Source organism: Mobula hypostoma, chromosome 7, assembly GCF_963921235.1.
Source record: "Mobula hypostoma chromosome 7, sMobHyp1.1, whole genome shotgun sequence".
NCBI classification, from domain to species: domain Eukaryota; kingdom Metazoa; phylum Chordata; class Chondrichthyes; order Myliobatiformes; family Myliobatidae; genus Mobula; species Mobula hypostoma.
Window position 1 is genome coordinate 172,723,751 of NC_086103.1, and position 576,716 is coordinate 173,300,466.

Sequence of the window (576,716 nt, forward strand, 5' to 3'; positions counted from 1 at the left end):
TTGTATATTGTACCAACCAGACGGTAATAGCTGATGTGGAGATGCTCTCTATGATAGCAGTATGGAATTGTTTCTGATCTTAAATCTTTCATCAGTATTCTGCTTCTCTCTCTAATTATACTGCTTGAGAGTTTCTAGAATGATTTGCTTTTATTTCACATTTTTTTGAACCTGCATTTTTCTTTGACTTTCGATACCATTGGTACCTCTGGTGGCACATTTGGCCAGACCAAGTAACGATGATACATTTCCTTCCCTCAAGAAGATTGAAAGAACGATTGAATAGGTTAGGACTTTATTCCTTGGGATGTAGTAGATTGAAGGGAGATTAGACAGAGACATACACAATTAAGGGGGGTGTAGATAGGGTAAATGCAAGCTGGCTTTTTCTACTGAGGTTGGGTGGGACAACAACGAGAGGTCATGGGTTAAGGTTGAAAGTTGAGAAGTTTAAGGGGAACATGAAGGCAAACTTCTTCACACAGAGGGTCGTGAGAGTGTGGTACAAGCTGCCAGTGCAAGTAGTACATGAAAGCTCAATTTCAACATTTAAGAGAAGTCTGGATAGGTATGTGGATGGTAGGGGTATGGAAGGCTATGGTCCCAGTACATGTCGATGGGAGTAAGCAGTTTAAATGATTCGGCTTGGACTAGATGAGTCGAAGGGCCTGTTTCTGTGCTTGACTTCTCTAGGACTCTATAAGAACATTCGCAAACCAACAATGATTTTAAGGACAAATCATTTTTGAAGCTTGATTTCATTCGAGGGTTATTTAAGTTAAATTTTCCAAATAACTGAGCGGGATTTGAACTCAGATCACTGGGTTATTAGTCAGGGTTTTATATCACAAATTCAGTAACTTAGCCCCGATGCTTTGCTAAATTTGTGTTAATTCACAAAACCCATCAAGCTTTCCATTGCCAGACACAAAACCAAGCTGCCAGATGATTTCAAACCAGACCATTCCTGGGCACTCTCTTCTAACCCAACAACTACCAAGTAAAAATACTTGAGAGTCATGTAACTCTTTGTTAATTTGACAGATCACCATCTTGATTTCTGAAAGAGACTAGGGTCTACTTTGTAGGACTTGCAAATTGAATTTCGAGACTTCTGATGAGATGGCAGTGAGTATTGTTTGAAATTTTGTAGAAAAGTTCAGAATCAAACCCAGTTCTGAACCCAATTATCTTAAGATCACACTACAATTTACTTCAGTAGAAAATACTTTGAGTTTAGCTTTGTTCCTGGTGAAAATAAATTGAATTGTGTAGTAGGATAGCTAATACATATATTTATGCCTCTGTGTCAGAATTTCTGCACCAACCTTTAAAGATTTGATCAAGTACATTTTCTCAAGCCTCAACCTGTCTCTGGCATCAAACACTGAACATTTCCAAATGGAGGAAAAAAGCTGGGGTTTTTTAAAGGAATATAATGCAGGGAAGTGTTTGGTAATGCACTTTTGAAGAAGAAATAAAGGCATATACTATTTTCTAAACAGGGATTTCAGAAATCAGAGGTGCAAGTGAGTTCTAGTGCAGGATTCCATACAGGTTAACTTGCAGGTTGAGACAATAGTAAGGAAAGCAAATGCAATGTTAGCATTCATTTCCAGAGGACTAGAATACAGAACACCATAAGACCAAAACACATAGGAGCAGGATTAAGCCATCTTCCCATCATATCAGCTCTGCAATTTCATTATGCCTGCTTCATTTCTCTCTCAACCCCATTCTCCTGCCTCCTCCCCCTAACCTTTCAGGCCCTGACTAATTCAGAACCTACCAACCTCCACCTTAAATGCACCCATTGACCTGGCCTCTATTTTGTGGCTGTGTCATCTGGTCCTAGACTCCCCCACCAAAGGAAACATCTTCTTCACTCTATCTAGGCCTTTCAAGATTCGACTGATTTCAATGAGGTCCCGACCCCCATTCTTCTAAATTCGAGTGATTCTAGGCTCTGAACCTTCAATCACTGCTCATATGATAAACTTTTCATTCCCGGAATAAGCCACGGTTATGTTATCCTGCCTTTATATACCTCCTCTTCTTAGGATGTATCTTTCCTGTGCCTTCCGATTTGCTCCCAGAAACTCCAACCATGTTATTCTGCTAATATCCCCTTCCAATCAACTTTGGCCAGATCCTCTCTCATGCTTCTGTAATTCCATTTACTCCACAGTTTTACTGGTTTTAGCTTCTCACACTCAAATTGTAGGGTGAATTCTATCATATTATGATCACTGTTTCCTAAGGGTTCCATAACCTTAAGCTCCCTAATGACATCTGGCTCTTTGCAGAACACTCAATTCAAAATTGCTGCTCCTCTAGTGGGCTCAACCACAAGCTGCTCCAAAAAGCCATATCAGAGTATTTCACAAATTCTCTCTCTTGGGATCCACCATCAACTTGATCTTCCCAAACTACAAATATATTTAAATCCCCCATGAGTAATGTAACATTGCCTTTTTGACATGCTTTTCTATCTTCTGCTGTAATTTGTAGACCACATCCTGGCTACTAATCAAAGGCCTGTAAATAACTCCCATCAGGGTTGTCTTAACCTTGCGGTTTCTTAACTCTACCCACAAGGATTATACATCCGATGATCCTATGTCACCTCTTTCTAAAGATTTGATTTCATTTCTTTACCAGCAGAGCCATTCCTCCTCCTCTGGCTGTCCTTTCAATAGATTGCGTGTCCTTGGATATTAAGCACCTAACTATAATTGTCCTTCAGCCATGACCGTGATACCCTCAACGTCATTACTGCCAACCGCTAACTGCACTACAAGATAATCTACTTTATTCTGTATGCCGTGTGTGTTCCAATTTAACACCTTCAATCCTGTATTTGTCACCCTTTTCAATTTCCTCCCCCTTACACTGCAACCCATCCACTGACTGCAATTTTGCCCTATCATCTGCATATCCTTCCTGATAGTCTCACTAAACACTACCTCTGCTTGTAAGCCAACATCCTTATCCTCCACCATATCACTCCAGTTCCCATCTCCCTGCCAATTAGTTTAAACCCTCCCGAAGAGCTCTAGCAAACCTCCCCAAAGGATATTGGTCCCCCTCGCATTCAGGTGGGTAAGGTGTAGCATATACTTAGCCCTCCCATTTAGGGTCACACGTGAAGCCATGGGAGAAGGTGGCAGATGGTCATATGAGCAGCTGGTGCATATCACAAGTCCTGATTATGCGACCACTGACCTTTGAAGCATATTGCTAATGGCTGGGGTCACCTGTCTTGTAAAGACACTGCCCAGAAGAAAGCAATGGCAAACTACTTCTGTAGAAAAATTTGCCAAGAACAATCATGGTCAAAAACTATGGCTGCCTCACATCATAGAGAAACATAGAAACATAGAAAACCTACAGCACAATACAGGCCCTTTGGCCCACAAAGCTGTGACCAACATGTACTTACCTCAGAACTACCTAGCTTACCCATAGCCCTCTATTTTTCTAAGCTCCATGTATCTATCCAGGAGTCTTTTAAAAGACCCTATCATTTCCACCTCCACCACCGCCGTTGGCAGCCCATTCCAAGCACTCACCACTCTCTGCATAAAAGCCCCTGACATCTCCTCTGTACCTACTTCCAAGCACCTTAAAACTGTGCCCTCTCATACTAGCCATTTCAGTCCTGGGAAAAAGCCTCTGACTATCCACACGATCAATGCCTCTCATTATCTTGTACACCTCTATCAGGTCACCTCTCATCCTCCGTCACTCCAAGAAGAGAAGGCTGAGTTCATTCAACCTATTCTCATAAGGCATGCTCCTCAATCCAGGCAACAATCTTGTAAATCTCCTCTGCACCCTTTCTATGGTTTCCACATCCTTCCTGTAGTGAGGCAACCAGAACCGAGCACAGTACTCCAAGTGGGGTCTGACGAGGGTCCTATATAGCTGCAACATTACCTCTCGGCTCTTAAACTCAATCCCGTGATTGATGAAGGCCCGTGCACTGTGTGCTTTCTTTTCCTTAATCCTGTCTGCCAAGGCCTTCTCATGGCCCCTTCTGGCTCCTCTAATTTCATTCTTAAGCTCCTTTCTGCTAGCCTTATAATCTTCCAGATCTCTATCATTACCTAGTTTTTGAACCTTTCGTAAGTTCTTCTTTTCTTCTTGACTAGATTTACAACAGCCTTTGTACACTACGATTCCTGTCCCCTACCATCCTTCCCTGTCTCATTGGAATGTACCTATGCAGAACCCGAAGCAAATATCCCTTGAACATTTGCCACATTTCTTCCGTACGTTTCCCTGAGAACATCTGTTTCCAATTTCTGCTTCCAAGTACCTGCCTGATAGCCTCATATTTCCCCTTACTCCAATTAAATGTTTCCCTAACTTATCTGTTCCTATCCCTCGCCAATGCTATAATAAAAGAGATAGAATTGTGATCACTATCTCCAAAATGCTCTCCCACTGAGAGATCTGATACCTGACCAGGTTCATTTCCCAATACCAGATCAAGTACAGCCTCTCCTCTTGTATGCTTATCTACATATTGTATCAAGAGACCTTCCTGAACACACTTAACAAACTACACCCCAGCTAAACCCCTCACTCTAGGGAGATGCCAATCAATATTTGGGAAAATAAAATCTCCCACCACAACAACCCTGTTATTATTACACCTTTGCAGAATCTGTCTCCCTATCTGCTCTTCGATGTGCCTGTTACTATTGGCTGGTCTATAAAAAACACCCAGAGGAGTTATTGACCCCTTCCTGTTCCTAACTTCCACCCACAGAGTCTCCGCAGACAACCCCTCCATGACTTCCTCCTTTTCTGCAGCTGTGACACCACCTCTGATCAACAGTGCCATGCCCCCACCTTTTTTGCCTCCCTCCCTGTCCTTTATGAAACACCTAAAGCCTGGCACTTGAAGTAACCATTCCTGCCCCTCTCTAAGCTCATCCACTTTGTTCATAATACTCCTCGCATTAAAATAGCCACATCTCAAACCTTCGGTCTGAGCGCGTCCCTTCTCTATCACTTGCCTATCCTCCCTTTCGCACTGTCTCCAAGCTTCCTCTATTTGTGAGCCAACCTCCCTTTCCTCTGTCACTTCAGTTCGGTTCCCACCCCGCAGCAATTCTAGTTTAGACTCTCCCTAATAGCCTTTTCAAACCTCCCCGCCAGGATATTGGTCCCCCTGGGATTCAAGTGCAACCCGTCCTTTTTGTACAGGTCACACCTGCCTCAAAAGAGGTCCCAATGATCCAGAAATCTGAATCCCTGCCCCCTGCTCCAATCCCCCAGCCACACATTTATCCTCCACCTCATTTTATTCCTGTACTCACTGTCACGTGGCACAGGCAGTAATCCCGAGATTACTACCTTTGATGTCCTGCTTCTCAATTTCCTTTCTAACTCCCCGCAGTCTGTTTTCAGGACCTCCTCCTTTTTCCTACCTATGTCGTTGGTACCAATATGTATCACTGCCTCTGGCTGTTCTCCTTCCCACCTCAAGATATCGTGGACGTGATCAGAAACATCCCGGACCCTGGCACCTGGGAGGCAAACTACCATCCATATTTCTCTCCTGCATTCACAGAATCGCCTGTCTGACCCCCTAACTATAGAGTCCCCTATCACTACTGCCTTCCTCTTCCTTTCCCTACCCTTCTGAGCCACAGGGTCAGACTCTGTGCCAGAGGCACGACCACTGTTGCTTCCCGCAGGTAGGCCATCTCCCCCAACAGTACTCAAACTGGAATACTTATTGTTAAGGGGTACTCTTACTGGGATACTCCCTAGCATCTGCCTATTACCCTTCCCTGTCCTGACTGTTACCCACTTATCTGCCTCCCCAGGCCCCGGAGTGACTACCTGGCTATAGCTCCTCTCTGTCACCTCCTCACTCTCCCTGACCAGACAAAGGTCATCGAGCTGCACCTCCAGTTCCCTAACACGGTCCCTAAGGATCTGCAGTTCGACACACCTGGTGCAGATGTGGCTGTCTGGAAGGCTGAGAGTCTCTAGGACCTCCCATATCTGACATCGAGCACAGAAGACCGGCCTCACACACATACTTTGGTTCTGTCTTCACTAAGGAGGACATAAATAATCTTCCAGAAATAGTAAGGGACAGAGGGTCCAGTGAGATGGAGGAACTGAGCGAAATACATGTTAGTAGGGAAGTGGTGTTAGGTAAATTGAAGGGATTGAAGGCAGATAAATCCCCAGGGCCAGATGGTCTGCATCCCAGAGTGCTTAAGGAAGTGGCCCAAGAAATAGTGGATGCATTAGTGATAATTTTTCAAAACTCGTTAGATTCTGGACTAGTTCCTGAGGATTGGAGGGTGGCTAATGTAACCCCACTTTTTAAAAAAGGAGGGAGAGAGAAACCGGGGAATTATAGGACGGTTAGCCTAACGTCGGTGGTGGGGAAACTGCTGGAGTCAGTTATCAAGGATGTGATAACAGCACATTTGGAAAGCGGTGAAACGATCGGACAAAGTCAGCATGGATTTGTGAAAGGAAAATCATGTCTGACGAATCTCATAGAATTTTTTGAGGATGTAACTAGTAGAGTGGATAGGGGAGAACCAGTGGATGTGGTATATTTGGATTTTCAAAAGGCTTTTGACAAGGTCCCACATAGGAGATTAGTGTGCAAACTTAAAGCACACGGTATTGGGGGTAAGGTATTGGTGTGGGTGGAGAATTGGTTAGCAGACAGGAAGCAAAGAGTGGGAATAAACGGGACCTTTTCAGAATGGCAGGCGGTGACTAGTGGGGTACCGCAAGGCTCAGTGCTGGGACCCCAGTTGTTTACAATATATATTAATGACTTGGATGAGGGAATTAAGTGCAGCATCTCCAAGTTTGCGGATGACACAAAGCTGGGTGGCAGTGTTAGCAGTGAGGAGGATGCTAAGAGGATGCAGGGTGACTTGGATAGGTTGGGTGAGTGGGCAAACTCATGGCAGATGCAATTTAATGTGGATAAATGTGAAGTTATCCACTTTGGTGGCAAAAATAGGAAAACAGATTATTATCTGAATGGTGGCCGATTAGAAAAAGGGGAGGTGCAACGAGACCTGGGTGTCATTATACACCAGTCATTGAAAGTGGGCATGCAGGTACAGCAGGCGGTGAAAAAGGCGAACGGTATGCTGGCATTTATAGCGAGAGGATTCGAGTACAGGAGCAGGGAGGTACTACTGCAGTTGTACAAGGCCTTGGTGAGACCACACCTGGAGTATTGTGTGCAGTTTTGGTCCCCTAATCTGAGGAAAGACATCTTTGCCATAGAGGGAGTACAAAGAAGGTTCACCAGATTGATTCCTGGGATGGCAGGTCTTTCATATGAAGAAAGACTGGATGAACTGGGCTTGTACTCGTTGGAATTTAGAAGATTGAGGGGGGATCTGATTGAAACGTATAAGATCCTAAAGGGATTGGACAGGCTAGATGCGGGAAGATTGTTCCCGATGTTGGGGAGGTCTAGAACGAGGGGTCACAGTTTGAGGATAGAGGGGAAGCCTTTTAGGACCGAGGTTAGGAAAAACTTCTTCACACAGAGAGTGGTGAATCTGTGGAATTCTCTGCCACAGCAAACTGTTGAGGCCAGTTCATTAGCTATGTTTAAAAGGAAGTTAGATATGGCCCTTGTGGCTACAGGGGTCAGGGGGTATGGAGGGAAGGCTGGGTTCTGAGTTGGATGATCAGCCATGATCATAATAAATGGCGGTGCAGGCTCGAAGGGCCGAATGGCCTACTCCTGCACCTATTTTCTATGTTTCTATGTTTCTATACTTTCTGTCTGTATTCTACAGATAACCTACCTTGCCTCGACCCATTATCGCCGAAGCCCTGGTGAGCCAAAGCCTTCCGACTCTGTCTCTCTCTACTCCAACACCCGCTGTATGTATCTGTCTTCTTTTTAAACTCTTCTCGTTGTTCTCACTGGCTGACGTCCATGCACTTGCGTAGTCGTGCCCTGATCAAACTGCTGAAGAAATAACATGGCACATAGTGACGATGATGATAGGATATAGTCACAGGCTTTTTCCCAGTGCAGGGGAACACAAACTGGAAAGCAAACATTAAGGTGAGAAGGGAAAAATTGAAAAGGGATCTGCAGGGGCAGGTTCTTCCATATCAAAAGTGGTGCATATATGGCCTGCCAGGGGAAATAGCAGAGCCAGGTACAATTATAACATTTAAAAGACTTTTAGTCAGTATATTGATAGGAGGGGTTTAGAAAGATATGGGCCCAAAGCAGTTAAACATGATCCAACACATTATCCTCCGTAACTTCCGCCACCTTCAACAGGACCCCACCACTAAGCACATCTTTCCCTCTCCACCCCTCTCCGCCTTCCGCAGGGATCGGTCCCTCCGCGACTCCCTGATCCACACGTCCCTCCCCACGGATCTCCCACCTGGCACTTATCCTTGTAAGCACAAGTGCTACATCTGTCCCTACACCTTCTCTCTTGCCACCATTCAGGGCCCCAAACAGTACTTCCAAGTGAGGCAACACTTCAATTGTGAGTCTGTTGGGGTCATCTATTGCATCCGGTGCTCCCAGTGCGGCCTCCTCTACATCGGTGAAACCCAACGCAGATTGGGGGACTGCTTCGTCGAGCACCTCCGCTCCGTCCACCACAACAGACAGGATCTCCTGTTAGCCACCCACTTCAACTCTGCTTCCCATTCCCATTCAGATATGTCCATACATGGCCTCCTCTGCTGCCATGATGAGGCTAAACTCAGGTTGGAGGAGCAACACCTCATATACCATCTAGGTAGTCTCCAGCCCCTTGGTATGAACATAGAATTCTCCAACTTCCGGTAATTCCCTCACCCTCCCTTCCCCTATTCCTATGTCACTCTGCCCCCTCCCCCAGATACCTACCACCTCTCTCTCGGTTCCGCCTCCTTCTACTACCCATTGTGTTTTCCCCTATTCCTTCTTCACCTTTCCTGCCTACCATCTCCCTGCTTCCCCTCCCCCACACCTTTATCTTTCCCCTTACTGGTTTTTCACCTGGAACCGACCAGCCTTCTCCTGCCCACCCTCTCCCCACCTTCTTTATAGGGCCTCTGCCCCTTCCCCCTACAGTCCTGGCGAAGGGTTCCGGCCCGAAACGTCGACTGATCGTTTCCACCGATGCTGCCCGACCTGCTGAGTTCCTCCAGCGTGTTGAGAGTGTTGCAGTTAAACATGCTCGCCTTGACAGACATCTGGGTTAGCTTTTAAAAAAAGCCTCACCTCAGGCATTGAAAGCACAAAGAAGCTGTGTGCAAACAGCAGAAGGAGCTGATGACCTCACAGGCCACCCACCCATATGTAGAAGGGTCTGCAGAGCCCATAATGATCTCATTAACCACCTCAGAACCCACAAAACTAGATTGGAAGCCAGTCATCCCAAATGACTTCATAAGGGTTCTTCTGCCTAGTCAGTAAGATTATGAAAAGATTTGGAAACTTGGACGTCGAACGGACATTATGAACTTTGTCCCTTTCTTTCCAATCTTGATGATGGGTCTTGGCCTGAAACGTCAACTATTTATTCCCCTCCATAGATGCTGCCCAACTTACTGAGTTCCTCCAGCATTTTGTGAGCATGTTGCTCAAGATTTCCAGCATCTGGAGAGTGGAATGACGGGGAGCCGCAGGGAATGTAAGCCCAGGCTGTGCCAGAATCAGAATAAGATTCACAGAACATTCTGAGAAATATATGAAGTATTAATATTGACAGTTTGTTTATTTAAACAATTACAGAAATCCCCCTGAGCATTGTTGAGGAGCTTTTCAACAACTGGTCTGATGGACCACTTTGTACAGCTTTTATTGTTAACTGGAACTTTGTCAAGTTTAAATATTGTCCAAGAGTGTGACTGTAAATGTTATTGAAAGGTCTTTGAAAATGGATGAATTTTAATGATGGAGATAATTGAAATGTCAAAGCTCACTCTGGTACATTGTGCATCAGGAATATTTGTTCCTGTACCGAGCGCGAGCATTATCGAGGTTGTGCGGTGCATTTTAATCCAAAGGATAGGTTAGATTGGGAGGGGTGGAAAGCTCAAAGATGTCACTTTTTCAGTCCAGGTCCTTCAAATGCACTTGCAGCTGCCCTGTGCATTTTTATAGGGCAAGGTTAGAGAGGGGTGAACAACCTACTTTTATTTATTCAGATACAGTGCGGAGTTGGCCGTTCCGGCCCTTTTAGCCATGCCACCCAGTATTCCCCCCCCCCCCATTTAATCCTGATCATGGGACAATTTACAATGACCAATTAACCTAGCAGCCGGTACATCTTTGGACTGTGGAATGAAATCAGAGCACCTGGGTGAGATCCAGGTGATCACAGGGAGAGCACGTAAGCTCCTAAAGGCAGCGGTGGGAATTGAACCCTGGTCGCCTGTGCTGTAAAGTATTGTGCTAACTACTGTTCTACCCTGCCTCCCCTAGCTTGCAAGCCAACCATTGAGGACTTTTACAAAAGGGTTGATTTTAATGTTTAACCCTGTTGAAGTCTGGACGTGTGGCTTGACCTCTAATTTCCATAGCAGCAAAATCCTTCTTGACTTTTATCCCAGTGATATCCACTCACTTTGCCTCCAAATATACGTAGAGTTGGTTTATTACTGTTGCGTACACCAAAATACAGTGAAAAAATTGTTTTGCACACAATCTATACAGATCATTTCAAAATCTAAGTACATTAAGGTTGTACTGAGGGAAAAACAATAACAAGGATAAGAGACAGGCAAAGGTGTGTGGACTGCAGGGGAAAATGAGTGGTGTGCGTGCAGGAAGAGTGGCCCAAATCTAATAGGATTAACATCAAAAGAATGGCCGAAATCCGCCAATATCCCTCCAGCCCTCCAAAAATGACATCCTTTCTAAAACAGATGAACTAACAAAACCGGTAATACATACCTTTCAGAAACCCGATAACAGAATACATAACATGGTGTTAGGGTTTCAGAGAAAGGGCAGTGTACTTAGCCTATGAGGTACAAGGGCCACGGTGAGGTTGACATGAGGTCTAGGATCCATCTTAGTTTGCAAGAAGTACAGCCTAGAGTTTTGTAACAGCGGGATAGAAGCATATTTCACCACCACTGCTGTTGTCCCACCCAACGCTCATTTCACCAGCAAAACTCTGGTACCTCTTCCCTGGCTGCTTCCCTTCCAGTTCATTCACAAGACCATTAACCGTTGGATATAGGAGCAGGATTAGGCTATTTGGCCCATCGAGTCTGGTCAACCATTGCATCATGGCTGATTTCTTATCCCTCTCAACTCCTTTCTCCTGCCCTCTCCCTGTAAGCTTTGACACTCTGACTAATCAAGAACCTGTCCACCACCGCTTTAAATGTACTCAACGATTTGGCCTGCACAGCCACTTGTAACAATAACTTCCACAGATTCACTACCCGCTGGTGAAAGAATTTCCTCCTGACCTCTGTTGTAAATGGACGTCCCTCTAGTCTGAGGCTGTGCCATCTGGTCCTAGTCTCCCCCACTATAGGAAACAATCCTCCCTACATCCATTCCATCCAGACTTTTCAATCACCATTCAATCTGGGAGGAACGCTGTTAACTTTGCCTAGATATTCAGCTGTTTATTTTGACCCGATATATGGTAAACTTTCTTCCCTAACTCCCCAATTCTGGAGCGACTCAGTATTGTTTATCAAAATGTACTTCCCTGAATTGACAAAAGTCTTCAAGAACACCATACACCATCTCTGAAATTCTCCATTATTTCCTTCCTTGCTGTCATTCAGCCTCATGTTCCACAATGCTTTCGTTAAGCCTCTCTGCTTAACGAACTCTCCCTCTTCCATTAAAAATTTCTTGCAGTCCAAACCAGCCTTCTCCTTCCCACCCTCCCCCCACCTTCTTTATAGGGCCTCTGCCCCTTCCCCCTACAGTCCTGACGAAGGGTTCCGGCCCGAAACGTCGACCGATCTTTTCCACGGATGCTGCTCGACCTGCTGAGCTCCTCCAGCGTGTTGTGAGTGTTGCTTTGACTCCAGCATCTGCAGATTATTTCGTGTTTTTGAAGGACTTTTTGCTCAGCTGTTCTAAAGTATTACACTGTGCCTTGATGACAATATCGTTTGCCAGATTATGCCACAGTGGATTACTCTGTGGTATATCACCACATCATGGGTGCCGTATAAATGTGAATTCTCCAATCCTGGCTTTTAATCATCTCCAATCTTAGTTACTTTACTATTGGAAGCTATGACTTCAGTTGCCAAATTCCTAAGCTCTGGATTTTCCTTCTTACATCTCCCTTTCCTAGTTTAAGACATTCATTAAAGCTACAGCTACATTCAGTGGCCACTCTATTAGGTACACCTGTACACCTGTGTGTTAATGCAAATATCTAATCAGCCAATCATGTGGTAGCATAAAGACATACAAATATGGTCAAGAAGCTCAATTGCTGTTCAGACCAAACATGAGAATTGGGGAAGAAAGTGATCTAAGTGTCTGTGACCATGGAATGATTGTTGGTGCCAGATGGGGTGGTTTGAGTATCTTAGAAGCTGCTGATCTTCTGAGACGTTCACACACAACAGTCCGTAGAGTCTACCTATAATAGAGCAAAAGAAACAAAAAACATCCAGTGAGTGGCAGTTCCATGGACAAAAATGCCTTCTTAATGAGAGAGGTCAGAGGGGAATAGCCAGACTGGTTCAAGCTTACAGTTAGTCGACAGTAACTCAAATAAGCAAGCATTGCGACAGTGGTGTGCAGAAGAGCATCTCTGAACAAATGACATGTTGAACCTTGAAGTGAATGGACTACAGCAGCAGAAGATCATGAACATACACTCAGTGGCCTCTTTATTCGGTGCTGGAGGTACCTATAAAAATGGCCACTGAGGATATAATTAAGGTTTTGATCTTAAATCCTAAACTCTTCTAGCACCTTGCTTTATATTTCTTCTTCTATTTCCATCCATGTTCAAACTTTTCAGCAGCAATGATTAGGAGGTAGTTAGCTCCCTCTGGTGAAGGGGCTTGTTGTGTCCATTCAGGGGCAGCTCACTCTCCATTGGTCCCCACCAGACACTCAGCTGCGGCTGCAAACAGCTGTTCACACGTGACAGGGGCCACACCCCGGTACACTGCTTTGAGAAGTGGGTTAAACCAGGTGAAGGTAGCCACCAGCTTCACACTCCGGTGAGACAGGGACAAGTCTGTCCCAGCATGCAATGCCAACTCTGGCAGGTTGGGTGAGATCCAAAGGCCAGGAAGACAGGACTGAAACATAGGTGTGACAAGGTACAGAAGTCATGGCCATCCACTGCAACCCCAGTTTGTGATGCTTGTTCGTATCATTGGACCTGGACTTCTGAGGTCAAGAGAGTAGAACTGCACCAGTGAAATGGCTCTTCCACTTCAAAAACTCCAGCTCAGGTTTCCTGTCATCGTCAGACACAGCGGATAACCATTACAATTGTTTGCTTATTGAATTCAGCATAACAGCCTGGTGGAAGGACCAATTCTATATTCTGAGTACAAAAAAAATAAGAGCAAAGATTAAGAAAAAAAAGAGTGAGAAGATGAACTCTTCTATATAGGTATAAATTAGAAGGTAGCACTCGGAGGAAGTCCAACACTAAAATGCACAATTCCTTTTCAGAAAAGCTAAGTTCATGCTCGGGACTTGGATCCTGTTAAGCTACCTTGAGAGTCTACCCTACACATTGAGGTCATTAAAACAAGTGTTGAGGAGAAGCTCAAACCAGCCAGGTTAGATATTGTCAAAGTTCCAACATTATATGCTGGGATTTTCAAACTTTCACAGATCAGGTTCTTCTTGAGAGATCGGTGCTGGTACTGAATACAGAGTAGGCTCTAGACAGGGCTATGTAGGCAATTTGCTGGTAGAAGACAAGCTGGCTGGCATGGTGCCAGATTACAGCTGGTGGGCCCGCATTTGAACAGTTTCTGTAGCAACAAACGTCTTTATGCCAAGAAGAGACAGCTGATAAAGGAAGCTTCTTCTTGTTGCGCACAAGGTGTCAGCTAATTGGAACAGGGAATCCGAGTATCTCTGAACTTTGAGGAGGGAAGACTGAGGGTTAGTCCACGTGCAGTCAACGACTATGCCAAACTCCATCTTTAAACGTTACCACACTGAAAGGTCCTGTGGGGTAGCATGTTAGCGTAGTGGCTACGTAGTGCCATTACAGCACCGGGGACCAGGGTTCAGTTCCCACCGCTGTCTGTACGTTCTCCCTATGGGTTACCTCCATGTTCATCCGGGATCCCCCCACATTCCAAAGATGTGCAGATCAGTAGGTTAATTGGGCGGTCCGGGTTTGGAAAAGCCTGTTACCGTGTGGTATCTCTAAGTAAAATAAAGATAAAACAAGAATCCAATCAGTATCATTTGATAAAGGGGACCTTTATCAAATCTATGTCTTGTAAATTAGAGCGCTAAAGGGGATTGAAATCATCGAGACAGGTGTGAGCGTTCAGCGCTGTCTACCAACACCTCACTCTTTGCCGCCGGAGGAGGTGCCTGTGTGCAGCAGTCTCTCTTTTTCTCTCGCTTTTGAATTGGGACAGCCTGCAGATAACGAACACTGAGCTGAACTGAACTGAAATATGCTTTGGACTTTGTGTCTTATATTCTGTGTTTCTCGCTCGTTTGGTTTGGTCGCTGTTTGCGCAATTTTTTTTGCGCGTGGGCGAGTGGGGTTCGATGTTTGATGTCTTTCTTTGAACAGGTTGGTTCCATGGTTCTTTGTTTCCTGACTGTCTGTGAGGAAGAAGAATTTCAGGGTTGTATACTGCATACATACTTTGATAATAAATGTACTTTGAATTTTCGACAGCACCCGCTCCTATCCGGATGCATCACAGTCTGGTACGGCAACTGCTCTGCCCAAGACCACAAGAAATTGCTGAGAACTGTGAACACTGCCCAGTCCATCGTGCAAACCAGAACCTTCTTCACTGACTTGTTCAAAACTTCTCACTGCCTTGAAAATGTAGCCAACATAGTCAAAAGAATCTCCTCCCAGAAGATGCAAAAGATGAGAATACATACAACCAGGCTCTAGGATATCTTCTGTCTCACTGTTATAAGACTTTTGAATGGTCTTCAGAATCAGAATCAGGTTTATTACCTCTGACATATATCATTGGGTGGTGAAGTGGAGATACGTCTCAACCAAAGAAGGTGTAGGGTATTCCTTCCCTCCACTAGCCTGCAGCTCACCCTTGGGCAAGGTGTAGCACCTGCTTAGCCTCCTGATCAGGGTCACATGAAGCCCTAGGAGCGGGTGGTGGATGGTCGTACGAGCAGCTGGTGCATATCACAAGTCCTGGTTATGTGACCACTGACTCCAGGCAGACAACCTCTGAAGAGTAGTGATAATGGCTGGGGTCACCCGTCTTGTAAAGACACTGCCCAAGAGGCAGCAATGGCAAACCACTTGTAGAAAAATTTGCCAAGAACAATCATGGCCACGGATAGAAGGAAGACCGTGATCGCCCACGTATACAACTCGCCACATGATGATGATATTGCGTCATGTTGTTTCTTAGCCATAGTACAGTGCAATACAGGAACTATAATTACTGTAAGTCACAATAAGAAATATAAAAAATAAATAAGTAGTGCAAAAAGAAAGCAAAATGGTGAGGTAGAGTTCATGGGTTCATAGAACGTTCATAAATCTAATGGTAGAGGGTTGTACCCATGTGAGCTGTTTTTCAAATTTCGAATGTGAGTCTTCAGGGTCCTGTACCTCCTTCCTGTTGGTAGCAACGAAAAGGGGGCTCATCCTGGGTGATGGGGGTCCTTAGTGATGAATGCTGCCTTTCTGAGGTGTCCTCAGTGCTGGGGAAGCTAGTGCCCATGATGGAGCTGGCTGATTTTGCAACTTTCCGCAGCTTTTTCAGATCCTGTGCACCTGCATATCAGAGCTGACACAGCCAGTCAGAATGCTCTCTGCGTTACATCTGTAGAAATTATAGATACTTACCTGATAAAATGACCTACTAATTACTTATACGGAGTTGCTGGACTGGTGTTGGCACGGAGCCAGCAGGAATGCTGGGGAAGGAGCCAGCTGGGATGATGGAGGGGCTGGTCTGGGTTCAGAGGAACGGACCTGGCTGCAGATCATGTTGCTGCCTGCTACCCAAAGACATCAGAGTCTGTGTGTGAAAGTGGCTTACAGTATAACCATGGGTGATTGTCTCAGACATTTCACTTGCAATTGCAAGACTATGTTGGGCAATTACACAGGCCTATTACCCTTGTCCAGCGGCACGACAGACAACATGGAAGCTGTGCAGCCTCAGTTGCAGTGAAGACTAGGCCTCAAGCCATGGGCTTGACTGCTGCTGCAGACCAGGCGAGGAGATGCTGGGGGCGGTGCAACGTGGCGTCCGTGCTTAGCTGGGAGCTGGCCTCTTCTGTTGGTGCTGCTTTCCCATGATCAATCGGTGGATGACAGACTGGATTGCATGCATCTGTGCACTGCCAGGAAACTGTACCATCAACTGGGGGACATATCGATTAGATTATGAGAACACGCAGTCCTCGTTTATTGTCATTTAGAAATTCATGCATGCATTAAGAAATGGTACAATGATACAAAATCAGGATCTTAGACTAGATATATTTTTTTTTAATGTGAATATGCTTCTTTTGTCACTATTTTGTATGTTTTCTACCTTGGCCCCAGTGGAATGCTGTTTCATTCGGTTCCATCTATGAATAGTTGAATGACAATTAAACTTGATTTGATTTGATATAATTACTGCAATAAAATGAATTCTTGGTCTTTCAATCTATTTCATTATGGTCTTTGTACTTTAATGCCAATCTGCAATGCGTTTTCTCTCTAACTGTAAAACTATATTCTGGATTCTGTTATTTTTTTCATTTGGACTGTTTCATTCTACTGACATATGGAATGAGCTGTCTCAATGACATGCAAACAAAAGCTTTTCACTGCATCTCGGTACATGTGGTAATAAACTGATTACCGGTTGCTAGTACCGGTGCTTCGAATATCTACAACAGATATAATCAAAACTGCCCAATGCACCAGCCTATCTGCCATCAAGGACATATATACAGAAAGAAGGCCAGTAACATCACGAAGGATCCCATCCATCCTCCTCATGAAGTGTTTGCCCACTCTCATCAAGAAGGAGGCTACATGGTAACACTCACCAGGACCACAAGTCTCAAAAACAGTTACTTTCCCCAAGCAGTAAGTCTGATCAAAACCTCCACCCACTAGCCCATCTCTCCACACTCCACATCTCTTCTACTTTATCATTTCCTGTCAGAATCATTTTACATACAGACACTCTTGTACCTAGCATCACTTGATGTACATCCAATCAATCTACGTATATAAGCTATCACATGTATTTATATCTATGGTGCTCTTTTTATTATTGCATTCTTTATCTTATTGCATTTTTTTCATCCCATGTTCTCAAAATTTACTGCTTATTTATTCTTATTACTTCTATTTATTCTTTTGTATTTTGCATTGTTGGGTGCAGTCTTTTATTGATTCTATTACGGTTAATGGAATTACTGAGTGTGCCCACAAGAAAACAAATCTCAGGGTTGTATATGGTGATGTATATGCGCAATATCCTGGTTAAGATTTTTACTGCTAATGCTGTAGGGTATTTTATTTTGTAGCCTTCTGTCAAACCAGTGTGCCCTGCTGATAACATGTTTCCATTTCAGCTAAAGATATGGTGTTCACTTTAGGAATGTTGTGTCAGCCAATCAGGATGGTGGAGCTGGGAGAAGGTCCTAGAGAAAGCTGGCCGGAGAGAGGTTTGTGACGGACGCTGGTGGGGTTTGTGGTCTGTTTGGCGGGAGCTGCGGAGGGGGCAGGAGGGAAAATGGCTGCAGATGCCGTAGGAAGGAGTATCCTTGCTGCACAAGGTGCTCTGTGCAAATGAGTGGCTCCGAGGAAGGGCCAATTCTCCTGTGAAAGCGGCCATTTGTTTGAGATTGATTTTGAGTGAAGTTCACAAATGTGTTGTGTGCTTTCACACAGACCGTGGGTCCAGAGCGTGAGTAAGATGAGTAACTTCAAGATGATGTGCACATTTAGACTCGGTTAACTATAATGGGCCCTTTTCTTTTTTCCTACTAATTGTTTGATAAAGCTAAGATTTGTAAATATACTTTCTTTATAACTTCATGCAGTGTACAATTTGTTATTTCTTGTTGACTGACAATTATGTATGGGCAGTGTTTACGCAGCATTTGCTCAAATCTGTAATCGGAACATCACAACATTCCTGTTTGGTTGAACCCCCAAATCATACCGACGTTTAGGTGCCTATTGTTTATGAAAGGTGGCCTTCCCACTGCTGAGTCCTGTGGTTGTTCGGGGCCGGCAGAGAGCCAAGTTTCCACACAAGCCCGGTGATGGGATGCATATGTACTTCGATAATAAAATTTACTTTGAACTTTGAAGTAAAGTTGTCACTGCTGAGCTAAAATGAATAGCCTTGATTATAAGGAAATGAGATCTAAAATGACCGGTAAAGGAAGATGTATAGCTCAGACGCCATTTCTCATTTGTTCTGAGATGATACTCTGACTTCTGAAGGTGTTCTTGAAGTTTCAGAGATGAGCAAATTTTTTTCATCAAACGTGTTTAACCATAAAGTGCATGGAAGAATTTGTATTGCTGTTGTCTGAGTGACATCTTTCATCACGGAACAGCATGTTGATATAAATAATGGGAAAAGCTTACACCTTTGTTCTTTCCCAAGGTAAGTAATCTGTTACTCCAGTTTACATTCATTTTAATTAAGCTATGATATTGGTGTTTTGCCAATATCTTTTCTCCCAAAGGTATTGAGAACGAAAACCAATTACTGTCACCATTTAAATCATCCCCCTTTCAAAGTTATTGCTTGTGGTGAGACAGAAAATAGGAAACAACCCATGCAGCTCAAGAAGTACAGTGCCAGCACATAAAATATTCCAAGTCTATTGAAACCTGTCAGCTGGAATTTGTTTTACTAATCACAAGCATAGCACAAACAAATACCAACATCACCAGAAAGGTGCAGAGATTCATCAGGAGCAAATGTGAATTACTTAAAAGTAAGCAGCTCGCCCAATTTGTCTTTTTAATTTTGCCTGCTTCACTGAGATTTCCTGAGGATGAATGGAAATAGAAAACAAACATTAAAACTGAAGAAACCATTAAAAATCTTTTCTTAATCACTACGGTTCACAAGTCAGCTGAAAAATGCATATTCAATTTATAACACACGGAGCAAGATTTAAAACCTTCCTTGAATAATGAAATACTTTTAATTATTCTTTTGATAACTATCTTGGCTTGTAATGAACGGTGGGTCCTGTTGTACTTTGTTACCTGACTATGGCAAAAGAATCAGAATGAGAATCAAATTTATTACCACTGAGTTAAATGACATGAAACTTGTATTCAGGCAGCAGTACAGTGGCCGAAGATGATGACACATCACAAAGGCTGTGAAGGCAGAGGAAGGCTGCAGCAGTCATCTTGCATTCCAAGCCAGTGGATCTCTCAAGGAATGTGTGGTGGCTGCCCATGCATCAGCCTCCCTACATTAAACGAAGTCAGGCACAGGCGTTCTCCATTCAGAAAATGAACATGTGGATCCCAGATTGACCTTCACAGCCAACTGAAGACCCACCAACAGACAACCCTCAGGAGAACATCATACTTGACTGAAGTCATTGCACTACGACTGCAGTGCAAATATAAAAAATTACTATAAATTATCAGAATAAATATTGCAAACAGAAAATTGATATTGGTTTTTGCTCATTATTGTTCTATTATTTTATTTATTTATTGAGATACAGCATGGAAAAGGCCCTTCCACCCTTTGAGAGCCGCACCGCCCAGCAATCTCCCAATTTCATCCTACCTAATTTAATCCTAATCACAGGACAATTTATAATGACCAACTAACCTACCAAACAGTATGTCTTTGGACTGTGGGAGGAAACTGGAGCACCCGGAGAAAACCCACACAGTGACAGGGAGAATGTACAAACTCCTTATGGGCAGCGAAGGGAATTGAACCCGGGTCACTGGTACTGTAAGACAATGTGCTAACCACTACGCTACTGTGCTGTCCCAAGCCGTATCGAGTTACAGAGAAAGGTTTGTCTTAAGCTGTTTAAATAGATCAAGTTGTGCTGATCAACTGGCTGGAGTGTTCACTGAGATCTTTCACCTTTCAGTTCGGCAGTCTGAGGTACCCACCAGCTACATACAGGTTTCAATTATACCAGTGCTTGAGAAGAATGTGGAACCTGCCTCAGTGACTATCATTTGTAGCACTTTGTCCATTGTGTTGAAGTGCTTTGAGAGGCTGGTGGTGGAGCATATCAACTCCTGCCTGAGAAGTGACTTAGATCCGCTCCAATTTGCCCTCTGGAGTAACAGGTCCACAATGGATGCCATCTCACAGGCTCTTCACTCAAACCTGGAACATCTGGACAGCTGTGTTCTTTATGGATTACAGCTCGCCATTCAATGCCATCATCCCATCAAAATTAATCAATAAACTTCAAGTCTTAATATCCACTCGAGCAGTTGGATCCTCGATTCCCTCACTTACAGACCCCAATCAGTTCGGATTGGCAACTGCATCCCCTCCACAATCTCAGTCTGCATAAGTGCATCAGCAGGCTGAGCTTGGCCCCCTGCTCTACTCTCTGTATACCTATGACTGTGTGGCTAAGCATAGCTCCAATGCCATATTTAAGTCTGCTAATGACACTACTGTTGTTTGTCGAATAAAAAGGTGGTAATGAATCTGCATGTTGGAGGGAGACTGAAAATCTAGCTGAGTAGAACATAGTCATAAAACACTATAGGATATTACAGGCACTTCGGCCCACGTTGTTGTGCTGACTATGTAACTTACTCTAGAAACTGCCTAGAATTTCCCTACCACATAGCCCTCTATTTTACTAAGTCTCTTAAAAGACCCTATTGTATCTGTCTCTACGACCATGATTAGCAATGCATTCCATGCACCCACCACTCTGTGTGAACAAACTTACCTTTGACATCCCTCTTGTACCTATTTCCAAGCAACTTAAAACTATGCCACCTCGTATTAGCCATTTCAGCCTTGGGAAGAAGCCTTGGGCTATCCACATGATCAATGCCTCTCACCATCTTATACACCTCTGTCAGGTTACCTTTCATCCTCAGTCACTCCGAGGAAAGAAGGCTCAGTTCACTCAATCTATTCTCATAAGGCATGCTCCCCAATCCAGGCAACATCCTTGTATATCTCCTCTGCACTCTCTCTATAGTATCTACATCCTTCCTGTAGTGAGGTGACCAAAACTGAACACAGTACTCCAAGTGGGGTCTAGCTAAGGTCTTATATAGCTTTAACATTACCTCGTGGCTCTTGAACTCAATCCCATTGTTGATGAAGGTATTCACACCATACGCCTTCTTAACAACACTGTCAACCGATGCAGCAGCTTTGAATGTCCTATGGACAAGGACTCAAGATCTCTCTGATCCTCCACACTGCTAAGAGTCTTACTATTAATATCATATTCTGTCTTCAAATTTGAGCTGCCAAAATTCACCACCTCACTTGTCTGGATTAAAGTCCACCTGCCACTTTTCAGCCCAGCTCTACATTGTATCAATGTCCCGCTGTAACCTCTGACAACCCTCTAGACTATCCTCAACACCCCCAACTTTTGTGTCAACAGCAAACTTACTAACTTACCTTTCTACTTCCTCAATCAAGTCATTTATAAAAATCACAAAAAGGAGGGTTCCCAGAACAGATCCCTGTGGAACACCACAGATCACCGACCTCCATGCAGAATACGAATCATCTACAACCACCCTTTGCCTTCTGTGGGCAAGCCAGTTCTGATCCAGAAAGCAAGGTCTCCTTGGATCCCATGCCTCATTACTTTTTGAATGAGCCTCACATGGGGAACTTTAACAAGTGCCTTACTGAAATCCATATACACTACATCCACTGCTCTACCTTCATCAATGTGTTTTGGTACATCCTTAAAGAATTCAGTCAGGCCTGTAAGGCACAACCTGCTCTTGACAAAGCCCTGCTAACTATCTCTAATCAGATTATATCTCCCCAAATGTTCATAAATCCTGCCTCTCAGGATCTTCTCCAACAACTTGCTCACCACTGAAGTAAGACTCAATGGTCTATAATTTCCTGGATTATCTCTACTCCCTTTCTTGAATAAGGGAACAACATTTTCAACCTTCCAATCCTCCAGTACTTTCCCCATCCCTTCTGAGGGAGCAATCGCCTCCCTCACTTCCCACAGTAGCTTGGGGTAGATCTCATCCAGTCCCAGCAACATGTCTAACCTAACACCTTTCAAATCTCCAGCACATCCTCTATCTTAATGTCTATACACTCAAGCATTTTGTTCCATTGTAAGTCATCCCCACAATTGCCAAGGTCCTTTTGACTGGTGACTGGTGACTGGTGCCACAACAACAACCTTTCACTCAATGTCAGCAAGACCAAGGAGCTAATTATGACCTCAGGAGGAGGAAACTGGAGGTCTATGAATCAGTTCTTGTCGGGAGATCAGAGATGGAGAGGGTCAGCAACTTTAAATTCTTCAGTGTTATAGAAACATAGAAAATAGGTGCAGGAGTAGGCCATTCGGCCCTTCGAGCCTGTACCGCCATTTATTATGATCATGGCTGATCATCCAACTCAGAACCCCGCCCCAGCCTTCCCTCCATACCCCCTGACCCCCGTAGCCACAAGGGCCATATCTAACTCCCTCTTAAATATAGCCAATGAACTGGCCTCAACTGTTTCCTGTGGCAGAGAATTCCACAGATTCACCACTCTCTGTGTGAAGAAGTTTTTCCTAATCTCGGTCCTAAAAGGCTTCCCCTCTATCCTCAAACTGTGGCCCTTCGTTCTGGACTTCCCCAACATCGGGAACAATCTTCTGCATCTAGCCTGTCCAATCCCTTTAGGATCTTATACGTTTCAATCAGATCCTCCCTCAATCTTCTAAATTCCAACGAGTACAAGCCCAGTTCATCCAGTCTTTCTTCATATGAAAGTCCTACCATCCCAGGAATCAATCTGGTGAACCTTCTTTGTACTCCCTCTATGGCCAAGATGTCTCTCCTCAGATTAGGGGACCAAAACTGCACACAATACTCCAGGTGTGGTCTCACCAAGGCCTTGTACAACTGCAGTAGTACCTCCCTGCTCCTGTACTCGAATCCTCTCGCTATAAATGCCAGCATACCGTTCGCCTTTTTCACCGCCTGCTGTACCTGCATGCCCACTTTCAATGACTGGTGTATAATGACACCCAGGTCTCATTGCACCTCCCCTTTTCCTAATCGGCCACCATTCAGATAATAATCTGTTTTCCTATTTTTGCCACCAAAGTGGATAACTTCCCATTTATCCACATTAAATTGCATCTGCCATGAGTTTGCCCACTCACCCAACCTATCCAAGTCACCCTGCATCCTCTTAGCATCCTCCTCACAGCTAACTCTGCCACCCAGCTTATCATTGCAGAGGATCTGTCCTGGGCTCAATATGTAAGTGCAATTACAAAGAGAGTACAGCAGCACCTCTACTTCCTTAGAAGTTTGCGAAGATTCAGCATAAAACCTTGACGAACTTCTATAAGACCAGAAGACTATAAGATATAGGAGCAGAATTTGACCACTCAGCCCATCGAGTCTACTCCGCCATTCCATCATGGCTGATCCCGGATCCCACTCAACCCCATACACCTCCTTCTCACCATATTCTTTGATGCCCTGACTGATCAGGAAATGATCAATTTCCGCCTTGAATATACCCACAGTCTTGACCTCTCCTGTAGTCTATGGCAGAGCATTCCACAGATTCACTACTCACTGGCTAAAAAAATTCCTCCTTACCTCTGTTCTAAAAGGTTGCCCCTCAATGATGAGGCTGTGTCTTCTAGTTCTGAATGCCCCCACCACAGGAAGCATCCTCTTCACATCCACCCTATTTAATCCTTTCAACATTTGATAGGTTTCAATGAGATCCCTATGCTTTCATCTAAATTCCAGTGAGTACAGGCCCAAAGCTGCCAAAGGCTCCTCGTATGTTAATCCCTTCATTCCCAAAACATCCTTATGAACCTCCTCTGGACTCTCTATAATGACAACACATCCTTTCTGAGATATGGGGTCCAAAACTGTTGACAATACTCCAAATATGGCCTGACTAGTGTCTTATAAAGCCTCATCATTCTCACCTTGCTTTTGTATTCTAGTCCCCTTGAAATAAATGCCAACATTTCATTTGCCTTCTTTACCACAGACTCAACCTGTAAGTTAACCTTCTGGGAGTCTTGCACGAGGACTCCCAAGTTCCTTTGCACCTCTGATGTTTGAACCTTCTCCCCATTTAGATTATAGTCTGCACTATTGTTCTTTTTACCAAAATGCATTATCATTCATTTCCCAACACTGTATTCTATCTGCCACTTTTTTGCCCATTCTGCCAATTTGTCTAGGTCCTGCTGCAATCACATTGCTTCCTCAGCACTACCTACCCCTCTACCTATCTTCGTATCATCTGCATACTTTGCCACAAAGCCGTCAATTCCATTATCCAAATCATTGACAAATAATGTGAAAAGTAGCAGTCCCAATACTGACCTCTGAGGAATACCACTGGTCATTGGCAGCCAACCAGCAAAGTCCCCCTTTATTCCCATTCGTTACTTCCTGATTGTCAGCCATTCCTTTATCCATGCCAGTATCTTTCCTGTAGTGCCAAAGGATTTTATCCTGTTAAGGAACCCAATATGTGGCATCTTACTAAATGCTTTCTGAAAATCCAAGTAAATGACATCCACTGCCTCTCCTCTGTCCACCCTACTTGTTACTTCCTTGAAGAACTCTAACGGACTTGTTAGGCAAGATTTCCCTTTACAGAAACCATGCTGACTTTGACCTATTTTATTATTAGTCTGCAAGTACCCTAAGTACCCTGAAACCACATCATTAATAATAGACTCCAACACTCCCAACCATTGAGGTTGATAATTTCCTTTCTTTTGCCTTCCTCCCTTCTTAAAGAGTGGAGTGACATTTGGAATCTTCCAGTCCTTCAGGACCATGCCAGAATCAAGTGATTCTTGAAAGATCATGACCAACGCATCTGCTTTCTCTTCGGCAACCTCTCAGAACTCTGGGATGTAGTCCATCTGGCCCAGGTGTCCTATCCACCTTAAGACCTTTCAAGCAACACACATCAAAGTTGCTGGTGAACGCAGCAGGCCAGGCAGCATCTCTAGGAAGAGGTACAGTCGACGTTTCAGGCTGAGACCCTTCGTCGGGACCTTTCAGTTTGTTTTGCACTTTTCCCTTTGCAACAGCAATGGCACTCACTCCTGCTTCCTGACGTTCACGGACCTCTGGCACACTGCCAGTGTCTTCCACAGTGAAGACAGATGCAAAGTGCCCATTAAGTTCATCTGCCATTTCTTTGTTCCCCATTACTACCTCACCAGCATCATTTTCCAGTGGTCCAGTATCAACTCTCGTCTCCCTTTTACACTTTATATAACAGGAAAAAACTTTTAGTAGCCTGCTTTATATTACCGGTTAGTTTGCCCTCATAAATGATCTTTTCCTTGGCTTGGCTGTTTCTAAACACCATTCCCCACACTCCTCCCGCAACATCAGCATCATCACTCATAGGGTCAGGCCCATGTCTACTGACCAGAGTTCAGTGATGGCCCAAGTGCAAAGAGGGAGATACGGACACAGAATAAACAGTTCAATAAGTTTTAATAAGAACTACTCAAAACAGGTCATCCTTGGGCAAGATGTAGCATCTGCTTAGCCCCCCCGCGATCAGGGTCACATGAAGCCATGGGAGCAGATGGTGGATGGTCGTATGAGCAGCTGGTGCTTATCAGAAGTCCTGGTTATGCGACCACTGACACCAGGCAGACAAGCTCTGAAGAGTATTGATAATGGGCGTGGTCACCTGTCTTGTAAAGTGACTGTCCAGAAGAATGGCAATCTGCTTCTGTAGAAAACCATGATCGCCTATGTCCTACAACAAGGTACGTCATGATAATAATGTTCAGAACACAGGAAAATAATAAGCAGGCTAGGCCAACAGGGTCGCTAACCAAAAACTCTCAAACTAACTACAGATTCATACCATCACTGCAGTGTGAAAGCAGTAAGCTACAATAAATTAACACTGCTCCTTCTAACTAAATCTTTCTTATTCTATCTTAATATCTAATTCTATCTTAGTACACCATCTTTCCTGGAACATGGACTAAAGTCAACAGAAAGCAGTGTTAACAGGAATTCTGCAGATGCTGGAAATTCAAGCAACACACATCAAAGTTGCTGGTGAACGCAGCAGGCAGGCAGCATCTCTAGGAAGAGGTGCAGTCGACGTTTCAGGCCAAGACCCTTCATCAGGACTAACTGAAGGAAGAGTGAGTAAGGGATTTGAACACTTGAAAAACACTTTCAAATCTCTTACTAACTCTTCCTTCAGTTAGTCCTGACAAAGGGTCTCGGCCTGAAACATTGACTGTACCTCTTCCTAGAGATGCTGCCTGGCCTGCTGCATTCAGAAAGCAGTGTTGTCGCTGTGGGTCAATTGAGATTTGAAAAGACTGAAACAAAGGGAGGAGAATTAAATACCATTACAAAGAAACCCTAACTGGCTGAAATGAGTCCATTCTCACTTGCCTGTTTGCGGTCTTCTTTCAGCTGCCTGCCTGCAAGAGCATCCAGACTCTACAGCAGTGTTCACGGTTGTGACATCTACACCGGCCATCATGTGGATATCTTTACAAGTCCCATTTACCGCGCTTGCCCTGAGCCTTGGCCAGTCACAACCTTGCCTCCCTGTGATCGGATGCTCACCTCTTCACCTTGGCTTGTCTTCAAGTAACAGACTAGGGTTTGAAGGAATGTCCTTGTAACCTCAAGGCAAAGATGTGACTTCCCATGCATTCCACGTTCTATTGAATTCCAGACCCCCCCCCCACCCCGCCCCAGCCAAAGCTAAATAATTGTGTTGTCAGTGTTGTAGGAAATCTGTAAGAAATGCTGTATGGTAATGTTAGGAGTTCTGAGGAACATTATGCTTCTTTTTAAAATTCTGAATGCGTCATGTTATGCACCAAATTAGCATATGTTCGATTCTATCATCATGATGTGATCTCACTTCCACAACCCTTCTTTAATTCAATGATTCAGAGGTCTGAATATTTAGAATATGGAAGGACAGTCCCTCCCAGGTACAGGGGAATAGGGAAAAAAATATTAACTCTAGACTGTGAGTGGGTGTTGGGGAAAATAACTCTACAATTTGCATTTTGCGGGGGCATGGTACAGAGCAACTGAGAATAAAATCTACTTGTGCAATCTGAGCCAGTGGGTCCCAAGTAGGAATAGCTCAGTCAAAAAAAAACATCAAAAAGAAAATTAGTAGCTTTTCAATTGAAATACAAGGACCTTGCAGGCTGTCTGACTCACATTACCACTGATCTGGAGACTTAAGAATTCTTCGCCTAGATGTGATAAGCTTCTGTAGTTTAAATATAGACACCATTAAAAATCATACATTTCTGGAGCTGATACTGTATTACAACTGAAATTGACCAAATGTAATAATTTGCAAAACATGCAAAGACTCCCTAATACATTCAGCTCATTCAAAACTAGATAATAGATAGGCTTACATGTCCTCATCTGCATATTAAGTGTTGGTGGAATATTTTTTTGTGATCCTGCATAATGATTGTGGGAATGAAAATTTTACAGCAACCTCTGAAATCTGTACTTTTAAACTTTTCCTTCATAATTTCACCTGATTAATTGTGGTTTGACACAAGGGAGGTCAAATTTGATTCACAGAAAAGTGGTGACAAAAGCTTCACCTACCATAGAGAATGGCCTTGACTGTGGGAGTATTGTATGTTGAGTATTTAATATTTCAGTAATACTTGAGTAATCTTCTAAATATATTGTTTGATTAAGCATTTCTGTTTGTTTCAATTATTCATAACAGGTTATATGTATAAAGACGTGAATTGCATACGTCATCACGTTACCACAGGATACGTGTGCACCTCACTTAAAATAAACACAAAGTTATACTCATATTTTGGGCTCCTGTGGCTTCCTTTGAATTAGTTTAATGTTTTGAAGTTTCAAAATATAACACTCTACACAGCCACTGGAAGGTAATTGATTCAAGGAGGGTAAAAAACGCCAATACTTGTGCACAGGATCTTCCACATCAAAGCAATTTATACCCAATTCATAACCATCCAATATGGACACAAAACAATCCCATTATGTGATGAAAGTCATCTATTCAAGAACATAGAACATAGAACATTAAGCAGAGTGCAGGCTCTTTGGACACAAAGTTGTGCCGAACTTTTAACTGACTTTAAGATCAATCTAGCCCATCCCTCCCGCATAGCTCTCCATTTTTTCTATCATCCATGTGCCTATCAAATGTTTCTCAAATGTCTTGCCTCTACAGCATCCCTGGCATTCCACACACCCATCACTCTCAGTGTAAAAAAAATTACCTATAACATCTCCCCTACACTTTCCCCCAATAACCTTAAATATACGCCCCCTTGTATTCGCCATTTCTGCCCTGGGGAAAAGGTCTCACATCACACCACACCACCATTCATTTATCATTTCCTGTCAGTCATCTTATGGTTAGACACTCCTGAGCCTAGCATCACCTATGGACATACAATCATTCTATGTATGTAAGTTATCTTATGTTTTTATATTTAGTGCATTTTTTTATTATTGGGTTCTCTGTCTTAGCAAGTGGGAGGAGTCTACATGATCACTCTATCTATGTCTCTTATCATCTTGTACGCCTCAATGATGTCACCCTCCTTTGCTTCAAAGAGAACAGCCCTAGCTCACTCAACTTATCCTCATTGGACATGCTGTCCAATCCAGACAGCATCCTGGTAAATCTCTTCCCCATCCTGTCTAAAGCTTCCACACCCTTCCTCCAATGAGGGGACCAGAACTGAATACAATACTCCAAGTGTGATCTAACCAGGGTTTTATAGGGTTGCAACATTATCTTGTGGCTCTTGAACTCAGTCCCCTGACTAATGAAGGCCAGCACACCATACACATTCTTAACAATCCTATTAACTTGCCTGGCAACTTTGAGGGATCTATGGACGTGGGCTCCAAGATCCTTCTGTTCCTCCACACCGATAAGATTTCTTCCTTCTTTCTCTTCCACACATCCTGCACAATCAGCAAAGCTCACCACTGCTTTTTCTTTCTAAGGAGGTTGAAGAGAGCTGGACTTTGCACATCTATATTCACATCATTCCACAGATACACAGCAGAAACAACAGTTCCACCAACGCTGTCTTTGAAACATCTTAAATATCAGCTGGGAAGATAGAAGAACCAACGTCAGTGTGCTAAATGAAGCAAAAACAACAAGCATTGAAGCCTACGTCATCCAGAACCAACTAAGATGGAGCGGTCATGTTGTTGGATGAAAGACGAACATCTGCTGAAACAAATCTTCTACTCCCAGCTTTAAGAAGGCAAACGTAAGAGAGGCAGATAACAGAAGAGATTCAAAGACGTCTTAAAAGCCAACATGAAGAAATGTAACATCGACATCAACAATTGGGAAACCAATGCCAAGGACAGGAGACACTGGCGAGCCATCATCTGAGAAGGAACAGCAACTTTCGAAGCCAACAGATGTGCAGAATTAGAAGAAAAGAGAAGAAAATGGAAAGAGAGGCAGCAACAACCACAGCCCGATCTGCCATCTGGAACTACCTGTCCTGAATGCAGAACTTTCAAAGCCAAGATTGGACTCATAAGCCACTTGAGAGCCCATAAGTAGATCAACAGAACGAAGACCATTATCCTCGACCTTGAGGGATAGCCACGACGACGACACAGCAGACAGCATCCTAGAATGGTACCCAATGGTGTGGAAACTGACTGTGGCAGACAGGAAGATTCTAAAACAGGTAATCAGAACCTCCCAATCCATTACCAGTGCCAGCCTACTCTACCACAACCAAGAACAAATATACAGAAATGTGCCTGAAAAGGGCAAGTAACATCATGAAAGACCCCACTCACCCTGCTCATGGTCTGTTTATCCCACTCCCATCAGGAAGGAGGCTATGTAACATCCACACCAGGACCACCAGACTCAAAAATAATAACTTCCCCAAGCAGTGAGGTTAATCAACACATCCCCCCACTAATTCACCCCTCCACGTATCCTACAACACCACACCATGACACACCACGACACAGCACAGAAGACTACCACTACTTTATCATTTCCTGTCAGTCACCTTTATGTACAGACACACCTGCATCTAGCATCACTGTATATACGATCAATCTATGTATATAAGTTATCTTATGTATTTATATTTAGTATTTTTTTTATTATTGTGTTCTTTATTTTAGCAAGCAGAAGGGGTTTACATGATCACAGGATAAAATGCAAACTCCATTCAGACACCCCCCAAAGCTCAGGATCAAACCTGGGGCCCTAGTACTATGAGGCATCTACACTAACTGCTACACCACCACGTAACTATCAATAACCTGTTAACCCATTAGCAGGATAGCCCACAAAACACCTAACCATTCCTCCTCAGTCCAGCACTTAATTGCTCCCCATTCCTTTCCTGCTCTCTACATCACCGTCTCAAATTGTGTCTGTGTTCTTTTACTCAAACATCTGGATTAATTATAGCAAAATCAGGATTTATGAAGTGTTTATTAGTAAAAGTGACATGATGGTTACCCAGATACCATAAGAACTGGTTAATTAATGATGTTCAGTGAAGGTACTCATTGAAACAGAGGTCTCAGTGTAGAGTTACTTTACAGACTTGAGGAAGATGAATTGTGGCATTGCCAGTGGTCAATGTTTAGGCCATTGGTCTTTTTGATCTATACCACACCTTCTAAATCGGGTACTATGCAAAATATATAGCTAGGGTGCCTAAGACTATATTGTACATAGTACTGTATTTGTTGCTGAGGAAAAGAGAGTGAGTTTGTAAATCTGGTTGGGGTAAAAGATGCTGGGAATCACGAGAATGGAGCACTGTGGGGCAAGTGGCAGAGAGAAGGAGTGTCAGGGCGGATGCAGACTCACCCAGCCCTGAGACACTAGGCAAAGTCATTTGATTCAAACAATTGATTTATTGATCATTACAGAATGTCTCTCTGGTGCTTCCCACTCCCTCCCTTCTTCCTTCCCATCTTCCCAACCATGATTCCCCTCTCCCTGCCCCCTTCCCACTCTCAGTCCACAATAGAGACCCAGATCAGTATCGGGTTTATCATCACTCACATATGTCATGAAATTTGTTTTGTTTTTGCGGCAACAGTACAGCACAATACATAAAATTACTGCAGCACTGTGCAAAAGTCTTAGGCATCCTTGCTATATATATATATGTGCCTAAAACTTCTGTACAGTACTACTTGGCTAAATCAAAGCTTGGCTAGATTGTGAATTACAAAAAGAATAGTTACAGAATTACAACAAAATATTAAGCAGCTGGTAGAATGGGCAGATGAGGTTTGGTATGAAGAAATGAAAGATTACGTACTTTGAAAGGAAGAGGAATGAAAGCTAATGAAGAGTCTCACCCCAAAACATCAACTGTACTCATCTTCATAGATGCTGCCTGGCCTGCAGAATTCCTCCAGCATTTTGTGTGTGTTGCATCTTGAATAAAAGACCATGTTGGCTGAAGAAGTGGAAGGGTGGGTTGTGGATAGTGAAGGTGTCGAGGGTTGCAACCTTGGAAAGATGCAGAGCTGGGCAGAGAAGAGATAGGTGGAGCTCTGACCCAGAAATCTGTGAAGTGATTTACTTTGGATGGTCGAACTTGAAGGCAGAATGCAAGGTTAGTGGTAGGATTTCTATCAGTGTGGGGAAACATAGGGGTCTTGGGGCCATGTCCAAAGATTCCTTAAAGTTGCTGCAAAACTTAAGAAAGCATATGGTGTGTTGACCTTCATTAGTCGCAGGATTGAGTTCAAGAGCAACGAGGTCATGTTGAAGCTCTATAAATCCCTGGTTAGACCACAATATACATTTAGCTATATACATGTGTATGGATGAATGTCAATTAAACTTGAACCTGGGAATATTGCGTACAGTTCTGGTCACCTCATTAAAAGAAGAATATAGAAGCTTTAGAGAGATGCAGAGGAGATTTGCCAAGATGTTTCTTGGATTAGAGAGCATGCTTTATGAAGGTAGGTTGAACGAGCTAGGATTTTTCTCTCTGGAGCAAAGGAGGATAAAAGGTGTCAACGGAGATGTACAAGATGCTAAGATTGAGTGGATTCATTGTGATTCATTTTCTTGTAGGCATTAAGAAGTAAAATAGAACTTGTGAAAAACTATACATCAACAAAGACTGACAAACAAAGAATGTGCAAAAGAAGACAAACTGCAAATAAAAAACATAAATATATAATACTGAGAAAATGAGTTATAGAGTCCTTGAAAGTGAGTCAGATACATTAGGGGTATTTAAGAAACATTTAGGTAGGCTCATGGATGATAGAAAGCTGGAAGTCTATGTAGGAGGAAAGGTACTGATCTTAGAGTAAGATAGAGGAGGGAAGATTGAAGGTTAATAGGTCAGCACAACACTGTGGGCTGGTGTGCCTATGCAGTGCTGTAATGTTCTCTGTTCTTGCAAATAAACACTTCTTGGGCTTCCAGCCAGGTACAGGTATCGATTTTAACCAATGTTTCAATGACAAACTCTGCCATCTTCATCAGAGATGATACCAGGGGATGTCTAGTCCAGTGGTATTTATACCCCAATTCTCCGTCCCTACTGATTGGTTAGTCCTCATCCAATCAGGTTTCTGCTGTTCCAACTTGTTTACAATCGATTTCCAGTTCTTACTTTGAGCGAGACCCTTGTCTTTGTTAAACTTCTTTTCCACCAGTTTTATTCCAATGGCTTCCTTTACCGAGTGCTCTCAAAAGCCATTGATGTGGTACAGTAGTACCAGAGGAAAATAATTTAAACAAAGATGTAGGCCTCGCACCAGAAGGGTTTATTTGTCATATACACTGGGAAAGCACTAGATCCTTTTCCTACATTCTATACCATGAAATGAAAGATAATGTACTGCAGAGATGCTGGAAATCCAAAGCAACACACACAAAATTCTGGAGGAACTCAGCAGGTCAGGCAGCATCAATGGAAGAAGGTAATCGTGAAGGAGGGTCTCAGCCTGAAATGTTGACTGTTTACTCTTTTCCATTGATGCTGCTTGACCTGATGAGTTTCTCCAGCGTTTTGTGTATGGAGCTAGGGTAAGGTTTAAATTGAGAGAAGATGTAAAATGGTTAAAGGACTGGATAGAGTGGACAGTGGGAGACTGTTTTGGTATTATTCAGCTTTATTTTACTCGCTCTGCATTCAATGCTCATGCTGTCCACTACTCTGGGCCAACAGCTGTATACTGTCCCTAATGCAAGAGTTCTCATAGTTTGCGATCCAAATTGGCATCATTAAATCATGGCTGGCGTGGTAGAATAAAGGTTAACACACTCTTAACAACACCTGCAAACAGTAATCGGGGCTCAATTCCCACTGGATTCTATCAGGAGTTTGAATGTTCTCCCCATGACTGTGTGGGTTTCCTCAAGGTGCTCCAGTTTCTTCCCACATTCCAAAGATGTACAGGTTAGTGAGGGATAGTGAGTCATGGTCATGATATGTTGGCACCGAAAGCAACACTTGTGGGCTGCCCCCAGCACATCCTTAGACTTGCACAACACACTTCAATGTGCATTTAGATGTTTCAATGTACGCATGATAAATAAAGCATATCTTTAGCTTTATCTTTATAATATTTCTTCTTTCCCTTTCTTCGGTGGTCATAGAGTCATAGAAAAATACAGCACAGAAAGAGGCCCTTCAGCCCATCCAGTCTGTGCTGAACCATTTAACTTGACAGTCATATTTATTGTGTGGACGAGTGTGTGCCTACAAAGACTTACTGTACATTCCCAAACCAAAAGCTGTGGATGAACCAGGAGGTACGTCGCCTGCTGAAGGCTAGATCTGTGGCATTCAAGTCTGGCGACCCAGGCCTGTACCACAAAACTAGGTATGATTTCCAGAGGGATATTTCAAGAGCGAGGAGACAATTTCGAATGAGGTTGGAGGCGACATCAGATACATGGCAACCCTGACAGGGACTGCAAGACATTACTTCCTACAAAGCGAAACCCAATAGCATGAATGGCAGCGATGCTTCACTACCAGATGAAATCAACGCCTCTATGCACACTTTGAAAGGGAGAATACAACTACAGCTGTGAAGATCCCTGCTGCACCTGATGACCCTGTGATCTCTGTCTCAGAGGCTGATGTTAGACTGTCTTTAAAGTGAGTGAACCCTCGCAAGGCAGAAGGTCCTGATGGAGTACCTGGTAAGGCTCTGAAAACCTGTGCCAACCAACTAGCGGGAGTATTCAAGGACATTTTCAACCTCTCACTGCTACGGGCAGAAGTTCCCACTTGCTTCAAAAAGGCAACAATTATACCAGTGCCTAAGAAGAAGAATGTGAGCCTTAACCACCCAGTAGCGCTCACATCTACAGTGATGAAATGCTTTGAGGGGTTGGTCATGACTAGACTAAACTCCGGCCTCAGCAAGGACCTGGACCCATTGCAATTTGCATATCGCCACAATGGCAGATGCAATCTCAATGGCTCTCCACATGGCTTTAGACCACCTGGACAACAGAAACACCTACGTCAGGATGCTGTTCGTCGACAAGAGCTCAGCATTTAATACCATCATTCGCACAATCTTGATTGAGAAGTTGCAGAACCTGGGCCTCTGTACCTCTCTCTGCAATTGGATCCTCGACTTCCTAACCAGAAGACCACAATCTGTGTGGATTGATGATAATATATCTTCCTTGCTGACGATCAACACTGGCACACCTCAGGGGTGTGTGCTTAGCCCACTGCTCTACTCTCTATATACCCATGACTGTGTGGCTAGGCATAGCTCAAATACCATCTACAAATTTGCTGATGATACAACTATTGTTGGTAGAATCTCAGGTGGTGACAAGAGGGTGTACAGGAGTGAGATATGCCAACTAGTGGAATGATGCCACAGCAACAACCTGGCACTCAAGGTCAGTAAGACGAAAGAGCTGATTGTGGACTTCAGGAAGGGTAAGACGAAGGAACACGTACCAATCCTCATAGAGGGATTAGAAGTGGAGAGAGTGAACAGTTTCAAGTTCCTGTGTGTCAAATTCTCTGAGGATCTAACCTGGTCCCAACATATTGATGTAGTCATATGGAAGGCAAGACAGTGGCTATACTTCATTAGGAGTTTGAAGAGATTTGGTATGTCAACAAATACACTCAAAAATTTCTATAGATGTACCATAAAGACCATTCTGACAGGCTGCTTCACTGTCTGGTATGGGGGGGGGGGGGCACTGCACAGGACCAAAAGAGGCTGCAGAGGGTCGTAAATTGGCCTGCCTGCAGAAGGCAGAGGGTGGTGATGGAGGGAGTATATTCAGATTGGAGGGATGTGACTAGTGGTGTCCCACAAGGATCTGTTCTGGGACCTCTTCTTTTCATGATTTTTATTAACGACCTGGATGTGGGGGTAGAAGGGTGGGTTGGCAAGTTTGCAGAGGACACAAAGGTTGGTGGTGTTGTCGATAGTGCAGAGGATTGTCGAGGATTGAAGAGAGACATTGATAGGATGCAGAAGTGGGCTGAGAAGTGGCAGATGGAGTTCAACTCAGAGAAGTGTGAGGTGGTACACTTTGGAAGGACAAACTCCAAGGCAGAGTACAAAGTAAATGGCAGGATACTTGGTAGTGTGGAGGAGCAGAGGGCTCTCGGGGTACATGGCCACAGATCCCTGAAAGTTGCCTCACAGGTAGATAGGGTAGTTAAGAAAGCTAATGGGGTGTTGGTTTTCATAAGTCGAGGGACAGAGTTTAAGAGACGCGATGTAATGATGCAGCTCTATAAAACTCTGGTTAGGCCACACTTGGAGTACTGTGTCCGGTTCTGGTCGCCTCACTATAGGAAGGATGTGGAAGCATTGGAAAGGGTACAGAGGAGATTTACCAGGATGCTGCCTGGTTTAGAGAGTATGCATTATGATCAGAGATTAAGGGAGCTAGGGCTTTACTCTTTGGAGAGAAGGAGGATGAGAGGAGACATGATAGAGGTGTACAAGATAATAAGAGGAATAGATAGAGTGGATAGCCAGTGCCTCTTCCCCAGGGCACACTGCTCAATACAAGAGGACATGGCTTTAAGGTAAGGGGTGGGAAGTTCAAGGGGGATATTAGAGGAAGGTTTTTTACTCAGAGAGTGGTTGGTGCGTGGAATGCACTGCCTGAGTCAATGGTGGAGGCAGATACACTCGTGAAGTTTAAGAGATTACTAGACAGGTATATGGAGGAATTTAAGGTGGGGGGTTATATGGGAGGCAGGGTTTGAGGGTCGGCACAACATTGTGGGCCGAAGGGCCTGTACTGTGCTGTACTATTCTATGTTCTATGTTCTATATGTAAATCTAGTCAGCTCCATCTTGGATACTAGCCTACAAAGTACCCAGGATCTCTTCAGGGAGCAGTGTCTTGGAAAGACAGTGTCCATTATTAAGGACCTCCAGCACCCAGGACATGCCCTTTTCTCACTGTTACCATCAGGTAGGAGGTACAGAAGCCTGAAGGCACACACTCAGTGATTCAGGAACAGCTTCTTCCCTTTTGCCATTGGATTCCTAAATGGACATTGAACCCTTGGACGCTACCTTTTTTTTGATATACGATATTTCTGTTTTTTGCATTTTTTTAATGCTATTCAATATATGTATACCGTAATTCATTCACTTATTTTTTTTTCTCTTCTAGATTATGTATTGCATTGAACTGCTGCTGCTAAGTTAACAAATTTTACGTTACATGCCGGTGATAATAAACCTGATTCTGATTCTGATTCTGACTTGATTTGAGATGACCATCTGAAGCTTGATATGACATTCAATATCTGAGGATGAGATAGAATTAATGTCAGTTTATCACTTGTGTAATAAGATGTTTTAAAAAGTTGTTCCTTGTTCTTACCTGACTCAGCAGCAGCAAGTGTTATTCATAAAGTAGCTAAAGGTATAAAAAATGTCTACAGTACCTTTTAAAAGCATTCAGCCCCCAACCTTTTATTCTCATAAATGGGTATTACAACCAGGGATTTTGATCAATTTAACTGAGAATTTTTACTTGCTCATTTTTTCACAGTGGGGCCCCCAAAGTAGGGAAAATTGTAAAGCATGAAAAACGAAAATTTGGAAAACTGAAATGGCAGCAGTTCAAAAGTAATCATCCCCTTTGCTGGGTACTTAGGTGAACCATCTCTTGCAGCTATTACAGCCAGCAGCTTTTTTGGATGAATCTCTATTAGCTTTGCACAAGGTAATGGAGCAAGATTGGTCCATTCCTCCTTGCAAAATTATTCAGCTGTGGCAGCTAGTTGGGGAGCAGTGGTGGATAGCCATCTTGAGGTCTTGCCAGAGATGTTTGATGGGGTTAAGGTCAGGACTCGAACTGGGCCACTCAAAGACATCAATTTTCTTCATTTGAAGCCACTCCATGGTTGCTCTCGCAGTATCCTTTGGGTTGTTGTCCTGCTAAAATACGAACTTCCTCCCCAGTTTAGAAAATCAGATGGTAAAACTTGAAAATAGTTGTAGGGGCTGAATACTTTTTCAAGACACTGTATAGTAGAATTATATACTCACTAACTACTTGAATAAAATAGAGAAGGGAAAGAAAATATTTATCAACCAATCCAATACAACATCAGAAGGAACCCTAGGTCTGCAGCTTCTTCTTAGCGTATCTGCGGTAAACTATATATATAGGTTGTAACTGGGTTACCTGTCTGGACATGCCTGAACACGTCCCTCTGCTGACTGCTCCTGTGGCTCCTCTCACAGACCCCTGAATAAAGGTGATTGTGCCACTGCTCCTCCCTCAGTCCAGGACAGTCACAGCATGGACGAGGACCTATTTTACTGTTATTAAAAGCCTTTCAGTATTTACTCTACTTCCAGTCTTTTGGAGTAATTGATAGTGCATCAGTATCAAAAGTATGTAACACAAAATGGCGGCTGTAAGACAAAATGGAATTAGTGGTGAATGTGGAATGTACAGGAGTACTAGTAAACAGCCTTGAGAGTTGTTAACAGTAGAAAATAATTTCTTTTGCAAAACCTGCTGTCTCGATCTTAAGGTTATAACATATTTTTATTATTTATAATTTAGAGATTCAACACGGTAACAGGCCCTTCCAGCCCAAGAAGCCCAATGACATGCACGTGGTCAATTAACCTGCTAACCAGTATGTCTATGGTATGTGGGAGGAAACTTATGCACCCGGAGGAGACCCATGCAGTCACGGGGAGAACGTGCATGCTCCTTACAGACAGCGTCTCTCTCTCTCTCTCTCTCTCTCTCTCTGTATTGTGTCTGTCTGTCTCTTAGCACTGGTCATGACCCCAGCCGATGGTAAGATTCCCCTTTGCACAAAGAACCAGCCCCTTTTAATACCTTTCAAACCCCTACGCTCCAACTCTTCCATTCCATCATGGTACCAGTCCGTTGCTTCTTATCACTTGTGACCTTTGGCCTAGGCACATGTGGTGGCATGGGAGCATAGCGGTTAGCATAAAGCTAATACAGCGCTACCGACATGGGTCAGTATACGATGAATCATTTGGCATATACGCCGGGAAAGCATTAGATTCTTTTTCACATCTCTTTGGGGAGGAAGTTCCCTGCAATATTTGCCTCTTTGAATTATTGCATAAAGAGAAGACAAAGCTTTGTCCTTTATCCTTTGGAGATGCCGGGACAAGGACGTCATCCCTTAAAAAACACTGTCTTTGTCACCTCCTCTGTTTTCCTCCAATCGCCTTAAAATTATGCCCTCTGCTATGAGACATTGCTGCCCTGGGAAAAAGGGGCTGGCTGCCTACTCTATCCATGCCTGTTATCATCTTATACCCCTCTATCAGATCACCTCTTGTCCTCCTCTCTTCTAAAGACAAGAGCTTTAAGGAACATCGCTTACATCTGTCTAAAAAAAATACTGCTTCACAGCAAAGGCTCAATCACCTGCTGCATGAAACTACCAGCAAGGAGCCAGAGAGACAAATTACCCTTCAGATAACCTCTGCTTCATTGGGAAAAGGTGCGTGCCTGTGGTAGCTTAGCTCATCTGACCGGGAGAAAACCTACAGTTTGCTTTTAGGTCTGCACCACTGAGGCTTAGGACGGAATGCAGTTTCTAGTAAAGACAAAACACAAGGAAAAGAAATGTGTGTGGTGGAGGTGGCGAGAAATCAGGCATGTTTTGCTCTGGTACTTTTCACAAACAGCATCTTTCATAACACTTTATGGCTGACTAAATATTTTTGAAACATAGTCTCCTGAAATAATGTAAGAATAAGTGATGGCAATTTTGGTATCACATAGCAATGCAGCACGAATACAGGCCTATTCTCCCCACATTCCCATCAAATAGGGACAACACCAGGCCCTAAAGCCTGCCCCACTGTTCAGTTAGCGCAATGCTATTATCATAAGACCATAAGGTATAGGAGCAGAATTAGGCCATTTGGCGCATCGAGTCTGCTCTGCTATTTCATCATGAATGATCCATTTCCTTCTCAGCACTTTTCCCCATACCCCTTCATGTCCTAAGTAATCAAATTCTGCCTCAATTATACCCAGTGACTTGGCCTACAGAGCCGCCTGTGGCAACAAATTCCACACATTCATCATTCTTTAAAGGAATTTGTATGAGCCTCCTTTGAACCCGCTGCAATGTCAACACATCCTTTCTTAGATAAGGGGCACAAAACTGCTCACAATACTTCCAGTGAGGCATCACCAGTGCCTTATAAAGCCTCAACATTTCATCCTTGCTTTTATATTATAGTCTTCTCAAAATAAATGCTAACATTGCATTTAGTTTCCTCACCAGCGACGCAACCTGTTGCTAACAACACCAGCTACCCAGCTACTCGATTCTGCTGCTGTCTGTAAGGATTTTGTATGTGTTCCCCATAGGTTTTGTAGTGACAAAATGCATTTTGTCTGTAACAAAATGGAACCTGCATTGTACCAGAGTGCTTTGCTAATGGTGTTCGTCCAACATTATGCTGATTGAACTTGAGTATGTGACAAACTGCTGGCCCACAGGTGCATTACTGGAAGAATGCCAAAAACACTGGTAAGCAGACGAACTGAATGCAGCCTGAATTTGAAATTGTGTATAATTTTTTATATAATAGTTTGTGTATAAGTTTTTTTTATAAGACGTAGCAAAAAGGTACTTGACAGCTTCCTCCGGATGCTTCAGTTTCCTCTGACATTCCAGAGATGTACAGATTAGTAGGTGTCACTGTGTGATGCGGACTCATTTGGTTGGAAAGGCCAGTTATTGTATTATATCTCTACATAAATAAATAAAATTCTGATCAATGTCATAAAGATTTAGATGCTACCTGATCAGCTGAACGTCTCCAGTTTCTTTTTTGTTTTAATTTTGTAGCATCAGCTTTGATTTAGCGAGAGCCATGTCTGAGCCATTACTTACCATTTTCAATAATTACTCTGATTATCTACACTGTCACTCTGGAGCAGTACTGAGTACATGCAGCATTATTGGAGATGCCTTCATTCAGATAAAATTAACTCGCTTATTTTCTTCAAATTATTATCTTTTTTTTTACTGTCTGTCTGGGTTGGGATCTCAGATTATCATCTTGTTTGAAGGTTGGAACCTGTTAAATTCCAGAGCACCCCCAGCACTGCACTGAAGTGTCAGGCTAGGATTTGTGCTCAAACTCTCATATGCAAAAGAGCGACTTAATGAACCTCGGCTGAGGCCATGGCATCAGTGAATCCTAGACGCCACCAAAGGACACACTATTCAGTCCTGAAAGCCAAAGTGTCAAAGCTCACTGTAAGATTGCTGCTTAGATGACATTCTGCTTCAGTGTTTATATATAAACAGCATGAAAGAAGGAAAAGAAAATCACAGTGCAATTATTTTTCATTTCAAAACAACCATTCAGCAGAGCATTATACTGTGAAATAATCTCCTGTGCTCTCTGGCAAAAATGGAATAGAATGCAATATTTACAAGCTTGTAAAATGTAAAATGATTCTTCCATTAGAAGATGTTTCACATCATTGGCTTGTCACAGAGTTTACATAATGATTAATGAACAAGCCTTTTTTGGACTGAAGCGTAGTCTAAATTGAGTCTTTGCTCTTACTTTGGGCTCTTTCTTGTAACTGAGGTTGGTGTGTGGCAGAATGGGAACAGTCCTGAGCAAGATGATACACTTCCAGGAGAGTTACTGACCCAAGGGACGAGCTCTATCTCAAAGTCAAGTGATAGTCTGTGCCTGTCAGTGATTCTGAGTATAGAGATTAGTACTGGGTTATTATTATACATGTACCAAGATACAGTGAAAAACGTGTCTTGCATACTGTTTATACAGATCAGATCATTACACAGTGCACTGAGTGGAACCAGATAAAACAATAACAGTGAAGAATAAAGTCTACAGCTACATAGAAAGTGCAACGTAGGCAAGAAATGAAGTGCAAGCAATAATGTACAAGATCATAGTGAGGTGGATTGTGAGGTACCTTATTGTAAAAGAGGTCCGATAACAGCTGGTAGAAGCTGCTTTCGAGCCTGTTGGTACGAGCTTTCATTCTTTTGCATCTTCTGCCTCATGAGAGAAAAGGGAAGCCCAGGGTAAGTAGGATCTTTGACTATGTTGTCTGTTTTACAGAGGCAGTGAGGAGTACAGACAGAATCCAAAGAGTGGAGGCTGACTATTGTAATCTGCTGAGGTGTGTCTTCAAACCTCTACAGTTTCTTGTGGTCACATGCAGAGCAGCTGCTATACAAAGCTGTTATTAATCTACCAGGGGTTTCCAACCTGGGGTCCACAGACCCCCTGCTTAATGGTATTGGTCCAAGGCATACAAAAGGTTGGGAACCCAATGCAGCGATAAAAATTGGTAAGGACAAAGGGGGAGAAGCCAAGTTTCTTCAGCCTCCCAAGGAAGTAGAGATGTTGATGTGCTTTCTTGGCTGTGACATCAACATGGATAGCCAAGAACAGGCGCTTAGCGATGTTCACTCCGAGGAACTTGAAGCTCTCAACCATCTCACCTCAACATCATTGACATAGGCAAAACCATATGGACCACCACCCCTCTTCCTGAAGTCAACGACCAACTCTGTTGGTGACAGTGAGGAAAAAGTGTGATGGGTATTCACGTCCTGGGTCAGGGGGCCTCATGTTTTGCCAAGCTCAGCTTTCTAAACACAGTAGCTGCAACTTGTACTATCAAGCAGTTGCAAATAAACTTCCAACTAACATATGGATTTCAGCAAGGCATATGATAAGGCTTATTGAGAAAGTAAGGAGGCATGGGATCCAAGGGGACATTGCTTTGTGGATCCAGAACTGGCTTGCCCACAGAAGGCAAAGAGTGGTTGTATACAGGTCATATTTTGCATGGAGGTCGGTCACCAGTGGAGTGCCTCAGGGATCTGTTCTGGGACCCTTACTCTTCATGATTTTTATAAGTGACCTGGATGAGGAAGTGGATTAGTAAGATTGCTGATGACACAAAGGTTGGAGATGTTGTGGATAGTATGGAGGGCTGTCAGAGGTTACAACAGGACATTGATAGGATGCAAAACTGGGCTGAGGAGTGGCAGATGGAGTTCAACCCAGGTAAGTGTGAAGTGGTTCATTTTGGTAGGTCAAATATGATGGCAGAATATAATATTAATGGTAAGACTCTTGGCAGAGGTATCTTGGGGTCCAAGTCCATAGGACTCTCAAAGCAGCTGCGCAGGTTGACTCTGTGGTTAAGAAGGCGTACAGTGTTTTGGCCTTCATCAATCGTGGAATTGAATTTAGGAGCCGAGAGGTAATGTTGCGGCTATATAGGACCCTGGTCAGACCCCACTTGGAGTACTGAGCTCAGTTCTGGGCACCTCACTACAGGAAGGATGTGGAAACCATAGAAAGGGTGCAGAAGAGATTTACAAGGATGTTGCCTGGATTGGGGAGCATACCTTATGAGAATAGGTTGAGTGAACACGGCCTTTTCTCCTTCAAGCGACAGAGGATGAGAGGTGACCTGATAGAGGTGTATGAGATGATGAGAGGCATTGATCGTGTGGACAGTCAGAGGCTTTTTCCCAGGGCTGAAATGGTTGCCACAAGAGGACACAGGTTTAAGGTGCTGGGGAGTAGGTACAGAGGAGATGTCAGGGGTAAGTTTTTTACTCAGAGAGTGGTGAGTGTGTGGAATGGGCTGTCGGCAACGATGGTGGAAGCGGACACGATAGGGTCTTTTAAGAGTCTTTTTGATAGGTACATGGAGCTTAGTAAAATAGAGGGCTATAGGTAAGCCTAGTACTTTCTAAGGTAGGGACATGTTCGGCACAACTCTGTGGGCCGAAGGGCCTGTATTTTGCTGTAGGTTTTCTATGTTAATGTTAATGTATATGTATTTTGATAATACTTTTACTTTGTCTTTGACTTTGGCGAGGCATTCCATGCACTCACCACTCTCTGTGTAAAAAATGTACCTCTGACATCCGTCTCCTACTTTCCTCAAATCATCTTATTTGCCCCCTCATAGCAAGCATTGCGGCCCTGGGAATTTTCTAGGCACTCAATCTTAGCATCTTGTATGCCTCCATCAAGTCACCTCTCATTTTGCTTCATTCAAAAGAGAAAAGCCCTAGTTCACTCAACCTATCCTCCAAAGTCATGCTCTCTAATCCAGTCAACATCTGGTTAATCTCCTCTGCACACTTTGGAAAGCTTCCACATCCTTCCTATAATGAGGTGACCATAACTGAACACAATATTCCAAGTGTGTTCTAACCAGGGTTTTATAGAGCTGCAATACTACCTTATGGATCTTGAACTCAATCCTCTGATTGAAGATAATAATCTTCCATTAAAATAAAAATAGTCATTTATAGGCAACATAACATTTAGTAGTGTTCATTTGCAACATTAAACTATCTCATTTCGAGCTACTACCAGTGTTTGGGTTGAGTTGTTCTCCGATCTTGGCAATCCACTTACAAATGTTTCATCACCATACGAGGATACGTCATGGTCTGAGATTCCTTCACGATATGAAACACCTCTCCACATCCTCTTTATCTAGGCCTTTCAATATTCTATAAGTTTCAATGAGTACCCCCTCATTCTTCTATACTCCAGTGATTACAGGCTAAGAGCCGTCAAACACTACTCATACATTAACCCTTTCATTCCTGGAGTCGTTCTCATGAGCCTTCTCTGACCCTCTCCAATACTAGCACACCTTTTCTGAGATCAGGAAGGGTATGACGAAAGAACACATACCAATCCTCACAGAGGGATCAGAAGTGGAGAGAGTGAGCAGTTTCAAGTTCCTGGGTGTCAAGATCTCTGAGGACCTAACCTGGTCCCCACATTTCGATGCAGCTAAAAGGAAGGCAAGACAGAGACTATCCTTCATTAGGAGTTTGAAGAGGTTTGGTATGTCAACAAAAACACTCAAAAACTTCTATAGATGTACCGTGGAGAGCATTCTGACAGGCTGGTATGGTGGGGGTGGGGCGGCGGGTGGAGGGGCTACTGCACAGGACCGAAAGAAGCTGCAGAAGGTTGTAAATCTAGTCAGCTCTATCTTGGGTACTACCCAGGACATCTTCAAGGAGCAGTATCTCAGAAAGGCAGCGTCCATTATTAAGGACCCCCAGCAACAAGGACATGCCCTTTTCTCACTGTTACCATCAGGTAGGAGATACAGAAGCCTGAAGGCGCACACTCAGCGATTCAGGAACAGCTTCTTCCCCTTGCCATTCAATTCCTAAATGGACATTGACCCATGAACACTACCTCACTTTTTTAATACTGTATATATTATTTCTGTTTTTGCATGATTCTTAATGTATTCAATATACGTATACTGTAATTGATCCACTTATTTATTTATTTATTTATTTATTTATTTCCTTCCTTCTATATTATGTATCGCATTGAACTGCTGCTGCTAAGTTAACAAATTTCACGACAAATGCCGCTGACAATAAACCTGTTTCTGATTCTGATTCTGATAACAGGCCTGAAACTGCTCAGAATGCTCCCAGTGCATTCTGCCAATGCCTTATAAAGCCTCAGCATTACATCCTTGCATTTATATTCTGCTCCTTTTAAAATGAATGCTAACATCGCATTTGCCTTCCTGAACACTGACTCAACCTGCAAATTAACCTTTAGGGAACGTTGCACAAGTACGCTCAAGTCGTTTTGCAGCCTGATTTTTTAATTTTCTCTCCAGTTATTCCTTCTACAAAGTGCACGACCACACATTCCCTGCACTGCATTCCATCTGCCACTTATTTGCCCATTCTTTCAATTTGTCAACGTCTTTTTGCAGACTCTCTGCTTCCTCAGCACTACCTGTCCCTCCAGCTACCTTTATATCTTCCACAAACTTGGCCACAAGAAGAAAAGAAACATAGAAACATAGAAACATAGAAAATAGGTGCAGGAGTAGGCCATTCGGCCCTTCGAGCCTGCACCACCATTCAATATGATCATCATCCAACTCAGAACCCTGTACCAGCCTTCCCTCCATCCCCCCTGATCCCTTTAGCCACAAGGGCCATATCTAACTCCCTCTTAAATATAGCCAATGAACTGGCCTCAACTGTTTCCTGTGGCAGAGAATTCCACAGATTCACCACTCTCTGTGTGAAGAAGTTTTTCCTAATCTCGGTCCTAAAAGGCTTCCCCTTTATCCTCAAACTGTGACCCCTGTGAAGAAATCCGAACACCAATCCCTGTTTACACACTTGTCAGTGGCAGCCAAGAATAGACCCCCTTTATTCTGACTCTTTCCTCCTGACAGTCAGCCAATCTTCTATCTATGCTAGTCTCTTTCCTGTAATACCATGGGCTCTATCTTATTAAGAGCCTCATTTGCAGCACCCTGTCAAAGGCCTTCTGAACATCCAAGTGCACAACATCAACTGACTCTCCTTTGTCTATTCTGCCTGTTATTTCCTCAAAGAATTCCAACAAATTTGTCAGGCAAGATTTCCTCCTAAGGAAACCATGCTGACTTCAGCCTATTTTATCATGTCCCTCCAAATACCCCAAAACCTCATCCTTAAAAATAGAGTCCAACATTTACCAACCATTGAGGCCTATAATTTACTGTCTTTTGCTTCCCTGCCTCCTTAAAGAATGGAGTGAAATTTGCATTCCTCCTCCCCCACCCACAGACCTTCCTCCTCACCTGGTCTTGAAAGATCACTACTAATGCCTCCACATTCTCTACAGTTACCTCATTCAGAACCCAAAACACAGAACATAAAACATAGAACGTTACAGCACAGTAGGGTATTTCTCTTTGGAGAGGAGGGAAAGAGGAGACTTGATAGAGGTGTATAAGATGACAAGAGGCATAGATGGAGTAGACAGACAACATCTTTTTCCAAGGGCTGCAGCTTTATAAAACTCTAGTTAGACCACATCATAGGGTTCTGGTCAGCCCATTATAGGGGGGATGTTGAGGCTTTGGAGAAGATGCAGGAGAGGTTTATTGGGATGTGGTCTGGATTAGAAGACCTGCTATAATGAGATCCTGCTGTGGTGGAGGCTGAGGGGAGATCTGATAGAGGTTTATAAGAATATGAGAGGCATAGATAGAGTAAACAGACAATATCTTTCTCCAAGGGTTGAAATGTCTAATACCAGAAGGTGTGCATTTGAGGTGAGTGGGGGATAATTTCAAAGGCAGTGTGAGGGGCAAGTTTTTTTACAGAGAGTGGTGGATACCTGGAATGCACTGCCTGGCGTTGTGGTAGAAGCTAAAATGTTAGGGGCTTTTAAGAAATGTTTAGATAAGCACATGAATGTGATGAAAATGGAAGGATATGGACATTGAAGAGATTAGCTTAATTGGCCACTTGATTACTGATTTAATTGGTCTCACACAACACTGAGGGCCGAAGGGCCTGTTCCTGTGCTGTACTGTTCCGTGTTCTACGTTAATTTGCAGTGAGTGAAGAATGTGTAAATAAAGTGCATAGAATCCATTGCAGTCCCAAAGTTTAAATAACAACTCCACAATCACCTAAAAGGAGAAGCAGCGAATAGGGCATGCCCTGGATGGCGATGGTCCTTAATGATGAAGGCCACCACCTTTTGAAGATCTCTTCAGTCAGAATTAGAATCAGAATCAGGTTTAATATCACTGGCATATATCATGAAATTCATTGTTTTTGCGGCAGCAGTACAATGCAACACATGACAATAGAAAAATCATGAATTGCAGTAAGTGTGTGTGTGTGTGTGTGTGTGTGTGTGTGTGTGTGTGTGTGACTATTATATATCACTTATTAAATAGTTAAACTAAATAAGTAGTGCCAAACTAGAAACAAAAAAAAGTGGTGAGGTCGTGTTTATGGATTCAATGTCCATTCAGAAACCAGATGGCAGAGGGGAAGAAGCTGTTCCTGAATCATTGAGTGTGTGCCTTCAGGCTTCTGTACCTCCTCCCTGATGGTAGCAATGAGAACAAGGCATGACCTGGATAATGCAGGTCCTTAATGATGGATGCTGTGTTTTTGAGGCATCGCTCCCTGAAGATGTCCTGGTTACTACAGAGGCTGGTGCCCATGATGGAGCTAAGTTTACAACTCTCCGCACCTTATTTTGATTCTGTGTGGTAGCTTCCCTCTCCCCCAGCACCCCTCTCCCATGCCAGACAGTGATGCAGCCAGTCAGAATGGTCTCCATGGTACCTAATAGATGGTGAGGAAGCTGGTGCCCATGATGGAGCTGGCTGAGTTTACAACCCTTTGCAGCTTTTTCTGAACTTGTGATATCAGAGTGTCCATACCAGGTGGTGATGCATCCAGTCAGAATGCTGTCCACAAGACATCGGTAGAACCTCCTGAGTGTCTTTGCTCTCTATTCCAATAAGCAAACATGACACCTCAAGGTTATGAGCAAAGAAAGAAAGTCCTGGTGCTAGGACTTCAAGCAACCGGTGGTAGCAGCGTCATGTTTAACGTTGAGCATCTTACAAACCCTTGCTGAAGGATCATTAATTATCTAATGTTTTTCAGGATCCATGTCCATGCTGCTTTTAATAATTTGCTGCATCTAAATTGTCCATTCCTCTCGGCAGCGCGCTCAGTTTGTTTTACCCGGTTGAAGTCCATCGCCATTCTCTTCCCCGAATGATAAAATCAGTCCTCTTGCTCATACTCCTGCCCTATCGAGTATTGAATGTGATAGAAAGGACGTGGAGAGGATGTTTCCTCGACTGGGGGAGTCTAGGACAAGAGGGCACAGTCTCAGGATACAGGGGCATGCTTTAAGAAGAGACTTGAGGAGGAATTCATTTATTTATTTCTTGAAATACAGCACAGAATAGGCCCTCCCAGCCCTGCAACCCCCGATTTAACCCTAACCTAATCATGGCACAATTTACAATGACCAATTAACCTATCAAGAGGAATGTCTTTGCACTGTGTGAGGAAACCGGATCACTCAGAGGAAACCCACGCAGTCACGGGGAGAATACACAAGCTCCTTACAGGCAGCAGCTGGTAATTGAACCCGGGTCGCTGGTAGTGCAAAGTGTGTACTAACCACTACACTACTGTGCCACCCCAGAGGGTGGTGAACCCGTGGAATTGAATCTGATGAGAAGGCTGGGTTGAGAGGGATAATAAATCTGCCATGATGGAATGGTGGAGAAGACTTAATGGACTGAATGGCCTCACTATGCTCTTATATCATATGGTCTCTGCAATATATCTTGGTAGGTGATGCTTCAAAGGATTCCACGCAATTGTTCCAAACACTAAATCTGAGGTTGGAATAATTTTACTCAGAGGAAAAATCAGTTTGGTCTTCAATAATGCAGCAGAGCATTATTTTTTAATGTATTACAATGCTGTACATCGCCCAATCTAAAGTTTAAAGATTAGTCCTATCTGTTACATGTACATCGAAACAACGAAACACACAGTAAAACGCCCGAGGATTGTGTTAGGGGCAGGCCACCAGACTCACTATGCTTCTGTCCCCAGCAGAAGTGGCACTTGAGGGCTGCCTCCAGCACACCCTTGGCTGTTTTGGTTGTTAACGCAAACGACGCATTTCACTGTATGTTTTCATACACGTGATAAATAAATCGGAATCTGAATCTGAATGCCTTCAAGTTAATAGCACTAACCTATGTGTCTTTTTGGAATGTGGGCGGGAACCCACATGGTCACAGGGAGAATGTACAAACTCCTTACTTGGTGGAATCGAACCCCAATTTTTCTTACAGCTGGCACAGTAAAGCATCACAATAACCTCTGTGCTACCGTCCTACCCCTCACAAGAGGACAAGAAATCCTACTCCTATGTCTTGCCAGGGGCTTATTAATTTTGCATTTGTTTTCAACTCAATACTTAAATTGGAAGCTTTCTATGTTGGGAAAAATACGCCACTGAGTTCCGTCTCCTCCCAAAGGACCACAACCTTGTTTAGAGACTTGCGTGTCTCAATGACCTGGAGAGCTATGTTGGCTAGAGTCAGGAGTTTATGCTTTGGCTCTTGATCCGGGTCACCCATGCCAAACAGGTCAAAGGGTAAGAGGCCTGACTAAGAGTGGTTCCTGGCCGAACCTGGGTTCAACTCAGGGCTAACAACCCTGACTGGTGATACAGAACTGTTATGGAAATGGCAGTGAAGAATCCTTCTGTATTTGAGTGCGATAGTATTCCTGAGTCTCCACCCAGGACAGCAGTGAAAACTGAGAGGAAGCTACTGACATGATGAAGGAAGCCTGGAACCCCACCAGAGAGGGAGGTCCTTCATTGCTGCCCTAAACTCCGCTGGTGTAATGAGCAAAAAGTAATTTTTGTATTGACATTGTCAGGAAGGTGGCTTTCCATTTGAAAAAAATACAAGTCTGCCAATTTGATGGCATCCTGCAAGAAATTCAGAATGCCCTAAATATCTGGTCAGCGCCTGCACTGAAGTTGCTGTTCATGAGTATTTCCCTCCACACTTACTGTGCTGCCTTCCATAGTAAAGGGAGGGAAAGGGAGAAGGAAGTCAGTGCAGGGCCCCCTTGTGGCCATTCTCCTTTGCTTACTGTGCTGAGGGGGATGACCTATCTGGGCAAGGCAGCAGCAGCCAGACCAATAGCACTGTGGTCAGCTCTGAGCCTCAGAGGGTAGGATGAAGTCAGGCAGAGCAATAGTCATAAGGGACTCGATAGCTAGGGGGACAGATAGGAGATTCTGCAGCAGCCATAGAGACATGTGTTGCCTCTTGGGTGCTAGGGTCCAGGATGTCCCTAAGCGATTGCAGAATATTCTTGAAGGGGAGGGTGAGTAGCTGGAGGTCATGGTACACGTTGGTACCAATGACATAGACAGAGGGGTAGGGGTCCTGTGCTGTAAGTTTAGTGAGTTAGGAAGGCGGCAGAAAAACAGGACCTCCAAGGTGATAATCTCCAGATTACTCCCAGTACCACGAGCCAGTGAAGGTCCAAACAGGAAGATAGAGCAGATGAAAGTGAGGCTGAGGAGATGGTGCAGGGGGCAGGATTTCAATTTCTTGGATTATTGGAAACTTTTCTGGGGAAGGACTGACCTGTACAAGTGGGACGGGCTGCTCCTGAACTGGAGGGGAAACAATATCCTGGGAGGGAGGTTGCTAATGCTATTGGGAGGGTTTAAACTAGATTTAATGGTGGGTGGGAACCGAGGTGAAGAGGCAGAGATTGGGGCAGTTAGCGCACAAGTAGTGACAGCTTGTCGGGAGTTTATGAGGAAGGAGAGGCAGATGATAGAGCAAAGAAGCACTCAGTCAGATGGTTTGAGATGTGTCTATTTTAATGCAAGGAATATCATAAGCAAGGTGGATGAAATTAGAGCATGGATCAATATGTGGAACTATGATGTTGTGGCCATTACAGAGACTTGGATGTCTCAGGGACAGGAATGGCTGCTGAGTGTGCTGGCTTTAGATGTTTCAAGAGGACAAGGAGGGATGCAAAAGAGGTGGGAGAGTGGCACTGCTTATCAGGGATAGTATCCCAGGAGCAGAAAAGGAGGAAGGCATTGGGGATTGTCTACTGAGTCATTGTGGGTGGAATTCAGAAACGGGAACAGGGCATTAACTCTACTGGGTGTTTTTATAGACCCCCAATAGTAACAGAGACATTGAGGAGCAGATAGGGAGGCAGATTCTGGAATGGTGTAATAATAATAATAGGCTTGTTGTGATGGGTGATTTTAACTTTCCTAATATTGACTGGTAACACCTTAGAGCAAAGGGATTAGATGGGGTGGAGTTTGTTAGTCGTGTTCAGGAAGGTTTCCTGATGCAATATGCCAACCAGAGGAGAGGCTGTACTTGATCTGCTATTTGGAAATGAACCTGGTCAGGTGTCAGATCTTGGTGGGAGAGCATTTTGGTGGTAGTGATCACAACTCTATCTCCTTTACCATGGCACTGGAGAGGGATAGGAGCAGACAATTTGGGAAAACATTTAATTAGGGTAGGGGAAAATATGATGCTATTAGGCAGGAATTTTGGAACATAAATTGGGAGCAGACGTTCTCAGGGAAATGCACGGCAGAAATGTGGCAAATATTCAGGGATACCCGTCAATATTAGGAAAGTTAAAACATTTGCATAGGTATGTTCTACTGAGGCACAGAAAGGATGGTAGGGTAAAAGAACCATGGCATTCAAAGGATGTAGAAAATCTAGTTAAGAAGAAAAGGAAAGCTTATAAAAGGTTGAAGAAACTAGGTACTGTTAGAGCACTAGAAAATTACAAGGGTGCCAGGAAGGGGCTCAAGAATGAAATTAGGAGAGCTAGAAGGGGCCACGAGAGGGCCTTGGTGAGCAGGATTAAGGAAAACCCCAAGGCATTCTGCAAGTATGTGAAGAGCAAGAGGATGAGCCGTGTGAGAATAGAACGAATTAGGAGCAATAGTGGAAACATGTTCACAGAGCCGGAGGAGGTAGCAGAGGTAGTTAATGAATACTTTGCTTCAATATTCACCAGTGAAAAGGACCTTGGAAATTGTGGGGATGACTTACAGCGGACTGAAACACTTGAGTGTATGGACTTTAGAAAACAGAATGTGCTAGAGCTTTTGAAAGGTATTAAGTTAGATAAATCACCGGGACAGGATGAGATACACGCCAGGCTGCTGTGGGGAGCGAGGGAGGAGATTGCTGAGCCTCTGACAATGATCCTTGCATCATCAATAGAGACGGGAGAAGTACTGGGGGATTGGAAGGTTGCAGACGTTGTTCCCTTCTTCAAGAAAGGGAGTAGAGATAATCCAGGAAATTATAGACCAGTGAGTCTTACTTCAGTGGTTGGTGAGTTGTTGGAGAAGATTCTGAGAGACTGGATTTATAAGCATTTGGAGAGATATAATCTGATTAGGGATAGTCAGCATGGTTTTGTCAAGGACAGCTTATGCCTTAGGAACCTGATTGAATTCTTTGAGGATGTAACAAAACACATTGATGAAGGTAGAGGAGTGGATGTAGAGTGTATGGATTTCTGTAAGGCATTTAATCAGATTCCCTATGTGAGGCTCATTCAGAAAGTAATGAAACATGGGATCCAAGAACACCTTGCTTTGTGGATCCAGAATTGGCTTGCCCACAGAAGGCAAAGGGTGGTTGTAGATGGTTCGTATTCTGCATGGAGGTTGGTGACCAGTACTGTCCCACAGGGATCTGTTCTGGGACCCCTCCTCTTTGTGATTTCTATAAATGAAGAAGTAGAAGGATGGGTTAGTAAGTCTGCTGATGATGCAAATGTTGGGGGTGTTGTGGATAGTCTAGAGGCGTGTTAGCGGTTAGGATGCAGAACTGGGCTAAGACGTGGCAGATGGACTTCAACCCAGATAAGTGTGAAGTGGTTCATTTTGGTAGGTCAAGCTTGAAGACAGAATATAGTATTAATGGTAAGACTCTTGGTGGTGAGGAGGATCCGCGAGATCTTGGGGTCCGTGTCCATAGGACACTCAAAGCTGCTGCGCAGGTTGACAGTGTTAAGAAGGTGTGTGTTGTGATGGCCTTCATCAACCATGGGATTGAGTTCAAGAGCCATGAGGTAATGGTACAGCTATATAAGACCTTAGTTAGACTCTACTTGGAGTACTGTGTTCAGTATAAGCGCGAGCTACAAAATTTCGGGGGGGGGGGAGGTGAACAATTAGGCAGCACTGTAGCATAGAGGTTAGCGCATCGCTTCACAATGCCAACGATCACCAATCAGGGCTCAACTCTCCTCATGAGGGTGAAATTCCTCTGGGCGCGCTGATTTCCTCCCACAGCCCAAACACTTGCAGGTTAGTAGTTTAATTGGTCACACGGGTACAATTGGGTGGTGTGGGCTTGTAGGTTGGGAGGGCCTACTTCCATGCTGTATCTCTAAATGAAATAAAAAATTATTACAAGGTAATTGGAAATCATTGGAACTAATGAATTAAAATGGTTGGCTGAACTTTGATCCAGAGAGGAAGATTTGTGAACACAAGAGAGCAAGTTCAGATATGGAGGGGCCACAACAGTGCTAATGACATGGAGGAAGCATCATTATAGAAATGAGATCACAACTGTAGGTTAGGGATGTGACAATGATCACCCAACCCTATTAGAATTACAGTTGTGCATGTTTTGAAAGATTATTAGCACTTTTTTGCAAGGTCTCCCTTAGAAATGTTCATGCTGTAGCGTGTGGTGTACTTGACAACCAAAATGGTTTCTCATAACAGCCCAGTCTAATAAAGGAGACTTCACCCAGTCCCAGATCTCCCACCCCTTCTCTTAATGCACATCCAGAATTTGTTATTTCATGGGGATGTACAGTACTGTGCAAAAGTCTTAGGCACATATATATAGCTAGGGTGCCCAAAACTTTTGCACGGTACTGTGTTTGTCAATGTGGAGTAGAGAATGAGTTTGTAAATCTGGCGGGAGCAGAGGATGTTGGGAAGGGTGGAGTGCTGCAGGAGGACTGTGGGACAGGGGGTGATAGAGAAGGAGTGCCAGACACACCAGACGCCCTGAGACACCAGGCAAGGTCATTTGATTCCAAACAATTGGTTTATTGATCATTACAGAATGTCTCTCCAGTGCTTCCCACTCCTTCCCCTTTTCACAACCATGATTCCCCTTTCACTGCCCCCTTCCCACTCTCAGTCCACAATAAATACTCATATCAGAATCATCACTCACATAAGTCATGAATTTGTTTTTTTGTGGCAGCAGTACAGTGCAATTCATAAAATTACTAAGGTACTGTACAAAATTCTTAGGCACCCTAGCTATATCTGTATTCGCCTAAGACTTTTGCACAGTACTGGATGCTGTGAATTCTTGCAGAGTTAACAGATACACAACCTGGATTTGGTAATGCAGTGACTGTAAGATAAAAGCCTGTGAAAGTGCTTGGTGGCTTCAAATGAAACGCGATGACACATTGTAAAAATAATATAAACATGGTGATATTTGTGAGTCAGGGAAGATGACGTGGGATCTTGGCATCTTGCACAACTCTGCTTTGCATTCATTCATGAGCTGCAGTCATTGCTGACGATGCCAATGCTTAGTGTCCAGCTGTCATTCTGTCCTGACTAACAGGGTCAATCGGAGGGCATGTCAAAGACAATCACAACGGTGTGTCTGAAGTCACATACCTTCTTCTTAAGCAGCCCCTTGGGTTCAACAATAACACAACCCCTCTCCAGTTTCCACAATCCCACTGTCTCCCCACCCCTCTCTTTTTCTGTGACTGGAAACAAGCTTGGGTTTGCTTCCTTTCCCAGCTCTGATGGTCATTGCAACATTTAAACAGTAACTCTGTTTCTCTCTCTCCACATATTTCAAAGTTCAAAGCGCAAAGTAAATTTTATTACCAAATTACATATATGTCACTATATGCTGTACAGCCCTAAGATTCATTTCCTTGTGGGTATATTCAACAAATCTATAGAATAGAACATAAGAACAAAAGTAGTAGGAGGAACAGAAGGCTATCTGGCCCGTCAAGCCTTCTCCGCCATTCAATAGATCATGGCTGATCTGACCATGGACGCATCTCCATCCACCTGTCTTTTCCTCATAACTGTTAATTCTTCTACTATGCAAAAATCTATCCAACCTTGCCTTAAATATATTTACTGAGGTAGCCTCCACTGTTTCATTGGGTAGAGAATTCCACAGATTCACTGCTCTTTGAGAAAAGCAGTTCCTCCTCATCTCCATCCTAAATTTAATAGCCGTAACAGAATCAATGAAAGACCACCTAACTAGGGCGTTCAACCAGAGTGCAGAAAACAACAAACTGTGCAAATACAAAAAGAAGAAAGAATAATAATAAATAAACAAGCAATAAATATCAAGAACATGAGATGAAGAGTTCTTGGAAGTGAGTCCATAGGTTGTGGGAATACTTCAACGATGGGATACGGGTAGTTGAGTGAAGTTATCCCCTTTGGTTCAAAAGCTTGATGATTGAGGGGTAGAAACCACTCCTGAGCCTGGTGGTGTGAGTCCTGAGGCTCTTGTACCTTCTTCCTGACGCCAGCAACGAGAAGAGAGCATGTCTTGATGATAGATGCTGCTTTCCTGCGACAGCATTCCATGTAGATGTATTCGATGAAGAAGAGGGCTTTACCTGTGATGGACTGGGCCAAGTCCACTACTTTTAGTAGGATTTTCCACCCAAGGGCATTGGTGTCTCCATACCAGCCTGAGATGCAGCCAGTTAATACACTCTCCACTACACATCTATATCATCTACCTACAGAAAAGATATCAATAAAATTATAAGGAGTAGAGAGAAAATTTACAAGAATATTACCGGGTCTCGAATACCTGAGTTGTAGGGAAAGGTTGAATAGGTTAGGACTTTATTACCTTGATTGTAGGACAATTAGAGGTATAGGAAATTATGAGGGGTATGGATAGGCTAAATGCATGCAGGCTTTTTCCACTGAAGTTGGGTGAGACTACAACTAGAGGTCATGAGTTAAGGGTGAAAGGTGGAATTTTTAAGCGATACACAAAGGGGAACTTCTTCACTCGGAGGGTGGTGAGAGCATGAAATAAGCTGCCCATGGAATTGGTGGATTTGGGTTTGATTTCAATAGTTGAGAGACATTTGGATAGGTACATGGATGGGAGAGGTATGGAGGGCTATGGTCCATGCACAGGTCGATGGGACTAGGCAGGTTAATAGTCCGGCATGGACAAGGTGAGATGAAGGCCTGATCTTGTGCTATAATGTTCTGCGACTAAGAAAGAGCTGCACTACATGAGAAAGACCTCCTTTGTGACGCAGAGAACAAGCGGCTGTTGCGAAAGGAGAGACTGAACAACCGAAAGACCCCAGTCACCATCTGCTCTTGCCCACACGGCACCAGTATATGGGATACAGGTTGGCCTCTACAGCCAACTGAGGTCCCACTATAAAAAACCCATTAGAACATCGTACTCAGCTTGAGAGATCACAATACTACAGAATCACCCATCATTATTAAAGTGTAACACTTCTGGCAAAGAATACTGAATATGTTAACGGTTTCACGTTCCACAGATTCTGTCTGCCCTGTTGAGAGTTCCCTTCATTTCCTGTTTTTTTTTTATTTTAGCTCTTGGATTTACGTGACTGTGCAATTGCTTTTCTATTGTTCTGAAAACATTTCTTGCAGAGCAATTATTGAGAATGAATATAAATGAAATGTCCAGCCATTTCAAGTTCAAGTCAAAGTCAAAGCAATTTTATTATCAAAGTACATATATGCCATCATATACAATCTTGAGATTTATTCTCTTGCAGGCATTTACTGGAAAATAAAGAAATACAATAGAATCTATGCAAAACTATACATAAACAAAGACCAACAATCAACTAATATACAAAAGAAAACAAACAGTACAAAGGAAAATAAGTAAATAAATATTGAGAACACAAGTTGTAGAGCTCTTGAATATGAGTCTGTAGCTTGTGGACACAGTTCAGAGTAAAGTGAAGGTGAGTAAAGTTATCCACACTGGTTCAGGAGCCTGATGGCTGAAGAGTGATAACTGTTCCTGAACCTGGTGGTACGAGACCGAAGGCTCCTGTATCTCCTGCCCCATAGTAAAAGTGAAAAGACTGCATGGTCTGCTTTATTATTGTCATTGGCGCACAAACACAGGGTATAAATGCAATGAAAATTAGCTTTTTGCAGCAGCACTACAATACATTACAAAGTGAGGATGAACATAAATTAACATACATTAACATACATTATAAGCACAAGAGATTCTGAAGAAATCTAGAGTAATGGACAGAAAATGCTGGAGGAAATCAGCAGGTCAGGCAGCAGCTACGAAAAAGAGTAAAGGATCGATGGTCCCGCCTGAGATCGTGAGGTCCTGATGAAATGTCTCTGTCTGGAGCATCAAGTCTTTATTCCTTCCAATGGATGCCACCTGAGCTGCCGAGATCCGCCAGCCTTTTGTGTGTGTGACATACAGTACGGTGCGTAAGTCTTGGGCACATGTATGTATATAGCTCGAGTGCCTGAGACTTCTGCACAGTACCTTAGCCATTTTAATATTGCACCGTACCTCTGCCACAAAATAAAAACTAATCTCAGGACACATGTGAGTGATGATAAACCTGATTCTGATATGGGTCTCCATTGCGGACTGAGAGTGTGTAGAGAGTGAGAGAGGAATTCTGGTAAACCATATATATATGTTGTAACTGGGTTACCTGTCTGGACACGCCCCTCTGCTGACTGCCCCTGTGGCTCCTCCCACAGACCCCTGAATAAAGGCGATTTCACCTTGCTCCTCCTCCTCAGGTCGGGGGCAGACACTCAGCATGGAGGTCACATTTTACTGCGAATAAAAGCCTTTCAGTATTTACCCTACTTCAGTCTTTTGGAGTTATTGAAGGTGCTTCAGGAATCAAGCAACACACATAAAAGTTGCTGATGAACGCAGCAGGCCAGGCAGCATCTCTAGGAAGAGGTACAGTCGACGTTTCAGGCCGTGACCCTTCGTCAGGACTAACTGAAGGAAGAGTGACTAAGGGATTTGAATGTTGGAGGGGGAGGGGGAGATCCAAAATGATAGGAGAAGACGGGGGGGGGGGTGTGGAGGGATGGAGCCAAGAGCTGGACAGGTGATTGGCAAAAGGGATACGAGAGGAGCCTCCAACCTGATGGCATGAACATCGACTTCTCTAACTTCCGCTAATGCCCCACCTCCCCCTCGTACCCCATCTGTTACTTATTTTTATGCACACATTCTTTCTCTCACTCTCCTTTTTCTCCCTCTGTCCCTCTGAATATACCTCTTGCCCATCCTCTGGGTTCCCCCCCCCTTGTCTTTCTTCCCAGACCTCCTGTCCCATGATCCTCTCGTATCTCTTTTGCCTATCACCTGTCCAGCTCTTGGCTCCATCCCTCCCCCTCCTGTCTTCTCCTATCATTTTGGATCTCCCCCTCCCCCTCCAACTTTCAAATCCCTTACTCACTCTTCCTTCAGTTAGTCCTGACGAAGGGTCTCGGCCTGAAACGTCGACTGCACCTCTTCCTACAGATGCTGCCTGGCCTGCTGCGTTCACCAGCAACTTTTATGTGTGTTGTTTGAATTTCCAGCATCTGCAGAATTCCTGTTGTTCAGGAATCATGGTTGGGAAAAGGAGGAGGCAGAGGGGGAGGGAGCGGGAAGCACCAGAGAGACATTATGCAATGATCAATAAATCAATTGTTTGGAATCAAATGACCTTGCTTGATGTCTCAGGCCTGGGTGAATCTGCATCCTTGCCATCCCCCACCCCTGTTACAAACCGCTCCACGTTGACAAATACAGTATTGTGCAAAAGTCTTAGGGTGCTTAATATACATGAGTATATACTGAGAGAGAAAGAAGAAATGTGGGTTTTGCTTGATTTATTCTGGAAGGTCATGCTGTATACTCTATTCCGAACTCTCTATGTGAGCCAGTGGGCCATAAAGAAACCTCAGCACCCAGTGGCATTTTCTGGATGCGATTACCATTCTCCCGTCTGCCTCTGATCTGATTATTAGCTCACTGAATACTGCAAAATAACACAGCGCGGTCGGCCACTGCACCAATCGTCTCTCTCACTCATTGTAATCTGGAGAAGCTGAGCTCGCTGGAGTTACTTTAATGCAGCACAAATGAGAAATGTAAGACATGTGTGTTTTCTTCCTCTTGTGTACAAAAAAACCCCTGAAAGTAAGCTGGGAGGAAAGGTGAGAAGCCGGCATTGATAAAATGAGAAAGTAAAAATCCCCACAGAGCAAAGAAGCAGTAACTGGACAGAAGCAGGTCCTGGAGAGTAACTGAACTCGTTATTGTGGCACAAGCTCTTTGAGATTAACATTGCTCACTGTCGAGTTTTAACTCTTCCAGTGACCACCAATGCACAGCTGAAAGTTGAACGGCTACAGGTACATGTTACCAAAGACTCCTGGCAAATTTTTATAGCTGTACCGTGGAGAGCATTCTGACTGGATGCATCACCGTCTGGCGCAGAGGAGCCAATGCACAGGAGCGGAAAGAGCTGCAGAGGGTTGTAACCTCAGCCAGCTCCATGATGGGCGCTAGCCTCCCCATCATTGAGGACATTAAAAAGGTGGCATCCGTTATTATGGACCCCACCACCCAGGATATTTTAATTTCCCATAACCACCATGAGGGAGGAAGTACAGGAACGTGAAGACACACACTCAGCAGTCTTCCCCTCCACCCTCAGATTTCCGAACGGACCATGAACCCATGAACACTATCTCACTATTTTTGCATTGATATATCAATGCAAAATAGTACCGTATTATACAATATATGTAACATGTGGTGACAGGAGGGAGGAGAGGAGAAGATGGCAACGCGACACTGCGCGCGCGGCTGTTCCAAATGAATATCGATATGTGTAACTAGGGGGGCCATGCATCAATCCGGATTTGATGGGGACAGTCGTGAAAGTGCGGAGGAACATCTGGAACAACTTCTGAAATGCCCGCTTCGCTGCCGCTGCTACTGTGCGATTGAGAATCTCCGGAGATGAGGGCTCCAAATCTTCAGCCTTGCGTATCGTCTGTTGCCGGGGCCGGGGTCAAAACACTCGGCAGAGATGGTGCTCGGTGCTCGGTGTCGAAGAGGAGGTCGGAGGCTCGGAGTTTTTCGGACGGACTGGGAGTCGGACAGTGGTCTGATGCTTCCGGGATGCTGCATCGGCAAGTTGGCAGTGCTGGAGGTTTACCGTCTGCGTGAGATGATGGAACTTTCGAGAGACTTTCAGACTGTACTGTGCCATGGTCTGTTCTTATCAAATTACGGTATTGCTTTGCACTGTTGTAACTATATGTTATAATTACGTGGTTTTTGTTAGTTTTTAAGTCGGTTTGTCATGTGTTTTCGTGATATCATTCTGGAAAAACATTTTATCATTTCTTAATGCATGCATTACTAAAAGACAATAAAAGGGGACTGTGTGTCTTCATAATCATAAAAAAAAATCATATACACTCAATGGCCACTTTATTAGGGTTTTCTAGAGTGTACAGAGAATGATACAAAAACCAAACAAAAAAATCCCACTGAGCAGCAGTTCTGTGGGTGAAAACATCTTGTGAATGAAACACACGCAAAATGCTGGGGGAACTCAGCAGGTCAGGCAGCATCCGTAGAGATGAATAAACAGTCAATATTACGGGCTGAGTCCCTTTCCCAGGACTGGAAAGTAAGGGGGAAGATGTGAGAGAGGTCAGAGGAGAATGGCCACACTGGTTCAAGCTGACAGAAAGCGACAGTAACTCAGATAACCACATATTACCACAGTGGCACGAAGAGGCACGTCTCTGAGCGCACAACACGTCGAACCTTGAAGAGGATGGGCTACAGTGGCAAAAGACCACGGACATTCTCTCAGTGGCCACTGAGTATGTATCACTATACACTACCTTGAGGTTCATTTTCTTGCAGGCATTTACAGGAAAATAAAGAAACGCAACGGAATTGATGAAAAACCATCACTTAAATAAAGAATGACAAACAACCAATGTGCAAAAGAAGACAAACTGTGCAAAAAAAAAGTCAATAAATAACACTAAGAGCATGAGTTGCCAAGTCCTCTGTAGGTTGCGGAATCAGTTCGGAGTTTAAGTGAGTGAAGTCATCCACGCTGGTTCAGGAGCCTGATGTTTGCAGGGTGATAACTGTCCCTGAATTTGGTGGTGGTGAGCTGAAAAACAAGTTGCGGAAGAACTTAGGAGGTCAGGCAGCATCTGTGGGGGGAAGTGGGCAGTCGACATTTCGCATCAAATCTATTCCCCTGGACTCCAGAGCAATTGACTGTTAAAGTGATCCCACCATTTCAAAAGTACTTCGGCTCATGTCTCTGGATCAATAAATAAGAATACAGGTCCAGTAGGTTAACCACAATGCTGCTATTTCCAGATGCACAAAGGTCCCACAAACACCATATCTGTCCACAGCCTCCTCCACTGGCATGACATTCCAAGATGGAAATTAGAGGAACAACACTTCATATCCCGCCTGAGCAGTAGTCAACCTGGCAGCATGAATGTCAAATATTCAAACTTCCCCTAACTAGTTCCTTTCTGTTCCTTTGCACTATCTTACTGAGCAAACTACTAAGAATGCAGAAGTGCTGTCATGTGTTCTCAGTGATGGCACTTGAACGCTGGTCCCAGGACAGGTCCTTTGATATGATCAAGCAACACACACAAAATGCTGGTGAACGCAGCAGGCCAGGCAGCAACTATAGGAAGAAGTACAGTTGACGTTTCGGGCTGAGACCCTTCGTCAGGAGTAATGGAAAAAAGAGATAGTAAGAGATTTGAAAGTGGGAGGGGGAGGGATGAAGCCAAGAGCTGGACAGTTGATTGGCAAAAGGGATACAAGGCTGGTGAAGGGGGAGTATCATGGGAAATCTCTTACTAACACTTCTTTCAGTTAGTCCTGACGAAGGGTCTCAACCCAAAATGTCGACTGTACTTCTTCCTATAGATGCTGCCTGGCCTGCTGCGTTCCACCAGCATTTTGGGTGTGTTGCTTGAATTTACAGCATCTGCAGATTTTCTCATGTTTGCATTCCTTTGATATGAAATCTCCTCTCCTCCTCCACTCTCACCCTGAACACCGGCGTGCCTCAAGGCTGTGTGCTGAGCCCTCTTCTGTACTCCCTTTTCACCTACGACTGTGTTCCTGTACATGGTTTTAACTCCATAATCAAGTTCACAGACGACACCACGGTGGTTGGCCCGATCAGAGGGGATGATGAGACGGCCTACAGGGACGAGGTTCAGCACCTGGCCGCATGGTGTGCCGACAAAAACCTGGCTCTTAACACCCAGAAGACCAAGGAGATCATTGTGGACTTCAGACATGCTAAGAACCACACTCACGTCCCCATCTACGTCAACGGAGCTGTAGTGGAGCATGTATCAAGCTTCAAATTCCTTGGTGTCCACATTTCCGAGGATCTCACCTGGTCCCTGAACTCCTCCAACCTGATCAAAAAGACTCAACAGTGCCTGCATTTCCTGCGGAGCATCAAGAAAGCTCACCTCTGTCCCAGGATACTGACGGACTTTTACCGCTGTACCATTGAGAGCATACTCACCAACTGCATCTCAGTGTGGTATAGCAATTGTCCCGTATCGGACCGCAAAGCATTCCAGCGTGTGGTGAAAACTGCCCAGCGGATTATCGGCACCCAATTGCCCACCATTGAGAACATCTACCATAAGTGCTGCCTGGGCAGGGAGAAAAGCATTATCAGGGATGCATCTCACCCTAACCGTGGACTTTTTACTCTCCTCCCATCCGGCAGGCGCTACAGGAGCCTCCGCTCCCACACCAGCAGGCACAGGAAGAGCTTCTTCCCTGAGGCTGTGACCCTGCTGAACCTCAGATCACAGCGCTAAGCAGTATTGCACCCATATTGCACTGTATCAGTACTTTTATATTTGTGTGCTGTAGCACTTACTTTTTATTGCAGTTATTTTGTAAATAACACTATTCTTTGCATTTCAGGTCAGATGCTAACTGCATTTCATTGGCTTTGTATCTGTACTCGGCACAATGACAATAAAGTTGAATCTAATCTAATCTAATCTAAATGATAATGTTTAGGAATTTAAAACTACCGGCCCTCTCCACCTCTGGTCCCCTGATGAGGCCCGGCTCACGGACCTCCAGTCCTTCTTCCTGTGGTTGATAATCAGCTGACGTTGAGTGAGTGGTTGTTATTGTGGCACTAGTCAGCCAGATTTTCAGTCTCACTCCTATATGCCAATTCGTCACCACCTTTGATTCAGCCAACAACAGTGATGTTATCAACAACCTTAAATATGGCATTGGAGCTGTGCTAAGCCACAGAATCAGAATCAGGTCTAACATCACTGGCATATGTTGTGAAATTTGTTAACTTGTTAACTTCGCGGCAGCAGTATATAATAATAGAAAAAAATTAGTGACAGTATATATATTAAATAGTTTCAATCAATTAAATAAGTCGTGCAAAAATAGAACTAGAAGGGTAGCGAGGTTGTGTTCATGGGTTCAATGTCCATTCAGAAATCGGATAGGAGAGGGGAAGAAGCTGTTCCTGAATCATTGAATGTGTGCCTTCAGGCTTCTGTACCTCCTTCCTGATGGTAGCAATGAACACGGTACATCTGAATTTATTTGCGAGTGTCTTTGGTGACATACCAAATCTTCTCAAACTGCGAATGAAATATAGCTGCTGTCGTGCCTTCTTTGTGGCTGCATTGATATGCTGGGCTCAGGAAAGGTCCTCAGAGATATTGATACCTAGGAACTTGAAATTGCTCACTCTCTCGACTTCATCAGAGTGTAAGTGAGGTACTGTATCACAGAGGCTGCCGTTCGATCAATAAACAGCAGTGGGTTCAGTGTCAATACACATCAGGTTCAGAAAGAGGTTTAAAACGAAATGATCACGTTTCACTGACGGGACTAATTTCCTTGAGGAGGCAACCAAATTGGCCAATGATGAGTAATTATGAAGGTGAAGTTTAGTTGGACTGCGAGGAGGAATTTTAACAGAGATTCGTCCTTGAGGTTTTTTTTAACAAATTAGTTAAAAATTGGTTCACTAGTTTGGAAGCAAGCTTTTGTCAAAATCTTAATGAGTTAATCAATTAAAGCTGCAGAGAGAGTAGAAAAGCAGTGGGAGATGACGGTGTAGGGAGGCACGCGCAGGGGGAGAAAAGAGTGAGTGAGATGGAAGGAAGGAGAGAGAGGTGTGGAAGAGAGAAGGGGAAGAGGGAAAGTGAGAGAGGTGGGTAAGAGGGGGAGTGAGAGATAGATGGAGAGAGAGAGGAGAGTGAGAAAGAGGGAGAGAAGAATGAGAGTGAGAGGGAGGGGGAGAGGTAGAGAGAGAGTGAGAGAGGAGACTGGGAGTGTGAGGAAGAGGGGAAAGAGTGTGAGAGAGAGAGAGAAAGGGAGAGAGAGTGGAAAGGAATAGAGAAAAAAGATTCCAGTTAAATTTAGCTCTCTAGCATCAGGATCCCCACTCATACTTTTTTGACAAATATAATCTGGGGATTATCTGCCACTTTGTGCACAGGACAGCAGCAACGAACAGATGGTAGATTAGAAATTACCATTACAGGAGCCCAAAGACCCACACACGCAGAAACAGCTTTCTCCCCGCTGTAATCAGATTTCTGAATGGTCTAGGGACACTATCACATTATTCCTTGTATTCTGACCTCTTTATTTATTTTGAATTGAATTGAATTGACTTTATTATTTACATCCTTCATATACGAGGAGTAAAAATCGTTACGTTACGTCGCCGTCTAAATGTGCAATGTGCAATTTATAGTAACTTATAATAACTAGTATGTACAACAGTCAATATAACATAGAAATACAATTGTGTCAGCATGAGTTAATCAGTCTGATGGCCTGGTGGAAGAAACTGTCCCAGAGCCTGTTGGTCCTGACGTTTATGCTGTGGTACCATTTCCCAGATGGTAGCAGCTGGAAGAGTTTGTTGTTGGGGTGACTCCGGTCCCCAATAATCCTTCGGGCCCTTTTTACACCCCTGTCTTTGTAAATGTCCTAAATAGTGGGAAGTTCACACCTACTGATGTGCTAGGCTGTCTGCAACACTCTCTGGAGTCCTGCGATTGAGGGAAATACCGTTCCTATATCAGGCAGGGATGCAGCCAGTCAGGATGCTTGCAATTGTGCCCCTGTAGAAAGTTCTTAGGATTTTGGGGCCCTTACCAAACTTCTGAGGTGAAAGAGGCTCTGTTGTGCCTTTTTCACCACTCAGCCGGGATGTACAAACCAAGTGAGATCCTCGGTGATGCTTATGCCAAGGAACTTAAAGCTGTTCACCCTCTCAACCCCAGATCCATTGATGTCAATAGGGGCTAGCCCGTCTCCATTCCAGCTCCTTTGTTTTTGCGATATTGAGGGAGAGGTTGTTTTCTTGACACCACTGCGTCAGGGTGATGACTTCTTCTTTGTAGGCTGCCTCATTATTATTTAAGATGAGGCCAATCACCCTTTCTCACTGTTACCATCAGGTAGGAGGTACGGAAGCCTGAAGGCACACACTCAGCGATTCAGGAACAGCTTCTTCCCCTCTGCCATCCGATTTCTAAATGAACATTGAATCTTGGGACACTACCTCACTTTTTTTTCATATACAGTATTTTTGTTTTTGCACATTTTTAAAAATCTATTCAATATACGTAAGTGATTTACTATGTTTATTTATTATTTATTTTTATTTTTATTTTATTTATTATTTTTTTCTTTTCTCTGCTGGATTATGTATTGCATTGAACTGCTGCTGCTAAGTTAACAAATTTCACATCACATACCTGCGATAATAAACCTGATTCTGATTTTAATGTCGTCAGCAAATTTAATTAGCAGATTAGCGCTGTGGGTGGCAACACAGTCAGGGGAATACAGAGAGTAAAGAAGGGGGCTTAGGACACAGCCCTGAGGAGCACCTGTGTTGAGAGGGGCAGAGGTGAGGGAGCCCACTCTTACAAACTGCCGACGATCTGACAGGATGTCCAGGACCCAGCTACACAAGGCAGGGTGAAGGCTGAGGTCTCTGAGCTTCTTGTCGAGCCTGGAGGGAATTATGGTGTTGAATGCTGAACTGTAGTCCAAGAACAGCATTCTCACATAAGCTTCCTTCTTCTTCAGATGTGTAAGGACGGTGTGTAGAGCTGTGACTATTGCTTCATTTGTCGATAGACTCTGTCAGTATGCAAACTGTCGGGGGTCCAGTGTGGGTGGTAGCATGCTGCAGATGCAATCCTTGACCAGCCTCTCAAAACACTTGCTTATTATTGAAGCAACATACATCAAAGTTGCTGGTGAACGCAGCAGGCCAAGCAGCATCTGTAGGAAGAGGTGCAGTCGACGTTTCAGGCCGAGACCCTTCGTCAGGACTAACTGAAGGAAGAGTGAGTAAGGGATTTGAAAGTTGGAGGGGGAGGGGGAGATCCAAAATGATAGGGGAAGACAGGAGGGGGAGGGATAGAGCCAAGAGCTGGACAGGTGATTGGCAAAAGGGGATATGAGAGGATCATGGGACAGGAGGTCCGGGAAGAAAGACGGGGGGGGGGGTGACCCAGAGGATGGGGTGACTTTGCAAAACAATAAAATTCAAGATTATGAGACAGTGAACATAGAACAATACAGGACAGTACAGGCCCTTCAGCCCATAATCCTGTGCCGACCTTTTAACCTATTTCAAGATCAAACTAACTATTCCCTCACACATAACCTTCCATTATTTCTTTCTAAGAGTGCCTATCTAAGTGTCTGTTGCATGTATCTAACGTATCTACCTCTGGCACCACCCCTGGCAAGCAGTCCACGCTCTTCTCACACTCTGACATCCCCCCTATCCTTTCCTCTAATCAAATTAAAATTATGTCCTCTCATGTTAGTCATTGCCGCCCTGGGAAAAAGGCCTCTCTCTGTCTATGCAATTTATACACTTCTATCATGCCACCACTCACCACCCTTCTCTCCAAAGAGAAAAACATTAGCTCACTCAACTTTCCAAAACAATCTTTTCCATTGTACCTCAGAATACGTGACAACAGTTACCAATTTAAGTTACACAAAAGTTATTCAAAAAAGAACACAGAACAAAAAAAAACCCGGTCTATTTTTGTGCAAAGCAATCATAGTGTTGCTATACGGCAGCAGTGATTAGGGTTGAGCTGGTTGGTTCAAGAACCAGATGATGAAAGGGAAGTTGCTGTTCCTGAACCTGGTTGTAAGAGCCTTCTGCATCTCCTGCCCAATGACAGCGGCAGTAAGGTGACATCGCCCTGGCGGCGGGGATCTTTGATGAGAGGTGTTGCTTTCTTGAGACATAGCGGGTGGTATGCCATTACTGCTTTTAACCACTTTTTCACATCATTGCTTTGCAGGAGATGCCACAGGAAGAAGGAATATAAAGCGTATGTGGTGTTAGGTTGGTACTACTTTTGAAGTCAGTGCAGTGCTATTTGTTCAGTAACTATTACGAACTTTGGGTGGGGAAAAAAGGGGTTTGTGTTTCTGTTGTATTGTGGTCCTGCTGAACATGGTGGGCATGGTATGTCGGCGCTGAAATGTGTGGTGACACTTGGCCCCAACACATCCTTGGGTTGTGTTAGATGTTAATGCTAGTGACGCATTTCACTGTATGTTTCGATGTACATGTGATAATAGTCATAACTTACTCATAGAGCACTTGCCATACAAATGATGTCATTCGAAGTGCTTTACTAAAGGATAAAGCGCAAATATTAAAATTCAAGATAAAATTATGTTAGTTAAAAACAAAAAACAAGAAAAAATCTGCAGATCCTGGAAATCTTTCCAGCTGAGGTGACACTTCACCTGTGAGTCTGTTGGGGTCATTTACAGTGTTTGGTGCTCCCAGTGCGGCCTCCTGCATATTAGTGAGACCCGACGTAGATTGGGAGACTGCTTCGCTGAGCATCTATGCTCCGTGTGCCAGAACAAGCGGGGTCTCCCAGTGGCCACCCATTTTATTTCCAATGTGAGCATCCATGGCCTCCTCCACTGTCGTGATGAGGCCACACTTCGGTTGGAGGAACAAGAACTTATATTTTGTTTGGGTATCCTCCAACCTGATGGCATGAATACTGATTTCTCAAACTTTTGGTAATGTCCCCCAACACCCTCCTCTCCATTTCCCATCCCCCTTTCTCTCTCTCACCTCATCTTACCAATCAAATTCCCAGCTCTTTACTTCATCCAATACCCTCCAGGTTTCACCTCCCACCCGGTGGCTCTCCCTCCCCTCCTGTCCCCACACCTTTTAAATCTACTCCTCAGATTTTTCTCCCTGGTCCTGCTGAGGGGTTTCGGCCCGAAACGTCGACTGTACTTTTTTCTATAGAAGCTGCCTGACCTGCTGAGTTCCTCCAGTGTTTTGTGTGTGTTGCTTAGTTAAAACCAAGGTTAAATAAATAGATTTTGTGCAGACATTTAAAAGTTTCAAGTGAATCCGCATCCCTTATATTTTCAGGTATTGAGTTCCACGGTTTAGGAGCGCAGTTCAAAAAAGCTGTCCTGCTAGTTATCTTTTGAGGAAGTTTGTTTAAGTTTAAGAGACTGGTGGAAGAAGACCCAAAAGCTCGAGCGGAATTATAAAATGAAAGCGATTCTGTGATGTCCTCCAGACTATTGAGAGTTTTAAAAATAAATAAGATAACTTCAAATCATTTCTGAAAGTTACTGGAAACCAATACAGAGTAGCTAAGACAGGGGTGATACGTTCCCTCATTCTGGTTTTCGTTAAAAATCTATCAGTGGCATTCTGAATGAGTTGAAGTTTGTCAATAGATTACTTTGGAAGGCCAGTAAGAAGTGTATTGCAGTAATCTAGTCTATTCGATATAAAGTCGTAAATTAGTTTTGGCAGCATCGTGACACTGCAGAAGTGGATGTACCTTTGTAATATTTCATAAACGTAGAAATGCTGCTCTGGTCACTTTCTCTATCTGAGATTTAGAACAAAAATGAATCTAATTCTGAATCTGAAGAGTGAGCACACTGAGCTTTCTGACAAAGGTATCCACATTGAATATTAACTCACTTCTCCTCTGCCAGACCAAAGGCAGCAACTGGGGATGTGTGGGAGTCGGGGTTAAAGAGCGATAAACTATAAAACAGAGCAAGAAAAAGATAGCAAACTATAAATGGTACTTACAGAATACAGAATTAGCTGGATCGGCTAAATAATTGCTGGGGTCAGAAGAGCGGGTCAAAAGCTGGGTGTACTGCAGTGAGTGAGTCAGTTTGACAGAACCACTTACAAGGCGATGTTGGCATTGCGATGGATTGTTCATAGTGTCATAGAACACTGGCCCTTCAGCCTATCTATACTGAACCGTTCTTCAGCCTAGTCCCATTGACCTGCCCCTGGACCATAACCCTCCGGACCCCTCCCATCCATGTGTCTATCCAAACTTCTCTTAAATGTTTCATTCGAACTTGCATTCACCACTTCTCCTGGCAGCCTGTTCCACACTGGCACCACCCTCTGAGTGGAAAGGTTCTCCTTAAATATTTCACCTTTCATCCTTAACCTCTGGCCTCTTAATTCTAGTTTTATCCAACTTCTGTGGACAAAGCCCGCTTGTATTTACCTATCATAATTTTTGTATACCTCTACCAAATCACCCCTGATTCTCCTGCACTCCAGAGAAAAAAGTCCTAACTTATTCAACCTTTCCCTGTGACTTACGTACTCAGTCATGGCAACATCCTTGTAAATTTTCTCTGTACTCTTTCAATCTTATTGATACCTGTCCTGTAGATCAGTGACCAGAACTGCACACAGTACTCCAAATTTGGTTTCATCAATGTATTGTACAACTTCTACATAACATCCCAACTCCTGTACTCCATGCTCCAATTTATGAAGGTCAATGTGGCAAAGACTCTCTTTCTTTCTTTATTAATCTTTCTATTGATTTAAGAGGAACAGAAATACAAACAAGAGGAGAATTATCTCAAATACATATATATCAATAACAATACAAACCGAGATTGAGATAGACATTATCAAAATCATACATAGTTTTAAGCTAGTATATAATATATAATAAAAAAGAAAACATCAATTCTTCTCTTATCAGTTCATGAAAAGGAAAGAAAAATCTTTGAATTTAAATGAAAAAAAAACTACACTATACAAAAAAAAGGTAGCAAAAAAAAAACTGGGCAGTCCATTCTGAGGATACGACCAAAAAAAAAGAAAGACTTTCTGATCAAATCTAAAATTTCAAAATAAAAATTGGAAATGTAATAACAAAGACTCGCTTTACTGCCCTATATACCTATGATGCCACTTTCAAGGAATTATGGATCTGTATTCCCAGATCCCTCTGTTCTACCACACTCCTCAGTGCCCTACCACTCACTGTGCAAGTCCCACCCTGGTTTGTCCTCCCAAAGGGCAACACTTCACATCTACCTCCAGTAACCTCCATCTGCCACTTTACAGCCCATTTTTCCAGCTGGTCCAGATCCCACTGCAAGCTTTGATAGCCTTCCTCGTTGTCCACTACACCTCAGTCTTGGTGTTATCCACAAATGTGCTGACCCAGTTTACCACATTATCACCCAGATTTTTTATATAAATGAATCAGAATCAGAATCAGAAGGGTTTCGGCCCAAAACGTCGACTGTGATTTTTTTCATTACATGCTGCCTGGCCTGCTGAATTCCTTCAGCATTTTGTCTATGTTGTTCAGGTTTAATATTGCCAGCATATGTTGCAGAATTTGTTATCTTTGTGGCAGCAAATACATAATAAGAGAGAGAGAAAAGACTTGCGACTTACAGTATAGATATCTACAGCGTTTGTAAGTAGTTAAATTAAATAAGTGGTGCAAAAAATTAGAAATAAATAGGTAGTGAGATAGTGTTCATGGGTTCAATATCCATTCAGAAATACAATGGCAGAGGGGAAGAAGCTGTTCCTGAAATGTTCAGTGGGTGCCTTCAGGCTCCTGTACCTCCTTCCTGATGGTAGCAATAAAAAGAGGGCGTGTTCTGGATGAAGGAAGACCTTAGTGATGGACACTGTCTATTTGAGGCATCGTTCCTTGAAGATGACAAACAACAATGGGCCCAGCACTGATCTCCACAGCACTCCAAGAGTCATTGGCCTCTAGTCTGAAGCCAAACATTTATTACCACACATAAAAGTTGCTGGTGAACACAGCAGGCCAGGCAGCATCTCTAGGAAGAGGTGCAGTCGACGTTTCAGGCCGAGACCCTTCGCATGAAGCCAGTGTTGAATCCAATCTTCCTGATTGGCCGTGGCTCAAAAAAAATCAAGAAATTCAACACTATCCGTGAGGTACTAGACCCTTGAATGGGACTTCTCTTAACATCTTGTACATTCAATCATCCCATCAGCAGTGTACATTGATTGCAATGTGTACCATCTATGCAATGCTCTGGAGTGATTTGCCTAGGCTACTCCAACAGTGTCACGTAAATCTACCACCTCTCAAGAAAGGACATGATTAACAGCTACATAGGAGCATTGCCACTTGCAGGTTTCCCAGAAAGCTGCCCACCATCCTGATTTGGAAATATATCACCTGCTGTTCATTCTTCCTCCAAGAGCACCATAACTTTGTCGTGGTTTGGAGGCGTGTGAGCCTCAATGACCCAGAGAGCTATGTTGGCTGGAGTTAGTGCCTTGGGCTTTGACTCTTGGTAGGGTCACCCATGCCAAACACGTCAAAAGGTAGAGGCCAGACTAAGAGTGGTCCACCAGTCCTCCAGGTTCAGGGGTTCAGCTCAGGGGCTAACAACCCAACCCTGACTAACCAAAAAAAAAATTGTTACAGAAACGGCAATGAAGATGCCTTCTATAACTGTGTAAGACCAAAGACATACAGAGATGGAGGGCCTTCATTGCTACCCTAAACGCCAGCAGCATAATGGGTAGATGAACAAATCTATATTGTTACTGGGTCTACGTCATAAAACTCCCTAACAAACACAAGAGAACATTCACACAAAGGACTGCAGTAACTGAAGAGATGGCTCACCCACCACCTTTTCAAGGGCAATTAGGGACATGTAAAAATTCCTGGTCTTGCCAGTAATACACAGATATTGAAAAAAATAATAAACTTAAAAAAGTTAATAGAATAATTAAAGAATTTAAACATATAATTAGAAACGATTAATAGAATAAGTTACAGGAGATGTAGTTACCTTATAGTAGGAGGACACTGAGGTCTTCAGTCTGTTCCATTATTCGATGAGATCATGGTTAATCTGTGTCCAGAATCCACCTGAGCAATAAGCAATCTGCTGGAGGAACATAGCGGTTGAGCAGCATCTGTTGGGATGAGGGAAGGAAGGAATTGACAACATTTCAGGAAGCTCCGTGTGTGAGCCCGGCTGGTGTGAGCGCGCCAAGAGTGGACACAGGCGGTGCTCACCTGGAGCACTGGGCAGCAGCGGACCGGAGAGATTCAGTGGGAGGCGAGCGCCCGGCGCACGACCGAAAACACCAATGCCATCGACGCAGAAGCTCTCCTCGGAGCCGAGCGGGCGAACAGTCGTCACATCCCTGCTACTGGTAACCATGTTATCCAGTACAACATATCGAGAGGTCGGCGACTAAACCGGCTCCCCCACTGGACTCAGTCTGGTGAGGAGGGTGTGAAGACACCCAGCAGGACTGAAAAACAAGACGTGACAAAGGGCGGATGAGCTCCTTGTGAGCCAACGGCCATCTTCCGTGGAAAAGATTAAAGCCTCACCACGTATCTCCCTCTTACAAATCATATGCTATGCACTTAGTTAGAAGAGACATGCATTGTGCAGATGAACCTGGGCGCCTTGCGAGTGATTCTGTTGTACACAGCCACAAGGAAGAAGATAACGACCTTGGGAATTGTAGACCTGTTGGGAATGAAGGTGGCACACCAAATCCGAAAGGACACGTGGCATTGGCTAATGATAGACTGAAAACTAGGGGAAGTATCTTACGGATAGGGACATGGAATGTTCAAACAATGTATCAAGCGGGGAAGCTTGATAATGCAATTCTTGAGATATCGCGAATGAAGCTGGATATTATGGGAGAAAGCGAAGTCCGTTGGACAGAGGCTGGAACAGTTGACAAGAACGATTTTGCGATGATATACTCTGGAGGAGAGAGCCATGCCAATGGCATTGGAATTATTATGAAGAAGAAAATCTACAACGCAATGGATGGGTTTTGGCCCATATCTGATAGAGTCATATTGGTAAAATTAAAAGGAAAGCCTTTGGATGTTACGATATTCCAAGTGTATGCACCAACAGGTGAGCATGAGGATGAAGAGGTGGAACGGTTTATGAGGACATAGAATCTGCTTTAAAAAATGCAAAGAGTTCTGTGTACTTTTCATTACGGGAGATCTGAATGCTAGAGTAGGTAATGTGAAATACAAGGATATCACTGGTCAATATGACTTAGATGAGAGAAATGAAAAAGGGGGAAGATTTATACAATTTTGTGAACAGTATGAGCTGATGGTAGCATACACATGGTTCAAATTACCCAAACGAAGATTATACACTTGGAAGAAGCCTGGGGATACTGGAAGGAGACAAATTGACTATATTGCAGTGAGGAAACACTTCAGGAGAAGTATTAGGATGGCCAAGACTTATCCAGGTGCCAATATAGGCTTGGATCGCAACCCAATGGTTGTTAGAGTGAAGATTGCACTAAAGACAAAGATTAAGGCTGCAACCAAGAAAGCCAGGCTGGATATGGACTTACTGAAGAAGAGCGAGTATAGTGAAAGATTTTCTGCAGCGGTACAAAATAGGTTTAAAGGACTGAGAGTTGAAGACATGGAGCAGACACCAGATAACATGTGGTCAAACCTGAAGGACTGTATGCAAATGGCAGCTGAAGAATGTCTCTCCAAAAGAAAGCGCATAGCTAAACAAGCCTGGATGACGGATCACGTTCTGAAGCTCGTGGAAGAGACAAGGAAGCACAAGAAGAACAGATCTAAGTACAAGGAATTGGACCAACAAATAAAAGCAGAATGTGCAAAAGCTAAAGAGCAATGATTTATCAAACGGTGTGAAAAGATAGAGACCATGGGCATGTTGCATCATTCAAGGGATATGCACAGGGAGATTGCAGAGATGACCAACAGGAACAAGAAACAATTAAGGACTGGCATTATTCAAGACAAGGACGGGAACATACTCTTTGAGAATGACATAGTGGAAAGCAGATGGATGGAATACATTAGGGAATTGTACTACGATGCTAGAAATGATCAAGTGAGTGAGAAGAACACGGAAGTGCTGGAAAGTTTGGTAGCGGAAGTAAGAGCAGCCATTGGAAAGTTAAAAACTGGTAAAGCTTGTGGTGTAGATGGAATTACAGCTGAAATGTTGAAATGCCTTGACGAATCAGAGGTTGAGGAGATCACGAGTCTTTGCAATACCATCTACTCCACAGGAAACTGGCCAACAGATTTTGTGGTGTCAGAGTTTGTCATGATCCCAAAGAAAAGTAAGAGCATGAAATGCTTAACTTTAGAACTATAAGTCTTATAAATCATGCCTCCAAGATCTTGTTATTAATACTTCTAAGCAGAATAAAAAGGACAGTTCTTAATGAAATTAATGAGTGTCAGAGCGGATTTATACCAGGTAAGGGTACCCGTGAAGGGATTTTCAATTTGCGAATGATTGTGGAACGAGGCCTAGAGAAAAAAAAAAGACATTTACATGTACTTCCTGGATTACAAAAAAGCTTTTGACCGAGTCAGTCATGAACAACTGGTCAATTGCTTGAACTCATTGGGGCTGGATGGGAAAGATGTTCGACTGGTTGTGAGTCTGTACTGGCATCAGAAGGCAGTAATAAGAACTAGTGGTGGGAATTCACCGGAAGTTGAGATCCAAAAAGGGGTTCGCCAGGGCTGCATTATCTCCCCTTTATTATTTAACATTTACTCAGAGGTAATCTTCAGGGTGTTGAACGATGAAGCTGGTGTCCAAATTGGTGGAGTGACGGTGAACAACTTGAGGTACGCAGATGATTCAGTGTTGTTAGCCGAGACTGAAGACGAGTTACTCAGAATAGTAGATAAGATAAATGCTGAAGGAGAACGATTTGGAATGAAAATAAATTCTGCAAAGACGAAGATGATGGTAGTATCACGGAAGAAAGTCCCCAAAATCAGAATCAAAATTAATGGCGTAGGCATAGAGTAAGTCAAGAAGTTGGGACAGATGGTTACAGAGGATGGGAAATGTGATACAGAAATTAGACAAAGAACTGAGATTGCAAAATCAACGTTCTGGATCCTGAGTGACGTGTTGTGTGGCAAGAGATTGGACTTTGGGCTGCGTTGTAGAATTTGGAAATGCTACGTCTGGAGCAGTCTGTTGTATGGAGTCGAATCGTGGACCTTATGTAAGGAAGCACAACGACGACTGGAGGCATTTGAAATGTGGTGTTTAAGGAGAATGCAGAAAATTAGATGGGTGATGAAGGTCAGTAATATGGAAGTGTTGAAGAGAGTGAGGAGAGAAAAGGAGTTGCTGAGGAATGTGCAGAAAAGGAAGCTGGAATACGCTGGGCACTTGTTAAGAGGTGGTGGACTGCAGAAATTGTTATTGGAAGGAATGATAGAAGGAAAGAGGGAAAGAGGAAAGCAGCGAACCACTTGGTACGATAATGTGAGGCAATGGACTGGGTTGAGTTATGCTGAGGCCAGGAAAAGAGCGCAAGGTCGAAGAAGATGGAGGTGCATAGCCACCAACCCCAGATTCGGGACGGCACCCACTGACTGACTGACTGATGCATGTGAATTGGGGTTACAGCAGGAAACGTAGGTAGTTTCTTTTCCCTCACAGTCACTCGACCTCTCGACCTTATAAATTCCTCCAGCAGGTTGTTTGTCACACCAGATTCCAGCATCTTACAATCTGTTATGCTAATCCTTGCTCTAAGGACAATGTCGTGGACGGGTGAGAGAGTACACCCACCGATGTTGGGCTGCTTCAGGTCAGTGGGTCCTGGGATCGAATATCCGTGTGTGCAGGAGGCGCAGCGTCTGGCCAGTCAGTTCACCTGGAGATCAAACCTGGGGTTTGGAGTCCCAGCTTCAGATAGTCCAGAGCCTGAAACCAAAGACTGAGGCCTAAAGGTCAATCAGAAGTTTTTTTAATCAAAACCTTATGGATGAAGCCTGGAGACTGGAGGCTTGGAGTTCTGTCCTGGAGTTGGAGGACAATCTGTGGGTGTGTGGATGGATGGTTGGGAGGGAGGAAAGGGGCTTGTTTTGTTGTTGTAGTCTTGTTGCTTGTTGTGTCCTTTTTTGTGTGTTCTGTGTTGTTCTGCCTGGCATTGTGGGTATGCTATGTTGGCACCAGAATATGTGGTGACACTTGTGGTCTGCCTGAACAACGTATTTCACTGTATGCTTCCATGTACATGGGATACGCAAATCTGAATCTAAATCTAACTCCACTTCCTTCATTTTGCCCTGCATCCCTTCATAGCTTAGAGTCATAGAGTCAAAGAACCTGACAACGAAAATCATATTACTTATTGCCCTTTCTGTATTGAATCATCAATATCAGTGGATTCCTGAAGCACTTGAATTTGATTCCAGTAAGTTTTATCTATGAGTGAAAATCGAGGAGAGATGGAAATGAGTTCAAACAGGAAGTGGTCTTAAACACAAGAGATTGTGAAGATTCTGGAAATTTTGAGCAACACATACAAAGTGCTAGAAAAGCTCTGTAGGTCTCAGCATCAATGGACAGGAGTAAACAGTTAACGTTTTGGGCTGAGACCCTTCATCAGGACCATAAGACCATAAGACAAAGGAGCAGAAGTTGGCCATTCGGCCCATCGAGTCTGCTCTGCCATTTTATCATGAGCTGATCCATTTTCCCAGTTAGTACCACTCCCCCGCCTTCTCACCATAGCCTTTGATGCACTGGTTACTCAGATACCTATCAATCTCTGGCTTAAATACACCCAATGACTTGGCCTCCACTGCCACCCGTGGCAACAAATTCCATAGATTCCCCACCCTCTGGCTAAAGGACTTGAAAGCAAGAATAATAAAGTGGGGAGAAGGGAAGAGAACAAGCTGGCAGTGATTAGTGAGGGGCAAGGTGGGTTGGTGGGGGAGGGGATGAACTAAGAAGCTGGGAGGGGATAGGTGGAAGGGATGAAGGGCTGAAGAAGAAGGAATCTGATAGGAGAGGATAGTGGACCGGGGAAGAAAGGGAAGCAGCAGGGGCACCACAGGCAGGTGAGGAGCTGGTGAGGGGTGAGAGGGTAATCAGAATGGGGAATGAGAGAAGAGAAAAGGGGGAGAGATGAGAAATGACTGACAGTTAAAGAAATCGACGTTCAAAGAAAGTCTTGATATTTATAAGTACATCTAAAATAAAAGTTGAAGGTATCCATTAAGAGGATTCACATTTTTGGCTCTTAATATTTGACCATTTAGATATCACTGCATCTCATCATTGTACTAGCTAGGGCTGGGTCTAATTTGTCACTTTTATAATTTAGAGCTTTATGTTTTAACCAGCGTTCAATAAATACAGTGCAATTGAAAATATATTTGTCATCTTCCAACACATTTTTTTACAATCTTGCACATCAAGTTAAAATTGCTCTGAAACAATGTGATCAATATGCTTGGATTCTCAATGAATCCTGCACCAAGGCTCCCGAGAGAGTGAGAAATCTCACTTTGGAGACAGGAACATTGCACGCTGAAAAGCAATGGACTTTTTCTTCTGTTCGTTTACAGGAGAGTCAGGTGCTCTGTTGAAAGTGTCCTGACAGACTGCATCGTAGTCTGGAACAGCAAATCCTACACACATGAATGCAAGAGACTGCAAAGAGTAGTGGTCTCGACAAATAATCTGCTGGATCAAGCAGCATCTGTAGTGGAAGTGAAATTGTCAACAACTTGCGTCAAAACCCATTCTTAACACGAGGAGTGGATAGGAGAGATGGCCAGTATAAAGATGGGAAGGTGGAGTGGTGAGCTAAATGGAATAATTCTTACTCTACTTAAGATTTGGCATGTCACCAAATACTCTAACAAACGTCTATAGGTACAATTGCAATGCACATGAATGCAAGGGAGTGGTGGACACAGCCCAGTTCATCATGGGCACAGACAGGCTCAAGAAGATGGCATCCATCATCACAGATCCCCACTATAAGAGTCATGCCTTCTTATCACTGCTCCCATCGGTCAGGAGGTAGAGAAGCATCAAGTACCACACCATTTCAAGAATTATTTTCCTACAACCATCAGGTTCACGAACCAACCTGTACAATCCTAACCATACCTCAGCAGTGCTGCAGACCGTCTCTTGCACTACCATGGACTTGCCTCTGATTGTGTCTTTTTTTTTGCATAATTTTTTTCCGTTTCCACTGGTCTGTTACAACCTACATATAATTTGTATTCTGTGGGGTTATCTGGACCTATGCACCTGTGAAGCTGCTACAAGCATTTCATTGTTCCTGTACCTCACCATTCTTGCATTCATTACAATAAATTCAACTTGCTTTGATTCATTGCGCTTCTGTAATTACCCCGGATGACCCAGTGATCAGCCCACGGCCTGCAGGAAAATGGTTTCAGAAACATTTTCTTGCAGGCAGTTACAGGAAAAAAAAGTACAATATAATTTATGAGAAACTATATACAAACAAAAACTGACCAGTGTACAAAAAGGAGAGATAGTGAAAATAAAAGATACAGAGAACGTGAGTTGCAAGGAGTCCTTGAAAGTGAGCCTGTAGGTTGTAGCAAGAGTCCCGAGTTGTGGTGAGTGAAGTTATCCACACCGCTTTGGAGCATAGAGATGAAATAGATAGATAGATAGATATACTTTATTAATCCTGAGGGAAATTGGGTTTCGTTACAGCCGCACCAACCAAGAATAGAGCATAAATATAGCAATACAAAAACCACAAACAATCAAACAACAAAATGCAAACTATGCCAGATGGAAAAAAGTCCAGGACCAGTCTATTGGCTCAGGGTGTCTGACCTTCCACGGGAGGAGCTGCAAGTTCGATGGCCACAGGCAGGAACGACCTCCCGTGCCGCCCAGTGTTGAATCTCGGTGGAATGTGGCCGAAGTCCAACAGTAAAAAGTTCAATATCCAGTCTAAAAACACGTTCCTCGATTGCACCATCTGTTGTTAACCAGAACAGTAAGCACCCAACTCCCTTACGCTCACTGCTCTCAGTGCACTTCCGGTCAGCCGGAACGGTCTGGAAGCTGTCCATGGAGAAGTTTTGATCGGGTATGTCCTCGTGCAGCCCCGTTCCAGTGAAACACAAAACACTGCACTCCCGAAATTTTTTCTGACGCCTGGCTAGCGCCGTGAACTCATCCATTTTATTACCCACCGAACTCCTCTTCTCCATAAGTCTCTGTTGTCTCGACTCAGTCCTCTTTCCTCGACTTTGTGATCCCCCTCTGCATCCTCTGTGTGTTTTCCTCCAGATTTCAGCAGGGGTGTCCGCTGCTCTGCTCGCTAAACCGGCCGGCATAAGCGCAAGCAGCTGGTCCCTGGAATGAACAATGCGACCATGCTTCTGTCCCACATGTCGGGATGTAACTATTTCCAGTGCTAAAAACCCAAATAAAACTCTCTCTACCAGCATGTTAGAGAGGGTGCAGCTTCGACGTGTTATCGTGAAAAAAAATACAAAAAAAACGTAAGTTAAAAAGTAAGAAAAAAGTAAGCATCCGATCGGAATGGCTGTAACAGGCTGCATGCACGACCGGCGCATGCGCACTTAAGCACATACAGAACTGGAAACAGTCAGCAACTTAAGTTCCTCAGTGTTATTATTTTGGAGGACCTCTTTGAGCCCAGCAATTATGAAGAAAGCACAGCAGTGCCTCTACTTCTGGAGTTTGCGGCGATTTGGCATGACGTCCAAAACTTTGACACCTTTTAGAGGTGTGTAGTGCAGAGTATATTGACTGGCGGCATCACATTGGAATCACCATTGCTCTTGAATGGAAAATCCTACAAAAAGTAGTGGACACGGCCAAGTCCATTACGGGTAAAGCCCTCTCCGCCATTGAGCACATCTGTAAGAAATGCTGTTGCAGGAAATCAGTATCCTTCATCAGGGACACTCCGCCACCCAGGCCATGCTCTCTTCTCATTGTTGTCATCGTAAAGAAGGTACAGGAGCCTCAGGACTCACACCACCAGGTCCAGGACCATTTATTATCCCTCAACCATCAGGCTCTTGGACCAGAGGGGATAACTTCACGCAACTTCACTTGCCCCATCATTGAAATGTTCCCACAAGCTTTGGACTCACTTTCAAGGACTCTTCATCTCACGTTCACACTAGTTGAATGCCCAGGTGGTGTGGTCTTTCATTGATTTAGTTATGGTTATTATTCTATTGTGGATTTATTGAGCATGCCCAAAAGAAAATGTATATGCTGACACATATGTTCTTTGATAATAAATTTAATTTGAACTTTGAAGTCTTTGGATTTCGAGCCCTGTGACTCCAGTACATTGCTATCTTTAACTTGGTGGCTTTGAATGATGAGAGAGATTATCTTGTTCCCACAAAATTAAAGCAGCATGTAGTTCTCTCAAAATTACTATCTGAAATCCATGCGTCAAAGACAGTAGTGTACACAAAATATGCTCAGAAATAATGAGTTGAGATCAAAGTACCAACAGAAACAAACGACGTAGCCCCATCTCCTTTTATCACCATTATTCAGTGTTTATGACACTGCAATAGAAACTAATCAACAGATAATGTGTGCTGTTACCGGCAACATTGTGGGCCACTTTGAACTGAACCACAAATCCAGGACCAATTATGAAGTGTAGTAAGCAAAAATGCTAGATTACACCAATTAGCACAGTTTACCACGCGTGTAACCCATAATAAGGCCCCTCACTGGCTGAGCCAATATTTCTGGTTGGGTGATAATGAGGGGAGATTCTGCACACTAAGGAAAGATTATCCTTAAAGATTAGCTTTTCTTGTCATATCAAAATGAACATCAATTTCTCAAACATCTGGTAACTGCCCCTCTTTCACCATTTTCCATTCCCGCTTCCCTCTCTTATCTTATCTCGTTACCTACCCATTACTTCCCTCTGGTTCTCCTCCCCCTTCCCTTTCTTCCATGGTCTTCTACCCTCTACTATCAGATTCCCCCTCTCCAGTCCTTTATCTCTTTCACCAATCAACTTCTCAGCTCCTTAATTCACCCCTCCCCCACTCCAGTGTTTCACATATCACCTGCCACCTTGTGTTTCTTCCTCCCCTCCCCCCACCTTCTTAGCCTGACTTCTCATCCTTTTTTTCCAGTCCTGACGAAGGATCTTAGCCTGAAACGTCGACTCTTCACTCTTTCCATAGATGCTGCCTGGCCTGCTGAGTTTCTCCAGCACTCTGTGTGCGTTGCTTGGATTTCCAGCATCTGCCGGTTTTCTTGTGTTTGTCATACAGTGAAATGCATAATTTTTATCAAATCAGATCACTGAGGATTGTGCTGCGGGCTGCCTACAAGTGTTGCCACACTTGCAACACCCACGAGAAACCAGAGCACCCGAGAAAAAACCCTGTATGATCATAGGTAGAGCATACAAACTCCTTACAGACAGTGGTGGGAATTGAATCCAGGTTGGTGAATGCTGGTGTTGTAAAGCAAAGCTACCGTGGCATAGAATAGGGTAGAAAATATGAATATATTTTAGAATAACAGAGGCTTGATTATGGTGCTCTTTTCCTCCGACTTGCGAGAATTTGCTAGGATTTTCTGATGGGAACCACAGTGACACCATCAGCGATCGTGATCTTTATGCATCATGGGGTTCCGTAAATGAATTCAATGAATATAATCTTCATGTGCATTCTCCCCGGTTTAATGCCTCTCATCATTTTGTAAATTTTGTCTCCCATCAGAGTCAGGCTTGCATGTGCAGGTTCCTCCCAGTCTCCACCCCAGCTAACAGGAATCACCCACCAGTCATTTCTATCTCGTCACCTGCAGCCTATTTAAACCCAGCTGACAGCCACAATCCTTGTTCACTCATACGAACCAGCCGGCCTCAACCAGTTGCTCCTAGCCTTGTTGTGTTTAGTATCTGTTCTCTCTTGTTTTGTGGCCCCTCATGGCCTGTTGTTTTGTAGTTTACTGATCACAGCACTGGACCCAGTCTTCTGAGGTCAAGCATGTGGACCTGCCCTAGTGCAACAGGCTTTTCACTTTAAAAGCTCCCCCGCACAGGTTTCCTGTCATTGTGGATACAATGGACAAACATCATTAAAGTAACTGCTCACCACTTAAATCATTTCCACTGCTTTGCGTTTCCGTCAAGCCTCCTTTATATTTCGTGGCAGGATGAATGAACAACTGATTGACTCTGCAGACTATGCTCACCTAAAAAAGTTGTCTGCCGAAATGAGCACGTGATCCCGAAGCAGCAAGAAAGCACTGACTACTTGCTTGCCACTCTCTCGCTCTGGATACATCAGTCCCACGGCTGTCAGCCTCCTCACTCTGACAACCGGGTTCTGTTGCCCAAATGCTTCAATGGATCCCCAGCTCAATGGTGGAGCTTCCTGCCCCACTGCAGCTTATACTTTGAGCTCCAGCCATCTCTTTTGCTACAGACCGAGCCAAAATTCCCTTTGTCATCTCCCTCTCTCTCAAATGAGTGAGCTTTGGTGTGGGCTGCCAGAAACTGGGACAACAACGCAGCCATTTGCAATAAATATGAGGAATTCGCTGCTGATATGTGCCAGGTTTTCGACCATCCGTGAAGTGAAGTCGGTGCGGTGGATTCCCGACTGCTTCTCCTGCATCACACTCACCGCTGGATTACGCTATAGAATTCAGGACCCTTGCAGCAGGTCGCAGTTGAAATGTAGTTCACCTCCACAACCTCCCCCGGGACACTATATCGGACCTGCGTCCACAGTTCATCTCCTGCTTCTTGTGAATTTTCAGCACCTCAGTGAGTTTGTCCTCTGGTTATCAACCACAGGCCGATGGTCAGTCGGAAAGAACCAATCAGCAGGCAGAGAAGTTTCTGTGATGTTCTGCTGTCTCTAACCCTTCCACACTGAAAAAGTCTCTGCTCTGGAGCAATCTATCCTACAAGCTACACATCTCATCCGCCTCAAATATATTACTCCTTGAAGTGCTTTATGGCTACCAACCCTTGTTGTTCCCCATGGTGGAGTCAGCAGTGGAGGACCCATCCACCAGTTTGCTGCTGTTGGAATGCTTGGAAGAGGCCATGGAGGGCCATCTCAGCAGCCTAACATGCCTACTGCTGACAGGCTAACAGCCTTTGGTGCCCACCCAGACTACTCTGGCCTGGGGACCATGTCTGGCTGTCTGCCCAAGATCTGCTCCTGCACACCGAATCATGCAAGCTCTCGCCCCAGTACATCGGCCCTTACAAAGTTAGCCATTGCATCAATCCAGTCACTTACCACCCTAGGATGATGGAAGGTGGTCCAGTATACATGGTTGGCCAGTTGGTACGTCCACATCATTGTGTATGGGGTATGCAATAACTGGTTGATTGGGAAGAACACAGTCCAGAGGATAGATCTTGGGTACCGTCCAGATCCAACTTGGATCAATTGCTGACTGAGGAGTTTGACTGGACCTGTACAAATTATCCTAGGCCTTTGGGGATCAGCCATTGGGTGGGGGTGGTAATCCTATCAGTCCTGCACATGCAAGGGTCTTCCCAGTCTCCACTGAGATAACAGGAATCACCCGCCACTCATCATCTGCAGCCTACTTCAAACCATCTCTCATTCACAATCCTCGTTCACTCATATGAACCAGCCAGCCTCAACCAGTTGTTCCTAGCCTTAGATACTTTGTTGTTGTTGCGACAAGAATACACATAGATTACGATGTAGCTGCCCTGTGCTGGCACCAGTGGAATCAGCAGTTGGTCTGCCACCTGTCTTCAGGAGAGAGAGAGATAAGGAAAACAATGGAGCAGCATTGGAGATGTTAATGAAGGGGAAGGAGAGCTGTCAAGATCGGCTCCCCCTTTGAACCCTGAACTGTTTGAAGTGATAGATAGGCGATACCCCAGCAGGGGGATAAAAAGGGACAGGTTCGCTAAGGCAAGACACACACGACACCCAAGGTAACAAGACCCTGGATGCGGTGCGTCTCTCACAAGTCGGTGGGAAGTACCGGGCCATAGACGCACAGGGTGGAAAGGCACGATCGGCGGGAACCTGGTGTGTGTCCACCCTTGCCTGGGTGCTGGGTTCACCGCAGAGAAACGATCATATCTGGAAATGGAGGGGGTCACGGTCGGTGACCTCAGATGACATCACAAAGGACTCGCCCGAAAGCTGACTGCGAAGGTCTGTGTGGAAGCCTTGAATATTCATTCATTTTGCTCTCTCTCTCCTTCCCCCCACTGTCCATCGCCACGGCAGCGATTACTGCGAACTGAACTGAACTTTGCGTCACTTTGAAACTGATCATTTACCCCTAGACAACGATAGAGCTTGATTGATCCTGTTATCTTAATTCTGTGTACATGTGTGTTTATCATTGCTGAACTGTTGCATTTATTATCCTTTTGATTAGAGTACTGTGTTGCTTGTTTCTTTAATAAAACTTTCTTAGTTCTAGTAATCCAGACTCCAACTGAGTGATCCATTTCTGCTGGTTTGGCAACCCAGTTACGGGGTACGTAACATTGTGTCATGTTTAGTATCTGTTCTCTCTTGTTTTTGTGGTCTCTCGTGGCTTGTTATTTTTCAGTTTATTATAAAAGTTACTGCTCACTGCTTAATTGATGAGCTCTGAATGTGGGCCAAGCCTCCTCTACATTTTGTGACAATCAGTCTTTGATGTAAACATGGAAGTTTCCTGTGAGAAATCTTTATTGCTTGAAGGATAAGAAGAGCTTGAGGCCATATGGTTATTAACGATGCACATTGGTACATGCATGATGTTTAGGACCACAAGACCCTAAGACGTGGGAGCAGAATTAGGCCATTCAGCCCATCGAGTCCACTCCACCATTTCATCATGGCTGATCTCAGGTCCCATTCAACCCCATACACCTGCCCTCTCACCGTATCCCTTGAAGCCCTGACCAATCAGGAATCTATCAACTTCCGCCTTAAATATACCTACCGGCTTGGCCTCCACCGCAGTCTGTGGCAGAATATTCCACAGCTGCACCCTCTTTGACTAAATAAAAATCCTCTTTACTTCTGATCTAAAAGGTTACCCCTCAATTGTGAGGCTGTGCCCCCTAGTTCTGGTACCCCCACCAGAGGAAACATTCTCTCCACATCCACCCTATCTAGTCCTTTCAACATTCGGTAGGTTTCAATGAGATCCTTCTTCTAGATTCCAGTGAGTACAGGATTAAAGGCTGGCTGGTGGCATAGTGGCATCAGTGCTGGATTTTGGGGCGGAAGGTCCCAAGTTCAAATCCAGCCGGCTCCTGTGCACGCTTTCCCGTGACCTTGTAAAAAAGACATTGCTTGCTACAGAAACATCAACAGCTAAAATTTGATGGCCTATGCCCTCTCATGAGTTTAAAAGGCAATTTCTCTTTTTTTTCTACAGGATTAAAGCTGCCAAATTCTCCTCATATGTTAACCCTTTCAATCCCTAAATAATCCTTGTAAACCTCCTCTGGACTCTGTCCAATGACAATACATCCTTTCTGAGATAAGGAGCCCAAACTGTTGACAATACTTCAAGTGTGGCCTGACTCGTGTCTTATAAAATTTCAGTATTGTCTTCTTGTTTTTATATTCTACTTCCCTTGAAATAAATGCCTTCTTTACCACAGACTCAACCTGTGAATTAACCTTCTGGGAGTTTTGCATGAGGACTACTAGGTCCCTCTGCACCTCTGATGTTTGAATTTTCTCCCTGTTTAGATAATACAAGCAGGAATTGATTGTTCTCTGTCACTGTAATTTGTTCAATCATTAATGCAAGCTTCTGCAGTTTGAAAGGGAGAAGATAAAGTCAGACACATCAGTATTACCACGGAGTAAATGCCATTACAGAGGTATAAGAAAGGAGCTGGCCAAAGTTGATTGGCATGTGGCATTAGCAGGGATGACGGCAGCAGAGCAGTAATAGCTGTTGTTTCTGGGGGCAATTCGGACGGTGCAGAATAAATACATCCCAAAGATGAAGAAGTATTCTACAGGGAGCAAACGTGGCTGACAACGGAATTCAAAGATAGCATAAAAAGAAGGGAGAGGGTATATAATATTGCTAAGATTAGTGAAAAGCTGGAGGATTGGGAAGTGAATTCAGCTGGTCAATACTTTCCATTGCACAACTGCAGAAGTTTATCCAGTCTTTAAGAAGGAAGGAAGGCAGAAGAAAGGATTGTTGTAGCCAGTTAGCCTGACCTCAGTGGTTGGGAAGGTGCTGGGGTCCAAGAATGAGGTTTTGGGGTACTTGGAGTCACATGATAAAATAGGCCAGAGTCGGCATAGTTTCCTAAAGGGGAAATCTTGCATGGCAACTCTGTTGGATGTCTTTGAGGAATTAACAGACAGGATAGACAAAGAGAGTCATGGATGTTGTTTACTTGGAAGTTCAGAAGGCCTTTGAGAAGGTGCAGTACATGAGGCTGCTTAACAAAATAAGAGCCCATGGTATTACAGGGTTGATACTAAATGGATAGAAAATTGGCTGACTCACAGGAGGCAAACAGCAGAAATAAAGGTGACCTATTCTGTTTGGCTGCTGCTGACTGGTGGTGTGCTGCAAAAGTCAGCACTGGGACCGGTTCTTTACATGTTATATATGAATGACAGAATTGATGGTTCTGTGGCCAAGTTTGCAGATGATAAAAAGATAGGTGGAGGGGCAGGTAGTTTGCAAAATGTTTTTGCACCGCCCTCTGTGAACTCTAGACTGTTCTATGTGAAAATCCCAGGATTTTAGCAGTTTCTGAGATACTTAAACCACCCCATCTGGCCCCAGCAATCATTCCATGGTCAACGTCACTTAGATCACATTTCTTCCCATTTGGATGTTTGGTCTGAACAACAGCTGAACATCCTGACCACAGCTGCATGCTTTTATGCATTGAGCTGCTGCCACGTGATTGGCTGATTAGATATTTGCATTAACGAACAGGTGTACAGTTGGCCATGCAGATGCCTGTGGTGAATCAGGGAAATAACAGTATGCTAGTGAGCTCCTTAAAATTTCAAATTGTAGATCACATTGACTTTACCTGCTCAGCCGTGAACACTTAACAAATCAGAATAACTTGTTAATATTTACATGGCCGCACACCTGAATCAATGGCTTCCTGGCTAAAACAACTGAACATATTAATAACCAGCAAAACCATTGTAAGTCAGCAAAGAGAGGATTGGTATAAAAATCACATATAAGAGAAAATATTCAGATGCTGGATCTTCAAGCAACACACACACAAAATGCTGGAGGAACTCAGCAGGCCAGGCAGCATCTATGGGAAAAAGTACAGTCGATGTTTTGGGCCAAGACCTTTCAGCAGGACTGCCAGGCCTGCTGAGTTCCTCCAGCATTTTATGTTGGTATAAAAATATCAGCCAGCAGAATCTGAAAATTCACTGACACATGATTGCTTATTCTTAGCCGTTAATTCTTCACAGCTGTGAGCCTGTCACTTTATCTAAGACAGCCTTTACCTGTTCCAATCTTCTCAGGTGCTGCAGTATGAACTGAAATGTTGGTTACATGACTGGAACATAACTAAATCGTGATAAACACAAGAGGTTCTGCAGATGTCAGAAATCCTGAGCAACACTTGCGAAGTACTGTAGGAACTCAACAGTTCAGGCAGCATCCATGGGGACACACAGTTGACATTTCAGGCTGAGACCCTTCATCAGGACTGGAAAGGAAGGGGGAAGAGGCCAGAATAAGAAGGTTGGGGGAGAGGAAGGAGTACAAGCTGATAAGTGAAAGGTGAAGTCAAGTGAGGGGGAAGGTAGGTGGGTGGGGGAGAGAAGAATTGAAGTGAGAAGCTAGGAGTTGATAGGTGAAAAAGGTAAAGGGCTGAAGAAGGAATCTGACTGGAGAGGAGAATGGACTATGAAAGGAAGAGAAGGAGGAGGGACTCCAGAGGGAAGTGATAGGCAGGTGATGAGTAAGACGGGAGAGAGGGAAAATGGATCACCAGCACTAGCCTACCCTACATCAAGGATAGAGAAAAAAAGCACTTGGAAAAAGACCAGCAACTCCATGAAGGTTCAGACCCACCCTGCTCATGGACTGTTTGTCCTACTCCCATCAGGCAAGAGGCTACGTAGCCTCCCTGCCAGAACCACCAGTTTCAGTCCCCAGGCAGTAATGTCAATCAACACCTCCACCTGCTAAGCAGCCTACCATCACTATTAGATCACTTCCAGTCAGAATCATCTTATGTACAGACACTACTGTGCCTAATGTCACTTTATGGGCATACAATCAATCTACTTATATAGGCTATCTTATGCTTTAATATTTACTGTGTTTTTTTATCTCATCAGATATGCGGTAACAATTATTCTGGTTTCCTTTACTCTTGTGTACTGGAAATGACATTGAACAATCTTGAAGAGGGAAGCCAATATGAGGAGTGAAAAAAGAGAGAATGGGGAGGCGGGGGGAGGGGGAAAGAAATTACCAGAAGTTCGAGAAAATCAATGTCATGCCATCAGGTGGAGGCTACCCAAACAGAATGTGAGGCGTTGCTCTTCCAGCCTTGTGATGGATTTTCACTTCTTGGGTTTTTGCAAAGCTTGCTTTCTAAACACAGATGACACTCGTAACACCAAAAACAGATGTAAGTAAACTTCCAAATAACACTTTGTTTAGTTTCTGGTCTTCTGTTCCTGAAATGTAAATGGAAAGTTTTAATTAACTCAAAGTTTAAAAAGCACCCTCAAGAGAACAGCTTTGTGAACAAGCTCTGCATTTAGAAGACACTCTGTCTGTGAACAGCAGATGCTAGCTTACAGCACCTGTCTTATTGCTCAAGATGCAGCAAAAGACAATGGGTTGTTTAATTATGGTTGTTTCATACAGATAAAATGACTCTTAATTTGCTTAATTTAAGGAAATTTGCAGAACAGAGGGATAATATTTAGCATATCAATAACTTATGTGCTTATAGTTGCAAGGTTTTATGTGCTCAAGGAAGTTAGATTTACAGCATTAATTGAGAATTGTGAAAATTAAGCTGAAGTCCATGTCTCAGAAAATGCTTTTAGAACATTTGTCTTGAAAAAGAATAAGTGCATGTGAAGTCACCCAAGTCGAGAAAAGAGTATAAATGTAGAGAGTAGTTCAATCTTTTTAGATAATGCGTAAGGAATATCAAGAACCATGGAAGTAACACAAGATGAATTAGAATCCATTCCTCTTACTTCGGATTCTGCGACGTTTGTCTGCATCTTGGCATGCCTTTTTAATTTATCAAAATTGTATCTGTGTTTTGGTAATGCTTTGGTAATTCTCTGTGTTTGAGAAATCCCTTATGCTTAAGAAATGCATTGTGCAAATGCCAAGTTTGAAGTTAATAACTCATCTCTTTCTACCTTAGGCCACGAACTTATCAATCACCCCTGATGAGTTTTTAACCGAGGAGTTATTAACTTCAAACTTTCTGCATAATCACTCAAAGAGTTGAACTGCATGTGCATGTAATGAGAGCCGTATAACTCATCTCCTTCTACCTTAAGCCACGAACCTTTCAATCACCCCTGCTGTGGACACTTTCTGGAGGTCCAAGATCCGTATGCTCCACGACCGCTGGACTAAGTGTGTAAATGTAGGAGGGGACTATGTTGAAAAATAAATGTGCTAGGTTTTCTAAAATTGAATCCTTCTACCTTAAGCCATAAACTTATCAATCACCCCTCGTATATGCGCTTGAGACTTTTGCAAAGTTCTGTAAGTTACTGAAGGAAGTTGCTCTAAGGCGGGGAGGGAACATCAACCCAGACCATGAGAGGCCTGCGTCGGGCATTTTCATGCCTTACAAGACGCAGATTGGAAATCTGTGTGGGGTGCCACTCCTCGCACAAACTAGAGCAATGTGTGATTAAGTGCCTTACTCAAGGGCACAAACATGCTGCCACAGCCGAGGCTCGAACTAGCGACCTTGAGATAACTATACGAACGCCTTAGCCACTTGGCCACGTGCCCAACACAAAATTGCTCTAAAATAGCAATAATTGCTGGAAATACACAGTGGGTCTGGCAACATCTGTGATGAGGGAAACAGAATTAATATTTCAGGCTCAAACAACAGGAATTCTGCAGATGCTGGAAATTCAAGCAACACACATCAAAGTTGCTGGTGAACGCAGCAGGCCAGGCAGCATCTGTAGGAAGAGGTGCAGTCGACGTTTCAGGCCGAGACCCTTCGTCCTGATCAAGGGTCTCGGCCTGAAACTTCGACTGCACCTCTTCCTACAGATGCTGCCTGGCCTTCTGCGTTCACCAGCAACTTTGATGTGTGTTGCTAATATTTCAGGTTGACCACTATTCATTACACCCACTGAATAATTCCAACATTTTTAAAATATATTTTTATTTAGCGATCCAGCACGGTAACTGGTCCTTCCAGCCCAATGAACACGCATTGCCCAATTACACTTATGTGAACAATTAACCTACTAACTCATATGTTTTTGCACTGTGGGATGAAACCGGAGCACTCAAAGGAAATCCATGAATCCATGGGGAGAACGTACAAACTCCTTGCATGCAGTGATGGAATTAAACCTGGGTCGCTGGCACTGTCATCACTGTACCATACCAAATCATTTCATATTTCCAGTACCCACACAATGTTGTATTTGTTAAGAAATATCATACCTTACTAGCTTACTGATTAGACCTCAGCTTGAAGTGGGGAGTAGAGTCTGGGCCACTGTACTAGATGTTAAAGGTTAAGACTATTGAGGTAGGTGCAGAAAAGATTTACTGGAATATTACCAAGCAGAGATTACCACCTAATAATAGAGGCTATTCTCACAAGAGGGGACATTTAAAGAAGGCATTCAAATTATGAGTGGTGTTGAAAGGAGATACTGCTTCCATTGGCAGGAGAAAGATGATTTTAGGACCTTCAGCAGTGGGAAAGTGTAGAGAAATGTTTATTTTTAATTAGCGTGTAACGCACTGCCTGAAAATACAGTGGAAATAGTTTTGACAGTGTCTTTTGAAAAGCAATTGGTTAAATGTTTGATGCGATGAATAAGTACAGGATTATAAGAAAAGATCAGGAGATTGAGAATTATTGGATAACCTTCACAATGAGCTGAACGAAGTCTGAGTGGATCATCCTTCTAAAAAATTCAGTGCTGCTAACCAAATGTATTACAGCCCCTGCTTCCATCTAAACTACCTCTTATTTTCTTTAAATACATCTATCAGTGCTAGGATGGGTTTGATTCTCAAATGTGGTTGTCACAAACTCAGGAGAAATAATCAAACATGTTCCCTCAACACCAATGCGGGCTACCTGTGGAGACTGCACTGCTCAGTGTTAACATTCTTACTTCACATCAAGTGTATAAAACATAATGAAAGACCCCTCCCACCCTACTCATTCTCTCTTCTCCGCCCCCCCCCCCACAGGGCAGAAAATACAAAAAACTTGGGAATGTGTACCACCAGCTCCTATCCCACTGTTATAGATTTTGTTAGAACATTATTGGGTGCCACAGTACCGGCACTATTACAGCTCAGGGCGTCAGAGTTCAGAGTTCAGTTCCAACATGCACTGTAAGAAAGTTAGTACGTTCTTCCTAGGTTGGTGGGTTTCCTCCAGGTGCTCTGGTTTCCTCCCACAATCCAAACATGTATCGGATAGTAAGTTGATTGGTCATTGTAAATTGTCCTGTGATTGCAGCCAGGTCCAGGTGTCCATTTTAACCGACTTTTCAATGACGAATTCCGCTATGACGATGGCGGAGTTTGTCACCGAAATGTCAGTTAAGTTTGACACCTGGACCTGGCTGCAGGTCCGAGAGGTGCTTATGCATCATATATGCTGGGAAAGCACTGGATCCTTTGTCCTGTGATTAGGCTAGGGTTAAATCAGCGGGTTGTTAGGCCGTGCGGCTCATTATTCTGGAAGGGCTTGTTCCACACTGTATCTCTAAATAAAATAGAAACAAATAAAATAGAAACAAATAAAATAAGACTCTTGAATGGCCCTCATAAATGATAAAGATGAACACTTAATCTTCAAGCTATCTCATCAGGGCCCTGGAACGTTATTTGTTTGCTCGCATGGCACTTTCTCGGTCATTGTTATACCATATTCTTCATTCTGTTGTTGTTTTCCCCTTTTGTACTGTACTCTCTCAATGTACTTGTGATCTGTCTGGATGGCATTCAAACAAAAGCTTTACAATATCACAGTACATGTGACAATAGTAAAACATTACAAATTTAATAAGACCAATACACGATAAGATATAGGAGCAGAATTAGACCCTTTGGCCCATCACGTTTGCTCAGCCATTCTATTATGACTGATCTATTTCCCTCTCTGCCCCAGTCTCCTACCTTCTCCCTGTATCCCTTCATGTCCTGACTAATCAAAAATATATCAACCTCTGCCTTAAATATACCTGAGGACTCGCCCTCCACAGCCACCTCTGACAACGAATTCCGCAGATTCACCACTCTCTGGCTAAAAAAATTCCTCCTCATCTCTGCATCTCTTGTTCTAAATGGACGTCCCTCTATTTTGAGGCTGTGTCCTCCGGTCTTTGTCTCTCCCATCATAGAAAACATCCTCTCCACATCCAGTCTGTCGAGGACTTTCAACATTCATAGGTTTCGAAGAGATACCCCCTTATTCTTCGGAATTCTAGTGAGTACGGGGCCCTAGTTCATCAAACTCTCCTCATGTGCTAAGTCTTTCAATCCCGGAATTATTTTCATGAACCTTCTTTGAACCCTATCTTAAAATGAATGTGATACATCAGAGCTGTAGTGAAGGATTGGTACACAGTTTAAGGTGTAACTTTCTGATGGACTGGATGGTGGAGAGTTCTATTCTTATATAAAACTGCTTAGGTTATTAAAAACAAGCCAGGTAATTATTTTGAGGTTTGGGGGATTATTATGTGCAAATATGCTTTTTGATTTCTGCTGTCATCGGGAAGGAGGTACCACACTACCAAGTTTAGGAACAGTTATTACCCTTGAACCATAAGACTCCTGAATCAGTGTGGATAAGTTCAGCCAGCACAACTCTGAACTGAATCCACAACCTAAGGACTCACTTCCAATTATTTTTGTTTGCACACTTGGTCTTCTATTGCATATTGGTTGTTTGTCATGCTTTCTGTGTCATTTTATAACCATATAACAATTACAGCACGGAAACAGGCCATCTCGGCCCTTCTAGTCCGTGCTGAACTCTTACTCTCACCTAGTCCCACCGACCTGCACTCAGCCCATAACTCTCCATTCCTTTCCTGTCCATATAGCTGTCCAATTTAACTTTAAACGACAACATCGAACCTGCCTCAACCACTTCTGCTGGAAGCTCATTCCACACAGCTACCTCTCTCAGAGTAAAGAAGTTCCCCCTCATGTTACCCCTAAAATTTTGCCCTTTAACTCTCAACTCATGTCCTCTTGTTTGAATCTCCCCCACTCTCAATGGAAAAAGCCTATCCACGTCAACTCTATCTATGCCCTGCATAATTTTAAATACCTCTATCAAGTCCCCCCTCAACCTTCTACGCTCCAAAGAATAAAGACCTAACTTGTTCAACCTTTCTCTGTCTTTTTTACATTGATTCTATTGTATTTACTTGTAGCTACTGTGAATGCCTGCAAGAAAATGAACCTCAAAGTAATATATGGTGACATATACATACTTTGATAATGTAGAATGGTTGTGAACACTGGTAGCTCAGGTTGAAGTGTTCGATGTTGGAGTATTTGCCAAGCTTGTCAATTAGCTTGTAAGCGTTTCATCACCAGCCAAGGCGACATCCTCAGTGCGCAGTTGTTGGCGTTTGTCTCTGGGAGCGCTCATGTTTATATAGGCTCCCGTTCACTTGCCTCGGTCCTGATTGGCTACTCTTTCAGTCAACCTTTGGAGTCTATTGGCTCGAGTTTCTTTGGCTCTTAGGGGCTCATATATGACGGCTATTTCAATATGTTTGTTTACGGAGTTATCAGACAAGAACCATGCTTTTCTAAAAATTCTCGTGCCTGTTTCATGTTTGCCTGTGCCAGAATTTCTGCGGTATCTCAGTTAAAGTGGTGTCCTTCTTGGTCTTCATGTACAGAGATCAGCGACAATGGATCGTGTCTCCATACTGCCAGTTAGTGTTTCTGTAAGCGAGTTGAGAGTTTATGTCCTCTCTGGCCGATGCAGTTCTTGTTGCATTCTTCACTTCGATAATAAATTGACTTTGAACTTCATAACTCTGACAAAGATTTAATTAGCTGGAAAATGTTTAGGTATATAAAGAGGATCTAATTTGTATTACAAAATACTAAAATAAGCACTGATGTCCAGGAACGTAGATCAGCATTCATGGTGGATGATCTGGAACGAAGTAAACACTAGGACTGATACTAGTAATTCAGTTCTCATCTACATAGGCCGAGTGAGATATTGGGAGAAGCAGGAGTTGTGTGACCATGCAGAGAAAATTTGAAAATTTACAAGGATGTTGCCAGGATTTGAGAACCTGAGTTATATAATACTGTACTAAAGTCTTAGGTGTATATATATATATATAGCTAGGGTACTTAAGACTTCTGCACAGTACTGTAGGATGGAGGGGAAGATGGTGACGCAATGGCAGCGTGCGCGGCCTCTCCAGTGATGAATATCTGTAATCTGTCAAGTAGGGGACAGTGCATAATTCTGATTTGATGGAAACAGACGTGAGAGCACGGAGGAACAGCTGGAAAACGTCTGAAAGGCCCGCTTCGTTGCCGCTGCTACTGTGTGGTAACCGGAATCTCCGGAGCAGAAGGCCCCGAATACTCGGCTTTGCTTGTTTCAGCGGCTGGGACTAGGTTGAGGGCGCTCGGCAGAGGATGGCACTCGGGAGGCTGTATCGGAGGGGCTGGTCGGAGGCTCGAAGTTTTTGGACGGACGGACTCAGAGTCGGCTGTGGTCAGCTGCTTCCAATGCATCGGCAAGTTGACGGTGCCTGGAGGTTTATGGCAGGGAGTTTCTCCCTTTTGCCCCCTGCTATCAGGGACTCGGGAGTCGATCGACTCAGGGACTTTGAGGCTATTTTTACCGTGCCCATGGTTTGTTCTTCATCAAATTATGGTATTGCTTTGCACTGCTGTAGTCTTTGGTTTGTCCTGTTTTTTGTGATATCACTCCGGAGAAACATTGTATCATTTCTTAATGCATGTATGCATTTCTAAATGACAATAAAAGAGGACTGAGTGTTCTCATAATCTAATCTAAGTTTATGTATTGCACTGTACTGCTGCTGCAAAAACAAAATCATGAAATATGTGATTAATGATAAACCTGATTCTGATATGGGTCTCTATTGTGGACTGAGAGTGGGAAGGGAGCAGGGAGAGGGGAATTATGGTTGGGAAAAGGGGAAGGGAGAGGGGAGGGAGCAGGAAACACCAGAGAGGCGTTTTGTAGTGATCAATACACTGATTGTTTGGAATCAAATGACCTTGTCTGGTATCTCAGGGCTGGGTGTGTCTGCAGCCACGTCACCTCACTGCTCCTGGCACTCCTTCTCTGCCACCTGTCCCACACCCCTCCTGCGGAGCTTCACCCTCATCATTCCCAACATCCTTTGCTCCCACTAGATTTACAAACTCGCTCTCCATTCTACATTGATGTGATGTTGAGGCTCTATAAGGCGCTGGTGAGACCTCACTTGCAGTACTGTGGGCAGCTTTGGTCTCCTTATTTAAGAAAGGGTGTGCTAACGTTGCAGAGGGTACAGAGAAGATTCACCAGAATGATTCTGGGAATGAGAGGGTTAACATATGAGGAACGTTTGTCCGCTCTTGGACTGTATTCCTTGGAGTTTAGAAGAATGAGGGGAGACCTCATAGAAACATTTCGAATGTTGAAAGGCATGGACAGAGTGGATGTGGCAAAGTTGTTTTCCATGATGGGGGAGTCTCGTACGAGAGGGCATGACTTACGGGCGCCCATTCAGAACAGAGATGTGAAGAAATTTTTTTAGCCAGAGGGTGGTGAATCTATGGAATTTGTTGCCACAGGCAGCAGTGGAGGCCAAGTCACTGGGTGTATTTAAGGCAGAGATTGATAGGTATCTGAGTAGCCAGGGCATCAAAGGTTATGGTGAGAAGGCGGGGGAGTGGGACTAAATAAGAGAATGGATCAGCTCATGATAAAATAGCGGAGCAGACTCGATGGGGCGAATGGCCGACTTCTGCTCCTTTGTCTTATGGTCTTATGGTCTTGATAGCTAGCATACTGTGCAAAAGTCTTAGGCACCCTAGCTAATAAATCAATATACCAATTTAATTTCATTTACCAATTCAATTGTTGCGTTCCCTTGTAGTACCTCAATAAATTGTTGTAATGAAATGATCCGTACATTAATTATTTATTTTATTTGGACATACTGCACAGAAAAGGCCCTTCCTGCTCACTGAGTCTCACCACGCAGCAACCCCACCTAGCCTAATCACGGGACAATTTACGATGACCGATTACCCTACTCACTGGTACATCTTTGGCCCGTGTGGGAGGAAACTGAAGCACCTGGAGGAAACCCATGCACACATGTAGGAAGAATGTACAAACTTTCTTACTGAGCGTGCCAGAAATGAACTCTGAAGTCCGATGCCCCAAGCTGTGACAGCATTGCGCTAATTGCTGCGTTACTGTGATGCCCAGTGATGGCATTCAAAATGAATTTTCAGCACCTGTGACAACAATAAACCAATTTACCAATTCAATTGCTGTTCCAAGGTCCTACTACGGGACAACTCAAAACACTAGTTCCGTTGTATGGATATGGAACAGACTGCCAAAGTTCGAGGCAAATTTATTATCAAAGTACTTTTATGTCACCATATACGAACTTGAGATTTATTTTCTTGCAGCATTCACCGTAAAGCAAAGAAACACAACAGAATCAATGAAAAACTGCGCACAAAGACTGACAAGCAACCAAAGTGCAAAAGACACTACGCAAATACAAAATAAATAAATAATACTGAGAACATGAGTTGTAGAGAAATTGGAAGTGAGTCCATAGGTCATGTTGAGTGATCAGTTGAGTGTTGTGGGTGAAGTTATCCACGCTGGTTCAGGAGCCTGATTGTTGAAGCTTATTAACTGTTCTTAAACCTGGTGGCATGGGACCAAAAGCTTCTGTACCCCGTGCCTGATGACAGCAACGAGGCGAGAACGTGGCTGCAATGGCAGGAGAGGTCCCACGTGATAGAAGCTGCTTTCTTGTGCCAGCACTCCTTGTAGATGGGTTCGATGGTGGGGAGGGATTTTCCTGTGATGGACTGGGCTGTGTTCACCCCTTTGTTAGGTTTTGCCAGAAGAAGTGGATGAGACAGGTAAAATAGCAGCATTTAAAAGATATTTAGACAGGTACATGGATTGGAAAGATTTAGAGGGTTATGAGCCAAATGCAGGCAGATGAGCTCAGATTGTTCCTGGGTGTCAGTATCTCTGAGGATTTATCAGATCGATGCTGCTACAAAGAAGGCACGGCAGCAGCTATATTTCATTAGGGGTTTGAGGATATTTGGCATATCATCACAGACACTCGCAAATTTCTACAGATGTACCATGGAGAGCATTCTAACCGGCTGCATCACCGTCTGCTATGTTGTTGCCACTGTACAAGATGGAAATAAGCTGCACAGAGTTGTAAACTTAGTCAACCCCATCATGGGAATTAGCCTCTGTGGTATCAAAGGTGGTGATGAATTGGCATATAGGAGGGACGTATAGTGTATCATCATTTCACTTCCTCTATCACAGTATATTCTTCCTCATGTAGGAAGACCACACTTGTACACAATATTTGAGCTTGGTCCCACCAGGGCCTTAAGTACAATTTCATTTTCATACTCCAACCCTCTCTCTTTTCTAATTATTTGCTGCACTCAATAACTAACTTTCAATCATTTGTATACAAAAGTACACGGGTCTTTATGAGCATCAACTTTTCAAATCTGTCACAAATGTCAAAGTAGTCCCCCTTGCTCTTTTTTCCTGCCATAGTGAATGACCCCACAGTTTTCCATCTGCCTCCTCTCAGCTTGCATATCTGCCTGAACCATCATCACAGCCTTTATTCTCCACCTAGCTCCGTACCATTTCAAAACTTGTATATTAGATTAGATTAGATTATGAAGACACTCAATTCTCATTTATTGTCATTTAGAAATGCATGCGTTAAAAAATGATACAACGTTCCTCCAGAATGATATCACAAGAAAATACAGGACAAACCAAGACTAAAACTGACAAAACCACATAATTATAAAATATAGTTACAACAGTGCAAAGCAATACCATAATTTGATAAAGAGCAGACCATGGGCACAGTAAAAAAAAAGTCTCAAAGTCCCGATAGCCTCATCATCTCACACAGATGGTAGAAGGGAGAAACTCTCCCTGCCATGAACCTCCAAGTGCCGCAAACTTGCCGATACAGCACCATTCGAAGCACCCAACCGCAGCAGACTCTTGAGTCCATCCGAAACCTTCCAGCCTCCGACTAGCCCCTCCGACACAGCCTCTCCGAGCACCATCCTCTGCCAAACGCTTCGACCCCGCCCCGGCCGCCGAGCAGCAAGCAAAGCCGAGGACTCCGGGCCTTTCCCTCCGGAGATTCTGGATCACAGAGTAGCAGCAGCAGCGAAGCAGGCATTTCAGAAGTTTCACCAGATGTTCCTCCGTACTCTCACGTCCGTCTCCATCAAATCAGGATTGTGCACGGCACCCTACTTGACAAATAACTGACATCACCACCGGAGTAGCCGCTGCGAGCCGCGTCGCGTCGCCATCTTCTCCTCCCTCCCATATATTACACATGATCCCCTTGTTCAAAGAATTGAAATAAATTGTGAGCATCTGTGGCCTGAGGACTAATCCTCACAGCATTCCACCCGTTAAAACCTGCCAATCTGTGACAGAGGGTGCTCAGTAAACGCATTCCTTACACATGTGCATCTACATGTATGCACACAAACACTGCATTGTCATTCAAATGTCGCTGTGTGCACTTCGATGTCTAACCCTGGAATATTCTTATAAAGGGCTTGGCTTTATGATGGCCTTCCACCATACACAGTAGAATATTCTATTTCTTCAGTGATGGGGATGTGTAAATGTGTATATATTGTTTGTGTACTGTATTTAAGGTAGATACTTCTGTTTATTTTGTAACATGATTGTAAGTACATTGTGGGGTGCATCATATCCTAATTCATGTGTAGTCCTAAGTTAACTTCGTGGGTAATTAAAGATGGCATACCCGGGTGTCTAAAAAATGGGGCAGATCACTCTCAGTAGGAGAGAGAAAGATTGAGCTGCCAGGAGTTCACACTGGACAAAGTATCGATCTACTTATTGTGTTTTCTGGTAGATATCTTTTTTGTAAATATTTTCAGTTTCCTTTTCACTATTTTCACTAACTTCTGCAGATTTTTGATACATCTAATAAACACTTTGCTTTGTGGCAAAGTTTGTGGATGATACGAAGATAGGCGGAGGGGTACTTTGTTCTGAGGAAGCTTGACAAATTGGAAGAAAAAGCAAAAAAAAGAGTCCGATGGAATAAAGTGTTGGGGAATGTATGATAATGCATTTTGGTAAAAGGAACAATAGTGCGGACTATTATATAAATGGGGAGAAGGTTAGAGGTGCAGAGGGAGTTAGGAGTCCTCATGCAAGACTCCAAGAGGGTTAATTTACAGGTGAATCTGTGGTAAAGAAGGCAAATGCAATGTTGGCATTTATTTCAAGGGAAATATGAGGGGTGATTGATAAGTTTGTGGCCTAAGGTAGAAGGACTCAGTTTTAGAAAACCTAGCACATTTATTTTTCAACATAGCCCCCTCCTACATTTACACACTTAGTCCACCGGTCATGGAGCATATGGATCCCTTCTTTGTAGAAGTCGGCGTCTTGGACCTCCAGAAAGCATTCCACAGCAGGAGTGATTGATAAGTTTGTGGCCTAAGGTAGAAGGCGATGAGTTATTAACTTCAAACTTTCTGCATAATCACTCAAAGAGTTGATCTGCACATGCATGTAACGAGAGCTGTATAATTGATCTCCTTCTGCCGTAGGCCACGAACTTATCAATCACCCCTGCTGTGGGCCACTTCTTGGAGGTCCAAGATGCTGACTTCTACAAAGAAGGGATCCGTATGCTCCACGACCGCTGGACTAAGTGTGTAAATGTAGGAGGGGACTATGTTGAAAAATAAATGTGCTAGGTTTTCTAAAATTGACTCCTTCTACATTAAGCCACAAACTTATCAATCACCCCTCACAGAATATTAACAAAAGGCAGTTATGCTGAGTCTCCTTAAAACACTAGTCAGGCCACACTTAGGATATTGTCAACAATTTTGGGCCCCTTATCTCAGAAAAGAGGAGGTTCATTGAGATTGATTCCGGGAATGAAGGCGTTAACATATGAGGAGCTGTTGGCAGCTTTGGACCTGCACTCACTGGAACTTAGAAGATTGTGGGCGGAATCTCATTGAAGCCTACCAAATGTGAAAGGAGTAGATAGGGTGGCTTCACCTGCTGTGACTGTTTTTGATGGTGGGGGTATCTAGAACTAGAGAGCACAGCATCAAAATTGAGGGGTAACACTTTAAACAGAGGTAAGAAGGAATTTTTTTTAGCCAGAGAGTAGTAAATCTGTGGAATGCTGAGCCACAGACTGTGGTGGAGGCCAAGTCCGTGGGTATATTTAAGGCGGAACGTGATCGTCTCTTGATCGGTCAGGGCATCAAAGGATATGGCGAAAAGGTAGGTGTATGGGGTTGAGTGGGACCTGGGATCAGCCATGATGGAATGGTGGAACAGACTCGATGGGCCAAATGGCCTAATTCTGCTCCTACGTCCTATGTCTTGCATGAAAGCGCGAAGCAACTCTAACCATCTTTTCTTCAGTCAAAACCGACGATTGTAACACAATCCTCACTTCTTTCCTTCTCCTGTTTTTCTGTGCGCCATGAAAGCCCACCAGCACCTCTACTTCCTTAGGAGGCTGAAGAAATTCAGAATATCCCCAGTTTTTATCGACGCACCATGGAAAGCAGTCTGTTTCGATGCTAACAGCTTGGCATGGCAACTGCTGTGAATGGAATCACAAGCAACTACAGAGAACCGTCAACACATTATAGTATATCATGGAAAACAGCCTCCCCTCTATGGACTCTTACACTTCTCTGTACTTCTCACTGCCTCAGTAAAGTAGCCAATCTAATCAAAGACATCCATCTTAGATAATTTCTCTTCTCCCCCTCCCATTGGACAGAAGATATAAGAGCCTGAAAACGTGTATCACCATTCTCAGTCCTGACGAAGGGTCTCGGCCTGAAACGTCGACTGCGCCTCTTCCTATAGATGCTGCCTGGCCTGCTGCGTTCACCAGCAACTTTGATGTATGTTGCTTGAATTTCCAGCATCTGCAGAATTCCTGTTGTTTACACCATTCTCAATGACAGTTTCTATCCCACTGTTATCAGCCTCTTAAACAGATCTCTTCTGTGATAAGATGGACCCTCGTCAGAATCTACTTCATTATGATATTGCAATATTGCGTTTTGTTATTCACCTGCACTGCACGTTTTCAGTAGTTTTTCCACTTTATCCTGCATTGTTATTATCTGACATTCTGGCTCAATGCACCGTGTAATGAACTGATCTGCGCAAACAGTACGTGAAACAAGCTTTTCACTGCATCTTCACACATGTGATAGTAATAAACCAATACCTATACGAACCAGTTCTCAGTCCAGGCCGCTACGTAACCTCTAATAAGAGTCTAATTTTGTTCAATATTTCCCTTACTCATTCTAATGTTTACTCCAAAGCCAAATATACATAAACTGGCTCACCTTAATCTGTTGTACATGTTACTTCATCAAAGAAACTTGAGCAGATTTTTTTTAAGGGATACAGCACAGTAACAGGCGTTTTTGGCCTGACAACAACCGCACGCTGTCCAATCACACCCATGTGACCAATTACCCTCGTAAGCCGTACGTCATTGGAACATGGGAGGAAACCCACAGGGTCACGGGGAGAACAGACAAACTCCTTACAGACAGCAGTGGGAATCGAACCCGGGTCACTGACGCTGTAATAGTGTTAAGTTAACTGTTACACTCCCAGACATCCCACCCTGCAAAAACTCATTTCAGGGAGGTATCAGCCCCGCCCCCTGCAACCCCATATCCGCCCCCCACGCCGGTCGACCTCCAAGGGTGTATGTAATACTTTGTTTAGTGATTTTGTCTAATCTGTAAACCAAGTTGGGTATATGCAGAAAATGTGACATTAAGATATGTACTTATATTATCATGGAATCATTTTTTTATTCTATTACAACTTTAAGCAAGTCTACAGTGAGTTTGACCTCATCACGTAGGACAACAATAGCGTAGCTCCTTAGCAGCTAGCCAGCTAGTTTAAATAACATTAGCTATGCTAATGAACAAATGACACCTGTTAAACTCACCTCAACATGTCTTTTACACTTTAACCCACCATGGGCAATAGAAAAGTCACTGTTGCAAACAGTGCAGCGAGCAACACTGTCATTATTTTTGAGGTCGACTGTAAAGCCCGCCCACAGAGAAAACTGATAGGTCTACTTAGCACGAATATAGACCAATCAGGATGCTCACTCTCGCTCTCCCTCTCAAAAAAATCGATTTGCGGGATATTGTATATAATTTCCAGGCATCAGGGAGCCGCTATCAATATGCAGGAGACTCCCGGAACTTCCGGGAGAGGTGGGATGTCTGCACTCCAGTGCTGCTCCAAAAAAGAAATCATTTTGTGTATCAGTTTTCAACTTTTGGAAACAAAGGGATGCAGTGTTTCTAATCCTCATTTCTAAGCACAGTTATGTCGTGTCTAGCGCGGCACTATTATAATTTGGGGCATCAGAGTTTGGGGTTCAGTCGCGGCGCTCTCTGTAAGGAGTTTGTACGTTCTCCCCGTGCGATGTGTGGGTTTTCTCTGGGTGCTCCAGTTTCTTTCCTCAGTCCAAAGACCTACTGGTTAGTAGGTTAATTAGTCATAGTAAATTGTCCTGTGGTTGGGTCATGGTTAAATTGGGGGTTGTCAGGGATTGCAGGGTGGAGCGGCTTGAAGGGCCCAAAGTGCCTACTCTGCTGCATCTCTAAATAAATAACTGCACGCTTGTTTGGAATGTGGGAGGAAACCTGTGTGGTCACGGGGAAGAAGGTACAAACGTGCTTACAAACAGTGGCGGAACTGAACCCAGGTCTCTGGTGCTATAATAGCATTACCTTAGTCGCTCTGATATGGAGCCACCCCACTACCATGCAGCCATCGAGACAGCATCTATCTAAGATGACTTCCATTCTTAAATCTGTGTTGACTCTGCCCGATCCTATGACTATTATTGTTGCAGTTTTCCTGATAATAGCACATTCCCACAACTGATAAGCTATGCTTGGGAGATGACTGAGAGAAAGAGAGAGATATTAGCCAGGGCTCTGAGGAAAATTCCGACTCTTTTTCAAAATGATACCATAGGAACCTTTTTTATTCTCTGAAGCAGGGAGGTAAGGCTTTGGTGTTTTTGCATATCCAGTAGATGGCACGTCATGGAGTCACAAAAGGTCCTTTGGCCCAACTCTTTCGATGGTAATTTGTCTTATCCCATTTCCCGGCAATTGGTCTCTGTCCCACTAAACCCTGTCCATCCACATATGTGCTCAAAAGTCCCTCAGAGTGTTGGGGGTGGGGGGTGACCTGGTGTTTGGGCAATTTGAATGATGGGCCAGATGGATGGAAAAGGCAGGGTGTTGGGACCAGGGGTGAGGGTTGGGGCTGGTTCTTCTCCACTTTCCTCAGTGCTGAGGCTATGCCCTGCTTCGACTGCTATGGGCTTTGTGTCGGCGAGCTCCGCGACAATTTGCCTCGTTGTGTGATGAACTGAGGCCGTGGATATGGGCCTGTTCCAGGCTTCCGGTCTATGGACTCACTTTTGCTCTCACTGCTGTTACTTGCTTTTGCTGTTTGCAAGACTTATGTCTTTTTTCTCTCTCTCTGCATTGGGTGTTCATCTTTTTTTAATAGCGTGCTTTCCGGTTTCTTGTTCTGTGGCTGCCTGTGAGCAGAAAAATCTCAAGATTGTATAATTTATACATATTTTGATAATAAATGTACTTTGAACTTTAAATGTTGTAATTGTACCCAAATCCTACCACTTTCTCTGGCAACAGGAATTCTGCAGATGCTGGAAGAAAGAATGTGTGCATTAAAAAGAGTAACAGATGGGGTACGAGGGGGAGGTGAGGCCTAGCGGAAGTTAGAGAAGTCAATGTTCATGCCATCAGGTTGGAGGCTACCCATACGGAATATAAGGTGTTGTTCCTCCAATCTGAGTGTGGCTTCATCTTTACAGTAGAGGAGGCCGTGGATAGACATGTCAGAATGGGAATGGGATGTGGAATTAAAATGTGTGGCCACTGGGAGATCCTGCTTTCTCTGGTGGACAGAGCGTAGATGTTCAGCAAAGCGGTCTCCCAGTCTGCGTCGGGTCTCACCAATATATAAAAGGCCACATCGGGAGCACCGGACGCAGTATATCACCCCAGTCGACTCACAGGTGAAGTGATGCCTCACCTGGAAGGACTGTTTGGGGCCCTGAATGGTGGTAAGGGAGGAAGTGTAAGGGCATGTGCAGCACTTGTTCCGCTTACACGGATAAGTGCCAGGAGGGAGATCAGTGGGGAGGGATGGGGGGGACGAATGGACAAGGGAGTTGTGTAGGGAGCGATCCCTGCGGAATGCAGAGAGAGGGGGGGAGGGAAAGATATGCTTAGTGGTGGGATCCCGTTGGAGGTGGCGGAAGTTACGGAGAATAATATGTTGGACCCGGAGGCTGGTGGGGTGGTAGGTGAGGACCAGGGGAACCCTATTCCTAGTGGGGTGGTGGGAGGATGGAGTGAGAGCAGATGTACGTGAAATGGGGGAGATGCGTTTAAGAGCAGAGTTGATAGTTCATTCCATTTACACACCACCTTGTATGTGAAAAAAATTACTTTCCGGCCCCCTTTAAATCTTTCTCATCTTACCTTAACCCTTTGCCCTCTAGATTTAGACTCTCCTATTCCGTGAAAGTGTGGGCACGTGGCCAAGTGGTTAAGGCATTTGACTAACGATCTGAAGGTCGTGAGTTCGAGCCCCAGCCGAGGCAACATGTTGTGTCCTTGAGCAAGGCACTTAATCACACATTGCTCTGCGACGACACTGGTGCCAAGCTGTATGGATCCTAATGCCCTTCCCTTGGACAACATCGGTGTCGTGGAGAGGGGAGACTTGCAGCATGGGCAATTGCCTGTCTTCCATACAACCTTGCCCAGGCCTGCTCCCTGGAGTGTGAAGACTATCCAGGTGCAGATCCATGGTCTCGCAAGACTAACGGATGCCTTTCTTTCTTTATTTATTTATTTATTTATTCCGTGTTTAAAAAAAAGATTGTGACCATCAGTAATGATAGAAACAACAGGAATTCTGCAGATGCTGGAAATTCAAGCAACACACATAAAAGTTGCTGGTGAACGCAGCAGGCCAGGCAGCATCTGTAGGAAGAGGTACAGTCGACGTTTCAGGCCGAGACCATTCGTCAGGACTAACTGAAGGAAGAGTGAGTAAGGGATTTGAAAGTGGGAGGGGGAGGGGGAGATCCAAAATGATAGGAGAAGACAGGAGGGGGAGGGATAGAGCCAAGAGCTGGACAGGTGATTGGCAAAAGGGGATACGAGAGGATCATGGGACAGGAGGTCCGGGAAGAAAGACAAGTGGGGGGGGGGACCCAGAGGATGGGCAAGGGGTATATTCAGAGGGACAGAGGGAGAAAAAGGAGAGTGAGAGAAAGAATATGTGTATAAAAATAAGTAACAGATGGGGTACGAGGGGGAGGTGGGGCATCAGTTGTTCATGCCATCAGGTTGGAGGCCACCCAAACGGAATATAAAGTGTTGTTCCTCCAACCTGAGTGTGGCTTCATCTTTACAGTAGAGGAGGTCGTGGATAGACATGTCAGAATGGGAATGGGATGTGGAATTAAAATGTGTGGCCACTGGGAGATCCTGCTGCAATGACGGAAGTTTAATACGGAAAAGGCTGCATAGGCTCAGTGGACCACTTGAAGCTATTAGATAAGCAATTACTTGTGAGAATTTCAGCTCATCAGAAGTAGTGGATTCTGGAGAAGGGAAACCCTTAGCAAGTAATTCTATAACCGTGAGCAACTTCCGCGTCTGATAACTAAATACCAGAACGTGGCAGTGACAAAATTCATGCCTACGTTGCTTTTCCATTGTCCAAACCTCAGTACATTTGGTGAGACCGTATGTTAACTACAGTATGTCATTGCTTTGGATAGATGTAAACAACTGAACTCTGTGGTTTTGGATACTTAATGAGTGTTAACCTTGTGAGGAATTTTATTAATTATTCATGATTATAAAAAAAATTAAGCAGGAATATTCCCACAATTGATTTGTTATTCTTGCCACCTGCCCTTCAAGAAGGAAAACACAGGGTCTCCGAGGAGCAGAGGCCTCTGTTCTTCAAGAGGCCTGATTGCATGCCTCCAGAATCCCAACCAACTTGCAGCTCCGGTTCCAAAGTTCTCTCTGGATATCTTCATTGTACGAAATGTCTGCTGATTTCATCTTCTGGCCATTGACGAGATAGAAACCTCCAGAGCCTTCTAAGCTGGGTGAGACTGCCGTGTATATCACAGTGGAGGCCCCCTGGCTTGGAGTCTGCAGAAGGAAAGGGGAACAAAAACAGTGAAAGTGAATTTATCAGCCTGCGGACAAAATATGGGTGAAGTTTTTTAGCCTCTCATTAGTATTACTGAGTAGATTTCATAAAGGAAAATATGCCCAGGAATTGTAAATTGCTTCAAGCTAGACTGCTCTTTGCTGTGCTTTTAACTTTAAGAAAAAACTAAAATTCTTCACTTATCTGCCTGTAAGTTTCATAATGATACCACACGTTGATTAAATCCCCTAGAAGAAGTTAGGGTTGGTGATTAATGGCATTAGGGACTTAAACACTGTGATTTACAGCATTTTCCTGTTAGACCACTCAACCTAGTGAAGAAGAATTGAAATTACATGAAGTAGCAAATGGTTGCAGAATTTTAAAATTCACGAATTTTTTTTCTTACCTTCCTATTTTCTTCTCTATTTTAATCAGTCCATAAGACATAGGAGCAGAATTAGGCAATTTGGCCCATTGAGTCTGCTCCGACATATCATCACGGCTGATATTAACATTATTTTTCCTAGTGCATCACATTCTGGGCTTGATCTACCTCTAATTCACCTCCTTTCTTTCTCCATTCCTTTTCCAGTACATGGACAGGAAGGGTTCAGCAGATGGACAGGAGGGTTTAGCACGTGGACAGGAAGTGTTTAGTATGTGGACAGGAAGGGTTTAGCAGATGGACAGGAGGGTTTAGCACATGGACAGGAAGGGTTTAGCACGTGGAAAGGAAGGGTTTAGCAGATGGACAGGAAGGGTTTAGCAGATGGACAGGAAGGGTTTAGCAGATGGACAGGAAGGGTTTAGCACGTGGACAGGAAGGGTTTAGCAGATGGACAGGAAGGGTTTAGCAGATGGACAGGAAGGGTTTAGCAGATGGACAGGAAGAGTTTAGCACATGGAAAGGAAGGGTTTAGCAGATGGACAGGAAGGGTTTAGCAGATGGACAGGAAGGGTTTAGTACGTGGACAGGAAAGGTTTAGTACGTGGATAGGAAGGGTTTAGCAGACGGACAGGAAGGGTTTAAGATGGACAGGAAAGGTTTAGCAGATGGACAGGAAGGGTTTAGTACATGGATAAGTGGCAATATGGGCCAAATGCGGGTAAATGGACCCAGCTTGGTGGGTACCTTACTTAGCATGGATGAGTTGGACGTAAAGGCCTGTTTCCATGTTCTGTTAAACTATGACTATTCCACCTCTTTTTCTTGCTTCATCCTTACACTTTTCTAGTGATTCCATTTATTTTGGACTTCGACTGTTTAAGGCTCATTCTCCTGGCAAATGGAAATAGAGACATAGAGTCAAAGAGCACACATCCTCCTACTTACTCTCTCCAATAGTTCACTGTCCTCTTCTATCAGATCCCTTCTTCTGTCCTTTATTTTTCCACTTATCAACTCCCAGCTTCTTACTTCATCTCCCCTCCCCCTCACCTGGTTTCACCTATCACCTGCCAGCTTGTACTCATTCCCCACACCCCAGCTTCTTACCCCTTCCTTTCCAGTCCTATGAAGAGTCTTGGCATTTCAACTTAGAGTTTTAATATCTGAGTACTTAATAACATTAATTTACATTTATATAGAATCATTAGCACAGTAAGTGTCTTAGGATATGGATGGTGGGTATTAATTGGTACAGAATTATGATATTAGAATACAACATTCAACTAAATTTCTCCATAAAGCACATCCTATCTCGAAGCCCATATAGGTATTACGAGATGCATTCTGATACTTCTCAATAAACAAGATACCTAATGAAATCAGTACAGCAAGCTGTCTACAGGGAGCGTTGTCACAGGAAAACCAAATCCATCATCAGGGTTTCCCACTATCCAGGCCACGCTCTCGAAGGTACAGGATGCTCAGGACCTAACCACTGGGTTCAGAAACAGTTACCACCCCATAACCATCAGGCTCTTGGACCAGAGGGGATAACTTCACTCAGTTTTACTTACTCCATCACTGAAATGTTCCCACCACCGATGGACTCTCTTTTGAGGACTCGACACTCATAATTTATCATTATTATGTTGTTTTGTATTTGCACAGTCTGTTGTCTTTTGTACATTGGTTGTTGTCCATCCTCCTGAGAGTAGTTTTTCATTGATTCTATTTTGTTTCTTGTATTTCCTGAAGAAATTGAATCTCAAGGGTGTATATTGTGTCATATATGTACTTTGATAATAAATTTTATTTGATCTTTGAACTTTGGGTTTGTCAAAAGCTAGGTTTTACAGTTGGCTTTATGTAACAGTGGAGCCGAGTTCACAACCAGATCCGCCATGATCTTATTGAATGGCAGAGCAAGCTCAAAGCGGTAGACATCTTACTTTCCTATCCATGTTCCATTAAGCTGTGAATTCCGCCATTAAACCAAACCAAGGCCTATGGAAGACTGAATGAGCTTGAATTTTAAACCTACTCATGGCTTCATTCAGGCCCAGGAGAAGCAGAAGTCCCTTTCCAGGACACAAATGCCCAGGGTCGGGCAGTCTCTGTCTAACAGTACAATGCAGCTTCCCAATGAACACAAGGTATAAAACTGAGAACGTGTGCTTTCAGGCTCATGGACGGCTTATATCTGGACTCTGGATCGGACCTCTTATATAATAAAGATGTTCTCTGGAACTCTCAATCTTCCATATCATGGCCCTTAAATGTTATTGTCAGAATCAGAATCAGGTTTATTATCACTGGCATGTGACGTGAAATTTGTTAACTTAGCAGCAGCAGTTCAATGAAATACATAATCTAGCAGAGAGAGAAAATAATAAAAATAAAACATAATAAATAAACAAGTAAATCAATTATGTATATTGAATAGATTTTTTAAAAATGTGCAAAGCAGTAATACTGTATATTAAAAAAGTGAGGTAGTGTCCAAAGCTTCAAAGTCCATTCAGGAATCAGATGGCAGAGGGGAAGAAGCTGTTCCTGAATCGCTGAGTGTGTGCCTTCAGGCTTCTGTATCTCCTACCTGACGGTAACAGTGAGAAAAGGGCATGCCCTGGGTGCTGGAGGTCTTTACCAATGGATGCTGCCATTCTGAGACACTGTTCCCTAAAGATATCCTGAGTACTTTGTAGGCTAGTGCCCAAAATAGAGCTGACTAAGTTACAAACTTCTGCAGCTTCTTTTGGACCTGTGCAGTAGCCTCTCCATACCAGACAGTGATGTAGCCCGTCAGAATGCTCTCCACGGGTCAACTATAGAAGTTTTTGAGTGTATTTGTTGACATGACAAATCGCTTCAAACTCCTAATAAAGTATAGCTGCTGTCTTGCCTTCCTTATGACTACATCAATGTGTCGGGACCAGGTTAGATTCTCAGAGATCTTGACACCCAGGAACTTGAAGCTGCTCACTCTCTCCACTTCTGATCCCTCTATGAGGATTGGTATGTAGTTCCTTCATCTTACCCTTCCTGAAGTCCACAATCAGCTCTTTCGTCTTACTGACATTGAGTGCCAGGTTGTTGCTGCGGCACTACTCCACTAGTTGGCATATCTCACTCCTGTACGCCCTCTCGTCACCACCTGAGACTCTACCAACAATAGTTGTATTGTCAGCAAATTTGTAGATGGTATTTGAGCTATGCCTAACCACACAGTCATGTGTATACAGAGAGTAGAGCAGTGGGCTAAGCACACACCCCTGAGGTGCGCCAGTGTTGATCATCAACGAAGAGGATATGTTATTATCAATCCACACAGTCTGTGGTCTTCTAGTTAGGAAGTCGAGGATCCAATTACAGAAGGAGATACAGAGGCCCAGGTTCTGCAACTTCTTAATTAGGTTTGTGGGAATGTTGGTATTAAATGTTGAGCTATAGTTGATGAACAGCATCCTGACGTAGGTGGTCTAAAGCCATGTGAAGAGCCATTGTGATTGCGTCTGCCATTGACCTATTGTGACGATAGGCAAATTACAATGGGTCCAGATCCTTGCTGAGGCAGGAGTACAGTCTAGTCATGACCGACCTCTCAAAGCATTTTATCACTGTTGATGTGAGTGCTACCAGGCGATAGTCGTTAAGGTAGCCCTCATTATTCTTCTTTGGCACTGGTATAATTGTTGTCTTTTTGAAGCAAGTGGGAACTTCTGCCCATAGCAGTGAGAGGTTGAAATTGTCCTTGAATACTCCCACTAGTTGGTTGGCACAGGTTTTCAGAGCCTTACCAGGTACTCCATTGGGACCTTCTGCCTTGCGAGAGTTCACTCTCTTTAAAGATAGTCTAACATCGGCCTCTGAGACAGAGATCACAGGGTCATCAGGTGTAGCAGGGATCTTCACAGCTGTAGTTGTATTCTCCCTTTCAAAGCGTGCATAGATGGCGTTGAGTTCATCTGGTAGTGAAGCATCGCTGCCATTCATACTATTGGGTTTCGCTTTGTAGGAAGTAATGTCTTGCAGTCCCTGCTAGAGTTGCCGTGCATCTGATATCACCTCCAATCTCGTTCAAAATTGTCTCAACGCCCTTGAAATAGCCCTCCGCAAATCATACCTGGTTTACTGGTATAGACCTGGGTTGCTAGACTTGAATGCCACAGATCTAGCCTTCAGCAGATGACATACCTCCTGGTTTATCCACGGCTTTTGGTTTGGGAATGTACAGTAAATCTTTCTAGGTATTCACTCATCTGCCTGGATTGCACCTTATCTGTTACTGTTACACCACATTCTGCATTCTGTTTTTTTTAATTTTGTACCACCTCAACGTACTGATATAAAGAATGATCTGTCTGGATCAGAATCACTTTATTGCCAGTGCGTGAAACATACCAGAATTGATTGTGGTTCAGTGCCAAGCATAAAACACAGGACAATACCAGAACAGACAACACAATAGCAACCATCAATTTACAACATAATAGTGCAAATAGTCATGAGCAATCAATAATTAGCAGAACAGTCACATATGCAAATGTCAGTAATCAAACTTAAATAAATGTGAACATACTGTACATCTGCTTGTTAATGCAAATATCTAATCAGCCAATCATGTAGCTGCAACTTAATGCATAAAAACGCAGAAATAGTCAAGGGATTCAGCTGTTGTTCAGACCAAACATTAGAATGAGGAAGAAATGTGACTTTGACTGTGGAATTATTGTTGGCATCAGATCGGGTGGTTTGAGTATCTCAAAAACTGCAGATCTCCTGGAATTTTCGCGCACAGTACTCTCCAGAATTTACAAAGAATGGTGCAAAAAACAAAAGGCATCCAGCAAGTGGCAGTGCTGTGGGTGAAGCAGCCTTGTTAATGAGAGAGGTTAGATGGGTTTGGCCAGACTGGTTCAAACTGACAGGAAGGCGACAGGATCTCAAATAACATTACAACAGTGATGTGCAGAAGAGCATCTCTGAATGCAGGACATGTTGAACCTCGAAGTGGATGGGCTACAGCAGCAGAAGACCTTGAACATACACTCAGTGGCCACTTTATTAGGTACAGGAGGTTCCTAAAAACCGAGTGTATAATACTTTGATAATAAATTTGAACTTTGAACTTTGAATTACCAATCTAGCAGAGAGGAGGAGATGAGCCCTCCAACAAATTAGCCATGAAGATGTTGAATGGCAGGGTTGGCCTCAGACTCTGAGTGCCTCACTCTTGTTCTTATTTTCTTGCATTGATAAAATAAGGACTTACATTTGTGCGGGGCCATTCACAATTCTGAACCATCCTCCTTTACAGCCCAAGAACAACTTCTGAAATACGTTTATTCTTGCAATATCATGGATTTGGATGCTAATGCATTTCAGCTTTGGCAAGATACTGGAAGATCAGGCTTCAGATCCTTAAAAACAATTCACTTCTACCCAATTAGAAATCCATTTTATTCCTTCAGTTCATAGTCAAATAAAGGTCGCTGTGATAGACTTTCGATATATGTCTGCTGGGAATGAGTCAGACAATGAGAAAAAAAATTTAAATAGATATTGACAGGGACAAAATAATTATATTTGTAGGTAACAGTTTGTTTCTGAAAGGGTAATTGAGAAAATGTTTAAAACAATAATTAAGTTTTCAGCAGTTGCATATTACCACGCATTGTTTGCCTAACGCACAATAAAGAGTCAGGGCATCACTTGAATAAAATAACAGAGGGGTTATCCCTAGAGTCCTGGAGAGCATTTATCCCTCAGTCAGCTTCACTGATATCCAATTATATGGTCAATATGTTGTAGTTGATCCATTATTGCAAATGACAATTGCTTTTTCCAGAGAAAACAACAAACAGTGCACAACAAAATAATTGCGTCTTTTTTCTTCTTCAGTCCTTTATCTCTTCCATCTATCCCTTTCCAGCCTCTTGCTTCATACTCCCTCCTCCACCCACCCGCCTTGCCCCTCACCTGCTCTCACCCTTCACCTGCCAGGTGTATTCAAGTCAAGTCAAGTCACTTTTTATTGTCATTTCCACCATAACTATTTTCCAGGATCATGGTGCTACATGAAACAAATACAAAAACTACACTGAACTACGTAAGAAAAAACACAAAAACTACACTAGACTACAGTCCTATCCAGGACTGCATAAAGTGCACAAAACAGTGCAGGCACAACAATAACTGATAATAAATAATAAACAAGACAGTAGGCACAGTAGAGGGCAGTAGGTTGGTGTCAGTCCAGGCTCTGGGTATTGAGGAGTCTGATGGCTTGGGGGAAGAAACTGTTACATAGTCTGGTCGTGAGAGCCCGAATGCTTCGGTGTCTTTTGCCAGATGGCAGGAGGGAGAAGAGTTTGTATGAGGGGTGCGTGGGGTCCTTCATAATGCTGTTTGCTTTACGGATGCAGCGTGTGGTGTAAATGTCTGTGATGGCGGGAAGAGAGACCGCGATGATCTTCTCAGCTGACCACACTTCCTTCCCCTTCCCCATCCTTCTTAATCTGGCTTCTCCCCCTCTTCCCCACCAGTCCTGATGAAGGCTCTTGGCCAGAAATGTTGACAGTTTATTCCCCTCCATAGACGCTGCCCGGTTTGCTGAGCTGCTCCCAGAACTTTGTGTGCGCTTATAAACATTTCCAGCATCTGCAGAATTTCTTGTGTTTATGGAAATAATTCTTTATAAGGGAGCCACCTTGAGATGCTGGGAGAAATTATTTAACTATATCTATGCTCTCAAACTTACTTGGTTGGTTACAGTGGTTATATTTTCTTAGAATACCAATCTCTGACATACTATAATTCATTTAAAATAAAGAATGATTCCTCTTTTGCACACTTGCATCCCGGAGGTTCAAGTCATGTTAAAATTTCTTTTAATTGAACATAGAACTTTACAGTACAGTACAAGCACTTCACTCACAGTGTTGTGCCAACCTCTTAACCTACTCCAAGATCAATCTAACCTTTCCCTCCCACATAGACCCCCAATTTTCCACCACCTATGTGCGTACCTAAAAGATTCATAAATGTCCTTAACATACCTGTCTGTACTACCACCCTCAGCAACACGTTCCATGCACCCACCACTCTCTCTGTAAAAACGTACCTCTGCCATTCAACCTTCCTCTAATCACCCAAAAATTATGCCCCCTCGTATTAGGGGTAAAATGTCCCTGACTATCCACTTAATCTACACCTCTTATCATTTTGTACACCTCAGTGAAGTCACCTCTCATCCTCTTTTGCTCCAGAGAGAAAAGCCCCAGCTTGTTCAAGGTACATAAGACTCATGAGACATGCCCTGTAGTCCAGACAGCATCCAGGGTAAGTCTCCCCTGCATCCTCTCCAAAGTTCCCACATCTTTCCCTTAATGAAGTGACCAGAATTGAACACAAAAGTGTGGTCTTACTGGGGTTTTATAGAGCTGCAACATTACCTGACATCTCTTCGAATTTTTCTTTGAATGGATAAGAGTTCTTATCTTGCATTCTCCGATTTGTGATGACATAGATTCGGGCCGTTTTCCCATCAAGTCCAGAATCAGAATCAGGTTTAATATCACTGATATGTGTCATGGAATATGTTGCTTTGTAGCAGCAGTACAATGCATGAGTCTTATGCAATCATCATCATGTGCTGTGTCGTATGACAAAGGCAATTCATAGTCTCATGGCCTTGATTGTTCTTGGCAAATTTTTCTACAGACGTGGTTTGCCACAGCCTTCTACTGGAAAGTGTTTTTACAAGACAGGTGACCCCAGCCATCATCAATACTCATCAGAGATTGTCTGCCTGCCGTCAGTGGTTGCATAACCAGGACTTGTGATATGCACCAGCTGCTCGTACGACCATCCACCACCCGCTCCCATGGGTTCACGTGACCCTGATCGGGGTGGGGGGGGGCTAAGCAGGTGCTATACCTTGCCTGGATGACCTGCAGGCTAGTGGAGGGAAGGTGTGCCTTACACCTCCTTTGGAAGAGATGCACCCCCATCCTGCCACCCAACATTGCAATATATAACAATAAAACTATAAATTACAATAATAAATACATATTAAAAAATTAAATTAAAAAAGTAGTGCAAAATACTGAGGCTATTCATTTCCCATGAAGAAGTCTGACGGTGGAGGGGAAGAAGATGTTCCTGAAACATTGACTGTGTGTCTTCAGGCTCCAGTACCTCCTCCTTGATCCATCCCCTTATTTATTGCCCTTCTGGCTGGAGTCATAGAATAATGGTGTCACACTTACTGAGGAAATATTCTCTCCATGTCCACTCTATTTAGAACAGGGGTGGCCAACCTTTTACATTCCATGCGTCAATTTTTTCACACATGAGTTCAGATGCGCCATACAACTCTTGTACCCCCATTCAATTCTTGTAAAAATATGTTAATATAGAACTTGTGCGTGAAAAACTTGACGCATGGAATGTAAAAGCTTGGCCACCCCTGATCTAGACCATTCAATATTCAGTAGGTTTCAATGAGGTCTCCCATCATTCTTCTAAACTTCACGAAGTACAGGCCCAGAAGTATTAAATGTTCCCCAAACATAACCCCTTCATTCCCAGAATCATTCTTGTAAACCTCTTTTGGACCCTCTGCAATGCTAGCACATCCTTTCTTAGATAAGGGGCCCAAAACTGCTCACAATATTCCATGTATTCAATCCTGGTGAAGGATCTCGGCCCAAAATGTTGAGTGTTTACTCTTTTCCATAGGTACTGACTGGCCCGCTGAGTTCCTCAAACGTTTTGTGTGTGTTGCTTTGGATTTCCAGCATCTACAGATTTTATTTTGTTTCAAATCCTACACAAACCCATTTTGTATTCTCACCTTGGTGTTCTCATCACGTCCCATCACATTCTACCACTCAATATTATGCTAGGGCAATTTATAGTGGCTAATTAACCAATGAACCAACCAACCATGTCTTTGGATGTGTGAGCGAGCTGAAGCACCTGGAGCAGATCCATGCAAGGAAGGCCATCCACAAGCAATGTACCCATAAAGGTCTCAAGCAGAAGAATGAAGCTTCCCAATATGCATTCCTCATGATCCTTATAAATACGAGAGAACATGGCTTTAGGGTGAAAGGGGAAAGGTTTAGGGGGAACATTAGGGGGAACTTCTTCACTCAGAGACTGGTGGGAGTGTGGAACGAGCTGCCATCTGACGTCGTAAATGTGGGCTTACTTTAAGAATAAGTTTTAAGAATAAATTGGATAGGTATACGGATGGGAGAGGTATGGAGGGTTATGGACAGGATGCAGGTCAATGGAACTAGCGGAATAATATTTTGGCACAAACTAGAAGGGCTGAATGGCCTGTTTTCTGTGCTGTAGTGTTCTATGGTTCTATGGTTCTATCTACCAAGTGAAAATCTTTACCCCTAAACCACCAGGACAAAGTCTAATGTGTTAAATTGATCAATATCGAAATCAGGTTCAATATCACTGAGCTATGCTGTGAAATTTGTTGTTACGCAGCAGCAGTACATCGCAATACATAATGATAAAAACTGTTAATTACAGTAAGAAGTATATCCCTCTCTCTGGCTATCCATCCCATAGGATGACAATGGTTCCTTTCAGTCAGTTAGTGGGGTTTGTGAGGATAACGCATTCCTTGGAAAGGAACAGCGCGTGCGTGAGTGGATTTTAGGTGAGTATGGGGTTGCACAGGTCCAGACCCACCCTCTCGACATCCCCTCCCGGATCCAGCGGCATGGTGGGGTCCAAGACTGCTGGGGGAAGTTCTGCTGCAGTGAGTGGCCAGACCAAGCTCGATGCAAGGGATGCCCTTTCCGCGCTTCACTGCACGTGTTTGCTAGATGGCCGTTGACCCTACGAGAGTGTTCATCCACCCTTTGACAGGTCTTGTCTCTCGTCCTGCAGGGGGTCTAGTCACCCTCCTCACCAGCCAAGCCTGGTGGGGGAGCCGGTTTAGTCGCCGACCACCCGACCATGCGATGGGTAGTACTGGGTTACATGGTACCAGTAGCACTCAGAACCAATGACCTGACACCCAAGTATATATGCATATATTAAAATAGTTAAAAATAAATAAGTCGTGCAAAAAGAAAGAAAAAAAAGTAGTGATGTAGTGTTCATGGATTCAATGTCCATTCGAGGGGGGCGGGGGTAGAGGAGGCATTACTGGAAGTTTGAGAAATTGATGCTCATGCCATCAGGTTGGGTAACCTCCAACCCGATGGCATTTCCGTGTGGGTAACCTCCAACCGGATGGCATGAACATCGATTTCTCGATCCAGTAACGGCTCCACCCCACCCCCTTCACCAATTCCCATCTCCTTGTCCCTCTCTCATGTTATTTCCTTGCCTGCCCATCGCCTCCCTCTGGTGCTCCTCGTCCCCCCACCCCTTTCTGCTTTCTTCCATGGCCTTCTGTCTCTATCACCAAACAACTTCCTAGCTCTTTGCTTCATCCCTCCCCCTCCAAGTTTCACCTATCGACTGGTGCTTCTCTCTTCTCACCCCCTACCTTTCAAATCTACTCCTCAGCCTTTTCTCTCCAGTCCTGCTGAAGGGATTCGGCCCGAAACGTCGACTGTACTATTTTTCCATTGATGCTGCCTGGCCTGCTGAGTTCCTCCAGCATTTTGTGTGTGTTGTTTAAATTGGGGGGTTGCTGGGTGGCAGGCTCGAGGGGCCAGAAGTATCATGCTTGCTTTGTAACTGCATCAATATGCTGGGCCCACCTCAGAGATGTTGACACCCAGGTATTTGAAATTGCTCACCCTTTCCACTTCTGATGTCTCGATGAAGACTGGTATGTGTTCCCTCATAGAGAAGGTTCAAATTTACCTTGGATCATTAGTGGTAAATGAACTGCAGAGTTTCAGATGTCCATTGAACTACCTTCCTGATAGTCACCCTTTAATACAACAAAATGTCAGGAGACAAAATTAACAGCCCAATGACTGTTAGCTGAGATAAAGCCCAACCCAGGATACTTAATGCACAAACATTGGAGGTTCTGCAGGTGCTGGAAATCTTGAGCAACACACCCACAATGCTGGAGGAACTCAGCAGGTCAGGCAGCATCTATGGAAACGAATAGGCTGAGACCCATCATCTGGACTGAAAAGGCAGCGGGGCAGAAGCCAGAATAAGGTGGGGGGGGAAGGGAAGGAACACACGCTAGCAGGTGATGAGTGAAGCCAGGTGAGGGGAAAGGTGAGTGGGTGGGCAATGAGGGAAAGCACAATATTCAAAATAGCAATATTTTTTATGTGTTAGACCTGAAATGCCTTCAATTAAGGATCAGTTTTAAGCACAACTTCACAAGAAACTGGAGTTTGAGATGAAACAGTTTTATAAATCTTCAAAGCCATCTGGAAACCACTATAGGGTTATTAAATCAAAAGCTTCACACCATCTTAAAAGTTTCATCCCCCAGGCGATTAGTCTGATCAACCATTCTAGTTAGCCCCCAACCCCTCTATGTATTACTCATTTCACTGCACTGCAAACATTTGAAACCACTTTTTTAATGCTGTTTACCTTGTAAGACCTGGCCTGTGGCGCAGTGGCATCAGTGTCGGACTTTGAGATGGAAGGTCCCAAGTTCGAATCCAGCCAGCTCCCCTGCACGCTTTCCATCTGTGCTGGATTACGAGCTGGTGATCTCTTTGGAAACTCACCCGGCAGAAGGCAATGGCAAACCACTGCTGCAACTTAACTCTTACGCGGTTCCCCACTACGTCAGAGAGGATTGGAGGGAAATTGTCCACTAACCAGAGAAACACGGGATGCGACGTACCTTTCCTTTCCTGTCCTTACCTTGTAAGTACAGAACTGTGCAAAAGTCCTCGGCATGTATATAGGGTGCCTCAGACCTATACACAGTACTGTACTTGCCAATGTGGAGTGGAGAGTGAGTTTGGAAATCTGACGGGAGCAAAGGATGATGAGAATGGCAAGGGTGGAACACCGTGGGAGGGGTGTGGGACAGGTGGCAGAGGAGTGCCAAGGGTGGCGGGTGGTGCAGGTGCAGGCACACCAGCCCGGAGACATCAGGCAAGTTCACCTGATTCCAAACAATTAGTTTATTGATCATTACAGATTGCCTCTCTGGTGTTTCCTGCTCCCTCCCCTCACCCTTCCTCTTTTCCCAACCATGTGCTCTCCCTGCCCCCTTCCCTCTCTCAGTCCAAAATACAGACCCATATCTGAATCAGGTTTATCATCACTCACATATGTCATTAGTTTTTTTTTGTGGCTGCTGTACAGTGCAATACATAAAATTACTACAGTACTGTGTAAAAGTCTTAGGCACCCTACCCATATATATGTTCCTAAGACTTTTATGCTGGTATTTATGTATTTATGCACATTTTATTCCATATCCGTACATTAATCTCTAATTTTATTTTTATATAATTCTTTTATTCTTTATAATTGTTGAATGTCGTTGCTTCCTGTTGCATGTCGCGCCCTGACCAAAACACCGCAGCAGGTTACTAATGCATGCAAATGTACAGTTACACGGTGAATAAAGTTGATCCTTCATCCTTGATACTTGAAATGCAAAGCTGTGGGTGGATGACGCAAGTGTTCACTTTGTTTAAATAGCCAGAACTGAAGGTCTTTAAGCAGATCTGTAAGTTATTGCCATGGGACCTCCTTTCAGTTGTAGTAATGCCTTGAAATCCATAGTAAGCAGAGGAATAGTGCAGGTTTATTGTCATTCAACTGTACACATGTATACAGCTAAATGAAACAATGTTCCTCTGGGATCAAGGTGCAAAGCACAGTATATATAACACATACACATTAACACAATAATCTTGACAGATAATATAAAATATTCTGTAGATGTACAAGTTGACATAAAGTACGTATCTGACATACAACAGTATAATGCTACTGGCGCTGTCATAAATAATTTTTACTGGGTGGTAGCCGGGTGTTCAGAACTCTCACAGCTGAAGCTGGAAGGACCTGTTCCTGCCGTATACCTGGTACTCCAGCTGCAGTGCTGTTGACAAAAAAGCCTTGCAGAGGGTGGTTAGGGGAGCAGAGAAGGTTATTGGGGTCTCCCTACCTTCTGTCCAAGACCTCTTTCAGAGTTGATGCCTCCAGAAGACACGGTACATCATTAAAGACCCTCACACCCTCTCCATGAACTGTTTGTTCTTCTGCCATCAGGCAAACGTTACAGGAGCATCAAAACTAAAACCACAAGGCTACTAACGGCGTTCAGAGAGGCGGGACTGCGCAGGCGTGTGACGTCGGGCAGTGCAGCATGGCAGATTTAAAAGGGCAGAAATCCTGCTTCGGGTTTGATTCGAAGAAGGAAGTCTGAGAGTCGGAGTGGGAGTGCCGAGAAAGAACATTTTTGAAATTTTCGGTTTTTTTTCTCCAACGGCGTTCAGAGAGGCGGGACTGCGCAGGCGTGTGACGTCGGGCGGTGCAGCGTGGCAGATTTAAAAGGAACAGAGCCTCATAGAGCGGGCAGCATAGTTTGCGGGCTGCGGAGTGAGCCGGGAGCAGAGTGAAGACTTAAGGGCTTCGGCTCAACGGGCTTAGGCGGAAACAGGCGAGGCGAGGAAGGTTTGGTATTCATTTTCTGTTGTTATTTGAGGAGAGGGGCAGTATGAGTGTGAGGGCAGTTTGCTGTTCTCGGTGTCGGATGTGGGAGGCCCTGGAGTCTCCAAGCCTCCCGGACGTTACATCTGCGCCAAGTGCATCGAGATGCAGCTCCTAAGGGACCACGTTACGGAACTGGAGCTGCAGCTGGATGACCTTCGTCTGGTCAGGGAGAGTGAGGAGGTGATAGAGAGGAGTTATAGGCAGGTGGTCACACCAGGGCCACGGGAGGCAGACAAGTGGGTCACGGTTAGGAGGGGGAAGGGGAAGAGTCAGGTAATAGAGAGTACCCCGGTGGCTGTGCCCCTTAACAATAGGTACTCCTGTTTGAGTACTGTTGGGGGGGACAGCTTACCCGGGGGAAGCGACAGTGGCCGTGCCTCCGGCACAGAGTCTGGCCCTGTAGATCAGAAGGGTAGGGAAAGGAAGAGGAGGGCAGTTGTGATAGGGGACTCGATAGTAAGGGGGTCAGATAGGCGATTCTGTGGACGCAGTCCAGAGACCCGGATGGTAGTTTGCCTCCCTGGTGCCAGGGTCCGGGATATTTCTGATCGTGTTCAAGATATCCTGAAGTGGGAGGGTGAGGAGCCAGAGGTCGTGGTACATATAGGTACCAATGACATAGGTAGGAAAAGGGAACAGGTCCTGAAAGGAGAATATAGGGAGCTAGGAAGGGAGTTGAGAAAAAGGACCGCAAAGGTAGTAATCTCGGGATTACTGCCTGTGCCACGCGACAGTGAGAGTAGGAATGCGATGAGGTGGAGGATAAATGCGTGGCTGAGGGCTTGGAGCAGGGGGCAGGGATTCAAGTTTTTGGATCATTGGGACCTCTTTTGGCGCAGGCATGACCTGTACAAAAAGGACGGGTTACACTTGAATCCTAGGGGAACCAATATCCTGGCAGGGAGATTAGTGAGGGCTACTGAGGTGACTTTAAACTAGAATGGTTGGGGGGTGGGAATCAAATTAAAGAGGCTAGGCGAGTGGAGGTTAGTTCACAACAGGGGGATGGGAACGAGTGCAGAGAGACAGAGGGGTGTAAAGTGAGGGTAGAAGCAAAAAGTAGTAAGGAGAAAAGTAAAAGTGGCAGGCCGGCAAATCCAGGGCAAGCATTAAAAAGGGCCACTTTTCAACATAATTGTATGAGGGCTAAGAGAGTTGTAAAAGAGCGCCTGAAGGCTTTGTGTGTCGATGCAAGGAGCATTCGTAACAAGGTGGATGAATTGAAAGTGCAGATTGTTATTAATGATTATGACATAGTTGGGATCACAGAGACATGGCTCCAGGGTGACCAAGGATGGGAGCTCAACGTTCAGGGATATTCAATATTCAGGAGGGATAGACATGAAAGAAAAGGAGGTGGGGTGACGTTGCTGGTTAAAGAGGAGATTAACGCAATAGAAAGGAAGGACATTAGCCGGGAGGATGTGGAATCGATATGGGTAGAGCTGCATAACACTAAGGGGCAGAAAACGCTGGTGGGAGTTGTGTACAGGCCACCTAACAGTAGTAGTGAGGTCGGAGATGGTATTAAACAGGAAATTAGAAATGTGTGCAATAAAGGAACAGCAGTTATAATGGGTGACTTCAATCTACATGTAAATTGGGTGAACCAAATTGGTAAAGGTGCTGAGGAAGAGGATTTCTTAGAATGTATGCGGGATGGTTTTTTGAACCAACATGTCGAGGAACCAACTGGAGAGCAGGCTATTCTGGACTGGGTTTTGAGCAATGAGGAAGGGTTAATTAGCAATCTTGTCGTGAGAGGCCCCTTGGGTAAGAGTGACCATAATATGGTGGAATTCTTCATTAAGATGGAGAGTGACATAGTTAATTCAGAAACAAAGGTTCTGAACTTAAAGAGGGGTAACTTTGAAGGTATGAGACGTGAATTAGCTAAGATAGACTGGCAAATGACACTTAAAGGATTGACGGTGGATATGCAATGGCAAGCATTTAAAGATTGCATGGATGAACTACAACAATTGTTCATCCCAGTTTGGCAAAAGAGTAAATCAAGGAAGGTAGTGCACCCGTGGCTGACAAGAGAAATTAGGGATAGTATCAATTCCAAAGAAGAAGCATACAAATTAGCCAGAAAAAGTGTCTCACCTGAGGACTGGGAGAAATTCAGAGTTCAGCAGAGGAGGACAAAGGGCTTAATTAGGAAGGGGAAAAAAGATTATGAGAGAAAACTGGCAGGGAACATAAAAACTGACTGTAAAAGCTTTTATAGATATGTAAAAAGGAAAAGACTGGTAAAGACAAATGTCCCCTACAGACAGAAACAGGTGAATTGATTATGGGGAGCAAGGACATGGCAGACCAATTGAATAATTACTTTGGTTGTCTTCACTAAGGAGGACATAAATAATCTTCCAGAAATAGTAGGGGACAGAGGGTCCAGTGAGATGGAGGAACTGAGCGAAATACATGTTAGTAGGGAAGTGGTGTTAGGTAAATTGAAGGGATTAAAGGCAGATAAATCCCCAGGGCCAGATGGTCTGCATCCCAGAGTGCTTAAGGAAGTAGCCCAAGAAATAGTGGATGCATTAGTGATAATTTTTCAAAACTCGTTAGATTCTGGACTAGTTCCTGAGGATTGGAGGGTGGCTAATGTAACCCCACTTTTTAAAAAAGGAGGGAGAGAGAAACCAGGGAATTATAGACCGGTTAGCCTAACGTCGGTGGTGGGGAAACTGCTGGAGTCAGTTATCAAAGATGTGATAACAGCACATTTGGAAAGCGGTGAAATCATCAGACAAAGTCAGCATGGATTTGTGAAAGGAAAATCATGTCTGATGAATCTCATAGAATTTTTTGAGGATGTAACTAGTAGAGTGGATAGGGGAGAACCAGTGGATGTGGTATATTTGGATTTTCAAAAGGCTTTTGACAAGGTCCCACACAGGAGATTAGTGTGCAAACTTAAAGCACACGGTATTGGGGGTAAGGTATTGGTGTGGGTGGAGAATTGGTTAGCAGACAGGAAGCAAAGAGTGGGAATAAACGGGACCTTTTCAGAATGGCAGGCAGTGACTAGTGGGGTACCGCAAGGCTCAGTGCTGGGACCCCAGTTGTTTACAATATATATTAATGACTTCGATGAGGGAATTAAATGCAGCATCTCCAAGTTTGCGGATGACATGAAGCTGGGTGGCAGTGTTAGCTGTGAGGAGGATGCTAAGAGGATGCAGAGTGACTTGGATAGGTTGGGTGAGTGGGCAAATTCATGGCAGAAGCAATTTAATGTGGATAAATGTGAAGTTATCCACTTTGGTGGCAAAAATAGGAAAACAGATTATTATCTGAATGGTGGCCGATTAGGAAAAGGGGAGGTGCAACGAGACCTGGGTGTCATTATACACCAGTCATTGAAAGTGGGCATGCAGGTACAGCAGGCGGTGAAAAAGGCAAATGGTATGCTGGCATTCATAGCGAGAGGATTCGAGTACAGGAGCAGGGAGGTACTACTGCAGTTGTACAAGGCCTTGGTGAGACCACACCTGGAGTATTGTGTGCAGTTTTGGTCCCCTAATCTGAGGAAAGACATCCTTGCCACAGAGGGAGTACAAAGAAGGTTCACCAGATTGATTCCTGGGATGGCAGGACTTTCATATGAAGAAAGAGTGGATGAATTGGGCTTGTACTCGTTGGAATTTAGAAGATTGAGGGGGGATCTGATTGAAACGTATAAGATCCTAAAGGGATTGGACAGGCTAGATGCAGGAAGATTGTTCCCGATGTTGGGGAAGTCCAGAACGAGGGGTCACAGTTTGAGGATAGAGGGGAAGCCTTTTAGGACCGAGATTAGGAAAAACTTCTTCACACAGAGAGTGGTGAATCTGTGGAATTCTCTGCCACAGGAAACTGTTGAGGCCAGTTCATTGGCTATATTTAAGAGGGAGTTAGATATGGCCCTTGTGGCTAAAGGGATCAGGGGGTATGGGGGGAAGGCTGGTGCAGGGTTCTGAGTTGGATGATCAGCCATGATCATAATAAATGGCGGTGCAGGCTCGAAGGGCCGAATGGCCTACTCCTGCACCTATTTTCTGTGTTTCTATGTTTCTATGTTAAACAGATTCCTCCCACAGGCAGTCAGACTGCTAAATAGCTGCTCTACCTGACTCTGCTTTGGACACTTTTAACTTGTACTGGACACTTATAACTGATTTTAACTGACATGTGGCTGTTGTGTTTTACTATTTATTGTTACGTTTATTATTTAGTATTGCGTTTGTTATGTTATGATTGCACTGCCCCTGAGAAACGCTGTCTCATTCTGCCCTGCAGAGCTGATGTATGGTTAGAATGACAATAAAGTTTTTTGAATCTTGAATCTTGAATCTAAATATGGTCCTGCCTTTGTGTGTGGGCATGCAGCCTCACTTGTGTGGTTTTCTACCTTCAGCATGACAGGACAGGAGGAAAGAGAGAATGACCGGGGCGGAAGGCAGTCCTTCATTAAACTGGCTGCTCTCCAAAGGCAGTGGAAAGTGTAGATGGAGTCCATGGAGGGAAAGTTAGTTTGTGTGATGGACTGAGCTGGGTTCACAACTCTCTGCAATTTCTCGTAGCCTTGGGTACAGCTGTGATACAATGGGGTAGGATGCTTCTTATGACCTATAAAAACTGGTCCTCTAAGAACGTAATCAGATCACTTAGTTGTTATCTATGCTCTAACTGTAGCCCTTGCACTTCATTTGCCTACCTGCTGTATCAGTCCGGATGAAGGGTCTCCACCCAAAATGCTGAGTGTTTATTCCACTTCATAGATGCTGCCTGACCTGCTGAGTTCCACCAGCATTTTGTGTGTTTTGCTCTGGGTTCCTAGCATCTGCAGAATCTCTTCTGTTTATGACTTGCTGTACTATTATGAAGTCTTTTCGAGGGACTATGTACCTACCCTGAAGCCAGACTGATGAAGGGGGTTCATCCCGAAACATCAGCTCTTTATTCCTCTCCGGAGATGCTGCCTGACCTGCTCAGTTCCTCTAGCATTTTGTGCATGTTGCCATGGATTTCCAGCATCTGCAGAGTCTTGTCTGTTTATGGTTTGATGCTCTATTGTGAAGTCTCTTCGATGTACTGTATGCCTACTCTGAAACCAGACTGATGAAGGGTTTTGGCCGGAAATATCAACTGTTTATTCCTCTCCAGAGATGCTGCCTGACCTACTGAGTTCCTCCAGCATTTTGTGTGCGTTGCTCTGGATTTCCAGCATCTGCAGAATGAATCTCTTGTGTTTGCAACTGTAATATTATATTCTGCATTCTGTTATATTTTCTTACAGTATTGGACAGGTTTTGTACATGGAATGAGTCATCTGGATTGCATCAATACAAAAGGTTTTCTCTATAGCTCAGTACAAGATTAAAACAATACCAATAGTAAATGCTAAAAGGTTTTTAAAGGTTGATAATGCTTTGATACATAATTTTAAGGTTATTGGAGAAAAGTATAGAGGGGATGTGAAGGGTGGATTTTTTTTACACAGAGAGTGATGGGTGTGTGGAAAGACCTGCCAGGGGAGGTGTTAGAGGCAGATACATTAGAAGTATTTAAGAAATGCTTATAAACACACAGATGGCAGAAAAATGATGGAAGGATTAGATTGATTTTAGGATAGATTAAAAGGTTGGCACAACATTCAGCCAGAGACTCATTCCACCGAGATGCAACACAGAGCGTCATAGGAAGTCATTCCTGCCTGTGGCCATCAAACTTTACAACTCCTCCCTTGGAGGGTCAGACACCCTGAGCCAATAGGCTGGTCCTGGACTTATTTCCTGCCATAATTTACATATTACTATGCAACTATTTATGGTTTTATTACTATTTAATTATTTATGGTGCAACTAACGAAAACCAATTTCCCCCGGGATCAATAAAGTATGACTATGACTCGGACTATGAACATTGTGGGCTGAAGGGCCTGAAAGGTATTGTTCTATGTTCTAATCCTGAAAGGCGTTAAATGGATGCAATTTTATTCTTTTCAACCTCTATAATGAACATCTAAAGTATATCAAAATATGCTGATGGAAGGTCTCGGACCGAAATGTTGACTGTTTATTCATTTCCATAGATGCTGCTTGACCTGCTGAGTTCCTCCAGCATTTTGTGTGTGTTCCTCTGGATTTCCAGCATCTGCAGAATCTGTTGTGTTTACAATGCCATTTATGTGTGCATCAGAGAGAACAGGCAGCATAGCAACAGATCTTTCAGTGCAAGTACAAACAAGTTATAAATTATAGTCTATATATCTATTGCTGCTTTGAAAACCCAGCAGCTAGTGGACACACATCTAGGTCTTACAAACAGAAAATAAGATAGATGGTCAGCTTATCTGTTATGGTAGCTGGTTGGGGTTTAAATTAACGCCTATCTTATGAGCTGGTTTAGAAATAAGGATTATGTTCTGTCAAATAAAAGGAGAAATAATTTTTGAAAATTGACTAGCACAAAATCCCCAAGGTCATGATATCCTTGCACAGTGCGCTTTTAGGACAGAAATCTCTGAATCACCAGCTATGACGCAGTTAATCACGCATTACCTTTGAACTTATTTCATGTGTCTTCACTTGATAGTAAGCCATTTTACAAAGGACTTTGGCAAAGGAAAGGTGACATTAAAATTATTTATATGTTTCAGAGGCCTGCGTGACTTGAACTCTCCAGAAAGATGCTGCAGATCAGATTCCTGCTTTCAAACAGCTAAGACGGGATGGCTCACCGCTAGCGTAATCTGTCAAGGCAGATCCACACAAGGTGCGTAGATCATGTCATAAATAATAATCGCGAAGTGAAGCTCGTTTATCAGTCGCATCTGAAACACCGCATGCATTACTGCCTCAAAGCTCGCACTCATCTTGTGCTCAAGATGGATTAGGTACCGCCGCACTAATGCTGGCTGTGTGATTGGACGATACCTGTATCTATGGCACATGACCCGAGCATCAATGCAATTGAATAGCATGACTTATACTCATAAGTTTTACTTGCCGTCACATCTCTCCATCAAGGTTCACAACTCATTGGATTTTATCTGGAATGGCTGAGGCTCTGGGGAATTTCTGACTGAAATGGGAGGTCCAACTTTGTAAACAAGACCTCCAAACACACCAGGAGGCTTTCTGGGCTCCTATCCAGGCTTGAATAAAAAAATCTCAAAGAGGATTGAAAGACTGAACCTCTGCAGATGCGCATTAGTATCACCACTGTGGCTATGATTGGTCAGCTAAATACACCTGCTCATTAATGCAAATATCTAATCTGCCAATCATGTGGCAGCAACTCAATTAAAGCACGTGGACATGGTCAAGAGGTTCACTTGTCGTTCAGACCAAACACCAGCATGGGGAAGAAATGTGATTTCAGTGACTTTGACCATGGAATGATTGTTGATGCCAGATGGGGTGGTTTGGGTATCTCAGAAATTGCTGATCTCCAGAGATTTTCATGCACAAGTCAAAGAGTTTACAGAGAATGGTGAAAAGCAAAAAAAATAACACCCAGTGAGCAGCAGTTCTGTGGGCAATAATCCATTGTTAATGAGAGACGTCACAAGAGAATGGCCAGACTGGTTCAAGTTGACGGGAAGGTGATAATAACTCAAATAACCATATGTTATAACGGTGGTGTGCAGAAGGACATCTCTGAATGCACCACCACATATCCAATTTGCAAAAGAAGGCAAATTGTGCAAATAACAAAACAAAAGTTGATAAAAATACATGGAACATGAACTGCAGGGTCTCCGAAAGAGAGTTCACAGTTGCAGATCCCTTTCAGCACTGAGGCAAGTGAAGCTGGGCAATACCTGCTCCAGAACTTTGAAGTAGATGGGTTACAGCATCAGAAGACCATGAACATTATACTCAGTGGCCACTTTATTAAGTACACCATGTACCTAATAATATGGCCACTGATTGTAGAATCTTCTGGTTTTGACAGACAGCACACATCAAAGTTGCTGGTGAACGCAACAGGCCAGGCAGCATCTGTAGGAAGAGGTGCAGTCGACGTTTCAGGCCGAGACCCTTCGTCAGGACTAACTGAAGGAAGATTGAGTAAGGGATTTGAAAGTTGGAAGGGGAGGGGGAGATCCAAAATGATAGGAGAAGACAGGAGGGGGAGGGATAGAGCCAAGAGCTGGACAGATGATAGGCAAAAGGGGATACGAGAGGATCATGGGACAGGAGATCCGGGAAGAAAGACAAGTGGGGGGGGGACCCAGAGGATGGGCAAGAGGTACATTCAGAGGGACAGAGGGAGAAAAAGGAGAGTGAGAGAAAGAATGTGTGCATAAAAATAAGTAACAGAAGGGGTACGAGGGGGAGGTGGGGCCTTAGCGGAAGTTAGAGAAGTCGATGTTCATGCCATCAGGTTGGAGGCTACCCAGACGGAATATAGGGTGTTGTTCCTCCAATCTGAGTGTGGCTTCATCTTTACAGTAGAGGAGGCTGTGGATAGACATGTCAGAATGGGAATGGGATGTGGAATTAAAATGTGTGGCCACTGGGAGATCCTGCTTTCTCTGGCGGACAGAGCGTAGATGTTCAGCAAAGCGGTCTCCCAGTCTGCGTCGGGTCTCGCCAATATATAAAAGGCCACATCGGGAGCACCGGATGCAGTATATCACCCCAGTCGACTCACAGGTGAAGTGTTGCCTCACCTGGAAGGACTGTTTGGGGCCCTGAATGGTGGTAGGGGAGGAAATGTAAGGGCATGTGTAGCACTTGTTCCGCTTACACGGATACGTGCCAGGAGGGAGATCAGTGGGGAGGGATGGGAGGGACGAATGGACAAGGGAGTTGCGTAGGGAGCGATCCCTGCGGAATGCGGGGGGTGGGAGGGAAAGATGTGCTTAGTGGTGGGATCCCGTTGGAGGTGGCGGAAGTTACGGAGAATAATATGTTGGACCCGGAGGCTGGTGGGGTGGTAGGTGAGGACCAGGGGAACCCTATTCCTAGTCGGGTGGCGGGAGGATACATCGCTACATCGACGACTGCATTGGCGCTGCTTCCTGCATGCATGCAGAACTCATTGACTTTATTAACTTTGCTTCCAACCTTCACCCTGCCCTCAAGTTTACCTGGTCCATTTCCGACACCTCCCTCCCCTTTCTAGATCTTTCTGTCTCTGTCTCTGGAGACAGCTTATCCACTGATGTCTACTATAAGCCTACTGACTCTCACAGCTATCTCGACTATTCCTCTTCTCACCGTCTCTTGCAAAAACGCCATCCCCTTCTCGCAATTCCTCCGTCTCCGCCGCATCTGCTCTCAGGATGAGGCTTTTCATTCTAGGACGAGGGAGATGTCTTCCTTTTTTAAAGAAAGGGGCTTCCCTTCCTCCACTATCAACTCTGCTCTTAAACGCATCTCCCCCATTTCACGTACATCTGCTCTCACTCCATCCTCTCGCCACCCCACTAGGAATAGGGTTCCCCTAGTCCTCACCCACCACCCCACCAGCCTCCGGGTCCAACATATTATTCTCCGTAACTTCCGCCACCTCCAACGGGATTCCACCACTAAGCACATCTTTCCCTCCCCCGCTCTCTCTGCATTCCGCAGGGATCGCTCCCTACGCAACTCCCTTGTCCATTCGTCCCTCCCATCCCTCCCCACTGATCTCCTTCCTGGCACTTATCCGTGTAAGCGGAACAAGTGCTACACATGCCCTTACACTTCCTCCCTTACCACCATTCAGGGCCCCAAACAGTCCCTCCAGGTGAGGCAACACTTCACCTGTGAGTCGACTGGGGTGATATACTGCATCCGGTGCTCCCGATGTGGCCTTTTATATATTGGCGAGACCCGATGCAGACTGGGAGACCGCTTTGCTGAACATCTACGCTCTGTCCGCCAGAGAAAGCAGGATCTCCCAGTGGCCATACATTTTAATTCCACATCCCATTCCCATTCTGACATGTCTATTCACGGCCTCCTCTACTGTAAAGATGAAGCCACACTCAGGTTGGAGGAACAACACCTTATATTCCGTCTGGGTAGCCTCCAACCTGATGGCATGAACATCGACTTCTCTAACTTCCGCTAAGGCCCCACCTCCCCCTCGTACCCCATCTGTTACTCATTTTTATGCACACATTCTTTGTCTCACTCTCCTTTTTCTTCCTCTGTCCCTCTGAATATACCTCTTGCCCATCCTCTGGGTCCCCCCCCCCGGTCTTTCTTCCCGGACCTCCTGTCCCATGATCCTCTCGTATCCCCTTTTGCCTATCACCTGTCCAGCTCTTGGCTCTATCCCTCCCCCTCCTGTCTTCTCCTATCATTTTGGATCTCCCCCTCCCCCTCCAACTTTCAAATCCCTTACTCACTCTTCCTTCAGTTAGTCCTGACGAAGGGTCTCGGCCTGAAACGTCGACTGCACCTCTTCCTACAGATGCTGCCTGGCCTGCTGCGTTCACCAGCAACTTTGATGTGTGTTGCTTGAATTTCCAGCATCTGCAGAATTCCTGTTGTTTGGTTTTGACAGAGTTGGGATTTTAAATGTTTGCTGGTGGAAAAGGTGAAGAATCAAAATGATTGCGGGACAGTCAGAGTTGAGATCAATTTTAAAATGTACACATCCAATAAGGTGGAATGGGATCTCATTTATCACTCTCAGTTGGTTTTGAATTTGTTATTGAAGCCTTGAAGGAATGTGTTCTGACTTGGTTGAATACCAAAGCTGGCGAGTCTAGAGGTCCGAGGCTCGATGTCTGTGAGACTGGGCCAGGAACTGGAGGCCTGGAGGCAGCCTGTCCTGGGGTCTGTGTGTGGGTGGGAAAGGGGCTTGCTTAGCTGTTGTTCCATTGTTTTGTTGCTGTTGTTGTTATTGTTGTTCTGCTGACCATTGTGAGCACGCTATTTCGGTGCCAGAATGTGTGGCATCAGCTGCAGGCTGCCCCAGCACGTCCTTGGGTGTGCTGGTCATAAATGCAAATATGGCATTTCATTATACAGTACCGTGGAACAGCCTTAGGCACATATATAGACTGCACAATACTGTATTTGTCAACGTGGAGTGGAGAGTGAGTTTGTAAATCTGTCGGGAGCAAAGGATGTTGAGAATAGCGAGGGTGGAGCCGAGGGCTGTGTGACAGGTGGCAGGGTCAGAGTGCCAGGGGTGGGGGGGCGATGTAGGTGCAGACACTCCTAGACCTGAGACACCAGGCAAGGTCATTTGATTCCAAACAATTGGATATTAATCATTACAGAATGTCTCTCTGGTGCTTTCCACTTCCTCCCCCTCTTCCTTGCCCTTTTTCCAGTCATGATTCCCTTCTCCCTGCCCTCTTCCCATTCTCAGTCCACAATGGAGAGCCACATCAGAATAAGGTTTATCATCAATCACGTATGTCCTGATTCTTATTTTTTTGTGACAGCAGTACAGTGCATATGTATATTTATATATATGCCCAAGACTTTTGCATAGAGCTGTACATTAAGATTTACATGATAAATAAATGAATCTGAATCTGACGTGTTCCCGAGTTCTCTTCATTGCTCCAGCTATAATATATTGGTGATTATCTCTTCAAGGAGCAATCAAAATAAGCATCATTATCACTTTCAGTTCCAAACCATTTGTCATGATGGGAGAGCACACTACAACAAGCAGTAAGCTCTATATTACCTTAGGGCAAGGAAGATGTCCAAGTCAGCCCATCCAGACTACGCAGGTTCACAGATCAATCCTATCTCCCTAATAATTTTCCCTGTAATCTAGGAGTCTACATACTAGGATAATTTACCAGTTAACCATGTCTGTGGGATATAGAAGGTCATGGGCACACTCAGGGAAACTCATGTGGTCATAGGCTCATAAAACAGTACAGCACAGTATAGGCCTACAATGTTGTGCTAACTCTTGACCTGTTACTTTAAGATCAATCTAACCCTGCCATCCTAAACAGCCCACTACTTTCCATTTTTGTTTCAATCATTTGCCTACCTAAAAGTCTCTTAACTGTCCCTAATGCATCAGACTCTACCACCACTCCCAGTAATGCATTCCACACACCAATCACTCTCTGTGTAAGAAAACTTACCTCTGACATGTCCCCTAAATGTTCCCCCACTCACCTTGAATGGATGTCCTTTGGTGCTCTGGTATATTATCTGAGGCATTGACCGTCTGGATAGTCAAGGGCTTTCTCCCAGGGCTGAAATGGCTAGCATGAGAGGGCGCAGTTTTAAGGTGCTTGGAAGTAGGTACAGAGCAGATGTCAGGGGTAAGTTTTTTATGCAGAGAGTAGTGAGAGCGTGGAATGGGCTGCCGGCGACATTGACGGTGGTGGAAATGATAGGGTCTTTTAAGAGACTCCTGGATGGATACATGGAGCTTAGAAAAATAGAGGGCTATGGGTAACCCTGGGTAATTTCTAAGGTAAGGACATGTTTGGCACAGTTTTTTTGGCCGAAGGGCCTGTATTCTATGTAGGTTTTCTATGTTTCTATGTATCAGCACTGCTGCCCAAGGAAAATGGTGCTGGCTGTCCACTCTATACATGCCCCTTATAATCCTATTCACCTCTATATAAGTTATACAGCACAGAAACATGCCCTTTTGCCCAACTGGTCCATGCTGACCACAGCATCCTCCCTGGTAGTCCCAGCTGCCCGCATTATGCCCTTACCCCTCCAAGCCCCTCCCTTCCATGTACCTATGAAAATGCCTCTTAAGTGCTTCAGCTGTATCTATTTCAGCCATTTCTTCTGGCAAAGGTTCATAGTGAATTTACTGTCAAAGTACATACTGTATATGTCACTATATACTTCTTCAGATTCATTTTCATGCAGACATTAACAGTAGATCAACAAAATTCAATAGAATCAATGAATCACTACACAGAGACAAAGACTGATAAGTAACCAATGGGTAAAAGAAGACAACCTGTGTAAATACAGACAAAAACAAATAATACAGAAAACATGAGTTGTATATTCCTTGAAAGTGAATCCATAGGTTGTTGAATCAGTTCAGTGTTGAGCTGAGTGAAGTTATCCACGCTGGTTCAGGAGCTTGATGGATGAAGGGTGATAGGGGGGAATGTCGACTCAGACCAGGAGAGGCCTGCGTCGGGCATTTTCATGCCTTACAATGCGCAGATTGGAAGTCTGTGTGGGGCGCCACTCCTCACACAGACTAGAGCAATGTCTGATTAAGTGCCTTGCTCAAGGACACAAACACGCTGCCTCAGCTGAGGCTCAAACTAGTGACCTTGAAATCACTAAACAAACGCCTTAACCACTTGGCCATGTGCCCAACAAAGGGTGATAACTGTTTCTGAACCTGTTGGTGTGAGACCTGAGGTTCCTGTACCTCCTTCCTGATGGTAGCGGCGAGAAGAGAGCACGGCCTGGATGAGGATCTCAGCAAAGCCTATCAAGTGTTGTAAGGCCTACATAGACTGGACGAGCAGAGGATGTTTCCAATAGTGGCAGAGCCTAGTACCAGAGGGCACAGCCTCAGAGTAGATATACTTTCAGAAATGAGATGAGGAGGAAATTCTTTAGCCGACATTGTGGTGAAACTGCGGAATTCATCGCCACACGTGGCTGTGGAGGGCAAGTTATAGTTAAAGTGGAGGTTGATATGTACATAATTAGTAAGGGTGTCAAAGGATAGGGGGAGAAGGCAGGAGAATGGGGTTGAGAAGGATAATAAATCAGCCATGATTGAATGGGAGAGCAGACTCGATGGTTTGAATGGCCTAATTCTCCCCATATGTCTAATGGTCCCATATAGTGATACCTCATACATTGATGGCGTGCTGAAAGCCTCACATACTGTTCATAGTTCAAAATCCATGCTGTCATTTTTAAATCTGAGCAGATTTTCAAAATGCTTTAAGTTTACTTTGTACATACATTTTGCACAACCGTTTCCTTCCTATATTCCTGTGATAGGGTAAAAACACAGTTTATTCTCCCAGGCAACACACATCAAAGTTGCTGGTGAACGCAGCAGGCCAGGCAGCATCTCTAGGAAGAGGTACAGTCAACGTTTCGGGCCGAGACCCTTCGTCAGGACTAACTGAAGGAAGAGTTAGTAAGAGATTTGAAAGTTGGAGGGGGAGGGGGAGATCCAAAATGATAGGAGAAGACAGGAGGGGGAGGGATGGAGCCAAGAGCTGGACAGGTGATTGGCAAAAGGGATATGAGAGGATCATGGGACAGGAGGCCCAGGGAGAAGGAAAAGGGGGAGGGGGGAAAAACCCAGAGGATGGGCAGGGGGTATAGTCAGAGGGACAGAGGGAGAAAAAGGAGAGAGAGAAAAAGAATGTGTGTATATAAATAAATAACGGATGGGGCACGAGGGGGAGGTGGGGCATTAGCGGAAGTTAGAGAAGTCGATGTTCATGTTCATGCTCCAGCCATCAGGTTGGAGGCTACCCAGACGGAATATAAGGTGTTGTTCCTCCAACCTGAGTGTGGCTTCATCTTTACAGTAGAGGAGGCCGTGGATAGACATGTCAGAATGGGAATGGGACGTGGAATTAAAATGTATGGCCACTGGGAGATCCTGCTTTCTCTGGCGGACAGAGCGTAGGTATTCAGCAAAGTGGTCTCCCAGTCTGCGTCGGGTCTCGCCAATTATTCTCCCAGGATAGAAGAATCAAGAACGAGAGGGCATAGGTTTAAGGTGAGAGGGGAGAGATTTAATGGGAAGCCGAGAGACAACTTTTTCACCCATAGGGTGGTCTAGAGGAAGTGGTTGAGGCAGGCACAGTAACAGCATTTAAAAGACAGACAGATGGGCAAATGGATTGGAAAGGTTTGGAAGGATATGGGCCAAATACTGGCAAATGGAGCTAACTTGGATAGAGCTTGTTTTTCAGCCTGGACCAGTTGGGGGAAGGTCCTGGTTTTCAATGTCTTCTGCAAATCCTGATGAAGGGTCTCAGCCCCAAACGTAGACTGTTTACTCTTTTCCATAGATGCTGCCTGGCCTGCTGAGCTCCTCCAGCATTTTGTGCTAGTCTTGAAATTATATCTATGTTCAGTTTCAAGCAGTCTATCATAAACAAAACAAAAAATTCTGAGGAAGCAACACTTGTTGTCCAGTGTCAGACAGAATAGCGATGATTAAGAATGGAGGGGAATGGATCACGTACAGGCAGAAGGCATCGTGTTCAGTGCAGGCATCTTGGGGTGAAGGATTTTGTTTCCGTGCTGTACTGTTCTATATTCTACATGAATCTGACCTGGAATTCATTGCCACAAACAGTTGTGGAGGCCAAGTCATTGGATACATTTAAAGCAGAGGTTGATGGGTTCCTGATCGGTAAGGGCGTCAAAGGTTATGGGGAGAAGGCAGGAGAATGGAGTTGAGAGGGAAAATAAATCTGCCATGATCAAATGGCAGAACAATCTTGATGGGCTGAATGGCCTAATTCTGCTCCTAAATCATAGTCATAGTCATAGTCATACTTTATTGATCCTGGGGGAAATTGGTTTTCGTTACAGTTGCACCATAAATAATAAATAGTAATAAAACCATAAATAGTTAAATAGTAATATGTAAATTATGCCAGTAAATTATGAAATAAGTCCAGGACCAGCATGTTGGCTCAGGGTGTCTGACCCTCCAAGGGAGGAGTTGTAAAGTTTGATGGCCACAGGCAGGAATGACTTCCTATGACGCTCTGTGTTGCATCTCGGTGGATTGAGTCTCTGGTTGAATGTACTCCTGTGCCCACCCAGTACATTATGTAGTGGATGGGAGACATTGTCCAAGATGGCATGCAACTTAGACAGCATCCTCTTTTCAGACACCACCGTGAGAGAGTCCAGTTCCATCCCCACAACATCACTGGCCTTACGAATGAGTTTGTTGATTCTATTGGTGTCTGCTACCCTCAGCCTGCTGCCCCAGCACACAGCAGCAAACATGATAGCACTGGCCACCACAGATTCGTAGAACATCCTCAGCATGGTCCGGCAGATGTTAAAGGACCTCAGTCTCCTCAGGAAATAGAGACGGCTCTGATCCTTCTTGTAGACAGCCTCAGTGTTCTTTGACCAGTCCAGTTTATTGTCAATTCGTACACCCAGGTATTTGTAACCCTCCACCATGTCCACACTGACCCCCTGGATGGAAACAGGGGTCACCAGTACCTTAGCTCTCCTCAGGTCTACCACCAGCTCATTAGTCTTTTTCACATTAAGCTGCAGATAATTCTGCTCACACCATGTGACAAAGTTTCCTACCGTAGCCCTGTACTCAGCCTCATCTCCCTTGCTGATGCATCCAACTATGGCAGACTCATCGGAAAACTTCTGAAGATGACAAGACTCTGTGCAGTAGTTGAATCCGAGGTGTAAATGGTGAAGAGAAGGGGAGACAAGACAGTCTCCTGTAGAGCCCCAGTGCTGCACGTACTGTGGTCAGCCAGTCAGGTAATCAAGAATCCATGACACCAGGGAAGCATCCACCTGCATTACTGTCAGCTTCTCCCCAAGTAGAGCAGGGCGGATGGTGTTGAACACACTGGAGAAGTCAAAAACATGACCCTCACAGTGCTCGTTGGCTTGTCCAGGTGGGCGTAGACACAGTTCAGCATGTAGACGATGGCATCCTCAACGCCCAGTCGGGGCTGGTAGGTGAACTGGAGGGGATCTAAGTGTGGCCTGACCATAGGCCGGAGCAGCTCCAGAACCAGTCTCTCCAGGGTCTTCATGATGTAGGAGGTCAATGTCACCGGTCTGTAGTCATTGAGGCCGCTGGGGCGCGGCGTCTTCGGCTCAGGGATGAGGCAGGACATCTTCCACAGTACAGGAACCCTCCGGAGCCTCAGGCTCAGGTTGAATACATGGTGAAGTACTCCACATAGCTGAGGGGCACAGGCTTTGAGCACCCTGGTACTGACACCATCTGGTCCTGCAGCCTTGCTTGGGTTGAGACGTTTCAGCTGTCTTCTTACCTGTTCAGCTGTGAAGCCCACCGTGGTCGTTTCGTGTGGGGAAGGGGTATAGTCGTAAGAGCAGGGTGAGGGACTGTGAGGAGAGGTAGGAGGGGAGAGTGGAATATGTGTTGGTTGGGGGCCGACAACAGATGAATCATGTGGGGGATGGGCAGGGGCCACAATGTCAAATCTGTTAAAGAACAGGTTAAGTTCGTTGACTAGTCTTACTATCTTATGACCTTCATCACTTCCATGGCAAAGAAACCTTTGTTAAAATGTGTAGCAAAATATGTATAGTTCATAATATGGAGTTGGTCGCTTGGTGTGTGTGTGTGTATGTGTGTGTGCATGCTCACACGTTTCCACACACGTTATTGTGTGCTTAAACATGGATGTATAGTCCTGTGAAAGCAACACAATTCTTTGAAATATAGAGTATGCACTGGCTATGTGGCATTGACTGCCTACGTTAGTATTCAAAGAATGTCCAACCACTTAGTACGCTAGTAGATACTACATCTTCTACTGAACTTCTGAACTGTGATCACTGCAATCTGCAGCCTGTAATTTCCTTTTTAAAGATGTACTTTTGAACTGACTGAAGGATCTGGCATTTTTGCGATTTTGACCCTTGAGAGTGCCGCCACTGGGGGTGGACACTGATAGCAGAAGATGGACCCACGGTCAGCTCCATTACCACACGCTGATTAAAGCGTTAAGCAGCATTAAACTCATCGAGGATGAAAGCAGAAAACAAAGCGGTGTTCTGTGCCATCTGCCTGTGTTTGATGGGCCTCCCTCTCTTCTAGCTACTACCGTTGGGTAGGAGTCTTTGGTCCCACACCACTAGGTTCAGGCGCAGTGTTTGCCCTGCAGCCATTGGCCGCGTGGACACACTTCACTTACCTCAGTGCTGAAAGGGATCTGCAGCTGCGAACTCTCCTTCGGGGACTCCGCAGTTCCTGCTCCATGTGTTTTTCTTTACTTTTTTTTGGCTATTTGCGCAATTTTCTGTTTTGCAAATTGGATATGTGGCAGTCATGTGTGTGCTTTTTAGTGAATTCTGTTGTGTTTCTTTGTTTTGGGGCTGCCTGCAAGAAGATGAATCTCAAGGTTGTGTATGGTACACCTATTTTGATAATAAATACTCCGAAATGATATCGTATTTGTTAAATAGGGGCCATGCACAATCCTGATTTGATGGAGACAGACATGAGAAGCATGGAGGGACATCTGGAGAAACTTCTGAAATGCCCGCTTCGCTGCCGCTGCTACTGTGCGATCGAGAATCTCCAGAGGGGAAGGCCCCAAATCCTCGGCTTTGCCTATTGCCTGTTGCCGGGGCCGGGGTTGAAGTGCTCGGCAGAGATGGTGCTCGGTGCTCGGTGTCGGAGGGCTGGTCGGAGGCTCGAAGTTTTCGAGCGGACTCAAGAGCCAGCTGTGGTCGGGTGCTTCCAGGGTGCTGCATTGGCAAGTTTGCAGCACTGGAAGCTCATGGCAGGGAGAATTTCTCCCTTCTACCATCTGTGTGAGGTGATGGGACTTTCGAGAGACTTTGAGACTTTTTTTTATCGTGCCCATGGTCTGTTCTTCATCAAATTACGGTACTGCTTTACACTATTGTAACTATATGTTATAATTATGTGGTTTTTGTCAGTTTTATTTAGTCTTGGTTTGTCTTGTGTTTCTGTGATATCATTCTGGAGGAACATTGTATCATTTCTTAATGCATGCATTACTAAATGACAACAAAAGAGGACTGTGTGCCCTCATTATCTAAAAAAAAACTTCAACTTTGAATTTTGAACTGAATAAGATACCAGACGGAGTACAACACATACACTCAGTGGCCACTTCATTAGGTATGCTTCCACACCTGCTCATTAATGCAAGTATCTAATCAGCCAATCATGTGGCAGCAACTCAATGCATAAAAGCATGCAGACATGGTCAAGAGGTTCAGTCGTTGTTCAGACCAAACATCAAAATGTGGAAGAAGGGCTGGCTGGTGGTGCAACGACATCGGCGCCGGACCCGAGAGCGGAGGTTCCTGGGTTCGAAACTAGTCGGGTCCGCTCCCGAGTACGCTTTCCATCCGTGCTGGGTTGAGTGTCGCGATCGCAACTCGACCACGTAAAATAAAGGGAAAATACTGCGAAAAAGTCTGTGTGAGGAGTGGCTCGCCACACAGTCTCTCTCTCTCTCTCTCTTCGCGCTTTGTAAAAAGACAATATCACGGACGGACGCACGGACACGCAGACGCGCACGCACGCACACGCACAGACTCGCACGCATGCAGGCACACGCCAAAAAAAAATGTGGAAGAAATGAGATCTATGTGACTTTGACCATGGTGCCAGATGGGGTGGTTTGAGTATCTCAAAAACTGTTGTTGTCTTAGGATTTTCATGCACAACAGTCTCTAGAACTTACAGAGAGTGGTGTGAGAAACAAAAAAAAAGACATCCAGTGAGTGGCAGCTCTGAGGGGCAAAAATGCCTTGTTAATGTGAGAGGTCAGAGGAGAATGTCCAGAGTGGTTCAAGCTGACAGGAAGGCAACAATAACTCAAATAACCATGTATTACAACAGTGGTGTGCAGAAATGCATATCTGAACAAACAACATGTTGAAGCTTTATATGGATGGGCTACAGCAACAGGAGACCATGAATGTACACTCAACAGGCACTTTATTAAGTGCAGCAGGTACCTAAGTGGTCACTGTGTGTGAAATTCGGCAGCAACCAGTCCCTTTCAGACAGAATGGGAAACAATGCCCTCAAAAGAGCAAACCACAAGCATAACATTGCACCAGGCCGCAGTTACCCTCGGATGAGCAGTGGCTGTAAAACCAACATGTGAATATCACCACAGAGGTGACCAGAGCTAGTGACAGAGTCCCTGAAGGACATTCATCACTTTAAATTCAGGATGTGATCTGCAGATCTGTCACTTGCTTGCCCGTCTTTGGCACTTTGCAAACATTTGACAAAGCTCTTTGAATTCTGCTTTTATGTCAGTGATAAGATAAATGTAGTATCTGTGCTTTGCTTTTTTTTTATTGCCAACAGCAATGAATAGCAAATGTGCCACGGTCACGGAGATAAAAAGACTTATCACAAGGAGAGATTGGAATTCAAAAGCTGTTCATTAATACTGTGTGCTAATAGGCAACGTGATAATATGACAGTCCAAACCTTCATGGATTCACAGCTTAACCTGGAGAATTCAATGTTCCACTCATTGTGAATCTTCGGAATTTTCTACCCCAGGGAGCTGTGGATGTTGGGTCATTAAGCTTTATATAAGGATTGGGCAGAAAAGTGGACATGAACCAATAAAATGAGTTGCACAGTAGATTTCAGGAGACTGTTGGATACTGGTACTATTTCTTCTGTTTTCACTTTCTTATAGAACATCAAACAGTACAACACAGTACGGACTCTTTGGCCTACATCGTTGTGCCGACCTTTTAATCTTTGTGATACTCAGCAGTTAATTTAATCCCTCCCTCCTACATAGCCCATAACCCTCCATTTCTTTTTGATCCAAAGTACCTCTCTTCATCCAAGTCCTGATGAAGGATCTCGACCCGAAACGTTGACTGTACCTCTTCCTATAGATGCTGCATTCACCAGCATTTTTTGTGTGTGTTGCTTGAAATTCCAGCATCTGCAGATTTCCTCGTGTTTACCTCTCTATTAGTTGTCTGTAGTATCCAACATTGATGACTCATCAATAAGTGGTTCGGCACAGATTAGATGGGCCTGTTTCTGTGCTGTATTTTCTATGACTCTATGACAGGAGATCTGTGTGGGAGAGTTTTTAAAGTGGAAAAGCCATTGCAGTAAGGCAATTCCACTCTCTTGATCCAGTGGTGCAAGTAGACTTCGCAAAATGGTGTCTTCCTTGGTTGCAGTGGATGACCATGACTTCTGTGCCTTGTCACGCCCTTCACTGCCTATGGAGCATTGCAGAACCGCCTTCCTGGCAGTTGGATTTCACTGTCGATCTCATCTGCCCAGTCTGTCGAAGCTGACTTCACATTCTGGGACAGGCATGTGCCTATATGGCCATCTAAGATTCTCTTAGATGTCCTTATCTATCACCAGCCATGGCTGTGCATTTCAGGAACCCACTACTCTGCCTAAAAAAAACTTCCTCTAAACTTTCTTCCACTCACCTTAAATGGGTGTCATTACCTCCTGGGAAAAAGTGCTGACTGTCCACTCTAACTATGTCCTTCATAATCTTATACACCTCTGTCAAGTCGCTTCTCATTCTTTTTCACTTCAAAGAGAAGAGCACTAGATTGCTCAACCTTTCCTCACGACATATTCTCTATTCCAGACAGCATCTTGGCCTTCCGGTCAAGATGGCACCTGCGTACAACGCTCCCTTGGTCGACATCTTCTGGATAGACCACAAAACAGTTTATTTCACTTCTTTTATGTCTGCTTTTCATCTTAAGTGTGTTTCTGGAATTGTTGCAGCCTGTGATTTACAGTTTGAGGATCGATTGTTTGACCCTGTGCTTTGCTGTCTCCGAGAGGATTCCAGAAAGTGAGCGCCTTGAGGCCTAAGAGACAGGTTGCGAGCCGATATTCGACTCCATTTCACCCAATAAAGCGATGAGGAAGATTGAAACATTGAGGCGAATGCGGAAGGCGAGTGCGGGTTCAGCGCTGACTACCTGCCTTGTGATTGGTGATGGGATCCCTCTGCTGCTGGAGAAGGAGCCTTGTGTGGCCTTTCACTGTGCCTGGAGGGTAGGCCTCTGCATTTGAGTGGTGTCCCTCTCTCAACGATGTTGAAAGATCAAGGTTCTGCCTTTATGGATGTGGACTATGGACTATGGACCGGGGGGGGGGTGGGGGGGTTTCTATGTTCCAGTTGTATTTCATGCATGGGAAGGGAGGTTTGGGGGCTGATGTTCTTGTTGAGGTTTGTATATGTGGAGGGGAGCTTGGGGGGAGGGTCTATGTTCTTGCTGTGTTTTGTGTGGGTGGAGAGATGTTTTGGGGGGGTCTATGCTCTTGTATTTTATGCAGTGGGAGGGAGGTTTGGGGGCTGATGTTCTTGTGTTTTGTATGTGTGGAGGGGGCTTGGGGGAGAGGGTCTATGTTCTTGTTGTGTGTTGTATGGGTGGAGGATCTATTTTCTTGTTGCATTTTGTATGGGTGGAGGGGAGTTTGGGGGAAGGGTCTATGTTCTTGTTGTATTTTGTGTGGGTGGAGGGGGAGTTTGGAGAGGAGGGTCTATGTTCCTGTTGCATTTTGTGCAGTGGAGGAAGGCTTGGGGAACAATGTTCTTGCTGCGTTTTGTGTGGGTGAAGGGGTTTTGGAGGGTTGATGATTCTGTTGCCATTTTTTCTTGTGTGTGGGGGGGGCAGCTTGCTGTTTACCTTTGAAATGACTTCCGTGGTTTTCTTTGTTTCGTGGCTATCTGGGGAAGAAGAATCTCAGAGATATATAGTGCATAGAACAGGAATTCTGCAGACGCTGGAAATTCAAGCAACACACATCAAAGTTGCTGGTGAACGCAGCAGGCCAAGCAGCATCTATAGGAAGAGGTGCAGTCAATGTTTCAGGCCGAGACCCTTCGTCAGGACTCCTGACAAAGGGTCTCGGCCTGAAACGTCGACTGCACCTCTTCCTATAGATGCTGCTTGGCCTGCTGCGTTCACCAGCAAGTTTGATGTGTGTTGCCTGGATATATATTGCATACATACTTTGATAATAAATGAACCTTTGAACCCTTTGACCCTGATTAATCTCTGAATCCTCTCTAAAGCTTCTGCATTATTCCTACAATGAGGCAACAAAAACTGAACAGTGTGGTCTCATTATCATCATCATCATCAGGTGCTATGCCCAGTTTGAGCTTTGACCGCCATGGCCCACACACTCCTGTTTCGGGTGAAGTGGATCAATTCATTGGTATTCATTTCCAATTCTCTGGCTGCTGTCTCCATCATCATTTGTCTTTGTCTTCGTCTTCTAAGTCTGGTCTAACTAGAGTTTTATAGAGTTGTAACATATCAAGGTAATGGGGTACTGATATGTCAATGCTATAGGAAGTGTAAGTCACTCCTTCCCTCCACTAGCCTGCAGGTCAGCCTTGGGCAAGGTACCCCACCTGCTTAGTCTCTCCGATCAAGGTCACATGAAGCCATGGGAACAGGCGGTGGATGCTCATTTGAGCAGCTAGTACATATCACACGTCCTAGTTATGCAACCACTGAGGTCAGGCAGACAATCTCTGAAGAGTACTGATAATGGCTGGTGTCACCCATCTTGTCAAGACACTGCCCAGAAGAAGGCAATGATGAGCTACTGCCGTAGAAAAATTTGCCAAGAACAATCATGGTCATGGAAAGACTATGATTCACCAACGTCATATGACATGGCACATAATGGTAAAAAAAAGGTAGCAAATCCTCATGGCTCTAGAACTCCAATCCCTTGACTAATGAACATCACAACATATGCCTCCTTAACCACCCTATTAATTTTTGTGGTAACTCTGAGGGATCACTGGACTTAGACCACAAGATCTCTCTGTTCCTCCACATTGCTAACAATACTGCCATTAATGTTGGACTAGTCCAGCAAGAATGCAGCATGTCATACTGAAACCAGAATAAGAGCATGCCACACAGCCATTAGAATTGCTATGATAATATTAGAGCATAACAAAACCAGAACAGAGAGTGGGCAACATGGCCCCTGAAGTCCATCTAAGAATCAGAATCAGAATCAAGTTTAATATCACTGGCATCTATCGTGAAATTTGTTGTTATGTGGCAATAGTACATTGCAATGGGGGCATGTGGCCAAGTGGTTAAGGCATTGGACTTGCTACCATGGTCTCGCAAGACTAATGGATGCCTTTACTTACTTACATTGCAATACAAAATAATAAAAACTGTAAATTACAGTTAAAAGTATATATATTAAAAAAGTTAAATTAAATAAGTAGTGCAAGAAGAGAGAAAAAAAAGTAGTGAGGTAGTGTTCATGGGCTCAATGTTCATTCAGAAATTTGATGGCAGACGGGAAGAAACTGTACCTGAATCATTGAGTCTGTGCCTTCAGGCTTCTGTACCTCCTCCCTGATGGTAGCAATGAGAACAGGGAATGTCCTGGGTGATGGGGATCCTTAATGGTGGATTCTGCCTTCTTAAGGCATTGCTCCTTGAAGATGTCCTGGATGCTGGAGAGGTTAGGGCCCATGATGTAACTGACTGAGTTTACAACTTTCTGCAGCTTGTTTCATTCCTGTGCTGTGCCACCTCATTGCCCCCCCCCAACTACCAGATGGTGATGCAGCCAGTTAGAATGCTCTCCACAGTACATCTGTAGAAACTTGAGAGTGTCTTTGGTGACGTACCAAAACTCCTCAGGCTCCTAATGAAATATAGCTACTGTCCTGCAGTCTTTGTAACTGCATCGATATATTGGGCTCAGGAGTGTTCCCCGGAGATATTGATACGCAGGAACTTGAAAAGGCTCATTCTTACTGCTTCTGGTCCTTCTGTGGGGACTGGTGTGTGTTTGCTCATTTTAACCTTTCTGAAGTCCACAATCAATTCGCTGGTCCTACTGACGTTGAGTGTAAGGTTGTTGCTGAGACACCACTCAACTAGCTGATATATCTCATTCCTGTACGCAATCTCTTCAGCATCTGAAATTCTGTCAACAAATTTATAGATGGTATTTGAGCTGTGCCTAGCCACATAGTTCACCACTAAACATCACCGTGACTGATCTGATCCAGTTTCATTTCCTCTTCAGAGAGTCACAGAGTTATACGGCATGGAAACAGGTCCATCAGCCCTAATTGTTCATGCCATCCAACTTGTGTACTGCAGCTAGTCCTATAGTATTGGCCTCTGGTCCATATCAGTCTAAAGCTTTCGTATCTACGTACCTGTCTAAATGTCTTTTAAGCATAGTAAGTGTACCCACCATTATGACTTCCTCAGGTAGCTTGTTCCACATACCCATCACCCTCCATGTGAGAAAATTGTGCCTCAGATCCCCTTTAAACAACACACACAAAATGCTGGATTGAATGGCAGGGCAGATTCATTGGGCCAGACGACCTAATTCTGCTCGTATAACTCATGGTCTTTATTTGCATGAGATGTCTATGCCTGTTTTAAAATAACCACAGCAAAGTCTTTGTTAAGTGGAAATGAAAGGAAGTTCATGCAGTGACTTGATTACTGAGTTTGCATGCCATGTGATTTTAAATCTGTCAGACTACGGGCCAGAGAGGCAGAGACATTAAACTGTAGACGGTGATATTTTCCTTGACAACAGAAGATAAACTTAAAATATACTCTGCTTTTTCTGTGCCTTGTCCCTTTTGCTAGAGAACATGAATGTTTGTGTTAGAATAAAGCACAGCAGTTCTGTTAGAATTGTCCTGGAATAATTATGCTGATATTATCTTGTTTTAAGTTGTTCATCTGTGAAGTTTGAGCTTCCTATCTGAAGAAAATAAACTTTCAGCTGTGGATTAAGCAAAGGCAGATCCAGGGCACCTGCACAGCTGTGTAGTTTTGTAATCCTTTATAAATGATACACAGCAGCTACAAAAATATTAGTGACTGATAAATAGTTTTCCATACCCACACACTCAGGATGCAGTGATTTATGCTCAGAAGAAGATATAACAGAATTGGAATACAACCCAACGAGTTTACATTGCCTATCGTGTTTCATGTTGCTTCCTTCTATCCTATTTCATAGAACAGAATACAATACAATTTTATTGTCATTGCTCAAAACAAGATTGTTGTGCTACCCTAATCAGAATGCTCCAATGTGTCGGTCCATGGCCTCCATTTGTGCCACGATGAGGGTGGAGGAACAACACCTTATATCCCATCTGGGTAGCATCCAACCTGATGACATGAATATCAGTTCCTCCTTCTGGTAAGCAAATCTCCCCCGTCCCCTTCTCTATTCCGCACTCTGACCTCTTACCTCTTCTCACCTGCCTATTACCGCCTCCTGAATCCCCTCCTCAATCCCTTTCTGCTATGGTTCACTTGACTTTCCCACCCACCCAGCTTCACCTATCGCTTTCCAGCTAGCCTTCTTCTCCCTCCCCCACCCTCAAACTTTTTTATTTGGACACCTTCCCCCTTCCTTCTCAGTTCCGAAGAAGGGTCTTGGCCCGAAAAGTGGACTATCTATTGATTTCCATAGATGCTGCCTGACCTGCTGAGTTCCTCCAGCATTTTGTTTGTGTTGCTTTGGATTTCCAGCATCTGCAGATTTTCTCTTGTTATATGATGCGGCGATCATGGTCTTCCATTTGTCTTAATATTTCCTTGATGCTGTTGTTCTTATTCTTTTCCCTATCCATGACCATGACTGTTCTTGGCAATTTTTTCTACAGAATTGGATTGCCATTGCCTTCATCTGGGCAATGTCTTTACAAGACAGGTGACCCTAGCCATTATCAATACTCCTCAGAGTTTGTTTGCCTGGTGTCAATGGTCACATAACCAGGACATACGATACGCACCAGCTGCTCATACGACCATCCATCCCCTGCTCCCACGGCTTCACGTGACCATGATCAGTGCTAAGCAGGTGCTACACCTTGCCTAATGGGGACCTGTAGGCTAGCGGAGGGAAGGACTGCCTTACACCTCCTTTGATAGAGATGGATATCCGCCCCACCAGCCACGGTGCTACTCCAGTCTGTGCAAAACACATATTTACAGTGCATGCAGTACAGTTTAATAAAAAAGAGTTCCCTGCGTGCGTGCTAGTCTGTGCGTCTGTGTGTCTGTGCGTGCGTCCGTGATGATGTCTCTTTCATGGCTTTTACAAGGCGCGGAGCAAGAGAGAGAGAGAGAGAGAGAGACTGTGTGGTGAACCACTCCTCACACAGACATTTTCGCAGTATTTTCCCTTTATTTTACGAGGTCGAGTTGCATTCTCGCCACTTAACTTGGCATGGATGGAAAGCATACTCAGGGGTGGACCCGACTAGTTTCGAACCCAAGAACCTCCGCTCCTGGGTCCGGCGCCAATGTCGTTGTGCCACCAGCCAGCCCAAGGGTTCCCATTTCGACATGCAACAAGTGATTTTAATAGTCCATAACACTCAAAGGCTACTGGCAAGCTGGAGTGTAGCATTATTCAGCCGCAAAACAGCCCTCGGGAAGAAGCTGTTTTTCAGTCGTTCTGTCTTGGCCAAGATATTTCTGCATCTCCTACCAGATGGCAGGAGATTGAACAGACAGTATCCAGGATGGGATGGGTCTTTAATGATGTTTCGAGCGTTGTAAATTGTTTCCAAGTCCGGTAGTTGAGTCCCAGTGATGTGCTGAGCCATCCTAATCACCCACTGGAGTGCTCTGTGATCTGTCTTGCTGCAGCTAGAGCACCACACTGTCATTCTGTATGACAGTAGCTCTCTATCGCACATTGATAAAAGTTTATCAGCAACTTTCATCTCTATAGCATTAGGACAAGAACTGTTAGAAATGGGAAGCAGCTTGTTCCCCCGGACCATAAGACTACTGAATTCCCTACCAGCACCCAGGACTCATCATGTGTGAAGTTCCAATAGTGTTATGCTGTTTACTTTTTAACTTGCGTCATATATGCATCTTATTATCTGTTAATTTATTTGTGGTAATATTACTTTATGTCTTATGTGTGTGAATTGTAGATATGTACTGTGTTGTAGACATTGATTCGAGGAACATTGTCTGATTTGGCAGAATACAAGTTTATGGTTGCATGACAATAAACTTTAGCTTGAACTGATTCTTCCCTCCTTAGGCACATATTCAGCTTTCTTTTACATGAATTTATGGCATTCACTTATGGCATGTGGTAATGGGCAAACATTCTGCCCACTTTGAGTAATGACATTGTCCTTGAATTACCCAAACACGAGGAAATCTGCAGATGCTGGAGTTTCAAGCAACACACACAAAAGATGCTGGTGAATGCAGCAGGCCAGGCAGCATCTCTAGGAAGAGGTACAATCGACGTTTCGGGCCGAGACCCTGACGAAGGATCTCGACCCGAAACATCGACTGTACCTCTTCCTAGAGATGCTGCCTGGCCTGCTGCGTTCACCAGCGACTTTTATGTGTGTTCCTTGAAATACCCATTGGATTTGTTAATGATTATTGTTGTGTTTGTGCACAACTACATATCAATTAAATAAAAGCATGCACTTGGGAGATGGCTTTAACTGGGGTATTCAGATCGCAATGAGAGAGTGCGGGAGAGAGAGGGGGAGAAAACAATGGGCAACACTAGAACACAGTGCTTGCGCAGGCAATAGATCAATATGTGGTGGTAAGGGGGGGCTATTACTCTAAAAGAAATAGATACATACATTACACTTCCTCCCTCTTTAGATCAATGCTACATAAAACTGTATCTGCACAAAACATTTATTTCTCTTTCATAAACCTATATTCTAAATAAAAATGCTTTCACAATAACAGTCCATATCTAACTTCACAGTTCTGAAGACTCAGTGCTTTGGGTGGAACTCTGTTCCATTCAGAATAACGCCTCTGGTCCTGCGGAGCAGCATCAGGTTTGGTAGGTGTCTTGTCTAACACCATATTCTCAGTTTCCCGTGCTAGGTTGCTGTCAGTGACATGATCATCACTGAAAGTTAAGTCCGGTGACTGTAATGTGTCCGTCTTGTCAGATGCAGTTGACTCAGGTGCATTCTTCAGTTGAGCATCCAGTATCTGCTCCGCATGACATCTCCTTGTCTGATCTCCACCATCCACTGTGTACATCAGTGGTCCAGTTCTTGTAGCTGTCCTACCGGGTGTCCACTTGTCTTCTTGGTAAGCATGTGCTAGGACTTCCTTCAATCTTGAAGAACCTTGTTGCATCGCTTAGCAACTGGCTGAACTGTTTATTCTGCACTTCCCTCTGTAGATCTGGTTTCAGGAGGTCTATGCGAGATCTCAGATTCCTGTTCATGAACAGCATTGCAGCTGTTGGATTTGTCGTTGCACGAACAGAGTTCCGATATACAGAAAGGAAGTTGTCCACCTTGTGCTGTAGAGAAATATCCTCCTTGTCCATCACCTTAATGGACTTCTTGAAGGTTTCATAAACTTTTCAGCTAACCCATTCATTGCTTTGTGGTGAGAACCTGACTTGTGATGTCTGATGCCATTTTTCTTCATGAACAGTCGGAATTCTTCTGACATGTATTGTGATCCGTTGTCACACATAATTTGTTCTGGTAAGCCATGTCTGGCAAAGATAGTCCTCAGAGCAGAGGCAGTCTTTGCTGAGGTGGTGGACTTCATTGGTCTAACCTCCGGCCACTTGGAGTAAGCATCCACAGCAATCAGAAACATGGGAGTCCGTGAATAGCCCAGCAAAGTCAGTATGCACTCTTTGCCATGGTGACAACGGCCACTCCCACAGGTGTAACAGTGCACTTTGAACTCTATGGTATCCTAAACAGCTTGTGGCCATGTTTCCAATCTCTTTATCTATTCCCGGCCACCACATGCAGCTCTGGGCAAGACTCGGCATCTTGATAGTATCCAGGTGTCCTTCATGCAGATTTTCTGACACTCTGGTGCACACTTTAGAGGGAACTACAACAACAGATCCACACATCAGCATTCTTTGACATTCCAGTTGGTCTTGTCTCGCTGAGAACTCTGGAAATATAGGGTTACCGTGAGCTGGCCATCCTTCCATCATGATTATATAGACTTTTGACAATGTCCGGTCATTCCTTATTTCCCTTTGTATTTTGGAATATGTTACTGGCAACTGGACCACTAATGTGGTGTGAAATACTTCTGTTGGTCACAGCATGAAGACATTCCTTCTTCAGTTGACAATAATGGAAGGCGTGACAAGCCATCAGTGTTTCTGTGTTGTTTGGTACCCTTGAACTCTATGTCATAAGAGTGGGCTCCTAGGAATAGTGCCCACCATTGTAACCGGGTAGCCGTCATCACTGGAGATCCCCTCCTGGGTTTGAAAATGGACACAAGGGGTTGGTGATCTGTCACTAGCATAAACTTTTGTCCATAGAGGTTGTGGTGGAACTTCTTTATTCCCCATACGAGACTAAGGGTCTCTCGGTCGATCTGTGTGTAGTTGCATTCTATGCTCGTCAATGATCTTGAAGCAAACACAATTGGGCGTTCAGATCCATCTTTCATAATGTGTGATAAACGGCTCCACTGCCATAAGGGGATGCATTGCATGCCAGTCTGATGGGCAGGGATGGGTCATAATGGGTGAGCAGTTCATCAGATGTTATTAGTCTTTTTGTTTTCCTGAATGTTTTTTCACATTTTTCTGATCATTCCCACTTTGCTCCTGTCTGTAACAGTGTGTTGAATGGATGCAGTACTGCAGCAATGTTTGGGAGAAACCAGTGGTGGTCGTTTACAAGGCCCAAGTATGATCTGAGTTGTGACACATTCTCAGGTTTGGGTGCCTGTAGCATTGCTTCAGTCTTCTCTTGTGATTTATGTAAGCCTTGCTTGTCAATGATATGTCCACAATATTGGATACCATTCTTGAAAAACTCGCATTTGTCTCTTGTTGCGCGCAGACCGTACTCACTCAGCCTGGTAAGCACTTTACCAAGGTTCTGGAGCTGCTCTTCACCAGTCATGATGATGTCGTCAAGGTAACATGTTGTTCCTGGGATATCTTGGAACACTTGGTTTGCTCTTTGCCAAATTGCTGGAGCTGATGTGACGCCATAGATGAGACAATTATACTGGAACAGTCCCTTTTGAGTGTTAATTGTAAGGAACCTCCTGCCTGACTCTTCACTCTCCAATTACAGATAGTCTTGTGAAAAGTCAATCCTTGAAAGCCTGTCCCTGCCTGCCAAAGAGGCAAAATTTTTTCTGTTCGTGGTAGGGGATACTGCACAGTATGCAGCACAGGGTTGATGCTCACCTTGAAATCCCCACATATGTGAAGGGCTCTGGCCTTCCCTTTCTTGATCTCAAGGTCAGTGGGTGTGGTCTAATCGTTCCGCTCTACATTGGAGAAAATTCCAGATGCCTCCGAGCTCTGCAGTTCAGCATCCACTTTAGAACATAGTGCTTAAGGCACTGGGTATGCTTTATGGAATCTTGGTATCGCTGTTTCACTCAGTTCAATTCTGGCCTTCATGCCTTCTGAGTTTACCAATACCATTCTCAAACACCTTCTCATTAGTGTTAAGTAGCTGTGTCAGTTTCTGGTTAGTGCTACCGTTTGGGCTGCCTTTCCCTATTGATGTCACACTGAGAGCTTGGATTGAGTATCAGCCTAGTTAGATTTTTCTCAACAATTCACGTCTGTAAAGTGCTGGCCCTTCACTTTTCAATACCTAAAGCGCTAACTCTGAAACATTTACCTTCACTTTGCCTTTGGCTGATACTTTTTCACCTGTGTAAGTCTTTAGTATCACAAAGGTCTTCTCTAATGGTAACTTAGAAAACAGTCTTTTGGAGTCAGCCTCTGGAATTATGGACAAAGCTGACCCTATACCCAGCTCCATTTTCAGTTTTACACCAGACACATCTATTATGATCCAGATGATTTTCTGATCTGTTTCAGTTATACGATGCAGTTCACCTTTGTCAGACTCTATATTGACTGATTCTGTTTTACATTCGGGAACTTAAATGTATTTTTTTAGTTCTGTGTTTCACACTCTTTACTTGGTAGTGTTTTTTGCCTGCCTTGCGCATTCTGTCTATGAGACCTTGTCTGTGACACTTTCTGCACACTTTTTCTTTGAATGTAGGAGGATTTGCCACATCGACGACATCTTTGGCTTTTTGAATCGTTCGGGGACATTTTGTGCATTTCACATTCGAATCTCCTTTTCTGCTGCATCCTTTGCTGCAGTATCTAAAGGATCTAAAGGATAATGGTCAATGCCCGTTCTAAGGTTAGGTCTCTTTCAGATAATAGCTTCTTTTGAGTGCATTGGCTATGCATGCCACATACAAACCTGTCTCTTAATGCATCAGAAAGTACACCTCTAAGATCACAGTACTGGGAAAGCTTGCACAGTTCTGCAATGTATTCAGAAAGGCTTTCATTCTTGGCCTGGTTCCTCTTGTAAAATCTAACTCTCTCAGCTATTACCAGTAATTTTGGGCTCAAGTGGTTTTGTAACATCGTAACAATTTCATCCATCGTCTTGCTTGCTGGCTTGCAGGGGTAGGTAAGTTACATGAGAGACTGTACGTTCTTACACCCATTAGGCTAAGAGCATAGGGGCTTTCTTTTGCTCCTCCACATTGTTTGCGTTACAATGCAGATCCACCTTCTCAAAATATGGCTCCCAGTCTTCATTAGCGCTATCAAATTCATCAACTTTCCCAACTTTATTTTCACCTTAACTTCAGCGCATCTTTCACTGTGCGCTGTGCTGTACCCACACCTTTGTTAGCGTCCATGACGGCTTTCTCGTACTGTTACTCTCGTTGTTTTGTCCTGTAACAGTTCATGATATTTTCAGACATTCAGCTTCGTACTCATCACCAATCTGTTGTGTCTGTTCACAACTACATATATATGAAATAAAAGTATGCACACAGGATACGGCTTTAACTGGTATATTCACATTGTAGCGAGAGAGAGAGAGAGAATAACATGCATGCACAGACAGATTAATATGTAGTGCTACGGGGGGGGAGGGGGGTCATTGCTATAAAAGAAATCGATCCATACATTACACCTATCAAGTCCATATGACTGTTAGTTTCAAACTTTCCTGTATCACAGCATCTTCTTTTATGTATCCTGACAAATTCTTTCATTATCTCATTACATCACATCATTAATGTAAGATTTGTGTAAATGGTGATCAGTATGGAGTCAGTGAGCCCAGGGGCCTGTTTCCATATTGCATGACTCTGTTGGTGACTTGGTCTTTATCATGTCCTCTTTTGTTTTCCTCTTTCTTTTAGAAAAGTATCCAAGCTTGCTCAACCCTTCCGAGTCGACATAGCCTCTTAAACACAAGAGATTCTGCCAATGCTGGAAAGCAATAGCATCACACACAAAATGCTGTTGGATCTCAGCAGGTCAGGCAGCATCTATGGAGAGGAAAAAACACTCTGGTGCCACTCTGGTCATTATCTGCCTGTATCTGCTGTTGACCTGATCAATTGCAGTTAAGGGGGGGACCTTACTACAGATAAAAATAGTGTTACTCATTGATGCAAGTGATTACTATCCTGGGAGTATTTGCTACTCAGATCGTAGTCCTGCAAAGAGCAGCATTTTATTCTCCAGTATAATTGTGAAAGGAAATGAGCTGCTTGTTTTCATTTGGTGGTATTTTTGGTTATGGTTCAGAAGGCTGGGGTTCAAATTGACAATAAACTGGACTGGTCAAAGAACACCGAGGCTGTCTACGAGAAGGGTCAGAGCCATCTCTATTTCCTGAGGAGACTGAGGTCCTTTAACATCTGTCGGACGATGCTGAGGATGTTCTACGAGTCTGTGGTGGCCAGTGCGATCATGTTTGCTGTTGTGTGCTGGGGCAGCAGGCTGAGGGTAGCAGACACCAACAGAATCAACAAACTCATTCGTAAGGCCAGTGATGTTGTGGGGATGGAACTGGACTCTCTGACGGTGGTGTCTGAAAAGCGGATGCTGTCCAAGTTGCATGCCATCTTGGACAATGTCTCCCATCCACTACATAATGTACTGGTTGGGCACAGGAGTACATTCAGCCAGAGACTCATTCCACCAAGATGCGTCATAGGAAGTCATTCCTGCCTGTGGCCATCAAACTTTACAACTCCTCCCTTGGAGGGTCAGACACCCTGAGCCAATAGGCTGGTCCTGGACTTATTTCCTGGCATAATTTACATATTACTATTTAATTATTTATGGTTTTATATTGCTATATTTATATTCTATTCTTGGTTGGTGCAACTGTAACGAAAACCAATTTCCCTCGGGATCAATAAAGTATGACTATGACTATGACTATGACTAAATCTTACTCCATGAACTTGAGTAGAAAAAAGGTTAAAAATTAAATTTATTGTTTGCACCAATGATCAACACAGTCCGAGGATATGCTAGGGGGCATCCTGCAAGTGTCATCATACTTCTGGTGTCAATATAGCATGCCCACAGCTTACTAACCCTAACCTGTACCTCTTTGGAATGTGGAAGGAAATCAAAGCACCCAGAGGAAACCCATGCAGTCATACAGGGAACATAAAAATTCCTTATAGACAGCCGTGGGAATTGACTAGGGATCTTTCAGCTGGCTGCACTAATTGCTACCTAATCAATGTTGAATGTCCAATGCATAGCGGAAAGACTGCCAAGGGATCTTTTGCCTTCACATTAGATATAAAGTAGGTATTGCTTTAATGTTGCATCCAAAAGTTCTTGATTAGTAGGGGTGGTCAGAGGTTATGGAGAGAGAGTATGAGAATGGTGCTGAAAGGGAAAATAAATCAGCCATCATCGAATAGTGGTGGCTTGATGGGCTGAATGTCCTTATTCTACTCTTACATTTACTGATCTTGTAGTGAATGAATGGGGTCTCTAACCGTAATTCACTCTTCAATATTCTATTGGAGACAGGGACCTGAATCAAGAAACTGCTCTGTGAGGTAAGAGTAGTGAGCCACAGTTCAAAGTTCAAAGCTCAAAGGTAAATTTATTATCAAAGTATATACTGTATATGTCACCATATGTTACCCTGAGATTCATTTTCTTGTGGGCGTTCACAGTAGATACAAAGAAATACAATAGTATCTACGAAGAACTACTCACAAAGATGGACAAACAACCAATGTGCAAAAGATGCTTTTATAGGCTTTATGAATTCAAGTATTATTCCCAGTTTCATTTTTGTATGTCTAACTAAACCCATCACAGCATGAACAACAGAGGCTGGATTCGCTTTATGGAGAAAGGCAAGTTTGAACCCGATTCTGGAGTCAACAGTTGGGAGAAATGCATAGCCAAAGCCTCCTTACCTGGAAGAGTAACCAGGAGAATAACCACTTGCACAGTTTGAAGAGCCAGGTGGTGTGTTTGTATAGATTGGTGTTGATGACTCCCGGATCCACCACGTTCGAAGTTACGTGGCTCCCCTCCGCTGCTAGCCTTTGCTGCAGTTGGTACGAGAAGAGGACAAGAGCAAGTTTGCTCTGGGCATAAGCTCCATGGGACGAGTAGCTGGTTCTGCACAAAGAACACACCAAATATGACCGGGTCAATAATATACCCTCCATATGCTGAACACCACTCAGAGTAGTGTAATGCTATTACAGTGCCAGTGATGTGCTGCTCCCGCGGCTGCCTGTAATGAGTTTGTACATTCTTCCCATGATTGTGTAGGTTTTCTCCAGATGCTCTGGTTTCCTCCCACATTCCAGACATGTATGGGATAGTAGGCTAACTGGTCACATAGGTGATGTGGACTTGTTGGTGGGGGCGGGGGATAGGGAGGAAGGGAACATCAATGTCTAAGACTAGAACAGTCTACAGAAAGTGGTGAAATACAGCCCGGTTCCTCACAGGTAAAGCTTCCCCCACCATTGAGCACATCTACAATGAGTGGTGCCACAAGAAAGCAGCATCCATTATCAAGGACCCCCACCATCCAGGCCATGCTCTCTTCCCACTACTTTCATTGGGCAGGAGGTACAGGAGCCTCAGATCTGACACCACTAGGTCCTGGAAGAAAGAAGGAAAGAAAGGAGAGAAAGGAAAAAAGAACAAAAGAAGGTATGAATGAGGACCTGAGTTATTAGGAAAAATCGAATAGGTTAGGACTGTATTCTTTAGAATGTAGAAGATTGAGAGCTGATTTGATAGGGGTATACAAAATTCTGAGGAGTGTAGACAGGGTAAACGCAAGCAGGCTTTTTCCACTGAGGTTGGGTGGAACTACAACCAGAGGTCATAAGTTAAGGGCGAAAGGTGAGAAGTTTAAGGGAAACATGAGGAGAAACTTCTTCACCTAGAGGGTCATGAGTGTGTGGAATGAGCTGCCAGCACGTGGTGCATGCGAGCTCAATTTCAACATTTAAGAAAAGTTTGGATAGGTACATGGATGACTGGGGAGTGGAGAGCTATGGTCCCAGTGCAGGTTGATGGGAGTAGGCTATTTAAATGGTTGTACATGGACTAGATGGTTTGAAGAGTCTGTTCTGTGCTGTACTATTCGATGACTATGACTCTTTGCAAAAAGGAAAGAAAGAAAAAAAATTGATAGATACAGTAGATAGATAGATAGGCAGATAGAGACTAACAGCACTCAAATATTGATCATTCACTAAACAAAGTCATGAGTGTAGCTGAGCATGAGGATGATACCACAGTTATTAGGTTACCAAACTAATATCTAGAAGCATGGGCTATTGATCCAGAGATACATGGCCTTATCCAAGCTCAGCAAAAATTATCAATGATGACAGAGAAAGCAGGATCTCCCAGTGCCACACATTTTAATTCCACATCCCATTCCCATTCTGACATGTCTATCCACGGCCTCCTCTACTGTAAAGATGAAGCCACACTCAGGTTGGAGGAACAACACTTTATATTCCGTCTGGGTAGCCTCCAACCTGATGGCATGAACATCGACTTCTCTAACTTCCGCTAAGGCCCCACCTCCCCCTCGTACCCCAACCGTTATTTATTTTATGCACACATTCTTTCTCTCACTCTCTTTTTTCTCCCTCTGTCCCTCTGAATGTACCTCTTGCCCATCCTCTGGGTCCCCCCCCCGTCTTTCTTCCCAGACCTCCTGTCCCATGATCCTCTCGTATCCCCTTTTGCCTATCACCTGTCCAGCTCTCGGCTCTATCCCTCCCCCTCCTGTCTTCTCCTATCATTTTGCATCTCCCCCTCCCCCTCCAGCTTTCAAATCCCTTACTCACTCTTCCTTCAGTTAGTCCTGACGAAGGGTCTCGGCCTGAAACGTCGACTGCGCCTCTTCCTATAGATGCTGCTTGGCCTGCTGCGTTCACCAGCAACTTTGATGTATGTTGCTTGAATTTCCAGCATCTGCAGAATTCCTGTTGTTTGCTCAGAACCCAGCTGGTTTGTTTCAGGGAAGGGAATTCTCCCATCCTTACCTCACCTGGTTGATTGACCCAAAACAATGGAAATATCTCATATCTGACAGACAAGAGTCTGTACGTGGCGGAAACTTGAACAACAATCTGCTGGAGGAACTCAGCTAGTCAAACAGCGACTGTGGGAAGAAAGGCATTGTCATTTTGGGTCGAAACCCTGCATCAGCACACGGTCTTACCAGCCTACTGGGTTTCTGAGTCTGACTCACATCTGAGCAAGCCACAGAGACTAGGAAGTTAGGAATGGACCATAAATGCTGCTCTAACCAACAACACCCACATCTTATGACTGAATAGACAGAACCAAAATTTACCTCAATTTCTATTGTTTTGGGACAATTCGCCTGTATTCTCTTTGGCGGATATGGTCATATAGGCACCCTGGCACATTCTGACTTTCCGTGTTTGCAACTGTAGGCGTGATTATCAGTAGGCCATTCCACAATGAAGATACCAACCAATCAACCCTGATCCTACTCTGATCCATTGTCTATACATAGAAATTTTCCGGCAAGAATCACTTGAAGGAAGATAGCAACAAGTGCTGATCACTTATACTTACTTGGTACCCTGACAAAGATTACTTGCCTATGGAGGTATGGTACTGTGCAAAGATCTTAGACACACACATATATGAGCTAAAGTGCCCAAGACTTTTGCACAGTACTATAGTAGTTTTATAAGCCAGCTGGTGGCATAGCGGCATCAGTGTCGGACTTCAGAGCGAAAGCTCCCGAGTTCGAACCCAGCTGGCTCCCCTGGCACGCTTTCCATCTGTGCTGGGTTGAGAGTTGAGCTAGCAACTCGACCTTGTAAAAAAAGAAATTGCCTGCTACAGAAACATCAATAGCAAAACGTTGATGGCCTACGCTCTCTCGTGAGTTTAAAAGGCAATTTCCTTCTTTTTTTTATATAGCAGTTTTATGCGTTGCACTGTACTGGCGTACCTGTGCTGAGGGAGATTGTGGAGGAAATGTCTTTGCCAATTCCAAACTGACAGGGGTCTGCAAGTGAAGAAATCAAGGATCCCTTTGCACAAGGAGGTACAGTATTAAAGCTTAGGACTTGAAGCTTAAGGATTAGTTTTGAGGGGATGATGGTATTGAGCTGTTGCCAATGCAGCGCATCTTGATGTATGCATCTTTACTATCCAGATGTTCCAGCATTGAGTGAGGAGCCAATGAATTGGCATCTGCTGTGGACCTGTTGTGCCAGCAGTCAAATTAGAGTGGATACAAGTTTCTTCTCAGGCAGGAATTGAGACCAACATCTCAAAGCACTTCATCACATTTGATGAGTGAACACTCCAGCTAGTTGATCAGCACAAGTGGAGGAGTGGGTAGTGTTGAGGAAACAAACAGCCTGCAGAGAGACTTAGATAGTTTAAGGGAATGGGCAAAGAAGTGGCAAATGAAATACAATGTTGGAAAGTGTACGGCTATGCACTTTGGTGGAAGAAATAAACAGACAGACTATTATTTAGCTGGGGAGAGAATTCAAAATGCAGAGATGCAAAGGGACTTGGGAGTCCTTGTGCAGGATACCCTAAACGTTAACCTCCAGGTTGAGTCGATGGTGAAGAAGGTGAATGCAATGTCGGCACACACTTCCAGAGATATAGAATGTAAGATGTGACGTTGAGGCTCTATAAGACACACGTGAGACCACACTTGGAGTATTGTGTGCAGATTTGGGTTCCATATTTTAGAAAGGATGTACTGACGTTGGAGACGGTTCCGAGAAGATTCACAAGAATGATTCCAGGAATGAAAGGGTTACTGTATGAGGAATGTCTGGCAGCTCTTGGGCTATATTTCCTGGAGTTCAGGAGAATGAGGGGGAATCTCATAGAAACATTCCAAATGTTAAAAGGCCTGAGCAGATTAGATATGGTAAAGTTATCTCCCATGGTAGGGGAGTCTAGGACAAGATGGCACGACCTCAGGATTGAAGAATGTCTATTTAGAACTGAGATGTGGAGAAATTACTTTAGTCAGAGAGTGGCAAATCTGTGGAATTTGTTGCCACGAGCAGCCGTGGAGGCCAAGTTATTGGGTGTATTTAAGACAGAGGTTCTTGATTAGCAAGGGCATCAAAGGGTATGGGGTGAATGAAGGCAGGGGAGTGGGGATGACTGGAAGAATTGGATCAGCCCATGATTGAATGGCGGAGCAGACTTGATGGGCCAAATGGCCCACTTCTACTCCTATATCTTATCGGTCTTTAGTACTTGGTAAGTCCCCTGTCTAGGCTGGATGCTTTCCACGGGTTCACTCTTCTGAAAGGATGCTCTCATGTCGGGCTCAGAGATGGAAATCATAGGGTTATCCAGGGCTGTGGGAGTTTGTGAAGGTGTCTCAATGCTTTGATGGTCAAAGCGAGCATAAAAGGCATTGAACTCATCTGTTGTCACCTACTGCATGTGGCTTGATTTCACTTTGTAGGAGGTGATAACATTCAAGTCCTTCCACAGCTGTCAAGCATCCTTCAATAACTCAAGTTTGGTCAGGAATTGACACTTCACACGTGAGATGGCTTTCTAGGACCCGTACCTGAACCTCTTGTATTTAACTTGGTCTCCAGACTTTGAATATCTCTGATCTGGCCCTCAGAAAATTGCAGATGTCATCCAGGGCTTCTGGTTAGGGAAGACTCTGAATGATTTTGTGGGGACACACTTGTCTGTGACAGCTGTGATGCATTCGTTCAGATCCTCTGAGGAGTCAGTCCTTGATTAGGCCCAGCTTACTGACTCAAAGCAAATCTGTAGCTGCTTTCCTCTGCCCCCTGCAACCACCTCTTTGTTGTCCTTATCTCTGGGCCTTGCTCTTTAGCCTCTCCCTGTGTGCAGATAGGAGACGGACAGCTAAGTGATCAGATTTCCCAAAGTATAGTCTAGACATTCCTAATCATAGTGTAACAGTGGTCAAGTGTGTTGGGACCCGTGGTGCTGCAGTTGATACGTTGATGATCACTGGGCAGAGATTTCCTCAAACAAACCTGACTGAAGTCCCTGACAATGATTGAAAGGCATCGAGATAGGCTATTTCTTGTTTGTTAATCATGGCATTCAAAACATCAAGTGCTTGTTTAACATCTGCCTTTAGTGGTATGTAATCTGCGGTTAGGATGACAGAGAGGAAGGCTCTTGGTAAGTAGAACAGTCGGCACTTAATCATCAGATGTTCCAGGTCAGAGGAATGAAAGTGCAACAAAACTGCTGCGTCCGAACTCCACAAAGAGTTCATCACGAAACACAGATTGCCATCTTTTGCCATCTGCGAATCAGCAGTCCAGTCCATTCAGTGTACTGAGAAGCCCGCGGGTCTTACCAATGTATCCTGCATGTCTATATTGAGTCACGTCTCCAAGAAACATGGAACACAGCAATTCCTCATTTCCCTCCGATACAGCAATCTTGCCCTTAGATCCTCAAACTTGTTCTCCAACGATTGTACATTTACTAACAAGGTACTGGGTAGAGGGAGTTTCATTCCTCAGCATTTCAGCCTGGCTTGGAATCTTCCTCTCTTCCGGATATGGTGACGTATGTTTCGAGGTCACAAAATCTCTAGTTCATTAAGACTGTTCAAAAGTATAGGGAAATTACAGGCTGCAGATTGCAGTGAGAGTAATTCAGCAGAAGTATATTTGAAGTTTTGTAAGCTGCCCACAACACATTACCATAATTTACCAGTGCCTTTTGTGTTGCCCTTGTACAAGGGAAATGTCACACTAACCTGTATGCACTCCTCTCTGTGAGTCAAATCTCCGCAGTCAGCACAGAATTTCTTAACTGTAGAACATCCGTAAATCCTAATGACTAAATCCTCATTTCCCTCCTGAAACTTATCCCTGAAAGTGTGAGAAGTGCTACAACTGCCCCTACACCTTCTTCCTCACCACCATAGAGGGCCCCAAACAGTCCTTCCAGGTGAAGCAACACTTCACCTGTGAGCCTGTTGGGTCATCCACCATATTCGGGCTTCAGTGCGACCTCTTCTACATCAATGAGACTCAATGTAGATTGGAGAACTGCTTTGTCGAGCACCTTTGCTCCATCTACTGTAAAAGTCATGATATCCTGGTGGCCACGATGAGGCTGCTGGAGGAGCAAGGCCATAACATGGGAACAGAACTCTGCTGTAATCTGGGAGAACCTATAAAGTATGCACAAAGTGATCAGATCCAACATACAGGATATAGAAACTAATCATATCCAGAACATATTCACACTGAATAAACCCAGCTCAGTATAGACACAGTGACATATCCTGTAAGCATACATTTGTGACATCCTATATGGTATAAATACTTATCACACCCTGTTACCTCAATAAACATATATCATTGTATCGTGTAGACATACATTTTTGCACACTACCAGATCTAACGTCAAATCCTGAATATATTAAAGAGATGTTCCTTTAGAAGACAGAAGAGGAGGAATTTCCTTAGCCGGGTGTGGTGAATCAGAAGGATACGGAAGCCAAGTCATTAGCAATATTTAGATTAGATTAGATTAGATTCAACTTTATTGTCATTGTGTCGAGTACAGATACAAAGCCAATGAAATGCATTTAGCATCTGACCAGAAATGAAAAGAATAATATTATTTACAAAATAACAGCGAATAAAAAAATTGCTACAGCACACAAATATAGAAGTACTGAGACAGTACAATACAGATGCAATACTGCTCAGTGCTGTGATGAGAGGTTCAGCAGGGTCACAGCCTCAGGGAAGAAGCTCTTCCTGTGCCTGCTGGTGCAGGACCGGAGGCTCCTGTAGCACCTACTGGATGGGAGGAGAATAAAAAGTCCATGGTTAGGGTGAGATGCATCCCTGATAATGCTTTTCTCCCTGCCCAGGCAGCGTTTATGGTAGATGTTCTCAATGCCGATAATCCGCTGGGCAGTTTTCACCACACGCTGGAGTGCTTTGCGGTCCGATACGGGACAATTGCCATACCACACTGAGATGCAGTTGGTGAGTATGCTCTCAATGGTACAGCGGTAAAAGTCTGTCAGTATCCTGGGAAAGAGGTGAGCTTGCAGAGGTAAGGCACAGATATATCGATGCTTGTTCAGTACAGGGGGTGGTGCTAGGGGTTACATGGAGAAGGCAAGAGAATGGGATTGAGAAGGAAGTATCAGCTGTGATTGAATGGCAGAGTAGAGTCGATGAGCTGAATGACCTATTTTTGCTCCTATAGGGCACTATGATTATAGCCAGTTTAAAAATAATGTCTCCAATACAACTGCACTGTCCTCAATAAAATGCCAGTCTTCATACTCTGAATTCCATTAAGGGGACAGCATCAAATACAGAAACACACAGCCTATCAGTGCAGTTATTTCATTCATTCCTTTCTCTAGGCAATGAAGCTCTTAAATTTATAAGAAAAAAACTACAGAAAATTGAGTAACAGACACAAAGTGCAGGAGGAACCCAGTATTTTCTTCCCTCCCCGTTCTTCTTGCTTTTTCCATTCCTCTTTCTGGTTACCCCCACAATCCTTCTCTTCTCCTCTCCTCTCAATCACCTCCCTCTGTTGCCCCTCCTCCTTCCCTTTCTTCCATGGTTCACTGACCTCTCCTATCAGTTTCTTTCAGGTTCCTTCTTCTTCAGTCCTCGGCTTCTTCCACCTATCCCCTCCCTGCCTCTTACTTTATCACCCCTCTCCCACCCATCCACCTGGCCTCACCTGTCAGCTTGTACTCCTCCCTCTTATTCTGGCTTCTTCCCCCTTCCTTTCCAGTCCTGATGAAGGGTCAACTGTTCATTCCTCTCAATCAATGCTGCCTGACTTGCTGAGTTCCTCCAGCATTTTGTCTGTGTTAATCAGGCGCAGAAGCCTGTGGCTTACCAGTGTAGTTATTTGATTCAATCCTTCGATAGGTGATTAAGGATTAATTTCATAAGAAAACGAACATTTACAGGATTTCCGATTATCCCGGGAGCAAGTTGAAAGTAGTAATTTAGTCAATAGGGTTCTTAGACATAGAATGATGGATACTTGGGAGTAATTACAAGCTAATATCCCAAATTAGTAGCAAATTTACTCCTTAGTACTGGGTGAGATGCATGAAAGCTGTATAAAATCAGCTGGGCATTTCCTGTGTCCTGCTGCTACAATACTAAACAACAAAACCACATAGATAAGGATAGGGTATTGTGTCGGGTTCCTCCTGTGCTTGAGTAGACAAGAGTTAAGGTTATTTCTCAGCAGTCTGTTCGCAGACATGGCAAATGACTCTAATTATGCAAAAACTGATGGAAGCTAGGCATTGTCCTGGAGATATTCCAAATTTTACAATCCTTGGTCGATGATAATAAAAATGCCCCAGGCACGCACAAAGTGAAGGCTCCATCTAGATTGTAATATTGTGCAGAAGAGCTTTGAGAAGATTCTCAGAATTACAAAATTGTGACGAAGGGAATGAAACAAGGGTTCAGCAAGTTGATTGGAATCCAGGAGATGCAGATGCTGGTATGTGAAGCAACACACAAGATGCTGGAGGAACTCACTGGGTCAGAAGACATCTGATAGTGGGTCTCAAAAAATCAACCATCCATTTCCCTCCATAGATGTTGCCCGACCTGCTGAGCTCCTCTAGAATCTCGTGTGGTGTTTCACGCCATTGATTCTTGAGTCATGGACTCCTGGGAGAGTGATGATCCCTTTGGTAGAATTAAATAGACTGGTCTATACTCTCTATACTTTAGAAGAATTGAAACTCATTGAAACACACAATATTCTTACAATCATCATGTGGGATTACAATCTTTCGAATTCTTCTATTAAGAAGGCAACAGACGCTCAAATGTTGAGCATATTCATTAAAGAAACCAATAGATTTTGATATATGAGGTTAGCACAGGAAAATAGCACTGAGATTATAGAGCAGCCATGAAATGCTGAGATAAACTGGATGTGCAGAGGATGCTTCCGATAGCGGGAAAGTCTAACACCAGCGGGCCCAGCCTCAGAATAGAAGCTTGCTCGCTATAGAACAGAGGTGAGGAGGAATTTCTTTAGCCGGTGGCTGTTGAATCTGTGGAATTCATTGCCACAGATGGCTGTGGAGGCCAAGTCATTGGGTATATTTAAAGTGGAGGCTGATAGGTTCTTGATTAGTAAGAGCATTAAAGGATAAGGGGAGAAGGCAGGAAAATGGGGTTGAGAGGGATAATAAATCAGCCATGATGGAATGGTAGAGCACACTCGATGGGCCAAATGGTCTAATTCTGCCCCTATATCTTATGGTCTTATCCTATTAATTGGTGGAGCAGTCCCAAGAGCTCCAAATGAGCTACTCTTGCTGTACTTTTACTTCCTTATGATGCTCAATCCAATCCTGAGCTATAAACAGCATCGCTCATTTAAATATTATTCAACTTTTAGCTAGAAACAGAAAAGATAGATCTACATTAATAGTAAAAATAGAAATTGCTGAAAGCTATTACAGCTATTTATGACTTGGACAATAATCTTTTATTTTATTTTATTTTATATTAGTCAAATAGCTTAGAGTAGGCCCTTCCGGCCCTTTGAGCCATGCTGCCCCAACAATCCTCAACAAATCTGATTAGCCCTAACCTATTCACGGGACAACTTACACTGACCAATTAACCTATCTGGTATGTCTTTGGACTGTGGGAGGAAATGGAGACGGGCTGGTTGGCAAGTTTGAAAACAACACAAAAGTTGATGGTTGTGGACAGTGTAGAGGGCTACCAAAATAATACAGCAAAATCTCTCTCTCCCTCACTTATTCTTTCTCTCTTCTTGTCTGTCTCTGTCTGTCTGTCTCTCTCTCCATCGTTCCATCATCTTGTCAGGACATTTCACTAGGTTCAGAAGTGTCATGTGATGTTTCCCCAAGCACTTAACTTGTTTTCCTGGGGCAATGGTATTACAGGTGTATTGAATGGGAAAGGCTTTCTGTGGGGTGAAATTAAATGGAATTAAATATCTTTTTCATTCATATTTTCTAGTTTTGATGAAAGCTTCTTGATTTTTTTAAATTGGCTTCCATTTTCAATCATGACCTTGCTTTTTCTCTGTTGTTGGATAAATGGAATTTCTGAACAGCTCTTAAAATAGTATTACATACAGTCCAATTTTTTTGATTAGACTTTCAAATAAAAGGAGCAGATTAGGCTATTTGACCTTCCAACTCTGCTCCACTGTTCAATTCCGGCTGATTTTATTTCTCAACCCCATACACCTGCCTTTTCCCTTACCCTTTAACCACCTTACCAGTGAAGAATCTTTTAATCCCAATTCTGAGTATGTGTTTTTCATTATCTATAGAAAGGCATGGGTGAAGAAGCTGCACTGATGGGCCACAGGTTTCTTTGTTTGATGTTGTCTACTTCATGGAAATCACGATCCAGACAGCACATTGGTAAACCTCTTCTGCACCCTCTCAAAAGCCTCGACATCCTTCCTGTAATGGGGCACCCAGAAATGTGTGTGTAACATTCAGTTATATTGGCTCGTATATGTCTAGGGGAAATCCCACCCAGCACCTGCCTCAACGCTCCCCACAGGGTCGATTGCCGCCCGAATCTATCCCAAACATCAATCATCAGCCAGCACACCCAGTACGTTTTACCAAGTACACTTTATCGATATTACTAATTCTATGACATTAATATAAAATCGATACAGAAAAGGAAGTAATGAAAAAAAGGCGCCAAGACTTATCAAAGTCCAAGTTCTTCGCGCGCAACCGTAGGAACTCAATCGACTCCTGGCGACCACGGCTTGGGACCACCCGAAGTGATCGACCGGAGCCTTTCCGCACGTCCGCTGTCCTCCCCGTCTCTCCTCCGACTCCCCGCCAAAAATCCCGTCCCCAGTCATATGATACAGCATTATCATCCGAAAACAAAACGATACATGACCACCCATTGGCTAATAGCACCCTGCTCTGTATTAACCCAAGCAACTGTCTAGCTAGAGACTTTCTCAGCATTTAACATAACAAAGAAGCACTCCCCAGTATAACATAACAAAGAAGCCATTTTAAATTTAACATACAAAAAAGAAAGATCCCGTACATGTGCAATACTCCAGATGAGGCCTCATTAGAGATTTATAAACCTGCAACACACCTTCCTGACTTTTGACCTCAATACCTTGACTAATAAATGCAAGCATGCCGTATGTTTTCTTAACCGCAATATCAAGAGCTATGAACTTGGACCTCAAGATCCCTCTGCTCATCAATACTGTTAATGGTCTTGCCCTCAACAGTGTACTGTCTCTTTACATTTGACCTACCATAGTGCAACACTTCACATTTGGCCAGGTTAAACTTCATCTGCCATTTCTCCACCTATATCTGCAACCGATCTACTGTAAATCCTGCTGTATATTTTGCTAGTCATTACGCTATCCACAACACTACCAACCTTCATGTCATCTGCAATCTTACTAACCCACTCAACTACATTTTCAACAGAAGGCAACTAAAAAAGTCATTATGAAGGTAAAAATAGAATACAAAAATAAGCTAGCCAATAATATACAAGAGGATACCAAAAGTTTCTCAGATGGATAAAGTATAAAAGAGAGGCAAAAGTGGATATCAGACAACTGGAAAACGATGCTGGAGAGGTAGTAATGGGGGACAATGAAATGGCGGATGAACTGAAGAAGTATTTTGCATCAGTCTTCATTGTGGAAGATACCAGCAGAATTGTGGAAGTTCCAGGTGTCAGGAGTCATGAAGAAAATCAACTTACCATAACTAGAAAGAAGGTTCTTGGGAACCAGAAAGGTCTGAAGGTAAATACGTCACCTGGACCAGATTTCTGAATCTTTCACACCCCAGAGTTCTGAAAGAGGTGGCTGAAGAGATTATGGGGCATCAGTAATGATTGGTCAAGAATCATTGGATTCTGGAATGATTCCAGAAGACTGGAAAATTGCAAATGTCACTCCACTCTTCAACAAGGGAGAGAAGCAGAAGGAAACTGAAGGTCAGTTTGTCTGACCTCAGTGGTTGGGACGATTTTGGATTTAATTATTAAGGATGAGGTCTCAAGGTACTTGGAGGTACTGTTTCCTCAAGAGAAAATCTAGCCCGACAAATCTGTTGGAATTCTTTGAAGAAATAAAAAGCAGGATAGACAAAGGAGAAACAGTACGTGGATTGTCAGAAGGCCTTGGATAAGGTGCCAAACATGAGGCTGCCTAAAGTCAGATATTTCAGTATTACAGTGGAGTAAAGGGAATTACAAAGGCATGAGAAAGGAGTTGGCCAGAATTGATTGGGAAAGAACACTGGCAGGGATGATGGCAGAGCAGCAAAGGCTGGAATTTCTGGAAGCAATTCGGAAGACACAGGATATTTACATCCCATAGTATCCCATGAGCCCATAGTATTATAGGAAAGATTCCAGTGTGTATAAAGTAGTGGCTAATTGGCAGGAGGCAAAGAGTGGGAATAAAGGAAGCCTGTTTTGGTTGGCTTCTGGTGACTAGTAGTGTTCCATATTGGTCTGTGTTGGGACTGATTCTTTTTACGTTATATGTCAATGATTTAGATGGAATTGATGGCTTTGTTGCAAAGTTTGCAGATGATATGAAGACAGGGAGAGGGGCAGGTAGTTTTGAGGAAGTAGAGAGGTTACAGAAGGGCTTAGACAGATTTGGAGAATGGGCAAAGAAATGACAGATGGAATACAGTGTTGGGAAGTGTATGATTATGCACTTTGGTTTGACTATTTTCTAAAAGGAGCAGAAATATGAAAAACTGAGGTGCAAAGGAACTTGAGAGTCTTTGTGCAGGATTTCCTGAAGGTTAATTTGCAGGTTGAGGGTCTGTGGTGAGGAAGGCAAATGTGATGTTAGTACTCATTTCAAGAGGACTAGAATATAAAAGCAAGGGTGCAATGTTGAGACTTTATAAAGCACTGGAGAGGCTTCAGTTTGAGTATTGTGAACAGTTTTGGGCCTCATATCTTAGAAAGGATGTGTGGAAACTGGAGAAGGGTTCCAAGAGGTTCACTAATGATTCCAAGATTGAATGGCTTGTCATATGAAGTGCGTTTGATGGTTCTGGGCATGTATTCACTGGAATTCAAAAGAATACGGGGTGACCTCGTTGAAAGATATCGAATGGTAAAAGGCCTTGATAGAATGGGTGTGGAGAGGATGTTTCCTATGGTGGGAGAGTCTAAGACCAGAGGACACAGCCCCCGAATAAAGGGGTGTCCTTTTAGAATAGAGATGACGAGGAATTTCTTTAGTCAGGAAGTGGTGAATTTCTGGAATTCTTTTTCATAGGCAACTGTGGAGGCCAAGTCCTTATGTATATTTAAGGCAGAGGTTGATAGATTCTTGATTGGTCAGGGCATGAGGGGAGAAGAGGAGAAGGGGAGAAGGCGAGAAGGCAGGAAATTGGGGCTGAGAGGAAAATTCGATCAGCCATGATGAAATGGCAGAGTAGATTTGATGGGCCAAATTGCCTAATTCTGCCCCTATATCTTGGTCTTATGGTTATATGTCAATGATTTGGATGAAGGAATTGATGGCTTTGTGGCAGGGTTTATGGACAATACGAAGATAGGTGGAGGGGCAGATAGTGTTGAGGAAACAGGGTATCTGCAGAAGGAGTTAGACACATTGCAAGAATGGGCAAGAAGTGGCAAATAGGGCAGTGTTGGGAATTGTATAGTCATGCACTTTGGTAGAAGGTGCGAAGCGACTTGGAAATCCTCATGCAAGATTCCCTAAAGGTAAACCTGCAGGTTGAGACAGTAGACAGGAACAAATGCAATGTTAGCATTCATTTCAAGAGGACTAGAATACAACAACAAGGATGTAATGCTGAGCTTCTCCAAGGCTTTGGTCAGACTGCACTTGGACTATAGTGAGCAGTTTTGGGTCCCTTACCGAAGAAAAGATGTACTGGCATTGGAGAGGGTCCAGAGCAGGTTCACTAGAATAAACCCAGAAATGAATGGGTTAACATATGAGGAGCATTTAATGCCTCTGGGCTTGTACTCGCTGGAGTTTAGAAGAATGAGCGCAAATCAATGGATATATTGAAGACCATAAGATCATAAGACATAGGAGCCAAAATAGGCCATTTTGCCCATCGAGTCTGCAGAGGTTGATAGGTTCTAATTAATTGGCTTCAAAGGTTATGGAGAGAAGGCTGGAGGAAGGAGTTGGGAGGGATAATGAATCAGCCATGATGGAAGGTGGAGCAGACTTGTTGGGCCAAATGGCCCAATTCTGCCCCTATGTCATGATCTTATGGATAGGTACTTGAATGTCAGAGATATGGAAGGCTATGGTTGGGGTGCAGTTTAGTGGGATGATGTATTACCCCTCTTTTTTTTTTCCTTTCTCCCATGGTCCACTCTTCTCCCTATCAGATTCCTTCTTCTTCAGCCCTTTTTCCTCGCATAAACTTTCAGTTTCTCATTTCATCCCCCCCACTTCCCCTCACCTGGCTTCATCTATCACCTGCCAGCTTGTACTCCTTGCCCTCTCCCCACCTTCTCTTTCTGGCCTTCCTTTCCAGTCCTGATGAAAGGTCTCAGCCCAGAAACTTTGAATGTTTATTCCTTTCCCTGGATGTAGCCTGACCTGCTCAGTTCCTCTAGCATTTTGCGTGCTTCCTCTGTGGCGGCAGATAACTTTACTGCAACATCAGACACATGCACAATGTATTGCAAACATTTACTCTGTGTTGCTCAGAATAGTGGATTTCCAGACTCAGCTTACTTCCACAGTTGTTCCAATATGTGACTCCTTCCCCACTGTAAAAATAGCATAAAACAGGACTTACAGGACTTGTCCTGTGTGTAAAGAACATCAGTCATTGGCATTTTCAGCTGCTTCATTCCAGATTGTGTCCTATAATCCATCCACAAGGTGTGTTTAAGTTACTTGTGAATCCTTCAGTTGGATATATGGATTCCCACCAATCAAAGCAATTAGCTGCACAGTTATTGCAAGGTGATTCATGAAGATACCAAGAACAATTGTATTCTAAGGCTCCTAGGTGATGCCAGGGATGCTGTTGAAATCGGATGTGGAGAGCAAGCTATCAAACGCTGATTGAGGAATAACTCAGTGTACTGTACCACCATCTGTCCCACAGATGTGAACAGTGGTCGGAGGGAAGTGTTCTGTCACTTTTATTTTAATCGTACCTGCAAAAGCACTTCAGAATCCGAAAATTAAACGCAAACACAAGTGGGTGTAGCATTGGGAACTCATCCTGCAGTAGGAAAAGAAGCAGCTCCATAGAACCTGAAGCTCCCTTCAAAAGCTTCTTACATAAAGACCAGGTGATGAGGCGAAATAATACAGGAAGCCCAGCATCCCACCAATAAAATTCAAGGTTCAAAGTCAATTTATCATCAAAGTCTGAATATGTCTTTAAAAAGCAGGAAGTTTTTCAATGCGAGTCCTTGATTGGAGTACAGCACTGACGTAGCAGAAGCATTCCTGCACAAGTCCGGCAAAGAACTTTAAAAAGCAGCAAGTTTTTTAACAAGAGTCCTTCATTGGAGTATGGCACAGATGCATTCATGCACAAGTCCAACAAAAAAGCTTTAGAAATGCAGTCTCCATAAAAGAGGTGTACTGTCTAGCAGAGCGATCGTCATGGGAACAGTCATCATCAGAGTGGTAAGGCTTTGGCTCAACAGGGCTTTGGCGAGAACAGGTGGAGGCAAGGTAAGTAGGTAAGCTCATTTCTCATTTCTTATTCCTTTTTTTCTTATTTAACTCTTGAGAGAACAGGGGGTATGACTACAGAGCCAATGTTCTGTTCTGGGTGTTAGATGTGGGATTTTCGGGAGACTACCAGCCTCCCTGTTGGCCACATCTGCACCAGATGCATCGAGATGCAGCTCCTTAGAAACCGTGTTAGGGAACTGTATCTGCAGCTCGATGACCTTCGGCTTGTTAAGGAAAGTGAGGAGGTGATAGACAGGAGCTACAAGGAGGTAGTCACCCCAAAGCTACAGCAGACAGATAAATGGGAGACCTTCAGGAGAAGGAAGGCAGAACATCATATAGTGGAGAGCCCCACAATAAATACTCCATTTTGAGTACTGTTGGGGGGATGACCTACCTGGCAGAAGCAACAGCAGCCGTGCCTCTGGCACTGAGTCTGGTCCTGTGGCTCAGAAGGGTAGGGAATTGAAGAAGATGGCTTCTGTAATAGGGGACCCTACAGTTAGGGGCACAGATAGGCGATTCTGTGGATACTAAAAAGAAATGTGGATGATTGTTTGCCTCCCAGGTGCCAGGGTCTGCGATATTTCTAAACATGTCCAAGATATCCTGAAAAGCGAGGGAGTATAGCCAGAAGTCGTGGTACATATTGGTACCAATGACTGAGGCAGAAAGAAGGAGGAGGTCCTGAAAACAGAATACCAGGAGTTAGGAAGGAAGCTGAAAAGCAGGACTTCAAGGGCAGTAATCTCAGGGTTGTTGCCTATGCCACACAACAGTGAGGATAGGAACAGAATGTGGTGGCAGATAAACGTATGGCTGAAGAATTGGAGCAGGGGCCAGGGATTCTGATTTCAGGATAATTGGGATCTCCTCCAGGGCAGGTGGGACCTGAACAAAAGGGAGGGGTTGCACTTGAATCCAAGGGGGACCAATATCCTTGTGGGCAGGTATGCTAGAGCTGTTGGGAATGGTTTAATCTAATATGGCAGGGGGCGGGAACCAGTATGCTAGAGCTGAGGATGAGCCAGCTGGTTTACAAATAGATGATGGGTGTAACATGAATGTAAGGAAGGACAAGCCAATGATTGGGTACAAATACAGACAGAGCAAAGAGTTAAATTGTACCACAGAGGCAAAGTTCAAAAAGGCAAAGAATGCAGGACTGAAGGTGCAGTATTTAAATGCATGTAGCATTTGGAATAAGGTGGACGAACTCATAAGGCAATTAGAATTGGTCGTTACGACATTGAGGGCATCACTGAATCGTGGCTGAAAGAAGGCCATAGTTGGGAGCTTAACATCAAAAGATACACTTCGTATCAAAAAACTGGCGGGAAGGCATAGGTAGTGGTAACTGCTGCTGTTAAGTTAACAAATTTCACGTCACATGCTGGTAAGAGATGGAATTACATCTTTGGAAAGAGGTGACATAGAGTCAGAGAATGTTGAATCTTTGTGGGTGGAATTAAGGAACGACAAGGGTTAAAAAAAAACATTATGGGAATCATATATAGGTCTCCAGATAGTAGCCAAGATGTGGGGCTGAGATTGCAAAGGGAGCTGGAAAAGACATGTAATAAGGGTAATGGCTATCTTAGATAGGGTGTTGTGTAATAACCCAAATCTTATTAGGGAGCTTAACATAAAGGAACCCTTAGGAGACAGTAATCATTTTATGACTGAAATCACTACTCCAATTTGGGAGGGAGAAGCATAAGTCACATATATCTGTATCGCAAAGGAATAAAGGGAATTTCAGAGGCATGAGAGAGGAGCTTGCCCAGGTGGATTGGAGGAGGATACTGGTGGGGATGATGGCAGAGCAGAGATGGCTGAAGTTTCTGGGAATGGTTCACAAGGCGCAGGATACATATGTCTCACAGAAGAAGAAATTCTCAAATAGCAGGGGCAAGCAACTGTGGCTGACAAGGGAAGTTAAGAATTGCATAAAAGCCAGGGAAAGGGCATTTAAGGTAGCCAAAGTGAGTGGGAAGTTGAATGATTGGGGAGCTTTTAAAATCTAACAAAGGGGAACTAAATAAGCTATAAGAAGGGAAAAGATGAAATATGAGGGCAAACCAGCCAATAATATAAGTAGGTTATGAAAAGTTCTCTCCATTATATAAAGAATAAATGGAGGATAGAGTTCATTTTTTCTAATATACGGTATTTCTGTTTTTGCACGTTTTTTAAAATCTATTCAGTAATCCTAATTGATTTACTTGTTTATTTATTATTATTATTTATTATTTTTTTCTCTCTGCTAGATTATGTATTGCATTGAACTGCTGCTGCCAAGTTAACAAATTTTACATCACTTGCTAGTGATAATAAACCTGATTCTGATTCTGGATCAATGGAAAATGATGCTGGTGAAGACACAGAAATGGCAGATGAACTTAACAAGTACTTTGCATCAGTCTTCACTGTGGAAGACACTAGCAGTGTGCTAGAGATCCGTGAGTGTCAGGGAGCAGGAGTGAGTGCCGTTGCTATCACGAAGGAAAATGTGCTAGGCAGATTCAAAGGTGCAGAGATGGATAAATCACCTAGCCCAGATGGACTACATCCCTGAGTCCTGAGAGAAGTTGCTGAAGAGATAGCAGATGCATTGGTCTTGATCTTTCAAGAATCACTTGATTCTGGCATAGTCCTGGAGAAATGGGAAATTGCAAAAGTCACTCCACTCTTTCAGAAGGGAGGAAGGTAAAAAAAAAGGAAATTATAGGCCAATTAGTCTAACTTCAGTGGTTGGGAAATTGTTGGAATTTATTCTTCATGATGAGGTCTTGGGGTGCTTGGAGACTAATGATAAAATAAGTCAAAGTCAGCATGGTTTCTGTGAAGGGAAATCTTGCCTGGCAGACCTGTTAGAGTTCTTCGAGGAAATACCAAGCAGGGTTGACAAAAGAGAGGCAGTGGATGTCATTCACATGGACTTTCAGAAGACATTTGATAAGGTGCCACACATGAGGCTGCTTAATAAGATAAAATCCTATGGTGTTACAGGAAAGATACTGGCAAGGAGAGAGGAATAGCTAACAGGCAGGAAGCAGCAAGTGGGAATAAAGGGGGCCTTTTCTGGTTGGGTGCCAGTAATTAGTGGTGTTCCTCAGGGGTCAGTATTGGGACCACTACTTTACACATTGTTTGTCAATGATTTAGAAACATAGAAACATAGAAAACCTTCAGCACAATACAGGCCCTTCAGCCCACAAAGCTGTGCCGAACATGTCCATGCCTTAGAAATTACCCAGGGTTACCCACAGCCCTCTATTTTTCTGAGCTCCATGTACCTGTCCAGGAGTCTCTTAAAAGACCCTATCATATTCACCACCACCACCGTTGCCGGCAGCCCATTCCACACACTCACCGCTCTCTGCGTAAAAAAACTTACCCCTGACATCTCCTCTGTACCTACTTCAAAGCAGCTTAAAACTGTGCCCTCTCATGCTAGCCATTTCAGCCCTGCGAAAAAGCCTCTGACTATCCACACCATCAATCCCTCTCATCATCTTATACACCTCTGTCAGGTCACCTCTCATCCTCCGTCGCTCCAAGGAAAAAAGGCTGAGTTTACTCAACCTATTCTCATAAGGCATGCTCCCCAATCCAGGTAACATCTTTGTAAATTTCCTCTGCACCCTTTCTATGGCTTCCACATCCTTCCTGTAGTGAGGTGACCAGAATCCCACGATTGATGAAGGCCAATGCACTGTATGCTTTCTTAACCACAGAGTCAACCTGTGCAGCAACTTTGAGTGTCCTGTGGACTCAGAACCCAAGATCCCTCTGATCCTCAACAATGCCAAAAGTCTTACCATTAATACTACATTCTGTCATCATATTTGACCTACCAAAATGAACCACCTCACACTTACCTGGGTTGAACTCCATCTGCCACTTCTCAGCCCAGTTTTGCATCCTATCAATGTCCCACTGTAACCTCTGACAGCCCTCCACACTATCCACAACACCTTCAACCGTTGGGTCATCAGCAAATTTACTAATTTATCCCTCCACTTCCTCATCCAGGTCATTTATAAAAATCAGCTAGAGTAGGGGTCCCAGAACAGATCCCTGAGGCACACCACTGATGACCAGCCTCCATGCAGAATATCACTCATCTACAACTACTCTTTGCCTTCTGTGGGCAAGCCAGTTCTGGATCCACAAAGTAATTGTCCCCTTAGATCCCATGCCTCCTTACTTTCTCAATAAGCCTTGCATGGGGTACCTTGTCAAGTGCCTTGCTGAAATCCATATACACTATATTGACTCCTCTACCTTCATCAACGTGTTTAGTCACATCCTCAAAAAATTCAATCAGGCTCGTAAGGCACAACCTGCCCTTCACAAAGCCATGCTGACTATTCCTAACCATATTATGACTTTCCAAATGTTCATAAATCCTCCCTCTCCGGATCTTCTCCATCAACTTATCAACCACTGAAATAAGACTCACTGGTCTATAATTTCCTGGGCTATCTCTACTCCCTTTCTTGAATAAAGGAACAACATCCGCAACCCTCCATCCTCCAGAACCTCTCCCATCCCCACTGAGGATGCAAAGATCATTGTCAGAGGCTCAGCAATCTCCTCCCTTGTTTCCCACAATAGCCTTGGGTACATCTCGACCAGTCCTGGGGACTTATCCAACATGATGCTTTCCAAAAGCTCCAGCACATCCTCTTTCTTAATATCTACATGCTCAAGCTTTTCAGTCCACTGTAAGTCATTCCTACAAACACCAAGATCCTTTTCCACAGTGAATACTGGAACAAAGTACTCATTAAGTACCTCTGCGATCTCCTCCGGTTCCATACACACTTCTCCACTGTCACACTTGATTGGTCCTATTCTCTCATGTCTTATCCTCTTGCTTTTCACATACTTCTAGAATGCCTTGGGGTTTTCCTTAATGCTGCCTGCCAAGGCCTTCTCATGGCCCCTTCTGGCTCTCCTAATTTCTTTCTCAAGCTCCTTCCTGCTAGCCTTATAATCTACTAGATCTCTATTATTACTTAGTTTTTTTTGAACGTTTCGTAATCTCTTCTTTTCTTCTTGACTAGATTTACAACAGCCTTTGTGCACCATGGTTCCTGTACCATCCTTTCTCTGTCTCATTGGAACGTACCTATGCAGAACTCCATACAAATAGCCCCTGAACATTTTCCACATTTCTTCTGTACATTTCCCTCAGAACATCTGTTCCCAATTTATGCTTCCAAGTTCCTGCCTGATAGCCTCATATTTCCCCTTACTCCAGTTAAATGCTTTCTTAACTTGTCTGTTCCTATCCCTCTCCAATGCTATAATAGTAAAGAAGATACAATTGTGATCACTATCTCTAAAATGCTCTCCTACTGAGAGATCTGACACCTAACCAGGTTCATTTCCCAATGCCAGATCAAGTACAACCTCTCCTCTTGTCAGCTTATCTAAATATTGTGTCAAGTAACCTTCCTGAACACACCTAACAAACTACACCCCATCTACACCCCTCATTCTATGGACATGCCAATCGATATCTGGGAAATTAAAATCTCCCATCACAAACGCCCTGTTATTATTACACTTTTCCAGAATCTGTCTCCCTATCTGCTGCTCGACATCCCTGTTACTTAGAAAAATTGAGGGCTTGCTTAGAAAAATAGAAGGCTATGGGTAACCCTAGGTAAATTCTAAGGTAACGATATGTGCGGCACAGCTTCGTGGGCCGAAGGGCCTGAATAGTGCTGTAGGCTTTCTATGTTCCTAGGTTACTATTGAGTGGTCTATAAAAAACAGCCAGTAGAGTTATTGACCCCTTTCTGTTCCTAACTTCCAGGCACAGAGACTCTGTAGACAATAGACAATAGATGCAGGAGTAGGCCATTCGGCCCTTCGAGCCAGCACCGCCATTCACTGTGATCATGGCTGATCATCCACTATCAGTATCCAGTTCCTGCCCTATCCCCATAACCTTTGATTCCGCTATCTTTAAGAGCTCTATCCATCCCTTTTTTTGAAAGCATCCAGAGACTTGGCCTCCACAGCCTTCTGGGGCAGAGCATTCCATATATCCACCACTCTCTGGGTGAAAAAGTTTTTCCTCAACTCCGTTCTAAATGGCCTACCCCTAATTCTTAAACTGTGGCTTCTGGTTCTGGACTCACCCATCAGTGGGAACATGCTTCCTGCCTGCAGCGTGTCCAATCCCTTAATAACCTTATATGTTTCAATCAGATCCCCTCTCAGCCTTCTAAATTCCAGAGTATACAAGCCCAGTTGCTCCAATCTTTCGACATATGACAGTCCCGCCATCCTGGGAATTAACCTTGTGAACCTACGCTGCACTCCCTCGATAGCAAGAATGTCCTTCCTCAAATTTGGAGACCAAAACTGCACACAGTACTCCAGGTGTGGTCTCACCAGGGCCCTATACAGCTGCAAAAGGACCTCTTTGCTCTTATACTGAATTCTCCTTGTTATGAAGGCCAGCATGCCATTAGCTTTCTTCACTGCCTGCTGTACCTGCATGCTTGCTTTTAGTGACTGAGGTACAAGCATACCTAGATCTCGTTGTGCTTCCCCTTTTCCTAACTTGACTCCATTTAGATAGTAATCTGCCTTCCTGTTCTTACCACCAAAGTGGATAACCTCACATTTATCCATATTAAACTGCATCTGCCATGCATCTTCCCACTCACCCAGCCTGTCCAAGTCACCCTGCATTCTCATAATATCCTCCTCACATTTCACACTGCCACCCAGCTTTGTGTCATCGGCAAATTTGCTAATGCTACTTTTAATTCCCTCATCTAAATCATTAATATATATTGTAAACAGCCGCAGTCCCAGCACCGAACCCTGCGGTACCCCACTGGTCACCGCCTGCCATTCCGAAAGGGACCCATTAATTGCTACTCTTTGTTTTCTGTCAGCCAGCCAATTTTCAATCCATGTCAGTATTGTATCCCCAATACCATGTGCCCTAATTTTGCCCACTAATCTCCTATGTGGGACTATATCAAAGGCTTTCTGAAAGTCCAGGTACACCACATCTACTGGGTCTCTCTTGTCCATTTTCATAGTTACATCCTCAAAAAATTCCAGAAGATTAGTCAAGCACAATTTCCCCTTCGTAAATCCATGCTGACTCGGACCAATCTTGTTGCTACTATCCAGATGTGTCGTAATTTCATCTTTTATAATTGACTCCAGCATCTTTCCCACCACCGACGGCAGGCTAACCGATCTATAATTCCCTGTTTTCTCTCTTCCTCCCTTCTTGAAGAGAGGGACAACATTAGCCACCCTCCAATCCACAGGAACTGATCCTGAATCTATTGAACATTGGAAAATGATTACCAATGCATCCACGATTTCTAAAGCCACCTCCTTAAGTACCCTGGGATGCAGACCATCAGGTCCCGGGGATTTATCAGCCTTCAGACCCAACAGCCTATCCAACACCATTTCCTGCCTAATATAAATTTCCTTCAATTCATCCATTACCCTAGGTTCTTTGGCCACTATTACATCTGGGAGATTGTTTGTGTCTTCCCTAGTGAAGACAGATCCAAAGTACCTGTTCAACTCATCTGCCATGGATCCCTCCATGTCTTCCTCCTTTTCTGCAGCCATGACACTATTTAGATAATGGAATTGAGGGCTTTGTGGCAAAGTTTGTGGATGATATGAAGATAGGTGGAGGGGTAGGTAGTGCTGAGGAAGCATTACGATTGCAACAGGACCTGGACAGATTGGAAGAATGGGCAAAAAAATGGCAGATAAAATACAGTGTTATGAAATGTATGATAATGCATTTTGGTAAAAGAAATAATCGTCAAGATTATTATCTTAATGGGGAGAAAATTCAAACATCAAATGTGCAAAGGGATTTAGGAGTCCTCGTGCAAGACTCCCAGATTAACTTACAGGTTGAGTCTGTTGTAAGGGCGGCAATTACAATGTTGGCATTTATTTCAAGGGGAATAGAATATAAAAGCAAGGAGATAATGCTGAGGCTTTATAAGACACTGGTCAGGCCTCAGATCGCACTTTGAGTATTGTCAACAGTTTTGGGCCCTATATCTCAGAAAGGATGTGTTGTCATTGGGGAGAGTCCAGAGGAGGTTCACAAGGATGATTGTAGGAATGAAGAGGTTAACATATGAGGAGCGCTTGGCAACTCTGGGCCTGTACTCACTGGAATTTAGAAGAATGTGGGGGGATCTCATTGAAACCTACCAAATGTTGAAAGGACTAGATTGGGTGGATGTAAAAAGGATGTTTCCTATGGTGGGCATATCCAGAACTAGATGGCACAACCTCAAAGTTGAGGGGCGGTCTTATAAAACAGAATTAAGGAAGAATTATTTTAGCCAGAGAGTAGTGAATCTGTCGAATGCTCTGCCACAGACTGCGGTGGAGGCCAAGCCCATAGGTACATTTAGAGTGGAATTTGATAGTTTCCTGATTGGTCAGGGCATCAAAGGATATGGTGAGAAGGCTGATGAATGGGGTTGAGTGGGATCCGAGATCAGCCAGGATGGAATGGTGGAGCACACTCAGTGGGCTAAATGGCCTAATTTTGCTCCTATGTCTTCCGGTCTTATGTCACCATATACTACCCAGAGATTCATTTTCATGAGGGCATTCATAGTAGATACAAAGAAATATTACAGAATCAATGAAAATCTACACATCAAGGTGGACAACCAAGGTGCAAAAGAAGACAAAGTTCAAATTTAAATAAAACACATCTTACGATAATAATACAAACACAGAAATCTATAGCACATTACAGGCCCTTCGACCCACAATATTGTGCCGAGCATGTAACTTACTCTAGAAACTGCCTAGGATTTCCCTACTGCATAGCCCTCCATTTTTCTAAGCTCCATATACTTATCTAAGACTCTCTTAAAAGACCCTATTCTGTCTGCCTCTACCACCATCACTGGCAGTGTATCCCATGCACCCACCACCCTCTGTGTGCAAAAGTTACCTCTGACATTCCCTTTGTACCTATTTCCAAGCACCTTAAAACTATGACCCCTCGTGTTAGCCATTTCAGCCCTGGGAAAAAGCCTCTGGCTATCCACACAATCAATGCCTCTCATCATCTTATACACCTCTATCAGATCACCTCTCATCCTCTGTTGCTGCAAGGAGAAAAGGCCAAGTTCACTCAACCTATTCTCATAAGGTATGCCCTCCAATCCAGGCAACATCCTTGTAAATCTCCTCTACACTCTTTCTATAGTATCCACATCCTTCTTGTAGTGAAGTGACCAGAATTGAACACAATACTCCAAGTGGGGTCTGACCAAGGTCCTATATAGATGTAACATTACCTCATGGCTCTTGATCTCAATCCCACAGATGATGAGGCCAACACACCACATACCTTCTTATCAACACTGTCAACCTGCACAGCTGCTTTGAGTGCCCTATGGACTCAGACCCCAAGATCTCACTGATCCTCCACACTGCCAAGAGTCTTACCATTAATACTACATTTTGTCTTCAAATTTGACCGATCGAAATGAACCACTTCACGCTCATCTGGGTTGAACTCCATCTGCCACCTCTCAAGCCGGTTCTGCAACCTATTGGTGTCGCATTGTAACCTTTGACATCATTCCAGACTATCCGCAACACCCCCAACTTCTGTATCATCAGCAAACTTATGAACCCACCCTTCTACTTCCTCATCCAGGTCATTTATAGAAATCACAAAGAGGAGAGGTCCTAGAACAGATCCCTGTGGAACACCACCAGTCACTGTCCTCCATGCTGAATACGAATCAAGCCAATTCTGGATCCACAAAGCAAGGTCTCCTTGGATCCCATGCCTCATTACTTTTTGAAGGAGCCTCACATGGGAACCTTACATGGGGAACCTTATCAAATGTCTTACTGATACATAAGTAATAAATAATGCATAAATAATAAATAATATTGAGGAAATGAGTTGTAGAGTCCTTGAAAGTGAGTCCATAGGTTGTAGAATCAGTTGTGAGTTGAGGTGAGTGAAGTTATCCACTCTGGTTCAGGACCTACTTGTGGTAAGGGACCTAAGGCCCTTGTCTGTCCTTCCTGATGACAGCAGCTAGAAGAGAGTAAGGCATGGATGGTAGGGGCTTTGGAGAATGGATGCTGCTTTCTTCTGTTAGTACTCCTTGCAGATGTGCTCAGAGGTTGAGAGGGCTTTTCCTGTGGTGGACTTTAGCACTGTCAACACCAATCCGTGGCCCCAACACCTATAGGCTCACCTTGCTGAGAGTCAAGACTGGGGGCAAGAATGTCAAGAACAGAGAGGTCAACTGAGTCCACTAGGAGGATCAGAATCAGAATCAAAATCAAGTCTATTATCACTGCCATATGTTGTGAAATTTGATGTTTTATAGTAGCATTACAATGCAATACATAAAAACATTACTATAAGTTACAATAAGAAATATGTAAAACATATATAAATAGATAGAGCAAAAAGTGAGACTCATTCAGAAATCTATTGGTGGAGTGTAAGAAGCTCTTCCTAAAATATTGAGTGTGTGTCTTCAGGCCCTGGTACCTCCTCCTTGATGGTAGCAATGAGAAGAGGACCATGTCTTGGATGGTAAAGGTCCTAAATGATGGATGTTGGCTTCTTGGAGAATCACCTTTTGAAGATTTCCTTGATGGTAGGGAGGCAAGTGGCAATGATGGAGCAGGCTTACTTTATAACCCTTTACATATTTTCAGTGACCCAGAATTCCCTGTTTCTAGCCGACCCTGTTGCTGTACTATGACAGTGACTGGTCACTGGCATCGGGAGCTGAAGAGCCTGTTCCTGTTTTGTACTCTTCTATGTTATGTGGCTCCTCTGTGGCTCAGTGGAATATCTCTAGAAGCACAGTAAACCAACTTAATTCCTGTCCTTGTCTGAACAATTGTTTTCCGATAGACAGCCACTGAGAGAAAACCTGATATGAGTACCTTCTCTCCTGATTGAAATCAATTGTATGCCTTCATGGCAAAATGATCAACTAACTCCAAACAAGTATTGATTAGGTATCAGATGGTCCACGAGGAGAGGTGTGTAGAAAGACACTGTGGGACTGTTTTGATCTTTCTAGTTTCTTGGTTATAAATCAGGAAAATGAAGTAATGGAAAGTGACTATGCACAAATGTGTATGAATGGCAGTCAATATACACACAGGAATTTTGTACTGGCAATCAAAGATGCATTAAAGACCCACATCACCCAGGACATGCCCTGTTCTCATTGCTACCATCAGGGAGGAGGTACAGAAGCTTGAAGACATACACTCAACAATTCAGGACACCTTTCTCCTCTCTGCCATCAGATTTCTGCAAGGATGTTGAATCCACGAACACAACCACAAAACAGTCCTTCCAGGTGAGGCAACACTTCACCTGTGAGTCGGCTGGGGTGATATACTGCGTCGTGCTCCCGATGTGGCCTTCTATATATTGGCGAGACCCGACGCAGACTGGGAGACCGCTTTGCTGAACACCTACGCTCTGTCCACCAGAGAAAGCAGGATCTCCCAGTGGCTACACATTTTAATTCCACATCCCATTCCCATTCTGACATGTCTATCCACGGCCTCCTCTACTGTAAAGATGAAGCCACACTCAGGTTGGAGGAACAACACCTTATATTCCGTCTGGGTAGCCTCCAACCTGATGGCATGAACATTGACTTCTCTAACTTCCGCTAATGCCCCACCTCCCTCTCGTACCCCATCTGTTATTTATTTTTATACACACATTCTTTCTCTCACTCTCCTTTTTCTCCATCTGTCCCTCTGACTATACCCCTTGCCCATCCTCTGGGTTCCCCCCCCCCGCCCCATCTTTCTCCCCGGACCTCCAGTCCCATGATCCTCTCGTATCCCCTTTGCCAATCACCTGTCCAGCTCTTGGCTCCATCCCTCCCCCTCCTGTCTTCTCCTATCATTTTGGATCTCCCCCTCCCCTTCCCACTTTCAAATCTCTTACTAACTCTTCCTTCAGTTAGTCCTGACGAAGGGTCTCGGCCTGAAACGTCGACTGTACCTCTTCCTAGAGATGCTGCCTGGCCTGCTGCATTCACCAGCAACTTTGATGTGTGTTGCTTGAATTTCCAGCATCTGCAGAATTCCTGTTGTTTGCTACTTTTTCCACCTCTTTTTGCACTTTTTTAACTTAACTTTTTAAATTAAATAATTTTAATTTAACCATTTTCACAACAAATTTCACATCATAAGCTGGTGATATTAAACCTGATTCTGATTTTTCTCTAATTATTCCACAAATTTCAAAAGCATTCTGAGGATCAGATTTTGTGATGGTCTGTGTTTTGTTCCTCAGAAAAATCCTTTAGATTCAATGCAACAGCCTGTTGTAATCTGGATACCAAAAATACTGGCGGGGTGCATCAAAAATATATACTCACTGCCATTTTACTAAGTGCCTCCTTGACCTAATAAGGTGGCCACTGAGTGTCTATTCACATCTTCTGCTGAAGCCCATCCACTTCAAGGTTCAGTGTGTTCTGCATTCAGAGATGCTCTTCTGCACATTACTGTTGTAACCTGTTGTTTTTTAAGTTACTGTCACCTTCCTATCAGCTTGACCCAGCTTGGCCATTCTCCTCTGACGCCGCTCATTAACAAGGCATTTTTGCTATAGTCTGCCACTCCCTGTATTTTTTTTTTGCTTTTTGCACCATTCCCTGTAAACTCTAGAGACTGTTGTTATCGGCAGTCTCACGTACACACAACCCTGTAAAAGTATCACCAGCAATAGAACACACCTGGAGTCTGGTTTTGTTGTTAAAAACCACTATTTTGTAGTAACTACGTAATATAGTAACTTAAACCAGGTAAATCAAGAGTTAACGGTGTTATGCATATATAGGTATATATAGGGGTATATAACAGCAGTTTCTGGCCATAAGACATAGGAGCAGAATTAGGCCATTCAGCCCATCGAGTCTGCTCCACCATTCCATCATGGCTGATCCCAGATCCGACCCAACCCCATAGATTTGCCGTCTCATCATATCCTTTGATGCCATGACTGATAGGGAACTATCAACCTCTGCCTTAAATATATCCCCAGATTTGGCCTTCAGCGCAGTCTGTGGCAGAGCATTCCACAGATTTTCTACTCTGTGGCGAAAAAAAAATCCTCCTTACCTCTGATCTAAAAGGTCATCCCTTAATTTTGAGGGTGTGCGCCCTGGTTCTGGATACCCTCACCATAGAAAACATCCTCTCCACCTCCACTCTATCTAGTCCTTTCAACATTCCATAGGTTTCAATGAGATCCCCCCCACAATCTTCTAAATTCCAATGAGTACAGGCACAAAGCTGCCAAATGCTCCTCATAACGTTAACTCCCACACTCCCGGAGTCATCCTCATGAACCTCCTCTGGACTCTCTCCAATGACAATACATCCTTTCTGAGATATGGAGCCCCAAACTGTACATTTCTATAGATGTACCATGGAAAGCATCCTGACAGGCTGCATCGTTGCCTGGTGTGGCTACTGCACAGGACCAAAAAAAGCTGCAAAGGGCTGTAAATTTAGTTGGCTCCAGCTTGGCTACTAGCCTACTAAGTACCCAGGACACCTTCAAGGAGTGGTGTCTCAGAAAGGCAGCATCCATTATTAAGGACCTCCAGCACCCAGGGCATGCCCTTTTCTCACTGTTATCATCAGGTAGGAGGTACAGAAGCCTGAAGGCACACACTCAGCGATTCAGGAACAGCTTCTTCTCCTCTGCCATCAGATTCCCAAATGCTCATTGAACACATGAACACAACCTCACTACCTCACTTTTTAAGAATAGATTATTTCTGTTTTTGCACAATTTTTAATCTGATTCTGATTCAGACTTTCTGAAAATCATAAAAAAAAATACTTCAGCTGCTCGGCAGATGGGCAAAATCCATGTAGAGTTAACAATTCTGGTCATAATCTGTCATCAGAATGCTCCAGTGATAAGAGGCTGCATCTCAAAGATGTGTACATTGGTGGGGTATTTGCATGCCTTGGGTGCACATGAGTGCTTGAATCTGGGAAGGGGGAGTTTGTCATGGCAAGATATAGTTTAGGAAGAACCATTTGACTTAGTATTAATTAATGGTTCAAAGTAAATTTATTATCAAAGTACATATATATTACCATATACTAATTTGAGACTAACTCTTTGCAGGTATTTATGGGGGGAAAATTAATTACAATAGAGTTGATGAAAAACCATGCATAAACAAAGACCGACAAACCACCAAAGTGCAAGTTAAAAAAAAGATACTGAGAGCACGAGTTATCGACTTATGAGATCTGGAATCCTTGAAAATGAGCTTGGATCTGGTGGGGTCAGCTCTCTGTGGGGGTGACTGAAGTTATCCACACTGCTTCAGGAGCCTGATAGCTGTAGGGTGACAACTGTTCCTGAACCAGGTGGTGTGGGACCTAAGGCTCCTTTTCCTCCTTCTTGAGGCTAGCAGTGAGAAAAGACCATCGGCTGGATGGTGAGGGTCCTTGACGATGAAATCTGCTTTCTTGTGGTGGTGCTTTGTGTAAATGTGCTCAGTAGTGGGGAGGACTTTGCTTGCAATGGACTGGGCTGTATCCACCACTTTTCAAACTTTTCTGTTCCTGGGCATTGGTGTTTCGTCACCAGGCTGAGATGCAACCAGTCAGGATGCTCTTCACTGGGTATCTATGGAGGTTTGTCGAAGTTTTAGGTGACGTGCCAAATCTACACAAACATCTAAGAACGGGGAGATGGATGTTGTCATTGTGGCACATACTCAATGGTACCAAAGCTCACTCTTCCACCATTCCTGTACTTATCACTGTTGTTCGTCCATCACTGACGTCGATGAGGACCATGATGATGGTGTCGAGACTAGCGCGTGATTTGGATTTAAGTGAGGGAGAGTTGCGCAGCATCAGCCTCACTCTCTCTTCCCAATTCCCATCCGGATCCAGTGGCAAGACAGAGTCGAGACGGCTGGAGATGGGACTAGGCGCAGTGGATGACCAGGACATCTTCTGTGTCTTGTCCTGCTCTACACGTTCCACGATGCTTGCAGAGACCGCCTTCTTGACCGTTGGACCTTCCATTGGTCTCGTCAGCTCAATCCGCCGGAGTCTGTCTTCACATGCTGGGATAGACAACTCTCTATCTCACCGAGGGTTTGAGACCCGTCGGCTACCCTCACCTGGTTTAGCTGGCTTGTCAAAGCCGTTGCCCGGGGTGTGGCCGCTGTCGCATGCAAACAGCTACGAGGAGCCACAGGTGAGAGCTGAGTGCCAGGTGGGGACCAAAGGTGGACTAACCGCCCTGAAAAGGACGTGACATGTTCCCCCACCATTATCATTAATAGACATATTATTCACACGCTTCGACCTAGGAAGAGGATTTGGGGGGAGAGTACTGGTGGTATATAACGCTGGCAAACATCTGGAATGGAAAATGTATAAAATTAATTGTGTCGATCCATGACCTCCTCTTGTGCAAGCTGAGGCCACCCTCGGGGTTGAGGAGTAACAATTTATATTCCACATGGGTACCCTCCAAACTGATGGTATGAACATAGATTACTCCTTCTACTAAACAAATTTCCCTCCTCCCCCTCCTCTATTCCCCACCCTGACGTTTCTCTTCTCACCTGCCTATTACTTCCCCCAGGACCTCTCCTCCTTCCCTTTCTCCTATGGTCCACTCTCCTCTCCAATCAGATTCTTTGTTCTCCAGCCCTTGACCTTTCCCATTCACCTGCTTCACCTATCATCTTCCAGCTCGCCTCTTTCCTCTCCCCCACCTTTTTATTCTGGCGTCTTCCCCCTCCCTTCTCAGTCCTGAAGAAGGGTCTTAGCCTCAAACGTCGACTCTTTATTCTTTTCCACAGATGCTGCCTGACCTGCTGAGTTCCTTTAGCAGTTTGTGTGTGTTGCTTAAAATTGAAATTGAATACTAAGAAAAACATTATAATGGATTTTGATTATGTCAAGCACTGTAGCTTTAATTCACACATTTTCGTATACTGCAGATCCTATAATTTATCTTGTCCAAGCTAATCACAGCTAGATGCCATCTATTGGGAAAATGGTGCTAACAATTTGCCATTTTCAAAGCAGTCAGTCACAGACACCCACTGGCAACCTATTAGCCAAGTCGATTATTTCGGGCATTTCATCAATATGTGTTTTTGCTATATTAACCCATTTATAAAGCTCTGTGGATTTCAAACCAGCTGGGTCATCAAGCAGTTTTCAAAGAGCTGATCACACCTTGTTAATGAGCAATTACTTCATTATTACCATACAGGAGGTGATTGATAAATATCAGGAGATATAATTGCTAACTTGAGACTTTTGTTTTGAAGTACAATGGATAGTTTGTTTCTTAATTTTCTAGGCAAACTGCATTGACTTCAACAGTCTCGTAATAAATTATGGGAAAGGTGATGAAGAAAATTTCTGTGAAAAAATTGGTTTTACTTAAAGATCAGCATGAAAAATGAACTCCCAGCGCATCTGTGGATGTGCACTTCCCACTATTCAGGATATTTACAAGGATAGGTATGTAAAAAGGGCCTGAAGGATCATTAGGGACATGAGTTACCCCAACCATAAACTGTTCTAGCTGCTACAATCCGGGAATCGGTACCACAGTATAAAAGCCAGGACCAACAGGCTCCAGGACAGCTACTTCCACCAGGCCATCAGACTGATTAATTCATGCTGACACAACTGTATTTCTATGTTATATTGACTGTACTGTTGTACATACTATTTATTACAAATTACTATAAATTGCACATAGCACATTTAGACAGAGATGTAACATAAAGACTTTTACTCCTCATGTATATGAAGGATGTAAGTAATAAATTCAATTCAATTCCGTTTCTTTCACTACAGATGCTGCCTGATCTGCTGAGCATCTTCAGCATTTTCTGCTTTTATTCCTGAAAGAGCTGAATGAATTGCACTCAGGAGGTACCTAATAAAGTGGCTACTGACAGTATGGCCATGGTCTTCTGCTAGCTACGTGCCAGAGAAAAAAGTCACAGCTTATCCACCCTCTCCACATAACTCAAGCCCTCCAGTCGCAGAATATCCTTGTGATTTCTTTCTTCACCTTTTATATCTTGATACTATCCTTTCTATAGCTAGGCAACTAGAACAGCACACAATACTCCAAGTGTGGTCTCGCCAGGGACTGGTACATGAGGTCCTAACCCTTGCACTCAAAGGCATTGACCAATGAGTGCAACATCAGTCAGTCAAATATTAATGCACTTATTTTATCAAGATCAATTAGAACATAGAACATAGAACAGCACAGCACAGGAACAGAACCTTTGGCCCACAATGTAGTAATCAAATGAATCAACTAAACTAATCCCTTACGCCTACACTATGTCCATATCCCTCCATTTCCCTCACATTCATGTGCCTATCTAAACTTCCCTTAAAAGTTCCTAATGTACCTACTGTACTTCAACTCCACCCCAAGCAGCACGTTCTGGGCACCCACCACTCTGTGTAAAAAAGTGTGCTCCTCACATCTACTTTAAAATTAGCCCCTCTCACCTTAAGTGCATGCAACTTCAGGGAAAAAAGATACTGCCTATCTACCCTATGCCTCTTATAAACCTCTCCCCACAGCCTCCACCACTCCAGAGAAAACAACCCAAGTGTGACCAACCTCTCCCTATTGCACATGCCCTCTAATCCAGGCAGCATCCCAGTAAGCCTCTCCAAACCCTCAACATCATTTCTATCATCAATCATTCAGGGATTCTCCTTAAATCTGGCTAGGTGCACTTGGAGCACATGCTGTCTGATGTGGGTTCATTAAGGAGATAATTTGCATTAAGTAGGACAGTATTTATTTAATCAGTGACATCTACAGTATGCTATTAATCACAGATTTCCCCTGCAAATCAGTGTCCAAGCTCATCAATGTTCTCCAGAAATCTGTGATTTTCTTCTCTCTGACAAGTAATTTGGGTTCTCACATTACAGGAAGATATGCATAGGTCTAAACAGTGCACAGAGGAGATAATGAAGAACCTGAACGTCAGGAGAATTTCAGAAATGAGTCTAGGCTGTGCTTGGAAACTAAACAGAGTTTTAAATGAGGTGTAAAAACACTGTGAGGGTCCTAAACAGATAAAAAACCTAATTCCCTAAACAGAGAAATAAATTAAGTGAAGCCTTTGAGGTAATCGATGAAGGGCTTAGAGGGAAAATTAATACAAAGTAATACACACAAAATGCTGAAGGAACCCTGCAGGTCAGGCAGCATCTATAGAAAGGAATAAAGAGTCAAGAGGAATAAACAGTTGACTTTTCGGGCTGAGACCCTTCATCAGGACAGGAAAGGAAGGGGAAAGAAGCCAGGATAAGAAGGTGGGGGGAGGGGAAGGAGTACAAGCTAGAAGGTGATAGGAGAATCCAGATGAGGGGGAAAATCGGTGGGTGGGGGGGGTGAAGTAAGAAGCAGGGAGGTGATAGGTGGGAAAGGTAAAGGGCTGAAAGAAGGAATATGATAGGAGAGAATGGTGGACCATGGGAGAAAGGGCAGGAGGAGGAGCACCAGAGGGAGGTGATAGGCAAGTAAGGAGAAGAGAAGAGGTAAGATAGGAGCCAGAATGGGGAATGGAAAAAGAGAGAAGGGGAGGGGAGAAATTATCGAAAGTTAGAAAAATTGACGTTCATGCCTGCAGGCTGGAGGCTACCCAGATGGAATATGACATATTGCTCCTCCAACCTGAGATTGGCCTTATCGTAGCAGTGGACGAGGCCATGGACTGACAATTTGGAATAGGAATGGGGATAGGAATTAAAATGGAAACCTCACTTTTTACAAATTAACACATATGCAGGGTTCTGATCCAAAACATGGACGATTTTTTTCCTCCCACCAATGCTGCCTGACAATCTGTGTAGTTCCAGATTCAAGCATCTGCAATCTCTTGCCTCACTGGAGATAATTGACACCCAGGGGTGTTGGTTCTCTGGAATTCAGTAGTGTAAGCAGAAATTATCAACACATTTGACAGCACTTCATTACGGGCTAAAACCTGTGAATAGGATTAGGATGGATAATCTTTCCTTAGTCTGACTGTGTCATAACTTTATACAATTTATGTCAATCCCACAGGGTAAAAATTATCAGAATAACCACACTACTATTTAATATATCACTATTAGTTTCTATACAAGAGAAAAAAAGCATAATTCTCTCAGGGCTTAAGCATTATCAGTGCCATGAAATGGAATGCTTTCATTTTAGTCAATCAATCTTCAAATACCTTCAGCCTAATTGGAGCTGATCCAAATGCAGAGTCCTGCCACTCTGCTCAAAGACTCTCAGTTCCAATTTCACACCAACACCCACTACATCCTTATCATGTCATCTTCACTTTCCTACACAAGTCAACCGGATCTCTTAAGTCAGAATATCATTGAGCAGGAGTCCCTCTGCTTGCCTGGGGATATATCTGGCCAAGAAGAGTTTTGCAGTGTGACTAGGAATCATTTTGTGCTGGAGTCTCACAGGCAAACAGCAGCAAATTCATCTTCTTCCTCTTGTTTATAAGTTTTGAGCTCTGATTCACATTCTGTTGGATTTCTGAAGACCAATATAAACTCTCGAATTGTGCACAGAGGCTGTAAAAATCAGCTCTGTTGTTTGAGCAACACACATAAAAGTTGCTGGTGAACGCAGCAGGCCAGGCAGCATCTCTAGGAAGAGGTACAGTCGAAGTTTCGGGCCGAGACCCTGACGAAGGGTTTCGGCCCGAAATGTCAACTGTACCTCTTCCTAAAGATGCTGCGTTCACCAGCAACTTTTAGGTGTGTTGCTTGAAATTCCAGCATCTGCAGATTTCCTCTTGTTTCTGTCATTTGAGGTTTTTTTGGAGCCAAGATGATTCCAAAATAGCACCTGATGTGGCATAAGTCATTCCAGAGCTGCACTGGGGAGGATTTTTGCCCATATGTAAATAATGTTTCCCAGAAATATGTAGGCATGCAAATTGCACAGACTTTGACGTCAGTTACTGTATAATACTAATCTTGTACCATAACCTTTGCCATGTAGCCCAAACCCCAATATTTATTTTTTCTTTTTACCAGTCTTTTTTTTCCAATCCTGATGAAGGGTCTCGGCCCGAAATGTCGACTGTACTCTTTTCCATAGATGCTGCCTGGCCTGCTGAGCTCCCCCAGCATTTTGTGCGTGTTGCTTGGATTTCCAGCATCTGCAGGTTTTCTCTTGTTTGCCCTTGTTATTACTTGTGCACGACCAAATGTGCATTCAGTCGCAAGGACGCCTCCCGAAACCACTGATATTTAAAAGGATCATCACCAGAATCATACAGCATGGAATAAGGCTATTTGGCTCAACACATCCATGCTAACCCAGACTCTCTGATCTACAGGCTATTCCCAAGAACACACACACGGAGACAAACATCCAGTGCTGCTGGCAGATCATCAAATAGCTGAAAGATGTCCTTTGGTCTGCCCGAAAGCTGTTGATGTGCCAATACATCAAGACGCCCGCAGAGGAAGGCACATTCCAGGCTGCAGGAGTACGTGCTGAGGGAAGCACTGAAGCTTGGTGCAGCCACTGCAAGTGCTTGGAGGAGAAGGACCACAGCGTGGGGTTCTTTTGCCTCTGGAAAGGGAGGAGCCGGGTTGGGTGAGGAAGCCCCTCGATTATTGTAGCAGTATTCCAACCCAGAGAGCCATGTGAGTGGAGCAGTGGTATTGATGTGTTGGAATGTTAATAGAACAGTACTGAAAGCATTGCCAATGGATTTAAAGAAAGAAAAGGTATTGCAAGGCTTATTCTTGTATTTTTCATAATGAATAAAGTTTACATAGATTGAAAAAAAATTGTCCATGATTGGCCCAACCTGGGGTCCATGAACTACTCGGTTACTGGTAGGGGTCCTTGGTATAAAAATGGTTGGGAACCCCTGCGATTATCCTATTTCTGTCTATGTACTTGTTAAGGTATCTTTAAAGTGCTGTTAATGTACCAAAGGATGTCTTTCACCTATTTGATGATCTGCCAGCAGCACTCGATGTTTGTCCCCATGCGTGTATTCTTGGAAACAGCCTGTAGATCAGAGAGTCCGGGTTAGCATGGATAAGTTGGGCCAATGAGCCTTATTCCATGCTGTATGACTCTGGTGATGATCCTTTTAAATATCAGTGGTTTGGGGAGGTGTCCTTGTGATTGAATGCACATTCGGTAGTGCACAAGTAATAACAGGGACAAGCAAAGGAAAATCTGCAGATGTTGGAAATCCAAGCAACACACACAAAATGTTGGAGGAACTTAGCAAGCAAGGCAGCATCTATGGAAAAGAGTATAGTTGATATTTTGGGCCAAGACCCTTCATCAAGACTGGAAAAAAAGGAAAAAAAAGGAAAAAATAAATAAAACAGGGTCACTGGGCTACATGGCATATGTCATGGTACAACATTAGTATTCTAGAAACAGAAACATAGAAAACCTACAGCACAATACAGGCCCTTCGACCCACAATGCTGTGCTGAACATGTATTTACTTTAGAAATTATCTATGGTTACCCATAGCCCTCTATTTTTCTAAACTCTATAATAACTGATGTCAAGATCTGTGCAATTTGCATGCCTACATATTTCTGGTAGATGCTATTTACAAATGGGCAAAAATCCTCCCCAAATCAGCATCTAGAATGACTTACGCCTCATCAGGTGCTATTTTGGAATCATTTTTGGCTCTGAAAATAATTTCAAATGACTGAGCTGATTTTTACAGCCTCTGTGCACAGTTTGAGAGTTTGTTAGTCTTCAGCAATCCAACAGGATGCGAGTCAGAGCCCAAAACTTTCAAGCAAGAGGAAGAAGGTGAATTTGCTTCCGTTTCCCTGTGAGACTCCAGCACAAAATGATTTCTAGTCATATTTCAAAACTCTTCTTGGCCAGAGATACCCCCGGGTGAGCAGGGGGACTCCTACTCAAAAATATTCTGACTTTAGAGAATGGCCGGACTGATTCAAGCTGACAGGAAGGTGACGGTAACTCAAATGAGCACAAGTTACAATAGCGATGTGCAGAAGAGCATCTCTGAAGTGGATGGGATACAGCAACAGAAAGCCATTGTGGCCATTGTGTTTTATCCATTAATGGTCCCTTGGGAAGAATGAAGTTTAAAGCCAAAGGACGAGATAAAATAAGCCAATACGACATTTTGATTGTGAAGTTCATTCCCATTGTGAACACTTGCCATTGGCCTCCTAAGCTATTCTAAGCTGAACAGAAGGTTGAGGAACAGCATTTTTCAATAAATCATCTTCCAACATTACAACAGCACTAACTGAATTCAATAACTTCAGATCATAACTCCTTTGCCATTAATCATACAACAGCTGTTGATAATGACTTTGAAATTCCCATTTACAATATAATCATTAATTCTTTTCACTTTTTTTTGGGTTTATTTTCGAATTATCTTGTTTAGCGCTATGCACACAAAATGCTTGAGGAACTCAACAGGTCAGGCAGCATCTGTGGAAAGGAATAAATCGTCATTGTTTCAGGCCAAGACTCTTCATCAGGACTGGTGAACCCTAATGAAAAGCCTCAGTCCTGAAACGTCAACTGTTTATTCATTTTCATAGATGCTACCTGACCTGCTGAGTTCCTGCAGCATTCTCTGTGTATTGCTCTGGACTTCCAGCTTCTGCAGAATCTCTTGTGCTTATTGTTTTGAACTATCATGCTTTTTACTCTCTTCTGTCCTCCTGTCACAGATCATCTTTCTTATGATCACTTTCCCTTTCCTTGACTGCAAACATGCTTAAACTTGTTCACATCTCTACGTCTGTCGCATTCTGAGAAAACTCAACGTTAAACATGCTTCTCATTCATCAACACTGTTATTCCAAAAATTCTTTTGATTTTCATCTGGATTTCCACCACCCACAGTATTTTATTCTCAAACTAAAAGCTGGTACATTTCAATTAATGGCACAGGAAAGGTTAATGGATATGAGTTCAGAGAAAATTTACAAGGATGCTGCTGGGACTTGAGGGTCTGAGTTACAGGGAAAGGTTGTATAAGTTAGAACTTTTTTCACTGAGGTTAGATGAGACTAGAACGAAAAGTCATGGGGCTAAGGGTGTAAGGTGAAACATGAGGAGGAACTTCTTCATTCAAAGGGTGAGAGTGTGGAGCAAGCTGCCAGCAGAAGTGCTGGGTGTGAGTTTGATTTACTTTTTTAAAAAATAATTGTCATTTGGAAAGAATCAGGTCGAAAGCCAAAGATAAGATGAAATAAGCCAATATGACGTTTTGAGTGTCAACCCCTATATTCTCCATATTCCCCCCCCCATATATTATTGCCACTCACTCCTCCAAACCCCTGACCATCTCTACTTTATCATTTCCTGTCAGTCATCTTATGTGCAGACACGCCTGTGCCTAGCTTCACTTTATGGACATTCAATCAATCTCTGTATTTGTACCTATTGTGTTTTTATTATTATTGTACTCTTTATCTTACTGTGTTTTTTTGGGTGCTGCATCGGACCTCGATTAACCACTATTTTGTTCCCCTTTATATTTGCGTACTGGAAAGGACATTAAATGATCCTGGATCTTGAATCTTGAATCTAACCCCCTTTATTCTTGCTTCATTCATATTAATTCATCCATTGGCCCCTGCCCCACACTCTTCATCTTCACACTAGGGGCTATTTACAGTGGCTAGTTGACCTGCCAACCAGTGTGAGGAAACACACAGGGAGAGTGGGTAAACTCCACACAGGCCTGCAGTGAACCTGGGTTGCTGGAGGCAATGGCTTTACCAGCTGCATCACTGCATTGCCCCACTGATCAAAGAACAACAACTATAACTTACATTTGTAGCGAGCCCTTAAGGTAGGGGTTCCCAGCCTGGTGTCCACAGACCTCTTGGTTAATGATAAGGGTTCGTGGCATAAAAAAAGGTTGGGAATGTCTGCTTTTTAATGATAAAACACCCTATGGCATCTGAGTGGGCTATTATCAACCTAAATATGGTACTGTTTCACAGAAGGGGGATTTGGACAGGTAGCTGCTTGTTAGGCTAAATGTGTGTACTTTATTTTAAAGCAGAGAGAGGTAAAGATAATTGGGGGGGGGAGATTTGTTGTGTGGGAGAAAAAGATAAGATATAGTATCAAAAAGACCATAAGACATTGAAGCAAACTAGGCCATTTAGCTCATCAAGTCGGCTTTGCCATTCATTACAGCTGATTTATTATCGGTCTCAACCTCTTTCTCCTGTCTTCTCCCCATAAACTTTATTTTATTGTCGCCAAACAATTGATACTAGAGCGTACAATCATCACAACGATATTTGGTTCTGCGCTTCGCGCTCCCTGGAGTACAAATCAATAGTAAATATTAAAAATTTAAATTATAAATCATAAATAGAAAATCGAAAAGGGAAAGTAAGGTAGTGCAAAAAAACCAAGAGGCAGGTCCGGATATTTGGAGGGTACAGCCCAGATCTGGGTCAGGATCCGTTCAGCGACCTATCACCCTCAGTTTTAAATATCCACAATGGTTTAGCCTTCACAGCTGCCTTTGGCAATGAATTGCACAGATTCATCATACTCTGGCTATAAAAATGCCTCCACACGTCTATTTCAAAGGGATCTCCTACTCTGAGGCTGTGCCATCTGGCCCTTGGCTTCCCTGCTACAGGAAACATCCTCCCCACATTTGTTCTTTCTAGGCCTTTCAATATTTGATGGTGTTCAATGAGATCCTCCCTCAGTCCTAAATTCCAAAGAGTTCATGCCCAGAGGCACCAAGCGCTCCTCATATGTCAACCCTTTTGTTCCCAGAATCATTCTAGTGAACCTTTTTATGCCATGGACCCCTCCCATCAACGCAGCGACCAATCTCTGCTAAAGACCGTATCTCTGACAACCCCCCACCCACCCATACTTCCCTCTTATCACCTTAAAATGATGCCCCTTGTATTAGTCATTGCTGTCCTGGGGAAAAGTCACTTGATCGATACCTCTTATCTCCTGTACACCCAGAGAACATGCACCTTGTGTCACCACCATCATCACGTGTGGTGTCGTATGAGGTAGGCAATCATAGTCTATCCATGATCATGATAGTTCTTGGTAAATTGCACAGAAGTGGTTTACCATTGTCTTCTTCTGGGCAGCGTCTTTAAAGGAACGGTGACCCCAGCCATTATCAATACTCTTCAGAGATTGTCTGCCTGATATCAGTGGTCACATGACCTGGACCTGTGATATGCCCCAGCTGCTCATACAACCATCTACTACCTGCTCGCATGGTTTCACGTGACCCTGATCAAAGGGCTAAGCAGGTGCTACCCTTTGCCCAAGGATGACCTACAGGCTAGTGGAGGGAAGAAGCAACTTACACCTCCTCTGGTAGAGCTGTATCTCCACCTCACCATAAGAGTTGCAAACTCATTTTCCATGTATTGGTGCATGACAAATTGTACTATGCAATAACAATAAAGATATTTCATTTCATTTCACTCTTGGACTTCACTATAGTCGTAATATTCAGGGCAATGAACATTGGATAGGCACCAATGCACAGGAAGCACATCATCATTGATAAAGGGTTGGATGCATGTCAGAAATAGAACTAGATCTGCAGAGGTTACTATTGAGAAAATAACATTTGGTAACACTGAGCATGAAGGCATTTTCCTACTACAATGCCATGCCCCAGCTTTCAAATCTGTCTTTGAAATGATACTAAGCCCAAACCCACTATCCACACATCTCAAGATTATTAACAACCTGACCAGTTCAAACTCTCTTGCTCTCTCACTCTCTCGCCTCCTACTCTGAATTTCCTCTCACCCTTCCATATAAAAACCTGTCATCCCCACACTCCATACTACTAACAAAAAGACATGTATAAACACAAATTATCTTTCATGCCCAGAGATGTAGACAACGCACCTCCACCTCTCTTGTGTCACCATGAGAGTTTTGAACTGAAGACAAAGTTCAACTTGTATTTTTTTCATCACTCTCTACAGAAGTTAATTCAGTAGAGGAATAAACTACCATGAGAGGTCAGTGTGTGGTTTGCTTTCAGAGACATCAATACGCAACTTAATGGGTTCCTGGAGAGAGGAAAGATTGAAACATTAAGGTAATAGGTAAAGTCATTACCTTATTCGTTATTACCTTAATGCTCGACCTTATAGCCTCCTCCAGCTTCCACAGGGTCTTACCCCTTTTGTTTTACTGGGCCTTGAAGACTCATTTCTCTTTCACCTGCATCACCATGGCGGATATATTCACGGGAGGTAAATTGCTGTCACTATCCCATCAGCCTTTGCAGTTCTCTGAAGCTCATAAAATCCTCTGTGATTATTTGTGCTGTTGACTTGACAACAATGCAGCAAAGTGCACAAACCAAGCGAGCGACAGCTCTTCCAATGTAACAGAACTGCAATGGACCTGTTGCAATTTGCCTATCGCCACAACAGGCCTGCAGCGGCTGCATTCTCATTGGCTTTTCGCGTGGCCTTGGATCAGCTGGACAATGAAAATACCTATCTCAGGATGCTGTTTACTGACTACAGCTCAACATTTAACACCATCATCCCCACAGGCCTGATCGAGAAGCTACAGAACCTGTGCCTCTGTACCACCCTCTGCAACTGGATCTTCAGCTTTCTAACTGAAAGGTCACAATCTGTGCAGATCTGAAATCACATCTCTACCTCACCGTTAATCAACGTTGGTGCACCACTGGGATGTGCGCTGAGTTCACTGCTCCACTCTCTCTATACCCACAGCTCAAATGCCATCTATAAATTTGCTGATGATATAACTGCTGTTGGCAGTATTTCAGATGGTGATGAGAGGGCAAGATATGCCAGCTAGTTCAGTGGTGTCGCAGCAGCAACGTTGCACATAACATCGGCAAGACCAAAGAGCTGATTGTACACCTCAGAAAGGGTAAGACAAGGGGACACGAACCAATCTTCATAGAAGTGGAGTGGAGAGAGTGAGCAATTTCAAGTTCCTGGGGTGTCATTTACAGTAGGGGAGGCCGTGGATAGACACGTATCAGAATGGGAATGGGATGTGGAATTAAAATGTGTGGCCACTCGGAGATCCTGCTTTCTCTGGCGGACAGAGCGTAGATGTGCCTCCTCTACTGTAAAGATGAAGCCTATCCACGGCCTCCTCTACTGTAAAGATGAAGCCACACTCAGGTTGGAGGAACAACACTTTATATTCCGTCTGGGTAGCCTCCAACCTGATGGCATGAACATTGACTTCTCTAACTTCCGCTAATGCCCCACCTCCCCCTCGTACCCCATCCATTATTTATTTATATACACACATTCTTTCTCTCACTCTCCTTTTTCTCCCTCTGTCCTTCTGACTATACCTCTTGCCCATCCTCTGGGTTTTCCCCCCCTCCCCCTTTTCCTTCTCCCTGGACCTCCTGTCCCATGATCCTCTCATATCCCTTTTGCCAATCACCTGTCCAGCTCCTAGCTCCATCCCTCCCCCTCCTGTCTTCTCCTATTATTTTGGATCTCCCCCTCCCCCTCCAACTTTCAAATCTCCTACTAACTCTTCCTTCAGTTAGTCCTGATGAAGGGTCTCGGCCCGAAACATCGACTGTACCTCTTCCTAGAGATGCTGCCTGGCCTGCTGCGTTCACCAGCAACTTTGATGTGTGTTGCTTGAATTTCCAGCATCTGCAATATTCCTCGTGTTCAGGTGACCAATTAACTACTTTGGAATGTGGGAGGAAACTGAAACACCCGAGGAAACTCATGTGGTCAAAGGGAGAACGTAGAAAGTCCTTACAGACAGTAGTGGGAATCGAACCCATATAAGCATTAAGAAAGAGAGGATCTGCACGTCTTGTTCCTCGACCCGGCCAATGCCTATGGATCAGTTCCTCATTCCCTACTGTGGACTGCTATGCTACCGTGCAATAAAGATAAGGATTGGACCATTTATCTTCTGTGCGCCCTATTTTGCCACCCACGTTTGTAGTCTGATTATCCTCTGTCTGGGCAGGAAACATATGCCATGCAGCACATATAAAAAAATACCTTATTGTTTCATGAGTACAAATCTGACACAAGAGCTAATTTGTATTCACTGACTGCCTCCCGTTCTGTTTTACAGCTGCTTTGTTCTGGTTTGAAAAGGTAAACAACAAGTAGAACCTTCTGCAGCTACGTTGGCAACTTCTCCCTCAGGCAATTTTCCTGAGAGGAAAACTGTAATGATTCCTTCTCATTCTATGTTAACATATGCTTCGAGAGCACTACAATATAAAAGAGGAGTGTGATGCTGAAGCTTTATAAGGCACTGGTCAGGCCACACTTGGGAGTGTTGTGAGCAGTTTTAGGACTCATATCTAAGAAAAGATGTGCTGGCATTGGACAGGGTCTAGAGGATGTTCACAAGAATGATCCCAGGAATGAAAGGGTTAACATATAAGGAGCACTGAGCCCATACTTGCTGGAGTTTTGAAGAATAGGGAGGGGTTGTCATTGAAATCTATCAAATACTGAAAGGCCGAAATAAAGTGGACATGGAACAGATGTTTGCAATAGAGGGGGAAGCCTTGGACCAGAGGGCACAGCATCAGAATACAAGGGTGACCCTTTAAAACAGAGAAAAGGAGGAATTTCTTTAGTCAGAGGGTGGTGAATCTGTGGAATTCATTACTACAGTTGGCAGTGGAGGCTAAGTCATTGAGTATATTTAAAGTGGCGGTTGATAGGTTCTTAATTAGTGAAGGTAGCAAAGGTCACAGGGAGAAGGCAGGAGAATGGGGTTGAGAGGGAATATAAATGAGCCATGGAAATGGTAGATAGACTCGATGGGCCAAATGGCCTAATTCTGCTCCTATGTCATAGGATGAATGAGCACAGGAATTCTTCAGAACTGAATCACCTTCAGCAACTTCTAAACCTTTTCGCCAAGAGTAAGGGCAGAAGCTGTAAATTGATCCACCAAGTCGCTCCCCCGTCTCGCTGATTGAGATCCCAGAGCATGAGTAGCAGTGAAGTGGTACATTCCATGCCAAGTTTGCTGGAGTTCAAGAAGGTAGTTCCTCATCCCCTTCTCAGGAAGGGGCCTCAAATTACCAACAGCACCAAGCCACAAAATAAATACTTTTCTAATAAATAATTTAATAAATATTGGAGATAGAATTCAGCCCCTCATACACATTCCGCCATTCAGTCTGATTTCTGCTGCTATGCATGCAGCTACAGTCATGGAGCTTTATAGAACTGAACAGGTCCTTCACCCCCTACCCGTCATGGTTCCATAAACCTCGTCCAGCAACCACATTTCCATCTCAACTCTAGTGTTTTCTCTTGATACTGATATCATTATTTGGGGTTCAGAGTTCTGGTTTTCCAAGGTCCGCTGTGTTACAGTGTATTGTCTGACAACAACATTGTATATCTACCCAATATGGAAATGCCTAGACAGAATGGATGTACAAAGGATATTTCCAATAATGGGAGAAGTCTAGGACCAGAGGACACAGCCTCACGGTAGAAGGACATCCCTTTTAGAACAGAGATGAGGGGGAATTTCTTCAGCCGGGGGTGGTGAATCTGTGGAATTCATTGCCACAGACGGCTGAGGAGGCCAAGTCATTGGGTATATTTAATGCAGAGGTTGAGAGGTTCTCAATTAGTAAGGGGATCAAAGATTACGGGGAGAAGGCAGGGGAATGGGGTTGAGTGGGAAAATAAATCAGCCATGATCAGATGGTGGAGCAGACTCAATGGGCCGAATGGCCTAATTTTGCACCTATATCTTATGCTCTGACATGTCTGGATAATCTGGACTGAATGTTTTCTATCTTATGTATGGCTGTGTGTGAAATCGTACTTCCAGCATGAAGCATCAGGTACTTAAAACCCATCTGTTGAATCATTCAGAACAGAGCTCAAAACAGAACTCCGCAGAAATGTAACGTATAACCAGGGTTACAATCCCTGCCAGTAAGGGACACACTTTGTTTGCACAAGTAGATAGATTCGGCAACTCACAAGTGAATACATGTGACACCTGTGTTCCGGCCATTCGGGTTATGGAAGTTCACCCTGACAGAATTTTAAAACATCTGAGATAACAGAGTAAAATTCAATCTTATGGAATTTATGTTGGAAAAAGTGAATAACTAAACAATCTCTTTTACATCTCATGTTTCTTCATGCTAGCTAGGGCTTTTCTCTTTGGAGAAAAGGAGGATAAGAGGTGACTTGATAGGGGTGTACAATATAATAAGAGGCATAGATCGAGTGGACTGCCAGGCACTTCTCCCCAGTGTGGAAATAGCTACCACTAGGTGATTGGAGGAAAGCATAGGGGAGACGTCAGAGGTGATGACAGACAGCAGAGGATGTTTGGAACGCGTTGCCAGGGTGGTGGTAGGGTCGATACATTAGGGGCATTTAAGAGACTCTTAGTTAGGCACCTGGATGTTAGAAAAATGGAGGGCTATGTAAGAGGGAAGGGTTAGATTGATCTTAGTGTAGTTTATAAGGTCAGCACGACATTGTGGGCTAAAAGGCCTGTTCTGGGCTGTAATATCAATGTTCTAAGCATGTACACAAGATATAGCTTCACTTAGGAAAACTGGGATATTGAACTTTCTCTAGGAAATCGAACCTCACCTCTCCACCACCTTCCCTGATAAGATGGGGATCACCTGCACACAGTAATGATCAGACTGAAAACGGAGGCATCAATGAGTATGTTCATTTCAATTAACATGGGCACTCATCACCCAGACATGAAAATACAATGATGCTCCTTTAATGAAACAATGCTTAAATTCTTGAACTCCCAACGAATGACCAACACAGTCCAAGGATGTGCTGGGAGTAGCCCACAAGCGTTGTCATGCTTTTGGTGCCAACGTAGCATGTCCACAACTCACTAACCCTTACTGACCAGTACGTTTTTGGAATGTGGGTAGAAACTGGAGCACCCTGTGGAAGCCCACACGGTCAAACGGAGAGAGTACTAACTCCCTAAAGACAGCAGCGGGAATTGAACCCTGATTTTGCCGCTGACATAATGTTATGCGAACTGCTACAGAAATTAATGTTGACCAAGCCAGTGAAGGCTACATCCCAAAAGTTATACACTGGTGATGTACGGATGACATGCAAGACAGAGATTTTCACTGTAACTCAGTACACGTGACAATATTAATTCTGGAATCCATACTGGGTTGGGGTCTAGCCCCTTCTGTTGGCGCTACCCTCTGGTGTTCACTCAGTGCTGCCCTCTAGTGTTCGCTAGGTGGAAGAACAAGCTGGACCAGGACGACAGTCATGTCATTCAGGGACTTTGCTATATTATTTTATTTCTTTGTGACTGTATGTTTGTTTTTGTCCAAAATTATGTGCTATTTGTGCTATGTGCCAATGGTATTGTGTGTTGCACCTTGGCCCCAGAGGAACAATGTTTCATTTAGCTCTAATCATGTATCGTTGAATGATAATTAAACTAGACCTTGAACTTGAGCTTGATATTAAACCAATTTCTAAGTAAAAGAATTGCAGACATTTATCATTTGTGCAACTGCTGGGGAGGTTCCTTAAACTCAAGTTTTAAAAGTTCTCAGTTAAAAACAAAAAGATGTACTGATACAGTGGACAAGAGAACTTATATCTCAGCATCGTACACACCCAGGCCATACTCATACCTGCTCTGCAAGTCGTTTAGATTTATCTCTCCGATGTAATGGGTGGCTGAAGAGAGAGTGACGATTCGACTACTGTAGTCACTGCTCCCTGACTGCCTCAGAGCATCCCGGAGGAGATGGGTAAGCAAAAAATGTCCAAGGTAATTCACGCCAAAGTGCTCTTCAAATTCATCCTCTGTGTACCTCTGTGGAACGAGCATCACTGCTGCTGTGATTGGAAATGGAAGAGTGTTAAATTCTAGCACATATAATGCACACATTAGATAATTTATTCATTTACACATTTATATATTTAACCAGATGGGCGGCAGTAAGTAATTTGTCCCCCTTACTGGGCTGGGGCTTTCTATCATAAGAGTCATTATACCATAGACATTTCAGCACAGAAACAGACCCTTCAGCCCATCTTGTCTGCACTGAACTGTTGTTCTGCCCAGTCCTGCTAACATGCACATGGACCACAGCCCTCCATACTCAGGGGTGAATCTGTAGAATTCGTTGCCATAGGCACCTGTGGAGGGAAAGTCATTGGGTATATTTAAGGCAGAGATTGATAGATTCTTGATTAGTCAGGGCATGAAGGGAGAAGGCAGGAGATTGTGGCTGAGAGGGAAAATGGATCAGGCATTATAAAATGGTGGAGCAGACTCAATGGGCCAAATGGACTAAATCTGCTCCTATAATTTATGGCTTTATACTCCTCCCATCCATGTACTTGTCCAAACTTCTCTTAAATGTTGCATGCACCACTTCCACTGGCAGCTGATTCCACATTCACACCTCTGCGTGAAAAAGTTCCCCTTCAGGTTCCCCTTAAATATTTCACCTTTCACCCTTGACCCATGACCTCTAGTTCTAGTCTCAGCACAAGGCAGTGGAAAAAGCCTGCTTGCATTTTCAACAACTGGACCTCTTGACCAGGTCTGCATGCTTTTATACATTGAGTTACTGCCACATGATTGGCTGATTAGATGTTTGCATTAACGATCAGCTGTACAGATGTACAGAGTACTAGATGTACTTGGAGGGAGGAGAAGATGGCAGCACAACGCAGCTCGCAGCAGCCACTCCAGTGGTGATGTCTGTTATTTGTCAAGTAGGGTGCCGTGCACAATCCTGATCTGATGGAGATGGACGTGAGAGCATGGAGGAACATCTGGTGAAACTTCTGAAATGCCTGCTTTGCTGCTGCTGCTACAATGTGATCCAGAATCTCCGGAGGGGAAGGCCCCGAGCCCTCGGCTTTGCTTGTTGCTCAGCGGCCGGGGCGGGGTCGAAGCACTTGGCAGAGATGGTGCTCAGAGAGGCTGTGTCGGAGGAGCTGGTCGGAGGCTCGAAGTTTTTGGACGGACTCAGAGTCCGCTGCGGTCGGGTGCTTCCAGTGGTGCTGCATCGGCAAGTTTGCGGCGCTTGGAGGTTCATGGCAGGGAGAGTTCCTCCCTTCTGCCGCCTGCGTGAGATGATGAGTCTATTGGGACTTTGAGACTTTTTTTTTACCGTGCCCATGGTCTGCTCTTCATCAAATTATGTTATCGCTTTGCACTGTTGTAACTATATGTTATAATTATGTGGTTTTGTCAGTTTTAGTCTTGGTTTGTCCTGTGTTTTCTTGTGATATCATTCTGGAGGAACGTTGTATCATTTTTTAGTGCATGCATTTCTAAGTGACAATAAATGAGGACTGAGTATCCTCATAATATAATCTAATCTGAAAAAAATAAAGTGGTACCCTGTTGTAAGAGGAGCGGCAGGCTGAAGATGACACACTGTGCTGCAGGCCTCTTGCCATCAGAAAGTTAATGAGGCATAACTCCATATCAAAGGATGGCTATCAAAGTGTGTAGTTAGAAGGCCATCAAAGCTTCCTGCACCTGCTGGAAATATGGGTTGAAAAATGGCAGGAGGAATTTAATACAGACAAGTGTGAGTTGTTGCACTTTCGGAGGACCAACCAGGGTAGGACTTACACGATGAGCAGTAGGGCACTGGAAAATGCAGTAGAACAGAGGAATCTGAGAATACAGATCCATAATTCCTTGAAAATGATGTCACAGTTAGATAAGGTCATAAACTGTGTTTTTGTGACATTGGCCTTCATAAATCAAAGCACTGAGCAGAGGAGTATGGGCATTATGTTGAAGTTGAAGCTACTTAAGATGTTCGTCAAGCTAAATCTGGAGTATTGTGTGCAGTGCTGGTCACCTTCCTATAGGAAAGACATCAGTAAGCTTGAAAGAGAAAATTCACAGGATGTTGCTAGTGATTGAGGGCCTGAGTCAGAGTAAAAGATTGAATAGGTTGGGACTTTACTCCCTGTAGTGTAGGAGAGGGAAGATTTAATAGATGCAGTCAAAATTATGAGGAGTATAGATAAGGGTAAATGCAAGCAGGCTTTTTCCAGTGAGGTTGGGAGAGACTACAACTAGAGGTCATGGGTTAAGGCCGAAAGATGAAATGGTTAAGGGAACATAAGGGGGAATGTCTTCACTTAGAGGGTGGTGCGGGAGTGGACCAAGCTGCCAGCAGAAGTGGTGAATGCAGGTTCAAATTCACCGTTTAAGAGAAGTTTAAGTAAGTACATGTATGGGAGGTGTATGGAGGGCTATGGTCCAGGTGTGGGTCAATGGGACTAGGCAGACTATTAGTTTAGCATAGACTAGAGAGTGTAGAAGGCCTGTATCTGAGCTGCAGTTCCCTATAATTGTATGACTCTATGCTTCTATCAATCCAGGTGAGCGCGGATGTGCACGCACAGGTCAATAGTAACTCCAGGCCAGCAGCCTGTTTCAGCACAATCCGGGACTTGGGCTTTGCTCAATAGGGTCACAGTAACAGAGAGGAGATTAGATTATGAGGACACTCAGTCCTCGTTTATTGTCATTTAGAAATGCATGCATTAAAAAATGATTCAACGTCCCTCCAGAATGATATCACAGAAACACAGGACAAACCAAGACTAAAACGGACAAAACCACATAATTATAACATATAGTTACAACAGTGCAAAGCAATACCGTAATTTGATAAAGAGCAGAGCATGGGCACGGTAAAAAAAAAGTCTCAAAGTCCCGATAGACTCATCATCTCACGCAGATGGTAGAAAGGAGAAACTCTCCCTGGCATGAACCTCCAAGCACCGCCAACTTGCCGATGCAGCACCATTGGAAGCACCCGACCGCAGCAGACTCTGAGTCCATCCGAAAACTTTGAGCCTCCGACCAGCCCCTCCAACACAGCCTCTCCAAGCACCATCCTCTACCGGGTGCTTCGACCCCGCCCCGGCCACCGAGCAACAAAGCAAAGCCGAGGACTCCGGACCTTCCCCTCTGGAGATTCTGGACCACACAGTAGCAGCAGCAGTGAAGCAGGCATTTCAGAAGTTTCACCAGATGTTCCTCCGTGCTCTCACATCGATCTCCATCAAATCAGGATTGTGCACGGCACCCTACTTGACAAATAACAGACATCACTACCGGAGTGGCCGCTGCGAGCTGCGTCACGCCACTATCTTGTCCTCCAGATGGTCAGGGAAGTGAGGAAGCAAAGGAAAGCTACGCATGAGTATTAATGACATCATGACATAATGACATAACAGCAGTATTTCTATGATTAACATATAAATCTACAACTATCAATGACGGTGCAATATGGAGATTGATAGGTTCTTGATTAGTAAGGACATCAAAGGATACATAGAAAAAGCAGGAGAATGGGGCTGATAGGGATAGTAAATCAGCCATGATGGAATGGTGGAGCAGATTCAATGGGCCGAATGTCTTATGTTCTCATATTCTTCTGGAAGTTTTGGAAATAAAATATTAAAATTGCTATCAGTATCTCTCAGTTCTGGAAAAAATTATATTCCCAACATTTAAATTTAAGAACAATTCCAAATAAATAAATGGCAGACCTTAACCATGAAGTCTGTTGTATTTCTTTGTTTTCCTATAAATGCCTGCAAGGAAATAATTCTCAGGGTTGTATATGGTGACATATATGTACTTTGATAATAAATCTACTTTGACTTTGACTTTAACCTGTCAAATGTATGGCATTACAAGGAAATCCACAAAACCACAATTTTAGGTAATTGATAGAGGTGTGTATGATAATGAAAGACAGAGACGGGGAGGATAGGCAGTGACTTTTCCCAGGTCATAAATGGCTAATTCAACAGGGTGATTGGACAATAGTATAGGGGGGATGTCAGAGGTAGGGTTATTATACAGAGACCAAAGATGGTGGTAAAGGCAGATATATACGGAACATTTCAGGACACTCTTAGAAAGGCACATTGATATAGAACAATGGAGAGCTCTGTGAGGAAGGCTTAGATAGAAACATAGAAAGCCTACAGCACAATACAGGCCCTTCGGCCCACAAAGCTGTGCCGAACATGTCCTTACTTTAGAAATTACCTAGAGTTACCCATAGCCCTCTATTTCTCTAAGCTCCATGTAATTATCCAGGAGTCTCTTAAAAGACCCTATCGTATCCACCTCCAGCACCGCCACCGGCAGCCCATTCCACACACTCACCACTCTCTGCGTAAAAAACTTACCCCTGACATCTCCTCTGTATCTACTTCCAAGCACCTTAAAACTGTGCCCTCTTGTGATAGCCATTTCAGCCCTGGGAAGAAGCCTCTGACTATCCACACGATCAATGCCTCTCATCATCTTATACACCTCTATCAGGTCACCTCTCATCCTCCATCGCTCCAAGGAAAAAAGGCTGAGTTCACTCAACCTATTCTCATGAGGCATGCTCCACAATCCAGGCAACATCCTTGTGAATCTCCTCTGCACCCTTTCTATGGTTGCCACATCCTTCCTGTTGTGAGGCGACCAGAACTGAGCACAGTATTCCAAGTGCAGTCTGAGCAGGGTCCTATATAGCTGCAACATTACCTCTCAGCTCCTAAATTCAATTCCACAATTGATGAAGCCGAATGCACCATATGCCTTCTTAACCACAGAATCAACCTGCGCAGCAGCTTTGAGTGTCCTATGGACTCGGACCCCAAGATCCCTCTGATCGTTCACACTGCCAAAAGTTTTGCCTTTAATACTATATTCTGCCATCTTATTGGACCTACCAAAATGAACCACCTCACACTTATCTGGGTTGAACTTCATCTGCCACTTCTCAGTCCAGTTTTGCATCCTATTGATATCCTGCTGTAACCTTTAAGAACCCTCCACACTATCCACAACACCCCCAACCTTTGTGTCATCAGAAAATTTACTAACCCATCCCTCCACTTCCTCATCCAGGTCATTTATAAAAATCACGAAGAGTTGGGGTCCCAGAACAGATCCCTGAGGCACACCACTGGTCATAGGCCTCCATGCAGAATTGATCATGCAGTTGGTTTAGAGGTTGACATAACATAGTGGGCCTTACTGTTCTACGTTCTAATTATGAAAATCCAGACTGTAGCTCTGGATGAATGCATTTGTGAAACATACTTTTGAGGTTTTCTGTAAAAATTCAACTATAGAGCTAGCTCAATCTGACAAACAGAGGTGCACTAGTGTTAGTTAATCTACTGGCGTGGAACCATTTTATCATATGTTTGATTACCAATAAGTGGGAGGAAAATTAATTCATGATCCAATCTCCAATCTGATTACCTTATATTCTGTAATATATATGGCAGGTCCCTTAATGTTGTTATAGCTGGGGACGGAAATGAGGGCAAGCTCCCACTACCTATTAAATGCTCCCAATGGCGTGTATCTCAGATAGCCTCTGACAACCAAGTGCAGCTCCTGCCCTTCACGTGTGGCTTTGCTACTAAGCCCAGCAGAATTACTGACAGGAGAAGGAGCAAAGGCGGATTACTCATACTGGTGCCTTAAAACCTATCACTTCAAGCAGATAGGGCTTGTCAGCGTGCTTGGCAGCTCATCTAGGAGAAGGAAAACTCTGATCTCAAACTTCCGGTGGCTTGCAGCCATACTCACTCATGGGGAAAGCTTCAGGAGTAATCCCTGAGAGAAAAATCCGGAGCTGGAGTCCCCAAGACCCTACATTGAGTTCAACATTGACTGGCAACTCCTGCGGCGCCGTTGGTGCCAAAATGTATCCGTCTTTGCCATTCCTCTTTGCTTTGGCTCATCAGACATGTGGAGAGGGGGAGCTTGCTCTCCATATTGTACTGCCCTGGTTTTCGTATCTAGAAAGCTAGAATGCAACATCCATGGTTGACCCTGACCAACGGAAGCCTCAGACTACATGGCAGGGACAATCTTTTGATAAGAATAATAATATTAGAGTACTGAGATACAGTAGCTCGTGTGAACAGTTCATTACGCACGCAGAATGTTATCTTATACACTGGCCTGTACTAATGTCAGAAAGATACAAATTTATGAAAGATAGAAGCAAAATCTTGCAATTATCTTGCTCTCCTCTCATACCTTTTAGCACGTAGGAGCCAACAAAATAATTTTGAAAAATAATAACTGCTGTAATGTAGGAAATGAGGCAAACAAGTTGCCTGCGCACAACAAGATGATAAATCATAAAGTCAAGAGGTTCTGAGGATGCAAAATGCACAAAATGCTGGAGAAACTCAGCAGGCCGGGCACCATTTATGGAAATGAATAAATAGTCGACATTTTGGGCCAGGACCGTTCTTCAGGACTGGAAAGGAAGGGGGAAGACGCTGGAATAAAAAGGTGGGGTGAGGGGAAGAAGGATGGCAAGAAAAATGTTAGGTGAATCCAGGTGGGTGGGAAAGGTAAAGGGCTGGACAGGAAGGAATCTGATAGGAGAGCAGAGTGGAGCATAGGGGAAGGGGAAGGAGGTGGCATCCCAGGGGGAGGTGATGGGAAGGTGAGAAGAGTAAAACAGACAGAGTGGGGAAATAGAGATTAGAGGGGTGAGGGAGGGAATTTTTTTTTAATCGGAAGGAGAAATCGATATTTATGCGATCAGGTTGGAGGTTACCCAGATGGAATATCAGGGTGCCCTCAAAGTGGCACAAGAGAAGTATAGGTATGTCAGAATGGGAATGGGAATCGTAATGGTTAATGACACATGGGAAAACATCCCCTGTTCATCTACAAATAGAGTCATGATTCTTTCAAGTCAACACAAGGGAATAAACAGGATAAACATCTCATCCAAAAGGGAGCCGCAACCCACTGGACAGTCCATAAACTCTGGCTCGGGAAGGAGATTGCTATTTCCAACATTTCAGACTCTGCGGTTAACATCATTGACACAGAGTTATACAGCACAGCAGACCTTTCAGCCCATCATACTTATGCTGATATAATGTAACCGTTCACACAAATCTCACTTACATGGAAAACTACAGCATAGTATAGAAGCTTTGGCCCATGACGTTATGCCAACCTTTTATGATCAAAATAATCCTCCTTTTTCTTTCATCCTTGTGCCTATGTAAGAGTTTCCTGAATGTCCCTAATGTATCTGCTTCTACCACCACTCCTTTATCAAGTCATAGAACAATAAACACAGAATTAAGTCCTTCGGCCCAAACAGTCCATTGCTGACCACAGTGCCCATTCCCTAATCCCAATTCTTCCGACACTTGCTCAATCCCTCTACTCCCTTCATGTACCTTTCCAAGTGTATTTTAAAATGATATTCTTGTACCTGTCTCTATCACTTCCTCTGGCAGTTCATTCCGTACAACAACCACTGTCTGTGTGAAAACGTTGCCCCTCAGGCCTATTTTAAATTTTCCCCTCCCCCCTTACCCTAAACCTATGTCCACCAGGCTTGGACTCCCCTACCCTGGAGAAAAGACTAATAGCTTAAGAAATAGGAGCCGGAGTCGGCCATCTGGCCTGTCAAGCCTGCTCTTCCATTCAATAAGATCACGGCTGGTCTGGTCATGGATTCATCTCCAGCTACCCCCATAGCCCTTCATTCCCCTACTCTGCAAAAATCTATCCAACCTTGTTTTAAATATATTTTCTGAGGCAGCCTCCACTGCTCCATTGGGCAGAGAATTCCACAGATTCACCACTCGCTGGGAAAAGCAGTTCCTCTTCATCCCTGTATTAAATCTACTCCCCCGAATCTTGAGGCTATTTCTCCTAGTTCTAGTCTCACTTACTAGTGGAAATAACTTTCCTGACACTATCTTATCTACCCCTTTCATAATTTATATGTTTCTATAAAATCTCTTCTCATTCTTCTGAATTCCAGCGAGTATAATCCCAGGTGACTCAATCTCTCCTCATAGCCTAACCCCCTCATCTCTGGAATCAATCTGGTGAATCTCCTCTGCACCACCTCCAAAGCCAGTATACCCTTCCTCAAGTAAGGAGACCAGAACTGAACACATACTCCAGATGTGGCCTCACCGGTACCCTGTACAGTTGCAGCATAAACTCCTTGCTCTTAAATTCAATCTCTCTAGCAATAAAGGTTACCTGTCTATACCTGGCATAATTTTAAACACTTCTGTAAGGTCAGCTTTCATTCTCCTATGTCCCTAGGAATAATGACTTTGCCTAGCCAAAATACAGGCCCTCTAGTACTGGCAGCATCCTCATAAATCTGCATGCTTTCCAATTTAACTACATCTTTCCTTTAATAAAATGACTAAAATTGGACACAATACTCCAAGTGGAACCTCATCTACTGCAACATAAAGTCTCATCTTGTATACTCAGTGCCCTGATTGTTGAAGGCCAACATGCAAAATGGCTTCCTCACCACCCTGTCTACCTGGGATACCACTTTCAATGAACTCGGCATCTACAGTACTGCACAAAAGTCTTAGACACATATATATAGCTAGGGTGCCTAAGACTTTAGTACAGTGCTGTATTTGTCAACATGGAACGGAGAGTGAGTTTACAAATCTGGCAGGAGCAAAGGATGTTGGCGAGGGTGGAGCACTGCCAGAGGGGTGCAGGACAGGCGGCAGACAAGCGGTGCAAGGCGCAGAGGGCCAGGGGCAGGCATGGGTGCAGCTTCATCTAGCCTTGACACACCAGGTAAGGTCATTCGATTCCAAACAATTGGTTAATAGGTCATTACAGTATGTCTCTCTGGTATTTCCCACTCCCTCCCCTCACCCTTCCTCTCTTCCCAAAGATAGTTCCCTTCTCCCTGCCCCTTTCCCACTCTCAATCCACAATAAAGACCCATATCAGAATCAGGTTTATCACCACTCACATACGTCATGAAATTTGTTTTTTTTTGTGGCAGTAGAACAGTGCAATACATAACATTACTAAGGCATTGTGCAAAATTCTTAACCACCCTAACAATGGATATGTGCCTCAGAGTTTTGCAGAGTACAGTATACTCCCAGTTCCCTCTGTTCCATTACAATCCCTAGTGCCCTATCATTCAAAGTGTAAGTCCCACACTGGACTGATTTTCCGAAATGTATCACCTCAGACTTATCTGTATTGACATTCATTTGTCACCACTTCGCTAATTTTACCAGCCTGCAGCCTGACCTTAGATAAGAAAAAGAATATGCCACTCAGGCTAACATAACAGTTCTGATACTAGACCATGAACCACAGGTCATAAATTCAGATATGACATATACCTAATGTTTTACACGGTAAACAGAGTAGAGCATCACTAACAAGGTCAGTATTCATTGCCCATCCCAAGTTGCACTTGACAAGAGGTAAAAGTACTCCTTGTTTGTTGATTGGTGAATTACAACACCGAGACACAGTATCGATGAATCCACTAACCTGTGGTCTAGAAGCAAAAATGCCACTATACTGACATACCGCTCGGTGGCCACTTTATTAGATACACCTGCTCATTAATGTGAATATTTAACCAGCCAATCATGTGGCAGCAACTCAATACATAAACGCATGCAGGTATGGTCAAGAGGTTCAGTTGTTGTTTGGACCAAACATCAGAAAATGATGCTGGTGAGGTAGTAATGAGAAACAAAGAAATGGCAGATGAACTTAATGGGTACTTTGCATCAGACACTATCAGAGTACCAGAGGTCCATGAGTACTGGGGAGCAGGAGTGAGTGCCATTGCTATTACAAAGGACAATGTGCTAGGCAAACTCAAAAGTTTTAAGGTGGATAAGTCACCTGGACCAGATGGACTACATCCCAGAGTCCTGAGAGAGGTTGCTGAAGAGATAACAGATGCATTGGTCATGATCTTTTAAGAATCATTTCACTCTGGCATGGTCCTATAGGAATGGAAGATTGCAAATGTCACTCCATTCTTTAAGAAGGAAGGAAGGCAAAAGAAAGGAAATTATGGGCCAGTTACCCTAACCTCAGTGGTTGGGAAAGTGCTGGAGTCTATTATTATTAATGAGATTTCGGGGTGCTTGGAGACTAATGATAAAATAAGTCAAAGTTAGCATGGTTTCTATAAAGGGAAATCTTGCCTGACAAATCTATTCTTTGAGGAAGTGACAAGCAGGGTGGACAAAGGAGAGGCAGTGGAAGTCATTTACTTGGATTTTCAGAAGGCATTTGATAAGGTGCCACACATGAGGCTGCTTAACAAGATAAAATCCTATGGTGTTACAGGAAAGATATTGGCACGGATAGAGGAATGACTGACAGGCAGGAGGCAGCAATTGGGAATAAACGGAGCCTTTTCTGGTTGGCTACCAGTGACTAGTGGTGTTCCTCAGGGGTCAGTATTGAGACCTCTACTTTTCACATTGTTTGTCAATGATTTGGATAACGGAATTGATGTATTTGTGGCAAAGTCTGCAGATGATACAAAGATAGATGGAGGGATAGATAGTGCTAAGGAAGCAATGTGATTGCAGCAGGACAAATTGGAAGAATGGGCAAAAAAAGTGGTAGATGGAATACAGTGTCGGGAAATGTATGGTAATATATTTTGGTAAAAGGAACAATAGTGCAGACTATTATCTAAACGAGGAGAAGGTTCAAACATCAGAGGTGTAGAGGGACTTAGGAGTCCTCATGCATGACTACCAGAAGGTTAATTTACAGGGTGAGTCTGTGGTAAAGAAGGCAAATGCAATGTTGGCATTTATTTCAAGGGGAATAGAATATAAAAGCAAGGTGATAATGCTGAGGCTTTATAAGACACTAGTCAGGCCACATTTGGAGTATTGTCAACAGTTTTGGGTCCCATATATGAGAAAGGATGTGTTGTCATTGGAGAAAGTCCAGAGAAGGTTCACGAGAATGATTCCAGGAATGAACAGATTAACAGATGAGGAGCGTTTGGCAGCTTTGGGCTTGTACTCACTGGAATTTAGAATGCGGGGACATCTCACTGAAACCTGCCGAATGTTGAAAGGACTAAATAAGGTGAATGTGGAGGGGATGTTTCCAATGGTGGGGGTATCCAGAGCTAGAGGGCACAACCTCAAAATTGAACGGCAACCTTTTAGAATGGAAGTAAGGAGGAATTTTTTTAGCCAGAGAGTAGTAAATCTGTGGAATGCAGTGCCACAGACTGCAAGTCACAGACTGAGGCCATTTGAGGTGAAAGCTGATCGTTTCCTGATTGATCAGGGCATCAAAGGATATGGCGAGAAGACAGGTGTATGGGGTTGAGTGTGATCTAGGATCAGCTATGATGGAATGGCAAAGCAGACTCGATGGGCTGAATGGCCTATGTCTTATGGTCGAATGCAGAATATAGATCAACATGGTACAGGATGTTGTGCCAAAATAATGAGGATCCATTAATTCTGTCAACACATGGTCCATATCCCTCCATTGCCTGCATGTGTGTGTGTGTGTGTGTCTATTGAAGAGCTGTTTAAGCACCTCTACTCTATCTGTTTCCACCATCATCCCTGGCAGTGTTTTCCAGGCACCCAATACTCTCTGTGTAAAAAATTTCCCAGGCAGGTATCCCATGAATTTTTTGAACTTACTTCCACCACCCTCCCCACCCACAGTTTACCTCAAATCCTCTATTCCAGATGCAGCCTAAACAAACTGATTCCTGCTCTAGTTTGTTATTTTCTTGCAGAAGAATGCACACAAAATGCTGGAGGAACTCAGCAAATCAGGTCATGACCTTCATCTTCTCGGCCCTTAACTAGATGAAGGTCATCAGGTCGATTGTTAATTCCTCTCCATAAATGCTGCTTGACTTGCTGAATTCCTTTGTGTGTGTGTCTGTGTTGCTGTGGATTTTCAGCATCTGCAGAATCCCTTGAGTTTATAAATACGGAACTTCCTTTCTTTAAGAAGATGGCATAAAAATGTAATGAGTAATTTGCATTCATCACAAAATGCCAAATGACTTTGAGGTAAATCATATACATCACCCTATGCATCACAATTAAAGCAACTGGACACAGCAAAAGCAAAAATTGCCTTGGTGTTAGGAATGTCAAGATGAAAGTAATGTGGGGCTCCAATGAATAAGATTTTGAAGCAGATTAATGCGATTATGGAATTGAAGGCAGATTACTATAATTTATGACTGGAATGAGATAATGAGGACAAGCTGACTGTGTTTATTAAACAGCACTGCAAATTAATCAGTAATTCTATTTAATTTCTCATGGTAAATTAAATTTATGACATTTTCTGTACAAACTTAGACTAACAAGAATTCTACAACTGGGACTGAAATACCAGAAGCAGGAACGTAGGGTGAGGAAGTGATTGACAGGCTCCTGCCTGAGCTGCAAGATGAGAAGTTTTATTGAAGCTACGCGTGTTGTCTCCCACAACGAGCAAGGCACAGTTCAAAGACGGCCAGCTTTTTGATCAGCAGAGAGGACTCACGCTGCGCCCAGTGACTGCACTTAAATGAAACACAGACTGCTGGACTGAGAAGTACGAGGAAACTTTTTGTATTCGGTGGAGGAGGCGGTATGGGAAGCTGTGAGGCCAGCATGATGAAAACTCACTTCTATCTTTATTTTACGTGTTTTACCTGTAAATCAAATGCTGTTCGATGAGATAGATGAGCAGCTCATGGCTGGCATGACCATGATGGGCTGAAGGACTTATTTCTTATGCCACATGACTAGAGTTTGAGGAGTTTTGGTACGTCAAATTTCAATTTGCTACATTTGTACCATGGAGTGCATACTGACTGGTTGCACTGCTATCTATGGAGGTTCCAATGCACAAGATTGAAAAAAGGCTGCAGAGGGTTATAGACACAGCCAGCTCCATCACAGGCACAAGCCTCCCCACCATCAAGGACATCTTCAAAAGGTGCTGCCTCAGGAAGGAGGCATAGACCATTAGGAACCCTCAGCATCCAGAACATGCCCTCTTCTCACTACCGCCATCGAGCAGGTAGTACAGGAGCCTGAAGATACACACTCAAAGTCTGAGCAACAGCTTCTTCCTTTTTGCATGAGGTTTCTTAGATACTTATCTATCTGTATATCTGTCAAGATGTCTGTTTGTCTACTTATTATTGTAATTTATTTGTACAAATATACCACAGTTGTCACAAACTTTATAAAAACAGGCGTAGCTGAGTGAGCTCAACTAAGTCATTCAGAGTCTTCCCAGGATGACCTAAGAGATCCACAATCTGCTGAGGGCCAGATCAGTGGCATTCCGGTCTGGTGACCAAATTAAATTCAAGAGGTCTGGGTCTGATCTCTAGAAAGCCACCTCACAGGTGGAGTGGCAATTCTGGACCAAACTTGAATCCCTGAAGGGTGATTGACAGCTGTGGCAGGGTTTGAATGCCATCACCTCCTACACAGTAAAAACAACTGACATACAATGGCTTTACAGATGAACTCGATGTCTTTTATGCTCGCTTTGACCATCAAAACATGGAGGTACCTTCATGAACTCCCACAGCACCGGATGACCCTACGATTTCAGTCTCTGAGGCTGAAAGCAACACTGGTGACAACAAGGCTTCGCTCCCAGATGAGCTCAAAGCATTTTATGCTTGCTCTGACCATCAAAACATGGAAGTACCTTCACAAACTCCCACCACCCTTAATGACCCCGTGACATCAGTATCTGAGGTCAAATTGAGAGTATCCTTCAGGAGGGTGAAAGCATCCGGCCCAGATGGAGTACCTGGCTGGCTACTAAAGATCTATGCTGATCAACTGGCTGGAGTGTTCACTGATATCTTTAGCCTCTTGCTTTGGAAATCTAAGGTATCCACCTAACTCAAGCAGGTTTCAATTATTCCGGTGCCTAGGAAGAACCTGGTAACCTGCCCCAACAACTATCATCCAGTAGCACTTATATCCACTGAGGTGAAATGCTTTGAGAGGTTGGTGATGAAACATATCAACTCCTGTCTGAGAAGCGACTTGGATAACGCTCCAATTTGCCTACCATCACAACCGGTCAACCGCAGATGACACTTCATTTGCTCTTCCCTCAATCCTGGAACACCTGGATGCATACATCCGGATGACCTTCAGTGAGAAAAGCACAGCATTCAATACTATCATCCCCTCAAAACTAATTAATAAGCTTCAAGTCCTAGGCCTCAAAACTGCCCTGTGCACCTGGATCCTCGATTTCCTCACTTGCAGACCCCAGTCAGTTCAGATTGGTAACAGTATCTCCTCCACAGTCTCCATCAGCACAGATGCACCATAAGACTATGTGCTTGGCCCCCTGCTCTACTCACTTTATACTTATACTGCGAGGCTAAGCACAGCTCCAAAGCCATATTTAAATTTATCGATGACACCACTGTCATTGGTCAAATCAAGGGTAGAAACAAATCAGCATATAGGATGGAGATTGAAAATTTGCCTGAGTGGTGCCACAACGACAACCTCTCATTTAATCCAAGGAAATCCAAGGAAATGATTATTGACTTCAGGAGGAGGAAAGCAGAGGTCTATGAGCCAGTCTGGGGGAATCAGAGGTAGAGAGGCTTAGTAACTTTAACTTCCTCGGTGTTAACATTTTAGAAGGTCTGTCTTGGGTCCAAGAAGTAAGTGTCATTATGAAGAAGGCACGGCTGTGTTTCTATTTTCTAAGAAGTTAGCAACGATTCAGAACTTTGACAAACTTCTTTAGATGTGTGGTTGAGAGTACTATGACTGATTGCATCATGGCCTAGTACAGAAACAACAATGCTCTTCTATGGAAAAGCCTACAAAAAATAGTTGATGCAACCCAGTGATCACAGGTAAAGCCCTCCCCACCATTGAGCATATCTACACACAGAGTGCGGTCGCAGGAAAGCAGCATCCATGGTCAGAGACCCTCACCAGCCAGGCCATGCTCTCTTCTCCTTGCTGTCAGTAGGAAGAAGCTACAGAAGCCCCAGCACTTGCACCACCAGGAACAGTTATTACCCCTCAACCATCAGGCTCTTGAACCATTGGGGATAATTTCACTCAGCTTCACTTGCTCCGTCACTGTACTGGACTCATTTCCATAGAACATGGAACATAGAAAACCTACAGCACAATACAGGCCCTTCGGCCCACAAAGTTGTGCCAAACATGTCCCTACCTTAGAAATTACTAGGCTTACCTATAGCCCTCTATTTTACTAAGTTCCATGCACATATCTAAAAGTCTCTTAAAAGACCCTATCGTATCCATCTCCACCACCGTTGCCAGCAGCCCATTCCACGTACTCACCACTCTCTGAGTGAAAAACTTACCCCTGACATCTCCTCTGTACCTACTCCCCAGCACCTTAAACCTGTGCCCTCTTGTGGCAACCATTTCAGCCCCAGGAAGTATACTTCATCTCATATTCTGGATATTTATTTATATATTTATATATTTTATCTTTCTTTTTGTATTTTCAGTTTGTTCATTTTTTGCATATTGGTTGTCCTGCTGGGTGCGGGCTTTCATTGATTCTACTGTGTTTCTTGTATTTACCATGTATGCCCACAAGAAAATATATCTTAGGATTGTATCTGGTGACACATGTCCTTTGATAATAAATTAATTTTGAAACTACAGTAATTTTTAGGTGTTGCACTGCACTGATATCAAAAGGCAAAAAATTTCACAACATTTGTTAATGATAATAAACCTGATTCTGATGCAAAACCTGACTTTTTTACTTCTTGGAAAGAATAAGGAATTAAGATGTGAGGCACCTCACAGGGGAGCCCTGGTTGTGTCTTGAGTTACTCTGTGGCAAGTCTGTTGGGTGGAACAAGACCGATACTTAAGCAAGTGCATGCAGCGAGAGTTAAGCATCCATTGCAGCCATACAGTTAAAAAATAAGCTTTTTGGCCCACTATGGACGTGCCAGCCCTCAAGTATCCATCTACAGCAGGGGTCCCCAACCTTCGTTGCGCTGCTGACAGTTTTAATAGTGACAATATTCTTGCGGACCGGCTGACCCCGGGACAACGGACAAGAGTAGCAGTCAAAAAATATGTTGTGTTTACCCCGAGAGACTACAATGACCATGAAGTCTTGAGCGGGCCCCAGTGCGCATGCGTGATCTGCGCATGGGTGTACCTGCTGATATTATTCTCTGCAAATCGTTTTTGGCGACTCTGTTCGGGGGGGGGCAGTGTTAATCACGACCAGAATATTGGTAATAAGGGGCTAATACACTCAATTTCGTTTCTAAAAGGGTTTATCTAACGAATTTAATATTAAACACACAACGCATATTTTCCTCTCATGAATATAGTGGTAAGTCAATCATCAGGGCAGGACGGGGAGTTTGAAGTAAGTGTTGAAAGAACTTCCAGTAGAAGTGGTAGAGGCAGGTTCGATATTATTTAAAGAAAAATTGGATAGGTATATGGACAGGAAAGGAATGGAGGGTTATGGGCTAAGTGCAGGTCGGTGGGACTAGGTGAGAGTAGCGTTCGGCACGGACTAGAAGGGCCAAGATTGCCTATTTCCGTGCTGTAATTGTTATATGGTTATATAAGTTACTTATCAGTCAATGGCATCATAACATTTTAAGTAATGTTTGGATATTAAACACACGGCACATATTTTCCCCGTATGAACATATAAAATCATTGCAACACACCAATATCGCTGAATCAGTGGGAGCCCTGGGCTTGTTTTCCTGCAACAAGACGGTCCTATCGAGGGGTGATGGGAGACAGCGATACTCGAAGGGGGTTCCTTATGTCTAGTCTATTCCGCAATTTAGTTTTCGTTGCATTCATTGCAGAGATATGTTGGAAATGGAAGCAACGTTTTCAGTGCTTTCATGGCTATCTCAGGATAGTTAGCCTTGACTTTGATCCAGAATGCCAGTAGAGATGTTATGTCAAACATACTTTTCAGCCCGCCATCATTTGCAAGCTCGAGGAGTTGATCTTCTTCCCGCGCTGACATGGATGACGCGCTGTTAATGACCTCGTGTGTGTTCAAGCTCAACAGTGGGCGTGACAGGGAATGAGGAAAGGTGCAGCTGACTCATATCGCCAAATCATATCGTTTCCTCGTGGCCCGGTAGCAAATGCTCTGCGGCCCGGTGGTTGGGGACCGCTGATCTACAGTACTGTGCAAAAGTCTTTGGCACATACATGTACCTAAGACTTTTGCATAGTACTCTATTTGTCAATGTGCAGTGGAGAGCAAGTTTGTAAACCTGATGGGAGTTAAGTATGTTGGAAATGGCGATGGTGGAACGCCATAGGAGGGGTGTGGGACAGGTGGCAGAGAAAGAGTGCCGGGACAGAGGTGGCACAGGTGCAGACACACCCAGCCCTGAGACACCAGACAAGGTCATTTGATTCCAAACAATTGGTTTATTGATCATTACAGAATGTCTCTTTGTTGCTTTCCACCCCCTCCCCTCTCACTTGCCCTCTTCCCAACTGTGATTCCTCTCTCTCTGTCCCCTTCCCACTCTCAGTCCACAAAAGGGACCCGTATCAGAATCAGGTTTTATCATCACTCACATAGGTCATGAAATGTGTGTGTTTTTTTGTGGCGGCAGTACAGTGCAATACATAAAATTACTACAGTACTATACAAAAGTCTTCGGTGCCTTAGGTATATATATGCCTAGGACTTTTGCACAGGACTGTATCTCGTCTACCAATATTTCACTTATAGCATGTATGGCCTCACAATTCAATACGCATCTAGATGCTTCTTAAGTGTCATGGGAGTACGATCTGCATCATGCACTCTGGCAGTGTATTTCAGATTCTAACACTCCTGTGTGTTCCTCCAAAGTTCTTGCACAGATCCTGAATATACGCTTCCAAGTTTCCAATACCTCTGCTATAAGGAGACATTTCTTAAGACATTTCCTAATTCAATCCTATCTATGACCCTCATCATTTTGTATATCTCCATCAGTTCCCCCGGTCTCCTCCACTTCAAGGAAAACAAACCCCATTCCAGTCTTTCCTTATGACTGAATCATGCACAATCTAGTCTTGAATGAGTTGTATACTCTCAATGCATATAATTCCACACAATTAAATTCATTGTTTGCTGTAAGATGACTTCTCCATCACACTATGTGGTAAGCATAAAGGAGTTAGGTGCTTATATCGACGACTGCATTGGCATCTGTCCCCCACTTTTCCTTCGCTACATCGACGACTGCATTGGCATCTGTCCCCCACTTTTCCTTCACTACATCGACGACTGCATTGGCACTGCTTCCTGCACGCATGCAGAACTTGTTGACTTTATTAACTTTCCCTCCAACTTTCACCCTGCCCTCAAGTTTACCTGGTCCATTTCCGACACCTCCCTCCCCTTTCTAGATCTTTCTGTCTCTGTCTCTGGAGACAGCTTATCCACTGATGTCTACTATAAGCCTACTGACTCTCACAGCTATCTGGACTATTCCTCTTCTCACCCTGTCTCTTGCAAAAACGCCATCCCCTTCTCGCAATTCCTCCGTCTCCGCCGCATCTGCTCTCAGGATGAGGCTTTTCATTCCAGGACGAGGGAGATGTCTTCCTTTTTTAAAGAAAGGGGCTTCCCTTCCTCCACTATCAACTCTGCTCTTAAATGCATCTCCCCCATTTCACGTACATCTGCTGTCACTCCATCCTCCCGCCACCCCACTAGGAATAGGGTTCCCCTGGTCCTCACCTATCACCCGACCAGCCTCCGGGTCCAACGTATTATTCTCCGTAACTTCCGCCACCTCCAACAGGATCCCACCACTGAGCACATCTTTCCCTCCCCCTCCCTGCATTCCGCAGGGATCGCTCCCTACACAACTCCCTTGTCCATTCGTCCCCCCCATCCCTCCCCACTGATCTCCCTCCTGGCACTTATCTGTGTAAGCGGAACAAGCGCTACATATGCCCTTACACTTCCTCCCTTACCACCATTCAGGGCCCCAAACAGTCCTTCCAGGTGAGACAACACTTCACCTGTGAGTCGGCTGGGGTGATATACTGCGTCCGGTGCTCCCGATGTGGCTTTTTATATATTGGCGAGACCCGACGCAGACTGGGAGACCGCTTTGCTGAACATCTACGCTCTGTCCGCCAGAGAAAGCAGGATCTCCCAGTGGCCACACATTTTAATTCCATATCCCATTCCCATTCTGACATGTCTATCCACAGCCTCCTCTACTGTAAAGATGAAGCCACACTCAGGTTGGAGGAACAACACCTTATATTCCGTCTGGGTAGCCTCCAACCTGATGGCATGAACATCGACTTCTCTAACTTCCGCTAATGCCCCACATCCCCCTCGTACCCCATCTGTTACTTATTTTTATACACACATTCTTTCTCTCACTCTCCTTTTTCTCCCTCTGTCCCTCTGAATATACCCCTTGCCCATCCTCTGGGCCCCCCCCCTTGTCTTTCTTCCCAGACCTCCTGTCCCATGATCCTCTCCTATCCCTTTTGCCAATCACCTGTCCAGCTCTTGGCTCCATCCCTCCCCCTCCTGTCTTCTCCTATCATTTTGGATCTCCCCCTCCCCCTCCAACTTTCAAATCCCTTACTCACTCTTCCTTCAGTTAGTCCTGACGAAGGGTCTCGGCCTGAAACGTCGACTGTACCTCTTCCTAGAGATGCTGCCTGGCCTGCTGCGTTCACCAGCAACTTTTATGTGTGTTGCTTGAATTCCAGCATCTGCAGAATTCCTGTTGTTTAGGTGCTTACTGTTCTGGTTAACAACAGATGGTGCAATCCGGGGCATATTACGATCAAGGAACATGTTTGCAGACTGGATATTGAACTTTTTACTGTTGGACTTTGGCCACATTCCACCGTGATACAACACTTGGCTGCACGGGGGGTCGTTCCTGCCTGTGGCCATCGAACGTGCAGCTCCTCCCGTGGAGGGTCAGACACCCTGAGCCAATAGACTGGTCCTGGACTTATTTTCCATCTGGCATAGTTTGCATTTTGTTGTTTGATTGTTGGGGGGTTTTGTATAGCTATATTTACGCTCTATTCTTGGTTGGTGCGGCTGTAACGAAACCAAATTTCCCTCGGGATTAATAAAGTATATCTATCTATCTATCTATTCTTGAAATTCTCTGTGGCATGCCATCTGAAACTCTGACAAACTTCAACAGATGCACAGTGGAGAGTATCCTAACTGGTTGTGTCATGGTCTGGTATGGAAATACCAATGCCTGGGATCAGAGAAGCCTGTAGGAACTGGTAGATACAGCCCAGTCCATCACAGGCAAAGTCTTCCCCACCAATGAGCACATTTATAAGGATCTCTGCCAAAAGAAAGCGTCATCCATTATCAAGGACCCCACCCACCCAGGCCATGCTCTCTTCTTACTACTACCATTAGTTATTACCTTCAACCATTAGGCTCCTGAACCAGTGTGGATAACTTCACTCACCTCAACTCCAAACTGATTCCACAACTGACAAGACTCTACAACTCATGTTCTTAGTATTATTTATTTATTTTATATTTGCACAATCTGTCTTCTTTTACATATTGGTTGTTCATCAGTCTTGTTTATGTATGGTTTTTCACAAGTTTATTACATTTCTTTATTTTCGTGTAAATGCCTGCAAGAAAAAGAATCTCCAGGTAGTATATGGTGACATATAATGATGTTGGCGTCCGTTCGTGCCAAAGGACAATGGAAACAAGTCTGGGCGGAAGGTATGGAGATCTTCGGATGTTCAGTCATCCAGATCACCCTCTCAGCCTCACGGGTGTAGTCCAAAGGAAAGCAAAGCAATATGTTTGGCATCAGGTTGGATGCAAGAGCTGCCGGGAGGATGTTCAGTGCCATCCAGCCGCCTTAGGGACTCTACTCCAGATTTTCTGTCTGAGATTACTCCCATAGCCTTCGTCTCCCCTGAGGCTGCCCACAAGGCAGTGGGGCAATTTACCCATAGCTGGGGATCTGGTTCACAAGCACCACAACATGTCCACGCGCCAGTGTGCAGGGGCCAGACCTCCTTCCCATCCTCTGTAGTTCAGCCTGAGTTTGAAGGGTGTTCAGTTTCTGTGTGCCACCAGAGAGGAGGCACTACATGAGGCTTGCTGTTAGAGAGATACGTACTGGCCGGGAGAGACTTATGCATTCAGCTCTCCCGTTCATGAGACTGCTTGCCAGTGTGGTGGAAGCTGCAAGGGAGAGTGACAAGCACTACCCTCTACACTACCACACTAGACGCGTCACAACAACCATTTGACATACGGTGACATACATGTGCTATGATAATAAATTTACTTTCTTTGACTTGGGGTGTATGGAGTTTCAGGGAGGGGTAGCACCTCTGGTGGGGGAACATGTCGTGTCCTTTTCAGGGAAGTTTGTCCACCTTTGGTCCCCACCTGACACTCAGCTCTCACCTGTGGCTTCCCGTAGCTGTTTGCGTGCGACAGCGGTCACACCCCGGGCAATGGCTTCGACAAGCTGGCTAAACCAGGTGAGGGTAGCTGACGGGTCTCAAACCCTCGATGAGATAGAGAGTTGCCTATCCCAGCACGTGAAGACCGACTCCGGCGGATTGAGCGGACGAGACCAATGGAAGGTCCAACGGTCAAGAAGGCGGTCTCTGCAAGCGTCGTGGAACGTGTAGAGCAGGACTAGACACAGAAGACGTCCTGGTCATCTACTGCGCCTAGTCCCATCTCCAGCCGTCTAGACTCTGTCTTGCCACTGGATCCATATGGGAATTGGGAAGAGAGAGTGAGGCTGATGCTGCGCAACTCTCCCTCACTTAAATCCAAATCAAGCGCTAGTCTCGACACCATCAAGCCGGCTGGTGGCGCAGTGACATCAGCACCGGACTCCGGAGCGAAGGTTCCCGAGTTCAAATCCAGTCGGGCCACTCCCGGGCACGCTTTCCATCCGTGCCGGGTTGAGTGTCAGGCTAGCAACTCGACCTCGTAAAAACATACTAATGGTGTTGAGGTCTTCATCGATGACGATGGACGAACCTTACTTTCTTTGACTTTGAACCATGAATTAATACTAAATGAAATGGTCCTTCCTGAACTTTTTGTTTGCCATGGATCAGACTACCTCTTCGGATCTACGGATTCCAGCACTCGAGTGTACCCAAGGGGTGCAAATACCCTGGCAATGTACACATCTTTGGGATGTGAATGGACATTGGAGCACCCAGGAGAAACAATGTGACAGCTGTTCAAAATGCAATTCTTTTACTGGGCAATTGAATGCCATGAATGGGAACATGACAAACTCTGGAGGGTGATCCACATCTTCTCCTTGAATTCTTTTACCTGTTTTCCATTTCTTGAGCTCAAGGAGAATAGGGTTCGGGGAAAGTGGATGATATGAAGGCAGCATCTACAGAAAGGAATCAAGAATCAATGTTTCAAGTCGAGATAATTCACCGGGACTGGAAAGGAAGGGGGAAGAAGCCAGGATAAGAAGTTGGGGGGTGGAAGGGAAGGAGTACAGTCTAGGAGATGATAGGCGAAGCCAGGTAGGTGTGGGAGGAGGGATGAAGTGAGAAACTGGGAGGTAAGAGGTGAAAAAGGCAAAGGGCTGAAGAAGAAGAAATCTGATAGGAGAGAAGAATCGACAATGGGAGAAAAGGGAAGGAGAAGGGGCACTAGAGTGGGTTGATAGGTAGGTGAAGAGAAGGGAGGAGGTGGGAGGGTGTGAGAATGGGGAATAGAAAAAGAGCGAAAGGGGAACGGGAGAATACAGCCATGATTAGGGATGTTGGAGCAGGCTTAAGTGCCTGTATAGCTGAAACCTGCATCTATTCCATATCTTGAAATACAACATGTTTTATCCTTTCATAGAATGTAGGTATTAACAGCAGCCTTCATTGCTCATAAACTCTGCCATGGATGGTCCCAAGCCCGGCTATGGAAGGAAGAGAGTCGGGCAATTGAATAGCAACCAACCCCATCCCATAAAGACCCAGTGCTACAAAAATGCCAACTGAAGTTCTCAAGACCTCATCCCTAGGAGAGGAAGATCTGTTCCTGTGTGGGGCAGGTGACAGAAGTGCCTGCGGGCAGGGGATGGCACAGGTGCAGACACACCCAGCCCTGAGACACCAGGAAAGTTTATTTGATTCCAAACAATTGGTTTATTGATAAGTGCAGAATGTCTCTCTGGTGCTTTCTACTCCCTCCCCACTTCCTTCCCTTTTTCCCAACCATGACTCCCCTCTCCCTGCCCCCTTCCCACTCTCAGTCCACAATAGAGACCCCTATCAGGATCAGATTTATCATTGCTCACAGACATCATGATTTTTTTTTTTGCGGCAGCAGTACAGTGCAATACATTAAAATTACTACCAAGTAAACTTCCTTTCTGGAATAACATTAGCAAATCAGCTGGGGTTATACAGCACAGTCACCGGTACTGGAATTAGCTTTTTATTTATTCCAGATTTACTTAATTAACTGAATTAAAGTCTCCTATACTTGGTTTCTAATCTTTAGAGTATCCTTACAGGTCAGCTGACAGACTTCTGAGATGACATACTGTAGAAGTTGACTCCTTCTATCTGACATGTTTCCACGCTGCCCATGTCAGTTGAGCTAATTAATAAGGAGCTTTGGGAATACCTTCTATGGGTCCAGATAAATAGAGTGAAGTCAGTGAAACTGAAAATTAAGGAGCTCTGGAGGGATGAAACCAAAAGAATCATCTTGAATAAATGAATCTTATCTGTCTCCAATTTTCATATTACGCTTCAGCGGATGCCAAAACATTGATTTTTTTAAGGTAGCTTCTTACATTCACTCAGTGGCCATTTTATTAGGTACACCAGTACACCTGCTCCTTAATGTAAATATCTAACCAGCCAATCATGCAGCAGCAACTCAATGCATAAACAATGCAGATATGGTCAGGAAGTTCAGTTGTTGCTCAGACCAAACATCAGAATGGGGAAGAAATGTGATCTATGGACCGTGGAATGAGTGTTGGTGTCAGATAGGGTGGTTTGAGTATCTCCAAAACTACTGATCTCCTGGAATTTTCATGTATAACAGTCTCTAGTGCAAAAAAACATCAAAACATCCAATGAGTGGCAGTTCTATGGGCAAAAAGCCCTTGTTAATGAGAAAGGTCAATGGAGATTGGCCAGACTGGTTCAAGTTGACAGGAAAGCCACAGTGACGTGCAGAAGAGCATCTCTGAATACACAACACGTTGAATCTTGAAATGGATGGGTTACAGCAGCTGAAGAGCACGAACATACATTCAGTAGCCACTTTCCAATTTATTTAATAAATAAAGGCATCTGTCAGTCTTGCAAGACCATGGATTTGCGCCTGGAAAGTCTTCACTCTCCAGGGCGCGGGCCTGGGCAAGGTTGTATGGAAGACCAGCAGTTGCCCATGCTGCAAGTCTCCACTCTCCACGACACCAATGTTGTCCAAGGGAAGGGCATTAGGACCCATATAGCTTGGCACCAGTGTCGTCGCAGAGCAATGTGTGATTAAGTGCCTTGCTCAAGGACACAACACATTCCCTCGGCCGGGGCTCGAACTCACGACCTTCAGGTAGCTAGTCCAATGCCTTAATCACTTGGCCACGTGCCCACACCCAATTTATTAGGTACAGGAGATACCTAATGATGTGGCAACTGAGTGTAGATTATATGTAGATAGTGCAAATGGGTGGTTCAAACTCTGAAAACAGTTTTGGTACCATTCAGTGCCCCTCACCGATATTCTTTCTCTCAAAACTATTGAAAGACTTTGAATTTCTTATGCTCATAAACATTGAAAAATTTTCAAAAATGATTAAGAACTAGTTCAGTTACAAGTGCTTCTGCAACTGGATCTTTGCCTTCCTCACTGGGGGATCACAGTCAGTGTACATCAATAATAATATCATAAACACAAGAGATTCTGCAGATGCCGGAAATCCTGAGCAACATACACGTAATGCTGGAGGAACTCAGCAGGCCAGGCAGCAGGTATAGTATGGAACAAACAGTCATAATTTAAGCTTTCTGCACAAAATTTCAACTGTTTATTCCTCTCCATTGATGCTGTCTGACCTGCTGAGTTCCTCCAGCATTTTGTGTGTGTTGCTCAGTTATAACATCTTCTCCTTGCTGACAATCAACATGGGCAGACCTCAAGGTTGCATGCTTAGCCCACTGCTCTACTCTCTCTACAGTTGTGACTGCATAGCTAAGCACAGCTCAAATAGCATTTATAAGTACATAGATAACACCACTGTTGTTGGTAAAATCTCAGATGGCAACAAGGAGGCATACAGGAGATAAATCGGCTGTCTGGGTGGTGTTGTAGCAACAACCTCACAGACAACATCAGAGAGACAAAGTAACTGATTGTGGATTTCAGGACGGAAGTTGTGAGAACATCCACCAGTCATCACTGAGGAGTCATTGGTAAAAAAGGGTGAGCAGCTTTAAGTTCCCTGGGATTTTCAGGGAAAATAGTCTCTAGAGTTTACAGACAATGGTGCAAAGAACAAAAAAATCATCCAGGGACCTGCAGTTCTGCGTGTGAAGATACCTTGTTAGTGAAAGAGGTCACGGGAGAATGTCCAGACTGGTTCAAGCTGACGGAAAGGTGGCATGTTAAAACATGTCAAACCTTGAAGAGGATGGGCTACAGAAGACCACAAGCATACATTCAGTGACCAATTTATTAGATACCTAATAAAGTGAGCACTGAGTGTAAGTATGGTTCAGAATAACAATTACATCTTCCTTTGCTGAAAGTTTAGCAGCAACTGTAGGGTGGACAAACTGGTGTTGTGCTTCTCTGGAGCATCAGATGCTGAAAGGAGACATCAGAGCACTTTATCAAATTCTGAAAGGTGCAGACAGGGTAAACAGTCAGAATCTTTCAACTTCTGCCCCACCCATCCCAAGTAGAAATATGAAATAACAGGGGACTTCCATTTAAGCTGAGAAGGGGAATGCATGAAGGAAGAATGTGTGGCAAGTTTTCTTTAAATAGCGTGGTAGGTGCCTGGAACAGACTGTTAAGTGTAGTGGTGAAAGCAGAGACTATAATGGTGTTTAAAAGGCTGTTAGACAGACACATGAATATACGGGGAATGAAGAGATATAGATCATGTGCAGGCAGAGGAGATTTAATTTAAATTAGTCTGTGTTCGGCACATACATCATAGTCTGAATAGGCTGTTGCTAGGCTGTAGTGTAAAACAAATAGAGCCTTTTCCTTTTAAAGACTGATGTATTGTACTCAGCCAGGCCTTGTGTCCCAGTTTTATACAGTCGCATCAAATTCTAAACTTCTTCACAAAAGAAAACATCTTCTCCATATTCAATCTGTCAAGATGCCTGTCAATCAATCCCTGTTTCCATTTATACATTAAGCATCTGGGTTAAAAACTCAGTAACTTATACTGATTTCTGTTCAGTCATAGTTTCTCTTCTTGAGCTGGCAAAACCATCACACAATTTTGTTTGGGGCATCATAAAAAGGGTTTTCCTCTTAGCAACAAAGAGGGAAAATAAATTCCATTTACACTAACAGCAACGGCACAGAAAGAGGCCTCAGTGGTGGTGGATATGCTCTACAGGAAACATACAGCACCTTTTACAAAGAAAGATCCCATAAATCCTTGCAGCTATTCGAATATTCAGCCATGCCAGATTTCCATGCTGGCTTCTGCTTGCCTCCATATCTCCTCTTGCAATTTTTTTATTTTTGCTTGTAGGCTATTTTTGGGCACCCATTCTCAATGCAACCATTCCTTAAATAAGGGTAGCAGGAAACTTCCTTTTGGTCAGCACTAAGGCCAAATAATTGACTGTGAACTTCAGAAAGGATAAGGTGAGGGACCAGTCCTCATCAAGGGATCAGAAATGGAAAGGGTGAGCAATTTCAAGTTCCTAGGTGTCAACATCTCTGAGGATCTCTCCAAGCCCAACATATCAATGCAGTTACAAAGAAGGTATGAGAGCAGCTATATGTCATTAAGAGTTTGTGAAGATTTGGTAAGCCATCAAAGACACTCACAAATTTCTACAGATGTACTGTGGAGAGCATTCTAACTGGCTGCATCACTGTCTGGTATGGGTGGGGGCACTGCACAGGATCAAAATAAGCTGCATAATGTTATAAACTCAGTCAGCTCCATCATGGGCGCCAGCCTCCCCAGCACCCGGGACATCTTCAAGGAGCAATGCCTCAAAAAGGTGGCATCCATCATTGTTGGCCCCCATCAACCAGGACATACCCTCTTCTCATTGCTACCATCAGGGAGGAGGTACAGGAGCCAGAAGGCATACACTCAATGGTTCAGGAACAGCTACTTCCTCTCTGCCATTAGATTTCTGAATGCACAGTGAACCCATGAACAGTACCTCACTAACTGCACTACTTCATTTTTGCACTACTAATTTAATTTAACTTTTTTAGTGTATATATATACAGTTTTTATTATTATGTATTTCAATGTACGGCTACTGCAAAACAATAAATTTCACACCATATGCCAGTGATATTAAACCTGATTCTGATTCTGATTAAAGTGATTCGGTGAGTTAATAAAGGAGGAATTCCCTAGAGGTGAAGTTGAAGCAAGGGACACACTGCTAACACGGAGTCATGGGAGATGTTGGGAAACATACTGTTACATGCTGAAATAAGCAGCTAATAAATGTTTATTTCCATTGACACTAATCACATTCGTGTTTTTTTTTCACAGCAGTAGGTTGGTGATCAGAAAACAAACTGCTGGAGGAACTCAGTAGATCAAGCAGCATCTATGGAGGGATGTGGAGATTTGATTTTTTGGATAGACACCCTTCTGCAGTATGGATGAATTTACCTAAAACATTGACTATCCATTTCCCTCCATAGATGCTACCTGACCTTCTGAGTTTCTCCAGCAATGTGTCATTTTGTTCCAGATTCCTGCATCAGCAGTGGTTTGAGTCTCTAATAGATTGGTGAAACCTAAAAGTAAAGTTCAAAGTTCAAAGTAAATTGATTATAAGACCATAACACCATAAATATAGGAGCAGAATTAGGCCATTTGGCCGTTGAGTGCGCTCCGCCATTTCAACATGGCTGATCCAATTTTCCTCTCAGCCTCAATCTCCTGATTTCTCCCTGTATCCCTTCATGCCCTGACCAATCAAGAATCTATTGACCTCTGCCTTAAATATACATAAAAACCTGGCCTTCGCAGCTTTCTGTGGCAAAGAATTCCACAGATTCACCACTCTTTGGCTAAAGAAATTCTTCCTCATCTCCATTATAAAAGGATGCACCTCTATTCTGAGGCTGTGACTCTCCCACCACAGGAAACATCCTCTCCATATCCATTCTGTCAAGGCCTTTCACCATTCAATAGGTTTCAATTCGGTCATCCCTCATTTTTCTGAATTCTAGTGAATTCGGGCCCAGAGCCATCAAACACTCTTCATATACAAGTCTTTCAATCCAGGGATCACTTTCATGAACCTCCTTTGAACCTTCTACAATTTCAGCACATCCTTCCTAAGATAAGGGGTCCAAACTGCTCACAATACTCCAAGTGAGGCCTCACCTGTGCCTTATAAAGTCTAAATATTACATCCTTGCTTTTATATTCTTGTCCTCTTGAAATGAATGCAAACATTGCATTTGTCTTCCTCACCACCAACTTGAGCTACAAATTAACTTCTGGTGAATCCTGCACAAGGAATCCCAAATCCCTTTGTGCCTCAGATTTTTGTATTTTCTCTCTATTTAGAAAATAGTCAAGACTTCCATTTTTTTCTACAAAAGTGCATGACCATACACTTCCTGACACTGTATTCCATCTATCATTTCTTTGTCCATTCTCTTTATCTCTCTAAGTCCTTCTACAGCCTCTCTACTTCCTCAAAACTACCTGCCCCTCCACCTATTTTCAAATTGTCTGCAAACTTTTCAACAAATCCATCAATTCTATCATCCAAATCATTGACATATAATGTAAAAAGAATCAGTCCCAACACAGACAACTGTGGAATACCACTAGTCACCAGTAGCCAACCAGAAAAGGCTCCCTTTATTCCCACTCTTTGCCTCCTCCCAATCAGCCACTGCTTTATCCATGGTAGAATCTTTCCTGTAATACCATGGGCTTGTAGCTTGTTAAGCAGCCTCACATGTGGTACCTCATCAAATGCCTTCTGAAAATCCAAGTACATAACATCAACTGATTCTCCTTTGTCTATCCTGCTTGTTATTTCTTCAAAGAATTCCAACAGATTTATCAGGCAAGATTTTCCCTTGAGGAAACCATGCTGACTATGGCCTATTTTTATCATATTCCTCCAAGTACCGTAAGACTCCATCCTTAATCATCGACTCCAACATCTTCCCAACAACTGAGGTCAGACTAACTGCCCTATAGTTTCCTTTCTTCTGCCTCTTTCCCTTCTTGAAGAGTGCAGTGTCAGTTACAATTTTCTAGTCTTCCAGAACCATTCCAGAATCTAGTGCTTCTTGAAAGATCTTTACTAATCCCTACACAATCTCTTCAGCTACCTCTTTCAGAAACCTGGGGTGTACACCATCTGGTCCAGGTGACTTATCTACCTTCAGACCTTTTAGTTTCCAAAGAACCTTCGATCTATTAATGGTAACACACTTCATGGCCTCAAACACCTGAAACTTCCACCATTCTGCTAGTCTCTTCCACAATGAAGTCTGATGCAAAATACTTATTCAGTTTGTCTGCCATTTCATTGTCCCCCATTACTACCTCTCCAGCATCATTTTCCAGCAGTCTGATATCCATTCTTGCCTCTCTTTTACACTGCATGTACCTGAAGAAACATTTGGTATTCTCTTTAATATTACAGGCTAGCTTACTTTCGTATTCTATCTTTACTTTCTTAATAACTTTCTTTACTTTCCTTCTGTTGGTTTTTAAAATCTTCCCAATCCTCTAACTTTCCACTGATGGTTGCTCTATTATATGCCCTCTCTTTGACCTATATCTTTGCTTTGATTCTCTTGTTAGCCATGGTTGTGTTATCTTGCCTTTAGAATACTTTTTCCTCTTTGGGATGTATATATCCTGTGCCTTCCGAATTGCTTCCAGACATTCCAGCCATTGCTGCTCTGCTGTCATCTCTGCCAGTGTTCTTTTCCAATTAATTCTGGCCAACTCCCCTCTCGTACCTCTGTAATTCCCTTTACTCCACTGTAATACTGATACAAGTGACTTTAGCATCTCCTTCTCAAATTTCAGGGTGAATTCAATCATATCATGATCACTTTCCCCTAAGGGTTCTTTTACCTTAAGCTCTCTAATTATTTCCAGTTCATTGCACCAGAATTGTCAAAGTACATATAATCATAAAGTGCATAAACAAAGTACATAAAGTACATCATTATCGAAGTTACACATACAGACTGTGCAAAAGTATTTAGGCACATATATATAACCAGGGTGTCTAAGAATTTTGCATAGTACTGTAAGAATTTTATGTATTGCATTGAGCTGCTCCCTCAAAAAAGACCAACATGTTTCATGACAGATGTGAGTGATGGTAAACCTGATTCTGATATGAGTTTCTGTCGTGCACTGAGATTCGGAAAGGGACACGGAATCATGGTTGGGAAAAGGGGAAGGGAGAAGAGAGGGAGCAGGAAGCACTAATTGTTCAGAATCAAATGACCTTGCCTGGTGTCACAGGGCAGGGTGTGTCTGCACCAGTGCCATGCAACCCCCACAGCTGTCACTCCCTCTGTGCCACCTCTCCTCCTACATCCCTCCAGTGGCACTCCAAGTTCACTATTCCCAACATCCGATCCGCCCACCAGATATATAAGCTCGTTCTTCCATTCCATGTCGACAAATACAGTTCTGTAAAAGTCTTAGGCACCCTAGCTATCTATCTAGATATACACTGAAGACTTTAGCACTGTAGTGTATGTCACCATACACTATGCTGAGATTCACTTTCTTATAGGCATTCACAGTAGAACAAAGAAATACAATCAATGAAAAGCCACAAAGCTTGACAAATAATCAACGTGCAAAAGTAGACAAACTGTAAATATTAAAAAACACAAATCATAATAATTCAGTAGAAAGACAGATAAATCAAGGGATAATAGATAAATAACTAAATAAGGAACTCTTTATATTGTTAATGAGTTCCTTCTCCAATCTGTGCTGAACTAAGGGCCTGTGGGTGAATGCTTTTTTGTGGACTTCAGTTCAGAACACTATTTGCTTGTGTTTATTGTTTGCATGATTTGTTTTTTTTCTCAGTAAATTGGGTGTTTGATGGTTTTCTTTTATTGATGAGTTCTTTGGGGTTTCTTTGTTTCGTGGCTACCTGTGGGGAGTTAAATCTCAAGCTTGTATAACGTATACATATTTGATAATAAATGTACAGTACTTTGAACTTTTGAACATCCCTCAGACATGAGAAAAAAAACTTGGAACAATTTAGTTCACAAAAACATTGCTTTTTGTTTCTAGCAATAATAAAAGAGTACATCACAAATCAATGCTCTTAATTTTTGTCATATTGATTTCTCTATATTGACCACATATACCATCTGATAGAAATATATTTTCACAAAGGCATACTCTTACACAAGCAATAAACAGAACTGTGTCAGCTTTTAATTTTAATTTTAGATGCTAAGATGGACAGGTTTTGGGTCTCAAATGTATTAAGAGTCATGGGGAAGTGATGCATGTATGTAGTTAGGTCAAAGATTAGATGTAATCTCCCTGATCAGCTCTGAGGAGCTAAGTAACTTATATTTGATGTTCAGTTTCACATCCAGCTCTGCAAGAATCAACCCTGCACAAAAAAAAATTATAGAACAATGGTGATTGTTCCTCGTGTAAGCTATTACTGAATAAATAATTCCATGGGATAGACACACTTTTGTAAAATGAATGGAACACTCAGCTGAACTGAACTAAAATATGCCTTTAGATTTTGTGTTTTATATTCTGTATTTTTGCTCATTTTTTGTTGCTATTTGCACAATTTTCTTTTGCACATGGAGAAGATGAGGGAAGTTTAATGTTGGATATTTTTCTTTGATTGGGTTGGTTCCATAGTTCTTTGTTTCGTGACTGTCTGAGGGAAAGATGAATTTCATGGTTGTATACTACATACATATTTTGATTATAAATGTACTTTGAATCTTTGAGTCTTGAATTATTTCCTTCAGGAGAATGATCCACTGAAAGAAAGGCTTAGAGTGACTCAGTGGGTGATGAATATGCAGAGACTGGAGGGATATAAACTACGTACAAGCAAAAGGGATTCTATGCCATTAGTTTAATTAGTTTGGCACAACATCATGGGCTGAATGGCCTCTTCCTGTGTTGTACTGTTCTATGTTCTATGTTGCTCTGGTTGAAGGAGGAAGATTGGCTGAAGTCACGGCATTTTTATAAAATTCTTCAATGGAATTCTTAGGATCCATGAGAACAGCCAGACGAGACTTGGGCTTATTTTCTCTTCTGAAGAATACCTCTGACAGACCACTACATTTGGTATCAGTGTGCATTTGACTGTATCTGATTTCATTCTCCCTTCATTATCCATTAATTTAAAACCTTAAGATGGAACCAGAAATAAGCAAAGTGGGTACAGTAGCATAGTGATTATTTTGTTCTCATGTAGAAGGTTCAATGATCAGAGATTAATTTGAATAACATCATGACAGTTGAGGAATTTAAATGTGCAGCATTAAAATAATTTGAATTTTTTTTAAAAATCAGTTGTCGTGATCATAAAACTACTAGATTTCTGTAAAAACATTTAATCCATGTCATTAGAACACAGAACACAGAATATGGAAGTTTCCAGAACAATACAGGCCCTTCAGCCCATAATGTTGTGTCAACCATTTAATCTACTTTCAGATCAATCTAACCCTTCCCTCCTACATAGAATTTCATTATTCTATCATCCATGTTCCGATCTATAAGTTTTTTTAAAACTCCCAAATGTATCTGTGTCACTCACCACTCTGTAAAAAACTTATCTCTGACAGCCCCCCGTACTTTCCTCCAATCATCATAAAGTTATGCCCCCTCAGAGAAGTGAATTAAGGGAAGGAATCTTTTTATCTTTACAAGATCTGGACATTGTGTGAATGCAGACTCACCTATGCCTCAAGGTTTTCTAAAATGGGCTAGTGGATAATCAGTCTTGCCAGTGGATAATCAGTCTTGCCAGTGGAGTCCACATCCCATAAACAAATGAATTAAAATTCAAAGCAGCACATACAAAACGCTAGAGGAGCTCAGCGGGTCAGACAGCATCTATGGAAAAGAATAAACAGTCGATCTTTTGGGCCGAGACCCATCTTCAGGACTGAGAAGGAAGGTGGAAGATGCCTGAAGAAAAAGGTGCGGGAGGGGAAAGAGGCTAGCTGAAGGTGATAGATAGGTGAAACCAGGTGGGTTAGAAAGGTTGAGGGCTGGAGAAGGAAAAGGCTGAGAGGAGAGGAAAGTGGACAATAGGAGAAAGGGAAGGAGGAGGGGACAACGGGAAGTAATAGGCAGAAGAGAAGTGAAAGGTTAGAGTGGGGAACAGGGGAAGGGGAGGGGGTGGAATTTTGTTCACCAGAAGGAGAAATTGATATTCATGCCATCAGGTTGGAGGGTAACCAGATGGAATATAGGGTGTTGCTCCTTCACCCTGAGGGTGGTCTCATCTTGGCACGAAAGGAGGCCATGGGTCAACACATCAGAAATGGAAAGGGAATCATAAGTAAAATATTTGGCTATCAGGGGTCCCGCTTGTGGCAGATGCTGTGGAAAATTCAGTCTATCCTGCCTCTTCCAAAGAGCTCCCTTTTACTCTCAGATCCAACTTATGAACATAAGAAAAAGGAGCAAGAGTATCCCTGATCCCATCCCTGCTTATCCATTAGGTCAAATCAGAAGGCAGTCTAGAGGCATTGGTGAGTCTGGGGTCATATATAGTTCAAATCCAGTAAAGATAGAAAAGTTCCTTCCCGATCCCCCTTCCCCCTTTAATGACATGAATTAAAGGTTTTTACAGCAATCGAGTAGTTTTGTGATCGGTATTACTGTCTTTTTTTATTTCAGATTAGGCCATCTGGCAACTCAAGCCTGCTCCATTCAGTAATTAAGCTCCACATTAATGCCTTTTTCCCCATAAACTTGAATTCCCTTACTATGCGAAAATCTACCTATGTCTTAAATATATCTATTGAGGCAGCCTCTCCTGCTTCCCCGGGCAGAGAATTCCACAGATTTTTTACATGGAGTCCTTAGATTTACAGAGTCATTCGGCACAGAAACAGGCCCTTCAGCCCAAAAGGTCCATGCTGACCATGATTCCCATCTAAGTTAGTCTCATCTGCCCACATTTGTTCCCTATCCCTCTAAGCCAGGGGTTCCCAACCTGGGGTCCATGGACCCCCTCACTTAATGGTATTGGTCCATGGCATAGAAAAGATTAGGAACCCCTAGTCTAAACCATTCCTATCTATGTACCTATTAAATGTTATTAATATACCTGCCTCAGCCACTTCCTCTGCAATGTTAGCTCTAATTATATTTTTACAGCTGCACAGTCCAACCACTGCCCTGAGCAGAAAACTGTGCGGCACTTTAATAAAACATTATATAAAAGAAAATCCCATCTACTCGGCAACAAAGGCATAGGAGCATTTCAGTTACCACGTGGCTGTGCACCTGTGCAGTTGAGAGGGAACAGTATTCCCCTAGTAATTCATTCCATATACCGACCACTCTGTGAGTGAAAAATTTGCTCCTCAGGGTTTGGTTACATCTCTCCCCACTCACTTTAAATCTATAGCCTTCAAGTACTTGATTCCTTAACCCTGGGGAAAAGAAGACTGCACATTCACAAGTGCTACACATGCCCTTACAGTTCCTCCCTTACCACCATTCAGGGCCCCAGACAGTCCATCCAGGTGAAGCCACACTTCACCTGTGAGTCGACTGGGGTGATATACTGCGTCCGGTGCTCCTAATGTGGCCTTCTATATATTGGCGAGACCCGACGCAGACTGGGAGACCGCTTTGCTGAACTCCTACGCTCTGTCCACCAGAGAAAGCAAGATCTCCCAGTGGCCACACATTTTAATTCCACGTCCCATTCCCATTCTGATATATCTATCCACGGCATCCTCTACTGTCAAAATGAAGCCACACTCAGGTTGGAGGAACAAGACCTTATATTCCGTCTGGGTAGCCTCCAACCTGATGGCATGAACATTGACTTCCCTAACTTCCGTTAATGCCCCTCCTCCCCTTCTTACCCCATCCCTTATTTATTTATTTTATAATTTTTTTATTTCCCCCCCCTTTTTCTCTCTCTCTCTCTCTCTCTTTTTTCTCCCTCTGTCCCTCTCACTACAACTCCTTGCCTGCTCTCCACCCTCTGGGTTTCCCTCCCCCCTTCTCTTTCTCCCCAGGCTTTCCATCCCATGATCCTTTCCCTTCTCCAGCTCTTGGCTCCATCCCTCCCCCTCCTGTCTTCTCCTATCATTTTGGATATCCCCCTCCCCCCCCACTTTCAAATCTCTTACTATCTCTTCTTCCAGTTAATCCTAACGAAGGGTCTCGGCCCGAAACGCCGACTGTACCTCTTCCTGTAGATGCTGCCTGGCCTGCTGTGTTCACCAGCATTTTTTATGTGTGTTGTCTATGAGATGACCTCTCATTTTCCTAATGCTCCAGTGAAAAGTGTTCCAACCTGCTCGAACTCTCTCCATAACTCAGTCCCTTGAGTGTAGGCACAGTAGTGTTGTGGTTAATACAGCATTTTGCAGTACAAATGACCCGGATTCAATTACTGCTGCTGTCTGTCAGGAGTTTGTATGTTCCTCCCGTAACCTCACGCATTTCCTGCCATGGTCCAACGATGTCGTGGTTGGTAGGTTAATTGGTCATTGCATATTGTCCCATGATTAGGCTAGAGTTAAATCAGGGGATTGCTGGGTGGTGTGGCTCAAAGGGCTGGAAGGGCCTATTCCGCAGTGTATCTCAATAAATAAATAAATAAACAAACAAACAAACATCTTGGCAAATCTCCTCCGTACTCCTTTTTCAGCTTTAATAAACCTTTTCTGTAGCAGGGAAACTAAAACTGAACACAGCATTCCTAAAGCAGCCTCTCCGATTCACACATGCTCTATACAGGGCTTCCCAATCTGGAGTCCACAGACTCCTTGCTTAATGGCATAGGTCCATGGCTTAAGAATGGTTGGGAATGTCTCATGCACTCCTGATATACAGAGCTGTCACCTAAGGAGCTGACTTATTTTTTAAACAGTGTGAATGCCAACACTTGTACTGTAAACCTAAATGATTCTGTGATTAAAGAAAGCAATTTCTTTTTGATTATTATCATTCAATACATTTCAACAACCTTTTCAGGCTATGGATTACAGATCTGAACAATCAAATGCTAATCAGAGTAACACTATTCTCTTCTTCATTCCACAGATTCCAGTTGGTTTCACTTGGCCTCCTTTCTACTTAAGAACTGATTTTCTTTCAAATCCGATTCTCTCCGTGAAGCTTAATTTTTAATTTCGTTTTTTGTCATCCCTGTTATCGTATTAAGCTTCTCTCTCTGAACTTCATCACTGGCACCAGTTTCAAAATAAATGGAGAAATATTAAACCAGGAATAGATACAGATAATCACACCATGGTATCGGAAATGAACCAAAACACAGATAAAGTGCAACAGTGACAGTTAAGTTACGCTACGATCTCTGAGAAAATTGCACAAATATATCTTAGTTCAAGTTTATGTCATTCAACGGTATACACGTATACCAGCAAACAAAACAATGCTCGTCCGGACTGAGGTATAAAACACAGTACATATAACTCACACACAACACATAAAGTAAAATTACCACAAATAAATTAACTAATAACATATTCCAGTAGATTGATATTTAGCATAAGATGCATTTATGACACAAGTTTTAAAGTAAACACTACGATGCCACTGGTGCTTCATGCATGATGAAACCTGGGTAGCGGCAGGGAGTTCAGTAGACCAACAACATGGGGAAGAAAACACAAAATAATCTGCAGATGCTGGGATCAAAGCAACACTCACAAAGGGTTCTGGCCCGAAATGTCGACTCATCATTTCCACTGATGCTGCCTGACCTGCTGAGTTCCTCCAGTGTATTGTGAGTGTTAACATGGGGAAGAAACTGTTTCCCATCTTAACAGTCACTGTTCTAATGTTATAGCTCCTCTTGATTAGTAAGGGTGTTAAAGATTAGGGAGAGAAGGAAGGAGAGTGGGGTTGAGAGTGTTAATAAATCAGGCAACGATAGAATGATGGAGCAGAGTCAATGGGGAAATAACCTAATTCTGCTCCTACACCTTATGGTCTTATTACAGGAAAGAAAGCATGAAGCGAGCAGAGTTATGCTATGCAATTATCTTAGAATAAATGTTGCAGTTTGGATAGTACTGTAATTCACACATTATGCATGATCCAGATAATCTCAAAGATTAGTATGGTGTGGGAGCAAGCAGATTCATCACCAGGACACTCAGAACAACAAGCTACAGACCACCAGCACTTCAATATTGTTTCCTTTCTGACAGGCTGGATTTGCTTCTCTTGGACCTTGAGGTGGGGGGGATAGCAGGATAGAGTCAGAGAGTAATGGAGCACTACAGCATAGAAATATAACCTTTGACCCCATGCTGGACCATCAACTTGCCTAGTTCCATCAACCTTTACCCAGACCATAGCCTTCCATACACCTCCAATCCATGTGGCTATCCAAATTTCTCTTAAATGTTGAAATTGATCCTTCATTCATCACTTCCGCTGGTAGCTTGTTCCACGCTCTCACCAGCCTCTGAGAGAAGTTCCCCCTCATGTTCCTTTTGAACTTTTCACCTTTCACCCTTAACCAATGTCCTCTCAAGCAACCTCAGTGGAAAAACCCTGCTTGCATTTACCCTATCTATACCCCTCATCATTTTGTATGCCCCTATCAAATCTCCCCTCATTCTTCTGAGCTCTAGGGAATAAAGTCAGGTATATGGAGAAATTTAAGGTGGGGGGGAGTTATATGGGAGGCAGGGTTTAAGGGTTGGCACAACATTGTGGGCTGAAGGGCCTGTACTGTGCTGTACTATTCTATGTTCTATGTTCTAAGTCCTAACCTAATCAATCTTTCCCTATAACTCAGGTCTTCAAGTTCCAGCAACATCCTTGTAAATTTTCTCTGCACTCTTTCAAACTTATTGACATCTTTCCTGTAGGCAGGTGACCAGAACTGCACACAATTCTCCAAATTAGTTTTATAAGCATCTTATAAAACTTTTACATATCATCCCAACTTCTGGACTCAGTACTTTGATTTATGAAGGCTAATATGTCAAAAGCTTTCTGCTCGGCTCTATCTACCTGTGAAACTTGGGATGTGTGGGGTGGGGTTCCTGACTGAGGTATACAAAGTTATCAAGTGCATAGCCATGGTGGGGGTATGGATAGATTCAATAGTAACAATCAAAAATTAATTGCTTGCAATAGGATGGAATCATTGAGACTTACAATGCTGCCTTTCCTCTTAATAGACATGGCCATAACAAGAGAGCGCTGGTTTGCAAGGGAATAGAATTTTAGAGGGGAATTGAGAAATAAGGTTTCATCCCAAGACATGGGTGAAATTTGGAACAAACTGGGGGAGGAATGGGTGTAGGCAGATACTCTCATAATATTTAAGTATTGATAGAAATGTCATTACATAGAAGGCATGGCTCCTTCTTCTTCCCCGATGAGGCCACACTCAGGTTGGAGGAGCAACACCTTACATTCTGTCTGAGTAGCCTCCAACCTGATGGCATGAACATTGATTTCTCTAACTTTTGTTCATTTCTTCTCCCTCCTTCTTTCTTTTTCCATTCCCCATTCTGGCTCCCCTCTTACCCCTTGTCTTCTCCTCACTTGTCCATCACCTTCCTCTGGTGCCCCTCCTCCTTCCCTTTCTCCCATAGTTCAATCTCCTCTCCTCCTTTTTTGGCTCTTTATCTCTTCCACCTATCATCTCCCAGCTTCTTACTTTACCCCCATCCACCTCCCTTCACCCTTACCTGGTTTTAACCATCTCCTGCCAGCTTGTACTCCTTCTCCTTTCCGTAATTTATTATCCCAGTCTGCCCCCACTTCCTTTCCAGTGCTGATGAAGGGTCTCAGCCCAAAATGCGACGGCTTATTCCCCTCCAAAGATGCTGCCCAACCTGCTGAGTACCTCGTTGACATAGAAGGCTATGGACAGAGTGCTAGAAAACTGAATTAGAACAGAACTTCTAAGGTCCAAGCTTCTTGTCACATCAAGATGAGTACTTGATGGTCAGCATGGACCCGATGGGTTGCAAGGACTGATTCTGCATTATACACTCTGTAACCCCATAAGGATAAGTTACAACTCACCGTTGTTCACCAAGACGTGAAGTGGAAGGTTCCTTGCTTTGAAATGTTCCACAAATTGTCGTATGGACTGCAATGAAGCCAGTTCTAGGTACATAAACTCCACTGTGAATGAAAAGAGAAAGAAAATATTATTTATAACGACAAGGGTGAGAGGGGAGAGACTTAAAAGGGGGCTGCAGCACAACTTTTTCATGTAGAGGGTGATAAGTATATGAAATGAGCTTCCACAGGAAATGGTTGAGGCAGGTACAAAAGTATCGTTTAAAAAGCACTTGGTTAGGTACTTGGTATTGTTCCTTAAGATTGTTCTAGCTGGGGGTGGTAATGGGGATAAGCTCCCACTACCTATTAAATGCTCCCAATGGCATGCATCTCAAATAGCCTCTGACAACCAAGTCCAGCTCCTGGCTTTCACATATGGCTTAGTTACTAAGCCCAGCAGAACCATTTTTGCTGATAGGAGAAGGGGTAAAGGTGGGTTACTGGCACCTTAAAACAAGCCGCTTCAGGTAAAATGGGGCTCCTCAGACATGGTTGGCAGTTCATGTAGAAGGAAAGCTCTGATCTCAGACCTACATTGCCTTGCGGCCTTATCCACTCATAAGGAAGGTTTCAGGAGTAAACGCTGAGGAAAAGTCCGGAGCTGGAGTCCCTAAGGCTGTCCTACATTGAGCTAAATGCTGACTGGCACCTCCTGGTGCCAAACTGTATCGGTCTCTGCCATTTCTTTGGATTCATCAGCTACATGGAGAGGGGGATTCTGCTATACGGGCAACAGCCTGCTCTCCATATCATGCTGCCTTGGCTTGCCTGCCACATAGATAGCTGAGGTGCAACTTACATGGTTGACCCCAACCAACCTTGCGCCTCATTGGTTAGATACATGGGGGAATATAGCTTGAATGCAGGAAATGGGATGAGCTAAATGGAAAATGTGGTCCGCAATGGACTCGTTAGACCAAAGGGCCTGTTATATGCTGTATTACTCTATAACTCTATCATCTTACTGCTAACGAGTCTCAGTAGCAAATATTAAAAATACATCACTGACAGACAAGAGGTACTGTCATTAAAGTTATAGTTAAGCAGATACCTTCCAGTGTTTGGATAGAGGGGCAAAAGTTTGAATTATCTTCCAATATTTGAATAAACCCTTTGATGCAAAGAGATGGTTCAATAGCGAAAGCCAGCAGGAGCTTGGGATGAAAACAACAACTTGCATCTATATTTCCATTTTGGTAATTAGTGTCTTATAGTCATTTAAGACAATGAGACCATAACATATAGAAGCTGAGCTAGGCCATGGAGCCCATCGAGTCTGCTCCAACATTTCATCATGGCTGATTTACTATCTCTCCCACTTTAGGAAACACCCTCTCCACATCTACTCTATTGACACGATCCTTCTGCTCTTGCCATGTCATCAGGATAGCGAACGGTATTGCCCTCTGAGCACCTCGGAGCCAAGCTCTAAGACCAACAGCGCAAGTTGCGCAACAAATGTGAGGAGCCCAGGCTTTGTCTTGGTCGCCAATTTTACACCCAGAGTAGAGCTCATGAGCTCATAAGAGAAGATATGCACCGTCTTTGAGATTTAAGCGTATACTTGCCACAAATATAACAGAGAGTATCGTGGGTGTTGCAACATTGGTGAAGCATTTTACTATCACAAATACTCCTGAAAATATGATTACTTTATTATAATGAGTACACATAATATGTCATGTGCATGTAGAACATGCGTATCAATGTGATCGCAAACCGATATACATGTAAACGCAATGCATAGTACGATGTATGTGTGACGTTTTTATAGCCTTGCATCTCAGAACTTTGAATTCTCTCCTCATTTAAATAATAGTCTGCCTGTTTATTTCTTCTGCCAAAGTGCATAACCATACACTTTCCAACATTGTATTTCATTTGCCACTTCTTTGCCTATTCTTCCAGTCTATCCAAGTCTCTCTGCAGACTGTCTGTTTCCTTAGCACTGCCGGCCCCTCCGCCTATCTTTGTATCATCAGCAAACTTAGCCACAAAGCCATCTACTCCATAATCCAAATCATTGATGTACAACATAAAAAGAAGTGTCCCCAACACGGACCCCTGTGGAACACCACTGGTAACCGGCAGCCAACCAGAATAGGATCCCTTTATTCCCACTCTCTGTTTCCTACCAATCAGCTAATGGCCTATCCACGTATGTAAATTTCCCATAATTCCATGGGTTCTTATCTTGTTAAGCAGCCTCATGTGTGGCACCTTGTCAAAGGCCTTCTGAAAATCCAAATATACAACATCCACTGCATCTCCCTTGTCTAGCCTACTTGTATTTTCCTCAAAAAATTGTAATAGGTTTGTCAGGCAGTATTTTCCTTTAAGGAATCCATGCTGAGTTCTGCCTATCTTGTCATATGCCTCCAGGTACTCGGTAACCTCATCCTTGACAATCGACTCCAACAACTTCCCAACCACCGATGTCAAGCTAACAGGTCTATAATTTCCTTCTTGCTTCCTTGCCCCCTTCTTAAATAGCAGAGCAAAACTTGCAAAAATTGCAATCTTCCAGTCCTCCGGAACCATGCCAGAATCTATTGACTTTTGAAAGATCATTGTTAATGCCTCTGCAATCTCCACAGTTACTTCCTTCAGAACACGAGAGTGCATTCCATCTGGTCCGGGAGATTTATCTACCCTCAGACTATTCAGCTTCCTAAGTACTTTCTCTGTCGTAATTGTGACTGCGCACACTTCTCTTCCCTGCCACCCTTGAGTGTCCGGTATACTGCTGATGTCTTCCTCAGTGAAGACTGATACAAAATACTCGTTCAGTTCCTCTGCCATCTCTTTATCTCCATTACAATTTCCCCAGCATCATTTTCTATCGGTCCTATATCTACCCTCACCTGACTTTTACTCTTTATATACTTGAAAAAGCTTTTAGTATCCTCTTTGATATTATTTTCTAGTTTCCTTTCATAGTTCATCTTTTTCCTCTTAATGACTTTCTTAGTTTCCTTTTGTAAGCTTTTAAAAACTTCCCAATCCTCTGTCTTCCCACTAATTTTTGCTTCCTTGTATGCCCTCTCCTTTGCTTTAACTTTGGCTTTGACTTCTCTTGTCAGCCACGGTTGCATCCTTTTTCCATTCGAAAATTTCTTCTTTTTTGGAATATATCTGTCTTGCACCTTCCTCACATTTCGCATAAACTCCAGCCACTGCTGCTCCGCTGTCCTTCCCACTAGTGTCCCTTTCCAGTCAACTTTGGCCAGTTCCTCTCTCATGCCACTGCAATTTCCTTTACTCCACTGAAATATCGACACATCAGATTTTGGCTTCTCTATTTCAAATTTCACAGTGAACTCAATTATGTTATGATCACTTCCTCCTAAGGGTTCCTTCACCTCAATCTCTCTAATCACCTCCGGTTCATTACACAATACCCAATTCAGTACAGCCGATCCCCTAGTGGGCTCAACAACAAGCTGTTCTAAAAAGCCATCTCGCAGACATTCTACAAATTCTCTCTCTTGAGATCCAGTGCCAACCTGATTTTCCCAATCCACTCACATGTTAAAATCCTCCACAATTATCATAACACTGCCCTTCTGACAAGCCTTTTCTATTTCCTGTTGTAATTTGTAGTCCACATCACTGCAGCTGTTTGGAGGCCTGTATATAACTGCCATCAGGGTCCTTTTACCCCTGCGATTTCTTAGCTCAACCCATAAAGATTCTGCACCTTCTGATCCCATGTCACCTCTTTCTAATGATTTGATATCATTTCTTACCAATAAAGCCACGCCACCCCCTCTACCTACCTTCCTATCCTTCCGATACACCGTGTATCCTTGGACGTTCAGCTCCCAGAGACATACATCCTTTAGCCACGTCTCAGTGATGGCCTCAATATTATACCTGCCAATCTGTAGCTGTATGACAAGATCATCTTCCCTTATTCCTTATGCTGCGTGCATTTAAGTATAACACCTTAAGACCAGTACCTGGTAATTTTTGTTTTGATTGCACTGCAACTCATCCCAATGGCTACAAATTTGCCCCATCACCTGCCTGTCTTTCCTGACATCTTTACTGCTCATTATCTTAGATTTATTTCTGTTTTCCCCTTCCACTGTTCTATCATTCTGGTTCCCATCCCCCTGCCAAATTAGTTTAAACCCTCCCCAACAGTTCTATTAAACCTTCCCGCCAGGATATTAGTCTCCTTTGAGTTCAGGTGTAACCCGTCCATTTTGAACAGGTCATACTTCCCCCAGAAGAGATCCCAATGATCCAAGAATCTGAAGCCCTGCCCCCTGCACCAGTCTCTCAGCCATGCATTCATCTGCCTGATCCTACTACTCTTGCCCTCGCTAGCACGTGGCACAGGTAGCAATCCCGAGATTACTACCCTGGAGGTCCTGCTTCTCAGCTTCCTTCCTAACTCCTGGAAATCTATCTTCAGGACCTCCTCCCTTCTCCTATCTATGTCATTGGTACCAACATGTTACAAGACATCTGGCTGCTCGCCCTTTCCCTTCAGAATATTTTGGATCCGATCTGAGAGATCCCGTATCCTGGCACCTGGAAGGCAACACACCATGCGGGTATTTCTATCAGGCTCACAGAATCTCCTGTTTGTTCTCCTGACTATGGAATCCCCTATGACGATCGCATTCCTCTTCTCCCTCCTTCCCTCCTGCACCACAGTGCCAGGCTCAGTGCCAGAGACCCGGTCACTGTGGGCACCCCCTGTCAGGTCATCCCCCTCAACAGCATCCAGAACAAGATACTTGTTGCTGAGGGGGACAGCCACAGGGGTGCTCTCCACTATCCGGGCATTTTCCTTCCCTCTCCTGACAGTCACCCAGTTTTCTGACCCCTGCAGCCGAGGGATGACTCCCTCCCTGTTGCTCCTGTCTATCACCTCTTCACTTTCCCTAATAAGCAGTAGGTCATCAAGCTGCCACTCCAGATCCCTAACACGGTCTCTGAGGAGCGGCATCTCGGTGCACCTGGCACAGATGTGGCCATCTGGGAGGCTGGAGGTCTCCCAGGATTCCCACATCTGACACCCTGAACAAAGCACTAACCCTGCAGGCATGCTATCTAATTCTACAGGAATGAAACAGGAAAAATAAGTTTATTCACCCACTTACCTCGCCAAACAGACGAATTTTTTAAAACCGTTGGCTGTGTGAGCCTTGCTGTTCCTGTCTGTCTGGGCTGATTCGCTAAGGGGAAAAAAAAGAGTTGGTGCCTCGTTCTCGCCTCTTCCCGTTGAAGCCAAAGCCCTACACTTTGCTACCACCCATTCCGCTGCCCGCTGTATAGGGTGGTCTTCTTTTTAAACTCTCTGCGCTGTCCTGTCTACGTCACGCGCCTGCTGTGGTAAACCATATATATAGGTTGTAACTGGATTACCTGTCTGGACACACCCCTCCGCTGACTGCCCCTGTGGCTCCTCCCACAGACCCCTGAATAAAGGCGATTGGGCCATTGCTCCTCCGCTCAGTCCAGGGGCAGACACTCAGCATGCTGGAGGTCACATTTTACTGCTAATAAAAGCCTTTCAGTATTTACTCTACTTCCAGTCTTTTGGCGTTATTGATGGTGCATCACCTGCGCAGTCTCGTCCCTCTTGCACTCGAAGAAGTTTTTAAAAAAACTGCCTTCCTTCAGAACTCAGCTCCCATGCCGCTCTTTTTGTCCCGATCCAAAAGACAGCCATTGGAAGTACCCTTCCTTTTTAAAATCTCCGCGCTGTCCTGTCTACGTCGCGCACCTGCGCAGTCTCGTCCTTCCTGCACTTTTGTGTCAGTTACACTGGATTACCAGCATCTGCAGAATCTGTTGTGTTTAGAAGCACAATGTGACCTGCCATCCTCCCTTGGAAATACTCTGGCAATCCTGTATTGCTGCTGGTCCAAAACTGTGAGGATCCTTACTCAACTGAACATAGAAGTACCTTCAACGCAAGGACCTCAATGGTACAAGAATCTCCCAGTTAGGTTGTGTTAGTTAAGGTCATAGAGTGATAGAAAAGCATAGCACAGAAGCAGTCCCTGTGGCCCATCTAGTCCACACCTAAACATTTAAACTGCCTACTCCCATCGACCTGCACCAGGAACATAGCCCTTCATACCACTACCATCCATGTACCCATACAAAGTTCTCTTAAATGTTGAAATCAAGCCCACATGCACACTTGTGCTGGCAGCCCGTTACACACTCTCATTGAATTGAATTAAATTGAATTGACTTTATTACTTACATCCTTCATATACATGAGGAGTAAAAATCTTTACGTGACATCTCCGTCTAAATGTGTAATGTGCAATTTATAGTAATTTATAATAAATATTATGTACAACATAATATTTATAGTCAATATAACATAGAAATACAGTTGTGTCAGCGTGAATTAAGCAGTCTGATGGCCTGGTGGAAGAATCTGTCCCAGAGCCCGTTGGTCCGGGCGTTTCTGCTGCGGTGCCGTTTCCCGGATGGTAGCAGCTGGAACAGTTTGTGGTTGGGGTGACTCAAGTCCCCAGTGATCATTTGGGCCCTTTTTATACATCTTTCCTTGTAAATGCCCTGAATAGTGGGAAGTTCACATCTACAGATGCACTGGGCTGTCTGTACCACTCTCTACAGAGTCCTGCCATTGAGGGAAGTACAGTTCCCGTACCAGGCCATGATGTGTGAAGAAGATTTCCCTCATATTCCCCTTAAGCTTTTCACCTTTCATCCTTTACCCATGACATCTGGTTGTAGCCCCACCTAACCTTAGTAGAAAAAGTCTGCTTGTATCTATCCATACTTCTCATAATTTTGTACACCTCTGCCAAATCTCCCCTCAATCTTATATATTCCAAAGTCCTAAGCTACTCAGTCTTTCCTTATAACTCAGGTTCTCCAGTCCTGGTAACATCCTTGTAAATTTTTTCTGTACTCTTTCAACCTTATTTATATTTTTCTCCTGGGTAGGTGACCTAAACTGCACACAATGCTTCAAATTAGGCCTCATCAATGTCTTATACTACTTCAACATAACATCTCATCCCCTGTACTCAATATATTGATTTATTAAGGAGTAGGTGTCAAAAACTTTCTTTAGGACCCTGTCTACCTGTGCCTCCACTTTCAATGAATTATAGACCTGTACTCTCAGATCCCTTTGTTCTACCGCACTCTTCAGTGCCCTACCATTCACTGTGTAAGACCTACCCTAGTTGGTCTTACTGAAGTGCAACACCCCACACTTGTCTGCATTAAGTTCCATCTGGCATCTTTCAACCCATTTCTCCAGCGAGTACAGATCCCACTGCAAGCTCTGATAGACTTCCTCGCTGTCCACTACATCCCAAATCTTGGTGTCATCTGCAAATTTGTTGATCCAGTTAACCACATTATTGCCCCGATCATTGATATGGGTGACAAACGACAACGGACCCAGCACCAATCCTTGCAATACTCTACTAGTCACAGGCTGCCAGTCAAAGAGGCAACCCTCTTTTCTGGTTTTTCTCTCATAAAGCCAATGCCAAATCCAATTTACTACCTCATCTTGAATGTCAAGCGTCTAATCTTTCTTGACCAACCTTCCATGCTAAACCTTATCAAGTGCTTTACGAAAGTCCATAAACTGCCTTCATCAACTTTCCTGATAACTTCCTCAAAAAACTTCATAGGATTGGTTTGACATGACCTACCATGCATGAAACCATGCTGACTATCCCTAATCAGTCCATTTCTTTCCAAATACCCATATATCTGGTCCCTTAGAATACCTTCAAATAACTTTCCCACCACTGATGTCAGGTTCCAGAATGAGGGGTCACAGTTTGAGGATAAAGGGGAAGCCTTTTAGGACCGAGATTAGGAAAAACTTCTTCACACAGAGAGTGGTGAATCTGTGGAATTCTCTGCCACAGGAAACAGTTGAGGCCAGTTCATTGGCTATATTTAAGAGGGAGTTAGATATGGCCCTTGTGGCTACGGGGATCAGGGGATATGGAGGGAAGGCTGGGGCAGGGTTCTGAGTTGGATGATCAGCCATGATCATAATAAATGGCGGTGCAGGCTCGAAGGGCCAAATGGCCTACTCCTGCACCTATTTTCTATGTTTCTATGTTCCCCAGCCTATAATCTCCTGTTTCATTTTTAGAACCTTTCTGAAGCAGCCTTTCTGACACACTTCCCTGTAATGTTTCAAAGTACGAGATAACTAAATAAATATGAATTCAAATTAATCGGAAACAAATACTGAGCTCCAGCAGTGATACCAACATGCTATGGGTGAGCATGTTAAGTGATCACTAGTGAGGAAAGGTTTTGTATCCACTAGAAAGATGAGAGGGGACTTGATTGAAACATCTCAAGTCATCTTAGCTGGATAAAGAGAAGATTCTTGTGAAAGAATCCAGAATTTGGTGCTTCTGTTTAAGTGCCAGCTGGTGGATTAAATCAGCTTAAGGTTGTGTATTAGCACTCTCAATGACTCCTTAGCTCCGAAAGCAAGTGTTCTCTTGCCATCAAAATATTCCAGTGCGTGCTAATAGAACAAGTACCACAGTCAATAAGGCCATAAGACATAGAAGTGGAATTAGGTCATTCAGCTCATCGAGTCTACTCCATCATTCAATCAGGGCTGATTTATTTCAGTAAGATCCCTCTTCATTCTCTAAACCCCCATTAGCGCAGATCTACAACCTCATATGCTATCTCTTTCATTCCCGGGATTATTTGCATGAACCTTCTCTGGACCTTCTCCAATGCCAGTACACCAAAGCTGCTCAAAATACTGTTAAAAAATGCAGTCTGACTAACATCTTGCCTCAGACTATTAAACATAATATATGAATTCTGTTACTTGGCTATAATGAATGAGATTTCCACCTTAAAATCAATTAATTATTTTCAGACAAGCAGTACTACTGGCATTTTAATTTACAGATTTCCAGCATTCACTTAATATTTCCTTTTGATTAATGATAATGATTCTGTTTTGCATATGAACATATGAATCAGTAGGAGTAAGCCACCCTATCCTCAGTCTTGCTCTGCCATTCAATAAGATTGCAGCTGATTGATATTAAATGGACAATCCATTACTTTTGAATAGTAGCACCACATTTTAAATCCCTTCACGAAAGAAAACATCCTCTCCATGTTCAGCCTGTCAAAATGCCTCAAGATGTATCAATCAATTCCTGTGTTTATTTATGCATGAAATATCTGGGTTAAAATTGGCTAATTTATATTAAAATCATGGTTTTGGCAAGAGTTATTTGCCTCTGGTAGTGGCAAAAACAGTTACACAATTTTGTTTGATGATCATAAACAGGAATTTCCTCTGAGCCATAAGAGAAAAATATCACATTTATACCAATGGCTACAACACAGAAGGCCATTTGGCCCATCACCTCAATGGTGGTGGCTATGCTCTACAGGAGCCAACCTTTTACAAACAAAGATCCTAACATACTTTGTGGGTATTATTAGCAGGTGACCAGTTGAAAAACAAATACAAATGAGATGCACATGAAGGTAAGACATTTTATTAAATGGTTTGTGGTTTGACAATTAGCATAAAGGAGAATTGCTTTCCTCTTCTTTATTATTGTTACACGGGATCTATTGTATCCCATTGGGAGAGGTGACCATCATCATTGCATACTATATCCTCAGATGTTAACGGTTCATGAAGTAGAACGTAAACCCTTTAACTTCCCCTTGTATTTGTTTGCCTGTGACTTTAAATTATATCCTCAGATTGAAGTTGTCATTACTAGGAAAAAGGTTCAAGGGAAACTGAAAAGTGTGAGGTAGAATATAAACAATTTTATTAAGAAAAAAAGGATCTACATCCAATTGTTTATATTCTAATATAGGAACTAATCTATTCCATATGAATATAGAGTAAGGAGTTTGTTAATATGATTTAATGTACTGTATCTGGTATTATTATATTTTGTTTTTTGTTTTATAATATGTATTCACTTGAACTCTGTATTCTTCTATATATGGAAATCAAAATCAATAAAAATATTGAAAAAGAAAAGTCTGAAGGTAGATACGTCGCTTGGACCAGATGGTGTACACCCCAAGGTTCTGAAAGAGGTTGCTGAAGTTATTCTGAAGAACTGAGCAATGATCCTTTAAGAGTCACTACATTCTGGAGCGGTTCCGGAGGACTGGAAAATTGCAAATGTCACTCCATTCTTCAACAAGGGTGAGAGGCAGAAGAAAGAAAATTATAAGCCAAGTAGTCTGTCCTCAGTGGTTGGGAAGATGTTGGAGTCAATTGTTAACGATGTGGTTTCTGGGTACTTGGAGGCAAATGATAAAATAGGCCATAATCAGATCACAAACAAGAGAAATTCTGCAGATGCTGGAAATCCAAGCAACATCCTCCAGCATTTTGTGTGTGTAGGCCGTAATCAGCCTAGTTTCCTCAAGGGAAAATCTTGTCTGACATATCTGTTGGATTTCATTGAAGAAGTAACAAGCAGGATATACAAAGGAGAACTGGTGGATGTTGTGTACTTGGATTTTCAAACAGCCCTTGACAAAGTGCTACATATGAAGCTATTTAACAAGAGCCCATAGTATTACAGGGAAGATACTAGCATGGATAGAGCATTGGCTGATCGGCAAAGAGTGGGAATAACTGCCAGTAACTAGTGGTGTTCCATGGGTGTCTGTGCTGGGACCACATCTTTTTACGTTATATGTCAACTACTTAGTTGACAGAATTGATGACTTTGCTGCAAAGTTTGCAGACAATACAAAGATAGGTGGAGGGGCAGGTAGTTTTGAGGAAGTAGAGAAGTAACAGAAGGACTTAAACAGATTAGGAGATTGGGAGAAGATATGGCAGATGGAATACAATGTCAGGAAGTGCACTTTGGGAGAAGAAATAAAAGATTAGACTATTTTCTAAATGGAGAGAAAATTCAAAAATCTGAGGCACAAAGAGTCTTTAGAGTCCTTGTACAGGATTCCCTAAAGGTTAATTTGCAGGTTGAGTCAGTGGTGAGGAAGGCAAATGTGATGTTAGTATTCATCTCAAGAGGACTAGAATATAAAAGCAAGGATGTAATGTTGAGGGTTTATAGAAGCCTCACTTGGAGTATTGTGATCAGTTTTGGGCCCCTTATCTCAGAAAGGATGTGCTAGTACTGGAGAGGGTTCAAAGGAGGCTCATAAAAATGATTCCAGGATTGAACGGCTTGCCACATGAAGAATTTTTGATGCCTGTGGGCCTATATTCACTGGAAGTCAGAAGAATGAGAAGTGACCTAATTGAAACCTATCAAATTTTCAGTGGATGTGAGGAGGATGCTTTCTATGCCGGTGAAGACTAAGACCAGAGGCACAGCCTCAGACTAGAGGGGTGCCCTTTCAGAATGGAGATGAGGAGGAATTTCTTTAGCCATAAAGTGGTGAATCTGTGGAATTCATTGATACAGGCAGCTGTGGAGGCCAAGGCTTTATGTATATTTTAGGTAGAGGTTGATAGCTTCTTGATTGGTCAGGGCATGAAGGGATACAGGGAGAAAGCAGGAAATTGGGCCTGAGAAGATAAAATGGATCAGCCATGATGAAATGTCAGAGCAGACTCGATGGGCCAAATGGCCTAATTCTGCACCTCTGTCTTTTGGCCTTATGGTCTTAATACCAATTCTTTTGCAGTGGAAACTGTTTCGCTCTCTGTTGAATTTTACCTAACCCAAGGAGATCAGTGTCAGTTCCTCTGATCTACACATACAACTGAACACACTCACAATCAAAACCATCAAATATCCTGTCTATACCAACATGGAAACCTAGAAACATAGAAAACCGACAGCACAATACAGGCCCTTCGGCCCACAAAGCTGTGCTGAACATGTCCCTACCTTAGAACTACCTAGGCTTTACCCACAGCCTTCTATTTTTCTAAGCTCCATGTAGCCATTGGGGAGTCTCTTAAAAGACCCTATCGTTTCCACCTCCACCACCACCACCGGCGGCCCATTCCACGCACCACTTTCTGCATAAAAAACTCACCCCTGATATCTCCTCTGTACCTACTTCCAAGCACCTTAAAACTATGCCCTCTCGTGCTAGCTATTTCAGCCCTGGGGGAAACCCTCCGACTATTCACACGATCAATGCCTCTCATTTCCTTGTATGCCTCTATCAGTATCTTGTACACCTCTATGATTTGTTAAAATCATAAACATATTGATGAAGGTAGAGTAGTAGATATGGATGAATGTAGATTTTAGTAAGGCATTTGACAAGGGATCATGGAAATGTGGATTCGGAATTGGTTTCCCCACAGAAGGCAGAGGGTGTTTGCAGATGAATGTATTCTTCCTGTAGAAAACAATTTCCTTCATCAAGTTCCAACACCACCTCTGGCATGCTCTCTTCTCGCTGCTGCCATCAGGAAGGAGGGACAGGAGCTTTAATCCCACGTTATCAGGCACAGGAACAGTTATTACTGTCAGCCAGATGGGATGCATGGTGGAAACCTGCATCAAGGAGCACAGGAAATGTATCCATCTGGGTTACCCGGAGAAATCGGTGGTAGCAGAACCCACAGGTTTGACTTTGATGACACAAAACTACTGTGCCATGCCAACGGCTTTTGGGACACCTGGTAAAGGGAGCCATTGAAATAAAACTAGGGGAAAAGAATTTTAACAAAAATGAAGGTCTTGCTCTAAGTAAAAACTGGAATTTGATTGTAAAAAATATGGGAGAGCAGAAACCTGATTGAATGTGGACTAACCAATCAGAGGAATACCACTGGACTAGACATGTCCAGGCATCACCCCGATGAAGGTGCAGAGTTTTTCATTGAAACATCCGTTATAATCAATACCTGAACCTGGCTGGAAGCCCAAAAAGAGCTTATTCAGAATGGATAACTTCACTCATCTCAACATTGAACTGATTCTGCAACCTATGAACTCACTTTCAAGGATTCTACAATTCATGTTCTCAGTATTATTTATTTATTACTATTTATTATTATTTATAAAAACACATTTTTTCTCAGCTCATCCTGGTAAAGTCTGAGGTGTGGGCCTAGCCAAGCATGCTCATTTCTCAATTGCTATGAAATTTCTGACTATTTTAGTGGAGTTTAGTACTGTGGCTTTCTGAAGATTTTCACAGATATTGCTGTGTACCCTAATTGTTTAATGCTATTGTGTAGTGACTTCGGGATGCTGCTAGTTATAGATATTACTATCGGGACATGTTCCAAAGTCCTTCAATTTCCTCTTTTAATTCAGCATATTTCTGACGTTTATTACTTCTTGATTCCTGTATGCTGTGTGTGTTTGAAATGGCTATATCTATTAAGTAAGTTGTTTTTGCTTGTTTATCCTGTATTATTATGTCCAGACAGTTATTATGGATTGTTCTGTCTGTAATAACAGATCTGTCATCATATAATTTGCGATATTCTGACTCTAAACCTAGATCAGTCTTGTATTTATAGTCAGGTATGATTTCTTTAATGTGTTTGTATTTTAAAGCAAGATTTTGATGAACAATGTTTGCCACCTGATTGTGCCTGTGTAAGTAATTAGATTGAGTTAAACTGCTACAGGATTGTTTCTGGTTTCTCTTAGCATTTTGCACATTTATCATCTTGGTCCTTTATTATGTATTTTTAAGAAATTTTTGTTTTAACCACCTGGTCCCGTATTGCCACAAGGAACTCTTCTATTTCTGCGAAGTGGTCTCCAACTCTGAGCCAGGTGTTCAATGCTTCCTTGTCAACATCAGGTCTGTTCGGATTGTGGGAATATCTTCCATGAAGGGTTGTGCTCTTCCACTGATTATCCTTTTCTTCAACAGTGATAATATCTTAAGTTTTTGGGATTGTGCTCTCACTTAAGTTTAGTAATGTATACAGTATTTTTCTTTGTAAATTTTCCAGATCGGTTTTGGAACAAGATATTATGCAAAAGAATATGTTAATATAGGTATAGTGAAAGTGTTTAATGCCTTTGTTACATTTTTACTATTGAGCTCTGTTTGGCAGATTTCCTTAAGCCTTAGACCATAATACCATAAGATATAGGAGCAGAATTAGACCATTCAGCCCATCGAGTCTGCTCTGCCATTCCAGCATGGCTGATCCCGGATCCCAGCCAACTCTATGCTCTTGCCTTCTCAGCATATCTTTTGATGCCCTGACCAATCAGGAAACGATCAACTTCCACCTGAAATATACTCACGGACCTTGCCTCAAAAGCAGCTGTGGCAGAGCATTCCACAGATTCACTACTCTCTGGCTAAAAAAAAAATTCCTCCTTACCTTTGTTCTAAAGGATTGACCCTCAATTTTGAGGCTGTACCCTCTAGTTCTGGATGCCCCCACCATCCGAAACGTCCTCTCCACACCCACATTATCCAGTCCTTTCGATATTCGGTAGGTTTCAATGAGATCTCCCTGCATTCTTCTAAATTCCAGTGAGTATACGCCCAAAGCTACCAAATGCTCCTCATATGTTAAACCCTTCATTCCCGGAATCATCCTTGCAAACCTCCTCTAGACTCTCTTCAATGACAGCACATCCTTTCTGAGTTATGGGGCCCAAAACTGTTGACAATACTCCAAGTATGGCCTGACTAGTGCCTTATAATGGCTCACCATTATTGCCTTGCTTTTATATTCTATTCCCCTTGAAGTAAATACCACCATTGCATTAAAGTAAATTCTTGAAGTAAATTCTATCAGAAGTTTTTCCTTTAGTGCATTCTTTTTGCTTGTCGATATCCCAGATACTTTAGAAGTTTCATATTCATCCATTGGTTGTCTTGTATCCTGCTGCTTTGCTTTGTATTCCACTAGTTTATGTTTAATGTTCTGCACTTATCCGGGCCAAAGTTTATGTTTTTAACTTTTGAAAATAGTTCTACTATTTGAATTCAATCACAAACAAAAGAAAATCTGCAGATGCTGGAAATCCAAGCAATACATACAAAATGCTGGAGGAACTCAGCAGGCCAGGCAGCATCTATGGGTAAGAGTACTGTCAGTGTTTTGGGCTGAGACCCTTCATCAGTGTCTTGATGAAGGGTTTCGGCCCGAAACGTCGATTGTACTCTTTGCCATAGATGCTGCCTGGGCCTTCTGAATTCCTCCAGCATTTTGAGTGCGTTGCTACTATATGAATCAATTGCTTTGGCTTTACTGATGAAGGAACACATAATTTCAAAGGTGTGTTAAGGAATAGCTCACTTCGTTGTTTCTGATTTGAAAACCAAATTTCTTCCGATTCAGTAAATAAATAGAAGACATAACATGCTGATGAAACCTTGCTCCGGCACCATCCTCTGACAGCATCAAGGAAGAGAGAGATCACTTGAGTGCAAGGACCTACCCTTGAGAGTGGGGAGAGGGAGAGAGGGAGAAAGGGAGAGGGAGAGGGGGAGAGAGGGAGGGAGGGAGAGGGAGAGGAAGAGGGGGAGAGAGGGAGAAGGAGGGGGAGGGGGAGGGGGGAGGGGGAGGGGGAGGGGAGGGGAGGGGAGAGGGAGAGGGAGAGGGAGGGGATGGGGAGAGAGGGAGAGAGGGAGAGAGGGAGAGAGGGGGAGGGGAGAGAGGGAGAAGGGAGAGGGAGAGGGAGGGGGAGCGAGGGAGAGAGGGAGAGAGGGAGGGGAGGGGGAGAGAGGGAGAGGGAGGGGAGGGGGAGGGGAAGGGGAGGGGGAAAGGGAGGAGGAGAGGGAGGGGGAGAGGGAGAGAGGGAGAGGGAGGGGAGAGATGGAGAGGGAGGGGGGAGAGAGTGGGGAGAGAAGGAGGGGGAGAGGGAGGGGAAGGGGGAGGGGAAGGGGAGGGGGAAGGAGAGGGAGGGGAGGGGGAGAGAGGGAGAGGGAGAGAGAGAGAGAGGGGGGAGGGGGTGGGGAGGGGAGGGGGAGAGAGAGGGTGGGGGAGAGAGGGAGAGGGAGAGGAGAGAGAGGGGGGAGAGAGGGAGGGAGAGAGGGAGGGGAGGGGGGAGGGGAGAGGGAGGGGGGAGGGGAGAGGGGGAGAGGGGAGAGGGGGAGAGGGAGAGGGGAAAGGGGAGGGGGTGGGAGGGGAAGGGAGAGGGGAGAGGGAAAGGGAGAGGGGAGAGGGAAAGGGGGAGTGGGAGAGGGAAAGGGGGAGTGGGAGGGAGAGGGGAGAGGGAAAGGGGAGGCCGAGGGAGAGGGGAGAGGGAAGGGGAGGGGAGAGGGGGAGGGAGAGGGAGAGGGGGAGAGAGAGAATGAGAGAATGAGAATCACATGCAGACACACTCCTCCAGCAGCAGTGAGTAAAGGCTGGCAGATGGCGCTGAACACTCACTCATCTCCACTGTTCTGAAGGAACAGAAGGATCTTGGTGTCCAAGTTCACAGATTCCTTAAATCTGTCACACAAGTTGATAGGGTGGTTAAGAAGACATATGGTGTGTTGGCCTTCATCAACTGCGGTACTGAGTTCAAAAGCCATGATGTAATGTTGCAGTTCTGTAAAGCACTGGTTAGACAACACTTTGAGTATAGTGCTCAGTTTTGGTTGCCTTGGAGAGGGTGCAGAGGAGATTTACCAGAGTGTTGCCTGGATTAGACACATGTCTCTCAAAAGGAAAAATTGACTGAGCTAGGGATTTTCTCTTTGGATTGAAGGAGAATTAGAGGCAAACAATCATCATAAGCTATAGCCTGTAACTTGCTTTTGGACTTGGAAGCGATTTGGTGTGGCAGAACCGAGGTGAGTTGAGGCAGTGGGCCCATAGCCAGGAGAGAGGAGGACCTGAGGTTCGACTGATTTAAGTAACTGGCTGTATTTGATAGGTCGGCTACAGTGCAAATTGAGACCCTAGAGCATATCAAAACAACTGAACTCGATGTTTGGACAATGATTTAAATGGGGGCCAAATCAACGTGTCAGGGTCCAGGCCCCAGAGCATATCAAAGTGACTGAACCTAGTGTTTGGACAATGATTTAAGCATTGGGCTAGGTTGAAAAGGTCGAGTGTTGGGATTCGAGGGAAAGACCGGTTCACCTTGCTGCTCCATAATGTTTTGGCTCTGTCCTGCACTCTGGGTTTCAGACTCTCTTTGTGAACTTCAGTTCAGAATGCTATTTGCTTGAGGTTACTGTTTGCATAATTTGACTTTTTTAAAATTTCTCTGTATTTTGGGCAGTTGACCTTTTTTATGGGCTCTTTTGGGTTTCTTTGTTTTGTATTTGCCTGTTAGGAGACAACTGTCAAGGTTGTATAATGTATACATACATTGAACTTCGAACTTGATTGATAGGTATAAGATTAGGGTTAATAATGAGTTTGAGTACAGAGAGGAAATTAAGAACCTGGTGGCATGGTGCGAAGACAATAACCTATCCCTCAATGTCAGCAAGACGAAGGAATTGGTTGTTGACTTCAGAAGGAATAGCGGACCGCACGACCCCATTTACATCGGTGGTGCGCAAGCGAAACAGGTCAAAAGCTTTAAGTTCCTCAGGGTCAATATCACAAATGACCTGACTTGGTCCAACCAAGCATAGTCCATTGCCAAGAAGGCCCACCAGCGCCTTTACTTCCTGGGGAAGCTAAGGAAATTTGGCCTGTCCCCTAAAACCCTCACTAATTTTTATAGATGTACCGTAGAAAGCATTCTTCTGGGGTGCATCACAACCTGGTATGGAAGTTGTCCTGTCCAAGACCAGAAGAAGCTGCAGAAGACTGTGAACACGGCCCAGCACATCACACAAACCAATCTTCTATCCCTTGGACTCACTTTACACTGCACGCTGTCGGAGCAGTGCTGCCAGGATAATCAAAGATACGACCCACCCAGCCAACACACTTTTCGTCCCTCTTCCCTCCAGGAGAGGGCTCAGGAGCTTGAAGACTCGTACGGCCAGATTTGGGAACAGCTTCTTTCCAACTGTGATAAGACTGCTGAACGGATCCTGACACGGATCTGGGCCGTGCCCTCCAAATGTCCGGACCGGCCTCTCGGTTTTTTTGCACTACCTTACTTTCACTTTTCTATTTTCTATTTATGATTTATAATTTAAATTTTAATATTTACTATCCATTTGTACTCCAAGGAGCACAAAGAGCAGAATCAAATATTGCTGTGATGATTGTACGCTCTAGTATCAATTGTTTGGCGACAATAAAGTATAAAGTAAAAGTACACAGTATTATAAAAAGCATAAAGAGGACAACAAATACCCTTTTCCCAGAGCAGCAATGGCTAATAACAGGAAACTATTTAAAGTGAATGGTGAAAAGTATAGCGGGGATGTCAGAAGCCGGTTTATCTTACAGAGAGTGGCGGGTGCCTAGAAAGCACTGGCAGGTTGCTGTTGGAGGCAGACATATTAGGGACATTTAAGAGACTCTTAGATAGGCACATGGATGTAAGCAAAATAGATTATTATAGGCTGTGTAAGAGGGAAGGGTAAGAATGATTGTGGAGTTTGTTTATGTGGGTCAGCACAACATCGTGGGCTGAAGGGCCTGGTGTTGTGCTGTACAGTTCTCTGCTGTTATATTGCACTGCTGCTAAAACGATAGATCGTGGTGATATCAGGAGAGCTTGAGTGTTATGTCAGCCTGCTGTTTTTGTTAGAATCTCTAAGGCATTCACCCGGCACTCTGCTTGTGTATTCCATCAGCAGTAGCTGACATTGACTGGAGTGTGGCTCCAAAGCACCCCAGTATTGAAATGAATTTCAACAATACTCAAACAAATTGGTACCAATACATCAAAGGGACACATTGACAAGTACAGTAATCTCTGAAATGGCACATAACACTTGCTTGCATAGGGATTTAGTATTCAGCATGGCTGCAGGCAGTCTTCGGAAGCATTTGTACTCTAACAAATGATGAAATCCAAAATTATGGCAAAGAATATACTGCAAGGAGAACGAGTAAATCATTGAATTAATGTTTCCTCGAGGTAATGTAACAGAATAATAACTGAAATGCATGAATCAGAGACTTTGGTGCTCTCAAGGTAAAATTATAAATGATTTGTTAAATTAAACCCGACTAAGTGTATTAGACTGTGTCCCGAACCTTAATTTGTAAATTACTTTGCAGAAGGAAATAAGAAGTTGCAGAATAAAGAAAGATGGAGTGACATGTCAGCTTATGAAAGCTTTTGTCCGCAAGTTTCATCATTAAAAATTCAAGTCTTAGCAACGGTTTCCTTTGATCACAAAATCCCAAAAACCCAGTAAGTTTAAAGCTTGTTTCAAACCTGCAACTAAAATGTTGGCGACATTTCTGAAATCTATACTCGCTGGCCACTTCATCAGGTACTGCCTGTACTTGTAAAGTGGCCACTGATTGTGTGTTTGTGGTCATCCTCTGCTGTAAAGGTTCAAAGTACTGTGTGTTCAGAGGTGCTCTTCTGCACACCACTGTTGCAATGCGTGGTTATTTGAGTTACTGTTGCCTTCCTGTCAACTTGAATCAATCTGGCCATTCTCCTCTGACCTCTCTTATTAACAAGGCATTTTCACCCACAGAACTGCTGCTCACTGGATGCTTTTTGTTTTTTTTTGCACCATTCTCTGTAAACTCTAGAGACTGTTATGCATGAAAATCCCAGGAGATCAGCTGCTTCTGAGATACTTAAACCACCCCGAATGGCACCAGCAATCATTCCACGGTCAAAGTCAGTTAAATCATACTTCTTCCCCATTCTGATGTTTGGTCTGAACAACAACTCAACCCCTTGACCATGTCTGCATGCTTTTATACATTGAATTGCTGCCAAATGATGGGCTGATTAAATAACTGCATTAACAAGCAGGTGAACAGGTGTATCTAATAAAGTAGCCACTGAGTGTAAACTAGACAGTTCCAGCCCCATAATTTGGAAATTAATTTTTGTGCAGAAGAAGATGAGAAGTTGTAGTATTAAATCAAATACAGAGCGAGGAAAGGTGGAGTGACGTGTCAGTTTATGAAAGCTTTTGCCCACAAGTCTCGTCATAAACAATTCATGTCTTAGTCGTGGTTTCCTTTGATCACAAAATCCCAATAACCCAGTAAGATTAAAGCTTCTTTCAAATCTACAACTAAAATGTTGATGAAGTATTTGAAATATATATTTGAGGATGAAAAGGATTTATCTGCAGCACACAGCAAATCCTAAAAGAAACCATGTAGGTGTCCTACAATGGAAGCAAATACCCGAGGATCAAGAATCAGATACCAACTTTATTCACCACCTACATTTATAAGTCAATAAGACCATGAGGTAAAGGAGCAGAATTAGGCCATTAGGCCTATTGAGTTTGCTCCGTTCATCATGGTTGATCCATTGTTTTCCCTCTCAGCCCCAATCTCCTGCCTTCTCCCCGTATCTTTTCATGCCCAGACCAATCAAGAATCTATCAACATCTGCCTTAAAACCATGCAAATACTTGGACTCCTCAGCCGCCTGAGGCAATGAATTCCACAGATTCACCACTGGCTGGCTAAGGAAATCCCTCCTCATCTCCATTCTTAAAGGACACTTCTATGCTAACAGATATGGAATAAAAAGTGCATAAATATCAGCATCTATTTACAATGTAAACAACATCATAAAGAGTGGTTTAAAGTGTTTACAGTGCACTGATGGGGGTAATATATAGAGGGGAGTGGGAAGGCCAACTAGAGTGGTTGATTAGATGAACCATCCGCGGAAGGAACTTTTACGATGGCAAGAAATGCTTGTTTTGATAGCCCTATAGCTCTTTCCGGAAAAGGCAGTTTGCAGGTTGGGTAGTGTATGCAAGGATTTTTCCTGGCTGCTTCTTTGTCCTGGATACGCACAATCCTTCAGTGAAGGAAGACTGCAGTCAATAACCTTCAAAGTTCAAAATTCAAACTAAATTCAACTTAGCCTGTGTGCCTTAAGTTTGGCCTGATATGGAAACACCAATGGCCTTGAATAGTCATAGTCATACTTTATTGATCCCGGGGGAAATTGGTTTTCGTTACAGTTGCACAATAAATAATTAAATAGTAATAAAACCAAAAATAGTTAAATAGTAGTATGTAAATTATGCCAGGAAATAAGTCCAGGACCAGCCTATTGGCTCAGGGTGTCTGACCCTCCAAGGGAGGAGTTGTAAAGTTTGATGGCCACAGGCAGGAATGACTTCCTATGACGCTCAGTACTGCATCTCGGTGGAATGAGTCTCTGGCTGAAAGTACTCCTGTGCCCAACCAGTACATTATGTAGTGGATGGGAGACATTGACCAAGATGGCATGCAACTTAGATGGCATGCAACTTAGACAGCATCCTCTTTTCAGACACCACCGTGAGAGAGTCCAGTTCCATCCCCACAAAATCACTGGCCTTACGAATGAGTTTGTTGATTCTGTTGGTGTCTGCTACCCTCAGCCTGCTGCCCCAGCACACAACAGCAAACATGATAGCACTGGCCACCACAGACTCATATGGAATGGAATGGAATGGAAAAGCGTACAAGAAGCGGTGGATACAGCTTAGTCTTTCACTGGTATAAAGCCCTCTCCACCATTGAGCACATACATGGAGCGTTGTCACAGGAAAACAGCATCCATCATCAAGGACCTGCACCACCTAGGTCATGCCCTCCTCTCGATGCTGCCATCAGGGAGAAGACACAGGAGCCTTAGGACCCACACCACCAGGTACAGCAACAGTTATTACCCCTCAACCAAAGGGAATAACTTCACTCAATTCCACTTGTCCCATCACTGAATTACTCCCACACCTCTGGACTCACATTCAAGGATTCTTTATCTCATGTTCTTGATGTTTATTGCTTATTTATTTTTTATTATTATTTCTCTTATGTTTCCCTTCTTCTTGTATTTCTAGTTTGTTGTCTTTTGCACATTGGTCGTTTGTCCATCCTAGGTGTGCAGTCTCTTATTGATTCTATTGTGTTTCTTGTACTTACTGCGATTGCTCACAAGAAAATGAATCTCAGGTTTGTATATTGTGACATACATGTACCTTGATAATAAATTTACTTTGAACTTCGAGATCGAGTGGATAGCCAGCATCTTTCTCCCAGAGTGGAAATGACAAAATACAAGGGAACATAACATTAAGCTGACTGAGGGACTGTACATGGGGATGTCAGAGGCAGGTTTTTACACAGTGGTGGGTGCTTATTTATTTATTTTTCTCTCTCTCTCCCTTTCGTATTTGCACAGTTGCACATTGATGTCCTTTGCACGTCAGTTGATTGCCCGTCCTTCATCAGTCATGGCACTGAGTTGGCAAATCATGTTGCATCTGTATAAAACTTTGTTTGAACCATGTTTGGAATACAGCGTGCAGTTCTGCTTGACACATTACAGGAAGAATGTGGTGAATCATAGAGTCATTGACTGATAGAAAAGTACAGCACAGAAACAGCTCTTTGGCCCATCTGGTCCGCGATAAACCATTTAAACGGCTTACTTCCATTGACCTGCACCTGGACTATAGTCCTCCATATCCCTACCATCCACGTACCTATCCAAACTTCCCTTAAACAAGCTCACATGCATCAACTTGTGCTGGAAGCTTGTTCCACACTCTCGCAACCCTCTGAGTGAAGACATTTCCCCTCATGTTCCCCTTAAACATTTCACCTTTCACCCTTAACTCATGACCTCTAGTTGTAGTCCCACCCAAACTCAGTGAAAAAAACCTGCTTGCATTTACCCTATCTATACCCCTCATAATTTTGTATACCTCTATCAAATCTCCCCTCAATCTTCTATGTTCCAAGGAATGAAGTCCTAACCTATTCAAACCTTTCCTTATAACTCATGCATTCCAGTCCTGGTAACATCCTGGTTCATAGTGCATGAGTTATGCGCCACAGTTACAGGACCTTCCCTCCCTCGGGTTGCACCATTTAATCAATCAAGGACACGACCTACCCAGCCAACACACTTTTCGTCCCTCTTCCCTCCTTCAGAAGGCTCAGGAGCTTGAAGACTCGTAAGGCCAGATTTGGGAACAGCTTCTTTCCAACTGTGATAAGACTGCGGAACGGATCCTGACCCGGATCTGGGCCGTACCCTCCAAATATCCAGACCTGCTTCTCGGTTTTTTCTGCACTACCTTACTTTCCCTTTTCTACCTTCTTTTATGATTTATAATTTAAGTTTTTAATATTTACTATTGATTTGTACTCCAGGGAGCGCGAAGCGCAGAATCAAATATCACTGTGATGATTGTATGCTCTAGTATCAATTGTCTGGTAACAATAAAGTATAAAGTAAAGTATAAAGTAATTACACCACATGAACAATTAACCAAATAATCTTTGGAAAGTTTGAGGAAACCCATGTGGTCACAGGGAGAACATACAAACACCTGACAGAGAAACGGTGGGAATTGAACTTGGGTCGCTGGCGCTGCTAACTGCTATGCCACCATGCCATCCCAAATGAGAGACTGTGCAAAGTTGGGTTGCTTTCTCTGCAGTGTCAGAGGTTGAGGGGACGAAGCAAAGATGAGGTAGATTGTCATGACTGACAGTCAGTTCTCCGGGGTGAAATGCCAAATATGAGAGGGAATACCAGTAATTTCAGAGTGTGATGCTTAAAAGGAGATGGGCAAGTCTTTACTTTATCCACACAGAAAGTGGTAGGTATCTGAAACATGCTAGGGGAAGAGATGATGCAGATACTATTGCAGTGTTTAAGAGGCATTTTGAGAGGCACATAAACATACAAGGAATGAAGGGATATCAATCATTTGCAGGCAGATGGAATTGGTTTTAAGTAGGCATCATGATTGGCACAGACATCATGGGACAATGGACTATGTAATGCCAGAGCCAGCAACTGAGAGATTAAGATTAAAAGACTAATGGCTGGTATATTGGGTGGTGAGGTGGAAATAAAATATCTTCAGTAAATATATTTAAGACAAGGTTGGATAGATTTTTGCATAATAGGGGAATTAAAGGTTACGGGGAAAAGGCAGGGAGGTGGAGATGATTCCATGACTAGATCAGCTATGATCTTATTGAATGGCGAAGAAGGCTTGGCGGGCCAGGTGGCCTACTCCTGCTCCTATTTCTTAAGTTTTTACGTTCTTATAAGTCTCTACCAAAGGGGGTGTAAGGCACTCCTTCCACCCACTAGCCTGCAGCTTGTCCTTGGTCAAGTGCTAGACCTGCTTAGCGCACAAACCCCCCCCCCCCAGTCAGGGTCACAATGCTGGATGGTCGTATGAGCAGCTGGCGCATATCACAAGTCCTAGTTATGTGACCACGGACGCCAGGCAGACAATCTCTGAAGAGTATTGATAATGGCTGGGTTACCCATCTTGTAAAAACACAGCCCAGATGGCGGCAAAGGCAAATTAGTTGTGTAAAAAATTTGCCAAAAACAATCACGGTCATAGGCCATGATCATCCATCTCATACAGCACAGCACATGATGATGATGGCTGTTATATGAAGGAAAAGGCATTTTTTGAACAACAAAATGAGTATGTCCTTTTCAGCTGCATTCACTATGCTACAGCATTCTTTTAAGCAAATCAAAGGTAATACATTACAATTAAGTCTACAAGCGTTAGACAAAACCCCTTAATATGTTCCTGTGGTAAAACACCAGTTTTAATCCTAAATGCTTCAATTGATCTTTGTCGCAATGTGGGAGCATTTGAAAAAGACAAGGTTTACATCAATCCTAATTTAGACCTGAAGAGTTTAGGATGCATTGCTGTGTGAAATGTAGTTAAAAATGTCTTAATTAAAAAGAGAGACTTCCATTCATAAAACCCTTCTCACTATCCGCACTGCACTTTCTCTACAACTGCAATGCTACATTGCACTTTTTATTACCTCAACGTACAATGCAAAAGTAAAGTTGAATACCAAAGGACATTTATCTCAAATGTGCAATTATCCACTCCAGAAAGACAAACAGAAAGGTAGTGCATATTTACAGAGTAATAGATTATTGCTATTCTCATTGCTACCATCAGGAAGGAGGTACAAAAACATGAAGACACACAGTCAATGATTCAGGAACAGCTCCTTCCCCTCGGCCATCAGATTTCAGAATGGACATTGAACCCATGAACACTGCCTCACTACTTTTTTCCTCTCTTTTTGCACTTTTTAATATATATGTACTTCTTACAATAACTTATGTTTTTAATATTATGTATTGCATGTACTGCTGCCGCATAACACCAAATTTCAAGACAGATGCCAGTGATATTAAACCTGCTTCCAAAGAGTAACGGTTTGCTTTCCTTTGCCTCAGGGCCTAAAATGCTTTGGCAATTCAAGTATTTGTCCAGATTCTTCTTAAATATTGTGAGAGCACCGGCCTCCACCTTCTCAGGCACAACTAGAGTATTGTGTGAAGCTTTGGTCTTTATCTAACAAAGTTGTCACAACCACACGTTCGGCAGCGCAGCAAATCCAGCGATTGCGCTCATGAATATACACGTGTCAGCTAATTATTATTTCATTGTGACGGTACTTAACTCTATTCTTTTCATCGTACCACTTGTCATCTCATGTTCTTGATATTTATTGCTTATTTATTCATCATTATTTTTTTCTTTTGCATTTTCACAGTATTTTCTATATTGGTTGTTTGTCCTGTTGGGTGTGGTCTTTCATTGATACCATTATGTTTTCTTGGATTTACTGAGTTTGCCTGCAAAAAACGAATCTCAGGGTCATATATGGTAACATATAATACTGTGCAAAAGTGTATATACTGGCATGTATATACAGGTATAGCAGAGGAAGGACAGGCAGATGACAGGGCAAAATTGCAGTCAGTGGGATGAGTTGAAGTGTAACATGGGTGTAAAGTGGAAAAGGGTGATGAATGCAGGACTGAAGGTGTTATAGTTCAATGTTCATAGTATACAGAATAAGGTAGTTGACCCTGTAAGCACAGTTAGAGATTGGAAGGTACAATAATATGGGCATCACTGAGTCGTGGCTGTAAGAAGATCATAGTTGGGAGCTTAACATCTAAGGATACACTTTATATCGAAAGGACAGGCAGGTAGGCAGAGGGGATGGGTGGCTCTGTTAGTAAAAAATGAAATACAATTATTAGAAAGAGGTAACATAGGATCAGAAGCTATAAAATCTTTGTGGGTAGAGTTAAGAAACTGCAAGGGTAAAAAGACCCTAATGGGAAATACATACAGGCCTCTGAACAATAGCCAGGTTATAGGATATAAATTACAATGGGAGATAGAAAAAGCATGTTCAAAGAGCAATTTTATGACAGTCATGGGGGCAGGGGATTAGGAACATCAGATTGGTGTTGGCTCGCAACAGAGGGAATTTTAGAATGCCTATGAGATGGCTTTTTAGAGCAGCTTGTGGTTGAGCTTACAAGGGGAAAGGCAATTCTCGATTGATTGTTGTGCAATGAACCAGATTTGATTAGGGACCTTAAGGTAAAGGAACCCTTAGGAGACAGTGACCATAATATGAAAGAATTCACCTTGCAGTTTGAGAGGGAGAAGATAGTCAGAAGTATCAGTAATACTGTGGAGTAGAGGGAATTACAGAGTCATGAGAGAGGAGTTGTCCAAAGTTGATTGTAAGGGGACACTAGCAGGGATGATGGTAGAACAGCAATTGCTGAAGTTTCTGCAGGCAATTCAGAAGGCTCAGGATAGATACATCCCAAAGAAGAAGAAGTATTCTAAAGGGAGGATAAGACAACTGTGGCTGACAAGGGAGGTCAAAGACAGTATAAAAGGAAATAAGAGGGCATATAGTATAGAAAAGATTAGTGGGAAGTTAGAAGAGTGGAAAGCTTTTAAGAATCAACAGAAAGAAACTAAAAAGACATTAGGATAGAAAAGATGAAATATGAAGGCAAACTAGCCAATAAAGAGGAATACCAAAAATTTTTTCAGATATATAAAGGGTAAAGAAGAGGTGAGAATGGATATCAGACCACTGGAAAATGATGCTGGAGAAGTACTAAATGGGGATAAAGGAATGGTGGATGAACAGAGATGTATTTTGATTCAGAATTCACTGTGGAAGATAGTAGATGTATGCCAGAAATTTAAGACTATCAGGGGGCAGAAGAGAGTACAGTAACTATTACTAAGGGCAAGATGCTTGGGAAGCTGAAGGGACTGAAGGTAGATGAGTCACCTGGACCAGCTGGACTACACCCCATGGTCGTGAAAGAAGTAGTTGAAGAAATTGTGGAGGCACTAGTAATGATCTTTCATTACTAATGAAAGTAAGGATCATTAGGGATCCGAGTCACCCCAACCATAAACTGTTCCAGCTGATACCATCCAGGAATCAGAATCAGAATCAGGTTTATTATCACCGGCATGTGATGTGAAATTTGTTATCTTAGCAGCATCAGTTCAATGCAATGCCTGATCTAGCAGAGAGAGAAAAAAAAATAATAAATAAAATCAAAAACATAATAATAATAATAAATAAGCAAGTAAATCAATTACGTATATTGAATAGATTAAACAAAACGTGCAAAAACAGAAATATTGTATATTTTTTAAAAAGTGAGGTAGTGTCCAAAGCTTCAATGTCCATTTAGGAATCAGATGGAAGAGGGGAAGAAGCTGTTCCTGAATCACTGAGTGTGTGCCTTCAGGCTTCTGTACCTCCTACTTGATGGTAACAGTGAGAAAAGGGCATATCCTGGGTGCTGGAAATCCTTAATAATGGATGCCGCCTTTCTGAGACACCGCTCCCTGAAGAGGTCCTGGGTACTTTGTAGGCTAGTGCCCAAGATGGAGCTGACTAGATTTACAACCTTCTGCAGCTTCTTTTGGTCCTGTGCAGTAACCCCTCCATACCAGACAGTGATGCAGCCTGTCAGAATGTTCTCCACAGTACAACTATAGACGTTTTTGGGTGTATTTGTTGACATGCCAAATCTCTTCAAACTCCTATTAAAGCATAGCCGCTATCTTGCCTTCTTTATAACTGCATCGTTATGTTGGGACCAGGTTAGATTCTCAGAAATCTTGACACCCAGGAACTTGAAGCTGCTCACTCTCTCCACTTCTGATCCCTCTATGAGGATTGGTATGTGTTCCTTCGTCTTACCCTTCCTGAAGTCTGTAACCAGCTCTTTCATCTTACTGACATTGAGTGCCAGGTTGTTGCTGCAGCACCATTCCACCAGTTGGCATATCTCACTTTTGTACGCCCTCTCGTCACCACCTGAGATTCTACCAGCAATGGTTGTATCCTCAGCAAATTTATAGATGGTATTTGAGTGTCTGGTATTTGAAACGGTACCACAGCATAAAAGCCAAGACCAACAGGCTCCGGGACAGCTTCTTCCACCAGGCCATCAGACTGATTAACTCATGCCAACACAACTGTATTTCTACGCTATATTGACTATCCTGGTGTATATACTATTTATTATAAGTTACTATAAATTGCACATTGCACATTTAGATAGAGGCATAATGTAAAGATTTTTACTCCTCATGCATATGAAGGACGTAAGTAATAAAGTCAATTCAGAATCACTTGATTCTCAAATGGTTCCGGAGAACAGGAAAATTGCAAAAGTCACTCAACTCTTTCAGAAGGGAGGCAGAGTAAAGGAAATTATAAGCCAGTCAGCCTGATCTCAGTGGTTCAGAAGATGTTGGAGTCTATTATTAAGGATGAGTTCTGGGGTATTTGGAGGCACATGATAAAATAGGCCAGAGTCAGCATGGTTTCCTTAAGGGAAAAGATTGCTCAACAAATCTGGGGGAATTCTTTGAGGAAGTAACAGGCAGGTAGACAAGAGAGTCAGTGGATGTTATTTATTTTGATTTTCAGAAGCCCTTTGACAAGGTGCTGCATATGAAGCTGCTTAACAAGAAAGGAGCCCATGGTATTACAAGAAAGATACTGGCATGGGTAAAGCAGTGGCTGACCGGCAGGAGGCAAAGGATGGGAATAAAGGGGCTTTTTCTGGTTGGCTGCTGGTGACTAGTGGTGTTCCACAGGAGCTGATATTGGGACTGCTTCTTTTCACGTTATACTTCAATGATTTAGATGATGGAATTGATGGCTTTGCGGCCACGTTTGCAGATGATACGAAGATAGGTGAAGGAGCAGGTAGTGTTGAGGAAGCATGGAGTCTGCAGAAGGACGGACAAAGTGAGAGAATGGGCAAAGTGGCAGATGGAATATAGTGTCGGGAAGAGGATAGCCATGCCCTTTGGTAGAAGGAATAAAGGCATCGACTATTTTCTAAACCGGGAGGAAATTCAAAAATCAGAGGTGCAAAGGTACCTGGGAGTCCTTGCACATGATTCCCTTGCAGGTTGAGTCAGCGGTGAGGAAGGCGAATGCAATGCTAGTAATCATTTCAAGAGGACTAGAATGTAAAAGTAAGGATGTAATACTGGGCTTTATAAGGCATTGGTTGGACAGCACTTGGAGTAGCATGAGCAGTTCTGGGTCCTTTATCGAAGAAAGCATGTGTTGACATTGATGAAGGTCCAGAATCAGATCACAAAAGCGGTTCCAGGAATGAAATGGTTAACATATGAGGGGTGGTTGACAACAACTGTACAAAAACACTTTCATACCACTTGCCTTCCTAACTCCCTTCTGCATATGCATGCTGCCTTTCAGTAGCCTGTGTACAAGATCCTTGAAATATCACCACCCAGGAATGCCTACTGTGCTATTCCATGCCCTCACTTCAGGAAGTCTGATCATCTAGCTGTACTTCTACTCCCTGAGTATAGGCAGAGACTGAAGACTGCAGTGCCAGTAGTGAGGACCAAGAAGGTTTGGACAAGGGAAGCACAGGAGCACCTACAGGACTGTATTCAGGGATTCATCTTCCAATCTGGATGAGTATGCTGCAGTTGTTACCGACTTCATTAAAACCTGTGTGGATTTGTGTGTGCCTACAAAGACTTACTGTGCATACCCTAACGAAAAGCCGTGGAAGAACCAGGAGGTATGTTGTCTGCTGAAGGCTAGATCTGTGGCATTCAAGTCTGGCAACCCAGTTCTGTACCAGAAAACCAGGTATGATTTGCAGAGCAACACACATCAAAGTTGCTGGTGAACGTAGCAGGCCAGGCAGCATCTCTAGGAAGAGGTACAGTCGACGTTTCGGGCCGAGACCCTTTGTCAGGACTAACTGAAGGAAGAGCTCTCTTCCTTCAGTTAATCCTGACAAAGGGTCTTGGCCCGAAACGTCGACTGTACCTCTTCCTAGAGATGCTGCCTGGCCTGCTACGTTCACCAGCAACTTTGATGTGTGTTGCTTGAATTTCCACCATCTGCAGAATTCCTCATGTTTATGATTTGCAGAGGACTATTTCAAGGGCGAAGAGACAATTTCGAATGAGGTTGGAGGCGACATTGGATGTACAACAACTCTGGCAGGGTTTGCAAGACATTATTTCCTGCAAAGCAAAACCCAATAGTATGAATGGCAGTGATTCTTCACTACCAGTTTAACTCAATGCCTTCTATGCACGCTTTGAAAGGGAGACTATAACTACAGCTGTGAAGATCCCTGCTGCACCTGATAACCCTGTGATCTCTGTCTCAGAGGCCAATGTTAAGTTTGTCTTTAAAGAGGGTGAAACCTTGCAAGGCAGAAAGTCCCGATGGAGTACCTGGTAAAGCTCTGAAAACCTTTGCCAACCAACTGGTGGGAGTATTCAAAGACATTTTCAACCTCTCACTGCTACGGGCAGAAGTTTCCACTTGCTTCAAAAAGGCAACAATTAAACCCATGCCTAAGAAGAATAATGTGAGCTGCCTTAATGACTATCACTCATTAGCACTCATATCTGCAGTGATAAAATGCATGACTGTGTGGCTAGGCATAGCTCAAATACCATCTATAAATTTGCTGACAATACAACTATTGCTGGTACAATCTCAGATGGAGCCGAGAGGGCGTACAGGAGCGAGACATGCCAACTAGTGGAATGGTGCCACAGCAACAATCTGGCACTCAATGTCAGTAAGACGAAAGAGCTGATTATGGACTTCAGGAACAGTAAGATGAAGAAACACATACCAATCCTCATAAAGGGACCAGAAGTGGAGAGAGTGAGCAGTTTCAAGTTCCTGGGTGTTAAGATCTCTGAGGACCTAACCTGGTCCCAATCTATCAATGCGGTTATAAAGAAGGCAAGGTAGCGGCTATACTTCATTAGGAATTTGAAGAGATTTGGTATGTCAACAAATACACACAAAAACTTCTAGAGATGTACCGTGGAAAGCATTCTGACAGGCTGCATCACTGTCTGGTATGGTGGGGTAGGGTATTGCATAGGACCGAAAGATGCAGAGGGTTGTAAATTTAGTCGGCTCTATCTTGGGTACTCGCCTACAAAGTAACCAGGACGTCTTCAAGGAGCTGTGTCTCAGAAAGGCAGTGTTCATTATTAAGGACCTCTAGCACCCAGGGCCTGCTCTTTTCTCACTGTTACCATCAGGCAGGAGGTACAGAAGCCTGAAGGCACACACTCAGCAATTCAGGAACAGCTTCTTCCCCTCTGCCATCCGATTCCTAAATGGACATTGAACCCGCGAACACTACCTCACTTTTTAAATATATATTATTTCTGTTTTTTGCATGATTTTTAATCTATTCAATACACATAGTGTAATCTATTTATTTATTATTATTATTATCATTTAATTATTTTTTCTTCTACATTATGTATTGCATTGAACTGCTGCTGCTAAGTTAACAAATTTCACAATACATGCTGGTGATAGTAAACCTGATTCTGATTTGTCCACCATTGTAAAGACACTCTTCTTTTCTGTTACCTGCACCAAAGTGAGTATCTTCACAATTTTCCACATAATATCACATTGAAACCTATTGAATATTGACAGACCTGGACCGTTGCACCACTGCCATGCCTGGGACCAGCTTTCACTAAAGCTGAATTCTTCCTGTCCAACCACCTGGTGCTGATCATCCAGATACATTCTGGTGTCACTGGATAGAGCCACCCAGGCTATCTAAAACAACATCTGTACAGAGAGTTCCCTCTGGCACAGAACAACCTCTGGACTGAGCTTTCTACAAAAAGTCACATGATCAGACCACTCATGGAGTACAGTGAGATTTTGGGCCCCTTATGTACTAGTATTGGAGGGGGTCCAGAGGAGGTTCATCAGAATGATCCTGAGAATGAAAGGGTTATCATGTAAAGAGTTTTTGATGGTTCTGGGCCTGTACTCACTGGAATTTAAAAATGAGAGGGGATCTCACTGAAACCTATCAAATATTGTAAGGCTTAGATCAGGGGTTCCTAACCTGGGGTCCACAGACACCTTGCTTAATGGCATAACAACATTGGGAACCCCTGGACTAGATAGAGTGGACTTGGAGAGGAAGTTCCTATGGTGGGGAGTCTTGGACTAGAGAGCTCAGCCTCAGAATACAAGGACATCCCTTTAGAACACGGATCAGCAATAGTTTCTTTAGCCAGAGGGAGTTGGTTCTGTGCACTTTATTGCCACAGACAGCTGTGGAAGCTAAATCATTGGATTATTTAAAGTGCAAGCTGATAGGTTCTTGATAAGTCAGGGCATCAAATGTTACAGGAAGAACGCAAGAGAATGGGATTCAGAGAGATAATATATCAGCCATGATGATATGGCAGAATAGACTTGATGGGCTGAACAGCTTAATTCTGTTCCTATGTCTTACAATCTTATGGTTGTATATTACATCTTCTATGTTCTTTCCCACTTACTTGGATAATCTACATTCTCTTGAAGTCCTTAAAAATTCCCCTCCCTATTCACAATTCCACCTAGTTTGGAGAAAGATGACATTTGATCCCCTCAACCAAATCAAATCTGCTACTGAATGGCAGGGGAGGTTTTTTGGGCTATGAGGCCACTAATTCCTGTTTTTTAATGTGAAAGTTGTGTAAATTTACTGTCTTTTTTCCAATCCTCTGCACATATTGAGATGCAGCCTTCTAATTAAACGACAATCAACATATAATCTGCGGTATCATTAGAGATCATTTTACTCCTTAATGAACCTTCAGTAGATTTCACGTCCGCAGAATGTCGCATAACCAACAGGAGTGCCGGATGTAATATTCTTTGATGTAAAGTGTTCTTGTGTTTTGGAGAAAATCGTTGAATTAAAACACGATCTTGGAAGGAAATGTTCCATCGCTTCAATTAGAAAAATACATCTTTCAGATGCATCTATTCCGTATTTCTTTGACACACATTTGCAATGCAGAACTTCTATTATTAAGGACAAATGTCCCATCATTTTACAGGACCAATCATTCTGATGCATTCATTAGATGTCACCATAGTTACTTGGAAATATGATTCAATTTCTCAACCAATACGGTTTTGAGCCAAATGGCTTCAGGATCTGAATGCAGCCATTCATTCTGAAGAATTTGCCTCTCATTTTACAAGGTTATCTCTTATAAAGTTTGGATCTATAATACTGATGGCTCTTTCATTACAAAGGGATTGTGCCAAAGTGAGGCTACCCTCGGAGTAGAGAGCAATACTTTATATTCCGAATAAACTCTTCTTATGCTTCCAGACAGGTATAGGTATAGGTTTTAACTGGCATTTCAATGACAAACTCTGCCATCTTCATCAGGGATAATGCCTGGCTATGTCTAGTCCAATGGTATTTATACCTCTGTTGTCTGTCCCTCCTGATTGGCTAGTGCTCATCCAATTAGGTTTCAAACTACCATGCCACACCAGTGGCTTTTGGGACCACCTGGTAAAGGAAGCCATTGAAATAAAACTAGAGAAAAAGAATTTTAACAAAGACAAAGGTCTTGCTCCAAGTAAGAAATGGAATTCGATTGTAAACAAGAATGGACAGCAGAAACCTGATTGGAAGAGACCTAACTAATCAGTCGGGACAGACAATAGAGGTATGAATACCACTGGACTAGACATGCCCAGGCATCATCCCTGATGAAGAGGGCAGAGTTTGTCATCGAAATGTTGGTTAAAATTGATACCTGTACCCAGCTAAAAGACCAAGAAGAATTTATTCATCATATATGCCGGGTAAGCACTAGATCCTTTTTCATTTTATATTGCGACTCGATAGAGTTCAACCTGATGGCATGAATAATGATTTCTCCTTGCGGTAAAATAAAAATTCCCTCTCCCTCCCCTCTTTACCCCCACTCTGGCCTCACCCTTCGCCTTCTAGCTAGCCTCCTTCCCCTCCCCCCACTTTTTTATTCTGCCATCTTCCGCCTTCATTTTCAGTCCAAAAGAAGGGTCTCGGCCAGAAATATCGACTGTTTATTCACTTCCATAGATGCTGCCTGACCCGCTGAGTTCTTCCAGTGTTTTGTGTAGGTTTGAAAATTAGCCCTTGCAAAATTGGTGGACAAAGTATTAGTCAAATATGGTAACACGTGCAGCGAACCTGGATATTGGAGACGGGAGGCCTTGAGCTTGTCCTAGAGTTGGAGGACTGTCCATGTGTGTGTACTTGGGTGGGAGGGAGGAAAGGGAAGGGGCTTGATTTGATGTTGTTTTGTTGTGTGTTGTTGTTCTGCTGAGGATTGCAGGCGTGCTATGTTGGCATTGGAACATGTGATGGCACTTGCATTAGCATCCTTATGTATGCTGGTTCTTAATGTAAATGATACATCTCACTGGTCATTTCAAACTACGTGCAATAAATAAATCTGAATCTGAAAACCTTCAATCTACACAGGAATACATCTCCGTTACAATTGCTTAATGGGATTAAGAAAAGGTCCTTCAAGAAGTAAGTACAGGCATATAGGCCAAATGACCTTCTGTGCTGTGTCTTCCTCCTAGATGCCTTTCCCATCCTCACCATTGTAAAAAATCTGTCAAATTCTGAGTTAATACTCCATTTGAACAAGTGCTGTTAGCTAAATTAGTATTGTCATTAGAGGGTAGATGTTGACAGTACTCTTTACAGACATTGTTCTCCTGTCTTGTTCAATTTGTCAAAGATTTTTGTGAGAAAATCACGTCAGCAAGTGGGAAGAAAGGAACTCACCACAAGACAATTGTACCATCAGTTCACTAACTATCGCATACCATTTCCAGGTGAAACACATTAAAGCAATAACTAAACAACATCCTGGTCCAATCATCTCCAATGGACGCTCAAGTTCAAGTTTAACTATCATTCAAACGTACACGAATATAGCCAGATTAAAGAGTATTCCTCTGGGACCAAGGTGGAAAACACATTACCAACAGCACACAGCACACTGCACATAGCAAATAGCACAAATAGTACATATGGTTACGATTTCAGAAAAAAACTTACAGTTACAAAGAAAGAAATAATACAGCCAAAGTCCCTGAAGGGCATGATTGTAGATTGTCCAGGTCCACCTTGTTCTTCTACCGAGCAAATACTGGAAAGCAGTACCGAGTGAAGACTGGGGCAGCCCTGAGTGAACACTGGAGGCAGCACCAATGGGAGGAGCCAGCCCCAAAGCCAGCACGGATTCCAGCGCACCTGGGCAGATGCCCCTTCTCTCTCCCATATTACCTTGGCCTTTCACCCCTAGGAGACGGCAAGAGGCGGCTGTGTCCGACGTGATCATACGGCCTAGGCCTGATCCTTGGAGCAGCTGAGGCAACGCAACTCTCCTGCCGTCGGTCTCACCAATGAACCAGTGAACTGGACTTACATTATTCTACATTACCAATGTCCAACAGGGTCTTGTGATCACAGTAAAAATGTCCAAAACAATTATTTGCTCCAATTATTGGATCATGTACCGTCTTAGCACAATGGTATGCAGCAAGTCCTGGCACCAACACAACAATGATGTACAACAATTCGAGCTCCCTCGCTATTGAGCAACTTGCTGATGGGATTGACCTGCAGGACTGATGCTCTTAGTATCTGGCAGAGCTCTGGCCTGCCAGAGCAAAGCCTTTCTGTCAAAGTTCAGTCATGAAATGTGCTCAAGGAATGGGCAGAGGAAATATTTCAAGACTACTGGGAAGAAAAGTGATAGCAACTCTAAATTGTACAATAATTGCAAATTCTTTAGAACAGAAGTTGTATAAGATTTTGATGAGACCTATTTTGGAGTATTGTGTGCAGTTCTGGTCATTGACCTACAGGAAAGATATCAACAAGATTGAAAGAGTGCAGAAAAATTTTTAAAGGATATGTCTGGACTTGAGGATCTGAAGGATAGGGAAAGGTTCAGTAGGTTAGGATGTTTTCCCCAGAAAGTATATATATGAGAGAGAGAAAGTAAGTAAGTAAATGTAAGCAGGGATTTTCCTTTGAGGTTGGGTGAGACTAGAACTAGAAGTCATGGATTAAGGGTGAAAGGTTGAAAGTTTAAGGGACACATGCGAGAGAACTTCATGCAGAAGGTGGTGAGGTGTAGAATGAGCTGTCAGTGGAAGCCATGGATGCAGGTTTCATTTCAACATTTAAGAGAAATGGATGGGAGAGGTATGAAGGGCTATCATTTGGGTGCAGGTTGATAGGACTGGGCAGAATGATAGGCCAACATGGACTAGATGGGCTAGTTGGCTTGTTTCGGTGCTGTAGGGTACTATGATTCTAAATGAAGAAGTGGAAGCGTGGGTTAGTAAGTTTGTGGATAACATGAAGTTTGGTGGTGTGGATAATGCAGAAGGTTATAATCAGTTACAATGGGACATTGATAGGATGCAGAGCTGGGATGAGAACTGGCAGATGGAATTCAATGTAGCAAAGTGATACACTTTGGATGGTTGAACTTGAAGGCAGAGTACAATGTTAATGACAGGATTCTTAGCAGTGTGGAGGAAGAGGGATCTTGGGATCCACATCCATAAATCCCTCAAAGTCGCTACACACGCTGATAGGGTGGTTAAGAAGGCAATTAGATTGGCCTTTGTTTGTTGGGGAATTTACTTCAAGAGCCACAAGGTAATGTGGCAGATCTAACCGTGGTGAGACAACACTTAGAATATTATACTCAGTTCTGGTCACCTCATTATAGAAAGAATGTACAGTTGAAGTCAGAAGTTTACATACACCGTGGCCAAACACATTTTAACTCGGTTTTTCACAATTCCTGACATTTAATCCTAGAAAACATTTCCTGTCAGTTAGGATCGCCACTTTATTTTAAGAATGTGAGATGTCAGAATAATAGTAGAGAGAATGATTTACTTCAGCTTTTATTTCTTTCATCACTTTCCCAGTGGGTCAGAAGTTTACATACACTTTGTTAGTATTTGGTAGCATTGCCTTTAAATTGTTTAACTTGGGTCAAACATTTTGGGTGGCTTTCCACAAGCTTCTCACGGTAAGTTACTGGAATTTTGTTCCATTCTTCCAGACAGAACTGGTGTAACAGAGTCAGGTTTGTAGGTCTCCTTGCTTGCACACGCTTTTTCAGTTCTGCCCACAAATTTCCTCTCGGATTGAGGCCAGGGCTTTGTGATGGCCACTCCAATACCTTGACCTTGTTGTCCTTAAGCAATTTTGCCACAACTTTGGAGGTATGCTTGGGGTCATTGTCCATTTGGAGGACCCATTTGCGACCGAGCTTTAACTTCCTGGCTGATGTCTTGAGATGTTGCTTCAATATACAGTACCCACATAATTTTCCTTCCTCATGATGTCATCTATTCTGTGAAGTGCACCAGTTCCTCCTGCAGCAAAGCACCCCCACAACATGATGCTGCCACCCCCATGCTTCACGGTTGGGATGGTGTTCTTCGGCTTGCAAGCCTCGCCCTCTTTCCTCCAAACATAACGATGGTCATTATGGCCAAACAGTTCAATTTTTGTTTCATCAGACCAGAGGACATTTCTCCAAAAAGTAGGATCTTTGTCCCCATGTGCACTTGCAAACTGTAGTCCGGCTTTTTTATGGAGGTTTTGGAGCAATGGCTTCTTCCTTGCTGAGCAGCCTTTCAGGTTATGTCAATATTGGACTCGTTTTACTGCGGATATAGATACTTGTCTACCTCTTTCCTCCAGCATCTTCACAAGGTCATTTGCTGTTGTTCTGGGATTGATTTGCACTTTTCGCGCCAAAGTACATTCATTTCTTGGAGACAGAATGTGTCTCCTTCCTGAGCAGTATGACGGCTGCGTGGTCCCATGGTGTTTATACTTGCGTACTATTGTTTGTACAGATGAACGTGGTATCTTCAGGCATTTGGAAATTACTCTCAAGGATGAACCAGACTTGACATCATTTTCTGACCTCAATCCGATAGAAAATTTGTGGGCAGAACTGAAAAAGCATGTGTGAGCAAGGAGGCCTACAAACCTGACTCAGTTACAGCAGTTCTGTCTGGAGGAAGGGAACAAAATTTCAGCAACTTACTCTGAGAAGCTTGTGGAAGGCAACCCAAAACTTTTGACCCAAGTTAAACAATTTAAAGGCAATGCTACCAAATACTAATAAAGTGTATGTAAACTTCTGACCAACTTGGAAAGTGATGAAAGAAATAAAAGCTGAAATAAATCATTCTCTCTACTATTATTCTGACATTTCACATTCTTAAAATAAAGTAGTGATCCTAACTGACCTAAGACACGGAATGTTTTCCGGGATTAAATTTTAGGAATTGTGAAAAACTGAGTTTAAATTTACTTGGCTATGGTGTATGTAAACTTCTGACTTCAACTGTAGAAGCTTCAGAGAAGTTGCAGAGAAGATTTACTAGAATGCTGCCTGGACTAGAAGGGCTTGTTTTATGAGGACAGGTCAAACAAGCAGGGCTTTTTTTCTTTGAAGCAAAGGAGGATGAGAGGCAATTTGATGATGATATATAAGACGATAAGGGGCATAGATCAGTGCCTTTTTCTGAGGGTGGAAATAACTAATACGAGAGGGCATAACTTAAAGGTGTTGGGAGGAAAGTATAGGGGGAGGGATATCAGAAGTAGGTTTTTATAAAGAGCGTGGCGGGTGTATGGAATACCCTTCCAGGGGTGGTAGTAAAGGCAGATATATTAGGGACATTTAAGAGGTTCTTAGATGCGCATGTGGATGTTAGAAAAATGGAGGACTAAGAGGGAGGTAAGGTTAAATTGATGTTAGTGTAGGTTAAAAAGTCAGCACAACATCAGAGGCTGAAGAGCTTGTACAGTGCTGTATTGTTCTATGTTCTAAAATAACCCGATCGGGAAAGGTTGTCCAGATTAAGAAGATGTGTTGATTCTGAATCGACTTGACTAACCATTTTCAAAACCCATTCCTTTCATGAAAATCATCATCAACTGTGAGATTCCTATTATAGAAGTCACAGAAAAGTACACCACAGAAACAGGCCTTTCAGCCCATCAAATCCAGCACAAACCATTTAAGCTGCCTATTCCCATTGATCTACACTGGGATCATAGCCCTCGATACCCCTACCATCCATGTACCTATCCAAACTTATTTTAAACAATGAAAACAAGCTTGCATGGACCACTTGTACTGGCAGCTCCTTCCACACTTTCACAATCCTCTGAGTGAAGAAGTTTCCTCACATGTTCTGCTTAAACTTTTCACCTTCCATCCTTAACCCATGATGTCTGGTTGTCATCCCACCAACTTCAGTGGAAAAAGCCTGCTTGCATTTCCCCTATCTATACCTCTCATGATTTTGTATACTATCAAATGTCCTCTCATTCTTCTACATTCCAAGTCCTAACCTATTCAATCTTTCCTTATAACACATATCCTCCAGACCCAGCAATATCCTTGTAATTTTTTTCTGTATGCTTTCAATCTTATTTACATTTTCCCTGTGGGTGGGTGACTGAAAGTGCACACAATACTCCAAATTGGGCTTCACCAATGTCTTACACAATTTCAACATAACATCCCATCTCCTGTACTCAATACTTTGATTTATGAAGGCCAATGTGCCTAAATTTTTCTTTATGACCCTATCTACCTGTGACACCACTTTCAATGAATTATGGGCCTGTATTCCTCGATCCCTTTGTTCTACCACACTCCTCACTGTCCTACCATTCACTGTGGAACATCTACCCTGGATGGTCCTACCAAAATGCAAAACCTCAGACTTGACTGCATTAAATTCCATCTGCTATAGACCAACTGTGACCAAACCTGCGGGTCTTCATTACCAGGTGTGACAATATTCGGAATTTCAGCAACACACACAAAATGCAGGAGGAAAGCCTCCAGCATTTTGTATGTGTTGCTCAGATTTCCAGCACCTGCAGATTTCTCTTGTTTGTGTTGGGAATTTCAGGATCTGAAACTCATAACTTTTATAGATACATTTTACAACTAATACTCCAGTGCAGGGGTTTCCAACCTGTTTAATGTCATGGACGCCTACCATTAACCAAAAAATATGATGATCTTTCCTGGGCCCAACATACTGATGCAATTATGAAGAAGGCATGCTAGTAGCTATATTTCATTAGTAGGAGCTTGAGAAGATTTGGTATGTCACCAAAGTCTCTAGCAAATTTCTACAGATGTACCATACAGAGTGTTCTAACTGGTGGCACCATCATCTGGTATGGAGGGGTTGATGCACATGATCAAAAAAAGCTGCACAAAGTTGTCAACTTAGCCAGCTCCATCATGGGCACAAGCCTCTCCACCATTGAACACACCTTCAAAAGGCAATGCCTCAATAATAAAGACCCCATCACTCAGGATGTGCCCTCTTCCCAGTACTACCATCAGAGCAGTGGTACAGACACCTGAAGGCACACACTCAGCATTTTTGGAACAGCTCTTCTGCTTTGCCATCATATTTCTGAACGGACAATGAACCTATAAACACCACCTCACTACGTTTTGCTCTCTTTTTGACCTACTTACTATAATTTATGGTATATTTTAAGTGTTGCACGGTAATGCTGCCGTAAAACAACAAATTTCACAACATACGTTATTGATGATAAACCTGATTCTGATTCTGAATCAGAGAGCTTACAACATGGAAACAAGCTCTTCGGCCCAACAAGTTCAGACCAATCAAGATCTCCATCAAAGCTGGACCCATTTGTCCATGTTTGGCCTATATCCTTCTAAACTCTTCCTATTGATGTACCTGTCCAAGTGCCTTTTAAGAATCGTCAATGACCTGCTGATTGAATACAACAATTTCCGTTCACATTTTGCCTTTAACATACCTGGAAAGTTTCTGTGGATGCCTGTACAAATAGCAGCAACTCAATGTATCTGTATGCTAATATAGCATCTGCTCTTTTTATCCTAGGTGAGAGGGACAGTAATGGTGTTGGTCTTCTGCCATTAGTCTGATATTGGGAGTTGGTATGGAAAAACATCCAGCTGAAATAACCCACACCTTATGCACACATTAGAAGTGTAATCAAATACCTGGGAAAATGAAAACACTCAGCCTTAGACTATGAGAAGTCATGGCCTACTCCCATGGAGCAAATAGATGATAAGACCATAATACCTCAAAACATAGGAGGAGATTTCAGACCATTAAATCTGCTCCGCCATTCGATTATGGCTGATTTATTGGTATGGAGACACCAACACCCTTGAATGGAAATGGAAAAGCTTACGATAGGTAGTGGATACAGCCCAGTTCATCACAAGTAAATCTCTCTGCACCACTGAGCACATTGCCAAAGAATGCTGTCGCAGGAAAGCAGCATCCATCATCAAGGACTCCCAACATTCAGGCCATGTTCCCTTTTCGCTGCTTTCATCAGGAAGGAGGTACAGGAACCTTAGGCCCCTCACCAACAGGTTCAGGAACAGGTATTACCCCACAACCAGACTGGATAACTCAACTCACCCCATTCACAACCTACTCTATGCATTTACTTTCAAGCATGCTCCAATTTATGTCCTCAATATTATGCTTTACTATTAATCTATAATTATTATTATTTTGTTTTTATTTCTGTATTTGCACAATTTGTTGCCTTTTGCAGATTGTTTTTTGTCCGCCTTTGCTTGTGTGTAGTTTTTCATCGATTCTGTTGTGTTTCTTCATATTGACTGTGAATGCCCAAAAGAAATTTAATCTCAAGATAATCTATGGTGACTGTGGAGAAAAACATTTTTCGAGGTAGTGGAGGTATAATTTGTCCGTCTGTGCTGATCACCCCATCCTTGACTAAGCTGTTCCACCGTGAACACGATCTGTTATGAGTCAACATGATGCTTTCAGATCAGATCATGCGTACCACATACCTCCGCCGCACCGCTCAGGTGTGTTCCTGGGGTACAGGGGCTAGCGACCCTTGTGCCTGTTATCGATGAGCAGCAGCGAACCATCTGATTGGCCTATCAGAGCTCTCTTTGGGAACTAGTTGACTTGATCAGCATTTCTGATCTGGCTATTGTTCACGATTGCACTTAATAAAAAAAAATTTTAAATGTTAAAGATTTTGAGAGACAAAGGGTTAATATTGGCTTTTGAATCTGGAAACCAGTTTGCAACTTAGCTTATGAGAGATATGGCCTTGGCTTTTAGCAAAGACAGTTCTTATGATAAATACTTGCAGTTGCTCATCTTGTAAGAATTAGCCTCAAGGATATGAGACAATCTGTCTGTTAATACAAAGTTGTAGACCGGATTGAATTTTTAATTTTGGCCGTTGCTGTGGGTATAGCTTATCGTAAGAGAAATGCATGTGATCCGAGCTTATCCTTTGTAATTCACAAGGGAATCGAGCAGCCTTTGCTTTTTGATTGATTTGTACATGAATAAAAGGAGCTGTGCTCCCTGTAGTATTGGGAGTTCAAAACTCACAGTTCGCAGTTCCACTCCCCACGATATTGTGAATAAAGCTTGTGATCAACTTTAATTGAAATATCTTGACAAATTAATTTCCCTAACAGTGACATATATGTACTTTGATAATAAGTTTACATTGAACTTTGAACTCTCAGCCCTATTCTCCTGCTTTCTCCCTGCAAAATTCAACACCCTTACTAATCAAAAACCTGGCAAACTCCGCTTTAAATATACCCAATGAGTTGGCGTCCATGGCCATCTGTGGCAATGAACTTCACAGATTCACTACCCTCTAGCGAAACAAGTTCCTCCTCATCTCTGTTCTAAGCAGTAGAAAAACTAAAAGTAATTTTTAGCTTAAGTTCCCATTATTGAAAATTCCTCCAAACTAAAAATTGGAGTTTTGTGGAAATAAATAGCAATAAAATCAAATCCAGCTATGTCCCTTGAAAGTTAAGTATTCATTTGTCAGAATCCCCAGTTTTAATTTTGGCTTTGATTTTAAAATGAATAGATGAAAGGTCTTTAAAATTCCGACCAAATGGACAAAAAGGGTACAAATTCTACAGTTACAGGATTTAAACTGATAGCATCACACAGAGTCAATTGGTTCATTGCTGCATCTGAAGCTGACTGATTTAGCCCAGAAATACTACTGAGATTAGAGAATGAGATCTGAATTACGATCTTGAATCTGCAAAATTTTAAACACTGTTCTCACAAAGAGGAAGGACACATTACATTTCCATTAGATAGGGATGTGCAGCACAGTGGGTGATATCGTGTTACGCTCAATCTATCAAACTCCAAGCGTTCCTGAGCTCTGCTGCTGATAAAGAGGGCACATTCCAAGAAAACCTTTCACCAACCCAGGAAGACCCAGAATGCTTTTTGTCATATGGATAGAATTTTAAATATTCGGGGAATTTCAGGTCAATGAAGAAAAATCTACATGACACATTGTCGTAGGAAAGCAGCATCCATTATCAGAGACTGCCATCACCCAGGCCAAGCTCTTTTCTTGCTGCTGCCATCAGGTAGAAGGTACAAGAGTTTCAGGACTCACACCACCAGGTTCAAGAACAGTTACTACCCCTCAATCATCAGACTCTTGAAGAAAGGGGGATAACTACACTCACTTGCCCCATCAGTGAGATGTTCCAACAGCCAATGATCTCACTTTAAGAAATCTTTATCTCAGTATCTCATATTCTCATTAATTATTGCTATTTATTTATATTTTCATTTGCACAGCTTGCTGTCTTCTGCACGCTGGCTGCTCTTTCATTGATTGTGTTATAGTTACTATTCTATAGTTTTGCTGAGTATGCCTGCAGCAAAAGGAATCTCAGGGTTGTATATAGCGACATACATGTACTTCGATAATAAAATCGACTTTAAACTTTGAACTTTGCAAATGGCACTGAGATTAGCGAGGTTTCCCTGAAAGTGGCATTGCAGGTAGACAGGGTAGTGAAAGATTAAAGTGAGATTAGCTTTATACATGTACATTAATGCTATTACAACAGCAATTCCCACCAGTGATCAGTGATCACTGTTCAATTCCACTGCTGTCTGTCAGGAGTTTGTACATTCTCCATGTGACCATGCACATTCCCTCCGGTTGCTCTGGTTTCCTCCACATTCCAAAGATGTCGGGTTATTAGGCTAATTGGTCACATGGGTGCAATGGGGGGCTCGTTGGGCCAGAAGGGGCTGTAACTGTGCTGTATCTCTAAATAAATAAAATAAACACATTAAAACACAGAGTGGAATGCACTATTTGCATCACTGACCAACACAGAGCAAATGTGTTCTGTGACACCATGTTTCTGGCACCAACAGAACATGCCCGTAATTTGCTAACCCTAACCCTACGTCTTTGGACTGTGGAAGGAAACCAGAGCACCGGGTGGAAACCCACACATTCACAGGGAGAACACTGTCTTACGGACAGTGCTGGAAATTGAACCCAGGTCACCCGCGCTGTAATAGCGTTAGGTTAACCACTACGGTACCATGCTGCCCATAATATGGATGACAGACTGTATCATCCACAGAGTACGGAAGATGCACCATAGCAGACAGGTGGGTCCTACAATGGGTGGTTAAAACTGCCTAACGTATCAAAGGCACAGGCCTACCCGCCATCAGAGATATATATACAGAAAGGTACTGGAAAAAGGCCAGCTATAGCATGGAGGATCCCACCCACCCTCCTTAAGGACTGTCTGTCCCACTCCCATCAGGGAAGAGGCTACACAGCATGGAAAGCAAGACCACCAGATTCAGAAACAGTTGCTTTCCCCAAGCAGTCGGCCTGATCAACACTTTTACCTATTAACCCAAACCTCCACCCCTCCGCCACCACTACATACATATAAGGCAATAAGACTTAGGAGCAGAATTAGGCCATTTGGCCCATCGAAACTGCTCAGCCATTCAATCATGGCTGCTCCTTATCTCCCCTCGTCAGCCCCACTCCCCAGTTTTCTCCCCATAATCTTTGATGCCATGTCTAATCAAGAACCCATCAAGAGCCTATCAAGCTCTACCTTAAATACACCCAATGACCTGGCCTCCATACCTGCCTGTGGTAATAACTCCACAAGTTCACCACCTCTGGCTAAAGAAATATCTGCACATCTCTGTTTGAAATGGACGCCCCACAATCCTGAGGCTGTGCCCCTTTCAACATTCGAAAGGTTTCAATGAGATTTCCCCCCCCATCCTTTAAAATTCCAGCAAGTACAGACCCAGAGCCATCAAACGTTCCTCATACAATAACCCTTTCATTCCCAGAATCATCCTTGTGAACCTCTAGTGAACCTTCTCCAACGCCAGCACATCCTTTCTTGCATGAGAGGCCAAAACTGTTCCCAATACTCAGGGTGAGGCCTCACCAGTGCCTTTTAAAGCCTCAGCATCACATCCTTGCTCTTGTATTCTAGACTTCTTGAAATGAATGCTAACATTGTATTTACCTTCCTCACCACTGACTCTACCTGCAAGTTAACCTTCAGGGCGTTCTGCACAAGGACTCCCAATTCCCTTTGCATCTCAGATTTTTAGATTTTTTTCCCCTTTTAGAAAATAGTCCGCACATTTATTTCCTCTACCAAAGTGCATGATCATGCATTTTCCAACATTGTATTTCATTTGCCACTTTCTTGCCCATTCTCCTGATCTGTCTAAGCCCTTCTGTATCCTACTGTTTCCTCAACACTACTTGCCCCTCCACCAATCTTCATATCATCTGCAAACTTGGCAATAAAGCCATCTATTCCATCATCTAAATCATTGATATACAACATAAAAAGAAGCTGTCCCAACACCGACCCCTGCAGAACACCACCAGTCACTGGCAGCCAACCAGAAAAGGATCCTTTTATTCCCACTCACTGCCTCCTACCAATCAGACAATGCTCCAACCATGTTAGTAACTTTCCTGTAATACCATGGGCTCTTAACTTGGCAAATGGTCTCATGTGTGGCACCTTGTCAAAGACCTCCTGAAAGTCCAAATATACAACATCCCTTTATCTATCCTACTTGTAATCTCCTCAAAGAATTCCAACAGGTTCTTAGGCAAGATTTTCCCTTTAGGAAACCATGCTGTCTTTGTCCTATCTTGTCCTGTGTCACCAAGTACTCCATAACCTCATCCTCAACAATTGATTCCAACATCTTCCCAACCACTGAGATCAGGCTAACTGGTCTATAATTTCCTTTTTGCCTCCTTTCTTAAAAAGTGGAGTGACATTTGCAATTTTCCAGTCCTCCGGCACCATGCCAGAGTCCAGTGATTTTTGAAAGATCATTACTAATGCCTGCACAATTTCTACCACTACCTCCTTCAGAAACCCCAATTCATCTGGTCCGGGTGACTCAGGTCTTTCAGCTTTTTGAGTACCTTCTCCCCCTTGTAATAGTAACTACACTCACTTCTCTTCCCTCGCACCCTTCAACATCTGGCACACTGCTAGTGTCTTCCACAGTGAAGGTTGATGCAAAATATTCATTTAGTTCACCTGCCATCTCCTTGGCCCCCATTATTCTCCGGCCTCATTTTCTAGTGGTCCTACATCCACTCTCATTTCTCTTTTGTTTTTTTACATACTTGACAAAGGTTTTACTATCCACTTTGATATTGTTTGCTAGCTTGCTTTCATATTTCATCTTTTCCCTTCTAATGATTCTTTTAGTTGCTCTCCGTAGGGTTTTAAAAGCTTCCCAATCCTCTGTCTTTCCACTAATTTTTGGTTTGTTGTATGCCCTCTCTTTTGCTTTTACGTTAGCTTTGATTTCCCTTGTCAGCCACAGTTGTACTAGTTCGCCATTTGAGTATTTCATTGTTTTTGGAATACATCTGTACTGTACCTTTCTTATTTTTCCTAGAAACTCACACCATTGCTGCTCTGCTATCATCCCTGCCAGTATCTCCTTCCAACTTACTTCATCTGGTGTCACTTTATGTACAGTATGTACTATCAATCTATGTATATAAGTTTCTTAGAGTCATAGAAAAGTACAGCACAGAAATAGGTCCTTAAGCCCATCTAGTCCGTGCCAGACTATTTAAATTGCTTAGTCCCATCGACCTGCACCTGTACACTGTTTTAGAGGATTACGATAATATTTGCAATGATTGTGTTTTGTTTTTTTTTATTCTGCTTTTAGGCTTATGGTGTATTTCATATGCTGTAATCATTTTATTCTTATTTTACTTGCTTACTGAAAAATGATAATAAGCAATCATGAATCTTGAAACTACATAAAGATGATAAACAAAAGGTGACCATGCAAACAGGGTTTTCATTTAACGTCTCAGGTGTAAGAGGACACCACAGACCGGACAGCATTCCCGCAGTCCTGCAATGAAATGTTGTCCCGGCTATCTCTGCAATGGAAGCTGAGCATACAGTTACCTGACCATGAAGTGACAATGAGTCAACTGTATCTTGTCTGACATCACTAGACATATACTTGACATCCTTGGAAATAGGAGGAAAAGGACTTTGAGACAGCCATGGCAAATAGCTTATACGGTGCTCAGCAGGGACCTGATGCAGAACCGGTGAGAAACAATCCCTCTGTGCTTATCCCTCATTAGTATTCTATCAATTCCTTCTCCAGGAATATGTAAGTTCATTCTGATGTGATGGGCATATTAATGTATCATTTCTCATCCCAAGTGAAAAATTCAATTCTTTTTTTAAATTGAATTCAGGGATTTTCACAAATGCTTCTGAAATCACATTCTGTTCTTTCTTTTTTTGTAATTAAGGACACTGTTCATTGTATAATAAATCAAATTCTATTTTTATTTTGCTTGACAACAAAGAGTTTTTCTTTAATTGTTGCTTGTGCAACTTTCAATCCCATTCCATTTTCCAGGTCAATTATAAATCAGACCCTTGTAATCTGTTAAATTAGGTTTGTAGAGATGCCGATGTCTCAGGAAAGTTAACAGAATTTAAATATTGCTTACTGAACAAATAAAAGCAGTTTGCAATTTATTTGCTTGACTTCTATCACGAATATTGCTTTGGATCAATGAGATCTGACAGTCAAATGTCCTGGGTCCAGTTGTTAATTTTTAGTTCTGGCACAGATGCACAGATCTCCATTGGATTAGAGCATTCCATATATAGCATCTCACCCCATAAGGTACACGTTGAGGCTTCATACTATTTACCAAGAGATCACAACAGGTTCATCAGATCCATCTATAAATAAAATATTCTTCTTAACAGTATGACTTGACCTTTTGCAGACAGTTTCCAATTCATATTGCTTAATATTTGAACCAATATCATTATACTTTAAACAACTTGTTTAATATTATTAACATTGTAAATATAGTACATGCTGGTATTTATGTATTTATACACATTTTATGCCATATCTGTACTTTAAACTCTAACTTTATGTTATATCAATCTTTAAAAAGCACGAAGTTCAAAGTAAAATTTATTATCAGAGTATATACATGTCATCAGATACAACCCTGAGATTCTTTTTCCTGTGGGCATACTCAACAAATCCATAAAATCGTAACTATAAACAGGACTAATGAAAGAGCAAGAGCGTAAAAGACAACAAATTGTGCAAATGCAAATATAAATAAATAGCAATAAATAACAAGAGCATGAAATAACAAGATAAAGAGTCCTTAAAGTGAGATCATTGGTTGTGGGAACATCTCAATAGATGAATGTAGTTATCCTCTTTTGAGTAAGAGCCTGATGGTTAAGGGGTAGTAACTGTTCTTGAACCTGGTGGTGCAAGTCCTGACACACTTGTACTTTCTGCCTGGTGGAAGCAGCAAGACAAGAGCATGGCCCTTGATGGTAGATGCTGCTTTCCTGAGAGAGCAATTCATAATTGTTGAATGTTATTGTCTTTTGGTGCATGTCATGGCAACGCAACACAGCAAATTACTAATATATGGCTCAGGAACAGCTTCTTCCCCTCTGCTACCTGATTTCTGAATGGACACTGAATCCATAAACACTACCTCATTACTTTTTAATTTCTATTTTTGCACCACTTATTTAATTTAACTATTCAATATATATACTTACTGCAATTCACAGATCTATTATTCTGTATTGCACTGTACTGCTGCTGCAAAAACAGCAATTTTCACGGCATATGCCAGTGACATTAAACCTGATTCTGATTCTGATTTGGAAACAAGGTGAATAAGGTTTATCATTGATACTTCTCTTTTGATTATCAATATATTTGTTGAAAATTTAATCTGTACAATAGCAAAATGAGTTGTCCAATAAGCAATTTATGATATTTTGAATTGAATTCAAATTCAGCCTGCACTAACTTGGTAGAATGACAATAGTACATTGGAAATAAGGGACACACACAAAATGCTGAAGGAACTCAGCTTGATAGGGAACATCTATGGAAAAGAATAAAGAGCCGATGTTTCAGGCCAAGACCTTTCATTAAGGCTAGAATGAAAGGGGGAAGAAGGCAGAAATAAAAAGGTTATTCCTTTGCATAGATGCTGCCTGACCTGCTGAGTTCCTTCAGCATTCAATGTGTGTTACTCTGGTTTTCCAGCGCCTACAGAATCTTGTGTGTTATTAGAAATTAGGAAGTTGTTTGGCATATGGCTGTGGAGTTGACTTTTGCTTGATAGGTGGATGAAGAAGGTGGGGGGGGTGTTGCATGGTGGGTATCAAGTACATCCTTCTGACAATGGGACATCATGCCATCTCAGTGGAGCCCACACTGTCAAAAACCTGACACATCGTTGAAAGCTGTAGCCATCAGCATACTGTTGGATTTCTACTCAAAGTTCAGATGAGATGCAACTCTTTTGCATCTTCTGTTAAAAGTTTGTTCCTGCTTATTATGTCCAGACAGTTCACAATTCTAACAAGAGCACTGCACTTCCAGAGATACAAGTGTGCACATACATCATTTTCAAATGGGACCTTGGCATTGTTTCCCAAAGTCCATCGCAGTCCATTCATCATAAAAGCTTTCCCTACCATTGATTACAACCACATGGAGCAGCATCCATCATCCAGGACCCACACCATCCAGACCATGCTGTCTTCCCGCTGCTGCCATCGGGAAGGAGGCACTGGAGCCTCAGGTCCCACACCACCAGATTCAGGAACACTTATTACCTTTCTGGTTCCTGAACCAGCATGGTAACTTCACTCACCTCAATTCTGACCTGATTCCACAACCCATAGACTCGCTTCCAAGAACTCTACAACTCATGTTCTCAGTATGTATGTACGTATTTATTTATCTATCTATTTACTTAGTTATTATTCTAATTTTTTTTTTGTATTTGCTCAGTTTGTCACTTTTGCACCCTGATTGCTTGCTAGACTTTGCTTGTATGTAGTTTTTCATTGATCTATTGTATTTCTTTGTTCGGCTGCAAATGGCTGCAAGAAAATTGATCTTGGGGTTATATCGGGTGACATATACAGTATGTGTTTTGATAATAACATTACTTTGAAAGTCTAATATGCCAAGCAATGTCAATGATTAATTTTTGACCCTATAATTTCCATAAAAATGTGATATAACAGCCTATTAGTTTTATACTGCAAAAAATTCTGATTCATGTGCAAGCACTGGCGAAGTGATAGCCACATTAGAAATTATGCTGAACAAACTAAAACACTCGGTTCAATTGGTGAAACAAAAGGCAGGGTAAATTATGAACTGATTAAGTTTGACTAAACTTTAATCAAGGAAAATACAGGGTGGCTGGCACTGTGGATAAGTAATTGGATTTGCAGCCAGAATCCTAAACCACTGTTGAATCCTGATACCTATTCCAAAGGTTCTTCAGAAGTCCAGAATGAGGCATCAAACTTATTGCTTATGATTGCTTCATTAAATGTTACAAGGTCAAAGAATGAACAAAGAGACAGTTGAGAGAACAATGAAAGGACAAAGGAAAAAGCAGTTGTAGACTAGAGGTAACACAAATTCCAGTGATAACCATTAACCAATAAAATAGCCAAATTAAAGTGGGGTGACACCTGCTGCAGAAATTAAGTTTCTAGAAAAATGAAGAAGCAAGTCTTACCATAATTACTGGAAAATTCACTTAAAAATTACATGCATATTGTAATTATATAAAAATACAAGCAAGCACAGGAAAGTTAAACGACAAGAAGAATTACGTTTCTACTGTTACGACTTCGTAACGTACCAGCAGCAAGAGATGACAAATTGAGTCGGGTTTTAATATTAAAACCACTATATTTATTTACATTGACTCAAAATATAGAAAATTAAATAAACTACTTTCTTAAACAGAAGTTAACAGTGTTTGGCGTCTATAGCTCCCTTACAGTCAAACTTAGAACCCATTCTTAACAAATCTTACTCAAGCACAGCCATAAAGTGGCAGTTCAGAGAGTCCCAGTAATTCACAAGATAGGTGAGAGGAGAGACTTGTGGATTCACAGTGCAGCGCCGAGGCGATCACGAAGAATTCCAAAGATTCCACGGCGAGCCAACGAAGAAACAGTTACCGAAGATCCCAACCAAGAAATACTGTTCCGAAGTCCACGAAGAGCGATTTCACAAAGTCACTGTCACGAAATCCACACCCATGGATCATATGAAGGACAGACACGTCTCCACAATGCACAGTGTGCCGCTGATTAACCCAATCCTTTGGGCATGGGTAAGCATTAAACTTCGTCCTTCTCGATTGTAAGCTGTTCCCTGATAGCTCGAAGCCTGTGATCATCACTCTCTCTCTCTTTCCTTCAACTCCTTCTCAGCACTTATGCCCACATTTCTTTTATACTGTCGACATACGTCATAAGGTAACACTCACAGAAATGAAACTGTGGACACGTAACACGACACCCTAATCAAACACCACTTACAGACACCAGCTTGAATTCTAATATTTTAGTTGGTGAGAATAAATACAATTAATTAAATAAATCTACAAATCAGATAACCAGATAAAGGCAATTAGAGCTGGACATTAAATACCAGCATTGGCACTAATGTCAAAATATCAGATGAATAAAGACAGAAAGGAGACAATTCAGCAAGTTTTGCCAATACTGGGTCTTCAAAGTACAAAACAGTTAGTCTCCTCACTTGTATTTTTCCTTATGCCCTGCAATTCGACTCTTTTGTATATTTATCCATTTCCTTTCTTAAGGCTGCATTTGAATTGTTGCATTTCAAGTCCTAATCATTCATTTATTGCAAGCTAATCTTGTGTTTATGGTCTTCTGCTGCTGTAGACCATCCACTGCAAAGTTCAACGTGTTGTGCATTCAGAAATGTTTTTTCTGCACATCACTGTTGTAACACATGGTTTTCCGAGTTACTGTCGCCTTCCTGTCAGCTTGAGACCATTCTCCTCTGACCTCTCTCATTAACAAGGCATTTTTGCCCACAGAACTGTTGCTCATTGATTGATTTTTTTTTTGTTTTTCACACTATCCTCTGTAATTTCTTGAGCCAGGATTTCCAATTTTTTTTATGCCATGGACCAATACCATCAAGCAAGGGGTCTATAGACCCCAGGATGGGAACCCCTTCTCGAGAGACTGTTGTGCAGGAAAATCCTAGCTGTTTCTGAGATACTCAAATCACCCTGTCTGGCACCAACAACCATTCCATGGTCAAAGTCACTCAGATCAAACTTCTTCCCCATTCTGATGTTTGTCTGAACAACAGCTAAACCTCTTAACCATGCCTGCATGTTTCTTATGCACTGGACTGCTGCCACATGATTGGCTGATTAGATATTTGCATTAACAAACAGGTGTACAGGCGTACCTAATAAAGACACCACTGAGTATAACACCTCAGTAGAGGTAAACACAAATAGTAGGATTATTGTACAAGTTGGCCACTAATCTGCTTCGCTAAACCAGTCTAGTCTTCGTGGAATCCCAGACTGATCAATAAAGTGATTCTGCAGTTCATAAGAAATTGAAGAGAATATTGGATAAGGCTAATTCAGATGAGTTTGAAGCCATGGATGAGCTATATGCAAAGCAAAAAAAATGCAGATGCTGGAAATCTAAAATAAAAGCAGAGAATACTGGAAAATATCAATGGAGAAGGGAACAGAATTAACACTTCAGATCAGCAGCCTTTTGTCATAAGTTGTCTGACCTGTTGAGAACCTCAAAGTTCAGAGTAAGAGTAAATTGATTATCAAAGTCGCCATATACACCCTTGAGATTTATTTTCTTGCAGCATTTTCTGTTAATACTTCACATACATGCTCTCCTCTTGCTGCTGTCATCGTGAGAAAGGTAGAGGGCGGCTCAGGATTCACACCAACAGCTTCAGGAGCAGCTATTACCCCTCAACCGTCAGGCTCTTGAATCAAAGAGGATAATTGACTCAACTCTGTTATAGTTATAATTCTATGGATTTATTGAGTATGCCCACAAGAAGATGTACATGGTGACGTTTGTGTTTTTTAAGAATAAATTTACTTTGAACTTTGAACATATTGACAGACCGAGCAGGGGTGACAAATTTCCTTCATGAAAGTCTAGCCACTTTGTTGTCACTATAACTGAGGTGAGCTTTATATTCCAAAATTATTTAATTCAATTAATTTTAATTTAATAATTCCCACCCTGCTATGATGGAATTTGAACTCAAGGCTCCAGATCAGTCATCCAGATTTGTGGATTACTCATGCAGACACTGCACTGCTCCCATATGGCAATGATAAGTAGCAAGATTCTTCAAGGTTTCAATGCAGGTGCCATCTAACCTTGGGTCAGATTGATACTTCGGGTTGGATTGAAGCGGCGAGGCCGAGGTTTGAAAGTGAGGAATGAACCTATGTTTGGCTGATTTAAGCACCGAACCAGATTAAAAAGATCAAGGCGTCGAGGCTGAGGGGAAAGGGAATCGGTGTTCAGCTCACTACTCCATGAGGCTTTATTGGCCTCTGCAGCCGTCAGGCCCCTGAACTGGCTGCTTGCCTGTGGACTCACTTTCGGGGACTCTGCTCCATCTTCTCTGTACTATTTGTGTACTTTTTTATTGTTTGCACAATATGTTCTTTTTTCCCCACATTCCCACTTTGGATATTTGACAATCTTTGCTGTGTGTGTGTGTTTTCGTGGATGTTATTGTGTTTCTTTGGTCTGTGGCTGCTGGCAAGAAGATGAACCTCAAGTTTGTATATTGCATTTGATAATAAATGTACTTTGAACTTTAATATTTAATGTTGTGTTCTTTAGGTGAACAACAAGATACCTTCACAAGCAAAGTGCTACGGGGACTCAGCAGTGTCTATGAAGAGGAATAAACCGTCAGCATGTAGGATGGAGACACTTCCATCACAGCCTGAAATGTTGACTGTTTATTCCTCTCCACAATGCTGACCGACCCGCTGAGCTCCTCCAGCATTTTTTTACTCTGGATTACCAGCAGCTGAAGAATCTCTTGTGTTTAACATTGACACAAGTGCTGCATTATGCAGCGAGGCAAAAGCTTCCCTTGTTTCAATTTGATGCAGACATCAGCAATTAGCATTCACTTCATCCATACATCCTAGTATATTCCTTGTGTACTAACATCAGTCAGAATCAGAATAGGGAGCACAAACAGTACGTAAAGTTCCAGTGAGGGAGTGGTTTTCTATTGAAAAGGTTGTACTGGTAGATAGTGAGGGCAATTGGTACTGATTCATGCAAATGCAAATTTGATAGATTTTCTTTTCAGAAACTAACAGTAGTTAGTTTTGGGTGCCACGGTAATGTAGCGGTAAGTGCAATGCTATTACAGCCAGGGCGTTCCAGGTTCAGTGTTCAACTCTGGTGTCGTCTGTAAGGAGTCTGTACATTCTCCTAGTGAACCACGTGGGTTTCATCCGGGTGCTCCAATTTCCTCTCACATTCCAAAGGCAAAAAGTTAGAAGGTTAATTGGTCATTGTAAATTATCCTGTGATTTAATAGGCATCCGTTAGTCTCATGAGGCCATGGATTTGCGCTTTGGACGATTTCCAGGGCGCAGGCCTGGGCAAGGTTGTATGGAAGACCAGCAGTTGCCCATGCTGCAAGTCTCCCCTCTCCACACCACCGATGTTGGCCAAGGGAAGGGCATTAGACTGGGTGTTAAACAGGAGGGTTACCGGGCAGTGTGGCTCACTGGGCCAAAAGGGCTCGTTTCATGCTGTATCAGTACATAATAAAAAAATAAAATTATGATTAACATCATAGTGCAAACTTTGTATAATTTATACATTCTTTGATAATAAATATATTTTGAAATCTTTATTGTAAAAGAGGTACGTTCAGGAGTATTATAACAGTGGGATACAAGCCGACCTTGACTCTGGTGGGATGTGTCTTCAAACTTCTGCATTTTCTGGCCAATGGAAGGGGGTGGGGAGTAAACGTGATGGGGTGTGAGGGGTCTGTGATTACATCGATTGTTTTTCTGAGGCAGTGGTGAGAGTGTAGATAGAGTAAATGGAAGGGAGGCTGGTTTACATGATAAACTCAGCTGCATTCACAGCTCTCCACAATTCTTTGTGGTCTTGCCCTTCAAATCCAGGTTCTGAGCATCACTGGCATGAGCAGCATATATTGCCTGTCTCGAAATAGAGTCATAGAAGTACAGCACAGAAGCAGGCACTTCGGCCCATCTAGTCCATGCCGAACCATTTGATCTGCCTATTCCCATCGACCTGCACCAGGACCGTGGCCATCCTACCCTAACCATCCATGTACCTATCCAAACATCGCTTAAGCATTGAAATCAAGCTCGCATGCACCAATCGTGCTGGCAGTTCGTTCCACACTCTCATGACCATCTCAGTGAAGAAGTTTCCCTCATGTTTCCCTTCAACTTTTCACCTCTCACCCTTAACCCATGACACCTGCGTGTCGTCCCACCCAACTTCAGTGGAAAAAGCCTGCTTGCATTTACCTTATCTTTAAGCCTCATAATTTTATATACCTCTATCAAATCTCCCCTCAATCTTCTACATTCTAAGGCCACTGCAAAATTTCCCTAATTTGCAGGTGAGTTGTGAAACCTGGGGAGAATTAATGAGAATGTTCACACTTCTTACCGAGTTGATAATACAATCTGTACCTAAAAATGTGGCCACTGCGCTACTCTCGCTTTCAGAGAGCATTAAGGCAGAGTGATAGGATCTCTGCGTGAAACCACTGCATCAATTCCATGATATTCATATTCCATCATCATCGAGAGAAACAGCATGGTTCAAAGTTCAGAAATCAAAGGAAATTTATTATCAAATTACATGCACTCAGTAGCCGCTTTATTATGTATTTCTTATACCTAATAATGTAGCCACTGAGTGTATGTTTGTGGTCTTCTGCTGCATTAACAAAGTTCGATGTGTTGAGTGTTTAGAGATGCTCTTCTGCACACCACCGTTGTAACACGTGGTTACTTGGGTTACTATCAGCTTGAACCAGTCTGGTCATTCCCCTCTGACCTCGCTCATGAACAAAGCATTCTCGCCCACAGAACTGCCACTTTCTGGATTTTTTCTTTGTTTTTATTTTACTATTCTCTGTAAACTCTAGAGTCTTTGTGCGTTAAGACCCCCGGAAATCAACGGTTTCTGAGATATTCAAACCTCCCTGTCTGGTGCTAGCATTTATTCCATTGTCAAAGTCACTTAGATCACATTTCTTTCTCATTCTGATGTTTGGTCTGAACAACAACTGAACCTCATGACCATGTCTGCATGCTTTTATGCATTGAGTTGCTGCCACATGATTGGCTGATTAGATAGTTGCATAAATAATCAGGAATTTAGGTGTACCCAATACAGTGGCTAGTGGTAATCAATTTTGTTGACACAGAATAGAAAGCATCCTATCCAGATGCATCAAGGCTTGGTACAGCAACTGCTCAGCATGTGACCACGAGGAACTGCAGCACATCACAGAATCCAGCCTCCCCTCCATGGACTCTGTCTGTACTTCTCCAGGGCCGTCTCAATGACCAAGCAGGGCCACTGGACTAATTGGGAGAGCCTGGAAAAGAGGAAACTTAGCTGGCGTGACATCTGGGAGATGGAGGGATCTCGGCTAAGTTTTGTCATCAGAGCCACTTATGACTTCCCACCCACACCCCAGAACCTGAACCAGTGGTGGGGAGAAGACCCCACTTGCATTCTTTGTCAAGCACCTGGATCACTAAGGCACACTTTAACAGGATGCACCACAAGCCTCACCAAGGGGCGGTACACTTGGCGGCATTACCAAGTTCTCAGACAGCTGGCATCAATCTTGGAACAGAGGCGAATCAACACAAATGCTCTCCCACAAATATCGGCAGGAAATGTCCACATCACATGATTTGTACCAGCAGGCCAACCTCCAGAGCACCAACATCAAAGATGTAAGCGTTCTGCAGGTTGCTCGGGATTGGAAAATGGACGTGGACTTCAAAAAAAAGCTTGTGTTTCCCCCAGACATTGCGGCTACAACACTCCGGCCAGACATGGTCCTGTAGTCCATAACAGCCAAGCTCGACATGGTTTTATCCCCCCTTGTTCAATCCCTTCCGACCTATGTTCGTGACACTTCTCACGCTCTTAAACTTTTCGATGATTTTAAGTTCCCTGGCCCCCACCGCTTTATTTTCACCATGGATGTCCGGTCCCTATATACTTCCATCCCCCATCAGGAAGGTCTCAAAGCTCTACGCTTCTTTTTGGATTCCAGACCTAATCAGTTCCCCTCTACCACCACTCTGCTCCGTCTAGCGGAATTAGTCCTTACTCTTAATAATTTCTCCTTTGACTCCTCCCACTTCCTCCAAACTAAAGGTGTAGCTATGGGCATCCGTATGGGTCCTAGCTATGCCTGCCTTTTTGTTGGCTTTGTGGAACAATCTATGTTCTGTGCCTATTCTGGTATCTGTCCCCCACTTTTCCTTCGCTACATCGACGACTGCATTGGCTCTGCTTCCTGTACGCATGCAGAGCTCGTTGACTTTATTAACTTTGCCTCCAACTTTCACCGTGCCCTCGTTTACCTGGTCCGTTTCCGACACCTCCCTCCCATTTCTAGATCTTTCTGTCTCTGTCTCTGGAGACAGCTTATCCACTGATGTCTACTATAAGCCTACTGACTCTCACAGCTATCTGGACTATTCCTCTTCTCACCCTGTCTCTTGCAAAAACGCCATCCCCTTCTCGCAATTCCTCCGTCTCCGCCGCATCTGCTCTCAGGATGAGGCTTTTCATTCTAGGACGAGGGAGATGTCTTCCTTTTTTAAAGGAAGGGGCTTCCCTTCCTCCACTATCAACTCTGCTCTTAAATGCATCTCCCCCATTTCACGTACATTTGCTCTCACTCCATCCTCCTGCCACCCCACTAGGAATAGGGTTCCCCTGGTCCTCACCTACCACCCCACCAGCCTCCGGGTCCAACATATTATTCTCCGTAACTTTCGCCACCTCCAACGGGATCCCACCACTAAGCACATCTTTCCCTCCCCCCCTCTCTCTCTGCATTCCGCAGGGATCGCTCCCTACGCCACTCCCTTGTCCATTCGTCCCCCCCATCCCTCCCCACTGATCTCCCTCCTGGCACTTATCTGTGTAAGCGGAACAAGTGCTACACATGCCCTTACACTTCCTCTCTTACCACCATTCAGGGCCCCAAACAGTCCTTCCAGGTGAGGCAAAACTTCACCTGTGAGTCGGCTGGGGTGATATACTTCGTCCGGTGCTCCCGATGTGGCCTTTTATATATTGGCGAGACCTGACGCAGACTGGGAGACCGCTTTGCTGAACATCTACGCTCTGTCCGCCAGAGAAAGCAGGATCTCCCAGTGGCTACACATTTTAATTCCACATCCCATTCCCATTCTGACATGTCTATCCACGGCCTCCTCTACTGTAAAGATGAAGCCACACTCAGGTTGGAGGAACAACACCTTATATTTTGTCTGGGTAGCCTCCAACCTGATGGCATGAACATCGACTTCTCTAACTTCCGCTAATGCCCCACCTCCCCCTCGTACCCCACCTGTTACTTATTTTTATACACACATTCTTTCTCTCACTCTCCTTTTTCTCCCTCTGTCCCTCTGAATATACCCCTTGCCCATCCTCTGGGTCCCCCCCCCCCCCGTCTTTCTTCCCGGACCTCCTGTCCCATGATCCTCTCATATCCCTTTTGCCTATCACCTGTCCAGCTCTTGGCTCCATTCCTCCCCCTCCTGTCTTCTCCTATCATTTTGGATCTCCCCCTCCAACTTTCAAATCCCTTACTCACTCTTCCTTCAGTTAGTCCTGACGAAGGGTCTCGGCCTGAAACGTCGACTGCACCTCTTCCTAGAGATGCTGCCTGGCCTGCTGTGTTCTCCAGCAACTTTTATGTGTGTTGCTTGAATTTCCAGCATCTGCAGAATTCCTGTTGTAAGCTGGCATATGTTGTGGATTTGACAGTACCATGGGAAGATGTTGTCGAAGAAGCTTATGAGAGGAAAAAGACTAAGTACTCTGAACTGGCAACTGAAGCTGCCCAGAATGGCTGGAAGACCAAGATTTTCCCTGTAGAAGTGGGATGCAGGGGATTCGTTGCTACATCTACGACCAGTCTATTGAAGAAGATGGGGGTGAGGGGTCACTCCCTCCAATAAGCAATCAGGTCCTTGTCAAATGCAACAGAAGAAAGCAGCAATTGGATTTGGATTAAAAGGAAAGACAACAACTGGGCTGCAAGATGAAGACAGGAGGGTATAGAACTGAGGGGAGTGTATCTGCGACATCAGGTAGCACCATTGAGCCCTCTGGAGATGTCGTGGGCTTATCAACGAAATGTCAAAGAAGGAGGGTGCCCACCTGATGACCCCGATGAGGTACCTACCCTTCCTCCTTGTCACTACTCCAAGCCCACTGCCAGCATCGAGAGTGCCAACTTACCATAGGGATTGAAACATCAAGTCCTAGTAGCTCTACTCTATTCACTGTCTCAGTAAAGCAGCCAGCATAATAAAACACCCCACCCACCCCAGGCATTCTCCCTTCTCCACCCTCCCATGGGGCAGAAGATACAAAAGCCCAAAGGCACATATCACCAAGCTCGGCAGCTACTATCAAACTGTTAGTATGACTATTGAACTTGAGTACAACCTTGAGATCTCCCTTGTTATGCCCTTGTACCCTATTGCCTGCCTGCACTGTAGATGGAACACTATACTCTGCCCTCCCTTATTGCGTTTCCCTATACTGCCTCAACGCACAATTGTGATGCAACAGTATACATGGATTGCATGCAAAACCAAGTTTTAAACCATATGTCAGTACATACAGTCCTGTGTGTGTGTGTCTATCTATGTACATATAGCTGTTTTGCCCATTATGTATTGCATTCTACTGCTGCTGCAAAACAAAATAAAAACAAATTTCATGACAGATGTGAGTGATGAGTAACCTGATTCTGATATGGGTCTCTGTTGTGTACTGAGTGGGAAGGAGACAGGGAGAGGGGAATCACGGTTGCAAAGAAGGGAGGGAGTGGAAAGCACCAGAGAGACATTCTGTAAAGATCCACACACCAATTGTTTGGAATCAAATGACCTTGTCTGGTGTCTCAGGGATGGGTATGTCTCCACCCACACCATCCCCCACCCCTGGCACGCCTTCTCTGCATCCTGTTCCACACCCCTCCCGTGGCGCTCCACCCTCACCATTCCCAACATTCTTTGTTCCCATCTGATTTACAAACTTGCTGTCCACTCCATGTTGACAAATACAGTACTGTGCAAAAGTCTTAGACACCCTAGCTAAAATTAATGCACAGTACCATATGAGAATAATAATCCAATTATCAATTTAGAATGTGAGAATAAAAAATGGTGCTAATGTAGGATTCAAAACTCAGTAGGCCGAAGGCCTTGTTTCGATGCTGTATTGCTGCTTCTGTAAATCCATGACTACATTGCCTGTGCTGTTTGTTGATGTCTCACTTTAATTTATAATGATTTGCAAGTTGACCAGTAAAAGAAGTGAACAAAATTACATTTTAGTAATTGCTACAGGACAATACAACTTGTTATTTAGGGCTCACATTTGCCGCTCCACCAACATCTCATAATTCAGGCAGCATTTTACTTATTGATGAGAGTCTGTCATCAGATGAATATTTCATCACATCACTGCAAGGTGAAAACAATTGCAATGCAACTCTTTTGTGTGTGTTTGGATTTGAAAACTATTTCAAATAATATCAAAGTAAAGAAAAGAAGCCTTGGATTTATTTAAGACCAGAAAATGTTGAGAATACTCAACAGGTCAAGCAGCATCTGGAGACAGGGGATCAAGATTAATGCTTCAGGTAAATGACACAGCATCAGAAAACTTCATCAAGTTGTTTTTACTGTATATAGCACCCTACCTGATAGGATATCCTCTATCCTGTTGTGAAGGGTGCGAAACAGTACACACGATCACTTTCAGCGCCAGAAATCGCTACTCAGGGTCCGATTCCCACTGCTGTCTTTAAGAAGTTAGTATCTTCTCCCCATGATTGTATAGGTTTCCTATGGGAGCCCCAGTTTCCTCCCACATTCCAAAGACGTACGGGTGGGGTGGGGTTAGTGGGTTGTAGGCTGTCAGCACATTCTCGGACTGTGTTGGTCATTGTGTGAGAACAGCACATTTCACTGCATGTTTCAATGCACATGCAAAGTTCAAATTCAAAGTAAATTTACTATCAAAATACATATATGTCACCATATTCAACTTTGAGATTCAGTTTCTTGTGGGCATACTATAGAATAACAACCATAACAGAATCGATGAAAGACCGCACCAACTAGGATTCAACCAGGGTGCAGAAGACAACAAACTGAGCAAATACAAAAATAAATAAATTGATGACGATAATAATAAATAAATAAACAAACAAACAAATAAATAAATAAGCAAGCAAGCAATAAATATCGAGAACATGAGATGAAGAGTCTTTGAAAGTGAGTCCATTGGTTGTGGGAGCATTTCAATGATGGGACAAGTGAAGTGGAGTGAAGTTATCCCCTTTAGTTCAAGAGCCTGATGGCTGAGGGGTAATAACTGTTCCTGAACCTGGTGAGGCCCAAGGCTCCTCTATCTTCTTCCTTATTGCAGCAGTGAGAAGAGAGCACGTCCTGGGTGGTCAGAGTCCCTGATGATGGATGCTGCTGGAGGTGGGGGTATGGATAATGAATGCTGCTTTCCTTTGACAGCATTTCATGTAGATGTGCTCGGTGATGGGGAGGACTTTACCTGTGATGCACTGGGCCATATCCACTACTTTTTGTAGGATTTTCCATTCAACGGCATCAATGTTTCCATACCAGGCTGTGATGCAGCCAGGCAATATACTCTCCACCACACATCTATCGAAGTTTGTCAAAGTTTTAGATATAGCTAATTTTTAACTTCATCTTCATCTCTCTATTTCAGGGTGATGACGTTCCACTTGAACCCTTCACCCAGGTGCTTGTATACAGCACCTTTCATTGCAGCATATTCTCCAATTCTAACATAAATGATGTGTATTTACAGTACCATACATTGGAGGAAATGTTGCGGCCAATTTATACGAGGTCCAAGGTATAAGGTCCAAAACAGAAAGCTACAAAAACTAAAGTGAAAGTTCATTGCAACATTTTAAATCGAATACATGCAATTCTAATTAAATAAACCAAAAAAAATCTAATTACCAGCAAAATGCTTGGCACTAATAGATCAGCTTCTGTCAGCAAGCCAAAGAAATCAGTCAAAGTACATTTATTATCGAAGTATGCATACTTTATACAACCTTGAGATTCGTCTCTTTACCAGCAACCACAAAACAAAGAAAGCAAAAGAATCCATTAAAACAAAAAAAGACCATCAAACAACCACGGTGGAGTGAGAGGGAAAAAAAACAGATCGTGCAAACAATAAAAGTAAGCAAATTGCATTGGGAACTGAAGTTCACAAAAGTGAGTCCACAGCCATTTCAGAAGCCAATCACAATTACTGGGTTCAACGTATACCTGTACAATGTGCTGGAGGAGCTCAGCAGGTCAGGCAGCATCTATGGATGGGAATAAACGGTCAACATTGCAGGCCGAGAACTTCATCAGGCCCAAAACATCAACTGTTTATTCCCATCCAATGATGCTGCCTGACCTGCTGATCTCCTCCAGAACATTGTGTGTATTGGTCTAAATTTGTAGCATCTACAGTACCTCTAGTGTCTACAAATTATTGGGTTAAATTTCACCTGAGAGGTGAAGAGAAACTTTACAATACACCAAAAAAAAACCCTCCACTAATCACATTAAAAAAAGTTGAACGAGTTTTTTTGGAAGAAGGAAACAGTGGTTGATTCAGGTAATACATACCACTCACTCCTGACAAGTTGGTATTATTCACCTTGCTGGATATAAATCCCACACACAGGCGTCTAAGGCAGAAAATCTGACTTTGATTTAACTGTGGTATGGTAGAGTAATTCTTTCATTTCCAGAGATTAGTTGGGAACAAAGCTGTAGCTATTTGTAAATAGAGAGAAATGGCAGCGAGCAGCACAAGCCATTGATAAATGCATGTGACACGTTTGGAAGGGGAAGAAGAGTCTGGATAATGTGGCTTGGAGATAATAGCATTTCAGACTCTGGAAATTGCTTTATCTTTTAGTAATATGCACTCATTTATCAAAATTAGAGCCCTGAACAATACCAATGACATGTGAAATACTCTTCAGAAATCATCAATGTATTTCCAGACTTTGATAGACGCTGTGCTGAATGTAAATGATATTTAAAATAAAAAGAGTTAGACATGGAATCGATGAGGTGTTATTTTGTTGTCTGTAATTTTTGTATGATTCATGCAGTATATTGGAGTTTGCTATCCTTTGCCAGTGCCCCAGAATTACTAAAAATACAAAGATTGACAGAGGTGCAGCGGGCGCATTGGAATCTGTGCTGGGTTTGAAGCTGGACCCCATCCATCAGTGCTGCTCCCCAGTGTTCACTGCAAGGAAGGTAAGCAGGATTGCCTGTGTCTGACCCTACACTAGACAAGCTGATTTGCCTTCATCTGCTGAAATAGCGTGAGATGAGGAACTGCTACATACTGGTTCTTGAGGAAACGTGGCTCTAGGGCAGAGATTCCCAACACTTTTAATGCCATGGACCACTACCATGAACCGACGAGTCGGTGCACCCTAGGTTGGGAACTTCTGCTCTAAGGCAATATCCTATGCACCATCAACCTTCAGGCCATGTCACTCAGGGACATGTGCCAATATTATTTTTTGTGACTCTATGCACTGTGTTTTGCCCCTTGTCCCTGGAGGAATGCTGATTTATTCAACTGTACAAATGTCTGTGATTGAATTACAATTAAACTTGAACTTGAACTCTTCATCAGTATCATGAACAACACAGAAAAAAATCATACTTACTAAAATAAAGTTATTTTACTTATTTATCGTTTTCTTAGTGCACAATGTAGTGCATGCAATACCTTGAATATTCATACTTTCACTGACACTTCCTGGTCACTGTGTGTGTCACCTATATCTGTGTATCACTGTTTTGGGAATACTCAACAGGTCAGACAGCATCCAGGGAGAGAGGAACAAAATTAACATTCGGACCAAAGACTTTTCGTCAGTTGCTTCATCAAGTTGCTTTTATACACTCAGTGGCTACTTTATTAGGTATAAGAGGTACCTAATAAACTATCCTCTGAGTCTATGTTCACGGCTTTCTGCTGCTGGAGCTCACCTACTTCAAGGTTCAACGTGTTGTGCGTTCAGAGATGCTCTTCTGCACACCACTGTTATTTAGGTTACAGTCACCTTCCTGTCAGCTTGAAACAATCTGGCCATTTTCCTCTGGCCTCTCTCATTAAAAAGTGCCACTCACTGGATGTTTATTGGGGTTTTTTTTTTGCATTATTCTCTGTAAACTCTAGAGACTGTTGTGCATGAAAATCTCAGGAGGTCAGCAGTTCCTGAGATACTCAAACCCATGCCATCTGGCACCAACAAGCATTCCATAAATCACTTAGCTCACATTTCTTCACCACCCTGATGTTTGGTCTTAACAACAAATGAACCTCTTGACTAGGTCTGCATGCTTTTATGCTTTGACTTGTTGACACATGATTGGCTGATTAGATATTTGCATTAACGAGCCGGTGTGAAAGGTGTACCTAATAAAGTGACTACTCTATATACAGTACTTTTCACAACAGCACTGATTGACAAGGACAATATTTCAATACAGTTATGCTTAGAATTATGCACAGAATATAGAATTATTCTTACATGTATACCATAACATATACAGTACTATGCAAAGGTCTTAGACTCACTTATATAGCTAGGGTGCCTAATTTTGCACAGTACTATATTTGTCAACGTGGAGTGGTAGCAAGTTTATAAATCTGGGCAGGGAGGGGAAAAAGGATATTGGGAATGGTGAGAGTGGTACACCGCGGGAGGGGTGGTGGACAGATGGCAGAGAAAGAATCCTTTTCCCTTTTCCAAACAGGATCCCCCTCTCCCTGCCCCCTTCCCACTCTCAGTCCATAACAGAGACCCATATCAGTAAGTGCCTCAGACCAATATGTTGATTGTTTATTCCTCTCCATAGATGCTGCCTGACCTGCTAAGTTCCTCCAGCACTTTGTGTGTGTTGTCATGAAAATCATGGGGTTTTATTTTTGTGTCAGTAGTGCAGTGCAATACATATAATTACTACAGTACTGAGGAAATGTCTTAGGCACCCTAGCTATATATATTTTGCCTAAGATTTCTGCACAATACAGTAACTGAGGGAGGAGAAGATGGCGGCACGACGCAGCTCACAGCGGCCACTCCGGTGGTGATGTCTGTTATTTGTCAAGTAGGGTGCCGTGCACAATCCTGATTTGATGGAGACGGACGTGAGAGCACGAAGGAACATCTGGTGAAACTTCTGAAATGCCTGCTTCACTGCTGCTGCTACTGTGTGGTCCAGAATCTCCAGAGGGGACGGCCCCGAGTCCTCGGCTTTGCTTGTTGCTCGGCAGCCGGGGCAGGGTCGAAGCGCTCGGCAGAGGATGGTACTCAGAGAGGCTGTGTCGGAGGCTCGAAGTTTTCAGACGGACTCAGAGTCCGCTGTGGTCGGGTGCTTCCAATGGTGCTGCATCAGCAAGTTTGCAGCGCTTGGAGGTTCATGGCAGGGAGAGTTTCTCCCTTCTGCCGCCTGCGTGAGATGATGAGTCTATCGGGACTTTAAGACTTTTTTTTACCGTGCCCATGGTCTGCTCTTTATCAAATTATGGTATTGCTTTGCACTGTTGTAACTATATGTTATAATCATGTGGCTTTGTCAGTTTTAAACTTGGTTTGTCCTGTGTTTTCTTGTGATATCATTCTGGAGGAACGTTGTATCATTTTTTAATGCATGCATTTCTAAATGACAATAAAAGAGGACTGAGTGTCCTCATAATCTAATCTAATCTAATCTAACTGTTCATCCCATCATACTTCCTAGCTCTTTAAAAGATCTATCCAATGAGCTGATCCTGGATACTGACCCAGACTACTCCATTAGCAACTCACACACAGACATGACCTGTACAACGACAATGGAAGCAGACTGCTGGGAACACCACCACCTAACAGTTCTCCTCTAGGTTATACCAGTGCAGGGGTTCCCAACCTTTTTTATGCAATGGACGAATACCATTAAGCAAGTGGTCCATGGCTACAGGTTGGGAACTCCTGCATTAATGGGAAATATTGGTGTTTCCTTCATAGTCACTGGACATTTCCCTACTCATTCACACCTTGTGAGCATCTTCATGTAAAGAATAGCAGCAGTTTCAGAAGGTGGTCAACCATCAGAGTTTCAAAGGCTTTTAGAGATTGGTAATAAATCCAATCTCTCTCTCTCTCTCTTCTGTCCTTCACAGTAAAGTCAAGGATAAGTAAAACTATATTTTGTGGTTTCTAAAAGCTGGCAGTATTTTTCAATCACCTTAGAACATCTCAGATTTTAAGTCTCTGCAGACAGTGGTCTAATAAGACCATCCATCTGTCTCTTTTACTCCGTCCTTTCCAACAAGCAAGGCACAATTACATTCCATCTCCTTCCCAAGAACAGCATGATGGTTTGAAGATGATTCTCGTTATAGTCTTTCTGAAAAAAAGGGAGCTCAAGATAATTTTATCAAGGAAGGTTATGCTTTAAATGGGCTCAACTCTATAATTCATATGATTGAAAGGATCAAGTTCACATGTCTATAAGAAGAAAGTCTAATATGCCAGGCGACGTCTGAATTTTTTAAGCCGATTTCATATTTGGCAGATTAGTAGTTGAACATTAAGTAGAGTAACGAGTATTAATAGATGAGAAGAAAATACAGTCAGGGGAGGTGGAGGAGCACTTACAAGGCTGTTTAGAGTCGGTGGACTGGACAACATTCAAGGATTCATCTTCCATTCTGAATGAATATCGACACAGTTGTCATGGACATCATCAAAACCCGTGTGGATGAGTCTGTGCCTTCGAGAGCATTTGGGACATACCCAAATCATAAAGCATGGATGAACCAGATTTGTACTCTGCTGTGCACTACTCAAGGCAAGTGATCCAGAACTATACAAGATATGACCTACAGAAGGCTATCTTAAGAGTAAAAAAACCAATTTGGATTGAGGTTAGATATAGAATCTGATTTTCATGAGCAGGGTTTGCAGGCCATTATTTTCTACAATCAAAACGTAGCATCATGAATGGCTGCCATGCTTCACTCCCAGATGAGCTCAATGTCTTTTATACATGCTTTGAAAGGGTGAATAAAACTACGTCTACGTGAATCCCTTAGCTGTGGGCATGCCGAGATGGTACTGGAAGCAAGGCAACACATGCAGGCTGCCCACAGCACATTTCAGACTGTGTTGCTCATTGACACAAACATCACATTTCACTACAATTTTCAATGTTTTTGATGTATGTGTGACAAACAAAGCTAATTATCTTTAAAATCAGCAAAGTGGAGTTTAAAATCTCCTAATGTGGCTCAGTCCAAATTGTTTTTTGATAATACTCCAGATAATCAGTTCAGGATATTTTGCTGCATGTAAGGAGCTGTATATAACAAACTGTTAATATTATTTATTGTATAATACAACTCTAACATTTATGTTTAAATGAAGTTTAATTTACATTAGTTACACTCTAATGCTTCAAGTACATTAACGAGTCTCAGTAATGGTAGCAATTCACATGGTTCAATGATTTGCTACAAATTCCATGGCCATCCCTTATTGGACGGAATGATCCACTTAGTGGTCACTGTATTAGTTACACCTGTACACTTGGTCACTAACGCACATATCTAATCAGCCTATCATGTGGCAGCAACTCAATGCATAAAAGCACGCAGACATGATCAAGAGGTTCAGTTGTTGTTCAGACCAAATATCATAATGGGGAAGAAATATGATCTGAGTGACTTTGACTGTGGAATGATTGTTGGTGCCAGACAGGGTGGTTTGAGTATCTCAGAAACTGCTTATCTCCTGGGATTTTCACCCACAACAGTCTCTGGAGTTTACAGAGAACATTGTGTGCAAAACAAAAAAAAAAACATCTGGTGAGCGGCAGTTCTGCGGGTGAAAGCGCCTTATTAATAACAGAGCTCGGAAGAGAACGGCCGGACTGGTTCAAGCTGATAGGAAGGCAACAATAACTCATATAACCATGCGTTGCAATAGTGGTGTGCAGAAGAGCACCTCTGAATGCACAATGCGATGAGCCTTGAAGTGTATGGGCTATAGCAGCAGAAGATCAGGAACATACACAATGTCCACTTTATTAGGTAGAGGACGTACCAAATAAAGTGACCACTGAGTGTATGTTTAAAGGAAGTTTAATTTACATTTGTTACACTCTAATACTTCAGGTGCATTAATGAGTCTCAGGAATGCATGCAATTTGCAACAGTTCAACGGTATGTTATAAAATCCATGGCTATTCCTTGGTGGAAGGAATGACAGGTTTGCACACCACTTAGTGCACTAACAAATGTGATGAAAATACATTTTTGACCTCTTCAATAGAATTTTAATCATGTTCCTCTTCAAGCTTGATTTTATTCTCCACATAAAGAGAACAACATGGGTACTGTACACTCAATGGCTACTTTATTTATTCAAGTTACTGTCACCTTCCTGTCAGCTTGAACCAGACTGGTCATTCTCCTCTGACCTCTTTCACTAACCATTTTCGCTCACAGACCTGCTGCTCACTTTTTTTTTGTTTTTCGCACCATTCTCTGTAAACTCTAGAGACTGCTGTGCATGAAAGTCTCAGGATATCAGCCATGACGGAGATACTCAAACCACCCTGTCTGGCACCAACAATCATTTCACGGTCAAAGTCATTTAGATCATATTTCTTCCTCATTCTTATGTTTGGTCTGAACAACTGAACTTCTTGACCATGCCACATGATTGGCTGATTAGATATTTGCATTAACAAGTAGGTGTAAAGGTGTACCTAATAAAGTGGCCACTGAATGTAAATATTCTGACCTCTTCAACAGAATTTTAATTGTGCTCTCCCTTAAGCTTGATTTCATTCTCCACAAATATCAAGGCTAATTTATATCCTTTCACTTGCTAAGCTTGATTTATATAGAGCAGTAACCATCCAACAGCTTTACAGGTGAATGTTCCATTGAAGGATGACATAATTTTGCACTTTCTTTTCTAAAGCGGTTCTTGTCCTGTCTGATGGCCATGACACATTCATGGGCTCCAGTAAATCTCTTTCACAGAAGATGGAGAAATAAAGACTCAAGCATTTCTGCTGTACTGGAATGCAGACAATAAGAACCACTTCAAATCATTATCACCAGCTCAAGTACAAAGACAACCATCCCTGCTTCACGGGAGCTTCACTGTCCCAAGCTGAAAGCAAATGATTTTGAAAATGATAGAACACGATTACAGTGGGTGCCACTTAATATTGTATTATCCGTAAAGATATAATCCCTCTTCCAATTAATGTTTTATATGCAATTCTGTTCTTGCAATTAGTCAAGAGGTTCACTTGTAAAACGGTTGAAGCAATACACATGGGATTCTGAGACCGTAAAACGTTATGCACAAGTGGATAATCAGTACTCTGAGATATATGACCAGCTAGTCATCACAATCAACATCGTCTCTCTAAATCCTTGGTGTTATTGAGCAGATTTTGTGACATGGAAACCAACAAAAAGTAGTGGATTCAGCTCAACCTATCACTGGTAAAGCCCTTGCCACCACTGAGCCCAATTACAAGGAGATCTGTCGCAGGAAAGCAGCTTCAATGATCAAGGGCCCACCACCCCAGACCATGCTCTCTTCTCAGTACTGCCATAGGGAAGGAGGTACAGGAGCCTTATGTCCACAGCACCAAGTTCAGGACAGTTATTCCTCCTCAGCCAAAAGGGGCTAACTTCACTCACTCCAACACTAAACTGATTCCACAATCTATGGACTCATTCTTAAGATTATACAACTAAAGCTCTTGATATTAATTGTTTAGTTATTTATTATCTTTCTGGGGTGGAGGTGTAGCGTCTCTGGTGAAGGGGCTTGTTGTGTCCATTCTGGAGCAGCTCACTCACCGGACACTCAGCTGTCACCTGTGGCTCCAAGTAGCTGTTTGCATGTGACAGAGGCCACATCACTTCGACAGATGAGCTAAACCAGGTGAGGGTAGCCGGCGGCCTCATACCCCAGTGAGATAGGGGCATGCCTGTCCCAGTGTACAAAGTCTGCTCTAGTGGCCTGGGCTACAATGAGATCCAACAGCCAGGAAGGCAATACTGCAACACTCCGTGGAGAGCAAAGGGCATGACGAGGCACAGAAGTGTCATGGTCATCCACTGCATCCTAGGAAGACCCCAGTTTGTGACGCATGTTTGTACCACTGGACTTGGACTTCTGAAGTCAAGAGAGTGGAACAGCCCTAGTGCAAAGCCTTTTCCACTTTAAAAACTCTTCTGCTCAGATTTCCTGTCATCGTCAGATACGATGGACAGCTACCCTTTATTATTTTATTCTTCTTTTGTATTTGCACATTTTATTGTTCTTTACACATTGGTTGTTTGTCCATCTTTGTCATGCATTGATGTCTTTGTGTTTCTGTCTACAAGAACATGAATCTCAGAGTAGTACACTGTATGGTTACATTTATGTACTTTGATAATAAATTTGAACTTTGAATTTTGTTTCCAAACTCAATCTTCAATCAATTTCTTTTTCTCATAACTCACATCTCCAAAGTGCTGCTAAACACCCACAATGCTGAGTTTACTACTATACAAGCATTCTTTCATGTAGAGAACTGTCTGTGAGAGTCCTGGCTCGGCTGTCAGTTTAATGACATTATTGTGCCCAATGCCAGGGATTTTTAAGGTGCCCAGCGGCATCTCATGTCAGTAAAGGAGACTGGTCTCCACCATAAAGATCATGAGGTCCTTCGTAGAAAACATTCTTCAAAATCAATAATAGGCTCATTTCTTCACTCATGGTCATCATTAAATTCCATGTTGTATGGCATAGGTGATCATGGTCTCATGACCGTGATTCAAAACTCTTCAGGGATTGTTTGCCTGGTGGCAGTGGTCACATAACCTGGACTTGTGATATTCACCAGCTCCTCATATGACCATCCACCACCTGCTCCTGTGGCTTCATGTAACTCTAACTGGGGTGTAACATGCTGTAAGGATTCACTGCTAATGTCATGGTTTCTTTGTAATGTTTCATTGCTAAGGCTAATGTAATGGCTTCTTTGTAATGTTCACTGCTGAGGTAACGGTTTCTCTGTAGCAGCAATGTTTGGGTTATGGCTGGAGATAACAGGACTATGGTTATGCATGTTAGCCAATAAGAGATTGTTACTCTGTCTTGTGAATCTGGACGAATGTTTTCCTGCAGTCTTTGTCGAGGAGAGATGAAGAGGAAAGACGAGTGTGAAGAGAGTTGGTAGACCACCGGACGAAGTGGACTGGGATCTGAGGGTCCGAAGGTCGGCAACGCTCGGAGGCGACCAACATTGGAAGAATGACTACTGAGTGAGCTCCAACTTGAACTTTGGACTTTTCCTTGAATTGGGCCCTTTTTTAAATTTTCATTACTAACCCTATATTCAGATTAAGATTCATAAAGTTCAATCATTTAATTGCATATGGTGTACTGTCTGATATTTTGCGATGTGGGTTTGTAACTAGGTGGTACATTGCACAGCATCCACAGAAACGTGATTTCCCAGTTTGGCGGGGCCAAAGGCTGTTTCCCCCAGATGAGCACAAGCTGGGCAAGCCTGAGGGTTACAGGGGAAAAGGGGCGATAAGTAGGTGCTACATTTTGCCCAAGGGTGACTTGCTGGCAAGCAAAAGGATGGAGTGCCTTACACCTCCTTTGGTAGAGACATATCTCCACCTCACCATAATTTCACTCTTGGACTTCACTATAGTTCTAATAGTCAGGACAATGAACATTGGATAGGCACCAATGCACAGGAACACATCATCATTGATAAAGGGTCGGATGCATGCCAGAAATAGAACTAGCTCTGTGGAGGTTACTATTGAGAAATTAACATTTGGTAACATTGCATATTAAGGAATTTTCACACTACAATGCAATGCCCCAGCTTTCAAATCTTTCTTTGAAATATTACTAAGACCAAACCTGCCAGATTGTTAAGATTACTAACAACCTGATCGGTTCAAACTGTCTCTTGTCCTCTCACTCCCTTGCTTTCTGCTCTAAATCTTCTCTCACCCTTTCATATAAAAACCTGTGGTCCCCACACTCCATATTACTGACATAAAGGCATGTACTAACAGAATGATAGAGTTCCTCGTGACCTTACCCAGAGCCTCCAGATCTAACACATCATCCAATGCAACTTCTGTCATCGCCAAAGGGATCCAACCACCAAACATATCTTTACCTACCCCCTCTCTCTATGTTTTCCCCAGGGATCTCTCCTTCCATGGTTCCCTCCCCATTCATTCTTCCCCAATAATATCCCTCCCGACCCTTGTTCCTTCAAGTGGCCTCAGTGCCACATCTGGTCATTCATAAACTCCCTCACCTCCACTCAGGGCCCAAAACTGTCCTTCCAGGTGAGGCAGCACTTCACCTGCGAATCAGCTGGGATCATCTATTGATGAGACTCATTGTAAATTGGGGGACCACTTCATCAAACACCTCCGTTAACATCCGCCTAAAGCTAAGCTTCTGGGTGGCCAAACATTTTAAATCCGATTCCCATTTCTGTTCCAACAAGTCAGTCTATGGTCTCCTCTTGTGCCAGATGAGGCTACCCTCAGGGTGGAGGAGCAACACCTTATAATCCATCTGCCTTCATCCTGATGGCATGAATATCAATTTTTCCTTCTGGTAAAAAATCTCCCCCCGCCCTTTTTCTATTCCCCACTCTAGCCTCTTATCTCTTCTCATCTACCTATCACCTCCACCTGAGACTCCTCTTTTATTCTGATATCTCCCTTCTTCTCTTCCAGTCCTGAAGAAGGTTCTCGGCCTGAAGCACTGACTGTTTATTTTTCTACAGATGCTGATGACCTACTAAGTTCCTCCAGCATTTTGTGTGTGTTGCTTTGGATTTCCAGCATCTGTAGAATTTCTCATGCTTATGTATTAACACAAATTATCTTCCATGCCCAGTCACCCAAGTTTTATAAGTCATGATTTTTAGATCAGAAGATCAACAAGAATCCCCAGTATTTTAAAAAAAGATTAGCCTATGGAATGTGGCGGGAATCAGGAGCACCTCAAAGAAACCCATGTGGTCATGGGAAGGACGTATAAACTCCTTGACGGCATCACAGTAACGTGGTGATGAGTACAATTGCTTTACAGCACCAACAATCCCCGATTGGGGTTCGGTTTCCAGCACTGTCGGTAAGAAATGTCTGCATGGGTTTCCTCCAGATCTCCAGTTTCTAAGGACGTACAGGTTAGGGTTACTAAGTTGTGGGCATGTTATGTTGGTGCTGGAAGCATGGCAACACTTACGGGTTGCCCCTAACACAATGCTCAGACTGTGTTGGTCTTTGACACAAAACAATATATTTCACTGTATGTTTCGATGTACAATAAATGTGACAAATTCGATAATTGTTTCTTAACTGTTTGTTACACTTTCATTTAACAATTCGACATAATGACTTTTTAACATACAAGATGGCTTAAGAAATTTAACAATATTTGATTCACAAGCATATGTCAGGATGAGTGAGCAAAGTTTGATCAAAGAACATGGTTTTGAGCATCTCAAGGGGTGGGAAAGAGGAGAGTAGGAACAGAAACATACTACAAGGTTGAGGAAGGAAAAGTCAAGATTTCAGAAGGGGACAAAACTGGAGAATTGCAGAGATTTTGAAGAGTTAAACAGTAGAAGCAGATGTAGAAAGGGACTATGTCATGAAGCAGATCTGCAGGTTTAGATAGATAGATAGATACTTTATTGATCCCAAAGGAAATTACAGTATCACAGTAGCATTACAAGTGCTCAGATATCCAAATATACAAATATTAGTAGAGAAATAGAAAGAATAAAAAACAAGTTACTACTAACAGTCTAACAGGAGGGGGTCATCACTTCCCCAGCTACAGGTTGACTCATTATGGAGCCTAATGGCCAAGGGTAAGAACTACCTCACATAGTGCTCTTTGGAGCAATGCAGTTGTCTTAGTCTATTACTAAAAGTGCTTCTTAGCCAGGGAGGCGTGCAAAAGATGAGAAACATTGTTCAGAATTGCCAAGATTTTCCATAGGGTCCTTTATTCTACCACAGCCTCCAGTATGTCCAGTTTGACTCCTAGGACAGAGCCAGACTTTCTAATTAGTTTATTAAGCCTGTTGGCATCACCCATGTTGATGCCATTGCACCAGTACACAACCGCATAAAAAATTGTACTGGCGACAACAGACTGGTAGAGCATGTGAAGAAGAGGCCTGCATACTCCAAAGGACCTCAGTCCCCTCAGGAAGTAGAAGTGACTCTGGCCTTTCTGGTACACAGCCTCTGTGTTGGTGCTCCACTCAAGTCTGTCATCCAGGTGCATCCCCAGGTACTTGTAGGTCCTCACCTCATCCACGTCCTCACCATCAATAATAACAGGGAGAAATGCAGGCTTAATCTTCCTAAAATCTATCACCATCTCCTTTGTCTTACTGATGTTGATCTGCAGATGATTCAGCTTGCACCATTTGACAAAGTCCTCCACCAGGGCCCTGAATTCATCCTCCCGTCCTCCGTTTATACACCCAACAATTGCTAAGTCATCACAGAATTTCTGCAGATGACAGAACTCAGTGTTGTATCTAAAGTCTGAGGTATACAGTGTAAACTGGAAGAGCTGCCAATACAGTCCCCTGTGGGTCCCCAGTGCTGCTTATAGCCATGTCTGACACACAGCTCTGAAACCGCACAAACCGTGGTCAGGTAGTCCATTATACAGGATACAATGAAGTGCAGACCTGCATTGAATGGAGCTTCTCTCCCAGCAACGAGGGCTGTATGGTATTGAAGGCACTTGAGAAATCCAAGAAACATGATCCTCACAGTGATGCCCCACTTATCCAAATGGGAGTAGGCTCTGTTCAGCAGGTAGATTCCAATGTGCTCCTGGTAGGCAAACTGCAGGAAATCAAGGGTTGATCTGACCAGGGGTCCGAGGTGAGCCAGAACCAGCCTTTCTAGGGACTTCATGATGTGTGAGGTCAGGGCCATTGGACGGTAGTCATGCAAGACTTTTGGTTGGCCCTCCTTGGATACTGGGACCACACGTGATGTTTTCCACACAGTCGGGACCCTTTCCTGGCTGAGATGGATTGAAAGCGTGTTGGAGAACTCCATACAACTGCTTAGCACACTCCTTCAGTACCCTGGTATTCACACCATCCAGTCCCAAAGCTTCACCATCTCTGAGTTTCCCCAGAGCTGTTCTCACCTGCTCAGTAGCGAAGGTGAGACTTGAGATTGCTTTAAGTGCAAAGACTACAGAGATAACCAAAAGTGAGTCTGAACTCCACCATGGCGGTCCCAAACTTGGCTGTGAAAGGGGGAGGGTTGGAAATGGGGCTAGTAACCCCATCCCGTAAAAACCCAGGGCTACAGAAACATCAACAGAAGTTCCAAAGATCTCATCTCTGGGAGAAGAAGGATCTTTGAAGATGGACTACACCTGGGGATAATTTGAAAGACTGGGATACGACAGAGGATTCTAATAGTTCGAAGGGCTGGAAATGCCTATTCTGCATTGTATCTTTAAAAAAAATAGATACGTTTATTTTTCAAGTCAATGCACACAAGCAAATGGCAGTAAGTTACAAAAAGTTGTCTTGAGTCAAGTGTCTTTGTAAATTTTGTAAAGCCACAAGATTTCGAAAACTCTGCCATGGACAGTCCCAACCGCAGCTGTGAAAGGAGGGGTGTTGGACACGGAGCTAGCAACTCCATCCTATTAAAACCTAGAGCTACAGAAGCAGCAACAGAAACTCCAAAGTCCTCATCCTAGAGAGAGGTAGCATCTTGACTTATAAGGCGTATGAAGTTCACATAGATCAACATCGAATTAAGTCACATAGATCAACCCTCTATTGGCCCAGGATAAGGACTCTGTTCCTATTGACAGGAGAAGGGGCAAAGGCGGGTTACTGGTGTCTTATGGGAGACACTTTGGTCAGATGGGGCTCTTCATCCGTGGTTGGCAGCTCATCTCGAAGAAGGAAGGTTCTGATCTCAAACCTCAGCTGCCTTGAAGCTACATCCACTCATGGAAAAGGCTTTGGGAGTAAGCCCTGAGGAAAATTCTGGAACTGGAGTCCCTAACGCACCCCTATGTTAAGTTCAACACTGACAAGAAACTCCTGCAACGTCGCTGGTGCCAAACTGCATTGGTCTCTGCCATTCCCCTGAGATTCATTTTCTTGCAAACAAGCATTTACAAATAAAAAAGAAATATAGTAGAATTTTTGTAGAATTTATAAAAAAAAACTATATAAGCACAAAGACTGACGAACAATGTAAAATAAACGACAAACTCTTCAAATAAAAAAAATAACATTGAGAACATGAGTTGAAAAGAATCCTTGAAACTGAGCCTACAGATTGTAGATTCAGTTCGGATTAGTGGTGAATGAAGTTACCTAAGCTGGTTCAGGAGCCTGGTCGTTGTTGGATAATAATTGTTCCTGTACCTGTGGTGAGGGACCTAAGGCATCTGTATCTCCTGGTGGTAGTGAGAAGAAGACATGGCCTGGATGGTGAGGGTCCTTGATGATGACTTTCTTCTGATGGTCCTGATTCCACCCACTTCCCAAAGACATTCTGGCTGGCAGGTTAAGTAGCCTTTGTAAATTACCCCTAAAGTAGGGGAAAATGGGATAAGATGATAAGACCATATGGTATAGGAGCAGAATAACGCTATTTGGACAATCGAATCTGCTCTGCCATTTCATCAGGGCTGATCCATTTTCCCTCTCAGCCCCAATCTCCTCCCTTCTCCCTGTATCCCTACATGCCCTGCCTTAAACATACCCAATGACTTGGCCTCCACAGCCACCTGTGGCAATATATTGCACAGATTCACCACTCTCCGGCTAACAAAATTCCTGCTCATCTCCGTTACAAAAGGACGCCCTTCTATTGTGAGGCTGTGTCTTCCGGTCTTAGAATCCCCCACCAAAGGAAACATCCTTTCCACATCCACTCCGCTGAGGCCTTTCAACCTTCGGTGGGTTTCAATGAGGTCACCTATCATTCTTCTGAGTTCCAGAGAGTACAGGCCCAGAACCATCAAATGCTCCTCAGATGATAAGCCTTTCAATCCCGGAATCATTTTGTGAACCTCCTTTGAACCTTCTCCAATGTCCGCACATCCTTATAGCTTGCAATCATGCAAGAGAGAATAAGTAGATTATAAAGAAATAAGGGCAGGGGATAGAATTGATGGAATAGCACTGACAGCTGACATAGAGTCACTGGGCACAATGGCCCCCCCAATGTCAGAAGGGGAGATGGGATAGTAGATAGCAAAATGGATGTGTAATTTAAGAGTCCTGATGTGAACTCAAGTAGTTCATCTTCAAGGCTAATGGACCAGTGCTCCAAAATGGGATTAAGATAGATGGATGTATTTTTAAGCAGCAACAACACAATTATTGATTGTAAATGTTCAATGATTTTATAAATGCTTTTTTCATATAAGTATGCTTTACAGCTGTAGCCTAGAGATTAACAGCAGCTTGCATGTACAATAAAAGTATTTTTTCCTAAAATCCTGACTATTAATCTGATAAGTGTTTCCTTTCAATGTTCAAGCTAGCTATAACTGCGCATCAGTGGCTGATAAAAGTAATCTGTACTATCTGAAATGGGTTCTTCTGACTCACAGCTAATGCGAGATACCTGCAGAACCTTTACAACAGAATACTCCGCAATTTAATCTCTTGATTGGTGGAAAATTGCAAAGTGCAGAATCCCAAACAATAAAACAAGATTTGACAGATGGGGAAGGACTTCCAATCCACCTCAGCTCATTCACCTTTATCACAAACTCATTTCATTGTCTCTACTGATAGATAATGGCAGCTCAGAATAGTTCTCCAATCTCCGCTGTAACACGTGGATTTTATGACACCATAAGACTGAAAGATATAGAAGCAGAATTAAGCTATTTGGTCCAGTGAGTCTGTGCTGCCATTCCAGCATGGCTGATTCCACCCCCTTTCACCCCCATTCTTCTGCTTTCTCTACAGTACCTGTAAAGCCCTCACTACTCAAGAGCTTAAAGAACTCCGCTTTAAATATACTCAATGACTTGGCCTCTGCAGCTGTCTGTGGCAATGAATTCCACAGACTCATCCTGGCTAAAGAAATTCCTCCTCATCTCTGTTCTAAACGAACATACGAGCATCCTTCTACTCTGAGGCTGTGCCCTCTTGTCTTAGACACCTGCACTATAGGAAACATCCTCTCTACATCCACACTATCTAGGCCTTATTTTGTATGACACAACCTTCAAGAATGCTTCCACAAACTTCTCTGGGAGCTCCCGATTTATCACATCTTTTGCTAGCCTTAAAAGATTTTTTTTTATTTATATAGCGGTTTTTACATCCCAAACTACTTCAAGTCAATGCTTTACTATGGTTCTATAGTCACTGCTATAATGTTGGAAATGGAACAGCGTTTCTGCTCAGGTGACAATGAAAGAATGTGTATTTCTGTGAAGTTGATTGCGGGATCAATATTGAGTCAGGGTGACTTTCCTTTAGAATGGTGCTTTCTATCCTGGCCCTTTTCAGAATCAGAATACTTTATTATCACCAAGTATGTGGACACATACAGGGAATTTGATGCCGGTTTCCCTGAGCTCTCGCTGTACAGAATCAAAAAGCAAACAAAACAATAGTGCAAATAATCGTGAACTACATACAATGAGGTATACCTGTGTATATACAGGTGGACTTGATTTATAATAGACTAAAATTCAAGTGTTCGTAAGACTGATGGCATATGGAAAGAAACTGTTCTTGTACCTATTTGTCCTGGCATACAGTGATCTAAAGCGCCTACCAGAAGGAAGGAGTTGGAACAGGTGATGTCCAGGGTGTGATGGGTCTACAATGATGCTGCTTGCTCGCTTCCTGACTCTAGATGCATACAAGTCCTGGATCGAGGGCAGCTTCACACCAATAATCCTTTCCGCAGCCCTGACGGTTCTTTGGAGTCTATTCTTGTCTTGTTTGGTAGCTGATCCAAACCAGACAGTGATGGACGAACAGAGATCAAACTGGATTATTCCTGAATAGAATTGAATCAGCAGCTCCTGAGGCAGGTTGTACTTCCTGAGTTGACGTAGGAAATACAGCCTCTGCTGAGCCTTTTTGATAAGAGTGTCTGCGTTGGGTGTCCACTTCAGGTCCTGGGAGATCGTGACACCCAGAAACCTGAAGGTCTCCACAGCAGACACAATACTGTTGAGTATAGTGAGTGGGGGGAGTATTGGGGGGCTTCCCTACAAGTGCCAAATGCTACACCGACCTATTCATCTCCTTCCTCACCACCGTTCAGGGTCGCAAACAGACTTTCCAAGTGAAGTGACACTTCACCTCTGAGTCTGTTGGGGCCATCTACTGCATCTCGTGCTCCGAGATTGGGGGACTGTTTCATCGCGTTCCTTTGCTCTGATCACTGCAAAAGACAGGATCTCCCAGTTGCTACCCATTTAAAATCGACTTCCCATTCCCATTCTGACTTATCTGCCCATGGCCCTCTCTACCACCATGATAAGACCAAACTCAGGTTAGAGTAGCAACACTTCACGTTCTGTCTGGCTAGCCTCCAACCTGAAGGCATGAAGATACATTACCACCACTCCTTCCTTCTCTCTTTTTCCATTCCCCATTATGTTCACCTGCTCACCACTTCTCTTCTTCTCACCTGCCCGTCACCTCCTTGTGGTTCTCATCCTCTTTCCCTGTCTCCCATGGCCAACTGCCCTCTCCTATTACAGTCCTTCTTCTTCAGCCCTTTACCTCTTCCACTAATCCCATCCAAGCTTCTTACTTCAACTCCCCTCACCCACGTGCCAACCTTGCCTGAACTATTACCTGTCAGCTCGCACTCTTTCCCATCCACTTAACTTCTTATTCTGGCTTCTGCCCCCCTTCTGTTCCACTCCAAACAAAGGGTCTTGGTCCAAAACATCGATTGCTTATGCTGCTCCATAGATGCTGCCTGACCTGCTGAATTCCTCCAGCATTTTGTGTGTGTATCTCAAAGTTTCCAGCATCTGCGAGAATCTCATAGTCATAGTCATACTTTATTAATCCCAGGGGAAATTGGTTTTCGTTACAGTTGCTCCATAAATAATACATAGTAATAGAACCGTAAATAGTTAAATAGTAATACGTAATTATGTCAGTAATTTATTAAATAAGTCCAGGACCAGCTTATTGGCTCAGGGTATCTGACCCTCCAAGGGAGGAGTTGTAAAGTTTGATGGCCACAGGCAGGAATGACTTCCTATGACGCTCTGTGTTGCATCTCAGTGGAATGAGTCTCTGGCTGAATGTACTCCTGTGCCCAACCAGTACATTATGTAGTGGATGGGAGACATTGACCAAGATGTCTCCCATCCACTACTCCTGTGTTCATGAATGGTGTTGTGCAACCTTCTAATGCCTGAGATGACAAAAACCTGGTTTAACATTTCACCTGACAGTGCAGATACTATAGTGCATTGTTCACTCAGATATGTGTAGCCTCGTCAGATTAGAGCTTGCACACCCAAGCTCCACTGGACTACAAAATTACTACACAAATATGTCTAAAACCATAAGACAAAGAAGCAGAATTAGGCCATTTGGCCCATCGAGTTTGCTCTGCTAATCCATCATGACTGATTTATTATCCATCTCAACTCATTCTCTTGCCTTCTCCCTGTAACGTTTGACACCCTTCCTCATCAAGAGCCTATCAACTCCGCTTTAAATATACCCAGTGACTTGGCCTCTACAGCTGTCTGTGACAATGAATTTCACAGATTCACCACCCTCCAGCTAAAGAAATTCCTCTTCATCTCTGTTCTAAAGGGATGCCTTTCTATTCTGAAGCAGTGCCCTTTGGTCCTAGACTTCCCCCGACTATAGGAAACATCCTCTCCACATCAGGACAGTTACAGGGGAGTATTCTACTAAATGAATAGATGCCAGATCAACAGGTCAGTGAAAAACAGATCTGCACGAGCCATATGCTTTGTGACAAAACCACCCTGTCAATATAGCTATTGAACTCCTAGAGTTTGCGACCATGAAAGGATTTAAATATAGTTCATAAGTTCCTGGACTTTGGGGAAACCTGCAGGCAAAGGCCCACTCTGCCTGTTCTGACAGGCTGCAAGAAAATGTTTAAAGTTCAAAGTTCAAATATAGATGAACTTCCACATTAACATGGAAATCGAAAATGGAAAGAGTGCATAAAAGATTTACGTGGATGGTGGCAGGGCTTGAGACGCTGAGTTATAGGGAGAGGACAGCCTCAGGGGGAACATCATCTGATGACCGCATGACCACAGGGAGGCGTTGCAGAGTAACAATGGCGCTAAACGGCGAGTCCTTTGCTTGCATCTTTGGGAACAGCTCTATTTCCATCTTTAATATCTTTAGTTTTCCCTTTCAGGGTTCTTTTGAAGATTCCGACCTGGGGTTACATGCTGATTTTGGTTCTTTGCAGGAATGGAATCTGCTCTCGGGGTTCCATAACTGGCCATTGTTCGGCACATCAGGGGTTCGGCCTAAGAGTCCGGCTCGGATTTGGAGGCCTAGGAACTCGGGGTTCTGGAGACGGGCAGACGGAGGGTCGATGTCACGACAGGAGGCCCGTGTGTCGTCGAGGGAGTCGATACATCTACGGCTGTGTGTCTGGAAGCCCGAGATCTTTGAGATCTTCAGGCACAGAGCTCGAAAAAAGCAATGTAACGGACTTCTAGCATTGTAAACCAGCGTGTTGTTTGTTATGTCTCCCCACTCTCTGGGAAAACGGAGACACCTCCTTCTCCCTTATCAGGGAGAAAGAGAGCCTGTAGTACATCGTATACCAGGTGAAACATGAAGTCTTTGGGGTAACTGCAAGTCTGTGTCTTTGCTGTTGCTTTGCTCACGCTTGAGTGCTTGGGGGCGGGTGCCATTGCTTTTTTTTGCCAGTGGGGGGAGGGGGGATTGTTGCTTGCTGCCGCTAATGCATCGGGGGGGGGACTTTGGGGTTCTAACATTTAACTGTCGCTCATTCTTTGGGGCAATCCTCTGTTTTTGTGGATGGTTGTGAAGAGGATGCATATTGTATACATTTCTCTGACATTAAGATGGACCTTTGAACCTTTGCTATTCTCCCTGGATCTTCTAGATTCCAAAGAGGTGCCAATTGGTGGGTTAACTGACCACTTTAGGTTATGCCTGATGAGGATGGAGAATCAGGAGGGAGCTGATTAGCAAGGGAGAGGGAATAAGCAGAGTATGGGATTGCACGGACTTGGTGGGCTAATGAGACTTCCTCTGTGTCAGATGAAAATAATCCGAATCAGATACAAATACAAGAAAATGACAAAATTATAGATTTATTTTCTGCTGATATGTTAATCACAATCAGTAGTGCTTCTTGTGCATCAAGATGGTGGCAATTTCATTCCTCCCTCCATGAATGGTTGTGTTTTACACTAGTGTGCGTAGCTTTAAGAGGAATGGGGGAAATTAAAGGAGAGTTACGAGGGATTTTTTTTTACACGGAGTGCAAAAACTTGAAACACATTCCCAGGGGTGGTGCTGGTGGAAGCATACATGATAAGTGTGTTCAAAAGGCATTTAGTCAGGCACATGAACACGTGGTGAATGGAAAGACATAGATCAAGTGTATCACAGTCAGCACAGACAGTATGGACCAGAAGGCCTGATCCCATGTTATACTGTTCTGTTTTATGTTAATCAGATCGGGCAGGCTTTTTCCACTGAGGTTGGGTGAGACTATAACTAGAGGTCACATGTTAAGGGTGAAAGGTGAAATGTTTAAGGGGAACATGAGGGGAAATTTCTTCACTCAGAGGTTGGTGAGAGTGTGGAACGAGCTACCAGCACAAAAGGTGAACGTGATTTCAATTTCAGAATATAAGACAAGTCTGGATAGGTACATGGGTGGGAGGGCTTTGGTCTGTAAGACCACATGGTCCGGATGTAAATCGACAGGACTAGGCAGGTTTCAGCTTGGACTAGATACTGCCAAAAGGCCTATTTCTGTGCTGTAGTTTTCTATGATTCTGTAAGGCCAGGACATGGATAAGCACATTGTATTTGTGATATTATAGCCATTACAGAAATATCATAGATGGATGGGCAGGTCTGGCATCTCCAGGGTACAGACACTGCAGGTGGAAGTGGAGGTAAGAGACGAAGGGAGAATTAGAGATTTTGATTAGGGAGAAAATCACAGCAGTACCTAGAGAGGATATCTCCAGGGGATTGCCAGTAAGACTATTATGCGTAGAATTTAGAGATAAGAGGAGGGGAATGATCACTTTGATAGGATTGCGTTTTAATCAGTGGGAGTTAGAGAAATAAACATGTAGCGAGCTGCCAGAATAAGAGAGTTGTAATGGTAGCTGATTTCAACTTTCTTCTAAGTTCCCGATTTACTCTGATGGCCTCTACATTTTGTTTGCCCTCACAAACAGGAACATTTTCTTGCATTGCTGTATGAAGACCTTTCACAAATATTTAGTCAACCCTTAGCCTTCTCTTTTCAGGGGTAGAAGTCTAACCTATTTCGTTCTTTCCTCGTAAGCCTTTGGAAATACTTTTTGCAATGATATCTAGTGCATCAGCACCTTTACTTCCTCAGAAGACAAAAGAACTTTTGTGTGTCCCTATTGACCCTCACCAATGCAGCACAGAAAGTATCCTGTCCAGTTGACGTTATGGCTTTGTTCGGCAACTGCTCTGCTGAAGAGGACAAGAAACTGAGGAGAGTTGTGAACACATTTCATGTAATTTAGCCTCTCCTCCTTTATAATGTCATACACTTCTATAAAATGAAGATGTCATTGGATCGTTAAGGCACAAGAAAGACTGCAGATGTTGGAAACCTGGATCAACATACAAAATGCTAGAGGAACTCAGCAGGTCAGGCAGCACCTGTGGTGGGAAATGAACATTCAATATTTTGCGTCAAGTCCCTTTATCAGGACTGATGAATCTTTCAGCCCTGCTTCATGACCTTTATTCTATATAAGACCATAAGACATTGAAGCAGAATTCTAGTCTGCTCTGTCATTCCACCATGGCCGATTTATTATCCCTCTCAACTCCAATCTCTTGCATTCTCCCCATAATCGGACACCCTTACTAATCAAGAACATGCTTTAAATATACCCTATGACCTGGCTTCCACAGCCATCTGTGGCAATGAATTCCACACATCTGCCAACCTCTGGCTAAAGAAATTCCTCCCTCTCTCTGTTCAAAATGGATGTCCTTCTATTCTGAGGCTGTGCTCTCTAGTCCTTGACTCCCCTACTTTTGGAAATATCCTCTCCACTTCCACTCCATCTAGGTCTTTCAATATTCAATAGGTTTCAATGAGATCCCCCCCCCCCATTCTTCTAAATTCCAGCGAGTACAGGCCCACAGCCATCAAATGCTCCTCATACATTAACCCTTTTAGCCCCAGGATCATTCAAGTGAATCTCCCCTGGACCCCACACAGTGCCAGCACATCCTTTTTTAGATAAGGGGCCCAAAACTGCTTACAATACTCCAAGTACGATCTGACCAGTGCCTTATAAGGCCTCAGCATTACATCCTTGCTTTTATATTCTAGTGCTCTCGAAAGGAATGCTAACATTGCATTTGCCATCCTTATCACTGATTCAACCTGCAAGTTCATCTTTAGGTCACCTTGCATGAGGACTCCCAAGTCCCTTTGCGCCGCTGATTTCTGATGCTGCTTTCACCCCAAAATCCTCAACTGTTTGAATATGAGGTACTGGATTTCCCCTTCAAAGCACTGAGGATCAGATTGAGACAACTGTTCATTGTTCTGGCATGACGACTGACTCCTCTCAAAACAGTAGCTAATGATGCAGCTAAGCTCCTAAAATCTTCCCAGTATTTTATTTATTCTATTTTTATTGAGCTACAGTGCGGAACAGGCCCTTTCAGCCCTTCGAGCCATGCCGCCCAGAAAATCCCTGACTTAACCCTAATCACAGGACAATTTACAATGACTAATTAACCTATCAACCAGTACTTCTTTGGACTGTGGAAGGAAACCCACACAGTCATGGGGAGATCATACAAATCCCTTACAGGCAGCAGTGGGAATTAAACCTGGGTTGTGGTACACTAAAGCTTTCTGCTAACCAGTATGTTATTGTGCTGTCCCAGAGGCTATCTCAAATCTCTAAAGAAACTTTCTTTTGTCTCCAAAATGTGAATTTTAAAAACAGAGCAAGGTGTTTCATGTAATCCAGACGCTTCATCTCATATTCTGTACATTACCTTTGTTATTCCCAGTTTCTTTTCTAATTCTCTTCACAGACTCTTGCCCTGAATCTTCACTATTGCCAGCTGAAATAAAAAGGAACCATACATAGTTATCAAACAATCTGTTTTCCCACATACACACATACACACAATTATAAGAATATTGAAAGGTTCTCTAGTATGATAAACTGATCTTTTGACCTCACAATCTATCTCGGTATAATCTTGCACCTTATTGGTTACCTGTGCTGCACTTTCTTCGGTAGTTGTTAAACTTTATTCTGTGCAACGCACACAAAATGCTCAGCAAGTCAAGCAGCGTCAATGGAAGGGAGCAATTAGTTGACTTTTCAGGCCCAGACCATTCATCAGGACTGGTGAAGTATCTCGACTGAAACGTGAAATGTCAGCCTTAGATGTTGCCTGACCTGCAGAGTTCCAGCATCTGCAGAATCTCCTGAGCTTCTACGCTATTCTGCATTCTGTTACCGCCTTGCCTTGTATTTTCTCAATGCACTGCGTAATGATTGACTTGTACGAACAGCGTGCAAGACAAACTCTTCATTGTGCATGTGATAATAATAAAACCAGTAAAACACGCCACTTGTACCTTCTCACCACACACAGAATGATGGAGGGACTCAGCAGGTCACACAGCATCTATGGAAATGAACAAACAGTTGACGTTTCAGGCCAAGACCCTTCTTCAGGACCAGAAAGGAAGGGAGATGTCAGAATAAAAAGGTGGGGGGGGGGGTCAGAGAAGTAGGGTAGCTGAAGGTAATAGGTGAAGCCAGGTGGGTAGGAAAAGTAAAGGGCTGGAGAGGAAAGAATCTGATAGGAGAGGAGAGTGGACCGTAGGAGCAAGGGACAGAGACGGGGATCCAGGGGAAGTGATAGACAGGTGAGAAGAGGTAAGGGGCCAGAGTGGGGAATAGAAGAAGAGGGGAGGGGAAGGGATATTTTTAACTGGAAGAAGAAATCGATATTCTTGCCACCAGGTACCTTCTGCTGACAACAGTGCACCACAAAGGAGAAAATACTTTATACTTCATTGTCGCCAAACAATTGTTACTAGAACGTACAATCATCACAGCGATATTTGATTCTGTACTTCACACTCCCTGGATTACAAATATTAAATATTAAAATATTAAAAATAGTTAAAATTAGTAAATATTAAACATTTAAATTATAAATCATAAATAGAAAACAGAAAAATGGGAAGTAAGGTAGTGCAAAAAAACTGAGAGGCAGGTCCGTATATTTCGAGGGTACGGCCCAGATCCAGGTCAGGATCTGCTCAGCAGTCTTATCACAGTTGGAAAGAAGCTGTTCCCAAATCTGGCCGTACGAGTCTTCAAGTTTAAGAGGGATAAAAAGTCTGTTGGCTGGTTGGGTCATGTCCTTGATTATCCTGGCAGCACTGCTCCGACAGCATGCGGTGTAAAGTGAGTCCACGGACGGAAGATTGGTTTGTGTGATGTGCTGCACCGTGTTCACGATCTTCTGCAGCTTCTTTCAGTCTTGGACAGGACAACTTCCATACCAGGTTGTGATGCACCCCAGAAGAATGCTTTCTACGGTGCATCTATAAAAATTAGTGAGAGTTTTAGGGGACAGGCCAAATTTCTTTAGTTTTCTCAGGAAGTAAAGGCGCTGGTGGGAATTCTTGGCAGTGAACTCTGCTTGGTTAGACCAAGTCAGGTCAATTGTGATATTGACCCCGAGGAACTTAAAGCTTTTGACCTGTTCCACTTGCGCACCACCGCTGTAAATTGGGTCGTGCGGTCCGCTACTCCTTCTGAAGTCAACAACCAATTCCTTCCTCTTGCTGACATTGAGGGATAGGTTATTGTCTTCGCACCATGCCACCAGGTTCTTAATTTCCTCTCTGTACTCGAATTCATAATTGCCTGAGATACGGCCTACAATTGTTGTGTCATCAGCAAACTTATATATTGAGTTTGATGGAAACTTGGCTACACAATCATGGGTGTACAGTGAGTACAACAGGGGGCTAAGTACACAGCCTTGTGGGGCACTGGTGCTCAGAGTGATTGTAGAGGAGAGCTTGTCCCCTATTTTTACAGCCTGGGTCCTGTCTGTGAGGAAGTTGAAGATCCAGCTGCAGATCTGAGTGCTAAGACCCAGGTTCCGGAGCTTAGGAATCAGCTTGTTTGGAATGATGGTATTAAAGGCAGAGCTGCAGTCAATGAAAAGGAGCCTGATGTATGCATCTTTATTCTCCAGGTGTTCTAAGGAGGAATGTAGGGCCAAAGAGATGGCATCTGCCATTGACCTGTTGCTCCGGTAGGTGAATTGCAAAGCGTCGAGATTGACTGGCAGGCTGTGGTTGATGTGTGCCATAACCAATCTCTCGAAGCACTTCATAGCAATTGATGTCAGAGCCACAGGTCGATAGTCATTCAGGCATGCCACCTTGCTCTTCTTCGACACCGGGATTATCGTTGCCTTCTTAAAACATGAGGGGATCTTAGACTGAAGCAAGGAGCAGTTGAAGATGTCAGCAAACAAAATTCTAACTTTTTCTTCATTTAACAGGACAGAAGCTTCACTGGACAGACCAGCATTCATTGACCATTTCCAATTGCCCTTGAGAAGGCAATAGTGACCTATTTTCCTGACTACTTCTGGTGAACATACTACACAGTGCTGTTGAGGAGGGATTTAAAGGGTTCAGACCCAGAAACAATGAAGGACATGTAATGTACTTCCTAGTTATAGGTATTGGTATTGCTTTATTATTGGAACATGCACTAAAATAGAGTAAAAAGCTTGTCTTGCATACTATTCATACAGATCAAACCATAACAAGGTAGATTTTGAGGGCAGGAGTCCATCTTATCATACTCCGGAACAATTTAATAGTCTTATAATAAAGTTCAAAATTCAAAATAAATTTATTACCAAACTACATATATGTCACCATATGCAACCTTGAGATTTGTTTTTGTTGCTCAGTAAATCCAAGAAACTTAATAGAATCAATGAAAGACCACGCCCAACAGGACAGACAAACAATCAGTATGCAAAAGACAACAAACTCTGCAAATGCAAAGAAAAAGACAAATAATAATAATAGATAAATAAGAAATACAATAGATATCAAGTACATGAGAGGAAGAATCCTTTAAGTGAGACCATAGGGTGTGGGAGCAGTTGAGTGATGGGACAAGTGAGGTTGAGTGTAGTTTAGCTCCACTGATGCAAGGGCCTAATGATTGAGGAGTATTAACTGTTCCTGAACCTGGTGGTGTGAGTTCTGAGGCTCTTATTCCTTCTTCCTGATGGCAGCAGCAGCAAGAAGAGAGCATTACGTGGGTGGTGGGGGTCTCTGATAATGGATGCTGCTTTCCTGTGACAGCACTCTGTGTATACATGGTCAGTGACGGGAAGGTCTTTACCTGTGATGGACTGGGCTGTATCCACTACTATTTGTAGGATTTTCCATGTTTCCATACCAGGCTGTGATACAACCAGTCAATATACTCTCCACCTCACATCTTTAGAGGTTTGTCAATGCCGAATCTTTGCAAACTTCTAAGAAAGTAGTGGCACTACCATGCTTTCTTCATAATCGAACTTTTGTGTTGGGTCCAAGCCTGAAGTGATAACACCAAGGAATTTAAAATTGCTGACCCTCTCCAACTCTGATCCTCCAATGTGGAGGGGCTCATGGACCTCTGGTTTCCTCCTCCTGAAGTCAATGATTAGCTCCTTTTTCTTGCTGACATTGAGCGTGACACTGTTGAACATCAATCAGCCAGATTTTCAATCTCCCTCCTATATGCAGATTCGTCACCACTTTGAATTGGCCAACGACAGTGGGTTTCAAAGTTTCAAAGTATATTTAATATCAAAGTATCATTTAATTTCACTGTTGTATATTAGATACAACCTGAAATTTGCCCTCTTCCCAGACATCCATGAATCAAAGAAATCCCAGAGAACGAAACCCCAAAAACATCAAAGCCCCAAAGCCCCCCACTCTTCCTTTGCACAAGCAGTAACAAAAGCATCAACACCCACCCACCCACCCCAGCAGAAGTTCCGACCTCTCTAACTGACACCATGCAAACAGCACCAAAAGCACTAAAAAGACCATTCATTCAGAATCCATCAAACTACAGTTCACAAACCAGCACTTTGGTACCTCAGCCAGGCTCTCTCTTTCTCCATTATGGGAAAGAGAGGTCGCTCCCGCAACGACAAGAGTAGAGACCAGCAACTTGCTGTTCTGATGTTACAATATTCCACATCACTTCTCTGAGCACCACCCCCACTGTCTCAAGGACCAACACGCTCTCTCTCTCTCCCCATCGAAGGAGGGAGGGAGGGAGGGGGAGGGGGGGGAGAGAGAGAGAGAGAGAGAGAGAGAGAGAGAGATATCACTCGAGTACAGTGGCCTGCCTCCGCAGCCGACAATTAGCAAACACACCGCCTGCTGTCTCAGTGTTCCAGTCTCAATATTTTAGTCGCCCACAACGCTTCAGTCGGCGAAATCTGTGAGGAGCTGAGTCACCCATGGGGCTGTTCCCTGACTTCCGACCTTTCAGTCTCAAGGACGCATATCTTCCAGGCCATTCCTGGAGATAGCCAAGCACTACGCCTCATAGTCAGTTCAAAAACCCACCGCTTGTGAACAACCATCAAAAGAAAAGAAAGGCAAGAGAAGAGAAATAAGCTGTTTCGTGGATGAACTGGAAGAATTCGCCTTGGTCTGTAGGATCGGCTGCCGCCATCTTTCCTGGGTCCTCCTCCTATTGTCAGCAAATTAGATTGGATTAGATTAGATTATGAGGACACGCAGTCCTCGTTTATTGTCATTTTGAAATGCATGCATTAAGAAATTATACAATGTTCCTCCAGTATGATATCACAGAAACACAGGACAGACCAAGACTAAAACTGACAAAAACCACATAATTATGACATATAGTTACAACAGTGCAAAGCAATACCGTAATTTGATAAAGAGCAGACCATGGGCACGGTAAAAAAAAGTCTCAAAGTCTCGATACTCCCATCATCTCACGCAGACGGTAGAAGGGAGAAACTCTCCCTGCCATGAACCTTCAGCTCTGCAAACTTGCCGATGCAGCACCCTGGAAGCACCCGACCACAGCCAACTCTGAGTCCGTCTGAAAACTTCGAGCCTCCGACCAGCCCTCCGACACCGAGCACCGAGCATCATCTCTGCCGGGCGCTTTGATCCCGTCCCGGCCACCGAGCAAAGCAAAGCCGGGGACTCGGGGCCTGCCCCTCCAGAGATTCTGGATCACACAGTAGCAGCGACAGTGAAACAGGCATTTCAGAAGTTTCTCCAGATGTTCCTCTATGCTCTCACGTCTGCCTCCATCAAATCAGGATTGTGCATGGCACCCTACTTGGCAAATAACAGATATTCATCACCGGAGTGGCTGCTGCGAGCTGCGTCGTGCCGCCATCTTCTTCTCATGTGTAATTGACAGTACATATGGAACTGGAGCTGTGCTTAGCCACACAGTCCTCAGTATAAAGTGCGTAGAGCAGGGGTCTAAGCACACAGCCTGGTGGGACACCTGTGCTGATGAAGCTTGTGGAGCAGATGATGTTGCCAATCTGAACTGACTGAGGACTGCAAGTGAGGAAATCCAGGAACCAATTGCACAAGGAGGTATTGAGGCCAAGGTCTTGAAGCAAATTAATTAGTTGTGAAGGAATGTTAGTATTGAGTGCTCAGCTGCAGTTGATAAAGATGTTTCAGGGTTGAGTGAACAGTTAATGAAGTGGCATCTGTTGTGGACCTGTTGTGATTGTCGGCAAATTGGAGTGGATCCAAGTCGCTTCTCAGGCAGCCTCTCAAAACATTTCATCACCATGGATGTAAATGCTACAGATGATAGTCGTTGAAACAGGTTACCACGTTCTTCTTAGGCAGTGTTATCATTGAAGCCTGCTTGACACAGGCGGATACCTCAGACTGTCCAAGTGAGAGGTTAAAGATACCGGTAAACACTCTAGCCAGTTGATCAGCCAGGTACGCTTCTGGGTTGGATGCCTTCTGTGGGTTTACCCTCCTGAAAGATGCTCTCATGTCGGCCTCAGAGACTGAAATCACAGTATCTCTGGAGGCTGTTGGAGTTCATGAAGGTTCCTCCAAGTTTTGACAGTCAAAGCGAGCACAGAAGGCATTAAGCTCACCTGAGATAGAAGCCTTGTTGTCACCTGTGTCTCTTGATCTCACTTTGTAAAAGGTAATATCATTCAAGTAATGCCACAGCTGTCCAGTATCCTTCATTGATTCACATTTAGTCTGGAATTGACAGTTTGCCCACGAGATGGCTTTCTGGAGATCATATCTGGACCTCTTGTATTTTATTTGGTTGCCAGACCTGAATGCCACTGACCTGTCCCTCAGCAGATTGCGGACCTCATGGTTCATCCAGGGTTTCTGGTTATGGAAGACTGAAGGATTTTGTGGGATCACACTCATCTATGACTGTTTTTTATAAAGTCCGTGACAATGATGGTGTATTCATTCAGATCAACTGATGAGACCTTGAACGTGACCCTGTCCACTGACTTATAGTCATAGTCATAGTCATACTTTATTGATCCCGGGGGAAATTGGTTTTCGTTACAGTTGCACCATAAATAATAAATAGTAATAAAACCATAAATAGTTAAATAGTAATATGTAAATTATGCCAGTAAATTATGAAATAAGTCCAGGACCAGCCTATTGCCTCAGGGTGTCTGACCCTCCAAGGGAGGAGTTGTAAAGTTTGATGGCCACAGGCAGGAATGACTTCCTATGACGCTCTGTGTTGCATCTCGGTGGAATGAGTCTCTGGCTGAATGTACTCCTGTTCCCACCCAGTACATTATGTAGTGGATGGGAGACATTGACCAGGATGGCATACAATTTAGACAGCATCCTTGAAGCAATCCTGAACCTACTCCTCTGCCTCCCACGACCACCTCTGTTATCCTAATCTCTGGAGCTTTGTTCTTTAGCATCTCCTTGTTTGCATGTAGGAGAAGGGCAGCCAAGTGACCATATTTCTCAAAATGCAGTCTGGGCATGAAATGGTAGGCATTCCTTATCATGGTATAGCAGTCGTCTAATGTGTTGGGTCTTCTGGTGCCACAGGTTATATGCTGATGGCAATTGGGCAGAGGTTTATTCAAACAAGCCTGACTGAAGTCCCCAAATAGGATTTGAAATCTGTCATTGTGAACTGTTTCTTGTCTGGTGAAGGAAGCACGCAGTATCTCAAGTGCCTGAGTACAGCCGGCTGGCAGCGTTGTGTAAACCGTGGTCAAGACCATGGAGAAGATCATTTAGGATTATCTGGAGAAAAACTCTCCAGGTAAGTAGAATGGTTAGCAACAGCAGTATAGAAGCTGACCTGGTGGTAGGTTCTTTGAGGCTTTTGTATCTTTCTGCCTGATGGGAGAGGATAGAAGAAACATTGTCCAGGGTGTTTGGGACCTTTGATTATGCTAGTTACTTTAGCGATGCAGCAAGAAGTACAGTCTGAGTCTATGGAGGGGAGGCTGGTTCCCATGATGTCCTGAGCTGCGCCATAACTCTTGGCAGTTTCTTGGAGTCACGTGCAGTTGCAGTTATGCATCCTGATAGAATGCTTTCTATGATGCATCAATAAAAATTGGTAAGGGTCAATGGGAACATGCCAAATTCCTTTCATCTCCAGAGCAAATAGAGGCATTGGTGAGCTTTCCTAGCTGTGACATCAACATTGTTGATCCAGGACAAGTTTATTGATGAATGAAAATCACTTTGTCCAAATGTTGTACCTGAGCTGTTGAAATGGATGTCAATCTATTGTCCATTATGGAATCACAATACTATGATGGCTTCTGTGACCAGTCAATGATCTACTGTACGTTGTCTGACAAAAGACCATAACCCACTGCACAATGTGACTGGTGGACATACCCTGTGCGCTATAACTTGTATCCCTTTCCATAGTGTAATGATCCCTTGCCTGATATACACTCAGTAGCCACTTTATTAGATACACCTGCACACCTGCTTAATGCAAGTCTCTAATCAGCCAATCTTGTGGCAGCAACTCAATGCCACACACGCAGACATGGGAACAAGGTTCAGTTGTTCAGACCAAATGTCAGAATGGGGAAGAAGTACGATCTAAGTGGCTGATCATGGAATGTTTGCTCATGCCAGACAGGGTGGTTTGAGTTTCTCAGACACTGCTGAACTCCTGAAATTTTCATGCACAACAGCCTGTCAGGACTTGGCTGTGGAGCGGAAGATCACGGAATGAGTTGGAGACAGGTCCTTGTGGATTTTACATGCCAGATTTAAAAAGTGAGTGGGGTCTGTTGGAGCTTGTCTACCGAGCTGGCAATTGTTTGGTTTAATAAGAGCCTATGTGAGGTTCCACAGAGTGGCCAGTGTTGGACTGGTCAGGCTCTGTCTCAACAGGCTTGGGCAAGAACAGATGCAGGTTAGAACTTAAGTCTAAGAAGTTAGTATGAGGTGATGCATCCTGGGTGCTGGGGTCCAGGATGTCTCAGAACGGCTGCAGAAGATTCTCAAGAGGGAGGGTGAGCAGCCGGGGGTCCTGGTCCACATTGGCACCAATGACATGGGTAGAAAGGGAGTAAGGGTCCTGTGCAGTGAATATAGGCAGTTAGGGAAGAGGCTGGAGAGCAGGACCTCCAAGGTAGTAATCTCAGGATTACACACAGTATCAAGTGCTCATCAGGGCAGGAATAGGATGATAGTACAGATGAAAGAATGGCTGAGGAAGTGGTGCAAAGGGGCAAGGTTTCTGATTTCTGGATCATTGAGATCTCTTCTGGGGAAGGTATAACTTGAACCCAAGGAGAAAAAATATTCTTCTACTTATCTTGCCTAGAGCAGTTGGGGAGGGCTTAAACTAAGTTGGCAGGGGGATGGGATCCACAGGGTTAGGACTGAGGTTGGTGCAGTTGGTATACACGTCGATGCAGTGTGTAGTGAGACTGTGAGGAAGGACAGGCAGATGATCGTGCAAAATTGCAGTCAGTGGGATGAGATGAAACTGTTATGGGGGGGAAAAATTGAAAAGGGTGATGAATACAGGACTGAAGGTGTTATATTTGAATGCACGCAGTATATAAAATAAAGTAGATGATCTTGGAGATCGGGAGGTATGAGATTGTGGGCATCACTGAGCCATGGCTGAAAGAAGATCATAGTTGGGAGCGTAACATCCAAGGATACACCTTTTATCGAAAGGACAGGCAGATAGGCAGAGAGGGTAGTGTGGCTCTGTTAGTAAAAAACAAAATCAAATCCTGACAAAGCGGTGACATAGGACCAGAAGATGTAGGATCCTTGTCGGTTGGGTTAAGAAACAGCAAAGGTAAAAAGATCCTGATGGGAGTTACAGACAAGACCCCAAATAGTGGCCAGGATGTGGGATTAAAATGCAAGGGGCAATAGAAGAAATATGCAACAACGGCAATACTACGATCGCTGTGGGGTTTTCAATATGAAGGTTGCTTGGGAAAATCAGGTTGGTGCTGGATACCAAGAGAGAGAATTTATAGAGTGTCTATGAAATGGTTTTGTAGAGCAGCTTGTGGTTGAGCCCACTAAGGGAAAGGCAATTCTGGATTGGGTGTTGTGTAATGACCCAGATTTAATTACAGAGTTTAAAAGTAAAGGAACCCTTAGGAGGCAGTGACCATAATATGATAGAATTCACCTGGCAGTTTGAGAGGGAAGGGATAAAGTCTGATGTTTCAGCATTACAGTTCAATAAAGAGAACTACACCGGCACGAGAGAGGAGCTGGCCGAAGTTGATTGGAAGGGGACACTAGCAGGGACGATGGCAGAACAGCAGTGGCTGGAGTTGCTGAAGACAACTCGGAAGGTGGAGGCCTTATACATCACTAAGATAAATAATTATTCAAACGGGAGGATAAGGCAACCATGGCTGACAAGGGACATCAAAGATAGTATAAAAGCAAAAGATAAGGCATACAATTAAGAAAAAATTAGTGGGAAGTTAGAGTATTGGGAAGCTTTTAAAAACCAACAGAAGGCACCTAAAAAAACCATAAGGTGAGGAAAAAATGAAATATGGTAATATTCATTTGGCCGGTAATATCAAAGGGGATACCAAAAGTTTTTCCAGATATTTCCAGATAGAGTAAAAGAGAGGTAACACTGCTGAAAAATGGCACTGGAAAAGTAGTAATGGGGGACAAAGAAATAGTGGACAAACTTATTTTGTCTTCACTGTGGAAGACACTGGCAGTATGCCAGAAATTCAAGAGTGTCTGGGGGCAGAAGCGAGTGCAGTTACTATTACCAAGGAGAAGGTGCTTGGGAAGCTCAATGGTCTGAAGGTAGGTAAGTCACCTGGACCAGATGGACTACACCCCAGACAGGATTCAGCAGCAGAAGACCACTAACATACACCCATTGGCTACTTTATTAGGTACAGGGGGTACCTCGCAAAGTGGCCACTGAGTGTAAACTTCCATATATATTGCAGTGGCAACATAATTTTGTGCCCCTTAATGCCAAGTTTACTTTAACAGAGTTCTTGCTCAGAAGGGTTCTTGCTCCTGATCATAATATGATAGAACTCATACTGCAATTTGAGAGGGAGAAGCATAAGTCACATGTATCAGTATCACAATAGAATAAAGGGAATTACAGAAGCATGAGAGAGGAGTTTGCCCAGGTGGATTCGAGGGGGATTCTGACCAGGATGACAGTGGAACAGAGCTGGCTGAAGTTTCTGGGAATGGTTCACAAGGCGCAAGATTGATATGTCCCACAGAAGTTGTTCTCAAGTGGCCGGGATAGGCAACCGTGGCTGACAAGGGAAGTTAAGGACTACATAAAAGCCAAGGAAAGGGCATATAAGGTAGCAAAAATGAGTGGAAAGTCAGATGATTGTGAAACTTTTAAAATCCAACAAAAGGCAACTAAAAAGGGAAAAGATGAAATATGAGAGCCAACTAGCTAATAATATAAAGCAGGATACTAAAAGTTTTTTTGAGTTAGAGAATAAAAGGGAGGTAAAAGTTGATATTGGACCACTGGAAAATGATGCTGGTGAGGTAGTAATGGGGGACAAAGAAATGGCAGATGGACTTACTGGGTACTTTGCATCTGTCTTTACTGTGGTAGACAATAGCTGTATGCCAGAGGTCCATGACTCTCAGGGAGCAGGAGTGAGTGTCATTGCTTTTACAAAGGAAAAAGTGTGAGGTAAACTGAAAGGTTTTAAGGTGGATAAGTCACTTGGACCAGATGGACTACATTCCAGTATCCTGAAAGAGGTTGCTGAAGAGATAATGGATACATTGGTCATATTCTTTCAAGAATCACTTGATTCTGGCACGGTTCCGGAGGACTAGAAAATTGCAAATGTCACGCCACTCTTTAAAGAGTGACAAAAGGAAGACAATTATAGGCTAGTTGGCCTAGCCTCAGTGGTTGGGAAAGTGTTGGAGTCTATTATTAAGGACAAGGTTTTGGGGTACTTGGAGACTAATGATAAAATAAGGCGAAGTCAGCATGATTTCTGCAAAGGGAAATCTTGCCTGACAAATCTATTAGACTTCTTCGAGGAAGTAACAAAAGGATGGGCAAAGGAGAGGCAGGGGATGTCATTTACTTAGATTTTCAGAAGGCATTTGATAAGATACCACACATGAGACTGCTTAACAAGATAAAATCTAATAATGTTACTGGAAATATATTAGCATGAATAGAGGAATGGCTGACAGGCAGGAGGCAGCGAGTGGGAATAAAGGGGACCTTTTCTGGTTGGCTGCCAGTGACTAGTGGTGTTCCTCAGGGGTCAGAATTGGGACTGCTACTTTTCCCATTGTTTGTCAATGATATAGATAGTGGAATTGATGGCGTTGTGGCAAAGTTTGCAGATGATAAGAAGATAGGTGAAGGAGTAGGTATTGCTGAGGAAGCAGTGCAATTGCAACAGGACTTAGATCAATTGAAAGAATGGACAAACAAGTGGCTGATGGAATAGAGTGTTGGGAAATGTATAATAATGCATTTTGGTAAAAGGTACAATAGTACAGACTGTTATCTAAATGGGGAGAAAATTCAACATCAGAGGTGCAAAGGGAATTAGGAGTCCTTGTGGAAGACTCCCAGACGGTTAATTTACAGGTCAAGTCTGAGGTAAAGAAAGCAAATGCAATGTTGGGCAACACACATAAAAATTGCTGGTGAACGCAGCAGGCCAGGTAGCATGTATAGGAGGAGGTACAGTCGACGTTTCGGGCCGAGACCCTTCGTCAGGACCTCTTCCTATAGATGCTGCCTGGCCTGCTGCATTCACCAGCAATTTTTATGGGTGTTGCTTGAAATCCCAGCATCTGCAGATTTCCTTGTGTTTGCGTTTTTAAATGCAATGTTGGCACTTATGTCAAGGGGAATAGAATACAAAAAAAGGAGATAACGCTGAAGTTTTATAAGGCTACACTTGGACTATTGTCGACAGTTTAGGGCCCCTTATCTCAGAAAGGGTGTATTGTCATTGGAGAGAGTCCAGAGGATGTTCCTGGGAATGAAGGGGTTAACATATTAGGAGTGTTTGGCAGCTTTGAGTCTGTACTCACTGGAATTTAGAAGAAAGTATGGGGATCTCATTGAAACCTACTGAATGTTGAAAGGACTGGATAAGGTGGATGTTTTCTCTGGTGAGGGTATTCAGAACTAGAGGGCACAGCTTCAAAATTGAGGGGAAACCTTTTAGAACAGAAGTAAGGAGAAATATTTTTAGCCAAAGAGTGGTGAATTTGTGGAATGTTCTGCCACAGACTGCAGTGGAGGCCAAGTTCGTGGGTATATTCAAAGCAGAAGTTGATAGATTCCTGATTGGTCAGGGCATCAAGGGATATGGTGAAAGAACAAGAGTATGGGGTTGAGTGGGATCCGGGATCAGCTATGATGAAATGGTGGAGCAGATTTGATGGGCTGAATGGCCTAGTTCTGCTCCTATGTCTTATGTTCTTGTGGTCTAAGGGTGAAGGGTGATGGGGTGAAGGCAGGGGAATGGTGCTGACAGGGAAAATAAATCAGCCCTGATCAAATGGTGGAGAAGACTCAATGGGCTGAATGGCCTAGTTATGCTCCTATGATCAACCTGCTTGACAATCCTTTATGGCAGCCTGCAATGCAACGGTGTAATGGGCCTACTTATCAGAAACACCAGACTCTCCTCAGGCAGCAGCCGAAATTGCACTTCTGACAAAACATTTATCTGCAGTTGCTCTCAGCATTCTGGACTAAAGATAAAGGAAATTAAAAATATTGAAACTTGAGGCTTTAAGTCTTACTGTTTACATGACCGCTTCCAGCACAGTTGGGCATAGCAAACAGCTGAAAAGACCAACTTCAGTTCTCTGCAAACTATCACTTAGACACAGCAATTTTTTAAATTTAAGATTCACTTTTAATATGTATATCACCAACTTCATATGATAAATATTTCTGTCCTCACTTCTCCTCCAAGGAAGACTCTTGAGATCAGGGATAACTTGCTTCCAACGCAGATCTGTTGGTTCTAAAGTGACTGAGGCCAATGTAGGAATCGCTGCTCTCTAGCACATGGGCCAAATGGGAGGAAAACTTCTTGGATTCAGCTGGATCCACGAGAGCGTAGTGGTTAGCGTACTGCTTTACAGACCAGCGATTGCGGTTCAATTCCTGCCGGTGTCAGCAAAGATTTTGCACGTTCATCCGTGGCTGTGTGAGATTTTTCCGGGTGCTTCCATTTCCTCACACATTCCAAAGACGTACAAATTAGCAAGATGTGGCCATGCTACTTTGGCACCAGAAGCGTAGCGACACTTGCAGGATAGTCAAAGCACATCTCCTCTGGGCTTCTCCACTTCCCCCTTTTCCTTCTCCCTGGGCCTCCCGTCCCATGATCTACTCATATCCCTTTTGCCAATCACCTGTCCGGCTCTTGGCTCCATCCCTCCCCCTCCTGTCTTCTCCTATCATTTTGGATCTCCCCCTGCCCCTCCAACTTTCAAATCTCTTACTAGCTCTTTCGTCAATTAGTTCTGACGAAGGGTCTCGGCCTGAAACGTCGACTGTACCTCTTCCTAGAGATGCTGCCTGGCCTGCTGCGTTCACCAGCAACTTTGATGTGTGTTGCTTGAATTTCCAGCATCTGCAGAATTCCGCGTGTTTACATCCTCAGAATGCATTGGTTGTTGACACAAAATGACGTATTTCACAGTGTTTTCATGTTTCAAAGTACATGTGACAAATAAAGCTAATCTCTTTCTTTCCTATTGTGCCATTTTTTTAAAAATGTAGTGGTTACCAATACAATAGGTAAAGGACAAAATAACACTTCCTGTTGCACACATCCTTCTGCAGAGCAGAAATAAAATGGATATGTACCAATCACACAGTACGTTGTGCGTCATGGAAACAGCCACCGTTTCATAGACCTTTGTCTACTTTGCTCACTGCCTTGGGAAAGCAGCCAGCTTATGGTCGAGACCATTAAGGAAAAGACAATTCTGGATTCTGGAGCTTAAGATAAAAGAACCCTCAGGAGACAGTGATAGTATGATAGAATTCACCCTGCAGTTTGAGAGGGAGAAGATGAAGTTAGATGTATTACTAATACAGTGGAGTAAAAGGGAATTACAGAGGCATGAGACTGCAGCTGGCCAAAGTTGATTGGAAGGTGACACTAGTAGGGATGCCAGCAAAACAACAATGGCTAGAGGTTCAAATTCAAGTTTATTGTCATCGTTTATTGACTGTGCCAAACAATACAGTTTAGAACCAAATGAAACAATGTTCCAGTGGACCACAGTGCACCCACAAAACATCTATCACACACAGCACAATAAATAAAATATTACCATAGATAAGTTAATATAATATAATTCAAAATGTATGTAGTGCACAGCACGGGTAAATAGTTCGCTGTCCTTGTGACGAGACATTGGTGGTGGCAAGTATTCATTGGTCTCTCAGCCTGAAAGAAGAAGCTGTTACTCAGTCTAATAGTCCTAGTCCTGATGCTCCTGCACCTTCTTTCTGATGGTCATGGGTCAAAGAAGTTGTGGTAGGGATCCTCAACAATGCATTAGGCCCTTTGTATAGAATGCTCACAAACAGGGAGAAGGGAGAGCCCAGTAATCCTCTCAACAGATTTACTATCCTCTGTACAGTCTTGGGGTCCGATGCCTTGCAGCTTCTGGACCTCACAAAGATGCAGCCAGACAGGAAATCAGAATTCACACTGCAATTAGAATATACCAGCATGGCAACATACAACTCCCAGCCCAACGTTCTCCATCCCACCTTTTCCCGGTTTGTTTTCACAACCTGAGAATACTGTTGGGATTTTCATTACCAACTTTTCTTGCTTTGCCTGTTTCTTTATTGTTCTGTGGTCGGGATTATTATAAGGTATAAAGACATCAGCTGCTTCTACATGACAAGTTTGATTCCTGCAGGTTGCTCTGTGACACCCTACTATCGGGCAGGAGGTATCACAGCATTAGGACAAGAACTGTTAGGATGGGTTCAGCACGCTGGAGGAACTCAGCAGGTCGGGCAGCATCTGTGGAAACGAACAGTCAACGTTTTGGGCCGAGACCCTTCGTAAAGACTGATGAAGGGTCTCAGCCCGAAACATTAACTGTTTCCAGGGATGCTGCATGACCTGCTGAGTTCCTCCAGCGTGTTGTGCATGTTGCTTTGACCCCAGCATCTGCAGAGTATTTTGTGGTTAGGATGGGTTACAGCTTCTCGCCCCAGGCCGTAAGAGTACTGAACTCACTGCCGACACATATGAATTTCATCATGCAGTCTCATCACACAGAAACAGCAGTAGCATTGTACTGTTTACTTTCTAACTTGTATCATATATGCACATTATTATTTGCTAATTTATTTGTGGTAATATTTACTTTGTGTTACGTGTGTGGGTTATATGTACTGTGTTGTGCACCTTGGTCTGGAGAGATATTGTTTCATCTGGCGGTATGTAAGTGTACAGTTGAATGACAATAAACTGATCTTGAACTATGAGCATTGAACCTTGAATTTGCAACATGGAAATTCAAGATTCAAGATTGTTTAATGTCATTTCCAGTACACAAGCGCAAAGGAGAACAAAGTAACTGTTACTCCAGATTCAGTGCAGCACAAACACACCAAGATAATGAATACAATAATAAAAAAGAATAACTGATATGAATATATAAAATAGCTTATGCATAGATTATATATGTCCATAAACTGACCCTAGGCACAGACATGTTTGAATATAAGGTAATTCTGACAGGAAAAATTGAGTCCTGACAGAAACGTAGAAACATAAAAAACCTTAGAAATTACCAAGTGCTACCCATAGCCCTCAATTTTCTGAGCTCCATGTACCTGTCCAAGAGTCTCTTAAAAGACCCTATCGTATTCGCGTCTACCTCTGTCGCCGGCAGCCCATTCCACGCACTCACCACTCTCTGCATAAAAAACTTACCCCTGACATCTCCTCTGTACCTACTTCCAAGCATCTTAAAACTGTTCCCTCTCGTGCTAACATTTCAACCCTGGGAAAACCCCCTGACTATCAACAAGATCAATGCCTCCCATCATCTTATACACCTCTGTCAGGTCACCACTCATCCTCCATCGCTCCAAGGAGAAAGGGTCGAGTTCACACAACCTATTCTCATAAGGTATGCTCCCCAATCCAGGCAACATCCTTGTAAATCTCCTCTGCACCCTTTCTATGGTTTCTACATCCTTCATGCAGTGAGGCGACCAGAACTGAGCACAGTAGTCCAAGTGGGGTCTGACCAGGGTCCTATATAGCTGCAACATTACCTCTTGGCTCCTAAACTCAGTCCCATGATTGATGAAGGCCAATGCATCGTATGCCTTCTTAACCACAGAGTCAATCTGCATGGCAGCTTTGAGTGTCCTATGGATTCAGACCCCAAGATCCCTCTGATCCTCCACACTGCCAAGAGTCTTACCATTAATACTATGTTCTGTCATCACATTTGACCTACCATAATGAACTACCTCACACTTATCTGGGTTGAACTCCATTTGCCACTTCTCAGTCCAGTTTTGCATCCTATCGATGTCCCACTGTAACCTCTGACAGCCCTCCACACTATCCACAACATCCACTTTGGATGTTGATGACAAATTTGATGACAAATTTGCTTGTGTCATCAGCAAATTTACTAACCCTTCCCTCCACTTCCTCATCCAGGTCATTTATAAAAAATCACGAAGAGTAGGGGTCCCAGAACAGATCCCTGAGGCACACCACTGGTGACCAACCTCCATGCAGAATATGACCCGTCTACAACTACTCTTTGCCTTCTGCGGGCAAGCCAGTTCTGGATCCACAAAGCAATGTCCCCTTGAATCCCATGCCTCCTTACTTTTTCAATAAGCCTTGCATTGGGTACCTTATGAAAGGCCTTGCTGAAATCCATATACACTACATCTACTGCTCTTCCTTTGTCAATGTGTTTAGTTACATCCTCAAAAAATTCAATCAAGTTCGTAAAGCACAACCTGCCTTTCACAAAGCCATGCTGACTATTTCTAATCTTATTATGCCTCTCCAAATGTTCATAAATTCTGCCTCTCAGGATCTTCTCCATCAACTTACCAACTACTAAAGTAAGACTTACTGGTCTATAATTTCCTGGGCTATCTCAACTCCCTTTCTTGAATAAGGTAACAACATCCACAAACCTCCAATCCTCCAGAACCTCTTCCGTCCCCATTGATGATGTAAAGATCATCGTCAGGTGCTTAGCAATCTCCTCCCTCGCCTCCCACAGTAGCCTGGGGTACATCTTGTCCGGTCCCGGTGACTTATCCAACTTGATGCTTTCCAAAAGCTCCAGCATAACCTCTTGCTTAATATCTAAATGCTCAAATTTTTCAGTCTGCTGTAAGTCATCCCTAAAATTGCCAAGATTGTTTTCCGTAGTGAATACTGAAGCAAAGTATTCATTAAGTACCTCTGCTATCTCCTCCGGTTCCATACACACTTTTCCACTGTCACACTTGATTAGTCCTATTCTCTCACGTCTTATCCTCTTGCTCTTCACATACTTGTAGAATGCCTTGGGGTTTTCTTTAATCATGTCCGTCAAGGCCTTCTCATGGCCCCTCCTGGCTCTCCTAATTTCATTCTTAAGCTCCTTTTTGCGAGCCTCATAATCTTCTAGATTCCAATCATTACCCAGTTTTTTGAACCTTTCGTAAGCTCTGTTCTTCTTGACTAGATTTACAACAGCCTTTGTACACCACAGTTCCTGTACCCTACCATCCTTTCCCTGTCTCACTGGAACATACCTATGCAGAACTCCATGCAAATATCCCCTGAACATTTGCCACATTTCTTCCATACGTTTCCCTGAGAACATCTGTTTCCAATTTATGCTTCCAGGTTCCTGCCTGACAGCCTTATATTTCCTCTTACTCCAATTAAACGCTTTCCTAACTTGTCTGTTCCTATCCCTCTCCAAAGCTATGGTAAAGGAGATAGGATTGTGATCACTATCTCAAAAAATGCTCTCCCACTGAGAGACCGGACACCTGACCAGGTTCATTTCCGAATACCAGATCAAGTACAGCCTCTCCTCTTGTAGGCTTATCTACATATTCTGTCAAGAAACCTTCCTAAACACACCTAACAAACTCCACCCCATCTAAACCCCTCGCTCTAGGGACATGCCAATCGGTATTTGGGAAATTAAAATCTCCCACAACAACAACCCTGTTATTATTACACCTTTCCAAAATCTGTCTCCCTATCAGCTCCTCAATGTCCCTGTTACTATTGGGTGGTCTATAAAAAACACCCAGTGGAGATATTGACCCTTTCCTGTTCCTAACTTCCACCCACAGAAACTTCGTAGACAATCCCTCCATGACTTCCTCCTTTTCTGCAGCCGTGACATTATGTCTGATCAGCAGTGCCACGCCCCCACCACTTTTGCCTCCCTCCCTGTCCTTTCTGAAACATCTAAAGCCTGGCACTCAAAGTAACCATTCCTGCCCCTGAGCCATCCAAGTCTCTGTAATGGCCACAACATCATAGCTCCAAGTATTGATCCACGCTCTAAGCTCATCCGCTTTGTCCATAATACTCCTTGCATTATAATAGACACATCTCAAACCATTGGTCTGAGCGCATCCCTTCTCTACCACCTGCCTATCCTCCCTCTCACACTGTCTTCAAGTTTTCTCTATTTGTGAGCCAACCGCCTCTTCCTCCGTCCCTACAGTTCAGTTCCCAACTCCCCCGTGATTAGTTTAAACTCTCCCTAATAGCCTTTTCAAACCTCCCCGCCAGGATATTGGTCTCTCTGGGATTCAAGTGCAACCCGTCCTTTTTGTACAGGTCACACCTGCCCCAAAGGAGGTCCCAATGATCCCGAAATCTGAATCCCTGCCCCCTGCTCCAATCCTTCAGCCATGCATTTATCCTGCACCTCACTCTATTCCTATACTCACTGTCACATGGCACAGGCGTAAATCCCAAGATTACTACCTTTGATGTCCTGCTTCTCAACTTCCTTCCTAACTCCCTGTAGTCTGCTTTCAGGGCTTCCTCCCTTTTCCTACCTATGTCGTCGGTACCAATATGTACCACGACCTCTGGCTGTTCTCCTTCCCACTTCAGAAACATCCTAGACCCTGGTACCTGGGAGGCAAACTACTATCCGTATTTCTTTCCTGCGTCCATAGAATCGCCTGTCTGACCCTCTAACTATAGAGTCCTCTATCACTGCTGCTATCCTCTTCCTTTCCCTACCCTTCTGAACCACAGGGCCAGACTCTGTGCCAGAGGCGCAGCCACTGTTGCTTCCCCCAGGTAGGCCAACCACCTCCAACAATACTCAAACAGAAGTACTTATCGTCAAGGGGGACAGCCACAGGGGTACTCTCTAGCCTCTGACTCTTGCCCTTCCCTCTCCTGACTGTTACCCACTTATCTGTCTCCCGAGGCCCTGGTGTGACTACCTGTCTATAGCTCCGCTCTATCACCTCCTCACTTTCCCTGACCAAACAAAGGTCTTCGAGCTGCATATCCAGTTCCCTAACACGGACCCTAAGGAGCTGCAACTCGACACACCTGGTGCAGATGTGGCCGTCCAGGAGGCTGGGAGTCTCCCGAACTTCCCACATCTGACGCCAAGCACAGAACACCACCCTCACACACATACTTCCTGTCGGTATTCTACACAGTTTACCTACCTCACCTTGACCCATTATCGCCAAAGCCCCATTGAGTCAAAGCCTTCCTACTCTGTCTCCCTCTATTCTGTCACCCGCTCCTCTGGTGCCTGCTCTATAAAGCTGTCTCCTTTCAAACTCTTCTCGCTGTTCTACCTGGTTGATGTCCATGCGCTTGCACAGTTGTGCCCCGATCAAACCGCTGAAGAAATAACCTGATGAAGGGTTTCTACCTGAAACGTTGATTATTCTACCTGAAACGTTGATAGGGGTCAGGGGGTCTGGAGGGAAGGCTGGGGCGGGGTTCTGAGTTGGATGATCAGCCATGATCATAATAAATGGCGGTGCAGGCTCGAAGGGCCGAATGGCCTACTCCTGCACCTATTTTCTATGTTTCTATTTACTCTTTTCCATAGATGATGCCTGACCTGCTAAGCTCCTCAGCTTTCTGTGTGTGTTGCTAGGAAAAGATAAAGTATTGGTAGTGAGGGGTGTTATTGGTGGGTTAGTGGGTTAAGTTGTTGATCTGTCTTACTGCTTGGGTAAAGTAACTGTTTTTGAGTCTCTTTAAACGCAAACAACAGGAATTCTGCAGATGCTGGAAATTCAAGCAACATACATCAAAGTTGCTGGTGAACGCAGCAGGCCAAGCAGCATCTATAGGAAGAGGTGCAGTCGACGTTTCAGGCCGAGACCCTTTGTCAGGACTAACTGAAGGAAGAGTGAGTAAGGGATTTGAAAGTTGGAGGGTCTCGGCCTGAAACGTCGACTGTGCCTCTTCCTATAGATGCTGCTTAGCTTGCTGCGTTCACCAGCAACTTTGATGTATGTTGTTTTTGAGTCTGGTGGTCCTAGCATGGATGCTACGTAGCTTCCTCCCTAATGGGAGTGGAACGAACAGTCCATGAACAGGGTGGGTGGGATCTTTCATGATGCTACTGGCCCTTCCATTGCAAATCACTACTAATTTGACATTAACTTCATATATTATTATATAAAGCAATTACCGATTATCACATGCATTCCCAGTCTTGATAGATGCTTTGCAGTCTCATACCCAATCCCTTGAGCACCTCCAGTCACAATGGCAACTTTCCCATCTTGAGATGGCAGAACTGCAAGAGGAAATAAAATTAGTTCATATTATATCCATATTTATGCAGAATAATCACAAGAAATAGCTGTAGACTGGCCATATAAATGGACTACAATGCATAGAATAATATTCAAGTCCAATCACACTATTTTGAGAAGCTGAACTCAATTTTAAAAAAACATTATAAAGATATGTTAAATGTGAATACGTATACATACAAATGGAAATTGATTTAAACTATAAGGTTGAGATTTTTCTTGTCAATGAGTTAAAAGTTGTTCAGTCATAAGATGCACTTAAACTGCTGCTTTAATGCATAACAATTATGCCTCTAGGCTTGTTTACATACAGTATGTATAAAGTGGTTAGTTGTGTGGATCTGATATAAGTACTGGCACAATGGAAGCCCATGGTGAAATAAATTAGCATCTTGCGCTTCACACAAAGATGCACCTCTCCTCACATGTTAACCCTTTCATTCCTGGGATCATTCTCAGGGACCTCCTCTAGACCCTCGCCAACGCAAGAGTCGAGCCGGGTGGGGGAAGGGTGGCAGACACTCCCAGTTTGTCATGTCATGATTCTCAGCACAGCAATGAGGTGTTCAGCTCCAGAGTCTTGAGCGTGTATTCTAGGCTGGCACTGAGGCCATGAAAGAGTGTAACAGAGGTTGAGTCTTTTGGATTAAGGACCTGGGGAACAAGAGGCAGGAAACTGCAGGTGATGAGGGCGCAAAGGGGGGTAGAAAAAGGGTGAAGGGACTTCAGATATGAGGGAAAACAAAGGCGAGAGGATGGGGTGAGATATCGAAGATGCTGTCCGGTTGAAGACCACCAAAATAGATTGCTGTATGAGGCATTGTTCCTCCAGTCATGGTCTAGCCTCAACTTGACAGCAGAGCTGGCCGTGGACAGATAAACCAGTGTGGGAATGAGAAATAGAATTAAAGTGGCTGGCCACACAGACCCCCTGGCTGATACAGGGAACAGAGCGAAGGTAGTCGATGAAGTGATCCCCAATCTGTATTGGGTCTCACTCATGTAGAGAGGCCACAGATGGAGTACTGGATGCAGTAAATGATATCGATGAATTCACACGTGAAGTACTGTTTCAGTTCCATGCTTTCCATTAGAAGACGGGGGTGGAAATAATCCTTATTTTCTGTCGAAGCATCAACCACCAACAGAAATGTGAAATTTGGGATGTACTGAATGTTAGAACATAGAACATAGAGCATAGTGGTCTACAGCACATTACAGGACCTTCAGCCCACAATGTTGTGCTGACCATATAACCTAATCTAGAAACTGCCTAGAATTTCCCTACCGCATAGCGGTCTATTTTTCTAAACTCCATGTACCTATCTAAGAGGCTCTTAGAAGACCCTATTGTATCCGCTTCCACCTCCCCCGCCAGCAGTGCATTCCACGCACCCACCACTCCCCATGTGAAAAACTTACTCCTTGGTACCTATTTCCAAGCACCTTAAATCTATGCCCCCTCGTGTTAGCCATTTCGGTCCTGGGAAAAAGCCTCTGGCTATCCACACGATCAATGCCTCTCATCATCTTATACACCTCTATCAGGTCACCTCTCATCCTCTGTCGCTCCAAGGAGAAAAGGCCAAATTCACTCAACCTATTCTCATAAGATACACCCTCCAATCCAGGCAACATCCTTGTAAATCCCCTCTGCACTCTCTTTATAGTGTCCACATCCTTCCTGTAGTGAGGTGACCAGAATTGAACGTAGTACTCCAAATGGGGTCTGACCAAGCTCTTTTATAACTGTAGAATTACCTCACAACTTTTGAACTTAATCCCATGGTTGATGAAGGCCGACACATCATACCCCTTCTTAACAACACTGTCAACCTGTGCAGCAGCTTTGAGTGTCCTATGGACACGGACCCCAAGATCTCTCAGATTCTCCACACTGATAAGAGTCTTACCATTAACATTATATTCTCATTCCAGTGAAGAACAAAATAATATCCATTATGGCATGAAGCCCTCTTCACAAACACAACATCTCAATATTTGTTTTCTCTCTGATTCCACAGGAAAGGACCCAGCATTTCTGAGTACCCAGAGAGACCAAAGGAAATCCAGAGCAAGATACTGTGTTTTAACCCATCAAGTTAATAATATGGTTGAGTCGGCCAAAGCAAATTCTATACACAAGAGATTCTGCAGATATTGGAAATCTTGAGTAACACACACAAAATGCTGGAGCAACTCAGCCAGTATGGAGAGGAAGAAATATTTGCCATTTTGGGCCAGGACTGGAAAAGAAAGGGCCAGAAGCCAGAATAGTAATTATGAGCGAGGGAGAGGAGTATGCCTTCCCTTTCTTCCATGGTCCACCGTCTTCTTCTATCAGATTCCTTCTCCTTCAGCCCTTCACCTTTTCTATCTATCACCTCCCACTACGCACTTCCCCCTCACCTGATCTCCCTATCACCTGATAGCTTGCACTTCCTTCCTCTCCTCCATTTTCTAACTTTGACTTCTTCCCCTTTCCTTTGCAGTCAACAGTTTATTCATTTCCATTGATGCTGCCTGACCTGCTGAGTTCCTCCAGCATCTTGTGTCTGTTGTCCTGGATTTCAGAAAATCTTTCAATGGTGCTGCTTCTGAAAATCCTTTTGTGTCAGGCATCAGCATCATAAGAAGCTTGACCATCAGTGTTAATCTACACACAGCTTTGGTAAAATGTGGGTTCTGCTGCTGTTGTTGTGAAGCAGCATGCCTGCCATTCCTTCCAAGGACAAGGATAATGGCGGGAGGAGGAGAGAAGCAGCGCGCCGCGCGTGCGCAGCCCATCGGTGAAAAATGATATTGTATCCGTTAAATAGGGGCCGTGGACAATTCTGATTTGATGAAGATGGACATGAAAGCACAGAGGAACATCTGGAAAAATTTCTGAAACGCTCGTTGGCTGCTGTCGTTACTGTGCGGTGGGGAGTCTTTCGGAGGGTAGGCCTCAAAATTCCCGGCTTTGCCTGCTGTTGGTGACCGAGAAGGAGATCGAATCATTCGGACAGAGATGGCGCTCAGTACTGTGTCGGAGAGCTGATCATAGCTTGAAGTTTTCGGATGACTCAGAGTCGGACCGTGGTCGGGTATGGCAGGGAGAGTTTTTCCTCCTTCTCTACATCTGCGTGAGATGTGGGACATTTGAGAGACTTAGAACTTTACAGTGCTCATGGACTTCTTCATCAAGTTATGGTATTGTTGCACTGTTGTAACTATAAGTCATAATTGTGTGGTTTTGTTAGTTTTTTTCAGTCTTGGTCTCTCCTGTGTTTTGTGATATCACACCAGAGGAAATATTGTATCATGTCTTAATGCATGCATTACTAAATGACAATAAAAGAGGACTGCGTGTCTTCATAATCTAAATCAGCGATGAGTAAGATTGCAGATCAGCCACTGAGGTTCAAATCAAAAATACGATGCTCAACCCTTGACAACATACACTCAGGGGCCACTTTATTAGACCTCCTGTACCTACTAAAGTGGCCACTGAGAGTGTGTCTGTGGTCTTCTGCTACTGGTGCCCAGCCACCTCAAGGTGGATGTTCTTCTGCATAACACTCTGGTAACGCATGGTTATTTGAGTTACTGTCACCTTCCAGTCAGCTTGAACCAGTCTAGCCATTTCTCTCATTAAGGAGGCCTTTTGGCCCACAGAACTGCCACTCACTGCACGCTTTGTGCTTTTTGCACCATTCTCTGAAGAGACTGTTCTGTATGAAAATCCTAGGCAATCAGCAGTTTCTGAGATACTCAAACTACCCCGTCTGGCATCAGCAATCATTCTTCGGTCAAAGTCACTTAGATCAAATTTTTCCCCTCTCTGATGTTTGGTCTGAACAGTAACTGAACTTCTTGTCTGTCTGTCTGTATTTTGTTTTACGGCGGTTGGCATCCAGCTTAATGGTGCATTACCGCCACCCTCTGCTCCAGAATGTGCACTAGACATACATTCTAAATCCCTTCACCCAATCACACACACACACACACACACACACACACACAAACCTACACTTCACCCTCCCATCTTTGACCATCCTAGTATCCTATTCCTGTTTATTCGTCATATTCTATAAAAAACCCCTGTACCCCTTAAAAACGCTAAAAATACCCGGACTTGGGCTCTCTCACCCATGCCCAGCAACCCTTTTAATGTGAATTCCTGCACCCCCAACTCCCTTAATTTATTTCTCATCATCTCTCTCTGTATCCCATACTTCCTGCAACACAAAACTACATGTTCTACTGACTCCTCTTCCTGACATTCCTCACACAATCCGGTCTGGTGTTTCCCTATCATTTTCAATGTTTTGTTTAATGCACAGTACCCCAGCCTTAACCTAGTCCACACAATTTCCTCTCTTCTGTTTCCATTACCTACCCTAGTAACTGCAACACTCTTTTGTATTTGATATAAATGCTTCCCTTTCCCCTCCCTGTCCCATCTTTCTTGCCACATTTGGTTGACTTTTTCCCAGATTACACACTTAACCTCTGCTTTACTGATAATAATGTGCATTTCCACATTTTCTTTCTTTAACGCCCTCTTTGCCAACTCATCCACCCTCTCATTCCCCTTCACCCCTACATGTGCTGGAACCCATAGAAATTTTACCTGACCTCCCTGATTTGCAATTCTTGTAACTAACTGAAGGACTTCATAAAGTACATCTTGCCGACTGTTTGTGTGAAAAGACCTTAAACTTGCTAGAACTGAGGATGAATCTGAACATATCAATGCTTTGGCTTGTCTGGCTTTCTGCACCCATTGCAACGCAACCAACACTGCCAGCATCTCCACTGTAAACACCCCTAACTTATTAGATGTTCTTCTGCTGATTCCAATTTCTTTTGCTGGTATTACCACCCCAAACCCTGTCACTCCTGTTTCAGGTTCCTTCGCACCATCCGTATAAATGTGAGTATAATCACTATACTTTTCCATCACATGACAGTTAAATGCATTTACCAAATCTGTTTTATATCTTTCTTCCCTTTTTACCTCTAACAAATGCCAGTCTATGTCAGGCCATACAAGCTTCCATGGAGCTACAACCGGATAAACTACTGAAGGACTTATCCTCAGATCAAATACTCCACATTCTTTCGCGATATCATTCCCTACCCGACTAAAGGTATCCCTCTGAAACCTCCCATTTTCCCAGCACTCCTGCAACACTCCTTTAGTAGGGTGAGAATCATTGTGCCCCTGCAAGTTAGCCCAGTAGTTTGCCATCAGTTGCATCCTTCTTAGCTCCAAAGGCATTATTCCCATTTCTACCTGTAGGGCTGACACTGGTGACGTTTTAAAAGCCCCACTGCACACTCTCAAGGCCTGAAGCCTGAATCACACCCAGTTTCCTCATAAGAGACCTAGCTGCTGATCCATATACTATATTTCCATAATCCAATACAGATCTTACTAAAGCCACATACATTCTCTTCAAAGCTGAACAACTTGCTCCCCATTCCCTACCAGTCAAACATCTCATCACATTTATTACTTTTTTACATTTCTCCTCAACTTTCCTGATATGGTCTGCCCATGTTAATCGTGAATCAAATATAACTCCCAGAAATTTAAATGATGCAACCCTTTCTAATTCAACCCCATACATCCTTAACTTCTTCCCTACCTCAATCCTTTTCCTGGTAAAAAATACAGTTTGAGTTTTATCTACTGAAAATCTACATCCCCAATCATAACCCCACTCCACCACTTCATCAATTGCTTCTTGTAGTTTCCTGATTATATAGTCCATGTTCCTGCCTCTTTTCCACAAGGCCCCATCATCCGCAAACAGTGTCCTACCTATATCCACTGGTACCTTTGTGAAGACATCATTGATCATAATCATGAAAAGTAATGGGCTAATCACACTACCTTGAGGTGTGCCATTTTCCACTACGTACTGTTTTGATAATTCTGATCCAATCCGAACTTGAATTTTTCTACCAAACAAAAAATCTTTAATCCAATTAAAAACTCTCCCACCAACCCCCATCTTGTGTAGTTTAATTAATAATCCTTCCTTCCACATCATATCATAGGCTTTTTCAATGTCAAAGAACACTGCCACTACTGACTCTCTATTTGCCTGGGCCTTCCTTATTTCAGTCTCTAACATAATCACTGAGTCCATGGAATTCCTTCCCTTTCTAAAACCACTCTGATAACTTGCCAGCATTCCCCTTTTCTCAAGCTCATATGATAACCTTTCTGTTATCATCCTTTCCATTATCTTACATATACTTGATGTTAAAGCTATTGGTCTGTAGCTAGTGGGTTTTGACAGATCCTTGCCAGGCTTCCTTATTGGAATTACTACTGCTTCTTTCCATGCACTTGGTAATCTTCCCTCCTCCCACACTCTGTTATAAAAATGCAGCAACTTCAAGAGCGCTCCTTCTCCTAGATTTTTTAGCATCACAGAGCATATCAGATCTTTCCCTGGGGAGGTTGGTCTCGATCTCTTTATTGCTCTCACCATTTCTGCTAATGTAAATGGATCATCAATTATATCATCTGTTCCTTCCCTCCTGCTTAACACACCTGGGTGTTGGCTCATTATTCTTTCCCTTCTTCTTCTCCCTTTTTCAGACAAATTTTCTGAACTGTGTATCAGTACAAGTGACTTGGCCATGACCTCAGCCTTATCCCTACTGGAAACTGCAGTTTCCTCCTCAGATATCATTACTGGATATTCCCATTCCCTTCTATCTCCTCCCATCCTCTTAATCATTCCCCATATCTCTCCCACAGGTGTTGTTCTTCCTACCTTGTCGCAAAAACTCCTCCAACTTGCCCTTTTAGCTTGACGTATAGTTCTTCTCACCACTGTCTGTGCTTTTTTATATTGAACCAAATGCTGCATATTATGGGTTCTTTTAACTAGCCTGAATGCTCTATTTCTGTTTTTTACAGCCTGACAACATTCCTCTGTCCACCATGGTACCAGTTTTCTATTCATCCTATTTTTACTCCTGGGTATAGATCCTTCTGCTGCCATGATAATTGCTGAAGTCACCTGACTGTTTAATTCATCTACATTTCCAGAAATATCAATCTTTGTCAACCCTTCTTCACTCAACTTCTGGAACTTACCCCAATCAGCTTTTTCAAACACCCACTTTGGGGTTCCGCCACCTGGTCTTACTTCAACTCTTTCACCCACTGAACACAAAACTGGGTAGTGATCACTGCCTACTGTTGAAGCAGTCCAAACTTCCCAGTTACTAATGCCAGCCAAGGTATTAGACACTTATCGTAATATCTAACACTGACTCAGTTTCTGTTGTTATATCTATCCTTGTGCCGCTACCATCATTCATACACACCAAATCCCTTTCTTCCATCAAATCTTCAATTACCTTTCCATTTGGATCTGTAATCTGATCCCCCCATATTGTGCTATGAGCATTGAAATCTACACACCACACTACTTTATGTCTGTTTTGTCCTTGTATCTTTAATAGGCTGTCCAAATCCAACCTTTTACATGGATTGTAGTAGTTAATTATAACCACTCCCTCTCCTCTCTCCCACACTTCCACCACTATGTATTCCTGATCATCTCCTTTTTCCAGTACCCTATATGGTATACCTTGCTTGATTAACATAGCACAACCCCCTCCTCCCCCTAGACTTCTATCTTTCCTTATCATTGTATACCCATATACCACAAAGTCTAAAGTTGGTTTCAACCAAGTTTCCTGAATACACACTACATCCGGTTTTACAACCATTTCTTTAATAAAGTGCTTGAATTCCTGGCTATTGGCCAGTAAGCTCCTTGCATTCCATTGTAAAAGAATCATCATAATTAGTATTAACCAACACATGACACTTCCTGGCTTGACTGATTACTGAGGTTCTCCCTCACTTCCTCCCATGTCAGTCCTACTAACCCTAAATGGTTTACTGCTGCTTTTACCACCAGCTGAATTTTGTCACTTTTTGACTTTACCTCAGCAGTACTATTAATCACTCCTGCAATGAATGTTACTAGAGCCTTTTTGTCTACATAAATCCTGTCATTTGTTCTTTGTTGCATCTCTTGCATCCCTATTGGTCCCTGTTCATTAGGAACATTATTCTGTTCTCTTGACATTCTTACAGCTTCTGCATAAGTGATCTTTCTTTTCACTCTTATTTCTTGAATTTTAGTCTCCCGTCTCACAACCTCACACCCACTATATGCAACATTATGAGCTCCTCCACAATTGCAGCATTTTGGTTGAACTCCTGTTCCGCACTTTCCATATTCATGATCACCCCCACATCTAGCACATCTCCTCTGCCTTTTACAGTTTTTAGCCACGTGTCCAAACCTTTGACAATTATAGCACCTCAATGGCTTTGGCACATACACCCTTACTGGGTAACTCATGAAACCCAGGAACACCTTCCTTGGCACTCTTTCTTCTTCAAATTCAATCAATACAGATTCACTTTCCATTTTCACTCCCTCCTTTGTTGTTTTCAGTCTTTGAACATTCATTACTTTCCCTCCTTTGATATTCCTCTTTATCTCCTCCATATTTATACTCATTGGTATCCCCGTGATCACTCCTTTACAACCACTGTTTTGTGCTCCCACCCTCCCAGTGTATTCCACCTTGCACTTTCCTATCTCTTTTAGCTTGAGTGCTTTCTCAAGTTGTTCCTCATTCGCACATCTTACCAATAAGTTGCCATCATTAAGGACTTTTGCAAATACTATTTCCCCTATCTTATTTGTCAGAGTTGTTGTTAGCATAAATGGGTTAATTTTCTTCATATGTCCCTGAGCCTTCTCATTAAACCTAATTATGACAACACCTCCTCTCTGAGCTTGTTCATCTTCCTCACTTTCAGAGCTTTCTCCACTATCATTTCTTATTCTTTTATTCCCTTTGTCTTGGTTTTTATTCATCCGACCCCTCACTACCTCCTCATTCCCTTTATTTCTCCCTTCACAATAATCCACCTCTCCCCAGCTGCCTACCTCTGGTCCCAAGTCTCTATCCCTCTCCTTCTCCACTTTCTTTCCCTCAACCCCGCCTCTTATCTTGTCCACCATTACCGGACCCACACGACCCCCTCCCAGCAATTTCCGTTCCTTCCCCACTCTCTTTCCCTCAACAGGTTCCAAAACACACTCACGCATCAAGCAAAACACAGCCAGCTTCCAGTCAAGCCAACTCAGCCGCCAACTGAACTTCTTGGCCATGTCTGCGTGCTTTTATGCAATTGAGTTGCTGCCACATGATTGGCTGATTAGATATTTGCATTAATAAGCAGCTCTATAGGTGTACCTAATAAAGTGGCCACTGAGTGTAAATACTAACGTCACAATTTAACCTAAGTTATTTGTGTCTCAAAGTACTGGGGCTGAACAATGACAAATCAACCAAGTTACAACAAAGTAATCAAAACCATAACGAGCCTTAATCGATTCCATTTTTCTAAGTAATCCATTCTCTATGCTTTGTCAGTTCGCCTGAACCATCGTTACAGCTTCAACTTCTATTTTTATAATAGGTAGCATTCATCAGACAGATTAGACGGGAAAGAGTTTGAAATTTATGCAAAGGGACAAGTTCTCATCTTTCAGAGCAAAATCAAAACATATTTTTTTCACTTCAAATGGTGTTTAATAATTGAATTAGACCCTACAGTGAAATAGCATTGACAGCTAGCAGCAAGTCTGTGTCCTTTAAGCGATATCCAGACACCATGGCTAATGCAAACTTGTGTACCCTTATAATTTGAACACAAACACAACTTCTAAAATCACAAGCATATCTGCATATTTTTAAATATTACCTTAAACTAAGACCCTGTCTCTTTTCTAAGATCAAAAGATACTATTACGTAAAAAGCTGAGGTAATTCTTCTCGAAGTCCTAACTAATCTTTATACTTTGATTAATGGATTATCTGGTCATTACCATCGTGCTGTTTGTGAGCCTTACTGCATATTAATTCCACACCAGGCTGTGACGCAGCCTGGTACGGAAGCACCAATGCCCTTGAACGGAAAATCCTACAAAAAGTAGTGTATACAGCCCAGTCCATCACGGATAAAGCCCTCCCCACCATTGAGCACATCTACACAAAACAATGCACAGGAAAGCAACACCAAACATCAGGGACCCCCACCATCCAAAACATGCTCTCTTCTCACTACTACCATCAGGAAGAAGGTACTCAGGACCAACAAGGGGAGAATTTCACTCAGCTTCATGTACCCCATCACTGAAATGTTCCAACAACCTATGGGACTTACTTTCAAGGACTCTTCATCTCATGTCCTCGATATTTATTGCCGATTTATTTATTATTATTATTGTTTCTTTCTTTTTGTATTTACACAGTTTGCATCTTTTGCACTCTGGTTGAACGTTCCAGCTGGTCTGGTCTTTCATTGATTCTATTATGGATTTATTGAGTATGCCTGCAAGAAAATGAATCTCAGGGTAGTACGGTGACATATATGTACTTTGATAATAAATTAACTTCGAACTTTGACTGTCTGCCCTTTAAAACAAAGAAGTTGTCCACTTTTTCAAAATAGTTCATTCCCTTTGGAGCACATCAGCACCTTCTGAAAGGAATATGAAAAATGCTAAACAAATATAAACTTTCATTCTTTTCCTTAGTCTCATCTCATTTTGTTTGGGGACTCTATCAAATTTCCATGGATGTACAAGGGAGAGCATTCTAACTGGATGCATCATCACCATGTACGGACACTCTAATGTGCAGGATCGAAAGAGGATTCAGAGGGTTGCAGTTTCATCCATCTCCATCACACACACAAAACTCCCCACGATCGAGGACACTGTCAAAAGATGGTACTTCAAGAAGGCAGCTTCCATCGGTAAAGACCCTCACTGTCTTCCAGTAAGACAATAGCGCACTTGGATGCAGTGGCTTCTACAGAGTCAACAAAAGATGTTATCAACATTTTTTATGATGGCAAAACACTGTTGGACATTAAGAACTTAAAGCACTGCAGGTCTACCTCAACAGCGAGATGCTTATTTGCAGAGAAACTAAAGGAGCTGGACTTGGTGCGGGCTGTGACACTGCCAGTGGTGTGAATTGAACCCTGATCGGTGATTGCTGTAAAAGTAATTCACTAACCACTGTGTTACCATGCTGCCTCAGATCCCAGACTCCAAATGAATTCTTTCCAACTACACTACACTCTTGAGAGAATATATTCTAAAAATTCCGGATAACATCCCGGAGAACCTCATCTGCACTCTCTCTATTCCTGTCACATCCTTCCTGCACAGTGGTGACCAAAACCATACACAACAATTCAAGTTCCATGAAATCCATATTTTGTAAAACTGTAACATAACAATCCCATATTCCCGCCACTGCCTGTAAGAGGTTTCTATATCCTCCCCATGACTGTGTGGGTTTCCTCCGGTTGCTCAAGTTTCCTCCCACATTCCAAAGACATACCAGTTGGTAGGTTAATTGGTCATTGTGAATTGTCCCATGATTAGGCGAGGATTAAATTGGAGAATTGCTGGAGGGGAGTGGCAGATCATAGGGCCGGAGGGATCTACTTCGCGCTGAATGCCTATAAATAAATAAAATCTGTATTTTATCTCTAATGCTGCCAACATAGCGCCAAAATAACCCTTCCTCAAAAAAATTGCAAAAAAAAGTTTTATGGTCACTTCTTGTACTTTCAGACATAGTGAACAACATATCAAAAGTTGGACAGAAACGGAGCACGGGAAAGTAAAAAAGTAAAAAAATCTGACGTTAAAAAATGGCTGCCAATGAAAAGAATCGGACCCATATCTGTCTTATTTTGCTACATTTCACCATTTCTAACAATGGTAGTGCCATAATTGTGGTATAAAATGTGAATGGGAATACCCACAGTGTGTGTTTTATCGCCAGAACTATGAACCATTATTTCATAACATCATATGACATCCTGTCATAACATCATAGTATTGTCACTGTTAATACAAATGTCTTATTGTTTCAATCAATTTAGGTTTCCCTACCAATGTTCCCTGTCATCCACGGTACCAGGCTACCATGGTAGGGATTGCTAGGGCCCTTGTTGCAGCCGATCGAATGGGGTCATGGGAGATGCATCTCAGTACCATCTCAGCTTGCTTGCCAATATTCGCAGCCACTGGCCATCTGAATTATCTGAAGTCGGTTCGTCTCTATCTCCAGAAGATGCATGCATTGGAGGATGACAACCCTGAGGTTCATCAGAAGTCCCAGTCTGGGTTCCATATAATCAGATGCAGCAGCCAGTACTGAGCTGGCCTTGGCTCTGATCTTGTGATAGAACAGACACTAATGCGCTCACTAAAAAACCAAGAGGAAGTGGGATGCCAGAGCACCAGAGAGCAGTTTGGACTATGTCTTCCACTGTGTCATCCTCTTACAAACTTGCCACGCAAGAACTGACCGCGAATAGCTACACAACAGGTGAACAGCATAAGGAGTTGTCCACCTCCAGAGTGAGTAGAGATGAGGCTGTCCTTGAAAAAGTCGCAGCAAAACTGGACAGTTTCATGCCATTTTCGGATGATAAATCATTGCGCAACATCATCACAGGGGTTTATGCAAATGAGGATGTCAATGTACATGACCTGTTCGCAATAGAAAATGACATAGTTAGGAAGATGGACAGACACTCTGTTTTCTCGTATTCGCACAAAATGAGTTCGAAGGTCAAGACACTAGCATCCATGTCAAAGTTGCTGAAGACCGTACCATAGATCCAGCGTTGTTAAACCAGAGGTTCCTAGTTGTGTCACAGACAGGTGATCTCCGGCCAGACGAAGTGATGAACTATGAACTCTGTCCCTATCCGATGTCTTTGTTTGAAGCAAAGAACATCTTGCGCCAGCCGGATAAGCCACAACTGGCAGAATCGATAAAGAACTATGTCACCTCCAAATCGGACAGTGCTGTCACACAGACGGTTCCAGTGACAGATCACTATGTTCTAGATGGGGGATCACTTCTGCACCTCTTAAAGTGGACGGAGAGGTACACCTACAGTTCAATTGCAGATGACTACGCCTCATTCACTGTGAAACACTATGCCAGAGCCACTGTAGTGTTTGATGGTTATGGGGTTGGGCCAAGCATAAAGGGCTGTACTCATCAGCATGGAAGTAGAAATTTGAATACGAACAAGGTGAACATTACAGGGGCAACAAAATTTGTTGGAAAAAAGAAGGACTTCCTGTCGAATGAGGCAAACAAGCAGGTAATTATCCAGCTCATCATGGAATGTTTACGACAGAGAGGCTGCGAAGTGATTCAAGCTGAAGGAGATGCCGACGTTCAGATTGCAAAAGAAGCCGTCACAATGTCTGCTTTCAAATCTACCATCCTCGTTGGAGAAGACACAGAGCTCCACGTACTCTTGCTCTACCATGTAGCGGTAACAAACTGCACTGAACTCTATTTCCACTCGGACAAGGCGAAATCAAATGCCTATAATATCAAGGTCCTTAAGCAGATACTCAGAGAAGCAGCTTGTAATGATCTATTGTTTCTCCATGCCTTTACCGGATGCCACTCAACGTCCAGAGTACTTGGGATCGGAAAGAAGTCAGGGTTCCAAAGAATCATCAAGAAAGAAAAGGGAATCAGAGACTGTTCGAAAGTGTTCTGTTCACAAAAGCAAAGTCAGGATGTTGTGAAAACCAATGGTTGTAGGGCAATGGTGGCGTTGTTCAATGGAAATCAGAACGGCTCCCCGGCATCTATCAGATACAATATGCTCTACAAGAAAATTGCGAGAGCTAAGACTTTCGTCACACCTGAAAGAGTGCCACCAACCAGATTTCATTTCCTGCGAACTTACTACCAGATTATGGAGTGGATGGGCTGTAGTGATGAAATGGAGCTGTCTGAGTGGGGATGGAGGGTAGAAGGGGAAAAACTCGTTCCAGTGATGACAGACAAAAGGCCTGCTCCAGAGGCACTTATTCAGACGATTCACTGCAACTGTTTGGGAGGGTGCAATATGCTAAAGCGTACCTGCAGAAAGCATGGGTTGGAATGTACCAGTGCATGTGGGCATTGCCAAGATGGCAGCTGTGACGATATGACAAATGAGCCAGTCATAGAAGAGGACAATGAACAAGAATGCATCTGAGAAGCTATAAGGTAGCATATTATGTATCATGACATCAGTACTTAATACCAGAGTTGTCCCTTGATTACAACATTGATGACCTCATGACATCAGTACAAATGCAACTTTCATTCCAGGAACTACTGTTATTTGAAAAACATTGATGAAAAGAGCATTCATTAAAACATCAGGTTTAAAAAACTTGCAATTTGATAGTTATCAGTCAGAGTTTTGACATTTTTCTGCTGGCGGCCATCTTGTTTTTTGATGTCATTTTTGGGGACTTTCCCGTGTGTCAAAATTGTCCAATTTCTGATATGTTATTCTCCACGTCAAATAGTACAATAAGTGATCATAAAACTTTTTTTGTAATTTTCTTGGAGTTAGGTGGTATATTGACCAGTCTATTCCTCATTTTTAAGAGTTTAACTCAACAATGGAAAATAAATTCTTAAGATTTAAAATTTTTAATCAAGTGCTTTTAGGGGGAAGGAGACAGGTACTTACTATTTCATTCAAGAAAAGCTCACCCATCACCATAATTGGACAGCGTAATTTTAATTTCAAGGTTACAGTCATGGGTTTTTGAATCCCACAACCATCTAAAATAGTTACACAAGAGAAACTGCAGATGCTGTAAATCTTAAGGACTACACAAAATGCTGGGGGATCTCAGTGGGGCTGTCAACATCTATAGAGGGAAATAAACGGTCAAAATTTTAGACCAGGACCTTTCATCAGGACTGGAAAGGAAGGGAGCAGAAGACAGAATAGGAAGGATAGGGGAAGAGAAAAAGTAGTTCTTCCCTTTTTCCCATGCTCCACTATCCTCCTCTACTAGATTCCTACTACTTCAGCCCTTCACCTCTTCTATGCCCTCTCACTTTCGATTCCGTTTCCCTAGAAGAAAAGATGGTGTTCATTCACCCTGTCCATGCCCCTCATGATTTTCTACACCTCTCAGTTTCCTAAGAGTGAACTTCTAGCCTGTCCAACACCTCCCTAAGAATTGAAGAGCTTATTATAATAACCGTTGCTGAGTTAACATACGTAACGCGCTGTAAGGTTTCACTGCTAACGTAATGGCCTCTCTGTAATGTTTCACTGCTAAGGTAATGGTTTCTCTGCAGCAGCAGTGTTTGGGTTATAACTAGAGATAACAGGGGCCTTGGAATGTGCGCTATCCAATGAGAGGCATGTTGTTCTTTCTTGTGGGTCTGGGAGAGAGGTTTCTCCGTCTTTTATCAGCAAGAGATGAAGAGAGAAGATGTGAATGGAACGGATTGGTAGACTGGCAGACGGAGTGGATTCGGAGCGAGGGTCCGACCGTCAACGACGCTCGGAGGTCGATGGGGAACGAATGGGCGAATCCGTGAGCTCCAACGTGCACATTAGTCTGTTTCATTAAAATGGACCCTTCTTCTTTTTATTTTCTTTAATAATCCTATAGTCAGATTAAGATTTATAAGGTTTAATAGTTAAATTGCACATGGTGTACTGTCTGATGTCTTGCGGTTCGGATTTGTAACCAGGCAACACATCACGCAGCATCCACACAAACAGGATTTCTCAGTCTGGCTGGGCCAGAGGCTGTCTTCCCCTCGATTGGCAGAACCTGAGGGTTACACATAGAACAGTACAGCACAAGAACATTTCCAGCATCTGCAGAAGCCTGGCCTGCTGCGTTCACCAGCAACTTTGACGTGTGTTGTCAACACAAGAACAGGCTACTTGGCCACCCAATGTTGTGACAAACTAATTAATGAAGTAAATAAATGGCTAATTCAACTATCCTGCCAATGGAATATGTATATCCATTCCCTGTACAGTATTTTCATATACCTACAATATAGGCATCTGTTAGTCTCATGAGACCATGGATTTGCACCTTGGAAGGTTTCCAGGGCACAGGCCTGGGTAGGGTTGTATGGAAGACCAGCAGTTGCCCAAGCTGCAAGTCTCCCCTCTCCACGCCACTGTTGTTGTCCAAGGGAAGGGCATTAGGACCCATACAGCTTGGCACCGGTGTCATGGCAGAGCAATGTGTGGTAAAGTGCCTTGCTCAAAGATACACACGCTGCCTCAGCCAAGGCTCAAACTAGCAACCTTCGAATCACTAGACAAATGCCTTAACCACTTGGCCACGTGCCAACACATACCTACCTTCAATACTGTACAATAATCTTAGGCACATTTATATAGCTAGGGTGCCTCAGACTTTTGTACAGTACTGTAATTTTATGTATTACACCGTACTGATGCCACAAGAAAAACAAATTTAATGACATATGTAATTGATGATAAACATGATTCTGATACGGGTCCCTTTTGTGGACTGAGAGTGGGAAGGGGGCAGGGAGAGAGGAATCATGGTTGGGTAAAGGAGAAGGGAGAGAGGAGGGAGTGGGAAGTAACAGGAACATTGTATTGATCAATAAACTAATTGTTCAGAATCAAAAGACCTTGTCTCAGGGCTGGGTGTATCTGCACCCATGCCACACCCCACGCCGGGCACTCCTTCTCTGCCACCTGTCCCACAACCCTCCCTCGGCATTCCACCCTCACCATTTACAAACTTGCTCTCTGCTCCACATTGACAAATACAGTGCTGTGCAAACATCTGATGCTATATATATATATATATATATAGTATGCACCTAAGACATTGGCACAGTACTGTATATAAGAGCTTCTTGAATATTTCCATCATATTTGCCTCCTCTTTCATCTACGACAGTGCATTTCACATACCCAAAGTTCAAAATTCAAAATAAATTTATTATCGAAGTGCATATATATCACCACACAACCCTGAGATTAATTTTCTTGTGGGCATACTCAATAAATCCATAATAGAATCGATGAAAGACCACACCAACTTGGGTGATCAATAAGTGTGCATAAGACAACAAACAATGCAAATACAAAAAGAACAAAATAAATAAATAAGCAATATGTATCAAGAACATGACATGAAGAGTCCTTGAAAGTGAGTCCATAATCCACTACTCTCTGTAGGAAAACTTACCCTGCACATCTTCTTTGAACTTGCTCTCTCTCAACAAATGCATGCCCCCTTACTATTAGAGTTATTGAACATTAATGTGTTCACCATTAGGAAGTATCATTTAGAGTCATAGAAAAGTACAACACAGAAACAGCCCCTTCAGCCCATCTAGTCCATGCTGAACCATTTAAACTGCCTAGCGCCTTCGACCTGCAGCCTGACCATAGCCCTCAGTACCCCTTCCACCCATGTCATTACTTTACCAATTCCTAAATTGCCATACACACAAACTACTTGCCTCCAAATAGACTTTGCCCTCCCAAGCCTAGGATAGAATTAATCAACCTGTCCTTTCTTTGATCAGCTAGATGTGCTTCCTCTGGCCCTGAAACTCCTTCTCACTGATCTGATCAGCATCATTACAGAACATAGAACACGACAGCACATCGCAGGCTCTTCAGCCCACGACCTTATAACCTACTCAACGATTAATCTAACCCTTCCTCCTGCAGAGCCTCCATTTTTCTATCATCCATGTGCCTGACTAAAAGATTCCTAAACGTCCGTAATGTACCTGCCTCTACCACCACCCCCGGCAGCGTTTTCCACACAGCCACCACTCTGTGTGAAAGACAAACCTATGACATCCAGCTCTCTTACACTTACTCCCAATCACCTCAGCATTATGCCCCCTGGTATTGTGAGAAAGGGAAACACACACAAATGCTGAAGGGGCTCAGCAGGTCAGGCAACATCAATGGAGGGGAATAATGTGTTAATGTTTTGGGGCTGAGAATCTTCATCAGAAGGGAAAGGAAGGAATTGGGAAAAGGTGTCCTAGGAAAGAAAGGGAAGGGAAATGGAAAGGGAAAGGAAGTGGGAAAAAGCCAGAATAAGAAGTTGGGTGGGAGGGGGGTGGGCAGGGGAAGACGTACAAAATGGAAGGTGATAGGTGAAGCCAGGTAAAGAGTAAGGTGGGTGGGTGGGGGGAAGACGTTTTAAATAATTCTATCTAAAATGGCTATTACTGTTTTGCTCTTCACAGGAGTTATGTGACAAACATAACCACATTTGAGCAATTTCTACCTGCAGTACAACAACCAGTGTCTGTACAATTGTAAACACTCTTTCCTAACAGGAGTCGTTGCTTGGAAGCAACAAAAGTTACGTTTCTTAGGCTGGAAAACTTCATAGTTCAAAGAGATATGCTGTAAACATTTCAGACACTTGCCGGTAGTTTGCGAGCAACTAAAATTGATCTTAAACCGGGAGATGAAAATGTGGTATACAGGTTATGTTACAGGACTGGTATCCAAAAGCCCAAGCAATTGATCTGAATGCAGGATTCAAAATTCAAATCCCACAAGGGTAGGGAATCATTCGAATTTTGGAATTAAATCAACCTGGAATAAAAGGTACTTATAAAAATTCTGGATTGCTGTGAAATGTCCATATCTTTTAGGGAAGAAATCCACTACCTTTATCTTTCACCCTTAATCTGCAACCTACGCAGCTCAAACCCAGCAATGCTCTCGGCTCTTAGTTGCCTTCCACAAGGATCTTGAAGGTAATTATAGATGAACACTCCATAAAATGTTCTTGGTTGACCAGGCTTTTATTCCCCTTGACTTGACCTGGTGTTTGTTAATACACCGAGGACAGAAAATAACATGAACTTATACAGTGCTTTTCATATCTCTTTCAAGACTTCATATATATTGGTTGTCTGTCATATCTGATGATGATGGTCAGACTTGTGCAGTTCTGTTGTGTCCGTAGGTATCTGCTAAGTCAAAGTTGTGAGTACTGTAGACATCCACAATAAGGAACTGAAAACCGTGCTGCATCTGGAAATGGAGCTGCTGTTACTATTTTCCTTCTTTTTCGGGCAGTGAATAGTACTGCTCGGCGTCTGTCCTCCAGGTTGCTGTAAGCAATTCTAACCAAGGCCCACCAAACACTCCGGTCTCTCCTGCCTTTTTGATTCAAGCCCAGCAATGTTAGCTTTCAGGCATTCTTTGAACCTCTTGCCTCGATTCCTCTTACCCAGTGAAAGCTCGCCATATATTTATACTCTTTATTCATCTCTGTAAATGCTGCCCGATTTGCTGAGTTCCTCCAGCATTGTGTGTGTGTTACTCCTGCCAATTTAAACAAATCCCTTCTGCTATATCTCTCCATCCCTTACACAGCCTGTCTAAGCACCTCCTAAACGTCAAAATTTCAAAGTACTTTTATTATCAAAGTATGTATACATTTTACAACCTTGAGATTCGTCTCCTTACAGGCAGCCACAAAACAAAAAAACACAAAAGAACTCATAAAAAAAGAAGACGGTCAAACACCCAATGTGGAAGAAACCAAATCGTGCAAACAATAAAAATAAACAAATAGCGTAAACAAACAGCAACTGGAGCAGGACACCCTCAGCCTCAGTTCACTAATCACATCTGTGTAAGAGAATTTGCCTCACGAATCTCATTTAAGCTTTCTCCCTGTCACCCTAAAGCTATGCCACATATTTGATGTTGCCACTCTGGGGGTAAAAAGGACTAACTGCCCCCATCTATGCTCTCATTATTTTATAAGATTCTATCAGTTCTCCACCTCAACCTCCGATGCCTCAAAGGAAACAATCGAAGTTGGTCCAACCTCTCCTTATTGCATCAAATGAATATAAATTAACTAAGTTAACTGCATTCTGCCTCTTAGTGCAGGAAATTCAGTGCGGCAGTCATTACGATCACAGCAGAGAGGTGCAAGGTAGCAACTGAATCTCAGTGAATAGTCACATTGCAAATTGTTTGTGACTTGCCTTCATAATCTCACATGGCCCGAGTCACTTGATTTAATTACTGATTTGACTTAGGCACCGCGAGCCATTGATAATCACATATATAGTTTTCGGCTCTGGAACATGGCACGGTATCATACCTGGCCTTCTGCTGGGTGCTAACCCAATGATAAATAAGGCTACATAGAATGTAGAGCAGCACAGGCCCTTCAGTCCACAATGTTGTGCTGAACTTTTAGCCTACTCTAAGATCACTTCCCTCCTACATAGATTTGCTATCACCCATTTGTCTGTCTTTTCATCATCTTCATGATTATGATTATGATTATGAAGACACACAGTCCTCTTTTATTGGCATTTAGTAATGCATGCATTAAGAAATGATACAATGTTCCTCCGGTGTGATATCACAGAAACACAAGACAGACCAAGACTGAAAAACTGACAAAAAACATATAATTATAACATATAGCTACAACAGTGCAAGCAATACCGTAACTTGATGAAGAACAGGCCATGGACACGGTAAAAAAAAGTTCAAAGTCTCTCGAAAGTCCCATCATCTCACGCAGATGGGAGAAGGAAGAAAACTCTCCCTGCTGAGCTTCCAGTGCTGCGAACTTGCCGATGCAGCATCCTGGTAGCACCCAACCACAGTCCGACCCTGAGTCATTATGTGCCGTGTCCAATTACGTGGACGATCATGGTCTTTGACCTTGATTGTTCCTGGCTTTCTGCAAAAGTGGTTTGCCACTGCCTTTTTCCAGGCAGTGTCAAAACATGACGGGTGACCCCAGGCATTATCACTACTCTTAGGAGATTCCTGATGATGAGTCTCGGCCTGAAACATCGACAATTTACTCTTTTTCATAGATGCTGCCTAACCTGCTGAGATCCTCCAGCATTTTGTGTGAGTTGCTTGGATTTCCAGCATCAGTGGATTTTCCTGTGTCACTGTTTGCAGGCCACCTCGATTCAAAATTGCCCAAAATAGCAGCAAAAAAGTGAGCGAACAGAAACCAAAAATACATCATAATGTGAACTCCAGAGTCCAATCCACAAACTGTTGATGAAACCTTGCCCGAGACCCAGAACTCTGGCACCATCCCCCAATAGTACCAAGAGAGAAAGAGAGAGAGAGACTATCACACGCAGTGGGCAAGAGGCTGGTAGATGGCGTTGAACACCCACTCGCCTCCTGCACTCGCTCCAATGATTTCAATCTTCTTCAGCATTTTAATCGGCGAGATCGGTGAGAAATAAAGTCAATCAGGGGCTCGCGCCAGGTCTCCAGGATTCTTGGCCTCGAGGCAGCACGCTTCACAGAATACCCTCGGAGACAGTAAAGTGCCAGGTCACTCAATCGGCCCCAAATCGCACCACCAAAATGTAGATCACAGGTTCCAACAGTAGCAGAACCACATTTGAAAGAAAAATAAGATGTTCTTGAACCAACGATCAAAACTGTAATCACTACAATATGATCCATTTGACCACTTTGTGCTAAAAATGTATTTTGTTTTTTTTAATACTTTATTTTCAAAATTTTCAAAACAAAACAATGAAATCAACAAAAACATACCAGCTCAGACATGTATAAAAAAGAAATAAGCGAAAAAAAAGACATAACATTAGAGGGATGCCTATTGTACAAAGTGCTCAAAAATACTAAACATTAAATCTCAAATGAGGGCCGTGAGAAATCAGCTGGGGGGAAATTGCTCCTCCGCCCCCGGCCTCGTCCAGGTAGGCAAGAATTTTTTAATTGAATTGGTTCTCAAGAACCTAAGTTTCTCCATCTGTATGACTGAGATCATATCAGCCATCCATCTCCAAAAGGAAGGGGGAGAAGGTGATTTCCATTCCATCAAGGTAAGTCTTTTGGCAACAATCATCCCCAGCATCAGAGACTGTTGTATGGCTGCAGGGAAACAAATAGTAGATTGTGAGCAGCCAAATATAGCGAGACCAGCTTCCAAGGGGAAGGATCTTTGAGTACCAGTCGAATATTTTGGACGAAAATCCAGTCAGTAATAGGCGAAACCAAAAGGTGTGTGACAACGTGGTTTCCATCCCATGGCATCTATCACACATTTGTGAGACAGAAGGGTAAATCCTGTGCAATCTAAGTTTAGAGTAATGGAGACGATGGATAACTTTAAACTGGATCAGTTGGTGCCTGCTGTTAACAGAGCAAGCCTGTATCATAGCCAAACACTTATCCCAGGCAGCTTCAGATAATTCAGTGCCCAGCTCCTCTCTCCAGGCATCTCTATTCTTCGCAGTAGACGCTACAGTGCAATTATCAAACAAACGTACAAATTTAGAAATGAGATGCCTGGAATCAGGAGGGTTCTTTAAAATATCAAAAAACATAGGATGTGGAAGTATTGGAAAGGGTACAGAGGAGATTTACCAGGATGCTGCCTGGTTTAGAAAGTATGCATTATGATCAGAGATTAAGGGAGCTAGGGCTTTACTCTTTGGAGAGAAGGGGGATGAGAGGAGACATGATAGAGGTGTACAAGATAATAAGAGGAATAGATAGAGTGGATAGCCAGCGCCTCTTCCCCAGGGCACCACTGCTCAATACAAGAGGACATGGCTTTAAGGTAAGAGATGGGAAATTCAAGGGGGATATGAGAGGAAGGTTTTTCACTCAGAGTGGTTGGTGCGTGGAATGCACTGCCTGAGTCAGTGGTGGAGGCAGATACACTAGTGAAGTTTAAGAGACTACTAGACAGGTATAAGGAGGAATTTAAGGTGGGGGCTTATATGGGAGGCAGGGTTTGAGGGTCGGCACAACATTGTGGGCCGAACGGCCTGTACTGTGCTGTACTATTCTATGTTCTATGTTCTATATGTTTCCCTGAAAGGGTTTCAAATTTACAAATCTTAGATTGAATGTAGTATCTAATTTGCAAATAATGAAAAAAGTGCGAATGAGGCAGCTCAAATTTCTCTTTCAGCAGGGGTCTTCAATAGAAACTAGACCCTTCTCCCTCCAAGCATGGTAGGTTTTATCTGACCATGAGGGTAGAAAGGAGTGATTGAAACAGATTGGTGTTTGTACAGAGGTCTCTGGTAAATTCAGAATGCTCCTAATCCGATTTAGAATTCTGACGGCATTTTTCAAAACAAAACTCAAACTGTTTGTAAGTCCGAGGCCTCTCTAACTTGGAGAACAGCATGGCTGGCAAGGAGGAATTGACAACGGAGTTGGACTCCATACAGAGCCACAAGGGAGCCCCAGGGGCTAGGTTATCCAGAGTCCCCTGTTGCCAACATATTAAAGCCCGAGCATTGACAGCCCTATAATAGTGTCTAAGTACAGGTAATCCCAGCCCTTCTTCAGACTTGGGCTTTTGTAAACGAATTTTTGAAATTCTGTGATTCTTATAATTCAGATATAAGACAATATTATGGAGTCCAACTCTTTAAAGAAAGCTGGTGTAAGAAATATGGGGAGATTTTGACAAAGATAGAGAAACCTAGGAAGGGAAACCATTTAAGTTGAATTTATACGACCAATCATGGACAGAGGTAGGGTTTTCCAACTTTCTATATTCTGTTTAAGTTTTGAAATAAACGCCGCGAAATTTAATTTAAATATTAATTTAGGATCTTTGGGGATTGTCATGCCGAGATAAGTAAAGTGATCTTTAACTACTTTGAATGGAACACTTTCCAAAAAACCCTGCGTGTAGACGTTGGAGAGGGGCACAAAGTTACTTCTTGTCCAATTGATTGAGTATCCCGATAGTCTGCCAAGAGAGGTGATTAAATCTAGAAGAAGAGGAACCGACTTTTCTGAGTTTTGTAAGTAGAGTATCACATCGTCAGCATATAGACTGTGTTTCAATACCTCCCACTTTCAAACCCAGAATATTTGGGTGACTTCTTATTTTTAAGGCAAGGGGCTCTACCGCGACGGCAAAAAGGGCCGGCGAGAGAGGGCACCCCTGCTGGGCTGAACCGTGTAGGGGAAACAGTTGAATTGTCACCATTAGTTATATAGTGCACATTGGGCTGGCGTATATCAGTTTTACCCAGGATATAAATGACTCGCCGAACCCAAACCTGTACAGTGACTCAAACATGTAAGGCCACTCAATCTGGTCAAAAGCCTTTTGTGCATCAAGGGATAAAATTGCTGCCCCATGAGCTTTCCCATGATCAGCATATATAGTATTAAGGAGGCATCTGACATTGGAAAAAGAGAACCTACCCGGGACAAATCCTGTCTGATCAGGATGAGTGACAGATGACACATGCTTATTTAGTCAGTTAGCCAGCATTTTAGTAATTACCTTTCTATCAAAATTTTAGAGTGCAATGGGCCTATAGCTGGCCGGGTCTGTTTCCTCTTTATCTTTCTTTAAAATGAGGGAAATGTTAGCCTCGTACAATATCCTAGGCAAGGCTTTATCTCTCTCAGAGCAAGATATCATTCTGAGGAGAAGTGGGGCAAGGATATCACAGAATTTCTTTAAAAATTCACAGCCAAATCCATCCGGCCCGGCAGTCTTGCCGGACGGAAATGACTTAATGGCAGAAGTTATTTCTTCCAATGTGAAGTCAGAATCTAAGTCCTCCCTAGCAGCGTCACTAAGTTTCGGCATTACAAGAGAGTCAAAGAAGTCATTCAAATCAGATTGAGTGGCATTGCATTTAGAGGTGTAGAGTTCGCTGTAAAATTCTTTAAAACAGTCATTTATCTCCTTGGGGTTAGTTAACAGGGTACCCGCCCTCGATCTAATGCAATGAATCGACCTTAGGGCCTGGGCACCCCTGAGCTGCCACGCCAGGAGCCCCTCAGGCTTGTCCCCCATTTCAAAATGCTTTTGTCTTAATTTTAAGAGAAGGTTATTTACTTGACTACCCAAGGTACAAATGTACTCATATTTAAGCTTCATTATTTTATTATAATCTTCAGAGGATTTCGAAGCCTGGTATGTTGCTTCGAGGGTTGGGAGAGTATTCTCAATCTCTAATAATCGCCCTTCTCTCTCCCTCTTAGCAGCAGATTCATATGAAATTATATACCCACGAATTACAACTTCTAATGTCTCCCAGGGTATGGAATCTGACACCTCACCGTTATCGTTAATTTCTACAAAATCTTTTAATCTGGTGGTGATATATTCTATAAATTTCTTATCGGCGAGTAGGGAGGGGTTAAAACGCCAGGAATAGATTCGTTTGGAAAGGGAGAGACTTAGGGACATTGTCAAGGGACTATGGTCAGAAATTAATCTATTATGATATTTTGTATTGGTAACATGAGATATTAAATGAGAATCAACCAAAAAATAGTCTATTCTACTATAAGATTTGTGAACATGAGAATAGTAAGAATAATCCTTGTCGGTGGGATGTTGAACTCGCCAAATATCTACTAAATTCCTAGATCTAATCAAATTATTTAGGACCTGCACTGACACGATATTTGAGGGCGGGCGGGAGGACAATCTATCTAAATATGGATCCTGGTAGCAATTCAAGTCACCACCGATTATTATATTTGAATTACTGGCATCCGGAAGTAAATCAAAAACTTTCCTAAAAAAATTTGGCTCGTCTGTGTTTGGACCATAAATATTAAGGAAAGTAGCGGAAACAAATTAATGGTGCCAGAGATCATAATAAAACTGCCGAGAGGATCTGTGGTCATGGAAGTGAGTCGAAATGGAATATTTTTCCTAAAGAGGATAGCCACACCACGGGCATGAGAAGTAAATGGTGACTGGTAAACCTGCGATATCCAGCTAGACCTCAATCTGCGTTGCTCAGTTACTTTGACATGGGTTTCCTGTAGAAAAATCACATCTGCAGATAGAGATTTGAGATGTCTAAAAACTTTATCCCTCTTAACAACATGACCAAGGCCCTTAACATTCTACAAGACTATTGTAATATCTTTACCCCCAGCTGTGTTCTACTGCAAGGCCTCTACATATGAGAATAAAAAAGAGATTATTAGAGTTGAGCACAAACATAGTAAGCAATGCAAAATAACTGGCAGCCTCATAAGAACACAACATACACAAAAAAAATTGTCTGAGCTATAAACAAAAACAACACACACCCTAACCCACCCCCCTTTGTGTCTCCCTAAACCAGACACATAGTTCCCCATTTCCATCCCAAAAGGAGCTGCTGGGCAGGTAACTAACATTACACAGTTATCACAACCCCCCCCCCCCGAGAAAATTTATAACACAAATTACATAATACCATTAAACAACTGCTATTAGTGCTGGGGAGAGTTATCCAGTGTCCGCACCTGAAGCTGAACATTCATGATACCAACTCAAATTTAATCCTTATAATAACAAAAATATTTAGAATATTCTCTGCAATTAAATCCCAGTGCGGCATACAGCATTGCAAAACTACATATAACAAGCAAGTTCCTTCCCTTATCCCAACAGGAAACCGGCACAAATATAATCTGACTAAACAGTGTCACTATATCTACTCCCTTTATCGTGCATTATTCCTTTCCAAGAATTGTGCTGCTTCTATCTGGTTGTCATATATTTTAGGCGCTCTTCCATCTTGATGATAAATATAGAGTCTAGCCGGATACCGCAGGGTGTGCTTGATTCCCCCATCGTGCAGAGTTTGCAGTACATCACAAAAGGCACGACGTTGAGTCATCACCTCTTTAGTATAGTCCGGGAAGATCAAGACCTTGTTTCCCTTGTACTCCATGGGTTGTAGTCTGCTGCGGTGCAGGATCAGCTCTTTCACTTGAAAGTGATGGATACGTGCCAAGATGGTGCGCGGTTTACCACCGGCAACTGGCTTCGGCTGGAGAGAGCGATGCAAGCGATTGACTCTAACCAGATACGGGAAATGCTCTTCCCCGAGCAACTTGGGAATCAGTCTGGAAACAAATTCAGTAGGTTTACTATCCTCCTCGCCCTCTTGTATCCCTACAATCTTAACATTATGTCTCCGGGAACGAGCCTCTAAGTCATGCACTTTAGCTTCAAGCTGGCTATTTTGTCTCATTAGCTCTGAATACTTAACTTCAAGCTCTTGCATGCATGCTTCAAGGTCACTGGTGGTTAGTTCTCGATTAGCCACACGGGCTTGTAAGTCAGCCTGGGAGGCCACAAACGTCTCAAACTTGGTCTCAAAAACATCCAAGCGGTCATTAAGGCCGCGCAGAACTGACTCAGAAATCTCCTGACCTAACTCCTTGCACATGGCGTAAGTTTTATCTGGCAGTATCTCAGACGCGGAGAAGTTCTCTACCGACCCGTTGTTAGCACTAACTTCAGTAGTTTGGCAGTCAGCGATCTTGGCTTTATTTGCCTTCAGCATTGTCAAACTTTTCCAGACACTTAGTTTAGACATACGCTGTTGGCCTATGAATGAATAAAACACGGTATAATATCGAGGCCTCAGAGAGGAGCACTGACCAAACATGTCTAATCCATACGCATGCGCACTAGCGCCCCTTTTGTTTTTAATTGTATATTTCTCATAAAAGTTGTGTACAATTTATGTTTATCTTGTGGACACTGCTTAAATGGTGCTGCATATGTGTCTGTGAAGCTGCTGAAAGTAAGATTTTCACTGCACATGTGCTTACAAGGGAAAACCAATAACACAATGTAGAATATACACTCAGAGGCCATTCTATTAGGTACGCCCGTGCACCTGCTCATTAATGCAAATATCTAATCAGCCAATCATGTGGCAGCAACTCAGTGCATAAAATGCAGACATGGTCAAGAGGTTTAATTGTTGTTCAGACCAAACATCAGAATAGGTAGGAAATATGATCTAAGTGTCTTTAACCATGGCAAGATTGTTGGTGCCAGACGGGATGGTTGAGTATCTAAAAAAATGCTGATCTCTTGGGATTTTCACACCAGAGCTTACAGAGAATTGCTGCGAGAAACACCCAGTGATAGGACTGTATTCTTTAGATCGTAGAAGAAATTTGATAGAAGTATACAAAATAGAGTAAATGCAAGCAAGTTTTTTTCCCACTGAGGTTGGGTGGAGCTGCAACCAGAAGTCACAGTTTAGGGTGAAAGGTAGAAGTTTAAGGGGAACATGAAAGGAAACTTCTACACTCAGAGGGCACAAGTGGTGCATGCAAGCTCGATTTCAACGTTTAAGATAAGTTTAGATAGGTACATGGATAGTAGGGGTATGGAGGGCTATGGTCCTGGTGCAGGTCAACGCGAGTAGGCAATTTAATTGGTTTTGACATGGACTAGATGGGCCGAAGGGCTCATTTCTGTGCTGCACTTCTCCACGACTCTAAGAGCAGCAGTTCCATGGGTGAAAACACCTGTTAATGAAAGAGGTCGGAGGCGAATGGCCAGACTGGTTCAATATGATAGGAAGGCAACAGTAACTCAAACAATTGCGTGCTACAATAGCGATGTGCAGAAAAGCATTTCTCAATACACAATACATCAAACCTGATAGTGGATTGGCTACAGCAGCAAAAGACTACACCGAGTTCCACTCCTGTACCTAATAATAACTGAGTTAGTGTTACTGTTGCAGAGAAAGTGCAGTGCAGGCAGATGATAAGGTGCTTATGACAATAAACTCAATTCACCTTGGGTCTACAGTCACTGTGCCTGCATATTAATATATCAGCTGGATTTTGTTTCAAGTAAACAGAATGTCAGAACCAATGATTTACAAATTCACTTTAGTGATTGTTCTCATAATTTCCCTGCATAGAATTTCTTCTTGGTGCAGAAAGAAACTTACCAAAACATCAGTGACGGCTCTCTATCCTCCCAATGGTCTCAAGATAATGTATAAATCATTCTGTTTTCTTTTCATCTGAGATCTGTTGCACCCAGGAGTGGGGTTGAGTTATTTTGAATTATGCATCCTAATTCCAACAACCGCTTGATGGCAGCTTTGATCCAAGCACCCCCAGCGTTGTAAGAAACCCTGAAACAGCCCTCTACAGAGCTGAAATTGAAGCTGATAAATATTCAGATCTTTCCTCTTTAGGTGAATGATCTTGACACAATTAGATGTTTCTTACATTGTTGGCAATCAGAATCTTTTATGTTAAAGGTCTTTACTGTAGATTTCTCCCAACTCCTTTCCACTGCTACCCCAAAATCCCCAGTTTGGATATACAGTAAAAGCAAACCAGAACTCTTACTCAGAAAGAAGCTCTGATATACACTCTATATACACATGACTGTGTGGCTAGGCATAGCTCAAATACCATCTATAAATTTGCTGACGATACAACCATTGTTGGTAGAATCTCAGGTGGTGACAAGAGGGCATACAGGAGTGAGATATGCCAACTAATGGTGCCGCAACAAGCTGGCACTCAACGTCAGTAAGACGAAAGAGCTGATTGTGGACTTCAGGAAGGGTAAGATGAAGGATCACATACCAAACATCATGGAGGGATCAGAAGTGGAGAGAGTGAGCAGTTTCAAGTTCCTGGGTGTTAAGATCTCTGAGGATCTAACCTGGACCCAACATATCAATGTAGTTATAAAGAAGGCAAAACAGCGACTATACTTCATTAGGAGTTTGAAGAGATTTGGCATATCAACAAATACGCTCAAAAACTTCTATAGTTCTACCGTGGAGAGCATTCTGACAGGCTGCATCACCGTCTGGCTGCTGAAAGAAGCTGCAGAGGGTGTAAATCTAGTCAGCTCCATCTTGGAATCTAGCCTACAAAGTACTCAGGACACCTTCAGGGAGTGGTGTCTCAGAAAGACAGCATCCATTATTAAGGACCTCCAGCACTCAGGGCATGCCCTTTTCTCACTGTTACCACCAGGTATGAGGTACAGAAGCCTGAAGGCACACACTCAGCGGTTCAGAAACAGCTCCTTCCCCTCTGCCATCCAATTCCTAAATGGACATTGAATCCTTGGACACTACCTCACTTTTTTAAAAAAATATACAGTATTTCTGCTTTTTTGCACATTTTATTTACTTGTTTATTTATTATTATTTATTATTTTTATTTTAATTTTTTTTCTCATCCAGGTTATGTATTGCATTGAACTGCTGCTGCTAAGTTAACAAATTTCACGTCACATGCCGGTGATAATAAATCGGATTCTGATTCTGATATTATCCAATAAATCGATGAGGCCAGACCATCTTAAAAAACAAGGACCAACTTTATTTACTATACAGAGTACTGTGCAAAGGGCTCGGGCACATATATAGATGCTGAAGAATTCTGCATGGTACTGCAGTAATTTTATGTAGTGGTCTGTACTGCTGCCACACACACACAAAAAAAACAAATTTCATGACATATACTGTATGAGTGATGATAAACTTGATTCTGATATGCTTCTCTATTGTGGACTGAGATTGGTAAGGGAGCAGGGAGAGGAGAATCATAGTTGGGGAAAGGGAAGGACTGGGAAGCACCAGTGATGCACTCTGTAGTAATCAATAAACCAATTGTTTAGAAACAAATCAACTTGGCTGGTGTCTCAGGGCTGGGTGTGTCTGCAACAGCGCCACCCCACACTGGTCTTGGCACTCCTCCTCTGCCACCTGTCCCACATCCTTCCTGCAGCACTCCACCCTCACCATTCCCAACATCCTTTGCTCCCGCCAGATTTACAAGTTCTTTCTCTGCTCCACGTTGAGTACCGTGCAAAAGTCCTAGGTCAGGTGCCAAAGACTTCTGCAAAGTACTGTACATTTACATGTATTAGGAATTTGCAGTCATGTGCTGGTGCAACATGCAACAAAACACAGCAATATTCAGCAATTATGCAAAAAAATAAAGTTAGAAGTACAGATAGAGAGTAAAATATGTATAACTACATAAATACCAGCATGTATTTACTATTAAACAGTATTATAAAATTTGGTTTGAAGTGTTTCCGGTGCAGTTCACTGACTGAGGTAAAATCATTGATTCGATAAGCTGTACTGAGGGAGAAATCTTTCAGGATGGCGTGAAGTTTTTGTTTCTGTAGCACCTTCCAGAAGGGAGATTTTAGAAAAGGCACTTGCCAGGTGGGTAGTGTTTGCAATGATTTATCCTGCCCGCTTCTTTGTCCTGGACACATAAAGGTCCTGCAGTGATGGCAGTCCTACATCATGATGTTTACTAGATAGCTGAGGTCTTCTGGATCTTTCAAGAGGTATGATTCCCTCAACTGGCCTCCAGTTTACTCTAAGATCAATCTGACCTTACCCTCCTACATAGACCTCCATTTTACGTTTATCCATGTGGCTAGCTAAGAATCTTTTAAACGTCCCTAATGTATCTGCCTCTACCAAAGTGTTTCATCCACCACATACTCCATGTAAAAAATATAACTCAAACACCCTGAACTTTCCTCTAATCACCTTAAAATGATGTTGCCTTATGTTAGTTATTTCTCCCCTGGGTAAAGAAGGCAAAAATATAACACACCTCAAATCCTGCATTTGAAATGAATACATCACCTAAATGCTGCAGACACTATTAGAAACTTGAGAAGAATTATCACAACTTTTTCTGTAAGTTATTTGCAAACTATATATACCTGTAGGTAGCCCACTCCAGCATTGTACCCATTATTCAATACTCCAAACACAGATGGGAGAGGTGAGATAAGTGCTTCTGCCACACACCAGGATGTTTTTGCAGAGGTTGACATCGCACTGAGCACAAAAGGTTGTTAAAAAGGTTGTGCTTGACATTTCAAAAGACTGGACTCCATATAAATCTGATGCACTTTCTTGCCTGCTATTAAAAAGGTCAAAGCCCCAATGCAGAATAGCAAACCATCTACAGAACTTGCAACAGTTCTGTCAAAGATAACTGCAGGGAGCCCAAAGGATGGACTGGTGTGTCGATTTCGAAAGATGCGAATCTTTTTAATTCTGGTCACAAATTTAATCCATGCACAAGAAGTCACTGTAACTGATACAGGTGCAATTGATCCACCACATTTCAGAACCAACATAGGTTTCAAATATCTATCCCTAGGGGTGCTTTACTGTCTTGGGGCAGCACTGTAATGCACCGGTGAGCACAATTGCTTTACAGCACCAGCGATCATCGATCGGGCTTCGATTCCCACCGCTACCTGCAAGGAGTTACACATTTTTGCTGTGACTGCATGATTTTCCTTCAGCTACTCTGGATTCCTCCCACCTTCCAAAGACTACGGTTAGGGTGATGGATAGAAATTTGGGACATGCTGTGTTGGCTCCAGAAGCACGATGACACTAGCGGGCTGTGCCCAGCACATTCCTCATGGATTTGATTTGATGCAAACAACACATTTCACTATTCGTTTCGATATTTCAGTGTACATGTGACAAATAAAGTTAATTTTTAGCCTCTAAAATACACATGATCTCCAACAACAATTAAGTTATAACCTCCTCAGAAGTCAGCAGAGATAGTCAGTGTGCCATTTCTGCTGGTCATTAGAATTTTGTTTAATTCACAAGATGCGCACAAGGTCAAAATTTAAATGCTTATTTGTAAATTACCAAGAAAAGATGATGGACTTCTGCCTTGAAATGCTGCAGGCAGTGTGTGTAGGAACACAGAATTTCAAGTTATTAATCATTTAACAACACCTTCTCAGCCTCAGAAGCTGCTCTTTATAGTTGCTCGGCAGACTACTTTCCACGCATTTATTCTAAGCAAACATTCATTCTCACCCCTTATGCCCAGAATTCCACACATTCATTCTTCCTGTGTACTTAATATTTGAGTAATATTATAAATATATTGTTTGATTAAGTATTCTTTGTTGTTTACATAATTCATTATGGGTTATATGTAAAAGTACATGAATGGCATACATCATTACACCACTACGTCATAAGCACACAGCTTGCTAAAAAATAAAAACAAAAATAAGACACACATCTCCTCACTCTGTGTTTTCCTTTCAATTAGTTTTATGTTTTGGAGTTACAAAATATAACAGTGGTGATGAAGAAGTTTTAAACAAACCTGAGATGACTACCTCTTGGGGAAGCAAAGTGAGACATTATAGCTTTTTTTAAAGTACAGTGAGAGGCTCGAGTTTCTAAAAAAGTGTAGTGAAACATACAAGTTTTTTTTAAAAAGGCAGAAAAGGAAGACAAATTCATGGGTTCATAAATGTTGAGTACTGGGTGATAATAATCATAAATATCAAAAAAGAGCAGAAATAGCTAGCTACGTCAGAAAGAAAGACTGCAGAACAGATAACTGTCTGATGTATACTGAGTGAATTGAGCAGTATTTTAAAGCAAATTAAATAGCCAATGAAAAGCCAGTTCCAGTTTTGCTGAGTGTAACTGGAGGAAGTGCATACAGTTTGCTTTGAAGTTTGACTGCTCCAACCAAACTAGACAAACTTTGCTTTGCTGATATCGCGGAAGTAATGCAGGAACATTTAGAACCAAAATCATTGCTGATTGCAGAAAGCTTGCAGTTTCATAAGTGGAATCAAAAGTCCATTTCAGCTTATGTAGCTGAACTGAAGAGATTGTCTGAGCATTGTCAGTTCAGTGATGGGCTTAATGATGCACTGAGAGATCATTTAGTTTTTGGAATTTTACAAGAAAACATTCAAAAATGGCTCCTAACTGAAGCACATATCACCTTTAAAAGAGCAGTTGAAATTGCTGTATCAATGGAAACAGTAGACAGAGACATAATTGAGTTGTAGTCAGGAATGAAAGTAACCATAAGCAAAATTGCACCGTCTAAACAGAAACTGGCCTGACTGAAGGAATTGTGTTAAAATTCTGGCGGTAGTTCACATACACCACACCAATGCAGATTTAAAGGTGAAATTTGCAGAAAATGCAACAAAGTAGGACTCATACAAAGAGCATGTTGGGCAGACAAAAATAAATGGAATGCACAGGAAAGAGAAAAAGATAAAAAAATCTATTGCAGTTCGAAAAAGAGAACAAATCTAACATTGATGAGAGTGACACAGGGCTGTGTAGCCTTGAGATGCACAGTGTGAAAACTAACAATAGCTCAATAGTTCCACTTAATATCAGAGAATGTGTACAATATACAACCTGACAAGCAATATGGCTTACACCAGAGGTGAACGGCACATTAATTAAAACAGAATTGGACACTGGCTCAGCTGTCTCAGTCATTCCTCAAAATGAGTTTAACGGCATTTCAAAGATACTGAACTAAAATACCCAACTAAGAACTCAAACTGTAGAAAACATAGGGAATGACATTCATAGCAGTGAAATACAACAACCAACAAGCCATATTGTCTTGTTTCTGGTAAAAACAGGAGGGCTAGTATTGTGGGGTTATCACTGGCTGAGACAACTGCAAATTGATTGGGGATCCATCCATGATTTGCATGCCAAACCCCCTGCAACAGAATCAACTGAAGGCAAGTTAAGAAAGGTAGTGAGTGAAGCCACAGTAGTGTTCAAGGATCATATTGGAAAACTCAAACATATCAAGGGTAAAAGAATGTTAAATGAAAATGCCACACCCAAGTTTTACAAGTCCCATCCAGTTCCTTATACCACCTGTGATAAAGTAGCCAATGAGCTAGATCACATGCAAGCTGAAGGAATTCTTCCCAGGATTGTGAAGTCCATGGACAACAACTGCGATCCCAGTAGTTGAGAAGAAAGAGTTTGTCAGGATCTATGGTGATTTTAAGGTCACCACCAATAGAATACTGAAAGTAATTCAGGATAAAGGATATTTTTACAAACCTTTCTGGAAGAAAACGTTTAAGCAAAGTGGGCTTGGCTGAGATTTACCTACGGATAGAGATGGAAGAAGAGTTCAAAGTGTTTCTCACCATAAGTACCCACAAAGGGCTTTATCGATATAATAGGCTTATTTTTGGAGCAGCACCTGCACCTGCACTCTGACAGAAAGCTAGGGACCAAGTGCTGCAAGATTGCCCAGGCGTTCAGAGATACCTGGATGACATCATTGTTACCAGTGAGGATGACAAGCAGCATCTCAAAAAATCTCAAGAAAATGTTAAAAAGATTAGAACATTATGGGCTCAGAGCCCAACACGTTTGTTTAAATCAAGCATCACTTGCTGTGGTCACACCATTGATACACAGGATTACACAAATGTCCTGAGGAAACTTAAACAGTGGTTAATGCCACAAAGCCATAGGATGCTGCAGTCCTTTTTAGGATTTGTCAATTACTATAACAGGTTCCTGCTAAACATGGCTATGATGCTTCATCCCTTGAATTCATTACTAGGGATCAGAAAGAAATGGCCTGGACAAAACATACTGTTTGAGGTGGCTTTCTAAAAGGTAAAGGAAATGGTGATATCAGACAATGTACTCAGAAACTATGATCTGTTACATCCAGTGAAACCTGCCTGTGATGCCTCACCTTATGGTATATGTGCAGTCCTATGTTATGAGTGAAGGAAGTGAACGCCCCATAGCCTTTGCATCAAGTTCCCCTACCACTACAGAGAAAAATTATGCACAGCTTGGCAGAGAAGCCTTGAGTCTAGTTTGGGGGGTGTGAAATGTTTCAATCAGTACTTGTTTGGGAGAGAGTTTTCCCTCAATACTGATCATCAACCACTCATGTCCATTTTCAATCAACTGAAGGGTGTTCCTATAACAGTAGCAGTACAAATGCAGAGATCGGCTCCTTTTCTTGGAGGGCACAATTACAAGATTGCATTTAAGAATACAACTAAACGTGGAAGTGCTGATGGATTGTCCTATTAACACTTGGGAAAGGAAATCCTGAAAAACTTACAAAAGAGGATACTCATCTGGACATATTCTACTTAATGCAAATCAAAAGTCTCCCTATTATGCAGAGATGATCCAAAGAGAAACCAGAAAGGACCCCACACTGTCTCAGGTCTACATAGTCACCCAAGATGGCTGGAATGGGCAGCAGCAATCCCAGTTAACTATTTGTAATGCTCGCTTCCGCTCACAGCTTAATATTTGTTCCAGCAGTGGATGAAATTTCCATTGACAGAGGTTGTCCTATGTGACGATTGAGAGTTGTTGTACCATCTAAGCTGAGAGCTGAAGTGTTGGAGGAGCTACATGCCAGTAATATAGGCGTGGTCAAAGTGAATGTGTTGGCTCGAAGCTTTGCCTGTTGGCCTGAGATAAATCAGCAGATCGGACCGCTCACCATGCAGTGTTCAGGATGCCAAGAGGAGCGCCTCTCCATTCCTGGGACTGGCCTGCACTGTTCTGGCAGATGATTCATGTGGAATTTGCTGGATCATTCATGGGCACAAATTTCTTGGTAGTACTGGATGCAGCTATGAACTGGCCAGAAGTGTTCCCAATAACCTCCATTACAGCCTTGCACACTGCTGATATGTTGAGAAGTCTCGTCTCAAGGACTGGCCTTCGAGAACACTTAGTGACAATGCACCACAGTTTGTTGTGGAACTGTTTCAGTCATTCCTGAAAATGAAAGGAATAAGACATATTGCATCTGCACCACACCATCCAGCTACAAATCGCTCGGTGGAAAGGTTTGTCCAGAGTCTAAAGAAGGGACTGCAATCAATGTTAGCAGACCACACTACACTGACATCGAATCAGAAACTCACCAGCTTCTTCCTTGCATATCGCAATGCAACACACTCCACAACCAACAATTCACCAGCTATGCTGTTCTGGGTTGTCTCTTGCACTCATACCTGTATCTCCTCAAACCCAATCTCAGAAGGAGTATCCAGAACAAACATCTGAGAAAAACTGAGGGCTCCTCAAACAAGGAGATTTGATGTTGCACTCTTGGACAAGCAGTCCTTGTGAGGGACTACAGAGACGATCAGAATTAAAGAGAGAAGTAAACAACACCCCTACACAGTGGAGGTTATGTCTGATGTTATCTGGAGACATACTGATTACTTAAGAGGGCAGAACCAATTATTAGAGAAGAAAGGTGACCAGAGCTGTCAGAACCACTTCCTGCAATCCCAGAGTCAATTCCTACAACTACCACGGAGGAAGCCCCAAAATCTGAGATTGTTTCACAGCCACAAGTCTCACCTTCCAAGCACAGTGAACCCCCTTGTCAGGAAAAACGTTCTCACAAGACTAAGATATCCTCCACAACAATTAAATCTAGGCCTGAATGGGATAATTAAAAAAATTTACTGTGCTGTGGATGTCAGTACAGAATTGAGATGCATTCTATCTTGAGTTGGAGTACACAGCCAAGCAGCAAGTAATGTTGCATGTTTAATATTTCAATAATATTTGAGTAATATAGGAAATATATTGTTTGATTAAGCACTCTTTGTTTAAATATTTCATTATGAGTTATATGTAAGAGTACGTTAATGGCGTACGTCATTATGCCACCATGCCATCGTTAAAGTAAAAATGAAACTAAGACACACATCTCCCGGCTCCGTGCTTTTCCTTTCAATTAGTTTATGTTTTTGAATTACAAAACACCCCTCTTTTCTCTTCTTCCATTGCTCACCCTGGCTCCTCTATTACTTCTGTTCTCCTTACCTGCCTATCACCTCCTTCTGTTGTCTCTCCTCCTTCCCTTTCTCCATGGTCCACTCTCCTCCCCTATCAGATTCCTTCTTCTTCAGCCCTTTACCATTCTCACTGATCATCTCCCAGCTGCTCACTTCACCACCTTACCTTCCCCCTCACCGGGCTTCAACTATCATCTTCTAGCTTGTACTCCTTCCACACCCTTCACCTTCTTATTCTGGCTTCTTTCCCCTTCCTTTCCAGTCCTGATGAAGGGTCTCAGCCTGAAACATCGAATGTTTATTCCTTTCCATAGATGCTGCCTGAATTGCTGAGGTCCTCCAGCGATTTGTATGTGCTCACTGCCTTGTCCCCCTCCCTGTGACAAAGGGCTTTAAAATAATTCAAGTTTATAAAGCACTGGTCTGTCAGTCTGGCTATTTTATAAGCACACAGCTATCATCGAGTGTAACCGTTTCTCTTCTTAATTTCCTGTTTAGTTTAAATTCAAAATTCGAATTAGTTGGTCATGAAATTGTGGACAGCTACATTTCAAATTGTTCACTGAGTTCTATTTCCAGATGATGGATTTGTTGTGGTGCCAATTCTCAGTTTCCCTTTTAACCCTCTGGATGAAAGCACAGCCTGATATTAAGTATCAGATGTTGCCTCATGAATCTGGCCAGGGCATCTTCCTGCACAAGGGTGATGAATCTACTGCTTGCATGTCCAAGATGGCACACGCAAGAATTTTATTGGCATTGCGGCAAGCAGAGAGGCCCATCATTCTTTAAACCTTACCCATAGTGAAAAGATACACGGTGGCGATCTTTATTATCAAATGAAGCATCGAACGCTTATTTAAAACCTGACAGTGTTGAGAAGTCTTCACAGGAAACGTCTCTCGCCGGCTAGACGATAGCTAGACGGTTGCGAGAACACACGACATTGGATTATGCATACTGAAATCCTCATTGACCTGGTCTACATATTGGTAACTACATAACAAACTGTTGGGTTGTTGGCCAATAGCTTTACTAATATTGTTTTCTTTTGCCATTCGTAAGTGATATTCAGTGATAATAACAGTTTATTCTTGGAAATAATTCAGAAGATGTGTAGCTCAGGTGGTTGATGGTTTGGTTGAATTATTCTTGCAAAAGTTTCGTCACCATGCAAGGGAACATCGTCAGTGCACTGTTGAATGTGATGTGTCCTCCGAAAGCTTGGCCTTCATTGCTTTTCAATCAGCTGATTGGACATCATTTCAGACACTCAGTTTTGAGGTGGGGAAGAAATCTCGTCACTGATTGGCTGTGTGGCAAACTTTGTGCGTTGTGGTCTGGAATTTGTTCCACATCGGCTCATAAATAGGATCAAGGTGAAACACGTTCCCTCATGTCTGTCTATTCTTCTTTTTCTCTAGCCTGAATGGGAACAGGTTAAAATTTGCTTTTAAAAAAAACTATTTATTCTGGCTTGTTAGGGAGCTATAATTGTTTCAGTCAATTACCTAGGTCCATAACAATGTACACTCAGTTCCACCTGTACCCAATAAAGTGGCCACTGAGTGTATATTCCACTGTTGTAGCCCATCCACGTCAAGGTTTGATGGGTTGTGCATTCAAAGATGCTCTTCTGCATGACACTGTTCTAACACGTGGTTATTTGAGTTACTGTTGCCTTCCTGCCAGCTTGAAACATTTTGGTCATTCTCCTCTGTCATCTCTCATTAACAAAGTGTTTTTGCCCACAGAACTGCCACTCCCTGGGATGTTTGGTTTTTGCACCATTCTCTGTAAACTCTAGAGCCTGTTTTGTGTGAAAATCCCAGGAGATCAGCAGTTTCTAAAATATTCAAATCACCCTGTCTGGCACCAGCAGTTATTTCACAGTCAAAGTAACTGATCACATTCCTTCTCCATTCTGATGTTTGAGCTGACCAACAACTGAGCCTCTTCACCATGTCTGCATGCTTTTATGAATTGAGTTGTTGCCACATGATTGGCTGATTAGATAGTTGCTTGAACAAACAGGTGTACAAGTGTATCTAATAAAGTGACCACTGTGTGTAAATGTACAGTTTAGGTGGGATATCTATGCTTGGCTTGAGTTTGTACAAAAGAGGAAAAGGCTATTTAGCGATAAGGCCATTTAGCTAATCGAGGCACAAGAGATTCTGTAGATGCACAGCAACACACACAGAATGCCAGAGGCATTCAGCAGATCAGACAATATCTATGTAGGTAAGTCAACAGTCAGCACTTCAAAGATCAAAGTAAATTTACTATCAAAGTACATATGTGTCACCATATACAACCCTGAGATTCATTTTCTTGCAGGCATTCTCAATAAATCCATCATCAAATAATAACCAGAATAGAATCAATGAAAGACCACACTAACCAACTGCAAAAGACAACAAACTGTGCAAATACAAAAAAAAGAAAGAATCAATATATAAGCAATAAATATTCAGAACATGAGATGAAGAATCCCTAAAAGTCCATAGGTCGTGAGAACACTTCAGTGATGGGGCCAGTAAAGTTGAGTGAAGTTATTCCCTTTGGTTCAAGAGAATTATGACTGAAGGGTATTAACTGTTCCTGAACCTGGTGGTACTGAGGCTCCTGTACCTTCTTTCCAATGGCAGCAGCGAAAAGAGAGCATGACCTGGACAGAAGGAGTCCTTGATTATAGATGCTGCTTTCATGCGACAAACTCCGTATAGGAGAGGAGAAGATGGCGGCACGACGCAGCACACAGTGGTCACTCCGGTGATGAATATCTATTATCTGTCAAGTAGGGTGCCGTGCACAATCCTGATTTGATGGAGGCAGACGTGAGAGCACGGAGGAACATCTGGTGAAACTTCTGAAATGCCTGTTTCGCTGCTGCTGCTACTGTGTGGTCCAGAATCTCCAGAGGGGAAGGCCCCGAGTCCTCGGTTTTGCTTGTTGCTCGGCAGCCGGGACAAGGTCGAAGTGCTCGGCAGAGATGGTGCTCGGTGCTCAGTGTCGGAGGGCTGGTCGGAGGCTCGAAGTTTTCGGACGGACTCAGAGTCGGCTGTGGTCGGGTGCTTCCAGGATGCTGCATCGGCAAGTTTCGGCGCTGGAGGTTCACAGCAGGGAGAGTTTCTCCCTTCTACCGTCTACGTGAGATGATGGGCCATCAGGACTTTGAGACTTTTTTTTTCCATGCTCATGGTCTGCTCCTTATTAAATTACGGTATTGCTTTGCACTGTTGTAACTATATGTTATAATTATGTGGTTTTTATCAGTTTTAGTCTTGGTCTGTCCTGTGTTTCTGTGATATCATTCTGGAGGAACATTGTATCATTTCTTAATGCATGCATTTCTAAATGACAATAAACGAGGACTGAGTATCCTCATAATCTAATAATCTAATATGCTTAGTGGTGGAAGGACTCTACCCTTCATCAGGACTGGAAAGAAAGAGGTTAAAAGCTAGAATAAAAGGTGGCAGAGGAGGAGGAGCACAAGCTTGTAAGTGAAAGACAAATTCAAGTGAAAGGGAGAAGGTAGGAGGGAAAAAGGGAATATGGAATAAAGGGAAGGCGCAGCGGAACCAGAGGGAGAAAGGCAAAGATAACAGTCCCTTTATTTCCTGCAGAGCATCAAGAAAGCTCACCTCTGTCCCAGGATACTGACGGACTTTTACCACTGTACCATTGAGAGCATACTCACCAACTGCATCTCAGTGTGGTATGGCAATTGTCCCGTATCGGACCGCAAAGCACTCCAGCGTGTGGGGAAAACTGCCCAACGGATTATCGGCACCCAATTGCCCACCATTGAGAACATCTACCATAAATGCTGCTTGGGCAGGGCGAAAACCATTATCAAGGATGCATCTCACCCTAACCATGGACTTTTTACTCTCCCATCCAGTAGGCGCTACAGGAGCCTCCGTTCCCACACCAGCAGGCACAAGAAGAGCTTCTTCCCTGAGGCTGTGACACTGTTGAACCTCTCATCACAGCGCTGAGCAGTATTGCATCCGTATTGTACTGTCTCAGTACTTTTATATTTGGGTGCTATAGCACTTTTTATTCACAGTTATCTTGTAAATAACACTATACTTTGCATTTCAGGTTAGATGCTAACTGCATTCATTTCATTGGCTTTGTATCTGTACTCGGCACAATGACAATAAAGTTGAATCTAATCTAATCTAAAATATCATGAGGGTTGGGAAAGGGAAAGATCTTTCATGTCAAAGCAATGTTTAAAAGTTGCAATTGAATCTGGGATATTCTGATAAGGGCAAAAAACATATTGCGATAAATTTTCTTAATGTATCTTGAAAATGGCAGAAGCAGCCAGCATCGCTAGTAGGGAAGCAGAGATACTGTTTTAAAGGTCCTAAAGAAGGCCTGAAACATCAACTGTTTATTCATTTCCATAGATTCTGCCTGTCCTGAGGAGATCCCCCAGTATTTTGTGTTTGTTGCTTTGGATTTCTAGCATCTGGAGACTTGCTTCTGTTTATGTTTTAAAGCTTTCCACTTCATTGTGCCTAACCCCTTGTCTTTCTGTAGAAAACTGGGTCACATTAATTTGATGGACGTTGTTTATTTTTGCACTTACATTGCTCATGTTGCCAGAGCAATAATCCAGAACATTGTATTGATAATCTATAGAATGAATTCAAATCCCAGTTGGAAACTAAAGTTTAAAGTATATTATCAGAGTATGTATATTATATTCATCCTTGAGATTCGCCCCCCTTACAAGCAGCCACAAAACAAAGAAGCCAAATAGAACCAAATAGAAGCCAAAACCAATAGAAACCAAAATAAAGAAACTCAAACAACCAATGTGCAGAATAAGAACAAACTGTGCAAACAATAAAAGTAAGCAAATAACTTTCAGAACTGAAGTTCACAAAAGTGAGTCCACAGCCACAAAGCCAGTCACAGCCAATCCAGGAGCCAGTTAGTTGCAAGCCAAACCCTCAGTTCAGTGGAGAGACGAGGAAACTAAGAAATATTCCAAGAAATATTGAAGCCTCCTCTTTTTGTTCTTTAACCATCTGAAATGGGCTAGCATGCTACTTGGATATATATTGACAGTGACTGGTGAAGAGTCAATACAATTGTTACTTCATGGGAAAAGCTCTTTTCTTGAAGGAAACATCAGGTTGATTGTTGGTACAATGCAGGAAAACAGCTAGCATTTCTCCTTTTGTATTGTTGATCAAGGAAACGTGGTCACCAGGACAAGGTATGCTGGGCACTTCACTACCGAAGGCCAGAGCTGATGAAGGTAAGTGTATTCCTGTCACTGAAGATGCTTAAGATTGCTAAATCAGAGTCACTGGTTTATGTCTCACTCCAGCACTTGCATTAAGCCACTGGCATTTAGGGCAGCAATGAAGGTCCTCCATCTCTGGTGATGTTCAGAGCTTCCTTCAATTGCGTTAGTAGCTTCCTGTCCGTTTTCACTACTGCCAGTCCTGCAAGTCTTGTTGGAGACTCAGGAATACCATCGCACTCAGATGTAGAAGGATTCATTATTACTTTACTTTATTGTCGCCAAACAATTGATACTAGAGCGTACAATCATCACAGCGATATTTGATTCTGCGCTTCGCGCTCCCTGGAGTACAAACCGATGGTAAATATTAAAAATGTAATATTTTCTGTAACATAAAAATAGTTTCTGTAACAGTTTTGTTTTACTGGTCAGGTTTGTTAGCCCTGAGCTGAACCCCTGAACCTGGAGGACTGGTGGACCACTCTCAGTCTAGCTTCTACCCCTTGACTTGTTTGGCATGAGTGACCCTAACACAAGCCAAAGCATAAAGCCATGACTCCAGCCAACACAGATCTCTGGGTCATTGAGGCATACAAGCCTCCAAATCACAAGTTGTGGTCCCCTTGGAAATCCACTCCAGGAATTTGAACATAAAAGTTTAGCCTTACATTCTTCAGCGGTACCAAAGGAAGTGACACAGTTGCTTCTTCTATTGACAATACAGCAAGCTATTGTTCGCTTGCTTTCAAGGGGAAAGATCAGTGTCACTACATCAATAATAAATGAACCTTCGACCTTTGAAGAAGAGTATGGAGTTAGCCCAGTGTCTTGACTAGAATTTCTACCTCTTTCACTGCTGAATTTCTTAGATCACCATAGACACTGCACTTCAGAAGCATTTCACTAAGCTTTATAATGCTTTGTGCATCCTAAAATGAACATGAAAGATGCCAGGAAAATGGCAGTCAAATATCATTTTAAGCAGAATTATTGTATGTTGGCCAGTTTTAAAATCCATTAGTTTCTGTTTGATTTTCTCCTGATGCCAATAAAACATTAATTCAATCCTCAAATGGAGTCAAGTGCCAACTGAATTTTAGACTTTTCTTTAGAGGTACAGCATGCTGCCAGGCCCAGTGAGCCCAGCCCATGCCACCCAATTACACCCATGTGACCCATTAACCTACTAACCCACAGAGGCAGTGGGAGAACTTACAAACTCCTTACAGAGACCTCTAGGAATTTATTGAATGAGATCACAATTAATAGAGCCTCTTCACACAGCTGCATCAGAATGGTGGTATTTTGTTCATGCTCACTTCCATTCCTAACTGCAACTCAATTGTGTCTGTCTGCTGTTTCCATTGATACAGCAATTTCAACTGCTCTCTTAAAGGTGAGTTGTGCTTCAGTTAGGAGCCACTTTGGAATGCTTTCTTGTAAGATTCCTCAAACTAAGTGATTTCTCAGTGCATCATTAAGCATATCACTGAACTGACAATGCTAGGGCAATCTCTTCAATTCAAATAAGTACACTGAAATGGACTCCCCCTCCTTCTGATTCCATTTATGAAACCTAAAGCGTTCTGTAATCAACAATGGTTTTGGTTCAAAATATTCCTGCATTACGTTCACAATATCAGCAAAGCTCATTTTGGTTGGTTTGATTGGTGCAGTTAAACTCCTAAGCAAACTGTGTGCTTTTCTGCACAATGCGCTCAGCAAAACTGGCACTCACTTTTCATTGGCTATTTCATTTGCTTCAAAATACTATTGACTTCGCTCGATATTCAATATCCAGTTATCTTTCATGCAATCAAACACGCCTATCTTTCTGCTCCAGCCATTTCTGCTCTGATTTTTTCAAATTTATGATTACCGAAATTCAGTATTTAACTGTTTATGAACCCATGAATTCATTAGTTTTCTACCTTGACTGTTTTTTAACTCAACTATGAGACATGCACATATGGTGTAATGATGTATGCCATCCACGTACTTTTATATACAACCCGTAATGAATTATTTAAACAACAAAGAATGCTTAATCAAACATTATATTTACAATATTACTCAAATATTGGTGAAATATTAAATACACGACAGGGGAGATTAATGGAAGTTAGAAATACCGTATGTGTAACTAGGGGCCGTGCACATTCCTGATTTGACGGAGACAGCCGTGAGAAGCACAGAGGAACACCCAGAGAAACCTCTGAAATGCCCGCTTCGCTGCCGCTGCTACTGTGCGATCGAGAATCTCCAGAGGGGAAGGCCCCAAATCCTCGGCTTTGCCTATTGCCTGTTGCCGGGGCCGAAGCGCTCGGCAGAGATGGTGCTCGGTGTCAGAGAGCTGGTCAGAGGCTCGGAATTTTCTGACGGACTCGAAGTAGGACTGTGGTCGGATGCTTTCAGGATGCTGCATCGGCAAGTTTGCGGCGCTGGAGGTTCACCGTCTACGTGAGATGATGGGACTTTCGAGTGACTTTGAGACTTTTTACCGTGTCATGGTCTGTTCTTTATCAAATTACGGTATTGTTTGCATTGTTCTAACTATATGTTATAATTATGAATGGCGGTGCAGGCTTGAAGGGCCGAATGGCCTACTCCTGCACCTATTTTCTATGTTTCTATATGGTTTTTGTCAGTTTTTCAGTTGGTTTGTCATGTGTTTCTGTAATATCATTCGGGAGAAACATTGTATCATTTCTTAATGCATGCATTACTAAAAGACAATAAAAGAGGACTGCGTGGCCTCATAATCTAATCTAATCTAAAAAAAATCTAAGTTCATAACATCAGTTTGGAGGATACCCAGACGGAATATAAGGTGTTGCTCCCCTGACCTGAGAGTTACATCTTCATGGCAGTAGAGGGGAGTATGGGATGGCAATGGGGATTGGAATTAAGATAAAATAGATACCCACTGGGAAATTCTGTTTGTTGCAAATGGTGCTTGACAAACTGGTCCCCTATATATGTCAGGTCTCACCAATGTCGAGGAGGCCACACTGGGAGCACCGGATACAGTAGATGACACTGACAGAGTCATAGGTGAAGTGTTGCCACACCTGGAAGGATTGTTTGGGGTAATAAAGGTTAAGAGGAATTTTTTGCACTTTGGAAAACTAAGTTTCGAAGGGTCAATGGACCTTCTTCCCATAATGAGAGAATAGAGCACAGCCACCCAATATTAGCCTAGCTTAATATTCTGCTTGTCCTAACACCATATCCATTAACAGCAAGAGGAAAGACAGGACGACTGAGGAAGCAGTGCACTGCTAGTCAGACCATCAAAGACATGAGTTGTTAAATCAAGATTCAAGATTGTTTATTGCCGTTCATCAGTACATGAGTGCAAAGGAAAAGGAAACGATTGTAGCTCCGGATCAAATGCAGCATAGCAAATACACAATCAGCATAAGTAACACAATTAAAAAAGCAATAAATATGCTTCATATTAACTTAAAGTGCTGTGCTAAAGTCTTAGGCACACATGTACAGCTAGGAGCTAACATGGAGCAGAGAGCAAGTTGGTAAATCCGGCGGGAGCAAAGGATGTTGGGAATGGTGAGGGTGGAGCGCTGCAGGAGGGGTGTTAGACAGGTGGCAGAAAAGGAATACCAGGGGCAAGTGTGTGGCACAGGTGCAGACATACCCCACCCTGAGACACCAGGCAAGATCATCTGATTCCAAACAATTGGATTATTGGTAATAACAGAATGACTCTCTGGTGCTTCCTGCTCCCTCCCTTCTCCCTTTCCCACTTCCTAAACATGATTCCCTCTCCCTGCCTCCTTCTCACTCTCTGTCCACAAGAGTCCCATATCAGAATCAGCATTTTCATCACTTACACATGCCATAAAAAGTTTATTTTTTGCATCAGCAGTACAGTGCAATAAAAATCACTACAGCACTGTGCCTTCCTACTTATATAAATATGCCTAAGAATTTTGCACAGCACTGTATGTACATAGACTGATTGCATGTGTATGAAGTGACGCTAGGTACATATCTGTACATAAGGTGACTCTGACAGGAAATGAGAAAGTAATGCTGCTGCTGGTTGTGGTGGAGTGGATCAGTGGGTGGAGGTGTTGATCAGCCTGACAGCTTGGGGGAAGTAACTGTGTTTCAGTCTGGTGGTCTTGGTGTGGATCAAGACCGTGCTTCACAGCTCTTTGAAGAGCAATTGAGTTCTTGCCACTTTCAAGGCCTTCTGCTGGTTGGGGTCAACCATGGCTATTGTGTCCCAGCTGTCCACATAATACACAAGCTAGCGCAGTACAATATGGAAAGTAAGCCATTGCCCATACAGCAGGCGCCACCTCTCCACGCTGCTGATGAATCCAAAGGAACGGCAAAGACTGATACAGTTTGGCACTAGCTGCATCACAGGAGTTGCTAGTCAGCGTTGAACTCAACACAGGATTGCCTTGGGGACTCTAGCTCCAGATTTTTCTTCGAGATTTATTCCCAAAGCCTTTCCCATTAGTGGGTATTGCTGCAAGGCAGCAGAGATTTGAGCTCAGAGCTTTCCTTCACCTAGATGAGCTGCCAGCTACGGATGGCAAGTCCTGTCTGCTCAAAGCGACTGGCTTTAAGACACCAGTAACCCACCTTTCCCCCGTTCTTCTGTCAGTAGAAACGGTTCCACCTGGCTTAGTAGCTAAGCCGCATTTGAAGGCCAGGAACTGGACTTGGTTGTCAGAGACAATATGAGATGTACGTCATTGGGAATATTTAATAGGTCGTGGAACTTATCCCCATTACCTCTCCCCAGTTATAAAAGCGTTAAAGAACCTCTTGCCATTATCCTGGCTAATATTTGTCCCTCAGCTATCTCTAAAATCTAGCATCTGGTCACTGACATCATTACTGTTTGTGGGACAATGCTGCATGCGATCTAGCTAACGGGTTCTCCTATGACAACAGCGATAACACTTCCAAAATACTTCATTGGCTTTGGGATGGCCTGAAGCCAGGACAGGCAGCGGCAATGCAAATCTTTTTCCTTACTAATCCAGTGACACTTAGATCAAAGGCAGGATTCCTCCACCCACCAACAATAACTTCACACTACCAGCAAAGGCCAGGGACTCGGTCCAGGATATCTCTCATCTGACAGGCACAGATGGCTGCTGCTTACACAGGAGCCAGATGATTTTCTGCTTTAATCAGCTGAGTTACTGGAGGAGACAGTAGTTCAAATTTTACTTCCATAGGTCAGAGGCTTAACAGCAGTGAAAAAACATGAACTGAACAGCATCTTAGGGCTTGTTTTGAATCAAGTGCTTCTAATACAATGCAAGTGTTGGACTACTTTCCTGAAGTGAATGCTCACAGCTGTTTAAATTAATCAAACAGCTTTGCACTAAAATCTGCAACAAGAACCAAGTCCTCAGGAATGAAGCACACATAGCAGTAGTTTTATCCTACATTGTAAACCAAGTCAGCTAATTAACAACCAAAAAGTGTCAATGTATTTTTAATTAAAAGATAAAATCTTGGCAACAGATACACTCAGTTTAGGTACACCTGCTTGTAAATGCAGCCGATCAGCCACTTAATACAAAAGAGAATGCAGACAAGGTCAAGAAGTTCATTTATTGTTCAAATCAATCATCAGAATGGAGATGAAATATGATCCAAGTGACTTTGACCAAGGAAAGATTGTTGGTGCCAGAAAGGGTGGTTTGAGTAGGTCAGGAACTCATTTTCTGGGATTTTCAACACACAACAGTCTTTAGAATTTACAGAAAATGGAGCAAGAATACAAAAACATCCAGTGAGCAGCAGTTCTGTGAGCAAAAACGCCTTTTTAATGAGAGCGGTGGGTGGCAGAGTGGAGATATATCTCTACCGAAGGAGGTGTAAGATGCTCCCTACCTCTGCTAGCCTGCAGGTTACCCTTGGAAAAGGTGTAGCATCTGCTCAGCTCCCTGATCCAGGTCATGAGAAGCCATGGGAGGAGGTGGTGGAAGGTCATATGAGCAGCTGGTGCTTATCACAACCACTGAGACCAGGCAGACAATCTCTGAAGAGTATTGATAATGGCTGGGGTCACCCATCTTGTAAAGACACTGCCCAGAAGAAGGCAACAGTAAACGTCTTCTGTAGAAAAATTTGCCAAGAACAATCATGGTCTTGGGATCATGGTCACCTACGTTGCATGACATGGCACATAATGATAGTGACGATGGATGAGAAACGACAGAAGAGAATAGCTAGACTGGTTCAAGCTGACAGCAACTCAAATAACTACACATTACAACGTTAGTATGTAGAAGAGCGTTTCTGAGCACACACACATTGAACCTTGAAATGGAGGGGTTATAGCAGCAGAAGACCAAATTGGGTTCTTCTCCTGTGGTCACTTTACAGATAAACTCTTGTACCTAATTAAAGAGGCCATTGAGTGTATTATTGGGTTATGTACATCTATGAACAAAGTTAACCTTTCAGATATGAGAGTTTTCATCAGGTTCTCTGATCTGATGAACGGTCTCAGTCCCAAAACATTAAATCTGTATTTTCTTTCCACAGATGCTGCCTGACTGTTGAAAGTTGCCAGCATCTGCTGATTTTATTTCAAATTTCTAGCATCCGTAGTGTTTTTTCAATGTTCAGTATTATAGGATTTGTGACCTTAAATATATATTCGTGCAATCAGTCATGTTAACCTCGTTGGAAAAAGGAGGAATTTGTTTGCACAATTTGTCTTCTTTTGCACATTGGTTGTTTGTCAATCTTTATTTATGTATAGCTTTTTTTTACAACTATTATTGCATTTCGTAGTTTTCCTGTGAACGCGTGAAAGAAAATGAACCTCAAGGAAGTGATTGGTGACATATATCTGATTCCCAAATGGACATTGAACCCTCGAATACTACCTCACTTTTTTATATTATTTCTGTTTTTGCACTATTTCTTATTTAACTATTCAATATACATATACACACACACACAAATATACACACACATATATATACACACACACACACACACTTACTGTAATTGATTTACTTATTTATTTTTTCCTCTCTGTTATCATGGATTGCATTGTTCTGCTGCCGCTAAGTTAACTAATTTCACGACATACACCGGTGATAGTCAAACTGATTCTGATGTATGTTCTTTGATAATAAATTTATTTTGATTTTGAGGAGGTAAACAGAAGGTCATTGCTTTAACAATCATTACTCCATTCTTACAGTGAAAATGTCACATTTCAGTCTAATAGAAACATTAGATCACTACATACACAGAGTATGTCATGGTCCAGTCCATGAGTCCGCATTCTGGTTCACGGTCCAGTCCATGGACCCTTATTCCAGGTTTTCCTGTTTTCCCCATTTCTGTTGGGTGCTCTAATTGATTCTCGTTTGGGCAGACACATAAATACCTCCGGAGACCAGAGCTTGGCTGCTAGATTGTTCCTGTCAAAGCCCCCTGTCTGGATCTCTTCTCTGCCTCTGCCTTCTGAAGCCTTGTCCTGCAACCAGTGTGTGAAGCCTTGCCTGCAACCTTTGCCTGCACTGCTGTCAAGTTCAACTGTTGGAGCAAGACTGGAGCCTTGCTGTGTCTAGATAAGGAACTGTCTTTTGTTGTTTGGAACTGTCTCTTTGTGTCCTTGCCTTTGCTAGGTAGGTCTGGCTGTTTGCTGCTACCTAGTGTTGGGAACTGTCTCTGTGTCCATGCCTTTGCTAGGTAGGTCTGGTTGTTTGCTGCTATCTTGTGTTGGGAACTGTCTTGCTGTGTTCAGCCTTCTGTGTATGAGTCCTGGCCCTATGTCCTGTTCCCAAGGAGGGGTCCTGGCTCTGTGTTCTGTGCTCCTGCCTCCCAAGACCAAGACTCTGTGTTCTGTGCTCCTGTCTCCCAAGACCAAGTCTGAGCTTTGTCTCCTCATCCTGCTCAGGAGTCCAGTCCTGTTGCCTTGCCATGTCTTGTCCTCGCCTAGATCTGGGGTCTGAGCCTGAGTCAAGACCAGGTTCTGGGTCCCTGTCCAGCCTTTGGCTCGGAGTCCTTGCCCAGGTTCCAAGTTCCTAGTTCCTCGTCCAGGACCCGCTTTCCTAATCTAGTCCTAGCCCAGGCCCTGTATCCTAGTCTCGTCCAGGGCCTGTATTTTGTCCAGTGACGTTTCTTCCCCACTTCACTTGCTTTCTTGACAAACCTAGTCCAGTTCCAAGTACTTCAGTGTCTGTGTCTTGCATTTGGGTCTGCCATCAGTGCCCACCACCCCTCCATGACAGAGTACATGTAGTCTGAATAAATATTCAGAATTAATCAGAATAAATATTCCAAGTCAGAAGAAAAGCCTAAATAATAATAAAGAGCTCTGACAGGGAATAGTGTGGCTTGAAACTAGCAGAGCTTGTGTTCTGAATGATGAGAACGACATGTGTGGTTCAGAATCAGGTTTAATATCACTGACATACAGTATACCATGTTTTTTGTTTTGTGGCAGTAGTACAGTGTAATTTATTACAGATAACTTTATTTATTGGCATACAGTGCAGACTCAATTTTTCTGGCCCTTCAAGCTGCACTGCCCAGAATCCCCCAATTTAATCCTAGCCTAATCACGGTATCAATTTACAATAACCTACCAACAGATACTGTCTGACTGTTGAAAGTCGCCAGCACCTGCTGATTTTATTTCAGATTTCTAGCATCTGCAGTATGTTCAATATTATAGGGTTTGAAACTTTAAGTATATTTTTTGTAATCATCTATGTTAACCTCATTGGAAAAAGGAGGAGTGTGTCCTTTTGCACATTAGTTGTTTCTCAATCTTTATTTATGTATAATTTTTGGACTGTGGGAGGAAACCCATGTAGTGACGGAGAGAACATGCAGACTCCTTACAGGCAGCGGTGGGAAATGGACCGGGATCGCTGGTACTGTAAGGCATTGTGCTAACCACTACGCTATAAATTACAATAAGAAATACAGTGGCATGCAAAAGTTTCGGCACCCCGTTTAAAATTTCTGTTACTGTGAATCGTTAAGTGAGTAGAAGATGAACTGATCTCCAAAAATCACGAAGTTAAAGATGAAACATTCTTTTCAACATTTTAAGCAAGATTAGTGCAGTTTTGTTTTCTAAAATTTTAGAGTGAAAAAAGGAAAGGAGCACCATGCACCGCAAGAGATTTGAGCTCTCATATAACTTTTACGAAGGTCTCAGACCTTAATTACCTTGTTAGGGCTATGGCTTGTTCAGTCATTGTTAAGAAAGGCCAGATGATGCAGATTTTAAAGCTTTATAAATATCCTGACTCCTCAAACCCTGTCCCAACAATCAGCAGCCATGGGTTCCTCTAAGCAGCTGCCTAGCACTCTGAAAATTAAAATAAATGATGCCCACAAAGCTATAAATCTATAAAGGCTGTAAGAAGATGGCAAAGCATTTTCAGGTAGCCGTTTCCTCACTTCGTAATGGAATTAAGAATTGGCAGTTAACAGGAATGGTGGAGGTCAAGTTGAGGTCTGGAAGACCAAGTAAACTTTCTGAGAGAACTGCTCATAGGATTGCTAGAAAGGCAAATCAAAACCCCTGTTTGACTGCAAAAGACCTTCAGGAAGATTTAGCAGACTCTGGAGTGGTGGTGCACTGTTCTACTGTGCAGCGACACCTGCACAAGTATGACCTTCATGGAAGAGTCATCAGAAGAAAATCTTTCCTGCGTCCTCACCACAAAATTCAGTGTCAGAAGTTTGCAAAGGAACATCTAAACAAGCCTGATGTATTTTGGAAACAAGTCCTATGGACTGATAAGTTAAAATAGAACTTTTTGGCCGCAGTGAGCAAAGGTATGTTTGGAGAAAAAAGGGTGCAGAATTTCATGAAAAGGACACCTCTCCAACTGTTAAGCACGGGGGTGGATCGATCATGCTTTGGGCCTGTGTTGCAACCAGTGGCATGGAGAACATTTCACTGGCAGAAGGAAGAATGAATTCAATTAAATACCAGCAAATTCTGGAAGCAAACATCACACTATCTGCTTCTATAACAGGATAATGATCCTAAACGCACCTCAAAATCCACAATGGACTACCTCAAGAGGTGCAAGCTGAAGGTTTTGCCATGGCCCTCACAGTCCCTCGACCTAAACATCATCGAAAATCTGTGGATAGACCTCAAAACAGCAGTGCATGCAAGACGGCCCAAGAATCTCACAGAATTAGAAGCCTTTTGCAAGGAAGAATGGGCGAAAATCCCCCAAACAAGAATTGAAAGACTCTTAGCTGGCTATGAAAAGCGTTTACAAGCTGTGGTACTTGCCAAAGGGGGTGTTACTAAGTACTGACCATGCAGGGTGCCCAAACATTTGCTTCGGGCCCTTTTCCTTTTTTGTAATTTTGAAACTGTAGAAGATGGAAATAAAAAAGTAACCTTAAAATATTAAAGAAATGTGTCATCTTTAACTTTATGCCTTTTGGAAATCAGGTCATCTTTTACTCACTTAGCTATTCACAGTAACAGAAATTTTGACCAGGGGTGCCTAAACTTCTGCATGCCACTGTATATATTTTTTGAAAATTTAATTAAGTAAGTTGTGCAAAAACCGAGCAAGAACAGTTCATAGTTTGGTTCACACCATTACACAAGTCAACGTTCTCAGAAACACTTCGGCTGAAATAACTATAGAGCAAAACAAAATCGCAATATGTCAGCTAAGTTCTTGCACTGATTTCAAGCTCTGGTGGAAGTGTTGGTATGCATTGGTCCAGTGACACATGAAATATATTAACCAGCATTCACAACAAGAGTGTTTCTGCCAAAATTACTCCATTCCTCATGATACGAAAAGAAGATCAAGATTAGCTTCATTTGTCACACGAACATCAAAACATACAGTAAAATGTGGCATTTGCATCACATCAAATCAGCAAGGATTGCGCTGGGTAGCCCACAAGCATCCACAAGACCATAAGATACAGCAGCATTAGGCCATATGGTCCATTGAGTCTGCTCCACCGTTTCATCACAGCTGATCCGTTTCCCTCTCAGGCCCAATTTCCTCCTCCTTCCCCTATCTCTTCATGCCTTGACTAATCAAGAATCTATCAATCTCTGCATCAAATATACCCAATGGCTTGGCCTCCACAGCCCCCTGTGCCAATGAATTCCAGATTCACAACTCTCAGGCTAAAAAAAATTCCCTCCAATCTCTGTTCTAAATTGATGTCCCTCTATTCTGAGGCTGTGTCCTCGGGTCCCAGACTCTCCTACTATAAGGAAACATCCTCTCGATAGTCAACTTATCGAGGCCTTTCAACGTTCAATAGGTTTCAATGAGATCCTCCCTTAGCATACTTCTGGTGCTAACATAGCACGTCCATAACTCATTAATCCTTAGCAGTACACCTTGGGAATGCAGGAGGAAACTGGGGCATCAAGAGAAAACCCAAGTGGTCACAGAGAGAACGTACACTACAAACTCCTTACAGAGTGGCTGGAATCAAGCCCTAATCGTACAGCCAGCACTGTAAAGCATTGCGCTACTGCTACGCAACCATGCCACCCAAAGTTTCTACCTTGATGGTATCATTCACGTTAGGTAACAAGAGATCTCGCGTCAGATCTATAGAAGGAAATAAACAGCCGCTGTTTCGAGCCACCTCTGTGACAGCTCACAATGTTCTTTGCTTCAAGAGGAACCCCCAGCTTCTCGGTTGAATTCCCTCATTCATGAAAAAGGCTTGCGAGACCATGGATCTGCGCCTCACTCTCCTGAGCACAGGCCTGGGCAAGGTTGTATGGAAGACCAGCAGTTGCCCATGCTGCAAGTCTCCCCTCTCCAAGACACCAACGTCGTCCAAGGGAAGGGCATTAGGACCCATACAGCTTGGCACCAGTGTCGTTGCAGAGCAATGTGTGATTAAGTGCCTTGCTCAAGGACACAACATGCTGCCTCGCTGGGGCTCAAACTCACGACCTTCAGGTCGCTAGTCCAATGCCTTAACCACTTGGCCACGTGCCCATGCTGTCTTGAAACCATTCTAGTAAATCTTTCCTTTAATCCTTTAGATTTTAGTTAGTAACATCTACTGGAACCAAAAATCAAATACGGTAGAAAGTACAAAATAAGAAACAATGGGAAAAGCTGAATCTGTGGGAAAAAGTACTTCTGCTGAAAAGTTAACTTTATTTCTAAATACAATGAAAGTTGATAAGCCTATGACATGTTTTCTCTGCACAGATGTTGCTTGCTTTGCCGAGTGTTTGCAGTGTTCTCCATATTTACCACCAACTGCTGTGAGATAGGTGAAATATTGAGAAAACACCAGGCAGCTGGGAACTCAAGGCAGACTACAGTGCAAAGGAAGGGCAGAGATCCAAAAAAAGCAAGAATAAACAGAAAGCAAGAAATGTCTCTTTGAAACACAGTCGCGCTCAAAGACAAGCAGATGCTGTGGAAATTGGCAAGTGCAAGCTGTGTGAAGACTTTCAATTTGTTGCTACCAATTCCTTATTTGATTTCCCAGAAGTCAAAGTCCTTTTTGAAAAACTGGAATCAAAGCACTATAACCATGACCAAGAGACTGCAGGGAATGACTCTGTGACCTACATAACAGCTTCGGAAAATTGCAGGCTCCTCTCTCAGGAACACCAATACAATAATTTTTTTTTATTGTTCCTTCAGAGATACTCATTTTGTAACTTCTTTTAAAATGACTTGCTATGTAGAGCAGTGTTCCGTTACAACTACCCTTAATAATGAAGGAGATAATTTACCTCCTTCCTTATGAAGACTTTTCTTTAGCTGGGCGGCAAGGTTGTGTTGCAGTTACTGCAACGTTTTACAGCGCCAGCAACCAGAGTAACACACGCACAAAATGCTGGAGGAACTCAGCAGGCCAGGCAGCAGCTAAGGATGTGAATTGATAGTCGACGTTTCAGGCCGAGACCTTTCTTCAGGACTGAGAAGGAAGGGAGAAGATGCCTGAATTAGAAGGGGGTGAGGGGAAGGAGGCCAGCTGGAAGGTGATAGGTGAAGCCAGGAGGGTGGGAAAGGTCAAGGAGAAGACAGAATCTGATAGGAGAGAAGAGTGGACCCTAGGAGAAAGAGAAGGAGGAGGGGACCCAGGGAGATGTAATGGGCAGGTGAGAAGAGATAAAAGGTCAGATTGGGGAATAGAGATGTGGGGTTATTTGTTAACCAGAAAGTAATATCGATATTCATGCCATCAGGCTGAACGCTACCCAGATGGGATACAAGGTATTGATCCTCCACTATGAGGGTAGCCTCATCTTGACACAAGAGGAGGCCATGGACCAACATGTCAGAATGGGAATGGGAATCGGAACTAAAATGTTTGGCCACCGGAAAGTCCTGTTTGAGGTGGATGGAGCAGAGGTGCTCAACGAAGCAGTCCCCCGATTTACAACGGGTCTCACCAATGTAGAGGAGGCCACGTCGGGAGCACCGGACACAATAGATGACCCCAACAGATTCGCAGGTGAGTGTTGCCTCACCTGGAAGAGCTGTCTGGAGCCCTGAACTTAGGTGTAGCACTTGCGCTGTTTGCAGGGATAAGTTGGGAGGGAGATTAGTGGGGAGGGACAAATGGACAAGGGAATCATAGAGGGAGCCATCCCAGCAGAAAGCAGAGATGGGGGAGGTAAAGATATGTTTAGTGGTAGGATCCCTTTGGAGATGGTGAAAGTTGTCAAGGATAATGTGGATAGGTACATGGAGCTTAGACAAATAGAGGGCTGTGGGTAAGCCTAGTAATTTCTAAGGTAGGGACATGTTCGGCACAACTTTGTGGGCCGAAGGGCCTGTATTGTGCTGTAGGTTTTCTATGTTTCAATGTTAGACGTGGAGGTTGATGAGTTGGTAGAGAAGGACAAGAGGAATGCTATCACTATTAAGGTGGTTGGAATATGCAGTGTGTGCAGATGTACAGGAAACGGACGAGATGCGGGTGAAGGCAGCATCAATAGTGGAGGGAAGGAAACCCCAATATTTAAAGAAAGAGGACATCCCTAATGTCCTGGAACAGAAGCCATGCCCTGGGAACAGAAGCAGTGGAGTCAAAGAAACTGAGAAAAAGGATTTGCACTTTTTACAGGAGACAGGGTAGGAAGAGTTGAGATAACCGTGAGAATCAGTAGGTTTATAAAAGATGTCAGTTGATAGCTTGTCTCCAGAGATGGAGACGGTCAGATTGAGAAAGGGGAGGGAGGTGTCAGAGCTGGGCCCAGTGAATTTAAGAGCAGGGTGGAAGTTAGAGGCAAACTTAATAAAATTGACGAGCTCAGCATGGATGCATGAAGCAGTGCCAATGCAGTCGTCAATGTAGCAGAGGAAGAGTTGGGTAACATTACCAGGGAAGGCATGAAACATGGACTGTTCTATACAGCCAAAGAAGAGGCTAGCATAGCTGGGGCCTGTGCAACTCCCCATGGCTCCCCCTTGATCTTGGGGAAGGTGGTAGAGCCGAAGGAAATTTTATTGAGGGTGAGGACCAGTTCTGCCAGACGGAGGAGGGTGATGGTGGAGGGCATTGGTTGGATCTTCTGTCAAGAAAGAAGCAGAGAGCTTTGCGGCCGTCTTGATGGGGGATAGAAGTGTATAGGGACTGAGTGCACTGAGACCGGTAAGCGTAAAGGAGTTGGGGGTTTGCTGTTCTGGTTAACAACGGATGGTGCAATCCTGGGCATATTACGATCGAGGAACGTGTTTGTAGCCCAGATATTGAACTTTTTGCTGTTGGACTCCGGCCATATTCTATCGAGATACAACACTGGGCATCATGGGAGGTTGTTCCTGCCTGTGGCCATCGAACTTTGCAGCTCCTCCCGTGGAGGGTCAGACACCCTGAGCCAATAGGCTGGTCCTGGACTTATTTCCATCTGGCATAGCTTGCATATTGTTGTTTGATTGTTTGTGCTTCTTGTATTGCTATATTTATGCTCTATTCTTGGTTGGTGCAGCTGTAGCGAAACAATTTCCCTCGGGATCAATAAAGTATGTCTATCTGTCTGTCTGTAATATCCATGGTGAAGGTGAGGCAGTCAGTGCCAGGGAATTGAAAGTTACTGAGGAGATTGAGGGCATAAGAAGAGTCGCAGATGTAGGTGGGAAGAGACTGAATCAAGGGGGATAGAATGGACTTGAGATACGAGGACACAAGTTCAGTAGAGCAGGAGCAGGCAGAGGAAGTAGACCTGCCTGGAGTGTCTGGTTTGTGGATCTTGGGTAGGAGGTGGAAATCAGCAGTGCAGGGTAAGGGAACTATGAGCTAGTGGCAGTGGATGGGAGTTCTCCAGAGCTGATGAAGTCAGTGATGGAGTCAGAGACAGTTTTCTGATGGTCTGGAGTGCGGTCCTCTTCAAGGGGTACGTATGAGAAGGTCTCTGATCGGTATTCAGTTCCCATGGGGAGCTTGAACATTCTCCCCAGGACAGAGTGGGTTTACTTCAGATGCTCCGGTTTCCTCCCACATTTCAAAGGCGTTAGGGTTTGGTAAGTTGTGGGCATGCTATGCTGGAGCCAAAAACATGGTGACACTTCTGGAGAAGTGGTAATGGGAGAGAATTACAAGCAATATAAACCACGGTACTGTATACAAAAAAACTGGATTTGAAAGGGGGTAAAAATCTTACAATGTTGCAAAACATTAGAGCTAAGGAAGAACATGGGAATGAAAAGCAGATTGGATTGAGAGCCAATACAAGTCAGACAACAGTATCTTGTGTCTTGTTCCAGCTTCCAGCAGCTGCAATCTCTTGTGTCTCCAAGATACTGTGTTCTGACTTGTATTGGCTCTCAATCCAATCTGCTTTTCATTCCCATGTTCTTCCTTAGCTCTAATGTTTTGCAACATTGATGAGTTCCTCCCAAGCCGCATCTATTGAGGGATCCCTTATAACACACTAATTTCTTCCAGCACCTTACGTGTTGCTAGCAATATGAGGCAAAGCTGAGTAAGCCAGGGTTTTTCTCTTTGGAACAAAGAAGTATAAGAGGAAACTTGATAGACGTGTACAAAATGTTAAGAGGCATAGATCGAGTGGACAGCCAGACATATTTCCCCAGAGCCAGAAATGGCCAATGAGAGAGGGCATAATTTTAAAGTGATTGGGGGATGTCAAAACTTTTTTTTATTTACACACAGTGGTGGATGTGTGGAACACCCTGCCAGGGGTGGTAGTAGAGCCAAATACATTAGGGACATACAAGAAATTCTTAAATAGGCACATGTATGATGGAAAAATTGAGGGAAGGGTTAGATTGATCTTAGAGTAGGATAAAAGATTGGCACAACTTTGTGGGCCGAAAGAACTATATTTTGTCGTTGTGTCAAATGTTCCACATTCAACATCCTGGACTCCAAACACATAGACCCTTACCATATAACCAGATAACAATTACAGCACGAAAACAGGCCATCTTGGCCCTTCTAGTCCGTGCCAAACTCTTACTCTCACCTAGTCCCACCGTCCTGCACTCTGTCCATAACCCTCCATTCCCTTCCTGTCCATATATCTATCCAATTTAACTTCAAACGACAACATCGAACCTGCCTCAACCACTTCTGCTGGAAGCTCGTTCCACACAGCTACCACTCTCTGAATAAAGAAGTTCCCCCTCATGTTACCACTAAACTTTTGCCCTTTAACTCTCAATTCACGTCCTCTTGTTTGAATCTCCCCCACTCAATGGAAAAAGCCTATCCACGTCAACTCTATCAATCCCCCTCATAATCTTAAACACCTCTATCAAGTCCCCTCTCAACCTTCTATGCTCCAAAGAATGAAGACCTAACTTGTTCAACCTCTCTCTGTAACTTAGGAGATGAAACCCAGGCAACATTTCCAACAGATAACAGGGCGAAATCCAGTTTGAACCTGTCTGTGATTAATAGCTTTGTTCTTCAAAAGAGCAGGTAAGTTTCAGAAGGCAACACACAGCTACCCTTTGCACAAAAGTTCTCAAGGTATCTCAACTGCTTTTTTCAGAGAGCATCTTGTGACATTTTAAAACATTTCTTTTCAAAATGCAGCTGGCATACAATGTGGCAAGGACATCTTTTATTACCCTTACTCAGCTGACTTTTAGGAGCTGATGGGACCACAATGTTCCGAGTGGTAAAAGCATTCTCACAAATGATTACTCATTTCTGAGCTATGAGTATTGAGAAAGGACAAAGATATTTTTGAGTGTTGCTCATAGCATACCAATCAAACAATATTGTAAATATTGGGTTTTTGCCCTCCAAAAATTCAATTTATTTACTAAGTCAGTCACAATGATTTATCCTCTCAGTTACTTTTTTTTTTAATTCTTAAAACTATTAATCTAATCACCTCATTATTGCCTGAAGTCACACATTCATCACTTTAGGAACAGCTTCCTCCCCACCACCGGTTTTTTGGAGTTGGACTGCGACCAATCACTGAGCAGGATTCATTAAAAAGGATGAGTAAAAGTAATGCAGGAGCAAGTGGAGCGGCCACTGTTGTGAGAGTGCCAGCGTTTAGAGTGGCTTTGGCTCATCAGGCTTCAGCGAGGTAGGTATCTGGTAAGTTTCTTTTTTCTTCTTAATTCTTCACTCCACATCTGTTAGGGCATGGTAGTGCAGTGAGAATGGCTCCAGGGGCAATGTTCTGTATTGTGTGTGTGGGATGTGGGAATTCTGGGAGACCTCCAATCTTCTGGATAAACACATCTTCATCAGCTGCAGCTCCTGACAGAACGTATTAAGGATCTGGAGCTGCAGCTTGATGACCTTCAATCCATACAAGAGAATGAGAAGGTGATAAATAGGAGCTACAGAGAAGTAGTCACCCCTAAGTTACAGGAGATAAATAACTGTGTGACTGTCAAGAGAAGGAAGAGAAATTGGCAGTCAGTGCAAGGGTATGCCTGTGGCTGTTCCCCTCAATAATAAATAAACCACTTTGGATACTGTTGAGGGTGATGACCTACCGGGGTCTGAGCCTCTGGCACAGAGTCTGGTGCTGTGGCTCAGAAGAAAAGAGAAGTGGAGCGGACTGCAGCGTTGAAAGGAGATTCCATAGTCAGAGGCACAGAGATGAAATTCTGTGGGTGCGATCAAGACACCCAGAGAGTATGTTGCCTCACGGGTGCCAGGGTCAGGGATACCTCGGGAATAGGATCCACGGCATTCTCAAGGGGGAAGGTGAGCAGCCAGAAGTCTTGGTACATAATGCAACACTAGCTTAGGTAGGAAAGATGGAGAGGTCCTGAAGAAACGTTCTAGGGAGCTAGATAGAAAGTTGATAAAAACGGCCTCCAGGGTAGTAATCTCTGGATTGCTGCCTATGCCACAAACCATTGAGGGTAAGAATAGCATGTTTTGGCTGAGGAACTAGTACAGGTAGTAGGGGTTTATATTTATGGATCTATTGGGATCTGTTCTTCAGAAGGTATGACCTGTACAAAAGGGACAGGTTACATCTGAACCTGAGAGGGACCAATATCCTTGTGGGCGGGTTTGCTAGAGCTGTTCGGGAGGGTGTAAACTAACTTGGCAGGGGGATGGGAATCAGAGTGATACTATTGAGGATGAGGTGGTTGGTTTACAAATAGTGCAGCGTGCAGTGAGACTGCCAGCAAGGAGAGGCTGATGATAGGGCAAAACTGCAGTCAACAGGATGAGTTGTTATATAAAAGGAGGACAAAATCGATAAGGGTGAATAAAGGAATGAAGATGTTATATTTGAAAGTGTGCAGTATACGGAATAAGGTAGATGCATCAGTCTTCAGTGTGGAAGATACAAGCAGTATGCCAGAGTTTGAGAGTGTCGGGGGCAGAAGTGTATGAAGTTGCCATTACTAGGGAGAAGGTTCTTGGGGAAACCGAAAGGTCTGAATGTACATAAGTCACCTGGATCAGATGGTGTACACTCCACAGTTCTGAAAGAGGTGGCTAAAGACCTTCAGGTATTAATAATGATCTTTCAAGAATCAATTGAATCTGGCATGTTTCCAGAGGAATGGAAAATGGCAAATGTAACTCAACTCTTCAAGAACAGAGAGTGACAGAAGAAAGGAAATTATAGGCCAGTTAGCCTGACTTCAATTGGGAAGATATTGGAGTTGATTGTTAAGGATATGGTTTCGGGGTATTTGGATGCACATGATAAAATAGGCCATAGTCAGCATGGTTTCCTTAAGGGAAAACCTTGGTTGATAACTCTGTTGGAACTCTTTGAAAAAATAACAAGCAGGATAGACAAAGGAGAATTGATTGATGTTGTGTACTTGGATTTTCAGAAGGGCTTTGACAAGGTGCCACACATGAGACTGCATGATAGGGTTGCCAACTTTCTCACTCGCAAATAAGGGACAAAAGTAGCAGTCAAATACGGGACACTTGTGTTTACCCCGAGAAAGACTACCATGACCATGAAGCCTTGCACGGGCACCTGTGTGTGCATGCGTGACATGCACATGCGTGTACGTGCCGATTTTTTTTCTACAAATCGGTTTTGGTGATTCTGTTCAGTGAAACTACACTGTACATACATTATTTCTACTTTATATAGGTTGTGTATTTATCATATCATTTAGTGTTATTTTTGGTTTGGGTTGTTTGGGATGATTTGGTAGGTTATTTTTTGAGCTTTACGTCATTTTGGCATGAAAGGTTTCATAGGAACGCTCTACCTTAGCGGGGGAAATACAGGACAAGGGCGGTCCCGTATGGGACAAACCAATTTAGTCCAATATATGAGATATCCCAGCTAATACGGGACAGTTGGCAACCCTACTGCATGACAAAGTCAGCATGGTTTCCTTAAGGGAAAATCCTGCCTGATGAACCTGTTGGAATTCTTTGAGGAGATTACAAGTAGGATGGATAAAGGGGATGCAGTGGATGTTGTATATTTGGACTTTCAGAAGGCCTTTGACAAGGTGCCACACATGAGGTTGCTTACCAAGTTAAGATCTCGTGGTATTACAGGAATGTTACCAACATGGTTAAAGCATTCGCTGATTGGTAGGAGGCAGCCAGTGAGAATAAAAAAATCCTTTTCTAGTTGGCTGCTAGTGACTAGTGGTGTTCCGCGGATGTCGGTTTCGTGACCACTTCTTTTTATACTCTATATAAATGACTTAGATGATGAAATAGATTACTTTGTTGCCAAGTTTGCAGATGATACAAAGATTGGTGGAGGGGCAGGCAGTGTTGAGGAAACAGATAGGATGCAGAAGTAAATCGACAGATTAGGAGAATGGGCAAAAAAGTGGCAAATAGAAAACCTACAGCACAATACAGGCCCTTCGGCCCACAAAATACAATGTTGAAAAATGCATGGTCATGCACTTTAGTTGTAGAAATAAATGTGTGGACTATTTTCTAAACGTGGAGAAAATCCAGGAATCTGAGATGCAAAGGGACTTGGGAATCCTTGTGCAGAACACCCTGAAGGTTAATTTGCAGGTTGAGTCAGTGATGAGGAAGGCAAATGCCATGTTAGTATTCATTTCAAGAGGTCTAGAATACAAGAGCAAGGATGTGATGCTGAGGCTTTATAAGACACCGGTGAGGCCTCACCCTGAGTACTGTGAACAGTTTTGGGCCCCTCATCTTAGAAGAGATGTGCTGGCATTGGAGAGGATCCAGAGGAGGGTCACAAAGATGATTCCAGGAATGAAAGGGTTATCATACAAGGAACGTTTGATGGCTCTTGGTCTGTACACACTGGAATTCGGAAGGATGAGGGGGGATCTCATTGAAACCTTTCAAATGTTGAAAGGCCTCGACAGAGTAGAAGTGGAAAGATGTTTCCCATGGTGGGAGAGTCTAGGACAAGATGGGATAGTCTCAGGATAGAGGGGCGACCATTCAAAACAGATGTAGAGAAATTTCTTTACCCAGAAGGTGGTGAATTTGTGAAATTTGTTGCCTCTTGCATCTGGAGGCCAGGTCGTTGGCTCTTGAGAGGCTCTTGATTGGACATGGAATCAAAGGTTATGGGGAGAAGGCCGGGAAATGGGGTTGAGGAGGAGGAAAAAAAGATCAGCCATGATTGAATGGCAGAGCAGACCCGATGGGCCACATAGCCTAATTCTGTTCCTATGTCTTCTGGTCATATGGTCTTATAACAAGTCATGAAGCCATGATATTACAGGAAAGATACTAATATGGATAAAGCATTGGTTGATTGGCAGGAGGCAAAGAGTGGGAATAAAAGGTGCCTTTTCTGGTTGTTTCTGTCGGCTGCGTAAGTCTAGGGAAGATACCCTCTGGCCCCGCCAAACTTGGGAGGTTGAAGTACAAGCCCCCCAAATCCCCGTTTGTGTGAATGTTGTGTGGATCCTATGTCAGGATGCTGCTTGTTGATCAAGACACGGTTTACTCCCAGACATCAGATATAGCGATCAGGCCCAAAGGCTTCCCGATACAACGGACTTGGGAGTCCTCGTGCAGGATACCCTTAAAGTTAACCTCCAGGTTGAGTAGGTGGTGAAGAAGGTGAATGCAATGTTGGGATTCATTTCTAGAGGAATAGAGTATAGGAGCAGGGATGTGATGTTGAGGCTCTATAAGGCACTGGTGAGACCTCACTTGGAGTACTGTGGGCAGTTTTGGGCTCCTTATTTAAGAAAAGATGTGCTGACGTTGGAGATGGTACAGAGAAGATTCACTAGAATGATTCCAGGAATGAGAAGGTTAACATATGAGGAACGTTTGTCCGTTCTTGGACTGTATTTCTTGGAGTTTAGAAGAATAAGGGGGGACCTCAGAAACATTTCGAATGTTGAAAGGCATGGACAGAGTGGATGTGGCAAAGTTGTTTTCCATGATGGAGGAGTCTAGTACAAGAGGGCATGACTTAAGGATTGAAGGGCGCCCATTGAGAACAGAGATGCGAAGAAATTTTTTTAGCCAGAGGGTGGTGAATCTATGGAATTTGTTGCCACGGGCGGCAGTGGAGGCCAAGTCATTGGGTGTATTTAAGGCAGAGATTGATAGGTATCTGAGTAGCCAGGGCATCAAAGGTTATGGTGAGAAGGTGGGGGAGTGGGACTAAATGGGAGAATGGATCAGCTCATGATAAAATGGCGGAGCAGACTCGATGGGCCAAATGGCCGACTTCTGCTCCTTTGTCTATGGTCTTATGAATACTCAGGAAGGACAGAATTGCTGATTCAGAAAAAGCAAAAGGAGGTGTTCTGTGTTTCATGATAAACTCTGTGATGCTCCAATCTGGTGGTTTTGTTGTAACTCTTGTTCCCCTGACCTTGAGCACCTAACGATCAAATGCCAATCATTTTAATACCAAGAGGGTTCTCCTCCGTGATCCTGACTGCAGTTTACATACCACCAGCAGCCGATGATAATCCAGGACTTGAGGTACTGCATAATGTTGTCACCAAACAAGAAACTAACATTTCAAATCATAGTCATGGATTTCAATTAGGCTTGCCTGAAGAAATCCCCGCCCAATTACCACCGGCATATAATTGCAGCACTAAGAGTCCTACACACTGCTATACAATGGTCCATGCCCAGACTGCATTTTGGGAAGCCTGAATAGTTAGCTGTCCTTCTCCCACCACAAAAAGGTGGCCGCTCCTCTTCGAAAGAGGTGGTAGAGGAGCCGCCACGGGACTGTTTCAAGTCGGTTCACAGGACAACATTCAAGGACTCGTCTGTGGATCTGAATGAATGCACAACAGCTGTCATAGGCTTTACAAAAACAGTTGTACACAAGTGTCCCACAAGATCATTCAGTCTTCCCCAACTAGAAGCCCTGGATGAGCCATGAGATCCACAATCTGCTGAGGGCCCAATCAGAGGCATTCAAGTCTGGCAACCAAGAAAGTTACATGAGATGGCAGAATATAGTATTGATGGTAAGACTCTTGGCAGTGTGGAGGATCAGAGGGATCTTGGGGTCCGAGTCCATAGGATGCTCAAAGCAGCTGCGCAGGTTGACTCTGTGGTTAAGAAGACGTACGGTGTATTGGCCTTCGTTAATCATGGAATTGAATTTAGGAGCTGAGAGGTAATGTTGCAGCTACATAGGACCCTGGTCAGACCCCACTTGGAGTACTGTGCTCAGTTCTAGTCACCTCACTACAGGAAGGATGTGGATACTATAGAAAGGGTGCAGAGGAGATTTACAAGGATGTTGCCTGGATTGGGGAGCATGCCTTATGAAAACAGGTTGAGTGAACTCGGCCTTTTCTCCTTGGAGCGACAGAGGATAAGAGGTGACCTGATAGAGGTGTATAAGATGATGAGAGGCATTGATTGTGTGGACAGTCAGAGGCTTTTTCCCAGGTCTGAAATGGTTGCCACATGAGGACACAGGTTTAAGGTGCTGGGGAGTAGGTACAGAGGAGATGTCAGGGGTAAGTTTTTTACTCAAAGAGTGGTGAGTGTGTGGAATGGGCTGCTGGCAATGGTGGTGGAGGCGGATACGATAGGGTCTTTTAAGAAACTTTTGGATAGGTACATGGAGTTTAGAAAAATAGAGGGCTATGGGGAAGTCTAATAACTTCTAAGGTAGGGACATGTTCGGCACCACTTTGTGGGCCGAAGGGCCTGTCTTGTGCTGTAGGTTTTCTATGTTTCTATGAGATCAGGGTACAATCTCCGGAAGGATATCTCACAGGTGAAGTGGCAATTCTGGACTAAACTTGAATCACTGAAGGATGCTTAACACCTGTGGCAGGGCTTTGAATGCCATCACATCTTGCAAAGTGAAATCAAGGGACATGGGTGACAATAGGGCTTCATTTCTAGATGCACTCAATGCCTCCTATGCTCACTTTAACCATCAAAACATGGAGGAAGCATCACAAACTCTCACAGCCCCTGATAACCCTTTGGTTTCAGTCTCTGAGGGGAGCATTCTTCAGAAGGGTGAGCCCAGAGAAAGCATCCAGCCCAGATAGGTTACTTAGTCAAGTACTAGAGACCTGCGCTGTTCAACTCCCGGGAGGAGGGGAGAAGATGGCAGCGCGCACAGCCACTTCGGTGATGATGTCTGTTATCTGTCAAGTAGGGGACCGTGCACAATCCTGATTTGATGGAGACAGACGTGAGAGCACAGCGGAACATCTGGAAAACTTCTGAAATGCCCACTTCGCTGCCGCTGCTACTGTGCGGTAACTGGAATCTCCGGAGCTGAAGGCCCCGAAATCCTCGGCTTTGTGTGTTTCAGCGGCCGGGGAGAGGTCGAAGGTGCTCGGCAGAGGATTGCACTCGGGAGGCTGTATCGGAGAGACTGGTCGGAAGCTCGAAGTTTTCAGACGGATGGACTCAGTGTCCGCTGGGGTCGGCTGCTTCCAAGGTATCGGCAAGTTGATGGTGCCTGGAGGTTTATGGCAGGGAGTTTCTCCCTTTTTCCGCCTGCTATCAGGGACTCGGGAGTCGATCGACTCAGGGACTTTGAGACTTTTTTTTTTACTGTGCCCATGGTCTATTCTTCATCAAATTATGGTATTGCTTTGCACTGCTGTAACTGTATGTTATAATTATGTGGTTCTGTCAGTGTTAGTCTTTGGTCTGTCCTGTTCTCTGTGATATCACTCCGGAGAAACATTGTATCATTTCTTAATGTATGTATGCATTTCTAAATGACAATAAAAGAGGACTGAGTGTTCTCATAATCTAATCAAACTGGCTGCAGTACTCACCGAGATCTTTAACTTCTTGCTTCTGCAATTTGAGGTATCCACTTGCTTCAAGCTGGTTTCAATTATACCAGTGCCTAAGAAAAATGTGGTAACCTGCCCCAATGACTATCGTCCAGTAGCACCTACATCCATGCTGATGAAGTGTTTTGAGAGGTTGGTGATGAAACACATCAACTCCTCCCTGAGAAGCGCTCTGATTGCCTACCAGTACAACAGGTCCAGAGTATTTTGTTGGTTGTTCATTCAACCCTGAAACATCTGGACAGCAAAGATGCATATATCAGGATGCTCTTTATCAACTACAGCTCAGCATTCAATACCATCATCAACTCAAAACTAATTAACAAGCTTCAAGATCTTGGCCTCCTTATGTAATTGGATCCTTGATTTCCTCACTTGCAGATGCCAGTCAGTTCAGGTTGGTGACAACATCTCCTCCATAATCTCCATCACCAAGGCTGTGTGCTTAGCCCCCTGCTCTACTCACTTTACACTTATGACTGTGTGGCTAAGCACAGCTCCAATGATATGCTAAGTTTGTCGTAGCCCAAATCAATCAACATATACACTAGTGCTAGAAAGTTTGTGAACCCTGTAGAATTTTCTCTATTTCTACATAAATAGGACTGAAAATGTGATCAGATCTTCACGCCAGTCTTAAAACTAGATAGAGAACACAATTAGATAAGTAACAGAAAAATCATTATACTTGTTCATTTATTTATTGAGAAAAAGAGATCCAATATTACAAGTATTTGTTGGAAAAAAGTATGTGAACCTCTGGCATAATGCCTTCTGAATTGAATTGACTTTATTTCCTACATCCTTCACATATATGAGTAAAAATCTTTACGTGACATCACCTAAATGTGCAATCATACTAATTTATAATAAATAAAATAGTCAATGTAATATAGAGTACACTCAAGTCAGCGTGAGTTCATCAATCTGATGGCCTGGTGGAAGAAGCTGTCCTGGAGACTGTTGGTCCTGGCTTTTATGCTGCGGTACCACATCCCGGATGGTAGCAGCTGGAAAAGATTGTAGTTGGGATGACTCGGGTCCCCAATGATCCTATGGGCCTTTTTTACACACATGTCCTCGTAAATGTCCTGAATCATGGGAAGTTCACAACTACAGATGTGCTGGGCTGTCCGCACCACCCTCTGCAGAGTCCTGCGATTAAGGGAGGTACATTTCCTGTACCAGGCAGTGATGCAGCCAGTCAGGATGATCTCAATTGACAATAGACAACAGGTGCAGAAGTAGACCTTTCGGCCCTTCGAGCCTGCACCACCATTCTGAGATCATGGCTGATCATCTACTATCAATACCCGGTTCCTGCCTTGTCCCCATAACCCTTGATTCCCCTATCCATAAAATACCTATCTAGCTCCTTCTTAAAAGCATCCAGAGAATTGGCCTCCACTGCCTTCTGAGGCAGCGCGTTCCAGACCTCCACAACTCTCTGGGAGAAGAAGTTCCTCCTCAACTCTGATGACCTACCCCTTATTCTTAAACCATGCCCTCTAGTACTGGACTCTCCCAGCATCTGGAACATATTTCCTACCTCTATCTTGTCCAATCCCTTAATAATCTTATACGTCTCAATCAGATCCCCCCTCAATCTCCTTAATTCCAGCGTGTACAAGCCCAGTCTCTCTAACCTCTCTGCGTAAGACAGTCCGGACATCCCAGGAATTAACCTAGTGAATCTACGCTGCACCTCCTCCACAGCCAGGATGTCATTCCTTAACCCTGGAGACCAAAACTGCACACAATACTCCAGGTGTGGTCTCACCAGGGCCCTGTACAAATGCAAAAGGATTTCCTTGCTCTTGTATTAAATTCCCTTTGTAATAAAGGCCAACATTCCATTAGCTTTCTTCACTGCCTGCTGCACTTGCTCATTCACCTTCAGAGACTGATGAACAAGTACTCCTAGATCTCTTTGTATTTCTCCCCAACCTAACTCCACACCGTTCAGATAATAATCTGCCTTCCTGTTCTTGCTCCCAAAGTGAATAACCTCACACTTATTCACATTAAATGCCATCTGCCAAGTTTCTGCCCACTCACCCAGACTATCCAAGTCACCTTGAATTCTCCTAACATCCTCATCACATGTCACACTGCCACCCAGCTTGGTATCATCAGCAAACTTGCTGATGTTATTCACAATGCCTTCCTCTAAATCATTGACGTAAATCGTAAACAGCTGTGGTCCCAATACCGAGCCCTGTGGCACCCCACTAGTCACCACCTGCCATTCCGAGAAACACCCATTCACTGCTACCCTTTGCTTTCTATCTGCCAACCAGTTTTCTGCCCAGTTTTCTACCCATCCTCCCCCCAATCCAATGCCATGAGCTCTGATTTTACTCACCAATCTCCTATGTGGTACCTTATCAAATGCCGTCTGAAAGTCAAGGTACACCACATCCATTGGATCTCCCACGTCTATCTTCCTGGTTACATCCTCGAAAAACTCCAATATATTAGTCAAGCATGATTTGCCCTTGGTAAATCCATGCTGGCTCAGCCCAATCTTATCACTGCTATCAAGATATGCCGCTATTTCATCTTTAATAATGGACTCTAGCATCTTCTGTGTTCCAGTAGAAAGTTCTTAGGATTTTGGGGCCCATACTAAACTTCCTCAACCATCTGAGGTGAAGGAAGCATTGTTGTGCCTTTTTCACCACACAGCTGTAGTGTACAAACCATGTGAGGTCCTTGGTGATGTGGATGCCGAGGAACTTGAAGCTGTTTACCCTCTCAACCCCAGATCCATTGAGGTCAATAGGGTTAGCCCATCTCCATTCCTCCTGTAATCCACAACCAGCTCCTTTTTTTTTGTGATATTGAGGGAAAGGTTGTTTTCTTGACACCACTGTGTCAGAGAGATAACTTCTTCCCTGTAGGCCACCTCGTTATTGTTTGAGATTAGGCCAATCAATGTAGTGTCGTCGGCAAATTTAATTAGCAGATTGGAGCTGTGGGTGTCAATACAGTCATAGGTATACAACAGCTATTTGGAGTCAGGTGTTCCAATCAATGAGATGAGATTGGAGGTGTGGGATATAGAGGTGCTCTGCCCTATAAAAAAGGTACACAGTCAGGTTACTGACAGAGCCTGCTCTTCTCCAGAAAGATCTGTTTATGTGCACCATGCCTCGATCAAAACAACTTACAGAAGACCTTAGAAAAAGAATTGTAGAGATTCATGATGTTCAGGACCAATCAACAGTTACCAGAAACATTTGGTTGAAGTTACTGCTGTACAAGGGGGTCACACCAGTTACTGAAAGCAAAGTGCACAAACTTTTTCCAATAATTACTTGTAATATTGGATCGTTTTCTCAATAATTAAACATGTATAGTGTCTTTGTGTTATTTATTTAATTGGACTCTCTTCAGCTAGTTTTAGGACTTGTGTGAAGATCTGATCAAATTTTAGGTCCTATTTATGCAGAAATAGAGAAAATTCTACAGGGTTCACAAACTTTCTAGCACCACTGTAGGAGGGAGATTGAAAACCTGGCTAAGTGGTGTCCCAAAAACCATCTCTTATTCCATGTCAACAAGATCAAGGAGCTGATATTGATTTCAGGAGGAGGAAACCAGAGATCCATGAGCCAGTCCTCATCAGGGGATCAGAGGTGGAGAGGGTCAGCAATTTTAAATTCTTCAGTTCTGTCATTTCAAAGGTCCTGCCCTGGCCCCAAAATGTGTGCAATTACAAAGAAGGTGTAGCAGCCCTTCTATATCCTTGACGTTTACAGAAATTTGGCATGATATTTAAATCTTCAACAAACTTCTATAGATGTCTGGTGGAGAGTATATTGACTGGCTGCATCACAGCCTGGTACGGAAAGACTAACGTCCTTGAACAGAAAATCCTACAAGTGTAGTGGATGCAGCCCAGTCCATTACAGGTAAAGCCGTCCCCACCATTGTGCACATCTATGCGGAGCACTGTCGCAGGAAAGTAGCATCCATCATCAGGGACCCGCACCACCCAGGTTATGCTTTCCTCTTGCTGCTGCCATCAGGATGAAGGTACAGGAGCCTCAGGACTCACACCACCAGGTTCTGGTCTTGAACCAGAGAGGATAACTTCACTTGTACCCATCACTGAACTGTTTTCACAGCCTATAGACTCACTTTCAAGGATTCTTATTTATTAATTTCTGTTCTTCTTCTTTTGCATTTGCATAGTTTGTTTTCCCTTGCACATTGGTTGTCCGCCCTGTTGGGTGTGTTCTTTCATTGATTTTATTGCGGTTATTGGATCTTCTGAGTAAGCCTGCAAGAAAACGATTCTCAGGGTTGTATATGGTAACATATACAATATGTATTTTGTTAATAATTTAGTTTGAACATTAGGATGACTCTGATCCTAAATCACACTTTAAAACAATCGCTGTAGACTTTGCATGTGCATTTCATTGCAGAACTTACGGTAGACACGCAACTGAAACAGACTGCTGTGAAGTAAGTCATATCTAAAATCAGCGTTCAATTCCTGCCACCGTCTCTAAGGAGGTTGTACGTTCTCCTTCATACCACATGGGTTTTCTCCCACATTCCAAAGACATACAGATTAGGGTTAGTAAACTGGGGGCAGGCTATGTTGGCGCCAGAAACCGACGACACTTGCACAACTTGCTCAGCACAATCCTCACTGATTTGATGAAATCAACGCATTTCACTCTATGTTTCGATGAACATGTGATAATTAAGCTAATCTTTTAATCTTTTTAATGTAATCAGCTCTCAAAGAACACTCATTATTCCACGCATAATCAACAGGAGGACCCACCACAGCAGTGAAGGAAGCTCCAGGAGGTGGAAGCTATATTCTCCTGTGGGGCATTGAAGGGCTAATAGAATGGTGTGGCAAAGTAGTCTCCCATGCCACATAGAGCAAAGAACAGAACTTCACAGGCCTTTAGGCCCCATGATATTGTGCCAAACTTTTAACCTGAGATCAATCTTAGACACAAGAGGTACTCCAGATGCTGGAAATCTACAGCAATACACACAGTGCGCTGGAGGAGCTCAGCAGGTCAGGCAGCATCTATGGATGGGAATGAGCAGTTGACGTTCCGGGCCGAGACCTAATGGGTAGTGCATTCAAGTACGATATTCTCCAAAGGAAATGTTCAGGTGACTGTAGGGACCCACATAAACAGGATGCTAGGATGGATTCCCTTAATGGAGAATACCTGTGCGGGACTTTGTTTAACTTAGGGGTGCTGATGCATGGGCAGCCAACAGACGGTTCTTGACAGTTTGGGGTCTGGATCCAGTGTCAACTGGGGACCCTTCACTGCTGTAGCCTTCCTCCACCTTACTACCGTCGTGATGTGTCATCATCTTCTGTCAGCTCCACCAGAGGTACTGGAGCACAAAGAAACAAGTCTGGCAGAGACAGCGGGAGATGTTTTATTCACATCTCCTTGCCAATATTATGGAGTTTGCTGCTTATTTAACCTAACAAGTAGAAATCCAGATCAGAGATCACACCTTAAACTGACAATTCCTGTCACTAAGTGCAGAAATAGCTACTGCATTCCTGATTATTAGATGCCTATTTAATGCTTTGAAAACCTTAGATATAGTCAGGTGCATCAGACAGAAAAGTGACTGAGCCAGTTTACCAATAATCAAAGTACATTTATGTTACCGTTTATTACTTGGGATTCATTTTCTTGCAGGCATCCATAGGAAAATACAATAATTTTTTTTTTAGAAAAAAACTATTCATAAACAAAGAATAACAAACATTGATGTTCACGAGACAAATCATGCAGGTAAAAATAATACTGAGAACAAGTTGTAGAGTCCTTGAAAGTGAGTCTGTAGATCACACAAACATTTCAGTGCTGTGGTGAATTAAGTTATTCACGCTGGTTTCAGGAGCCTCAATATTGTAGAGTAATAAGAATACCTTAACTAAAGTCAAAGTCAAAGTAAAATTTATCAAGGTATGTATATGTTACCATATACTACACTGAGATTCATTTTCTTTCAGGCATTTATAGAAAATAAAATCATGAGAGATAGGGGCAAAATTGGGCATTTTTGCCCATCAAGTCCGCTTCACCATTCCATCATGGCTGATTTATTTTCCCTCTCAACACCATTCTCCTGCCTTCTCCCTGCAATCTTTGATGACCTAATTAAAAGCCTAACCACCTCGATTTTCAATATATCCAATGCCTTGATCTCCACAGCCGTCTGTGGTAATGAATTCCACACATTCACCACCCTGTCTAAAGAAATTGCACTTCCTCTCTGTTCTCAAGGGATGTCCTAATATTCTGAGGCTGTGCTCTCTGGTCCTCCACTCCCCCACTATAGGAAACATTCCCTCTCTATCTAGGCCTTTCAATATTCAATAAATTTCAATAAGATCCCCCAATATTGTTCTGCTCCGGCGAGTATAGTCCCAAAGCCACCAAATGCTCCTCATATGTTGACCTTTTCATTCCTGGGATCATCCATGTGAACCTCTTCTGGATCCTCTCCAATACCAGCACATCCCTACTTAGATAAGGGGCCCAAAGCTGCTCAAATTGTCCAAGTCCATTCTGACTGATGCTTCCTAAAGACTCAGCATTACGTTCTTGCTATATATAAAGAAGTACTTCATAATTTATTTTTAAAAATGCACATAAACAAAGACCGATAAGCATGCAAAGTGCAAAAGGCCAATTATATGTAAACTGCTTGTGTGATATATGCATGAATGAATCTGATTCCTAGGCGTGAAAGTTTCACCCATATCCTGCCAATACTTACTCCTCAACCAACATTACGAAAACAGATTCATTCGACCTTTGCAGGTTGGTTACCGGGACTTGTGGTGTTGCACATTACAACACTGAATTTTCAAAGTAGTTAAGTTTGCAGTAAACAACTTTGGATGCCCTGAAAATACACGAAAGGTGCTAAAAAAAATGCACATTGCTGATAGCCTCGGAGTTCCTGCTCTATAAATTTCCAAAGAAAAACATTCTGCCGTCAAAATAGTGAAATCTTCTGTCATTGAGTTGGTCTGATCCTTGACTACAAAGTGATCAACCATTTTGCCCTTTGAAATGACCTCGCCAGTCAGTCAGTTCAAGTTCAATTACAGGTGGCCCAGTCACTGTAAGTGAATAAATGGCAAACCTACAGCAAGTAACATAGCTACACCAATGAAGGTTACTAGTGGTGTAGATAATGTAGAAGATTGTCATAGGTTACAACGGGCGATTGAACGGGTTGAGAAGTGGCAGGTGGATTTCAGCCAGCAAAAGTGCAATGGTCAAAAATACCTTTGAACCTTTGAAACTGAGCCTTCTCTGATATAGCCCTTTGGAAGGTCAAATTTGAAGGAAGAATACAGGGTTAATAACAGGATTCTTGGTAGTGTGGAGAAACACAGGGATTTTGGGGTCCACATCCATAGATTCTTTAAGGATTCTGTACGAAGGTGTATGGTGTGCTGGCCTTCATTAATCAGGGGATTGAGCTCAAGAGCCACAAGGCAATGTTGCAGCTCTGTAAAACCCTGGTCAGACCACACTTGGAGTATTGTGTTCGGTTCTGGTCACCTCATTATAAGAAGGATGTGGAAGCTTTAGATGGTGAAGAGATTTATCAGGATGCTGCCTCAGTTAGAGAGAATATCTTATGAGGGAAGGCTGAGTGAACTAGGGCTTTTCTCTTTGGATTGAAGGTGGATGAGAGATGACTTGATAGAGTTGTACAAGATAAGAGGCATGGATCATGGACAGTGAGAGACTTTTTACCAAGCCAGAAATATGAGGGGGAATTTTTTTTTTTAAGGTGGTTGAATGAAATATGTGGCGTGTGGCCAAGTGGTTAGGGCGTTGGGCTCACGATCTGAAGGTCATGGGTTCGAGTCTCGGCCAGGGCAGCGTGTTGTGTCTTTGAGCAAGGCACTTAACCACACACTGCTCCAGTCCACCCAGCTGAAAATGGGTACCGACAATTGCTGGGGGTTAACCTCGCGATAGACTGGCGTCCTATCTGGGGTGGGGAGGGTGGGGGAGTCTCATACTCTCAGTCGCTTCATGTCACAGAAACCAGCATAAGCACCGACCTGATGGGCCATAAAGGCTCGGGACAGACTTTGATTTTGAATGAAATATAGAGTAGATATCAAGGCAAGTTTTCTTTTTTATTACATAGAGTGATAGGTGCATGGAATGCCATGTCAGGGCTGGTGGTAGAGGCAGACAGGTTAGGGATATTTAAGAAACTCCCAGATAGGCACGCGGATGACAGAAAAATGGGGAGCTACGTAGGAGGGAAGGGTTAGATTGATCTTAGAGTACGTAATGTTGCAGCTCTATAAAATCCTAGCTAGACCACCCTTGGAATAGAGTGTTCAGTTCTGGTCACCTCATTATAGAAAGGATGTGAAAACTTTAAAGAAGGTGCAGAATAGACTTACCAGGATGCTGCCACTATTAGAGAGCATATTTTATGAGGATGGGTTGAGCGAAGTAGGGGCAAAGGGGGATGAGAGGTAACTTGACAGAGGCATATAAGATGATAAAAACATAGATCAAGTGGACAGCCAGAGAATGTTCTCAAGGCAGAAATGGCTAATAGGTGTGGCATAATCTTAACGTGATTGAAGGAAAGTATGGATGGGGGTGGAGGAATGTGAGAGGTAGCTTTTTTTTTTACGCACACAAAATGTTAGTTGCTAGGGGTGATGGTAGAAACATTAGGGGCATTTAAGAAACTCCTAGACAGGCATATGGATGATAGAAAATTGGAGGACTATGTAGGAGGGAAGGGTTAGATTCAAAGGTTCAAACATTCAAAGGTAAATTTACTATCAATGTATATATATGTCACCATATGCTACCCTAAGTTTTATTTTCTTACAGGCATTCACAGTAAATACAAAGAAACACAATAGAGTCAATGAAAATCTATACACAGCAAAACCCATATGCAAAAGACAACAAATTGTGCAAATATAAAAAAAGGTAAGTAAGCAATAAATATTGAGAACTTGAGTTGTAGAGTCCTTGAAAATGAGTCCATAGCTTGTGGAATTAGTTCAGCGATGGGGTGAATGAAGTCATTCATTCTGGTTCAGGAGCCTGACGGTTGAGGTTTAATAACTTGATCTTAAAGTAAGATTGCTCTATGTATGTTCTATCTCTGCAGAGATTACCATTCCCGATGGAAACACTGAAATAACTTGTTGAAAAATTATGCAAAACATTATGCAAAGTGTTGCTTGAATGTTGCAGGATTATATAGGTCATTCTTGTGTTAATGAGGTCCTGAAAGACGGACATAATCTTTAAGAGTTTTAAACCAATTAGATCACCATAGAAGTGTGGTCATATGGGGAGCCTGACAATAGCAAGTCCTGAAAACAGCAATGCAATAATGATCAATCAATTTGGAAAGCTCTTTTTGAAGAAGGGCAACATTTCACAACAGAGAGATTCCGTGGCTTTAAAGAGAATGTAAAGCAACAGGTCAACTTAATTTATTGAGTCACTGATGGAAAATTAAACTGTTCGTGCGTATCCAGCAAAGATATAGGTACAAAGTGCCATTCCAATGTATAAAACTAGCATGCAATCATACTCTCTAGGTTTTCAGACTGACAAGTTATTGCGTCTAGCCCAAGCAAATAATAAACCCTGGACAGAGGTGATGAGGTGGAACCAATAGCTTCCCAGTAGGGTTCCACACTTCTTCTACAGAGTATATTCAGTGTGGAATCATTTAGGTAGTATGAAAACACTGCATGTATAATGAAAAAAAAATCAAAGAATTCAATTTCCACCACAATGAAAATCTGCAAAATATTGCAAATTCTCTAAACCAGAAATGAAAACAAAGTGCTGACAATATTCAGCAACTCAAGAGGCATCTATGCAGAGAGGAACAAAGTTAACAATCCAGATCAAAGACCTTTCATCCAAAACGTTAACTGTTTTATTCTATCCCCTTCATGAGCCTTTTGCAGCATTTTCTGGATTGTGAAGTGCCGTTCATTTCAAATACGCCAATCTATATTAGACAGATAACTTCACTCACCTCAACACTGAACTGACTCCACAACCTATGGGCTCACTTTCAAGGACTCTACAACTCATATTCTCAGTATTACTTATTTATTATTCGTAGTTTTATTTTGCATTTGCAGTTTGTCTTCTTTTGCTCTTTGAGTGCCAGTTTTGTGGAGAGGTCTTCATTGATCCCATTGCATTTCTTTGTTCTACTGTGAATGCCTGCAAGAAAATCAATCTAGGGTAGCACATGGTGACTTACACAGTATGTACTTTGATAATAAATTTACTTTGAATTTCATTGAACTTTGGAAATGTTTTAAACACTGCATACATTTATGAAGTGGATAAAGAGGGCCTTAATAAATGGTTACATCCCGACACGCAGGACAGAAGCAAGGTTGCATTGTGTACTTCACGGACCAGCAAAGACCAGCCGGCTTAGCGAACAGAGCGGTGGACACCCCTGCTGAAATCCGGAGGAAAACACACAGAGGGGGATCACAAAGCCGAGGAAAGAGGACCGGGTCGAGACAACAGAGTCTTTTGGAGAAGAGGAGTTCGGTGGGTAATACCGTTCCGACTGACCGGAAGTGCACTGAGAGCGGTAAGCATAAAGGAGTTCGGTGCTTACTGTTCTGGCTAACAACGGATGGTGCAATCGGGGGTATATTACGATCGAGGAACATGTTTGCAGACTGGATATTGAACTTTTTACTGTTGGACTTCGGCCACATTCCACCATGATACAACACTTGGCGGCACGGGAGGTCGTTCCTGCCTGTGGCCATCGAACGTGCAGCTCCTCCCGTGGAGGGTCAGACACCCTGAGCCAATAGACTGGTCCCGGACTTATTTTACATCTGGCATAGTTTGCGTTTTGGTGTTTGATTGTTGGGGGTTTTTGTATTGCTATATTTACGCTCTATTATTGGTTGGTGCGGCTGTAACGAAACCAAATTTCCCTCAGGATTAATAAAGTATATCTATCTATCTATCTAATAGTAGTAGTGAGTGAGCACGTGGTCAAGTGGTTAAGGCATTGGACTAACGACCTGAAGGTTGTGAGTTCGAGCCCCAGCCGAGGCAACATGTGTTGTGTCCTTGAGCAAGGCACTTAATCACACATTGCTCTGCGATGACACTGGTGCCAAGCTGTATGGGTCCTAATGCCCTTCCCTTGGACAACATTGGTGTCGTGAAGAGGGGAGAGAGGGGGGACTTGCAGCATGGGCAACTGCTGGTCTTCCATACAACCTTGTCCAGGCCTGCGCCCTGGAGAGTGAAGACTTTCCAGGCGCAGATCCATGGTCTCGCAAGACTAATGGATGCCAGAAAAAAAAATACTAGTAGTCCAAACATTACATATGTGGCTTCCTGTACAATCCCACTGGAAGCCATGCAATCTAAACAAGAGGCCTTCAAAATGGCCAGTTGATTTTTATACTGTTGTGTCAGTATTATCGCATGTAAACTTCTGGCACAACACATGAACACACACAATAGCTGTCTCAAGAGACCGACATCAGAACATCATTCAAGAGTGTGAACCCTTGCAAGGCGTCAGACACTAATAGTGTACCAGGTAGGGCACTGAAAACCTGTGCCTACCAACTGGCAGGAGAGTTCGAGGACATCCTTGATCTATCACTGCTGCAGTCAGAGGCTCTCACCTGCTTCAAGAGGGTGACAATCATACCAGTGCCCAAGAAAAGCAAGCTGAGCTCCGCAATGACTATCGCCCAGGTACACTCATATCTATTGTGACGAAGCGCTTTGAGAGGTTGGTCATGGCTAGAATCAACTCCTGCCTACGTAAGGACATGGACCCGCTGTAATTTGCCTATCTGCGTAATATGTCTAGAGCGGATGCAATCTGACTAACTCTCCACTTGGCTTTGGATCAGACAATGGCATTACCTACACCAGGCTGCTGTGTATTGATTACAAGGTCAGCATTCAACACCATTGACACCAATCAACAAGCTCCAAAACCTGGGCCTCTGTACTGGATCCTTGACTCCCTCTTCGGGAGACCACAGTCAGTGCAGTGCAGATGGCTTCCTGAAGGGAGAAACTTGCCTGACAAGTCTATAGGAAATTTTTGAGAATAGGCAGGTAAGGCAAAGGGGAGCCAGTGGATGTTGCCTACTTGGATTTTCAGAAGGTCCTAGGCAAGGTGCTTCACACAAGGCTGCTTAACAAATAAGAGTCCACAGTATTACGAGAAAGATACTAGCTTGGATGGAAGTTTAGCTGACTGGCAGGAGGTAAAAAGTAGGCATAAAAGGGGCCACTGGTGACCAGTGGTGTTGCTGAGGAGTCAGTGTTGGGACCGCTTCTTCTCATGTCATATGTCAATGATTTCAATTAATGACCTTGTGACTATGTTTCTGGACAATACAAAAATATTGTATTCATTGGGCAGATTGGGAGAATCGGCAAAAAAAGTGGCAGAATACACTTCAGGGAAGTGTAACATCATGCACTATGGTAGAAGGAACAAAGGTGCAGACAATTTTCTAAACGGGGAGAAAATTCAAAAACAGAGGTTCAAAAGAAAAGGACTTAGGATTCCTTGTGCAGAATTACCTAAAGGTTAACTTTCATGTTGAGACAGTGGTGAGGAAGGCAAATGCAATGCCAGCATTCATTTTGAGAGGACCCGAATGTAAGAACAAGGATGTAATGCTGAGGCTTTATCAGACATTGTTCAGACTGTACTTGCAGCATTGTGAGCAGTTTTGGGCGCCTTATCTAAGAAGAGATGTGCTAGCATTGGAGAGGGCCAGCAGAGGTTGACAAAAATGATTCTGGGAATGAAAGGGTTAACATATGAGGTGGTGTTTGACAGTTCTGGGACTGTACTCGCTGGAGCTTAGAAGAATAGGAGGGAGAATCTCGTTGAAACCTATCAAATATTGAAAGGCCTAGAAGGCGTGGATGTGGAGAGGATGTTTCCTACAGTGGAGAAGTCTACGACCAGAGGACACAGCCTCAGAATAGAGACATCCATATAGAACAGAAATGAGCAGGAATTTCTTTAGCCGGAGGGTGATGAATCTGTGGAATTCATTAGCACGGACAACTGCGGAGACAAAGTCATTGAGTATATGTAAAACAGAGGTTGATGGATTCTTGATTAGTCAGGGCATCAAAGGTTATGGGGAAAAGGCAGGAGAAAAGAGTTGAGAGGGATAATACATCAGCAATGATAAAATGGCAGAGCAGACTCACTGAGACAAATGGCCTAATTCTGCTCCTAAGCCTTATGGTCTTGTGATCAGAAATAACATCACCTCCTCGCTGAGGATCAACACTGGCACACCTCAAGGATGCGTGCTTAATCCACAGCTCTACTCTCTCTACACCCATGACTGTGAGGCGAACAGGAGTGACATAGATCAAATGGTTGAGTGCTCTCTCAACAACAGTCTTGCACCAAGACCTGAGAATTGGTTGAGGACTTCAGGAAGGAGACAATGGGGCTTCTCACGGGTTGGTGCCGCTTATTTAAAAGGAGAGCTCCACGGGCATTCAGGCTCATTCTGAAGACCCAATCAGTGACAGGAGCAGGCCACAGCAACTAGGTTTCTCACAGCTTGTTTAAAAGTATGGAAGGGACAAGCAGGTCAGCCATTGTTGAGAGTAGGAGTGTCAGGCTTCGGCTCTGGGTAAGCTTCCGTTACGGTTCCCTTTTATTTCTTTTACTGTACCTAGTGTAGTAAATGGCTGTTGTGTTCTTCGTGCTGGATGTTGGAGTCCTGGGAGACCCAGAGTCTCCCAGGGAACTACATCTGCGTGAAGTGCATACAGATGCATCACCTTGACAACCGTATTAGGGATCTGGAGCAGCAGCTGGATGACGTTCGGCTTGCACGGGAGAGTGAGGAGATAAATCGATCAGAGTTACAGGGAAGTAGTCACCCCAAAGTTGCAGGAGGCGAGTAGCTGGGTGACTGTCAGGAGAAATGGAAATGTGAATAGGCAGTTAGCACAGAGCTCCCCTGTGGCCATTTCCCTCAATAATAACTATACCGTTTTGGATACTGTTGTGGGGGATGAACTTCCAGGGGAATGCCACGGAGACTGGGTTGCCGGCACTAAGCATGGGTCGGTGGTGCAGAAAGAGGGAGAAGAGGGGAGCAGTAGTGATAGGGGGCTTGATAGTGAGGGGAACAGACAGGAGATGCTGTGGACGTGAACGGAACACCCGGATGGTATGTTGCCTCCCTGTTGCCAGGGTCAGCGACTTCTCAGATTGCATCCACAACATTTTGGAGAGGGAGGGGGAACAGCAAGATGTCTTGGTACATATTGGTACCAATGGCATAGGAAAGAAAAGCAAAGAGCTCCTGAAATGAGAATTTAGAGAGCTAGGTAGAAAGCTGAGAAGCAGGACTTCCTAGGTAGTAATTTCTGGATTGCTGCCTGTGCCATGTGCCAGTGAGGGTAGAAACAGGGTGCTTTGGTAAATTAATGTGTCGCTGAGAAGCTGGTGCAGGGGACAGGGCTTCAGATTCTTGGATCATTGGGATATCTTCTGGGAGAGACTGTTCGAAAGTGACAGTTTACACCTGAACCCAAGAGAAACCAATATTCTCACGGGCAGGTTTGTTAGAGCTGTTGGGAAGCTAATTCCCAACTAATCCCTCTCCTGTCTTCTCCTATCATTTTGGATCTCCCCCTCCCACTTTCAAATCTCTTACTAGCTCTTCCTTCAGTTAGTCCTGAAGAAGGGTCTCGGCCCGAAACGTCAACTGTACCTCTTCCTAGAGATGCTGCCTGGCCTGCTGCGTTCACCAGCAACTTTGATGCGTGTTGCTTGAATTTCCAGCATCTGCAGAATTCCTCATGGGAAGCTAATTTGGCAGGGGGGGAAGGGGGAACCATAGTGAAGAGACTCAGGATAGGACAGATGGTAAAAAAGCAAAGATAGCATGCAGTCAGACCGTCAGGAAGGGCAGGCAGATGATATGACATAATTGCAGCCAGCAGGACGTGTGTCAGTGCATTAGGGATGTAGAATCAAAAAAGGTAGCAAATATAGTATTCAAAGTGTCATATTTCAATGCATGGAATATAAGAAATAAGGTGGATGATCTTGTTGCACTATTATAGATTGTCAGGTATGGTGTTCTGGCCATCACTAAATCATGGCAGAGAGGGTGGTGTGTCTCTTCTGGTAAAGTATGGCATCAAATCAGTAGAAAGATGTAACATAGGATCAGAAGTTGTTGAATCCTTGTGGATTGAGTTAAGAAACTGCAAGGGTAACAGGACCCTGATGGCAGGTATGTACAGGCCTCCCAACAGTAGCTGGGATGTGCACCACAGATTACAACAGGAAATAGAAAACACGTGTCAAAAGGGCAATGTTACGATAGTCATGGGCGATTTCAACATGCAGGTTTATTGGGAAAATCAGGTAGGAAATGGACATCAAGAGAGAATTTGTTGAATGCCTACCAGATAGCTTTTTAGAGCAGTTTGTCTTTTAGCCTACTAGGGGATCAGCTATACTGGATTGGGTGTTATATAATGAACCGGAGGTGATTAGGGAGCTTAAGATAAAAGAATTCTTAGGAGACAGTGATCACAATATGATTGACTTCAACTCGAAATTTGATAGGGAGAAAGTAGTCTGGAGTAGCAGTATTTCAGTGGGGTAAAGGAAATTACAGTGGTATGAGAAGTTGGCCAAGGTAAATTGGAAGGAGATGCTGGCAGGGATGACAGCTGAGCAGCAATGTGAGAGTTTTTGGGAAAAATGAGGAGGGTGCAGAATGGATGTATTCCAAAAACAAACAAATAGTCAAATAGCAAAATAGTACAACCGTGGCTGACAAGGGAAGTCAAAGCTAATGTAAAAGAAAAATAAAGGGCATAAAACAAAGCGAACATTAGTGGGAAGACAGAGGATTGGGAAGTTTTTAAAGCCCTACAGAGAGGAACTAAAAGAATCATTAGAAGGGAAAAGATGAAATATGAAAGCAAGCTAGCAAACAAGATCAAAGCCGATAATAAAAGCTTTTTCAAGTTTGTAATGTGACGAAAAACCAAGTTATCAGAAGATTGATGCAAATGAGAGAGATAAGTGAGACAATGGAGAAACATTCAAAATGTTAATGAGAGAGGAGAGAGAGAGATAACGGAAAGTGACACCAGTCCGAGTATTGACAGACCAATTGCTTTGAACCTGAACTGTTTGAAGTTTGATGGACAGGCGATACCCCAGCAGGGGGATAAAAAGAACAGGTTCGCTAAGGCACGACAGACACCACGAGATCACGAGACCCTGGAAAAGTGGTGTGCCCCCACAAGTTGGTGGGAGTTTGGAGGTCTGATCGCGGGAACCGACCATAGACGCACAGGGTGAAAAGGTACGATCGGCGGGAACCTGGTGTGTGTGTCCGCCCTTGCCTGGGTGCCGGGTTCACCGCGGAAGAACGGTCGTATCCAGAGCAGAGGGGTCACAGTCAGTGACCACAGAAGACATTAAAAGGGTTCACCCGAAAGCTAACTGCGAAGCACAAAGGTCTGTCTGAATCAGATTTGCATATTATCTCACTCTCTCCCCCAACGGCACAACAGTGATTACTGCGAACTGTACTAAGCTGAACTGAACTCTGCGTCACTTGAGACTGATCATTTTACCCCTAGACTGCGATAGAGCTTGTTTGATTCCTATTACCCTAGTTCTGTGTACATGTGTGTTTTATCATTGTTAATCTGTTGCATTCATATCCTTACGATTAGAGTACTGTGTTACTTATTTCTTTAATAAAACTTTCTTAGTTCCAGTAATCCAGACTCCAACTAAATGGTCCATTTCTGTTGGTTTGGCAACCCAGTTACGGGGTATGTAACAGTAAAAAATAAAAGAGAGATGAGAGAGGATATAGAACCACTAGAAATGAGGCCGGAGAAATAATAACAGGAGACAAGGACATAGCAGATGAACTAAATAAGTATTTTGCATCAGTCTTCACTGTGGAGGACACCAGCAGTATGCCAGAGGCTGAGGGGTGTGAGGGAAGAATAGTGAGTGCAGCCACTATTACAAGGGAGAAGGTGCTCAAAAGGCTGAAAGATCCAAGGGTACGCAAGTCACCTGGACCAGATGAACTGAACCCTAGGGTTCTGAAAAAGGCAGTAGCAGAGATTGTGGAGGCATTAGCAATGATCTTCCAAAAATCATTGGATTCTGGAATGGTGCCACAGGACTGGAAAATTGCAAATGTCACTCCACTATTTAAAAAAGGAGGAAGGCAGCAGGGCAGAAATTATAGACCAGTTAGCCTGACCTCGGTGGTTGGGAAGATGGTGGAGTCAATTGTTAAGGATGAGGTTATGGAGTACTTGGTGACATAGGACAAGAGAGGACAAAGTCAGCATGGTTTCCTTAAAGGAAAGTCTTGCTTGATGAACCTGTTGGAATTCTTTGAGATTACACATTGGATAGATAAAGGGCATGCAGTAGAAGTTGTACATTTGGACTTTCAGAAGGCCTTTGACATGGCACCACACATGAGACTGCTTACCAAGTTAAGAACCCATGGTATTACAAGAAAATTACTGGCATGATTAGAGCATTGCTGATTAGTAGCAGGCAGCAAGTGGGAATAAAAGGATCCTTGTCTGGTTGGCTGCCAGTGACTAGCGGTGTTCCACAGGGGTCAGTGTTGGGACTGCTCATTTTATGCTGTATATCAATGATTTAGATGATGGAATAGATGGCTTTGTTGCCAAGTTTTCAGATGATACGGAGATTAGTGGAGGGGCAGGTAGTGTTGATGAAACAGGTAGGATGCAGGACTTAGACAGATTAGGAGAATGGGAAGAAAGGGGCACATGAAATACAATGTTGGAAAATGCATGGTCATGCACTTTGGTAGTAGAAATAAATGTGCAGATTATTTTCGAAATGGGGAGAAAATCCAAAATTCTGGGATGCAAAGTGACTTGGGAGTCCTTGTGCAGAACATCCTAAAGGTTAACTTTCAGGTAAAGTTGGCGGTAAGGAAGGCAAATGCAATGTTAGCATTCATTTTAAGAGATTTCACTGGTGAGGCCTCACCTTGAGTATTGTGAACAGTTTTAGGCTCCTCAGAAAAGATGTGCTGGCATTGGTGAGGGTTCAGAGGAGGTTGACAAGGATGATTCCAGGAATGAAAAGGTTGTCATACGAGGAACGTTTGATAGCTCTGTGAGCTTAAGGTAAAAGCTGGAATTTAGAAGGATGAGGAGAGTTCTCATTGAAATCTTTCGAATGTTGAAAGGCCTAGACAGAGTAGATGTGGAAAGGATGTTTCCCATGGTGGGGGAGTCCAGGACAAGAGAGCACAGCCTCAGGTTAGGGGGGCGTCCATTTTAGACAGAGATGTGGAGTCATTTCTTCAGCCAGAGAGTGGTGAAATTGTGGGTTGTATTACCACAGACAGCTGTGGAGATCAGGTCGTTGAGTGTATTTAAGGCAGAGCTTGACAGGTTCTTGACTGGACACGGCATCAAAGGTTACGGGGAGAAGGTCAGGAAGTGGGGCTGAGGAAGGGAAAAAAGGATTAGCCATGATTGAATGGCAGAGCAGAATCAATAAGCCAAATGGCCTAATTCTGCTCCTGTGTCTTATAAGCCAAGAGAACATATACCACTCCTCATCAAGGCATCAGCAGTGTGAAGGGTGAGCAGCTTCAAGTTCCTGAGTGTCAATATCTCTGAAATTCCAACTTGGGCCCTAACATATTGATGCAATTACGAAGAAGGCACAGCAACAGCTATATTTCTTGAGGAGTTTGAGGAGATTTGGTAAGTCACCAAAGACTCACAAATTTCTAGATGTACCGTAGAGAGCATTCTAACTAGCTGCATCATTGTCTGGGGGACCACTGCACAGGATCAGAAAATGGTGCAGAAAGTTGCCATCTCAGCCAGCTCCATCATGAGCTCAGCCTCCCCAGCATCGAGGACATCTTCAAAAGGCAATGCCTCAAAAAGGCAGCATCCATCATTAAGGAAAGCCGTCACCAAGGGCATGACTTCTCATTGCTACCATCGGGGGTGGGGGGGGGAGGTAGAGGAGGCTGAAGACACACATTTAATGCTTTAGGAACAGCTTGAGATTTTTGAATGGACAATTAATCCATGCACACTACCTCACTATTTTGCGTTTCTTTTTTGTTCTCTTTTTGCACTCCTTAAAGGCATCCGTTAGTCTTGCAAGACCATGGATCTGTGCCTGGAAAGTCTTCACTCTCCAGGGCGCAGGCCTGGGCAAGGTTGTATAGAAGACCAGCAGTTGCCTATGCTGCAAGTCTCCCCTCTCCACAACACCGATGTTGTCCAAGGGAAGGGCATTAGGACCCATACAGCTTGGCACCAGTGTCGTCGCAGAGCACTGTGTGGCTAAGTGCCTTGCTCGGGGACACAACACGCTGCCTCAGCTGGGGCTCGAACTCACGACCTTCAGGTCGCAAGTCGAATGCCTTAACCACTTGGCCACGTGCCCACACTTTTGCACTCCTTAATACATTTAATATAAATATATATATTTCTGATTGTAATTTTCAGTTCTTTATCGAATAAACAGATCACCGATGCTCACAATGAACTCCAGGTCTCATCAAAGCTTTAGTTCAAACAAGGACCAAAGAGAAGCTGCAAGCAATATACCTTGAATTCAAGGCTGCTTTTAGTTTGGTATGAAGAAGATTCAGTTGAACTAAAGTCAAAAAGGAATTAAAATTTTCTTGAGCCAAGGTATAGCTGGCATAAATCAAGATCTCTGTGGAAACTGAAGCCCAATCCGCTGTTGCAGTTTACCGACCATGGACACAATCTTACTGGCTCTCAGAAAACTACACACAAAATGCTGGAGGAACTCAGTGGGTCAGGCAGCATCCATGGGGAGGAATAAACAATTGGCATTTTGGGTCGAGACCCTTCACCAGGACTGTATTTATGAATTACTGGCCCTCCAATCAACTTTGGAAAACCTAGACAACAGCAAATATAGGTCAGATTGATTGCAGTTAAGCCTTCAATACCATCATCCCCTCACTACTGATCAACAAGTTTCAAAACCTGGGCCTCTGTACCTCCCTCTGCAACTGGATGCTTCACTTCCTCATCATAAGACCACAGTCAATGCAGATTGGCAATAACATCAACATGCTTACAATCAATACAGACTGTCCTCAAGCATATGTACTTGGCCCAAAGCTCCACTCTCACTACACTCATGAGACAGCTCAAACACCTTATATAAATTCACCAATGACTTTACTGTTATTGGCAGAATAGAGGGATTGAGCTGGCTGAGTGGTGTCATAAGAACAATCTCACACTCAAAGTCACTCAATGATTCAGGAATAGCTTCTTCCCCTCTGCCATCAGAATTTTGAATGGACACTGAACCCATCAACATTACTAAAAGAAAAAAGTAGTGAGGTACTACATATTTACAGTACTTACAAATTTCAGACATAATCCAGCAGTGTTAAACCTGATTCTATTCATTAAGACCAAGATTGCTTGTGAAAGGGGAAGTCAGGAGAATACACAGCAATTCTCAGAGTTCAGTGATGTAAAGTGCAAGCATCTTCAATTTCTTGGGCATCGACATGAGAATCTACCTTGAGCTTAACATATTGATGCAATCGTGAAGAACATACCCAGATGGCTCTACTTCACTGGGAGTTTGAGATTTGGTAAATCAGAATAAGGTTTAACATCACCAGCATATGTCATGAAATTTGTTAACTGTGCGGCAGCAGTACAATGCAATACATGATAATATACAGTACCAATAAAAAGTATTCACTTGCTTGAAAGATTTCATGTTTTATTGATTTACAACATTGAATCACAGTGGATTTAATTTGGCTTTTTTGACACTGTAAAAGGACTTTTGTGTCTAAGTGAAAATAGATCTGTCTATATTTCTTATAATTATTAAACACAATATAATTATTACATAATTACTCACCCCCTTCAAGTCAGTATTTAGTAGATACACCTTTGACAGCAATTACAGCCTTGAGTCTGTGTGGATAGGTCTCTATCAGCTTTGCACATCTGGACACTGCAATCTTTCCCCATTCTTCTTTACAAAACTGCTCAAGCTCTGTCAGATTGTATGGGGATCGTGAGTGAACAGCCCTTTTCAAGTCCAGCTGAAAATTCTCAATTGAATTAAGTCTGTGCTCTGACTTGGCCACTCCAGGACATTAACATTGTTGTTTTTAAGTCTTTCCTGTGTAACTTTGGCTTTATGCTTGGGGTCATTGTCTTGCTGGAAAACAAATCTACTCCCAAGTCGCAGTTCTCTTGCAAACTGCATCAGATTTTCCTCCAGGATTTTCCTGTATTTTGTTGCATTCATTTTACCCTCTACCTTCACAAGCCTTCCAGGGCCTGCTGCAGTGAAGCATCCCCACAGCACGATGCAACCACCACCATGCTTCACAGTACGGACAGTGTATTTTTGACAATTGGCTTAGCCAATGTTAGTGTTTAGTTTGATAGCCAAAAAGTTCAATTTTGATTTCATCAGACCATAGGATTTTCTTCCAGCTGACTTCAGTCTCCCACATGCCTTCTGGCAAACTCTAGCCAAGATTTTATGTGAGTTTTTTTCAACCGTGGCTTTCTCTTTGCCACTCTCCCATAAAGCTGCAACTGGTGAAGCACTCAGGCAACAGTTGTTGTATGTGCAATCTCTCCCATCTCAGCCACTGAAGCTTGTAACTCCTCCAGAGTTATCATGGCTCTCTTGGTGGCCTCCCTCACTAGTCCCCTTCTTGCATAGTCACTCAGTTTTTGAAGCTGGCCTGCTCTAAGCAGTTTTACAGCTGTGCCATATTCTTTCCATTTCTTGACTGATGAAACTGTAATTCAGGGGATATTCAGTAACTTGGAAAATTTCTAGTATCCATCTCCTGACTTGTGCTTTTCAATAACCTTTTCGCAGAATTGCTTAAGAATGTTCTTTTGCCTTCATAGTGTAGTTTCTGCCAGAAACTGACTCACCAGCAGTTGGACCTTCCAGGTACAGGTGTATTTTTACTACAATCAATTGAAACACCTTGACTGTGCACAGGTGATCACTATTTACCTAATTATGTGATTTCTAAAACTAATTGGCAGCACCAGTGATGACTTGGCTTGTCATATTAATAGGGGTGAATACTTATGCAATCAATTATTTTGTGTTTTATATTTATAATTAATTTAGATCACTGTAGAGATTATTTTCACTTTGACACGAAAGTGTCTTTTTCTGTTGATCAGCGTCAAGAAAAGCCAAATTAAATCAACTGTGATTCGATGTTGTAAAACAATAAAACATGAAAACTTCCAAAGGAAATAGTGAATTCTTTTTATAGGCACTGTATTAAAAAATTGAATTACTGTGAGAATAGATATATATGTACGCTAATTTAAATAAGTAATGCAGAAACAGAAATAAAAACATAGTGAGGTAACGCTCATGGTTTCAATGTCCATTCAGACACCAGATGGCAGAGGTAAAGAAGCAGTTCCTGAATCACTGAGTGTGTGCCTTCAGGCTTCTGTACCTCTTTCCTGATGGTAACAGTGAGAAGAGGACACATCCTGGGTGATGGGAGTCCTTAATAATGGACGCAGCCTTTTTGAGGCACCGCTCCTTTAAGATGTCTTGGATGCAATAGAAGCTAGTGCCCATGATAGAACAGACTAATTTTACAATTCTCTGCAGCTTACTATGATCCTGTGCAGTAGCAACACCACCCCCCCCATACCAGATGGTGATGCAGCTAGTCAGAATACATCTGTAGAAATTTGAACGTTTTTAGCCGACATTCCAAATCTTCTCAACTCACCAAAGACTTGCAAAATTCTACATTTGCTTGGCGGAGAGTATTCTGACTGGTTGCATCACAACCCGGTATGGAAGCTCCAATGCACAGGATCACTAGAGGCTGCAGAGGGTTGTAGACCAGGTCAGCAGCACCACAGGCACAACCCTCTCTGCCATCAAGAACATGCCTGAGGAAGGAAGCATCTATCACCAAGGTCCCTCACCATCCAGGTCATGCCCTCTTTATGTGACTACCCTCCAGGAGGTAGTACAGGATCATGAAGACCCACACACAATGTTTTAGAAACAGCTTTGTCCTCTCTGTCATCAGATTTTTGAATGGCTCATGTTGTTATTCAACTTTTGCATCATTTATTTTTGTACCATACAGTAATATTGATGTCTTCTAGTTCGGTACTATTGCCACGAAACAACAAATTTCACAAAAAATAATTAACCGGGTTCTCATTTGTGCAGGAAGCCCTCAGCATGAATTCCTTGGCTCAACTGTTTCAATTGCTTAATCGACAATCTTTCACCTTGTCAAGGCCCAATTCATCAAAGAGAAAATGTTTACATATCTAGAGTAACAAGAACTGGATGACTCAAGGCTTAAGCTAGAAGGTGTCAAGTAAAATTCTCACCACTCTAATGCCAGACAATACCCATTTCCAGCAGTAGTCAGCTTAACAAGCCATGATGGTTATTTCCATTCATAACCTCCAGCACCCAGGGCATGCCCTTTCCTCACAGTTACCATCAGTTAGAGAAGGCGGGGGAGTGGGACTAAATGGGAGAATGGATCAGCTCATGATAAAATGGCACAGCAGACTCAATGGGCCAAATGGCCGACTTCTGCTCCTTTGTCTTATAGTCTTAAGTACAGGAGCCTGAGGCTCACACTCGGTGATTCAGGAACAGCTTCTTCCCCTCTGCCATGCAATTCCTAAATGGACACCGAGCCCGTGAACTCACTTTTTAAATACATATTACTTCTGCTTTTTGCATGATTTTTAACCTATTCAATATGCGCATATTGTAATTAATTTTTTTTTCTTCTCCTTCTATATTATGTATTGTATTGAACTGCTGCTGCTAAGTTAACAAATTTCATGACACATGACGGTGATAATAAACCTGATTCTGATTAAATACACATTTGTCGTATGAAGAGCATTGATGGCTCTGGGCCTGTATTCACTAGAATTCAAAAGAATGGGGGTGACATCATTGAAACCGATCGAACAGTGAAAGGCTTTGATGGAGTGGATATGAGGAAGATGTTTCCTATGGTGGGTGGGGTCTAAGACCAGTGGACACAGTCTCAAAATGGAGGGATATCCTTTTAGAATGGAGGAGTAATTTGTTTTTTTATAGCCAGAGTGGTGAATCTATGGAATTCTTTGCCACAAGCAGCTGTGGAGGACAAATTTTTATGTATACTTACGGTAGTGGTTGATAAATTCTTGATTGATCAATTTTTGATTGATCAGGGATACGGGGAGAAGGCAGGATATTGGGCCTGAGAAGAAAATTCTGGATCAGCCTTGATGAATTGGTGGAGAAGACTCGATGTGCCAAATGGCCTAATTCTGCTCCTATATCTTACGGTCTTACTTGGTCCAGCTACATTAAATGCCCGACGATGCTTTCTCTCTCATGAATGGTTCAGTTCCCAAATGCCCAGTCACCTATCACGTAGAGTGAAATAACTCGCTTATAATTCTGTGCAACACAATTTGTAGCCAACATCGTATGTGCCAATGTATTCATTACTGACCTAAACACCACGTCCTAGATTGCAGACTGTCAGTCCAGTGTTTGTCATCTACAGAAAGCTCACCGCAGCAATTCAGCCATGCTTCCCCAGCACAATTAGCCTGCAATCACTCAGCAGGAGAGAAATAAGTGATGCATTGGAATAATACCAGTTCCCAAGTCATCTTCCAAGTCATACCTCATCCTGATATGGATGTTTCTTTTTGCCATTATCTCCCCCTCAATCAGAGTTAACATTTTGGAACTCCTTACATAACAGCACTCAGCGGTATATGCTTAGCCCACTGCTCTACTCTCTCTACACCCGTGACTGTGTGGCTAGGCATAACTCAAATACCATCCATAAATTTGCTGATGACGCAACCATTGTTGGTAGAACCTCAGATGGAGATCAGTAAGATGAAAGAGCTGACTGTGGACTTCAGGAAGACGAAGGAACACATACCAATCATAGAGGGATCAGAAGTAGAGAGAGAGAGCAGTTTAAAGCTCCTGGGTGCCAAGATCTCTGAGGACCTAACCTGGTCCCAACATATCGATGCAGCTATAAAGAAAGCAAGACAGAGACTATACTTGTTTCGGAGTTTGAAGAGATTTGGTATGTCAACAAATACAATCAAAAACTTCTATACCATGGAGAGTATTCTGACAGGCTACATCACTGTCTGGTATGGGGGGGGGGCACTGCACAGGACTGAAAGAAGTTGCAGAAGGTTGTAAATCTATTCAGCTCCATCTTGAGCACCAGCCTACCAAGTACCCAGGACATCTTTAGGGAGCGGTGTCTCAGAAAGGCAGCATCCATTATTAAGGACCTCCAGCACCCAGGACATACCCTCTTCTCACTGTTACCATCAGGTAGGAGGTACAGAAGCCTGAAGGCACACACTCAGCAATTCAAGAACAGCTTCTTCCCCTCTCCCGTCCGATTCCTAAATGGACATTGAACCCTTGAACACTACCTCATTTTTTAAATATATATTATTTCTGTCTTTTGCACGATTTTTAATCTATTCAATGTATGTATACTGTAATTGATTTATTTATTTATTATTATTTTTCTTCTATATTATATATCGCATTGAACTGCTGCTGTTAACAAAATTCACGACACATGCCAGTGGTAATAAACCGGATTCTGATAAATCCAAATCGACACACACAAAATGCTGGAGGAACTCAGCAGGGTAGGCAACATCTACGGAAATTAATAAACCCTTGATGTCCTGGCCCGAGACCTTTCTTCAAGACCAACATAGGAGCATTTTCACCATAAACTACTACAACTCAAAGATCTACAATCTATCTTCAGGAAAAAAAAAATGGACACTACTACATGTAAACCAACTCCCATAATATTTTTAAATTCAAAAGACAAACTTAAGTACATGCATACCTACAGACTGCAAAACTAGTTTCTTCCCTCTCTCTGGTTTTAGTAACCATTCTTTCTTAACAATTTTGTGTGTTTTGATGCTATTTGTTGGAATACTGTGGAGATTATGTTTAACAATAGAGTAATTTTTGTGTATTATTGAGGATGTCATGCTGAAGCTTTATAGAGCATTGGTCAGACCCCATTTGGAGTATTGTGAGCAGTTCTGGGTCCCTTATCTAAGGAAGGATGTGCTAGGACTGGGAAGGGTCCAGACGTTCACAAGAATAATCCTGGGAATGAAAGGGTTCACATACGAGGAGCATTTGATAGCTCGGGCCCTGTATTCGCTGGAGTTTAGAAGAATGAAAGGGGGATCTCATTGAAACCTATCAAATATTGAAAGGCCTAAATAGACTGGACGTGAAGCTTAGGTGGTACAGCCTTAGAATACAAGGACATTCCTTTAAAACAGAGGAGGAGGAATTTCTTTATCAAGATGGTGGTGAATCTATGAAATTCACTGCCACCGATGGCTATGGAGCTAAGTCATTTTAAAGCAGGGGTTGATAGATTTTTGATTAGTAAGGACAGCAAAGGTTACAGGGAAAAGGCAAGAGAATGGAGTTGAGAGGGATAATAAATCAGTCATGATAGAATGTCGGAGCAGCCACAATGGACTGAATAGCCAATTCTGCTCCTATATCATGATCTTATTGGCAAAATTAACTCACAGATATTGTTAAACAAGAACCTATTCATGACATGGGAATGGTCAGAACTCAAGTCTAGTCACCTCTCACACCTATGGCTATAAGAAGCTCCCACAAAAAAAGCACAATTTACAGAATGAATGGAAGTTAATCTGTACATGGATCTAGAGGCAAATAATTAGATCACAGTGAGGAACCAAATTTTTTCTCCCCTCATTAAGAGGGGCAACATCAAATGTAGCACTTGCAAATGCACTAAAGCCATCTCCAAGTATCAAACCAACTTAGTAGTTTGCTGCTTGTATGTAGTTTCAATCATTTACACTTGAGGACCATCAAATGGTCCAATCTTCACTGAATTTTCAGTTGGGAATTATTTCTATCATTAGCCAATAAATCAAAACTCAAATCCACATACTGTTATACTTAATGAATTTGAAAAAGACACTAAACAACTCAATATCAATGTATGCTACACTCAGTGCCCACTTTATTAAGTACCTTCTATACCTAAAAAAGTGATCACTGAGTTTACGCTGGTGGTCTTCTGTAGGTCATCCACTTTAAGGCTTGATATGTTGTGTGTTCAGAGATGCTCCCCTGCACACCACTGTTATAACACATGGTTATTTGGGTTACTGTTGCCTTCCTGTCAGACTGAACCTGTCTGGTCATTCTCCTCTGACCTCTCTCATTAACAAGGCATTTTTGCCCACAGAACTACCCCTCACTGAAAGTTTGTTTCTCGCGCCATTCTCTGTAAACTCCTGCAACTGTTGTGCATGAAAATCCCAGAAGATTAGCAGTTTTTGAGATACTCAAACCACCCTGTCTGGCACCAACAATCATTCCACAGTCAAAGTCACTTAGATTACATTTTTTCCACAATTTTGATGTTTGGTCTGAACAACAGAACTTCTTGACCATGTCTGCATGCTTTTATGCATTGAGCTGCTGCCACATGATTGGCTAATTAGCTATTTGCATAATAAGCAGATGTACAGGTGTATTTAATAAAGTAGCCAGTGAATGTAACATGACTATTTAGATGTGACAGAATGAAATTTGCCCAGAGGGGGAATACAGAAGTAATCACACAAGTCAGATGGCTCTAAACAGTAAACGAATTGCATCCCTTGTGAAACTTCGCAAGTTACTTTGCAGAATTTCAAATGTGCTTTAATTGTCGTTAAACAAGAGAAAAAAAAGCTGATAACACAACTGGGTAACAGACCACACACAGGAAAGACAAAACAACAGATATTATTACATGAAGATACAGTGGCCAAGTTATCACGTTAAAGCTTGCAATCATTCATTCCCTTAAAAAAATGACAAAAATAGTGCATGTTTAAAGTTTATTTTATATGGTTCTTACGAAGTTTCCTTCATAAATCATCGAAGCTATAATTTTCTCCAACTTTCAGATTTTAGCCCTTCAAGTACTGTGCAATTTCACAATGCTTGAGTATGCATTATTCCTAATTTGGTGACTGAGATTAAAAAAAGTATGGCAGCAGAATTGAAGGAATGTACGATTATTGCTCATTTCACTTTCACTGGGGACTAAATGTGTAATATTGGAACATACTTATGGTAAAATGACAGGTACTTCCCAATCACCACCTTAGATCAGAGGTCCCCAACCTCCGGACCGCCGACCGATTCATTGCCACGAAGAATGCAGCGTGCAGCAGTGGCCGGGATGCACCCAGCACATCTTTAAGAAAAAAGCCAAAATAAACAAGCTAATTAATTAGGCTGACTGCGCCGCCTCTGATCTGGGCCGACATTTACGTGCCGGGCGGCACTTAATTAATTAGCTTGTTTATTTCGGCTTTTTTCTTAAAGATGTGCTGGGTGCGTCCCGGCCACCGCTGCACCACTGTACTCTTCGCGGCAATGTATCGGTCCGTGGCCCAGAGTTTAGGGACCACTGCCTTAGATGATTGACAAAAACAAATATAGATCCTATCAGCATTCATTTTTAAAATAATTTTTTAAAATCTGTACACTTGGTCATCCATTATATTTTTTCTATATACACCACCTCACATTATATATTCATTCCAAAAAAATAAAATTCTTTTATTTAAATCAACAGTAACTCGTTACTTTGATTACTTCTGTTTACTTCTTTAACAACTGAACATAATTGACTTCTTGCCATTAGTCCAGACCTCAGCCCTATTCATCGTCTGCAATGACCTCACGATCAACTCGAGTGTTCTCGTAAAGAAACAGCAGCCGGTCAACTTCAGCTGGTGCCAATTGGTTTCGCTTGGTGTCCACCAGATTACCCGCCGCAGTGAAGAGCCGCTCAGAAGGGACACTCGTGGCAGGAATGCACCAGTACTTCCGCACTAGTTTGATTAGGGTGGGGAATAAAGCCACCCGGTCACACCACCAAGCCAGCGGATCTTCGGCCAATTCCAGGAGCTTCTGGGATTTGTAGTTGCGCACTTCTTCCATGACCTGCGAGCGCCATCCATCTTGATCTTCGTCCCTGCTGCCCGCCTGCCCAAAGATTTCCGCCAGCATGAAGTCGATGCTGCCGGTGCTGTAGGGCTTCATTGACATGACGCGCTTTTTCAGTGGTGGCTCTTCGAAGGCAAAGCTCCCCTCTCCCCCGGCAGGGCTCTCTTTGTCTTTTTCCAAGAGACCGCTGGCTTCCTCTACGAGCTTACTCTCAACTTGTTTCTGCTGAGCGACAGAAAGGAACGGTACTTTCTTGTACCTTGGATCAAGGAACGTTGCAGCATTGAGGAAGAGGTCCAGCTCTGGGGATAACTGGTACGCTTCAGACAACTCTTTGGCAATCGTCTCCTTCACGGCACCAAGCAAGTGCGAGTCTGAATCTCCGACCTTCAAGGCTGAGTTCAACAGGACATGAAGAAGGGGTTTTACCATGCTAATGATCGGGTACTTCAATCTGCCCATCATCTCGGTGGCCTGCTGGAATGGCTGCAGCAACTCTACTAGCCCTTCAATTGTGTTCCACTCACTTGCTTCTGGCATTAAGTGGTAATTCATGTTGTCCTCAAACAACACGGCTGCAATTGCTGTGCGTTGCTCCCTCAGGCGCTGCAGCATCGATAAGGCATTTCCCCAAGTGCTGCAGTCATTAACAAGCTGGTGCTGCATTAAATACTGCTGTTTCTGTTTCTCGCTGAGTATACAGGCTGCTCTTGGTGTCATCTTGAAGTACTCGACCAGCTTACTACATTTCAGAAGAAGGGTGCAGAATTTTGGGAGCTGGAGAGCTTGGTTTATGCCCTGATTGATGGCGTGGCCAAAACACGGCACGTGCACAGGGAGGTTTAGCAGGGAGCAGGCATTCACCACACTTTCACAGTCAGTGCTGGTCGTGGCCCCCAACACATTCTTGCTGATTCCCCATTCTCTGAAGGACTCAACAAGGGAATGTGCCAAGTTCTCTGTTGTGTATTCATCTGCCACTTCGAACGTGGTGAGGCATCTGGAAGAGAACTTCAAAGGGTTTGAGCTGTTGTCTGCACCTCCCAAGAAGTGGGCAGTTAAAGACAAGTAGCATCGGTTTCGGCCCTGTGCTGTCCACATGTCAGCAGTGACACCGCACCACGCTGCCAGAGCCAACTCTTTCTCCACGCCAGTCCGAATAACATGGTAGCGCTCAGGAATAGCTTTGGTCGAGAAATACTTCCTGCCAGGGAGCTCAAACCTTGGGTCAGCCATTTTGAGGAGCTTTTTGAACGTTGGCTCCTCTACCACAGAGACAGGATAAAGCCCCTCACATATGAAGCTGGTGACCACGGTGGTCAACTCCTGATGTCGTTTACTGTCTTGGCTGTAAGAAGTCTTCATGATTGCATCTTGCATGCTCAGATGCGCACCCTCAAGCTCCTGTTTCAAGAAACTAGAGGTAAAGGGCTCTTTAGGCTGTTCACTGTTGCTTTTGACAACTTGATGGAATTCATTGGGATGATTCTTCTCAAGGTGGTACGCAAGGTTGGAGGTGTTTCCAGAATAAGCAATTTGAGCACGGCAAACTCTGCAATAGATTTTCTTCCACTGCAGTATGCATCCTTCAGCATCAGTGTCAAACCCAAAGTACTTCCAGACTTTACTTTTTGCTCTTGGGTGGCAAACTAGCTTTAGGTCTGAGGTGGAGCCTTCTGGGGTCTTGTGCTCCATGGCTGCTTGGACACAATTCTAAACATGGAGCTTTCATCCATTTAACATCAACCTGCCAAATAAAAGAAAGAAAACAATAAGAAGTCCAGTTACAAAAAAAAACAGACATCACTTCAAGGATATGAAGAGCAAAGGCTGCACAATAATAACCTACCTGATCATGTCCTAAGTAAAAATAAACGAGAACAGAAAGTGAAGGCAGGGGAACTGAAAAGAATGACTCATCAGTTGATGAGTTGGCAAGTAAATTGGACTTGCCTAGCAAGTATGCCAACTGACAGATAAAGGCAGGGTTACAGTTCAAAACCTGAAATGTTTAACATGGATTGGTTTTTATATGACTAGTTATCATGCCTGAGAGTTGCAATGTGTCACAACTGTCAGCATGAATTTACAGTCAAACTCTTTTTATACGCAAAGAAAGTCTTGCCATCCTAACTACTCAAAATATACAGTTTGAACAAAAATGGTTTCTCTTCATTGGCAGGAATTTAAAATTAACTGTGATTCAGGAAATCCATGTCTTGGCTTATAGAAGAACAGCAGCAAACCGTACTGAAAAGATGACATATGGGCTAACATAATTAAATTAATTTTCTTGCGGGCATATGCAATAAATCTATAATTGGTATTTATTTATTGTTCGGCGACTATACAGTATAAAGTATTATTGAAGACCGTGTAGTTGGTATGGTCTTTCATTGATTCTATTATGGATTTATTGAGTATGCCAACAAGAAAATGAATCTCAGAGTTGTATATGATGACATACATGTACTTTGATAATAAATTTACTTTGAACCTTGAATAGAATAACCAGAATAGAATCAATGAAAGACTGCACCAACTTATGCATTGAACCAGTGTGCAAAATAACAACCTGTGCCAATACACAAAGAAAGAAATAATAATAAGCAATAAATAGTGAGATAAAAAATAGTAAGATCAACAAAATGTATCATTAGCTCTCTCCTTTGCGTTGGAACAGTTTTGCATGGGTCAATACAGGTAGTAAGCTTAAATGCAGTCACTATCTTTGCATACTAACAAAATGATTTTACTCATTGTACAGTGCAGGCAACTTCACCAGAAACTTGAGAGCCTACCAGCCCCGTGAAGGTATTGGTTGGTGACCATGACCTTAAAGCATGCACTTGTCTAAACAGACTTGACCCACAGATACAATGCCACAATGTAAACAAGTTGATTTTCATAGCTATAACAATTACCTTGCAGATATCCTTAGTTACAATTATGGTACAGATGGCCCCATTATAATGTAGTATTCCTGCAGAATTAATTCACAATAAAATGCTATTTAGACCAACTGTCTTCACTGGCATGTACACCCAGTGACCACTTCACGAAGGAAAGGACTGGAACTCAATGTGGTCTTCTGCTGCTGCTCGACGTGCTGCAATCAGAGGTGCTCTTTTGCACCACTGTTACAACCTGTGGTTATTTGAGTTACTGTCACCTTCCTGTCAACTTGAACCAGTTTCACCTCTATGATCTCTCTCGTAGTGGTATCCATTAGTCTCGTGAGACCATGGATCTGCGCCTGGAAAGTCTTGCTTCAGTCTGTGTTAGAGCAGCGTCTGTTGTGTCTGTAGAGTCCCACGTGGGAGTGACAGTCTCGGCTGCAGCGACTGCACTTGAAGGCACCGTCCTCCAGTGTTGTCTTGGTGCTGTTTTTCTGACGAGTGCGCTTTTCTTCAGCAAGCCTTAGCTTCTCTCATTAAGGCATTTTCATTCATACTCACTGGATTTTTTTTTTTCTTTCTATTCTCCATAAACTGGGTGAAAATCCTAAGAGATTAGCAGTTTCTGAGATACTCCAACCACCCCGTCTGGCACTAACAATTATTCCATGGTTAAAGTCACTTAGGATCACATTTCTTCCCCATTCTGATGTTTGGTCTGAACAACAATTGAACCTCTTGACCACGTCTGCATGCTTTTGTGCATTGAGCTGTGGCCTCGTGCTTGGCTGATAGAATATTTGTATTAACAAGTGTACAGGTGTACCTAATAAAGTGCCACTGAATGTATGCTTCCACAAGTCACTTCCCATTTACCTTTTCTGAGCTTTGAAATGTACATTTCCATTTATTTTGTTCTTATGTACACAGAAAATTTCCTCTGAAAACATGTGGACAATTTGTTTGATATGCTTCTACATTCCAATCTCCAGAGGATAAGCCTTTGTAGTGATATTTAAAGATCAAACCTCTCTATTTACAAGTCAATATTTACAACATATTTATTCTTTTTAAGTTCATCTTCAGTAATTGTGATGGTGGGAGGTATTACTAAATACAGCCTAGTTATCCATCCCAAGATGAACTGGACATAAATAGATATGCTGGCATTTGCAATTTCCCAATCCTCCGGGACCAGGCCAGAATCAAGTGATTCTTGAAAGATCATGATTAATGCATCCATTATCTCTTCAGCAACCCGTTTCAGGACTCTGGGATGTAGTCCATCTGGCCTAAATGATTTATCCACCTTAAGACCTTTGAGTTTGCCTAGCACTCTTTCCTTTGTAATAGCAATGGCACTCACTCCTGCTCCCTGACACTCACGGACTTCCACAGTAAAGATTAAAGCAAAGTACTTATTAAGTTCATCTTCCATTTCTTTGTCACCCATTACTACATCCCCAGCATCATTTTCCAGTGCTCCAAATCAACTCTCACCTCTCTTTTATTCTTTATCTAACTGAGTAAGGTCATGCCTTATTCCCATTGCTACCGCCAAGGAGAAAGTACAGAATCCTGAAGGCACACACTCAATAATTCAGAAACAGCTTCCTCCCCTATGCCATCAGATTTCGACATTGAATGGACATTGAACTCATGAACACTACGTCACTCACTACTTTTTTTTTGCACTATTTACTTAACTATTTGATACTGCTGCCGCAAAGACAGCATATTTCACAACATATGCCGGTGATATTAAACCTGATTCTGATCTTGGGCAGTAAGAATAAACTGGAAACCAGAGGAAACCCACGTATACAGCGAGTGGTTGATCTCTGGAATGTGCTGCCAGAAGAATGGATCATGGTATCAGAGACGATTGTTACATAAAGAGCCATATGGCCATACACTTAAACAGACAAGAAACAGAAGGATACAAACACTTGGATTAGCGTAGATGACCAAAAAGGTTGACAGGCATGTTGTGAGCTGAAGGGCCTATTTCTGTACTGTACAAACACTATGACACTACCTATGCTCTCCTACAATCTAACTCAATAGCTCTCCAGAGTACCCTAGGAAAGCTGGAAAAAAAAGCAGTTGATTCCATGATTTGATGGACCAGAGTTAGAAACAAAGTCTACAAACTTCTGGATGGTAAAAACAATCCCAGACAGATTAGACCAAAACTCACAAGTTGAGACATGACTGATCAAGCTTTCAAAAGGTAGCTGACACAGGACCAACTGGTAATCCAGCACAAGTGCTGAGAAGATGGAGGGAAATTGGAAAGAACAAAAATGTTATAATTGAAAAAAAATTGTAGCAATCCGTGAAGATAATTCAAAAAATGCACGCCAATGAAAAGATTTTTTTTATCATACAGTCTTAAGAACTTTGTTAAACAAAATTCTGACATTTTTCTTGCATCTTGCATCAAAATTCTTGCAACTGTTGCCATAAATTTTTGGTGTTGCTTCTTAATGCATTTAGCAACCTGATGGAGCAGAAATATAATGTCATGTCAATTTTAATTGGTCACATGTCATTTAACATCATATTGGTCATTAGAACATAGATCAGATTATTGCAGCATTGACCTTTGGATGCTAAAGTGAAGTTTGATTGTTCTCAAGGTTCTAGGGTTCCATTGTTTTAGATGTGAGAGTGCGTGGGATTAAAGGGAGGGTGGCATTACTAGCCAAAGAAAACGGCAATGCCCAGTTAAGACAGACTGGAAAGCTTAGCATATGAGGCTTTATAGGTGGAACTGAAGAACAACGGGAGACTGCATTAATGGGATTATATTATAGACGACCCAACACTCCATGGGATTTACAGGAGCAAATTTGTAGTGAGATTGCAGACTGTTGCAAGAAACATAGGGGATGTGATAGGTGATTTTAACTTTCCACAATTTGACTGGGACTCCCAAACTGTAAAAGGGCTGGATGGGAAAAAGGCTGTCAAATGTGTTCAGGAAAGTTTCCTTAACCGTACATCGAAGTCCCAATAAGAGAGAGTGTGACACTAGATCTCCTATAGGGGAATGAGACAGGATGAATTTAATTATCATAATACCATTAGTTTCAAGGTGATTATGGAAAAGGATAGGTCTGGTCCTCAGGTTGAGATTCTAAATTGGAGAAAAGCCAATTTTGACGGTACCAGAGAGATTCTGGCAGGTGTGGAATGGAATAGGTTGTTTTCTGGGAAAGATGTACTTGCTAAGTGGGAGACCCTCAAAAGTGACATTTTGAGAGTACAATTTGTATGTTGCAGTCAGAATAAAAGGCAAGGAAAACAGGTTTAGGGAACCTTGGTTTTTGAGAGATATTGAGGCCCTGGTTAAGAAAAAGGAGGTGCCTAGCAGGCATAGGCATGTAGGGACAAATGAAGAGTATAAGAAATGCGAGACAACACTTAAGAAGGAAATCAGGAGGGCTAAATGAAGGCACGAGGTTGCTCTAGCAGGCAAGGTGAAGGAGAATCAGAATCAGGTTAATTATCACCAGCATGTGTCGCGAAAGTTGTTAACTTAGCAGCAGGAGTTCAAAGCGATACATGATAATATGGAAAAGAAAAATAAATAAGTAAATCAATTACAGTGAATATACAAATTCATGCTGTCCTCAAACACTGCCACTACTGCTTCTACTTCTTATGTTCTTATATGTATATTGAATAGATTAAACATAGTGCAAAAAAAGTGAGGTAATGTTCATGGATTCAATATCCATTTCAGAATCTTATGGCAGAGGGGAAGAAGCTGTTCCTGAATCGCTCAGTGTCTGCCTTCAGGCTTCAGTACCTCCTTCCTGATGGTAACAATGAGAAGAGGGCATGTCCTGGGTGATAGGGATCCTTGTAACTATTTTGGCTACTATATGGAGGCTAGTACCCAAGATGAAGCCGACTAATTTTATGACTTTCTACAGCTTCTTTCGGTCCTGTGCACTAGCCCCCTTGCACCAGACAGTGATGTAGCCTGTCAGAATGCTCTCCACTGTACATCTATAAAAGTTTCAGTGTTGTAGTTCACAAACCAGATCTCTTCAAATTCCTAATGAAATATAGCCACTGTCTTGCCTTCTTTATAGCTGCACTGATATGTTGGGACCAAGTTAGATCCTCAGATCTTGACACCCAGGAACTTGAAATGGCTCACTCTCTCCATTTCTGATCCCTCTGAGTCCCGCATCTTACCCTTCCCAAAGTCCACTATCAGCTCTTTCGTCTTACTGAAACTGAGTGTAAGGTTGCTGCTGCGATACCACTCAACTAACTGGTATACCCCACTCCTGTATGACCTCTCATCTCCATCTGAGATTCTACCAACAATGGTTACACCATCAGCAAATTGATAGATAGTATTTAAGCTATGCCTAGCCATACAGTCATGGGTATAAAGAGAATAGAGCAGTGGGCTAAGTACATACGTGTGCCAGTGTTGATCCTAAGGGCTTCTACAGATATAATAAGAGCAAAAGGATAGCAAGGAATAAAATTGGTCCTCTGGAAGATCGGAGCGGCAATACGTGCATGAAGCCAAAAGAGATGAGGGAGATCTTAAATGGATTTTTGCATCTGTATTTATTTGGGAAATGAACACAGAGTCTATAGAAGGGAAACAAAACAGCAGGAAGGTCAGGTACCCTATGCAGAGAGTTGTAAACTTAAGTCAGCTCCGTCATGAGCACTAGTCTTTTATATCCAAAACATCCTCAAGCAGCGATGCCTCAAAAAAGTGGTATCCATCAAGAAGGACCTGCATCACCCAGGTCATGCCTTGCTCTCATTGCCATTAGGAAGGAGGTACAGAAGTGCGAAAGCACACACTCAATGATTCAAGAACAGCTTCTTCCCCTTTGCCCTCCGGTTCCTGAATGGACATTGAACCCATGAACACTACCTCACGACCTTTTTATTAAATTTCTATTTTTGCACTACTTATTTAACTATTTAATATATATTATTGAGGGAGTGCAGCGTAGGTTCACAAGCTTAATTCCCGGGATGGTGGGACTGTCATATGTCGAAAGATTGGAGCGACTGGGCTTGTATACTCTGGAATTTAGAAGGCTGAGAGGGGATCTTATTGAAACATATAAGATTATTAAGGGATTGGACACGCTGCAGGCAGGAAGCATGTTCCCGCTGATGGGTGAGTCCAGAACCAGAGGCCACAGTTTAAGAATAAGGGGTAGGCCATTTAGAACGGAGTTGAGGAAAAGCTTTTTCACCCAGAGAGTGGTAGATATATGAAATGCTCTGCCCCAGAAGGCTGTGGAGGCCAAGTCTCTGGATGCTTTCAGAAAGAGATGGATTAGAGCTCTTAAAGATAGTGGAATCAAAGGTTATGGGGATAAGGCAGGAACTGGATACTGATTGTGGATGATCAGCCATGATCACAGTGAATGCTGGCTCGAAGGGTCGAATGGCCTACTCCTGCACCTGTTGTCTACTGTCTATTACTGTAATTCAGTTTTTTCTCATGTATTGCATTGTACTGCTGCCGCAAAGTTAACAAATTTCATGACATATGCCGATGATATTAAACCTGATTCTGAACTCCTTTTGTACTGAAGAATGACAATAAACAGTCATGAATCTTGAATCCCATTAAGACCACCCTGATTCTCCAACCTACACCGAGGGAAATTTACTACAAGTAACCTCACCATCTAGTACAGAGGTGTCAAAAAGTTGCAGAGTTGTACACTCAGCCACTCCAACATAGGCACAAGCCTCTCCACCATCGAGGACATCTCCAATTGGCGATGCCAAGGCAGCATCTATCATGAAAGACCCTCACCACCTTCGGCATGCCCTCTTCTCATTACTACCAACATTGAGTACAAGAGCCTGAAGATAGATACTCAGTTCTTTAGGATCAGCTTCTTCCATTCCACCATCAGATTTTTGAATGGTCCATGAACACTACTTCACTATTTTGCTCTCTTTTTGCACTATTTTTATATATAATTTTATACTAATTTAGAGTAATGTTTGTTTCCATTGTACTACTGTCGTAAAACAACAAATTTCACAACGTACGTCAACAATAATAAACCTGATTTTGATTCAGTCAGGCCTCTTCTGTTCCTGTCCTTCCACATCTGCTTAATCAGCATAATCCTATATTACCTCCTCCGTATATGCATGCCCACCCCCCCCCATATAAATGCATTTTTACTACTCACTTCAATATTGGGATGAACATTTGCGCCACTCTTCAGAAAAGAAACTCGTAATTCCTATTAACTTCTTGATGACACACTGACGATTCTAGTTACGCTCTGCCACATGGAAACACTAATATTTCCACGCAGGTTGGGTGAGACGAGAACTATAGGTCATGAGTTAAGTGTGAAAGGAGAAATGTTTAAGAGGATCAAATGGGCCAAGGGGCCTGTTTCTAGGTTGTTGTGCTCTATAACTGTATATTAACGCCTTCAATTAGGTCACTGTTCAGACAATTTTCATCTTAAATTAATGGAGACCCAACGTGTTTAATCATCAGAGATTATCTGGAAAATCTGATTTCATCCTTGTCAATCTTCTCTGCACCCGCTCCAGTGCCTCTGACAGGAAGGTGACAATGACACAAATAACCATGAGTTATAACAGTGGTGTGCAGAAGAGCATCTCTGAACGCAGAAGACCTACAGCAGTAGAAGACCACAGTGGGTTTCACTCCTGCACCTAATAAAGTGGTCACTAAGTGTAAATTAGCTTTAATACATTATGACGAGTCCCTTAACACAATATATCTTACGCAGCATGCTCACTACAGTCATGCCACACTCATTGATAGACTGCTAGGGTTATATAATCAATAAAGATAAAAATCTGCATTTTATTCATAGTCTATTATTCTTGGAAGCATGATACACAAGGGCTCATACTTTGATAGATGCTCAAGTTGATCTTATTACCCTTCTCTTTTCTTCTTAACCTTGTCTTCTGATTTCATTCTGAAAGCCATCATGGAAGCAATAATATTACTTGCACATTAATTCCCTTTATAACTTACTTTTGCTTTCCTTCTCCATTTCTCCCCAGTGCCAGAATGAGGGAATAATGCATTAAGAGCTATTTATACAGAAAACTACTAAAGAGAAAAATATTCCTAAAGGAAGCAACTCACTTTTAATAAACACATTCATAGCAAAGTTATTAAACCATGAAAACACAAGCAACTGCTGGAATCTAAAGCAGCACAGAGACACTAGAGGGAAATGGGCAGTCGACATTACAGATAGAGACATCAACCGTTACCTCACACCAATAGATGAAGTATCTGAACCCAAAAATACGACTGCCCCTTTCCCCTCTATAGAGACGGCCTAATCTGTTGAGTTCCTCCAGTGTTTTGTGCATTGATTCTAAACTAGGAACCTTTCTTGCAAGGTTGTTGAAGCTATTTTTGCATCATGTGAAACACAGCGAAAGTAAGCAAGATGCTAATGTTTCTCCACAAATGCAGTATCTACACCTGGTCTTGCCTCTCTACAACATCCTGAATAATAATGTCCATAATATATCAATAACATAATGTATATGAAATATAAAGTACCAAAGGTCAAGGTAAATTTATTATCCAAGTACTGTACGTACGTGTCACCTAAAATAAATTTTCAAAGACATTCATAGAACAAATACAACAGAATCAATCAAGATGGGCGATCAACCAATGAGCAAATGAAGACAAACTGTGCGAATATAAAAAAAATGATGAGAACATGACTTGTAGAGTCCTTGAAAGCGAGTCCATAGATCGTGGAATCAGTTCAGTGTTGAGGTGAGTGAAGTTATCCACACTGGTTCAGGAACTTGATGGGTTGAAGATTTCATGCCTTCAGATATATGATACAGGTTGACCTTCACTAATCCTGCACCACTGGGACCTGAGCAGTGCCGGATAAGTGAAAATGCCGAATTACAGAAGGATCACATTAAGTATAATCAGTGCCAGATTATCGAAGGAACCGGATTACAGGTAGTCGGATTAGTGAAGGTAGACCGGTACAAACATGCATTTCTGCACCCCTAGAAGCTTTTATTTTTGTCCATAACTCCAAATAAAAATAAGCAATGCTAATTCAAGATTCAGGATTGTTTAATGTCATTTCCAGTACACAAGTGTAAAGAAGAACAAAATAATTGTTACTCTGGATGCAATGCAGCACAAAAAAAAACACAATAAGATGAAGAACCGAGTACTAAAAAAAATAGAAGTACATATGATGGCTTATATACATTGATTATACTATATGGAAATAAAGTGACAATAGGCACAGGAGTGTCTGTACATAAGGAGACTGACAGGAAATGATAAAGTAGCAGCAGTGGGCGATATGGAGGGATGGGTTACTACTTCACTGTTGTCACCCCCTTAATTACAGACATCTATTTAGCTTCTTCAGTGGTGTGATGAATAAGCAACTGTTGATCACCACTCAACATCAGATTTAAATTAACACAATAATTGCTCATTACTTGTACAAGTTGCAACACAATAGCAGGTACATTCACTGCATGCCAATAATTTTCCCTATACTTAGAATACTGGAACGGAAAATAGCAAGATTTAGTTCCTTGAGCTTGCTTACCAATTGATACGATCGCCGCTGATCTTCCAACTCAACATCATATTCCTATTTTGCCTGCTTCTCGTTTAATGCCTTTAAAAGCAACATTTCTTCCATTATCTTTAGACCAAAAGACCACAAGACATAGGGTGCATAATTAGGCCATTCAGCCCATCAAGTCTGCTCCATCATTCGATCATGGCTGCTTTATTATCTCTCTCAACCTCATTCTCCTGCCTTCTCTTCATAACTGTTGACATCCTTGCAAATGAAGAACCTCTCAACCTCTGCTTTAAATATACCCAATGACTCTGCCTCCACTGCCATCTGTGGTAATGAATTCCACAGATTCACCACCCCCCCAGTTAAAGAAATTCCTCCTCATCTCTGATCTAAAGGGATATCCATGTATCCTGAGGCTATGCTTTCTGGTCCTAGATTCCCCAACTATTGGAAACTTCCTCTCCTTATCCATTCTATCAAGGCCTTTCAATAGGTTTCAATGAGATTCCTCCTCATTCTTCTAAAATCCAGCGAGTACAGGCCAAGAGCCATCAAACACAACTCATGCATTAACCCTTCCATGCCTGTGATTATTCTCGTGAAATTCCACTGAGCCCTCTCCAATTTAGCAGATAATTCCACAGGTTTATCACCCTAGTGAAGAAATTCTACTTCAACGCTTCCTTAAATGCTTTACCCCATTGTAGTGTAATCAGTCAAGGCGAGTAAGATGTTCTCCTAAGGGATTGTCTAAAGGTGGGTTCTGAGGTGCCTAGAGACTGATCCAGGATCTACATATTCTGGTGCCCCGTGGGCAAGAGTAAATGTTGGTTATGATTGGTGGTTGAGTCTTTTGGTTGTTCAGTCCCTCCTCTCGTCCACATGGTCTTTACAGCACTGAGAGGTCTCTCTCACGTAGCGCAGCTCCCCCTCGAACAGATTTCTCCAGGTTGATTTTGATGCGATCTCTGAAGAGTTTCATTTGCCACCAGGGGCTCACTAACCTTCCTTCAACTGAGAGTAAAGCATCTGTCTTCACTCACGTCTTACCCCAAATCCAGTGACCATGTATCCAGACACTGTCAATGTGACACCATTTTCTTTGGACATTACTTTTTCATTATGGTGGCATGCAGACCCCGTACTGTTGCTTTGGTCATTCTAAGATTTCGACCAAGCAACACGGAAAGAATAATAAGTGATTGCCAAGTTGGAAGTGGTGGTGTGAGAGGTGTTTTAATAGAGGTGTACAAGATGATAAGAGCCATTGATAGATTGGACAGCCAGAGACTTCTTCCCAGAGCAATAATAACTAATATGAGGGGGCATAATTTTAAGGTGTTTAGAGAAAAGTATAAGGGAAATGATTCAAGTTTTTTTTTACACAGAGAATGGCGGCTGTGTGGTATGCACTGCCAAGGGTGGTGTTAGAGGCAGATACATAAGAGATATTTAAGAATCTCTTAGATTGGCACATGGATGCTAAAAAAAAATGGACAGCTATGTAGGAAGGTAGGATTAGATTGACCCAAGTGAAAAATGAGCAGAGCAGGGGGCTAAGCACACATCCCTGTGGAGATCGTAGAGGAGTTGTTTTTGCCAATCTGACTGGGGTCTGCAAGTGTGGAAACCCAGGATCCAATTACACAAGGGGGTAATGAGTTAAAGGGTCTGCACAACATTGTGGGCCAAAAGGCCTGTACTGTTCTGTAATGTTCTACATAGGTTCTTTGACAGTATATCTGCAGACAATTTGCATTGCAGCCACACAATACTCATGGTAAAGAAAATGGCCAATGGGTACCGACCACTTAGTGTTAGAAGACCATTTCGTTCATTGTGCAGTCAGTTTGGATTGGCAACAACATCTTTTGTTTTTATTAAGTGCAATCGTGAACAATAGCTAGATCAGAAATGTTGATCAAGTCAACTAGTTCCCAAAGAGAACTTTGATAGATCAATCAGATGGTTCACTGCGGCTCAGCGACAGAACACAAAATCATAAGTACAATTAAGAAAAATTTAAAAATAGTGAAAATAAAATCCATAAAATCCATCAGCACAGGTGCACCACAAGTCTGTGTGTTTAGCTCCCTGCTCTATTTGTTTTATACTTATGACTATGTGGCTAAGTACATCTCCAATGCCATATTCAAATTTGCTGATTACACCACTGTCATAGGCTGAATGAGCATATAGGAGGGAGACTGAAAATCTGACTGAGTAGTGCCTCAACAACAACCTCTTACTCAATGTCAGGAAGGTCAAGGTCCTGATTATTGACTTCAGGGAGAGGAAACCAGAGGTCCATAAGCCCGTCCTCATCGGAGGATCAGAGGTGGAGAGCAACCTTAAATTCCTCGGTTATCATTTCAGACGACCCATCCAAGACCCAATACATTAAGTGCAATTATGAAGAAAGCATAGCAGCCCCTCTTCTTGCTAAGAAGTTTGCAAAGATTTGGCACGATATCTAAAACTTAGACAAACTTCTAAAGATGTGTAGTGGAGAGCATGTTGACTGGCTGCATTCAAGCCTGGTATGGTAACACCAACTCCCTTGAATGGAAAATCAGATAACAAGTAGTGAATACAGCCCAGTCCATCACAGGTAAAGCCCTCCCCACCATTGAGCACATCTATACAGAGCGTTGCCGCAGCATTCAGGGACCCCCACCAACCAGGTCATGCTCTCCTCTCACTGGTGCCGTCAAGAAGAAAGTACAGGAGCCTCAGGATTCACACCGCAAGGTTCAGGAACAGTTATTACCCCTCAACCATCAGGCTCTTGAAGCAAAGGGGATAAGTTCATTCAACTTCACTTGCCCTATCATCAAAATGTTCCCACAACCTATGGATTCACTTTCAAGGACTTTTAGTCTCTTGTTATGAATATTTATTGCTTACTTATTATTATTTCTTTCTTTCTGTACTTGCAGTTTGTTATCTTTTGCACACTGGTTGAACACCCAGTTAGCACGGTCTTTCATTGATTTCATTATGGTTATTATTCTATTATGGATTTATTTAATATGTCCACAAGAAAATAAATCTTAGGGTTATATCTGTCCTTTGATAATAAATTTACTTTGACTTTGAAATTATAAATGCATTTAAACAGCCCAGATGATATCCAAGTCCAAGGATTGGGAGAGAAATAGAGAAGAAAATCAAAAATAAGATATAAAAGGAATTAAACAACATAGAACAGTACAGCACAGTACAGGCCCTTCGGCCCACAATGTTGTGCCAACCCTTAAACCTTGCCTCCCACATAACCCCCACCTTAAATTCTTTCATATACTGTCCAGTAGTCTCTTAAACTTCACGAGTGTATCTGCCTCCACCATTGACTCAGGCAGTGCATTCCATGCACCAACCACCCTCTGAGTAAAAAACCTTTCTCTAATATCCCACTTGAACTTCTCACCCCTTACCTTAAAGCCATGTCCTCTGGTATCCAGTGGTGCCCTGGGGAAGAGGCGCTGGCTGTCCACACTATCTATTCCTCTTAATATCTTGTACACCTCTATCATGTCTCCTCTCATCCTCCTTCTCTCCAAAGAGTAAAGCCCTAGCTCCCTTAATCTCTGATCATAATGCATACTCTCTAAACCACGGAGCATCCTGGTAAATCTCCTCTGTACCCTTTCCAATGCTTCCACATCCTTCCTATAGTGAGGTGACCAGAACTGGACACAGTACTCTAAGTGTGCAAATAATATTATTGCATCCATAATGGCTTTCAGAATGAAATCAGAAGACAAGCCTAGGAAGAAAAGAGAAAGGTAGTTAAGATCAACCGGAGTATCCACTAAAACAGTCGGCAAGAACTCAAAAGGCCACATACCATCCTTCTATGCCTATTATTCTATGATTTTATAATTGTCATCAAGGAATTCTAAATGGCACAGTTAAACTGATACAACCAGCAGTACTTTCTCACAAATGGTACCTGGAAGAGATCTGAAGGAGACTAAATTTATATGCATTAACTTTCAGTCTTCGAAGGCAATGACATAAATTTTGATAAGCCCACATCGAATTGCAACAGAAAGCTTGCTTTGACTGCGACAAATGAACGGAGATCTCACGTAATGGCTTTGTTCAGAAATACAAAGTGAATTTGAATATGGTTCTTGCATTTAATTGCAGCCTGATTACTCCCATCAGGAAAGCATTGTACTAACAACACACTTGAGGCTTTCAAATTTATTTTGTTATTCTTTGACAAAATATTCACAAAGCACATAACACTTATTGCAGGTTGATCCAATCCAGAACTTTTTTGAATGACTTTACAAAAGATATTTTGTAAATCTATCTTTTACAAGATATATGACCTGCTGAGCTCCTCCAGGATTTTGTGTGTGTTGCTCTGGACATCTAGCATCTGCAAACTCTCATGTTGTGAATTAAAAACCTGTACTTTGATCTTAATAAGTCAATTTGCAAAACTGTACAGTGATAAAGTCCTAGGGTGGGAGAAATATAATATTCCCTAATAAATAATAGCACAGCCCAGTTCTAATAAACTATTATAGGGACTGGAAAAACAAATATTGAAAAGGGGAAGATAGTAGCAAACCTTAAAACAGATCTACATTTCATGGTGATTCACAATTATTTTGAAATACATGGTAATTTATGTGAGAACTGATCACTACACAAAGACAACCCACAAGGTGTAAGGCATAGGTGGTTACCTAAGCTTGACACAATACCAACCAAAGACAAATACGGGACAGAACTTCGGATGCTGGAGTTGTCCCTGCTGGCCGCACACAGAGCAAGAAATTGACAGCTCTTACTACTGCAGGTCAGAATGGTGAGCATTATTTGCATTGCTATTGACAATACAAATGCCCAAATCTCAATGATGTTCAAAAACATGACATGACCTGATAGCAAATCATACAACAATCACAAGTCTTCAAATTAAGGTGGGGTTTCTATCAATTTATTTAAAGATACCGTGCAGAACAGGCCCTTCCAGTCAAAAGAAATGCATGGACCAGGCAACCCAACTATTTAACGATAGTCTAATCAAAGGGCAATTTACAATGACCAATTAACTGATGAACCAGTACTTCTTTGGACTCTGAGAGGAAACCAGAGCACCCAGAGGAAACCCATTCACTCATGGAAATCATGTACAAACTTTCTACAAAGGACACCAGAATTGAACTCCAAACTCCAAGGCCTCGGAGGTGTAATAGCATCGCACTAACCCTGGCGCTACCATGGTGCCGTTTGGATTCTGACCACTCAAAGGTAATTAGAGACAGACATTTAATAATGGAGCAACAACTCAATTTCCAAGATATAACAGGAGATGAAGGGAATGCATAGATTTAGTTTGAAAGACTGGCATTTACCAAATATAGTCCATTCAGAACCTGATGAAAAATAGAAGACTACAGCATTGGAATAGGCCATTCGGGTCCACGATGTCTATGCAGAACATGATGCCACATTAAACTCAGTCTCTTCGGCCAAGGCATCCTACATAGCCAAGAAGCACAACTTCTAGCTGAGGAAGCTAAAGAGAGCTGGACTTTGCGCATCCATACTCACGTTATTCTACAGAGATGCAGTAGAGAGCATCCTAATAAGCTGCATTACTGCATGGTACAGAAACTACACTGAGGCAGACAGGAAGGCTCTACAACAGGTAGTCAAGAAACTGCCCACGTATTACTGGCACTAGCCTAACCGCAATCATGGACATATATACAGAATGTGCCAGAAAAGGGCCAGTAACATCATGAAGGATCCCACCCACCTTGGTCACAGACTGTTTGTCCCATTCCCATCAGGGAGGAGGCTATGTAGCATCCATGCCAGGACCACCAGATTCAAAAATAGTTACTTTCCCCAAGCAGTAAGACAGATCAACACCGCCACCCACTAACACCATCATTACTTTATTACTTCCCATCAGTCACCTTCGGTACAGCCTAGCATCACTTTATGGATATACAATTAATCTATATGCATACAAAAACTATGCAATGTATTAATATTTATGGGGTCTTTTTTTATATTATTATAGTGTTCTTTATCTTTTGCGGAGGCTTTTGCACTGCATCGTATCCGAGGTAACGATTATTTCATTCTTACACTTGTGTACAGGAAATTACATTACAGATTTTTGAATCTTGAATAATTCATGTCCCTCCATATCCTGCACATTCAAGTACCTATCTAAAAGCCTCTTGAACACCACTTTCATAGCTGCTTCCACCACTACCCTTGGCAGCCCATTCCACACACCTACCACAACCTATGTAAATGCATCGCACATCCTCCTTAAATGTTTCCCCTCTCATTTTAAATGTGTGCTGTTAAGTATTCGAGATTTCTAAGTTGGGAAAAAGATTCCTTCTATATTCAACATGGCTCAAAATTTTACTAACTTCTATCAGTTTCCACTCAAGTCACTGACTCTTAAAGATAGACATTAGCTTTACTTGTGATATATATATCAAAAAAAAATCAAAATGTAGAGTGAAATGTGTCATTTGTATGAACAACCAAGGCAGTCTGAGGAAGTGCAGGGGGCAGAACACAGGAACATAAGGAATGGAGGAGTAGGCCACCTGGCCCATCAAGCCTGCTCTGCCATCCAATAGGATCATGGCTGATCTGGCCATGGACTCATCTCCACCCATCTGCTTTTCCCCATAACCCTCAAGGCTGATTTGTACTTGTGTGACAGGCTGCGCCGTAGGCCTGATTTATACTTCTGCATAGCCCTACACCATAGTGAGCATGCGTAGTTATGTCTGTGTCGCTCTGCAATTCACCACCAAAACGCTAGTTGGCGGTGCGGTTTCTATGCCACTGTGTTGAGTTTCTTCGTGAGAGACATGGATGAGGAAATACATTTCAAATATTTTTGGATGTCGGCAGGTAGATTTGACGATTTGGTTCATCATCTCCAACCATTTATTTCACATCAGTGTACAGACGTGGCGGAGGAAAGCAACTGGAAATGCGATGCTACCAAGCGTACCAATCACAGTTGTTGTGGTCTGCGTCACCACGACACGGGAGTTACATTTTTGGGGAGGTGCACGTCACCCTACGGCGTACATTTGATGCAGAAGTATAAATTGAGCTTTAATTCCCCTACTATGCAAAAATCTATCCAATCTTGTCTTAAATATATTTACTGAGGTAGCCTCCACTGCTTCATTGGGCAGAGAATTCCGCAGATTCACCATTCTCTGGGAAAAGCAGTTCCTCTTCATCTCTGTCCTAAATTTACTCACTAGAATCTTGAGGCTATGTCCCCTAGTTTTAGTCTCAACTATCAGTGGAAACAACTTTCCTGCCTCTATCTTATCTATCCCTTTCATAATTTTATATGTTTCTATAAGATCTCCTCTCATACTTCTGAATTCCAGCGAGAACAGTTCCAGGTAACTCACAGTCTAACTCCCTTATCTCTGGAATCAACCTGGTGAACCTCCTCTGCACTGCCTCCAAAGCCAGTATATCACTCCTCAAGTATGGAGACCAGAACCGCACACAGTTCTCCAGGTGCGGCCTCACCAGTACCCTGTACAGTTGCAACATAATTTCCCTGTTCTTAAATTCAATCCCTCTAGCAATGGCCAACATCCCTTTGCCTTTTTGACAGTCTGCTGCACCTGCAAACCAACCTTTTGTGAATTCTGCACAAGCACTCCCATCCTTCTGCACAGCAGCATGCTGCATTTTTTTTTCCATTTAAATAATAATCTACTCTTCAATTTTTCCTTCCAAAGTGGATGACCTCACATTTACCAACAATGTATTTTATCTGCCAGACCCTTGCCCAATCACCTAACCTATATATATCCCTCTGCAGACTCTCTGTATTGTCTGCACAATTTGTTTTTCCACTCAGTTTAGTGTCATCAGCAAACTTAGATACACTACATTTGGTCCTGTCTTCAAGATCATTAATGTATATCGTGAACAGTTGTAGGACTAGCACTGACCCCTGTGACACACCGCTCACCACTGACTGCCAACCAGAGTAAAACTAACTGGACCACAGTTACATGCCTTTTGCCTACATCCTTTTTTGAACAGTAGTGTGACACTTGCGGTCTTCCAATCCGCCAGGAGCTGCCCAGAGTCCAGCCAAGTTCGGTAAATTATCACCAAAGCCTCTACTATAACTTCTGCCATTTCTTTCAGTACTCTGGGATGCATTTCATCAGGACTAGCGGACTTATCTATCTTCAAGCCCACAAGTTTGTTCAGCCTACGGGGAAGAAATCATCTCTCTGACACACTGGTGTCACGAAAACAACCTCTCCCTCAATGTCGCTAAAACAAAGGAGCTGGTTGCGGACTACAGGAGGAATGGAGAAGGGCTAACCCCTATTGACATCAATGGATCTGGGGTTGAGAGGGTAAACAGTTTTAAGTTCCTCGGCATCCACATCACCGAGGACCTCACATGGTCTGTACACACCAGCTGTGTGGTGAAAAAGGCATAACAGTGCCTCTTTCACCTCAGACGGTTGAGGAAGTTTGGTATGGGTTCCCAAATCCTGAGAACTTTCTACAGGGGCACAATTGAGCGCATCCTGATTGGCTGCATCACTGCCTGGTATAGGAACTGTACCTCCCTTAATGGTTGGACTCTGCAGAGAATGGTGCAGACAGCCCAGCGCATCTGCAGTTGTGAACTTCCCATGATTCAGGACATTTACAAGGACAGGTGTGTAAAAAGGGCCCGTAGGATCATTGGGGATGAGCGAGGATTTGGCTAGTCACCCCAACCACAGTCTATTCCAGCTGCTACCATCCGGGAAACGGTACCACAGCATAAAAGCCAGGACCAACAGGCTCCAGGACAGCTTCTTCCGCAAGGCCATCAGACTAATTAATTCCTGCTGATCTGAGTGTACTCTATATTGCATTTTTCTGTTCTATTTATTATAAATTACTATGATTGCACATTGTACATTTAGACGAAGACGTAACGTAAAGATTTTTACTCACGTATGTGAAGGATGTAAGAAATAAAGTCAATTCAATTTAGTGAAAGGTATTGTATCAAGGTCCTCACCTGCCACCGCATCCATAACATCTCTCTCTGACACGTTAGATTTGTTCTCCACCGTGAAGACCAACACGAAATAGCCTCTGCCATTTCCTCATTACCCAATATCAATTCCCCCTTCTCGTCCTCCGTTCACTTTAGCAACCCTTTTCTGCTTTATATAATTATAAAAACTTTTACTCTCCATTTTTATATTTTGTGCTAATTTATTTTCATAATCTAACTTCCCTTGCCTTATTGCTTGCTTAGTGTTTCTTTGTTGTTTTTTAAAGTTTTCCCAGTCTTCTAGTTTCCCTCTACTCTTGGTGACTTTGTACGCACGAGCTTTTAGTTTGCCTTCTTTTATTTCCTTAGTTATCCAAGGCTGACTCTCTCCACTCTTGCTGTACCTGCTTTTAACTGGTATATACTTTTGTTGAGCACCGTGAAAAGTCTCTTAGAAAGTCTTCTGCCGTTCCACCACATAGTCTGTGATCCCAGTCTACACTAGCCAAATCCTCCCTCATCCCATTGTAGTCTCCATTGTTCAGGCATGATACACTGGTTTTCAATTAAGCTATTGCACCCTCCAGTTGTATGAGAAACTTAGTCATACTGTGATCACTCTTCCCAAGAGGATCCCTAACTACAAGATCACTAATTTTACCTGTCTCATTGCACAGGACCAGATCGAAGAAAGCACGTTCCCTTGTAAGTTCAGTAAAATACTGTGCAAGAAAGCCATCACAAATGCATTCTATGAAGTCCTCCTCAAGACTGCCTCGACCAACTTGCTTCACCCAATCTACGTGCAAGTTGAAGTCCCCCATGATAACTGGTGTTCCATTCTTACATGCCTCAGACATTTCTGTTTATTGCCTGTGCCCCTGTAATGTTATTAGTCGGTGGCTGATAGACAACTCCCACCAGTGATTTTTTCCCTTTACTATTCGTAATCTCTACCCTGATGGATTTAACATTCTGCTCCTTAGCTCTTATATCACCTCTCACTATTGCCCTGATCTCATCCTTAATTAAGATGTTACCACATCTCCCTTACCTTCCCTACATATCCTTCCATATTACCCGATATCTTGGATATTTAATTCCCAATCCTTTCCACCCTGCAACCATGTTTCTGCAATGGCCACTAAATCATATCCGTTTGTACTGATCTGTGCGACAAGTTCACTGACCTTATTTCAAATACTATGGGCATTCAGATAAAGTGCGCTTACACTCATTGTGCTTTTAAAATCTTGTAATATTTTTCTCTTTTGCACTTGACCTTTCCTTACTCCACTTTTAATTTTCTCTTTTTTTAATCCTTTGCTTTTTCTTTATCAAAACTATTCCCTTTTACTTTATCCATAAATCTCCAATCTGTTGAACCCCCCCCCCCAACTATTTAGTTTAAAGCCCTATCCAGAGCCCTAGTTATGCGATTCACTAGGATCCAGGTCCCATCACGGTTCAGATGGAGCAGGTCCCATTGGTACAGCTCCCTCCTTCCCCAATACTGGTGCCAATCACCCATGAAATCAATTCACACCCATGTCTCCCACACCAATCCTTAAACCATGCATTTAACTCTCGAATCTTCCTGATCCTATGCCAAGTTGCGCATGGCACAGGTAGTAATCCAGAGATTACCACCTTTTTGGTTCAGCTTTTTAATTTAGTCCTTAGCTACTCAAATTCCTCCAGCAGAACCTCTTTCCTCATTCTACCTATGTCGTTGGTACCCACATGGACCATGACAACTGGATCCATCCCCTTCCACTGCAAATTCCTCTGCAGATCAGATAAGATGTCCCGAACCCAAGCACCAGGCAAGTAACACAACCTTCCAGACACACTATCCTCGCGAAAGAGAACTCTGTCTATTCCCCTGACTACTGTATATTATCCCCAATTACCACTACATTTCTCTTCTCTCCCACTTCTTGAATGACTCACTGAACTATAGTGCCTCAGGTAGTTACTCATCCTTCCTACAGCCCCCATTCTCATCCACACAGGGAGCAAGAATCTCAGACCTGTTGGACAAGCTCAAGGGCTGAGGCTCCTCCAGCACTGTCTCTTGGATCCCACTACCCGCCTCACTCGCAGTCACACCCTCTTGTCCCTGACCACAGACCAAATTTGAGGCAGCTAACCTAATGGGTGTGACTACTTCCTGAAACAGCGAATCCAGGTAACTCTCCCACTCCCTGAAGTGCCACAGTGTTTGAAGCTCAGATTCCAGGTCATGAACCACAATACAGCACATCACATCACCTGATCTTGCATCATCCCTGCCTTATTTAATTAGCTGCAATTCAATGACTTTTTATTCAACCACTACAAAAGCCTTACCTGCTACTTACTTGTGCCTCCCCTCCGAACGTCTTGAGCCAAACCCTCAAGTTCCCACTCCTATACTGGTACACTCACACAATGACCACTCTGCTTTGATCCTGCTTTACTTTTATTTGCTCCTGCTAATGAATGACGAATCGATTGGTCCGCTACTAATGCACCGAGCCCCGCAAAATGCTCCCTTTTCAAACTTTTCTCCCTGACCTGTACAAAGCTCTGTCTCTCTGTACAAATCAATTGGTTTGCTGGTAATGCACCAAGCCTTGCAAAATGCTCCTTTTTAAACTCTTCTCCCTGACCTATGCAAAGCTCTCTCTCTCTCTGCAAATCAACTGGTCCACCGCTAATGCCTGCAAGTAACATTATGTATCTGGCACCAACATAGCATGTCCACAGTGGGTCACTGGAATGCATGTGGGAGAGAACTGGAACACCCAGAGGATACCCACACAGTCATGGGAAGAACATCGGAATTCTTTACAGACAGAGTTGGTAATTGAACCCTGATCGCTGGTGCTGAAAAGCATTGCACCTACAGCTACGCCACCGTGCCATTCTCTGTAGTACCCTACCATACCACCACTGTAGTACAGAGAAAACAACCCAAGTTCATCCAAACTCTGCCTATACCTTACACCCTCTAATCCAGGCAGCGTCCCACTAAGCCTCTTAAATAATCAGAATTCTCCGAGAAGGGTCAAAATATTCTACAGAAAATTAAACATTTGCCAGAAAAGCAACCAGTATAAGACCACATCTATAAAATTTTAGTACATGATACCATCCTCATTTTCTGCACATCAATATAGTCTCTCAAATCAACCACTGGTTAATCTGTAGTCAAAGAGCACATTCCCAACTACAGTTTGATACCATTTTGTTGTTTTCAATTGCTGTGATTGTTTTTAAAGAAAAACAAAAATTTACATAATTGCAACAAATATTTAACACGTGACTGATCAAAACCTTCATTCAAAATTAATTGCAAATTTATCAAAACGATTGCAATTATTGTACATTGCACTTTGTGATTAATCCTCTAACAAGCAGATGATTTACTAATGACAAGTGAGTCTCTGATCTCAACAGAGATGCATTTTATTCCCTGCTTCAAGAGTTTCTCTGATGTTTCAATTTGCTGAATCAATCCAAGGCGGATGAGGTGGCGAACGGGGCGTTCGGATGCTGATCAGGAGACAGGACCCACTCTCACATGGGCTGGCTGGAGATGGCGCGGAGAGTGGGAGGCATCTAGGGAGGAGAGGACAGAGTGAATGATGGGCGGGGGGTGGAAAGAGCAGTTTGAAGGCCAAGCAAGCGGAATGGGTGGGGTGGGAGGCCGGGACAGACAGGGAGGTGTTGGGGAAGCAAGAAGAGATATGGGGTTTAAGGGACACATCAAAGATGGGCCGCGTCAGGACGGGTAAGTGGGAGACCAGGGATAGGGGCTGCGAAAGGGGAAAGGTAGTGGAGGAAGGAGACAGGGGCCCGGGACTGTTCAGCGACATCGCTCCTTCTTCTGCCTAGACAACTCCGATTCGGTCGCCCGCGGCCCACCGACCGTGTCCCTGCCCCTGCTTCCCACACCCCGAACGCGGGCGCCGCTCTAACCTGGCAGTGAGAAGCGGCGCCTCAGCAGTTGCTCCAGCAGAACCTTCAGCCCCACCGCGTACGTCCACAGGCAGGCGGCCAGCGGCGACATGGCAGCCATCAGGCAGTACAGCGTGTAACCCGGCTCCCCACTCCCGGCTCCTGCAGCTCACACTTTGGTTCCGCCGTACAATCAGTCCCGGCTGTAGGTCGGTTCAGTAAATGCGATCTGTATCTATGTGAATAGATTCATTCCCATATAATCTATTCAGTGAGCGTACTTTTATTATATCTGTGTACAATTCGATGTGTATTATTATTGTGATCAATATATGCATAGTACCTTTCAGAAAATGAACGTATGTATAAATGCATGCATAAAACTTATACATGTACTTCTATAAAGATATGCCTGTATGCATTGAAGGTATTCAAAGACAAAGTTGAGTTATTGACATATGCATAAGTACATATTTGCACAGGTGTAATAAAAACCTGCGTGTAGCTGCATCACAAACACATAGCATTCACAAGAAAAATATAAATTACACAAAGTTATACAAGAAAGAACAAGATTGGAACAAAAAAAAATCCGTCGTAGTACCAAGTGATCATAGTGTTGCTATAGTGAGGTAATGATTAAAGTTGCATTGGTTGTTTCAATAATAATGCTTGAAGAGTAGTTCCTGTTCTTGAATCTGGTCGTGTGGGACTTCAGACTTCTATGGCTCCTGTCTGATGGTCGTTGTGACACTATGGCATGGCCTCGATGCTTGAACCTTTGATAATAGGGGTTGCCTTCAGGAGGCGGCACTTAATGTAGATATTGCAATGGTGGCGAGGGGTGTGCCTTTGACGCATCTGTGCATACGTACATGAATACAAAACGTTTATTCATTATATGTATGTGCCTTTAACTAAACAAACCCTTCGGATAGAAAAGAGTGTGGAAAATGCTCATGCATAGGTTAATGTAACTTGGAATGCTTTGCACCCCAGTTATTATATAATATGGACAGAGCATGGTGTTGGTTTGATGGCAGAGAAGCCAAAGAGGTAATAAAACAGGCTTTCTACTCAGGCGTTTTTTGGGGGGAGGGGGGAATTGGAATTGGTTCATTATTGTCACATGTACTGAGACACTGCCAAAAGCTTGTCTTGCATGCAGTTTTTAGAGATCAAACCATTACACAGTGCAATGAGGCTGAACAAGGCAAAATAATAACAATGCAGAATAAATGTAAAAGCTGCCGAAATAGTGCTGTGTAAGAAAACAATTAAGTGCAAGATCACAATAGGGTAGATTGTGAGGTTAAGAGTCTGTCTTACTGTAAAAGAAGGCCTTTCAAGAGTCTGATAACAGTGGGATAGAAACTCTCCTTGAGCCTGGTAGTATGTGCTTCCATATTTATTTTTAATCTTCTGCCTGCTGGGAGAGGGGAGAAGAGAGAGTGTTGGGGTGGGAAGGGTTTTTGATTGTACTGGCTGCGTCACTGAGGCAGTGAGAAGAGTCCATAGAGGGGAGGCTGGTTCCCATGGTGCACTGAGCTGTGTTAACAACTCTCTGCAGTTTCTTGCCATCATGTGCTGAACCGGTGCCATACCAAGTCAAGATTAAAACTAGAGGTTTAAGGTAAATGGTGGAATACTTCAGAGAAATCCAAGGGAAAGATTCTTCACTCAGAGGGTGGTGCTGTCGAGTGTGGAACAAGCTGCCAGCAGAGATGAGCAGTAGATATGAGTTCAGATGTAATTTTTTTTAGATTATGAGGACATGCAGTCCTCTTTTATTGTCATTTAGTAATGCATGCATTAAGAAATGATACAATGTTTCTCCAGAATGATATCACAGAAACACATGACAAACTGACTGAAAAACTGACAAAAACCACATAATTATAACATATAGTTACAACAGTGCAAAACAATACTGTAATTTGATAAAGAACAAATATTTAAGAGATGTTTGGGTACATACATGGGTAGGAGGGGATTGGAGGGGTATGATCTGGGTGCATGTAGATGTGACTCAGCAGGTAATCAGATCAGCATGGACTAAATTCAAGAATTCAGTATTCAAGATTATTTAATATAATTTCCAGTACACAAGTATAAAGGAGAATGAAATTATTGCTACTCAAGATGCAATGCAGCAGAAAAAACTCAATGAGATAAAGAACTGACAGGAAATGATAAAATAGTGGTGATGGGGGTGTGGAGGGGTGGGTTAGTGAATGGAGGCATTGATCAGCCTTACTGCTTGGGGCAAGTAACTGTTTTTGTGTCTAGTGGTCCTGGTGTGGATGCTCCGTAGCCTCTTCCCTGAGTGGGACAAACAGTCCATGACAGAGAGCCTTCACGATCTCTCTGGCCTTTATCTGGTATCTTTCTGTATATATGTGGAAAAGCTGGTGCCGATGATGTGTTGGACAGTTATGACTGCAAATTGTAGAGCCTTTCTGTCCACCACAGTGTAATTTGCTCTCTGCTGTGCATCTGTAGAAGGATGTGAGCACAGATGTGCCTAATCCATCGCTGCTCAGCCTCTCCAGAACGTAGAGGCATTGTTGGCCTCTCCCGATTGTATATGATGTGCTTCAGGACAATGAGAGGTTGTGCAAGATGTGCTCTCCCAGGAGTTTGAAACTGCTCGATGTAAAGAGGGGTACGGGTTCTCCTGAAGTTAATTAACAGATGGGCCAAAGGGCCTGTTTCCGTGCTGTAGTACTCCATGACTTTAATCTCTAATATCTAGTCACTTGCTGGTGATGATGAGCAGACAAAGTACTGAGCTGGACTGGCAAGACCCAGCAAAAATCAACCCAAATCCAAGTGCTTCATCTGAACATTAGATTAGATTATGAGGACACACAGTCCTCTTTTATTGTCATTTAGTAATACATGCATTAAGAAATGATACAATTTGTTCCTCCAGAATGATATCACAGAAACACAAGACAAACCAAGACCAAAAAAACTGACAAAAACCACATAATTATAACATATAGTTACAACAGTGCAAGAAACACCGTAATTTGATAGAAGAACAGACCATGGGCACGGTAAAAAGTCTCAAAGTCTCTCGGAAGTCCCATCATCTCACGCAGACGGTTGAAGGAAAAAAACTCTTCCTGCCATGAGCTTCCAGCGCCGCAAACTTGGCGATGCAGCATCCTGGAAGCACCCGACCACAGTCCGACTCTGAGTCCGTCCGAAAACTTCGAGCCTCCGACCAGCTCTCCGACATCGAGCACCAAGCACCATCTCTGCCGAGTGCTTCAACCCCGGCCCCAGCAACAGGCAATAGGCAAAGCCGAGGATTTGGGGCCTTCCCCTCCGGAGATTCTCGATCGCACAGTAGCAGCAGCAGCGAAGCGGGCATTTCAGAAGTTTCTCCAGATGTTCCTCCGTGCTTCTCACAGCTGTCTCCATCAAATCAGGATTGTGCATGGCATCCTACTTCACAAATACTATATCAATTCGAAACGTCCGTGCGCGCTGCGTCGCGCTGCCACCTTCTCCTCCCCTCCTTGCACCTAATGCACCTAACATGCACCTAATCTACCCAATTCCAACATGTTGTAAACATTAACACGAACAACTCTGCAGATGCTGGAAATCCAGAGCAACACACACAAAATGCTGGTGGAACTCAGCAGGTCAGGCAGCATCTATGGAAATGAATAAACGGTCGAAGTTTTGGGCTGAGACCCTTCTTCAGGACTGAGACGGAAAGAAGAAGATGCCAGAATAAAAAAGGTAGGGGGAAAGGGAAGGAGACCAGCTGGAAGGTGAAAGGTGAAGTCAGGTGGGTTGGAAAGATAAAAGGCTGGAAAAGAAGGAATCTGATAGGAGAGGAGAGAAACGGAAGGAGGAGGGGATTCAGGAGGAGATAATAGGCAGGTGAGCAGAGTGGGGAATAGAGGAAGAGGGGAGGGGGAGGGAAAAATATTTAGTTTTTAATAAAATGAGCAACAGTTTTGACCTTTGCATGTCTACAAGCACTTTGCACCTAACCAATAATCTTCACCCAGCCAACTGAATGGTACTGTTCTGGTTGCCCAGCTATATGAAGGATATTATTAAACCTGGAAAGGGTGCAAAAAAGAAAGATTTACAACAGAGGTTCCCAGCTTGAGGTCCACAGACCCCTCAGTTAATGATAAGGGTCCAGGACATAAAAAAGGTTGGGAACCCCTGGCTGACAAGAATGTTGACAGGTCTTGTGTTATGTTGGATTCTGATGTATTTGTAATCTAAAGATTCTTTGGAAGTTAAGAATGAGACATAAAAAATGTTGCTTATAGTTTTATTAAGTGGTACAGGAGCAAAGAATAGAAAGAAAAGAGACATGGCGAGAGACAAAAGAAAGAAAGAGAGCAGACAATGTAAAGACTCCGAGTGGTGTGTTTTCTCATACCAGCCTACTGATAACAGAAATTCCACTTATAACGCTAACTAATAAAATACCCATCTTCATGTAATGTGAACACCCACCAATGAAAAAAAGACTTTTCCAGAAGAATATAGAGGCAACTGTTACCACCAAAAGTTATTCACCAAACAATTACATGGATAATCACAGGAAATGATAATAAATTAATAAACAATACATATCAGGAAGATGAGATGAAGAGCCCTTGAAGGTGAGTCCATTCGTTGTGGGAACATTTCAATGATGGACTTCTCCTCTTTGGTTGAGGGGTAATGACTGTTCCTGAACCTGATGGTGTGAGTCCTGAGGCTCCTGTACCTTCTTCCTGATGGCGGCAGCGAGAGGAGAGCATGTTTTGCGTGGTGGAGATCCCTGATGATGCTTTCCCACAACGGCATTTTAGGTCGATGTGCCCAATGGTGGGGATGGCTTTACCCATGATGGACTCGGCTATATCCAATACTTTTTGTCGGATTTTCCATTCAGGAGCGTTACAAGCATAGGAAAGTTAATCCACAAGGAAAATAGCATGCTAACCCAACAGTTACAAGGAAAGGTCCTGGTTATAGGACCACTGACACCAAGCAAACAATCTGTGAAGAGAATTGATAATGGCTGGGGTAGCAGCATAGATAAACCATGATCACCCTTGTCATACGACTCAGCACATGACGATGATAATGATAAGGAAAGTGTGACAGTGGGAAAGTGTGTATGGAACCAGTGGAAATAGCAGAGTTACTTAATGAATGCTTTACTTCAGTATTCACTGTGGAAAAGGATCTTGGTGATTGTAGTGATGACTTGCAGCGGACTGAAAAGCTTGAGCATGTAGATAATAAGAAAGAGGATGTGCTGGAGCTTTTGGAAAGCACCAAGTTGGATAAGTTGCCGGGACTGGATGAGATGTACCCCAGGCTACTGTGGGAGGCGATGGAGGAGATTACTGAGCCTCTGGAGATGATCTTTGAATCATCAATGAGGACGGGAGAGAATCTGGAGGATTGGAGGGTTGTGGATGTTGTTCCCTTATTCAAGAAAGTGAGTAGAGATAGCCCAGGAAATTATAGACCAGTGAGTCTTACTTCAGTGGTTGGTAAGTTGATGGGGAAGATCCTGAGAGGCAAGATTTATGAACATTTGGAGAGGTCTAATATGATTAGGAATAGTCAGCATGGCTTTGTCAAGGGCAGGTTGTGCCTTACGAGCCTGATTGAATTTTTTGAGGATGTGACTAAATACATTGATGAAAAAAGAGCAGTAGATGTAGTGTATATGGATTTCAGCAAGGCATTTGATAAAGTACCCCATGCAAGGCTTATTGAGAAAGTAAGGAGGCATGGGATCCAAGGGGACATTGCTTTGTGGATCCAGAACTGGCTTGCCCACAGAAGGCAAAGAATGATTGTAGACAGGTCATGTTCTGCATGGAAGTCGGTGACCAGTGGTGTGCCTCAGGGATTTATTCTGGGACCCTTACTCTTCGTGATTTTTATGAATGACCTGGATGAGGAAGTGGAGGGATGGGTTACTAAATTTGCTGATGACACAAAGGTTGTGGGTGTTGTGGATAGTGTGGAGGGCTGTCAGAGGTTACAGCGGGACGTTGATAGGATGCAAAACTGGGCTGAGAAGTTGCAGATGGAGTTCAACCCAGATAAGTGTGAAGTGGTTCATTTTGGTAGGTCAAATATGATAGCAGAATATAGTATTAATGGTAAGATTCTTGGTAGTGTGGAGGATCAGAGTGATCTTGGGGACCGAATCCACAGGACACTCAAAGTAGCTGCGCAGGTTGACTCTCTGGTTAAGAAAGCATACAGTGTATTGGCCTTCATCAATCGTGGTATTGAATTTAGGACCCGAGAAGTAATGTTGCAGCTATATAGGACCCTAGTCAGACCCCACTTGGAGTACTGTGCTCAATTCTGGTCGCCTCACTACAGGAAGGATGTGGAAGCCATAGAAAGGGTGCAGAGGAGATTTACAAGGATGTTGCCTGGATTGGGGAGCATGCCTTATGAAAACAAGTTGAGTGAACTTGGCCTTTTCTCCTTGGAGCGACGGAGGATGAGAGGTGACCTGATAGAGGTGTTTAAGATGATGAGAGGCATCAATCGTGTGGATAGTCAGGGGCTTTTTCCCAGGGCTGAAATGGCTGCCACAAGAGTGCACAGATTTAAGGTGCTGGGGAGTAGGTACAGAGGAGATGTCAGGGGTAAGTTTTTTATTCAGAGAGTGGTGAGTGCGTGGAATGGGCTGCCAGTGACGGTGGTGGAGGCGGATACGTTAGGGTCTTTTAAGAGACTTTTGGATAGGTACATGGAGCTTAAAAAAATAGAGGGCTATGGATAACCCTAGTAATTTCTAAGGTAGGGCACAACTTTGTGGGCCGAAGGGCCTGTATTGTGTTGTAGGTTTTTCTATGTTTCTATGAAAGGACTTTTTTCCTTGGAGTGCAGGAGCCCGAGGAATGATCTTGTCAAAGTTTATAAAATGATCAGTGACAGATAAGGTAAATTGCCATTTTTTTACCCCCGGGGTAGGGGAGTCTAAAACTAGGGGTATAAGTTTAAAGTGAGAGGGAAAAGATTAAAAGGGACCCGAGTGGCAATGTTATTACACAAAGGGTGGTGAGTATATGGTGCAACCTGTCAGACAAAGATTCATTTTTCACTTGTACATCAAAACATGCAGTGAAATGTTTAATTTTCCTTAACAACCAACATTCCCGAGGGTGTGTTGGGGGCAGCCTAAAAGTGTCACCACACATTCTGGCACCAACATAGCATTCCCACAATGTTTGGCAAAACAATACAGAGCACAGCAAGAAAGAAACAACAGCAAAGATCAAGCCCAGTTCTTCCCTCCCACACACGCACGTATACAGTCTTTTAACCTCAGGACAGAACTCCATCCCTAAGGTAGGAAAAATTACAATCTTTAGACCAGTACATGGATAGGAAAGGGTGAGAGTGATATGGGTCAGTTGCAGGTAAGTAGGATTAAGTCAGTTAATCAACTTGGCTGACATTGATGAGATGGGCCAGAGGGCTAATTTCCACATTGTATAGCTCTATAACTCTAACATCAGTGCAGGGAAATTTTCTCCCATCAATACGAGTTGGGTATTCAGGCTCTCCACAAAACCGCTAGATGATTATAAAAGTCCATTTAAATGACTAGTATCCTTTCAGGGAAGGAATGCTGTGGTCCTTATCTGATCTGATCACATATACTTCAAAGTTCAAAGTACATTTATGATCAAAGTATGTATACATTATACAACCTTGAGATTCATCTCCTATCAGGCAGCCACAAAACAAAAAAAAATCATCAAACACCTATGTGCCATGTGCAAAGAAAAACAAATAATGCAAATGTTAAATGCAAGAAAATAGCATTCTGAACTGAAGCTGACCAGGGTTTTGTCCACGGACCCTTAGTTCAGTGCAGAACCGAAAAAACTTCGCAAGGCAGCGAGCTGAACCAGCCTGTCCCTCGCCTAAAACCCGAATCTTTTCGATGAGGGGGAGGGAATTACCGGAATTACCAAGGGGCTGGGTATGAACATTGAATACTCCAACTTCCGATAGTTCCCTCCCCCTCCCTTTCCCAATCCCAGTTTCACTCTGCCCCCTCCCTAAGCTGCCTACTACCTCCCGCATGGTTCTGCCTCCTTCTACTACCCATTGTGCTTTCCCCTATTCCTTCTTCACCTTTCCTGCCTATCCCCTCCCCCACCCCTGTATCTCTCCCCTTACTGGTTTTTCACCTGGAACCTACCAGCCTTCTCCTTCCCACCCTCCCCCCACCTTCTTTATAGGGCCTCTGCCCCCTCCCTCTTCAGTCCTGCTGAAGGGTTCTGGCCCGAAACGTTGACTGATCGTTTCCACGGATGCTGCCCGACCTGCTGAGTTCCTCCAGCGTGTTGTGAGTATCGCGTTTTGTTGCTTCGACATGCTCTGGGGCCTGGACTCAACACCTTGATTTGGCCTGTACCCAACCTTTCCGATTCAGCACGGTGCTTAAATCCATCGAACCTTGCATCTTCCTTGCTCTCGGCAACAGGCTTGCTGCCTCACCTCGCCTCGCTTCTGCCACACTGAACTGCCTCCAAGTCCAAAGGAAAGTTACAGACTATTGCCTGCGATAGATAGATACGTTATTGATCCCAAAGGATATTACAGCATCACAGTAGCATTACAAGTGCATAGATATCCAAAACTATAAATATTAGAAGAGAAGTAAGAAAGAATAAAAAATAAGTTACCTCAAACAGTCTAACAGGAGGGGGTTATTACTTCCCCAGCTATAGGTTGACACATTATAGAGCCTAATGGCCGAGGGTAAGAATGACCTCGTATAGCGCTCTTTGGAGCAGCACAGTTGTCTTATTTTATCACTAAAAATGTTCTTCTGTTCATCTGTTCAGCCAAGAGTGAGAAACATTGTCCAGAATTATGTCAGGATTTTTCCGGAGGGTCCTTAGTTCTACCATAGCCTCCAGTGTGTCCAGTTTGACTCCTATAACAGAGCCAGCCCTTCTCATCGGTTTACTGAGCCTGTTGGCATCAGCTGTGTTGATGCCATTGCTCCAGCGCACCACTGCATAGAAGATTGTACTGGTAACAACAGACTGGTAGAACATGTGAAGGAGAGGCCTGCACGCTCCTAAGGACCTCAGTCTCCTCAGGAAGTAGAGACGACTATGGCCCTTCTGGTACACAGCCTCTGTGTTGGTGCTCCTCTCAAGTCTGTCATCCAGGTGCACCCCAGGTACTTGTAGGTCCTCACCACATCTACATCCTCACCATCAACCGTAATAGGGAGCAATGCAGGCTTAATCTTCCTAAAGTCCATCACCATCTCCTTTGTCTTACTAATGTTGAGCTGTAGAAGATTAAGCTTGCACCATTTGATGAAGTCCTCCACCTGGGCCCTGAATTCAACCTCCCGTCCTCCATTTATACACCCAACTATTGTTGAGTCATCAGAGAATTTCTGCAGATGACATGATTCAGTATTGTATCTGAAGTCTGAAGTCTACAGGGTTAACAAGAAGGGAGCCAATACAGTCCCCAGTGCTGCTCACAACCATGTCTGATATACAGCTCAGAAGCTGCATAAACGATGATCATTTGCCAGATAAAGACTGATTAACAAAATATTTAGTTGCTTTCCTTGTTTCATTAGTCAGAAGTTGCTGAGATTCACCAGCACCACCTTAAACTAGTCATAGAGAACTGCACTAAGTAAACAGGCCATTCAGCCCATCAAATCCATGCTATCCATTTCCCATTTACACTAATCAATATCAATCCCATTTTTAATTTACTCCACACTCTCTTTAACTCTAGAATTCACTGGCACACTTGGAGCAATTTACCATAGACAATTAACTGACCAAATCAGACATCTTTGGGACGTGGGATGAAACTGCAGAAGCCAAGGAAACCCTCATGCTCACAGACTGCACCAGAGGTCAGGACTGAATGCCTCTTTTGCCTCACTACCATCAGGAGTGAGGTACAGGAGGTTGAAGACCCACACTCAAAGTAAACTTAGCATTATAGGAACACTTAATGTTATATAATGCCCTGATTAAGGACGTGTTTTGTACTTCTGTTGCTATACTGTGAGGTATTTTTATTTTAGCAGTTTTCTGCACATACATTCAGTGTGTCCTGTTAGTTAAGCTTTATAAGCTAGTGCTTTGCCTTTGGATGAATTATGGAGTGTTTGCTCAGCTGAAGAATGTTGTGTCAGCCAACACACATCAAAGTTGCTGGTGAACGCAGCAGGCCAAGCAGCATCTCTAGGAAGAGGTACAGTCAACGTTTCGGGCCGAGACCCTTCATCAGGACTAACTGAAGGAACAGCTAGTAAGAGATTTGAAAGTGGAAGGGGGAGGGGGAGATCCAAAATGATAGGAAAAGAGAGGAGGGGGAGGGATGGAGCCAAGAGCTGGACGGGTGATTGGCGGAGGGATATGAGAGGATCATGGGACAGGAGGCCCAGGGAGAAGGAAAAGGGGGAGGGGGGGAAAACCCAGAGGATGGGCAAGGGGTATAGTCAGAAGGGCAGAGGGAGAGAAAGGAGAGAGAGAGAAAGAATGTGTGTATATAAATAAATAACGGATGGGGTTCGATGCATAGCAGAAGTTAGAGAAGTCAATGTTCATGCCATCAGGTTGGAGGCTACCCAGACGGAATATAAGGTGTTGTTCCTCCAACCTGAGTGTGGCTTCATCTTTACAGTAGTAGGAGGCCGTGGATAGACATATCAGAATGGGAATGGGATGTGGAATTAAAATGTATGGCCACTGGGATCTCCTGCTTTCTCTGGCGGACAGAGCGTAGGTGTTCAGCAAAACGATCTCGCAGTCTGCGTCGGGTCTCGCCAATATACAGAAGGCCACATCGGGAGCACCGGACGCAGTATATCACCTCAGCCGACTAACAGGTGAAGTGTCGCCTCACCTGGAAGGACTGTCTGGGGCCCTGAATGGTGGTAAGGGAGGAAGTGTGAGGGCATGTGTAACACTTGTTCCGCTTACAAGGATAAGTGCCAGGAGGGAGATCAGTGGGGAGGGATAAGGGAGATGAATGGACAAGGGAGTCGCGTAGGGAGCGATCCCTGCGGAAAGCAGAGAGAGGGGGAGAGGGAGAAATGTGCTTAGTGGTGGGATCCCGTTGGAGGTGGCGGAAGTTACGGGGAATAATATGTTGGACCTGGAGGCTGGTGGGGTGGTAGGTGAGGACCAGGGGAACCCTATTCCTAGTGGGGTGGTGGGAGGATGGAGTGAGAGCAGCTGTGCGTGAAATGGGGGAGATGTGTTTGAGAGCAGAGTTGATGGTGGAGGAAGGGAAACCCCTTTCTTTAAAAAAGGAGGACATCTCCCTTGTCCTGGAATGAAAAGCCTCATCCTGAGAGCAGATGCGGCGGAGACGGAAAGCAGGATCTCCCAGTGGCCACACATTTTAATTCCACATCCCATTCCCATTCTGATATGTCTATCCATGGCCTCCTCTACTGTAAAGATGAAGCCACACCCAGGTTGGAGGAACAACACCTTATATTCAGTCTGGGTAGCCTCCAACCTGATGGCATGAACATTGACTTCTCTAACTTCTGCTAATGCCCCACCTCCCCCTCGTAACCCCTCCATTATTTATTTATATACACACATTCTTTCTCTCTCTCTCCTTTTTCTCCCTCTGACTATACCCCTTGCCCATTCTCTGGGTTTTCCTTCCCTCCCCCTTTTCTTTCTCCCTGGGCCTCCTGTCCCATGATCCTCTCATATCCCTTTTGCCAATCACCTGTCCAGCTCTTGGCTCCAAACCTCCCCCTCCTGTCTTCTCCTATCATTTTGGATCTCCCCCTCCCCCTCCCACTTTCAAATCCCTTACTCACTCTTCCTTCAGTTAGTCCTGACGAAGGGTCTCAGCCCAAAACATCGACTGTACGTCTTCCTAGAGATGCTGCCTGGCCTGCTGCGTTCACCAGCAACTTTGATGTGTGTTGCTTGAATTTCCAGCATCTGCAGAATTACTCATGTTTGTGTCAGCCGTTTGGGTTTGTGAGGTAACGTGCTGTAACATTCTGTGCAGTGGGATGCCAAGGAGCATTCAAGAGATCAGATCTCTGAAGGACAGTTGTCTGGTTTTGAGGTTTTTGTTGGCAGGGGTTGGAAGACGAAGGCAGTACAGAGTGGGGCACTAGGGAAGTTGCTGCAGAATGCCACTCGAAGGAGAGACCCTGTTGCAAGAAGTGCTTGTGCAGACGAATGGTTCCAAGGAGGGAGTGCTGATTCCCGTGAGTTAGCCAGTTCTTTCAAGATGGTCTCCGAGGGAATTTTGAATTGTGGCTGGTGTCTTTCACACAGAACATGGATTCAGTGCATGAGTTATCAAAGTGAAACACCCAACTACTCCACAAATGAGCTCCAATGTTTATGTGCACATTTAAACTGGATTAACTGTACCAGGCCCTTATATCTTTTGCCTATTAAATGTTTGTTAAAGTTGAAATATCTGTAAGCATAAGGGTGGATCATCTGTAAATATACTCCCGCTTTAATTTTATGCTGGTGTACATATAGGCATCCGTTAGTCTCGTGAGACTATGGATTTGCGCCTTGGAAGGTTTCCAGGGCGCAGGCCTGGGCAAGGTTGTATGGAAGACCGGCAGTTGCCCAAGCTGCAAGTCTCCCCTCTCCACGACACCAATGTTGCCCAAGGGAAGGGCGCTAGGGCCGATACAGCTTGGCACCAGTGTCGTCGCAGAGCAATGTGTGGTTAAGTGCCTTGCTCAAGGACACAACACGCTGCCTCAGCTGAAGCTTGAACTAGCGACCTCCAGATCACTAGTCCGCACCTTAACCACTTGGCCACGCGGCAACACTGGTGTAAGGTCTGTTATTTCCTAGCAAATGATAACTTTGCATGGGGCAGCCTTCAGCATAATTTTCATTCCCACATCAGGACATTCCAACTTTCCTGTTTGGCAGAATCGACCCTAGGTGTGTGTTGTTTTTCAAAGGTGGCCTTTCACTGTTACCCATGCAACGCTGAGTCATGTGGCTGTTAGCCAGAGTTAGCTAATGAGCCATGTTTGTTACAAGCCATGCTGAGAGGGTTACAGTAATAAAAACAGCCTCTTCCCCTCCACCGTCATGTTTCTGAACAGTTCGTGAACCCATGAACCCCACTGCATTATTCATCTTTTGCACTATTTATTTATTTTAGTAACGTGATAATTTTTATGTCTTGCATTGTACTGCTGCCACAAAAGAGCAAATCTCAGGACATAAGTCAGTGATAATTATTATCATTGATTCTCTGATTATTACCAGCTGCACCACTGGGCCACCAGATTCACTGTGACTTCTAACTGCTCTCCCAAATGGCCAGCTGAGCAAATCATTCATTTCCAGCGACCATGAGGGAGGAATAAATTATGCCGGAATAATTGCAAAAATTGTTGTTTTGAAAAAGAGTAGCAGGGTGTTTGTGGTATCCAACTGAATATTTAATCCTCAGCCAACATCATTAAAGCAGATTATCAAGAGATCATTCATATACACCTGAAAGAGCAGACACAGTTTCAATTTAACATTTCATTCATAAGATTATCAAAAGGGCTATCTACAGATTGACCTCCACTGTGCATGAACCCATGACCACCATCTTCTTGTTCCTCTTTTGCACTTTTTTTTGTAACTTATAGTAATTTTTTTACCTTGCACTTTTTTTTGCCGTAAGACAAATTTCGCAACATATGTCAGTGATAATAAGCCTGATTCTGGTCTGGTCCTGTTGAAGGGTCTTAGGCCCAAAACATTGACCATTCACTCTTTTCCATAGATGCTGCCCGACCTGCTGAGTTCCTCCAGCATTTTGTGTGGGTTCTCTTTGGATTTCCAGCATCTGCAGATTTTCTCATGTTTGGGCTTCATAATTTCTTCATTTGCTGTAAATTCGGTGAGGTTTGGAGAGGAGTCTGCGGCCTGGAGGCCTGCAAGGCTGGAGACCATGATTGACTCCATTGCTTCTCTCTGATTGAAGCGTCAAGAGTGCAAACCTGGGAACGGCTCCATTGCTTTTCTCCAATTGAGGGGTCGAGCAAGGTTCAAGTTGACAAGGACAAGAGAGGAGGATAGCCTGGTGTTCAGCGCCATCTGCATGCATTTGAATGGTCTTCCTCTCCCTCTTGCTCACTGATGTCGGAGGAAAGTGCAGGCGTCTTGGCATCCATGTGGCGAAGATTGATCAGTGAGGCTATGGATATGCTTTGGGAGGACTTTAAAGTTCATGTTGCACGTGTCCTGCATTCTGGTTACTCTTTTTTCTGCTATTTTTGAGCGGTTCGATCAAGACAATTGATGCAGTCTGGGGCGGTTCAGCAAAGAATGCTTTGCCCTGCAGCCTGCGGTGGGCTAGCAGCACAAAGCTGAACGGAACTATACTGAATGCTACTAGACCCTCGGTTTAATGTTTGATCTTCCATGTGCTGTCCGTTTACCTTTTTACCATTTGTGCAATTTCTTCCTTTTTCGAGCGTTGCGTGTTTGATCTGTTCTTGAACAAGTTCCATGGTGTTTCCTTCTTTTGTGGTTGCATCTCAGAGTTGTATTCTGTATACGTACCTTGGTAATAAATGTACTTTGAATCTCTGAAATGCTTCGTGGCAGCCGGGTGGCATAAACCATCTCAGCTGTCTCGTCTAGGCTTCCATTGGTGTTCTAGTTTTCAGAACCAAAGCACTTCCCTGCTTTGCCCTGAATTATAATGAGTTGCAGTCTCCTAAAATGTCACCCTCATCTATTATGTGTTGGCAGAAAATGTCAGGAACATTGATTTTAGTCTCTTTCGATAGTCATGACACCCAGATCCGAAGACCAGACACTTAGTACAGGACTACTGCGCTCAGACAAGCAAGAAGAAACAAGACCAAAAATTCTGAAATCTGGAATCATAGCACTCATTAGTATCTCACAGTACTGTGAACGTTCAACTCAGATTGACCAAGTAAATCTGATTCCTACATGATGGCTCTATGTGATATAGTTTATTACTTTATCACAATTGCCTTTACATTTACATAGCTTACATAGCCTTTACATTGCTTTTAGATAGTTTAGCCTGCAACTTATGATTTGCCATTTTCGAAGATGGTTTCTCTCGCAGACTAGTGCTTTCGCTCTTCAATTGACTTGTCGAGTGTGTGATCAAGGCTGACACTTCAGTATATTGTGGGCATTACTGGCCTCTGTAAAATCAAAGGCCCGTCATAAGATTAGAGAAATTTTATGACACAGAGAGGAAGCCATTAAGGTTTGCGTAACGCTTTACAAAACAAGTGGTAAAATCGGGGTTCAACTCCCGCCACTGCCTGTAAGGAGTTTGTACGTTCGCGCTGTGACTGCAAGGGTTTCCTCCCACATTCCAAAGACCTCCGATTAGGGGTCAGTATTTTGTGGACATGCAATGCTGGTGCTAGAAACATGGTGACACTTGCAGACTGTGTTGGTCATTGGCGCAAACAATGCATTTCATTGTATGTTGTGGGCATGCTGTGTCAGCACTGGAAGCCTGGTGACACTTGTGGGCTGCCCATCACCATCCTTGCTGATTTGATTTGAAACTGCGACAGACAGCACTCAGTAAATATACTGTTTTTTTATCCTCCCCCCTCTCTCTCTCTCTCTCTCTCTCGTTGCCCATCGAAATCTGATGACGACGTCCACTCCTTTAACGGTGAGATCTTTGACTATACAGTCCTATCCTGGACCCACAAGCTCTATTGCAGGCGGGACATGTATATGTGGTAGTGGTGGCAACCATGGCTACATTTCTCCTGGCTCTCTTCTGCTGTCTTCTGGTTGTTCTTTCCATCTCCAGAATACGAACCCCGACCCTACACAGCTGTCGCCAAGTGGTACGGTCAGCAGCAACATCCTCCAGGTCCTCGGGTCTGATCTTGAACTTCCTTAAAGCATTCTTCATCTGATCCTTATAGCGCTTCTTCGGCCCTCCAGCTGAGTGTCGACCATGATGTAGCTGGCTGTATAACACTCTGCGGGGTAGCCGACATGGGGGCATCCTTATCACGTGCCCCAGCCACTGCAGCTGATACTGGGTGATCATGGCCTCGATACTCCTGCAGTTGGTCTTTACAAGTATTTCAGCGTCAGGCACCTGCTCACGCCAAGTAATTCCCAGGATGTGCTGGAGGCAGCTCAGAGGAAAGTGCAAAAGTCAATACGGGATGAACACACACACACACATGCACACACAAACACAATTCACAATTACCTTGTCATCCTGTTGTCAGTGCACTGAGTGTACATATGTCACTATCTTCCCTGGTATATTCTCACCATGGATCCTAAACCGAGTTGAAGCACTTGGGTTGGGTTTATGGTGCCTTTCCCGCCACACACGGTGGAATATTCCATGTCTTTAATAATGGGAATGTGTAAATGTGTATGTTTGATCCTCTCATACCCCTTTTGCCAATCACCTGTCCAGCTCTTGGCTCCATCCCTCCCCCTCCTGTCTTCTCCTATCATTTTGGATCTCCCCCTCCCCCTCCCACTTCCAAATCTCTTACTAGCTCTTCCTTCAGTTAGTCCTGACGAAGGATCTTGGCCCAAAACGTCGACTGTACATCTTCCTAGAGATGCTGACTGGCCTGCTGCGTTCACCAGCAACTTTGATATGTTTTTGTATACTGTATTTAAAGTACTGTAGATAATTATGCTTATTTTGTAATAAGATTGTAACTACGTTATGGGGTCCATCATTTTAATTCATGTGTAGTCTTAAGTTAACTTTGTGGGTAATTAAAGATGGTATGTCCTGGTGTGTAATAAATGAGGCTTTTCGCTCTCAGTGTGAGAGAGAAATCAGGGCTGCCAGGAATTCACACTGGACAAAGTACGGAGTTAATGTCCTGCTGAAGGGTCTCAGCCTGAAACGTGGACTGTACTTTTTTCCATAGATGCTGCCTGGCCTGCTGAGTTCCTCCAGCATTTTGTGTGTGTTGCTCGGATTTCCAACATCTGCAGATTTTCTCTTGTTTATGGAGCTATTATTGTATTTTCTGGTAGATATCTTTTTATAAATATTGGCATTTTTCCTTTCACTCTATTCTCTAATTTTGGAAGTTTGATTTTGATGCACTTAATAAACACCCTTGTACTGTACTAAAGTGATAAGTGACTCCAGCCATTTTTCTTTTGGTCATAAGCCACGTATCTCAGGTAATGATAAGTTTGAGTACAGAGAGGAAATTAAGAACTTGGTGGCATGGTGCAAAGACAATAACCTATCCCTCAACGTCAGCAAGACGAAGGAATTGGTTGTTGACTTCAGAAGGAGTAGCGGACCGCACGACCCAATTTACATCGGTGGTGCGCAAGTGAAACAGGTCAAAAGCTTTAAGTTTCTCGGGGTCAATATCACAAATGACCTGACTTGGTCCAACCAAGCAGAGTTCACTGCCAAGAAGACCCGCCAGCGCCTTTACTTCCTGAGAAAACTAAGGAAATTTGGCCTGTCGCCTAAAACACTCACTAATTTTTATAGATGCACCGTAGAAAACATTCTTCTAGAGTGCATCACAACCTGGTATGGAAGTTGTCCTGTCCAAGACCGAAAGAAGCTGCAGAAGATCGTGAACACGGCGCAGCACATTACACAAACCAATCTTCCGTCCTTGGGCTCACTTTACACCGCACGCTGTCAGAGCAGTGCTGCCAGGATAATCAAGGACATGACCCACCCAGCCAACAGACTTTTCGTCCCTCTTCCCTCTGGGAGAAGGTTCAGGAGCTTGAAGACTCATACGGCCAGATTTGGGAACAGCTTCCTTCCAACTGTGATAAGACTGCTGAATGGATCCTGACCCGGATCTGGGCTGTGCCCTCCAAATATCCGGACCTGCCTCTCAGTTTTTTTTTTGCACTAACTTACTTTCCATTTTTCTATTTTCTATTTATGATTTATAATTTACATTTTTAATATTTAATAATTTTAACTATTTTTAATATTTAATATTTGTAATCCAGGAAGTCTGAAGTGTAGAATCAAATATCGCTGTGATGATTGTACGTTCTAGTACCAATTGTTTGGCGACAATAAAGTATAAAGTATAAAAAGTATCAAAAAAGTATCTACAGACACAAACACAAATGACACATTTCACTGCGTGTTTCAATGTGCATGTGAGCTAATCTAATCCAAATTTAAAGCTAATCTAATCTAGTCATGTCTATGATATCGAGAAAGATCTACACAGCCTAGTCCTCTACAGATTCAAGTGCTGTGTAAGTGTGATGGTAGCTTCTGCCTCATCCACCTTATTGGATAAAAGTCACAGCTAGCAAATGGAATTCAATTCCAAAACGTGCGAGGTAATGGATCTGAGATGGTACAGTTAATCAAGAGAAATCATGACAAACGGAAGGATATTCAGAGATGTAGAGAAAAGGAGGGCCTGTTTGACTGTACTGACATGTGGAACTTTGACAGAAACCTTACTAAACCCCATTTATACTACATCATATGAACTATTCTTTTCGAGTCCCACTGTTATTTCTGTAAAAATTTCAACCAAGTTAAGCAAACACAATATTCTATGATCATCATCAACATCTTCATCATCATCTTCATCACTATGTGATGTGTTGTATGGCGTAGCCAATCATGGTCTCATGACCATGACTGTTCTTGGGAAATTTTTCCACAGAGTGGTTTACCATGGCCTTCTTCTGGCCAGTGACTTTACAAGACAGGTGACCCCAGCATTTATCCATACTCCTCAGAGATTGTCTACCTGGCATCAGTGGTTGCATAACCAGGACTTGTGATATACACCAGCTGCTCATACGACCGTCCACCACCTGCTCCCATGGCTTCACATGACCCTGATGACCTACAGGCTAGTGGAGGGAAGAAGTACCTTACACCTCCTTTGATAGAGACCTATCTCCACCCTCCCACTAACTTTCGATGATAGTTTTGTCTTTTACCTGAGCAAAATACAGATCTGCAGTCCATATTTGAGTGTAAAGCACACTGGAATTGGCGTCAGATAGTGTCCATTTTATTAGTTCTAGAGAGGGCCCACCCAGGAACTAATACTGAAGATTTACCAAACAATTATGTGATTCAGTTACAATGCAATCATTTTCACAAAATATTGGAATATTGATTTCTTAACTATATTGGAATGTGTGACAATTCTAATTCATTAGCAAGAATAAAACTGAGGTGGTGAGGTACCATAAGGTCAAAGAGGGAGCTGAAATTACTTTGAGACTTGGGGGATGATGGGAGAGAGTGGGGTTGGTTGTAAAGCAAAAGAAAGTGATAACAAGGTGAGAAACTTTAGTTTTGAATAAGAATTGTAACCCCCAATCATTGAGAACCCAGATCAAGGAATGTGGGTATGTTAAGGGAGTCCAGTCATTGAAAGTAATACACCACAGAAACAGGCCCTTCCAACCAACCTGGCCATGACATCCAAGGTGACCTAAACTAGTCCCATTTGCCCACATTTCAAATTCAAGTTCAAGTTTATTGTTACCTGGCTGTATATACTGCTACAACCGTGGTTCTGTTGTCAAGCCGAGGAGTGGTAGTGGGGACAAGCTCCCACTACCTAAAAGTGCTCCTCACGGCATGCGACTCAAATAGCCTCTGACAACCAAGTCCAATTCCTGGCCTTCTCGTGTGTCTTAGCCTCTAAGCCCGGCGGAACTGTTTCTACTGACAGGATGAAGTGAAGGTGGGTCCTGGCGCCTTAAAAACCAGTGCTTCAGGTAGATGGAGCTCACAGCCTGGGAAGGCAGTCCATCTAAGAGAGGGTAAACTCTGATTTCAAACCTCCGCTGCCTTGTGGCCATACCCACTTATGGGAAAGGCTTCGGGAGTAAACCCTGAGGACAAATCCGGAGCTGGAGTCCCTAAGGCAGTCCGACGTTGTCTTCAACATCATTCTGGCAACTCCTGTGACAACACTGGTGCCAAGCTGTACGGGTCCTAATGCCCTTCCCTTGGGCAACACCGGTGTCGTGTAGAGGGGAGACTTGCTGCATGGGCAACTGCCGGTCTTCCATACAACCTTGCCCAGGCCTGTGTCCTGGAGAGGACACTCCATGAAGCAAGACTTTCCAGACGCAGATCCATGGTCTCTTGAGACTAACGGATGATTCCAACACATACCGTATATACAACCATCAAAACAATGTTCCTATGGACCACAGTGCACCCACAAAGCGTAGCACATAAAACAGAATATTATATTATCACAAATGAGTTAATGAAATATAATTCAACATGCATGTAGCACAGCTAAACAGTGAGCAGTACAAAGATGAGAAAATTTGCAGATGCTGGAAATTGAAGCGACACACACAAAATGATGGAGGAACTCAGCAGGCCAGGCAGCACCAATGGAAAAGAGTAAACAGTCGACGTTTCGCGTCTCAGCCCAAAAGGTCGACTGTTTACTCTTTTCCAGTTAACAGTAAACAACTCACTGACCTAGTGATGAAAATTCAGTGGTGGCAGGGTATTCATTAGTTTCACAGCCTGGGGAAAGAAGCTGTTACTGAGTCCTAGTTCTGATGCTCCTGTACCTCCTTCCTGACAGTAGTGGGTCAAAGAGATTGTGGGATGGTGGAGATACATCTCTATAAAGAAGGTGTGAGGTATTCCTTCCCTCCGCTAGCCTGCAGGTCATCCTTGGGCAAGGTGTCACACCTGCTTAGCCCCCACTCAGGGTCAAGTGAAGCCATGACAGCAGGTGGTAGATGGTCATATGAGCAACTGGTTCATATCACAAGTCCTAGTTATGCGACCTTTGACACCAGGCAGACAATCTCTGAAGAGTATTGATAATGGCTGGGGTTACCATCTTGTAAAGACACTGCCCAGAAGAAGGCAATGGCAAACCAATTCTGTAGAAACATTTCCCAAGAATAATCATGGTCATGGAAAGACCCTGATCGCCTATGTCATACGACATGGCACATAACAAACGAATTATAATGCCTCCCCTCAAACTCCTACGTTCCAAGGAAACAGTATTACCCAGCCCAGCCTCTCCCTGTACATCAAGACCTTGAATCCTGACAACATTCACATAAATCTCGTACTTGGAATATGATAGGAGAAAGGAGATTAAGCTTTAAAATTAGTGGGGAGAGATTGGTGGGACAATCATAGGGTCTGGGGGCCAGGCTTTTTGGTCTATCCAGTTCTGCTATGTGCTTGGCCACCTTGGTCACCAGAGAAACCAATCAGTGTTAGTTTTAAAGAGCAAGATTTGACACCAAAACAAAAAATGCTAAAGTTTCTGAAAATTCTTCTGGAGTTGCTAAGAATATTTTTTTTGCATTTTCTGTAAAATATCCTTAGACAAGAAAGGAAACGAAGGAATGAAAGTGATCAAGGAGAAAGGGGCAAGTGGACATCGCATGAGGGACTTCATTCAAATCAATATTCCTGGAGAAGACGTGCAAGTGAATTAAACAATAACCTAAAAGTAAATTTTTGCAGTTGCTGAAATGTCTACAGCCCTAGTTTATGTCTATAACCTCATTCGGATTTATAATCTTCCCACAAGTGGTCTTTGACCTGAAACTGTTTCTCCTTCCACAGGTGCCGCCTCACCTGCTGAGCGTTTCCAATGGCAAATGCACATTTATAATCTCAGAGCTATACAGTGCAGAAACAGGCCCTTCAGCCCAACCTGCACATGCCACTCCAAATTGTCTACCTAAGCCAGTTACATTTCTGCATTCAATCCATATTCCTTTGAGCTTTTTCCATTCCACACTCTTCCGAATTTCTTTTATGCATTGTAATTGTATCCACTTCTAGCACTTCCTCTGGCAACTCATACCACGTAGCCATCACACCCTGTGTGAAAATATTACCCCTCAATGTCATAAAAACAAAGGAGCTGGTTGTGGACTACAGGAGGAATGGAGACAGGCTATCCCCGATTGACATCACTGGATCTGGGGTTGAGAGGATGAACAGCTTTAAGTTCCTTGGCATCCACATCACCGAGGATCTTATGTGGTCTGTACGTACCGGATGTGTGGTGAAAAAGGCACAACAGTGCTTCTTTCACCTCGGATGGTTGAAGAAGTTTGGTATGGGCCCCCAGATCCTAAGAACTTCCTACAGGGCACAATTGAGAGCATCCTGACTGGCTGCGTCACTGCCTGGTATGGGAACTGTACTTCCCTCAATGACAGGACTCTGCAGAGAGTGGTGCGGACAGCCTAGTGCATCCGTAGTTGTGAACTTCCCACTATTCATGACATTTACAAGGACAGGTGTGTAAAAAGGGCCCGAAGGATCACTGGGGACCCAAGTCACCCCAACCACAAACTGTTCCAGCTGCTACCATCCGGGAAATGGTATTGCAACATAAAAGCCAGGACCAATAGGCTCCGGGATCGCTTCTTCCACTAGGCCATCAGACTGCTTAACTCATGCTGTGCAAAAGCCTTAGGCACCCTAGCTATAGATATTTATATATACCTAAGATGTTTGCACAGTGCTGTAGTTAGGCAACCGGAACTGAGCATAATACCCCAAGCGATCTCAATGACAACTTGTACAACTGTAGCAAGATGTCCCCACTCAGTGCCTTGAACAGTGAGGGCAAAAATGGCAAACACCTTCTTCACCATCCTGTCCACTTGTGACTTCACTTTCAGGGAAATGGCGCCACGGCAACTTGTGGAATTATGGAGTTCATAGTTCAATTCCAGATCTGTCTGTGACAAATTTATATGTACTCCCTGTGAGAGTGTGGATTTCCTCCGGGTGCTCTGGTTTCCTCCCATAGTCCAAAGATGTATCAGTTAGTAGGTTAATTGGTCATTGAAAATTGTCCTGTGTTTAGGCTAGGGTTAAATAGGTGGGTTACTGGACGGTGCAACTCAAAGGGCCTGTTCCACGATGTATTTCTAAATAAATAAAGAGTGTGTCAGCCCTTTGATATGCATGTCCACCCTGTCATTTAAATCTTGCCTGGATTTAACTTTCCAAAATTAAGTTCAAATTTTTCTTTCATCATGGATAAGTTTTAAAACAGCTTAAATTTCACCTGCCATTCCTTGGCCCACTTTCTTTGTTCTAAGCTTCAATGTCCACATTACCACCATTTTGCATGTCATCTGCAAACGTACTAACCATGCCAAGTCGTTAGTATAGATGAGAAACAATGGGCTCAGTACTGATCCCTGCAGCACACCTCTGGTCACATGCCTCCAATCTAAAAACAACTCTCCTTTACCTCCCTGTGACTCCTTCACCAAAACAAGTTTGCATCCATTTGGATAGCCTACCCTGGATTCTTCATGATTCAATCTATGGGCCAGCCTACTACACAAGACCTTGTGAAAGGACTTGCTTTTTTTTAAGCGTGTCGTACCAGATATTCAGCCATTCTTGTCTGGCACACGATATCAGGATTAACCAGGTCACGTTATGAACGTTCCTGACTCAACCCTTGTATTTTTTATGAGGCCGAGTGGCTAGCTCGACACTCAACCCGGCACGGATGGAAAGCGTGCTCGGGAGTGGCCCGACCTGGATTCGAACTCGGGAACCTTCGCTCTGGAGTCCGGCGCTGATCTCACTGCGCCACCAGCCGGCAAAAGGACTTGCTGAAGTCCATGTAGATAATGTCACTGCTCTGTCTTCATCGATCCCCTTGGTCATCTCTTCAAGAAAATTAAACAAACTCCTGAGAATAATGCAATTCTGACTATCATAATTAGCCTCTGCCTTTCCAAATCATATCTCTCAGAATCTGCTACATCCATTTTTTTTCCACCATTGATGTGAGATTCACCAGCCTGTAGTTCCCTGGTTGGTCCTGCAGTTCTTCCCAGAGAGAGACACAACATTAGCCATCCTCCAGTCTTCCTGGACCACACCGGTGAATAGTAGTGATATAAATATCTCTGCCAAGCTTCCTGCAAATTCTTCCCTTCCTTCCCACATCCCTTTCTTTTCAAAATGTTCTTGGGTACCGTTGGTCAGGCCCTTGGGATTTATATACTTTAATGTGCTTGAAGACCACCATCACCTCTTTTTTTTTGCAATATGAATATGCCCAAAGCAAGACTATTCTCTCCCCTGAATTCCTTCTATGACCTTCTCCATGGTAATACAGTTGAGAAATGTTCATTTCTCCCATCTTCAGCAACTCCACTCAGAGATAACCATATTGAATCTTTAAGGGAACAGTTCTCTTCCTTTTGCTCTTAATATACTTTTAGAAATTCTTAAGGTGTTCCTTTACCTTATGTGTCAAAGGTTTCTCATACCCTCATTTGGCCTATCTGATTTGCTTCTTAGATGTATCTAATAGTCCAAATGTGTTCTCATCAATAACTTGTACAGTTGTAACAAAATAACCCAACTCTTGTACTCAAGAATTTGAGTATAAAGGCATCCTTTATAATTGATTTCTTGATTTCTATTTAACTTCTGTGATATCTTCATTCTCCCAAACCTGACCACTCGCTGATGTTCAAGCATGTTTACTCCATATTTGTTAGCTGTATTGTCAGCTGTCCAGACCCTAACATCTGAAATTCCTTCCATAAACATCTCCACCTTTCTCCTTTTTCAACCCTGCCTTAAAACATTCATCTTGACCAAGCTTCTTTTCAAAGTTTAATGTTCAAAGTAAATTTATTATCAAAATATGAATGTGTCACCATATACTACCTTGAGATTCATTTTCTTGCAGTCATTTACAGGAAAATAAAGAAAAGCAATAGAATTTGCTTTGTCAAAAACTATATTGACAATCTCTACAACCAAGTACTTGATGGCTGTATGGAACCTAAAACTTTTGTACCTCCTGCCCAATGGAAGTAGCAAGAAGAGAGCATAGCCTGGAAATGACCTAGAGATGGTTTCTGGAGGATTGAAAAATTGCAAATTTCACTCCACCCTTTACGAAGGGAGGGAAGCAGAAGAAAGAAAATTACTGGCCAGTTTGCCTAACCTCAGTGGTTTGGAAGATGTTGTAGTCCATTATTAAAGTTGAGTTTTTGGAGTACTTGGAGGCACATGGTAAAATAAGCCAAAGTCAGCATGGTTTCCTGAAGGGGAAATTTTGCCTGACAAATCTGTTGGAATTCTTAGAGATATAACAGGCAAGATAGGCAAAGAAGAGTCAGTGGATGTTGCTTACTTGGATTTTCAGAAGGCCTTTGACAAAATGCCACACACAGGAGAGCTTAACAAGATAATAGCACATGGTGTTGCAGGAAAGATGGACAGAAGATGAGCTGACTGACAGGAGGCAATGAGTGGGAATAAAGGGGGCCTTTTCTGGTTTGCTGCAGGTGACTACTGGTGTTCTGCAGGGGTTGATGCTAGGACCGCTTTTTTTCACTTTATTTGTCAACAATTTGGATAACAGAATTCATGGCTTTGTGGCCAAGTTTGCAGACAAGACAATATGAAGAGATAGTGGTGAGGAAGCAGGGAGTCTGCAGAAGGACTTAGATAGATTGGGAGAATGGGAAAAGAAGTGGCAGATGAAATATACTGCAGGGAAGTGTGTGCTTATGCACTTTGGTAGAACAAATAAAGGCGTAGACTATTTTTAAGCAGGAATAAAATTCCAAAATCAGAAATGCAAAGGGAGTTCTTTTGCAGACTCCCTGAAAGGTTGACTTGCAGGTTGTGTTGGTAGTAAGGAAGGCAGATGCAATGTTAGCATTCATTTTGAGAGAACTAGAACATAAAACAAGGGTGTAATGCTGTGGCTTTAGAAGGCATTGGTCAGTTTTGGGCCTCTACTCTAAGAAACAATGTGCTGGCATTGGACAGGGTCCAGCGGAGGTTCACAAGAATAATTCTGGGAATAAAAGGGTTAACATATGAGGAGCATTTGATGTCTCTGGGCCTGTACTCACTGGAGTTTTGAAGAATGAGGGGGGATTTCATTGAAACCTATTCAACATTGAAAGCCCTGGAGGCAGTGGATGTTTGGAAGATGTTTCTTGTAGTAGGTGAGTCTAGAACCAGAGGGCACCGCCTCAGAATTGAGAGACATCCATTTAGAACAGACATGAGGAAAACTTTCTTTAGCAAATAGATGGTCAATCCGTGGAATTCCTTGCCACATACAACTGTGCCAACCAAGTCATTGAGTACCTTTACGGCGGAGGATGATAGGTTCTTGATTAGTCACGCTGTCAAAAGGAGAAGGCAGGAGAATAGGATTGAAAGGGTTAATAACTCAGCCGTGACTGAATGGCGGAGCAGACTCAATGGGTTGAATGGCCTGATTCTGCTTCCATGTCTTGTCGTTTAAGATTAGGAACGTACTCAGTGGTATCACAGAAGGATATTATGGACAGGAAAGGACTGGAGGGTTATGAGCTGAGTGCAGGTTGGTGGGACTAGGTGAGAGTAAGAGTTCGGCATGGACTAGAAGGGCCGAGATGGCCTGTTTCCGTGCTGTAATTGTTATATGGTGGTTATATGGTTATATCGAATTTAATAAGGTGATCACTGAGTGTATTTGATAATATTCCTGTGAAGAACCTAGTGATGTTTTAGAGGAATTATACAAATGAACTTTTCAGTGCAGGGTGGAGATATGTCATTACCAAAGGAGGTATAATAGGCTCTTTCCGTCTGCTAGACTGAAAGACTGGTCACCCTTGGGATAGCTCCTGCTTCCGCACCCACCCCCTGCCCCGCCGATCAGGGTCACCTGAAGCCATGGGAGCCGGTGCAGATCACAAGTCGTGGTTATGCGACCACTGATGCCAGGCAGACAATCTCTGAGGAGTATTGATAGTGGCTGGGGTCACCTGTCTTGTAAAGACACTGCCCAGAAGAAGGCAATGGCAAACCACATCTGTAGAAAAATTGATCAAGAAGAACCATGGTCAAAGACCATGATTGCTCACATCTTAAGTCAGGGCACATAACGATGAATGTGATGAAAATTATTGCAAAAGAGAATGAGCAAATCCGTTCATTGATTTCTTTTTGTTTTTAACAATAAACCCAAACTGTCATTACGTATTTGATTTTCAACAACTCAATTACACGAATGAGCTAAATAAGTAAACGTGACATAGTTTTAGTGGCTCAGTAATTGTTTCTTTACAATAATGCATATTAATCCACGACAGTAACTCCAAACCGCAATAATCCTAATGGTGTCATTAGGCACATTATTTAAGCAAAAGTATTTTATTTTTAAATGACTTGAAATTAAATTGCTTCTCAAGTTAACAGTGAAACATAAACAAGTGCTGTAAAAACATCTTCATGACCAGAGAAAGAGAAAGTCAGGAGAAGTATAAAAATTCACGTACATACTTAGTGACCACTTTACTTGGGACCGTCTGGTCTTCTGCTGATGTAGCCCATCCACTTCAAGGTTCAATGTGTTTGGGTTCAGAAATGCTCTTTTGCACACCACTGTTGTGACACGTGGTTATTTGAGTTGTCATACGATATGAGTTGTCATGTAGTGAGAACGGTCCAGCAGATTATCAGCACCCAATTGCCCACCATTGAGAACATCTACCATAAACACTGCCTGGGCAGGGCGAAAAGCATTATCAAGGATGCATCTCATCCTAACCATGGACTTTTTACTCTCCTCCCATCCGGTAGGCGCTACAGGAGCCTCTGCTCCCACACCAGCAGGCACAGGAAGAGCTTCTTCCTTGAGGCTGTGACCCTGCTGAACCTCACATCACAGTGCTAAGCAGTATTGCATCCATATTGCACTGTCTCAGTACTTTTATATTTGTGTGCTGTAGCACTTACTTTTTATTCGCAGTTATTCTGTAAGTAACACTATTCTTTGTATTTCTGGTTAGATGCTAACTGCATTTCATTGGCTTTGTATCTGTACTCGGCACAATGACAATAAAGTTTAATCTAATCTAATCTAATCTATAAAATATAGGAGCAGAATTAGGCTACTTGGTCCATCAAAACTGCTCCACCGTTTCATCATGGCTGATCCAATTTCCCACTCTGCTCCAATCTCTTGCCTTCTCCCCATATCCCTTCATGGGAACATAAATTGGAAGCAGATGTTCTTGGGAGCATAAATTGAGAACAGATGTTCTGAGGGAAATGCAGGGCAGAAATGTGGCAAATATTCAGGGAACATTTGCATGGTGTTCTGCATGGTATGTTCCATTGAGGCAGAGAAAGATGGTAGGGTAGAAGAACCATGGTGTACAAAGGATATGGAAAATCTAGTTAAGAACAAAAGAAGAACTTACGAAAGGTTCAAGAAACTAGGTACTCATAGAGTTCTAGAAGATTACAAGGTTTCCAGGAAGGAGTTTAAGAAGGAAATTAGGAGAGCTAGAAGGGGCCATGAGAAGACCTTGGCAAGCAGGATTAAGGAAAAGCCCAAGGTATTCTCGAAGTGTGTGAAGAGCAAGAAGATGAGTCGTCTGAGAATAGGACCAATCAGGTGCAATAGTGGAAATGTGTGCATGGAGTCGGAGGAGGTAGTGGAGGTGCTTAATGAATACTTTGCTTCAGTATTTACCAAGGAAAAGGACCTTGGTAATTGTGGGGATGACTTACAGTGGACTGAAGTGCTCCAGCAAATAGACATTAAGAAAAAGGATGTGCTGGAGGTTTTGAAAAGCATTAAGTTATATAAATCACTGGAACTGGACGAGATGTCCTCCAGGCTACTTTGGGAAGCAAAGAAGGAGATTGATGAGCATCTGGTAATGATCTTTTCAACATCAGAATATAGTATTAATGGTAAGACTCTTGGCAGTGTGGAGGATCAGCAAGATCTTGGGGTCCATGCGCAGGTTGACAGTGTTGTTAAGGAGGCGTATAGTGTGCTGGCATTCATCAATCATGGGACTGAGTTCAAAAGCCAAGAAGTAGTTTCAGTTATATAAGACCTTGGTCAGACCCCACTTGGAGTACTGTGTTCAGCTCTGGTCACCTCACTACAGGAAGCATGTGGGTACTATAGAGAGAGTGCAGAGGAGATTTACATGATGTTGCCTGAATTGGAGAACGTGCCTTATGAGAATAGGTTGAGTGAACTTGGCCTTTTCTCCTTGGAGCAATGGAGTATGAGAGGTGACCTGATAGAGGTGTATAAGATGATGAGAGGCATTGTTCATGAGGATAGCCAGAGGCTTTTTCCCAGGGCTGAAATAGCTAACACGAGGGGACATAGTTTTAAGGTGCTTGAAATAGGTACTGAGGGAATGTCAGGGGTAAGTTTTCCACACAGAGCGGTGAGTGCGTGGAATGCACTGCCAACAAAGGTGGTAGAGGCAGATACAATAGGGTCTTTTAAGAACCTCTTAGATACAGTAGATACATTGGACTTAGAGAAATAGAGGGCTATGCAGTAGGGAAATTCTAGGCAGTTTCTAGAGGAGGTTACATGGTCGGCACAACACTGTGCACCAAAAGGCCTGTAATGTGCTGTAGATTTCTATGGTCTATGCTCTATGCTGTAATCAAGAATCTGTCATACTTTGCCTTAAATATACCGAATGACTTGGACTCCATCACCACCTGTGGCAATGAACTCCATAGATTCATCACTCTTTGGCTAAAGAAATTCTTCCTCATCTCTGTTTTAAAAGGATGCCCCTCTATTCTGAGCTGTGTCCTCTGGTCTTAGACTCACCAACCATAGGAAGCATCCTCTCCACATCCAATCTATCAAGGCCTTTCAATGTTCAATAGGTTTCAATAAGGCCACCCCTCATACTTCTGAATTCAGTGAATACAGGCCCAGAGTCATCAAACACTTATCATATGACAAGCCATTCAATCCTGGATTCATTTTTGTGAACCTCCTTTAAACCTTTTCCAATGTCAGCAGGTTTAAGATTGCACTACCGAAGATGCACAACAGCTTACTGGTAAGTGCTAAAGCAAGAGAATTGCATAGAAACATCTTCCAAGAACTATCGCCGCAGACATTGAGGAGGTAGATGGAGGCAAGGCTGGTTCAGGGTATGAGCCGTGCTGGGGCATTGCGAGGCACAACGTGTTTGAGCTGCCGGGTTCGCAGATGGATATTGTATCGCGACCAGAAATGCACGACCCAATTTACATCGGTGGTGCGCAAGTGGAACAGGTAGAAAGCTTTAAGTTCCTCGGGGTCAATATCACAAATGACCTGACTTGGTCCAACCAAGCAGAGTCCACTGCCAGGAAGGCCCACTAGTGCCTTTACTTCCTGAGAAAACTAAAGAAATATGGCCTGTCCTCTAAAACACTCACTAATTTTTATAGATGCACCGTAGAAAGCATTCTTCCAGGGTGCATCACGACCTGGTATGGAAGTTGTCCTGTCCAAGACGGGAAGAAGCTGCAGAAGATCGTGAACACGGCGCAGCACATCACACAAACCAATCTTCCGTCCTTGGACTCATTTTACACCGCACGCTGTCGGATCAGTGCTGCCAGGATAATCAAGGACACAACCCACCCAGCCAACACACTTTTCGTCCCTCTTCCCTCGGGAGAAGGCTCAGGAGCTTGAAGACTCGTACGGCCAGATTTGGGAACAGCTTCTTTCCAACTGTGATAAGACTGCTGAACAGATCCTGACTCGGATCTGGGCTGTACCCTCCAAATATCCGGGCCTGCCTCTCGGTTTTTTTGCACTACCTTACTTTCCATGTTTCTATTTTCTATTTATGATTTCTAATTTAAATTTTTAATATTTACTATTGATTTGTAATCCAGGGAGCAGGAAGCACAGAATCAAATATCATTATGATGATTGTAAGTTCTAGTATCAATTGTTTGGTGACAATAAAGTATCTTAAAGTATCTTAAATGGAGTGAGTGATTTGGAGAGAAGTCGATGCAGAAGCATTTCAATGCCCATCCACTTAACGCAGTTGCGAGGTTGGATCGCTTCAAGTGCCGAACCAATTTGGTGAGATCGGGAACGGGTTCGGTTGGAGCAGCCCCGGCGTATTGGAGTGTCGGGATGCAACTCCTAGAACTTGGCACTACTCGGTGTTTGGACAATTTAAACATTGGCACGGATAGACTGGAAGCCCGAGTGTCGGGTACGTAGGCAAGGGTCAGGCTGATTTCGCTTGCTCTCCCACAAATGTTCATTCCTTTCTCCGCTGCACTGCGACTGTGAATTGAGTCTGTTACTTTGTGTTCCTGCCCTGCTGGTGTGGAAATTGGGGATCAGGGCTGGCTCAGGCCTGCTCTGGGTGTTAAGTCTGGCTTGGGGTGCTGTTGGCTTGCTTCTATTGTTTGCACAATGTGTTTTTTCCCCCTCTTTTTCTCTAAGCAGTGATTGTTGGTCTTTTTTTTAATTGGGTTATCCGAGTTCCTTGTTTTGTGACTGCCTATAAGCAGATAATTTTCAAGGTGTATAATTTATACATTCTTTGTTAATAAATGTGCTTTGAATCTTTGAACTCTTTCTTAGATAAGGGGTCCAAAACTGCTCACAATACTCCAAGTGAAGCCTCACCAATGTTTTATAAAGCTTCAACATTACATCCTTGATTTTATATTCTAATCCTCTTGAAATGAATGCTAACATTACATTTGCTTTCCACACCTCTGACTCAAACCGCAAATTACCCTTTAGAGAATCCTGCACAAGTACTCCCAAGTCCCTTTGTGCCTCTGATTTTTGAATTTTCTCTCCATTTAGAAAATAGTCTACACTTTTATTTCTTCTACCAAACTGCATGACCGTTCACTTACTGGTACACTCCTTTGCCCATTCTCCTAATCTGTCTGTCGTTTTGCAGCCTCTCTACTTCCTCAAAACAATTTGCCCCTCCACCTATCTTCATCCCAACACAGACCCCTGGGGAACACCACTAGTCACAGGCAGCCAACCAGCAAAGGATCCCTTTATTCCCACCCTTTGCCTCCTGCCAATCAGCCAATGCTTTATCCATACCAATATCTTTCCTGTAATACCACAGATTCTTATCTTGTTAAGCAGCTTCATGTGTGGTACCTTGTCAAAGGCCTTCTGAAAATCCAAGTACACAACATGCATTGATTCTCCTTTGTTATCCTGCTTGTTATTTCTTCAAAGGATTTCAACAAATTTGTCATGCAAAATTTTTCCTTAAGAAATCCATGCTGACTATGGCCTATTTTATCATGTGCCTCCGATTATCCCAAAAGCACACCCTTAACAATCGACTCCAATATCTTCCCAACCACTGAGGTCAGACTAACTGGCCTATAATGTCATTTCTTCTGCCTCTCTTCCTTCTTGATAAGTGGAGTGACATTTGCAGTTTTCCAGACTTCCATAACCATTCCAAAATCTAGTGATTCTTGAAAGGTCATCACTAATGCCAACACAATCTCTTCAGCCACATCTTTCATGAACCCTGGGGTGTATACCGTGTAGTCCAGGTGACTTACCTGACTTCAGACATTTCAGTTTCCCAAGAACCTTCTCCCTAATAATAGTAAATTCACACACTTCTGACCTCTGGCACTCTGAAACTTCCAGTATATTGCTGGTGCCTTCAAAAGTGAAGACTGACGCAAAATATTTATTCAGTTCATCCACCATTTCCTTGTCCCCATTTCTACTTCTTGAGGATTATTTTCCAGCTGTCTGGTATCTAGTCTCTCTTCTCTTTTACACTTCATGGTTCTGAAGAAACTTTTGGTATCCTCTTTAATATTGTTGCCTAGCTTACCTTCACATTTTATCTTTTCCTTCTTAATTGCTTTTTTTAGTTGCCTGCTGTTGGTTTTTAGAAGATTTCCAATCCTCTAACTTCCCACTAATTTCTGCTCTATTATATGCTGTCTCTTTGGCTTTTATGTTGGCTTTGACTTCTCTTGTCAGTCACGGTTGTGTTATTCCTGTCTTTAGAATACTTCTTCATCTTTGAGATGTAAATATCCTGTGCAACCGGAATTGCTGCCAGAAATTTCAACCATTGCTGCTCTGCTATCATCCCTGTCAGTGTTCTATTCCAATCAACTTTGGCCGGTTCCTCTCATGCCTCTCTAATTTCCACTGTAATAGGGATATTTCTAACAGGTTTCTCCTTTTCAAATTTCATAAATTTCATGCAAATTCTATATTATGATCATTTACCCCTTAGGGTTCCTTTATCTTAAGCTCCCGAATCAATTTTAATTGCACAACACCCAATCCAGAATAGCTGATCCCCTAGTGGGCTCAGCTGCATGCTGCTCTAAAAAGCCAACTCATAGGCATTCTAGAAATGTCCCCTATTGGGATCCAGCACCAGCCTGATTTTACTAGTCTACCTGCGTATTGAATCCCACCCCCATGACTATTGCAACATTGCCCTATTGGCATGCATTTTCTATCTCCCATTGTCATTGTAGACCTCATCTTTAACAGTCTTTCGGGGTCTGTATGTAACTCACATCAGGGTCTTTTTACTCATGCAGTTCCTTTCCTCTACCCACAATGACTCAACACCTTCTGACCCTATGTCACCTCTTTCTAATGATTGGATTTCATTTTTACCAACAGAACCACACCACTCCCTCTGTCTACCTGCCTGTTCTTTCAATACAATGTGTATCCTTGGACTTAAGCTCACAGCTATTATCTTCTTTCCACTACCATTCAATGCTGGCCTGAAGTCAAACGTGCCAACCTGTAATTTTTCTACAAGTTCATCTACCTTATTCCATATACTGTGTACATTCAAAAATAACACCTTCATTTCTGTACTCACCCCTTCTATTTTGTCCTCCTTTTACATTGCAACTCGTCCAATTGACTGTAATTTTCCCCTATCATCAGCCTCTCCTTGCTAGTAGTCTCACTACACACTGCCTGTTTGCAAATCAACTACCTCATCCTCAGCACTGTCACTCTGGTTCCCAAACCCCACCAAATTAGTTCAAACCCTTCTGAACAGCTCGAGCAAACCTGCCCACAAGGATATTTGTCCCCATTCAGGTGTAACCCGTCCTTTTTGTACGGGTCATACCTTCTCCAGAAGAGATCCCAATGATCCATTAATCTGAACTCCTGCCCCCTGCACCAGTTCCTCAGCCACACATCATCCTATTCTTACCCTCACTGGCACATGGTACAGGCAGCAATCCAGAAATTACTAACCTTGAAGTCCAGTTTTTCAGCTTTCTACCTAGTTCCCTAAAATCTCTCTTCAGGACCTCCTCACCCTTCCTACCTATGTCATTGGCGCCAATATGTGCCAAGGCTTCTGGCTGCTCTCTCTTCCCCTTTAAATGGCTGCCTTACTGTCAGCTTGAACTGGTCTGGCTATTCTCTTCTGACCTCTCTCATTGACGAGGCATTTTCACCCACAGACCAGCTGCTCTTTGGATGATTTTTGTTGTTTTACACTATTTTCTGTAAAGTCTAGAGCAGGTGTTCCCATTGTGGGGTTCATGGACTCTTTGTTTACTGATATTAGTCCATGACACAAAAAAGTTGGAAACTCCTGTTCTAGACACTGTTGTGTGTGAAAATACCAGGAGATCAGCAGTTTCTGAGACACTCAAACCCACCATTTGGCACCAACAATCATTCCACAGTTAAAGTCACTTAGATCATATTTGTTCCCCATTCTGATGCTTGATCTGAACAGCAACTGAGCCCCTTGACCACGCCTGCATGCTTTTATGCACTGAATTGCTGCCAAATGATTGGCTGATTAGATATTTGCATAAATGAGCAAGTGTCCAGGTGGTTACTGAGTGTATAGAGTTACAAAGTTACCATCCCCTCAGGCAGTGTTTTCCTGTTCCAAACACTCTTTGGGTGAAAAGCTCTTCCTCAGATCCTCTCTAAACCTTCTACCACTTACCTTAAATCTATGTCCTTTGACTTTATATACCTTTTGCAATGATTTTAAAAAATTACCTACCTCAAACACGAGAGGTTCTGCAGATGCTGGAAACCTTGAGTAACACACACAAAATGCTGGAGGAACTCAGTAGGTCAGGACGCATCAATGGAGGGGAATAAGCAGTTGATGTTTCAGGCCAAGATTCTTCATCAGGACTGGAAAGGAAGGGGGCAGAAGCTGAAACAAGAAGGTTGGGGAAGTGGAAGGATGGCAAGCTGGCAGGCGATAGCTGAGGCCATGTGAGGGTGAAGGTGGGTGTGTGGAGGAGAGAGGATGGAGTAAAAAGCTGGGAGGGTACAGGTGCATAGACACTGCCTGACTTGCTGTGTTGGTCCAGTACTTTGTGTATGCTGCTGTTTGGAACTCAGCAGGTTAGTCTGCAGCTACAGTGCTTATAAAAAGTATTCACCCCCCCCGCCCCCACCCCACAAGCAGCACACACAAGATGAGTGAGGAACTCAAGAGGCCAAGCAGCACGTATGGAGAAGAGTGCAGTCGTCAGCCCAAAATGTCAACTGTACTCTTTTCCATAGATGCTGCCAGACCAGCTGAATTCCTCCAGCACTTTTTGTGTGGTTACTTTGGATTTCTAGCATCTGCAGAGTAATCTCTTGTTTGTGATTGGATTTCCCCTAAGAAGTTTTCATGTTTTATTCTTTTTCAACATTGAATCACAGTGGACTTAATGTGTCTTCTTTCTGACACTGATCAACAGAAAAAGACTCTTTCATGTCAAAATGAAAACAAATCTCTACAAAGTGATCTAAATTAATTACAAATATAAAATACGGAATCATTGATTGCATTAGTATTCACCACTCCACCCCCTTAATATGTCACACCAAATCAGCACTAGTGCAGCCATTTGGTTTTAGAAGTCAGTTAAATGGAGATCTGTTTTTGGAGACCTCTGTGCAGTTCAGGTGTTTCAATTGATTGTATAAAAATACACCTGTATCTGGTAAGTCAGTATCCCGGCAAAAACTACACCATGAAGACAAAAGAACAATCCAAGCAACTCCACAAAAAGGTTATTGAAAAGCACAAGTCAGGAGATAGATGCAAGAAAATTTCCAAGACACTGAATATCCCTTGGAGTACAGTTAAATCAATCATCAAGAAATGGAAAGAATATGGCACAGCTGTAAATCTGCCTAGAGCAGGCCGTTCTCAAAAACTGAGTGACTGTGCAAGAAAGGAGACTAGTGAGGGAGACCACCTATGACAACTCTGGAAGCGTTACAGGCTTCAGTGGCTGACATGGGAGAGGTTGAGCATACAACTGTTGCCCGGGTGCTTCACCAGTCACAACTTTGTGAGAGAGTGGCAAAGAGAAAGCTACTGTTGAAAAAAATCTCACATTAAATCTCAGCTAGAGTTTGCCAGAAGGCATGTGGGAGATTCTGAAGTCAGCTGGAAGAAGGTTTTATGATCTGATGAAGCCAAAATTGAGCTTTTAGACCATTAGGCTAAATGCTATGCAACACATATCAAAGTTGCTGGTGAACGCAGCAGGCCAGGCAGCATCTCTAGGAAGAGGTACAGTCGACGTTTCAGGCCGAGACCCATCGTCAGGACTAACGAAGGGTTAGTCCTGACGAAGGGTCTCGGCCTGAAACGTCGACTGCACCTCTTCCTAGAGGTGCTGCCTGGCCTGCTGCGTTCACCAGCAACTTTGATGTGTGTTGCTTGAATTTCCAGCATCTGCAGAATTCCCGTTGTTTGCGAGACTAAATGCTACGTTTGGCATAAGCCAAACACTGCGCATCATCAAAAACACACCATCCCTACCATGATGCATGGTGGTGGATGCATCATGCTGTGGGAATGCTTCACTGCAGCAGGCCCAAGCTTATGAAGGTAGAGGGTAAAATGAATGCAGCAAAATCAGAGAAATCCTAAAGGAAAACCTAATGCAGTCTGCAAGAGAACTGTGACTTGGGAGAAGATTTGACTTCCAGCAAGACAATGACCCCAAGAATAAAGCCAAAGCTACACAGGAATGGCTTAAAAACAACAAAGTTAATGCCCTTCTGTGGCCAAGTCAGAGTCCAGACTTAATTCAATTGAGAATTTGCAGCTGGACTTGAAAAGGGCTGTTCACTCACAATCCCCATGCAATCTGACAGAGCTTGAGCAGTTTTGAAAAGAATGGAGGGAAATTTTCAGTGTCCAGCAGTGCAAAGCTGATAGAGACCTATCCACACAGACTCAAGGCTGTAATTGCTGTCAAAGGTGCATCTACTAAATACTGACTTGAAAGGGGTGAGAAATTATGCAATCAATTATTTTGTGTTTTATATTTGTCATTAATTCAGATCACTTTGTATAGATATGTTTTCACTTTGATGCAAAAGAGTCTCTTTCTGTTGATCGGTGTCAAAAAAGTAAAATTAAATCCACTGTAATTCAATGCCGTAAAACAATAAAACTTGAAAACTTCCAAAGGGGTGAATACTTTTTATTGGCACTGTATAGAGGGAAATAAACAGTCGGCATTTCAGGCTGAGATTCTTCCTGATGAAAGGTCCTAAAGAAGTGTCTTTACCGGAAATATGATCTGTTTATTTCGCTCCCTAGATGCCGTGTGAGCTGCTGAATTCCTCCAGCATTCTGTATGTGTTATGTTCCTATCCATGCAATGCAATTCTGCATACCTCATTGAGTGCCTCCACTCCAAGCCTACCCATTCTCTCCTCATAACTGAAGTGTTCCATTCCAAACAACCCACTGCTGAATCTGCTCTTTCCCCTCTGCAGTGTAATCATATCTTGTGGCAACCAGAACTACACACAGCACCCCAGCTGTGGTCTTAACAATGATGTACTGCAAGTTTCCTGCTCGTGTATAGTATCACCTGGTTAATGAAGGGAATATCCCAAAAGCATCTTTAACCACCTTAACCGTGCTGCCACCTTGAGGGGTCTGTGGATTTGTACACCATCAATGTTGTCTTTCAATACACCTGAAGGCCATTGTGTAAATCCTAGCTTGATTCGTTTGTTCATATGACGCGGGCAATCACGATCTGTCCATGACCATGATTGTTCCTAGCAAATTTTCCTACAGAAGTGGCTTGCCATTGCCACCTTCTGGGCAGTGTCTTTACAAGACGGGTGACCTCAGCCATTATTGATACTCTTCAGAGGTTGTCTGCCTGGCATCAGTGTGATATACACTGGCTGCTCATACAACCATCTATCACCTGCTCCCGTGGTTTCACATGACCCTGATCAGGGGGGCTAAGCAGATGCTACACTTTGTCCAGGAGTGACCTGCAAACTATCAGAGGGAAGGAGTGCCTTCATCTCCTTTGGTAGAGACATATCTCCACCCCGCTACCCAACCTAGCTTTATTAACCTATCAAAATGATCACCAGGTTTAATAGGATTAAGTTCCATCTGCACTGCCTATTTTACCAACCCATCAGTATCCAATAGCCTAAGATTACTCTCCAACACCATCCATTTCCATGCAGTTACTCAGGTGTACAGACTTGCATACAAGGATAAAGATAGAGGTTAAAGTACGGACACAGTAAGCTGGCTGGTGGTGTAGTGGCATCAGCTCTGGACATCGGGGCGAATGGTCCCGGGTTCAAATCCATCCGGCCCCCTGTATGCTTTCCATCCGTGCTGTGTTAAGCAACTCAGCCTCGCAAAAAACAGACAAACGCTAAAGAAATGGCAAGAAAAAAAAATGCTGCCCAATGCGCCAAAAGGTGTAAAAAGGAACAAACAAAAGTTCAGATATGGAATTTCTGTAAATGTGCATAAATGCATAAATAAGCAAATTTCATACACTTACATCCAAATTGTTAATGTATACAACAGGCAGCAGGTTTCCAGCACTATCATGCATTTAATATTTCAGAAATATTTGACAAATCTTGTATATATATGTATACATACATACATATACAGTATGTTTGTGTGTGTGTATATATATATTATATATATATATAGTATGATTAAGCATTCTCGTTCATTTAAATAATTCATCACAGGTTATATGTATAAATACATGAATTGCATTAGTTATCATGCTACCACGTGTATGCACGCGCCTTGCTTAAAGTAAACATGAAGTTAGATTCATATTTTGGACTCCTGTGTCTTCCTTTGAATTAGTTTAATGTTTTGAAGTTACAGAGCATAACAGGCACTATGGTATGTCACTGCACGCAAGCTTCTAATCACATACAGTAACAGCCCACCACCATTCACATTCTGCTCCTCGTTTCCAAGTGGAATTTGGAGCCAATTGGCCACTGGCTAACGATGTAACCATGTGGACCAGTCTTCCAGAAGGGATCTTTTTAAAGGCCTGCTTGAAGTCCATGTGGACTACCACAATCATACTGTCTTCATCAATATATCTTCTTCCTTTCTAATATTAAATAGATTGGGCAGGATCTCTTCAGCAATGCCATGTTGACAATCTTTGATTAAACCATAAGATATAGGAGCAGAATTAGGCCATTTGGCCCATCGGGTCTGCTCCACTATTTCATCATGGTTGATCCATATCCCTCTCAACCCCAATCTTCTGCCTTCTTCCTGCATCCCTTCATGCCCTGACTAATCAAGAACATATCAACCTCTGCCTTAAATATTCTCATTGCTCTTCTCATTGTTACCATCAGGAAGGAGGTACAGAAGCCTGAAGGCACACACTCAGTGATTCAGGAACAGCTTCTTCCCCTCTGCCATCCAATTTCTGAATGGACATTGAAACCATCCTGATGAAGGATCTCAGCTCGAAACATAGATGCTGCCTGGCCTGCTGAGTTCCTCCAGCATTCTGTTTGTGTTGCTTGGATTTCCAGCATATGCAGAATTTCTCGTGTTTGTGATTGAATCCATGAACAATATATCACTATGTTTTTATTTCTGTTTTTGCACTACTTATTTAACTATTTGATATACATACATATACTTAACGTAATTCACAGTTTTTTTCTACATTATCATGTTTTGCATTGTACTGCTGCAGCAAAGTTAACAAGTTTCATGGTATATACCAGCGATATTAAACCTGATTCTGATTCTGAAATATACCCAGTGACTTAGCCCCGACAGCCACCTGCTGCAAGGAATTCCATAGGTACACCACTCTCTGTCTAAAGAAATTCCTCCTCATCTCCATTCTAGATGGATGTCCCTCTATTCTGAGGCTGTGTCCTCTGGTCTTAGATTCCCCTTCCACAGAATATATCCTTTCCACATCCACTCCACCTAGGCTTTTCAACATTTAATGGGTTTCAATGAGATCCCCCCCTTATTCTTCTGAATTCCAATAAGTACAGGCCCAGAACCATCAAACACTCCTCATAAAATAAGCCGTTCAATATCGGAATCATTTTCGTAAACCTCCTTTGACCCTCTTCAAAATTTACAAGAATGTTGCTGTGGTCTTGGGGACCTGAGCTACAAAGGAAGGTCAAATAGGTTAGGACTTTATTCCTGGAGCATAGGAGAATGAGTGGAAATCTTATTAAGGTATACAAAATACATCCAGACTTTTTCACTCTCAGGTTGAGACTAGAACGAAAGGTCAGGACGAAAGATGAAATATTCGCGGGGACTCGGCGGCTGGTACAAGTGTGGATTATGCTGTCACTTCAAAGAATCTTCGAGATTTATAACATAGAAGTTCAATTCAGAAATATGCGAAGTGATTGACTTTGGAAATTGAAGTACAGGGTTAATAGTAGGTTTCTCAGCATTGTGAAGATGCAGTGCAAGATGATAGGGTAGTGATGCACCATCAATAACTCCAAAAGACTGGAAGTAGAGTAAATACTGAAAGGCTTTTATTAGCAGTAAAATGTGACCTCCATCATGCTGAGTATCTGCCCCTGGACTGAGAGGAGGAGCAATGGCGCAATTGCCTTTATTCAGGGATCTGTGGGAGGAGCCACAGGAGCAGTCAGCAGAGGGGCATGTCCAGACAGGTAACCCAGTTACAACCTATATATATGGTTTACCACAGGTAGTTATGAAGCCATATGATGTGTTAGCTTTCATTGGTCAGAGAGGGTGCAGACATTTACCAGGATGCTGCCTAGTAAATCTCTTTGGATAAGGCTTTTCTCTTTGGAGTGAAGGAGAATGAAAGGTCGCTTGATAGAAGTGTACAAGAAAAAGAAGGTATAGATAGAGTGAACAACCAAAGGTTTCTTTCCCTGGTTAGAAATGGCAAATACAAAAGTGCATAACTTTAAGATGTTTGGAGGAGGGGATATCGGTGGTAGTTTTTTTAAACGGAGAGTGGTGGGTGCATGGAGCATGCTGATTGTGTGATGATGGAGTTAGGTACATTAAGGACATTTAAGAGACTGTTAGATAGACACATGGATGATAGAATATTGGAGGGCTATGTGGGAGGGAAGGGTTAGATTGATCCTGGAGTAGTTTTAAGGGTTAGCACAACATTGCAGGCTGAAGGGCCCATACTGTGCTGTATTGTTCTATGTTTTATAAATGAAAGACAAGATTGGTAACTCATGTTGGCTGTTAGTTTGTAGGGTTGTTGGCTGATTCTAGAGGTTAGGTTGCAAAAATTTCATCACCGGTTAAGGTGACATCATCAGTGTGCTATTGAGTGTTGTTTCTGCCAAGTACTTACATTGGATCGACTCGTTGTTCTGAATGGTTGGCTGCCACATTGGCAGCTACTCTTTGCTGGGTCCCGACCAACTGGATAGCTAACTGATCTCCACTGGCCCATGTCTCTAGTTATCAGTCATTGTGAGCGTTGGCTCCTTGGGTGTCTGTGGCTTACTCCTTGGCTCTGATCCCGCAGATGCAAAGGTTCATAAATTGCATCGAGTTCAATGTACTTGTTAATAGAGTATTCTGTTGAGAACCAAGTTTCTAAGAATTCTCTTGACTTCTTATTTTGTGCTTCTACCAGGATGTTTGTAATTTCCCAAACAATCATGCGCCTTTTTTGATCTTCACGTACTGAGATGCGTCAGACGATTGCGTCTTCTTATAGCTAGCTGATGTTCGTATTCTCATGGGTAGTTTTCACGACGTCCATCCTAGAAAGTGTATTAGGCAGTCTTCACATTGGATTTGATATACTACATTTGTTTTCTTCCTGTGGGCTGTTGGATCTTTGGGTCTCGAGGTGAGTGTTCTGATGGTTGTGCTGGGTTTGTGTGCTGCCATTATTCTGTGCGGTTGGAGCAGTTTTGCCATCATTTTGGAAATATTCCTGATGTAATGTAGGGTTGGGAAGGGTTAACCTCTTTCTTGTTTGTTCAGTACAAGTTAAAAGGTTGTTCCTCTGGATGAGACACCTTCTGGTGAAGTTTTCTGGATAGCCATTGTGTGTAAATACTTGGAAAAGGTGATTTTCTTCTTTCTTCTTGAGGTCCACACTGTTTCCAGTTGGTTGACTAGCACTTGGACACAACTTCGTTTGTGGCAGTAGGGGTAATTGCTGTGATAACTGAGGATGTGGTCCATATTCGTTCCTTTCCGGCAAACTGATGTTTCCAAGCTTCCGTCCACGTTCCTCCTGGTTAGCATGTCTAAGAAAGGGAGTTGGTCATTTGCTTTAACTTCCATGGTAAAGTTAATATTGTTGAACACATTGCTGACTCAGCTTTGCACCTCTTTTATCTGATTTCATTTGAGTGCAGTACTGTTCTATGTTCTGTTTTAAAAAAGGAGTATCCAGTCACTCCAGGAAGAAGTGGAAATCTTCATCTACTTCAACATCCCTGTCCAGATCCGTAGTAGCCTCAGAACTTAAACTGTCATACAGACATTAAATACACTACCTTATTTGACATAACATTATCAAGTGTAGAGAATTACTTTATAATAGAGAAAGAGATGCTCAGTCACACAGCTTGCACATTTTGGACAATTGAAAGACAACTGGAGAAAATGACAAAATCAAGTGTTTCTTTCTCGAATAAATTTTGATGAACTTTTGTGAAGTTTTTTGGGTCTTCTGTGGCTGAGTGGAGATTGCTGACAAAGCCAAGAATTCACGGTGAGCATATAAAGTATGAAACTAGAGACAGTCCAATGGTCAGACTGATGCTTTTGTGATATGAGTCAGGATGGCCAGAATTGGTATTTATGATTCCTTCGGGAAAAATGATCATGATCGTAGTTGATGCAGATCCAGATGGATGGTCCTAATGACTCATCCAGAGATTATTAAAGCATGAGAGGTAGAAGCAGGATTAGGCCATGAAGTCCACAGTGCATGTTCGACATTTGACAAGATCATGGCTCAGGGCCATTTGCTTGTGCTGTTGGTATCCATTCATTCTCTCAATCTCATAATCTATCAATCTCTTTCCTGAATATCTTGAAAGATTTAGGTAATTCAGTCTATTGAATCTGCTCTGCCATTCCATCACTGCTGGTTATTAATCCTCACAGAGACATTCTCCTGCCTTCTCCCCATAACCTTTGACACCCCTTACTAATCAAGAATCTATCAACCTCCGCTTTAATTACACCCAATGACTTGTCCTCCACAGATTCACCACCCCCAAGGCTGAAGAAATTCCTCCTCATCTCTGTTCTAAAGGGATGTCCCTGCGTTCTGAAGCTGTGCCCTCTGAACCTAGACTACTCCATAATAGAGAGTTATATTATATTCATTGCATTCTGAGGCTGTGCCTTTTGGTCTTAGACTCTCTCACTGTAGGAAACATCCTCTCCACATCCACTCTTCCATTACTCAATAGGTTTCAAAGAGACCCATCTCATTCTTCTAAACTCCAGCGAATGCAGGCCCAGAGTCATTAAACGCTCCTCATACTGTATATTAACCATTTCATTCCCAAGAACTCCTTTATATCCTCTCCAATGCCATCACATCCTTTCTTAGATAAAGGGCCCAAACCTGCTCACAATATTCCGAGTGCAGTCAATACTCTAAGGCCTTACATCCTTGCTTTTATGATTCTTTCCACAATTTTCAGTTTGGCCTTTGATCTTCCATTTTGCTAACTATCTCTATCTTTTCAGGAACCGGTGAGTGTGGCATTGTAACATTGTTCCCTATCGTTATTCTTTTTTTTTCTGGCTTGAAATCTGTTCTGTATCTCTTTCATTTTTTTTTTCCTTCCTCTTATTTTAAAACCTAATCCTCTGCGTCATCTAATCCCTATTTACTTACCAAAATGTACCTGCTGTTCCATTGAACCTGGGCCATATATTCTTGCTGCAAGTAAGCATCATGCATGAAAGCCTTTCACTCAGTCCAGACAACGCATTACCTTAAATACCTCAGATAATTCCTCCTGTTGTCTGGTCTCCGTGTCTCTGCGACACGTGGAAGTGCCAAGTCAATTTTGAGAGCAGCATGAAACACCAGTGTGCTTGGCCTCACCATGTTTCACTCAAAGACAACTGCATTTCAAGTTCAAGTTTAATGTCATTCAACCATCCATATGTGGAGAGCTAAGGAAAGCAACCTCAGGGACCAAGGTGCAAAACGCAACACATATATCACAAGCAGCACTTAAATTAATATCAATATAATAATATTCATCATCATATGATGTAGAGATGTATATCGGTCTCGCCACCCAAACAATATTAACAGATTTTAAGAGAAGTATTCTGTAGATGTACAAGTTGACATAAAGTGCAGATTTGATGCATAGTTAAATACACTGTTACTGGTGTTGTCATAAATAATGTGTGCTGGGTACTAGCAGTGTTCAGAAGTCTCACAGCCTGGGGAAAGAAACTGTTACCCAGCCTAACAGTCCTTGTCCTTGTACTGCCAAACCTTCTGCCTGATGGCACTATATTATCTGATTTCCACGCCCATTTGTTTTATTGCAAAGGTACATCTACCTTCACTGTAACGACTGCATCTGCATTTTAAATCTTATATCATATTAAGGGTAACAAAAGATAAATTATTGGCATAAAGTAGCCGTCTTTGCAGCACACACAAACTGCTGGAGCTCTGTCATTCTTTGTTACCTTTGATTTTAAAACCAAAGCCTTTGCATCATGTAATCCCTACGTACTAAACCAAACATTCCTGCCGCTATACTTCATTAGGAGTTTGAGGAGATTTGGTATGTTACCAAAGATGCCAGCAAGTTTCTACAGATGTACTGTGGAGAGCATTTTAACTGGTTGCATCGCCATCTGGAATGGAAGGGCCACTGCGCAGGATCAGAAAACTCTGCAGATTAATTTTGTGTGTGTGTGTGTGTGTGTGTGTGTGTGTGTGTGTGTGTGTGTTACTCAAGATATCCAGCATCTGCAGAATGTCTCATGTCCGTGAAGTAGCTACCTAAAGCGCAACCGCGGTATCACCTGTTACGGCCGCCTAGGGGTGAAGTGCAGGAGACGGTGTGGGAGAGAACAGAGACACAGTGAGTGCACTGGAATCTGCACTGGGTTGGGGGTCGGCCCCTGCAGACTAGTTCTACTGTCAGTGCTGCTCTCCAGTTTTCACTCCCTGAAAGACAATCTGGATCGGCTTTATCTGCGGCTGACCCTGCGTGAGGTGAGGAATTGCTACATGTTTGCTCTTGCAGGAACATGGCTCCAGGACAACATCCCATGCACCATCAGGCTTCAGGCCATGCCACTCAGAGACCTGTGCTAATATTATTTTGTGACTGTAGGTGACACTGTAACAATATGTACTGTGCGCTGTTATGTGATTGTATGCACTGTGCACTGTTGTGTGATTGTATGTACTGTGTGCTGATATGTCCTAATATTATTTTGTGACTGTAGGTGACACTGGAACAATATGTACTGTGTGCTGTGTGTGATTGTAGGTACTGTGTGCTGTTGTGTGATTGTATATACTGTGTGCTGCTGTGTGATTGTATGTACTGTGCACTGTTGTGTGATTGTATGTACTGTGTGCTGTTGTGTGATTGTATATACTGTGTGCTGTTGTGTGATTGTATGTACTGTGTGCTGCTGTGTGATTGTATGTACTGTGCACTGTTGTGTGATTGTATGTACTGTGTGCTGCTGTGTGATTGTATATACTGTGTGCTGTTGTGTGATTGTATGTACTGTGTGCTGCTGTGTGATTGTAGGTACTGTGCACTGTTGTGTGATTGTATGTACTGTGTGCTGCTGTGTGATTGTATATACTGTGTGCTGTTGTGTGATTGTATGTACTGTGTGCTGCTGTGTGATTGTAGGTACTGTGCACTGTTGTGTGATTGTATGTACTGTGTGCTGCTGTGTGATTGTATGTACTGTGCGCTGCTGTGTGATTGTATGTACTGTGCGCTGTTGTGTGATTGTATATACTGTGTGCTGTTGTGTGATTGTATGTACTGTGCGCTGTTGTGTGATTGTATGTACTGTGTGCTGCTGTGTGATTGTAGGTACTGTGTGCTGTTGTGTGATTGTATATACTGTGTGCTGTTGTGTGATTGTATGTACTGTGCGCTGTTGTGTGATTGTATGCATTGTGCACTGTGTGATTGTATGCACTGTGTGCCTGTGTGTGATTGTATATACTGTGTGCTGCTGTGTGATTGTATGTACTGTGTGCTGTTGTGTGATTGTATGCACTGTGTGCCTGTGTGTGATTGTATGTACTGTGCGCTGTTGTGTGATTGTATGTACTGTGTGCTGTTGTGTGATTGTATGTACTGTGTGTTGTGTGATTGTATGTACTGTGTGCCTGTGTGTGATTGTATGTACTGTGTGCCTGTGTGTGATTGTATGCACTGTGTGCTGTTCACACTTCGGCCCTAGAGGAATACTATTTCATTAAGCTGTATGCATGAGTCTGGCTGAATGACAATTAAACTTGAACTTGACTCAAAATTGAACTAAACCTACTCTAATAATTCTTGAATGGTGCATGAGACGATTTATTATTTGACATTGAATATGATGCCTTATTTATCTTTTCTAATCCTTTCAAACTTAGCGTGGAAATAGATCCTGCAGCCGATCTTGTTCAGGCCAAACAATGTGCTCATCAAGCTCATGCCATTTGTCTGAGTTTGGCCCCTAAAATTCGAAAGCTCCTCTCCAAGTACTTCTTCAAATGTCTTTTAATTGTTGTTATCTACTTGCCTCTTCAGGAGAAATTGCCCCCTGAGGCCCACTTTAAATATTTCACCTCTCACCTTAAACTTCTGCCCTTCAGATTTTGTTCCCCTTCCCTTGGAAAAAAACTATATGTGTTCACCCACGGTACTGTGCAAAAGTCTTCGGCACACATATATAGCTAAGGTGCCTAAGATCTTTGCACAGTATTTAATTTGTCAATGTGGAGCAGGGTGCGAGTTCATAAATCTGGCAGAAGCAAAGGATGTTGGGAATGGCGTAGTTGGAGGGCCACCGGAAGGGGGTGGGACAGGTGGCAGAGAAGGAGCATCAGAGGCAGAGGGTGGTGCGGGTGCAGACACACCCAGACCTGAGACACTAGGCAAAGTCATTTGATTTCAAACAATTGGTTTATTGATCATTACAGAATGTCTCTCTGGTGCTTCCCACTCCCTGCCCTCTCCCTTCCTCTTTTCCCAACCATGATTCCTCTCTCCCTGCCCCCTTCCCACTCTCAGTCCACAATGGAGACCCATATCAGAATCAGGTTCATCATCACTCACATATGTCATGAATTTTTGCAGCAGCAGCAGTACAGTGCAATACATAAAATTACTACAGTACTAGGCAAATGTCATTGGCACCCTAGCTATATATAGGTGCCTGAGATGTTTGCACAGTACTGTATCTATGAGATAAGATCACCCTTCAGTCTCCTGTTTTCCAAGGGATAAAGTCCTAGCTTGCCCAAACTATCCCTATAACCCAGCCCCCATAATTCCTGGCAGCAGCCTTGTATAATTTTCTCAGCACTGTTTCTAGTTTAAAGATGTCCTTAGAGATTAGGGCAACCAAAGCTGTATATGATATTCCAAATGTGGTCTTGTACAGCTGCAACATCACATCCTAAGCCCTAAACTCGATGCCCTGACTGATAAAGGCCAGTGTTCCAAATTCAAAGCTCGAAGTAAATTTATTAGCAGAGTACGTACATACGGTGTCACCAAATGCTGCTCTGAGATTCATTTTCTTAAAGCATTCACATTAGAACAAAGAAATACAATAAAATCAATGACAAACTACATACAAAGACAAACAACCAACCCACGTACAATGCTGGAGGAACTCAGCAGGCCAACAAGCACCCTATGGAAGAGAGTAAACAGTTGATTTTTCGGGCCAAGACCCTTCATCAGGGCTGGAAAGGAAGAGGAGAAGCCAAAGTAAGAAGGTGGGGGAGAGGAGAATAAGAAGTACAGGGTGGTAGGTGATAGGTGAAACCGGGAGATGGGGAGGGGATGAAGCAAAGAGCTGGGAAGTTGATTGGTGAAAGACATAAAGGGCTGGAGAAGAGGGAATTTTATAGGAGAGGACAGAAGACCATGGAAGAAAGGGAAGGGGGAGGAGCACCAGAGAGAAATGATGGGCAGGTGAAGAGATAAGCTGAGAGAGGGAAATAAGAATGGGGAATGGTGAAGGAGGTGGGCAGGAGCAATTATCGGAAGTTAGAGAAATCTATGTGCATTCCATCAGATTGGAGGCTACCCGGAAGGACTGTAAGGTGTTGTTCCTCCAACCTGAGTGTGGCCTCATCATGGCAGCAGAGGAGGCCATAGATTGACATGTTGAAATGAGAACGGGAAATAGAACTGAAAGTGGTGCCACCGGGAAGTCCCACTTTTTGTGGCGGATGGAGCGAAGGTGCTCGATAATACATTCTCCCAATTTATGTCGGGTCTCACTGATATACAGTCAGCCACACCGATACAGTTGATGATCCATAGGTGTTAACAGGCTGAAAGTGAAGTGTTACCTCACCTGGAAGGACTGTTTGAGGCCTTGAATGGGAGTGAGGGAGGAGGTGTTGGGGCAGGTGTGGCACTTGTTCTGCTTAGAGGATGTGTTGGGAGGGAGATCAGTGGGGAGGGACGAATGGACAGGGGAGTCACATAGGGAGTGATTCCTGTGGAAAGCAGAAAGTGATGGGGGGGAGGGAAAGATGTGCTTGGAGGTGGGATCCCGCTGGAGATGGCATAACTCACAGAAAATTATGAGCTGGACATGAAGGCTAGTGGGGTAGTAGGTGAGGACGAGGAAGTCTATCCCAGGTGTGGTGGCTCCTGTATATCAGTGAGACCAGACGTAGATTGTGAGAATGCTTCACTAAGCACCTTTGCTCCATCCTCCACAAAAAGCAGGATCTCTGGGTGAGCACCTATTTCAATTCTACTTCCCATTCCCATTCCCATTTTGACATATCGGTCTATGGTCCCTTCTACTGCTGTGATGAGGCCACACTCAGGCTGGAGGGGCAACACCTTAAAGTCCGTCTGGTTAGCCTCCAAACTGATGGTATGAACTTTGATTTCTCAAACCCCCAGTAATTGCCCCCCCAACCATTCCCCATTCCCTTTTCCCTCTTCCTTCTCACACCTTATCTCCTTATCTGCACCCTTCCCTTTCTTCCATGGTCTTCTGTCCTCTTCTATCAGATTTCCTTTCTCTAGCCCTTTATCTCCTTCACCAATCAACTTCCCAGCTCTTTACTTCACCCCCTCCCCCTCTCCCAGTTTCACCTATCACCTACCATCTTGTACTTCTTCCTCCCTCCCCCACCCACCTTTTTACAATGACTTCTCATTTCCTTTCCCAGTACTGATGAAGAGTCTTGGCCTGAAACGTCAACTGTTTATTCATTTCCATAGATGCTGCCTGACCTACTGAGTTCCACCAGCATTTTGTGTGTTGCTTTGGATTTCCAGCATCTGCAGACTTTCTCATGTTTGCAGGACTGACAAGCAACTAATGTGCAAAAGAAGAAAATTGGTACAAATGCAAAACAAAACAATATTAATTCATTAATTAATTCATTCATTATGTGCTGTGTCGTATGATGTGGACGATTATGGTCTTGACCGTGATTGTTCTTGGCAAAGTTTTCTACAGAAGTTGTTTGCCATTGCCTTCTGGACAGCGTCTTTACAAGATGGGTGACCCCAGCAATTATTAATATGTTTCGGAGATTGTCTGCCTGGTGTCAGTAGTCGCATAACCAGGACTTGTGATATACACCAGCTGCTCATACGACCATCCACCATGGCTTTATGTAACCTTGATCGTGGGGCTAAGCAGGTACTACACCTTTCCCAAGGGTGACCTACAAGTTAGCGAAGGGAAGAAGTGCCTTACACCTCCTTTGAGAAAGATCTCTCTCCACCCCGCCACCCTATAATATTAATAATAAATGAATATGTAAATAAATAATACTGAGAACATGAGTGATAGAATCCTTGAAAGTGTGTCCATAGGTTGTGGAATCAGTTCAGAGTTGAGGTGACTAAATTTATCCGTGGTGGTTCAGAAGCCTAATGTTTGAAGGGTAGTAACTGTTCCTGAACCTAAGACTCGTACCTGTTTCCCGATGACAGCAATGAGAAGACAGCATTGCCTCGGTGGTAGTGCTTCTTGTCGATGGATGCTGCTTTCTTGAGGCAGTCCATCTAGTAGATGTGCTTCATGGTGAGGAGGGCTTTGCTTGTGTTGAACTGGGCTGTATCGTATGTCCACATTTGGGAACAGCTTCTTTCCAACTGTGATAAGACCGCTGAACGGATCCTGACCCGGATCTGGGCCATACCCTCCAAATATCCGGACCTGCCTCTCGGTTTTTTTGCACTACCTTACTTTCCCTTTTCTATTTTCTATTTACGATTTATAATTTAAATTTTAACTATATTTACTATCGAGTTGTTCTCCAGGGAGCGCGAAGCGCAGAATCAAATATTGCTGTGATGATTGTACGCTCTAGTATCAACTGTTTGGCGACAATAAAGTATATCTACCATTTTTTATGACCAACTATTCAATCTTGGATATTACATGAGAGCTCCAACCCGTATTCATTGGGAACTTTGTCAAAGTCATAGACCACCACTGTTATGTCCTTCAGCCCATCCAGTCTCATTGGATCTCAGCTATCCATAGCCCCTCCCATCCACGTATTCTACATATCTAAACTTCTCTTAACTGTTGAAATGATATCTCTTCCCACCCCATCTCCTGTAAAAATGCTATTCCCCTTTCTCACAAACAGGAGAAAATCTGAGGATGCTGGAAATCCAAAGCAGCAGACACAAAGTGCTACAGGAACTCAGTAGGCCAGGCAGCATCTATGGAAAAGGGTAAACGGTCAATGTTTTGGGCCAAGACCCTTCATTCTCTTTTCTCAGTTTCTTTGCCTCCACCACATCTGTTCTCAGGATGCGGCTTTCTATTCCAGGGCATCAGAGATGTCCTCCTTCTTTTAGAGTACAGGGTTTCCTTTCTTCCACCATTGATGCTGCTCTCAAATGGATCTCCGTTTCATGCTCACCCCATCTTCCTGCCAACTTAACAACAATAGAATTCCTCTTGTCTTAACCTGCCACCCCATGAGTCTCCACATCCAACACATCACCCTCCTCAACTTCCATCATCTCCAAAGGGATCCCATCACGAAACATATCTTTACCTACCTACAACCCCAGTTTCCGCAGGGACCGCCTCCACCGCAATTCCCTTGCCCGACCGTCCTTCCCCACTAATCTCCTTCCCATCATTTATCTCTGCAAGTGGCCCAAGTGCTATACCTGCCCATACACCTCCTCCCTCACCTCGATTCAGGGCCCCAGGCAGTCCTTCCAGTTGAGGCAACACTTCACCTGCAACTCTCCTGGGGTCATCTATTGTGTCCAGTGCTCCCAATGTGGCCTCCTCTACATTGGTGAAACATGTTATACATTGGGAGATTGCTATGTCGAGCACCTCCGCTCCATCTGCCAAAAGCCGAACTTCCGGGTGGCCAATCATCTTAATTCCAATTCCCATTCCTGTTCTGACATGCCCGTCCATGGCCTTCTCTTGTGCCAAGTTGCAGCCACCCTCAGGATGGAGGAGCAACACCTTATATTCCGTCTGGGTAGCCTCCAACCTGATGGCATGAATATCTGTTTCTCCTTGCAGTAAACAAATTCGTCCCCCCGCACCCTCCCCATTCCCCACTCCGGCCTTTAGCCTCTTCTCACCTGCATGTTACTTCCCCCAGGTCCCCTCCTCCTTCCCCTTCTCCTATTGTCCGCTTTCCTCTCCTGTCAGGTTCCTTCTTCTCCAGCCCTTGACCTTCCCCCCCCCCCCCACCTGGCTTCACCTATCACCTTCTAGCTAGCTTCCTTCCCCTCTCCCTACCATTTTATTCTGCCATCTTCATCCTTCCACCTCTGTCCTGAAGAAGGGTCTCGGCCTGAAATATCGACTGTCAATTCATTTCCGTAGATGCTGCCTGGCCTGCTGAGCTCCTCCAGCGCTTTGTGTGTGTTGCTTTGGATTTCCAGCACCTGCAGACTTTCTCGTGTTTCGATTCTGCAGATGCTGGAAATCCGGAGCAACACACACGACGTGCTGGAGCAACTCAGCCTCAGCCCAAAAACTTGGTTCTTTATTCCTCTCCATAGGTGCTGCCTGGCCTACTGAGTTCCTCCAGCATTTTGTATCAGTTGAAATTGATCCCGCATCCCCCACTTCTGTTGTTAGCTCATTCCATTCTCTCACCACCCTCTGAGTGAAGAAGATTCCCCCATCTTCATTCCTATGCCATTTCTCCTCACCTTACTTGCTACATTTTAAAAAAAGAGTCAGCTGCAAGATATTTTGAGCCTTGCCGTTGCTGGTTTTCTGTTTCTTCACCTCTGTATTATTGTTCAGCCTGCTTGAAAACCAAAAGTCACAAGGGAACAGGAGACGTTCGTAATTACAGAGTAAATCTTGACAACACTGCATCAGAGAAAAGGCTGAAATGGTACGGGGCATTCAACTCACAGCAGGCAGGCTATTGTACTGCGAGCACACAGAAAGTAGAGCCTATTCAAGTAGCAGAAGAAATGAATGACATCAACTAATGCAGGATATTTTGTTCAGAAGACAAATGAATGAAGGATAAATACATTCAATTTGTGTACGTGTACATAAAACTAAACTCAGGGACACCCATTGCTGCATGTAAAGAGTTTGTTCGTTCTCCCCGGGACTGCCTGGGTTTCCTCCGGTTCTCCAGTTTTCTCCCTCAGTCCAAAGACATACTGGTTAGTAGGTAAATTGGTCATTGTAAATTGTCCTGTGATTGCTTACTCCCTAAACAAGACGGCACAGCAGCGCCTCCACTTCCGGAGGAGACTGAAGCAATAAAGGCTCCTCTCCACCCGCTCCCGTCTTAACAGAATTCTCCAGGAACTCCGTTGAGGGTGTCTTGACAAGCTGCATCTCCATCCGGTCTGGAGCAGCTGAACATTGAGCCAGAAGTCCCTACGAAGGGTAGTGAGAATGACTGAGAGAATCATAGGGGTCTTCCTACCATCCATCGGGGACATTCATCAGGAGTGCTGCCATTAGTATCATCAAGGATCCTACCCATCCACCCAGCATCTTCTTTGACTTTCTACCATCAGACAGTGGATGAGCATGAGGCTCAGTTGGAAATTGGTAAGTATGATGTTGTGGGAATAACAGAGACATGGCTTCAAATGGACAGGGCCTGGGAAATGAATATTCAAGGGTATATGTCCTATCGAAAGGACAGACTGATGGGCAGAGGGGGTGGGGTGGCTCTGTTGGTGAGGAATGATATTCAGTCCCTTGCGAGGGGGGACATAGAATCAGGAGACGTAGAGTCAGTATGGATAGAACTGAGAAATTCTAAGGGTAGAAAGACCGTAATGGGAGTTATGTACAGGCCCCCAAACAATAGTCTGGATGTAGGGTGTAAGTTGAATCAAGAGTTAAAATTGGCATGTCGCAAAGGTAATGCTATAGCTGTTATGGGGGACTTCAACATGCAGGTAGACTGGAGGAATCAGGTTGGTACTGGACGCCAAGAAAGGGAGTTTGTGGAGTCCCTCCGAGATGGATTCTTAGAACAGCTTGTACTGGAGCCTACCAGAGAGAACGCAATTCTAGATTTAGTGTTGTGCAATGAACTGGATTTGATCAGGGACCTCGAGGTAAAGGAGCCATTAGGAGGTAGTGACCATAATATGATAAGTTTTAATCTACAATTTGAGAGGGAGAAGAGAAACTCGGAAGTGTCAGTATTACAGTTGAACAAAGGGAACTATGGTGCTATGAGGGAGGAGCTGGCCAAAGTTCAATGGAACAATACCCTAGCAGGGATGACAGTGGAACAGCAATGGCAAGTGTTTCTGGGAATAATGCAGAAGGTGCAGGATCAGTTCATTCCAAAGAGGAAGAAAGATCCTAAGGGGAGTAAGGGGAGGCCGTGGCTGACAAGGGAAGTAATGGACAGTATAGAAATAAAAGAGAAGAAGTATAACATAGCAAAGACGAGTGGGAAGCCGGAGGATTGGGAAACTTTTAAAGAGCAACGGAAGGTAACTAGAAAGGCAATACGCGGAGAAAAAATGAGGTATGAAGGTAAACTAGCCAAGAATATAAAGGAGGATAGTAAAAGCTTCTTTAGGTATGTGAAAGGGTAAAAAATACTTAAGACCAAAATTGGGCCCTTGAAGACAGAAGCGGGTGAATTTATTATAGGGAATAAGGAAATGGCAGCGGAGTTGAACAGGTACTTTGGATCTGTCTTCACTAGGGAAGACACAAACAATCTCCCAGATGTTATAGTGGCCAAAGGACCTAGGGTAATGGATGAATTGAAGGAAATTTATATTAGGCAGGAAGTGGTCTGTTGGGTCTGAAGGCTGATAAGTCCCTGGGACCTGATGGTCTGCATCCCAGGGTACTTAAGGAGGTGGCTTTAGAAATCGTGGACGCATTGGTAATCATTTTCCAATGTTCTATAGATTCAGGATCAGTTCCTGTGGATTGGAGGGTGGCTAATGTTGTTCCTCTCTTCAAGAAGGGAGGAAGAGAGAAAACAGGGAATTATAGACCAGTTAGCCTGACGTTGGTGGTGGGAAAGATGCTGGAGTCAATTATAAAAGCTGAAATTACAACACATCTGGATAGTAGTAACAGGATTGGTCCGAGTCAACATGGACTTACGAAGGGGAAATCGTGTTTGACTAATCTTCTGGAATTTTTTGAGGATGTCACTATGAAAATGGACAAGGGAGAGCCAGTAGATGTAGTGTACTTTTAGATAGCCATTGATAAAGTCCCACGTAGGAGAATAGTGTGCAAAATTAGGGCACATGGTATTGGGGGTAGAGTACTGACATGGATTGAAAATTGGCTGGCTGACAGAAAACAAAGAGTAGCGATTAACGGGTCCCTTTCGGAATGGCAGGCAGTGACCAGTGGGGTAGTGCAATGTTCAGTGCTGGGACCACAGCTGTTTACAATATATATTAATGATTTAGATGAGGGAATTAAAAGTAACATTAGCAAATTTGCCGTTGACACAAAGCTGGATGGCAGTGTGAAATGTGAGGAGGATGTTATGAGAATGCAGGGTGACTTGGACAGGCTGGGTGAGTGGGCAGATGCATGGCAGATGCAGTTTAATGTGGATAAATGTGAGGTTATCTACTTTGGTGGTAAGAACGGGAAGGCACATTATTATCTAAATGGAGTCAAGTTAGGAAAAGGGGAAGCACAACGAGATCTAGGTGTTCTTGTACATCAGTCACTGAAAGCAAGCATGCAAGTACAGCAGGCAGTGAAGAAAGCTAATGACATGCTGGCCTTCATAACAAGGGAAATTGAGTATAAGAGCAAAAAGGTCCTTCTGCAGCTGTACAGGGCCCTGGTGAGACCACACCTGGAGTACTGTGTGCAGTTTTGGTCTCCAAATTTGAGGAAGGACATTCTTGCTATTGAGGGAGTGCAGCATAGGTTCACAAAGTTAATTCCCGGGATGGCGGGACTGTCATATGTCGAAAGGTTGGAGCGACTGGGCTTTTATACTCTGGAATTTAGAAGGCTGAGGGGGGGTCGTATTGAAACATATAAGATTATTAAGGGATTGGACACGCTGGAGGCAGGAAGCATGTTCCCGCTGATGAGTGAGTCCAGAACCAGAGGCCACAGTTTAAGAATTAGGGGTAGGCCATTTAGAACGGAGTTGAGGAAAAACTTTTTCACCCAGAGAGTGGTGGATATATGGAATGCTCTGCCCCGGAAGGCTGTGGAGGCCAAGTCTCTGGATGCTTTCAAAAAAGAGATGGATAGAGCTCTTAAAGATAGCGGAATCAAAGGTTATGGGGATAAGGCAGGAACTGGATACTGATTGTGGATGATCAGCCATGATCACAGTGAATGGCGGTGCTGGCTCGAAGGGCCGAATGGCCTACTCCTGCACCTATTGTCTATTGTCTATTGATACTCCGATGCAGAAAGACAGGAATGATCAGGATGGGAAACAGTTTCTTCCCTCAGGTTAATAGGTTTCTGAACTCCCTGCTGTATAGCATTCAAAGTGTCACCAGTTAATCTGTCCTGTACCTTACAATATTTAAATTATGCACTTTATTTTGGTTATTTATGCATAATTCAACTATACATTTTATCCTTCTTTTCCTAAGTTATTGCGTGTTGTGTTTACTACTGTGCTTTACACCCTGGTCTGGAGAAATGTCTCGTTAGACTGTATAAAAGTATATAGTTAAATGACAATAAACTTGACTTAGTTGCTTATGGCCCATTATTCCACTGGCAGCAATAAAGGTCCTCCATCTCTCTCTGGCCTTGGCCATCTTTGCCATTGTGCCCCAGGTATGGTTCAGCGTCCTCTTTTCTACAGTAGGGTGCCGTTGTCGTTGGCCCCCCGTGCTTCCTCCGCCTTTCAGGGCTCTAACAAAGTGCTATCTTGATGATGGAGTTGGCCTCCCTTCTCATCGCGGGCCCAATCTGTCTCCACAGTTTCCTCATGATGATTGTGGCCACGATGACACTGAAGGAGGAGGGCATGGTTGGAGATCTCTCTTGGCCAGAAAATACAGAGGATCTTCCGGAGGCTCGTGGTGTGGAATGACAACAGCTTGGCAAGGTTGCTCTCTGTCATGCACCAGCATTCTGACCAGTACAAGAGAGTCAACAGAACATAGCTCTGGTATAGGTTCACCTTGGTGTGGTTGCTGTACCTGTTGATCCCCACATGTTGCTCATTGAAATGAAGACATTTTAGCTTTGCTGATTAGGCTAGGATTAAATCGGGGGAATTGCTGGGCAGGACAGCCCAAAGGGCCAAAAGGGAAACCTGTATTCCACATTGCATCTCAATAAATAAATAAAAACTAATGGTTCTACATGGTGGGAGGGAGTCTCAGTGGCACCAGCTCTCCTTATCTCCCAGGATTGGCCTGGAAGAGTCTTGTGAGCCAGTCCTGGAAGGCACGCAGAGCCTATGTCATTGAGATACGGTGTGGTCATCGAACGTGATTGGCCCAAGCATCTCCATTCTTATTAGAACATACAACAGCACAGCATATTACAAGCCCTTGCCCCAGAATGTTGCTTTATGCAGGGCTGGTGGTGGAGGCAGCTACATTCAGGACTTCTAAGAGAGTCTTAGATAGGCACATGGATGACAGAAAAATGAAGGGATACATGGGAGGGAAGGGTTTGATTGATTTTAGAGTAGGTTAAAAGGGCAACAAAACATCATGGACTACGCTACGGTGACATGGTACTGCAGCAGTTAGCACATCGCCAGCAATAACTGTTTATGGTTTAATTCCCATGACTACCTGCAAGAAGTTTGCTCACTGTCCCCGTGACCACATGACTTTCCTCTGCGTGTCTCTTCCTCCAAAGACGTAAGGTTGGGGTTAGTGAGTTGTCAGTATACTATGTTGGCGTTGGAAGCGTGATGACACTTGCACAATCCAAAGGTTCAAAGTTTCACTTTATTATCAAAGTATGTATGCAAAATATAACTCTGAGATTCATCTTCTCCAGATAGCCATAAAGTATAGAAAAACCATGGATGTTGTTAACAACCCCCTCCCAGATGAAAAAGAAACAAGGAAGAAGAAGAAATCCTCTCTGAGTTGATTAGACACAATCTACTTCACTGTACGTTTTGATTTTTCGATGTACATATGACAAATAAAGGTAGTCTTTCTAGCTTTTTCTTTATCGTGCTGCCTACTGCTTCTTCAAAGCCAGCAATGCTTGTATCATAGCTGTTGCATTCTGTGCAGTTGTATAAGCGAGTCCGCTCAGCTCTCAGTTTCTGTGGTGCAGAAGGGTGGCTCAGCTGGTAGAGCTATTCAACCCTGATCTTCAGCGTTGTCTGTGTGGACTTTGCATATTCAATCTGTGACCACTTGGGTTTCTTCCGGGTGTTTCCACTGAGCACACCTACAGGAGGCGCTGCATGGGAAAGCAGCATCCATCATCAAGGACCCCCACCATCCAGACCATGGTCTCTTCTTGCTGCTATCATCGGGAAGATAGTACAGGAGCTTAAAGCACCACACCACTAGGGTCAGGAACAGTTATTACTCTTCAACCATCAGGCTCCCAAACCAGCATAGATAACTTTACTCACCTCAACACTGAACTGATTCCACAACCTATGGACTAACTTTCAAGGACTCTACAACTCTTGTTCTCGGTATTATTTATTTATTTATTTTCTATTGTTAAACTTTTATTTTTTCTAAGCTCAAGCTGCTAAAACCTAAGGTTCAGCATAGCCAAGCACGCTCATTTTTCAATTGCGAAGAACTTTGGGACTGTTCTAATGGTGTTTAGTCTTGTGGCTCTCTGAAGCTCTACATAAATATTACTGTATAGCCCTAATTGCTTAATGCTATTGTGTAGAGACGTTGGGATGACGTCAGTTGTAGATATTACTATTGGGACAATGTATACCCTATTCATGTTTGATAGTCTTTCAATTTCCTCTTTTAATTCAGCATATTTCTAATGTTTTTTATTTATTATTATCTTAAATATGTATTTTCTCAGCTCAAGCTGGTAAAACCTGACGTACGGTTATTATTGACATTGTTAATATTATTATTATTGTACTTGCACAGATTCTCTTCTTTTGCACATCAGTGTTTGTCAGTCTTTGTAGTCTTTCATTGATTCTATTGTATTTCTTTGCTTTACAGTGAATGCCTGCAAGAAAATGAATCTCAGTTAGTATCTGGTGACATATACATACTTCGATAATAAATTTACCTTGAAGTTTGACCTTTGAACAAACAATATGCTGGAAGAACTCAACATGTTGAACGGCATCTATGGGAGAAAGGAGTTGTTGATGTTCTGGATGGAAACTGTGCATCAGGACTGAGAGAGTAGAGGCAGGGCGACCAGTATAAGGAGGAGGAGGAGAGTGGTGAGAAGCGTTTTACCGCCATTTATCTCAAAGTGAAAGTAAATTTATTGTTAAAATACATATATGTCACCATATACAGTTGAAGTCAGTTTACATACACCTTAGCCAAAAATGTTTAAACTCAGTTTTTCACAATTCCTGACATTTAATCCCAGAAAACATTCCCTGTCTTAGGTCAGTTAGGATCGCTACTTTATTTCAAGAATGTGAAATGTCAGAATAATTGTAGAGAGAACGATTTATTTCAGCTTTTATTTCTTTCATCACTTTCCCAGTGGGTCAGAAGTTTACATACACTTTGTTAGTATTTGGTAGCATTGCCATTAAATTGTTTAACTTGGGTCAAACATTTTGGGTAGCCTTCCACAAGCTTCTCACAGTAAGTTGCTGGAATTTTGTTCCATTCCTCCAGACAAAACTGGTGTAACTGAGTCAGGTTTGTAGGCCTCCTTGCTCACACACACTTTTTCAGTTCTGCCCACAAATTTTCTTTCGGATTGAGGTTAGGGCTGTGTGATGGCCACTCCAATCCCTTGTCTTTGTTGTCCTTAAGCAATTTTGCCACAGCTTTGGAGGTATGCTTGGGGTCATTGTCTATTTGGAAGACCCATTTGCGACCGAGCTTTAACTTCCTGGCTGATGTCTTGAGATGTTGCTTCAATATATCCACATAATTTTCCTTCCTCATGATGCCATCTATTTTGTGAAGTGCACCAGTCCCTCCTGCAGCAAAGCACCCCCACAACATGATGCTGCCACCCCCATGCTTCACGGTTGGGATGGTGTTCTTCAGCATGCAAGCCTCACCCTTTTTCCTCCAAACATAACGATGGTCATTATAGCCTAACAGTTCAATTTTTGTTTCGTCAGACCAGAGGACATTTCTCCAAAAAGTAAGATCTTTGTCCCCATGTGCACTTGCAAACTGTAGTCTGGCTTTTTTACAGTGGTTTTGGAGCAGTGGCTTCTTCCTTGATGAGCAGCCTTTCAGGTTATGTCGATATTGGACTCGTTTTACTGCGGATATAGATACTTGTCTACCTGTTTCCTCCAGCATCTTCACAAGGTCATTTGCTGTTGTTCTGGGATTGATTTGCACATTTCACGCCAAAGTACATTTATCTCTAGGAGACAAAATGTGTCTCCTTCCTGAGTGGTATGACAGTTGCGTGGTCCCGTGGTGTTTATACTTGCGTACTATTGTTTGTACAGATGAACATGGTACCTGTAGGCATTTGGAAATTGCTCCCAAGGATGAACCAGACTTGACATCATTTTCTGACCTCAATCCAATAGAAAATTTGAGGGCAGAACTGAAAAAGCATGTGCGAGCAAGGAGGCCTACAAACCTGACTCAGTTACACCAGTTCTGTCTGGAGGAATGGAACAAAATTCCAGCAACTTACTGTGAGAAGCTTGTGGAAGGCTGCCCAAAACTTTTGACCCAAGTTAAACAATCTAAAGGCAATGCTACCAAATACTAACAAAGTGTATGTAAACTTCTGACCCACTGGGAAAGTGATGAAAGAAATAAAAGCTGAAATAAATCATTCTCTGCACTATTATTTCGACATTTCACATTCTTATAATAAAGTAGTGATCCTAACTGACCTAAGACAGGGAATGTTAAGTGTCAGGAATTGTGAAAAACTGAGTTTAAAAGTATTTGGCTAAGGTGTATGTAAACTTCTGACTTCAACTGTACTACCCTGAGACTCATTTTCTTGCAGGCATTTACAGGAAAATAAAGAAATACAAAAGAATTTATGAAAAACTATACTCAACTATACATTGGATAGATACATGGATACTAGGGGTATGGTTCTAGTGCAGGTCAATGGGAGTAGGCAGTTTAAATGGTTTCGCACAGAGTAGAAGGGCTGAAGGACCTGCCTCTATTAGTCTGTAAACAAAGACTGACAAACATCCAATATGCAAAAGAAGACAGCATGTGCCAAATAATACATCAGTAGCTTATACTGAGAACATGAGTTGGAGACTCCTTGATAGTGAGTGTGAAAGTTGTGGAATCAATTCACTATCGAGGTGAGTGAAGTTACCCTTGCCAGTTCAGGAGTGTGATGGCTGAAGGATAATAACTGTTCCTGAACCTGGTGGAGAGGGGCCTAAGGTTCCTGTACCTCTGTCCCGATAGCAGCAGCGAGAAGAGCGCATGGCCTGGTTGGTGGTGTTCCTTGATGTTGGATGCTACTTTCTTGTGACAGACAGCACCCATGTAAGTGTGCTCAATAGTGGGGAGGGCTTTTCCTGTGATGGGCTGTAATAGACCCTTTGTGTTCCTGCTTATCTCCCTCAGCAGCTCTCTCCCCTCCTCCACCTTGCTCCATTTGCTTTACTCCCCTTTTTCCTCTTTCTCTGTCTTCATCTATCATTCACCTGCCACAGTCTTCCAGTTCCAATCCACTCAACTAACCTCCTTGCAACTACCTTGTACCCCCCCTCAGTCCACCATTCTCCTCAGCATCCTTTCCTGTTATTCCCCTTCTTCCCTCTTTGCTGGCTCACCTCTCCACTGTAAATGTCGAGGGCTTTTCATGTGACAGACTGGGCTGTCTCCGCCACTTTCTGTAGAATTTTCCATTCTTGGGAAATGGTGTTTTCCTGCCAGCCCATGATACAACCAGTTGGGATACTCTCCACTAATGGTTCCTATTAGTGACATATGTAAACGACAATAAGCCTGATTCTGATAAGGGTCTCTATTGTGGACTGAGGAAAGGGGACAAGAAGAGGGGAATCATGGTTGGGAAAAGGGGAAGGGAGAGGGGAGGGAGCGGGAAGCACCAGAGAGACGTTCAGTAATGATCAATAAACTAATTGTTCGGAATCAAATGACCCAGTCCACTGCCTCAGGGCTGGGTGTGCCTGTAGCTGTGCCAACCCAAGCCCCGGGCCCTCCTTCTCTGCCAGCTGCCCCACGCCCCTCCCACAGTGCTCTTCCCTCTCCATTCCCAACATCCTTTGCTCCTGTCAGATTTACTAACCTGCTTTCCGATCCACGTTGACAAATACAGTACTGTGCAGAAGTCTTAGGCACCCTAGCTGTATAGACATGCCTAAGTCTTTTGCACTGTACTGTATATCATAAGGAAATATGGAAATATGATATTTCAAATATATATTGAAATATCATATTTTTTTATAGATGCACCATAGAAAGCATTCTTCTAGGGTGCATCACAACCTGGTATGGAAGTTGTCCTGTCCAAGACCAGAAGAAGCTGCAGAAGACCGTGAACACGGCGCGGCACATCACACAAACCAATCTTCCGTCCTTGGACTCACTTTACACTGCACGCTGTCGGAGCAGTGCTGCCAGGATAATCAAGGACACGACCCACCCAGCCAACACACTTTTCATCCCTCTTCCCTCCAGGAAGAGGCTCAGGAGCTTGAAGACTCGTACGGCCAGATTTGGGAACAGCTTCTTTCAAACTGTGATAAGACTGCTGAACGGATCCTGACCCGGATCTGGGCCGTACCCTCCAAATATCCGGACCTGCCTCTCGGTTTTTTTGCACTACCTTACTTTCCCTTTTCTATTTTCTATTTACGATTTATAATTTAAATTTTTAATATTTACTATCGATTGTAATCCAGGGAGCGGGAAGCACAGAATCAAATATCGCTGTGATGATTGTACGTTCTAGCATCAGTTGTTTGCCAACAATAATGTATAAAGTATGAAGTATAAAGTATTGAGAGCACAGATGATTTTATAAAGTTTTGCAGGAGAACTAGTGATCCTACACAAAATTGTGCAAACTGATCCATGGACAATTTGAGTCACCCCACTACAGTAAGTATCTGATAGTGCTTGAGGGAATGCAGTGGAGACTTATAAAGATGTTGCTGGGGCTGAATATTGTGTTACTCGTAGATGGTGAGAGATAGTAAGAAGTCTGGGATTGGTTTCTGAGAAACAAGAGAGAGTAAGAGAAGATTTAATTTATGTGTATATAATTATGAAAGACATACCAGGGAACTTTGCCAGTGAGGCCAATTACTGGGAGACATAAATCTAAGTTAAGTGACTGAAGAAATCTATGGTAAATGACTGAAGAACTTAAGTTAAATCTAAGTAAAGTGAATTTTAAGTTAACTTTAACTTAATTTAAGTTAAAGTTAACTTAATTTAACTGAAATTTAATTTAGATTAAATGACTGAAGAAATCCAAAGGACATTAAGGAGGCTTTATTTACATGCAATGAATAATGGACGTTTAGAACTCACTGCTTGACATGTTTAAGCATAGAACATAGAACAGAACAGCACAAGAAAAGGCCCTTCAGTCCACAATATTGTGTCAAACCAATTAAATTAGTAATGAAATGGCCAACTAAACTAATCCCTTCTGCTTACACAATGTCCATCTCCTTCCACTTCCCTCAAATTCATGGGCCTATCTAAACATCTCTTAGGAATCCCTAATGCATCTGTGTCTGACACCACCCTAGCAGTGTACTCCACACACCTACCAAACTTGGCCCTCACATCTCCTTTGAAATTACCCCCTCTGAACTTAAATCCACGTCCTCTGATATTGGATGTTTCGACCTTGGGCAACACTCGCTCTAATTTTTTATTCCACCTGCACAGACCAATCATTGTCCTAAATGGGAAATTTTTACGCAGCCTGAAAACACCATGGCACCTCAAATGTTTTTTTTTGTAATATGAATACTATGAATATTTCAAATGAAAATTGAAATATCAGATACTTTTGATTTTATTTATTAATTGAAGGATATGATGAAATACAGAACAACAAAGAAAATCTTTCACATTTCGTAAACTTTTTCTTGCCTGTCTTTATTCCAGCTGTGTGACAACAAAGGCTACGTGCGCAGTGGCATTTTAGTTACTGCGTGGCCGCGTGGCCACACACCCACACAGCTTAGAGGGAACAGTGACCCAGGATAAAAGATACTGTCTACTCTTTCTCTGTCTCCTTATATTCTTATAAACCTCTATCAGTGAAGAGGAGGAAGATGCCTTGATCACATTCAACAATGTGCGTGAAAAATTAGATCCCAAATCATAAACCGTAGGGCTACATCCCCAAAGCCAGAAGGTGAGGGGTGACCTAAATCTCTCCGTTTCTGGCTGGCATGGACATGACTGTCCTCATTTGAATTTCTGTGGGGCTGTGAATCAATCTATGATTCATTAGGGATGCCTCAGTTCTCTGTTCAGAGTTCAAACCTGACTCTGTAAAAACACTTAAATATTGCTGTAAAGTGGAAACCATGCCCCAAAAGAGCAAAGCGAGATGCAGGGAGAGAGAACTAAAGTCAGGTCAAGGATTCTAGTAATAAAAGGAAGTAACAATTACAGTTTTGTATGTCAACGCCCCTTAATAAAATCTAATCAAGCAATTCTCAATTTTCCAGTTCTATTTTTAAAATTAAAACCCAGAGCAACATAGGAGCTAAGTAATGAGAAATGCTTTGAAACTGGAGCAAGAGAACAGAAATTCTTATGATGAACCAGTCTTAAAGTCACTAATAGCAAGTCTAGTGAAGAAGTACTGAGAAACAGAGTAATTTAAGAGTGTAAGACCAGAAGCCATTAGGCCACTCGGCCTTTTGAGACTGTTCTGCCATTCCATCACTGCTGATTTGTTATCCCTCTCAATCCCAGTTTCTTACCTTCTCCCCAAACCCCTTGACACTCTTATTAATCAAGTACCTATCAAACTCTGCTTTAAATATACCCAATGATATATTTAATGATGCATGTCATACATATAGTCAATCATAGAGATAAGCCTGTTGGTATAATCTGCCCATCAAGTATTCATCTATACCAGTCACATTGACTCAAAGGTCCATAGTCATACCACATAAAACAGGTCCTTCAGCTCAATTAGTCTATTCTGACAAAAATATTCTGCCAAAAATCTGGGAAAAAGGCTGTGCCCATTCATTCCATGTAAAGATTCAAAGAATCTTTCAAAGGATAATTTTATTTGTCACATATCCATCAAAACATACAGTAAAATGTGTCATTTATGTCAATGTGTATTGGAGCAGCTCGCAATTGTCACAATTCTTCCAGCGCCAAAATAGCATGCTCACAATTTATGGATCCTAACTCATATGCCTCATATCTAAGGATGGCAATTTTCCTTCTTTGAAAGACATTCGTAAATCAGATGGGTTTTTACAAGGATCCCATTATTATTGTGGTTGCTGATGCCAGTTTTAATTCCAGATTTATTTAATCACTCTAATTTTATATTCCCTATCTGCCACCATTGGATCCAAACTCATGGTTCTAAATCCAGTACTCCTGCTGTGTGTTCTCCTTGCGTGACTGCTGTGTTACAAACACGTTACGGCAATTGATTTATATCAGGTGACCTCCCAGCAGCAACTTTGCAGTGGCAGGGTCCGCGTAACACTATTAGAGCTCCAGCGACCTGGGTTCAATTCTGCCACTGTCTGTAAGGAGTTTGCAAGTTCTCCTGGTGACCGCGTGGGCTTCCTCTGGGTACTTCAGTTTCCACTCACGTCCCAAAGAAGTACGGGTTAGTATGTTTTTTAGTTAGTTAGTGTACTCATCATGCGGGTGTAAATGGGAAGCACACACTCTTTCGTCCAGAAAGACTTGTTACCGTGCTGTATCTCAAAATAAAATAAAAATAAATAAATAACATCTGTTTTAAAACTTTTGCCTTTGCTTCAGCCAATCACGTGGCAGCAACTCAATGCATAAGAGCATGCAGACATGGTCAGGAGGTTCATTTGTTGCTCAGACCAAATGTCAGAGTGGGGAAGCAATGTGATCTAGGTGACTTTGACTGTGGAATGATTGTTGGTGCCAGACAGGGTGGTTTGAATATTTCAGAAATTCCTGATCTCCTGGGATTTTCACGCACAACAGTGTCTAGCATTTACAGAGGATGCTATGAAAAACAAACAACAAAAAAAGCATCCAGTGAGTGGCAGCTCTGTGGGCGAAGGCACCTGGTTAATGAGCGAGGTCGGAGGAGAATAGCCAGACTGGTTCAAGTTGACAGGAAGGTGGCATTAACTCAAATAACCACGCGTTACAACAGTGGTGTGCAGAAGAGCATCTCTGAATGTACAACATGACAAACCTTGAAGTGGATGGGTTACAGCAGCTGGAGACTGGGTTCCACTACTGTACCTAATAAAGTAGCTCCTGAGTGCATGGTCCCTCTAGAACCCTCTTTACTCATTAAGGTGGTCCTTAGAACATAATTATTACACTGTTTTCTTAGTCATTTTCTCTCATGTCTGTCATTCATATCTAATAGTGCTCTTACCAGGCGCTCTGAGGCACTTAACATACATAGAACACAGTGAAGATTATCACACCATATGCCTTCTTAACAACCCCATCAACTTGCACAGCAAACTTGCAGCTTTGAGACAGCTATGGACATGGGCCCCATACTGATAAGAAGCCTGCTATTAACCCTATATTCTGCCTTCAAATTAGACCAACCAAAGTCAATTAATTCATACTTTTCCAGGTTGAACTCTATCTGCCAGTTCTCAGCCCAGCTCTGCATCCTATAATTGCAAATAATTGTTGTTGCTTAACTCATCTGTGAGACAGCTTCCCCAATTCTTGCACCAACCTCCAGTTCTTAGAGACAAATATTTTGCAAGGTTCACCAGTTGTCTGGTAAAGGGTCTCCACTACAAACATTAATTCTCTTTCCACAGATGCTATCTGATATGCTGAATGCTTCCAGCATTTCCTGGATTGGACCGGGCTTGGTGTGCTATTGTCAGGTATGCATCATCCTATATTAACAATTTCTGAATAATTTCCGTTGAGCATTAACTTGCTGTTTCCTCTTTATTTCCCATTATTTCTGACCCAGGTAACAATCAGGAGACACTCACTGTATGGCTTCTCAAGAGGCAAGAGAAGGTGAGGGGAAAATGACTTCCAAACCTCTCCTGAAACTGATTACAGCTGAAAGAAAGATTTATTTAAGTCATTATTTAAGACTCAAGACTTTTTCTATATTTTTTTACTGGTTGGACAGCAGAACACCGCTGAATAATGCAAAATTAATCCCTGTCAGGATGGTACTGACACAGCCTTAATGCAGTGGACATCTTAAAACACCTACAATAAGTCACATAGAATAGTTTGTAAACAATATTAGTAGCAGTCCTTATAGAATACCTACAACATGAAGAACATTTATATGACAGATCATCATTAATAAAACCAGAATCATATTCAGGTTTATTATCACTGATAGAGAATGCTGTGAAATGTGTTGTTTTGCCACAGTACTGCAGTGCAGTACATAAAGAAAAGTGTAAGTTACAATAAGAAATATATTGAGAAAAAAAGAAGTGCAAGAGTGAGCAAAATAGTGTAGTAGTGTTGATGGGTTTATGGACCATTCAGAAATCTGATGGCGGAGGGGAAGAAGCTGTTCCTAATATGTTGAAGCCACACACACAAAACACGCTGGAGGAGCTCAGGCAGCATTGATGGAAAAAAGTAAAGTCAATGTTTCAGGCCGAGACCTTAATATGTTGATATTATGTCTTCAGGCTCCTGTAATGCACGTCCTGGGTGTTGAGGTTCTTAACTGTCAATACCACCTTCTTGAGGCATTACCTTTTGAAGATGTCCTCGATGGTGGGGAGGCTAGTGCCCGTGATGGAGCTGGCTGAGCTTACAACCCTCTGCAGCTTTTTCCGCTCCTGTACGTAATGCCTCCATGTCAGACGATGATGCAACCAGTCAGAATGCTCTCCATAATACATTTGTAGAAAGTTGCTGAAGTCTTTAGTGACATGCCAAATCTCCTCAAACTCCTTATGAAATACAGTCGCTGTCATTCCTTTTTCATAATTACGTCAATATGTTGAGCCCAGAAAGATTTTCAGAAATGTTGACAGTCAGGAACTTGAAGCTTCTCAGCCTTTCTATTGCTTCCCCCATTCCTACAAACAGCGAGTTCTAGAACTTAAACATTTTGTGCTTAGTTCTCCTCATTCCCTCCACCCTGTATTAGACCCTAAGGCCATAATTGTTTGACCTGCATGTTTATTTTGTCTTCCTGATCCTTAAACCATCATATTTACCCTATTTAGCCCAATCATGACCTTGTACATAATCTCTCAACTTCGCTCCAAAGAGAACATTTGAGCTTTCCTGGACTAATCATCAGTTGAAATAGTTAATCAACTGATATCTTGATGAGTTAGGGTATGATTTTGCTTATATTCATTTATTTTGCTGAAGTGATTGGATGCACAGCACTTGTGAATCTTTATATACAGAATGATGCAAAAGTCCTAGGCACATTTACACACTGTAGCAAGGGTGCCTAAGGTCTTTACACAGTGCTGTGTTTGTCACAAAGAGCGAGTTTGTAAATCTGGTGGGAGCAAAGAATGTTGGGAATGGCGAGGGTGGAGCGCTGCGAAAAAGGTGTGGGACAGGTGGCAGAGAAGGAGTGCCAAGGGCAGGGCGGTGGCAAGGGTGCAGTCACACCCAGTCCTGAGGCACCAGGCAAGGTCATTTGATTTCAAACAATTGGGTTATTGATCATTACAGAATGCCTCTCTGGTGCTTCCCACTCTCTCCCCTCTCCCTTCCCCTTTTCCCGACCATGAATCCCCTCTCCCTGCCCCCTTCCCATTTTCAGTCAGCAAAGGAGATCCATATCAGAATCAGGTTCATCATCACGCACACCATGTTATGGAATTAGTTTTTTTTGCGGCAGCAATACATTGCAATGCATAAAATTGCTACAGTACTGTGCAAAAGTCTTAGGCACCCTAGCTACATGTACAGGTATGTGCCTAAGACTTTTGCATAGTACCGTACTGCAATGTGAAATGTGTTGGCTAGATGATAAGGGACGAGGCAATGGTATGAGGATGAAGAACAGTTGTCATCCTTGTGTTGAGGGACATATACTTTTTCCTGGTTTACTGTTTCTGTTCACTGTCATTCATTATTAGAATACATTCTGATAATAAATGACGATAATTCAGTTATAACAAATTATGGGGGGGGGGTCCAGATAGGATAAATGTAAGCAGGCTTTTTTTCCCCACTGAGGTTGGGTGAGCCTAGGCCTAGAGGTCATAGGTTTAGGGTAAAAGGTGAAACCTGAGGGGGAAATTCTTCATTCAGAGAGTGGTGCAAGTGTGGAACGAGCTTCCAGCGGAAGTGGTCGATACAAGTTTGATTGCAAGAATGAAAGAAGTTTAGGTAAGTACATGGATGGGAAGGGTTTGGGGCACTACGGTCCGGATGCAGGTCAACGGGACCAAGCATAATGATAGATTGGCAGAGACTAGATGGGCTGTAAGGCCTGTTCTGTAGTGGTCTTTGACTCTATTTCCGTAGTAAAATATGTACATATTTTAACCAACACACAAAAAAGGTTGCTGGTGAATGCAGCAGGCCAGGCAGCATCTACAGATTTCCTCATGTGTATATTTTAACCAACCTTTTCTGGGCCAAAAGCACTGATACAATCATGCAGAAGGCAAGCTGCAGTTCTATTTCACTGGGAGTTTAGGGAGGTTCGGTATGTCACCAAAGACCCTTTCAAATTTCTACAGATGTATGGGGGAGAGCGTTCCAACTGTTGCGTTATTGTAGGGTATAGAGGCTCCAATGCACAGGCTGGAACGAGGGTTCAGAGGGTTGTAGTCTCACCGACCTCCATCCTGGACACATGCTTGTGCAGCATCAAGGACATCTTCAAAAGGCAGTGCCTCTAGAAGGTGGCATCCATCATTAAGGACCTTCACCATCTCTCCCTTCTCTCCTCATTACTAACAATGAGGAGTCTGAAGACACAACATCAATGTTTTAGCTACAGCTTCTTGCCCTCCACCGTCATATTTCTGAACAGACTAGGAAAACTACCTCACTGTCCCTCTTTTGCACTATTTATTTATCTATGTATCTACCTATCTATTTATTTATTTGATATTTGTTTATTTATTAAAACTTACAGTTTTAATGCCTTGTTCTGTACTACTACAGCAAAACAGCAAATGTCATGACATATGCCAGTAATAATAACCCTAGTTCTAGTAATAATAAATTCTAATTCTTAACATTACAAAACTCTAGAGATTCAAAATAAATAAAAGGACAGAGGACAAATCTTTACCCAGGAAAAAACAATGAAGTAATATTGCTTAAAGAAATATTCAAATCCAGGCATTACTTAAAAGATACTCTGTTAAATGCCTAGTGCTTAAACAATATTCAAATGTAGACATCAGATCCAGACAATAAAACCATTAGTGTCGAGACTTGAATTGTCACCAGTCTACACTTGGTCTTGTCAGTGCAGCTGAACATATATTGCGTGCAGTCAAAGTTAAAAGAAACACAGATTATTGTTTTTTTATATATACCAGCATTGGAAGCAGTCCAAAAGGGATTCACTAAGCTAGATTCACTTGGTTAAATCCTGGTATAAGTGGGTTATCCTATCATGAGTAGCTAAAGAAACTAAATCTGCTCTCTTTGGAACTTGGAAGGGTGATTTATTGAAACATAAAATCATGAGGGTAGATGTTGAAAACACTAGAGGTTCTGCGGATGCTGGAAATTTTGAGCAATGCACTCAAAGTGCCGGGTGAACTCAGCAGGTCAGGCAGCATTGATCGAGTGGAACAAGCAGTCAACGCTTGTGTCTCAGCCCAAAACATCAACTGCATATTCCTCTCCATAGATCTTCAAGGTAGATGTCGAGATGTTTGCGCAAGGGTGGAATTTTGAATGATGTGTCATGGTTTCTACATGGAAACTTAACCAGCTCCATTATGGGCACTAGCCTCCCCGGCATCGAGAACATCCCCAAAAAGCAATGCCTCAAGAAGGAGGCATCCCTCACTTAGGACGCCCATCACCTAAGACATGCTCTTTTCTTATTACTATGATCGGGATGGAGGTACAGGAGCCAGAAGACTTACACTTTTAGGAACAACTTGATCCCCTCCACCATCAAATTTCTGAATGGACAGTGAAGCAACCTATGAACAATACCTCACTATTTTTGCTCTCGTTTTGCGCTACTTATTTAACTTATGTATATATTATTGTAATTGATAGTATTTTATGTATTGCACAGTAATGCCGCCTCAGAACAATAAATTTCATGACATGCTATGTAACAATGATATTAAACCTGATTCTGATTCTGAACGTCAGGGAGCAATGATTAAAACTTGCTGCCTGAGGGACGGCTTGCAAAGGGTGTCAAATCTCTGGTATTCTCCTTCCCAAAAGGAAGAAGAAGCTAGATCATTGAAGAGGAAGTAGATTTGAGAAATGGGGGCTGTGACACAAGAACGGAAATGAAGCCCTGGTCCAATCAGCCATAATCATATTGAATGGGGGTGTCAGGTTTCGAGTCGAGTTGAGTTTATTGTCTTTCGCACAAGTACATGTATACACAGATGTAATATTTAACCCAATTACAGCAGCATCACAGGCACTTATTGTTAGAAACACAATATTCACAAGAGAAACACAAACATAAGTTATACAAAATCACACGAGACAAACAACAAAGAGAACGGAAAAAAGGCCCATTGTAGTGCAAAGTGGTCATAGTGTCGCTATATTGAGGTTGTGATTAGGGGTTAGCTGGTTGATTCAAGAAATGATTGGTTAAAGGGAAGCATTTGTTCCTCAATGTGATGGTGTGGGACTTCAGGCTCCTGTACCTTAAGCATGAAGGTGGCATGGCCCAGATGGTGGGGATTTTTGACGATGGATGTAGTTCTCTTGAGGGAGCAATTCTTGAGGGGCTGGGTGGCCTACTCATGCTCCTATTTTCTTATGTTCTTATATTTCATCTGTAAGGGGTTTTTAGGGCCCTGGAAGGTAATATAATAAATACTGCATATCACAAACACAACAAAATCTGTGGATGCTGGAAATCCAGAGCAGCACACGCAAAATGCTGGAGGAACTCAGCAGGTCAGGCAGCATCTACAGAAAAGAATAAACAGTCAATGTTTCGGGCCGAGACCAGAGGGAGGTGATGGACAGGTAAGAAGAGAAGGTGTGAGAGGGAAACACGAATGGGGAATGGTGAAGAAGAGGAGGAGTAATTACTGAAAGTTCAAGAAAATCAATATTCATGCCATCAGGTTGGAAGCTACCTAGATGGAATATAACTTGCTGCTCCTCCAACCTGAGTGTGGTCAGAGTGCAGCGGTATGTCCTTCCTTGCTCAACGAAGTCTCAGGGGACAAGAAGGTAGTCTTGGGTGGACGGAGAAGATGAAGAATGGACCAGGGTTTCACAGGGTAATGATCTCATTTGAACAGCGAAAGGAATGGCAAGTCCTGCCTAGACTAGAGGACAGGTCTTATGAAGATAGGTTATGTGAGATGGGAGTTTTCTCTTTGGAGCATAGAGGGATGAGAGATAACTTGATAGAGCTGTACATGAAAATAAGAAGCATAGATCGAGTGGATAGCCAGAGGTTTTTTTTCTTAGGGTGGAAATCCAAGCTGATTGGACAAGAACCTAAGAGGGATGTCAGAAGTAAGTTCTTTACACAGAAAGTGGTAGATGTGTGGAACTTCCTGCCAAGAGTGGTGGTAGAGGCAGATGCATTAGAGGAATTTAAGAAACTCTTAGAGAGGTATAGGGGAATTTAAGAAACTCTTAGATAGGTATATGGGTGGATAGACCATGGAAGATTATATAGGAGGAAAGTGTTAGATTAATCTTAGAGTAGATTAAAAGTCAGCACAACATTGTGGGCTGAGGAGTATGTACTGAGCTGTAATGATCTATATTCTATGCTTTATGAAAATTAGATGAACACCAAACAGCAAAATTAATGTAGAGAATGGTGAGATGAAGTGTGGTCAAATGTAACTCTATAAAGAGGAAAGGAAAGGTGTGAGAGTGAAACATTTTACTAGAATGGTACTGGGATTCAAATGCATGAGTTATGGAGAGACTGGACAGACTAGGTCTTGATTGCTTGGAGTGGAGGAGTCTGAGGGGTGACCTTAGGAAAGTGTATAAAATCAAGAGGGACATGGATAGGGCGAATGCGCACACTCTTTTTCCCTGGGAAAGGGAATTAAAACAATCCAGGGATTAGGTTCAAGGTAAGAGGGGGAAGATTTAAAAGGAACCTGGGGGAAACACCTTCATGCGGAAGAGGTGCGTATATGGAACAAGCTAGCAGAGGAAGTATTTGAGGCAGATACACTACCAACATTTAGAAAGCACTTGTACAGCTATACTTCATTAGAAGTTTGAGGAGAATTGGGATGTCACCTGGGTAGGAAAGGTTTAGAGGGATATAGGACAAACACAAGCAAATGGGACTTAGCTTAAGTGGACCTCTTGATCTGTATGGATAAGTTGGCTTGAAGGACCTGTTTCTGTGTTGTATTACTCTAGGACTTAATGACTCCAAGTGTGAGAAATCAGATGGGCAGAAATGAGGTCCCTGTCAACCATGAAACCTAGTTCAAAGAAAGAGAAGAGTGTATTGGAAGCTTTAGCGTGGAAGTTGGCATTATCAAACTGATGCAGCAGTGACTGGGGTCACTGGAAAAATGTAATCAGAATCAGGATTATTATGACTAACGTATGTCATGAAACGTATGTCTTGCTGAAAGGTCTTGGCCCAAAATGTCGACTGTACTCTTTTCCATAGATCCTGTCTGGCCTGCTGAGTTCCTGCAGCATATTCTGTATGTTGCTTGGATTTCCAGCATCTTCAAATTTTCTCTTGAAGTCTGCAGTTTTTCACTGACAGTACAGCGTAACACATAAAGCATACTATAAATTACAATAAGATATATATTTAAAAATAAATAAATAGTGCAAAAAGAGAGCAAGCTCATGGGTTGGTTCATCGTCCATTTTGACTTCTGATAGTGGAGGGGATGAAGCTGTTCCTAAAATATTGAGCGTGTGCCTTTAGGCTCCTGTACCTCCTCTCTGATAGTAGTAACGAGAAGAGGGCTTGTTCTCAGTGGTTGGGGCCCTTCATGAAGAACGCAGCTTTTTTTTTGAGACATTGCCTTTTGAAGATGCCCTGGATGGAGGGGACTACCCATGGTTGAGACAGATTCCTCACTGAAAGGGTCCCAGGGTGAAATGTAGTCAAGACAACTGTGGAGTCAGTGAATGACCGTGGGCATTGGTTGATATCGTTACAGTGAGAATGGCACTAGGAAAGTTGAGGAAGGGAAGAGAGAAAGAGGCACCAACTGAATGGTGGAAATTGGGAATAACATTTCTCGTTTGAGTAATAGACAACTCTGATATTTCAGAGGAATCACTTCGGGGGAAAATAGTGTTTGTCCATTTCTCTGATGGTGGATTGCATGCTATTATAGTGTCACAAATCGACATTTTTTCTGGTCAAAAAATTTTTGACGGAAGTACCAGTCAGTTGTTGGAATTGATCATCCTTGCATTTTAAAAACTTACAAATTAGATCTAAACCATTAAATTTGCAAGCGCACACTTAATACAGTAATGCCCTGGAGAAGAGGATTATGCTCAGACTCAGGTTTAATATCATTGGCATACCTTGTGAAATTTGTCTTTTTAACGTGCACAGGATATATGAAATGCAGTTTTTCAAAATTAATCTTCAGTTAAGTGAGATGGCCTGTCAAATTCAAAGCATTGCGGAGTGAAGCCAGAGCGGAGAATGTGACGTGCACTTTACGGGTAATGTATGTTTTCATTATTGCCGCTCTACCTTTAAACAACTTGTTGCATTTGGTATTTTGAACTTATTATTAAGGGCACGCACATCTATTAAACAAATGCCCTATTCTGCTAGCGCAGAAAAAATATTTTTGATTAATTTTCAATTAAATTGAAACATTGCACCTGACTATACAGGTTGTTGCAAGGTGCGTTTAGCAGTCTGCGCACCGCGCCGAAATCATCGATGCTTCCTCTGCGCAAATTAACATGGAGATAAACAGTGATGAGGAAAATGGAGATGTGATTTCTCTGGGCTTTTTTTTGTGGGGGATAGGAAAGGGGATAGTTAATTCTATCTATGATGTTGTAGGGAAGATCAGAATATGATCTGTGTAGCGTTATAACAAGAAAAGTTAATTGAAGCTGGTTTTTCACAATCTGACTGAACCTACGGATGTTCCCGTTTGTTTAAAACTCAAGATACATCCACACCAACACAGTTCTCTAAAGATTAATCACTCCGTTTCTTTCGCGAAATGCTCTTCGTTTTTGCCCCCCCCAAAAAAAATAAAATCTGTGCGCTTCTATGGAGAGAACATTTTTGATTTAAAGAATTACTGAAGTGCTTCAAAGATGAGCGTGAGACCCGACCCGTGTCTAACCTGGGAACTGAGACGCGCCGTGATGTGTGGGGGGATTCAATTCGTGACTGTCCGGGATTTGTGAGACAAATACGGTTCGGTCGAAGCAAACGTGAAGAAAATGTTAAAACCGCTCGCCTCTCCCACTACAATGATTTCAGCGTTTGTGTTTTGATGCATGCCGAGCAGATATGGACAATCGCATATTTATACATAAAGACAGAAGCCAACGTGTGCCAAAGTTAATCCGGATATGGTGTCTGGTTCTTTTTAAAGGGGAAAGGAGTCTTTGAAAAGCAACGCACCTTTCCGCTTTCCCGCTGATCAATAAAGAGCACTGATTCGCAAATGAGCGAGTGTAAGGGGGATATTCCCAACCTTTCTACAGTCACCACTCTTTGCCATATCCACGCAACCGCTAACACACACACACACACACACACACACACACACACACACACACACACACAACACATACACACAACACACACACACACAAAACACAACACACACAACACACACACACACAACACACACAGTACACACAGTCACACAAACACACTCATGCAGTGCATAGACACGCGCATACACATAAGTACAGTATACCCAGACACACACACAGACACACACACACACACACAACACACAAGCACACACAGTATACCCAGTCACACACACAGAAGATATAACACACACGCAGATACACCCACACTCACAAACACATACAGTACACACTGACACACGAGCATACACACACACAGACACGCACCCCCCACACAGAACACACAACACACACACACACACACACACACACACACACACACACACACACACACACCAAATTCAAAAATACAAATCTGCTGTAAGAAAACTTCCAGGTCTCTCCCAAGAAAGTAACAAGTTCAGTGATGGACGTGGCATAGTCAGGCTGTATTCTTAATGCAAGGTGAAACCAATTAAATCAGGTTTAACATCTAGGCTAACAGAAATAACAACATTGCACATAATTTTGGCGATAAAATCTGTGCCACGTCAACCGATGTTTTTCATCCTGTGGTTGCAGAAGGTTGGTGTCATCTCCACGTTAATACATTGGAAGGGGGTGGGGAGATGGGGGGGGGGGGTGGGGAGGCGGAGGTGGCAAGAGCAATTGCACTCACCGTTCTTTCAGGTTCTTCCTCCGCTGGTCAATGTCAGGTTGTCCTCAGCGTGTCTCGCCTCCCAAATCAGATGCCGTGGTCACAATCGACATCTCGGCAGATGTACCACAGGATCACATAAAGAATCAGCAGTATGGCAAAAATAAACAAGGCGACCAAAATAGCCTTTGTCACCGGAGAGATCAAAGACTGCATGACATCCGGAACTCCTGGGTATAAATGTATCAGACCTCGAAATAACAACAATATTGTTGTTGAAAGTCACAAGCGACCCCTTGACAGCCAGGCTGCCGGTTGGACACCGCGGCACACTACCAGAGTTCCAGACAAAATACGTCTCTGCAAGAAGGACGGTGCTTTCTAGTGTCAACTCGGCAGAGAGTTCAAAAAAATAGGTAGCTTCCTCCCCGAGATCTGAATAAGAAGGCTTTTCTGAGCACATCGAACGTTAGCATGGCCCACATGGAAGAAATCGCCCAAAAAATCAGGAATGAGGGTGGGGAGGGGGGAAGGAATGGGCGAGAGAGAGAGAGAGAAATGGAGCTATCCAACGTAACGATCTCCGAGTCGAAGTGAAGCAAACTATCTTCAGGACTTCCAGAGTAGAACCGATCGGGGAGGCGGGAGGGAAGGATTGGAGATTTACACACTTGTAACACACTCACGCACTCGCTCACTCCCGGAAGAGGCAGAGACCCGATGAGAATCAAAGTTCTGTTTCTTAATCTTTCCCGGCTAATCCTTCGATGTCAACGGAGGAGACGTTTGTACGTGTTAGAGAGAGAAAGAGAAGGAGACATTGATTAGTATTCCAGGAAGAAACCTTCCCAATGCGCTGTTGATTTCACGTGATGGAGGGATTTCTCTCTCTCGCTCGCTCGCTCGCACTCCGTCCCTCTGTATCGGTCTCTCTCCCTTCCTCGTTTTTCAAATTGACTGTGTGTCGTTGATGTTATTTTATAAAGCACTTATCATCCTTAAATGGGAGGATTTTAACCCTTCCATATTCTCGAATCCCTTTGATCCCAAGGAAATTTATTGCAGAATGGAAGATCAAACCTGACTTGGATATCAACAATTCATTTCACGCTTGTGCGTTCTGCGGTCCCAAGCCGGTGGCTTTTCACTTGTAAACCACAGCGCAGGGACGGGTGAAAATATTTTAGATTCCATAGTGAAAAGAGAGAGAGAGAGTGTGTGTGTGTGTGAGAGAGAGAGAGAGAGAGAGAGAGAGAGAGAGAGAAAGGAAGAGAGGAAGAGAGTGTGTGTGAGAGAAAGAAAGAAAGAGGGAGGGAGGGAGTGTGTGTGAGAGAAAGAGAGCGAGGGAGAGAGAGAGAGAGAGAGAGGGAGGGAGGGACAGAGAGAGATACGGACATACAGTATGACACCTCTCAACACACGTACCATGTGTCCCTGTTTCAAATTCCGTTGGTAACAGATCGACTTCGCGATTCTGAGATTTACATGAAATAATATCCGGAGTGTGAGGGAAAGTATTGTAAGGTATAATTCAGCAAACATTATACAGCAGGGTTTCAGTGTCCGCCAGCTGTGGCTAAAATAGATACGCGTAAAATACTACATTTAGATTTTAAACCACCGTGCAGTGACTGCTAAATTATAACTAATGAAACAGTGACTTCTAAATTACAAGCAATAAGCGGTGACTACTAAATTATAACTATTCATTTGAAACTCGAGTTAACTTAAATGGTGCAATGTTTTGTAAAATCTATTTAGATCATTAAAGCAGGGATAAATTGGTTTTGTCAGGAGCAGGGGACTTTCCTTTAGACTTGCCTGCTGTCATTCAAGGTACCTGTAGTTCTGTGCTTTTGCAGAGGTGTGAGCGTGTGCACTGTATCTGTGTTTTAAATTATCATTTCGTCATGTTTGGGAGGTTCCCGATGATTGAGATGAGGATTGTTTTCCCATCTAATCGCCAGTCAAATAGGCAAAACGAAGGAGCTTATGGGATTAATAGCAATATTTATGTCAGACAATCTTCAAACATTCAGAAATGAATATTACAGCACACACGTGTCTTATGTGGATGTAATGCCATGGATTTGCACATTGAGCAAATGCAGCTTACAAAGTGACGCTTGGAGTCCAAGGGATTGCAAAACCGCATTATGCAAACACATTCAGCCCCGCTTCAAATTCATGCGTTCTCGCCATACTTCCGTGTTGCCAGTATAATTTCCCACGTCTCTCTTCGTCTTGGAAACTGCCCGTGCAAACTTGGGCTGCTGCAATAACCTCCCGCCAGGTAGTGGCGCTACGGCTCACCACCGGGGCAAGAGGAGGTGGAACGCGATGACTTTATACAGGCAAATTGCTTTAATCTGGGCAGAAGCTTGTCAAGATGACCAAATTTACTGGAAGTGCACGCCATGTGAGCATTCATTTCTACCTGCTCATAATTGTGAAAGAAAAACTCTTATGCATGGTAACTGTTCCAACTAATACTGATACTAATACTCAGCCGGAAACGTTGACTCTTTACTTCTTTCCATAGGTGCTGTCCAACCTGCTGAGTTCTTCCATCATTTTGTGTGTGTGTGTGTGTTACTCTGGATTCATAGCAACTGCAAAATCTCTTGTGTCCCAAATCATCATGCCCGGACTCTCTTCTCCTTCATTCCATTAAACTGGTATGTCATTAAAGACTCTTCGGTGTCAACATTTCTGAAAATCTATCCTGGGCCCAACATGTTGAGGCAATTACAAAGACGACACACAGCGTCTATATTTCATTTGGAGGAGAATTGGTATGTCACCAAAAGACTTCAGAAAGATTCTACAGATGTATCATGCAGAGTATTCGGACATTCTGACTGGTTGCATCACCGTCTGGTATGGAGTGGCCACTGCACAGAATTGGAAAAAGCTGCCAAAGGTTGTATACGGCCAGCTCCATCATGGGCACCAGCCCATCAAAAAACACAGGGGGTGGGGTGGCACGGGGAAATGAGGAGAAATATCAAAAGCAACACACACAAAATGCCAAAGGAACTCAGCAGGTCAGGCAGCATCTATGGAAAAGAGTAAATGTTTTGTGCTGAGACCCTTCTTCGGGACTGAGAGGGAAGTGGGCGAGATGCCTGAATTAAAAGGTAAAGGGAGGGTGAAGAAGCTAGCTGGAAGGTGATAGGTGAAGCCAGGTGGGTGGGAAAGGTCAAGGGCTGGAGAAGAAAGAATCTGATGGGAGAAGACAGTGGACAAGAGGAGATAGGAAAGGAGGAGGGGACCCAGGGGGAAGTGATAGGCAGGTGAGAAAAAGTAAAATGGTAAGAGCGGGGAATTTATTCTTTGGAGCGTAGAAGGTTGAGGGGGGACTTGATAGAGGTATTTAAAATTATGAGGTGGATAGATAGAGTTGACGTGGATAGGCTTTTTCCATTGAGAGTAGGGGAGATTCAAACGAGGACATGAGAGTTAAAGGGCAAAAGTTTAGGGGTAACATGAGGGGGAACTTTACATCAGAGAGTGGTAGCTGTGTGGAATGAGCTTCCAGCAGCAGTGGTTGAGGCAGGTTTAATATTGTCATTTAAAGTTAAATTGGATAGCTATATGGACAGGAAAGGAATGGAGGGTTATGGGCTGAGTGCAGGTCGGTGGGACTAGGTGAGAGTAAGCGTTCGGCACGGACTAGAAGGGCCGAGATGGCCTGTTTCCGTGCTGTAATTGTCATATGGTTAATAGAGAAAGGGGGAGGGGAATTTTTGTTCACCAGAAGGAGAAGCCATCAGGTTGGAGGGTACCCAGACAGAATACAAGGTGATGTTCCTCCACCCTGAGGGTGGCCATGCTAGAAATATCTAAGCCACAGTATTTTTAAGACCTTGAACTCGCTGTTTGTAAGAATGGGAGAAGCAATGGAAAAGGTAAAGAGCTTCCAATTCCTGGGTGTCAACATTTCTGAAAATCTGAAATTTTGATGTCATTACAAAGAAGGCATGCCAATGGCTATATTTCATGTGGAATTTGAGGGAATTTGGCATGTTACCAAAGACTCGCGCAGATTTCGACCGGTTGCATCATTGCCTGATACGGAGGGGCCAGTGCACAGGATCGGAAAAAGCTGCCGGAGGTTGCAGACTCAACCAGCTGCATCTTGGGCACCAGCCTCCTCACCATTGAGGTGTGTCTCAAAAAGGTGGCATCCATCATTAAGAATCCTTACCATCTGGGGCATGCCCTCTTCTCATTACTGTACTACAATTGGGGAGGAGGTACAGGAGCCTGGAAATGCACACTCAGTTTTTAGGACCAGATTCTTCCTTTCTGCCATCAGATTTCTGAATACTCCATGAACCCATGAGGACTGCATCATTGTTCCTCTTTTACGCTATTTATTTATTTTCATAAGTTATAGTAATTTTTATGTATTGCACTGCTGCAAAACAACAAATTTCACAACATGCAGTACTGTGCAAAAGTCTTAGGGACGTACTGTAGATATAGCGAGGGTGCTTAAGACTTTGCACGGTACTGTATTTGTCAACCTGAGCAGTGAGCGAGTTTGTAAATCTGGCGGGAGCAAAGGATGTTGGGGATGGTGAGGGTGGAGCATCACATGAAGGGTGTGAGAGAGGTGGCAGCGAAGGAGTGCCAGGGCAGAAGGTGGTGCGGGTACAGACACACCCAGCCCTGAGACACCAGGCAAGGTCATTTGATTCCAATCCATTGGTTTACTGAACATTACAGGATATCTCTCTGGTGCTTCCTCCCCTCTCCCTTCCCCTTTTCCCAACCACGATTCCCCTCTCCCTACCCTCTTCCACTCTCAGTCCACAATAGAGCTGAGGCTTTATAAGGCACTGATGAGACCTCACCTTGAGTATTGTGAACAGTTTTAGGCCCTTCATCTTAGAAAAGGTGTGCTGGCATTGGAGAGGGGCCAGAGGAGGTTCACAAGGATGATTCCAGGAATGGAAGGGTTATCATCTGTGCGCATGCGCTGGTCTTGCATGCAGCCGGTTACAGTTGCTCCGTTAACCAATTTCCCCTGGGATCAATAAAGTATGACTATACTAGGAACGTTTGATGACTCTGGGTCCGTACTTGCTGGAATTCGGAAGGATGAGGTGGATCTCATTGAAACCTTTTGAATGTTGAAAGGCCTGGACAGAGTAGATGTGGAAAGGATGTTTCCCAAGGTGAGAGAGTCTAGGACAAGAGGGCACAGCCTCAGGATAGAGGGGTGCCCTTTCAAAATAGAAATGCGGAGAAATTCCTCTAGCCAAAGGGTGCTGAATTTGTGGAATTTGCTGTGGAGGCCAGGTCGTTGGGTGTATTTAAGGCAGGGATTGATAGGTTCTTGATAGGACATGGCATCAAAGGTTATGGGGAGAAGGCTGGGAACTGGGGTTGAGGAAGAGATTAAAAAAAGGGATCAGCCATGATTGAGTGGCGGAGCAGACTCGATGGGCCAGATGGCCTAATTCTGCTCCTATGTCTTATGGTCTTATAACAGAATGAGGTTTATCATTACTCACAAACATCATGAAATTGTTATTTTTGTGGCAGAAGTACAGTGCAAAATATAAAATTGCTACTGTACTGTGCAAAAGTCTTAGGCATCCCAGCTATATATGTGCCTAAGACTTTTGCACAGTACTGTATATCAGTGATAATAAACCTGATTCTGATTCTGAACTTGAAGATATCCAAAATTCCACTGTAAAGCTTACCTGCACTTTTGCTCCAACTGACCTCCTGTGTCTCCCAACTAAGCAATATTTTAATTTTAATATTTACATTTTTTTTCATGATCCCACTGCCCCCTATCTTCGTAATATTTCTTCAAATGCTGCAACAAGGCAAGATTTCTGTGTTGCTTCCATTCCAACCTTCTGGTGATCCAAAGACGTAAAAACTGGATTATTAGTGGCACTACATTCAGATCCCAAAGCTCTAAATTCCCTCTCTAAATCTCCTCGTTCTTATTTAAGACACCCCATAAGACAGCCAAGCATCTAGTCATCAGTCCTTCCTTTCCAGTCCTGATGAAGGGTCTCAGTCTCTGTTCTTTTTAAATTTATATTTCTTACTGTAATTTATAGTTATTATGTATTGCAATGTTGGGGTGGAAATACATTTTTACCAAAGGAGGTGCAAGGTGCTCCTTCCCTCTGCTAACCTGCAGGTCACCTTTGGACAAGGTGTAGCACCTGCTTAGTGCCCCGATCGGGATCCGTGAAGCCATGGGAGCAGGTGGTGGATGGTCGTACGAGCAGCTGGTGCATATCACAAGTCCTGGTTTTGTGTTCCCAGATGCCAGGCAGACAATCTCTGAAGAGGATTGATAATGCCTGAAATCACCCTTCTTGTAAAGACAATGCCCAGAAGAAGGCAACGGCAAATCACTTCTGTAGAAGAATTTGCCAAGAACAAGATGATCATAGAAAGAACAAGATCACCCATGGCACGTAACGAATGAATGAATTTTCCACCAGGGGCTTGGTCCTGTGTTGCTCTACGTTCTTTGTTTAGTGGCAGTCAATTGGCTTGGGACTGTAGTTGGTAACTATTAGATTGCCATTTTTCTATAGCAATTTATCGTCTAACTCACCTGGCTAATCCAATGGCAGAAAGGGGATATACACAGAAATCTGATACATATTGTGGAAACACGAGACAATTTTGTAATTTTGCATTGTCTTTATTGTAAAAAAAATCCCAAATCACTGCTTCTTATCTTCATCGTAGGTAGTCCTCAGGACCAAAGACAAGTTGCTTCTCTTCTGGTTTTGGGTGTTCTAAGGTCAAAGATGCACTAAATGTAGGAACTGCAGACTCTTCTATAGATAGAGCAGATGACGGTTGATGGGACAGGTCCAGTGGGTGCTGTATTCCTTCCGGCACTTGAAGTGGGCTCTTGTATACTCCTGTAGCACATCTTTGAGGTTTTCAAATTTCAAAGTGATTCTTATTATCAAAGTACATCTGTGTCGCCATACACACCTCTGAGATTAATTTTTTTGGGGGCATACTCAACAAATATTTAGAGTACTAACTATAATGGAATCGATGATAGTCTGCCCAACTAGTGCGTTCAGTCAAAGTGCAGAAGACAGCAAACTGCAAATACAAAAAGAAGAAACAATAATAATAAATAAATATCAAGAACATGAGATGAAGAGTCCCTGAAAGTGAGTCCATTGGTCATTGAAACATGTCAATGATAGGGCAAGAGAAGTTGAGTGAAGTTATCCCCCTTTGGTTTAAGAGCCTGATGGTTGAGGGATAGTAACTGTTCCTGAACCTGGTTGTGTGAGTCCAGAGGCTCTTTACCTTCTTTCTGATGGCAGCAGTGAGAAGAGAGCATGTCCTCGGTGGTTGGGGTCCCTGATGATGGATGCTGCTTTCCTGCGATAACATTTCATGTAGATGTGCTCAATGGTGGGGAGGGCGTTACTCGTGATGGACGGGGCTGTATTCATATATTTTTGTAGGATTTGCCATTTGTTTAAGGGCATTGATGTTTGCACACCAGGCTGCGATGCAGCCGGTCAATATACTTCAAGCAAATCTATAGAAGTTTGTTGAAGTTTTAGGTGGCATGTTGCATCTGCCGTAAACATCTAAGGAAGTAGAGGCACTGCTATCCTTTCTTCATAATTGCTCTTCGTAATTGCATTTCGTGAATGCTAGGCCTAGGACAGGTCCTCCAAGATAATAACAATGAGGAACTTAAAGTTGCTGACCATCTCCACCTCTGATCCCCTGATGAGGACTGGCTCACAGACCTCTGGTTTCCTTCTCCTGAAGTCTGTAATCAGCTCCTTGGCCTTGCTGACATTGAGAGAGGTTGTTGTTATGACTCCACTCAGGCATATGTTCACTCTTCCTCCTGTATGAAGTGGGCTGAGAAGTGGCAGATGGAGTTCAACCCAGAGAAGTGTGAGGTGGTGCACTTTGGAAGGACAAACTCCAAGGCAGAGTACAAAGTAAATGGCAGGATACTTGGTAGTGTGGAGGAGCAGAGGGATCTGGGGGTACATGTCCACAGATCCCTGAAAGTTGCCTCACAGGTGGATAGGGTAGTTAAGAAAGCTTATAGGGTGTTAGCTTTCACAAGTTGAGGGATAGAGTTTTAGAGTCAAGATGTAATGATGCAGCTCTATAAAACTCTGGTTAGGCCACACTTGGAGTACTGTGTCCAGTTCTGGTCGCCTCACTATAGGAAGGATGTGGAAGCATTGGAAAGGGTACAGAGGAGATTTACCAGGATGCTGCCTGGTTTAGAGAGTATGATTATGACCAGAGATTAAGGGAGCTAGGGCTTTACTCTTTGGAGAGAAGGGAGGATGAGAGGCGACATGATAGAGGTGTACAAGAAAATAAGAGGAATAGATAGAGTGGATAACCAGCGCCTCTTCCCCAGGGCGCTACTGCTCAATACAAGAGGACATGGCTTTAAGGTAAGGGGTGGGAAATTCAAGGGGGATATTAGAGGAAGGTTTTTTACTCAGAGAGTGGTTGGTGCGTGGAATGCACTGCCTGAGTCAGTGATGGAGGCAGATACACTCCTGAAGTTTAAGAGACTACTAGACAGGTATATGGAGGAATTTAAGGTGGGGGCTTATATGGGAGGCAGGGTTTGAGGGTCAGCCCAACATTGTGGGCCGAAGGGCCTGTACTCTGCTGTACTATTCTATGTTCTATGTTCTATATGCTGATTCATCACCACCTTTGATTCAGCAATACCATCTGGAATGATCCTTCCCTCCTCTGAGAAGTCACGGGGGCAGAAATTCCTTGGTGTCTCTTCAGTAAAACATTGACCATGTTGCCTTATGGTCCAGAAGATAAAGGTACATGGGATTCATGGTGAGATGGCAAATTGGATTCAGGTTGGCTTTGCCATGGGAGACAGAGACTAGTAGTTATGGGGGATAGGTGTTATTCTGTCTGAAGGTCTGTGACTGGTGGCATTGGGCAAGGATCAGTACTGAACATGAGTTGATTAAAGATTAGCTTTGTCGTATGTACATAACATACAGAGAAATGTGTCATTTGTAACAACGATCAACACAGTTCAAATCTGTGCTAGGGGCAGCCCACAGGTGTCACCATGTTTCTGGTGCCAACATAGCATGTCTGTGGACTTACTAACCTTAACCCGTACGTCTTTGGATTGTGGGAGGAAACCAGTGATCATGGGGAGAATGTACAGACCGCCGTGGGAATTAAACCCCTGTCGATTTTACAACTGGCAGAGTAATCTGTTGCACTAAGAAAATGCATTAATGATTTCAATGAGACATAGGTGGTCAAACTAATAAATATGCAGATGACACAGATATTGATAGAGTTGTGGATAGTGAGGAAGTTTGTCAAAGGATACAGATGGATGTCGATCAGTTGGAAATTTGGACTGAGAATTGGCAGAGGGAGTTCCATCAGAAGCAAGTTTAATATCATCAGCATATGTTGTGAAATTTGTTAGCGGCAGCAGTAAAATGCAATACATGATAATAGAGAAAAAAACCTGAATTACAACAGGTGTGTATGTGTATATATATATATTAAACAGTTAAATAAGTAGTGCAAAAATCAAAATGAAAGAGTGGTAAACACGAGGAATTCTGCAGATGCAGGCACCAAAGCGTGGTGTTCATGGGTTCAATGTCCATTCAAAATCTGGATGGCAGAGGGGATGAAGCTGTTCCTGAATCGTTGAGTGTGTGCCTTCTAGCTTCTGAACCTCCTTCCTGACAGTAGCAACGAGAACAAGGCGTGACCTGGGTGATGGGGGTCCTTAATGATGGACACCGCCTTTTTGAGACACCGCTCCTTGAAGATGTCCTGCATATTATGGAGGCTGGTCTCATGAGGGAGCCGACTAAGTTTACAACTCTCTGCAGCTCTCTTTGATCCTGTGCAGAAACACTGCCCCCCACCCTCCCATTACCAGACGGAGACGTAGCCAGTTAAGACGCTCTCCTGGTACAAGTGTTGGGTGATGCATGTTGGAAGCTCCAAAAAAAATAAGGAATGTCCACAGTAGATAGTCAGACCCTTAGGAACGATGATGTAGAAAGAAATCTTGGGGTGCCCATTACTCCATGGCTGATAAAGAAGGAGTAGAACATGGTTGTTTTCATCATTTGCGGTGTTGAATATTGAAAGTTGGAAAGTCACATTGCAGCTGTATAAAACTTTGATTAGGCCATGCCTAGAGTATTGTGTTCAGTTCTTTGGGCAGTTGGAATTTGGCTGCAGGTGTCTTAACACCTTTTATTCTGTAATCATACTCGGAAAGTTATCACAGCTTGAATCATAATTCTCAAACTGCGGTGTGCTGAAAGGCTGAAATGTGGGTCAGTGTTTGAAACAGGGATACAGGCGTACAGATCAGCTGATTTTCCTCACCTGAGCTCTGTGCACCTTGGCTGCTTTTCTCAATGACACTGCAGCTCATTTAGAACAGGACATTCGAGGGGCAAGTGAGACCAGACTTTTGATGTTGTGGCTTCAGTATCGACCCTTCAGGAATTTAACAGTAACCATAGGACTTGTTGATCTCTTTCATGCTGGCTTATGACCTTTTATGTTCGTTACGAAGATAATAAGGCTCAGGAGCAGATTAAGCCATTCAGCCTGTCGAGTCTGTTCTGCTATTCCATCGTGCTTCAAATTTAGAATGACATAAACTAAATCAAATTATTCTCAATCAAAAAAAAATTAAGAAGTACTGAGAGCTTCCTCATAACTCAGAAGAAAATACAGGGAATAACATTTTGAGTACTTTTGCTGGAATGAACAAAAAATGCTCATTGCAGTTGAATTTTTTTATTCCTTCAGATGTGGGCTGATCGTAGTAAAAATTAACTTATTTATTTAGCAATACATTACAGAGTAGGTCCATCTGGCCCTTAGAGCCACACTGCCTCAGTAACCCCTGACAGTGCTGATTAACCCTAACCTAATCACGGGACAATTTACAGTTACCAATTCACCTACAGTACATCTATGGACTCTGTGAGGAAATTGGAGTACCTGGGGAAAATACACGCATTCCACAGGGAGGACGCACGGAGATCCCTTACAGAAGACGCTGGAACTGAACTGCAAACTCCGATGTCCCGAACTGTAATAGCGCTGCACTAACCACTACTCTCCCGTGGCGTCTAAATTTAAACATGCACACAACCTTTAGCGCAGGAAAACATCCTGAAGAGCTTGAGGGAAAGATGGGAAAAATAGGGGTAAAGGTGAAATGCGAAAGCATTTAATCTTCAAGGACAGTTCTGGGGTGGGAGAGGAAGTCCAAGTCAAAATCAAAGTAAATTTATTATCAAAGCATGTATATGTCATCAGCTACTACCTTGAGATTCATTTTCTCAAGGACATTTACAGGAAAATAAATAAATATAGTGGAATTTATGAAAAGTATAGATAAACAAAGATGGCCAAGCAACCAATGTGCAAAAGAAGAGTTATAATATGAATGCTCTTCATCTTATTTTCTTTTAATTTTATTGAGATACAAAGTGGAATAGGCCCTTCTGCCCCTTGAAGTCCGACTGCCTAGTGATCCCAGGATTTAATCCTAGCCTAATGATAGGACAATTTACAATAACCAATTAACCTACCAACCTTTGGACCGTGGACGAAAAATGAGGCATTCAGAGGAAACCCACGCGTTTATGGGGAGAAGGTACAACCTCCTGACAGGCAATGTCAGGAATTGAACCCACGTCGCTGGCACTGTAAAGCGTTATGCTGTCCACTACACTACCGTGCTGCCTTCTTCTATCTTTCTTCTCTTCCCACCTGCTTTCCTTCCAGGTCTGTTGGTTAGCTGATGATGTGAGAGCCTCAGACTCGTCTGCAGACATGGCGGGGGCGGGGGCGGCGGTGAGTGGTCAGCTTGTGAGGTGGTGCGCTGCTCCAGCCTCTTATGCAGGACCTCCTTTTGCTTCCAGTGTCTGGTCTTGAAGGCTTCAATACCATCAGAAATACTCCTTCTCCAATCTGAATTCTAGTTCAGAGACAGCATTTCTCCAAGGAGAAAGTGACCAAATCTTAGATCCTTTAATTTTCCGCATGGTAATCACTTCCCATTAAAGAGCACTAAATAGAGCGCTTTAGGCCTCTGGGGTCAGGCATGTGGATGTTTGAGCCTCGATTACAAGTGGACAGCTATTTGGGAAAGAGATGCAGAGATTGCTATTCATCTAGCAGAGTGCAAGTGGTCGGTTATGAGACAGGTGAGCAAGATAGGCAGGAGTTTGGCTAGGTTACCCCCCGCCCCCCACCCGCCCAGCATGGATGAGGTGATTGACAAAAGGGGAGGCAGAAGCAATCAATACTTTTATCCACAAAGAAGCCACAAGCAGTATCTTATTCAACGCACACAAAATGCTGGAGGAATTCGGCAGGTCAGGCAGCATCTATGCAGAAGACAGCCTTTTAGGCTGAGACCATTCATCAGGACCCTTCAGCCGTATCTTAGTAATCCTTTTGGGACATGCCAGAAAATGCATAGATAGAATTTGTGGGCTTATCTAAAGCACCTGAGACAGCAGCAAGAGAGTCGAAGAGCCGTAGAGCAGGGGTTCACAACCAGGAGTCCATGGAGCCTCGGTTATGAGACCAACGGGCCTCTGCAGCTTGCGTGGAACGTCGGTCTAGGTTTTTTGAGCACCTGTACTTGTTAACTGTTATCTTAGCTAGAGCCATGAAGCCCTTGTGCTGTTGATTTAATCTTGTCAAGTTAATTGCGACAGGCACGTGTTTCCCGCATCCTATGATTTTTTTTAAGGAGGACTGTCGTTTAGTGCCTTAGCGGAGTCTTTGCGTTTGGAGAGAATGGCTTGTCTCATGGTGTCGCTCAGCCATTCTCCAATGCTCTGTTGGTATTCCTTTGTCTAACCGCTTGTTTCTGTCTCTCCATGGGGAATCTGCCATCCTCCCCTCCTAGGTCGAGTTGTGAGCCTGTCGTTCCTCTACACCTGGGTCTAGCCTTGTGAGTGCACCCCTTGCTGAATGGTATTGGTCCATGGCATAGAGAAGGTTGGGAATCCCTCCATTGAATCATGAAATCAAGCCATTCATCCCATCACAACCATACTGACTAGTGGGCATCCATCTCTATCAATCCCATCTTCCTTGGGTTGAGGTAGTGAGAAATGACTGTCAAGATTTGATATAAATGAGAGAGGTGAAAACAGGTGACTGATTTCAATAGAAATGATGCGTAGTTTCCAACATATTCATCTTGGTATTCAAGCGAATATATAAGACAGGAGAGCCTCTAGTCTCAACTACAACCTGCCCTCCTTTATATTCTATTGAAATAAGTATTAGTAATGATGGATCAATGTTCTTGTCGTGGTCTATGTGTGCTCCCTAACAAGCAGAATCAGGCCCAATTAGTATTTGGATGGGAGACCATCTGGGAATAGCAGGTACAAAAGGCTTGCTGCCTGGGGAAAGAGCTGATCTCATCATCAGACAAAATTCAGTCAGGATCTCAATCACATTGCATATGCCAGAGTAACAGTGACAATGATTAAATGCCATTTCTGACATAGAATAGTGGATTATCATCTCCCCAGTTCAAAATATAAGGCTGTCTTTATGAAAAGACTACGTTTTTACCCTTTTATCTCTTGGGGTAGATGACCTTGCTCCATTTGTAAGCCACTTTTGCCCGATAAGGTGCCAATTGAAAGCTCTGTCAGATCCTGAAGCCCATTATCTAATGCAGTATTGAAGGAATGACCACATGTCAAAGATTCATAAGCTTTAGAATAAAGGTTTCTGGACTCTATATTCAGTGGCCATTTTATTAGGTATACCTGTACACTTGCACATTAATGCAAGTATCTAATCAGCCAATCGTGTGGCAGGAATTCAATGCATGAAAGCATGCAGACATGGTCAAGTGATTCAGCTGTTGTTCAGATCAAACATCAGAATGGGGAAGAAATGTGATCTAAGTGACTTTGACCGTGGAATGATTATTGGTGCCAGATGGGGTAGATTGAGTATCTCAGAAACTGCTGATCTCCTGGAATCTTCACGCACAACAGTCTCTAGAGTTTACAGAAGATGGGGCGAGAAACAAAAAAAAAATCCAGTGAGCGGCGGTTCTGTGGGCGAAAATGCCTTGTTAATGAGAGAGGTCAGAGGAGAATGACCAGACTGGTTTGAGCTGATAGGAAGGCGACAGTAACTCAGATAACCATATGTTACAACAGTGGTGTGCAGAAGAGCATCTCTGAACACGCAACACATTGAAGATTGAAGTGGATGGGCTACAGCAGCAAAAGACCATGAACATACACTCGGTGGCCACTTTATTAGCTACCAAACTGGCCACTGAGAGCACGTTTATAGGGTGGTCAGCTGCTCGAGCCGATTTGCCTTTCAATTGGATCACTGTTGATATTACCTCAACATTTCATCGGCATGCTATGTTGAAGCCCAGAGTGTGGTAACACATGTGGTCTGCCCCAGCACAATCCTCGGCCTGTGTTGGTTGTTGGTGCAAAATGGTGCATTTCACTGTACTTTTCGGTATTTCAATGTACAAAGCTAATCTTAAATCGTGTTTCACTGAATTTTTTCCCCCTGTGGATGTCATCTACAGCAGGCTTTGAAGACAAACAGGGAGATTAAGGCTTAGATGCTTCATTAGACAATGCCAACAGAAAAATAACTATTAACTAGCCCTTCTTCCCACTAAAAATAAATGATGTTGGGGTTTCATTGGTTTATTTTTACTGTTTAATATTGTAATATGTACCGAGGTGCAGTGAAAATCTTGTTTTATGTGTCATCCCTACAGATCACTTCATCACATTTGTACATTAAGGGACAAGAAAAAACAATGGCAGTGTGGAATGAACTGTTACAGTTACAGAGAATGGGCAATGCAGGTGTAAGACCATACATGGTAGATGAGGTCAAGAGTCTTATCTTATTGTACTAGGGAATCATTTAATAGTTTTACATAATCAGGATAGATGCTATCCTTGAGTTAGTGTAGTGGTTATAACAATGCTTTACAGTACCAGGTGACCTGGGTTCAATTCCTGCCACTATCTGTAAGAAGTTTGTACGTTCTCCCTGTAACCACATGGGTTTCCTCCATGTGCTGTGGATTCCTCCCACAGTCCAAAGATGGACCGGTTAATTGGTCATTGTACAATTAGCCCCTGATTAAGCTAGGTCAAAATTGAGGCAACGACACTGGTGCTAAGCTGTATCGGTGCTTGCCCTTCCCTTGGACTACATCAGTGACGTGGAGAGGGGAGACCCACTGCAGGGGCAACAGCCAGTTCTTCAAATCTTCCCGCCCAGGCTTGCGCCCTGGAGAGGACGCAGTCCACCAGTGGTGTAAACCCATGATCTTTTGGGATCAACGGCTGCCTACTAAATTGGGGCAGAACGGTTCGTAGGGCCTGAAGGACCTATGCTGTGCTGTTTCTCAATAAATAAATAAATATATTCAGTTTTTTCAAAATCTCCTGCCTATTGGAAGGGGCAGGGCAGTGAGAAGAGTGAACATCTCAGGTCAGTGGAATCTTTGGCAGCTTTACCTTAGCAGAGGGAAGTGTAGTCAGAGACCATGGAGGGAAGGGTGGTTTCTGTGATGTGCTATGCTGTGTCCACAGCTCTCTAAAGTTTCTTTGCCGTCCCGGGCAGACCAGTTGCAGTACTAGCAGCGGTGGAACTGTGCAGGATGTTTTCTAATGTTAAGAAACTCTGGAGTTATCAATGTCGGTAGAAAATGTGTCATCCACAAGAACAGAAATTCATTGACACCATGTTGAGCTAATGATCTATTTGAAAGGATGTGACCTGCATGGACTTGCTGTGGGTAATAAAGTTGCCAGATCTATTTTCAGGTCATTGACCTCTGTGTCCTGGTAGCATCATCTATTGGAGTCGTAGCACGTTGAGCTACTTCTGAATGATAGAATAAGCCACTGTCTTCTTTAACTAAAATGCAACTTGGAATCACTTTTGTCTCCATTTGAGTAGAGGTGTTCTTGTTCTTGTGAACCTTTCAATGTTCTAAACAGGAAATGTAAGTATGGATTGCTCCGAGGCTGTGCGGAGAGATGATGGACTCGTAAGTGACTGGGAAGATGGTAATGTCAAGGTATGAAAGACAATTGAATTGTGAATACTTCCTTCATCAAATAGACCTAAAGGCTTTTTGCCATTGCCATCTGATGACCTCCTTTTGTGACGACCTTCTAACCTATTCAAAGATCAATCTGACCCCTCCATCCAATATACACCTCCATTATCCACAATACTGTGCCAAAGTCTTAGGCACATATATATGGAGAGGGTGCCTAAGACTTTTGCACAGTACTCTATTTGTCAAAGTGGAGCAGAGAGCTAGTTTGTAAATCTGGCGGGAGCAAAGGATGTTGAGAATGGCAAGGGTGGAATGCCATGGGAGGGGTGACAGAGAAGGAGTGCTGGGGCAGGGACTGGCCTGGATGCCGACACACCCAGCCCTGAGACACCAGGCAGGGTCAGTTGATTCCAAACAATCAGTTTATTGATCATTACAGAATGTCTCTCTGGTGCTTCCCACTCCCTCCCTTCTCCCTTCCCCTTTTCCCAACCATGATTCCCCTCTCCCTGCCCCCTTCCCACTCTCAGTCCACAACAGAGACCCATATCAGAAGCAGGTTTATCATCGCTCACATATTCAAGAATTTTTTTTTGCGGCAGCAGTACAGTTTCCAGTATTTATTTAAGTTTTTAAAAATTATTGTTTACATGACTTGTCTTCCTTTGCACATTGGTTGGTTGTCAGTGTTTATGCATAAATTATTTATTTATTTAGCGATGTAACGCGGTACAGACCCTTCTGCCCCATTAAGCCACACTGCCCTGCAACCCACCTAATTACATCTAATTAATCCTAGCCTAATTACAATGACTAATTAACCTACTAACCGTTCCATCTTTGGCCTGTGGGAGGAAGCTGGAACACCCGGAGGAAGCCCACACGGTCATGAGGAGAATGTACAAATTCCTTATAGACGGCGCCAGACTTGAACTCTGAACTCCATCTCCCTGAGCTGTTGCACTAATCGTTTCGCTGCCGTGGCGTTCCATTCTATTCTATTGTATTTCTTTAATTTCCTGTAAATATCTGCAAGGAAATGAATCTCAAGTATATGGTCATATGTATATAATTTACTCTAATCTCCCTATTTGTTCTCCCATTCTTCTGTAGATGATGTGTCATTCACAAGAACAAATACGTGGTCATTTCTTCAGTACTGCACTAGGTACGTGCTTTTCATTTTTTTTTGTAAATCCTATTGTAAAACCATTAGACCGTAAGATGTAGATCATTTGGCCCATCAATTCTGCTCCGCCATTTCACCATGGCTGATCAATTTTTTCCTCTCAGCCCCAATCTCCTTCCTTTTCCCTGTATCCCTTCATGCCCTGACCAATCAAAAATCTATCAACCTCTGCCTTAAATTTACATAAAGACTTGGCCTCCACAGCTGCCTGTGGCGACGAATTCCACAGATTCACCACTCTCTGGCTGAAGAAATTCCTCCTCTTCTCTGTTCTAAAAGGATGCCCCTCTATTCTGAGGCTGTGTCTTCTGGTCTTAGACTCTCCCACCATAGGAAACATTCTCTCCACATCCACTCTATCAAGGCCTTTCACCATTCAATAGATTTCAATTAAGTCAACCTCATTCTTCTGCATTCTAGAGAATACAGGCCCAGAGCCACCAAATTGTATTTCTTTATTTTCCTGTAAATGCCTGCAAGTATATGGTGACATAGATGTACTTTGATAATAAATTTACTTTGACTATCTAAGAGTCTCTTAAATGTCCCTAATATATCTGCCCCTACCACCATGCCTGACAGGGCGTTCCACACATAAAGAATTCCAGAGGTTTACTTGATGTTCCTAGAATCTGCCGTGGGAGGATTAGAGTAATAAATCGAACAGCATTTCCCAAGTGATCTATGTGTTTTGGGTCAAATCCACAATAGATGCAAACTGTGAAATAATACTTATGTCAGGAGACAAGTGCTAGGTACCAGACAGGTGGAAGAAGAATTCATTATTTTGTGTGATGTCTAATCTAGATAGCTTGTACTTTCTTTATCCCCTGCTGATGAAAACACACAAGTGGCAACAGACTGAAAGAGAAGTGCTGGAAAACTTGAAGAGATATAAGAGAAATACACCAAAATTACCTTCCCCATGAGCAAGTTAGCAACTATAATGATGAGCGTAAACGATTGCACAGGTATAACATCCAGCAGGTTCAAAAACCCCCGTCTGGAATTATTGTCACATGTATCAAGATAGAGTGAAAAAAGAACTTTGTTTTACATGCCACACATACAGTTCATTGCATCACATCAGTACATTGAAGTGGTACAAGGGAAAAGTAATAACAGAATATACTGTTAGACACTAGTAGCAGAGGAAGTGCACTGTAGCAGAAAATAAGGCGCCAGACCATGAAGCAATAGATCGCAAGGTCAAGGGTCCATATTATTATACTAGGGAACTGTTCAATACTCTTATAACAACGGGACAGAAGCTGTCCTTGAGCGTGCTGGTACATGCTTTCATGCTTTTGTATTCCCAGCCCAATGGGAGGGGAGACAGGAGAGAATATCTGGGTTGGGTAGGGTCTTTGATTATGCTGGGATACATGAAGTATAGACAGGGGCCGTGGGAGGGAGGCTGGTTTTTGTGATGTGCTGAGCTGTGTCCCCTACTCTCTATAATCTTTTTGTGGTTGCCTTACCAACACATAAGAGTGGCAGCGTGGAGAAACGTCTCTACCAAAGGAGATTAAGGCGTCACCATTGGGCAAGGGTTGGCACTTGCTTAGCCCCTCAACCCCCCCACTCCACACGGGGTCACGTGAAGCCGTGAGAGTAGGTGGTGGATGGTCATATAAGCAGCTGGTGTAAATCGTAAGTCCTGATAATGCAACCATTGGCACCAGGCAGACAATCTCTGAAGAGTATAGATAATGGCTGGGGTCACCCATCTTGAAGAAGGCAATGGCATCTCCTTACACACTCCTTTAGACTGTATCTCCTTACACACTCCTTTAGACAGCATCTCCTTACACACTCTTATTAGACAGTATCTCCTTACACACTCCTTTAGATAGTATCTTTTTACACACTCATTTAGACAGAATCTCCTTACACACTCCATTAGACAGCATCTCCTTACGTACTCCATTAGGTAGCATCTCCTTACATGCTCATTTAGACAGAACCTCCTTACACACTCATTCAGACAGCATCTTACACACTCCTTTAGACAGTATCACCTTGCGCATTCTTTTAGACAGTATCTCCTTACACACTCCATTAGACAGTACCTCCTTACACACTCCATTGGACAGTATTTCCTTACATACTCATTCAGACAGGATCTCCTTACACACACAGACAGCATCTCCTTACACACTCATTCAGACAGCATCTCCTTACACACTCCTTTAGACAGTATTTCCTTGCTCATTCCTTTAGACGGTATCTCCTTACACACTCCTTTAGACAGTATCTCCTTACACACTCCATTGGACAGTATTTCCTTACATACTCATTCAGACAGGATCTCCTTTACGCACTCAGGCAGCATCTCCTTACACACTCATTCAGACAGCATCTCCTTACACACTCATTCAGACAGCATCTCCTTACACACTCCTTTAGACAATATATCCTTGCGCATTCCTTTAGACAGTATCTCCTTACACACTCCTTTAGACAGTATCTCCTTACACACTCATTCAGTCAGCATCACTTTATACATTCTTTCAGAATCTCCTTACAGGCTATTGATATTCATCATCTCCTTTGGATGGAACAGATAAGTATTTTTTAACAGATCTTCAAGAGAAGACATTGTGTCTTGACTGCACTGATTCCGAGTTTCACACATGGGGGCTCAATGGCTTTGTGCCAGTAGCTGCCTGCCAAGTTTGTGCTTGGCATTTCTTCTTCATGACAACCTATTCCATTTGAAGCAAACAAGGAAATAGAGATGTTAACATTCTTGTTGTCTTGATGGCTGTGATGGTAATACCCATATTACAGCTTGCTTCACTTAATTTCTCTCAGTGTAGGCTTTAGACTTATGAACGACAAGAAAAATATTACCACTTCTCCTGTCTGGTTGTATACCTTAACAGTGCAGTCAATCAGTCCTAAACTAGAAGGCAGCATCTTTTCAGTGAGTACACTTTCTCTGTGCATTAATTAGCTTATAGTTTAATGGTACAGGCAACACACTTTTCGTCCCTCTTCCCTCCGGGAGAAGGCTCAGGAGCTTGAAGACTCGTACGTCCAGATTTGGGAACAGCTTCTTTCCAACTGTGATAAGACTGCTGAACGGATCCTGACCTGGATCTGGGCCGTACCCTCCAAATATCCCGACCTGCCTCTCGGATTTTTTGCACTACCTTACTTTTCATTTTTCTATTTTCTATTTATGATTTATAATTTACATTTTTAATATTTACTATCGATTTGTAATCCAGGGAGCGGGAAGTGCAGAATCAAGTATCGCTGTGATGATTGTACGTTCTAGTATCAATTGTTTGGTGACAATAAAGTATAAAGTAAAGTACTTTATCAAATGCTGCCTGGGTCACTCTTGAAGCACGTTTGTTATGTATCACGTTGTATAATGTGGGAAATCAAACTCTTTCTGTGACTGATTGTTTTTAGCAAATTTTTTTGGCAGAAGTGTTTTGCCATTCCCTTCTTCTGCGCAGTGTCTTTACAAGATGGATGACTTAATCCATTTTCATTACTCCTCAGAGGTTGCCAGGCATCAGTGGTTGCATAACCAGGAATTATGATATGCACCAGCTGCTCATATGGCCATCCACCACCTGTTCCCATGGCTTTCAATGTCCCTGATCTGGGGTGGTGGTGATGGGAAGGATGGTAGGTTAGTGGAAAGAGGGAGCTCCTTACACCTCTTTTGAATCTCCAATCCACCACACCTGAAGTACTGAATGCAATTCTGGGCACAGATCTTTAAAAATATATTGTATATGAAGGCCCTGAAGAGGACTCAGAAACTATCCAGGTGAATGAAGCTGAGATTCAATCTTTGAGAACAGAAAGTTGAGCGGAGGTTTGTCATGACTGGTTCAGATGGGGTAAGAAGAGGAGAATGTTCCCATTAGTGTTAATTAATGTTGGTATTTATGTATTTATGCATATTTTAATCCATACTTTTAGCTTTATTTTATATAATTCTTCATTCTTTATTTGTTGTTTGTTTTTTTGTTGTATGTAGCACCAACTCAAATGACAGTTCTCAAATGACAGGACTAGGCAACTGTGGCTGACATAGGAAGCTAAGAATTGCATAAAAGCCACGGAAAGGACATATGAGGCAGCAAAAGTGAGTGGGATGTTGGATGATTGGGAAGCTTTTAAAATCCAACAAGAGGCAACTAAAAGAGCCACAAGAAGTGAAAGGATGAAATATGAGGGTAGACTAGCCAATAATATGGAGCAGGATACTAAAAGTTTTTCCAGTTTAAATATAAAGAGTAAAAGGGAGGTGAGAGTTGATATTGGACCACTGAAAAATGATGCTGGTGAGGTAGTAATGGGGGATAAAGAAATTGCAGATGAACTTAATGGGTACTTCATGTCTGTCTTCTCTGTGGAAGACACTAGCAGTATGCCAGAGGCCCGTGAGTGTCAGGGAGCAGGAGTGAGTGCCAATGCTACAAAGGAAAAAGTGCAAAGCAAACTCAAAGGTCTTAAGGTGGATAAGTCACCTGGGCCAGATGGACTACATCCCAGAGTCCTGAGAGAGGTTGCTGAAGAGATAATGGATGCATTGGTTATCATCTTTCAAGAATCACTTGATTCTGGCATGGTTCCGGAGAACTGGAAGATTGCAAATGTCATTCCATTCTTTAAAAAGGGAGGAAGGAAAAGAAAGGAAATTATAGGTCAGCTAGCCTAACCTCAGTGGTTGGGAAAGTGTAGGAGTCCATTATTGAGGATGAGGTTTCAAGGTGCTTGGAGACTAATAATAAAATAAGACAAAGTCAGCATGGTTTCTGTAAAGGAAAATTTCGTCTGACAGACCTGTTAGAGTTCTTCAAGGAAGTAACAAGCAGAGTGGACAATGGATGTCATTTACTTGGATTTTCAGAAGGCGTTTGATAAAGTGCCACGCATGAGGCTGCTTAACAAGATAAAATCCTGTGGTGTTATAGGAAAGATTCTGGCATGGATAGAGGAATGGCTGACAGGCAGGAGGCAGTGAATGGGAATAAAGGGGGCCTTTTCTGGTTGGCTGCCAGTGACTACTGGTGTTTCTCAGGGGTCAGTATTGGGACCGCTGCTTTTCACATAGTTTGTCAATGATTTAGATAATGGAATTGATAGCTTTGTGGCAAAGATTATGGATAATATGAAGTTAGGTAGAGGGGTAGGTAGTGCTGAGGAAGCAATGTGATTGTAGCAGGACTTAGGCAAATTGGAAGAATGGGCAAAAAAATGGCAGATGTATAGTGTTGGGAAATGAATGATAATGCATTTTGGTAAAAGGAACAATAGTGAGGACTATTATTTAAATGGGGAGAAGGTTCAAACATCACAGGTGTAGAGGGACTTAGGAGTCCTCGTGCAAGACTCCCAGAAGGTTAATTTACAAGTTGAGTCTGTGGTACAGAAGGCAAATGCAATGTTGGCATTGCAAGGAGGTAATGCTAAGCCTTTATAAAACACTGGTCAGGCTGCACTTAGAGTATTGTCAACAGTTTTGCCCCATGTCTCAGAGAGGATGTGTTGTCATTGGAGAGAGTCCAGAGGAGGTTCACGAGAATGATTCCGGGAATAAAATGGTTAACGTGTGAGGAGTGTTTGGCAGCTTTAGGCCTTTAGAACAGAGGACTATTTTTTAGCTAGAGAGTAGTAAATCTGTGGACTGCTCTGCGACAGACTGTGGTGGAGGCCAAGTCCGTTGGTATATTTAAGGCAGAAGTTGATCGTTTCCTGATCGGTCGGGGCATCAAATGATAAGGCGAGAAGGCAGGTATGTGAGGTTGAGTAGGGTGCGAGATCAGCCATAATAGAATGGCGGAACAGACTTGATGGGCTGAATTCTGTTCCTATGTCTTATGGTCTTATGGACTTAACTCACCACAGCAAATTCCTAACACATATAAATGTATATATGGCAAATAAAGAAGATCCTTGATTCAAGTTCCAGGATACATAAACATAAGTTATTAGGGAATGTATCTGATTCTACCTCCACCCCAGGCAGCATATTCCAGACATTCACCACTCCCTGTGTGAAAAACTTGCCCCTCATATCACCTTTGACCTTTCCCCCTCTCACTTTAAATGCAAGCCCTCTGGTATTAGACACCTCGACCGTGAGAGAAATATGCTGCCTATCCACTCTATCTATGCCTCTCATAATCTTATAAACCTCTATCAAAAGTCCCCTCAGATGTAAAGCAAGACATCAAAGCCTGCAGTGAAACGGGTCACTTGCTTTAATGACCAGTACAGTCCAAGGGTCAGCTGGGGGCAGCCCGCATGTGTCGCCATGCTACCAGCGCCAACATAGTATGCCCACGAACTTACTAACCCTGACCCATACATCTTTGGAATGTGGGAAGAAACTGGAGTACCTGGAGCAAACCCATGCAGTCATGAGGAGAATATACAGACTGGCCCTGGGTGGTGGTTGGAGTAGGGCCAAATGTACCTGGGATGGGGTTGGACTGGTGGTGTATTTGGAAGATATGACTGCACCTTCCAAATTCATCATCTCCTCTGTTGGAAACTACTGTTTTCTTTAATAATACTTTTTGTAAGATCTGTAATTTTTAGAAATTCATGTATTTTTCCCACTCACTGGCAGAAAGTGGTACAGCAGCTAAACTAACAGTTTATCACCTTTCTCATTGTTCATTGGCTCAAGTATTCACACATTAGTCACGTGATGCAATTGTTTTAATTATTAAATGCATCCCTATCTGAGGAATTTCCCTTAGCTTATCTATAAAATTGATATATTTTTCAGAGGTGCCATAACATAAGAACATAAGAAATAGGAGCAGGAGTAGGCCATCCGGCCCATCGAGCCTGCCCCTCCATTCAATAAGATCATGACTGATCTGTCCGTAAACTCAGCTCCACTTACCTGCCTTTTCCCCATAACCCTTAATTCCCTTACTATGTAAAAACCTATCTAACTGTATCTTAATTATATTTAGTGAAGAAGCCTCAACTGCTTCCCTGGGCAGAGAATTCCAGATTCACCACTCTCTGGGAAAAACAGTTTCTCCTCATCTCCATCCTAAATCGATGTCCCCTAGTTCTAGTCTCACCTACCAATGGAAACAAGTTTCCTACTTCTACCTTATCTATCCCTTGCAAAATTTTATATGTTTCCATAAGATCCCCTCTCATTCTTCTGAATTCCAGAGAATATAGTCCCAGGCGACTCAATCGCCCCTCATAGGTTAACCCCTTCATCCCTGGAATCAACCTGGTGAACCTCCTCTGCACTGCCTCCAAAGCCAGTATATCCTTCCCCAAGTATGGAAACCAGAACTGCACACAGTACTCCATTTTGGCTTCTTCGTTATTCCTTTGTCTTCAAGCCCTTAGCATCGCTTCTCAGCTCTTTTTTTTAGTTTGCGTAGAATTCGTACATTTGTTTGTACTGAAATTTTTGAATTAAGACTACTCTTCATTCTTGACTTCTGGAAGAAGGGTAAGGATCAGGAATTAAATGGAGATCAAAGAGTAGCAAATCAAAGAACAAAGGTAGAACGTACTTGGGAAGGGCACCACCTTTATGCTCCCCTTTCGAGCTGCACACCATCCTGACGGAAATAGGCTCCCACTATTTGAAAGTCATTGGATTCATATCTTGAAACTCTAGACGCAACATCTCATGATTGAGATTTGCTTCACCAGAAGGAGCACAGCATTCAAGAAGGTGATTCACCTTCTCAAGGGGCAAGTAGACAAGCACAAATTAGAAAAACTGAGTTAGCTCACACAAATGCTTTGCATATTCTAAAATTGTAAATTTGTACAGGATTGAAAGATACTATATTAACTCATCTTCCTCCGCAGAAGCCCTTTGCCCAGTTTTGCATTGCTTAGATCATTCATGAAAAAAGGGGTCATTTTACTAATTAACTTTTTCTTTTAATGAGAAAGCTATCAACGACCGTATACCAGGGAAGACACAGACTATGAAATCAATTATGGTTAGAGTTCCAATGAACTGAATAATTATATGAAGGTCTTTGTAGGAACCTGACTTAAATTGGTCTAATTATGTGTTTTTTAGCATTATAACTGCATACCCATCCTCACTTCTGTACAGGTAGTGATGTGAAATTAATATTCAAAGCAATCAATAAGAAATTTAGATCAAGGTACCAAACTGCCATATTAAAGAGAACTATGCATAATGAGAACTAATTTCCTGCTTCACCAAAATATACAATCAAAGTGAAAAATTATTGCCACAACATCTGGAAACTACACCTGTATCTAATATAGTGGCCACTTTATTAGATACATCTGTACACCTACTCTTTAATGCAAATATCTAATCACTCAGCCAAGTGGCAGCAACTCAATGCATAAAAGTGTACCGACATGGTCAAGAGGTTCAGTTGTTGTTCAAACAAAATGACAGATTGGGGAAGAAATGTGATCTGAATGACTTTGACCATGGAATGAATATTGGTGCCAAGTGGGATGATTTGAGTATCTCAGAAACTGCCTGATCTCCTGAGATTTTCACACACAACAGTCTCTAGAGTTTACAGAGAATGGTGCGAGAATGAAAAACAACATCCAGTGAGTAGCAGTTCTGTGGTTGAAAATGACTTGTTAATGAGAGAGGTCGGAGGAGTACGGCCAAGCCAGTTCAAGTTGACAGGAAGGCAACAGTAACTCAGATAACTACGTATTACCATGTGGTGTGCAAAAGAACCTTGAAGTGGATAGACTACACCAGCAGAAGACCACAGACATATACTCAGTGGCCAGTTTATTAGATACAAGACTTAACTAATAAAACGGCCACTGAGTATAAGTAACTTGGATTGCATTTAGGAAATTAAACGCTCCCCATGCACTTCTAGAAGATATTACTGAATCATACCATGGAAATAGTTTTTTTCGCTCTCAATGATAGGCATCCGTTAGTCTCGTGAGACCATGGATTTGCGCCTTGGAAGGTTTCCAGGGCGCAGGCCTGGGCAAGGTTGTATGGAAGACCAGCAGTTGCCCATGCTGCAAGTCTCCCCTCTCCACGCCACCGATGTCGTCTAAGGGAAGGACACTAGGCCGATACAGCTTGGAACCGGTGTCGTCGCAGAGCAATGTGTGGTTAAGTGCCTTGCTCAAGGACACAACACGCTGCCTCAGCTGAGGTTCGAACTAGCAACCTTCCGATCACTAGACTGACGCCTTAACCACTTGGCCATGTGCCAACACAATGATAATCGTTCTCAATGATAATTTTATAAGAAATAATCTTTTCTTGGTGCTCAAATCAACTTCTTGAGTAAAGCCTCTGGGAGGAGAAATTTCAGCCCCAGGAAAGAAAATTGTTGAATAAATTAGTAACACAAGAGATTCTGCAGATGTTGAAAATTCAGAGGATCGCACACGAAATACTGGAGACACTTAGCAGTTCAGGCAGCAGCTATGGAAATGAATAAACAGTCGACATTTCGACAGAGACCCTTCATCAGGATAGACTGGATGCTTGGCAGTTTTGTAGGGTATCTTAAATAAGAAAGTTGGTTTGGAGAAGGAATTTTAATGCTTTGGTAACTGAATGTATTACCACTAGTGGTCTTGTTATTTTATCCTTTAGAACAGAAATGAGAAGGGATTTCTTTAGCTAAAGAGTGGTGAATCTGTGGAATTCATTGCCGCAGAGCTGTGGAGGCCCAGTATTAGGGTATATTGACAGCAGGGGTTGATAATAAGGGGGGTCAAATGTTACACGGAGAAGGCAGGAGAATAGGTTTGAGAGGAATAATAAATCAGCCATGGTAGATAGGTGGAGCTGACTTTAGGGGCCAAGTGGCCTTAACCTGCTCCCCTGTTATACTAAGGTTGTATAAGACATTGGTGAGGCCATATTTGGAGTATTGTGTGCTGTTTTGGTCACCTACCTACAGGAAAAATGTAAATAAGGTTAAAAGAGTACAGAGAAAATTTTGCAAGGAGTCTGGAGGACTCGAGTTATAAGGAAAGATTGAATAGGTAAGGACTTTATTCCTTTGAATGTAGAAGATTGAGAGGAGATTTGACAGAAGTATACAAAATTATGAGGGGTACAGATAGGGTAAGTACAAGCAGGATTTTTCCACTGAGGTTGGGCGGGACAACAACTAGAAGTTGTAGGTTAAGGGTGAAACATGAAAAGTTTAAGGGGGCATGAGGGGAAATATCTTCACACAGAGGGTGGTGAGAGTGTGGAGTGAGCTGCCAGCACAAG

General features: G+C 43.2%; 2 protein-coding genes across 2 annotated transcripts; both read right to left on the reverse strand.

Annotated features, from left to right (window-relative positions):
- Positions 1-106,496: 106,496 nt before the first annotated feature.
- LOC134349761 (dehydrogenase/reductase SDR family member on chromosome X-like) lies at positions 106,497-472,639 on the reverse strand. The gene is made up of 7 exons (XM_063054593.1): positions 472,516-472,639; positions 351,338-351,445; positions 330,064-330,132; positions 243,740-243,841; positions 204,053-204,260; positions 156,434-156,641; positions 106,497-107,478 (listed from the first exon to the last, which is right to left on the reverse strand). The coding sequence occupies exons 1-7, from the start codon at positions 472,613-472,615 to the stop codon at positions 107,281-107,283; spliced, it is 993 nt and encodes a 330-aa protein (XP_062910663.1). The 5' UTR covers positions 472,616-472,639; the 3' UTR covers positions 106,497-107,280.
- LOC134349760 (E3 SUMO-protein ligase ZBED1-like) lies at positions 447,379-472,657 on the reverse strand. The gene is made up of 2 exons (XM_063054592.1): positions 472,516-472,657; positions 447,379-449,744 (listed from the first exon to the last, which is right to left on the reverse strand). The coding sequence occupies exon 2, from the start codon at positions 449,690-449,692 to the stop codon at positions 447,707-447,709; it is 1,986 nt and encodes a 661-aa protein (XP_062910662.1). The 5' UTR covers positions 449,693-449,744; positions 472,516-472,657; the 3' UTR covers positions 447,379-447,706.
- Between the last annotated feature and the right edge of the window lie 104,059 nt (positions 472,658-576,716).

What these genes read in the sequence shown, in the direction of transcription:
- LOC134349760 (XM_063054592.1), bottom strand. Translation starts at nt 449,692, where the DNA reads ATGGAGCACAAGACCCCAGAAGGCTCCACCTCAGACCTAAAGCTAGTT.
- LOC134349761 (XM_063054593.1), bottom strand. Translation starts at nt 472,615, where the DNA reads ATGGCTGCCATGTCGCCGCTGGCCGCCTGCCTGTGGACGTACGCGGTG. An exon ending in GCGCCGCTTCTCACTGCCAG is followed by an intron (nt 351,446 to 472,515) that starts GTTAGAGCGGCG and finishes TTCCTCTTGCAG; the next exon opens with TTCTGCCATCTCAAGATGGG. An exon ending in TCACGTCTTGGTGAACAACG is followed by an intron (nt 204,261 to 243,739) that starts GTGAGTTGTAAC and finishes TTCCAATCACAG; the next exon opens with CAGCAGTGATGCTCGTTCCA.